This window comes from Rhinopithecus roxellana, chromosome 14, assembly GCF_007565055.1.
Source record: "Rhinopithecus roxellana isolate Shanxi Qingling chromosome 14, ASM756505v1, whole genome shotgun sequence".
Classification (NCBI taxonomy): Eukaryota; Metazoa; Chordata; class Mammalia; order Primates; family Cercopithecidae; genus Rhinopithecus; species Rhinopithecus roxellana.
In genome coordinates, this window is record NC_044562.1 from 11,725,723 (window position 1) to 12,289,396 (window position 563,674).

The window sequence follows — 563,674 nt, forward strand, 5'->3', positions numbered from 1 at the left end:
TGAACACTCAAGCCCTTTAAAACTGACTCCTTCTCAACCCCATCTTCCTCATCCCACAAGATATACAAGAACATGACCCAAAGCTGGAGCTGACCCTCTAGCACTGACTGTCATGTGGACCTGATTCTAAACCTGAACCAGGCTGTGTGTACCTATAATCCCAGCACTTTGGGAGGCTAAGGCGGGCAGATTGACTGAGCTCAGGAGTTCGAGACCAGCCTGGGCATCATGGCAAAACCCTACCTCTACTAAATATCAAAAAATTAGCCGGTGTGGTGGTGCACGCCTGTAGTCCCAGCTACTCGGGAGGCCGAGGCAGGAGAGTCACTCGAACCCGGGAGGCAGAGGTTGAAGTGAGCTGAGATCGTGTCACTGCACTCCAGCCTGGGTGACAGAGCAAGATTCTGTCTCAAAAAAGTAAAAATAAATAAAAATAAACCAAACTTTATCTCAGGGGCTAGATCTGATCCTGACCCTAACCTGGACCTAAACCCTAGCTGAGATCAGATCTGAAGTCAGACTTTAATCTTTACCCACGAGAGGGCTCCAGAAACAGTTGGATGGCAAGGAGCCAAACCGAACTCAGAAACTCTGACAGGAAGATTCTGGCAAACACAAAGCAGATTCAAAGAGCAGCTCCATTGTAGAAAACCCACCTATAACCCTGCCCAAGCCCAAGGTCCTTTGCCCAAGACTCAGTGTCCCAGAGGCATGGGCACCTTTAGTGCTTCTGGAAACAGGCTGAGGGTTCCCTAGGCCCTGAGGCCAGTAAGGGTGTCTGTGGACAGCAAAAAAGAACAACTAGACTTCTGTTCTCTGGGTGCCCCCCTTACACCTCACTGCCCAGCCTCTGCCAGTCATTGACCCTCAACCTGCCCTTGAGAGCCTTGTGCATGGGCCAGGCCCTGCACCGGGCACTCTGGCTGCAAGGAGTGCAGACAGGCACCTCCTACCCTCAAGACCCCAGCTCCAGTTGGGGAGGCAAGGCTGCTGCCTCATTCACTCAGCATTTATTGGCCCACAGGTTTGGGAACCTGATTTGGGGGACATTCCAGGCAGAACATCATTAGAAAACTAATAACCAGGTCTGGGCACAGTGGCTCATGCCTGTAATCCCAGCACTTTGGGAGGCCAAGGCAGGTAGATCAGTTGAACAGGAGTTCAAGACCAGCCTGGCCAATATGGTGAAACTTTTTAAAATACAAAAAATTAGACAGGTGTGGTGGCAGGTGCCCGTAATCCCAGCTGCTCGGGAGGCTGAGGCAGGAGAATCGCCTGAAACCGGGAGGTGGAGGTTGCAGTGAGTTGAGATTGCGCCATTGCACTCCAGCCTGGGTGACAAAAGTGAGACTCCGTCTCAAAAAATAAAATAAAATAAAATAAGAAAACTAATAACCATTTGTATAGGTTGCTTAGTGAGCATGGACATGGAGCAAAGAGAGCTGGATCTCAAAACTGCCATCCCGGTCAATAGGGGGATCGCACCTGTGAACAGAATAGCCGCTGGACTCCAGCCTGGGTGACATAGTGAGACCATCTCATTAAAAAATTTAAAATAAATAAATAAATGATAAAAAGAAGAGCTGGATAAACTGAGCCATGTTGTCAATGGGTCCAGCGTTCTGACCGTGCACCGGCTGGAAAGTCTCTCCCCATGGGCATTGCGGGCATGGGCACTGCCAGTGTCTGCCTCTGTGACCCTCCCTTTCCGAGCGGCAGCAGCAGAGACATTCCTTCATCCAATGTTGCAACAAGCAGGAAGACGTTTGGCTTCAGATACTACGACAGCCTCTTCCCTGATGCTTATTGATGCATGGCGACAAGATGGCTGCTGCCCCTCCAGGACTCACAGCCACATTCCAGGCAGGAAATAGGAGGTAAAGGGGCCAAAAAATTTCCTCTTGTCAAAACTTTGTTCTTCCCTGGGGGCTTTTGCCTAACTCCTGGTGTCCACCATTGTGTCACATGTCTACTCCTGGCCTCAAGAGAGATTGAGCAATGGAGTCATGTCGTGCTCCAGGTCTGCAGTAGAGAAAGGCAAGGAGAAGTGGCAGTGGGTGGGAGGCTGGGCAAACAACCAGCAGTGTCTGTCACAGATCAGACAAGTGATAACTTTCACCCAGCGTACAGCAAAGCCTTGCAGGGCTGGGAGCTGCTGTGTCTTCTCCAAGGGACTTTGTAGTAAGTGTTCAGAAGCTGGGCTGTTTCTGGCATTAATAAGTCTTTGTTAGGGGTTCCTCATTAGGGAACCCGGAAACTTAAGATCCCTTCTTCATGCAGGTGCCCTGCTTGGTCTGGGAGAGTGTGCTGACCACACGGCAGTCTGCCCTCCCCAAGCCAATCCCTGGGCTCTTCAAGAATGGGTGCTTCTGGTCCTAATGCCAGCGTTGGATGTCTCAGCCTGCAGTGCCCTGCTCTCCACTCTGCCTATGCATGGGCAGCCACCCTTCCCACGTCCCTAGGCCCACCTTCTCCAGGAAGCCTTCCAGGATGGCTCTACTCTCCAAAACTCCATTCTTGCAACCCCTCAAAACTCTGCCCCTCCTCAAGAGTCAGACAGCCAGAACTTTCTCTCCCCTACTCCCCTCTGCCCCAAGTCTCACCTTCACAAGCCTTCCTAAATAGAGCATGAGTTGTGAACACAATCCAAGGTCCCACAGCAGAAACTGTCACTGCCCCACATGTCACCTGCCCTGATTCGCTGGTATTTTCTTCAATGCCTACCAAGGCGCAGACTGACCTGGGCCATGGCTACCCCTGACCAGCTCCCTGTGCCTGCCCCCATGTAGCCTGTGAGGTCCAAGTCAGCCTGAATCTTTAGTGCTTTCTCTTCCCCTTCAAGTTCGGGCCAGCCATCCCTCTGGCAGGATACCCAGAACGAGTTCCTGCTGGGCAGCCCCAGCAGATCAGGAGAAAACCCTATTTACAGGCATGTTAGCCCAGAGCCCACCAGGCAGAGTGGAGAGGCATTCAGAGGGGTCAGAGGGACACTGTGAAGTCGCATGGAGGGCAGAGATCAGTGTCAGCATGGGGAGCTGGGTCTCAGGAAAGTCGGTGGGATGGGGAGCGCCCTGTGGTTAACGAGCTTTGTAAAACCTGCCGCAAGTCCCTCTCCTAATGGGTGGTCACTCTGCCCTCACACACCTGCAGAACTCCTGCTGGGCACACCCTGCACACATCGTGACATCCTTGGTCCAAGGGGCAGCCTCTCCCGCCTCCGTGCTCGATCTAATTGCTCCCCGCCTTGCCCCATCCCAAGCGAATCTCTGACACCCCTGGTTAAATGACCTCAAACTCAGATTCTCGAATTAAAGCAGCAGTTCCCAAAAATGTTTTCCCTGGCACACTGGTGTCCCTGAGTTAATGCAGGGCCAGAGGGAATACATTTGGTAACTGTTGGATAAAATAGGGCGTAACAGCCTTTTTCACTGCAGACCTTCTCAGAGCCTTCAGTGTGCTCCTGGGTGGAATGACTCTGACAGGAAACTACCATGTACAGCATTTTCCAAACTTATTTGGACACTGACTGTGAAATACAAAGAATATCCACAGAAACAGTTTGGGAAACTCTAAAACAGGTAATACACTTATACATTTATTCACGCATTCATCCAACAAATATGTGTTTGGCCCTGTCCTGGGCACTGGGGTGGGGCAGTAATCAAAGCAGATGTGATCCTGCTCTCATGAGCTTTCCTTCCAGTGGGGGAGCACGCCTAATGCCATTTTCTTTCTTTCCTTTCTTTCTTTCTTTCTTTCTTTCTTTCTTTCTTTCTTTCTTTCTTTCTTCTTCTTTTTCTCTTTTTCTCTTCTGTTCCTTCTTGCTCTTATTTCCTTCGGCGGTTTTCTTCGTTTTTTTTTTCGTCTTTCTTTCTTTCTTTCTTTTTCTTTTCTTCGTTTCTTTCTTCTTTCCCTTCTTCTTCCTTCCCTTTCTTTCTTTCCCTTCTTTCTTTCCTTTCTTCTTTTCTTTCTTCTCTCTCTCTCTCTCTCTCTCTCTCTTTCTTTCTTTCTCTTACTGCCACTTTCTTTCATTCATTTACTCACTCAATAAATATTGAGTGCTCCTAAGTTCTGGCAACCCAGTGCCAGACCCTGGAGACAGAATTGAATTGGTTGTGATTGCTGCCCTCAGGAATTTGTAATTGGCCAATCTAAGAGACTGTTTCCTTTGCAAAGGAAGCTCCCTTTGCAAACACAAGCCATCCTTCCCCTCTCGTTCCTGGGTTAGCCCCTCCCTCACACCATAAACCAGGTTGAACCTGGGGTCATGTTCAACCCTTCATGTGCTGAAGGTATTCCACTGGTCTGGGGACAGCGTGGTGGGGGTCTGGCATCCGGCCCTGGGAGCAGCCACAATAGTGAGGGAGCATTGGCCCATGTCATCCCAGGGACCTGATAGCGTCTCCTGCTGCACAGCACCCAAGCCTGGCCTGCAGGCTCTGGGAATCTCTGTAATCCCTTCCAGCAAGATTCAGATGCCTCCAAGCAAGAACCTGCTGCAGGCTGGGCTCCCTGGAAGCAGACTCTGCTTTAGATTAGCATCCAGGACTGGCATTAGGAAGCACTCTGGGACTCCATGTTGGGGTGGAGGATGAAGGTGGGATTGAGTGGAGGGAGAAGTTGGGTTGTGAAGCAGCCTCAGTGGAGGCCTCAGTTGATTCCACAGGCAGCCCTGGAGCTGGCATTGCCCTGAGTTGTCCCAGGTTGGGACAAGAGACCGAGCCTTTATATCTGTGCATGAGGCTCCTCCACACAGGCACGGGTATCCTCTGAGGAAGAAGATGGTCCTGGGCGATGAAGCTCCCCCAGCCTCCCAGTGGCCATGCACTAAGCCCCTCAGTCCTGAAGCAGGACTGGGATGGCTTGTTCCAGTGTCCCCCACAAATGCAGACAGCAAAAGGCAGTCTGACTAGGGGGAAGAGCACCCCTAAAGCTGGTTTTCTCCAGATTTAGAGCCAAGTTCCAACTCCCCTCTCCAGCTTACACCTGGGTAAGCTCACCTTACCCCAGCTCACCTCCTGGAGGAGGTGACGCCTGAGCTGAGTCATGAAGGGAAGGGAAAGGTAGGTGTTGACCTGACAAAGAGGGGAAAGGTGCCCCAGGCAGAAGAGGGCACCTGTGGGGACCAGAGGCCTGAGTAGGCTCAAGAGAAGCATCAGGAACTCAGTGTAGCTGCTGTGGAAAGGGAGGGGTGGTGAAGAGGTGAGGCAGGATGATGAGCAGGGGCAGATCACAGAGGGCTGGAGGGTCAGGAGAGGGGAGGCTGGCCTCATTCTGCCCTCAGAGGAATCTGCCTTCTATCATAGTGGCTTCTGGCTTCCATTTGTATGGCGCTCACACAAGTTAGGGATGCTCTGAGAGGCTTACTTGTATAAGCTCATTTAACCTGAACAACACTGTTAGGAGGTAAGGACTCTTATCAGTTCTATTTTACAGATGAGAACACTGAGGCACAGAGAGGCTTAGTCAGTTGTCCAAGGTCACACAGCTTGTCAGTGGAGCCCAGGCTGTCTGATGCCAGAGCACACACTCTCAACCTCTACATTGTTCATCACAGGGGCACCTCTGGGTGGCCCAGGGCTGTGTCCTCTCACCACCCTGATTCTGCTTGACCCAGCCAGGTGGAGCCCTATGGACCGGGCCCGCCAAACCAAAGCCTTCAAACTCTCCAAACCCTCAAACCCTCAAAGGCAGCTTGTCTTCCAGGGACAATGCCGCTGACGCCAAGCCCCAGGGGTTGGGCTATGGGCCAGGGACATGGTTTGGCTCCAGAACATCATAGAGCAATTTGCAACACCTTCAAAATGCAATTGGAGCAGCCAAGAGAGGCAGGTGAGGCGCAGCACTTACCTGCACCTCAGGTGGATGGCTGGGTGTCGGGTTACCCCAGGGGCAGAGGAAAAGCCTTGGCAGGAGATAAGGGATGCAGCCAGACCCCTGTCCCCTGCCCACACACCCACATTCCCTCCTGGCTTACGCATTGCCCAGGGCCCCACACCCAGTGCAGCCCAGCAGTCCTACCTACGACCTCCCGCCACCCCAGCTGCAGCTCCCGCCTCTCACCTCCTTAGCCGCAGTAATTCCATGAGCAAGGGTCTCCTCCCCGACTGGTGCATCCTCAGGAGGGGAATAGCCATCACCTGCGGCATGCTGGGCTCTGGAGCACGCTGGATGGCTTCAAGAGCTCACATAAGACTGCAATGCTTCCCAAGGCTCTGCTGCAGGCTACGTGCCGACTTTTGGGCTTATCTTCCTCACGGCCTCGGCAATCAACTGATCACACCTGCGTGCCGAGGCAATCAATTGATCACACCTGCGTGCCGAGGCAATCAACTGATCACACCTGTGTGCCGAGTCAATAACTGCTCACACCTGTGTGCCGAGGCCAATCAACTGATCGATCACACCTGTGTGCCATTGGCCTGGGCAGGAACGTTGTGGGGAGTCGGGCCCAGGCCTGCTCTCAAGGCACTCCTGGCAATTATGGGCCTCCTTGCAGCTGGGGGAAAAGGTGCCCGGGAGCCATGGGCCTTACCCACAAAGAGACTTAGGGGCCAGTGAGTGATGGAACCAGGCTGGCATTGGGCCCGCTTTGTGCAAAAGGCCTCCCATCCCACCTGGAGCTCAAGACATGAGCCCCCAGACACGGTGGCTCACGCCTGTAATCCCAGCACTTTGGGAGGCTGAGGCGGGTGAATCACTTGAGGTCAGGAGTTTCACCATGGCCAACATGGTGAAACCCCATCTCTACTAAAATTACAAAAAATCTCAGGAGGCTGCAGCAGGAGAATCGCTTGAACCCTGGAGGCGGAGGTTGTAGTGAGCTGAGATCACGCTACTGTACTCCAGCATGGGTGACAGAGTGAGATTCCATCTCAAAAAAAAAAAAAAAGACAGGAGGCTCAGAGAGGACCGCATGTTGCCTGAGCTCACAAGCCAGACACGGTTGAATTCGAACCGAGCTGTGAATAACTCCGAGTCCACGTGCCCTGGGAACACCAGGCTGAGAGGAGAACGGTGCTGGAACAAGAGACCAGCTGGGGGGTGACACGGAAGGAGCAGGCCTCAGAGAACAGTGGTGACTCACCGGGACACTTCGTGGTTACAAAACAGGCCAGGCTCCTGCCAGACACTCACACTCGATTACTTTTTTTTTTAATTCCTTTCCTGCCCTTCCACTCCCTGTTCCTTGGGCACAGTAAGTACATTCTGTTCTTTCTGAACTTCTCACTGAACAGGGCAACTCGATTCTTCTCCCAAGGATGGAGGGGCCTTGGCCAACTGGAATCACGGGTGCCAGCCCAGGGCATCAGGAAGGACGCAAGAGGGACCAGCCTGTTCTGGCCAGCCTGCCAATCTGCCGGCTCCCCAGTGCTTTGGGGTCAAGTTCAACCCTCAACTAAGTCCCAGGCATTTGAGATCAGCTTACTCTGCAATCTCGTGTCCCCTACCCCGCTCGGGTGCCAGCACGGAAGTGCCGCCTGACCCTGCATACTCACAGGCCACCCCATGCCCCCGGCCTGCCCACGCCACACCTCACCAGTGTTGACCAGAGGAGTTCCTCAAATAAAATCCAAATTAGCTAATAGTGTTGTAGCAATTTCCTAACACGAATTATGGTACTGTGGTAATGTTTTTTTTTTTTTTTTTTTTTTTGAGACGGAGTCTTGCTCTGTCGCCCGGGCTGGAGTGCAGTGGCCAGATCTCAGCTCACTGCAAGCTCCGCCTCCCGGGTTTACACCATTCTCCTGCCTCAGCCTCCCGCGTAGCTGGGACTACAGGCGCCAGCCACCTCGCCCGGCTAGCTTTTTGTATTTTTTGGTAGAGACGGGGTTTCACCGTGTTAGCCAGGATGGTCTCAAACTCCTGACCTCGTGATCCGCCCGTCTCGGCCTCCCAAAGTGCTGGGATTACAGGCTTGAGCCACCGCGCCCGGCCATGTGGTGATGTTAAAGGGTGTCCGTATTTTTAGGAAATACTGAGATATTCAGAGGTGAAAGGACTTCCTGTCTGCAACTTACTCTGAAATATTATAGAAAAAAAAATGTATTAAGAGAATGAGAGAGAGATGGGGACAAAAAGCAATTGTGGTAAAACACGAACATTTTAAGGAGTTCAGATTGTATCGGAAATTATTTGTACTATTTTGGTAACTTTTCTGTAAGTTTGAAATTATTTCTAAAACGTACAGCTGGGCGGGGTGGCTCATGTGTGCATGCCCCCGCTTTGAAAGGTGAGGAGGGAGAGATCCCTTGAGCCCAGGAGCTGGAGGTTAACAGTGACCTATGACCGCGCTCCAGCCTGCGTGACAGAGCGAGACCCGGTCTCTAAAAAATAGAAAATTAAAATCAAGTTGCAAAATCTTGGGAGGAAACTAAGTCTTAAAACCCCACTAACCTCAGGTCTCATCTCCAGGAAGCGCCCCAGACCACTGAGGCTGGGATGAGGGGTTCTATGGTGTTGTGGTAACTATCTTGGGTTTCGCCCACAGTTCCTGGCTCACCCACAGCCGTCCTTACAGGCTTGGGTGATAGTGTTGGGGGTGTAAGGCCTCAGGGGCAGGCCCTTGACCTTCTCCTGCCCTCCCTTCATGCCTGTGTTCCCTGCCTTTCTGACTGTGGGTCTTAAGACCAGAGTCTTACCCTGAGGACAGGAATGCTGGTATCATGAGGCTTCCATAAAAACCCAAGAGGACAGGGTTCAGGGAGTTTCCAGATAGTTGAATACATGGAGAAGGCTGGAGGGTGGTGCCCCAGGGCGGGCATGGAACTCCCATACCCCTCCCCCATACCCTGCCCTGTGCATCTCTTCAGCTGTATCCTTTGCAATATCCTTTATAATAAAACAGTAAATGTAAGTGTCTCCCTGAGTTCTGTGAGCCTCTCCAGCAAATTATTCAAACCCAAAGAGGGGGTCGTGGGAACCCCAACTTGAAGCCAGTAGGTCAGAAGTTCCGGACTTGTGACTAGTGGAGGTGGGGGCGGGGGCAGTCTTGGGGACTGAGCCCTCCACCTGTGGGGTCTCACTCTTATCTCCAGGTAGGGAGTCAGAATTTGAGGACACCCAGCTGGAGGCCGCTGCTTTGTGTGTGGGAAAACCGCCACACATCTGATCACGGAAGGTCTTCTGTGTTAACGATTGTTGAGGAGACTTTTCCCCACACGGTTGCCTTCCAGACACGCCCCATCCCCTTAACAAGGTGTGTGTCCCCATCACCCCTTGTCTCCATGTCCTGTTTGCCACTTTAGGAGTGAGTGCCTGGAGGATGGGACAGTGTCTCCGTCCGATCTGTGATCTGGGTGACATGACACCTCTAGGTCTGTGCTCAGCGCTCTACAGCAAGACATGGACGCAGGCAGCACTGGGTGCCAGGTGCCACTCTAGGCCTGCAGAATGCAGTGATGGAGATTCATCCAGGCCCCACCTGGTGTAGCTGACCTTCCAGGAGAACTTGGAGCTGGGGACAGGAAGAGGGTCAAAGCTGGGGCTGCGGGCCTCCTTCCCATGGTGTCTCCGACACTGCAGTCCAGCCACTTCCCACTCCCTCTGGGGCTTCCACATGGCTGACGGCTCCACTTACGGCTTGCTGTCTTGCCCCACCAGCCTCTTGCTTCACACATGCCCACCGTGACTTCATCCGACACAGAGACCCTGACTCACCTGAGCCCTGGTCTTCTCTCTCAGCATGTTTCAGCTGCCAGTGGGCCAGGCGACAGGGAAGGGATGGCCTTGAGGCCTCAAGGCTCTGGCCGGTGGGCCCTGGGGTGCGGCAGGGTGTGGCACTCCAGGGAGGCTGGCCAGAGCATTGCGGCTGTGGGCTCCTGCAGCTCCTGAGCCGCTGTGTGTTGCTGTAGAGCACTGAGCACAGAGCTAGCAGTGCCGCGGAGACCCTGCTGTGCAGGCTTACAGTTGCCCTCATTGCTCCAGCGGCTCTGTGTGCATCTCTGCTCCCTGCCTTTGAAGGACCTTGCAACTTGCCTAAGACACGGTGCACAGTGTGAAGGAACGGGGGGCCAGACTGAGTTGTCAAAGAACGCTTCAGCAGAGGGAGACTTCAGCTGAGCCTTGAAGGAAGAGGGAGAGGCAGGGAGACGGTGCACAAGAGGAGCACATTCCGGGCAGAAGACTTCCCCAATCGATGAAGGATGTCCTGGAGAAATGCTCAGCGTGCCCTGGCCACAGTGAGAAGATGACTCTGATTCGTGGGCTCCAGTAACAACAGAAGATGCTGCTTCAGACCCAAGAGGCTGAGCAGATGGCAGAATGGCAGCCTCCAGCAGGGACCAGAGCCAGGATCTATTCTCGAGTTGCTACCAGGGAGCCGGGGCTGGGGGACCCTCCCTGCTTCCTTTGAAAGACACCCACACCCCTGGTCTGGAAAGAAGTTACCTGGGCCTCTGCCCCCAGTATGATGTGGCATTCTAGCTACCCAGTGGCTATGATTAAAGGCCAAGAATGAGCTCAGCCATGGAACTCAATGGTGGCCTCTGCTACCACCTCCACCCTGCCAGGGCTGTCTTCCCCCAGTCACACATCTCACCCCCGAAACACAAGGTCTCTGGTCTTCCCTGCGGTCATAGCCAAGATCAGCTACAGGCAAGATGCTTTGCTCAGTGCACGTGGGGCCTCCCATCCTGCTGGCTGTTGGCAAAGGCACTTTCAGAGGCTCCTCATGCAAGGATTAGGAGCCAAAGTTGGGAGGAAGGTGAGTCAGACAGGCCTGTGTTCCAAGTTTGACTCTCCGTGATTTTTGACCTTGAGCGAGCCTTAGAATTCAATCACTTCCTTGGCAAAGATGGACATAGAGATATCTGCTCTGCAAAGTCATTCACGAGCATGAGTTCTAACACACCCCAGATGTTCGGCCTGGTGCCTGGCACAGGGAGCCTCCGGACAGACGGTAGCCATTTTCATTTTCAGAGGATTTGTGGCAGTGTTCCCAGGTTGGCTGTTTTCTGTCATTATCTTCACCAGCCAAGAGCCCCTTGAGCCAAGGATGGTGTCTTGCTTGTGCCTGGGCTCCAGGGCTAAGCACTGCTCCTGGTACGTGAGAAGTGCTTGGTGTCTGTGCATGAGTGTCCTTACAGGCTGGAGTGTCACCCACCTTCAGGTCTGCATTGGGGCAGTTCCTAGGGGAGCCTGACTCTGCTGGTCTCTGCCCGATCACGCCTGGGAATTGGCTGGGAAAAGTCTTGGCTTTGCCCTGCCCTGGACCCCTTGCTGGGTCCTGGATCCCTGTGGTCGACCTCTCCAGGCCTCACCGAAGGCTCCTCCTCCCATTCAGCAGGAGCTGAAAAAGAACAAAGAAAACAGTCTATGGGGGTCAGAGCCAGGGTCTCCCTACTAGATTAGCTTAACTTTGAGTCCACTTTCCCTCCAAGAGGGAAAGAATGAATGAAAAGGACAGACGAAGGAGGAAGGTGGAAGGAGGTGAAGCACAGAACTGGCCTCCCAAGTGCATCCGCAGTAGAAGGGCAGGGACAGTCAGCAGAAGGTGCAGAAGGTGCCATCTCTGGAGAAGGGGAAGCACCCCTTCCTGGGAGGTGGCCTGAGTGCTGGGGCAGAGCTGACCTGCCGGGAGGTGTGTACATGGCACCACATGGACATAGTCTCTGGACAACCTGTAGATCTGCAGCCAGTCCCAAAGCAAGGGGGCGGGGGTAGGTGTCGAGGATGGAGTGCATTCTGCAGGGAGCCCAGCAGCAGGAAGTGGGACTATGCTGGGCACACCCCCTGATAACTTACCTTCCTTCTCCTCTGCTTCCTCATCTGAAAAATGAGTGTAGTAACACCCACCTTGCAGAGCCGTCATGAGGGTTTTCTGGGAGAACGGATATAAAGCCAGGCCTGCTGGCTCATGTCTATAATCCCAGCACTTTGGGAGGCTGAGGCAGGCGGATCACCTGAGGTCAGGAGTTTGAGACCAGCCTGGCCAACCTGGTGAAACCCCGTCTCTACTAATAATACAAAAAAAAAAAAAAAATTAGCCAGGCGTGGTGGTGTACGCTTGCAGTCCCAGCTGCTGGGGAGGCTGAGGCAGCAGAATTGCTTGAATCTGGGAGGCAGAGGTTGCAGTGAGCCAAGATCGTACCACCGCACTCCAGCCTGGGCGACAAGAGTGAGACTCCGTCATAAATAAATAAATAAACAAATAAATAAATAAATAAAGCACCTAGCACAGGGCTGAGTGCATAGTAGGCCCTCAAGCAATGGCAGTTTCCCTCTTTTTCCCTGTGAAAATTTGCACCCAGATTCCCCTTCATGGATGAAGGACTTATTCCCCCAGCTGCTGGGTTCGGGGTGCTGCAGTGAGCCCTGGGCTGTCCCTACAAGGACTGCCTCGTTCAAGGTCATGCCCCTTCCCAGATGGCCCAAAGATTGACTGGCAGGGGATATAAAGGTCTAGCTACCTCACCCCATAAGGGAGCAACTCTGAAGTCTGGTTCCAGCTTGCAGGTCCCACTGAGGACCACGGAGGCCTCCAGGGAGACTGCCTCATAGCCCAACTCCTCTCTCCTCCCATCCTGCTTCCTCCCCTTCCCTGATTCCTGCGAGTGCATCTCAAAAGCACCCGCTATTAAATGTCCTGCCTTCTAATTGCCATCCCAAAGTCTGTTTCCGGAGAACCCTGGCTCTCCCAATGTCCAGAATCTGAATTTATATAGGAGGGGAAAAGTCGCTGGGCTTTGCTGCATTACACAAGAATCTTTCACTCTCGGGAAGTACTAACTCATCACAGGCTTTCTTTAGATGGCGAATCCCTTCCGTGCATTTAAACTAGTACATTCGATTTGCCCTCAGCAATATTGCTATGGTTTTAAGTGAGTTGTATCCAGATTAATCAGCAGAACCAAAGACATCCAACTGAGGGTTGGGACTGACTGCTCTGGACAGCTGGTGGCTGCCCCCAAACTGCTGGTACTTGTGGGCCTCTGGGATTTCTTGAGGACCATGGCTCACTGTCCTGTGTCCAGGCCCTGGGCAGGTGCTGGAGCACCTGGGATCCAGAGCTGAATAAGACAAGTCCCTGTGCTCCAGGCCTCCTGCCCAGAGGGAGGACAGGGGAGTGTCAAGTACCACTGCTGGGGCGAACTGGGGGCCATGAGGGCCAGAGAAGGGTTCATTATCCCACCTGGGCTCAGGGGAGGTCAGCAGGGTACCCTGAGGCAGGAGAGAGGTAACTAAAGAATGAAAGCCAGAAGGCAGCACAGTGGGTGGCATTGGATGCATCTGGGAGGGATCAAGGAGGGAAGGCAGTCCCAAGCAAGGGAGCCGTATTATCGGGCCTTCCCATGTCAGTGCAGTGCCTCGTGCTGTTCACATGTCAGTGCACTGAAACCAGGCAACCATCCTCGGGAGGCAGGATTAATTATCCTCACTCAATGGACTCACAAGTGAGGCCCAGGGAAGTGGTTGAGGGGAGATCCACTTGAGTCCATCCTTGCACCAGCTGGCTCAGGTGTGGGCTGAAATGCCTCATGGCTGGGCAGCTGAGTGCTGCGTCCTAAGGCTGGCTCGTAGGACTGGGCATCAGGTGGCAGGAGGCCAGAAAGGCAAAGGTCCACTTCTGTTCCCACCTATTGTGAGGCCTCCTCATTTTTCTGAGCTCTCAGCCAGAGTGACTTCGATGGGGAAGGACAGTGGAGAGGCCATTCCGGCCCCTGCCTGGCGTGACTGCCTGGCTCTGCAGTGGAGTCGGGCACCCGGGGGAGGACGCTGCATCACCTGCTCGTGCCGGCACTAGGAACGCGGACCCACCACTAAGCGCCACCAACATCAGTTTGTTGGTGAACCTGGAAGACAGGCCGGTGGGTAAAGAGAGAAGGCAGAAGATGGCCTGGATCCACAGGCGCTGCCCGCTCCAGCTGGTGGCACTCCAAGGGCAGGTCCTTCCTCTGCGGGGGGACGCACTTCATTTCCCGAGCGTTTCTGCCTCTTTTTTAAAGCCTGTCCTATTGTGAAATATAATACACATCTGGAAAAGAGTACAAAACAAGCACACAGCTCAATGACTTATCACAAAGCGAAGCCCCAAGAAGTCACCACCCGGCTCCAGAAATAACACATTTTGGTCGATCCAGAACCACTGCTGGCCTCAACTCCCTCCCAGGCTGGCCTTCCATCCCCCAGAGCTAACCACTCCGTTGACATTCACGCCGATTGCATGCTTGCCTTTCCATATGGCTTTACCAGCTCAGCGTCCTTAGCAGCTGCGGAGGCGGTTCCATCACACTTTGCCTTCTCTCTGGTTCGTTTCCACCGCTCTCCTGTCAGATATGCATCCACATTGCGTAGAGCTATCATGCGCTGGTTACTGGAACTTCTTCACTGATGTTTACATCCAGAGTGTTGGTGAGGCTTCTCTGGAGCCCACTGGCTGCCTCCAGTCCCAGCCCTGGCACGTCCTCACTGCAGGACACTGAGCAAGTTCCTGAACCTCCTACCCTTGATGAATGTTGGTCATCCGCTGCTGTCCAGGGTCTCCCAGTGTTTCCTGACACAGAGCTCCTAAAACCCTTGCAATTTCCTAAGCGATAGAGGAGCTAGGAGCGTCTTTTGTTCCAATCATTGGTCTCTAACTCCAGTTCCTGACACAGAGCTCCTAAAGCCCTTGGAATTTCCTGGGTGATGGGAGCATCTTTTGTTCCAACGCGGTGACTCTTGGGGGACTTCTGGACGGGGCTGGTCACCAGAAAGACCAAGCTTGGCGTTTTCAGTCCTAGCCCCATCCTCCAGGGGGGGAAGAGGACCTTGAGATTGAGTTAATAATCGACCACACCTACATAATGAAGCTTCTATAAACATCCCTGAGGGCCGGGCACGGTGGCTCACACCTGTAATCCCAGCACTTTGGGAGGCCGAAGCAGGTGCATCACCTGTGGTCAGGAGTTCAAGACCAGCCTGGCCAACATGGTGAAACTCCGTCTCTACTAAAAATATAAAAATTAGCCCAGTGTGGTGGCACATGTCTGTAATCCCAGCTACTCGGGAGGCTGAGGCAGGAGAATCGCTTGAACCTGGGAGGTGGAGGTTGCCATGAGCTGAGATCCCACCATTGCACTCCAGCCTGGTGACAGAGTGAGACTCCATCCTTGAAAAACAACAAAAAAACAAACAAGAAAACACATCCCTGAGGCACGAGGGTCAGAGTTTTTGGGCTGGTGAGCATCAACTCCAGGGGGACAGAAGATCCGGCCCTCGGGACCACTCCGGGCCTTGCTGTATGTACTTTTAAAAATCTGGCTGTGATCTGTGTCCATTATCATACCCTTTATCAGAGGATCAGCTAGTAAATCTAAGCTTCTCTGAGTTCTGTGAACCATAATAGCAAATTATTGAACTTGAGGAGGGAATGGTGGGAACCCGCATTTTATGGCCAAGTTAGACAGAACTATGGGTAAGGGCCAGACGCAGCGACTCGCACCTATAGTCCCAGCACTTTGGGAGGCTGAGGTGGGCAGATGACTTGAGTCCAGGAGTTCAAGACCAGCCTGGCAACATGGTGAAACTCCAGCTCTACAAAAATACAAAAATGTGCCAGGCATGGTGGTACAAGCCACTTGGGCAGCTGAGGCAGGAGAATCACTTGAACCCAGGAGGCAAAGGTTGCAGTGAGCCAAGTCGTGCCACGGCACTGCAGCCTGGGTGACAGAGTGAGACTCTGTCTTAAATTTTTTTTAAAAAAAAAAAAGGCTGGGCACAGTGGCTCACGCTTATAATCCCAGCACTTTGGGAGGCTGAGGTGGGCAGATCATGAGGTCAAGAGTTCGAGACCAGCCTGGCCAACATGGTGAAACCCTGTCACTACTAAAAACACAAATATTAGCTGGGCATGGTGGCGTGCGCCTGTAGTCCTGACTATTCAGGAGGCTGATGCAGGAAAATTGCTTGAACCCAGGAGGCAGAGGTTGCAGTGAGCTGAGATTGCGCCACTGCACTCCAGCCTGGGTGACAGAGTAAGACTGTCTCAAAAAAAAAAAAAAAAAAGCGAAGTAAGGTTAAGCTGGGACCCACTACTTCCAGTTGACATCTGATGGGTTCCTTCTTAGCCTGATGGGCCACCAAGTCACCGGGTCCCCTTAAGCATGTTGCTTCCTTTCTGTGGACCTCAATTTCCCCAGCAGCTGCAGCAGAAGAGGTTAGAGCAGCTCTGAGCTTTCCCACCGTGGCCCACGCAGCCCCGGGTCCTCAGCTCCGCCCATGCCAATCTGGCCCTTCAGAGCAGCTCTTGGTTCTGAATGTGCTGCTACATTCTGTTTCCTTCAAAGAGGGTTTGGCGTGGCAAGTTTGAAGACCACAGGCCTGAATTTCCAGGGTTCCTTGCAGCCTTGATTCTCTAGGCCTGCGTGACTTGGAGTCTGGCTGGAATTCAGCCAAGATGCCACAGCTATGTCACATAGGAGCCATGTCCTCCCGCCCAGTCTCCATCCACTCTGTGCCAGAGACTCAGTACTGAAACTGGAGCCTCAGCCCTGGCTGACAGTGGGCCTCTGTGTGCAGCCCAGCCCCTGGCCACCCCCAGGCCCGTGCTCTGTTTTATATACAAACACCCATGGTGGGTCATAGGAAACCTGCGGGCCAATTTTGTCTTTCCAATAACAATGCACTTTTTTTCTTAAAGGCATCAGTGCACATCCTTAGGTTTGTGAGGCAAATAGAGGCCATAAGAAGAATCTGGAGGACATGGGAGACAACAGTCACCCCCTCTTAACTCCTGGGTCACACCTGATGGCTATGCTTGGGGGAGCCAATCACCCTGTACCACCCCACACAACAGCGCCTGGCACACCACAGTGTGAGCTCAGAATGACTGTTGGCTTAAAAACAAAAGAATGAATAAGTGTGCAGGACTCCTAAAAATCAGCCCACTTTTGACTCTTTCTTTTTTCCTTCCTTCCTTCCTTCCTTCCTTCCTTCCTTCCTTCCTTCCTTCCTTCCTTCCTTCCTTCCTTTCTTCCTTCCTTTCTCCCTATCTCCCTCCCTCCCTCCTTCCTTTCCTTCCATTCCCTAAAAATCAGCCCACTTTGGACCCTTTCTCTCTTTAAACTTTCTTTCTTCCTTCTCTTTCTTTTTTTTTTTTTTTTGTTTGTTTGTTTGCTTTAAGAATTGATATGAGGTCTTGCTGTGTTGCCCAGGCTGGTCTCGAACTCCTGGCCTTCCAGCAGTCCTCTCGCCTCAGCCTCCCAAAGTGCTAGGATTACAGGCATGAGCCACAGGGCCTGGCCAGTAGACTCCTTTCTTCAGCAACTTAATGAACCTCTCCTGGTTTCAATTTCCTGCTTCTGAAAGTAGTGCTGATACTGGTGTCTAAACAGGGCTATAGTGAGGATGGGTATCTGCAGATCAAGGACAAAGTCTGGCACAGAGGGGACACCACAGGTGTCGGCAATTTCTTTTTTCACTCATTCCAGCTGGGTTTTATTTATTTATGTCTTAAATGCCATTGTGGCAGAGAAGGCTGGACCTATGGCTAGACCGCATTTCCCAACCACCCGACCAGGCTGTTGGGTGGAGACCTGTGATTGTGCTGCCCAAGGTCATCCGAGCAGAAGTGAGGGCACCATTTCCAGGCTGGTCCCCAAAACCTCTCCTCCCAGGGTTCCCCTTGTCCCTTCCTCTGGCAGAAGCAAAGGCTCTAAGGCCCTAGAAGATGGCAGAACCACTAGATGGAAGGAACCCGGGTCCCTGAATGACCATGTGGGAGGCGGCCATGGGACGCCCCATGGACCTGAGACTTGAAGGGGAAATAAAGCTTTATTATGTTAAGCCATGGACACTTGGGGTTTGTTTTTGCAGTGGCCGAGATGACTTACCTAACATGGCCAAGATGCGGGAATATTGCATTTTAATTCAATCTTCTTACGATATTTCCAACTTAATATCTGTTTCTAAAAATGCCTACCTTAGTAGTGTAATTCTATGCTCTTGGGAGTCTTCTCTTTAATGTTATCTTCTTTTGAATACTTTACAGTGTAGTTGGTCTTCAGATCCAGTTCAAACTCTTAAGTCACTAGCAACAAATAAAACAGTACCCAAAACACTACTTAGAACACATGGTCTGCCCAAGGCCCTCATGGTCCCTTCCTAAAGTCAAAGTCAGATTAATTTCAAAACAGAGACACCCCTCCCTTCCGGGGCATGCGGGAGCAGCACACTTTGAAACAGACAAGTCAGCCAGAGCTGGCGGCTCAAGAGTCAGGCTGAAGCCAAAGGGATGCTGGCAGAACTCCTCACTGCGGGGAGGACAGGGCTTGCCTCTACTCCGTCAGTTACTCCTCAGCTGGGAGCTCTTACAGCCCCAAGGAAAAAGCAGAGTTCTCCCTGAAGGTCATTTCCAGGAGTCTAGTCCTGCAGGCAGTGGCTTTCCACAGAATGACAGTAGCCATAAGGGGGACTTCCAGGTCAGAAAAGCTCCAAGCAGCCTGACCAATACACCTTCTATATCTGTTCATTTAAAATATATATATTTATTCATCTTCATTTGTCTGAAGTAGGTATGACTAGTCCCCCCTACCTTTTTTTTTTTTTTTTTGAGATGGAGTTTCAGTCTTGTTGCCCAGGCTGGAGCGCAATGGTGCGATCTTGACTCACCGCAACCTCTGCCTCCCAGGTTCAAGCGATTCTCCTGCCTCAGCCTCCCAAGTGGCTGGGATTATAGGCATGCACCACCATGCCTGGCTAATTTTGTATTTTTAGTAGAGACGGGGTTTCTCCATGTTGGTCAGGTTTGTCCTAGTCCCCATTTTTTAAAAAAAGAGACTTTAGGGACATTAAATGGCTAACAGCCAGCCAGATGAAGTGGCTCACACCTGTAATCCAGCACCTTGGGAGGCCCAGGCAAGTGGATTGCTTGAGACCAGCCTGGGCAACATGGTGAAACTCTGTCTCTACCAAAAATACAAAATAAAATAAAATAAAATAATAGTTGGGTGTGGTGGCACACACCTGTTGTTCCAGCTACTTGGGAGGCTGAGGTAGGAAGATCACCTGAGCCCAGGGAGGTTGAGGCTGCACTGAGCTGAAATCACATCACTGCACTTTAGCCTGGGTGACAGAGTGAGACGCTGTCTGAAAGAAAGAAAGAGAGAAGAAAGAAGGAAGGAAGGAAGGAAGGAAGGAAGGAAGGAAGGAAGGAAGGAAGGAAGGAAGGAAGGAAGGAAGGAGGAAGGAAGGAAGGAAGGAGAGAAGGAAGGAAGGAAGGAGAGAAGGAAGGAAGGAAGGAGAGAGAAGGAAGGAAGGAAGGAGAGAAGGAAGGAAGGAGGAAGGAAGGAAGGAAGGAAGGAAGGAAGGAGGAAGGACGAAGGAAGGAAGGAAGGAGAGAAGGACGGAAGGAAGGAAGGAAGGAGAGAAGGAAGGAAGGAAGAAGGAAGGAAGGAGAGAAGGAAGGAAAGAAGGAAGGAAGGAGAGAAGGAAGGAGAGAAGGAAGGAGGAAGAAGGAAGGAGAGAAGGAAGGAGAGAAGGAAGGAAGAAGGAAGGAAGGAGAGAGGAAGGAAGGAGAGAGGAAGGAAGGAAGGAGAGAAGAAGGAAGGAAGGAAGGAAGGAAGGAAGAAGAAGGAAGAAGGAAGGATAGGAAGAAAGGAAGGAAGAAGGAAGGAAGGACGGAAGGAAGGAAGGAAGGAAGGAAGGAAGGAAGGAGAGGAAGGAAGGAAGGACGAAAGGAAGGAAGGAAGGAGAGAAGGAAGGAAAGAGGAAGAAGGAGAGAAGGAAGGAGAGAGGAAGGAAGGAAGGAAGGAGAGAAGGAAGGAGAGAAGGAAGGAGAGAAGGAAGGAAGGAGAGAAGGAAGGAAGGAGAGAAGGAAGGAAGGAAGGAAGGAGAGAAGGAAGGAAGGAAGGAAGGAAGGAGAGAAGGAAGGAAGGAAGGAAGGAGAGAAGGAGAGAAGGAAGGAAGGAAGGAAGGAGAGAAGGAAGGAAGGAAGGAGAGAAGGAGAGAAGGAAGGAAGGAAGGAAGGAAGGAAGGACGGAAGGAAAGAAAGAAAGAAAGAAAAAGAAAGAAAGAAAGAAAAGAAACGAGAAAAAAGAAAGAAACGAAAGAAAAAGAAAAGAAAGGAAAAAAGGAAGGAAGGAAAGAAGGAAGGAAGGAAGGAAGGAAGGAAGGAAGGAAGGAAGGAAAGGAAAAAAGAAAACAGCCTATGGGGTTCAGAGCCAGGGTCTCCTAGATCAGCTGGAATCAGCTAGATCAGCTGGAACTTTGAGTCCACTTTCTCTCCAAGAGGGAAAGAATGAATGAAAGGGACAGACGAAGGAGGAAGGTAGAAGGAAGTGAAGCACAGAACTGGCCTCCCAAGTGCATCTGCAATCGAGGGGCAGGGACAGTCAGCAGAAGGTGCCACCTCTGGAGAGGGGTGAGCGCCTCACCTGAGTGCTCACCTGAGAGGAGGTGGCCTGAGTGCTGGGGCAGGACCCTGGAGCCCAGCAGCCCACAGCAGCCCAGAGGAAGAACTGCTTCTGCAGGTGCCCAGGGACAGGCTTCCTTTCCTGGGGCCCACATTCCAGAAGGCAGCAGCAGGGCCAGCAGAGGGACAGTTGCAGCTATGGGGAAGATGCCCATGCAGGGACCGTAAATGAGTCGGAGCTCAGGATCCTGTGGCTGGGGCTGGGCTGTGAGCTGAAGACTTACCAAGCCAGCCCCCTGGCCGCATATCCCACCCCTCCCTGTCCCAGGGAGGTAAGCGGGGACAGCACTGGGGAGGAGGAGGCGGTTCTAGCTCACCCCTTTCCGCAGGCCCCAAGGGCACAGCTGGGTCAGGGCTGAGGTGGAGAAGGGATAACCATGGTATGTAGCTTGTCTCAAAGGCATGCTTCCCATGGGTATGAAGAACTGCTGGGAGGGGCATCTCCCAAGCTACCTAGTCCTTCCCAGCTAGGATCAGCACCTTATCCCGATGCATTTGCTCCCCAGTATCAGCCTCCCCGCAGCCACATGGGACGGTGGCACAGTCTTTGGAGTTGACGGACCCAGGTCAGAAGCCTGGCTTTGTCCCCTGACTAGCTGTGTGTCCCTGCGGAAGCTGCTCAGATTCTCTGAGCCCCAGTCTCCTCACAGGCAAAGCAGAGACTTTAACAACTGCCTGAAAAGGTGCTGTGAGTGCAGACAAGATAATAGGGAGGAAAAACTTTTCCTTTATCCTCTTATGTTCAGTGACTAGGGGTCTGTGAATTAAACGGACAAAATATAGATTCGCTAGAGAAATAAGATGGATATTTATTCTCATACCTATGAGGGAGTTTTACAGAAAAATGTGACTCAGTTCAAGGCTGCAGTGAGCTATGATCCACCTGCACTACAGCCTGGGTGACAAAGTGAGAAACTGTCAAAAATATATATAAATAAATAAATAAAATAAAATAAAAAAAGAAGAAAAAGGAAAAAGAAAAGAGAAAAAAGGAGAAGAGGAAAAAACAAGTATAAATAAAAAGAAAAATGTGGCCAGGCACAGTGGCTCACACCTGTAATCACAGCACTTTGGGATGCCTAGGTGGACAGATAGATCACCTGAGGTCAGGCGTTTACAACCATCCTGGCCAATATGACGAAACCCCATCTCTACTAAAAATACAAAAATTAGCTGGACACAGTGGCAGGTGCCAGTAATCCCAGCTACTTGGGAGGCCGAGGCAGGAGAATTGCTTGAGACGGAGGTTGCAGTGAACCGAGATGGTGCCACTGGACTCCAGCCTGGGTGACAGTGAGACTCTGTCTCAAAAAAAAAAAAAAGAAAAGAAAGATGCGACTCAAGGAAGTGGTTATAATTTGGGACTTCTATACTATGTTAATAGGGGAAGAGGGAAGAGAAGGACCATTTTACTTTTAGGAAAGATAAATGGCCCCAAAGAGGACAGATGGCAGCTAGGACAGTTTTGCGACTATGTCTGTTCTGGTGATTTCTTGTCCTGGTGCCAGTGTTGACTTCTTGAATTCTCGTCTTTGGTGATAGGAGTCCATCTCTCTGGTTTTGAAACTTCAGGGAAAGGATTTCTGGCAGTTGAACTCTTTTGGGAGCCTCTGCTTTTAGGCAGATTAAGGGAAATTCAAAACAAACAAACAAACAGAAAACCCTCTTCAGTGTGGTACACCCTGGATCCCTTCAGACAAGGCACAGGCAGTACCTGGCTAGGTGAGCCCCTCACACCTCCTCCTGCCAGCCCACTCCTCATCCCTGTGCCCATGTTTGTCCTCTTTCCAATCCCTACTGCCCCATCTGAACTCACTGTCCTCTGTCCCCACTCTCTGTGTGCTAAGGTGACACGTCACCACACGGCAGCTTGTCCCCTGCCAGCACAGGCTCCCTTCACTGTGGCTTTCAGGTCCCACTCCCTCGCTTGCCCAGCACCTCTTGCTATCTCTTACTTATTCAACACACACTCCCAATAGGCTTCTCCCCGCCAGGCCCTGGGCTGGATTCCAGAATGGCAGCGATCAGGCAGACCAAATTCTGTCTCTAGGAGCTCCACCCAGTGGGAGAGGCAGACAGACAGACGGACAGTGACAGCCTAGGCACAGGAGCCCATGGGAGCTCAGAGGAGGAGCCCAGAGGAAGAGTAAGGTCCGGTAAGTTCTGTGACTTGTTGGTGCCAGGAAAGAGCTAGGCCTGCCCCTGATACTCAAAAAGCACATGTGAACAAAGGGAACGGAGGGAGGGAGGAGAAGGAAGGAATGACAGGAGGAAGGGAGGGAAGTTGGTCGATTTTCCTCCATCCACCTTTCTCCTCTCTGGACTAGTGTTTGGGACCAGCCCCTCCCCCACTCCACGTCAACCTCTGGGCTTATCAGATATTCCAATAGCTGCTCTGGCCTGATAAGCCCTCTCCAGATAACCCCTTTCTCTTGTAATTGAGTTTAAATATTGATCCACCCAATCAAGGCAGGTTAATATTCAACCTAACCAAGCTCTGGAAGCCTCCCGGCCACCAGATTCTTCCCTGGGCGAGGCAACGTGGGGCTGAGCAGGGCTGGAGCAAGCAGGGCGTGCAGTCTTCCCCCAAAGTGTGTTTATCAGAGGGTTTGGGAATGGGGGGCGGGAGGGGGCTGTCTAGACCTGGCTCTGCCCCTGGCGGGTCCAAGGAACACTGTCCAAGCCAAGCCTCAGGGCCTGCACTTCCTGGCTGGAGGACCGGGGGAAAGCCAGCTTTGTTCCAGTGGAGGCTCAGCTGGGAGAACCTGCCCAGACACCCTTCCCTTGAGGATTCTGCTTTGCACCTTAGAGTGTCCTCAGGCTGCCAGGATCCTCCAGACCCGTATGACTGATTTCCTCCTCTCACCCACAAGGGTGATTCCCTCAGGCTCCTCAGGGTTTGGTCCTCCTGAGTCAGCCTCCCAGAGCCTATCCTGTCTGCCACACTCCAGGTGGACTCTTCAGCCTACCCGGTAGTGTAATGCATGCACCTGCTTCCCACTGGTGACTTTCACGGGTCTTCCATGTGCACGGCCCCAGTCAGCGATGTGGGAGCCGCCGCAGACCAGGACGTCCAGAAGCAGAAACGCTGAGTGTGGCTACTCCCCTGACCCAGAGCAAAGAGTAGGGTCGAGAGCCAGCGGGATCCACACCTGTACCCAGGAGACTCCTCTGGTTCCGTGTGTGCTTGTGGGGGGGGGGGGGTTGTATGTGTGTGTGGGGGTTATGTGTTTGTGTGTGGAGGGTGTGTGTGGGGTGTGTGTGTGGGTTGTGTGTGTGTATTTGTGGGTTGTGTGTTTGGGTTGTGTGGGTTGTATGTGTGGGTGGTTGTGTGTGTGTGTGGGTTGTATGTGTGTGGGTTGTATGTGTGTGAGGGTGTGTGGGGGGTGTATGTGTGTGGGGGTTGTGTGTTTGTGTGTGGGGTGTGTGTTTGTGTGTGTGTGGGTTGTGTGTATGCGTTTGTGTGTGTGTGTCTGTTGGGGGATGGGAGGGTCATCAACAGGTTTCACTACTCAAATCATCTTCCCCTACAGGGAGGCGCAGAGGATCCCATAGCTACCAGCCAGCTGTCAGGCTCTGGGTCACCTTTGTGTCAGCGGACCCTAACATTCTCTAGGCCCCCTCTGTCCCACCCCAGCCAAGCGACTCACTTTCCCTCTTAGAGGTTTCTCCCCAGAAAGAGAAGGTGGAGCCTCCAGGTGAGCAGCAACAGCCCCCCACCCAGAAAGAGAGGGCAGCGGCCTCCAGGCCAGCAGCAAAAGCCCCCCCGGGAACCTGTTAGAAATGCACATTCTCAGACCTGCACCCCACCACTGAATGGGAGACTGCGGGCGGGGAACCCCCGCAGTGCAGTGCAGGTGGCTTTCCAGCCCTGCTGAAGATTCAGATACACTGGGACACTACCCAGCCACTCTAAGCCATGAATAAAAGCCTCCTGCCTCTCACCGCTTTACTATGTGCCGGGGTCATTCCAAGCTCTTGAAGTAAATTCAGTTTATTTATTCGAAATAACCGTCCTGTAAGGCAGGCACGAGTATTAGTCCTCGTGGACTAATTTTATGGATGAGGCAAGCAAAACAGAAAAGTTAGGCGACCTTGCTCAAGGTCACACAGCCGGAGGCCGAATGAGAAGCTAGGCAGTTCTCCACTACACCTGGGGCTCCCGAAGTGTGGTCCCTGGACAAAAGGTGTTAGCATCATCTGGGGACTTCTTAGAAATACAAATTCCCAGGCCCCCGATCAGACCTGCTGAGCCCGAAACTCTTTGCGGGGACCCAGCCATCTGCAGAACAAGCCCTCCAGTTTGAGAACCGCAGCGCTGCACCCCGCTGCCTGAAGAGACATCCCGGTAAATTGCCGGAAAGCCTCACGCTCGCATCGTGGCTGGGGTGTTTGCTGGAAATAGGCCACTTTGCAGTGTGGCTCGGCTCCTGCCCACTGGGAGGCCGAGGACCGCGACCCGAGCCGCTCACGAACTGGGGCCTGCCGAGCTCTCGTAGTCTGATGGAAAGGAAGAAGCCTTTGCTACAGGCCGCTGCTGCTCTGGGCCTCGGCTGCTGCGAGGTGCTCCCGAGTGCACACCATCCGGCTCCTGTGTCCTGGCTCACCTCTAGCTTCCCTGTTGGGGCAGAGGCTGTGCAGGCGGATGGGGCGGCCAGCAGCCATACCAGAAAGAAAGGCAGTGGGACATGGGAACTCTTGGGCTCTGAGCTTGCCAGGCTCCCTAGTTCCACTCTGAGCTCTTGAACCCAATCCCGTTGCTATTGAGTGACCGCTTGTATTCCCTCCCCAACTTCCGATGTTGAAGCCTAACCTCCAACGTGATGATACATGCAGGTGGAGCCTTTGGGAGGTATGAGGCCGTGCGGGTGAGGCCCGCATGAATGGGGTTAGTGCCCTTGTGAAAGAGGCCCCAGGGAGCTTGTTTGTCCCTTCCTAGGAGGCAGGCCCTCTCCAGCCTCTGGATCTGCCAGCGCCTTGACCTTGGACATCTCACCTTCAGAACTGAGAGACATACCTTTCTGTTGTTTTTAAGCCACCTAGTTTACTTAGGGCATTCTGTTATAGCAGCTCACATGGGCTCAGACAGCCATCACGTACCCTCTCAGCCTAAGGACCTGCCACGCTGTTTCCCACTGCACTTAGAACACAGACCAGAACCCTCCTGCCCCCACATGGTCTGCAAGGCCCTGTGTCAGGAGTGTCAAAGCATAGGGCACAGACCACCAGCGGGCCAGAAGGTCAGCTCCACAGGTCAAGATCTGCGTTCCTCAAGAAAAAATGGCATGGAATAGTCCAAGTATTGTTTTGTGAAATTCGTTAATATGCGCATGTGTACTGGGAACACTGAAAACTCTGAGGATAATTCCGTTATCTGTCCCAATCCCCTCCTCCTCTGACCTCCCCTGGCATCATCCTCCTTCAGCAACAATGCCCTTCTTTGGGATCCGGGAACACCCCAGCCGTTTCCCAGCTCAGAGGCCCTGCCAGTGCTGCTCCACATTCCCCGGGAGCCTCATTCTCTGCCCGGCCTTTGGCTCCCTGTCTCATGGTCTCATTTCAGCCCTGTAAACTGCAAGGCAGGAGGTATTCCTATTTCACAGACAAGAAGACTGAGAGTCAGGGAGGTTAAGTAGCCTGCTCAAAATCCTACGGATCCAGGATTCCAACCCAAGACCTGAAGGCCCTCCCACTGTGCATGCCCTCTGCTCCTCTCACAGGGACGTGCGGGCAACTTGAGAGGAGAGGGGGGCTTTACCCGTGCGGGGTGGGAGGAGCACCATCCTTGGGGCTTGGAAGCTTGGGGAGAACATGGGCAGCAGGCATGGAGGAGCCACAGCTCTGGGTGCCATGGGCACACACATGATTAGAATGGACGCTGGAGACAGAAGAGCTTGGGAAAGTTGTGGTGAGGGTAGGAAGGCTTCAGAGCAGGGTAGGGGCTGGGAGGGAGAGCAGGAGCTGGTAGGGAGGACTGTGGGTGGCTCATGGGCTGCTGCCCTGGTCTTGGTAAGAAATGATAAGAGACTGGGGTGGCAGCGCTGAATGCTGACCAGCATTCAGCGAGCCCACCCACTGATCAAACTTCAGACACCTGAGGCCTCCAGGTACAATGGCTATTATTAAAAAACAAAGACAAAAAAAATCCCAAGAAAGTAATAAGTGTTGGCAAGGAGTAATTGGAACCTTTGTGAACTGTTGGAGGGAATGTAAAATGGTGCAGCCCCTATGGAAAACAGGATGGTGGTTCCTCAAAAAATTAAACAAGGAATTGACCCAGCAATCTTACTTTTGGCCATTACCCAAAAGAACTGAAAGTAGGGACATGAAGAGCTGTCTGGTCACGCCCATGTGCATAGCAGCATCATTCACAATAGCTAAACATGGAAGCAACCAAAATGTCCACTGAAGGATGAGTGGATAAACCAAATGTGGGCTATCCATACAATAGAGTATTATTCAGCCTGAAAAAAGGAAGGAGAGTCTGACCTGGTGCGGTGGTTCACACCTATAATCCCAACACTTTGGGAGGCGGAGGCAGGCAGATCACCTGAGGTCAGGACTTAGAGACCAGCCTGGCCAACACGGCGAAACATCATTTCTACTAAAAATGCAAAAGTTAGCCGGGCATGGTGGCAGGCACCTGTAATCCCAGCTACTTGGCAGGCTGAGGCAGGAGAATCGTTTGAATCTGGGAGGTGGAGGTTGCAGTGAGCCGAGATCATGCCATCTCACTCCAGCCTGGGCAAGACTGTCTCAAAAAAAAAAAAAAAAAAAAAAAAAAAAAAAGGAAATTCTGACACATACTACAATATGGATGAACCTTGAGAACACCCTAGTCACAGACCAAATACTATATGATTCCATTTTTATGATGTCCCTCACAGAGTCAGAAATGAGAATGGTGGTTGCTAGGGGCTGGGACAAGGGTGATACAATTTGGATGTGTCCCTTCCAAATCTCAAGTGGAAATGTGATCTCCAACGTAGTGGCTGGGCCGTGTAGGAGGTGTTTGCGTCATGGGGGCAAATCCCTCATGAATGGCTTAGTGCTGTCCTCATAATGAGTCCTCTATGAGTTCACATGAGATCTGATTAAGAGCCTAGCGCCTTCTCCCTCTTTCTTGCTCCCTCTCTCACCCTGTGACATGCTGGCTCTTTCCTTCGCCTTCCACCATGACTGCAAGTTTCCTGAGGCCCTTACCAGAAGCAGATGCTGAGGCCATGTACAGCCTGCAGAAGCACGAGCCAATTTTCTTTATAAATTACCCAGTATCAGGTATTCCTTTTAGCAATGCAAATGGATGAACACTGGGGGATGGGAAGTTAGTGTTTAATGGGTACAAAGGTTCAGTTTTGCAAGATGAAAAGAATTCTGAGCTGGGCATGGTGGCTCACACCTGTAATCTCAGCATTTACAGGCGTCAGCTACCGTACCTGAGGCGGGCAGATTGTTTGAGGCGAAGAGTTCAATACCAGCCTAGGCAATGTGGTGAAACCCCATCCCTACAAAATACAAAAAAATTAGCTGGGCGTGGTGGCACGTGCCTGTAGTCCCAGCTACTTGGGAGGTTGAGGTAGGAGAATCAACTGAGCCTGGGGAGATTGAGGCTGCAGTGAGCAGTGATCATGCCACTGCACTCCAGCCTGGGTGACAGAGCAAGACCCTGTCTCAACAAAAAATTAAGAATTCTGGAGATGGATGGTGGTGATGGTTGCACAACAGTGTGAGTGTACTTAATACCACTGACCTGTACAATTCAAATAGCGAAGATGGTAAATTTTCTGTTTTGTATATTTTACCAGAATCTAACAAACAAAAAAGCAGAACAACTCAAGGCCTGAGCCACAGAGGTTTCTTACAAATGTGTGTTTTATTTGCATTCTAACCCAAGCACAGATCCCACATACAGACTTCTTATCTGCACAATGGTACAGTAACAAGTGCAAAATATGCTTTATTTCAGGTACAAAAACATGGCAGTAGGACAACTTCGAGCTCGACGCCCACCTCCCCAGGACCTCTCACACCCACCTGACCCATCCAAGGGCCACGCCACCCTGACAGATACTCCCACCACCTTTAGAGAAGAGTCACCCAATCTGGAGAAAGGTGCTGAGGTTACATGTTTAGAAAGAAATCACTTTAAATACACGAACATTAGAGAACACAGTAACTGTGCTTCCACCCAGCACGCGGAGGCTGCAGGGAGGCACCCCAAACAGTCCCCTTCTCTTCTGTGATTAACCAAGCAAGCCCCACAAAGCTTTCCCCAGCAGAACACACCCGGCCCGGCAATGAGGCCTCAGGGCAGAGCCAGCACTGTGACAAAAGAACTCATCCCACCTCTCTGGACAGCATGAGGTCTGCAAGTGGGATCCGGACTGGACACCAGGAAGCTCAGCCTGGCTCAGGCCATCAGTAGCTGTGGGACCCTGGCTCCCATCTAAACTCCCTGTTGACTTCCTGAAAACTCGGCTAGCGGGGGCCTCCCCATTGCTTTAGGGAGGATCAAGTGAGAAGCTGAGCAAATGCACAGAACACAAAGCCTGGCCCATTCGCCCCAGCTGCTACCACTGCTGTTACTCATGGAGAAAGGGAGTGCAGTGGCTGCTGTCTGCCCCTGGAGTGATGACACCAGCAGTGCACAGAGGCTGGACAAGCCACAGGGCGCTGGATGGCCACAGCTGGACCTCAGACCCATCCTGTGGAACTCCTTCCATTTGAGGCTGTCCATCCTCCAATGGCAGACGCAGAATTCTCAGGCCCGGGATACCCTTATGGAGGACCAGGGACTGCCCCTCCAAACCACCAAGCTGAGGCCACTGTGAGCAGTCCCCTTTGTAGCAGGAAGAGCAGCTGGACACATGGGAAGAGGTTTGTAGGCTCCAGAGAAACCAAGAGGTCCTCAATCCCCAAGGCACTAGGTGGAGGTGAGATCAGGCTGCCCCTCCCAGGACAAGAGTGTGCGCCGGCCAGGAGGCCACTGCCGCCCACCACCGCTCAAAGGCCTTCCCCACCCATCAACCCTGAGGGGCCTGGCCAGGGGATGCAGGCCAAAGGCCCGATGGGTCTCCAGGAACAGGAAGCAGGCAGCAAGAAGGAAAGCAAAGGGTTCTGCATTCCCACCACGAGGCAGGGCGGACTCTGCAGGAGCCAACTGGAGCACCAGAACCTTCCAAGGAGGGCTCGCCAGCCACACAAAACACAAGATGCGTGACAGGCAGGGTTAACGCAGACACTGCCCATCTGAGTGCTTCCCCTGCTTCCAAGCTCAAACCAAGTCGTTTTGTTCTTTTTAAAAAGCCCTTACTGTCTGAGACTTTATTTAAATCATCCAACAGGGATGGAGGTAATGGAGGTCTGGCTCAGTAGTCAGCAAACTTTTTCTGTAACGGGCTAGATAGTAAATATTTTGGGCTTTCAGATCCAAGAGGCAAAATCAATATTATGTTGGCATAAGAGCAAACACATTTCCACAAATTTTTAAGTTGATAAAATCCAAAATATAATAATTGAGTACATATTTTGGTAAATACATGTCTACTAATAAGAATTTTTTTTTCTGATGGGGGAGAAAACAATTGGGTTCAAAGATAACATTCCCTATCATAAATCGGTGGCATAAACAGGCAGTGGGCTGGGTGGGCCCATCGTGTGCTGGCTGACAAGGGCAGTCACACACCGCTAAGTGCTGACACAGGATGAGGGGTGCGGAGCTGATGATATGATATTGTTCTCTTTGATGAAGACCTGAAAACTTCCCCTGACCCTGCTGCCCACCTCAGGGCCCCTCAGGACGAAGGGCATGAGGACAGGTTCCCACTCTGGCCCTTTGCAGGGGGACATGCTTTGGTTGCCCCATCGCAGGGCTGGCCAGCTGGGGTCCAAGCAGTGACCGCCCTTCCCCAACTCATCTCATCAGCTGCCCTGCACAGAGCAGAAAACCCATGCCTCAGAGCTACTTCCTAGGGACAGTGCCTCTCAAAGGCCCTAAAATGGCAGAGCCAGGGATGGCAGGTGCAGCCCTGGCCACTAGCACAGCAGTTGCCCTCAGCTCTGTTAGCTGTGACCCATAGATTGGGGGAGGGAGGAAAGCCAGGAGGAGCTTTTGCAGAAAGGTCTGGAAGCTAAGTGGGGGTTTCAGGAGCTCTCAGGGTGCCCCTGGGCAGGTCCCAGGAAGGAGGCCTGGGGTGCCTGACCAGCACCTCACTGGCCCTCAAGCCCTGTCCTTAAGGGGCAATGGGAAGGAGGCGGCAATCAGAAGAAGGTACAAGCATTTCCTACTTGCAACGCTGGACTGGTAAGATGACACAGAGCATGTAACCCGAGGGGAAGTGCCTGTGTGAAGCCAGTCGTGTGGAAGATCCACACTAGAAGCCTTGCCCTGCTCTTGGGGGCCTCGCCCAGTGCCACTTACACTCTCTAGAAGAGCTAAGGCCGCCAGCTTCATCCACTCTCCAGGAGGTCACACAAGATCAAAAGAGAACCATCAAGCTACAGGGGGAGCCTGTTTTCCCCAAATGCCAAGGGAAGAGCAGCCATCTCCACACCTCGCCAAGCTAAGGCTGCTTCTGGCTGTGCTCATGGCAAATTTAGGAGTGAGGGAAGGGACCCAGGTACACACGTAAACATGCACATGTGCACCAATGACACAGACTGTGCCTGCACTGTGTCTGGTCCCTGGCTGGCAAGGAATATCTAGGGGCCCCTATAAGTTTGCGGAGGGAGTAGTCAGCCCAGTTAGGAGCTAGGGCTGATTCCCAAAGACAAGACGGAGACAATCTGACTCATGTCAAGAAGCAGGCCGCCTTGCACTGCAGGAGCACTGGTGGCACTGTACAATCAGGATGGGCACACATAAAGGTCTCCTGTCTGTTGTGCAATTTTCAAAGTTTTTTTTTTTTTTCCAAAAAGACAGAGATGAGTCTCACTACGTTGCCCAGGCTGGTCTTGAACTCTTGGCATCAAGCGATTCTCCCACCTTGGCCTCCCAAAATGCTAGGATTAGAGGCATGAGCCACCATGTCCAGCTTTTTGTATGATTTTGATGGGAGGGAAAAATGGGAAAGCCCTGGTGCCCCTCAGATTCATTTCATGGCAGGTTGGTGCCATCTGCAGAGATCGCCAACCCTGTATTTGTAAGAGGAGGAGATGGAGATCCAGAGAGGCAAAGAGACTCATACTGAGCGAGGGTCTGGGATCTAGGACCTTCCCTGTCCCTCCTCCTACATCCCAGGCAATGCCAACATCTAATCTCCCACCCCCACCCAATCATCCACTGTTTTCCCACCCCCTCTGAGCACCTAGGGGCTTTCTCCCTCTGCTCCACTGACAACAGCCTAACAGGCCTTTCCGTTTATTTCATCGACTTGTTAATGATTTTCAGATCTTCAGTTACTCAGGCCAGCCCCTAAAGCAATGCTGGACTTGGAAACTTGTGACCCTGGCTGGCTCGAGTCCGCTGCTGGTAAAGCCCTCTCTAAGTTAATAGCTTTGTGTAAGGAGCTCTGGGCTGCCTGCGCAAGAGGTCACTAGGGCAACACTTGACCTTTGCTTAGGACCCCAAGCCAAAGCCTCGACCTCCCCACACCATCCTGTCCTTTCCACAGGCATACCATGCCCCTCCTCCAGCAAACCTATTATTCCTCCATTCAACAGCCTCTGTCCCTTTATCAGGAAGAGACAACCTGGTAAAGAGGAAAGGGTTTATCTCAACCTTGCAAACAGATACCCCACAAAAACCATGATGACCTAAGAGTAAGGAACTCAGCTTTGGGCTTCCAGTTTGAGATGGGGGCCTGAGCACAGGTGTCTGTCTTATTTCTCTCTGGGTTCACTATAAAAAGAAGCTGCAGTTCAGAAGCCACAGGATGGTGGGAGTGCCCTGGGAAGACCTGTCCTGCTCAAAAGGTCAGGACCTCTGGACTCACAGGAAAGACCCTGGACAGCTGTGGGTAAGGGCTACGGCTTTTCCGTATGTCAATCAAATGAAAAATAAAACCTGGAGCTTTAGCTCATCTGACGCCTGTGAAAGGGATGAGCTGCTACATTAGGCAGCTGAGACACTTTGGTACCAAATTACCATGTGTGCTTTTTTGGGTATTCATTATTTTCTCTTCTTTCATAAGCTATAAGCTGTAACTATAACCACGAGAAGGTAAGAACAGCAGATGCCAGGGGCATGCCAGAAAAATGGGAGACTCTACTAATAGCACACTTCACGGACTTTTATTACATCTTCTTTTGGAACTAAGAAGTAAAATATTAGCCTCCCACACTGTTGAGAATTAAAATTGAGCCCACCATCATTTGGCCTTGGTAGTGACATCACTTGGGTACAGTGATGACAGCCTGAGGGGCTGGACCTCAGAAAACCAAAGGTCTAGTCCTGGTCCTTCCGCTGTGTGACCCTGTATGACCCTGAGCACACTATTCCACTTAGGTGATTCAGTTTCCTCATGACTCATAACAGGAAATCATTGGTCTTGACCTTCCTCTAAGGACTAGTGTGTGGAGCTAGAACATGCACCAAGAAAGACTGGGAAACATTAGAGAGAGATAGGACTCGGTACTGTTGACTCAGGTAAAGAGGGAGACAGCAAGAACAGAGTAGAAAGGCAGCGTAAAACTGGTGGAACCAAACACAGACTAAGTGAAAAAAAAAAAAAAAAAGGTAAGCTTCCCACCACCACCACCATGTCCCACAAAAGAAGATCCAGTAAGAAGCAGAAGTCTTTAGCAAGGGTGCCAAGACAATTCCGTGGAGAAAGGATATTCTTCTCAATAATCAGCAGTGGGACAAGTGGAGATCCACAAGCAAAAGAATGAAGCTGGTCCCGTACTTCACATCATATATAAAAATATACTCGAAATGGATCAAAGACCATTGTGAGAACTAGAGCTATACAAGTTCTTAGAAGAAAACACAGTCATTAATTTTTTGACCTGGGATTAGGCAATGGTTTTCTAGATATGGCACCAAAAGCACAGTGACAATAGAAAAAAAATAGGTATCTTAGAAATCATCAAAATTAAAAAGTTTTGTGCCTCAAAGGACACCATCAAGAAAGTGAAAACAATCCACTTTGTTTTCACCAAAGTGAAACGTTTTTAACAATCATATACCTGATAAAAGACCAGCGTCTAGAATATACAAATATCTCACAAAATTCAGTAATAAAAAGAAGGCCCATCCCTGGTAGTCTAGTGGTTAGGAAAATAGAAAACTTAAAAAAAAGAAAAAAAGACAACTCAATTAAAAATAGGCAAAGGATATGGATAGACCTTTCTCCAAAGAAGAAATATGCATGGCCCATAAGCACAGGAAAAGACATTCTACATCAATAGCCATCAGGGAAATGCAGATCTAAACCACAACAACATAGCACTTCATAGTCATTAGGATGCTAAAAGCAAAAAGACAGATAATAGCAAGTGTTGGTGAGGATGTAGAGAAATTGAAACCTGGATACATTGCAGGTGGGAATGCAAAATGGTACAGCTGCTGTAGAAAACAGTCTGCTAGTTTCTCAAAAAGTTAAACACGGAGTTTACTGTAAGACCTAGCAATTCCGCTCCTATGTATAAGAAATGAAAACATATGTCGACATAAAATCTTGTAGAAATATGTTCATAGTAGCATCATTCAGAGTAGCCAAAAAGTAAAAACACACAAATGTCCATCAACTGATGAATCGATAAACAAATGTGGTCTATCTATACAATGAAGTATTCCAGCAATACAAAGGAATGAAGTACTGATACATGCTCAACTTGGACGGTCCTAGAAAACATTCAGTGGAAGAAGCCAATCCCAAAAGAGATATCACATGATTCCAGATATATGAAATGTCCAGAGTAGGTCAATCTTACATAGAAAGTAGACTCATGGCTGCCTTGGACTGCAGGAGTTGGGAAAGTAGGGGAGTGACAGACAAAGGGTACGGGGTTTCTACTGGGGGTGATGAAAATGTACCAACATTGGTTGTAATTCTGTGAATTGATTGTGGTTCTGTGAATTTACTAAAAACAACAGAATTGGACACTAGCAATGGGTAAACTGTATGGTATGTGAATGATATCTCAATAAAGCTGTTAGTTAACCCACTCCCCGCTTCTCCTCTAAAGAAGGAAGAGGAATCAGGAGCCTGTCCTCACTCTATTCTGTAGGAATGCCATGGCTATTATCCAACAGAATGACTAACAGAACACCTTTTATTCTGAAATGTCCTGGTTCATATGATAAATTTATATGACTACCCTATCACTATGTGCTACCATGCAGGTGACTTTGCTCCTCTGAGCGTTGGCTTCCTCATATATAAAACAAGTTCTACCCATGGTAGACCCTGTTTTATTCTGGTAATCCTTCAGTCTAGCACTTCATTCCACAGAAGCTCCATTTAGAAGCTATGACATCCCATTCAGGTGGTCAGAAGGTTCCCATGAACCTCAATTAACAAAGAGCTGAAGCCCTGGGCCAGCAGAGACCACTGGATCCCAGGAACCAGAGGCAAGGCCAAGACAAATTTCTGAGTCTACTGCAGTTACTGACACTCAAATTTCCCCAGAGTTAGGCCATTAAGAAAGACGAACCCATTCTGACGCAGGCAAAAAGACCCTAAACATAGACCCTACAAACAAACAAAGATAAACGTTTAAGTGAGGGGCACCCAGAGAAAATACAATGTTCCTGTGGCAAGTTTAGCAGCGGTTCACCAAGGTCTTCTCTAACTTTCTATAAGTCCATCCAAGAGGGCCTGGTATTGTGGTGGTCAAGGTCATCTGATGACACGATGGGATGCTCATTCCTAATCCTCCTTATCCATGATTGCCAGGAAATAAAACAGTCTTTTTCTATTACCACCCCCCGACCGCCCCACAAAGGGCCTCAGAACTAATGTCTGTGAGAAAGGTGGTGCACACACACTGTGGCATCTACCACGCCAAGGCACCAGTGCAGAGACAGGAGCACATCTTTGGGTTCCGCAGCAGCAAATCCTTAGAAACAACGTAGAGAAGAAAGAGGTAGAAGGCACAGAATAGCCCCACTCCCATCAATTCAGCCAAGAACAGGAAAGGCGGATGTTGACCAGGGTCACGGAGAAGGGAAGCAAACCTGAAACAGGAGAATGAGGGCGAACTGCTCCCATCGAGTCAGCAGTGCTGGCCATGCAGCCAACTCCCAGAGGAGGAGGTAAAGGTACCAGCTTCCAGGGTGAAGCAGAGCTTTCTCTGGAGGCAGGAGAGTGGTCAGAAGGGACCAATACAGGTGGCACCAAGATACCCAATCAGCTTCCAACTAAGGGACGAGGGGTTTCAGAGCAGACGTCTCCACTGTTTGCCCTTTTAGAATGTCAGGGTTGGACCAACAGAAAAGAACAAGGAACCATTCAAAATCTGGAGGCCAAGAGGAAGGGAGAAAGGAGCCACTGGCTTTCTGTACACCGTACTTGGTGTCCACAGGCTTCTGCTGGTTGGTGCTCTGTAGCTTTCACAGACTGGGCAGGGTCCCTCCTGGCCTCAGCTTGCCTGGTGAGGCCACAGCTTACAGTGAGGCAGTTTCTACATCCATGGGGATCCACAGGGCTGGGAGCTGGAGGCAGGTACAAGGCCCACTGCTGCTCAGAGTCCGCATTTCAGGATGATGTGGTAGCCATCATTGCTCTCGGCTGCAAGAGAGAAACAGCGTATTTCACAGGAAGAAAGGTGCAGCGCCACAGTACTGGGGAGTCCCAAAAGGCATGCTGTTAGGGTATTAGCAAAGACCACCAAAACAGGGCTGCACACAGCAAAGCGTGCTGGCAGAAGCGGGGATCTCACAAGCCCTCCATCTGCCTCGTTTAGTGTCTTTTTGACAATAGGTCTTTCTACCATAGCCCTAGGCCCAAGGATGAAAACCTATGTTCCAAGGAGGATTTGGACAACTGTGGTTCTCAGGGATATTACGGCCCCCAGAACCCTAAAGACACTCAGTGGCTAGATCCACGGGACAAGGTGGGAAGTGGCCTCCTCATGGTCCAGGGTCTATGAGTTGGTCAGAGGGCTTTTGTTCTGACATATCCTACACCCCAGCCCTTAGGAAGGCCACAACAGATCTTTCTCTACCTTTTATGAATAAATACATGTTCCCGGCCCACAAGCTCTTTCTCGGCAGAGCACAGGCACACCGTCAGGTGGGCCCCCTCGCCCCCCCATCCCGACCCACGCTGCCTGCAGACTCAGTGGCTGTATTCTAGGCTTGATCTTCCTAGAGGACTCCAGGAAACCCACAACGCATCTTGCTTCTACTCAACACTGAGTTCACGGAGAACAAGTTGCCTGGCCCAGGATTTCCCTTTCAGAAGTGACCCTGGGGGCCAATCTCACTTGTTCTGCCATTTCTAGGGCTAGCTTTCACAGAGAGTTTGTGCTTTCTTTTTCTCAAAGGCTTTTCCCAGGTCAGCACTCTCTGGAAGGGCCCATCCTGCAGGAAGGCCCCACCCTCCACCTGCCCCGACAACTACCCCAGGGATGCAGCCCACACGCTTCAATTAAACAAGAAAGGGGGAAGAAACAGGGGGAGGGGGAGGCTTCACCTTTAATTGTGCTGAGGACAAAACAGGATTCATCTTGGAAATTCTGCACCATCTGAAAGACAAAAGAGAGAACATGTTCCTTCAACCATGAGTTCATCCTTTGGAAAGCCTCGGGGGCAGAGCCCAGCCATGCACAGCTGCAGAAACACCGCTGCCACGGTGCCTACACACGCAGGAACACGGTAAACGCCACTGCCACGGTGCCTACACACGCAGGAACGCGGTAAACGCCACTGCCACGGTGCCTACACACGCAGGAACGCGGCAAACACCCCTGCCACGGTGCCTACACACGCAGGAACGCGGCAAACACCCCTGCCACGGTGCCTACACACGCAGGAACGCGGCAAACACCCCTGCCACGGTGCCTACACACGCAGGAATGCGGTAAACACCCCTGCCACGGTGCCTACACACGCAGGAACGCGGTAAACACCACTGCCACGGTGCCTACACACGCAGGAACGCGGCAAACACCCCTGCCACGGTGCCTACACACGCAGGAACACGGTAAACGCCACTGCCACGGTGCCTACACACGCAGGAACACGGTAAACACCACTGCCACGGTGCCTACACACGCAGGAACACGGTAAACGCCACTGCCACGGTGCCTACACACGCAGGAATGCGGTAAACACCACTGCCACAGTGCCTACACACGCAGGAACACGGTAAACGCCACTGCCACGGTGACTACACACGCAGGAACGCGGCAAACACCCCTGCCACGGTGCCTATACACGCAGGAACACGGTAAACACCCCTGCCATGGTGCCTACACACGCAGGAACACGGTAAACGCCACTGCCACGGTGCCTACACACGCAGGAATGCGGTAAACACCCCTGCCACGGTGCCTACACACGCAGGAATGCGGTAAACACCACTGCCACGGTGCCTACACACGCAGGAACGCGGCAAACACCCCTGCCACGGTGCCTACACACGCAGGAACACGGTAAACGCCACTGCCACGGTGCCTACACACGCAGGAACACGGTAAACGCCACTGCCACGGTGCCTACACACGCAGGAACACAGTAAACGCCACTGCCACGGTGCCTACACACGCAGGAACGCGGTAAACACCACTGCCACGGTGCCTACACACGCAGGAACACAGTAAACACCACTGCCACGGTGCCTACACACGCAGGAACACGGTAAACGCCACTGCCACGGTGCCTACACACGCAGGAACACAGTAAACACCACTGCCACGGTGCCTACACACGCAGGAACACAGTAAACACCACTGCCACGGTGCCTACGAACACAGCAGGAACATGGTTCTGCTACAACATTCACTGAAAAATGAGGACACAGAATCAAAGTGTGACATGATTCCAATTTCAGTAACAGAAAGCTGAACATAACCCCAACCATCTAGTATGAATATGAAGGATGGAAAGAGGCCCAAACGGGAATCAGGATGTTACCATTCAATACTGGACCACTGATTTGTGTTTGTTTGCACTGTTTTTGCTTTTTCCTAGTGACTGATTCTTCCAGTCTCTGTAACGGACACTTTATAGGAATGTGTATGTGACTGACAGCAACAGATAAAAACAACTAAATAAAATGTTTTTAAAAATAGAAATCTTGGTACTTAGTAGGACCTACACATCAGCATCCTCCAAAGACAAAATATAAAGGAGGTTCCACTACCTATGTCTATAAATGTGGCAGGAAACTAACGACTCTGCTCAGGAGCCTCCTCTCGGAGTTGTAATTTTGATGAACTACCCAGTAACCTTGCACAAGCCAACCTTTTTAACTTCCTGTCTCCATGGCCCTATCTGTAAAATGGCGCTGATTTAGTGATAAAAATATAACCAGAATGCAGACTACTGATGGGGAGGTAAATCTTTCTAACACTGTTCATGGGACCTGCATTTCCAACAAGGAAGTTTCCTACATTCTCCTACAAGTCACGAGCCCTGGACAAACTCCTACATCACAAAGACAGGCACGAGGCTGGTGAGCGCAGCACCGTCTGCAGTAACACCAAACTCCTACCAGCTCCGTCAATCAACAGCAGAAGCATGAACCAGCTGTGATGAAATCATGCTCCTCGGCAGTGCTAACGAGCTCCAGCTATATACTACAACACGCGTGACCTTCCAAACAAAATGTGAAGCGAAAGAAGTCACAGAAGAATACACTATGATTTCACTCACAGACAGTTTTTAAATAGCAAAATGACACAATATATTGAGGAGGAACAAGGGAATGCTTAATAGAAAATTCATACTAGCCAGTTGGCTGTTACGAAATCAGTCCACAAAGGGACTTCTAACACAACATTCTGGTAACCTGAGTGCAGGTATATGGGTACTTCAATGGTTCTTTAACTGTACAAGTAAGTTTTATAAATTCTTTCCATATTTATACTGCATTTCACAATTTACATTTAAAGAATTTTTAAAATATATAAACAGGCCGGACGCGGTGGCTCACACCTGTAATCCCGGGACTTCGGGAGGCTGAGGTGGGTGGATCACCTGAGGTCAGGAGTTCCAGACCAACCTGGCCAACATGGTGAAACCCCATCTCTACTAAAAGTACAAAATTAGCCAGGCATGGTGGCAGGTGCCTGTAATCCCAGCTACTCTGGAGGCTAAGGCAGGAGAATCGCTTGAACGCAGGAGGCGGAGGTTGCACTGAGCTGAGATCACATCACTGCATTTCAGCCTGGGCGACAGGGCGAGACTGTCTCCAAAAAAACAAAAATAAAACATATAAACATACACACAACACACACACTAGCTAACACAATGGCAGAACCCTTTTTCAAACTGAAAAAATGCCATCCACATTTTATGGCCTGCTCTGGATTACTGCCTCAAATCTTGCAAATCCATCCACCTGTCGCCCCCTGTCCCTCCCACGGGGCCTAATGATGCGTGAAGTACATTTATTCTATTCTGCTGGCCTGCTCCATCTAGGACTCTTGGCAGCCCAGCCACTTGGGCATGCAAAGCCCTACGCAGAGCCCACATGGGCTTAATCAGTAACTCTCTTGTTTAATGAAGTGCCCTTGCACCCCAGGGGCCGGCTCCGCGGCTGGCCAGGCTGCCTCCAGCACTCTGGGCAATTAAGAACCAAAGGTTTCCAATAGATTCGGTGTTAAGAGGCAAGGAGACTTTCGGGAATGAGAATCGCCTACTTAGGTGAGGTGGCATTTCGGTTCCGCTCTCTGCTTCACTTGCTTCACTGCCTACTCTGGAGCACACAGGACAAGCGGAGGAAGGAACTGCCTTCAGGACCCGTGAAATCGCAAGCGTTCCCCACATTTTTGGCTTTTGTCTTCACAAAAGGAAATTCATTTTGAAATGCAAAGTGACAAGCCTTTGGTGACACTACAGCTGTCCACTCCTCACAGCATGTCCACCTTCCTGGCTATTCTAAAGTCAGCTCTCAGGTTAGGAACCTCAGGCTTCATTTTCCTCCTCTGTAAAATAGGAGTTAAAGAAAAAAAATAGCTAGGCCAAGCACAGTGGCTCACGCCTGTAATCCCAGCACCTTGGGAGGCCAAGGCAGGTGAATTGCTTGAGCCCAGGAGTTTAAGACCAGCCAGGGCAACATGGCGAAATGTTGTCTCTACAAAAAAAAAAAAAATTAGCCAGGCACGGTGGCACATGCCTGTGGTCCCAGCTACTCAGAAGGCTGAGGCAGGAGGATCACCTGAGCCCAGGAAGTCGAGGCTTCAATAAGTTTAGCTGTGACTGGGCCACTGCACTCCAGCCTGGGTTACAGAGTGAAACTGTGTCTCAAAAAAAAAAAAAAAAAAGCTGGATTAGATTTGAATGTAAGAATGTAATAATATACAAGTAATTCTTACCTGTTGAACTGGTGACAAAAATAGCAAGTTGCAGATAAATGTACGGCTGCATGTTTGCCTCATGTTTTAATTTATTTTTTATTTTTTTGAGATGGAGTCTTGCTCTGTTGCCCAGGCTGGAGTGCAGTGGCACAATCTCAGCTCACTGAAACCTCTGCCTCCAGGGTTCAAGTGATGATCCTGGCTCAGCCTCCCGAGTAGCTGGGATTACAGGTGCCCACCACACCCGGCTAATTTTTGTGTTTTCAGTAGAGACAGGGTTTCATCATGTTGGCCAGGTGGGTCTCGAACTCCTGACCTCAGGTGATCCGCCTGCCTCGGCCTCCCAAAGTGCTGGGATTACAGATGTGAGCCACCGTGCCCAGCCTGCATGTTTTAAAAACCCACACCTACATACACTAGGGCACACACAGAAACTAGAGCACAAAAAAATTGCCTTTCAGAATCACATCGAACCTAATGGAAACTCTTCCAGGAGAAAAGAATGGGGCAGGTAAGGGTTTTTCACATTTGCCTTCTGCTGTTCTATGTTGCTTAACTTCTTATACTAATTACAAACTACTTTTTAATGTAAAAGACAGGGAAGTCCACCTTGCTGGCCTCCAGGACTGAGAGGAAGTGCTCATGAACATTCAAGAGCTCTGGCAGTTGTAATGACAAGGGGCAAGAGGATTGTTACTAGTAATACCAATCTGTGAAATATACAAACCCTGAAAAGCCTGACATTTTTACACATCCCCAAATCTAAAAAGATCTCTCCACCACTCACTCCCCCAAATAACAAGTGCCCCGCAGAATCACGGTCAATGACACCACCCACCACTTGTTTAGTGTCTCCTGGCACTTGCCACTGTTCTCCCACCTTATCTGTACTCCAGCCTGTGTGACAGGTATATGCGTCCCTGTTTTGCAGATGTGGAAACTGTGGCACAGACAGGTTCAGTAAATTTCCCCAAAGTCATTCAGCAACTAGGAGGTAGCTTCGGGTGGGGACATCAGTCTAATTCCAAAGCCTGTATTTTCTCTACTTTTCCCAGCCACTGTTTCTATACTCAGTGTCACCAGGTCAGGAACACTCTTGGCAGCATCACCAGCAAAGGCAAGGACCAGGGATGGGAAGAAACAAATCGGAGTCTTAATCCACAAATGCTGGCCTTGTGTCACTCCTGTGCTGGTACAGGGTCAGGCGGGGCTCTATAACTCACTATACAGACGCCTTCAGAGTTCCCAGCAGTGCTCGGGGTCTGCTGGGGGCTGAACTGCGGGCATACGACCTCATCCCGCTCCCACCAGGACAGTCCTGTGTTTTTTGTTAGTTTTGTTTTGTTTTTGAGACAGAGTTTTGCTCTTGTTGCTCAGGCTGGAGTGCAATGGCGTGATCTCAGCTCACCACAACCTCCGCCTCCCAGATTCAAGCGATCTCCCGCCTCAGCCTCCCGAGTAGCTGGGATTACAGGCGTGTACCACCACGCCCAGCTAATTTTGTATTTTTAGTACAGACGGGGTTTCTCCATGTTGGTCAGGCTGGTCTCGAACTCCCGACCTCAGGTGATCCGCCCACCTCGGCCTCCCAAAGTGCTGGGATTACAGGCGTGAGCCACCGTGCCCAGCCACAGCTCTATGTTTAAAGGCTTCACTTCAGCTGGTGCGGTGGCTCACGCCTGTAATCCCAGCACTTTGGGGGGCCAAGGTGGGTGGACTACTTGAGCCCAGGAGTTTGAGACCAGTCTGGGAAACATGGCAAAACCCTGTCTCTACAAAAAATTAGGCTGGCGTGGTGGTGAGTGCCTGTAGTCCCAGCTGCTCAGGAGCCTGAGGTGGGAGGACGGCCTGAGCCTGGGGAGGTGGAGGTTGCAGTAAGCTCAGATCACATCAGCCTGAGTGACAGAGCAAGACCTTGTCTCACAACAACAACAACAACAAAAGGCTGGGCGCAGTGGCTCACACCTGTAATCTCAGCACTTTGGGAGGCTGAGGCAGGAAGATCGCTTGAGCCCAAGAGTTCAAGACCAGCCTGGGCAATGCAGCAAGACCCGTCTCAATTTTCTTTTCAGTACAATTTTTTCTTTTTTTTTTTTTGAGACAGAGTCTCACTCTGTCGCCAGGCTGGAGTGCAGTGGCGTGATCTCGGTTCACTACAAGCTCCACCTCCTGGGTTCATGCCATTCTCCTACCTCAGCCTCCCGAGTAGCTGGGACTACAGGCGCCCACCACCACACCCGGCTATTTTTTTGTGTTTTTAGTAGAGACGGGGTTTCACCGTGTTAGCCAGGATGGTCTCGATCTCCGGACCTCGTGATCCACCCGCCTCGGCCTCCCAAAGTGCTGGGATTGTATACAGGAGGGAGCCACTGCGCCCGACCCTAATACAAAAATTATAAATAAAGGTTTCATTTCAGCAGGGGCTAGGTACCTTGCAGGCTCAGAGCTTGGCCCTGCAGCTCCAGTCCCTGGGTTCCCACTATAGCTCCACCCCTTACCCACTATGCAACCTGGGGCAATTACTCAGCCTCTGTGCCTCAGTCCCCCATCTGTGAAATAGGATAATAACAGCACCCACATCATATAGAGGCAGGCAGGATTAAATGAGTCACTATGCATACACTTAAAAAACAAGTATACACTCCTGTTAGTAGGTGGAAGGGGTCCAGGATAGAACAAACTTAAAAGCCTCTGTTCTACAACATGCAAAGAATGCCTAACCCTGTCGCAAGCATATTCAACACTCCCTTCCTAGCCATGAGTGGGGTCAGATGCCTGGAGACCACAATACCTGAGCCCTCTGCCAGTAGCTGTGTGTGCTCTGCACTGCCCTGTGCCACCCGGAAAGGCTGTGGCACCTTCACCACTTGGCAGAGGCCTCTGCTCTCCTCTCCCACAAGCCACAGCCTCGCCATCACCGGCCCCTGAGTCCATGTCACCTCTCCCTGGGGCCTGTCGCCCACCCTGGGGGAACGCCCCTCTCGTGACCTCCACAGCCCTGACTATAAGCACCTTGGGCTAGAGTGGAGTCTGTCCTCCTGGCTCCCACAGGGCACCCAGCCCAGGAGGCGTAAGGAGTGCCTACTCCACATGGCAGCCATCCAGACCCAGAAGGGGCCTCCGCACTCTTCACTGCAGCCCTGGACAGCCCCAGCTGCAGGTGGCATGCAGATGAACCTGTCTGTCACTCCCAAACCCAAGTGTGTTTCCGGGGCAGGGGTTCTGACGCTCCTCCCGTGGCCCAGAGCCCGTCACTGGGGCAGGCCGGGCAGCAGCCCTCACCTCATTGCTCACCACCACATGGATGCCCGTGGGCCCCTGCCGGTAGACTCGGTGGATGTGCTGGGGGGAGATGCTGTACAGGTTGGCGATCTTCTCAATCAGCTCCAAGGTGGTCAGCTCTTCCAGGAAGATGGCGTGGTACACTGGGGAAAGGAAGAACAAGTGCTGCTTTCCAAGTGGCCATTCCGTCAGCATGAGCCTGCCTGTACCCTCCCACCTGTCCTGAGAAAGCAGTAAGTCCTTTGTCAAAATGCCATGCCCAGGGCGGCGGGGCAGGACCACACTGCCACTCTTTTTGTTTTGTTTTGCAATGGAGTCTTGCTCCATCACCCAAGCTTGAGTGCAGTGGTGTGATCTCGGCTCACTGCAACCTCCACCTCCTAGGTTCAGGTGATTCTCCTACCTCAGCCTCCCAAGTAGCTGGGATTACAGGTGCGCACCACCACACCTGGCTAATTTTTGTATTTTTAGTAGAAATGGGGTTTCACCATTTTGGCCAGGCTGGTCTCAAACTCCTGACCTCAGGTGATCCGCTCACCTCAGCCTCCCAAAGTGCTGAGATTATAGGCATGAGACACCACACCCAGTCAGGCTGCCACTTTTGATTCCTCTCGGTCTCTCTTGGGGTGCTTATGTGAAATGCAGAGATCTCTAGACCCATCCCCAGCCCAGTGACACCCAGCTGGGCTAAAGGGAGTATCAGGCAATTCTGATATCAGCCAGATGTGAACCCACATCAGAAGGAAGGAACAAATTCTGTCCTTTTCAGCTCCTTTGCTGTCTAAAGTGTTCTTGGATAGCTGGAGGGCAATGAGTGAAAGTCTTTTTCCTCCCTGCAACACAGACCATACTCAGCCTCAATACAGTAACCCTAAGGAGAGAAGGGGGCACCAGGAAGGCACCATGGTGTCAGCAAGTGGGAAGAAAACAGTGACACTGACACAGACATAGCCCACACCAACCAGGCAGGAGCAAATGTCACCAGCAACCCAAGGTGGGTTACTCAACTTCAAGGGACCTCAAGTTCCTCAAAAGCAAATGCAATTGGATTCAATTCAAGAGTCCCAAGCCTTTTCCTCACCTGAGAAACCCTTGGTTCAATAAGCCAATAATCCTCATCAGAGGCCCAATATTTTAAAAGCACACACAGGTGGGCGTGGTGGCTCATGCCTACAATCCCAGCACTCTGGGTGGCCAAGGCAGAGGGATCTCTGGAGCCCAAGAGTTCAAGACCAGCCTGGGCAACAGAATGAGACTCCATCTCTACAAAAACATATAAGAATTAGCCAGGTGTGGGGGTGTGCACTTTTCTTTTTTCTTTTTTTTTTCCTGAGACAGAGTCTCACTTTGTCACCCAGGCTGGAGTGCAGTGGCGTGATCTCAGCTCACTGCGACCTGTGCCTCCCAGGTTCAAGTGATTCTCCTGCCTCAGCTGAGATTACAGGCGCGACCATGCATGGCTAATTTTTGTATTTTTTTTTTTTTGTAGAGATGGGGTTTCACCATGTTGGCCAGGCTGGTCTCAAACTCTTGACCTCAAGTGATCCGCCCGCCTCGGTCTCCCAAAGTGCTGGGATTACAGGCATGAGCCACTGAGCCTGGCCTACTTTTTCAATACTTAGAGATCGGGTCTTGGTATGTTGCCCAGGCTGGCCTTGAACTCCTGGGCACAAGCAATCCTCCCATCTCCCCAGGTGCTGGAATTATAGGTGTGAACCACCACACCCAGCCATAATTTTGCTCCTAAAACAAACCAAGCTGCCAGCAAAAAGAAGTAGCAGGATCCCAGGCTGACGCCTTTCACCATGGCCACTGGGAGAGCTCGATGGGAGCAGAAAGGCAGACGGCCATGCCTCTGAGGTCCTGGAGACAGCCTCCTCTCATCAGGAGCTGCATGGGGAGCAGTTTGAGGAAACAAAAAGCTCCAGGGTGGGCATTCCTGGCTCCAATCCCGACTGCCACTCACTGGAAGCAAGACCTGGGACATTCCCAACACCTTCCCAAGCCTCGGGGTGTGCACTGAGGCAGCACCCACACTGCGGGGCCACCATGAGGTCAGACCACGCACCATACAAGGAGCATGCACTGGACTGCCCTTTCCATGTGTGGGCATGTGGGAGCCCAGGACTGTCCTGCATATTCACTGGAAATGAACAGAGGCCAGACTGCGGGCTTGAAAGGCAGGCTGTGGGACCCGATGCGTGGGTCCCAGCTCTGCTCCCCACAACTCACCACATAGGTTGCTGTCTCCACTGCCCTCCCGCTTCTGCTGCAGGGGCACTCGATTCTGCTCCAACTCCTGACAGACATAAATGGTCATCTTTGGCCTCACATTCCTGGCAGGAGAAGATAAAATAAATACTAGGTGTGGTGGACCAGGCGCAGTTGTTTCAGAATATTCCAGGATGGAAACAATAGTGGGCAGAACTCGGGGAGGAAGGAAGACAGCGGTGGTGACGCGGAGTGCCTGTCATGGGGTGGCGAATGACCCTCCCAGGCCCCACAGCCTGCCAAGGGGCGCTCTGCCCCAGACCACGAAGCTCAACATACAAGACGTTTTCAGGCAACAATTAGAGCAAGCGCTGTCTGTGGCTTGCTGTGCACCAGGTATTGTTCTCGGAACATGCGTAACTCATTTCATCCTCACACAACTTGCGAGGGAGCTAGGACCACGGCTGTCATTCCACAGCACCTAAGAGGCAGATCTGGGACTCAAACCCAGGCTCTCACTCTAAAACCATGCTGTCCATGTGTGGCTATTCACACTTAAATTCACTAAAGTTAAATACAAATTTTGTCCATGACATCAGCCTTGGTCCAAGTGCTCTACAGCCACACATGGCCAGCACGGCTGCAGAACGTCTCTGCCACAGCAGGAAGGTGTGCAGGATGGCGCTGCTCTGAAGTCTGCCCTGAAACGGCTGCACGATACCATCTGACTGGCCCCAGTCCACAGTTTCCCTCAGGGAGGCAGCAGCTCCGAGCCCAGGACCACACAAGTATCTGAGAACATGGGCAAGGGGCTCAGAGGCCAAGATCCAGAGGCCAAGGCTCTCGTCCAGCCAAGAAGAGGGAGGGACCTCCAGGCAGGGTCTGCGGCAGCCGGCCACATCTCCCACTGCAGTGTCTCACTCCCCTGCTGTGGCCTGTGCCCCTCTTGCCACACTTCCTCCTACACCTGACCCCACACTGCAGGAGCCCTGTCCCCCCAGGTCAGACCACCCGCCATCCAAGAGGCTGAGGTAGGAGCTTCCCACCACATGCCACAGGACATGAGCCTCTGGCTGGTTTCACAGAGAAACCAACACCTACCGGCCTTTGATGGCGTTGAAGAGCCGGATTCCATCTGCGGGACCACAGATCTGGACCAAATCATCTCGGGACATCTTCAGCAAGTCAGCACCTAAGCAGAAAAATGGCGATGCCTGTTACATGGGACACAGAGAAAGGGCTCGTTCCCCAAGCACCGGCAGACCCCATAGCATTGGGGGTAGGGGGTGGGGAAGAGCCAGATGCACCAACTCACAGAGAGAAAATGGCAAAATGCCCAACGGAATCAGAAGATCACAGCCCAGGAACTGCCAGTGCTCACAACAGTGAGTACAACAGAAGCCAAAGGGTCCCCACTGCCTGCCCCGCTTTCTTTTTTTTTTTTTTTAAAGAGACAAGGTCTCACTATATTGCCTAGCCTGGCTGGTCTTGAACTCCTGGGCTCGAGCAGTCCACCTACCTCAGCCTCTCAAAGTACTGGGATTACAGACACGAGCCACTGCATCTGGCCTCTTCTCTCTTTTTTTGACACATAGTTTGTATGCACAGATGTCACCGGCACAGGGCACTGGCCACGTGTGCATCTGTCACTATATGGAAGTAGACGGCTCGCTGGATGCTGACAATCTGAATACACCCCGGGACCCAGCACTGACCGCAAGCAGTGGAACATGACCAGCCTCCTGTAGGCCCCTTGTGCCAGCCACCACCCCTACTCCCACCCAGGGGAGCCACTATCCTGACTTGCTACAGTGCAGACACGTTGTGCGTGTTCTCGGAAGTTTCTCTACGTGGAACTGAACTGTAGACACTCCTCCCGGTCTGGCTTCCCTCTCTCCAAGTCATGTGTGGAATGCAGTCACGGACTGTTCATGCCCGTTATCATCTATTATCATTGTATGTCTGCACCACAATTCACATACCCACTTTGTGTGGATGGGCGCTGTGGGGGATTCTGGTCTGGGCTGTTATAAACAGGCTCTCTGAATGCTCTCATACATGTCTTTGTTCATTACACAGGTGCGTGTCTGCCAGGTCTAGCCCCGGAGAGGGCTGTGGGGCCGTAGGGTGTGTTTGGCTCTGGCAGATACTGCCAGCAGTTTCCCAGACTGTTACATCCATGTATGGTCCCACCAGCAGCATGTGAGGACGGGCCCACATTTAAAGGAACATAGGAAGGCGACTGTCTCATGGGGACAGAAGCGAGCACAGCGTGAGGGCTGCCTTCCCTCAAAGCCCAAGGGGGTCCCCGAGAGCCTGGTCCCACACACTCTCCAAGGTACGAGTATCTCAGCCTCAGCTGAAAGCCTGCCCAAGGCCACGATTCCCACCCCTCTCTTCCCACCACAATAAGATACAGTTTTAGGTACAATTCTATAGACACAATGGCTTCCTTTCCACTGGGAGTAAAAGCCGAAGTCCTTCCACTGTTCTTCCAGGGCCCCCACCCTGTCCATGTCCCTCGGTACCTTTCTGACCTCTCCTTCCCGGGACACTCCACTCCACCTGGGTCCCCTGCTCTGTGACCACACAAGGCAGGTGCCCACATGGTGGCTGACTGCCCTACTTAAGACCACAGCCGGCATTCCTCCCCCTCCTCCACCCAGTCCAGCTCAGGGTCCTCTCTGAACCCCCACCCCAATCACACAGGTCGAACCGCACTGAAATGAGCGGTCTATGCATCTGTACTGACTTCCAGCTACAAGCTCCCAAGGACAGGGTCACTGTGTTTCCCCGCCCAGGGACCTTCCCCCAACAGGCTCTCAGCGGTGCCGAGCTGAGGGTGCGCAGGCGCCATTTCTCTTCCACTGCCACAGATGTCTGTGGAATCCACTCCTCTAGCTGTGGCCAAGCCTTTACTCTGTCACTGTGGATGAGCTCTACTTGCTGGCAAGGCTCACTGCTCAGTTCACCTTTGCACCCCACAATACCTAGCTTGGGACTTCTGTCTGAGAGCCCATCAGGAAGGGCTCTGAAACTTTTTAAAGAAGGAAGAGCCCCCTTTCTGTCTCACCCATGGCTTTACCTTGATCTCCCAGGTCGTGGCTCTGGAGCCAGTGTGAGGAGCAGTATTTGGGTAGGAAAAGCATAAGGGGCCTTACATCACCCTGCCGGGCTAATGGGACTCTTCCTGGGCAGACCAGAGCCCACCATCCCCCGCAGGAGAGGGGATCTTGACCAAGTCACCCAGATGGTCCCCCTAAAGTCACGCTCACCTGGGACCTTCTGGGGACAGCATCTCCTACGTCTAGCACCTGGCCCGGGGCTGCAGCACGTGAGCGAGTGAACCCACACTGCCCTAGGCCTCCCGGCCGAAACGACAGCGCTGCCTGGGTCGAGAGCAAGTCCCGGAAGGTGGCCAGCCTTGCTACATGTTTCCAAGATGCTCACGGGCTTTAAACAGCATGTTTCCAAGATGCTACATGTTTCCAAGATGTTCACGGGCTTTAAACACAATTCAGAGATGCTCACCTGAGAAGCTGGCAAACAGCCGGCAGAACTGCGAGAACCTGTTGCGGTGCAGCCACTGCTGGGCATCCTGGATCGAGGCTGATGGGAGCAGGTGCTGTGGGCAGAGGGGAGAGGCTTGAGATGGCGGCTCAGGGCCCACGAGGGACCGCCAGCCAGAAAGCCCTGCTCAGACACTTACGTCACTGCCCATGGGCAGGGCCTCCACCGGGTGGGTCGGAGAGGTGTTGCTGCAAAGGAAAAGGAACCAGTGATGAGGACGAAGGGGGCTCCCAGGGCCATGGCCAACGTCCCGGCACCCAGCCTGGCACTTTTACTTGCCGTTAGGTGCAGGATTTGTTCTAAGTGGAATGAGTCCTCAAGAATTTCTTGAGTCACAGAAACACAGCAGGAGCCCATGTTCAATCCCTCAAAATCCCTAACTCAGCCTTTTTCAGTGTAGACAGGAAGTTCTGAGAGGCTACACTGCCCCAGTCAACGATACTCCCCTACCCGAGTCATCAGCAGCACATCCCAGGCCCCTGTGGGCTGACCCCTGCTGGTCTTGAACTTGGAGATTCAAGTCCCAGCCCCAGGGAAGGACAGGCTGGACAAGGGCACCCAGCGCCTCAGCACCTGGAAGGCTGCCGCCAAACCCAAGGGTCCTCCACCAAACCCTTTGCCGGGTGGTGACAGGAGAGGGCAGAGGAATCCCACGGCGAGTTATTTTGCAGTGAACAAGCACCTGCAGCTTGACATCTATCCACGAGGAAAAGCATTGTTCTGTTTTCTCCCGAGAGCGGGTGCACAGGCTTCCTCCGGGGCTAGACTGGGGAGGAGGCACAGACCTGAGCACTCTCCAGGTGGATGGCGGTGAAGGCTGCACAACAGTGTGAATGTACTTAATGCCACCAGACTGCACACTTAAAAATGGTCAATTTTGTGTTATGTATATTTCTCCATAATGGGAAACAGAGAGCCTTGCAGGGCTGATCCCCAGACCGGTCATCAGTGAAGACAGCCGCCACTTCTCACCAAGTGTCTACGGGGTGCAAGCATCGTACACTCATTCCTCCCGACCCTGTGTAGAATTCTTACCCTCCTTTTGCAGTAGAGAAACTGAGGCTCAGGGAGGTTAAGGGAGTTACCCCGCAAAAGGCAAAGATTGAAGACTAGGTCTGCCTGAATCTAAACATAACACTGTTTCTGTGTCTACCCCCACTTCCCCGAGGACTCCTTGGTAAAATCAGGTTCACAGACAATCTCGCTTTCTTATTAGAAAAGTTCTGTCTGCCAAACATGGGCTCTGATGAACCTGCAGGCAGAAAACAGGCAGCCTCCCACCCGGCACTCTCCTGCTTCCACCCCTGCTGCCAGCACAGGGCATGCAGAGCCATCACGGTGACCCATGGCCCCGTGCCGTGCAGCCCCCAACAGTTAGGAAACTGCCTGCAGCTCCAGCACTGTCCTGTCACAGCGTCCTCAGGGTCCCTGTGGCCTGTGTGTCTGCAGAGCTGTGTGGGACAGCAAAGAAGCCAGCTTCTGTGTTGTAAGGCCTGAAACCCAAGGCAGAGAGGACCCTAGCCAGACCCCCTCACCCCCACACTCAGTGACCACGCTGGACAAAGAGCCAGGAAGGGCCCCCCAGACAGCTGCTCCCTAAGGCTCCACTGTCAGGAGGGCCATTCTGCCCCAGAGGACACCAGAGGCTGTCTCGGGTGGCTGACCTCATGTACCCTCAAGCCAGTCCTGGTTTCACCAGGTTAAGTTCTGGGCCGCTGCCCCACCCGACAGCGTTTACAGGGGTGTTTCTGAGCACTAAAAGTTGTGTAAATGCTAAAGACAGTTGTGACTGCAACATGAGTTAGCTACTCTGAGACCCAAACAGAAAGGAGAGGAGACCCAGGGAAGGAAGACTAAGAGAGGAAAGCACGCCCGTCTTCATTCCAGGGAACCCAAAGAAAGAAAGGTGTGACGTACCCTTCGCCGAGGCCAAAGCTGTTTGGAGAGCCATTGTAGCTTGGGGATGGGGCGCTGTTCACCTGGTAGGCCACGTCGGGCCACGGAGAGCACTGCAGGAGAGAGCACAGGGCCGAGCTGGCATCTGGAGAGGTGCTGAGTCGTGATCCCCAGGTCCTCCCCAGCAGGCACACACTGACACCAATGCATGAGGCCCCGACCTGTCAAACTGCACTTCCCCAGTACCCACAACGAGCCACGGCCAGGCAGGTTCTGAGGGCCACAAGAAGGAAACCAGCAGAAATGTTTAGAAGTCACCCCTGGAGCAAGGGAAGCGCGCAAGGGGTCTCTCTGGGCTTCCCAGCAGTAACACCAGAGAGGAAACATCACAGTCATGGGATTTTTGAGTCGGTCCAGGAGAGAGAAAAAACAAAACCGGCCGGTTGCTCAGAAACAGCTTTTCCCGGGAGAGACAAATTCGTGTAAATGTCTGTTATAGGGAGTGCTGAGCCACAGGCAACTTCCAAACAAAAAAATAAGCAGTAAGAGTCAGTATTACAACCTGCGCTATTTGCAAAAAGAACCTGCCGACAGGGGCAAAGGTCCTTGCGCAATCACCAAAAGCAGCTCCTCTCAGTGAGATTCGACCATGCTCATTCCATTTGAGACATTCTGCTAGGGGCTACGGGAGATCCACAAACATGAAAGACGTGATCCTTGCCCTCAAAAACATTCTACTATGGAAGCCAAAAACAAATGCATGTGGAGTCTCCCAAAGGAAGCAAGGATGTACAGGTTTTGCCTGCTGGAGAAAGTCCATCCAGCAGAAAAAGTTCCTCTCTTCCCTTGCCCGCAATGATGCCTCTTCAGAGGGGGCCAATTTGAAGCATTCCTGAAGATTTACTATCACCCACCAAACTACAGTGTTGGTCAATATTTAAGTGTTGTGAGTGTGGGTTCGAATTTGTTGGTGCTAAATCCTACAGCCCAAGGAGGAAAGCTGAACAGCCGATAGAAGAGGCAGCCAGTGCCTCCCAGGGTGGCCTTTCAACTAGACTGCACTGTGGCAAGGGCTCGGACAGACCTGGCAAGCGGCTCACCAGGACCTCTCTTCCCAGGGGCAGTCAGCAGAGGAGGGGAGAGGTTGAGGCTCAGTTAGGGAGAGAATGGTTTCAGGAGGTGGGGACACTGGGCAGTGGCACCAGCACAGGCATGAACCAAGTATGGGAAGAAATTAGTCTGGCCTCTCATCCATAAATGCAGTCCTTGCATCCTGCCACTCCTTTGCGGGCTGAGGGGGAGGCAGGTGACTGACCTTCAGTCAGATAAAATGCCAGTGCACATCTGTCTGACCACAAAATTAGCTTGTACACTACCTTGTTGCAAATACCCTTCTGCATGTACACACACACACATACAGACAGCTGCTCGTCAGCCAAGACCGGGCCACCATTCTCTTAGACGCTCCAAGCCTCACCCCTAACAGCCTTAATGCTACCATGGCCAGCAGGGGCCTTACCCACGTGAAGGGCCTTCTGAGGAAGTCCAATTACTCAATGAACAAATAGCACCATCAATTAGTTAGCCTGACTGCAGAACACAGTGGGAAAGAGTCACACAAAAATTCCCAGTAAAAAAGGAGGCACTAGCTGCAACTCGGAAAGGGAAGAGGTTAGGTACAGTGGCTCACGCCTGTAATCCCAGCACTTTGGGAGGTCAAGGTGGGCACATCACTTGAGGTTAGGAGTTCAAGACCAGCCTGGCCAACATGGTGAAACCCCATCTCTAATAAAAATACAAAAAAATTAGCTGGGCGTGGTGGCGCATGCACGTAATCCCAGGTATTGGGGGAGGCTGAGGCAGGAGAATCACTTGAACCCAGGAGACCGAGGTTGCACTGAGCCGAGACTGTGCCACTGCACTCCAGCCTGGGCAACAGAGTGAGACTCTGTCTCAAAAAAAAAGAAAAAAAAAAAAAAAAGAAAAAAGGGAAGAGGAAGAACAAGCTCCTCAGGAGTTCCCATGGACATATGGAGAGTTGGAGCAGGCTGGCATTGCTGTCCGGGTTAACAGAAAATACAACCAGGCAGCAAAATAACAAGTGCCGACACCCTCCAACCCAGAGATCCCACTGAGAAAGGAAACCTGCCGACTGCTTCCCGTGTGCAGACCTTCACGTGCATATTCACTACACCACTGCCTGAAACTCCAAGAGCTCAGAAACGACCCCGCATCCACCAATAGGCCATCACACACGACGGCACGCAGCTGGGTAAGGAACTAGAAAGCTGTAGGGATCAGGCACCAAGATAAGCTAATAATGGAAAAAAGCAAGGTGTGTCTATGTACACTGTTGGTGTATAAATGCAGGCATGGGGCAAACATGTGTCTACACTGGCTTCCCCTGCAGACAAAGTTGGGCCAGATGCACAAGGTTTCTGACCTGGAGGGGAGAAACCACGAGGCAGGGATGGCACTGAGAGGGATATTTTCTGTTGTACACTCTCTCGTACCTTTGGAATTTAAAACCATGTGAATACATTACCTACTCAAAAACACAAAGGAACCTAAATTGGTAAAGCACAAATGCGTTCAAAGGGAGCAGAGCTGGAAGTTATTTCTGAAATGCCTCCCGGGCCACTGGGTCTTATCAGATGGACACGAGCTCCAGACACTGGAACCTACCACAGCGGAGTAAGCACTCTCAGAAGCAGTCAGCCAAGATGGGCCATTTTCCAAGAATCTCAGCCAGCAGCCCTGCGCCGGGTGCAAGGCCCTTGGAGGCTCTGTCGCCGCACCCCGCCGGCTCACCTCTGTGAGGATGGTGGTTTCATAGGACGGCTGGTATTTCTCCTTCTCTTGGGCAGTTCTTTTCTCCATCTTCTCCCGGTCAGTCTTCTGTTTCCGATCGGCTCCCTTTGGCTGCAAGCACAGAGTACAGAGTCCAATTAGTCCCAAACTGACAGAGGCAGCAGCCCCCAAGCCCTCTCCTGCTTCCCACCTCACCCGGGGCCCCAGGGCGCAGGAATTCAGGGGCAGGACAGCACCTATCTCCCCTCCCATTCCGCCTGTTTCCCCACCTGAGGAACTCGGAACCTGCCACGGGTCCTGCACTCTGCTGCTCAAGGGGAAAAGACTGTTTCCCATGGCCACTCGCTTATGAAAAGGAACCCTGGGGACCCACAAGGAATCCTAGTGCATTCCTCGGGTTACCCAGGGAGAGCAGTCGAAAGTGGAAGAAGTACAGGCTGCTGGTCTGGATTTAGTCTGTGCTTGCAACCTGAGAAATCCTGGCCATAAGCGGAAGGCCTCCTTACCCTCCACGCTCAGGACACCTGCTGAGCCCCAGCTTACACTCTGTCTGCAGGGGAACGTCTCCATCCAGAGAGAGAGCCTGACAATCGCGGGTGCTTTGCAAACTGTGGCAACTTTCGAAGGGTGTGTAGGCCTCACGCCTACTATTATTCCCTTCATTTACAGAGTGGGAAACTGAGGCTGAAGGGGTTCACCAGGATGGGAGAGGATCCAAGTGAGAGTGGCCAGGTGAGCTGCATCGCAGGCTGGCCCCGCAGGTACCACCATGGGGGGCCTTCTCCACCTCGCTATGTAGTCTCCTGAGCATTTGCATCTTATGAGCTCATGCCTACTTGGCGAAGTCAGATGTAAAGACTCCGAGCAGCGCTGGAACCGAGCAGTTTTACTACGCACACAGCAGGCTACGTGTGGTGGGCAGATGATGAAAACAGTAGTTCAAGCTCAATGGCACCTTGAGGGATTTTCATTCCAGGGGGCACCTTTCTCAGGCTATGGCTTTTGGCTCCCAGATTAAGGGTTTTTAGGGAGCATCTCTTAGAGCAGTGGTCCTCAACCTCCAGGCCACAGACTGGTGCCGGTCCCACGGCCTGTTGGGAACTGGGCCCCACAACAGGTGAGCAGCAGGTGAGTGAGCAAAGCTTCATCGTCATCTTACTGTGAAGTAAATACCTCACAGTACTTACAGCTGCTCCCCACTGCTCACATTACCGCCTGAGCTCTGCCTCCCGGGTCAGACCAGTGGCGGCATTAGATCCTCAGAGGAAGGCAAAACCTTTTGTGAACTGCACCTGCAAGGGATCTAGGCTGTGTGCTCCTGAGGAGAATCTAATGCCTGATGATGGGTCACTGTCTGCCCTCACTCCTATATGAGACCATCTAGTTGCAGGAAAACAAGCTCAGGGCTCCCACTGATCCTGCATTATGACGAGTTGTATCATCATTTCCTTATATATTACAATATAATCATAACAGAAATAAAGTGCACAATAAATGTAACGCACTTCAGTCATCCTGAAACCATCCCCCTCTCTTCTGTGGAAAAACAGTCTTCCACAAAACCAGTCCCGGGTGCCAAAAAGGTTGGGGCCCCGCTGCCTTGGAGTGATGCCTGCCCTGGATGAAGCAGGATGGCAGAGGTCACACAGGGATGTGAGTAACAGATCCAGCATCCTGGGAGAGAGTGGGGCGTGTGGCAGCCATACTCCCACGACTTGGCCTCCCTGCTCCACCTCCAGCTCCTGTCCCTCAGGAGACTCCTCCTCCCTGCACAGAGGGTACAGGCAAGGCGGGGTTGTAGCCAGACCATGGCAGAGCCTGCATGCGGGGCACGCATTGGGCCTTGATGAGGCCTGGAGGGAGCTGGTTGCTCAGAGAGGAGCCCTGCCTTTCCCTTCAGAGACCCTGACACCCCACACAGAGTCCCAGGGAGTGGCTTCAACAAGCCAGGCTTCCAAGTAACTGGGGTGACTGGCAGAGGGAGGGGTGACAAGCAACTTGGCTCAGCTCAGCCTGGCTTGTGCATACCAGCTGCATCTGTTATGTGAGTGGGGGCAGGCAGGTGGGAGGATACCTCAGGCATTCCTAGGGCCAGTTTTGGGCTCCTGCCTAGGGGCTCCTGCCACCCCTACTCTCTGCAGGAGATGTCAAGGCCTTCCTTGGGGCACTGAGACCAGGCAGCTTCCAGCCCGACTCCCCAAGCAATGCCTGGCATGGGTTGAGGAGCCTGGTAGACAGAGCCCCCGCTCCTAAGCTTGACCCAAGTTATAGGAGGGGTACACAGGGCACCCCATGGGGGTGGAGATGCCACTTCACTTCTCTCCTACTGCCCAGCACAGCGTCCCCTCAGGGAACACACCGTGAGAGCAGCAGAACTAACCTGACATCCCTGGTGAGGGAGTGAACCGCTACCTGACAGGGGCCAAGGCTGGCAGAGACGCGGTCTGTACATGAGGGGAAGTGGTAGTTAGAGCAACAGTGAACCGTAGGCTAGGCAAAGACCACAGCACACAGCCATGCAGGTGTCCAGGATCATCAGATCCCGGAGCAGGCAGTGATACCACAGGGCTGCCACGCCCACTGCTTGGTGGACATGGTCGGCAGAATAATGGTTCCCAAAGATGGCTGTTTGCTAATCCCCAGAACCTGTGAATATGTCACCTAACATGGCAAACGGGGAACTGAGGTTTCAGATGGAATTAAGATTGCTACGCAACTGATATAATAGGAAGACTATCCGGGATTAACCGCATGGTCCCATGTAATCACAGCATCCTTACAAAAGGAAGAGGGAGGCAGACGAGGAGGTTGGGGCTGCCATGTGAGAAGAACTCAGCCTGCTCCTGCTAGCTCTGAGGACAAAGGAAGAACCATGAACCTAGAAATGGCTTTAGAAGCTGGAAAAGGCAAGAGCCCCGCCCAGAGCATTGGGAAAGGAACACAGGCCCGCTGACACCTTTAGCCCAGTGAGGACTGTTCCAGACTTCTGACTGCCAGCACCGGAAGATAATAAATGTACACAGTTTTAAGTCAAAATTTGTGGCCATTTGTGACAGCAGCAATAGGAAACAAGCAGAGCAGAGGAGCACAGCTCCCCTTGGAGGCCACTGCTCTGCCAGGAAAGACGAACACACATCCCTCCTGCCACTTCTGCCTCCCACTTGGGGCAGACATCACTGACTAACCAAGGCGTCCCAAACCACGGAGCTGGGCCAGGGCCTCAGAACCCTGTGCCCACAACTCTCAGGCAGCCTGGCTGTGTGGTCTCCTGAGTGCAGACTCCATCAGCTCCTCCTCAGCTCCCTCTCCTGCAGCTGTGATGGTGATGGTGTCCCCAGATCACGGCCCAGTGCTCACTGTGGCCCAGGCTCTGTGAGAAATGGCACCATCCCTGTCTCCAGGGTTGCCCCCAGGTTTATGGTTCTACCCGTGGGCATTTATTCCCACTTCCATTCCAAGCATGGGTGTTCCACGAGCCCGTGCCTTCGGCCTGGGGGAAGATCAGCACACACCCAGCTTTCTAAAGGGTCCTGTCTAAAGCAACTGCCTCTTGGGTCTCCAGACCCAGAAGATGGAACTTTCTCAGCAGGCTCCAAATGCACTTGAATGTGAAACAAGAGGAAGCTGGAATAAGCATCAGGGCTGGTTACTCAAGGCAATTCCGGCCCAGGAGGTGGGTCCACTACTTCTCCGCAGACACCTGCTAGAGCGGCCCCAGCAGACAGGGCCTATAGGGGCTGGGGACTGTGGGGCTGGGGCCTGCTTGGACATGGGTTGCTCTCACGCCCCGAGAATGATGCAAGCTCATGCAACCCTCCACATCTCCCTGAGGCTACACAGGACACTGAGCTGTATCGCTGGCTACTGTCTTCAGAAAATAATCAGTCCAGATTGAAGAGATGGAAAACAGTGACAGGCGACTGTAGGGAATGAAGCAAGGAAAGAAAAGGGAGGCGGTCCCCCTGAAAATGTTTCTCTAACAGGCAGTCACTGCAAAGAGATGGCTTCAAGTCCTAAACAGGAAGATCCGAGGCCAGGCCTCCAGCAGGGAGGGACTCTTGCTTTGATTTTTAAGGAGAATCCAGACATGAGCACCTGTGGGCTACTATAATGTGCTTGGGAGAAAAAAAGCTAAAATGTACAAATCCAATCATTCTTATAGAGTAGCACCGAGGACCGACAGCCAGGACGGACATCCACGCCGATGCTTCTGCCAGAAGCTGAGTGGGTGCCACAGGTGAAAATATGCCCCCAGCAGGACAGCAGCAGCCTGTGGTGCCTGGACTTACAGCTTGTGCGCATTAGGAGTCCAGGTAGAAGCCATGTGCTCAAGGGATGCTGCGTTCCTTGCCGGGCCTCTAAGAGGAATCTCCAGGGTCTCTGCGGGTGAATGTGACCACAGGCCAGGCCAGCAGCAGGGCAGGGCAGAGCCTGCGAAGCCATCCTACCTTGAACACCTTGATCTGGCAGCTGGCTGAGTGCAGGTGCTCCGTGTACTCTCCATTCTCATTCTGCTTAAATGTGTCAATCTGGACTCGAAAGGGCACTCCCTTCTCGCCCCCGTGCTTCCTGGGGGTGAATTCTGTGCTGATGCAGTGTACCTGGGAGGAGAAATGTTGCGCAGGTGGCAAGGCAGCACCGAGCAGAGCCCTGGATCCCCCAAGCGCCCCCTCTATGTGGAGGCGTCCCTCCCTGCTTGGTCAGTGCAGGCCTGCCTCGACCTTCCTGCTCTCCCGATACTCTGTCCACTCCATCAGGCTAGTGGCCTCCCTGCTCCCCTGCCTGCAAAAGACACACATCCCCACTTTTGTCTCTTTACTGTGGAGGCCCTGCCTGACCAGTTAAGTCCCCACCACTCCCCAGGTCACTGACCCCAATTGACCTCAACCTAACTCCTCACCCAGATTCCTTTCCCTTGGCAAATCCTAGACGGAGGGCAGGGACCACAGCACAGCCCTAACCCCTCTCTAATGTCCTGGTGTCCAAGCTACTCGGGCCAGGCTGGAAGCATAACCAGAAGGCTGGAACCATTTCTGTATTTCTGGTAGGTTCCTACTACATAAATGGACTCGATATCAATGTATTGCTATAATACTGCAATAATATTATAAGAATCCAATATATAATTGTAATAATAACAATGTAATAATAATTTTTAAATATATTAAGAATATTGTAATTGTTAAAAAAAAAAAAGAGAGAGAGACAAAGAAAAGATTGCTAACTTTTACTGAGTGATTCCTAGGGACCGGGCAGTGCTAACAGCTCTATATTCATTATCTGATCTGTAAGATGGGAGGTTAGAAAACTAAGAGGCTCAGAAAGGGAGGAGACTTGCTCAAGGACACACAGCAAGCGAGAGAGCCGGGATCAAGCCAGAACTACAACCACAACAACATAGTCACATCCTTCACCACCTTGATCTCACGTGGCATGTAACAAAAGGCTGGATCCACACCAGCGCTTGATAACAAAATAATTCATTCAACGATAGAAACTATAATAGAAAACATGTTTACTTTCACATGATTTATGTTGGGAAATACTCATGTATAAAGCTTATATATTCTTCGGGCAAAACCCAGATAGAATTCGAAAACCATCCCCACTCTGTTCCCTAAATATGGACCAACCAGCTCTGTGACTCTTCGCAACACTCATTCTCTCTCTCCTGCAGTTTCCTTCTCAGTGACAGGGAGCAGAAGCTCATCCAGACCCTTCCAGATGGGTTAGTTTTGAGAAACTGCAAGCAGGCCACCCCGAAGGCTAGGTCTTCCCCTGGAGGGCAAGCTCCCTGTGGCCCACCTGGATGAATGCAGAAGCTCTCTTCGCAGGATCCCACAAAAACTCCACTGCATTCAGCTGGGTCGGGCTGGCCCTGGGGTCCAAGATACCAACAGACAGTGGAATATCTGCATACACACACACACATACAGAAAGTGCAATTGTCAGCCTCTCCCAAATACTTAGGGAAGGACCCCTGTTACAGGTCCCAATTCCTTCACCCCAACGTGAAATGCCGAAAGCTCTGAAAAAGTTTTGCGTAACTTACTGGACGGAAAGCCTGACCTGAACCACAGGCACTGTGTCGTCTTCACCCCATTATATATGAACCGTCATTTTATTTTGCTACAGAAATATGACCGTGCTTGGCTGCCTGTTGGAGATGTTCCCTAATGCTCTGGGTACACACACCGTATTGTCATTCTAGCTTCTGAATTTCAAAACCCACCTGGCCACAAGGATTATGGGCAAAGGACTGTGGGCCAGTCCCTGAGGCCCCAGAATTCCATTTCCATTGCCGATCTATCTCTGTGATGCTCACGGTTATCTTCAACACTTATCAAAATCCTTTAAGGCACCATCCTTCCGCAAAGCCTTCCCGGAACTCCCTGTAAGCAGGTCTCTCAATTCCACAGACCTTTCTTTTCCACTGAAAACGGGTACTCCTTGAGGGCAGGACCCAGTGTATGGCCAGCTCTGCAAGCTCCCGTGGGGTTTTACACAGAGCAAGTGCGAGCTAAAACGCCTTCTCGGCGTAAGTCCCAGTGGCATCCAGGAAGAACCCAACGTGGCGTGGGTGCCTCGAGCCTTGCCTGGCCTCTCCCGGCCAGGAGACTCACCGATGTCCAGGATCCGGTCTCCCGGCCGGCTCCACCGCCAGCCCTCCAGCTGCTGGTGCTCCGTGTACTGCAGCCGGCGGTCATGGAAGACCACGCGGATGATGCTCTGGGGAGGGAGGCCAGCAGGGGAACAAGTGACCGTGGGGGCCAAGAGGAACCCACCTCTTTTCCCTGAGCCACAGCAAACCCTCCCACCTTTGAGGCCCCTCCTCCTGGAGTTTCCTTTCCCAGTTCTCAAGCTTCGCCCACTATCCCCTCCTCAGATCCCAGTAACACTTAACAACAGCAACAACAGTGATGACTACAATTTGTCCCAGTATTACTAAATGCTTTGTGTTTATGTCTAATTTATTAACCCTTTTGTGCAGATGAGCAAACTGAAGCTCAGAAAAGTTAAACGCTGCCAACCCATCTAATCCCCACCTGGGCAACAGGCTCCAGAGAAGCCAAACAGGGGCTGTCTCACCATTGAGGGCTGAGCTGAACCTGGCCTCTCCCTAACCTTCCAGCTCGTGCCCAACTCCAGCAAGCCCAGGTGCCCAGACCCTAATCAGGCCTCTCTCCCCGAGGCGGTGAGAACAGCCTGTGGGGCTTACCTTGACATATTTTGTGTTCAGATCTTGAAAGTCGCCCAGCTTCCGATTCTCCAATAGTCGGATTTCGTAAGACTGACCTGGATGGGGGTTAATGGGACATTTTCCATTTCTGAGTGTTCCTAAATTTGGGGTTCATCCAGCTAGCAGCCTTCTCAATACCCTCAGTGCTCATCCAGGCCTCAAGGCCCTGGGGAGCAAAGCAGAGAAGAGAGCCCATGGCCAGCCCAGCTCACTGTCTGGACTGACATCAGTCTGTCCACCCCACCTGGTCAGGCTAGGATACCCCAGGCAATACACCGTGTGACCTACTAAAGACAGCACCGCTACAATGTTCAAAGAAACAGAATCCAGGAAAATACAGTTAGCATTACAATCTCTGAAAACTAACTCATATGTCTTTACAAATCCCCCAATATATCAGGATAGAGAACACAGCTACTGAAATTCACATTACAGGGTAAATAACCAACCACAGCCTTTCTGAGAGCAGGTTTGAAGGAACGAAGAAGCCTGTTAAACATTGTCTCTAATGGGAGAATGCAAAGTATGTTCCCCAGTTAAAAGAATTCCATGCATTTGAAAGGGTATGGAAATTATATTCAGGGACATATAACCAGCACAGGCTGGACAAAGAATATAAATGGAAAAAACATCCATCCATAATAACAGAACATTTAAAAACATCTATGAAATCTGAAGGAAACTACACACATTTTATTGAAATATAAAATATACCACGAATAAACAGGACACACTGTGCTCCCAGAAGGGAAGACTGTTATATATGTATCTCTCAAATGATGTCAATTTTCCCAAAATTAAATGTTGAACTACAATTTTACAAGACTCTAGCATATATCGCAACTTAATAAAGGGTGTTTTACAAACAATACAATAAATCATTTAATAATTGGTATTGGTATATCTAATTAGCTTTTTAATTTTTTATTTTTAATAATTACAGACTCTTAAGAAGTTATAAAAATATGGCCAGGCACGGTGGCTTACACCTGTAATCCCAGCACCCAGCTGAGGCAGGTGGGATCACTTGAGGTCGGGAAGTTCGAGACTAGCCTGACCAATATGGTGAAACCCTGTCTCTACTAAAAATATAAAAATTAGCTGTGGTGGCGTGCGATTGTAGTCCCAGCTACTCAGGAGGCTGAGACAGGAGAATCACTTGAACCCAGGAAGTGGAGGTTGCAGTGAGCCAAGATTATACTACTGCACTCCAGCCTAGGCAACAGAGCGAGACTTGGTCTTAAAAAAAAAAAAAAAAAAAAAAGGACATTAAAGTCCTGTGTACCTTGTGCCAGCATCCCCCATTGCAGCATCTGATGGAACCATGGTACATTATCAAAACTGCAGATCTCACTTCAATTTCTCTGGGTTTTGCATGTTCCCTCTCTTTTTCTGTAGGCTTATATGTGTATAGATCTATGAAATTTTATCACATGTGGAGACTAGCTGTTTCTTTCCGAGTGTAGATCCTCACAGCAAATATCAAAACAAGTTATCATTAGATGAAAAAGTCAATTTCTTGTGGAGGAATAGGGAAGATGTTCATCAAAGAATACAAATTCCCATTAGACAAGAGGAATAAGTTCAAGAGATCTATTGAACAACATGGTGACTATTGTTAATAACAATTAATTGTATTCTAGAAAATTGCTAACGGTCTATTTCAAGTGCTCCCATGACAAAAAAATAATAAATATGAGGTAATGTCTATGTCACTTAGCTAGACTCAACCAATATACAAAGGATACATAGTTCAAAACATCATGTTGCACATGATAAATAAAATTCTCATTAGTCGATGTTTTTAAGTCAATTTCTTAAGGTTTTATTCTACCGTGAATGACTATTTATCAGATACTCAATAAAGATACTCAATAAGAAAGAACTTTCTGAACCTAAAACCAATGGAAAGAAAAGGACATCTGGCTACATAAAATTTAAAATTATTTCTATATATGAATATAAAAAACTTAATGCAACTGCAGACTAGGAAGAACAAACCCAGTGACTATGGGTTTTTATTTATTTTATTTTATTTTTTGAGACAGAGTCTTGCTCTGTCACCCGGGCTAGAGTGCAGTGGTGCAATCAAGACTCACTGCAGCCTCAACCTCCCAGCTCAAGCTATCCTCCCACCTCAGCCTCCCAAGTAGCTAAGACTACAGGCAGACGCCAGCATGCCTAATTTTTTATTTTTGTAAAGACCGAGTCTCACTATGTTGCCAAGGCTGGTCTTGAACTCCTGGGCTCAAGTGATCCCCCTGTCTTGGCATCCCAAAGTGCTGAGATTATAGGCACGAGCCAACATGCCCAGAAAAGAGCCATTATATAGCTCAAAAAACAATTCATTAGTACTAAAATACCCGTGTAGTGGGTTGAATGGTGGTCCCCAAAAAGATGTCACATCCTAATTCCCAGAACCTGGAAATGTGACCTTACATTTGGAATAGTAGTCTTAGCAGACACAATTAAGATTCTGAGATGAGGAAGTCACCCTGTATTATCTGGGTAGGCCCTCAATTCAAGTGTGCTTACGAGAAACATAAGAGACAGAAAAGAGAGGAGGCACTATGTGACCACAGAGGCAGAGACTGCAGTGACAGGGCCACGGGTCAAGGAAGCCTGGGGCCACCAAAGCTCGAAGGCATGAAGTCTCCCCAAGATCCCCCAGGAGCTGAATTTCCGACTGCTTGTCTCCAGAATGGTGAGAGAATCATTTGTTGTTTTAAGTTAATGCATATGTAATTAACACATTTGTATCAACTTGTTACAACAGCCACAGAAAGCAAATACACTCCCACCCTCACCAAGGAATAATGAAATAGACAAAGAATATGAAATTAAATCATTCATTGCAAATGTTTGTTCACGCCTATCATCCCAGTGCTTTAGGAGGCTGAGGAAGGCTGGTCTCCAACTCCAACCTGGGCAACAGAGCGAGCTGCCGTCTCTATAAAAATAAAAATAAAAGGTTTGCTGAGCAATAATTTGATGCCAAATGTGAGTGGGAATCCTAGGAACAGGGAGGGCAGCAGAACCACATGGCGCATGTTCCTGGAGTTCTCACCACAGCTCCCCACTGGCCATGACACTGGCTGAGCACAGCCATGCGCACTGGGCCATACTCCATCTCAGCTATTCCGAAGGTCTCTGGTCACATGCCAGTGAACACTTCTTGACCACGCCAAACCCCAGTGCTGCTCATGGTGACGTGCTGGGCGCCTTTCCCATCAGAGGGAAGATGAGCAAACCCCAAACTCTCGTCCTGCCCACTTGCCTGTTCAGATGTGACTCCTAAAAAGGTCTTGCTGCCGTATTCAACATGGCCGACTTTCTGAAAAAGCCAGATTGCATAGATTTCCAGGCTCCTGAACCAAGAGTCCAGCACTCCCTTGATATCGACATAAAACGCTCCTCACACACCCTAACTGGTTTTTCCAGTGTCCTCTGCCTTCGCAGATAAAGAACGCAGACAGCGGCCCTAGCATGAGACCCAACGTCCAGGTGGTCATTAAGTGAGTTTACGGGTGCCACAGGGCCCAATTAGCACTGACCTCCAGGCTCTGCAGGGCAACCTCAGCTTACGCCAAACAGCAGGCGCCTCCTGTCCTGTAGAGAGCAATTTCCAGGCCTGAACATAAGGGCAGCCACTTGGAGGGTAAAGCCATTGAGGGAGGCGTTAGGCCCAGGATCACAGCTTCTCCTGGGCCAGGGATCATGGCTGCATGAGCCTTCTCCACCAGCAGCGGGGTCCTGATCCACACACTTCACCACCAAATCCTCCTTTCTAGCCATGCAGATGGACATCCAGCCACCCTCTGCATGCCTACCCCCATGCCAACACAGTGGGCCCAAGCTGACCTCCCACCTAACTCACACAGCACAACAGCACCATCCCAAAAGCCATGCAGAAGGTCACACACAGGCTGACGAGCAGGCTGAACTGACCTAGGGCACAAGGGCATTTCTCTGCCTGGCCAGCATCACTGCTGGGCGTGGGTAGGAACCAGAACAGTGGGCTATGAGAAGACACAGGTTGTGTGTCTGTTCTGCTCACCACCGCACTGTGTGCACACAGTAGGCACTCAGCAAATGCATACATGTGATTTCACCTTCTTTACAGTGCTATAGTGCTGTTCTCTGTTAGCATTACAGGGTTTGCCAAAGTTAAGACACACTGCTGCCCTCAAAGGGTCGACAATCCTCTGGAGTACATCAAACAGTCCTGGAAGAGCCGTATTATAATGCTGAAAATTCCATAAGAGATGAAGGGGGCCCAAAAGTGACCAATAGGCATCCAAGATGAGGTGGGGAGTGTGAGACAGGTTCAAACCAGGGGATGAGAAAACATGTGACACGGGCTTTGAAGAGTAGGCAGGATTTCTGTAATTCAGGGGAAGAATGATAAAGAAATCCTAAAGCCAGGCAGGCGCAGAGGCTCATGCCTATAATCCCAGCACTTTGGGAGGCCAAGGCAGATGGATCGCCTGAGGTCAGGAGTTCGAGACCAGCATGGCCAACATGGTGAAACCCCACCTCTACTAAAAACATAAAAATTAGCCGGGCGTGGTGGCGCATCTTGTAATCGCAGCTACTCTACTCAGGAGGCTGAGGCAAGAGAGTTGCTTGAATCTGTGAGGCAGAGGTTGAAGTGAGCCAAGATCGCACCACTGCGCTCCAGCCCGGGCAAGAGAGTGAGACTCTGTCTCAAAAAAAAAAAAACAAACAAACAAACAACAACAAAAAAAAAAACAAGAAGAAATCCCCCAAAGCAAAGCACAGCCAGGCAGAGGGGAGGAGTGCCTCTAGGGAACAGCGGCAAACAGCTCCATTCACAGAGTGCTTATGTGTGGCAAGGCTCACTCAGGTAGTCACTCACCTGGCTTTCCAGATGAGTGGCAGCAGCAGTTAGGATCACCCGCCCTGCTGGATGGGGAAGCAGAGGCTCAGAGAGGTTACCTGACTGGGGCAAGCTCACACAGCTTGTAAGTGGCAGAGCCCGGGGCAGAAAGCTCAGTTTCCAGAACCCTCCACACTTGCCACATCCCACCTGGTGGGTGTCACGTGCTGGGCACAGGACAGCTGTAGTTGTCCATGATTCTCTCTCAACCTCTCCTTTCTGGAAGGCATCTGCTCCCATTTTGCACACAGATTAAAGTGTGCCGAATGCCGTACAGCGTAACTTCCCAAGTTAAGGTTTTTGTTTGTTTGTTTCCTACGTTCTAAACAATGATCCAGGAGGGAAAACAGATCATTGTAGAAGGTGGTGGTAAAGCTTGTTCTAACTTAGGAATTGTAAAATGTGGGAGGGGGGAGCTGGTCTTAGAATCAAGGAAATAGGCTAAAAATAACCAAAACTGAATCATCATGTAGCTGTGTGTCAGTACACTGCGAGCCCTGTATATACATCATTTTACTTAGTCCTCTCAACAATCCTATAAGAAAAGTCTATTGTTGCCCTATGTTATAAACAAGGAAATTAAGTTCCAGAGAGCTGAAATGTCCTGTTAAAGATCAAACCTGGTCTGTCTGACGCCAAAGGTGGGACGCATGGCCACCGGGCCACCTCTTCCGTACCTGCTAGACGACTGCACACAGTGTTTCGTTACTGCAAAGGTCCCACCTGGCTCTAATATTCAAGGAGTGTATCTATTACATTTCCCCTGAACTTCTTGATATTCATTTTATTTCAGGACCTTCTTCGACACATCTAAACCCTCCCGCTTCTCCCGGGACTCAAATCCCTCCTGTCCCATGCCCTCAACTCGCTGAACCAAGATGAAGCTAGAACTCTCATGGATGTATAACCACACTGGGGCATAAAATTTAGATATTCATTTCCTTGCGATACACTAGTCCCCCTGAAACATATGTTACCATACTCTGAACATACTATAAAGTCATGGCAACTAAAGCCATGTTATTTTGGCACAGGGAGAAACAGAACAATGGGAAAGAAGGAGGAGCCCAGACGAGCCTTCCTTATTTGGAAACTTGATACATGACACTATAAATGACGATGGGTCCATCTTTCCTCAATAGTGTGGGATAACTGGTTATCCATATGGAAAAATTAATCCTGACCACATAATATATATAACAAATTCTAGGTGGCCAGGGCACAGTGCTTTGTGCCTGTAATCCCAGCACTTCGGGAGGCCAAGGTGGGAGGATCACCTGAGGTCAGGAGTTTGAGACCATCCTGGCCAACATGGTGACACCCCATCACTACTAAAAATACGAAAATTAGCTGGGCACGGTGGCGGGCGCCTGTAGTCCCAACTACTGAGGAGGCTGAGGCAGGAGAATTGCTTGAACCTGGGATGGGGAGGTTGCAGTGAGGCGAGATCATGCCATTGCACTTCAGCCTGGGTGACAAGCGCGAAACTCCATCTCAAAAACAAAAGCAAACAAAAATACAAAAATTTACCCAGGCGTGGTGGCAGACGCCTGTAATCCCAGCTACTCGGGAGGCTGAGGCAGGAGAATGGCTTGAACCCGGGAGGCGGAGCATAGGTTGTTGGAGGGTTAAAGGTGCACCCCGCAGAGACTTTGGCATACAGGAGGTCTCGCAACGGCCCCAGGAAACCTCTGGGTCCAGTAAGAGCTTCAGCAGGAGGTAGAACGATACTGGGCATGCAGTGCCTGGAAAGGTTTCAAGGCGACTCACTCCAAAGTCCTGGCCCAACCCTACACTGTCAGGCTATTAAAGGCCTTTTAAAAGCTAGCAGGGAAGGAGCCCCAGGTTACTTTGTGATGAAAACTGGCGAGCAGGTAGCTGCCAGCCCAGCCCAGCCCAGAGGAGCCAAGGTGACCTTGAGAGTGGCAGGGGCTAGGGAGGGGCAGTGACAGGCTCCACCCACCACCCACCCCCACTGCAGGCTGAGCTGAGGCCCCCTCTTGCCTGCCCTCCAGCTATAGCCTGAGGGTGTCCAGGCAGTACTATCCCTCCCAGGGGAGGGGTGGGGCTCCTCAGCTGGATTTAGGCTGCCACACCCTGCCACACCCCACCACCCTACAAGAAGGATGGCCTGGGTCCTGCCCAAGGGCTCTGAGCCACACAAATGGGTGTGGAAACTTCTCTACCCCAATCTTACAGCTGTGCTCAGACTCCGCCCCCTTGCCCCTCCTGCCCTCTACCCACCTGAAGAGCAGCAGGGGGCGGAGGGAAGGCTAGATAAAATACACAAGTACTCAGTTAACCTTTGTGCTCTCCCTCTTCTCACCTGCAACCCACAAGTCCAACACCTTCCAGCCCAAGCATCAGCAAACCTTCCCCGTGAAGGGCTGCACAGCAACCATCTTCAGCTTGGTGGGACCTAAGGCCGCCCACACTACTCAACTCTGCCGCTGCAGCCAGGAAGCGGTCACACACCACACAGGAATGAATGGGCAGGGCTGCAATCCATTCAAGCACTGTGTTTTTAGACACTAAACTTGGAATTTTCATGTAATTTTTCTTCTTCCTGTTGACTTCCTTCCTTCCTCCCAACTTCTTTTGGCACTTTGCAACTTTGCCCACCCCTCTTCCTTGAATGAGGGCTAAGTCACAGCCCCTCAATGGACAACGGAAAGCTCTGAGAACAGGCCCGCCACCGGTTCACCCGAACCAGGTCACCCCTACGCCCAGTGCCAAGGACAATACTGGTACGTGGTCAGTTTGTAATTAACAGTGGCAGAATTTGGTGCTAAATTCCTTATAGCAAATAACAGAGCTGGAACTTGTTAGGCAAACCATGAAGAACACGAAAAGATGCTCCACCTCACTCATATAAAGAAATGCCAGATGAAAACAACGCAGCCCGTGCCTGATCATCTGTCAGACGGCAAAAAACTAACAGATTGCTGGCAGGCCACAAGGACAGTGATGTGGGGAAACGGGCCCTCGCCTCACACATGCTGGAGCTGGGAGGTAACAAGCCACAGCCTACAGGGCACTTTGGCCAATACCCATCAATATTAATAAGCGCCCAGCCATCCCGTCACCAGGACTCCAGTCTACAGAACTGCCAGCTTATGTGCTAAAAAAAACCTGAACAAGGCTGGATGTTCAAAGCAGCAGTACTGCTACAGCCCCAAACTGGAAATCAACAAAATGGTCAGCAATCACGTTACTACTAAACCATGGAGCCATCACAGAGGAAGAGGCGCACAGCTTCACCCAGTGGTCTGTAGCATGTCCACCTCCTGCAAGGACCACTGAGGATGTGGCATCACCTACTTCTTGTCTCTGCCCAAAGTGCACCACCTGAATTTCATCATGAGGAAACACAAGCAAACCCAAACAGAGAGACCGCCTACAATCTCCTGGCCTGTCCCTTCAGAAGCATCAACATCATGAAAGACGAGGGGAGACTGAGGATCCGTCCCGATTCAAGCAGGGTCAGGAGTGGCACAACTAAACACAACGTCCAGTCCTGAACTGGGTCTGGATCAAGGCAAAAAGCTGCTATGGGACATCAGAACAATTGGCCCTATTTTAATAGGGATAGATGATAGGTGAGGGTATTATATTGATGTTAAATTTCCCAAATTTGATAATGTGCTTGTGGTTATATAAAAGAATATCCTTGTTCTTAGGAAATACACGCTAAAGTATGAATAAAAGATCATGTTGTCTGGTCAGGCGTGGTGGCTCACTTGAGGTCAGGAGTTCAAGACCAGCCTGACCAATATGGTGAAACCCTGTCTCCAGTAAAAATACAAAATTAGCCGGACGCGGTGGCTAATTCCAGCTATTTGGGAGGCTTGGGAGGCTGGGAGTAGGTGGGTAATCCCAGCTACTTGGGAGGCTGAGGCAGGACAATCAAGTGAATCCAGGAGGTAGAGGTTGCAGTGAGCTGAGATTGCATCACTGCACTCCAGCCTGGGCAGTAAGAGTGAAACTCTGCCTAAAAACAAACAAACAAACAAACAAACATGTTGTCTGCAACTAACTCTCAAAATATTCAGGGAGGAAAAAATATATATAATAGAGATATCTAAATCAATAGCTATCCTTATTTATACATCCTTCTATAGAGCTATAGATATATATACATCTATAGATAGATACACATAAATGCACATAGGTGCATCTATAGGGATAAAGCAAGTATGACAAAACATTAAAAACTGGTGAATCTAGTGGAGGATACACATACTCACTGTAATAACTTTTTAATTCTTCCATAGTTTGAAATTGAAAATTACTTTGAATTAGAAGTTAAAAAATAATTTTAAAATTAGGATTACAAAAAGGCTTAGGCAGTCCTAGATCTGTTATAGATGTAAAAAGTCATCCACCATACACACACGAAAAGCAAGTTGCTGAGTATGTATACAGTGTGACTGCACTTTTGTTTTGAAGTAAGTTATACTCAAACCCATATATCTGTAAGTCTAATATATACATCTAACAATGGGAAGAGAAGGACTTTTGCTTGTTAAATTAGATATATCTTCAGTATTGGCTTAAAAAAAAAAAAACAACTAGGGACATATTGCATCTGAATTTGAAAAATAGGAAACAGAAAAGAGGGGAACATACGCCACACTGTTCCAAGTACATAATGGATGTTCACAATACAGCGTTTGGTATTTATTTTCCCAGTGTCAGGTTGGTACCCAAAGGCCAATGAGACAGGTGGTATTTGGGGAAGGGAGTCCAGTTCATAGAGCACGAAACACACACAGCCCATGTAAGACAGGGGGTCCCATCAACCCAGGGTCTCATCGAGAGATCACCCTGAAGGACCCACAGCACACTATGACTGCGCCCATTTCAGAGATGAAGAAACCAAGGCCCAGAGAGGTGCTGACGTGCGCAATATCACAGTGCAAGTTAATGGCAAAGACTCAGCAGCCTACAGCCTGGCCCAGGACAAGAGGGGAAAGGGAGCTGGGGTCAGGTCAGATATACCACCTGCGTTGAGTCAGACCCTCCCATATTCCAGGACCACAGCTGAGTTCTTAAACCTCTCAGCATTTCACTCTCAACATCTGCAAAATGCTTTTTGCAGAAGTCTTGTGAGGATTAAATGAGATAATGTACTTCCCTCCCACATGTATTAATAGTAAGTACTCAGCAAAGGCCAGCCAAATAACAGGTACTGTATGCGCCCTCCTACAGAGCCCCACCCAAGCAGAGGTCACTGTACTCTGGGCTGCACACAGAAACTGTCCTCCAGCCCTCACACAGCTCCACACACCAAGTGACCTAACTGCCGAGGTCACAGAGCCAGCTGGGACACTCCCCCAGGCAGGGATAACTCCACCAGGCCATCCACCGTCTTGCAGGGTCTGCTGCTGCAACCACAGCACTGCCCAAAGCAGGCTGCCCCTCTCCCAGCGGGCCTCCCCTGGGTGGTGCCCACCAGGTGCTCCTGCAGAGCAGCATGGAAAGCTAGAGTGGCTGTGCCCCAGTGAGCAGAACCCAGCGCAGGGCCTCCTGCCTGGATCACGGTGTTCCCAAAAACAGGAGGCAATTGCCTGAGCTAGCCAAGATTTACAGGTTGTTTACTTTCCAACAGTTACTGGTTTGGGTAATTAATGCCACATAAAACATAATGGAGGCCATCATTACCACTGAGAAAGGAGGGCTGGATGCCAACAGTCCTGTAATAATGGCAGATGCAGAAAGCACAATCCCGAACTCATCATGCCCAGCACGCATGGCCTACCTTGTCACTTGCACATGTGCAATATTATGCAAGTGTCTATTGACACAGAGCGCTCACACATAAGACAGCATGCTTCAGGGAAAAGGCTTTGCCAGGAACAGACCCTAATCCTGAGCCTGATGGACTATCACCTGCACGACCTTGGGCAAGGCATTTGGCCTTCTTTTCGCAGCTGCTTATGAATGCCACAGGCTAGGCATCACGTCTGGCATAAGATGAATCCAAGTAGACACTTGCAAGATAGTTACTGAAGGCTCCTTAGAGAAAGGACTGTTTACAGAGCTGGGGCAGGCAGATTACAAGATGAGACTTAAGCATCTGTAGCGCCAAGAAGTGAGGAAATGCTCCAAGAAGAACGAAGCCATGTCAGAGCAACACAAGCACCAACCCAAAGGAGCTCTCGATGGCCACAGCTGAACAATGTAAACAGCAAATAAACAGCAAAGTGATTTCATTTTTACCCAAAGAATAAAATAACTATCCATGAGTCTATACTGATAGAGTAAGTAAATACATAAGTTAACGGTAGAGAAGGAAAAATTCTTTTATAGTAGCCTTCCAATTACAAATATAGAAAGGAGAAGAAAATCAACAGAAAATCACCATTAGGCAAACATCACAATAATAAGTGGTGTGGACACAATCCAACAGTGGATGCTAAAATAAGTGAGCAAAAGATTGAGGGAAAAAGCAAGCTGGAAAACAGCCTCCAAGTCACACCCTCCACCCCAAGATATTGATCAATTACAAAGGAGGAAAGGTAACTTTACAGTGGAGAAACCTGGCAGACTCTACCCTAACTACATCAGCAAACGAATAGCACCAGCAAAAGACACATCAGCACCACGATCCCCAGAGCCCTGCCGGGGACACGATGTCACTTCAGTAGCAGTCTTGCCAAAAATGTATAACTCCAATCTCATCATTTAAAAAACATCAGGCAGACTCAAATTGAGAAGCATGCTGCAAAATCAAGCTCCTGGCCAGGCATGGTGGCTCATGCCTATAATCCCCACACTTTGGAAGGCCAAGGCAGGAGGATTGTTTGAGCTCTGGAATTGAGAGCAGCCTGAGCAACACAGAGAGACCTCGTCTCTTATTTATTAAAGATGATAACAATAAATTAAAATAATAATAGGCCGGCCACGGTGGGTGGCTCTTGCCTGTAATCCCAGCACTTTGGGAGGCCGCGGCACGCGGATCACGAGGTCAGGAGTTTGAGACCAGCTTGGCCAACATGCTGAAAACCCCGTCTCTACTAAAAATACAAAAATGAGCCGGGCGTGGTGGCGGGCAGCTGCAATCCCAGCTACTCGGGAGGCTGAGGCAAGAGAATTGCTTGAACCCGGGCGGTGGAGGTTGCAGCGAACCGAGATTGTACCACTGCACTCCAGCCTGGGCGACAGAGTGAGACGCCGTCTCAAAAAAATACAATAAAATAAAAAAGAAAGAAAATAAAATAATAATAAAGCTCTTTAAGTCTGAGGGTCCCGGAAGACAAGGAAAGACAAAAGGACTGTCACAGATTGATGAAGAGTCAGGAGACATGACAACTCCCCTGCAGCATGGGATCCCAGAACAACAGACAGTAGTGGGAGAAATGGTAAAATGCACACACAGACTGTAGTAGACGACAGAATCATACCAGTGTCGGTTCCTGGTTTCAGTAATTGTACTATTGTTATGTAATAGGTTACATTATGGGAAGCTGAGGACAGGGTACCCAGAACTCTCACTACTATTTTTGACACCTTTACGTCTAAATGTATTTCCCCTCCACAAAATCTACTGGGTCGCTATATGAACACTGACATACTCATAAGTACTTGGACACTTAACAACCATTTTTTAAATTGTTTCATTTGCTCTCATACTGGGAATAGTGTCTCTTTTTTCTATTTTGTGTTTGTTTGTTTGTTTTAAGACAGAGTTTCGCTCTTGTCGCCCAGGCTGGAGTACAATGGCACAATCTCAGCTCACCACAACCTCCACCTTCCGGGTTCAAGCAATTTTCCTGCCTCGGCCTCCCAAGTAGCTGGGATTACAGGCGTGAGCCACCACCACGCCCAGCTAATTTTGTATTTTTAGTAGAGATGGGGTTTCTCCATGTTGGTCAGGCTGGTCTCGAACTTCCGACCTCAGGTGATCTGCCCGCCTTGGCCTCCCAAAGTGCTGGGATTACAGGCGTGAGCCACCACGCCTGGCCCTTTTCTATTTTATTTTATACTTTGTTATTGCTGGTACATAGGAATTCACCAGTTTTGCTAGTTGAATTTGTATCCATAGTAGATGAACAATAAGAAACCGTAGATAACTGACCGATTTTGATTTACAAAACGGCAAGTGCATATGGTTTAACCTAATATCATGGTTCTTGCAGACCCATAAGCAAAAAGCCAAAAGAAAAATGAGCCATGGATATCAACTGTCAGTTTTTGGCAAAAGACATACGAAGGGCATAGAAACACAGGAAGATGCTTAGTTTCACTTGCAACAGTTCCTAGAAATCAAAGGAACGCAAATCAAAATAAGATGCTGCTATGCTCCACGCGTATTAGAAAGGATTCAAAATGCTGACAATGCCAAGTGTGGAGACAGGTGTCCTCCTGTACCAGAGGTAGGGATATCAACAGGTACTGTCTCTTTGGAGGGTGACTGGACAAGGCCTACAGAAATCCTAAACACGTAGATCATTGCCCTGTGTGTGTGTGTGTGTTTAAGACAAGGCCAGATAAGCATCTTTGCTTGTTTATGCCTGAAAATATACTGGGGCCGGGGATAACATCAGCTGCCTCTGAGGAGGGGCACTGGAGGGGCAGAGATGGGAGACTTACCACAATCCCTTTTACCACTTAAATTTTGAACCAAGTAAATGCATTAACTTGCCAAAAAATAAATGTTGAAAACCCGAAGAAAAAAGAAAAAAAAACCTGCCCTGTAAGTTAGTAGGATAAAGGACAGTAAAGAGTAGAAAAACCAAATCTCTAAAGATAAGGGCAGAATCATGACTCACTCAGGCACCTCCCCTCCAAGCCCTGCCACCTACATAGGCTTGGGGCTCAGGAGGGGGGACCCATGTGCCGGGCTGAGGGTCGCCGCATGACCACATCACTTGACCCCAGGTCTCGAAGGCAGGGCCCAGCCCACCTGGCCACTCGCTTTGCACTTGTTCTTACCCAACCCCCACCACCTGCCTTCCCCAGGCAGCCCCATTTCATGTCCCAGCCTCTGGTGAGAAGGCCTTTCCGGAGCAGTCTCCTAGGGCAACAGAGCCTGCTTCTCGGGGTATCTAAGGACCCTGTCTGGAACTGCTCCTCTACTCCCAGCCTCTGGCTGCAGAGTGGAGATGGGGAAGGTGGGGACAGCCAGGGTCAGTTACGCCAGGCCCACCTCTTGGGCCACCTTGGTCTAGGTGAGCAGGTGACCAAGCCAGACCCGCAGTCCCCTCCTGGGAGTGTAGAATCAGGAGGGGAACGAGAGCACCTGTCTCTCTAGGCAGCTGAGGCCGTGTGCTCTCAGGAAGCTCTGGTGGCCTTGCTGTCTGCTGTCTGGCCAGAGGGGCAGGGATGCTGGTGGGCAGAGCTTGCAGAAGGCAGCTGCCCAGAGAGGAGCAGACCGAAGAGTCAAAGAATCCTCCCAGCATTTGAACCCCTGGTTCCCGTGTGCTACAGGGGCCCAGTTTTGGGGCACCCTGCTTTATGAGGCTGGCAGATGGCCGCCAGCCTGTTACCCATACCCTCTCCATCATGAAGACACACACTAAACAATAAACAACAACAAATAACAAGTGCCGGCTGGGGAGAAGCTGGCTCCCTCCTGTATTGCTGGTAACGATGTAAAATAGTATAGCTGCTTTGAAAAACAGTCTGGCAGTTCCAGAGTCACCATTTGACCCAGCAATTCCCCTCCTACAGATATAACCAAGAGAAGTGCAAACATAGGTCCACACAAAAATTTTTACACAAAGGCTCACAACAGCATTATTCACAATAGCCACAAAGTAGAAACGGTCCAAATGTCCATCAACTTTTAGTTTAAATAAAACGTGAGACCATCCTGGCTAACACGGTGAAACCCCATCTCTACTATAAATACAAAAAACTAGCCAGGCGCAGTGGCAGCGCCTGTAGTCCCAGCTACTCGGGAGGCTGGGGCAGGAGAATGGCGTAAACCCAGGAGGCGGAGCTTGCAGTGAGCTGAGATCCGGCCACTGCACTCCAGCTTGGGCAACAGAGCGAGACTCCATCTCAAAAAAAAAAAAAAAAAAAAAAAAGTGGTACATCCCACGGTGGAATATTATTTAGCAGTAAAAAAGGAATGAAATACTGATACGTGTTCAACATGAACACCCTTAAAAACATCATGGTGACAGAAAAATGCCAGCCACAAAAGACCATTTGTGTGATACCATTTATACGAAAAGTCTAGAATAGGCAAGTGTGTAGAGATAAAGTAGATTACTGGTTGCCTGAGGGCCAGGGAAAGGAGAATGGGGAGTAACTGCTAGGGGTGCAGGATTTCTCTAAGAAAGGATAAAAGTGTTCTAAAAGCAGCTGTGATGGCTTAGTATATTAAGTTGAATACTAAACAACACTGAATTGTATACAGTAAATGGGTGAATTGTAGGGTATGTGAATTATATCACAATGAAGAAGCTTTTTTTTTTTTTTTTGAGACAGGGTCTCACTCTGTCACCCAGGCTGGAGGGCAGTGGCATTATCATGGCTCACTGCAACCTCAACCTCCCAGGCTCAAGTGATCCTCCCACCTCAGCCTCCCAAGTAGCTGGGACTAGAGGCGCATACCACCACAACTGGCTAATTTTTGTATTTTTTGTAGACATGGGGTCTCGCTATGTTGCCCAGGCTGGTCTCGAACTACTGGACTCCAGCAATCCGCCTGCCTCAGCCTCCCAAAGTGCTGGAATTACAGGTATGAGCCACCACACCCATTTTTTAAAGAGATGCTATCTAGCTCTATTGCCCAAGCTGGGATACAGTGGGATTCATGGCTCACTGCAGCCTCAAACTCCTGGGCTCAAGTGATCCTCCTGCCTCAGCCTCCCAAGTAGCTGGGACTACAAGTAAAGCTGTTTTTAAAAAACATGGTGTCTCACACCTGTAATCCTAGCACTTTGGGAGGCTGAAGCAGGAGGATCCCTTGAGCCCAGGAGTTCAAAACCAGCCTCGGCCACATAAGGAGACCCTGTCTTTTTTTTTTTTTTTTTTTTTTTAATATATATTTCTTTTAAATAAAAATAAAAATGTTTTAAAGCAGGCACCACAGTTCTCACCTGTAATCCCAGCTGCTAGGGAAGCTGAGATAGGAGCCCAGGAATTCAAGACCAGCAGGCATAGCAAGACCCTGTCTCTACAAAAATGTCTTAAAATTAGCTGGGTATGGTGGCACGCTCCTATAGTCCCAGCTACTCAGGAAGCTAAGGCAGGAGGATCGCTTGAGCCTAGGAATTTGAGGCTACAGTGAGCCATGATTGTACCACTGTACTCCAGTCTGGGAGACAGAGCAAGACAACATCTCTTAAAAGAAAAAAAAAAAATTTTTTTTTTTAAAAAAAGAGACTGACTGAAGTACCACTCTATGTTCTTGGACAAGTCACATAGCATCTCTGAGCCTCAATTTACCCACCTATAAAATGGGAGGGTCGGGGGTAGAAAGTTTAGATCAGTGCTTCTCAAACTGTAATATGTTCATCACCGCGGGGCAACCTGCAGATTCTGATTCAGTTGTCCTGCAGCAGGCCCAGATTCTGCATTTCTAACAAACTTGCAGACGATGCTGGTCCATGAACATTGGAAGTAGGCTCCCTCCAGCCCTTATACTTCAGGAATCTACTCTCGCCCATGCTCTGAATTCCTAGAGCTTGTGTGGTTTCTCTGTACCACTCAGGACTCACAGGGTCCTCTAAGCACCCAAATGGAAGGTTCCAGGCAGAGTCACTGGCTGGAGAATGGCAGAAGAGGGTCAAGAATCTCCCAAATCCACCCAAGCACAGTGCACCTGGCTGGGCACAGGAGAGATCCCCAACCTGCAAAGCACAGAGCCAGGGCATTTTCTTTGCACGGCTGTCTTCTTTGCCCATGGAAAGAAAGAGGTGAAGAAGAGCAGCAAGTCACCTGTTATACCCTCAATGCAGTGGCTAACAACCCCTAATACACCTATTGATCACTGTGACGCTTAGTGAAAACAGACCCCTCCCCCTCCCAGTTCCACTGCAGGCTGTGTGACCCATGAACATTCCATCTTGACTGTGGGCTTCCTTCCTTCTCTTGTGAAATGATGGGGTTGGAACAATCATGGTAGTTACTTGTGTAGAGTGGCTCCTTTATTTTATTTATACATTTTTTGAGACAGGGTCTCGCTCTGTCACCCAGGCTGGAGTGCAGTGGCTCGATCTCGGCTCACCACAACCTCCACCTCCCAGGTTTGAGTGATTCTCCTGCCTCAGCTTCCCAAGTAGCTATGATTACAGGCATGAGCCACCATGCCTGGCTAAGTTTTGTATTTTTAGTAGAGTCAGGGTTTCGCCATGTTGGCCAGGCTGGTCTCCAACTCCTGACCTCAAGAGATCCGCCCACCTCGGCCTCCTGAAGTGCTAGGATTACAGGCGTGAGCCACCGTGCCTGACCAAGAGTGGTTCCTTCAAAACAAAACACAAAACATGTTCCTCATTCAGAGCAGAGACTCTACACATTCTTCCAAGCAGTAATCTCTTTTTTTTTTTTGAGACAAGGTCTCGCTCTGTGGCCCAGGTTGGAGTGCAGCAATGTAGTCTCGGCTCATTGTGGCCTTGACCTCTCGGGTTGAAGCAATTTTCCCACCTCGGTCTCCCGAGTAGCTAGGACCACAGATGCATGCCACCACACCTGGCTGATTTTTATATTTTTTGTAGAGATGGGGTCTCCTTAAGTTGCCCAGGCTGGTCTCGAACTCCTGGGATCAACTCCTGGGTCTCGAACTCCTGCCCACCTCGGCCTCTCGAAGTGGTGGAATTTAATCTTTTTTTAAATAGTTTTTTTTTTTTTTTTTCCCCCAAGTAGTAATTCTAACCACAGCGCAGTGGCCCCTGAAGGCTGACTCGGGAGCCCATTTTACTAAGAGCAAAGTGGGTCTTCCCACCCCCGATCTTCCTTCCCTCTCTCCTCCTCTAAATATCCACAGAAAATTGCCAGAGTTAGTGGCAGAAGAAAGGAACACTTACTGAGAGCCTTTGATGTACCTGGCCCATTAATGTGGGTTTTCCATAATGTGCCATGTAAATCATAACCCTATTTTTGCAGTGACCAGAGCAAGGTGAGAGTGTAAAGTTTATTAAGCCAGGGTCCTCTCCTCCAGCCCCACTGACGGTCTGTCCTGACTGGCAGGTGTCTGCCTGGTTTAGGGGCAGCCACCAGCAGGGTTCCAGGCAGGCAGTTGCAGTCACTTGGGACTAGAAAGGTTGTGATGCTTCAGTGAGTGACTGTGTGTCTGTTTTTCCAGACGGGTCATCAAGTCATGAAATGAAATTTTAGGGACTTGCTTTAATCTGTTCTCAATCGAAGTCTACCACATCCCCAGTGAAGGGGTGACCTGCCCTGGTGAACCTGTACTAACTGCTGCTGAGTGACTCGCCAGGGCCTCCAATGCTTCTGTCTGTGCTTTATGACACACTTCAACTTGGACAGAAAATGTTTTGGCTGACTCTTTTTCCTTCAAAGTATTTCCAAAATATAGATGATTTTAATATAATTCTTTTTTTTCATTTTTTTAAATTTTTTTATTTTTTTTGGAGATGGAGTCTCGCTCTGTTGCCCAAGTTGGAGTGCAGTGGCATAAGCTTGGCTTACTGCCATCTCCGCCTCCCGCGTTCAAGCGATTCTCCTGCCTCAGCCTCCCAAGTAGAGTTAGCTGGGACTACAGGTGCAGTGCCATCACGCCCAGTTAATTTTTGTATTTTTAGTAGAGATGGGGTTTCACCATGTTGGCCAGGCTGGTCTGGAACTCCTGGGATCAATCAATCCACCCGCCTCTGCCTCCCAAAGCCCTGGGATTACAGGCATGAGGCACCGCACCCGACCATATTATTTATTATTTTACAGATAGGGTCTTGCAATGTTGCCCAGGCTGCTCTTGAACTCTGGACTGAAGGGATCCTCCTATCTCAGCCTCCCAAGTAGCTAGTACTATAGGCATGAACCACCACATCCAGCAATGTGATTATTAAGAACATATTATTCTGGAATTGGACTGTCTGGAATTCAATCATGTAAGTAGGACGTTTTAATTAATTGGTCCATTACTATTTAAAACATAATTAAAGTTTGACATGACCATGTAGACACCTATGAAACATTAAAAATCTTTTTTTTCTTTTTGAGACAGACTCTCGCTCTGTCACCCAGGCTGGAGTGCAGTGGTGCCATCTCAGCTCACTGCAATCTCCGCCTCCTAGGTACAAGCGATTCTCCTGCCTCAGCCTCCCGAGTAGCTGGGACTACAGGCATGTGCCACCACATCTGGCTAATTTTTTGTATTTTTAGTAGAGATGGGGTTTCACCATGTTAGCCAGGATGGTCTCGAACTCCTGAGCTCAAGTGATGCACCTGCCTTGGCCTCCCAAAGTGCTGGGATTACAGACATGAGCCACCACGGCCGGCCCTAATGGAACAGAACAGAGTCCTCAGAAATAATACCACACATCTACAGCCATCTGATCTTTGACAAACCTGAGAGAAACAAGAAATGGGGAAAGGATTCCCTATTTAATAAATGGTGCTGGGAAAATTGGCTAGCCATAAGTAGAAAGCTGAAACTGGATCCTTTCCTTACTCCTTATTCGAAAATTAATTCAAGATGGATTAGAGACTTACATGTTAGACCCAATACCATAAAAACCCTAGAAGAAAATCTAGGTAGTACCATTCAGGACATAGGCATGGGCAAGGACTTCATGTCTAAAACACCAAAAGCAACGGCAGCAAAAGCCAAAATTGACAAATGGGATCTAATTAAACTAAAGAGCTTCTGCACAGCAAAAGAAACTACCATCAGAGTGAACAGGCAACCTACAGAATGGGAGAAAATTTTTGCAATCTACTCATCTGACAAAGGGCTAACATCCAGAATCTACAAAGAACTCAAACAAATATACAAGAAAAAAACAAACAACCCCATCAAAAAGTGGGGAAAGGATATGAACAGACATTTCTCAAAAGAAGACATTCATACAGCCAACAGACACTTGAAAAAATGCTCATCATCACTCGCCATCAGAGAAATGCAAATCAAAACCACAATGAGATACCATCTCACACCAGTTAGAATGGCAATCATTAAAAAATCAGGAAACAACAGGTGTTGGAGAGGATGTGGAGAAATAGGAACACTTTTACACTGTTGGTGGGATTGTAAACTAGTTCAACCATTATGGAAAACAGTATGGCAATTCCTCAAGGATCTAGAACTAGATGTACCATATGACCCAGCCATCCCACTACTGGGTATATACCCAAAGGATTATAAATTATTCTACTACAAAGACACATGCACACGTATGTTTATTGCGGCACTATTCACAATAGCAAAGACTTGGAATCAACCCAAATGTCCATCTGTGACAGACTGGATTAAGAAAATGTGGCACATATACACCATGGAATACTATGCAGCCATAAAAAAGGATGAGTTTGCGTCCTTTGTAGGGACATGGATGCAGCTGGAAACCATCATTCTTAGCAAACTATCACAAGAAGAGAAAACCAAACACCGCATGTTCTCACTCATAGGTGGGAACTGAACAATGAGATCACTTGGACTCGGGAAGGGGAACATCACGCACTGGGGCCTATCATGGGGAGGGGGGAGGGGGGAGGGATTGCATTGGGGAGTTATACATGATACAAATGGTGAATTGATGGGTGCTGACGAGTTGATGGGTGCAGCACACCAACATGGCACAAGTATACATATGTAACAAACCTGCACGTTATGCACATGTACCCTAGAACTTAAAGTATAATAATAATAAAAAAAAATCATGTCTATGTGCTATAAGCTGTGATAAGCAATCTATACAAGTAACCTCATAAGGATTTCAATATATTCTGATTGGTTTTTAAAACAACAAAGAATTCCAGGCATGGTGGCACACATCTGTAAACCCAGTACTGTGGAAGGCCAAAGCAGGAGTTCAAGACCAACCTGGGCAACACAGGGAGATCTTGTCTCTATAAAATATATAAGTGAGCCAGGCTAAAGATTGCTGGAGCTCAGGAGTTCAAGGCTGCACTGCACTCCAGCCTGGGTGACACAGCAAGAGCCTGTCTCTCTAAAACAAATAAACAAACAAACAAAAAAAATAACAAAGCACACCCCTGTTCATTTATTGGTCTTTTTATTAGTTTAGCCTGAGATTCACAGATTATGGAGAGACGACATTTTGGAAAGCGTTTATTCTTTGTTATTTTCTTCTTTTAAACCTTTGCATGTGGTTTACCACATTCTTTGCCAATTAAACATTTTTATATGTACTTCTATATTTTTTTTAAGTTTTGGCCTATAGTATCTTTCCCATTTATTTATTTATTTATTTAGTAACAAGGTCTCACTGTTACCCAGGCTGGAGTGCAGTGGTACGATCTCGCCTCACTACAGCCTTGACCTCCTGGGCTCAAGTGATCCTCCTGCCTCAGCCTCCAGAGTGGCTGGGACTACAGGCGTGCGCCACCAGGACCGGCTAACATTTCTAAATTTTATATGGCCAAAATAAAGTATCCTTATGTGGCAAGAAAAACAACAAAAATATTATATAATTCTCCAGGCTATACTGAGGTCAGTGTTATACCTATTTTACAGAAAACACAGTTGACAGGTTCAGCAGCTTGGGAAAGAAGAGAAGAACCAGAATTGGGAGCTGGGTACATCCAACTCCAACATTACCACTTTCAATGTGCCACTCAGTTTCTCCAAAAGGCTAATTAATAGTGTCATTCAGGCTGGCGTTTGAGGGAATGAGGGAAAGGTGTTTAATTTAATAACACATACTAGACACCTTTCACGGCCATACAAAAGGGCCTTCATTCTTGTTATGGCTGCATATTATTCCACTATATCAAGGTTCTACATTCAGTCAGTTATTGTGGGACAATGTGATGATGGCCATACGGAAAGTAACAGAGTTGGGGAGCCTTAATTTATTCCTTATGCACCATAAAAAATGTCAAAGTATCAACGATTAAGGAAAGGATTTTTTTTAATTAAAAAAAAAAGGATGGACATTATTAAAATCTTAAAGTGAAGAAGGCATACTCTAAATGGGACATGAAAACACAAAAATAAGGTGAAGTCCAATAAACCCGATAATAAAAATTTATCTTAAAAACTTTTATAGCTGGGCACGGTGGCTTACACCTGTAATCCTAGCACTTTGGGAGGCTGAGGCGGGGTGGATGGCTTGAGTCCAAGAGTTCCAGACCAGCCTGGGCAACATGGCAGAATTCTAACTCTACAAAAATACAAAAATTAGCCAGACTTGGTGGCAGCCATTTGTAGTACCAGCTACTAGGGAGGCTAAGGCGGGAGGATCACCTGAGCCCAGGAGGTTGAGGCTGCAGTGAGCTGTAATCACGCCACTGCACTCTAGCCTGGGTGACAGAGGTGAGACCCTGGCAAAACAACAACAAAAAAAGCTTTTATTATGGGCCAGGTGCAGTGGCTCGTGCCTATACTCCCAGCACTTTGGGAGGCTGGGGCAGGAAGATTGCTTGAGGCCAATAGTTGTAGACCACCCTGGCCAACAGAGAGACCCTGTCTCTATAAATTAAAAACAAACAGCAAAAATTATGTAAAAGAGGCCAGGCATAGTGGCTCATGCCTGTAATCCCAGCACTTTGGGAGGCTGCAGCCGGTCACTTGAGTTCAGGAGTTCAAGACCAGCCTGGCCAACATGGCAAAACCCTGACTCTACTAAAAATACAAAAATTAGCCGGGTGCGGTAGTAGACACCTGTAATCCCAGCTACTTGGCAGGTTGAAGCAGGAGAATCACTTGAACCTGGGAGGCAGAGGTTGCAGTGAGCAGAGATCACGCCACTGCACTCCAGCCTAGGCGACAGAGCAAGACTCCATCTCAAAAAAAAAAAAAAAAAAAAAAGGTAAAAGAAATAAACTAATTTAAAAAGGAATGAAATGAATGAAAAAGTGGGAAAATATTTCCAGTGCATATTATAATATCCCAAATATACAAGGAGGTCTTACAAATAAATAAGGATGAAAATCTCACTAGAAAAATGGGTAAATCACATGAAAGGCAAAAAGAATAATAAAACGAAAAAATATTTAATATCACTAAGGAAAGGAGAATTAAAAGAAGACGACCCTATATTCTCCCCAGCAGTTACCAGAGGGTAAACTAGTGTTGGCAAAGGCAAAGAAAAACAGACTTTCTTCAGTCATTTAAAGAAGTTGTGTATGCTAGACACTGGGCTAGGCCTCGCAGTGAACAAGATGACCAAGTTCTCTGCCCTCAAGTTTATATTTCAGGTGTGGTAGAGATTGGAAAAAGATAAGGGAGGAGAAAATAAACAAGTATTCAGATAGTTATTGTTCACAAAGTACAAACTGGCACAACTTCACTGGAAGGCAATATGGCAGTATATACCAAAACGTCGTACTGGCAATTCTATTTCTAGGTGTGTATCCTAGAGCTATTTTCACTCCTGCTGAAACACAAAGATATACATAGATGTTCATGGATTACTAGAGCACTGGGTTATAACTATGAAAACAATGGAAACAAGCCTAATGTTCCTCAACAGAACAAGCTATACAACAGACATACAATGATCGTAGTATAACCAGTAAAGATCAGATTTTGCTTATTATATTTTTTAATGTACCCACGTGGAAAGACACTGAAAATATTTTGCTTGGGGGAAAAAAAAAAGTAGCAGGAACACAGTGGCTCATACTTATAATCCCAACACTTTAGGAGGCTGAGGAGGGGGAAACTGCTTGAGCCCAAAAGCTCCAGGCTGCAGTGAGCTATGACTGTGTCACTGCACTCCAGCCTGGGCAACAGACTGAGACTCTGTCTCTAAAACACAAATTTAAAAATTTTTTTTTTTTTAAAAAAAAAGCAAGTTGAGGCTGGGCGCAGTGGCTCACTTTGGGAGACCGAGGTGGGCGGATCATGAGGTCAGGAGATCTAGACAATCCTGGCTAACAAGGTGCAAACCTGTCTCTACTAAAAACACAAAAAATAAAAATTAAAATCAACCAGGCATGGTGGCGGAAGCCTGTAGTCCCAGCTACTCAGGAGGCTGAGGCAGGAGAATGGCGTGAACCTGGGAGGCAGAGTTTGCAGTGAGCCGAGATCACACCACTGCCCTCCAGCCTGGGAGATAGAGCGAGACTCCATCTCAAAAAAAGAAAAGCAAGTTGTCAAACAGTGAATATAATATGATCCCATTTCTCTTAAAAAGCAAAAGGTACACTTGGGAACATATATAAGGTTATGTGCATGTTTGTCTATGGAAGTAGATATATATGGGTTAAGGTATGACTAAGAAAATTCTGAAAGGTAGGACTATTGCGCATTTTCTAGAGTATATATGGTTTGGCTGTTCTATTTTATAATAAGAACACTTATTTATACTCAGGAATAAATACTTATTTATACTCAGGAATAAAGAATACTACTTTATACTCAGGAAAAAATAAGGGGAAAACATTTTTTTAAGTAATGTATTTTAGAGTCATTTGGTTTATTCAGCTTATATTCCCAAACTTCAGGCTAAAATTTAATCTGGAAAGAAAACTTCAGCTATGGAGAAAAGATAACAAACAAAATAATCCTTTGCCTCATTCCTTAAATTCAAAGTCACTGATATAATTGGTAAGAAGGAAAAATATAACTGGCTACTTATTGTTTGCCAGACATTTGTTATTCATGTAACCCACAAAGTGAAACCCACAAAGTGAAACTGTCCTGGTTTCATAAATGAGGAAACTCGGGCTCCAAAGGATCAAGTGATTTCCCTGGAGCAGAAGCTGGTCAAAAAGACAGAACTGCAAATCTGTTTGGTTCTAGGAGCAGGGAAGACAGGACTTTCCCCTGGAGCTCTTATCTCCCTCCCTGGGGTTGCTGTGGGTGGAAAACAGGAGGGTTGGGGTAGGGTAGGAGCCACTGATAATGGATGTTTTTTTCCTCTCCAAGGAGGCATTTTCTCCCCACTCCATTCCTTCCCCCCACAAAGCTTCATCCACCCTCCCCCTCAGAGCTGCATCAGGAGTACCAAGTGGCAGAGTCCCTGCACCGAAGTGCCTAGCCTAGAATCCTGCCTGCAGGAACTCCAAGAAAAATCAGCCAGAAAAAACAGGTGCTTCCCCTCCCAGAGCTCCCTTTATTATTGCATCCCAGTTCAATCACTCCCCTGGCTTTCAAACTTACGTGATATAGGAGGGGAGCCTGATTTCACCTCTCAGCTGGTCATCTGTAAGATGGGAACAATGCATCTTGGGGGAATAACTCAGAAGAGAATATCAGAAAGTGCTTTCCAAATTCTCAAGTGCTAACAAAGCAGTACCACCCGAAAGCCTGAGGTTCTCACCTACCAGGTAATGCAAAGGTAATGCAAACCCTCCTTAACACGACAGCTTACGGCATTTAAGAGTTCAGTGCGTTTTTAGATCTTTTATTTCTTTCTTTTTTTTTTTTTTTTTTTTTTTGAGACGGAGTCTCGCTCTGTCGCCCAGGCTGGAGTGCTGTGGCGCAATCTCGGCTCACTGCAAGCTCTGCCTCCCGGGTTCACGCCATTCTCCTGCCTCGGCCTCCAGAGTAGCTGGGACTACAGGCGCCCGCCACCATGCCCGGCTAATTTTTTGTATTTTTTTCGTAGAGATGGGGTTTCACCGTGTTAGCCAGGATGGTCTCGATCTCCTGACCTTGTGATCCACCCGCCTCGGCCTCCCAAAGTGCTGGGATTACAGGCGTGAGCCATCGCGCCCGGCCAAGAGATCGTTATTTCTAAAATGGTATTTCAACACCTTGCACAGGAAATTCTCCTCAGGGTTATGTCCACCATGTGGCTGTACAGCGAGTGAAGAATGAATGGAAAAGTGAAGCAGGCCTTCCCAAAGCTACCGCTGTTCAACTCTAAGAGATGCAGTTCTTAGCTTTAGAGCCAACCCTGTATTAATCTTTGAATTGGGAAAAGAAGGGATAAAAATCAGCAAAAGTTATCCAAGTCCCAACTCGATGACCTTGTTAACTTCCAAAACAGGACTGGTGAGATGTCTCCTCTTTATTAATAACTGTGGGTGACATGTGAGTGCTTGCTATGTGCCCGGCATTTCAGTGTTCTAGATGCATTAGCTCATTTTACCCACATAGCAGCACCTACTTTGTAGGGAGTTTACTTCCTCCATCTTACAGGTAAGGAATTGGACGTAAAGAAAGGTTAACTGACTTGCCCAGATGGTTGCCAGATAGTTTGGCCTAAGCAAGACAGGTGGAGTTCTAGGTCAGATATCTGGTCTACCTCTCCAGCCATATCATTCCTATTTCCCCTTGTGTTTGAAACCCTCGTCATCCTCAACCACTTAGGACTCCTGGGATAGACAGTGTGTTCAACTGCACCCCCATGCTTGCCTTTGCACATGGCTTTTCTCTCTTCTCACCAAGCCACCATCCTCCTCCAACCAACAGGAAATTTTACTCCATGAATGAATGTAACTAAGCATATTATGAAAATTCATTACTATACTTAAGACTCAAGAGTTGTTTTGATGGAAAATATCAAAGCATTCCCCACCGCAAGTCATTCTTGCAAAGTTATTTCTTATCTCAAAGCCAGAAATCCCTACGCAGATTGCCTGGGGTGCTCTCTTCTCTGCTCTCCCGGACTCCTCCTCCTCCACACCCCTTCTCATCCCTCCACACCCTCATCATCCCTTCCCTCAGGCTCCAGCCTTCAGGAAGATCTGTCTACAATGACCTTTGGCCACTGACAAAGAGGAGGTTATCTGGAAGTTTGCAAACCTCTATTCAACTCTCTATCCACCCCTTGGAAGGATTTTTTCAGAGGAAGAGGACAGACTTTGTTTTTCAAATCATTTCTACCATATCTAAAACTAGCCACTGGGCTTGGCGATAGGACATCCCTATGAAACACACATGTCCAAGCCACATGTCCTCAAGGCATTGGTTTGACACTGCACTGAGAAATGGGCATCCAGTGGTTTAAGTGACTTTTTGATTTACGCCTATAGCATCTTTTCCATGTTTTCAGAGAACTTTAAACACATCATTACAAGGAAGAGGAGAGGACCTGTGATGGCTTCACAAGAATAACACAATAACTACCACAAAGCCTTATAAATATTAATAGCAGGCTTTTCTATTAACCAAAAATGTCTTGAATGATGTGTCAAAACTACTTTTTAAGAATTTTATCTTGGGAGGCCAAGGCAGGCGGATCAACTGAAGTCTGGAGCTCAAGACCAGCCTGGTCAACATGGCTAAACCCAGTCTCTATTTAAAAATACAAAAATTAGCCTGGTGTGGCAGTGGGCACCTATAATCCCAGCTACTCAAGAGGCTGAGGCAGGAGAATCGCTTGAACCCAGGAGGCAGAGGTTGCAGTGAGTCGAGATCGTGCCACTGCACTCCAGCCTGGGTAATAGAGTGAGACTTCGTCTCAAAAAAAAAAAAAAAAAAAAGAAAAAAACAGGCCAATTGCATCAATGCCTTTTGGTCATATGATGTAGAACAGGCTACTTAAATGGGGTATGCTGAAAAAGATATCTAGTGCAGCATTACTGACTGGAGGGGATAAAATCACACCTATTTTTAGATTTTCTAAATATTCACAGAGCACCTACTATACTCTCAAGGCACCCACAGCTTAATACTGAGGATACAGGTTGAGCATCCCTAATCCAAAAATCCCAAACCTGAAACTTTTTGAGTCCTGATGTGACCCCACATATTGTCCACATAGGTGGCTGGGACCATCTTTTCTGATGACTCAATGTACACAAGCTTTGTTTTATAAACAAAATTATTTAAAATATTGTATAAAATTACCTTCAATGCTATGTGCCTAAAGTATATATGAAACATAAGTGAATTTTGTGTTTAGATGTGGGTCAAAGCCTCAAAACACCTCATTACAGATATGCGAATATCTGAAAATCCAAAATCCAAAATACTTCCAATTCTAAGTATTTAGGAAAAGGACTATTCCTCAGCCCGTACTTTAAAATTTTAGGGGCCAGGCAGTGGCTTATGCCTGTAATCCCAACACTTTGGGAGGTCAAGGAGGATTGCTTGAGCTCAGAAGTTTGAGATCAGCCTGGGCAACATAGCGGGATCTTGTCTCTAAAAAAAAGTAGAAAAATTAGCTGGGCGTGGTAGCCCATGTTTGTCCCAGCTACTTGAGAGGCTGAGGCAGGAGGACTAATGGTTCCAGGAGGTGGAGGCTGCAGTGAGCCATGACTGTGCCACTGCATTCAGCCTGGGTGAAAGAGTAAGACCCTGTCTCAAAAAAAAAAAAAAAATTATTTAATCCATGGCTCAGCCCTACAGAACTTCCATTCTATTACGGGAGGCAGACACTAAAACAATTATGTTGTATATTCTTTCTAGCAGTTATGACAATATTCTGCCCTAAATAACAAAAGGAAATAGTGAAATAACATGTAGACATTTTACATGTTTAGGATACTTTTAATAATAATGGAAAACATTATTATAAGAACAATATTTAATAAAAGCAAGAAATAACTGCATAAAGCATATAATCTCATCCATTTTTTTTTTTTAAGAAAAAGTATAGAAGAAGTGGGTTTTTTTTTTTTTTTTTTTTTTTTTTTTTTTTTGAGACGGAGTCTCGCTCTATCACCCAAGCTAGAGTGCAGTGGCTCGATCTCAGCTCACTGCAACCTCTGCCCTCCGGGTTCAAGCAATCATCCTGCCTCAGCCTCCCAAGTAGCTGGGATTACAGGTGCCCACCAACATGTCCAGCTAATTTTTGTATTTTTAGTAAAGATAGGGTTTCACCACATTGGCCAGGCTGGTCTTGAACTCCTGACCTAAGATGATCCAACAGCCTCAGCCTCCCAAAGTGCTGGGATTACAGGCATGAGCCACCACACTCAGCCGAGAAGGAAGTCTTAATGGTCGTAACCCTCTGTAAGAATAAATTATTGGGAGTGGCTAAAAAGAACAATGAAAGGAACCTCTCTGACACAGAAAAACATATTTCTAAGCTAAAAAATTAGTTCAATGAGGAATTCAGCAAGAACATCAGTAGCACAGGACAAGTCTGTCTGTTGCTTGCCTTCCAATTTAGAATATATATATTTTTAATCATACTTCAGTTCTGGATTACATGTGCAGAACGTGTAGGTTTGTGACATAGGCATACATGTGCCATGGTGGTCTGCTGCACCCATGAACCCATAACCTACATTAGGTATTTCTCCTAATGCTATCCCTCCCCTTGCCCCCCACCCCCCGACAGGCCCCAGTGTGTGATTTCCCCTCCCTGCACCCGTATATTCTCATTGTTCAACTCCCACTTATGAGTGAGAGCATGTGGAGTTTCGTTTTCTGTTCCTGTGTTAGTTTGCTGAGGATGATGGGTTTTTTAATGTTTCACGAGTGTCCCAGCACTTTGAGAGGCCGAGGTGGAAAGACTGCTTGAGCCCAGGAGTTCAAGACCAGCCTGGGAAACATCATCTGGGAAACCCCATCTCTACCAAAATTACAAAAATTAGCCTGGTGTGGTGGCGCATGCCTGTAGTCCCAGCTACTCGGGAGGCTGAGGTGGGAGGATTCCTTGAGCCCGGGAGGCAGAGGCTGCAGTGAGCTGAGATGGAGCCACTGCACCCAGCCTGGGTGACAGAACCAGACCCTGTCTCAAAAAAAAAAAAAAAAAAAAGCCAACAAAAAATGTTTCAGAATTGATGTTTTTAAATTTGTGAAATAAAGGTAGGAAAAGTCGGGCAGTAACTAGAAAATAAACACTCAGATCTTCATATCACATCATAAATTCCAAATGCATTTCAGTAAGTGTTAAAATTTAGACACCTCTCAATGAAATTCAGAAAACTACTCAGCTAAGTGATTTTGGGATGAGCAGGCATTTTCTTTTAAGCATAAAAGAAAAGTTAATTTTCAAAGAATGAAATATTTGACTATAGACATTTAAAATCGATTTCTACAGAAAAAAAAAATCACAACATATACCTTACACCATAAATATAGTTATCACACAATAAAAGTTAAATGGCCTGCCACCATCAGAGAAAAATACTTGCAAAAAATGGCAGCTAAAAGGTTGGTATTCTTCATAAATAGTATGCCCTTATCCGTAAGACATAAACACCCAAATAGAGAAATGTGCAAAGGACAGGAATATAATCAACAAATTAAAAAGATCAATAAATGTATTTCAAAATATCTAACTGCATTAACAATCACAGAAATGCTAATTTAAGGCCAGGGGTGCTGGTACACACCTTTAATCCCAGCTACTCAGGAAGCTGAGGAGGGAGGATGACTTGAGCTCAGAAATTTGAGTCCAGCCTGGGAAACCAAGCCAGACCCCAGCTCAAAAAAGAAAAGAAATGCTAGTTTAGTATTAAATTCCATGTGTCACTAATCAGATGACAAAAAACAATAACCAATATTGGAAAAGAGACAATAAAATGTATACTGCTGGCTGGCACATAAATTGGTACATTCTTCTGAGAAGGCAATTTGGTGATATGCATCAAAAGCCTCAATGTTCAAACCCTTTGATCCAGAAATTCTACTTCTTAAGCATTTATTTTTAAAATACATAAATAATCAACATTTCACAGGAAGATTTATATACAAGGATGTTGTTCATCACTGCAGTATTTAATTTCTAACTAGAAACTAAGTAGCCATAAAAGGAAACAGGTTAAAGTCATAGAAATATACAATGTAATACTATGCAGTCATTACACAAATGTAAGTCCTCAAATCATTTTCAATGACATGAGAAGGCTGACAAATACAGTAAACGGAAAAAAAGGATAAATGTCTGTAGCATAATCACAGAAAGATACATACACAAACATGTAGAAATAAGGTTAGCAGTGGCTTCTGGTGAAATTGGAGGGGATTTTAATTTTGTTTTAATTTTCTTCCTTTTGCTTTTCCAAATTATTCAAACTTTCTATAAAGTAGATTATTTCAATAACCTACAAAATATAATTTTAAAAATATCTAAATATACCAAATTAACATAAGATGATGAGACCACAGGGGTAACTCCTTTTTCTCTCTTTTAACTGATCTATGAGAGGATCAACTTTTAAAACTCTTTTAAGAAAAACCTAGTAGGCCAGGCACAGTGGCTCTCACGCCTGTAATCCCAGCATTTTGGGAGGCTGAGGCGGGTGGATCACCTGAGATCAGGAGTTCGAAACCAGCCTGGCCAACATGGTGAAACCCCATCTCTACTAAAAATACAAAAATTAGCCTGGTGTGGTGGCGCATGCCTGTAATCCCAGCTACTTGGGAGGCTGAAGCAGGAGATCACTTGAACCCGGCAGGCAGAGGTTGCAGTGAGCTGAGATCGTGTCATTGTACTCCAGCCTGGGAGACAGAGCAAGACTCTGTCTCAAAAAAAAGGAGTTGGCAGGGGTGGAGGAAAGGTAAGGAACTCAGCTAATGGCCTTACCAACTGGAGCAGGGACCAGGGCATGGACAGACACACAATATCTTGGTCCAGGACCAAGACCTCAGACCTTGGACCCACTCCTCAGCACCACAGGACATAGCCAACAAGAAGAACCACATCAAAGCTCAACAAATGCTATAAACATCTCATTTTTCCCTGCTAAATTTAAGCAAAAAAAAAAAAAAACAAAAACAGAGGCTCACAGAGGAAAGAAAGTGCTCAAAGGTGCATAACCAATTGGTAGCACTTGACCCTCCATGAAAGTGAAAGGCATATAGCAGAAACCTTTCCACACAGCAGAACACGCGCACACTTGGCCACACCACCCACCAACCATGGCCACCGTCCGCTGCAGATGGTGCACAGGTCTCAGGGCCTGAGCAGGAAGCTCTAGAGCTGAGGGAGCTCAACTGAGCAAGACCAACTGAGGCCAGCAGAGCTGCCCCTGTGGATAAAGCATCACCTTCCACTGCGGCCCCTCCACAATGAGAGGGGGTTACCTCTACCCAGAGGGAGACAGACCGAGCCAGCTGCTGCTTCTGAGCTACTTTCTTGGCCCAGAAGCTGGCAAGTTCAGTAGTAAGCAGAGAGCCTGATGACCACGTTGGACTTCCACCCTGGCTGGCTCCCCAAATTGAGGAATCAAAGTTCGCAGAGAGGAAGCTGCATATGTAAGACAAACTGCTACGACACTGCAGCTCCCCCGCAATTCCCTGTGACCCCACAGAAACCAGCGTTCCTCTGCTCGTCTGCTCTGCCCATTGAAAGCAGAGGGGTATCATACCAGTCAGGGGTAGAGCAGACACACAGTCCTTTGCTCATCCTTGCTGGATGCCTGGGTGGGTGGCCAAGAACTGTTTCATGTCTGGGGCACACACACAATAAAAGATAAAGTAGAAGGTGACAAATCCACATGATGCCAGGGTGGTCATGAGATGACCCAGAAAGAAAGTGCAAAAAACGCATACTCATAATCATGATAGAATCACAAAACCACCATCCATCAGGACACTTGCCCACGTGTTCTGAAAAAGGGAACCAGCAACTGAACAACCACTATCATTCCAGGCACCTCACAGACCTTCGTTCTTCTAACTCCACAAAATTATACTTCTTGTTTTACCCATGAAAACACTGAGGCTCAGAGAAAAAGAAAAGGCATCTCCAAGTCACAGAGCTAGGAAGTGCAGAGTTGGAATTCAAACTCCAAAGCCCGTTTCTCTCAGGACATGGTGAGGGAACTTGTCTCCATCGCCACAGAGGGCTTTTGTCTAGCACAGATGGAACCCTGCTCCGGTGCTGCGTAGGACACAGGCCAGCCGTCCCACCACTGCCAGGTGCGGCTCCAGGACCTGGGATGCTGACGGTACTCAGTCTATGCCTTCAAAGGACATGATCATGGTCACAATAAATAGTCACAACGTGTCCAGGCACAGTGGCTTAGGCCTATAATCCCAGCACTTTGGGAGGTCCAGGCAGGTGTAGATCACTTGAGCCCAGGAGTTTGAGACCAGCCTGGGCAACATGGTGAGACCCCCCCCCCGCCAAGCTCTACAAAAAAATTTAAAAATTAGCTGGGCATGGTGGCCTATACCTGTGATCCCAGCTACTTGGGAGGTTGAGGTGGGAGGGTCACTTGGATTGAGGAGGTCAAGGGTGCAGTGAGCCATGATCATGCCACTTCATGCCAGCCTGGGCCACACAGCAAGACCCCGTCTCAAAAAAGGGGAGGGGAGGGGAGGGGAGGGGAGGGGCTCTAGGAGGAATGCAGAGTGCTACCCTGTTACCCACGTAAGGTATCTGATGTTTCCAGTTTTCAGATGAGGACACTGGGGCTGGAGGGGTCACGCAGCTGGGAAGTGGAATCTGAACCTGCACCTGTTCTCTTTCCCGAGCCCCACCTCACCCACCGTAACAAAGTCACAAGGCCCAAGTGGGCCTTTCACATCAGCTCCCTACTGCTTCTGGGTTCCACTTGGCCCGGGCCTCCGGCCACTACCTTGGTTGAGGTAGGTCAACGTCTCTTCATGCAGCTTCACGGCTGGGGACGTGGCAGCACACAACACGTACTGCAGGGGTGGCAGGCGGGCCTCGTTCTCAGGGGACAGCTGGGGCTCCTCCTGCTTGAAGATGGGCAGAGCGAGCACATCACTGCAACACACAGGAAGCAGAGGTCAGGAACAGAGCCCCAGGGGGCTCTTGCAGAGCCAGGGCGAAGCTGGAGAGAGGACGCAGACCACCAGGGCCCAGGATGACACAGCACGCACATCGCAGGGTGCTGGCTGCACTCCTGCAACCCTTGCACACTCCAGATACTTTAAAACAGAGGAAACCACTCCTTCATGACTCTAATTTCACTCAATGACCGCCCAAAACACTGATTCAATCAGCCCACCAAGGAGGTAAAAGGGCAAAGTTCCATTTCTTTGGTTTCTATCCACAAGTGATCACTCATAAGGTTTCACTTTTAGGCCAGGCTTGGTGGCTCAAGCCTGTAATCCCAGCACTTTGGGAGGCCCAGACGGGTGGATCATGAGGTCAGGAAATTGAGACCATCCTGGCTAACACGGTGAAACCCCGTCTCTACTAAAAAATACAAAAAACTAGCCGGGCGAGGTGGCCGGCGCCTGTAGTCCCAGCTACTCCGGAGGCTGAGGCAGGAGAATGGCGGGAACCCGGGAGGCGGAGCTTGCAGTGAGCTGAGATCCGGCCTCGGCACTCCAGCCCGGGCGACAGAGCAAGACTCCATCTCAAAAAAAAAAAAAAAAAAAAAAAAAAGATTTCACTTTTAGAATAAAAATCTAAACAAACATTTTTATTTTTTTATCAACAATTCCATTAACTGGCCACTTCTCACAGCAATACAACCCTGTCCTCCAGGTTCTGTACACTATGCAAATGAACAAACCACTTCCTTCCCTCCCTGAGTACCCAGGTTGAGACATTCCTCCATCCCTTCTAAAGAGAGGACAACTGGACACTGTTTTCAGGGTCATTCTAATCTGTCCAAAAGGCAAACAGGAAGGAAGGACCTTGGCTTCAAGTCTGTGTGTGTGTGGTTTTGTTTTGTTTTGTTTTTGGGCGGCAGGGTGGGGGGTGGTGGACGGAGTTTCACTCTTGTTGTCCAGGCTGGAGTGCAGTGGCACAATCTCGGCTCACTGCAACCTCCACCTCCCAGGTTCAAGTGATTCTCCTGCCTCAGCCTCCCGAGTAGCTGGGATTACAGGCACGAGCCACCACGTCTGGCTAATTTTTGTATTTTTAGTAGAGATGGGGTTTCACCATGTTGGTCAGGCTGGTCGCGAACTCCTGACCTCAGGTGATCCACCCACCTTGGCCTCCCAAACTACAGGGATTACAGGTGTGAGCCACCGTGCCCGGCCCAGTCCGTTTTCTTATCCAAGTGGGAAATCTTGAAATCCTTGCTGTAAGTTTCTTCTCCTCCACCTCTTAACAAAACTCCCCACATTAAAAAAAAAAAAAAATGAAGTCATCGTGCTGCCACTTACTGAGGAACTTGTTTCTGGATATATTTTTTAGGCCAGGCACAGTGGCCCATGCCTGAAATCCCAGTACTTTGCGAGGCTGAGGTGAGAAGACTGCTTGAAGCCAGGGGTTTGAGACCAGTCTGGGCAACACAGTGAGACCTCACCATCTCTAAAAAAAAAAATTAAAAAAAAAAAAAAGGAAAAAGAAACAAAAAACCTAGCATTTTAAAAATGCCCTTACAAAGGACAAAGAATTCCTTGAGAACATGAATGACCTACAGGCAGGCAAGGCTTGTTTAAGGCCTCTAAATTATAAGCAGCACAGAAACAGTTGCCAAAAAAGTACCAATGCTATTATCTTGATAACCCTCTTCCCTTCGTGGGTCCCTGACTAGGAATCCAATTAGCTGACCCAACTTGTCTGTATAAACAGAGTCACTGGTACAATCTGTTCCTCGCACATCATAAACCAGCGTCTCTACAACACAAACCCAGCACACACTCCATCAACATCTCATCAATTTTCAGAAGAAAAAGCCTGGCATTGAGCACACACCTGGAAAACCTGCCCTGTGTGGGCCTCCCCTGTCACTATCCACTACTGAAAAATAAGGGTGCAAGGCCGTCTTGGCTTCCCCCACAGGGCGTCTTCCTTTTGTCAGGGCAGGGCACACTCCCAGCCCGGGTGGTTCTCTAGGAACACCGCGGATTGCATAATTTCATGTTTGCCCAGACCATGTCAAGTTAATAATCCATGGACTGCTGCCTTTAAATTTTTTAAAAAGGGGCGGGAGGGCGGAGGAAGTTAAGAACCATCGCTCAACAGTAACTTGTTTCAAGCCTGGCATCCTTATTTGCCAAGGAATAAAAGTCACAAGAACATCAAACAGAAAAAGGGAAGGGAGTAAAGGCCTCTACCCTGGTGAGGTCAGACAGCTTGCAGAAGTTCGGCCAAGTGAGGAGATGACCAAAAATAAAATACAAAAAACGCAAGGAAGAGGACAAGACCTTCCCTCTAGAGTCAGGGGAAACCAAGGACATAAGCACAAACCCCCACCTTGGCCCTCACTGAGGGAAAAACTCCCAGCTTCCAAGAAGTGAAATAAAAAAAGAGCATGGACTTCTTTATCCACGGTCCCCCGATGACCCCAGAAGCCAATAGGGCTTTACAGCACCACCCACTCCCAGTGCTCACCCTCCTCCTTTCACCAAATCCTAAAAGGTATCTGAGCTACTCGGGACAAATTGCCATCTCGGTAGCAGATGTCAGAACTGTACCTCCCAGGCAAGGGAGAACTGTTCCCTAATGGGGTGATGACATTGTAGGTATCTAGAAGTTCTAAGTACACTCACCTTCAACTCAGGGTCACCTTCAAACTCATTGTTAAGATATGGCAACATACTTAATGGCTGCAAATTAAAATTCAGGCAAAGCTACAACTAAAACTTCAGTAAAAATGTATTCCATTGTAGCATTTCTTGTAAGTGAACGGACACTTAATCTGTGGGTGATTAACATCTCCTCCTGGGCTTCCAACAGCCCCCAGAGCAGCTTCCATCTGGTGACATCACCGTGGTCTGCCGGGTGGCAGCCAGCCTTTAAGGCTCTAGACCTTTGCCATCTCCAACTACTTTGGCCCATGAATAAAATCAGCAGATACATCCGCTAAACCCAATCATTCCCCCGCCTCCAGGAAAAGGGGATGTCTTCAGGGAGGGCAAATACCTACCAGCAGCCAGGAATTACAAATAACGTTTTAAGAACTAAGTGGGAACTTCTTGGGGCCAAAACTAGTACTAAATGTAGCTCTGGTATGGGGGCTGTCAATGCCTGTGACTCCTTCAGCCTCAGTAATTCATTTTCCCTGAGCTCATATCAAATGCCTTTTGGGTTAAATTAGGCACATTTCATAAACTGTGACTAGGATGGAAATAAGGACAGGCTAAAGCTGGTTCAGGCGAGTTCACAAAGTGAAATGACTGCCCATTAGTCCCGGCCAGCGGCAGAACAAGGAAAAACAATCCTCCGGGAGACAGAGCACACGGGGTCCTACTGCTAAGAGGGGGTTGTGGGGAACCGTGCAAAACACGCACGACTGACTTTCCCCTCTGAAGGGCACTACTCAAATCCCTGCAGAAGAAGAAAGATTTCCATCAAAGGCAATAACCACGCGGGCCTCGGGCGAACACGCGCAAGACTACCGCAGGGATGGGGGCGGCCGGCCCCTAGGAGCGCGCCGCCCCCGGCCGCCGCCAGCACCTGGTCCGACGAAGGGCACTGCAGAGGGCGCGAGGCTGGGAGAGGGGCCCCGGCGGAGACGGACAGAGAGCAGGGGACGAACTTCCCCGGGCCGGGCACCAGGCTGCTGGCAGGACGTTTCCTCTACTTCTCCGATACGCGCGGGGAGAGGAGGGCCGCGGGAGGCGGATGGGCCAGGGAAGGCGGCGGACCTGCAGGTGCGCGCCCTGCACCCTCTCTGCCGTCGGGGAGGAGCCCTCGCAGGCATAGGGCTCTGCGCGCCCGCCTCCCCGGAGGGCCCCCAACTCCGCACGTCGGGTCCCGCCGGCGTCCGTCTGTCAGTCCCTAGGCGGGACGCTGGGCGGGTCTCTCAGTCCCCAGGGGGCGGACAGCGGGGAGGCCAGGGCCCAGCAGGGGCGCCCCCTCTCCGCCCCTGGACGTCCAACGGCGCCCGGCCCGCCGGCCCGGCCCGGCCCGAGCCCCGCGGAGACGGCGTGCGGCCCTTACCGCAGGTAGCTGCCGGAGTTGTGCTGGTTGTAGTGCTCGGGCTGCGTGTGCCAGAAGAGCATGGCTGGAGCTCCCAGCGCGCCCACCTGGGCGCGGCAGCGAGCACAGACGCGGGCCGCGCGGAGGTCCCACGGGCTGCTTCACGCTCCGAACCCGTGGTGCCGGCCGGCTGGGCGCATTTATGGGCGGCCCAGGGGCGGTCCCGCCCCGGGACCCGCCCCCCAGGAACCTCGGCCGGGAGGGCGGCTCCCCGCGGCCGCCGCACCTGGCAGACCGGCGCGCGTGCCTTTCCGGCGAACGAGCGCGCCTCCGGGGCGACCTGACCACAGGGACCTACGGCCAGCTGGGCGCTCTCCCCCAACCCCCGATGTGGGGCTCAGGTGACCCTTGCCGCCCCCAACCCGCGCCACGCAGCCCCTCTGCCCTCTGCTCCCCACTCTACGCCCAAGGCCAGTCTCCAGAGCGGCTCCGAGATTTCCAGCCTAGGCTCTCTCTGTCTCCTTTCCTTGCTCACGCTCTGAAATCATGGCTTTTTTTTTTCTTTTTTTTGAGACAGGGTCTCGCTCTGCCACCCAGGCTGGAGTGCAGTGGCGCGATCTCGGGGCTCACTGCAACCTCCGCTCCCAGGTTCAAGCGATTCTCCTGCTTCAGCCTCCCGAGTAGCTGGGATTACAAGCGCCCTCCATCACGCCCGGCTAATTTTTTTATTGTTAGTAGGGACGGAGTTTCGCCATGTTGGCCAGGCTGGTCTCGAACTCCTGACCTCAGGTGGTCCGCCCACCCCGGCCTCCCAAAGTGCTGGGATTACAGGCGTGAGCTACCGAGCCAGGCCAACATTTTTTTATTTTTTATTTTTACTTGTGTACTGATTGTCTTTCCCATTAGACTGTAAGCTCCAAGAGGACAGGGCCTGGCTCTCTTAACACCCCCTTACCTGCACTGCATAGAAGGGTGCATGGGACATAGTTAAGATAAATACTTGTTGAGTAAACATGAAAATAAAAAAAAGGAATGCACCAAAAGAATAATCGGAGAAGGCTTCCTGGAGGAGGTGACATTGAGCTGAGACCTGATGGATGCAGAGGAAGTTCTCTGTGAACAACACCTAGAGAAAAATAGTTCCAAGCATAGTTCCCCACCCCCTTGGCAACAGTGACTGCCAAAGCCTTGAGGAAGACCTACTTGGCATGGCTGGTCCTGGGGAGAGCTTAGGAGGTGAGGTGAGGAGGGTGGGGAAGATCAGAGGGCCTGGCAGGCCAGGACAAGGAGCTAGGATTTTATTCTGTGTTTTAAGCAGAGGAGTCACATGTATGATTTGCCTTTTGGAAAGATCGGTCTGGCAGCAGTGTAGACAGTGGGTCAGGGGGTGGTGTGGAGGGCCATTAGGAGGGAGTGGAGTTCCATGGAGCCCTGACCCACATCCAGGTGCTGTCTGGTCCTCCAGTACATGGCACAGCACCTGGCACAGAGGAGATGGGGATTCCGTCCCTGATTATTAATGCAGTCAAATGACATCCCTTGGGGGCCTGGGTCCAGAACTCCCCGCTCCCCAAGCATGGATGTGGGTAAAACCCTCCCTCCCTCTGCTGTTCCTGCCCCCCTCCCTCCAGCCACAGGTCACAACTGGCAAACCACTTCCTCTGTGCAGCCCTCAAGGACTGCCACCTCCCCACTGCTCTGCCCTGTTAGGAGAATAGGAATAGTTCCCCGGCTACAGGTGGTGCTGTCAGCAGACAGTCCCCCAGCCGTCGGCTTCTCCAGGAACTAACTGCCCCTGCTCAGAGAGCAGCCTTACCCTCTGTCATGTCCCTCCTGGGATAGCCCACATCCCAGGGACTGTCCCAGCAGGAGTATAAAAGCCTGGCCATCTCTGCCCGATTGGGGACAGTGCTGATGGGGCATTTTAGCCCCAGGACTCCCCATGAAGACAGTCGAAGCTGTCACAAGACCTGTGTCCTGCTCAGGGTCTCCCTCCTGCTTCCTTCCAGTTCCTTGCCCAAGGGTTACTCTTATGGGAGCTTCCAAAGAAACATCCTGAACACCAACACCCACAACAAACCTCAGCCCATCAGGGTCCATGCCAAACCCGTTGTTTAAATGGGAGACACTCTGGGGTGGTCTGGAAAGAACATGTCCTTTGCTGGACTTGTCCTTGAGTTCTAACAGGAGAGGCCCATGGGTAAGCAGCAGTGACAGTACAGTGTGGTCAGGGACGTAGAGGCTGCCCTGGGAACACAGAGGACGACTCTGGAGCTCCGAAGAGGCTCCAGCGTGAAGTGATGTCTCCTGATGGATGGGTGAGTGGAAATGAAACCAATCTGTGGAGATGGAGGGAGGTCTCCCCCCCAGTAGACGCTCCTGCAAAAGCCTGGAGGAAGGGCAGTCAATATTATTAGATGGCTTAGGCCTGGGTTTACTGCTTAGCTCCATCTGAATATGTGACCTTTGGTGGAGTAAATTGACCTCATGCTGCTTCTCCCATCAAGAGGTGGTGTCTGTTTCCCTCTCCTCCCCCTTTCCGCCTGGGCTGACCCTGTGACTTACTTTAACCATAGAATGCAGAGGAAGTAATGCTGTTCCCTTCTGGGTTGGCCCCTAGGCAGCTTCTCTTTTTTTTTTTTTTTTTTTTTTTAAGATGAAGTTTCTTGTTGCCCAGGCTGGAGTGCAATGGCAAGATCTCAGCTCACTGCAAACTCTGCCTCCTGGGTTCAAGTGATATTCCTGCCTTAGCCTCCTGAGTAGCTGGGATTACAGGTGCCTGCCACCACACCCAGCTAATTTTTTGTATTTTAATTAGAGACGGGGTTTCACCATGTTGGCCAGGCTGGTCTCGTGACCTTCAGGTCATCCACCCATCTCAGCCTCCCAGAGTGCTGGGATTACAGTCATGATAGGCAGCTTCTCTTAACTCTCCCAGAGCTCTGAGCCACCAGGTAGAGTCCAAATGCACTATTGGAGAGGGAGACCTGGCCAGCCTCCAATCCCTCCAGCCACCCCGCAGAGCCCATCTAAGATGTCCCAATGGATTGCCTCCAACCACACCTCATAGAACTGAGGCAAGCCCTGCCCGCCCAAGCCCTGCCCAAAATGCAGGCTTGTGAGCAAATGGATGGCTGTGGCCTTACACCACCAAGTTGTGGGCTGGTTTGTTTCATACAAATGGAAAAATGATACACTGGGCCGTTTGGATCTGGGTTTTGCTATGGGAATAATAAGGCCTCATTCCATGGTTGTGGTCAAGCTTAGGTTCAGGTGAGTTTAGCTTCTCAGGGATCATGGCTCTCATGACCTAAGTATGACTCTGTGTATTTTGGGTCACTGCCTACCTTCTCTCTCTTTGTAGGCTTTTAGCTATGGGAGGGTAGAATTCAGCAATGCCTACGGAGAGAGCATTTGAGTCACACTGTGTGAACAAAAGTGCGTATTTCTGCCCATGACTCTTGGGTGTTACAGGGCACAATTAGGCCTAGTCTGGACCCCTGGGGCTTCCAGTCTGCTGAGGAGGAGGAGGCAGATGTGCAGGAGATGGCCTGCCAGTTCCTTTTTTATTTTATGAATGTTCACAATTCCCGTGTGGTGGGAACATTGATTTTTACTGTGCACCAGACCCGGAGCCATGCACTGTCATCTCCCGACACGGAGAAGTAGAAACATCATCTGACCTTCCAATTGAAGAAACGGGCTTGGGAGGCCAACTGCCACAGCTGGGATCTGAGGCCAGGCCTGTAAATTCAACAATCATACTCTGGCTCTCATCCATTCCTGTCTTAAGGCCCAGCATTCCTTTCTTCACCCCACACTCGGCAAAGGTGCTGAGACCAGATGTCCTCTACTCCCAGGATCACCCCAGGGTTCCTGCAGAGACAGCAGAAAGGGGCCTGCTGAGTACTCAGGAGTCACCCCCTTAGCAGCTCCACAAGGGATTCCCAGCTGCTCTCAGAAGTTGTCACGATGAAGACTAGGGGCTTCACGTCTGAGAAGATGGTTTTTTGTTGTTGTTGTTGTTTTGGAGACGGAGTTTCGCTCTTGTTGCCCGGGCTGGAGTGCAACGGTGTGATTTCGGCTCACCGCAACCTCTGCCTCCCAGGTTCAAGCGATTCTCCTACCTCAGCCTCCCTAGTAGCTGAGATTACAGGCATGTGCAACCATGCCCAGCTAATTTTGTATTTTTAGTAGAGACAAGGTTTCTCCATGTTGGTCAGGCTGGTCTTGAACTCCCAACCTCAGGTGATCCACCCGCCTCGGCCTCCCAAGTGCTGGGATTTCAGGCATGAGCCACCGCGCCAGACCGATGGTTTTGAGGCATGAATAGAAGTTGAAGGATGGCCAAGGTAGAGGGTGGGATTTAGCCAGAGGGAAAGCGAGTGCACACATGTTTATCACAGGGTTTATCACAGTTTATCTTGGGATCAGCAGCTGTGAACGAGAGAAGCAGTGAGCAGAGGACAGAGGTAAGCTGTGTGGCCCCGGTGGATCCTATGTAAGCTCCGGGGCCAGGCTGGCACTCCAGGTTGTCCAGAATTTGGTCAGGGGTTCAAGCCTTTATACATCACCTTGACCAGTCGTGGACAGATAGGGTTACCCTGGGGAAGAGATATCACTTTTGGGCAAAGCGGCTGAGTTGAGTCCTGGAGAGGGACCTATCAGGGCTACCACCTGCCAAGGCTCCCTGCAGCAGGGGCCTGAGTGCCGTGGCTGGAGAGGGACCTATCAGGGCTACCACCTGCCAAGGCTCCCTGCAGCAGGGGCCTGAGTGCCGTGGCTGGAGAGGGACCTATCAGGGCTACCACCTGCCAAGGCTCCCTGCAGCAGGGGCCTGAGTGCCGTGGCTGGAGAGGGGACAGCTTGGCTGGACATGACAGCACCTATCACGCTCTCCAAGCTCAGAATCTTTGTTTATGGAATGAAGATGATGATGCCTCCCTGATGGAGTCGTTGGGAGCACCGAGACAGTGACGGAGTGTGCAGGGCAGGCTCGTCTGGCTTCTCTAAGGCACTTTGCTTTTCAGCCCTGGATCAGCAGTCTTGCTTTAATTTCTTCTTGAGTGTCCAACAGCATGTGGCTCATCAAAAACCCTGTGTGCTGGTAAGGATTACATCCTCCGTAAGTAACAGAAACCCCAAAATGAAGTGCCTTAGAAGAGATGGAGGCTTATTTCTTCCTCAAGTACCAGAAGTCTAGAGTTCATGTCACCTGCTAGGGTACCCACTTGGCACATACGGCTTTTGAGCACTTGAGATCTGGCTGGTCTGCATCGAGATGTGCTTGAAATGTAAAACCTGTATATGAAAAAAGAGTGTAACCTAGCCCCTCAGTAATTCTTATACCGATCATATAGTAAATAACAATTTGAATATATTTGGTTAAATACAATATTATTATGAAAATTAATTTTACCTGTTTATTTTTGGTTGTTTTTGTTTTGTTTTGTTTTTGAGACAGTGTATTGCTCTGTCGCCCAGGCTGGAGTGCAATGGTGCGATCTCGGCTCTCCACAACCTCCGCCTCCTGAGTTCAAGCAATTCTCCCTGCCTTAGCCTCCCGAGTAGCTGGGATTACAGGTGCCCTGCCACCACACCCGGCTTATTTTTGTATTTTTAATAGAGACAGGGTTTCACCATGTTGGCAAGGCTGGTCCCGAACTCCTGACCTCAGGTCATCCACCCACCTCGGCCTCCCAAAGTGCTGGGATTACAGGTGTGAGCCATCGCGCCCGGCTTATTTTTACTTTTTAAACATTTACATACGTGGCTAGTATTTGTGGCTTGCATTGTATTCTTTCTTTCTTTTCTTTTCTTTTTTTTTTTTTTTTTTGAGACAGAGTTTCTCCCTTATCACCCAGGCTGGAGTACAATGGCACAATCTCGGCTCACTGCAACCCCCACCTCCTGGGTTCAAGCGATTCTCTTGCCTCAGCTTCCTGAGTAGCTAGGATTACAGGTGCCCACCACCACACCCCATTAATTTTTTTTTTTTTTTTAGTAGAGATGGGGTTTTGCCATGTTGGCCAGGCTGGTCTTGAACTCCTGACCTCAGGTGATCCGCCCGCCACAGCCTCCCAAAGTGCTGGGATTACAGGCGTGAGCCACTGTGTGCAACCACTTGCATTATATTCTTATTGGATGCAATTTGTCCCAGAGCAGCAGTTTCTCAACCAGAGGTGGTTTTGCTCCCAGAGGACAATGGCAATCTGGTGGGTGGGAGTGCTATTGGTGTATAGTGGGTGGAGGCCAGGGATGCTGCTCAACGTCCTACAATGCATAGAACAGCCCCCACAACAAAGAATTATCCAGCCCACAGTGTCAATAGGACTCAGGTTGGGAAACCCTGGTCTAAAGGTAATAGGTTTTACAATGTCAGGGAAGCCTTCTGATGCCGTGTTTGTTTGCCAGGTGAACCTTCCATTTGCCGGGTCATGGCACAGTCTAAAATGGCTGCTGGAGCTCCAGCCACTATAACAGTATTTCCGCCAGCCACAGGCTGAAGGAATGGGAGAAAAAGGCACACCTCTCTTCGAGGAAGATGGACACACCACTTCTGCTTTTTTCCTATTGACTAGAACATAGTCACCTGGCCTCTCCTTGCTATATGGGAGGCTGGGGAATGTAGTGCTTGTTGGAGTGGCATGTGCCCAGCCAAAAAGCAGACGTCCTTACTGAGGAAGATGGGAGAATGGATTTGAGGGGGAAACTAGTACCAGCCATACTCTGCCAGGGGCACCAGGCAAGGAATGTTATTCCCATTTTACAGATGAAGAAACTGAGGCACTTGGGTGAGGGGACTTGCCAAGACACAGAGTGAATGGCAGACCCAAGTAGGAACTGAGGCCTCCCCACTCCTGACTGTCTCTTCATCACACCCTGCTGTCCTGCAGACTTGGCTCCATCACGTTTGTGTCCTTTGACCCATTTGCCAACGTCCCATATTGTCATCTCAGATGTGGTTCATCTTCATGTCTGATCCTAGCTTCTCAAGAGAGGAGAATGACTTTTCCAAGATGTTTCTTCAAATTCAGATAAAGTCCGATGTGGCCTTCAGAGGACCACCCCAAGCTCAATTTCTACACTTTAGCAAATCTACATGGTCATATGAGATGTTAACAGAGGGGGAAACCTGGGGAAGGGGATATGGGAGTTCTGTTTATTATATTGTTAACTTTTCTGTAAATCTAGAGTTATGCCAAAATACAAACATTTCTTTTAAAAATCTTTCTTCAGAATTCAAATGGTCAACTTAAAATTTGGGCAAGTGTGGTTTGGTTTTCCTAAAGCAAAACTCACCTGCATCATTGACATTAGTCATTTTGTCGTGCACCAAGTAGCCTTGCTGTGGGGCTACTACTGGGTGGGGGTATATAGTCTGGGCTATTTGGTGCATGACAAAATGGGGGCAGGGTAGAGACTGGGTGGGGGCATACTATTTATATATATTTTTTGTTTTGTTTTGAGATGGAATCTCACTCTGTCACCCAGGCAGGAGTGCAGTCGTGCAATCTAGGCTCACTGCAACCACCACCGACCGCCCTCAAGCAATTCTCCTGCCTCAGCCTCCCGAGTAGCTGGAATTACAGGCACCTGTCACTGCACCTGGCTAATTTTTGTATTTTTTTTTTTTTTTTTTTTTTTTTTTTGAGACGGAGTCTCGCTCTGTCGCCCAGGCTGGAGTGCAGTGGCCGGATCTCAGCTCACTGCAAGCTCCGCCTCCCGGGTTTACGCCATTCTCCTGCCTCAGCCTCCCGAGTAGCTGGGACCACAGGCACCCGCCACCTCACCCGGCTAGTTTTTTGTATTTTTTAGTAGAGACGGGGTTTCACGGTGTTAGCCAGGATGGTCTCGATCTCCTGACCTCATGATCCGCCTGTCTCGGCCTCCCAAAGTGCTGGGATTACAGGCTTAAGCCACCGCGCCCGGCCTAATTTTTGTATTTTTAGTAGAGACGGAGTTTCACCATGTTGGCTGGCTGGTCTCGAACTCCTGACCTCAGGTGATCCACCTGCCTTGGCCTCCCAAAGTGCTAGGATTACAGGCATGAGCCACCACGCCTGTGTATACATATATACATCCCCTGCTCGGGGAGGGTATAGCAACTCCTCCCAGACTGGGTGGGAGATAGATAGATAGATAGTCCCCATCCAACCTGGGCTATTTGGTGCATGACAAAATAGAGAGAAAGAAAGAGAGAGACAGAGAGAGCGAGCGCTGGATTGTGAAGTACAGTGGTGTGAGCTTGCTCACTGCCCCCTCAAATTCCCCAGCTCAAGCAATCCCTACACCTCAGCCTCCTGAGCAGCTGAAATTACAGGTGCGTACCACCACACCTGGCTAATTTTGTTTATTTTTTACAGATGGGGTTTCACTATGTTGTCCAGGCTGGTCTCAAACTACAGGAGTCAAGTGATCCTCCTGCCTCAGCCTCCCAAAATGCTGGGATTACGGGCATGAGCCCCTACACCTGGCCATACATTTGTGTGTGTGTATATATATATATATTTTTTTTTTTTCAAAAGAGATAGGGTATATTAGTCCATTCTTGCATTGCTATAAAGAAATACCTGAGATTGGATAATTTATAAAGAAAAGAGGTTTGATCAGCTCATGGTTCTGCAGGCTGTACCTGTACAGGAAGCATAACGGCTTCTTCTTGGCTTCCACTGAGGCCTCAGGAAACTTCCAATCCTGGAAGGCAAAAGGAGAGTGAGACGTTTCACGTGGCCAGGGCAGGAGGAAGAGAAAAGAAAGGGGGGAGTTGCTACACACTTTTAAACAACCAGATCTCGTGATAACTCATTCACTCACTATCACGAGAGCAACACCAAGAGGCTGGTGCTGACCCGCTCCTGAGAACTCCACCCCCATGATCCAATCACCTCCCACCAGGCTCCACCTCCAACACTGGGGTTGGGGGAAATTACAATTTGACATGAGATTTGGTGGGCACACAGATCCAAGCCATATCGTGGGGTCTTACTGCATTGCCCAGGCTGGTCTTGACTCCTGGCCTCAAGCAATCCTTCTGCCTTGAACCCCAGTCAAGGGGTTCAAGGCAGAAGGATTGCATGAACCTCCCATGCAAAGACCCTGCTCTGCCTCTCCTCCTCCTCCCTCTCTGGCCTAGATTGCTGCCATCAGTCCTTCCAACAGAGGTTAAGTATTCTCATTCTGACAAGGGCTGCCCCGCTCCCCACTCAGTAGTCACGGCGAATTGCCCTAGGTGGAGCTGGCCACACACACTTTGGCACGGTGCCCTCCCTTTAGGGCCAAACAAGCACCCTGTTATCTGCTTCACACCTCCTTCTGCAAACCGCCCTGGTACAGGTGCCAGTCTCTGCAGGGGCCCCGGGGAGCACCTCTAACCCAGGGACTGCGGCTCCAGAGACACGGAGGAAAACAGGGAGTGAGACTACACAAAGACTCTGGCTGGGGGCACAGCTGAGGCCAAGGAAGGAGAAAACGCAAATGCTCCCCATTCATTAGCCCACTTCACTCTCAACATCCGAGGGAGGCAGATGTCGTCACACCCACTTCACTGATGAGAACACCGGGCCCCTGAGATTCGACAACTTGTGCAAACTTGCACAGCTGGAGGACGGTAGAGCCAGGACAGCTCCCAGGGTGGTCTGGCCCAGGCCTCATCTGCTGTGCCAAGCTGAAAGGACAGGTCAGACAAGAAGTTGGAAGAATTTTCTTGAAGAATTCGACACACTGGGGGCTCCCCAGTGAAAGAGCACAGCCTTTCAGTGTTGAGGGATGCTTGAGCAAGCGAGTGTGGAGTCCGGCTACTGCTCACAGCCAGGGGCACCAACTGTGGCAGGGAGGGCAGCTCTAGGCAGTGGCTCTGTGCGAGGCTGAGGGTGGACCAGACGTACAGGCCCACGCCACCACACTCGGCTGATTTTTGTATTTTTAGTAGAGACGGGGTTTCATCATGTTGGCCAGGCTGATCTGGAACTCCTGACCTCAGGTGATCCACTCGCCTTGGCCTCCCAAAGTGCTGGAATTACAGGCGTGAGCCACTGTGCCAGGCCCACTTGAGATCTTTTATTTCCTTTTTCCTTGTTAACAAAACCCTGATTTTATGGGGTGTCAGCAGTGTGTGCCCAGCTAAAAAAAAAAAAACTGTATTTCCCAGACTCCTCCATGAGAGGGCTAACCATATGACTCAATTTGGAATTCTGGTAAGGCAATAAAAATATGAAGCTTTAGGTTTCCTGCTGTTTATTGATAACCCCCACAGGAGACAGGGGGCATTCTTTCGGTTCTGTACACAGGCTTGTACATAGCGTGTTTGTACCCGATTCCCATTCAGCATGATAGGAGTCTCTAGGCAGAAATCGGCCACGTGTTTCTGTAGATAATGTTAGTGCAGGAAAGATTTGACAGGCTAGAAGCTGACTCTATTGCCTTGCCCTACCTTTTCTTTTTTTCTTTTCTTTTTTCTTTTTATTCTTTTATTTTTCGTTTTTTATTTTTTTGAGACAGAGTCTTGCTCTGTCATCTAGGCTGGAGTGCAGTGGCACGATTTTGGCACGATTTCGGCTCACTGCAACCTTCACCTGGGTTCAAGCAATTCTCCTTCCCCCGCTTCCCAAGTAGCTGGGATTACAGGCACCTACCACCAGGCCTGGCTAATTTTTGTATTTTTAGTAGAGATGGGATTTCACCATGTTGGCCAGGCTGGTTTCAAACTCCTGAACTCAAGTGATCATCCCGCCTCGGCCTCCCAAAGTGCTGGGATTACAGGCATGAGACACCACACCTGGCCTGCTTTGCCTTTTCTGAAGTAAATTTTGAATTATATGACCACTGACTTGGGTTTTATTTTGTATTTTCAATCTTTGCCATTGAATTCTTTAATGTCTGTCTTACAGAAAACCCGTATTTGTAACTCAACAAATGCTGATTTTCCTCACGTTTGTCCTGTACCCCTTTTGGTACCATCAGAAGTTGATTTTGGTTTTCATGATGGCACTGTTTCTTAGTGTTTTAAATTGGAATAGTTTTGCCTCCTGAAGCTTTAAAATATGATTATAACTTTTTTTGCAGATTAGGTGGTCCTGTGTAGCATTTGTTGCAATGTGCCACGCCTGTTTAACACTGGATACAGCACTGGCTCGTTATATTCTGTTGAACCTGGTGGTGAAATCTGGTAGCATTCTTCCCACCTAAAAGCTCCTAATAGTTTATACAAATACATGTTATAGCAAAGGAAGATGGGAGAGAGCTGAATCAGTTGACCAGCCTCCCTTTGCCCTTGCCTTTTCTGCTTCTCTCCTGCTTTGAAGGCTGATGTGAAGGCTGGAGCTCAGGCAGCCATCTTGGGAAAGCTAGATGCCTATTCTAAGGTTGAGCAGAAATACAAAAGGAGCCTGAATCCCTGGAGACATCACGAAGCCATCACTTCAGCCTTGGATTACCCATCAGATCATAGTTGATACTAATTGATCCCAATTTGGTATCTCAAAGCGGGGCTGCAAGTTATAGAATCTGCAGTTTGGGAATTGGCTGAATGGAGAGGTTTGGGTTTGGGGCTGTAAAGGTTAAGTTTTGGTGAGCTAGAAAGGAAAGGGAAGGGAAGAAGGGAAAAGAGAAGGAAGGAAAGGAAAAAGGAAAGGAGGAAGGAAGGAAAGGAGGAAGGGATGGAAGGAAGGAAGGAAGGAAGGAAGGAAGGAAGGAAGGAAGGAAGGAAGAGAGTTTTCTGCCCACCGGCAAGATCTAATTAAAGGTGTTGCCTTTCCACCTGGATTATGTTTCAAATGACCTCAAGGCATGGGCAGAGGGGCATGGGCAGAGGGGCATGGGCAGAGGGGCATGGGCAAATGGCAGAGATAATCAGTTACAGAGCCCCAAATTTTCAGACTGAAAAAAAAGATTTTGGCAGTAAGTATAATAGTGATGGGATTAGTGTCCAGAATATATTAAGACTATCCATAAATCAATGGGAATGCAATAAACCACCTAATCACATAATGGGCAACAGAATTGAAGGGACATTGCTCAGAAGAAGGAACACAAATTGCCCATAAATAGATCAGACATTGCTCAACCTCATTAGTAATCAGAAAAATGAACATTCTGGCCATTAGATAAGATTTCACAGTCAGAAGACTGGCAAAAATTTTCGGAAGATGTCAAGTATTGGCCAGGATGTGATGGTGTACACTGATGTAACACTGCGGAAAATAGTCTATTGGGAAACAGTCGAACATGTACATACTTCATGACCCAGTGATTCCACTCCTAAATATGCAGACCTTCTCTGCTAATGCTTACTGTGATTTGACATATGATTTTTCAACTTTGTGATGCTGCGAAAGTGATACAGATTCAGTAGAAACTGTGCTTCAAGAATCCATACAACCATTCTGTTTTTCATGTTCAGTAGTGTATTTAATAAGTTGCATGAAGACTGAGCATGGTGGCTGATGCCTGTAATCCCAGCACTTTGGGAGGCTGAGGCAGGTGGATCACTTGAGGTCAGGAGTTCAAAACCAGCCTGACCAACATGGTGAAACCCTGTCTCTACTAAAAATACAAAAATTAGCTGGGCGTAGTGGCACATGCCTGTAATCCCAGCTACTCGGGAGACTGTGACAGGAGAATCGCTTGAGCCTGGGAGGCAGAGGTTGCAGTGAGCCATAATCGCGCCATTGTACTCCAGCCTTGGAGACAAAGCAAGACTCCATCTAAAAAAAAAAATAGTAATAATAAGTTACATGAGCTATTTGATACTTTATAAAATAAGCTCTATGTTACATGTTTTTGTCCAACTGCAGGCTAATGTACGTGTTCTGAGCACATTTAAGTTAGGCTGAGCTATGATACTCAGTAGCTTAGGTGTATGAAATGCATTTTCAACTTACAGTATTTCCAACTAACAATGGGTTTATCAGGATGTAACCCCATTTTAAGTTGACAAACGTTTGTATTTTCTGGAAAAACACTTGAACATGTAAACAGGGATCAGTTGCAAAAAATCTTCAGAGCAGCAGTGCGTGTAAAAATAGGGGCAGTTGGCCAGGTGCGGTGGCTCACGCCTGTAATCCCAGCACTTTGGGAGGCCGAGGCGGGCAGATCACAAGGTCAGGAGATTGAGACTATCCTGGCTAACACGGTGAAACCCCATCTCTACTAAAAATACAAAAAATAAGCCAGGCATGGTGGCAGGCGCCTGTCTTCCCAGCTACTCGGGAGGCTGAGGCAGGAGAATGGCGTGAACCTGGGAGGCAAAGCCTGCAGTGAGACGAGATTGCACCACTGCACTCCAGTCTGGGTGACAGAGCGACCTTCTGTCTCAAAAAAAAAAAAAAAAAAGAAAGAAAGAAAAGAAAAGAAAAATAGGGGCAGTAAGGACCCATGCTTAACTGTAGAATGGCATAATGTTTCTCAGCGTGAAAATGGAATCAGCGTAGCCACATCCATCAACAGGGTTCAATCTGAGAAGCATAATGTTGAAAGGAAGAACTCAAGTTGTAAGATGATTTTTTTTCTATTTGTAGAAAGGGCAAAAAGGGGAAAAACTCAACAATATAATAGAAAGAAATATGTAAATATGTGGGAAAATGAAATGTAAAGGAATAGTTCATACAAAATCAGGATTTAAGTCTCCCTGGGGAGAGAGAGAGGCTGTGACTGGAGAGGGGACCCAGGCTTCTAAATTATATGTTCCGCTTCTTAACCTAAGTGTGGGGAGTGAAGGGAGAACATGGGGGTTTGTTTTCATTTGGAAATGTCCATATCTATGATATGCACTCTTTTACGTATGATGCGTTTCACAATCAAAACAAAACAATCAAAACAAAACAAAATCAGTCATGATCAAAACAAAACAAGAAACCTGGGAGAAGCAAGCTGTTGGCCTGTGGTGACTTGCACATAGATTTGGCCAGAGTAATACACCCTGCAAGCAAAGTTACTGTATTACAAAAAAATAGAAAATCAAAGTCTGGCCACAAGGCTCTGACCCTGAACTCATGCCAAGAGGAAGCCATTGCTAAAGCCCTAATTATGGTTTCTGGGAGGGGCACCTCCTCAATGCCCACACCAGCCGTGGCCCAGAGGGATAATGGGTCAGGAAGATCCCCATGGATGGCACACCCAGGAGTGCCTCATGAGCTGGCCACGGGACTCACTCCACTGCCCAGGCAGCAAGGCTTCAAGATGTGATCACATTCTGGGGTGGTGATTGTGATGTATTTCCTAGTGTCTCTTTTTTGAATGAGTTTTTGTTGTGGATACCCCATTCTTTCTCTACCACTGTATTTTAGATGTGTTTGAGACAGATGATTTCCCTTTCAGATTATGAGTTGCCGGTCCCTAACAAGATATTTCCACCCTGATGGAGAGGACGACACACCACCCAGGGACCCTGGACTTTGAGCTGGTTACAATCACCAGATGAGAGGTGGGCAGGCCACATGTGTTCTGTGGATGGGAAGAGCACGTGATGGGTGGTAGATGGAACAGGGAGAAGACAGAGCGGAGACTGCTCTTGGTCACCAGTATAAACATCCCCTTTCTTCTTTATTAATCAAACCCTGATTTTGTTGGGGGAACAATGTGCTTAGCTAAAACAAACACAAAAACTGTATTTAGCAGTCTTCCTAGCAGTTGGGCAACCATGTGACAAGGTCCTGACCCATGAAATCAGGTGAAATTTGAGTGACGCATCAGGGAAAACTTCTTAAAATATATATATATAACTCAGCTAACAAGTGCCCTTCTGCCTTTGCCTTCTTTCTGTTGTCTGGAACATGGACATGAATGTTGGAACAGCAGTAGAAATCTTGTCATCATAAGGCATTCTTTTTTTTTTTTTTTTTTGAAACGGAGTTTCACTCTTGTTGCCCAGGCTGAGTACAACGGTGCGATCTCGGCTCACTGCAACCTCCGCCTCCTGGGTTCAAGCAGTTCTCCTGCCTCAGCCTCCCAAGTAGCTGGGATTACAGGCAGGCATCACCACGCCTGGCTCATTCTGTATTTTTAGTGGAGACAGGGTTTCTCCATGTTGGTCAGTCTGGTCTCGAACTCCCAACCTTAGGTGATCTACCTGCCTCGGCCTCCCAAAGTGCTGGGATTACAGGCGTGAGCCACTGTGCCTGGCTAAGGCATTCTTAGTGATAGAAGTATGGACAGAATGTCTGTGTTCCCGCCAAATTCATATGTTGAAACCCTAAACCCCAGCGAGACTCTATTTAGAGTAGGGAAGTAATGAAGGTTGAATGAGACCATAAAGGTAGAACCTGATCTCTAGGATAGGTGACCTTAGAAGAAGAGAAACCAGAGCTCCCTTGCTTGCTCCCACTGGCTCTGTGTCCCCCGTTCCATGCTTAGAGGAAAGACTATATGAAGACAAAGTGGCTGTCTTCAAGCCAGGAAGAGGGTCCTTACCAGAAACCAAACCCTGGCCAAGAAACTTGATGTTGAACTTTCAGCCTCCAGAACTGTGAGCAAATAAATTTCTGCTGTTTAAGCCAACTAGGCTATGGTATTTTGTTATGGCAGCCCAAGCTGACTAGGACAGAAATCATGTGTTATCATTAGATGGTAGCACAGAAAGATGGAAGAATTCTGTGATGAATCAAGGAGCCAAGAAATAGATAATTCAATACTAGTCGTTGGAGACTTCAACCTCACTTTCAATACTAGATAGAACTGAGCAGAGAGAAGACTTTAACAACACTGTAAACCAACTAGTCCTAAAAAAAAACATCTACAGAACACTCCACCCAACAACAGTAGAATACACATTCTTCTCAAGCACTCGTGGAACTGTTTCCAGGATAGACCACAGGCTAGGTCATAAAATGAGCCTCAATAAATTTAAAAAGATTGAAATCATATAAAATTTGTTCTCTCACCACAATGGAATTAAATTACAAATCAGGTCAGGCGTGGTGGCTCACGCTTGTAATCCCAGGACTTTGGGAGGCCAAGGTGGGTGGATTGCTTGAGGCCAGAAGTTTCAGACCAGCCTGGGCAACATGGCAAAACTCTGCCTCTACCAAAATTACAAAAATTAGCCAGTCTCGTAACCCAGTGTCAAAATAAATAAATAAATAAAAATTAAAATAAATTACAAATCAGTAAAAAATGAAAATTTGGGAAATTCACTAATATGTGGAAATGAAGCAACATATACCTAAGCAGTCAAATGAAGAATGGGTTAAATAAATCCCAAGGAAAATTAGAAAATACTTTGAGACAAATAAAAATGAAAACATGACATATCAAAACTCATGGATGGGCTGGGCACAGTGGCTCGTGACTGTAATACCAGCACTTTGGGAGGCTGAAGTGGGAAGGTTGCTTGAGCCCAGGAGTTCAAGACCAGCCTGGGCAACATAGTGAGAGCCCATCTTTACAAAAAAATTTTAAAAAATTAGCCAGGTGTGACGGTGCACACCTGTGGTTCCAGCTACTTGGAAGGTTGAGGTGTGAGAATCCCTTGAGCCCAGGAGGTTGAGAGCAGCAGGAGGCCATGTTCATACCACTGTACTCCAACCTGGGCAACAGCGTGAGACCCCATTTCAAAAACAACAACAACAAAAAATGGATGCAGGACAGTCATCAGTAAGATGGCAGACCAGGAATATCCAGGCCATTATTCCCCATGGAAACATTAAATAAACAACTGGAGACTGGTTAAAATACCTTTATGGAAGCTCTGGAAATCAGTCAAGATTTAAAGCAAACAAGAAAATTTCATGATGGTTTTTACTTGCCTGTGCTCTATCCCCTCCCCAGATGGTACATTTTGGGAGAGGCAGTGTCCTGGTTTCCAGCTTCTTTCCACGAGTCAGAGGGAGCAGAACCAATCGAGTATACCACATTCTAGCCTCAGGGGCTACCTGAGGGATTGGTCTCTGTAATTGTCTAAGTTGGAGCTCAGACAGCCAAAAGTGACAATGCTCAGATCTCGAGCTGGAGGAACCTGTGGGACGCAATGGTCATAGCTTCTGAAAACTGACCTGCAGACCCCTGAGCTAAGAAATTACTGATTAAGAGAAATACAATAGAATACCTAAGACCTTGAGAGGAAGCAGGGGGAGAATCTAAAGGGAATTTAAGACGTTTAAAGGTAGGTGGTACATGCCTATAGTCCCAGCTACTCAGAAAGCTAAGGCAGGAGGATTGTCTGAGCCCAGGAGTTTGAGGCAGTAGTGTGCTACGATTGCACCTATGAAAAGACCTGGGAACACCTTATGCCTTCATGCCTGGCTGACTAGTGGTCTGCATGAGACCAGTCTGCAAAGACTGGGAAAGGTGGCTGTTTTGTCAAATGCCCAATTTTTAACAAAGGATCATAAAGTATACAAATAAAGAACAAAACATGGCTAATTCAAAGGACCCAAATAAATCTTCATAAACACAGACATCAGCCTTATTGTGCAAAGTCTTTAAAACAATTGCCTTGTATATATTCAAAGAACTAATGGTAAACATGGACAAAGAATTAAAAGAAGGCCGGAAAACAGTATATAAACAAAATGAGAATATCAACAAAGAGATAGAAATTATGTATACATAGAAAGAACCAAACAGAAACTCTGAAGCTGAAGAATACAATAACTGAATTGGAAATTTTGCTACCAGTATTCAACAACAGATTCAAAAAGACAGAAAAAAAATCAGAAACTTGAAGACAGGTCACTTGAAATTCTTGAGTCTGATGGGCAAGAAAGAAAAAGAGTGAAGGAAAAAGTGATCAAAGCCTGTGAGGCCTGTGGGACACCATCAGGTGGACCAATACAGTCACTATGAGAGTCCCAGAAAAAGAGAGAGAGAAAGGGTCAGAGAGAGTTTAAGAAATGATATGGCCCCAAACATCCCATATTTGAGACATGAATATAGAAATTCGAGAAGCTTAATGAACTTCAACTGGATACATCTAAAGAGACCCACACCAAGATACATGATAATCGAACTGTCAAAAAGCCAAAGACAAAGAAGGTATCTTCAGATCTGCAAGAGAAATGCAACTCATCAAGCACAAGCGGTCCTCAATATTACCAACAAATTTCTCAGCAGAAACCATGCAGGCCAGAAGGCAATGGGATAATGTGTTTAAAGTACTGGAAGAATAAAACCTGTCAGTAGAGAATTCTATGTCTGGCAAAACCATCCTTCAAAAATGAGGAAAAAATTACAACATTTTTAGATAAGCAAAAGTTGGGAGAGGTTATTATCACTAGACTTCCCTACAAAAATGGCTAAAGGGAATCCTTGAAGTTAAAATGAAAGAACACCAGATAGTGACTTAAAAGCTGTATGAAAGTATATAGTTCTCTGGTAAAGGTAAATAAATGGGCAAATGTAAAACCAGTATTACTGCAATTTTATTTTAGAACTTCACATTATATTCTTCTATGTAATTTAAGTACAAAAGCGTAACAAATAATTATAAATCTATGTTAATGGGTATACAATATATACAGATATAATCTGTGACATCAATAATGTAAAGTGGAGGGGGCATGGCTATAAAGGAAGGGTTTTTGTTTGAAATTCAAGTGAAGTTATAGCAGTTCAAAATACCTTGTTATAGCTTTGGGATTGCAATCCTCATGGTAACCACAAAGATATAAAATAGATATATAATACATACAAAGAAAATAAGAAGGAAATCAAAACATCTCACAACAAAAAATCAACTAAACACAAAGAAAGGAAGTAATGGATGAAATGATGTACAAAAATTATTCAAGACATACGGAAAATAAATAACAAAATAGCAATAGTAAATGCTTCCCTGTGGGTAATTACTTTAAAAGTGAATGAACTAAACTTCCCAATAATAAGACATAGATAGGCAGAATGGCTTTAAAAAGCAGTGTCTCTATGTTAACAGCATAAGAGACTCACTTTAAGTTGAAGGATATACATTGGTTAAATGTGAAAGGATAGAAAAAGATATTCCAAGGAAATAGTAATAAACAAAGCAGGAATGACTATGCTAATATTAGACAAAATCGATTTTAATGATAAAAGGGTCAATTCACCAGGAAGACACAACAATTATAAACATATATGCACCACACATCAGAGCTGCTAATTATATGGCATGAGTATCAACTGAATTAAAGACAGAAATAGCTCTACAATAACAGTAGAAGACTTTAAAACCCAATTTTCAATAATGGATAGAACAACCAGACAGAAGATCAATAGGAAAATAGGGGATTTGAACAATGCTTTAGACAAGTTTGACTTAAAAGATATATACAGAACATCTACCCAGCAACATCACAACACACAATTTTCTCAAGTGCACAAAGGCCAGGGAGGGTGGCTCACACCTGTAATCCCAGAACTTTGGGAGGCTGAGATGGGAGGATAACTTGAGCCCGGGAGTTCAAGGCCAGCTTGGGCAACATAGAGAGACCCCATCTCCACAAAAAGAAATGTAAAAAATTAGCCAGGTGTGGTGGTGGTAAGTGCCTGTAGTCCCAGCTACTTAGAAGGCTAAAGAGGAAGAATTACTTAACCCCAGGAGGTCAAGGTTACAGTGAGTCATGATCATGCCACTGCATTTCAGCCTGGGCAACAGAGCAAGAATCCTTTCTAAAAAAAAAAAAAAGAAACAGAAAGAGAGAGAGAAGAAGGAAAGAAGGAAAGAAAGAGGGAGGGAGTCTGGGAGAGAGGGAGGAAGGGAAGGAGGAAGGAAGGAAGGAAGGAAGAAGAAGGAGGAAGGAAGGAAGGAAGGAAGGAGAGAAGGAAGAAGAAGGAGAGGAAGAGGGAAGGAGGTGAGGGAAGAAGAGAAGAAAGGAAGAGAGAGAATAAGGAAGTGAGGAGAAGAAGAAAGGAAGGAGGCAAGGACGGAGGACAGAAAGAAAGAAAGAAAGAAGAAAGCAGAAAGAAAGAAAGAAAGAAGAAAAACGAAAGAAGAAAAGACGAAAGAAAGAAAAGAAAAGAAAAAAAGAACATTATCCAGGAGAATTGTATGTTAGGGCACAAAATAAGTTTTAATAAATTTTAAAAGATTGAAATTATGCACAGAGTCTCTTCTGATCACAATGGAATGAAACTAGAAATCAATAGCAGGAGGAAAATTTGAAAATCCACAAATATGTGGAAATTAAACAACACACTCTTAAACAACCAATCGGTCAAAGAAGAAATCACAAGGGAAAATAGAAAATATCTTCAGACAAATTAAAATGAAAACAGGTTTCTGCTGTTTTGGAGAGCAGTGATCTAATCTGCAGATACCGTATCCCCTCTTCCACTTCCTGCTGCAGCCAATAAAGGCCGTTGGCTACCATTAAAAAACCAAACCAAAACAACAACAACAGGTTTCCTCTTTCACCAAGGACCCACCAAGATGAGCCATGTTCACACCGAAGCCGTGAATAAGGTGGCCTGGGTCATCACAGAAAAGCCCTACATGAGCCTGGGCAACAACTTCCACATGAACGTGTGTGTGTGTGTGTGTGTGTGTGTGTGTGTGTATGTGTGTGTGTAGATTGCTGTTATCTCCAGTAAGAAGCCCTGCAACAAGATAGCAGGCTATGTCACACATCTGATGCAGAGGATTCAGAGGGTCCCAGTGAGAAATATCTTCATCACGTTTCAGGAGGAGGAGAGAAAAAGGAGAGACAATTCTGTTCCTGAGGTCTCAGTCCTGTATTAGGAGATCATTGAAGTAAATTCTGACACTGAGGAAATGCTAAAGCTTTTGGACATTGGCAGTCTGTCCAACCTGCAGGTCACTCAGCCTGAAGTTGGGATGAATTTTAAAATGCCACATGGAGCTGTTTGACTCTTTCTGCAATGTTATAATATTTTCAGTAAGCCTGGGACAACAGCAAAAAATAAATAAAAGCACAAAATAATACTTATGGGATGCAGTATAAATAGCACTAAGATAATTCATAGCTATAAACACTTATGTTAAAAAAGAAGAAGGATATGAAATCAACAACCTAATTTTACACCTTAAGGAGCTAGAAAAATATCCCAAACCTAGCAGAAGGATAGAAATCATAAAGATTAAAGCAGAGATAAATAAAATAGAGAATAGAAAAACAATACAGAAAATCAACAAAACCAAGAGCTGGTTCTTTGACAAGATCAACAAAATCGAAAACAAACCTTTAACTCGAAAACAAACCTTTAACTAAGTAGACTTAAGAAAAAAAGAGAAATGTAAAATAATATCAGAATGAAAGAAGGGCCATTCAACTTTACAGAAAAAAAAAGTATAAGAGAGTACTAGAGGGCTGGGCACAGTGGCTCACCCCTATAATCTCAGCACTTTGGGAAGCTGAGGCAGGTGGATCATTTGAGGTCAGGAGATCGAGACTAGCATGGCCAACATAGTGAAACCCCGTCTCTACTAAAATTACAAAAATTAGCCGGGTGTGGTAGTGTGTGCCTGTAATCCCAGCTATTCAGGAGGCTGAGGCAGGAGAATCGCTTGATCCTGGGAGGCAGAGTTGCAGTGAGCCAAGATCTCACCACTGCACTCCAGTCTGGGCAACAGAGTGAGACCCTGTCTCAAAAAAAAAAAAAAGTACTAGAATAATTGCATGCCAAAAATATTAGATAACCTCGATGAAGTGAACAGACTCATAGAAACACACAACATACCAAGACTTACTGATGAAGAAACAGAAAATCTGAAAAGACCTATCAGTAGGAAGGAGATTGGATTCAGAACCAAAAACTCCTCAACGAAGAAAAGCCTGGGACCGGATAGCTTCACTGGTGAATTCTACCAGACATTGAAAGAAGAACTAACACCACTTCTTCTCAAAGTCTTCCAAAAAATTGAAGAGAAAGGAAGATTTTCAAACTCATTCTGTAAGGCCAACATTACCATGACACAAAAGACACTACAAGAAAATAAAACCTCAGACCAATATTGCTTATCAGTATTGATCCAAAATTCCTCCACAAAATTCTAGTATACCAAATTCAACAGCATATTAAAGGGACACCATGACTAAATAGGATTTGCTTCTGGAATAAAAAACTCCAAGGATGGTTTAACATATGAAAATGGATTAATGTAATACACCATAGTAACAGAATGAAAAAAAAAACATGACCATCTCAATTGATGAAGAAAAATCACCTGACAAAATTCAATAGCCTTTCATGACAAAAACATTCAACAAACTAGAAATAGAAGAAAAGTACCTCAACATGTTAAAGGCCACATGTGAAAAATCCAAAGCTAACTTTATCCTGAATGGCAAAAGACTGAAAGCTTTTCCTCTAAGATCAGAAAGAAGACAAAGATGCCTGGTTTCACCACTTCTATTGGACATAGTACTGGAAGAGTCCTAACCAGAGAAACTGGGCAAGAAAAAGAAGTAAAAGGCATAAAAATTGGAAAGAAAGAAGGGAAATTATTTCTGTTTGCAGACAATATAATCTTACATGTAGGAAACCCTAAAGATTACACATATACACAAACTACTAAATGCATTCAACAAAGTAGCAGGATACATAATCAGTATGCAAAAATTGGTTAATTTCTATACACTAACAATGAAGAATCCAAAAATGAAATTAAGCAAACAATTCCATTTATAACAGCATCACAAAGAATAAAATCCTTAGGAATAAACTTAACCAAGGAGGCAAAAAACTTATACTGAAAACTACAAAATGTTGCTGAAGGAAATTAAAGAAGACATAAATAAGTGGAATGACATCCCATGTTCATGAATTGGAAGTCTTAATACTGTTAAGATGCCAATGTTACTTAAAAGTGATCTAGACTCAATGCAATTCACATTGAAATCCCTACATTGTGTTTGGCAGAAATAGAAAAATCCTGGGGCTGGGTGTGGTGGCTCACGCCTATAATCCCAGCACTTTGGGAAGCTAAGGCAGGCAGATCTCTTGAGGTCAGCAGTTCAAGACCAGCCTGGCTGACATGGTAAAACTCTACTAAAAATACAAAAGTTAGCCAGGTGTGGTGGTGTGCACCTGTAATCCCAGCTACCTGGGAGGCTGAGGCAGGAGAATCATTTGAACCCAGGAGATGGAGTTTGCAGTGAGCTGAGATTGTGCCATTGCACTCCAGCCTGGGTGACAGAGCAAGACTCCATCTCAAAAAAAAAAAAAAAAAAAATTCATATGTAATCTGTGAGACTCTAAGCAGTCAAAATAATCTTGAAAAAGAACAAATTTGGAGGTGTCACATTCCCTGAGTTCAAAACTTCCTACAAAGTTATAGTAATCAAAACAGCATGGTACTGATGTAAAGACATACACATAGAACAATGCAACAGAACAAAGAGCCCACAAATCTGCCCTGAATGTATGGCCAAATTATTTTAGACAAGGATGCCAAGACCAAGACTAGCCCGACCAACATGGTGAAACCCTGTCTTTACTAAAAATACAAAAAAAAAAAAAAAAAAAAAAAAAGCTGGGCATGGTGGCACATGCCTGTAATCTCAGCTACTGGGGGAGACTGAGGCAGGAGAATCACTTGAACCAGGGAGATGGAGGTTGCAGTGAGCCAAGATCACACCACTGCACTCCAGCCTGGGCAACAGTGAGACTCCGTCTCAAAAAAGAAAAAAGTATTCAGATTTGTTTTATGGCCTGGAATCTAGTTTATTTCAGTGTAAACATGTACCTTGTTTTCCACCTAATATCAAGAACATGGTAAGGATGTCTGCTTTCCCTAAACATTGTGCTAGAGGCCCTAGCCAGTGCAAGAAGGCAAGAAAAAGGGAGGGAAAAAGGCAGGCCAGGTGCAGTGGTTCACCCCTAAAATCCCACCACCTTGGGAGGGTGAGGAGGATGGATTGTTTGAGTCCAGGAGTTCAAGACCAGCCTGGGTAACATGGGGAAACCCTGTCTCTACAAAAAATGCAAAAATTAGTGGGTCCTGCTGATTGTTCGCCTGTATTCCCAGCTACTCTGGAGGCTGAGGTGAAAAGATTGCTTGAGCCTGGGAAGTCAAGGCTTCAGTGTGCCACTGCACTCCAGCCTGGGTGACAGAGCAAGACCCTGTCTCAAAAACAAACAAACAAAAAAAGGCACACAGACCAGAAGAAAGAATTAAAATTGTCTCTATTCTCGAGAACTATGCAAAATAATTACAAGAATTTAAAAGAGAATTTAGAAAGGTCACACAATACAGTTTAGTATGCAAATAATTAAAAATTTAAATTAAAATAATTTCCCTTTATACCATCAAAAAGTATGCAAGTCTTAGAGGTAATTTTTTCTTTTTTTTTTTTTTTTTAGTTGGAGTCTTGCTTTGTCACCTAAGTGTCACAATCAAGGCTCACTGCAGCCTCAAATTCCTGGGCTTAAGTGAGCCTCCCGACTCAGTCCCAAGTAGCTGGGACTACAGGCATGTGCCACCACACCTTGCTAATTTTTAAATTTTTCATAGAGATGGGGGTCTCGCTATGTTGCCTAGGCTGATCTCAAACTCCTGGGCTCAGATAATCCTTTCACCTCAGTCTCCTAAAGTGTTGGGATTACAAGCGTGAGCTACCACCCCTGATAATTTTTGACAACCAAAAATACCACACATCTCCAAGTCACCACCAATAGAGAACCACTGAGAATCTTTTATGAATTAAAACTTTGGGACTGATGTAGCCAGAACTTCGGAGCAGACTTGACTCTATAGGCCACTGAATCACAGTGTAGGTTGAACTTCCAGCCTCACTAGGTTCCTTTATTATTATTTATTTATTTATTTAATTATTTATTTATTTATTTATTTTGAGACAGAGTCTTGCTCTGTTGCCCAGGCTAGAGTGCAGTGGCACTATCTTGGCTCACTGCAAGCTCCACCTCCCGGGTTCAAGCAATTTTCCTGCCTCCGCCTCCCAAATAGCTGGGACTACAGGCGCATGCCACTACGCCCAGTTAATTTTTTAATTTTAGTAGAGACGAGGTTTCACCATATTGGTCAGGCTGGTCTTGAACTCCTAACCTCAGGTAATCTATTCGCTTCGGCCTCCCAAAGTGTTGGGATTACAGGCGTGAGCCACCGCGCCCGGCCTAGGTTCCTCTTTTAATAAGGCATGGATAGAAAAAAAGCAGGACCTCAGGTGTCGGAGGACTGCCTAGGAGGATTCAGGGACACAAAGGATCCCACAGTCTTGAGCCCTCTCCATCTCCCTGTCCTGCCAGTGGAGATACTCACTTCCCTATGGGAGGAGGCTGCTCCTGCCTTGTTTGAAGACCCTTGCACAGGTGTGACAATCCTCCTTACGCCCATCCTTACCTGACCTTTCAGTGTCCTCCAAATCCCAGCATACTTTAGGACAATACTTACAAAGAAAGCCTGGGGGGACAAGCTTACACACAGAAGTGATGGTAAGATTTTGGTACTTTATATCAGGACCAAAAAGCACTCAGGGAGTCAACGTGGGAGTGGATTCTGAGAATGAAAGATGAAGTTGGGAGGAACAAAATTTCAGGACCTGGATCTGTTTTGAAAACAGGTGTACTTCCTTCAGATCTTGGGATTCTCAAAACTCTTGACTGGACTTCCTGAATCTGCTCCCCTGACAGCCCTCCCCATCTCTGTACAGTTGCCCCTTTAGCAGTGCAGGGGTTAGGGCACTGATCCCCACCCTGCCTGAGTTGAAAATGTGCATATAACTTTTTTCTTTTTTTGAGACAGAGTCTCGCTCTGTTGCCCAGGCTAGAGTGCAATGGCACAATCTTGGCTCACGGCAACCCCCACCTCCTGGGTTCAAGTGATTCTCCTGTTGCAGCCTCCTGAGTAGCTGGGATTATAGGCGCACGCCACCACACCCAGCTAATTTTTGTGTTTTTAGTAGAGATGGGGTTTCACCACACTGGCCAGGCTGGTCTCGAACTCTTGACCTCAAGTAGTGATCCACCCACCTCCACCTCCCAAGGTGCTGGGATTACAGGCGTGAGCCACTGTGCCCGGCCTAAATAAACGTATAACTTTTGACTCCCCCAAAACATAGCTACTAATAGCCTACCATTGACTGGAAGCCTTACCAATACGATAAAGAGTTGGGTAACACATATTTTTTTGTGTATGTGTGTGTGTGTGTATATATATATATAATACTGTATTCTTAAAGTAAGCCAGAGAAAGGAAAATGTTATTAAGAAAATCACAAGAAGGAGGAAATACATTTATTATTCAGTCTGTGGAAGTAGATCATCATAAAGATTTTCATCCTTGTCATCTTCACGTTGAATAGGATCCGGAGAAGGAGGAAGAGGAGGGTTTGGCAGAGGCAGAGGAAAATCCATGTTGTTCAAGGATAAACTTGAATAAGCTCAAAACCATGTTGTTCAAGGATAAACTATAATTGCCTAATCCTGCCTTTTAAGATCTCAGGCCAAAAATGTTGGAGTCAACCTGAGCTCTTTTTTTTTCTCTCGCTCTGTATTCAATCTGCATGATCTATTTCAAAACCATATTGAGGCTGAGCATGGTGGCTCATGCCTGTAATGGCAACACTTTGGGAGGCTGAGGCAGGAGGATTGATTGAACCCAGGAGTTCGAGACCAGGCCTGGGCAACACAGTGAGACCCCATCTCTACAAGAAATAAAGTAACTAGGTGGGCGTGGTGGTGTGTGCCTGTAGTTCCAGCTACTCCGGAGTCTGAGTTGGGAGGATTCCTTGAATCTGGGAGGTTGAGGCTGCAATGAGCCATGTTTGCATCACTGCACTCCAACCTGGGTAACAGAATGAGACCCTGTCTCAAAAAAAAAAAACAAAAAGGAAAAGAAAAAAAAGTCTGTGGTGACATGGACAATGCTGCCATGAAAGGGCCCTGTGTTTGATCATGGGTGGCAGAGGCCATGTAGCAGCTCCTCCAGAGGCAAGTCCATGAGCCTTCTGGTGACGTTGTCTGAGTCCTGGGGTCTCTGGGACTGAATGAGATGTGGCAGCCCAGCTAAGCTCCTACTTGATTTATGCAACCGAGAAGCTCCAGGTGTTGAGGATGGATGTGTGACCTGAGAAGGCAGGATACAGAGTCCCTGCCCCTCACCCAATTCCCAGAGCTCCAGCCTGGGTTCCGCAGAGTGCAGGGGAGGCTGGAGGTCTCGAGAAAGAACCCCCATGCTATCATCACGAGGATGGACTCTCAGTCCTCCTCTGGGTCTTCCCTAAAGCTGCATGCGGATGTTTACCAGAGTAACTGTGCACTGGACACAACCTTTTTTTTCAATTATTTTGTTTGTTTGTTTTTGTTTTGAGACAGGGTCTTACTCTGTCACCCAGGCTGGAGGGCAGTGGTTCGATCGTGGCTCACTGCAGTCTCCGCCTCCTGGACTCAAGCAATCCTCTCACCTCAGCCTCCTGAGTAGGTGGTACAATAGGTGCACACCATCACCCCCAACTAATTGCTTATTTTTTATTTTTGTAGAGATAGGGTCTCGCTCTGTTGCCCAGGCTAGTCCCAAACTCCTGGATGCAAACCATTCTCCCACCTTGGCCTCCCAAAGTGCTAGGTGGTGTGAGCTACTGCACTTGGTCTGGACACAATCTGAGCTCATGCAAATTCTTAGGAAGAAAAAAAATTTGTTACTGCAGTCCATTGCTCAAATGGGGGTTTATGGGCATCAGGTGATAATAGGTGGATTTTGGCCCACGGGCATCTTGTGTGAGGTAGGTCTGTAAACACATCCTGTGGCTACTGTCCCTTAACAACTTTCAGAATCTTCGCTGGGGCCCTTTGACCCAGAAGTGAGCGCTGCTACTGTTGGAAGAGCCAAACAGAGACCTCTGGGTTCCTCCTGTCTATGAAAATAATTTATTAAAAGCTGCACCACGTCCCTGTTTGAACTTCAAAGATTAATACCACCATCAAAGCCTTCAAAGATGCAGAGGTCATCCATACCGTGGCCTCACAGACTTCACATATTTAGCCTGTAGACAAAACAACTGATTTTTTTTTTTTCTTAAAGTAAGCCAGAGAAAAGAAAATGTTATTAAGAAAATCACAAGAAGGAGGAAATACATTTATTTATTTATTTTTTGAGACGGGGTCTCACTCTGTCACCCAGGCTGGAGTGCAGTGGCGCAATCTCCACTCACTGCAAGCTCCACCTCCCGGGTTCACTCCATTCTCCTGCCTCAGCCTCCCGAGTAGCTGGGACTGCAGGCACCCACCACCACACCTGGCTAATTTTTTGTATTTTTAGTAGAGACGGGGTTTCACCGTGCTAGCCAGGATGGTCTCGATCTCCTGACCTTGTGATCTGCCTGTCTCGGCCTCCCAAAGTGCTGGGATGACAGGCGTGAGCCACTGCGTCTTGGGTACTGGAAAATTTAATCAGGTGGTGACTTCAAATGCAGCTCTTCCACAGACTCTCTCCTCACTGATACAAATCATCGATCCTGGTACCTGGTATTCAGCTGTTGATCTTAATAGAACAGGGAACACTAAGAATTTTATTTTTATTTTTCGAGACAGAGTCTTGCTCTGTCACCCAGATTGGAAGTGCAGTGGCACTATCACGGCTCACAGCAGCCTCTACCTCCAAGGCTCAATCAATCCTCCCATCTCAGCCTCCCAAGTAGCTGGGATACAGACATGCACCACCACACCCAGCTAATTTTCGTATTTTTTTGTAGTGATGGAGTTTCCCTATGTTGCCCAGGCTGGTCTCAAACTCCTGGACTCAAGCTATTCACCTGCTTCAGCCTCCCAAAGTGCTGGGATTACAGGTGCGAGCCTCTGCACCTGGCTAGGAGTTTTCTTTTAAATTGATACATAATTTATATACCATAGTAGTTACCCTTTTAAAGTATACAATTCAGTGATTTTTAGTACATTCTCAAAGTTGTGCCACTATCACTATGCTTACATTGGAACATTTTTATGACCCCAAAAAGATCCAGAAGTTTACTTGTACCTGACAAGGAACTAAACATTCTTTTGGCACTGTGCCTTGGAATGATGTCACCTCTCTGGTTGTGGCCCACGACATAGAGAACCGTGCCATCTCACTGTCCATCCTACAGGACACGCTTACACCTCAATGGATCCAGTGGTGCTCAACGTGTCTGTGGTGGCTTTGGAGCAAAGCCATACCTTCTTCTCCTCCTTCTCCTTCTCCTTTTTCTTCTTCTTTCTTCTTCTTCTTTTTTTTTTTTTTTTTTTTTTTTTTTTTGATATGGAGTCTCGCTTTGTTGCCTAGGCTGGAGTGCAAAGGCACGATCTTGGCTCACTGCAACCTCTGCCTCTGGGTTCAAGCGATTCTCCTGCCTCAGCCTCCCGAGTACCTGGGACTGCAGGCACCCGCCACCACACCCAGCTAATTTTTTGTATCTTTAGTAGAGACGGGGTTTCACTGTGTTAGCCAGGATGGTCTCAAACTGCTGACCTCATGATCCGCCTACGTCAGTCTCCCAAAGTGCTGGGATTACAGGCCTGAGCCACCGTGCCCGGTCAGCCATACCCTGTTCTGTGAGTAGCCAGTCTCCTGAGAAACAGCTTTCATTGTGGTTGACAGTGAATATCCATGGGATACCAGATGACTGTGACCGTGAAACTGAGCACCCCAACATGCACTGAACTGTTTTCTGATCCACCAAGCCATGGAGTCTTGTGTGCCAGCAGCACCCCACCCTCGAATGGATGGGAGCAGGCTCATGCAAGTCCTGGAGGGCACAGGCAAGTTGCATGAGCAGGTGGTCACCCACCTGTATGCCTACTCCTGTCATCTTTCCTCCCCTCAAGCACACCACAAGCAGTGGACAGGGGAGGAAAGCAATGAAGTCTGGTGTCTGATGGCTCTGAACAATATGCTGGCACCAGCAGAAGATGGATTTCTGGGCCGGGCGCAGTGGCTCACGTCTGTAATCCCAGCACTCTGGGAGGCTGAGGCAGGTGGATTCATTACATGAGTCCAGGAGTTTGAGACCAGCCTGGGCATGTCTGTACCAAAAATACAAAAAGAAATAGCTGGGCATAGTGGCACACACTCGTAATCCCAGCTACTTGGTAGGCTGAGGTGGGAGAATCACCTGAGCCCGGGAGGTCAAGGCTGCGGTGAGCCGAGATCATGCCACTGCCCTCCACACCTTGGGTAACCAGAATGTGACCCTGTCTCAAAAAAAAAAAAAAAAAAGCAAGCAAGCAAGAAAGAAAGAGCGGTGCACAGTGGCTCACGCCTGTAATCCCAGCACTTTGGGAGGCTGAGGTGGGTGCATCACCTGAGGTCAGGAGGTTGAGACCATCCTGGCCAACATGGTGAAACTCTGTCTCTACTAAAAATACAAAAATTAGCCGGATGTGGTGGCATGTGCCTGTAATCCCAGCTACTTGGGAGGTTGAGACAGGAGAGTCACTTGAACCAGGAGGCAGAGGTTGCAGTGAGCCAAGATTGCGCCACTGCACTCAAGCTCCAGCTTGAGTGACAGAGCGAGACTCTGTCTCAAAAAAAAAAGATGAACTTCCGCGGAGCTCAGCCCTACTCAGTGGGTTTCTGAGGACAGTGGAGATGGGAAATCCTCCCCAAGGCGCGGAACCTCAAGGATTACATCATGCATGATCCTCTTGTCCAGGAGAGATGATATGAGGTGTGGACCTCCCTAATTTGTGTGTGGTAGCTAACGGTTAGTGGTCAGAAAGTTGGAAAAAGCAAGATGGGGAAAGACTGGTAACGAGAAGTTTAAAGAAAGAGGTAGAATGAACCCAGAATGTGAGGATATTTGTGTCTTTTGTGAATGTTCCCCAAAGGGTGCCCATTGCAGAGGAGTTTTTAAACAATCTCTTTTCCTAACCAGTACCTACTCATCGATAGAATGGAACAGTGGCAGGGGATGGAGATTATATATTGGTTCAACAGCATGAAATTGACCATTCCAGAGCCAATTTAGCTACGGCCACTACTGAGTGCCCAAGCAGCCTACCGCCAAAATCAACCCTAAGCCTTCAAAATGGCATCATACCCTGGGGGACCAGTCTGGCTCCTGCTGGGGGTTGATTGTACTGAGTCTCCTCCGTTATTGAGGGGGCAGTGATTTTTTTCCTTATTGAAGTAGTGATTAATTTTGTAAGTGAGGCCGGACCCAGTGGCTCACACCTGTAATCCCAGCACTTTGGGAGGCCGAGGCGGGAGGATCACCTGAGGTCAGGAGTTCGAGACCAGCCTGGCCAACATGGCGAAACCCCGTCTCTACTAAAAATACAAAGATTAGCCGGGTGTGGTGGTGTGCCTCTGCAATCCCCGCTACTTAGGAGGCTGAGGCCGGAGAATCATTTGAACCCGGGAGGCGGAGTTTGCAGTGCGCCGAGATTAGTGCCACTCCACTCCAGCCTGGCCGACAAGTGTGAAATTCCATCAAAAAATAAAATAAAGTAAAATTCTGCAAGTGAGTTTTCCTTCCCTATTTGACATGTTTCTCCTGCTAGCACCACCTGTGGACTTGCTGGAGGCCTTACTCAGCATTGCTACTGATCAAGAAATGTCTTTCCCAGCGTGAAGAAAAGTAAGGCAATGGGCTAAGAATACCAATGGGATTCACAGATTCACAGGCTTAACCATGTACCTGATCCTTCTGAAGCAGCTGGTCCTGTAGAATGGTGGAATGGCCTGTTGAAGACTCAGTTGCGGCACCAGTTAGGAGATGACACCTCTCAAAATTGTGTTCTTCTTCTAGACAACATGGCATATGCCCTGAATCCCTTATTAATATCTGAATATCTGGCCCTTTTTTTTCCTCTCAGCCCGAAAGGGTCCAGGTATACCTCACTCTACAACTAATAACTGACTCACAAGACACCTGTTTTTTTTTTTTGTTTGTTTGTTTTGTTTTAATTTTACTTTAAGTTCTGGGATACACGTGCAGCACGTGCAGGTTTGTTACATAGGTATACATGTGCCTTGGTGGTTTGCTGCACCTATCAATCTGTCATCTAGGTTTAAAGCCCCGCATGCATTTGGTATTTGTCCTAATGCTCTCCCTCCTCTTGCCCCCCACGCCCCCACGACAGGCCCAGGTGTGTGATGCTCCCTTCCCTGTATCCATGTGTTCTCATTGTTCAACTCCCACTTATGAGTAAGAACATGCGGTGTTTGGTTTTCTGTTCCTGTGTTTGCTGAGAATAATGGCTTCCAGCTTCATCCATGTCCCTGCAAAGGACATGAACTCATTCTTTTTTATGGCTGCATGGTATTCCATGGTGTATATGTGCCACATTTTCTTTATCCAGTCTATCACTGATGGGCATTTGGGATGATCCAAGTCTTTGCTATTGTGAACAGTGCTGCAATAAATATACGTGTGTATGTGTCTTTATAGTAGAAAGATTTATAATTCTTTGGGTATACACCCAGTAATGGGATTGCTGGGTCAAATGGTATTTCTGGTTCTAGATCCTTGAGGAATCACCACACTGTCTTCCACTACGGTTGAACTAATTTACACTCCCACCAACAGTGTAAAAGTATTCCTATTTCTCCACAGCCTCACCAGCATCTGTTGTTTCCTGACTTTTTAATAATCACCATTCTAACTGGTGTGAGACGGTATCTCATTGTGGTTTTGATTGACACCTGTTTTACATCCCCACTATGTTGGGCTCTATTATTTAAGTGGTCTTGATAACTTAAAGGATGAATGTATCCACTAGAAGATTTAAATTAAATTAGAAATGGGGACTCTCACCTTTGGAGCTCCCCATGCCACTGGAAGGTAGTCCAGAGAAAGGAAGGCTGCCAAGAATGTGGTAGCAGAGACTCCTAATTGCCCCTAATATCTGCTCTTCCGTTCTACCATGAACCCCAACCTTTTGCCGGACACATGGGTGGATGTTCAGAAGGCAGACCCCACTTCCCTTGTGGTGAGCGAACCCATGTGACTGAGTTCTGGCCAATGGGACATGAGGGGAAGTGACCTGTCTCAGTACCGGGACATGGCCTGAAATCCAGGGGTACTCGCCGCCTGCCTTTGTGCCTTTCTTGGAGCCTGGGTGGTTGGCCAGCACTCCCTCTGGACTCTGGAGTCCAGAGTCGAGGGGTGATGCAGAAGAAGGCAGGGAGGGAAGCAGCCTTGCTTCGGATGACTGTGCCACCACCGCTCCAGCACCGAGCCCTGGGGCAGGACTTGCACAGGAGAAGACATCGGCTCTACCTTGCATAATTTGTTCCTGCCACTTCTGTCACGTGCAGCAAATACAAACGTAAACCGCTTCTGGGGCTAACACCCTTCCCAGGGTGCTCAACATTCTGTCTGCCCCTCCTGCTTCATATTGGTCTGGCTATCCATTTACCATGGATACCTTCTCAAAACGAGTTGCAGACCCTCAGGCCTGCTTGGCAGAGGCCCAGGACCCACCCCACATCTCTCCTGATCCACTGGGCACTTCCACTTCTCATCTAATCCACTGGGCACTTCCGCCTCTCCTCTGATCCACTCTGAACTTCCACCTCTCCTCTGGCCTCCTCTGTCTTCTTCATGGGCTCCACCCCAGTTTGCAACTCGTCTCCCGTTTCTCGGACTTGTGCCTGTATTTGTCTTCCTGAGCCATTGTTTCCATTTCTTTTCCCTGTGGCTTCTCTCTCTCCAGACTGCCTCATGGATCTAAACTGCCAGACACCCAGTTCCAGCACTAGTAGGACTGCTAGGGACTGGGGTGGGATTCAGATGGGGTCTTCATTGGACAATCGAGGGCCTATTGTGTCTGGAATTTATTCCTTCCGGTGGGTTCTTGCTCTCACTGACTTCAAGAATGAAGTTGCAGACCCTCGTAGTGAGTGTTACAGCTCTTAAAGATGGTGTGTCCGGAGTTTGTTCCTTCAGATGTGGCCGGAGTTTCTTCCTTCTGGTGGATTCTCCCTTGCCATAAGTGTTCCAGCTCTTAAAGGTGGTGCGGACCCAAAGAGTGAGCAGCAGTAAGATTTATTATGAAGAGTGAAAGAACAACGCTTCAACAGCATGGAAGGGGACCCGCTGGCTGGGGTGGCCAGCTTTTATTCCCTTATTTGTCCCCACCCACATCCTGCTGATTGGTCCATTTTACAGAGTGCTGATTGGTCCATTTTACAGAGTGCTGACTGGTCCATTTTACAGAGTGCTGATTGGTGTGTTTACAATCCTTTAGCTAGACACAGAGTACTGATTGGTGCATTTTTACAGAGTGCTGATTGGTGATTTTACAATCCTTTAGCTAGACACAGAGTGCTGACTGGTGCATTTACAATCCACTAGCTAGACACAGAATGCTGATTGGTGCATTTTTACAAAGTGCTGATTGGCGCATTTACAATCCTTTAGCTAGACACAGAGCGCTGATTGGTGTGTTTACAATCCTCTAGCTAGACAGAAAAATTCTCCAAGTCCCCACTCAACCCAGAAAGTCCAGCTGGCTTCACCTGTCACTATCACAAGGCCTGCTACACAGATTCTCGATCAACATGGCTGAATGAATGGACAACAGACGGTTGAATGAACCAGTAAATGATTACATAAAACACAACCGTGTGCCTACCGTGTTTAAAACCAGTACTGCACACTGGATCTCAGTAAGAAATCACAACACTGGCAGTGCCAAATATTCACATGGTTTGTGGCCTAAACATTCGTTAATGGAGTGCAAGCAACGTTATTTACCCTAGACCCAGTGGTGGAGAGGTTATCCCAGGATGTTACCCAGAGCCCATGTCATTCAGAATGTCACTGGAAAATTGGACCACAGTCATTGGTAGGATGGTGACAGCTAAAGCGCCCCTCTCTCCTCACTGTACTAAGGAGCAAGTAATGAATTTTTGAAATGACAATTTGATGAAAAATGATGTATTTATTGTAAAACATTTAGTACTGTAAGTTAATAAGTGTCAAAAGATCAAAATGCAAAATTTTAAATATAAAATAAGTTAATATAATTATTATTTTTATTTGTGAGATGGGATCTCACTGTCACCCAGGCTGGAGTGCAGTGGCATGATCTTGGCTCACTGCCACCTCTGCCTCCTAGGCTCAAGAGATCCTCCCACCTCAGCCTCCTGAATAGCTGGGATTACAGATGTCCGCCACCACACCTGTGAAATTTTTGTATTTTTGGTAGAGATGAGGTTTTGCCATGTCTCCCAGGATGTTGTCAAACTTGTAGACTCAAGTGATCCACCTGCCTTGGCCTCCCAAAGTGCTGGGATTATAGGCATAAGCCACTGTGCCTGGCCTACTATTATTTTTAAAGGTAAATATAAACTAAGTTAATATTTTATAAAATGCAACTAAGTTAAAAAAAAATGTAAAATAAGTTAATAAAGATCACCCCCTAATTCTGCTACTCAGGGTAAATAGGCAGAATTCAATGTGGGTTCCACATTTCCTGCCCCACTGGCCAGGTGGCGGTAAAATCTCCTTCCCTTGCCTGCGGGCAGGCCTGACCAGATCACCTGAGCCCTTTACCTCCAGGTCTAGAGGTCAGGGATGAAGTCAGAGAGAGATGAAGCTGCAACAGATGCTTTTCTGTTGGCCTTAAAGAGTGCTGTGGTCTGACTGTGTCTCCCAAAATTCCTGTGTTGAAATCCTTACCTGAGGTAACGGTATCCGGAGGTGGGGCTTTGTGGAGGTGATTAAGTCATGACAGTGGAGCCTTCATGAATGGGACTAGTGCCCTTAGAACAAGAAGCCCAAGAGAGAGCCATCACCCCTCCCACTAAGGAGGACAGAGTGAGAAGGCACTGTCCATAAGGAATAGGCCCTGATCAGACACTGAGTCTGCTGGTGCTGTGATCTTGTACTTCCAGGCTCCAGAACGGTGAGAAATCAATTTCTGTTGTTAACAAGCTCCCAGGTTATGGTACTCTATGATATTATGGCAGCCGGCATGGACCAAGAGGAGGAGGCAAGCCATCACGTGTGGAGAGAGTCACAGGGCAGAAGACAGTGACAGAAAAGGCAGCCCCTAGGAGGTAAGGGCATATCCTGGCTGATGGCTGGCAAGAGTCCAGGGACGTTAGTTCTACAACCACAAAGAACTGAATTCTGCTAACAACCATGTGAGCCTGCAAGAGGATCCCGAGCTCCAGAAAGGAACTCGGCTCAGCCAACATCTTTTTCTTTCTTCCTTCCTTTTTTTCTTTCTCCCTTCCTTCCTTCCTTCTTCCTTCCTTCCTTCCTTCCTTCCTTCCTTCCTTCCTTCCTTCCTTCCTTCCTTCCTTCCTTCCTTCCTTCCTTCCTTCCTTCCTTCCTTCCTTCTTTTCTTTCTCTCTCTTTCTTTCTTTTTCTTCATCTTTCCTTCTTTCTTTCTTTTTCTCTTCTCTTTCTTCTCCTCTTCTTCTTCTCTCTCTCTCTCTCTCTCTCTCTCTCTCTCTCTCTCTCTCTCTCTCTCACTCTCTCTCTCTCTCTCTTTGTTGACAGAGTTTTACCCTTTCACCCAGGCTGGAATGCAGTGGCGCAATCTCGGCTCACTGCAACCTCCGTTCCCTGGGTTCAAGCGATTCTCCTGCCTCAGCCTCCCGAGTAGCTGGGATTACAGGTGCCCACCACCACACCCAGCTAATTTTTGTATTTTTAGTAGAAACAGGGTTTCACCATGTTGGCCAGGCTGGTCTCGAACTCCTGACCTCAGGTGATCCTCACACCTCGGCCTCCCAAAGTGCTAGGATTACAGGCATGAGCCAACACGCCCAGCCAAAGTAAATATCTTGATTTCAGTCTTAGAAGACTTTGAGCAAAGGAGTCAGTTAGAGAACCCAAGGTTGGACTCCTGACTATGGAAACTATGAAATCACACATTTGTGTTTTTTGAGCTGCTAACTTTATGGTAAATTTTTATGTAGCAATAGAAATTATTACAGAATGCACAGAAACATGTTTGTATATTTTCTTTCATATAGGCACATATATAAAATAAAATTGGGGGAGCTGGGTGCAGTGGCTCACACCTGTAATCCCAGGATTTTGGGAGACTGAGGTGGGCAGATTGCTTGAGCCCAAGCAATCTGGTCTTGAGTTCAAGACCAGCCTGGGCAACATAGTGAACCCCATCTCCACTAAAAATACAAAAATTAGATGGGTATAGCGGCACATGCCTGTAGTCCCAGTTACTCAGGAGGCTGAAGTGCAAGGATTACTTGAGTCTGGGAGGTAGAGGCTGCAGTGAGCCAAGATTGCACCACTGCACTCCAGCCTGGGCAACAGAGCAAGACCCTGTGTCAAAAAAATAAAAATAAAAAATAAAATTGGGTTTATATTATATATATACTTTTGCAAATGGCTTTTGTCTCTTAACATGTCATAAGCATTGGTTACCATTTTGATAGTTTGGTTTTTAAAAATGAAACTTGTGTGTGTCTGTGTGTGCAGTGGGGCATACTTGGGCTCTACAGTGAGGTCAGACCCTTCAAAACAGGAGAGTTCTCCTTTAGGAACTGGACTTTCATTTCCTTTTGGTGGGAACACAGTAACTATTTCAGTAAATCCCATCTCTTTTCTCAATAACACTGTAAACTCTTTGAGAGCCAGATGTATGGCTTCTATTCCTGTTGATTCTTCTTGGGAATTAATTCAGTGCTGAGCTCCCTTGATAAAGCTGTGGCATGTTGATGGTGAGAAAAATGTCCTGTGGCCATTCCAGGTGCTAATCCTCTTGTTTCTGGCCCAGAATGGCCTGACCTTAAGAACCCTGTTGTATTAGTCTGTTCTCACACTGCTATAAAGACATTCCAAGGCTGGGTAATTTATAAAGGAAAGAGCTTTAATTAACTCACAGTTCCATATGGCTGGGGAGGCCTCAGGAAGCTTACATCATGGTGGAAGGTGAAGGGGAAGCAAGGACCTTCTTCATGTAGTGGCAGGAGAGGAAAGCGTAAGCAGGGGAAAATGGCAGATTCTTATAAAACCATCAGATCTTGGCTGGACGCGGTGGCTCATGCCTATAATCCCAGCACTTTGGGAGCCCAAGGTGAGTGAATCACCTGAGGTTGGGAGTTTGAGACCTGAGGTCAGGACTCCATGACCAACATGGTGAAATGCCGTCTTTACTAAAAATACAAAATTAGCCTGGTGCAGTGGCACATGCCTGTAATCCCAGCTACTCCAGAGGCTGAGACAGGAGAATCACTTGAACCCAGGAGGCAGAGGTTGTGATGAGCCAAGATTGCACCACTGCACTCCAGCCTCGGCAACAAGAATGAAACTCCATCTCGAAAAAAAACCAAAAACATAAAAACATCAGATCTCGCGAGACTCACTCACTATTATGAGGACAGCATGGGGAGAAACTGCCCCCATGATTCAATCACCTCCCTCCCTCGACACGCGGGGATTACAATTCAAGATGAAATATGGGTGGGGACACAGAGCCAAACTATATCATCTGTTGAGGTGTGTTAGTTTACTAGAGTTGCCATAACAAATGGCACAGACTGAGTGACTTAAAAAACAGAAATTTATTTTCTCACAGTTCTAGAGGCTAGAGGTTTAAGATCAAGGTGTCAGCAAGGTTGGTTTCTTCTGAGGCCTCTGTCCTAATCTTGTGGATGATTATTCTCTTCTGTGTCCTCACATGACCTTTCCTCAATGCATGTGTGTCTTCATCCATTTTATGTTACTATAACAAAATAGCACAGACTGGGCAATTTACAATAAACAGAAATTTATTTGCCAAACAGTTCTGGAGCCTGGACAGTTTAAGAGCATGGTGTCAGCATCTGGTGAGGGCTTTCATGCTGCATCATCCCATGGTCCAAGCCAGAAGGGCAAGAGCAAAAATCCACTCCTGGAGGCCTTTTTTCCACCCCCCAAGACAGGGTCTCACTTTGTCACCCAAGCTGGAGTGCAGTGGCACAATCATGTGTCACTGCAGTCTCAACCTCCTGGACTCAAGCAGTCCCCTCACCTCAGTCTCCCAAGAGTAGCTGGGATTACAGGCACATGCTAACTAAGCCCGGCTTTTATTTTTTGTAGAGATGAGGTCTCCCTATGTTGCCCAGGCTGGTCTTGTACTCCTGGACTCAAGTGATCCTCCTGCCTCCACCTTCCAAAGTGTAAGGGTTACAGGCGTGAACCACCATGCTCAGCCTTGGAAGTCATTTTTTAAAAGACATTAAGCCCACCCATGAGAGTGGAGCCTAATCACCTCTTAAAGGCCCCACCTGGCCAGCTACAGTGGGTCACACCTGTAACCCCAACACTCTGGGAGGCTGAGGTGGGCAGATTGCTTGAGGTCAGGAGTTCAAGACTGGCCTGACCAACATGGTGAAACCTCGTCTTTACTAAAAATAGAAAAAATTAGCCAGGCATGGTGGCACACGCCTATAGTCCCACCTACTTGGGAGACTGAGGTGGGAGAATCACCTGAGCCTGGGAGGTCAAGGCTGCAGTGAGCCAAGAACACGCCACTGTGCTCCAGCCTGGGTGACAGAGTGAGACTCCCTCTCAAAAATCAAACAAAAAATGCCAGGCATGGTGGCTCACGCCTGTAATCCCAGCGTTTGGGAGGCCGAGGCAGGTAGATCATGAGGTCAGGAGATAGAGACCATCCTGGTCAATGTGGTGAAACCTTGTCTCTACTAAAATACAGAAAATTAGCTGGGTGTGGTGGCATGCATCTGTAGTCCCAGCTACTCAGGAGGCTGAGGCAGGGGAATTGCTTGAACCTGGGAGGTGGAGGTTGCAGTGAGCCGAGATCATGCCACCTCACTTCAGCCTGGCGACGGAGCAAGACTCCGTCAAAAAGAAAAAACAAAAAAAACCACCTTTTAATTCGGTTATAGTGGCAATTAAATTTCAACGTGAGTTTTAGAAAGAACAAGCATTCAAACCATAGCAACATGCATCCCTGGTAACTCTTTGCGTATCCACATTTCTTTTTCTTATCAGGACACCAGTCATATTGATTAAGGCCCACCTGAAAAAAACAATTTAACTTAATTAACTTTTTGTTTGTTTGTTTTGAGATGGAGTCTTGCTCTGTTGCGCCCAGGCTGGAGTGTAGTGGTGTGATCTCAGCTCACTGTAATCTCCGCCTCCCGGGTTCAAGCGATTCTCCCACCTCAGCCTCCTGAGTAGCTAGGATTACAGGTGCACACCACCATGCCTGGCTAATTTTTCTATTTTTAGTAGAGAAAGGGTTTCACCATTTTGTCCAGGCTGGTCTCGAACTCCTGACCTCAGGTGATCCGCCTGCCTCGGCCTCCCAAAGTGCTGGGATTACAGGCGTGAGCCACCGCGCGTGGTCTAATTAACTCTTTAAGGGCCCTGTCTCCAAATAAAGTCACATTCAAGGTACTGGGGGTTAGGACTTCAACATATTAATTTGGAGGTGGACACAGTTCAGCCATAACACTAGATCAAGGTGGATTCAGGGTCTTGTCATTGACAGTGGGCAAATAATGTGGAGGTCAGTCCTGCAGTCACCTGGGAAGGGAGCGGAGCTTTGCAGGGAAATGCTGCCTTCTCTAGGAAGACTTGGGCTTCCCAAAATCTGACATGAAACTCCAAAGGAGGCCAACTGAGAACTAAATATACAAAGAAAAAGGATCTAAACCATCTGGGTTCCAAAAACAGCTTCTTGTTGGGGACCTCTAGGCCCCTTACCTTTCCCTTAGGATTTGAGGAAGACAGAAGGTCCCCTGGGGTTTTCATCCATGTGAGGGCTGATACCGCCTCCCACCCGCAGGCATCCTCCGGCACAGGCTTTTACACATCTTTTAATTTTTAACTTTTTATTAAAACAAATTTTTAATAAACAAAAAAAGTTTAAACAAAAATATAGAGTACCCTTATAGACACTTCCTAAGCGGAAATGGTTAGCAGTTTGCCATATTTGCCTTACCTACCTTTCTGTGTCACCTTTTCTTTTCTTTTTGGCTGAATCTGGGTAGCTTCTTATTAATGTTAATTTTATTTATACTTACAAATGTAATACAGGCCGGCGCGGTGCTCAAGCTCCAACTTTGGGAGCCGAACGGCTCACAAGTCAGTATCAAGACCATCCTGCAACCAGTAAACCCCGTCTTCAAAATCAAACAGCCGGCATTGTAGTCCCAGCTACTTGGAGGCTGAGCAAATGCGAACCCGGATGACTGGCAGAGCGAATCCGCACTGCACTCCAGCCTGGGCGCAGAGCAAGACTCGCAAAAAAAAAAAAAATGTCATACATACTGGCTGGCACTGGCTCATGTCTGTTATCCTAGCATTTTGGGAGGTCAAGGCGGGTGGAACACTTGAACAAGGAGTTCAAGACCAGCCTGGGCAGCACAGCAAAACCCTGTCTCCTCAAAACACACAAAACTTGCCTGGGTGTGGTGACGTGTGTCTGTTGTCCCAGCTACTCAGGAGGCTGAGGTGGGAAGACTACTTGACCCTGAGAGGTCAAAGCTGCCATGAGCCAAGATCACACCACTGCACTCCAGCCTGGGTGACAGAGGAAGACTGTTTAAAAAAAAAAAAAGAAAGGAATGTAGACTCAGTGAAGAAAACTTAGACCATACAGGCCAATATAATGAAACAGAAAAATCACCCATGTTCCCACCATCCAAAAACAACTACAAATCATCTTATGGTGCCTTTCTTCATATATTTTATAGTTGAGATTCTGTAATACACTTGGTTAATAATTTATCGTTTAAAAGTGCTGTTCATGGCTGGGCGCGGTGGCTCAAGCCTGTAATCCCAGCACTTTGGGAGGCCGAGACGGGCGGTTCACAAGGTCAGGAGATCGAGACCGTCCTGGCTAACACGGTGAAACCCCGTCTCTACTAAAAATACAAAAAACTAGCCGGGCAAGGTGGCGGCGCCTGTAGTCCCAGCTACTCGGGAGGCTGAGGCAGGAGAATGGCGTGAACCCGGGAGGTGGAGCTTGCAGTGAGCTGAGATCTGGCCACTGCACTCCAGCCTGGGTGACAGAGTTAGACTCTGTCTCAAAAAAAAAAAAAAAAAAAGTGCTGTTCAAGCAATTCTCCTGCCTCAGCCTCCTGAGTAGCTGGGACTACAGGTGTGTGCCACCAAGCCCGGCTAATTTTTTTTGTATTTCTAGTAGAAACAGGGTTTCACCATGTTGGCCAGGCTGGTCTCGAACTCCTGACCTCAGGTGATCCGCCCGTCTTGGCTTCCCAAAGTGCTGGCCTTACAGGCATGAGCCACCGTGTCCGGCGGGCACCTTTTCTTATACTCTCATTTGGATTCTAGTTTTGTGAACACCACTACTCTATAGCCCACTGTTCTAAATCATCTTTCCTTCTTATTGATTTAAAAGAGTTTTTCTTTTATATATTTTGATATTGAATGCTTTATTGGTTAAATATATTGCGAATGTATTTTTCCATTATCCAGGTTACTTTTTCTTTTTTTTGGATTTATTATACTTTATGTTCTAGGGTACATGTGCACAATGTGCAGGTTTGTAACATATGTATACATGTGCCATGTTGGTGTGCTGCACCCATTAACTCGTCATTTACATTAGGTTACTTTTTCACTCTTTTAATAACTCATTTGATGACAGGAAACTATATATTTTATGTATTTTATTTTATTTTTGAAACATGGTCTCTCTCTGTTGCCCAGGTTGGAGGGCAGTGGTGTGATCATGACTCACTACAGCGTTGGCCTCCTGGGCTCAAGCAATCCTCCAGCCTCAGCCTAGGCACATGCCACCATGCTTGGCTAATTTTAGACTTTTTCATAGAGATGAAGTTTTGCCCAGCCTGGTCTTGAACTCCCGGGTGCAAGTGATCCTCCCACCTCAACCTCCCAAAATACTGGGATTACAGATTTCAGTCACCATGCCTGGACTGAAATTATTCATTTTAATGAGTCAATGTATTGATCCCTTCCTTAATGAATATTGCTCTTTGTTTTCTATTTAATAAATCTTTTCTACCCTGGGAGCATGATGATATCTGCCTTAATTATCTTCTAAATTATTTGTTTTGTCTTTCATGTTCAGGCCTATAATCCTCCTGGAATTAATTTTGTGCATGATGTGAGGTAGGGGTCACATTTTTCTTTTCTTTTTTTTCCCATGTGTATCTAGTTGGCCCAGATTATTATTGAAAATGCTCTCCTCTTCCCACTTGTTTGCAGTGCCACGTTTGTTTTAAACCAAAGCAGGCATGGGTCTATTTTCTCTTCATCTATTTGTCTATTACTGACGCATACCACACTACCATCATTATTTTGAAGTTTGTAAAAATTATTGATTTTTGTTTGTTTGTTTTTGAGACAGTCTCACTCTATTGCCCAGGCTGGAGTGCAGTGGCACAATCTCAGCTCACTGAAACCTCCACCTCTTAGGTTCAAGGGATTCTTCTGCCTCAGCCTCCCAAGTAGCTGGGATTGCAGGCACCCGCCACCACTGCTAACCTTTGTATTTTTAGTAGAGATGAGGTTTCATCAAGTTGGACAGGCTGGTCTTGATCTCCTGGCCTCAGGTGATCTGCCCACCTTGGCCTCCAAAATTATTGATTTTGATGGAACAAATCCTCCCACCTATATTTTCCTCTTCCTTAAGGGTGTTCTGGCTATTGTTATTCCTTTGCACTTCCATACAAAGTGTAAAATCAGCTTACCAAGCTGTATAATAATTCCCATTGGGATATTTATTAGAATTGCATTAAATATACAGATCATTTGGGGAGAACTACTGACTTTACAATACTGTGTCTTCCGATCCATGAACATATCTCTCCATTTACTTAAACCTTTAATTTACTGCAAAAATTTTTCTAATAGTTTTTTTCAAAGTCTTGCCCATTTTTAAAATATTTATTTCTAGATACTCAAAATTTTTATTCTGTGTAAACATTATTTGCTTAAAAATTTCACTTTCTTCTTGTGTTTATAGAGAGTTTTAACTGAGTTTTAGTCAGCAACTTTGCTAAACTTACTATGAATTCTCAAAATTATCTTTAGATATTTTGGGGGTTCCTATTTGCATGGTCATTTCAGTCACAAATTATGACAGTTTTACTTCTTTCATTCCGATGCTTCCGCCTTTAACCTTTCTTCTGGCCCTTCACACCGCACCACAGCGTTCTGTGGAAGTGGTGATAATATGCATCCTTGCCTTGTTCAGATCTCAGAGGGAAAGTTTCAACATCTCCTCATTAAGTATGATATTTGCTCTAGGTTTTTTCATAAGTTCATTTTATCAGATTAACACAATTTTCTACTATTCTGAGTTTGCTAAAAGTATTTTTAAAAATCATAAATGGATGTTGAATTTTATAAAATGCTGTTTCTATGTGTCTGATGATTATGATTTTTCTCTTATACTCTGTTCATGTGATAAATTCCACTAACTGATTTTCTTTTCTTTTTTTTTTCTTTTTTTTTTTTGAGACGGAGTCTCACTCTGTCGCCCAGGCTGGAGTGCAGTGGCATGATTTCTGCTCACTGCAACCTCTGCCTCCCAGGTTCAAGTGATTCTCCTGCCTCAGCCTCCTGAGTAGCTGGGATTACAGGTGTATGCCACCTTGCCTGGCTAATTTTTGTACTTTTAGTAGAGACGGGGTTTCACCATGTTGGTCAGGCTGGTCTCGAACTCCTAACCTCATGATCTGCCTCAGCCTCCCAAAGTGCTGGGATTACAGGTGTGAGCCACCATGCCCAACCTTGATTTCTAATTTAAACCCACTTCAGAGTAAACACTATTTGATCATTATATGTTACAAGATTCCATTCGCTAATGTTTTGTGCAGGATTTTTGTATCTATGTTTAATGAGTAGATGGCCTGTAATTTTCCTTTCTTATAATGTCTTCATGAGGTTTGGTATCAAGGTTATGCTGACCTGATAAGGTAGTGTTTCTTCTCTTCTGTGCTCTGGAGGAGTTTGCATGGAATTGGAATTATTTTCTTCCTTGAATGTTTGGTCAATGTACAAGTGCAGGCATCTGGGTTTGGAGTTTTCTTCATGTGGAAGTTTTAAATTATCTATTAAATTCCCTTAATAGTAATAAGACTGGCCAGGCACGGTGGCTCACGCCTGTAATCTCAGCACTTTGGGAGGCTGAGGTGGGCAGATCACTTGATCTCAGGAGCTCGAGACCAGCCTGGCCAACATGGTAAAATCCCATCTCTACTAAAAATACAGAAGTTAGCCTGGTGTGGTAGTGTACACCTGTAGTCCCAGCTACTTGGGAGGCTGAGGCAGGAGAATCACTTCAACCTGGGAGGCAGAGGTTGCAGTGAGCCAAGATCGTGCCACTGCACTCCAGCCTGGGCAACAAAGTGAGACTTCATTTCAAAAAAAAAAAAATAGTAGTAAGACTATTAACAATTGCTTTTTTCTTGTATTAGTCTTGGATTCTATTTTTCTATAATTCATCCATTTCATCTACATTTTGGCATAATATTGTTATTGCTATATTGTATATACTTATCTTTCTTGTTTTGTTTGTTTGTTTTTTGAGACAGAGTCTCGCTCTGTTGCCAGGCTGGAGTGCAGTGGCGCGATCTCGGCTCACTGCAACCTCCGCCTCCCAGGTTCAAGTGATTCTCCTGCCTCAGCCTCCCAAGTAGCAGGGATTTCAGGCACACACCAGCATGCCCAGTTAATTTTTGTATTTTTAGTAGAGATGGGATTTCACCATGTTGGCCAGAATGTTCTTGATCTCTTGACCTTGTGATCTGCCCGCCTCGGCCTCCCAAAGTGCTGGGATTACAGGCGTGAGCCATTGTGCTTGGCCTTTTTTATCTTTAAGTGTACAATATAGTAGTGTTTGTTATAGCCACAGAGTCGTGAAACCATCGCCATTATTTAAATTCCAGAATATTTTAATAATTCTCCTAAGAAACTACATCCACTAGCACTTACTCACCATTCTCCCCTTCCCCCAGCTCCTGTTAACTACTAACCTATCTTATGTCTCTATACGTTTGCCTATTTTGGACATTTCATATAAGTGGGATTATATAATATATAGTCTTTAGAGATTGGCTTCTTTCACGTAGTGTAATGTTTTCATTGTTCATCCACGTTACAGTGTATATCAGTACCTCATTCCCTTTTATGGCCAAATAATATTCCATTGTATAGCTATATATTTTGTTTCTCTGTTCAGCACTTGATGAACATTTGTGTTTGCACTTTTTGACTTTTATAATGTTGCTACAAACATTCTTGCATACATTTTTGTGTAACATATATTTTAAATTATCTTAAGTAAATATCTTGGCTTGAAATTGCTGGTCATATGGAAACGCTATGTTTTACTTTTTTAGGATCTGCCAAACTCTTTTCCAAAGTAGTTGTACCATTTTACAGTCTCACCAGCAATATATGAAAGATCCAATTTCTTCACATCTTTGTCAACACTTGTTACTGTCTGTCTTTTTGATTCTAGCCATTCTAGTGGGTGCGAAGTTGTATTTCATTGTGGCTTTGATTTGCATTTCTTTAATGACTTATGATGTTGATCATTTTTCATGTGCTTGTTGGCTATTTATGTGTCTTTTGGGAGAAATGTCTATTCAGATCTTTTGCCCATTTTTAAATTGGTTCATCTTTTTATTGTTGACTTGTAAGAGTTCTTAGATATTCTGGACACAAGTCCCTTATCAGACTTGTGATTTGCAAATATTTTCTTCTATTCTGTGGGTTTTTTTCTCACTTTTTTGTTTGTTTGTTTGTTTGAGATCAAGTCTCACTCTGTCACCTAGGCTAGAGTGCAGTGGGGCGATCTCAGCTCACTACAACCTCCGTCTCCCGGGTTCAAGCAATTCTCCTGCCTCTGCTTCCTGAGTAGCTGGGATTAAAGGTGTGTACAACCACGGCTAATTTTTTTGTGTGTGTTTTTAGTAGAGACAGGGTTTCATCATGTTGACCAGGCTGATCTCGAACTCCTGACCTCAGGTGATCCTCTCGCCTTGGCCTCACAAAGTGCTGAGATTATAGGCATGAGCCACCACACCCAGCCTCACTTTTTTTTTTTGTGATGGAGTTTTACTCTGTTGCACAGGCTGGAGTGCAACCTCCACCATCTGGGCTCAATAGGTCCTCCTCCCTCAGCCTCCCCAGTAGCTGGGACTACAGGCATGTACCACCATACCTGGCTAAATTTTTTATTTTGATTTTTAATTTTTTTCAATCTATAATGTGAAGTCATATAAAGTTTTAATTTTTAGTAGAGACAGGATCTTGCCATGTTGCCCACACTGGTCTCTAACTCCTGGGCTCAAGTGATCCTCCTGCCTTGGCCTACCAAAGTGCTGGGATTAGAGGTATGAGTCACTGTGCCCAGTCTGTTTTTTGCTTTTTGAAGCAAAAAAAATTTTAATTCTGATGAAGTCTAATTTATCCATTTTTTATTTGTTTGCATGTGCTTTTGGTGTCATATTGCCTAATACAAGGTTACAGAGATTTAACATATGCTTTCTTCTAAGAGTATTATAGTTTTTGTTTATTCGTTTCTTTATTTTAGAGATGGAGGTCTCAGTATTTTGCCCAGGCTGGCCTTGAATTCCTGGGCTCAAGCTATCCTCCCTTAGCCTGGACAACATAGTGAGACCCTGTCTCTACAAAAAATAAAAAAAATTAGTAGGGCATGATGACACAAACCTGTAGTCCCAGTTACTCAGAAGGCTGAAGTGGGAGGATCACTTGAGCCCAGGAGGCCGAGGCTGCAGTGAGCTGTGTTTGCACCACTGCCCTCCAGCCTGGGTGACAGACAAAAATACTGTCAAAAAACAAAACAAAACAAAAAAAATGCTCCTTCTCTAGCTTGCTGAGTAGCTGGGACTACAGGCATGCCACCATGCCTGGCTTATAGTTTTAGTTCTCATGTTGGGGGTCTTTGGTTCATTTTGAGTTAATTTTTGTATATGGTGTGGGGTAGGGTTCCAAATGTACTCTTTTTGTATATGGTGTGGGGTAGGGTTCCAAATGTACTCTTTTTGTATATGGTGTGGGGTAGGGTTCCAAATGTACTCTTTTGCATGTGAATTCCAGTTGCTCCCAATTATGTTTTTAACATCTATAGGATGTCTGATAATGTTCCTCATTTCATTCCTGATACTGACAATTCATGCCTTTTCCTTTCTGTCTCAATTAATCTTGCCAAAAGTTTATTGATTTAAAGAAAATGTGTAGAGACAGTCTCACTAGGTTGCCCACACTGGTCTCAAACTCCTGCCTCAGCATCTGAAAATGAAAAGATTATAAACATGAGTCACCACACCTGGTCAGGTTTATTGATTTGTATTTTCGAGATGGGGGTCTCACTCTGTCACCTAGACTGGAGTGTAGTGGCATGATCTTGGCTTGCTGCAACCTCAATCTCCTGCACTCAAGTGATCCTCCCACCTCAGCCTCCCAAGTAGCTGGAACTACAGGTGTGCACCACCACACCAGGCTAATTTTTGTATTTTGGTAGAGACAGGGGTTTTGCCATGTTGCCCAGGCTGGTCTCAAACTCCTGAACTCAAGTGATCCGCCCACCTGAGCCTCCCAAAGTGATTACATGTGTGAGCCACTGCATCCAGCCATAATTTCAGTTCTTTGAAATATATTGAGACTTTTTTGCCCAGTATGTGCTTAATTTTTATAAATTGTTCCTGTGTGCATGAAAAGGATGTGGACTATACCGTTGCTGGTTGGAGTTTGATATATTTGCCATTTAGGTCAACTTTATTAATTGTATTGTTCACATTTTCTATATCCTTACTAATTTGGTAAGGGGGCCGGGCTGCTTTTGCTATTAGTATTTGAGAGAGTTATATTAAAATCTCCCACTATGATTGAGGTTTTTGTCTATTTCTCCTTTTAGTTCTGTTAGCTCTCTTCTCCATGCACTTTGAAGCTGATGTATCAGGTACATCAACTTTAGAATTGTGTTAGCTCCCTGATGAATCAAACCTTTTACCATTTTGAAATTTATCCTTTAGTTCTAATACTGCTTTTTGCTTAACTCTACTTTCCCTAATTTTATGAGTTTTCCTGCAGCTACAAAGCTTTCTTTTGGTTAGTGTTTTCATCATATATCTTTTTCCAATCTGTTTTCAGCTTACCCATATCTTTATATTTAGATGTGCCACAGAATGTAGTTGTGGTTTTTTAAAATCCAATCTAAAAATGTCGGTCATTTCACTGGTGTATTCTGTCCTTTTTTTTTTTTTTTTTTTTGAGACAGAGTCTCGCTCTGTCACCCAGGCTGGAGTGCAGTGGTGCAATCTCAGCTCACTGCAACCTCTGCCCTCCTGGGTTCAAATGATTCTCCTGCCTCAACCTCCCGAGTAGCTGAGATTACAGTCTTGCACCACCATGCCTGTCTCATTTTTTTGGTATTTTTAGTAAAGTCGGGTTTTCACCATGTTGGTCAGGCTGGTCTTGAACTCCTGACCTCAGGTGATCCACCTGCCTCTGTCTCCCAAAGTGTTGGGTTTACAGGCATGAGCCACCGTGCCCAGCTGCCATTATCTTTTAACATACTGCTTCTGCTGCACTCTGTTTCTCCCTGGCTCTGGGACTCCCATTATGTGGAGTTGAGTATACCTTTTATTGCTATGCTTCCTCCCATGGCTTCTGTATTTCCATCTTTCTGTTTTTCTGTGCTTCCCTCTTGGTATCATCTTCCAACTTGTCTTCCAGTTCATTAATCTTTTCAGCTATATCTAATCTACTGGTAAAGTTATCCTTTGAGTTCTTAATTTCAACTATTTTATTTTTCTTTTCTTTTCTTTTTTTTCGAGACGGAGTTTCTCTCTGTTGCCCAGGCTGGAGTACAGTGCTGTGATCTCGGCTCACTGCAATCTCTGCCTCCTGGGTTCACGCCATTCTCCTGCCTCAGCCTCCCAAGTAGCTGGGACTACAGGCATCCACCACCATGCCCAGCTAATTTTTTGTGTTTTTAGTAGAGACTGGGTTTCACCGTGTTAGCCAGGATGGTCTCCATCTCCTGACCTCATGATCCACCTGCTTTGGCCTCCCAAAGTGCTGGGATTACAGGCGTGAGTCACCGTGCCTGGCCTATTTTGTCTTTCAATTGTAAAAATTTTTAAATTCTGTCATATTCTTTTTTTAGTATAGTATGACAAATTTTTAAATTTCTAGTCAGTCTTCTGCAGAAACCCTCAATCTTGTCATTTATCTCTTTGAACATGTTAACGTTATTTTAAAGTCTGTTTGATAACTCAGATAGTTGGAGCCTTTTGTGGGTCTTCATCCATTGTGTGTTTTTCCGTGGGTCTTTGTGCACGCTATCTCCTCATGTGGTGGGCTAAACAGTGTACCTGAAAATCGTATAAGTATCTTGTGGCCTGAGTGATGTTATCCTCCTCCAGAGAAGCTTTAGGTTTGTTTCTGCCAGGAACTTGGGGCGTTAACAACTTGGATCCAGTTGTTTCTATTAAAGGTAATGTGGCTGTCAAAAGCCTTGCCTGACATCTCAATTGTCTCTTCTGGAGCAGTGAACACCCCTGGGACACAAGTTGTCCTAACTGCTAGGCTCATCTCTCCAGATTGTCATCCTCTCATTCTCTCCTGCAAGTTCCTGGAAATTGTTTACTACCTTGTTAACTCTCTAATACTGTCAATAAATGTACAAAATAGTACAAAATCCAGCTTTTCTAGTTACCCTCTGCAGGAGGCTTTACCCAAAATCATCTAGCATACCATTATCAGAAGAGGAAATCCTCCCTACCTTTCTACTTTCCACTTAATATTAACTGTCAGTAATCCCCATGTCTTGAATACTTTTTTGGACATACACTTTTTTTCTTCAAATTTTATTTTAAGTTCAGGGGTACCTGTCCAGGAAGTGCAGATTTGTTGCATAAGTAAACGTGTGCCGTGGTGGTTTGCTGCCCAGATCATCCCATCACCTAGGTATTAAGCCCCCTCATGCATTAGCTGTTCTTCCTGATGCTCTCCCTCCCCCCTCCCCTCTGGCAGGCCTCAGTGTGTTTTGTTCTCCTCCATATGTCCTCATAATTCAGCTCCCACTTATAAGTGAGAATATGCTGTGTTTGGTTTTCTGTTCCTGTGTTAGTTTGCTGAAGATAATGGCTTCTGGCTCCATCCATGTCCCTGAAAAGGACATGATCTTCTTCCTTTTTATGTCTCCATAGTATTCCATGGTGCATATGTACCACATTTTCTTTATCCAGTCTATCACTGATGGGCATTTAGGTTGATTCCATGTCTTTGCTATAGTGAATAGTGCTGCAATGAACATATGTGTGCATGTATCTTTATAATAGAATAATCTACCTTCCTTTGTGTATATACCCAGCAATGGGATTTCTGGGTCAAATGGTATTTCTGCCTCTACATCTTTGAGGAATTGCCACACTGTCTTTCATAATGGTTGAGCTAATTTACATTCCCACCAACAGTGTAAAAGCATTTCTTTTTCTCCACAACCTCAGCATCTGTTGGTTTTTGACTTTTTATTAATAATATTCACCATTCTGGCTTGTGTGAGATGGTATCTCATTGTGGTTTTGATCTGTATTTCTCTAATGATGAGTGATGTTGAGCTTCTTTTCATGTTTGTTGGCCACATGAATGTCTTCTTTTGAGAAGTGTCTGTTCATGTCCTTTGCCCACTTTTTAATGGGGTCTTTTTTTTTTTTCTTGTAAATTTGTTAAAGCTCCTTGTAGACTCTGGACATTAGGACTTTGTCAGATGGATACATTACAGAAATTTTCCCTAATTCTGATAGGTTGTTTGTTCACTCTGATGATAGTTTCTTACGCTGTGCAGAGGCTCCTTAATTAGATCTCATTTCTCAATGGTTGCTTTTGCTGCCATTGCTTTTGGTGTTTTCTTCATAAAATCTTTGCCTATGCCTAGGACATATACTTTTAACTGGCTGGATGGTCTTCCACCAAAAGGCTAAGCCATCATTTATTGAGATGTTTTCTCTTCGGTTGGATGCTTTAGTAGTCTTGTCTCTCCATGGCTCAGAGTTCTCTATTACAGATGATGGCGCCTCCTCCAGCTAGTTTATATGATCTCATCCTGTTACCCAGGCTGGAGTGCAGTGGTGCAACCTCAGCTCATTGCAACTTCCGCCTCTTGGGCTCAGGTGATCCTTATACCTCAGCCTCCTGGAGTATCATCTGGGACTATAGGCATACTGGCATGTGCCACCATGCCTGGTTATTATTATTATTTTTTTTTGGTAGAGATGAGGTTTCGCCATGTTGCCCAGGCTGGTCTCACACCCCTGAGCTCAAGTGATCTGCCAGCCTCTGCCTCCCAAAGTGCTGGGATTACAGGTGTAAGTCACCGTGCCCAGCCCCCCTCCAGCTAGTTTAAGCAGAATGGGACTTCTTACAGACAGTTAGGTAGTGGACATCATCATTGGGAGGGCCAGGGTGCCAGGGCTGGGTGCCACTCAACCAGGAACAACAAGAGACAGGGAAAATTTCTTTCCAAATCTTAGTGGCTGCCACTTGCAGCTTGGTAGCTTTGAGACTGAGGACAAGCTAGAACCTGCACCTGAGATGCCCCACAAAAACCAAATGTCACCACCACTGTGTCCATCCTCAACAAAAGCTGCTTCTTATCTTGTGAGGTGCAGCTATCTCCTTGGCAGAACCTGGCCATACACAAAGCCCTAGTGTTGAGGGAGAGGGAGCTGGGTCCCACCATAGAGGAAGGCATGATGGGGGGATGGCCCTGAGACTCAATCTCTCCCCGCTGCAACCTGACACTTCGAGAGTAGCCCCCACCCCACGTGCACCTGCCTCTCTGAGTGTGTCTCTCTTGGGTCCTCTTTCCTATACTTTCGGAAAATGTCTCCCAGAGAATAAGGGACCTCAGACTTGGCTGGAAAAGCAGGAGCCTGTGTGATTAGTGCTAATTTGGAAGGCATCAGGACCATTTCAAATCCCTTTGGCTTTTGTTAGGAGGCAAAACCAGGCAGAGAGGAGTCAAGGAGGAGCAGGTGGCGAAGGAGACAGAGCCCATTAATGCTCGGGCCGGAGGGGCAATGCCCAGCCCTGCCCCACTGCCATGTGCAGAAAGTGTCCCACAAAGGCTGACAATATCCTGTATGTGGATACAGGCCTGTTAGGACACTGGGCAGTCTCACGCGGGGTGGTTTTCCTTGTATGGGAGTTCCACACAGGTACTCTCAAGGCTCTGTAAATTCTCTACAGGAATTTTACATTTGGGGGTTTTCATGTCTGTGATTGTCTAAAGAATCAACAGGAGACTCACCTAAATGACCACCTTATAACTTGGGATTCTCACACAATTTTAGTCTTTAAATTATGAAACATTTGATAATGCCAAAGAAAGCATAGAGCATAAATGAGAGTTATGGGCTATATAACAATAAAACACACACCTGTGAACCCACCTCCAAATTAGGAAGCAGAACATCATCTGGTCATTGAAACTGACGACAGGCTCGCCCGATCTCAGTCCCATCTCCCCCAAACAGGCAGTTACTCTCCTGAATTTGTTTCCTAACCACTCATTTTGTAGAGTTTTACCACACACGTGTGTCTCTAAGAAAATACATGGCTTTGTTTCAGTTATTTTGACCTTAAAAAAAGGCAAGATGCAGTTGGGCGCGGTGGCTCATGCTTCTAATCCCAGCACTTTGAGAGGCCGAGGCTGGCAGATCACCTGAGCTCAGGAGTTCAAGACCAGCCTGATCAACATGGTGAAACCCTGTCTCTACCAAACACAAAAAATTAGCCGGGCGTGGTGGCGGGCGCCTGTAAGCCTAGCTGCTTGGGAGGCTGAGGCAGGAGAATTGCTTGAACCCGGGAGTCGGAGGTTGCTGTGAGTCAAAATCACGCCATTGCCCTCCAGCCTGGGCAACAAGAATGAAAACTCCGTCAAAAAAAAAAAAAAAAAAAAAAAGACAAAGAAAAAAAGGCAAGATGCTCTATGCTTTCTTCTGTGACTTTCTCTTTCCCCCCAAAATGGCGTTTTCAATTCCCCATGTGATAAACGCAGCGGCAGGTCCTTCCTTTTCCCTTCATGGTATGGCTTATGTGGGGAGTCCACAGTTTCTTGATCCCTTCTCCTCCCCAGGGGCCTTTGGGCTGTGTCTTGTTTCGCACACCCTTGCTCCAGGGTGTGTCCCAGAAGCAGAACTGCGGGTTGTAAGGTACGTACATCTTCTACTTTACAGACTGTTTTCCACACTGGTCATGCTGCTTACAACTTTAGGGCTAACAGAAGCCAAAAGACTCACTGAGTTTGCAGATAAAAATGGGGAAGCGGGGTTGGACCCCAGGCCAGCTCCACAGCCAAGCATGCGCCCCCGCTGAACTGCCTCAACTGCCCACCAGACAAAGTACAGTGGCTGCCAGGATGTGCGGGCGGTGGCCGCGTGCTCTTATATTTCATTTACTTTTGTTTTTTATTTTTTGAGGTGGGAGTCCTGCTATGTTGCCCAGGTTGCTCTCAAACTCCTGGGATCAAGTGATCCTCCCACCTCAGCCTCCCAAAGTGATAGCATTACAGGCATGAACCATTGTGCCCAGCCATATTTGCTCTTTTTTTTTTTTTTTTTTGAGATGGAATCTCACTGTCGCCCAGGCTGGAGTGCAATGGCGCAATCTCGGTTCACAGCAATCTCCACCTCTCGGGTTCCAGTGATTCTTGTGCCTCAGCCTCCTGAGTAGCTGGGATTACAGGCGTGAGCCACCATGCCTGGTTAATTTTTTGTATTTTTAGTAGAGATAGGGTTTCACCATATTGGCCAGGCTGGTCTTGAACTCCTGCCCACCTCGGCCTCCCAAAGTGCTGGGATTACAGGTGTGAGCCACCGCGCCTGGCCATGTGCTGTTATATTTCAGTGATTTACAAATATCCCATAAGGTAGATACTGCTGCCATTGGCACTTTTTCCATGCAGAGGAAGAAACTGAGGCACAAAGAGTGAAGTAACTTGCCACAGTCACACAAGAGCTAGGATTGAGCCCAGGCAGTTTAGTAGCAGCCACTGTGTTCTCAAGTACCGTGGCAGGGCTCCCAGCTAAATAGAAAACACTCTAAGCCCCAAGTCACGTCCTGAGACCACATCCTAGTTGGGGAACCATAAACCAGTCATCCATCCATCCATCTATCCATCCATCCATCCATCCCCCACCTACCATGGGCCAGGCTAAGAGTTAGGAATACAGAGGTAAAGGACGCAGGTCCAGTTCTTAGCCACAGAGATGACTAAGATGACAAATAAATGCACAAATAGATACAAAATGCGTAACAAGTGTTAGGAAGGCAAAGCAAAAGGGTCTAATTTAGAATATTTTCCAAAAAAGGAAGGGGGCTTGGCACTGAAGCTGGGACCTGAAGGATCTGTGATGTTAGCCAGAGGAGTGCTTGTGTAGGTGAGTGCATGTGTGTGTGTGTAGACAGGAGCCAGACACAGCCAACAGCAATGCAAAGGCCCCAAGGCCGGAAGGCAGTGCCTGGGGCACAGTGGCACAAGATGGGGTGGCGGAGAAGGCAGGGGCCAGGTGGCAAGCCCTGTAGGCCATGTTCAAGATTTTGGAATTTTTTTTTTTTTTTTTTTTTTTTTTTTGAGGCGTAGTCTTGCTCTGTCGCCCAGGCTGGAGTGCAGTGGCAGTGGCCGGATCTCAGCTCACTGCAAGCTCCGCCTCCCGGGTTCCCGCCATTCTCCTGCCTCAGCCTCCCAAGTAGCTGGAACCACAGGCGCCCGCCACGGCGCCTGGCTAGTTTTTTGTATTTTTAGTAGAGACGGGGTTTCACTGTGTTCGCCAGGATGGTCTCGATCTCCTGACCTTGTGATCCGCCCGTCTCGGCCTCCCAAAGTGCTGGGATTACAGGCTTGAGCCACCGCGCCCGGCCGATTTTGGAATTTTATCCCATAGAGTGTGTATGGCAGTGACGGGTAGGAGGTAGGCATTGCAAGGTTTGACATGACAGAATGATACATCAGAGGAGCATTTTTTTTTTTTTTTTGAAACAGCATGGGCCTGTAATCCCAGCACTCTGGGAGGCAGAGGCAGCAGCATCACTTGAGGCCAGGAGTTCAAGAGGCTGAGGCAGGAAGAGTGCTGCAATCCAGGAGGTTGAGGTTTCAGTGAGCTATGATGGCGCCACTGCACTCCAGCCTGGACAACAGAGTGAGACCCTGTCTCTAAAAAACAAAAAACAAAGGCTGGGCACGGTGGCTCACGCCTGTAATCCCAGCGCCTTGGGAGGCTGGGGCGGGTGGATCATGAGGTCAGGAGATCAAGAGCATCCTGGCTAATACGGTGAAACCCCGTCTCTACTAAAAATACACGCCGGACGTGGTGGCACATGCCTTTAGTCCCAGCTTACGAGGGAGGCTGAGGCAGGAGAATGGCGTGAACCCGGGAGGAGGAGGTTGCAGTGAGCTGAGATCGCGCCACTGCACTCCAGCCTGGGCGACAGAGTGAGACTTCATCTCAAAATAAATAAATAATAAATACAAAACAAAACAACAAAAAAATACAAATACAAAAGAAAAACGCAGCAGCCATGCAGCTTTGGGGAATAGGATAGAAGGGGTGGAGGATGTAGGGAATTGGGAGTGAAGGGCTGGGTAGGAGAGGGTCCCAGCAGCATCTGTTCAATGGGAGGCGGGTTGTGGGGGGCTGCGGGTGTGCTGAAGGGGGAGTGCAGGGTGGGGAGAGCCTGGCATCAGCATCCACAGACTAGAGAGCAGCAAGCAGTGGGAGACGGGCAGGGAAGCCGGGCCGGGCTGCGCTAGGTTTGAGGAGGCCAGGGACGGCGTGGAGGAGGCTCCTGGCAGGCATGGGGGTGAGGGGTGAATGGGAGGGGATGCTGGCCCCGTCCTGTCCCCAGCCCCATCACCCCCTGAGGTAGGGAAAGGCGCCTGAAAGCCCACAGTTGTCGTGTGAATCTTTCACGTGGACTCGGGGGGTGATGGGGCAGAGACTACATCGGTTGTTCATTTGTCCAGAACTTTGTGGAGCGTCATGTGTCAGAAATGGGGGCAGGGACCTCGATGATAGTAATAATACAGGAATAATGATGGCTGACATTTGCTCAGGCTTCTGGAAGGGTGTCAGGGACTTTAACACAGTGTGCTAATCCTCACACCCTCACACACACACACCCCAGCCCTACCTCCCCAATTCCCATCGCCTAGGGTTTTACAGAGGAAGAAACTGAGGTCGTCATAAGCTGGAGTCATTTGGCTAAAGTCACAGGCTTCAGAACACTCAGGATTGGATTTAAGCCCCAGATTCCAGCACCCAGGTGGGCCTTTCCCCACCCAGGCCCAGTGAGCAGTCCCCGGGCAGTGCTGTGGAGATGTTTACCATGAGCTTGGTGTCAGACCGCTGGGCGGGCCTGCCTGTCACCACAGCCCATCTGAACTTGCTAACAAGAGTCAGGTGGATGGGAATGGAACAGAGGCTCAGGGAAGGGGCAGAGTTACAAAGCAAAAGGCTCCGGTTCAGTCTAGAGCCAGACTTCCTGGGTTTGAATCCCAGTTCCCTTACGAGAGACACCTGTGACCCCAGGTGAGTTACTCAGAGTCTCTGTGCCACTGTTTCCCATGTACAAAATGCGAATTATCATAGGAACTGCCTCGTGCGGCTGTTGTGAGGATGACATCAGAAAGCTCAGCACAGCATCGGAACAGAGTTTGGTTTCTGTTTTGTCATTTTGAAACAGGGTCTCTCGCTGTCACCCAGGCTGGAGAGCAATGGTGCAGTCAAGGTTCACTGCAGCCTCGATCTCCTGGGCTCAAGCGATCCCCCCGCCTCCACCTCCTGAGTACCTGGGACTTCAGGTATTTGCCATTACACCCAGCTAATTTGTAAAACTTTTTGTAGAGACGGAGGTCTCCCTCTGTTACCCACACCGGTCTTGAATTCCTGGGTTCAATTGATCTTCCCGCCTGAACCTCCTGAAGTGCTGGGATGACAGGCATGAGCCACTGCACCCGGCCAGCTTGGCAGTAGTAAGCACTCACAGGTCCCAGCTCTTGTCCCCACTGAAGAATGAGCCAGTGTGCAGTGGGAATGGCAGGACAGCAGACAGGAAAGCAGACCAGAGGAGAGGCATGGCCTGGGTGCTGGCCCTGGACATACCTCTGGACCCTTCCAAGTCCTCACGGTGGGGGAGCAGAGGCCACGGTGGTGCAGAGCCTGAACCACCGCTGTAGGAGGCCGCACTGCCCGCCCCACCCAGACTGTTCCCTTGGCAGGGCACAGGGGGAGGCAGGGCATCCTGGAGCTGCTGGGAAGTGGCCCAGGAACAGTGTGCCTCCCGGAGCTCCAGGGCCCGGCAAGTCCACCTGGAGGCCGGGCCCCTGCAGCTGAGGAGGGCACAGCACGAAGCATTTTAATGTCTTAAATACGATAGCTGGGATGAGACACCCATTCACACGGCCTTTAGCCGTTCCTGCCTGGAGCCGCTGAAGTGAGTTAATAAATACTGGAGGAGGTGGGCTGAGCCTGCGGGGGAAGAGCTGTGCCCTGAGGAGGGAGCTCAGGCCCAGGCGGCCTAGGCCCTCATGGTCTCCTCTGCTAATGGCCTCCCATTTCACTTTCAAAAGTCCTGGTCCTCCCGCGCTGAGTTAGCTGGTCACTAGACTTACCTGTAATGACAGGGATGGCCTGACATTCCTGAGGCCATGCCTTGTTTTCAGCCACAGCCTGCAGGATCGTCCCCAACCTTGGGGTCAAACCACCTGTCACATTGTAAGCAAAATGCTCCACCGTGGTACCCCAAGTGGGGTCCCCAGCCCTGTAGGGGCGGCATTGCCTGGGCGCTCTGTGGAGATGCACGTTTTCAGGCTGCCCCAGCCCTACTGGCTCAGGGGTTCTGATGTGCACTCTGAGGAGAGTCCTGGTTACTCCAGGGGAGATGGAAGGGTGCGAGGCCTGACGAGGGCGGGGGAGCACTGCCGGACCAGAAGCAGAGCGGGGCCTGGCCCCAACTCCATCAGTCACTGTTTAGCCGGGACTCCTCCCGTGCCTGTTTCCTCATTTGGAAACGGAACACGACAGTGTGTCCTTCCATCGCATTTCAGGCTGGTGTGAAAACCAGCAAGATGCTACAGACCAGAATCTTGCAAAGTGTGAAGTTCATCAGTCAGGAATGCTAAGAGCCTCAGCACCCTCAGTACCCCACTCTTCACGGGCGGCCTGTGACCCTCTGAAAAATGCAAGGACTTCCTGGCAGCCTTTGGTAAGGCAGGGCAATGGCACCAGAGTGGGAGAACCACATATAGAAAGCTGAACAGGCTGCTGTGCCTGAACCTGGTCCCACCCCCCGGGGTGTCTCTTTCGCTAATGAATAATGGGCTCTGACTGCACACGCAGGTGTGCCTGTGGGGAGGGAAGGGGGGTGACATCACCCTCTTGTGCATTTCCGGGTCCACAGGAGGCAGGGCAGGTGACCATCGGAAGCGTTTATTTCAGACCAGCTGCTTCACTTACATCATCTCCATGAACTCTCATGGCACCTCTGCTAGGCAGTTACTTTTTATTTTTTTCTATAGTTTTGAACATAGCCAGGCAGTTCTTAACCCGATTCATAAGTGAAAAGACTGAGGCAGGAAATGACGTGCCCAAGGCGAGCAGCAGTGAAGCTGGGATTCCAATCCACGTATCTGCGATCCGGAGCACCCTGTGGCGTCTCAGGCAGGGGTGCAAGGTGGCGGGCCACAGGAGAAAGGAGCACAGAGTCCCTGGATAGTGGCACTCGGGATGTATCATGGAACACGATGGAAAACAACTTTTTAGTAAAAAGTAAAGCTTCAAAATGTGGTCTATCCATACAATAGAATATTATTCAGCCTTAGGAAGAAATTAAAAATGTGAAAAAATGCAGGTGAACATGTTTTTAAAGAAAAATTAAAAAAAATAAATTCTGATACATACAACATGGATGAACATTGACATGTTAAGCAAAATAAGCCAGTCACAGAAAGCCGAATACTGTATGATCCACTTATGTGAGGTGCCCAGAATAGTCAAATTCAGAGAGACAAAGTAGGATGCTGGTTGCCAAGGGGCTGGCGGGAGGGAGGAATGGAGAAGTTATGCTTAATGGGGACTGGGTTTAGTTTCACAAGCTGAGAGCCCTATAGAGGGATTCCAGAACACCATGATGGTGATGGTTGCACAATGACCTGAATATATTTACCACTGCTGAACAGCGCACTTGCAAATGGTTAAGATGGTAAATCTTGTGTTATGTGTATCTTGCCACAATTTTAAGAATTGAAGGGAAAAAGGGCTTCAAAGAAGTGGCTGTGGAGACCGTGATGTGCATTTGCTCCCAGAGGCTCCGCTCCTGCCCTGCCCAGCCTGCTCCAGGCCCCAGTGATGGGCAGACAAGAACTGCAGGCATGCGGGGGAGCCCGGCTGCTCTCAGTGGAGCCTGACTTGCTCTCAGCGGCTCTCTAGCTCATCTCAGGATTCGAGGCTGAGGCTTTCTCCTGCTTCCACCTTTTCCGGGAGCTACTGTTCTCACTGCTCAGTTAAGGAAATGGAGCCAATGAGGGAGGCCCCTGCTCATGTGGCCTCCAGGAGCGTGGCTGGGATTCCAGCCCATGCGTCTCATCTCCCACCTTGTCACTGCACACACGGCACAGTAACCCGCTCCCAGGCGACTCCATCAGGTGTGACATTTCCCCAGGTTGACCTTTTTAAGTAAAAAATTGTATTTATATTTTTTTCAGATGGAGTATCACTCTGTCACCCAGACTGGATTGCAGTGGCGCGATCTCGGCTTATTGTAGCCTCTGCCTCGCGGGCTCAAGTGATTCTCCCATCTCAGCCTCCTGGGTAGCTGGGATTACAGGCACACCACCACACCCGGCTAATTTTTGTATTTTTAGTAGAGACGGGGTTTTGCCATGTTGCCCAGGCTGGTCTTAAACTCCTGAGCTCAAGTGATCTGCCTGCCTCGGCCTCCCAGAATGCTGGGATTACACAGGTTGACCTCTTGATGTCACGAGGGGAAGAGCTCTCCTGATGTATGAGTCCTCCCGGGTCCTTTATTGAAATGGCTGTGTTCTGATGGCAGGGGGAGGGGATCAGCTATCTGCAGGGCATGGCGGTGATAAAGACATCATCGGCCGGGCGCGGTGGCTCAAGCCTGTAATCCCAGCACTTTGGGAGGCCGAGGCGGGCGGATCACGAGGTCAGGAGATCGAGACCATCCTGGCTAACATGGTGAAACCCCGTCTCTACTAAAAAAATACAAAAAACTAGCCGGGCGAGGTGGCGGGCGCCTGTAGTCCCAGCTACTCGGGAGGCTGAGGCAGGAGAATGGCGTGAACCCGGGAGGCGGAGCTTGCAGTGAGCTGAGATCCGGCCACTGCACTCCAGCCTGGGCGACAGAGCGAGACTCCGTCTCAAAAAAAAAAAAAAAAAAAAAAAAAGACATCATCAAGCGGAACATTGAATTAAGTCTCATTTATTCTAGGGCAAACTCAAAAGGGGTTTTTTTCTGTTTGTTTTCTTTTTTAGCAAATCCTAGCACATTATTAACAAAAAAAATCTGTACATTTGCCATGATACACTTGAAAGTGAAACAAATAAGATATAAATACAGATATGGATGTAACATGAAAAAGCCCAAAAACAAAAAAACCCAAAAAAACCAAAAAACCCACCCAACCTGGGGGTGTGGGGACCATGCGTGTGAACACAGTGCCAACAAAACTATTTTGGTGGCTGATATTTTTCAGAGCATTTCTTTATTTCCAAACATTATTGTTAGCAAAGTCCTGGTGGGATTCTACCAAGTTCTTACTTGCTGTCCTTTAAAGTGTAACATTATGCTTGATAAATAAAGGGTGGCAGGGAAAGAAAAAGGCTGATGAGACAAAGTCAGTTGCATTACCTGCACAGGGTGGTAAGCTAGTGAGGCGCGTAGAAAAGGCAGGCCCGTGGCGTCGCCGCAGGTCCGGGAAGCACACACAGTGCACTTGAAGGAAGCTGCGTGCCCCAAGGACTGGCCGCACCCTGCCCAGACCCTGGCTGCAGGGGAGGCAGCAGCTCGGAGGAAGCAGGGAGTCAGCCCTCCCGGCCCCGAAGTGGAGCAGCAGGGCTCTCCGGCCCTGGCCAGTCAGGTAGACGGGGAGGCAGAGACAGGCCTAGGTGCTCTGCTCTTTCGTGTTCTGTTTTTCACTGGAACAGGGGCCCTGCAGGGAGGCGGCGGCAAGGCAAGGCAGCTGCAGCTGTCAGGGTCTAGGGGGCGACGGTGGCCTCGGCGCCCTCCCAGTGAGGTGGTGGCGGCATGCGAGTCTCCTCGGCGCGGCGGCAGCAGTTTTCAGATTGAGGCCAAGAGACCTGTGACGTGATTGTATCTGTCAGGAGACTGAAGACTGGGCAAGTGACATTCAAGGCTAGCCCTTTGTGAGTACTATGAGGACGTCCAGCAATGTTCAAGATCCTTTCTAAGTACACCGGGGACTGGAGGACCTTCTGGGAGACAAACAGCTCAAGGAGGAAGGTCTTTCTAACTGCATTAGGCATAAAGACACTCATGGATAACCTAGCCCGACGCACATTCCTACAACAGACGGGTCAACAAAAGACTCCCTAATTCACTTGTAGAGTGTAAAAAAGAAATGCCATTAATGACATTTTAATAAACCAACAGTATTTATCAACAAAAGACCTGGTCCTGCTGTATTTTAAGCCAAAGCTAGTCAGGAATACCCAACCCCTTGAAATGCATCCCTCAAGTTCCCTAAACAGCAGCAGTGAGGTACCACACGTGTAGGGTGCATGCACAAACACACACCACACGCCACACACACAACCACACGCCACACACATACCCCACACGCCACACACACACACACACACACCCACGGTCAGCACCCTGGCTTCACTGTTCCTACGCACTATGAGGCCTTCATTTTCAGCGCTTCCAAATACATCAGTCTTTCCCAGCTTCCTACATCCAATCTGGAGGGTCAGTCAGGGCAGAGGGGTCTGTGGAAATGATGGTGAGAACCACGTGCTCTGGCACCCAGCGTCTGCTTTCAGTCCTAGCAGTTGCAGTGGGCTCTGCACTGGAATAGCAAATACATTATTAGAATTAATCTCAAAAGAAGCGTTTTCCTTATGGAAATATCAGTTCAATGTATAGGATCTAATACAACAGGAAGAGACAATAGAAGTCCTCATGATTGCATTAAGAATTTCCATTTGGCTTAAGAATTTTAGTCAAAATTTATTTAAACAGACTGCAAACCTCGAATTGCTTTTATTGGAGTAATTAGGCTCTAAAGGTGTTTCTAAGAAGGGGGTCTAGTGGTTCCTTGAGGAGGAAGAGAGACTCTAAATGTGTGTTCTTTTTGAGTGTGTTTCTAGTCCTGTTTTTCTGCAATCTGCTACACCTCATAATTACTTTTTCCTTAAACAGTGACTATTTCATCAACAGACATTCAAGGAACTACTTCAGTTTGTAACATTAAGAAAATTGTGATATCCAGTCTCTCTAGGCTTTTCTTTGCTCTTAATCCCACATTAAACGGAGAAGTCAGAACTAAGATGGTAAAGATGGCATTTACCAGATTGAGACCATGTTAGAACTGAACAGCTGCAGCAGAACTTTAGGGAGAGGAAAGAGGTTGCTGCTAAATCCGAATCACCAAGTAGCCCAGGGATGAAGGTCTTGGCAGAACCCCCACGACAACAGTGCTCCCAAGGACCTCAGCAGTAAAGATGAAAGACTTCTCTTTTATCTTCTGTGCTTCATGAACTGCCATCTCAGGCATCCCTAAATGATGCCATACATTTATCTTATTTTTGTGTCCAGATTTAAATTTGAAGAATTCCTTTGCATGGAAGCTGTGGGGTGAGGACCTTGTCTGTGGAGTTGATTAGGGAGGGCTGGAAGGAGACTGCTGGGGTGCACTCCCAATTCTATGCTGAAAGCCAGGGCAGTCGGCCTCCAGTCCGGATATGACAAGAAAAATTCCCAGCATTTGTTAAAAGGCCATCTTCAGACTGTTCTTGCCAAGACTTGATTCCCACTTTTAGTAGGTCTCAGAACACAACTTAAAGATGTGCCACCTTTCATGGTGTCAGCTGTGAAAGGCCCACACAGACCATACTCACAAGAAAACAGGCTGAGGAGGAGGAACACAAAGTAACACCCCACCCCACCCCCAAATCCGTTATTAACTGGAAAAAAAAAAAATTGCTACTTTCTACCAAGTAGTGGCTACAGCGCTCTGATTTTTAAAAACTGCACCCCACACACATGGTTTCGCCATCTCAGCAGGCTGTACAAGACATGTTTCAGTATGGCTCTTTTCTGTTCTTATTCCTTTCATTTTGTATGAAGACTGCAATACAGGCCTTGCTTCCTTTACATTCAATACCAGTAAGATTCTACAGAAAAGCTGGAAGGGACCAAAATACTGATTGTAATAAATATTTGTGGGCCTCCTTGTACTGACTGGGCAGCCGATGAAGGGGGTGGGGAGAGGTCTCTGAGAGGCACCACCGATTGCTTCTAGGTCTACACAAGAGACAGGTGCTGCCATTAGCTGTGCGTGGAGACATCGGAGGAGGAGCTGCTGTTGCTGTTGGTGGTCTGGGCCCTCTTGATATATAAGTTTAGTAGCTTCATCTGAAAAGAGAAGATGAAACTGAATTAGCAGGAAGAAAAGCAATCAGAAAGTAGAAAACAGGAAAAAGAATCCCAGGTGACAGTAAGAAAACAGCAAGTCCTTTCATTCCCTTGGTTGAGGAATTCATTATAAAAACATGTTCTGAGTGCCTGCTGCTCATCCAATGTATCTGCCAGGTGCTAGGGACACAGAGGGACACAGAGGGACACAGAGGAGGACAGGGAAAAGCAGTGAGCAATGACAAGAACACCAGGTGTCACAACGAGGTGGGCCGCAGCAGCTCATGGAGGAAGGGGTATGGGGGCAGGGCCATTCATCTCAAGGGCGACTGCAGCCCAAAGGCTCCATCAGAGCCACGGGAAAAGTAGGGTGAGAATCCCGCTCCACAGGGGTGAAGTGGCTGGGCCAAGGTCAGAGGGCAAATCCTCTAACCTTCACACCTTTAGCTTCTTGAGGAGCTGGGACTACAGGCGTGTGACACTATGCCTGGCAGTACTTTAAATGTAAATAGATTAAACTCTTCAATCAAAAGATAGTAATGGGTGGAATGGATAAACATTTGATCCAATTATATGCTGTCTATAAGAAATTCACTTTAGATCCACAGACATCAATGGATTGAAAATGAAAGGATATAAAAAGATATTCCATGAAACAATAATCAAAGAGAGCAAGGCTGGCTATACTAACATCAGACAAAACAGACTTGTCATCAAAAAAGCTTCTGGAGGTAAGACTTCGATACCCCACCCTCAATATGGATAAAAGAACCAGACAGATGATAAGCAAGCAAATAGAGGACTTAACCCTAAAGCAACTTGATCTAACAGATGTATATGTAACTCAACAACAGAACACATGTCCTTCTCAAAGGACACATTAAGTTTCAAATCTATTGAAACTTAATTTGTGATTTAACATATGGTTTATCCTATTCTCCAGGATAGACCACATGTTAAATCACAAATTAAGTTTCAACAGATTTAAAAAGATACCAAAGTATCTTCTCCAACCATAATGGGATGAAGTAAGAAATCAATAATAGGAGGAAAACTAAAACATTCATAAATTAGTAATAATTGAGTAACATATTCTTAAACAACCAATAAGTAAAGAAAAGATCATAAGGTAAACTAGAAAACATATTTAAAATAGAATTTTTTGTTGTTGTTGTTGAGACAGGGTCTCACTTGGAAGCCCCGGCTGGAGTGCAGCGGCACCACCTCAGCTTACTGCAGCCTTAATCTTCCAGGATCAGGTGATCCTCCCACCTCAGCTTCCTGACTAGCTGGGGCCACAGGTGCAAGCCACCATGCCCAGCTAATTTCTGTATTTTGTGTGATGGGGTTTTGCCATGTTGACCAGGCTGGTCTTGAACTCCTGGGCTCAAGTGATCCTCCTGCCTCGGCCTCCCAAAGTGCTGGGATTACTAGCATAAGCCACCGCACCTGGCCTTAGAAAACATCTTGAGACAAATGAAAATGAAAAGACAATTTTGGGGGATGCAGCAAAGCAGCACTGAAGAGGGAAGTTTAGAGTTATAAAGGCTTACATTAAAAAAGACAGCTCTCTAGTCAACAACCTAGACTTTACCTTAAGGAACTAGAAAAAAGAAGTAAATCTAGAGCTAGCAGGAGCAAACAATAAAGATTACAGCAGAGACAACAAAACAGAGAATAGAAAAATAGAGAAAACTGGCTGGGCACGGTCACGCCTATGATCTCAGCACTGTAGGAGGCTGAGGTGGGAGAATCGTTTGGAACCAGTTCAAGACCAGGCGGGCAACACAGCGAGACGCTATCTCTACAAAAAATTAAACAATTAGCTTGGATTATGTGTGCCTGTAGTCCCAGCTACTTGGGGAGGGGACTGAGATGGGAGGATGGCTTGAGTCCAGGAGGTCAGGGGTGCCAGTTAGTCATGATTGTGCCACTGCACTCCAGCCTGGGTGACCAAAAAAAAATATATATGTTTATTTATTTATTTATTTATTTATTTTTGCGCAGACATGGTCTTGCTGTTGCCCAGGCTGGTTTGGAGATTCTGGCCTCAAGTGACCCTGCCATGGTGCTGGAATTACAGGCGTGAGCCACCCACTCCTGGCCCAATCAAATAATTTCCAACAAACGCACCAAGACCATTCAATGGGGAGAGGATCATTTTTAACAGATGAGAAATCGCCGTCAGGTATGTCTTTTCAACAAACGAAATACCCATCCTCATCTCATAGAGGATGACTATTAGAAACAATTAGAAATAAATTAGAAAAATGAAAAATAGCCGGGCACGGTGGCTCAAGCCTGTAATCCCAGCACTTTGGGAGGCCGAGATGGGCGGATCATGAGGTCAGGAGATCGAGACCATCCTGGCTAATACGGTGAAACCCCATCTCTACTAAAAAATACAAAAAACTAGCCGGGCGACGAGGCGGGCGCCTGTAGTCCCAGCTACTCGGGAGGCTGAGCCAGGAGAATGGCGTAAACCCGGGAGGCGGAGCTTGCAGTGAGCTGAGATCCGGCCACTGCACTCCAGCCTGGGCGGCAGAGCAAGCCTCCGTCTCAAAAAAAAAAAAAAGAAAAATGAAAAATAAAAACAAAATAACGTGTGTTGGTGAGGATGTGGGGAAATTCGAACACGCGTGCACTGCTGCTCAGAATGTAAAATGGTGCAACCTCTGTGGAAAACAGCAGGGAGGTTGCTGGAAACATTAAGGACTTGAACAGATGCACCAGTGTTCACAGCAGCATTATTCACAAGAGCCAGCAAGTGGAAGCAACCCAGGGTCTATCAATAGACGAGCAGATAAACCAACCGTGCTATCTACACACAATGGACAGTCAGTCTGGAAAAGGAAGGAAATTCTGACAAATGCTGCAACATGGATAAGCCCTGAGGACATTATGCTAAGTGAAATAAGCCAGTCACAAAGGACACATATGATGTAATTCCACTTATATGAGATACCTGGGGTAGTCAAATTCATGGAGACGGAAAGTAGAATGGTGGATGCCAGGGGTTGGGAAAGAAGGAAATAGGAAATTATTGTTTAATGGGTGCAAAGGTTCAGTTTTGCAAAATGAAAAAAGTTTCGAAGATGGATGGTAGTGATAGTTATACAACAATATGAACCACACACTTAAAAATAGTTACAATGGGCTGGGTGCGGTGGCTCACACCTGTAATCCCAGCATTTTGGGAGGTGGAGGTGGGGGGGGGGGGGGTTGCTTGAGGTCAAGAGTTCGAGACCAGCCTGACCAACATGGTGAAACCTTGTCTCTAATAAAAACACAAAAATTAGCTGGGCATGGTGGCAGGTGCCTGTAATCCCAGCTACTTGGGAGGCTGAGGCAGGACAATCGTTTGAACCTGGGAAGCGGCAGTTGCAGTGCGCCGAGATCACATCACTGCACTCCAGCCTGGGTGACAGAGTGAGACTCCATCTCAAAAAAAGAAAGTTACAATGGTAAATTTTATTATACCACAATAAAAGGATTGGGGGCGGGGGGGAAGAAAAGAATGCTTATTCAAGATCATAAAACTCGTAAGTGGAGAACAGAGACCAGAAGGCAAGCTGACCCCAAAGCTAGTGCTGCTGCCCTAGCAACAAGGCACCTCTCCAAATGTACTCCACAGGTTCCTTCCCTCCATCAGACCTCTTCCTACAGACGCTGGTATCATTTATTTTTTCTTTTTCTTTGAAAAAAACATTTATTTTGAGACAGAGTTTTGCTCTGTTGCCCAGGCTGGAGTGTAGTGGTGCGTTCTCGGCTAACTGCAACCTCCACCTCCCGGGTTCAAGCAATTCTCCTGCCTCAGCCTCTTGAATAGCTGGGATTACAGGCATGCACCACCACACCCAGCTTATTTTGTATTTTTAGTAGAGATGGGGTTTCACCATGTTGGTCAGGCTGGTCTTGAACTCCTGACCTCAGATGATCCGCCTGCCTCGGCCTCCCAAAGTGCTGGGCTCACAGGCGTGAGCCGCTGCGCCCGGCCTTCATTTATTAACCTCATTTTAAGCAAAAGGAGAGGGTGTTCCCATAGGCCTGTAACACTGGAACACAAGCAGCCATGGCTTGATTCTCTTTGTTTCTAGTCAAGGAAACTGAGACAGACTTAGCACCAGGTTCTGCCAGCCACCATCTGGTTGAGGAAGGGAGGGAGTTTGTATTAGGAGATGTGTACCTGAGTCTACGAAGTTCATACGAATATACCAGAGCTATTACATTAAAAAAACATTTAGGCCAGACATGGTGGTTCACATCTGTACACTCAGCACTTTGGGAAGCCAAGGCGGGAGGATCTCCTGAGGTCAGGAGTTCGAGACCAGCCTGGTCAACCGGGCAAAACCCCACCTCAACTAAAAATACAAAAACTTAACAAGGCGTGGTGGCACATGCCTGTAATCCCAGCTACTTGGGAGGCTGAAGCAGGAGAATCGCTTGAACCTGGGAGACAGAGGTTGCAGTGAGCTGAGACTGTGCCACTGCACTCCAGCCTGGGTGACAGAACGAGGCTCCATATATAAAAAAAATAATAACAATAAAAAACTTAATGGCTGGATGAACTGGGCTACCAAAGCAGAAAGATGTGAAGGCCAGTCTCTCCAAACCTCTGAGGAACTAAGGTTGTAACTCGGGGAGGGAAGTTGCTGGCTCCTGGTCAGGAACGTGGGTTCTAGACCCAAAGCTTCACCAAGAGTGGCAGCAGTGGGTCCATTGCCAAACGGGGAGGAGAAAACACCTGGATTTTCTGTCCCTTATCCAAAGGGTCAAATGAGTTGATGGGGCAACTCTCTTACTCAGGAAAGTAAAAAGTGCCAGACAAAACCAAGGTGTGACTCATGTTATCTTTGGATGAATTTTCCATTTTCTAAATCTAATTTCCTTTGTGAACTGTACATCGAAGGTCCTCCCGGGCAGCAGGAATCACCTACAAATCCCTGATGGAGGTAGGAGAGCTGGGGGACTTTTGCTCAGGACCGTTCAGATAATCAGCAAGGGGATCTGATGAGGAGCCTGTGCAGCAGGAGGGCGAGGAGAAGGAACTGGAGAACAGAATCAGGTCACCCCCAAACCATGCACTGCACACCTGCCTCATACACCTCTTCCAGCCTATCTGCTGATTCCTGATTACAAAAAGAGGAAAGTGTCTCCTCTGGACCACCTGTTCTCAACCAGGGGTGATTCTGCCCCTCAGAGGGTATTTGGGCAGGTGTGAGACAGCAGTGATGGTTACAATGGCAGGGGGTGCTATTGGCACATGTCGGTATAGACGGTGGTGGTAGGAGATGCTGCTTAAACTTCCTACCACACACAGGACGGCCCACCTCAACAAGGTGGCCCAGAGTGTCAACAGAGCCAAGGTGGAGAAACCCTGCTCTGAACACCCCAGCCAGAGCTTCGCTGCCCCAGAACTCTGGAGAAGCAAGGCTCCAGCTGTAATGTTCACCAGCTGTATCAAAGCAACAGCTCAATCTGAAATGAAATGGGCCCCACTTGCCAATTCCTCCTCTCACAAGAGCAGGCGCTTCTGGTTTCATGCTTTCCACTGGCTTCGTTTGACAGAGTGGTTTGTATAAAAAGGTGGGGATTTTAAACTCCACAGAGATGTGCCTTCTCCACAGGCAGGTCCTGAGGCCCCAGGCACAGCTGGCCGCCTCTCCGGGAGCCAAGGCCTCACCTCTTCACCATGCCTCTCCTGCTACAGCATGAGGCCGGGTTTTTAATCTGCTCTTCCCAGCCTAGCATGTCAGATTTGAGTGATGTCGTTGTTGTTCTTTTAACTAAAACCAATAAGCAGTCTAGCCACTCTCATTTTCAGTGACATCCATTTTGGTCCATTTTCTTCCCCTAATTCCAGACACCCTTAAAGGAACATGAGAGGCAGCAGTGTGAGTAAGAAGTCTGCCTCCTGGAGTCAGGTCTGTGCCTGGCGCAGGTTAAAGGGGATGACCATGCCCACAGGGATGTTGCTGTAAACATGAGTCAATACATGCAAAGTGCGCAGGGCTGCCCCGCAGGCTCAGGGTAAGAGCCAGCTGTTGCCACGACTGATGCCCACGAGGGACTCAGCTCTGATTCAGCAACTGCTAAGCAAGCAGGTAAATTTCTTTAGTGTTTCCATGAAAAAGCGGATGGTTTCTAATTAAAGCTGTTTTTCTTTTGGAAATAAACCAGCAGCTCAAAATCAGCATTTCATAACTAGGAGTTGGGGCCGACTATGTTGTATAATGTTAGTGTTACCTTAAACTGATGCCACTGTATAGTTCATTTTTATATTGAGAAAAATGCTACTGGAGAAATAAGGCCCAGCTAAAACACAATGAACAAAACCTGTCTGGAATCCAGAGCTGCAGTCAAATGGGTTTAGGACAAGCTGGCAGAGCCCAGGTGTGCTTATCAGCCCAGGTAACACTATACATACCTTGCTCCCTGTGAGCTGTGCAAGGTGAGGTTTCAGGTCTTCTCCAATTACGGAATAAATTGCCACCAAGCAAAACACGCTGGCCTTACGCACACTACTTTCGGTGTTGTCATAACCCTAGAGAGCCAGGAGGGAACACGAAAAGGAAACCAGATCAAAGATTCAGTCCCTAGCCAACATCTCATCAACGTTTCCACAAATGCCCTCCGAGTTCAACCTTGGACTTATCAGTAACAACCAGGATAGACCTCAGCCCCACAATGGAATCCAGACAGCTTTCACCCCAAAGAGGTCACAACTTAGCATCAAGAGAAACTTGGTTTCTGGGGTGGGGAAGCAGGAGGGTGGCGAGCCCCAGACTGGTCTCTGCGTCTACACAGGCAGCACGGTGTAACAAGCTGCCACCCAAGAAACATTGCAGGGGAGAGAAAATGAGAAAAGGCAACGAAGGGGAAAGAGCACTTGCTTTGTTCCCATTTCTCCCAAAGGGCAAGCAAATCTCCCTGTGAAAACGCCTTTAAAGAAATGAGAACAACGTCACTCGTTCTTGTGAGCAGACCCTTCTGCCTCCAGTAACTGCTGGGACCGTCTGGCCCCACAGCCTGATGTCCGTGTCCCTGTGCAGCTGGGCCTCCATCTACCTGTCGGCCTCATCCTGGCCCACACCCAGCTGGGGCTACCTGCTGCTGTTCTCCAAACAGCCTGGGACTCTTCAGCCTCTGTGCCTTTCCCTTTGTTTGGCATAATCTAGTCCTCAACAGTTAAGTGTTTCATCCCCAAGCCAAGCACCCAGCAAACAGCAGCAATGATTAAAAGTGCTGCTTACTCTTCTCTACCTTTCCCCAGTGAAACTCCCTCGCCAAAGGCCAACTTGAAACCACCTCTTCTATGAACCCTCTCTCCCCCACCCCAACCCGGAACCACTTCTCTACTATCATGGAGCCCATGGTGACACCTGTCGTCGTCTGTGTGGCTGCACAGTAGGCTGAACATCTTCTGAGGCAGTCCACACAGTGGAACACAGCTGCTTTATGCCAGTCTGTCTCACTCACTGTCTCATGCTTACAAGAGTTTCAGTAAGTATTTGTGCGCTGCATGAGACCAAGGACTGTTGTTTGATTTACACTCAATGGCCCACCTCACCCAGGGCTGGGGCTACAGCAGGTGTGCAACAAGGGTTTGTTGAAGGAATGGACAAAAAAAAAAAAGATCAAAATATGTTTATAGTAAACAGAAAGTTCATTCTGTGAGCCGCCAGGAAAGTCTTCTTAGTGCATTCAGGAGAGCGGGTGAGCTGGAAGCCGACAGAGGAGGCTGTGAAGCGTCCCTGCCGCATGGCCTCACAGGTCCTGCCTGGTTGCCGGTGAAGGAGCACAAAGCGCTTAAACATTAGTTCAGTTAGGCAGCCCCACCCAGGCCGGGGGCAGCCCCACCCACACGCGGGCCCACCTGCAGCAAGCCCGGGATGATGTCCGCGAGGAGCTGCAGCAACGACTCCTTGGCGATCCTCTCGACGACTTTGGTCTGCATCTTGATGGCGGCAAGGTTGATGGGGTAGTCGGCCGTCTGGATGATGGGGCAGAGCACCTTGATGCACTGCTCCGGGTGGATGGAACTGGCCAGTGTGGACGCAGCCTCCTCAGCTGCTCTCACCACCTGAAACACCCAGTTCCCCCCAGAGTGAGCTCCACAGGCCACACGAAGCGAAAGATCAAACATTGCTTCTGATTTCAGAGGCCAAAGGACAACGACCTCACTCAATGTCAGACGACAGCCATTGCTTCGCCTGGCTCAATTGTTAAAGTAAACAGAGTGGTCTGCAGGGTGATTTTAAAGGGAAGTGTGGGCCACGGAAAGGCAGGTCTGGGGGATTCTGGCAAAAACCTTAGAAAAGTGGTAGTCCAAGTGCAGTCCCCCTCAGCGCCAGCAGCAGTGCTGGGAGCCTGTTAGAAATGCAACTTCTCAGGCCCACCCAGACCTGCTCACTCAGAGGTGGGCCCCAACTGGGGGAGGGGGTGCAGCAAGCTGTGTTGGTAAGCACCAGGTGATTTCTAGACACACTAAAACTGGAGAACCTCTGGCCTAGAAGACTAGGACCTGAATACAGAAATGCTTCCCAAAGGCTTGTGCGACACCTACAACTGGAGCATCTGGAAAGAAGCCTGGAGGAAATCAGTGACTTCAATGCTGGCACTTCCTAGAAGAGGCCCACTTGCCAGACAGTTGGGAAGGCACAGAGAGAAGCCCCTGAAAGGGTTTTCCTGAGGAATCTCTTCTGGAAAGTTGCTTTTCTAGGACTCTGTGCACGATGACCCCTTTGCCTTCCATTTTTTAGGGAGGTACGTGAAATGGCCGTCTCATGGTCAAAGGAGCAGCCTCTGACCTCTGGAGGGCCACAAGACCCTCTTGTCATAAAGATGGAAGCTAAATGCAAAACCCAGTGAGGAAGAAAGAGGACAGCAGAAGGCCTGGTGGAAAGAGCCTGGGCTTTGGGCTCAGGGAGCAAGTCCCTGTCACGCTAGTCCCAAATGCTAAAACTCCATGTCCTCATCTGTAAAACAGGGATGTCACAGAGATGAATGGTAAGCAGTACTCAAGATACAGTAGTTAGTAAAGGATGCTTCCTACTATCAACGGCACAGAGTCCACATTACATAAATGACAGATAAAGACAGGCACTAGGTTATACGCACATGCATTTTCTTACAAAGTACAACCGAACTCAAATACTTTTCACTTACTGCCAACCCTGGCCGGGCTGGTCATTCCATGCAGATTCCTCTCTGCATTATGTTCTGCTACTCAAAATAACTCAGCTCTAACTTCATACAACAAAAAGGTGAAGACTACCAGCCACAGCTTCAGTCATCCCAGCCCTTGTGACTGAAGCAAGACAGGCCCATAGAAACAGCACACGGATCACCTGGAAAGCTGCTTCTCGTTACGGGCACGAGGGGGGTGAAGACGTCTGTACAAGTCAGGGAGCGTGGCAAACGGACAGGAGGCCCACAGAGAGGCCACCTGAGCTGTGTAGCAGACAGGCCCAGGGCTGGGCTCAGAGGCCATACAAGCTGCTTTGGGTCACTTTGGGGCCCTCACTGAGGCTCTCCTGGGGCTCTGGGAAGAGACTGTGGCTCCAGAAGAGGCTCGGCTTCGCCTTCGGCCCAGGGCTACACTACCACATGAACGGGGCTCACTTCAGGGAGTGGGCGTGAGTCCATGTTGTCAGCTCTGCTCTGTGGAGTGGTAAAGGGAAATTTTTCCAACACTAGACAGCTGAGTCCATCCCATTCACAACGGACATGTTTGGGGCCGGCCGTGCTGCTGACAGTGGGTTTTTCATTATGCAGCCCCATTTGAGCTGTGGCTACTCACACCCACTACCTGACACTTATCACTACAAAACACCTGGAAGAAAGTGCACCAAAGGTTAATGCTCTTTCTCAGGGTGGTAAGATTATAGGTAACTTTGTTTTCCTCTTCATACTTTTTAGATAGAAAAATTGCAATGAACATTAGGCTGGTGCAAAATTAGTTGCGGTTTTTACCATTACAATACAACCTTGGTAGCAAGGAAAATGTATTCCAGAAAATCTACCTGAATTGTCTGAGGCCAGGGAAAGCTGGCAGCCCAGCTCTGGCTCAGGGTGGAAGGTGGCAGGGCGGTGCACTTGAGGAGCAGGCTGCACCTCATTGGATTCCTGAAGGGAACCCCACCCCGGCATACGGGAGGTGCTCCGTGGTGCAGCCAGCACCATGATCATGACTGTTCCTGCTGACCTCCCACTCTCTCCATAAAGCCCGTCCGCTGAACTACAAAACTCACTGTCCCTCAGATGTGGCTGACACACACGTCGCAGCCCCTGCCTAGGCCTATCAGACCGGTGACACTTTTCCCCCAACTTCTGTTCTTCTGTCTGTGACACTCACATGGCACCATATGTAGACGGCTTTGTATTTTTGGTGGCATTTCTGTGTGTGTTTCTTCTTACCAAACAGCTAGGAACTGAAATGTTTCTGTTGTACCTAAGTACCCACTAAACTGGGCATTTACCAGGAGTTTAGTACTTACTGAGGGACTGAGAATTCATTCTCCTGGCTGTCTGAGACTATGTCCCACTTAAAGAAGCCCTACCTCCCTCAAGTCTTTCTTGTTGGAGGCCTTTTGTACTTTTCCTGGGAGGACACGCTAACTCCTTGCAGCATGGAGGAAAGGCTAGGAGTCTCATGAAATAAGATGACCACATCCATCACCATGTAGCCGGCACCCTAGAGTGAACACACTGCAGCCACCTCTGGAGCCTACACCGGGATTATGGATGAATCCCTGATGGAGCCCCGGGTCAGCATGGCTTAAGGGTAAGTACTGCATACAGGTCAGAACACCCAAGATTCGCCTGTGCTCACTACATATGTGAAGGTCAGGCTCGAGGACAAAGCACTGTAGAGAGGCAATTTTATTTTAAAAGTCATGTCCAACTCTCAAGCACCTGATAAGATTCTTTCCTCTCATTTGTGCTCTGTGTGGACGTTTGTTCACCCAGCACTGACCAGGGGCCTCCTGTGCGTCAGAGACTGAGCTCAGAGCTCTGGCCACAGAGCTGATGACTGGGCCATGCTCTGGTGGTTCAGGGCAGAGTGAAGGTAGTCTATGCAGAGGGGCAGCACGAAGGTGCGGAGACCCAGGAAGGAACCAGATGGCGGGGACCTGCTATCTGATGCACTTCCTGTGGGTGGCCAGGATTAGACGGGAGGAGGAAGGAGAATGGATGTGTGCAGAAGGCTTCTTTGGTGTTCTGCCGGCCTTCCTCCAGCTCAAGGGCCCTCGGCCATTCACGGCCAGCCTACCTTGCCTCTGCCTCATCCAGGCACCTCAGTGAGCAGGCCTTCCCTTGCCAGCCAAAGTGTTAGACTCAACACTGATGGCATTCACTCCATGCCACAAACGTACAGGAAGGAGCCTATTTGAAGGAAGCCCATTGTGATTTCTTTTTCTTGCCAATTCAAACTCCTGCCAAAGGGAGCTTTCTCCATACAGGTCACCTGAAAGCAGAGTACTTTTTGGACCCTGGTGTGTACACATGACCTTTAACTTTTTTGCCCCGACAAGGGCAGCCTCCAGAGTTAGATGAGCACATTCTCAGCCTCTGAGAGAAGTACAGGAGACAAACCTTAGTTCAATCCTCTGGCAAAAAACCTCCCTGGTCTGAGCTTCCATTTTTTAATTAAAAACTCCTAAAATGAGGATTTTATTTTTATTTTTTTGAGACAGAGTCTCACTCTATCATTCAGGCTGCAGTGCAATGGAGTCATCTCGGCTCACCGCAACCTCTGCCTCCAGGTTCAAGCGATTCTCATGCCTCAGCCTCCCAAGTAGCTGGGATTACAGGTGCCCACCACCACACCTGGCCAGTTTTTGTACTTTTAGTAGAGATGGGGTTTCACCATGTTGATCAGGCTGGTCTCAAACTCCTGGCCTCAAGTGATCCACCCACCTCGGCCTCCCAAAGTGCTGGGATTACAGGCGTGAGCCACAGCGCCCAGACTAAAAGGAGGATTTTAAAGTATCTACTTTGACAGTTATCTGAATTAAGAGACAAGATGTGAACCAGCTTGGTATATTTCAGCTACAAAACACATGATGGCTAAGCCAGACATGGAGGCTCCCGCCAATAACCCCAGCTACTTGGAAGGCTGTGCTGGGTGGATCGCTTGGGCCCAGGAATTTGAGACTAGCCCGGGCAACATGGAGAAACCCCATCGCAAACAAAAACAAAACACAAGCTAGGTGTTGGTGGAGGAATGACACCAGAGTGGAGCTGAGCAGCAGAGGCGCCACCAGAAGGCACAGCAGCTGAGCCGGGAGCTCCCAAGTTGCTGGGGATGGGAGGTGAGGGAGGCAGAGCTCTGGGACCCCGAGATCCCACAGAGAGCCAGTCATCACACTGAATGTTCTAAGAATGGGTAACACTGGTAAGTCAGCTCCTTCCCTGGGGTCCAGTGCCAACATCATGATGGGTCTGCCCTCTCCAATGACCTCTAAGATGCCAGAGGTTCCTCAGCAAGGCTTGGCTCCTTCCTGCCTATGTGGTGCCTCCTCTCCTTGCCCACACCCTGCCCAGCCACATCTCTATGCCCCTGGCCAAGTCACCCTGAGGACTTACTGCAACACAACTCCCAGGAAGCCTCATCATGTGTACACTTTATATTATCACTGCAGGTAAATATTTTGCTGAAATTTTCCCTCCCACTAGACTAAAAGTTCCTTGAAGGCAAGATCCCATCTCAGCCATCTTTCTATCCCCATGCCTGGCACAATGTCTAGTATATACCAGGTGCTCAATAAATAGCTGTTGAACTACTTTCCCCATAGCGTGGGACAGACAGACACACACACACACACACACACACACACACACACACACACACACACGGTCTTGCTCTGTTGCCCAGGCTGGAGTGCAATAGTGTAATCATGGCTCACTGCAGCTCGATCTCCTGGGCTCAAGAGATCCTCCTACCTTAGCTTCCAAGTAGGTGGGATTACAGGCACGCATAATATTTTAAGTTTTTTGTAGGGGTCTCAGTATGTGAGATGGGGTCTCGCTATGTTACCCAAACTGGTTTCAAATGATCTGCCCACCTCAGCCTCCCAAAATGCTGGGATTACAGGCATGAGCCACTACACTCAGCCCAGCGTACATATTTTTAATGCTCATGACTCACAAAGTCACATCTGGAGCATGCCGCACTGACTTGAATTTACATTTTTCCTAAGGAGCTAGCAGAGAAAACTAGGAGCACAGCAGGTTATCTACAAATGATCGACTTGGGCTGTGGAAAAATCAACTCTACAAGGCCCAGAGAGTGCCACTCCAGGTGACACACTGGAAAAGCAACAGACTAGTTCTTTGGAAAAGAGACTTCCGCTCAGGTTTTCCAGTCACCAGTTGTCTGAGGAGGACTGGCGTGTTTCTTGGAAGAGCTCCGTCAGGTAATGGGTTACCTCAGGCAGGGTGCTCTTCCTCCTCCTCCATTTGTGCGGGTCCCGAGGGCTTCTCTGAACCTGTGTGTGTTTGGGAGAGCCAAGCACGTGGCTGTGCGCCTATGTGGCTGAGTTACACACGGCCGAGTGGATGGTGAAAGTGGAAGGAGACAGTCCCTCTTTTTTCTAATCTGGCCCAGCTATGAAACCATGCTCAGAAACTGCTGGCTTTCCACTGTAAGAAATCACTGCACAAGTATCCTAACACACGAGCCTGAAAGCTGAGGAACTTTTAGGCCTCTGTTTTTAAACCTGGAAAAAGCAATAAAAGGTCAGGCAACACTGGATGATTCTGTAGCGTATCAAAGTTAGAAAGCCCTGATGCACAGGAGTCAGTATCTGAGGTCCCCCGGGAGGTGGGAAACAGCTCAGTGGGTGGAAAGAACACGGCTCTGGAGACAGGATTGAAGAGTTGGCAGCGTTGCTTTCCAGGCTTGACAGGAGCAAGCTAAGGCCTCCTGGTGCTCTTTGGGGTTGCAACGAGGATTAGTGAGACCAGGCAATCGACTATCGGGTTCATGGTGAGAACTCGCGGTTTTCCTTCTCTCCTCCCCATCTCCCGCACTCTATTGCCATTCAGGTTAAAGTGAATTACCCTACAGGCAGCTGCTGGGAAAAAAGGCTGTTTCAGATCTGCTGTGCTGAAACCCAAACCCAAGGAGCCCTTCATCTTACAAAAATCCAGGAATTCTGGATGCGGCCTGCAGGAAGCATTTGGTGAAATTTATCTATTATTTTATTTTATTTTGAGACAGAGTCTTGCTCTGTTGCCCAGGCTGGAGTGCAGTGGTGCCATCTTGGTGGAAGCCTCCTGGTTCAAGCGATTCTCCTGCCTCAGCCTCCAAGTAGCTGGGACTACAGGTGCACACCACCATGCCTGGGTAATTTTTTTTTGTATTTTTAGTAGAGACAGGGTTTCACCATGTTGGCCAGGCTGGTCTCAAATTCCTGACCTCAAATGATCTGCCCACCTCGGCCTCCCAAAGTGCTGGGATTATAGGCGTGAGCCACCACGCCCGGATGATCAAATGTATCTAACGTGGATGAGGGCTTTGGTTCTAAAATGTCTGAAAATAAAGTCAGAAGCTGCACATTAAGATGGGTAGTTTCAGGCCCTCTTTTTCGCTGGAGTTAGAGCAAGTTTCCCAAGACAGACGCTGGTTTTGGCAAGGCAGGTAGGTGCTCTCAACTTCCCTCTATATGCCAAACCCCTGGCTTTGGCAAGCTGCCTGAATCAGGGTGAACTTTAGGTTTTGCCCCTGTGTTCTATGTAACATAAGAAGCAAAGATTATAAATGTAAGCAAACAGAGAGCAAAAGTCAACATGGGCAGCAGAAACAAAGGAAGATAATACCACTTAGTACACAAGGTGGCCAGAAGTGGCAAGGATTTAGAAAGAGGTGAGGGACTATTCAAAGAGGACAGGATCAAAAAGACTTCTGGGTTATAATCTGCCTTGAAGTCATCAAAAACTGTTCCAATTCTGCTACAGTCTCATTAGAAACACAGGACTCCTTCCCCTTTCAGAGTCAGTGAAGTAATAGTGTCTAGCTAAGAAAAGCATAATTTTCACATCTAGCTTTTTAAAAATGGGATTATTACTCAGAATACTGGTGAGTGTTTGCTGAAAGGTTTCTTTCTTTTAGCACATAAAGTTTTCAAAATTTGGACTGCATGTTTTAGGTTCACAAGGTTGTGATCTGGCTCTGTCACAGACACACCAGAATAACTGGTTGAGTCAAAAAAAAAAAAAAAAAAAAAAAAAAAAAAAAGCAAAGGTCCAGGAACAACAGTGGCTGGAATCAAAGAACTCCTCATAGTAGATGTCCTGAGCTTAGCTCCTCAATCCTGTGGAAGCTAAGGAAGAGTTTAGCGCCACCTTCTGGGAAAGGCCAGAAAGACCGTAAAAAATTGGATTGACCATGAGTTTAGGTATCCACCAGCAGACTGGGGAAAAACGACCAGTGTCCCAGACTGGCATTGACATGGTCCTGGGATTTACAACAGAGTGCCAGCATGGCCCTGAACCTGGGACGAGAGTCCTCACTTAGCTAGGCTCAGTACCAGAGGGAGGGGAAATAAAAGTTCCAGGCTATAAGTCTGGAGACCTGAGTTCTGGCTCTGGTTCTAGCATCAACTAGCCAAGTGAGCTTGGGGTAAATTTCTTCATTTTTCTATGCCTCGGTTTTCCTCATCAGTAAAATGAAAGGGAGAACCTAAATCAATTATTTTAAAGGTATTTCAGATTATAACATCTTATCAGCCAACTCTACCTGATGACTCTTTTCCCCTGAAAAATGTGCATGTGCAAAATTCCAAGGAACTGTGAAGAGCCTGAGGAGTAGTGTCTATATGAAATGACCTCTAACAAGACAGTCATCACATCCTTGCCTGGAAAAGTAGATTCAGGGCAACACAATGGATATCTTCAAATGTGGTCAGGCTCTTAGGTGGGAGATTTATTCTGTTCTACTCTAAGCGGTAGAATTAGGGTCAACGGGGCAAACGATGAGAAGAAGTGGAAAGAGCGGCTGAGAGCCCAGGAGGTGGTGTGTCCTGCTGTCCTGGAGATGCTGCAGAGGCTGCGCTGGCCTCTCAGGAGGTGCTCAGCATTAGATGGGAAGCTGGGCAGCACGTGTAAGGCTCCTCTTCAGCATTCTAATTCTGGTATCCATCTCTAAAAACCCATGGCATTTCCTAGCCTAACGCGGACAATGTACTGGCTACCCCAGCACAAATATGGACGGATTCCAAACAAAGCAGTAGCCAAAAGATACAAGTCGTATTTTTGCTGGTGTTTTAGAATTTACTCAATTGCATTTAATAGCGTCTTAGGTGTACTTAGAGAAATGCAGTTGTATCTGCTTTATGTAGAATTTTTAAAACTTGACAATTCTATTCAAAATCAGTCTACTTTCTTCAATGGAAGAGTATAAAAAGGATACTATCTTCAATTTTCAACAATGTCAACCACCTTACTTCACTTGACTTTAATGCCAGCCTCTCAGGGCAGGGTATAAAGCACCTGCCCCCCACCTCCCACCCAGCATACAAGTGCTTTAGATATCCAGAGTGTCTGTGACTTGTCCACAATCACAGCCCGAGCTAGCAAAAGCAGCCTGGGAACCCAGGCCTTCAAACCCCAAACCCAAAGGTGTTAACATTAAGCAATGGCTCTTTCTGAAGCTACAAGAGCTAAAGGGCAGGTGTCACCTCTGGCTCCTTGAGAGTCAGTTCATCCACGAGGCGGAACTACTCCCCTACCCATGAGTAACGGCAGGAGCAGCCGCCACCACAGCTGCCACTCAGAACTAGACACCGTGCCTGGCACTTCACAAGCCTGTGAGGTGGGCTATGTTTCTTCACTCGCCAGAGAGAATATGAGGGCTCACAAAATGGTAAGTCTCCTGCCGTCTTGGCTCAGCGGGGTTCAACCCAGGAGTGTCTTCCAACCCATGCCCCCTCCCTTGACCACGTGGCCTTGGCTCCTAGAGTTCTCTCCCTATCTGCTCTTTCTCAGCCCATCTCAGGTTCTAACTCCCTAAGGAACTCTTCCTTGACTATTTCGGCCCACTCCTAAACTCCTGGTGCACTTCACTTTGAAGCACACATGACTCTTTGTTTAACCCTCAACTAAACCGCAAGGCCCTTGAAGACTACAGTACACCACTGCCCATCAATTATAAAACATTTATTGGAGTTTGTGCTATTAGTGTGACTGCTGGCTCAGTAACTTGGAACCTCTCGATGAAGCTATACAGGTTTTGGGGTTTTGTCTTTCTATTAAAAAGCAAAAACCTACAAAGGAAATGGGGCTTCTGGTCACATCCCAAGGTTGGGCCCAGGGAAAACTGAAAATTAAAAATTTGAGGATTTAGGTTTGTTACTCAATAGCAACTTGTATTATCTTGAGGCTGGATGAAACACAGATAATCATCTAGTCCACTTGGTAGGATAAAAGATAAGGAAAAACCAAAGTACAGAGGGGTAAAGGCATTTCTCCAGAGTTCATAGAGTGTATTATTTCCCACTGTCCACGGATACAAAGACTGCTGCCCTGAGAGGCACCTAAGGGACATTCTTGAGTGCAGGGGATCTGGCTGAGATGAGGTCAGCTAGTGATTCGAACTGGTATTTGATCACAGACCTCTGGCACACCGGTGCCTGTCTCTGGCTACGGCGTTTGTCTAAAGGACCGCATGAGACACCATGCTGGCTGGGCGAATCAGAAACCAGACAAGTTCCCAGGAAGTCCTCTTTTCTTTTATAAATAACTTTGGTCTGATTTTGCCATTTTAATTCTTGAAAGTCATAAAATAAAAAGTTAATCAGAAATGATTTAAAAATAAAACCCCTGAAGACATAATATTGGTGGTTTTATATTTATCTAAGAATCAAACTTCCCAAAACGAGTCAAACCACTTGAAGCTGGATTCTGGTGCCTTAAACACCACGACCTTTGTGTGTGGAGCAAGAAATGTTTGGCGACCCAGCACGGTGACATGAATGATGCTAATATTTTCCTTTTAACAGACAAGTGTAACTGGATATTCACTAATGTGGCAAAGTTCAGAATAAGCTAAGTCTAGTGATCGGAAAACCTCAATTACAGAATATCTTCAAAAAACAGAGTTGGGCTTCTTTCAAGTTTAAATAAAACATTTACTGTGAACTTCAACATTATGGGTACTAGAGGCACATCACAATGACTGGCAGCAACAAATATTCTTGCATTAAATGTGCATACAATGATTTATAATTAGTATGTTTCCTCAGAAATGGGCACTTCTGAAATGAATAAGGATGTCTGAGAACAGTTTTATGTAGCAACATTTGTAGAGCATATGACAATTTTAAAAGCATATTTCTATATCATAATATCTTTCATTCTCACAACAGAACTCACAACAGAACTCAGGGTTATGCTGAGATGAAGAAACCGGGAACAGCTGGACAACAGGAGACGCGAGACTAAAAACCAGGTTTTCTGCCTCAAGATTCATATCTCACACTGACCCCAGAATCTCTTTGTAGTATCAATTCTCTTATTTAATCCTCTCTTTTTAATCACCAAAGGAGAGGTTCTGTACCAGCTCTAAGAAACAGATTACAAATTCTCACATAAGAAGAGTTCAAATAAATGGAGCTCTCTTGGAAACAGAAAACGGGTTCAAAATTTTAAAAGATCACTCTCAAGGCCTTAGCCCTTTAAGGTGTTTGCTAAGTGCCAACTCTACTGCAGACCACAGTGGCTTCATGAATGAGGCACTGAAACTCAATAGCAAAATCTGTTTACTAAAAAGATAAAAAAGAAGTTAAGAGAATGAAAGAGACTTATTCAAATAGGGACTATGAAAACATTATGTCTAAGCTCAGAAACACCAACTTTTAAAATAAACACTCTAAATTGGAGTCCAAATCCTTCATCTATCTTGCTTACTACTACAGAACATGTATGTTAGCTTTGGATGAATGGTGTCTGAGACAGATTTGGTACTTGGCACATTTTCAGTGTGTAAGAAACACATTCTGCACATATAGCTCCTTTCAAAAGAAACTGAGAAAGCAGACACTTGCTTATATGAAAAAACAAGCCATCTTATCATCAGTCCTACCTCATCCATCTTCCCAAATAGTTTTTGTGACAAATTTCAGTTTACAGAAATTGTATTTCAAGAAGCTGTCCTTCCTCACTGCAGTCACACAGTCAGAGCCGCAGTGCACGTGCTGGTGTGGTAACATCACGCTGGCAGGAGGAGGGCAGCTGGTGCCACTGTCTCTACAAGCAGCCCCATGTTAACCTGCCAAGTCTTTCTGTTCTTCATCTCCTGCTGAAGCCCAGTTTTTGTCTGGGAATATAAAACCAACTAGCTTCTTATTGAGAAGGAAGTTCCAAGAGAGCTCACTCCGGGATCAACATACTTTGGAAGTATTAGTAAGACAGGAAAATAGACTATGTCTTTGTACGACCAATAAAGTAAGTCTAGAAACATTTCAGATCCTTTTCAATAAATGTTTGGAGTCGTAAGAACTGAATACAATGATGAGAAAATGGATTAGAGAACAATTATGTGCCATATTAATACGCCAACAAGATGCCTACGACGCAAACTTTATGCGAATCTCAGCCTTCTGCCCTAAAAAAACAGCAAGAAGGAATGGAAAAAGATTGGTTAAAATAAGAGGAAGCTAAGAAGAACTTCAAGGGAAAAGAAAGAAAAGGAACGAAAAAGGAAAACCCAACCCCAAACCTAAATATACAGGTTCTTGAGTTATTATAGTGGCTCCTGGCAAAGTGACAGAGTAAAGTTTTATAAGGAAACTCCAAGGGCAGTGAGTCAAGGTGAGTCAAACTATGCAAAGCAGGAAGGCCTGCCAATGCAGGCACCGTTCCCAACACACCTCCTCCACCGGCTCTACCACAAGTCAGTAACAGCAGCACGGAGGCCCCTGAACCTGAGTGCTGCTAAGTTTATGTGAAGCAGGACATATATTCTGCTCTTTTCCCTTGGGCAATTTAAAGGGCCTTATACCTGAGAATTTTCTCTCCTAAATTTCTAATTTCGCAGAAAAAACAAAAGATCTTTCAAGAAAACAGCAAATAACAAATAAATTACTTAATGTTGTTAACTTATACTTCTTAGGACTCACTTTACATAGATATCTTCCAACTGGAGAGTCAGTAAGTACGTGCCAAGACACCATGGACGGCCTGGCGTTTCATTTAAATGCCCAAGTCTAAGTATGTACTGCCCCATGAAAGCAACTGATATCATCTCTATGTAGAAGAACATCAGGCCGGGTGTGGTAGCTCATGCCTGTAGTCTCAGCTGCTCGGGGGGCTTAGGCAGGAGGACTGCTTCAGCCTGGGAGGTGGAGGTTACAGTGAGCACAGGTTGTGCCACCGCACTCCAGCCTGGGTGACAGAGCAAGACCCTGCCTCAAAAACAAAGCAAAACAAAAAGCACATTTTAATTTCATTTTTTGATCATGTATTCTCATGAAGGAGAAGCAATTATGGTTTAAAAAAGTTAGCAAATGCCAGCTGCCCCTTAAAGGAGACACAAAACCTAGCCATATCTCAGTTCTGCCAGTAACTGCTGTGCATACAGTTCCTCTAGGACAAGTTTGTCCAACCCGTGGCCCAGGATGGCTTTGAATGCAGCCCAACACAAATTCAAAAACTTTCTTAAAACATTATGAAAATGTTTTGTGATTCTTTTTTTTAGGCTCATCGTCTATCATTAGTGCATTTTATGTGTGGCCTAAGACAATTCTTCCAATGCAACCCAGGGAAGCCAAAAGATTGGACCCCTATACTCTCTAGGACCTTCCCTCCTCACCTGGGAATCACTATATTGATCGTACCAGCTCACCTGGTCTTCACGTGTTTTAAATGAGTTATTATAAATGAAAAGTGCTTTGTTCAAATGTGAGTGATTATCGCCATCAGGCAACCAAGCCAGATTTTGGAAACCCAGTTATTAGTCTGAAAACACATCCATCCCCTGTGTACTGTGTGCTGTTTTCTAGGACTAGCAGGTGGAGAGAGGCCCAGTCTGAGGACAAGACCCTCACCCTTGCTGAGCTACAATTGTGGTGGAGATTTGAAGAGGTCACATCAGTCACTGCTCAAGCAGCCACACAAATGCCAAACAGAACTACGATCTAGGGTCTCTCTATGTAGATGGAAGAATTGTGTTAATTACAATTCCCTTAATCCATGAGCGTGCTCACATGACAGTCACACATGAGCCAAGAGATCAAACCGGGCAAGTAGTTATGTCTCACTTTGGGGTCAAACCCATTATCTGGCAGGCTGTTTTCTGAAGTTCCAATATATGGTTTTGTTTCCCACAGTTCATTTTACTGAAGGGTGTCACTGAATCATTTGTATCAGGACAGCTCCAGCCACCTCCTCATTCTCTGTAGGCTTCTAGCTACTTGAAAGCCTGGTGAGGCATAGGGGTGAGGCATGTGTGCAGGATACAGAGACATGTTGTGCCGCTCTCTACCAGGCAGCTGAGGTCCCAATGCCAGAAGCTGCAGAGATGGCTTGCTAGCATTTTAATTACTAAACAGTGAGTGGAAGAGGCACAGCGGGGCTGCCTCCACTCAGCCTCATCCTGCAGAGAGAAGCACACTGAACGGCCGGCAGGGAGGAAGGTCAGCACAGCAGCGTGCTACCCGCTGTTGGCAGGAGCTGGGCGGGAACCATCCCTGGCCATCTCATTTAATTCTCATGAAAAACTCTGTGGAAATATCCATTCCTATTTTATACACAAGGAAACGGAGGCTCAGAAGGTGAAATGACTGGTCCACATATTTGGAGCAAGGAGGCATTGGTTCTGGGACTTGCATGTCTGTGATTCCAAAGCTGGTCTCCACCTCCCACACCAGACTACTAGAGGCTAAATGCCAGAAAGCAGCAGCAGACCCTTCCCTTCCACAAAGGCAGCCGGAAGCCCAGGCATGGAACACATCTCAGGGACAGGGCAGGCCTGTTGGAAACAGCGAGGAGGAGCTGGGAACTGAACAAATGGCACTGGCCCTGGAACTGCGCCCCTGCTCAACAAGGACGACAGCAATGGGGACTCCACTCCGTATTACTACATGGCCGAGATCCAAGGAAGGGGCTCTTAAGCTGTGGGCTGATTCTGATTCCTCTATCTCCACATCCCAGCTGCTCCCCATGACCCGCCTGTTCAGCACCCCTGGCCACGTAAATGACTCACCTCCTTATGGGAGTCTTTGTGGGCTTCCAGAGTCTTCATAATCGTCAGCTCGGCGTAGTTTTTAAATCTTGCTGGTTGATTTCTCAGGATTTCCCTCAAAACTCTCAACGCCAGTGCTCGAATTGAATGCTAGAGTATAAGGGGAAAGGAAGACATCAGCAAACACCACACCGCACTTTCACACGCAGCAGTCAGCAGGTTCGGCAAGGCCAAGCACCCAGTTCTGGGTTCCCCGGAACCTTGCAGAACCCTCTGCACAGATCACATGGTTTACTTGAAATCGGCTTTACTTGACACTGGCTCTCTAGACATCAGCTCCATGAAGGCAGGCACTGTGCCTTAGGGTGACATTCCCAGGACCCAGCGCCTGACAGGCACTGAAAAAAGCTTCTCGAACAAGCCATGCACTCAAGACCAAATGAGGATGATATACCTAAGTTCATTATAAGTTTTCTGGGGATTTCCAGATTTCCTGAGGCTTCAGCCTACAAATTATGCTTCTGTAAAATGTATGAAAGAATGTGTACAAAGCACCTGGATGTTTCATCAACACAGCCTGTAAGACTGAACTCCACCTAAGGACAGTGGAAGACCTGTCATTATTCCTGACCTTCCATGTGATGAGATCACTGGGTGTGTAGAGGCCTCAAGTTGGTTAAGGCCAGAGTTATGTATCTGGAGGAAAGCCATTCCAAATAGACTCCTAATCTCAATAAAAGAGAATGGAGTTTACACCAAACAGAGCCAGAAAGTACATCCTGATTCTTTGTCACTCATCTGTACAATTCACACACTAATACACCATTTTACCTGTCTTCTACATGACATCACTTTGTCTCCCAGCACAGCCAACAAGGCATAACTGCCTTATGAGCCAATACTTTGTCTTTTTTAAAAAGTATTTTTAAAAAGTTTTCTTTTAAAAAAAAGTGAAACAGATTACTTATTACCATTCTTCTATCTTTACTTATCCCTAAACCAAACCATTAATCTGAAGCATCAGAAAGCTATCTGAGTCTCCACAGCATGGCACGCAGTAAGCCTCCCTGTCACTCGGTTGCCATGCAAGTCCCCTCTAGCTGGCCCTGGGCATGGCCTGTCACCTCCTGGCAATCCTCCCATCCCCCTCCTCCAGCCCCTCACCACAGCACTCTCTTCTCATTTCTGCTGGCCTACACAAAGCCAGTGTGGATGGAGAAAGTTTTTCTTGTAGAGATTTAATTCTGGTAATTCCCAGCATCTATTCCTGTTTCCATACAAGGGACCAGCTCCACAGGTGGGAGAAGGCAGGACTTTGACCAGATTACTCCCCCTTTTAAGAGTTCTCTATGTACGATGTGCAGATCACAGACTAGGCATGTCACAAATGCCTAGTTTGTCACATTCAAATGTCCCAGGATAATGAAGCTTTTTTATTTTAAAATTAATAATACAAAAATCAGAATCATGCTTCTGGAACCTACCACTTGACTGATTAAACTTATTGGAACTCTTAACATGTAGGGGGGAACCACGATGGAATTTCACGGAATGTAGCATTTAATTAGGTCTTTTAAAATGGACCTTTTTATTTCTCAATTACATATGAAACAAAAATGAAACTCACAAGTGAAAAAGTGCATCCTAAAAGACCACATTCCATGCTAATGAAGTTTTAAGAAATTCTGTGTTAAAGCAACTAGATGCAGGAATGAGGTTCCCTTAACTACTATAAACCCAGTTGCAGACCATGCACGTAAGCCAAGAAGCAGCTTGTTGCTGATAAAAACATGACCTTACTAAACGTGCTCAGAAAATATGTGAAAAATGAACAAATAAATGTTTTGATGTAAACAGTAAGCACAACCCAGAAAGTAAAGCTGAAGCCAAGCCCAGCAAGAAAAGGACATCGTGACCCCATTACATGGAAAGGGGCAAGGAAAGGCCAAACCAGCATCTCACGTCTTTGTCTCCGAGGGTCTCCAGCAGCAGGAGCAGAATGGTCTTGAAGTGCTCCTCCCAGACACCAAGGCTGTCTTCCCGCGTGATCTTGAGCAGCTCCAGCAGGGCTCCCTTCCGTTCCTCCACTCGCTCGTTATGGTTGGACAGCTCTTTCAGAAGGTCAGCCACCAGGTCAGAATGGTCGATGGGCACTGGTGAAACACACCACACATACATCACACCACACATACGTCACCTTGTGAGGAAATGCCCGGCACAGGGGCTTCCTCAGTGGTGCCCAGTGATCCTTCCCTTCCTGCCTCATCTCCCAGAGGCGACGCCTCCTTCATGGTTCCCTTCCCACCCTCCACTCTGCTTCACTGTCCGGCCACCAACCTTCTCACCAAGTTCACTGTGAAAGCAGAGGTGCGAGACCAGCTGTCCAGTACCAACAGTCAACGTCTTCACCCTTCCTTGCTATCTTTTCCCTTCTACTTCAGACAGAGAGGAGAAATGCCTGCATCTGCCAAAGTGCCTTTTCAACCCTCTTATTTTCCGAAACTCTCTCCCACTGCCATGGTCCTGAGTCAGCCCCACCACTGGACAGCCTTTTACCAGGGTCATATCCACTCCCATATGCACATTTTCCTCAAGGCCTCCTCACCATCACATCTGATTATCATCCATTCCCTTCTCAAATGTCTATAGCTTAGGAACCAGCATGGTGAACAAATACCAATCAAGGTGTTTGGACTACTGGTGGACTATCTATGTGGAGACTAAAAACTGGCCCAAGAGACTCAACATAGTTACCTGCAGGGCTGTGAACACGGTTTCTACGGCAGAAAGGCACATCCTTTCTCCTCCATGTTCTTTTAAGAAACCTCAACTCTGAATATTCAACTTTAAATAGAGAGGATGAAAAAACAAACAAATCAGACAAGTTATTAGGAACTACTTAAACGTGTATTTGCATACTTCTTTAGCTTCTAAGATTGGGTAGCAAACACACAAGGAAGTCTGAAATGGTAAATAACTCTGTCATTTCCTCCTGCCTTCCTACCTTTTTCTCCTTTTCTTTAAGCCAAAAAACAGCTGGTGAATAACCAACATTGTAATTTCTACCTTAATCAAGATCTATAAAGGATAAACAATTCTATAAGCAATGAAAACAAATAGTCCACTTCTCCCAGGAAGTGCCAGTCCTTACAAACACTATACCCTATTCGCTTACTGCCCAGTGAACAGATGTGTGGGCAGAGTCTGAGATGCTACCCACCAGCCTATAGGCAATTAATAGTCAAGATTCGGCTTTTCATCCCTACAGCCACTTCTGCTTTCAAACAGAGAACTTCTCTTCTATCTTAGCATTCCCCTACTATCTGATTCCTGCAAGAGGATCAGCTTTCTTTTCTTTGGGCCCCCACTGGATCTGGCATCTGCCTCCAGCACAGGCCTTCTCTGGTACTAGTGTGACCACTATCAGTCTGCTTCCCTGACAGACCGTGAGCTCTCTGAGGCCAGAGGCTGTGTCTCCTGTGTCTCGGTCCCCGGCAACCCATACATTTCATGACACACAGTAGGCCCTTAGTGAATTTTAACTATTTAGAATTCTAATGTAGGTTCTAATTACTCATTCAAGCCTGAGAAATAGGCTTCAAAACCATAATTTTTTAAAAGCACTATCAAATTGAAATAAACCAAATCACGTAACATGAGATAAGTTTCAGATAAAAATACTGTCATACAAATACATACGCATCACTCACTAGTTTATTCAATAATGGACACTGGTTTCTTAACACAGGAGCCAGAAAGAAACCAGAGTAGCTCTGCCTCTGCTCCCTACTTCCTATGTTATATGCTTACATTACATTTTGGGCAAATCTTTCTGACCCCACACTTAGCTTAGCACCACACACGGTAATGCAAGTGGTCAGTGTATGTCAAACCCCTGCCTCCCAAATGCAGCACGGAGGTCAACACAGCTCCAGGAAGACCTGGTTACAAAGCAGGTGTGAGAGGAGAGGGAAGCCTCGGAGTGGTGCTTCAGGATCTCACTCCACAGCTCAGGGAGCTGGGAAGCGCAGGTCCAAGGCCTTCACAAAGGCTGAGCCCGTGCTCGCCATCCTGTTTGGTCCTATGCCCCTAGCTTGCCTGGGCCCTGGGTTCTGCAGCAGAACCTCCCTGATGGTAGAGTTGGCCTTCCCTCACGCTCAGCTGTGGCAGTGGCTACTTCATATCATGTGTGACTGTTTATTTCCTCACTGCCCTGTCACTTGTGCTTCTGTTCACTGCCGTGTTCCCCGTGCCTAAGCACACAGTAGGGATTCAGTAAGTAGTGCCTGAACAAATGACTAAGCAGAAAGAACAGACCCAGAGTCTCCATTTACATCTGACCAGTGGGCCTGGTACTGGCCAGACAGGAGGGAGCACAAGGGAAGCACTTCTGGGTGGGGACACTTAAGCAAAGAGACACCAACCATCTCGAAGCTGCTCCATGTCGTCATCGAACACAGCCTCTTTCAGGGCAGTCTTGTCGTAGGTGTTGATGGCATCTGAGTAGGGGTATGGGTTGTAGTCTCGTGCCCGCGGTCCCGGGAAGGCGCGCGGAGGCTGGGTGTTGAGTAGCGAGGTCTTGTTATCCAGAGCTGTCCGGCCTCCTTCTACCTCGCTGGTGGCAGGGGAGGCAGCACCCCCATCACGGGACACCTGGAGCACAGCACACTGTCAGTTCCCTTCTGGGACTTGTAATGGACATATCCTTTGAATGCTCAGAAATATTAAGAGGGCCAGAGATTTTCACTTGAAATATGTATGGCCAGTGACAAAAGGACAGCTATTAGTATTGCAGTGTAAAAATACCAAATCCATAAACTACCATAAAAGGAACAACATGCCTGCATTTGCATCTAGTCTTTACACTTCAAATCTCCTTTACTTTGTAATTTGTGATTCACTTTACCAAGGCGTTTCCTGAGGGATGAAAGGCTCAGAAGCCTTTCCTTGAGAAGGAAAGGCTGTCCACTCACACCCCTGCTCTCAAGGATCAGATCAGCAATGGGGGATTCTCACTGCGGCCCTGCCCACATCCACAGAGAGAAGCTCTTCCAACCGCCATCATTAAGTCTAATGGGTGTCATCCATCCCCAAATTAATTCCTTGTACTCTATGTATTCCTGCCTAGTGCTGGGCCTCAATGCATCACAATCTCCTATGACAGAGAACTCAGCACCTCCTAGGCGTATCATCCTTCTTTTAGATATTTCTGACTCAGAGTTGTTATGCTGGGTCAAAGAACAGGTCTTTAGTATCTTCTGAATTTTGTTTTTCTTTGCTAGTACATTCTGAACGTTGTCTTCAACAAATTCAACCGCTGGCCCTGTGACTGGCCCCTTGCCATGGTATTGACAAGAGCAAATCACTTTTACTCTTAGGGTCCTCTCATATGGGGCACACCACTCGTCTAGCCACTTTGCAGGTGGCAGTGTAGCCCAGCAGGTGTGGGCTGGTGCTGGCAACGGGGCCAGACTGTTTTCCTCATCCCAGACATCTGACTATCCAACAACGGTGGAAACATTCCAGGCAGCCAGAACACGTTGGTGACACCTATGGCAAAATTTTTACTTGTGCCAGACATCTGACTACCCAACAATGGTGGAAACATTCCAGGCAGCCAGAACATGTTGGTGACACCTATGGCAAAACTTTTACTTGTGCTGATGACAGGATACATTTCTCTCAACTTGTGCTAATGCATTTACACTTTTTCCTGGTTGTGGAAAAGTAGATGTAACATATCCTTTTAATCATTCCTAAGTATATAATTCAGTGTCATTAAATACATTTATGATGTATAACCATCACCACTATGTATACCCAAAGCTTTCTCATCATCCCCAACAAAACCCTGCATCCTCATCCCTCTCCCTTCCCCTACAACCTCTGGTAACCTTTATCTTACTTTGCCTCTCGGAAGTGGCCTATGCTAGGTACCCCAGGTAAGTGGAAGTGCTGAGCACATCCCACTGTGTGTATATACCACGTTCTGTTTATCTTACTTTGCCTCTCGGAAGTTGCCTATGCTAGGTACCCCAGGTAAGTGGAACTGCTGAGCACATCCCACTGTGTGTATACACCACGTTCTGTTTATCTGCTCATCTGCTGATGGGCACTTGGGTTGCTTCCGCCTTTTGGCTCTTGTGAATAATGCCACTACGACACAATGGTGCACAAATATCTATTCAGGTCCCTGCTTTCAATTCTTTTGGACGTGAATCTAGTGGAGGTGTTTGGATGCGTTTGGTTTTTAACACCCACAAACAAAATTTTATATTAATTAAGATGTAAAAAGAATTCATAATATATGCATAGATAGAAACAAATTAAGACTAAAAAGGTATAAATCAAATCTTAACAGAGGTTTTCTCTGGGTGGAAGAAAATTCATGGATGGTTTTAATTGTTTCTTTTTGTAAGTCTTCTAAAAATACTACTATTATAATAAAAAATTATTTATCAAAGAAAAAGGTAAGTCATTGAACAGGAGGTTTAAAAAAAACAACAAAAAAAGAGAAGGGTTTTAAAAACTTCAGACATTTTAAAAATAAAGCTCAACCAATTCTAATCACTGTTAACAACAAAACCTTACTACCTCAGTGTGTGTCTCCACGCAGGCTTTGCGCAGCAGGAATCCTGTGTGCACGCTGCCTTCTGTTTTCTTTTCCTTACATGTAGTGCAAGCATTTCCCGTGTGGATGAAGTTTTTGTAACCACCATGTTTAATCACACCACTACCTCTACTTGGCTTTTAAAAAAGATTTACTCAGATGTTCCCCTTTAATATTTTTGCTACTGTAGCTAATGCTGAAATAAGCTACCTTAAGGAAATGACATATATATTTTTTCTTCTGTTGAGTTCTTTCTTTAGTGTAGACTAACTATACTGGGTAAAGAATATGCAAATCACTTTTGCTAAATGTAATTTTGCTGAGTGCCAAAACATTGTATCAATTTCCCATGGCACCAACATTACACTAGATCCTTATACTCCTTCTAGTATTAAATGTTGTAATTTCTATTAAAGCAAAGCAGAAGGGAACCTTGATATAAGTCTGCTGTATTTCTGTAATTGACCATAAGGATGGGCTTTCTCCCTATGTTGAATGTCTTCATTTTTGCTGTGTGCACCACCCTCCTACTGCATCTGACATTCATCCTATGGCTTGTCTCCCTAGATTGGGTTTCCTTGTTAGGCTTAAGAGGAGATGTACTGGCTCCGGAGTCTTTCACATTTAATACAGTTTTATATCCACGTCAATGATTGAGCTAAAAATATGGTAAGTGGTGGCTAAGTGAATTCTGAAGCTCCTTTATTCTTCGATTTTCTTTCTTTCTTTCTTTTTTTTTTTTTTTTTGAGACAGAGTTTTGCTCTTGTTGCTCAGGCTGGAGTGCAAATGGTGCAATCTTGGCTCACTGCAACCTCTGCTTTCTAGGTTCAAGCAGTGCCCTGCCTCAGCCTCCCAAGGAGCTGGGATTACAGGCATGTGCTACCACGTCTGGCTAATTTTTTGTATTTAGTAGAGATGGGGTTTCACCATGTTGGTCAGGATGGTCTTGAACTCCTGACCTCAGGTGATCCACCCGCCTCGGCCTCCCAAAGTGCTGGGATTGCAGGCGTGAGCCACCATAACTGGAAAAAGTAACCCCTCACGCATCCACCTTTTCTACTGTTCTTGGTAGGAGAGTTCTGTTTCCCTAGTCAGATTCCCCCATTCCTCACACTCCTCACAACAAGTCCCCCGCTTCAAAGCAGGCCTCCTTCCACTGCCCTGGGAAACCAGCAGTGGGAAGACGCTCTACTTCCTGCTTCAAGCCCCTAAAGCTGCCCCCCTCCCTAGCTAAGACCAGACATTCTACCTGGGCCCTAACCTCATGTCCCCACATCCCGAAGGATCCGCATCCAATCATCTGCTCCCCTCCACTGTGTAGGCAAGGTGCTTCTCTCCACTGGACCTGCTGGGAGAGATCTTTCCCATCTGAAATGCCCTTTGATCCTCATTTCTCTCCAGTTTGTTCCTCAACTTCTTCATCCACTGTGATCTGGTTTCCATTCTCAACCCTGCACTCAACTATGCTCACAAGATCCAATGTACTCCTGGAAGAAACTAAATTTGGATATTGCAGACTGTAACTACGTGTAAAGTTTATTTAAGAAGAAAAAACATGGAAGTCCAGTGAGCCCATTCTCAAAGGAAAGGTCTTAACTTTACATCAAAACATTGGCAAGTAAATGTGTATTTTATATCTTTTAGGTTAAAACAGAACATTTAACGTGGATAATAAACAAATAATCCAATGGAGCCCTTTCATTTCATATGTGACCTGTTATCTCTTTGCAGCATGGCCCCTTTGGCTAGAATGTCCTTCCTGAAATAGTCTCCCTTATCTTCTATGCCACCACCCTCTCCTGGTCTCCCTCCTGTCAGCTCTAGCTTCTGTCCTTCCCTTAGTGTTGATGCTCCTTAGGATTCTGTCCTTATCCTTTACCTGGTGATTTCACTTACTCACTTTTCTTTAGTTATCTTCAAGCAACTAATCAGTATCTCTCAAATATCGAACTTCAGCCTAAATCACTGGCTGAAACAGACTGGTATATCCAAAGTCCTGATGGATATATTTGCTTAGATATTCCACAAATCCTGCAATTTGCATGTATTCAAAAGAGCATTCATTGTATTTCAAAAAGAGCATCTCCTTCTAGAGTAATATTTCACTGAATTGCACTAGCATTTGCTCAATAGCCCCAGAAGACTTCTGATTCTTGTTTCTGCTCATGCCCTATTCAACCCCACTTCCTCCTGAATTATTCTCCATTCCAAAGTTAACAGTAGCCTGTCTAAAATGTAAGTATGACTGTGCCACTTCGCTGCTTAAAGATCCTTCAATGACTCTAGTATCACCAGGGTAAAGTCAAAGCATTGGTTGGGAATACCCCACTGAGCACATCCTTCCTGAGCTGGCCTCTGCAACTCTGCTCTGAATCTTCCCAACCACTCCTCATGCCCAGTCTTCTCCACTTCATCCACTTCAAACAGGAAATCACACCATGCCCACGGCCATGTCTTAGTCTTCAAACAGGCCCTCCTCTGACTACAACCCTCCTACTCGACCTGACAAACTCCTCTGGACCTCCAGGCTTCAGTTCAGAAGTGACATCCTCTCTTTTGCACATCTGATATAGTTTGGCTCTGTGTTCCCACACAAATCTGCTGTCAAATTGCAATTTCCAATATTTGATGAGGAACCTGGTGGGAGGTAATTGGATCATGGGGGCGGAATTCCCCCTTGCTGTTCTCATGATAGTGAGTGAATTCTCATAAGACCTCGCTGTTTAGAAGTGTGTAGCACTTCCTCCTTCGCTCTTTCTCTCCTGCCACCATGTGAAGACATACTTGCTTCCCCTTTGCCCTTCTGCGATGACTGTAAGTTTCCTGACGCCTCCCCAGCCATGCCACCAGTATAGTCTGTAGAACTGTGAGTTAATTAAACCTCTTTTCTTTATAAATTACCCAGTCTTAGGTAGTTCTTTATAGCAGTGTAAGAACTAACTAATATAGAAAATTGGTACCAGAAGTGGGGTATTACAATAAAGATGCCTGAAAATGTGGAAGCACCTTTGGAACTGGGTAATGGGTAGAGGTTGAAACAATTTGGAGGGATCAGAAGAAGAAAGGAAAATGAAAGAAAAGTTTGAAACTTCCTAGAGACTTGTTGAATGGTTGTGACCAAAATGCTAATAGTGATATGGATAGTGAAGTCCAGGCTGAGGTGGTCTCAGATGAAGATAACGAACTGGAGTAAAGGTCACTCTTGATATGCTTTAGCAAAGAGACTGGCAGCACTGTGCCCCTGCTCTAGAGATTTGTGGAACTTTGAAGTTGAGAGAGATGATTAGGGTATCTGGTGGAAGAAATTTCTAAGCAGCAAAGCGTTCAAGATGTGGCCTGGCTGCTTCTAAAAGCCTCTGCTCATTTGCACAAACAAAAAAATGACCTGAAACTAGAACCTGTATTTAAAAAGGAAGCAGAGGGTAAAAGTTTGGAAAATTTGCAGCCCAACCAGGCAGCAGAAAAGAAAAACCCATTTTTGGGAAAGAATTCAAGGCTGCAGAAATTTGCATAAGCAATTAAAAGCCAAATGTGAATAGCCAAGACAATGGAGTAAACATCTCCAGGGCATTTCAGAGACCTTCATGGCAGCCCCTCCCATCACAGACCTGGAGCCCTGAGAGGGAAAAATGGTTTTGTGGGCCAGGCCCAGGGCCCTGCTGCTTTGTGCAGCCTTGGTACATGGTGCTCTGCATCCCAGATGCTCCAGCTCCAGCTATGGCTGAAAGGGGCCAAAGTACAGGTTGGGCTGTTGTTTCAGAGGGTGTAAACCCCAAGCCTTGGTGGCTTCCATGTGGTGTTGGGCCTGTGGGTATGCAGAAGGTAAGAAATGAGGTTTGGGAGCCTCCACCTAGATTTTAGAAAATGTATGGAAATGCCTGGATGTCCAGGCAAATGTCTACTGCAGGAGCAGAACCCTCATGGAGAACCTCTACTAGGGGAGTGCAGAGGAGAAATGTGGGGTTGGAGCCCCCACAGAGAGTTCCCACTGGGACACTGCCTAGTGGAGCAGTGAGAAGAGGGCCACAGTTCTCCAGATTGCAGAATGGTAGATCCACCAACAGCTCTCAACATCAGCCCATGAAAGCAGTTGTAGGGGCTGTACCTTGCAGAGCCACAAGGGTGGAGCTGCCCAAGGCCTTAGGAGCCTACCCCTTGCATCAGTGTGACCTGGATGTGAGACATGTAGTCAAAGGAGATTATTATGGAGCTTTAAGATTTAATGACTGCCCTCCTGGGTTTCAGACTTGCATGGGGCCTGTAGTCCCTTTGTTTTGGCCAATTTCTCCCTTTTGGAATGGAAGCATTTACCTAATGCCTGTAGCTCCATTGTATCTTGGAAGTCACTAACTTGTTTTTTATTTTACAGGTTCATACTTGGAAGGCACTTGCTTTGTCTCAGATTAGACTTTGGACTTGGCCTTTTGAGTTAATGGGGGAATGAGTTAAGACTTTGGAAGACTGTTGGGAAGGCATGATTGTGTTTTGAAACGTGAGGTCATGAGATCTGGGAGGGGCCAGGGGTAGAATGATATGGTTTGGCTCTGTGTCTCCACCCATATCTCATGTCAAACAGTAATTTCCAGTGTTGGGGGAGGGACCTGGTGTGAGGTAACTGGATCATGGGGGTGGACTTCCCCCTTGCTGTTCTTATGATAGTGAGTTCTCACGAGATCGGATTGTTTAAAACAGTACAGCACTTCTCTCTTCACACTCTCTCTCCTGTCACCATGTGAAGACATGCTTGCTTCCCCTTATACCATGAGTGTAAGTTTCTGGGGGCATTCCCAGCCACAACTCCTGTATAACCTGTAGAACTGTGAGTCAATTAAACCTCTTTTCTTTATAAATTACTTAGTTTCTGGTAGTTTTCTTTTTTTTGAGATGGAGTCCACTCTGTTGCCAGGCTGGAGTGCAGTGGCGTGATCTCGGCTCACTGCAACCTCTGCCTCCCGGGTTTAAGTGATTCTCCTGCCTCAGCCTCCTGAGTAGCTGGGACTACAGGTGTGCGCCACCAAGCCCAGCTAATTTTTATATTTTTAGTAGAGACGGGGTTTCACCACGTTGGCCAGGATGGCCTCAATCTCCTGACCTTGTGATCTGCCTGCCTCAGCCTCCCAAAGTGCTGGGATTACAGGTGTGAGCCACCGCACCCGGCCTCTGGTAGTTCTTTACAGCAGTGTGAGAACTGACTAATACAACATCCTGCCTAGGTACCACAACTAGCCACGGGTCTCCTGGATGCTAAGCAGTGGCCATACTCACTGCACCAGGATCTTGTGCTTATCTGTCTGCCTCTCCCATGAGACTGGAGCTCTCAGAAAGCCATGGTGGTGTCTGGTCCAGGCTCACTATTTTTATTACATCATGAAACAAAACTATGTCCAGAATAAACAAAAGTAAACGGAGAAAAAAGGCACTAAACATTCCTTGAAAAGATAGCTGAGGGCTACTCTTTTGAAATTGAAATTTTGTAAAATTAATTACCTTGGGCCTCTTATCACTATTTTATGGTTATTATCAAAAAGACAAAAAATAACAAAGGTGAGGATGTGGAGAAAATGAAGTTCTTATATACCACTGGTGAGAATGTATATTAGTATAGCCATTATAGAAAACAGAACAGTGGTTTTTCAAAAACCGAAAAATGGAACTACCGTACAACCAACAATTCCACTACTGGGAATTTACCTGAAGAAAAGGAAATCAGTATATCAAAGAGAAGCCTACACCCTCATGTTTGTTATAGCACTATTCACAACAGCCAAGATACGGAATCAACCTAAGTGTCCCTCAACAAATGAATGCATAAAGAAAATATGACATATATACACAATGGAATACTATTCAGCCATAAAAAGAAATGAAAACCTATCATTCACAGCAACACGCATGAACTGGAGGACATTATGTTAAGTGAAAAAAGTCAGGTACATTAAGACCAAAATCATATATTCTCACTCATTTATGGGAACTAGTAAGAGTTGAGCTAATAGAAGTAGAGAGTAGAACTGTGGTTACTAGAGGCTGGGAAAGGTCGGGGTGGGGGAGGAAAAGAGGCTGGTTAATAGCTACAAAACTACAGCTAGGTAAGAGGAATAAGTTCTAATTCTCTATAGCAGCAGTCCCTAGCCCCCATGCCATAGACTGGTATTGGTCTGTGGCCTGTTAGGAACTGCGCAGCACAGCAGGTGAGCAGTGGGCAAATGAGTGACGCTTCATCTTATTTACAGCCACCCCACATCGCTCACATTACTGCCTGAGCTCTGCCTCCTGTCAGATCAGTGGCAGCATTAAATTCTCATAGGAGCGTCAACTCTATTGTGAACTGCGCATGCGAGGGATCTAGACTGCGTGCTCCTTATGAGAGTAAAATGCTTGATGATCTGTCACTGTCTCCCAACACCCCCAGATAGGGCCATCTAGTTGCAGGAAAACAAGCTCAGGGCTCCCACTGATTCTACATCACAATGAGTTGTATAATTATTTCATTATATATTATAGTAATAACAGAAATAAAGTACACAATAAATGTAATGTGCTTGAATCATCCCCAAACCATCCTCCCATCATGTGGCCCAGTCTGGAAAAATTATCTTCCACAAAACCAGTTCCTGGTGCCAAAAAGGTTGGGGACTGCTGCTGTATAGTACTGTAGGGTAAATACAGTTAACAACAGTTTATTGTGTACTTCCAAAACACTAGAAGAGAGAATTTTTCAATGTTCCCCACATAAAGAAATGATAAATGAGGTGATGGATGTACTAATTACCTTGATTATTATACATTCTACACATGTATCAAAATATCACTTTGTAGCTCATAAATGTGTACAATTATTATATGCCAACTAAAACTAAAAGGAAAACATTATTTTAACTATAGGAAAAAAATAATGATGAAGCTCAGTAATCATGAGGTTTAGTGTTCAGAAGTCTCATTACCTGTCATTGAACTGATACAGAGTTCTCTTTTAGCCTAGGGATACTTACAATATCACATTCCTTTTTGCCATCTCGTTTAATGGGCTCATTCAGATCTTCTTGGCTTCGAAAACTAAACTTTTCAATGGCTTCTGTAACTCCACGTAGAGAACTATAGATTTCTTCAGAGTTCAGGTTCTCGGTATCATAGTCCAGCATGCTGAAGATAAAAAATATTTTATTTCTTAAATTGAGGCATATACATAGAACTGAGATGTAGGCATAAGTTACTTCCCATAATTTAAAGAATAAGACATATTTATAGTTTTGTTTATCGGGTGATTTGGAATGAAAAGGAGGCATCTTTTGTTAGAGGACCACCACTGGACAATTACACATCTTCCTTGTTAAAACTGCCAAACACATTACATCAGCACTCAATAAAAACCAGTAGGAAACAACAGTAACCATGAGAATGTAGGAACTCAAAGAGTGACACTGGTGACTGAAGGCACGAGATAATGAAAGTGGAAAAATAACTTTCTTATTTTGAAGATGGAAAAAAGGAGTTTGGTTGTTACTGGTCTCAAATGTACAAACTTAAGAGGAATGGGCAGTTGGAAATAAAGCTAGTACTACAAGCAAATTTCAAAGGAGCAAAGTAAATAACCTCACAAGACAAGGTTATACTCCCAGGCATCCAATCCAGAAAACAAATAAAACCCTATTAAAAAAACAAAAACAAACAAACAAACAAAAAACAGAACAATCCTAGACTCAAAGTCAGATCCACCCTACAAACGGGCCCAGAAAGTCTAACGCACACATCATCTCACCCAGGAGCCTGACTCTTCTACATGCTTCTATTTGGAGTTTTACAATCAAAGCAGATTTTATAAAAAGTCACATTCCTGGATGGACATCTAAGAATCCTCACAAAAGCAAGAAATATTTGTTGTTCATGGAAAAGTGTTATTGACTGCTGTCTTTATAGACACTGGGCACAGCAAAACATGAAATGAAGCAAAAAAGCCAAACAATCCTTTTTGGTGCACTGTAGTTTGTCAACAAGTGCCTTGCAGATGTCTGGAAAGTGCACTGAAACAGGGAGAATCCTGAGAACAAAAACCATCCTGAGAATATAAAAGTTTTAAAAGCATGGGATGGATATATCAGCATAAAGCAAGCAAAACATGAAGCAACAGTCAATCAAGGGCAAGTTAAAAAAAAAAATCTTAGTTTAAATGTCACTTGTTTCAAGAAAAGATCAGATGAATTCATCTAATTTAATTTTTAAAATAGTCCTGAGCTATACTGAGGATTGCTAGGGACACACATGCGAAGAATTCTTGGCTGTATATAAGTAAGCATGCAACATTGTTTAAGGACTAAAGAAAAGTATATAAGTAAGCATGCAACATTGTTTAAGGACTAAAGAAAAGCAATCTTCCTGTTCCTCAAGAGAGTAGTAACTGAAGAAACTAAGTATCCTTCCTACACGACCAATCCTATACATTCCCAAAGTGAGTTTCCTGTAATGTAAAAATGATGAATATTTACTAAGTACTCTTCCTTAAATACTCTGCCTTTAAAAAAAAAAAAAAAAAAAAAGTTTGGGCAGATGAGCAAGGTAAGATTTGGAGAGCTCTCACTTGGAGTGGCCAGATCTCTAATGGCTTGATGTTGCAATGATCCAAGTGTTTTCTAGGGCTGGTGCTGGTAAGTTCTAGAGCCCAAGAGCTGACCACAATCTCAAAGATGGGAGCTATTTGTCTAGAATTGCAAATATGGCCCACATAAAACCCACTTTTCCTGATGAATGACAGAAAATACATAACCCAATTGTATTTGGAGTGTTCACAAAACAAACAAACAACAACAACAACAACAACAAAATTTCAACTCGAAGATTGACTTGAGCATCAAACAAAAAGAAATGTGAACCTTGAACAGGTATGCTGTTGAAATTCCGTGTCTCAACTGATAGGAGGTAGAATAAAAAATCTGAACAGAATTTAAGATCTCAACCTCTTCTATGTTCACAAGGCTGTCTGTCAAAGAGGCAACACTCCTTAGATGTGAGGAAGGCACGACCGAGGGGCCAGAGGCTCCCCTCCTCCTTCTGAGGACACCACAATACTAGCTCATGTACAGACAAGGCATTTATACATCTGGCCAGTACACTATTTTTTATATATAAAGACTGAGTATTATGACTCAAACAAAAAATATATATACAAGACGTAAAAAAAAAAATGCCTTAAAATACTTTTAATCACAACAACCAAAAATAACAGCATAGCCCATGCAAAAGAAAAAAATCCAAAAAACTGAAAGAACGATGGGATGGACAAGAGGAAGTCTGGCGGAACGTTCAAGTTTTTTAAGGGATGTCACAATATTATTTCCCATATGTCGCTTCAGATAATGTCAGCTTTCAGATAATTCATCTCATTATTCTTAACCTGAACTTTCCTAAAAATATTTCATTTCAGATCACATCACTTCACTATTACAATAGCCTCTTTTTAGAATAAGAAAATAAAGGATTCTGCCAGGTAATTTCCTCCTTCTCACTTTGAATTAATAAACCAACTCAAACTCCCAATTTAGGAGCACCATTTGCAGAACCAAGAACAATTGAAGGTGTCTTCTTTTAGACGCACTAGCCTGAGGTTTGAAGTATCTCCTTGGTATGAAGCTAAAACAGTGAGCTGCAGGTGAGAGGCATAACTGCTTACCTCTAGGAGGAAATGGACCATGCTACTTTCTTTGCTATTTTTATGCTTTGGCTTGATTTGTAGTTTTCCAAATCAGTATCTGTTAAGTTCTCACTTAAAGGAAAAAGGAATTTCCCATGAAAGCCATTATCAAGGAGGGTAGATATTATGTCCTCACAAGCGGTATATGAGGGAGCCGCAGTACGGCCTCAGAAGTGGACTGAGAAGAGACCTGGGGAAACCTCAGGCTGCCATCTGCCCCACAGCCTGTCTTGTTTCAGCCTGAGACAACCCCAGGACATAATCCTTGGGTTAGAGGTCAGGCCCTGATCACCTGTAAATACTCTGGTTAAACTCCAGAAGGGCTCTCTTAGGGTTTTTTAAATTAGGGAGAATTCCTTAATCAGTCAGTAGTCACTGACCTAAGGTTAGGCTTACGTCAGGCCATGCCACCCAACATGGAAGCTGAATGCGGCCCTGGGCTTGCCCGCTGAAGGATTCATGTCGTGGGGAGGGAGGAGGGCAGATCTCCAAGAGAGAGAAGTCTGCCTTCTTTGTCGTTTTGTAGGAAAAGGGTACAATGTATAGATTAAGCATAGTCATTCTTTGTTACGGAATCAATAGGATTTTGGCACAGAGCAAAGAAACAGGCATACAGATTCCCTCTTAGTTTTATGTAACTGATAGGTTTTCTAAATGTAAAAGTCTCTAGTCAACTATCCCTGCCTCCAATGGGCAAAAGAAGTTGTAAGTATTTAGTAAGCATTCTCTCTTAATGAGTTAGGTCAACATGTATTATCGTGTACATATGTGAAAGATGATCCTAGGAATGGGATGTGCTCTGGAGGGATAATCCTGATGTGTGGCTGGCAGTGAAGCTGAGTGCCCATGAGGGCATACGGGTCAACATACTGGGAGATAGTCAACAAACTGATCTTACACTTGGAGGCACAGCTAACCATAAAAAAAAGAAAAAGGAGTGACCTGCTTTGTTAACATTAAAGACAGTAGCCGTCTCCTCGTCTGCTTGCCCTAACCTTGTGTATCTAGAAACATTCATCGCAGGGTTCTCTGTATACTTTAGAAATGACTTTTAGAGGTGTAAGAGCTTCAAAAGGAAGGTGCTGTTAACATGTTTCATTTACTGTTTTTGGCTTCACTATGTGGATTATTTGTATTCCACGAAAGTCAGAATACAAATCTGTGCAAAAGCTATCTATGAAGCATTTCAAAAGTAACAGACCTTTTTTTTGTTTGTTTTTTGTTTTTTTTAACCCTTTTCCTATCACACCCTCTATCATAGAGGGTAGAAACTCATCTCACAAAGCACAATGACAGCTGGACTGCCCGGTGCTCTAACAGGTTTCTAGGGAAGAGATTCTCTGATCTTCGGACCTTATAAAAAGCATCCCCAAGAGACCCTGAAATAGACATCTGCAGTACTATGTGGACCCTCCTTTGTACCACAGATTTACCATCTGTCAGCATCTGAGGGAAGCCCACCCTGTCTTCCAGACTCATAAATAATTGTTGCATAACCAGTGTCCATGATGCTGCACTCGGCATCAACTGTGGGGGTGCAGGGGGTGACTGACAGTTCTCCTTCTTAGAGGCAGGGCATCCTTAGTGAGCTATAACAGTTATCCCGCCTCGTGGGGATTCCTTTCTGGATGTGTGTGCTCAGACTACCCTTATATGACAGTATGTTAGGAAAGAAATCAGCTATAGTCAATAGCATGGCTGAGAGTGAGAGGTGTGGTTTGGGAAAGAGTAGGTCTCCTGGCTTCTCAGGGGAATGCCTTCTGCACTTTAGACACACGCTAAGGAAACTGCTCCCACTATTGCCCACGCTGACCTCACAGCATTTCCTGAGCTCTTTCTGGGGGCTGAGCACTGCACTGTACAGAAAGGCCCACAATAGTGGGCGGTGATTAATCTCATCAGGTTATAAAGGGTCATCTGTCCCTGTGACACAGCAGGAACCATACTTGTGAGATTTGGCAAAGATCACACACCTGCTCACACTTCTCACCAAGGCTCTACTCCTGCTATGTGACACCAAGAAAGGGACCACACTGGAGGTAGCTTAGAGGCTTTCCCAAAGACCTGAGACGACCTTGGAAACGCAATAATATTGTGACACCTCAGACAAGTTTGACAGGTAGCTTGTTACCTGGGAGAGTAAGAGCGCCTGAGAGCCTTGTGGGAGGGAGCGGTGGGGATGGAGTTAGGCTGAGAAAAGGGAGGTGGGTGCTTCGCTAACCCGTCGGCACTCCAACCCCATAACCGACTGCAGTGATCAGAAGAGGAAAATCAGAGAGAAATACAAAAAGCAAAGGGGAGGGGAGGAGGAAAGCACTACACACTAAGTGTCTTAGTCTCTTCTTTCCTTGACAAAGTTCTATTAAAGTTAGTCAGAGCAAAATTAGCACTTCATCATACAGAGAAAAGAACAAATTTTGTTTTACAATTTGGTCCTTGATGAGACTGGTTTATTCTTTCCCCTCCCAACCATGGAATGTGTTTACTACTTAAAATCACATGAGATTCCAAGAGTGTCTATTGTGAGAGACTGTGTGTATGTGGGAGTATGAGGGGGTGTGTGTATCTGCATGCACTGGGAAGGACATAACACAATACACAAGAAAATATGGATGTTCACTTTCAGTTAACTCATCAGTTATTTTAGAAAGAACCAAATAAAAATCACGGGGCCTCAATTCAAATGGGACCAGAGGGACTCCAGAAGGAGGACTCAGAGACTGTGCTACTCTGACCAGAACTCCAATGTGGAGCAGTGCATTCTCTGGGGCTGTGGTCCAGTTGGATGGTGTTCAGAGACAGCACAAGCTGTTTCCTTCTGAAACAAGAGTAGCACCACTGTAAGGGCTAGTGTGTTAAGTCTCAGCTGGCCAGCTCAGAGTACCAGGTCATAAAAACCAGATCTCTCTGCTCATATCACCTAATATGAGAACTGAAATTCTTCTGGGAACACAAGTATTCATCTTCCCTTCGCAAATGTCACTGGGTGCCCGGGCTTGCAGAGGCCCTGAAGGAGAGTTCTAACAACTGCTGCAATTCAAAAGGATTGAGGGAAAGCCTGGGAAAGTGGGGAGCTGGGCTGGCTGGCGATGTGGGGGAAGGCCAGGGTGGAGTCCATGGCATCAGCGCCAGGGCACCTACGGAACAGCCCTGCCTGCCACTGGCATTCACTGGCATCATCACAGCGGGAGCCTCTGCATGCTAGTCTTTCCTGAGCACAGGTATGGCTCTGCTTTATAAGGAAAATAAGTCATTGAGATGCGAAGTCACTGCCATACAGAGGCCTAAAGACACACTGGCCTCTATGTGAGGCACACACTGGGTCAGACACACACACTGGGTTGGAGGTGAGGGCACAGGAGGGATGCAGGTGACACCTCTGGCTGGGCCTCTGCTTGGGGAAGGAGGGGCAGACACACCCACCTCCGAGTGTGGGGTGCGGTCTCCCTGTTAAGCCCACTTTGATTCTATCCATACTCTGGATCCTCTCACAAGAGGACCACTAAAAATGACTTCCTATTGCTAGGGACACATACGCTATTTACACAGAGTCATCCTGCTCTATGACATGTTTGCCAAGAACATATGGCAGACCAGAGCAACGACCACCATATACTTTTTTCTCTTAAAGGAAATGGACTTCAGATGATTTCTGAAGCCCCTTGCAACTCAGTTTTTCATTTACCATAAAATCACATTGGGTAAAATATAAATATGTACTTCACATATTTATAGCACATAGATCTCTTCTCCAAATACCAAGTAGTATTTGTGTATTAGTTGGTAATAGGTAATTTACTCTTTCACACAGAAATGATGTCTAACAGAATGTTTTACAAAAGTTTAACCTATTATCTACAGCATCTCTACTACTACTGGGTTGATAAAAAAAAAATGACTTCCTCATTGGTGAGAGATATATACATATATATTTTATATATATGTATATATATAAATAAATAAATATGACAGGGTCTCATTCTGTTGTCCAGGCTAGAGTGCAGCTCACTGAAGCCTCCATGTCCTGGGCTCAAGCAATCCTCCCACCTCAGCCTCCCAGGTGTGTGGCACCATGTCCGGCTGATTTTTTATTCTTTGTAGAGACAGGATCTCACTATGTTGCCCAGGCTAGTTTCAAACTCCTGGGCTGAAGCAATCCTCCCACACTGGCCTCCCAAAGTGCTGGGATTACAGGCATCAGTCACCATGTCCAGCCGCTAGTGATATGTTTAAACAATTATCAGACTTATCATTTTAGAATAGTTTCTTACTATCATCATGATCCAAGTATAGAAATTTTGGACTTAAAAAAAAAAAAAAAGTTCATTTTGACAGTTAAAATTAGGCTTAAAACAGGCCAGGTGTGGTGGCACATGCCTGTAATTCCAGCATGTTGGGAAGCAGAGGTGGGTGGATAACCTGGGGTCAGGAGTTCGAGACTCCGTCTCTACTAAAAATACAAAAATTAGCCTGCCGTGGTGGTGTATGCCTGTAGTCCCAGCTACTCAGGAGGCTGAGACATGAGAATCGCTTGAATCCAGAAGGCAGAGGTTGCAGTGAGCAGAGATCATGCCACTGCACTCCAGCCTGGGTGACAGAGTGAGACTCAGTCTCCGAATAAATAAATACATAAATAAATTTGACTGAAAACAAATAATTGGTAATAGCTTTTCCCCTACAGAATAAAAAGCTAACACTGTTTGGTCAAGATAACTCAAAGGAATGGCAGGTTGCAGAAAATCAACAATTTAAGAGCAATGCTCAGGTAAAAATAGCTGAGATTATATACAACATATCTGTCTACCTTTTTATAGTCTCCGTAAATGAGGTAGCCTACTCAATTCTATTTAGTGCAATAATCCATTTATTTTATCATTTTCCTTTAGAAAATATGCAGCCTATTTGAATATTTCTAGTGACATGATAACATGAGGCAGTTTTTCCCACTGCTGGACAGTTTTAGTTGCAAGAAAAATCATTTCTTCCGTGAGCTCAAGTTGGCTGAGGCCACCTGGCTGTCTATGCACTGAATGATGGCAAGTTTAAAAAAATAGATTTTTCCAAGAAAGAAACTACATAAATAACTCCCTAAAGAAGAATCTGATAACAAGAAAATATTTAGACCACACATGAACTACCGAATATTGAAAATAAATCTCCTCGTTTCTTCCACTGATCTGTAACTATAAATAAAAAATAAGATGAGGCCAATTAAGAAGGGATAATGACCTCGAAAAACAAAATTTTTAATGACTTGAGTACCCATGGAGATTGACTTAGCCAGTTTCAAGCTCTGATGAATGATACTAACAGCATTAACAAGTTTTTACTTAGATTAGTAGCACAAATAATAATAAAATGCTTAATTTGAGTTACACCTTTTGACTTACTATCTAAAGAATGTGCCACTCTAAGAATGCAATAACTAAAAGATGTATGAACTGTATGTTATGGAAGAAAAGATTTCCCAATTAATGTTGCATAACTGTCTCTTCTAGACAGAGGCAACAATTTACAGAAAATTCAAGTTTTGCATATAATTTTCTCCACTAGGAAAAATAATTTCATGATTTTACTGTCACCACTGTACCACCATATTCTTTAGATATACATGGTAGTATTAAGAAAAAAAAAAAATTGGCTGAACCTCAGTCACACCTGGGGAAAGCCAAGCATATTTTCATTAGTCTCTGGTCTCAATTGCTTAATTGTAACAGCCTGTTGAAGCCATGACAACACAGACCAAATCTGGAGACATAATGTCACATTGCCGTCTACCTAAATATAGTGCAGAGGGACATTTGGGGGAGTAAACATAAGGGCAATCTAAACAGCAAGATAAGACAGCTACAGAAAATACTTGGTTTCACCAAGAGGAAAATACACATTTCTTATGTTGCAAAGTATTTAAAGGATATGAGGAGCTGGAAACCTTCAGTGATAAGGAAGAAGTGTGGGAGATTCTTGATCATTTAAAAAACTAAATGTAAAAGCAATTATGTTTTGATATCTTCCTAGTAACAAGGTCCCATTAAAGGGAAAATAGCACACTTGTGGTATTGTCATTTCATTTTAAGATCTCGGTGTCAGCAGCCTTCAGGACAAAAGCTTACTGGTTTGTATTGTTAGTGATCCCAAAGAGTTAATCCTGTAAGACACAGCATGTGTGCCCCTTGCTGGTCCAGACACTGGCTCTTTCATCAAAATCCTGGCCTGTAGGGCAACTACTTTGAGTGGAGCCATGGGTAACTCCCAGCCCATGTGAGGGGGTCACTAAAGCCACCATGCAGACTTCTAAAGGTTCTGGTCAGATGGTGAAGTATTACTAAAGATCCCAAGACAAAGCAGGTTCTCTTTTTAAGTCACTGCCTCAGCTTCTATAGGACCAATATTTGCATGGTCCCAATAAGAGTATGAAATGTGGACCGAATTTTAGTTCTCAGATTCTAAATCACAGTCCTTCAGAGCAGCATTCTGCTTCAAACACGATAGCAACTATGTTTAGAATGACTACTTGGGTTAAAAAACTACCCCAGACTTGGTGTAACTGACTATAACAAGTTGGCTTGGATGACTAAATACCTTCAGGTTCTACCACTTGCAGAACAGGTAATGAGCTTCTACATGGATTCTATGCAAAACAGTACCAAATGCAAACTTTCAGTTGTAGGTCTATTAGGTACCGGTGAGTGTTTAGAGCTACTAGAACCAGAGAACATTCAGTACACACCACTCATCTTACCATAGAAGTTAACCCCTTTGCAGAAGATTATACAGTTACAATTTGAGTGAGGACTAGAACCCATGGTTCTTGATACTCAATATTCTTTTTGTTATTTAGCTTAGTCTAAAAATCTAGAAATAGGCTGCACAGCAATTAAGGTGCTTTAGTTTCTTTAATTCTGTGGAAAGTAAAGAAGTGACCTTACCTTGGAGACAGACCCCCATGGGAACAGTTGGTGGGTGAGGTTAGGGGGCTGGTCCTGCTGCTGGTGTGTCGGGAGGGCGTCCGGCCAATCGTATTGCTTGGAGAGCCCTGGGGTGAAGCAGAATAGGCATCATTATTCCAGTGCTGTACATAGAATATTATTCTATTCTCTCCTTAGTCTTTTAATCCACATGTAAATAAATGGGTAGAATCTGCCCAGGATGGTTCCCCCCACCCTCAGAATCATAAGGCCAATTTTAAGTGCACATAAACCAAAAATGAATAATCATCATTCAGGCACTCCTGGAGTCCAATGATTGATGTTGGGTGTGCTAGAATGACAGACAAAATTGAGCATCTACATCTTTCCAGTGTTGAAAAAAAAGACCAACTCAGTGGATGAATGACTAATTGCATAGCCTAGTGAAAATGTAGCTGACTGAATGACCTAAGAAAAAACGCCATCCTTAAATATCATATTCATTCATTCACGGGGCTCACTCAGGATGGCCCCGTCCTCAGGATGCTCGGCATTTCCTGAAAGAGGACAAGGAAACGGGGTATTCTATCAGAGTAGGTTCTAGGTAAGGGCTCCGCAGAGGTCATGGACATCACACAGGCACCAGCTGTGACCAAAGCACTCACCACACTGGTGTTACTGGAATTCTTGAGGTGGTTGTGCAGGAGTTTGGTGGCACCATCCTGGAATGTTTTTGGCAAGGCACCAAGTAACATGGTAAATTCAGGAGTATTCAATTCAAACAGAGAGATTAGCACAATTTGTGCTGCCTAGAAAAAGGAACCATGATTAATTTATGTAACGTACAATAGGTCCTTCATCAAAATGTTGATTAAAGTTGTTTTTAAAAAATATTTTATAAGTAAAATCACTAATAAGAGGGCATTCTAGGCATCAAAAACAAAGAAGCATCTGAAGAAAATAATATCAATCATTAGTCTGACTTCAATCTGGAAAATAAACTCTGGCTTCATTTTAACGTCCTGGCCTTGGAATTCCACAGCACACTAATAATAAACTCCTAGAACTTTTCTTTTGTTATCTGGTACTAGGAAGGAAGCTGGTAAATAGGTAAATGAAACAATTAAAAATTTTAAAAAGTTTAAGATTGATCCCACTTTAATAATTCATAACTGAACAGGGATCTCAGTGCACCTTGGAGAGCACATATTTTTAAACAAGCTGCATTAGGTTATCTTGAGAAGCCACACTCCTCTTGACTAAGAAACACAAGAAAACGAGTATAAATACCCCAGAAAAACTTCTACTTTTACACCTATAAACCAAGGAGAGAGACTTCTGAGAAGCAAACTGGACTTTGAAGGAGTCTACATTAAAAACATGCTCTTCTGCCTTTTGGAAAATGTTCTACTTTTGCTTATTAATTGAGTCAACACACTGCAAGCCTGCTTGTAATGACTGTGGTAGCGAGGTAGGCAAAGAAGTAAGAGTAGTCAGTGAGACTCGGGCTTCTAGTAAGTCATGTGCTTTCTATGGATTTAGTAGCAGGCAATCTGAGCTTAAAGCACAATGCCTGAGGAATTAATTATAATAGTTTTCATTTACAAAAGCCAAGCCAAAAAAAAATTTAGTAAATACTAATTGGCATTTCTCATTAATTTCTAAGAGTCAAGAGAAAGAAAAAGAAACAAAAAACTGTCTGTGATTATAATCACTTCTTTTTCGTTTTTTAATCATAAAGATTTTACAAACATAAAGTCTTTCCAAAGACTGTAAGTTTTAAGATTGCAGTAATTATTCAGAATTTTTTTCCATGACATAGAATATTACACAAAAAATGTGCTTGCAGAGAGATTCTTTTGGAAATAAAAATCACAAAATAGTTCAAGGCTTTTACAATGCTACAATTAATTATAGGTCCAGTTAGGACAAAATTACTATTTTGTGCATGGAGAAGGAAAATAAATCCAAAAACCCAAAGGTATTTAACCAAAAATAAGAATTATGAATTTAAAAATATAATCAAAAATTACTTTAACATTTTGAAATCATTCATCAAAGCACTGGGCAAAAGTACATTACTTTTTCCCCCTTTAATTTCAAATACAGTCATTAATACCTTCTCCACCCAAATTAAATCATAAGTGGCCAAAATATTCTTATGACATGGGCAAAAAACATTATTATTGATTTTACTAAAATATGCTTTTCTACATTTCATTTTGGAAACATTTTAAACAAATTATCTGAAGGAATCTACTTCACCAACAATTTAATGTACTGTTAATTTGATATGCGCATTTGTATAATAGAACAATTTCCAAAACTCATGCAAAATAACCTGTATATTTTTAAAAAACATTGTATTAGGTGTTAGAAAAAAAACAATGTATGCAGAAAAATAATGCACTACAAGGAGGAAAGCAAGGAGCAGGCTGAAATTGTAGCAGGAAAAACACATCAATGTCATCAATTTCATTAAAAAATATTGGCACTTAAATTCTGTTGATTGAAAATGGCATCTGAAGGTTATAAAACATATAATTACCTTCTTGAATAGTATGCTTTTTATGTCAAATGTGCCACTGCCTTTATTTAAGAGACAAGATTTCTTCCCAGAATGTTATCTAATGTCTCAAGCTAACTTGAGGCTTTTCATGATGCAAATTATAAACTTAGTAGCTTAAAGTATTTCCAAAGTAAAATCTTTTAAAAATAAGATCCAAGTTCTAGAAACTGGTAGAAAGTATCATTTAAATATACAGTTTTTTTCTAAGAAAAGAGGCAGGGGTCTCATTGCCCAGGCGGGAGTGCAGTGGCAATTTACAGGTCCAATCACAGTGCACTGCAGCCTCGAACTCCTGTGCCTCAAGCAGTCCTACTGCCTCAGTCTCTGGAGTAGCTGGGATTATAGGCATACATCATAGTGTCCGGCCTGAGTACCCAATTTTTAAAAGATTTTATATCAGAGTTTTGCAAGGAATTAGACTGTTAGTATTTTCAAATATTCTATCTCCGACCCTCTGAATTAGTGAGAAGTTAAAATATGGAATCCAAGCAAGGAAGAAAACTGGGTTATATTTATCATTACCATCAATATGATCTCATTAAACAAGTAATTCCAGATATGGAACTGGGCTGGAGAGATGCATTTAAAAAGCCTGGGGCATAGCTCATGTTCACTAGTGACTCAAAAAGCGGAGTACGCCACTGTTCTTGTCTGCATATCTGAACTGTTGTCTTTGAAAGAGGCAAGACCATTAGGCAGCCAGATGAAAAACTCAGAGTGCTGCTGACTTTTTCTAATGGGCAACCCTAGGGCAATTTATTTTAAGGATCACATGGCAACTTAAAATGAAATGATTCTCACGCACACCCTCATAGAGGAATTTGAGAGGTGAGGTTTGTAAAAGGTTCTTCACATCTCACTGCTACCATATGAAGAGAACTCCTAGGGACATCAACTGTCTTGAATGTTGCACACCTTATAGCAGAACGGAATTCTTCCTAGCAGATCAGATCAAAATAAAGCTTTGCCAAACACTTCAGTGTTGTTATTAATTTGGGAAAACAAAATTTGAGAGGAAAAGCAGAGTTTTCCAATTTATTAAACAACTCACTGCTCCCTTCAGACTCTCAATAAAAATTGCTTCATAAAGTCACCAAAGAGAAACTATTTCAAAACCTTCAGTCATTTCTCATTTAGTATCTCTTTTTTCTTTTTTTTCAAGAGATGGGGGTCTCACTATATTGCCCAGGCTGGAGTACAGTGACTATTCACAGGCATAATCACTGTGCACTGCAGACCCGAACTCCTGCAATCCTCCTGCCTCAGCCTCCCAAGTAGCTGGGACTACAGGCGTGTGCCACTGCTCCAGCCTACTCTCTCTCCTTTTTACTATTCTATTAAAATATGGTGGCAGTCGACACAAACATGGCTATATCACTGAGAAGGTAGTTAATCATAAAACACACCATAACACAAAGGTTGACACAGGCACACATACACATGCTCATATAGTATTATATTAATTTTAGATTTATCAAAAGCTTCCCAGTGCCTTCACAAGGGCAACTGGTATTAATAATCTAAAATGCAAACCGTGAAGTGTGCTGTTTGAAATTAGTACACAGTTTTCAATCTACCTGTTTACAATTTTCTTCCAAGTTTCCTTCTCCAGGCCCAGAGCAGGTTGAAGCTGACCTAGTGGGGAAATCCTCACCTACTCGACTACGCTGAAGCGAGGACTGGCAAACAGGAAAGGCGGGAGGATTGAATCAGAGAGAAGCAGAAAGTGCCTAAACATGGCAATCTGTTAGCTACAAAAGCATTTGGCTTCTTAGATAAAATCAGCGAGACACACATGATTGAAAGTTAGGAAGAATCAGAATAATAACAGTAGCTGCCAGTGTTAACCCTCAGTAGTATCACTAGGTCTTTTACTTAATAATCTAAAAAGTAGTATTCTTGCTTCAGGTGATGAAATGGAAGATGTTCAAATAAGACTTGAAAGAGTCCGGCATGGTGGCTCACACCTGTAATCTCAGCACTTTGGGAGGCCAAGGTGGGCAGATCAACTGAGGTCAGGAGTTTGAGACCAGTCTGGCCAACAAATGAAACTCCCGTCTCCACTAAAAATACAAAAATTAGCTGGGTGTGGTGGCACGTGCCTGTAATCCCAGCTACCCAGGAGGCTGAGGCAGGAGAATCGCTGGAACCTGGGAGGCGGAGGTTGCAGTGAGCCGAGATCGTGCCACTGCACTCTAGCCCGAGTGACAGAGCGAGACTGTCTCAACAACAACAACAACAAAGACTTGAAAGAGACTCACAGTCACAGTTAAGCTGAAATTCAGTTATTTGATAGTAAAACCCTTAGCTTTCAGACTAGAGGCATGCTGCCTTTATAATCATGTATTTTTTAAAAGTCAATTAGAAATCTCACCTTTTCAATGCAATTTATGCATTAATACTTCTCCCTGCTCTAGCCAACAGCATCTTTATACTTCTAGGTTTCTTTGCCACGCCTTCATTGCCCACACTTCTCAAAACAAGGTTTGGGGGCTAAATCTGTTGCTTCATTTGACAAAGAGACTCACATGTGATAAGCTAACATACAGGCATTCTAAATGCCAAAATGTAAACATACAATTAAAATTCTACTGCCATTACCACATTCCCTCTGATTGATCACATGGCTTCCTAAATCTTGGAAAAAATTCTGGTACTCAGTTTATTCCATAAATAACAACAGCAGCAAAACCAAAACAATCCTCAAATAATAATAGCAGAGCTGCAACTGCAAATAAAATATCTAGGTTTTAATATATTTTATGAAATTTAATCCGTTTAGTAACGCCTGAGGTAAGTGTTACTTATGTATTTCAGAGATGGGTCTCTCTCTGTGGGTGCAAGCAATCCTCCCACCTCAGCCTCCCAAGAAGCCAAAACTATAATAAGCATGCGCCACCAAGCCCAGTTTGAGGCAAGTATTATTATTCCCATTTTACAGATAATAAACAACAACTCAGGGATTAAATTACTTGTTCTGACCCCAGTGAGTGGCAGAGGCAGAAGTCAAATGGAGGTCAAACTCCAGAACCCACCTTCTTTCTATCAGTAATATATACTATTATCTTATGTCAATACAGTGCATTAAGAAAGGTCTAGTGTACGTCTGCATAGTTTCATCACACAACTAAACTAGTCAGGGCTCCCACACTGAGAAAATGGAAAAGTTTACTTTTGGAATACAGTAGGCCAGTTACAGACTGGGTTGGGCTTTTTTCATCTTGTCCAAACCAGTCTCAGTGTGGTAAGCACACCTCACTGGTGATTCGTTCGTGTTTTGATTTTAAAAACACCTTAACAATTTAAGCACCCCTCCCTCCACAATGTGAAACACCCCAATATACTGAGCTAAGAAGGAAAACAAAATATTAAAAATGCTAAAATCAATGAATCTGAGTTATACCAGGTTGTATCCATTTAAAATGTTTCAAAAGTGCTTTCATAAATACGGCTGTATGGACTTAGAGAATGAATTATGTTGTCTGAAAAGTCCCCAGGTACTCTGTTTACATAAAATATTCTCCAGAGATGAGTCTGAGAATGTATCGTATAAATTTCAGACTGAAGGGCTCTTCTGTATTTAGAACACCCACCCTAAAAAAATTAAAGCAGGACATTAACAGAAGAACTCGGTTTAAGATCACAAAATGCTTTTAAATCACCAAGATTTCCATAACCCCTAATATAACCTTTAAAAAACTCTGGAAATGAAGGATGAGGCAGAACAAAGTTTATTCATACAGACATGTATTTTACGTTTAGTGTGTTAAATGATCTAGGTAAGAATGGTACTAGTTTTATTTTTATACAGCTTTAAAATAATTTTAAATCTTATCAATTTTAGATATTAGAGCAGTGATATATGCTATATCACAATTCTAAGTATTTTAATTTATTTAGGCACTACCTTCATTTTGACAGTGCCTCAAGAACATCTCATATACCTGGGTAAGGCAGCTGCATCACTGACAAAAGCAACTATATTTATAAATGTTCAATGGATGGTACATCAAAAGAGGGAATTTAAATAAAAGTGAATCTACCTCCAAAAAGGATTAATCTGCAGCACCTTAATGTAGAGTTTGAGGACATCTATTTTAATACTGTCCTATGATACAACTATTTGAATCAAAAGTAATGCTTTACTAGTTAGTGCGGAATGTTACTGAAAGCCAAATAGTTTAGAGCCACGGATATCTTAGATGATTAAAAAAAAAAATATCTAGGTGACAGAACACAGAAACGCATCTGCTAAGTAAGTTGAACCACATCATAATTTGCACAGATAGGTAAAAAAGCTCCCTTCTAAAATAAGAGCCAAGGAATTATGGAATAACTAAGGAAGCCTTTTGCCAATCCCCTAAAAGAGACACCAAAGTCCTGGTAGTCAAGACACTAAGACGGCCCCCAAGATACCCCATAACGTATTACACCCTATATAATCCCTCCCACCCTTAGAGTGCGCGGGACTTGTGAATATAATGGATATCACTCCCATGACTGTGTTACATGGCAGAAGGGATTTTCGAAAAATGTAATTAAGGCCCTTAATTAGTTGACTTTGAGTTAATCCAAAGGGAGATTATCCTGGGTGGGCCTGACCTAATCAGGCAAGCTCTTAAAAGGCATCTGGGAGGCCGGGCACGGGTGGATTACGCCTGTAATCCCAGCACTTTGGGAGGCTGAGACAGGTGGATCACGAGGTCAGGAGATTGAGACCATCCTGGCTAACATGGTGAAACCCCGTCTATACTAAAAAAACACAAAAAAACCCAGCCAGGCAAGGTGGCGGGCGCCTGTAGTCCCAGTTACTCGGGAGGCTGAGGCAGGAGAATGGTGTAAACCCGGGAGGCAGAGGTTGGAGTGAGCTGAGATCCGGCCACTGCACTCCAGCCTGGGCGACAGAGCAAGACTCCGTCTCAAAAAAAAAAAAAAAAAAAAAAAGGCATCAGGGAGATTCAAAATGAGAGAGATTCTATGGCTGGCTTTGTTTTAATTTCTCCTTCATTTTGGAATTAGAGTTTTGCCAAACAGTGAATTCTTGGCTGACTGCTTTTTTTCTTTCAGCACCTTCAATGTCATCCATTGCCTTCTGTCCTCCGTGGTTTCTGAAGAGAAATGAGCTGTTAATCTTATTGAGGATCTTGTGCATGGGATGAGTTTCTCCCCTCTTGCTGCTTTCAGGATTCTCTCTTTAGTTTTCAGCAATTAGATGTTATGTGTCTAGGTGTGAATCCTTTTATTAAAAGATCTTGGCTGGGCGCGGTGGCTCACGCCTATAATCCCAGCACTTTGGGAGGCCAAGGCGGGCGATCATGAGGTCAGGAGTTCAAGACCAGCCTGAACAACATGGTGAAACCCCGTCTCTACTAAAAATACAAAAATTAGCTGGGTGTGGTGGTGTGCGCCTATAATCTCAGCTACTCAAGAAGCTGAGGCAGGAGAATTGCTTGAACCCGGGAGGCGGAGGTTGCAGTGAGTCAAGATTGCAACACTGCACTCCAGCCTGGGTGACAGAGCGAGACTCCGTCTCAAAACAAACAAACAAACAAAAAACCCAAATTTTTTTAGTTTGTTGGGCTACTTAGATGTATAATGTTTTTTGTCGAATTTGGGGAGTTTCTTAGATATTATTTCTTCATGTATTCTCCCGAAAGCTTTGAATAAGCAAACTTCCTGGCAGCCTCTACTATCTGAGAATGGCTCCCTGGTTGACAGTCAGCAAGAAAGCAGGCGGCTGAGTTCTACACCTGTGAGAGACTGAAATCTGCCAAGAACCAATGAGCTGGAAGAAGACCTCAGCCTCAGATGAGACTGCAGATCCAGATGACATCTTGTTTCAGCCTCTGAGACACCAACCAGAGGACCCAGAGAACACATGCCAGATACCTGATTTATTACTGTGAGATAATCTGTATTGTTTCAAGGGAAGTATGTGGTAATTTGTTATACAACAGAAAACAAATAAAGAAGTCAAAAGAAGGGAACTTTCAAAACTACAGTTTTAAAAATAGCTTCAAAATATCATTTGAAATGAAATCATTTCCATATGGGTGTTTATCATTCGTTAATTCATTCAAAATCTATTAATGCCTACTATGTTACTCCAGGTATATGCCAGGCACTGAGCATGCAGGGTGAGCAAAACAGTCTCTTTACTGCTCAACTTCCCAAACCCTCTGCTTCAGACGTATCAGTCTATTTCACTGTTCCCAGACAAATCTCATTTCTTAAACATGACTATTGTCCTTCCCCTAAACTCATCACTTATGCAAACTGCATCCATATTCCACATCTGAGGATGAATCTTATCTTCTCTAGGAAGATTTCTATGATTAATACAGAGTGCACTGAGTGGCAATATACAGAAAACCAGGCCGGTATTCCATCAGTTTGAAGGAAGTTGCCCAGGGTAACAGGGCCCTAACCACTAAAGTGGGTTTAGAGGAAGCACAAAAACTCTAGGTCCAAGGTAGGGTGGTGGGGAAGATGCCACGGAACACAGAGGCCAAGCCTAGTCCTCAAGATACTGAGGAGCAACACTGCGTAGCAAAAGAATTCGCAAGAACCACATCAAGACTATATCAGTAGTTTGTATGTCTTGAGGTTCATTCCAGGGCCATGGCCCAAAATACTAGGCTTTGCCTGTGTATTAAAAATCAGCTAAGAGTGAAAAGAACCCCCATCAAAAAAACAACAGAGTATCTAGGCTCTGCCCTATACCAATGAAATCAAATTCCTTGGGAATAGAGCTCAGAAATCTACGTTGATTTTAATTGCAGCCAGGACTGTGAACTATTAATCTGAATCTTCTCAAATTCCTCTGAAGATCAGGATTATTGTCCTAGAACCTAGGTATAAGTTAGGTGTGAAGGTGAGGATTTAAGTACACCTCACAATAGGAAAGGAGAAGTAGGGGGGCAGGCATGGAAAGTAGCACACCAGTGGAGATAAAGCTTTGCGAAGTAACACTGTATAATCCAAAATAACTGAAACAAGTGTTGAAACTCATTCAAACAGTAAATGAACGAAGTGATTTCTGGCAAGATATCTAATGTTCTATTTATATTTGGCTTGAGCTAGTATTAAAATAAGTTGAGGTTTTTGGAGCCTCCGGCTAATAATTCAAAATTATCTGTAATGTTCTGAATGGAATAGTAAGGACAGTAAGTCCTTGTTCAAATATTCTAATGTGCATGTCCACAGGGAGTGGGCATTATCATCAAAGCTCGTTTGTTCCAAACAGGCCCTAATTGAGGTAATATGCAAATCTAAAATATGTGTCAGCCCGTAGCAGGCAATACTTAAGTAACATTCCATTGCAGAAGCACATACTCACATATCACACACATACTTATGTGCTACATATTGAAAGATGTTTGCTCTTTTTTAAGAATCTATTGCATCTTATCAAACTTTTCAACCACATTTTAACGATCAGGGACCCTGTAGCCAGCCAGCCCTAGGTCTGCAATTTTGTCTTCAAAGTATGTATTACAAACTGATATAAGGAAAACAAACATCTGTGTAAAAGACACTAATTTACTAGTGATTTCATATTAGAAAATATATAAAATAGATGCCTGGGGAAACCATAAGCCCATCGTGCAAGATCTCAGATTTTCATTTTTATGTTCAAAACTGGGCAGAGCTGGAGAGAGAAAAGGGCAACAGCAGAGCCTGAGGGACAAAGGTTTGTGTGTGGACAGTGTGGTTTTCAAGTTTCTAAATACATTTCTCTAACACAAGCCCAGGAACAATCTGTAATTATACATCGGTTCTCTCGGACATACCTTTCTCACGTCTGAACTCTTTGGTTCTGTTGTCCAGGTTATGATTCTAGAAACAGCAAGCCTTGTCTCACTAGAGTTTACAAAATCTGTTGGATCCATCTGTCTGGCCAGAGACTCAATGTATTTCAGGATTGCAACTTTGACCTGAAAGAGCCAATAATTATAAACATTAAGTACACTTGATGATCTCTGAACACAATTCTTATCAAGTGGCTAGAGAAAAGTAAACCCTGTTGAGAGGGATCTCCTTCCTTTCTCCTGTATTGATAGTTTCCACATGGAGCGACATCCAACAGGTGAAAAAGCATGAAATGACTGATGATGGGTAAGTCTGGGGACAGGAAGAAGCACACGACTCAGTTTTCTCCATTTTTAGGTGCCTGTAGAGAAGCGTGCTCTCCTCCTCACCTATGCTGCAAGACACTTCCAGGGCAGGAGCCCTTGCAAGAGGCCTGTGGGATTTCCAGCTCTGCCACTGACTGCAGGGTACGTTCAGCTCTAGTCTTGTCACACATTCTAGGCCATGTTCTGTAAGGCAGCATTTTCAGTAATCAAGCTGATGCTCTGCCCTAACTTGACCATCAACTTCTCAACTAGTTTTGATTTCAGGAGAAAAAGGTAATTATTTATTAGGCTCATCCTAAAACCTCCAAAAAGTTAATGATCAAAGAACAGACGATGAACGTGACCTAATTCAAATTAACACACATCCTCCCTCAAACTTGGTCTTGTTATTATTACAGGTATGATTTTCCACAACATGTAACAATGAACTTGCATAGCTTAGAATGTTAATATTAAACATTCCAACAAGATACCTATCTCCACACATAAGAAAGTCTTAATTTTCTAGTTTAAATATTAATTGTGAAAAAGACTAGTACTGCCCAAATGTTGGTGAGGATGTAGAAAAACTAGAGCTCTCATAAACTACTGGTAGGAATACAATATGGTACAACCATTTTAGTGGTTTCTAAAAAAGCTAAACATATACCTATCCAATGAACCAGCAAATACACTACTAGGTACCAAACCAAGAGAAACAGGAACATGTCCACAAAGAATCAAGCAAGAATGCTCACAGCAGATTTATTCACAATAGCTAAACATGGGTCATGTACAAACAAAAGTAAATTTAAGCAAATTTGAGTTCCAGGGTTGAACTGTAACGACAAATAATTACTGACCTTGAGGTTTGGAGTTTGAGTTTGATCCACAATAAATCTCATCAAAATGTTAAATTGTTGATCAAATGGAAAGGAATCCCTAGGTTGGTGGGAAAAAAGTGATTTTTAAAGACATTTATTACAAAACAATATAAAACTATTTAACAAAAGCATACCATTGTAAGTTAATATATGTAAAACCCTGTTCACATTTTTAACAGTGCTTTTCGTTTTATGTAAAGTAATACATGTTATACAGAAAATATGGAAAAAGGAAAATCTTTTTGCAAGTCCCCAAACACAAACTGAACTTACTTTGAGTGGCTATTTAAAAAATTAAGACCAAGCAATAAACTAAGGAAGAAATTTCTACTCGCCTTTTTAGGGAGTTGCTCATTTTCCCTCTAGCTACCTTTCTGGATATTTCTTAAACATAAAAATCACTTCTGATACCCAAATCTCATTTTTACATCCTGACTGGGCTGCTGACAGCTGACCCTGCTTAAACTAACCGTATCATCCTCTTTGGTCCTGGTCACTGCTTAGGGTCCCTGCACACCACAAAAGTGTGTCGCCTGTGAGACGGCGACAAAACATTTCCCATCCAGCCACAAATCACACACAGAAGCCTGGGGCCCCAGGAGCCCCTTCTCTTGCTCCACTCTTGCCTGTTGCTGATCTTATTTCTCGTGGTCAGCATGCATCTCTGATCCAATCAATTAGCCCTCAGGGACTCTTGGCCAGAGAGTCAGTGCTCTTTCTGTTAAAATGCTGTAATTACTAGTATTAGTTAAAAATTGCGCAATGGGGCCCATGTGGAAAATGGTGATGTAACGTCCATATTAACAGGAAAGATAAATGCAAGGCAAATATCTACACTGCTTTCTTTGGACCCTCTTAGAGACTTTTCCCAATCTACATAAATGTAGTAAAATAAAGAAGTAGGTTTGACTCTTTAAAATGAAGCAAATAGAATTGATTTGAAAAGTAAATAAAATCATACAACAAAAATAAAAAGCACATGGCATATATTAGGTACCAGTGTTATCCTACATATAATTACTAATAAAAAGTGAACTTGATCCAATAGTACCCTTTCCTCCCACCATCTAGTTGTACCCTGGAATCTTTGAAGATCACTTCGGGAAGGAAAGTATACTTTAGTATACCTGATTTAAGTGACTATGTCAACAAACCACCCACAAAATGTCCCTCCCTTTTTCCAGCAGCATGGGGTGGATGGAGAATACATTTCAGTAATGGGTGTGTATAATCGGGAAATATTCCATTGTTAGGCACAGGCAAAGGAAAGGAAACCGAGGCAGATTAGCACTCAAGTCTATAAACTGAGAAGCAATTCTCAGCCATCACTAAAACCTCCTATTAATAGTCACTGACTATTCTAGATCAGCTTAAACAGCTGTGTATCTCAACTGCTGAGAAAAAGAAGGGAATATTAAAAATGCTTTAGGCACTCAGACCAAATCTACTGAGATAAGGACTCTTAAAGGGGCATCCAGGAAAACTAACGGGAGGTCACAATTGTATTCCTCAATCACCAAAGTTCAGGAATACAATGTTAATACTCCTACCATTCCTAAAAATATGAAATGGATCTGGTCAATGGTAAATTCACCTAAATTAAGTGACCTATAGGCCAAGTCTGGCTCACATGTGTTTTATTTGGCCTTCACAGTATCTTAAAAAAATTCTCAAATATGTTGCCCAAATCCACATTTCTGACATTTCTTGAAAAGTCTGGTACTACTGAGCCCATGTCCCAGTGTGGTCACAAATGGCGCCAGACTATCAAGAGCCCTCCTATCTACTCCACTCGATTATACCAGCTTATCAGCCTAGCCCCTCAGTCAATCTTGGCTAAACCTTTATAATTCATTGGTATAATGGTGTACTGTAATGGCCCCTAACTCCACTAAGTTTAGCCATGCAAAGGAATGACAGGGTTTGAAGGCTTTATTGCAAATGTAGTACGTTACTTTGGTTCTTATTTATTTATTTTATTATTATTTTTTAAGGCCTCACCAACAGATGCAAGTACATTACTTTGAGTTCATTAAAAACCAGAAGGGAAATCTCTCTGGATAATAGAAGTCTATAGCAATGCAATTACACAGATTGACAGGGTCAAGGGCCAAAAGAAAACAGCTGGCATCATGGTAGAGAGGAACAGATGCATACTTTGAAGTCAGAGTCATGTAACAGCTGCACGCAGAGGGAAGCTGGCAGGGCAGGATATGTTACTGTGCTAGTCAAGGGAGCCAGAGAGGGAAGAGAAGGCTCTAGTGCTATCCATACCACCCCCCTGACCCGACAGGAGGTGAGGACACACACCCACAAGACAGCCTGCAACAATAAGAACAGACAACAGAAATCCTGGATTTTCGTTCCCAAACAGCCACTAACACAAAGTCAAGGTAAAGTGTCTGTTTCTCACTGATAAAATGAACATCATCTTTAAGGTCCTTTCATCTTGAAATTCTGTGATAACTAGAATTATTCCAGGTTGTAGTAACTTATAAAAGTTATCGCCCTGATAATTTTCTGAGTCACTTGGAAGTTATTCCTTTGTTCTTTAAAAAAGTTCACCAATTTGACATTCCTCCCCAATCCATCTTCCACCAAATCACAACCAAGACATTACTGCAGAGTGTCTTCCGAGATCTTTTAATTCTCATACTTGCATACTGAGGACCCACAGCAGCTGCACAGATGATAAAGAAGCAGTTTCTGAACAGCAGCACCACGTAGTCTTTTCTAACTTTTCTGGGTTTCAGCAGTTTTTCTTTTCTCATAATAGCCAGAAGGATCACAACTACTGCAAATGTGCTGTTAATCTCTGGGCCAAGGTACTGTCAATTTAGAGAATTTTCCTGGACCAATGGCAACTCTACATCATACACTGATAGAACAATTTCTAGTATGACTTGTAAGTTGAAGTAATAAAAACACTAAGGTCTTCAGAAAAATGTAAACAAATATTCTAAATGTTTTCTCTAATGTTTTTTAATGAGAAGAGAATCAATTTCCAAAGTTTTACATTTGTTTATTATGTATGTCTTAAATACTCACAAAAGTAGTATCAACACAAGGAAGATACGCTATTTCATTTCATGGATTGGTGAGACATGTCAACAAGTATGTCGACAACAGAAAGTGAGAACTGAGTAAAAGAGATATTCAAGTGGGTGACAGAGGCCATGGGTAACGAAAGAGAATGGCAAAAAGTCACCTACAAGTATCCTGTAACATCAAAACTCTTAAACACTTACCTTGTGACATCTAGAGCCTTTTGAACTTTTGCTTGCACAGATCCAAGTAAATCTGCTCCCATTTTCTTAAGTAATTGTGTGAGAAGAACAAAAAGCCAGTCTTGTAAATCATCCTTATGAATTATTATAAAATCCACAAGAGTCTCCAAAAACATACTGAAAACCTAGACACAAATGAAAACCAAGTACTTCACATATTGAATTCACAATTTCCTCCAAAGTCTACAAAACATTAAAAATGCCCATACGTGCTTTGCCCAGACTCTTGTAACTTAGGTTAACACTGTTAACAACTGTTCCTAGTACAGAAGGAAAATGTAGTGCAGAAAACAGATAAAGGAAAAAGGAATGGAACTTACTCTCTGTTGTGAATTCCACCGCAAACGAGGCCATGCAACAAAACAAATTCCATGTTAGTTGGCAGTGAATTAATACCATTGTCATGCGTTTAAGAAAACCTGAAAAGGCTACAAACCAATGAAATAGTCTCTCCTCCCTCAATATACATCTTTAAAAAGCAGTACAGAGAAATGAACTTTTCTGAGTTTAATCATGAAGGCTTTTCTTTCTTAAACAATAACAAATCCTCGTGTCCTAATTCTATAGTATTCTTATTCACTATCTAGCAGTCAACACATACTATTATAAAATGAGCCAATAAAAACACCTACTCACTAGTGTGTAGCTATTGCTTTTCACGTCAGATATTTTGATGTACACCAATTTCAGATATCATAAAGTAATAGATGGTTACAGCTTAGAATAAAAGATATTAACATAATCCTCATGCTGTTGTGTCATGACTTTTGCTAAGGTGAAATAGAGTGCATAGTGGAATATCTCTGAACCAATTTCAGAGAGAAAAGTAGCACTGAGTATCCCTACCTTGTTAACGAAACTTGTTCTACTTGGACAGCCCATGAACCCTATCCCGCCTCATTTCTAGTAGAGCAACTATTCACCACCAGGGGTCTCCTGTGAGACAGCTCAGGAAAAAGGTCATTTAGCTGTGGGATTCCTGGCTTAGCTTACAGGCAGCTAACAAACATTAACTAAACTGAGACCTCCAAACTCACTGTACAAGAGACTTCTGATGGAAACAAATTTCCTTCTTTATCCTCACATTCTGCTTCTGAATCAGCAATCTAGGGGTGACAGGTAACAGAAATTTATCAATGTTCTAAACCATCTAATAGTGCTGATGTTATAAATCTTAAGAATCTTAATTATGCTTATGCGTTAAATCTTACTGCTTTTAACACTACCTTAGAGAAAAATCTTGATACATTTTATCTTTGGATACCTACGTGGCCTTTAAAGGCTTAAGCTCAGTCTTTCCTGAATTTTTATTGAGATAGAATCTCACTGTTGTTCAGGCTGGAGTGCAGTGGTGCGATCCCAGCTCACTGTAACCTCCGCCTCCCAGGTTCAAGTGATTGCCCCCCAAATAACTGGGATTACAGGCACATGCCACCATACCCAGCTAATTTTTATATTTTTAGTAGAGACAGGGTTTTGCCATGTTGGCCAGGCTGGTCTCGAACTCTTGACCTCAAGTGATCCACCCGCCTCGGCCTCCCAAAGTGCTGGGATTACAGGTGTAAGCCACCGGGCCCAGTGGATTTTTATTAATATTGTTAATGTTGACTTTGCTGTGAGGGTCATAGCAGAAAGTTTAAGACATGCTTCAAGAATGACACTGAGTGAGGAGAGCTGTTGTGGGGAGAGGGGAGGAGAACCCTTGCATTCACTCCCCTTTACGCTCATGAGCACCTCAAAAGGCTGGGGCCGTATCTTCTTTTCTATATCCCTGCCCCAGAGCAGTTACTCAGTAAATGTTAAATGACTGGGTGAATGAATGGGTGGATGGATGTTTGATATTTCAAGGACAATTCCTATGAGGAAGCAAGGATAGGAAAAGAAAGATGATGATGACTAACTGGCTGGGCTTTCTGGCTGTCACAGGTTTCTTTCTTCCAGGAAGACTTGGAGGAGGCCATCTTTACTGGGAAAACTAGTTGATCCTGCATGTCAGCATTAAAGATTTGCTTCTGCTCATTTAAGGTTCTATCCATTTCCACACCTTACTTTTGTCCTTTATCTACCCCTTTCCCTAAATCTTCATCCTGCCCTCTACTTTCTTCCTCTAAAAGCATTTAATAGTCTCTAAGGGCCTCCTCCTCAACAATGGTATTTAAAATCTAGACCCCAAGTAAATTTCTGTAAAGAGTTCTTCTCTCACCCCTTTTCCACCACCCCTGGAAAGTGTTCTGTCCCATACTCATGGGCGTCTCCCCCTCAGCTGGGACTCTCTCCTCAAAAAAAAGCATTCCTCAGGCTTAGTGTTCCCTACGGCCCTCAGGAGGTGTGGGCACCAGCTAAGTGATCACCAATTCAGCAAGTTCTTGGGAACAGCAAAATCCTATTTTAAGAAATAACCTGGTTTTTCAATAAATCCATTAAATACTTTCATTTTTTCTATCTTGTCCTATACAGACATGTTCTACATGGGATACAAAAATAATTATATACTTATTTTCTTCACTATATACTATAACATTAAAAAATGCATGATATTATAATACAATCTTATACCCTAGCACCTACCTCACTGTTTGGCTAACAGGAGACATACAGAAATATTTGCTGAATGTAAGAAAGACCATCTGATTCTCTCCCTGATAACTCTTACTTGAAGCACACTTATTTAACTTGAAATTTTATGCACATTTAAGTTTTCAAGAATTCTGTTTTTAAAAGATGTAACATACACTAGTGCTGAAACTGGTGTTACTCTGTAAGGTCAGAACTGCACTATTGGGAATTCTCTCTCTTTCTTGGATAGTATATCACACAGACATGCAGGGGGAAAGATAGGGCAGGCATGACTTCCAGACCTACCTTGCTATGAGGGTCAGCAAACATCCGGGTGAAGATCTCACACAACCTTTTCAGTTCAACTCGACTAGAAGAAATAAAACAGAATTCAATGAATTTACTACTTTTATTATTTTTGAGACAGGGTCTCACTCTATCACGCAGGCTGGAGTGCAGTGGTGCGATCATAGCTCACTACAGCCTTGATCTCCCATGCTCAAGCGATCCTCCCACCTCAGCCTCCCGAGTAGCTGGGAGGTGCACACTACCACACCTGGGTAATTTGTTTGATCAGTCAACTACATAAGCTTTACATAATTTATATCTACATAACAAGGTTTTTTTCACAAACTCTTATTCAATTTATAGCTAAATCAAATAGGAATACAAAACCAGAGATCGGTTCTCATTTTAAGATGAGGAAACTAAGACTGAGTGATTTACTCAAGGGGACACATCTGGAAGTGACAAAGCCATGCACCAAAATCTTTTTTATTTTGTCCCAGCTGTGTCTTCCACATGCCACGATTGAAAAGCAATGGAATAAAGTTTAAAAAGCATGTCTATCCTGCATTGTAATGAGAGGTACAAAACAAAAAAGGCAAAAAACAAAACAGCATGTGTTTCAGGGTCAGACAGACCTGGATTTTAATCTCAGTTCTGCTGTAAATAAGGTACTCTGGGCCGGGCACAGTGGCTCACACCTGTAATCCCAGCACTTTGGGAGGCCAAGGCAGGTGGATCACCTTAGGTGGAATTCAAGACTAGCCTGGCCACCATGGTGAAACCCCGTCTCTACTAAAAATACAAAAATCAGTTGGGCATGGTGGCGAGTGCCTGTAATCCCAGCTACTCAGGAGGCTGAGGCAGGAGAATCGCTTGAACCCAGGAGGCACAGATTGCAGTGAGCCAAGATCACGCCACTGCACTTCAGCCTGGGCAACAAGAGCGAAACTCAGTCTCAAAAATAAATAAATAAAATAAATAAGTACTCTGCTATCTTTAAGCCTGGTTTTTCCTTATTGGTCAAACAGGATAACGACCATGTCACGTGGCTGCTGAGAGGATGAAAAAAGATAACACATTGTAACTTCTACTGTACCTAGACAAAGCAAACATTCATTTCACACTGGTGCCCTTTGTCTTTTCTGATCCTTGACAACCACCAAGTCCCATGGTTAAAGTTTGATAGAAGGGTCCTCTCTTCCACAAATCATCCCTGATTAATGCCCTCTTATGTGGATGAGACAGTTGGTTCAAGGACCCTTCAATATTGTTAATGATGTAACCTAGATTAGACCAACGCCAATCAACAGATTCCTAGAAATTATTCAATAGGTACTTGGTGAACACTAAGAACCTACAAAGTGGGACCACCAGGATTAAACAGATTCTTGAGGAACAATCGTGACAAATCATCTTCTGTTTCTGACAGGTGACCAGAGTGTCACAGGATGCCTGTGTTTCAGAGGGCACATGACAAAACTTCCTATATCGCCTTCATGAACAGATGAATAATGGGGGGCAGGTATGAGTATAGGAGAGTGGAGTCAGACAGCCTGAAGAGCCACAGTGAGAGCTGGGCAACTTACCAGCCAGTGCTCACTTAGCATTACAGAACCCAAGAGGGATGCCCATCTATGACCATTAACTTATCTTACAAAAACTATCCAAAGGATAAAGTAGACTGCATTTCATGTATTCTAAGTTGCCCATTTCTTAGTTCCCATTCACATCTCCTTTCTCTAATTTTCACATCTCTGTAATTGAGTCACATCTTATAATCAATGACATTTTTGTGCTGTCACGGTTTAATACGCGTGACATTTATTAAAGGGCTAAAAATAAGGGTGTGTGTACAGTGTCTTAGATTTGACAAAATATGGTATAACCACATACTTTTTTGGTATGTATAATACATGCTTACTTTAGAAAATTTATAAAACAGAAACAAAGAAAAAAGTAAAAACAATCCATTTAAAAGACAATGCTGTTACTAGAGTGCTCCATTTTGTTATCTCCTCACTATGTACATTTATAAGCTACATATATGCACATGCGCATCAAAATTTTCCAGACTAAGACTGATAACATCCCATCTAGGACCCTAAAGTATAATGAACCATACTAACCTGCAGAGTTGTTTTATTTATTTATTTTAAACCTGAATTGCATACTATACACAGACATTTCTCAAATAACATCTACTGGACAAATATGAAACAGAAGGGAACCAAACATGGGGTCTTTTTTTTTTTTTTTTTTTTTTTTTGAGACAGGGTTTTGCTCTGCCACCCAGGCTGGAGCGCACTGGTGTAATCATAATGCACTGCAATCTCCAACTCTGGGCTCACGTGATCCTCCTGCCTCAGCCTCCGAAGTATCTGGGATTACAGATGCATGTCACCACATCTGGCTAACGTTTTAACTTTTTTGTAGAGATGGGGTCTCCCTTTGTTGCCCAGGCTGGTCTCAAACTCCTGGACTCAAGTGCTCCTCCTGCCCTGGCCTCTCAAAGTGCTGGGATTACAGGTATGAGCCACTGTGTCCACCCTAAATCTTTTACCAGCCTAATAAGTTATAGAATATTTGCCAGATGGGCTGGGTGTGGTGGCTCACAGCGGTATTCCCAGCACTTCGGGAGGTAAAGGCAGGCAGATTACGAGGTCAGGAGTTCGAGACCAGCCTGGCCACTATGGTGAAACCCTGTCTCTACTACAAATACAAAAATTAGCCAGGCGTGGTGGCACGGCTACTCAGAAGGCTGAGGGAGAAGAATCGCTTGAACCCGGGAGGCAGAGGTTGCAGTGAGCCAAGATCGTGCCACTGCACTCCAGTCTGGGCAAGAGAGTGAGATTCCATCTCAAAAAAAAAAAAAAAAAAGTGAAAGAAAAAAAGGGTATTTGCCAGATATTTCAAAGCCTCTGGATGGCAGGGACTGTCTCTTAGTCATCTTGGTACCTGTAGTGCCTGTTCCTGCAAGCGGACCTCTTGAAGACTCCATTAATTATAGGAAAACCCTTTAAGCCCCTGAAGAGTCCAACAGGGGATTCAAACTTGGCTCATATTCTTGCTGTGGTCCTCACCTCAGTGTTCTTTGGCTCTTCAGTAAGTTCTGCAGGCCCAGAAGCCCTTCTTTCCTTTCTGACCAGTTTGAACTAGCACAGTGGTTGAGAACTTCTGCTACATCTTCAGTCTGCCGCAGATAATGGGGAATGCCACCATTCCTGGAGCCATAGGAGCGCTCAGAGCAAACACTTGAGGCGTCACTGTTGGCATCATCGTCAGAATACATCCCATACGGCTCATATCTCCTCCTCACAGGCTTCTTCTGACAGGTCCAATGAGGGATGGGAGTGATTGAGAAAGAAATAGAAAGGTGAAATGACCGTGAGTCATACCAAACAAAATCTACAACAAAGAGTTAAGTGTAGAAAGACATATGCACACACACACTTTTCCTGTGCTTATAGATTACGGAAATACAAACAGAAAAGCAGTTTTCCATTAGGTAAAATAACTAATGAGCAAAGCACTCTGTAGTAGAGGGGAAGAGTACGGCCTCTAGTACAGTGTGTGGACTTTACAGGAAGACAGACAGATCACAATCCTGGTGCCAACACTGACTGGGCTGCGTGGCTTCTGAAAGCCTCCGAGGCCTTTTGCTTCGGTTTCCCCGTCGTGAAGACAACAATCATTATACCTATCATACAGGCTTGTTGTGAGGATTACATGAAATTATATGTTAAATATTTCAGCTGGGCACCTGGCACAATGCAAATACATGCAGCCAACAGCCCCTCTGCAGGCAAAAGCAATATATCTTGAGCACGGCCTATGGATAAACTTTTGTGAATACTTATGTTTCCTGAAAAAGTCAGAATTTGAAATGTCAGTGGCAGAAGTAGCCCACGTAAAAGGATTCCTAAGTCATCTCCCTCTGTTGCCCAGGCTGGTTTCTAACTCCTGGCCACTTTTATTAAAGACTTAGGGTTTTGAAACACCAGTAGGCTTCTCTGAAAGTAGACTATAATACCCACTTTATTCATTTCTCTGACCCTGAATACAAAACTGCTATACCCATAAATATGATATAGCAGCAACTATATAAAATTGATAGAAGCAAAACAAATAGCTATTGGCTTAAACCATACAAATACATTTCTCTAATAATATGGCAAATTATTATTAATCCAACTTGCTCAGGACTGTTCTGCCTTAAGCCTATTGTCGTAATTATGAATAGCCTCTCCCTTTTAATCTCAAAAGCATTTTTGTCTGGATAATAAATTACGTGGTCACACAAAAACCAGATTCCTAAAATAAGAAAAATGTTGATAAATCCATTCATGAAATCATGACGACGTAAGAATAGGCACAAATTGAGTTAATAAAATGAAACACTACTAGGCGAAGGAGCAGAGCTTGACATTCGAAATAAATACTAAAACAGATGTACATGAAAGGTGACTGACTCCACCACGAATAAAGACAATGATGGTGAATCACTGTTATGATTCAACAAAATCATTTTTCAGATCAGAATTTCTATACCATATTTTTTGGTTTTCACTAGCTTCTGAAAGAAATATACTTGCAACAGAAGAAATAAAGTTGTAAAACAAAAGTTAAAGCACTGGTACCTTGCTCCTGGAGTCTCCTAACAGCTGTAGGCGGGAAAATATTGAAGGATGGGGAAAAAGCATAGAGAATTATGTCAGAAGCATATGTAGGGACTGTTCTTGCAACAAAAGTGTACAGCAAAACATATCTGAGCAAACCAAAAGTACAGGTTAGCAAGCGTTTCATATCAAGCGAATAATAATAAAGAATGCTTTCAAAATGGCATTTCCTAACCCTCCTCCACGTCTCAGAAGACCTTCCGGTAACTTGCTGTAATTCTTCGCTAAAACTTTCCCCATACCAGTGAGGCAAGTCTCTAAGGTCACCATTAATTCTATCTATTCCTCTGAGACATTCTGTCTGGCACCATGGTGTCTATTCAGTGAGGCAAAGATTCTGTACCATTTCTGTGTTTTCTCTTCAGAAACAGGTCACTTGGAGAGACTAAGCAGTTTGGACAAAAAGTAACAAGGGCAGTATGAATCTAATGGGAGCTAGAGCTCAGAGAAAAGCTCAAGTCAAGTTAAGCCAAAGCTCAAACTCTCAAGTCCTATTCCGCCTCCTAGAACTTTGCACACAGTCCCTTATGCAGTTCTTTAAAGAACTAAGAAATTCCCCTGACTTAAGTGGAAGTCTCAACTAAGGGCTTCACATCCATCATTTCCCACCCCTTTGACCTCCACTTCCCAGGGTCTCTGAACGAATAAGATACAGATTCTAAATGCTGCAACTTGGAAGGAGCAACAGTTTCAGAGAATTCTGTTCCAGCTCTTGACTCTTAAAGCCATAGTTAGAGCAGTTACCCTGAACTCTAGCACCTGCCAGAAAAAAGTCTTTCTATACATAAGGTTGAGGAATACACATGGCCAGGCAGCTTGCCTACAGGAAAAGCATTATGAGAGCAGCAAACTGCTTGCTCACAGATACTTGTCAAAGAACCTGACTGAGCAGGAATAAATGAGGGCAAGACAAGAAGGAATGAAAACTGGAATCACCATAGCCATAAACTGTAAAATGTTGATCTGACAAAACATGGCTGGATTAAAAACTTAAGAATCTGAAGGCAGGATATTACATACTTTTTTCCTTTACAAGAGAATAAATCTTAAAACAGCAAGAGCAAGGCCAGTGATCAGACAGTTCTAAAGAACATCCATTTCAAATGCTGAGCACATAAACCGGAATATGCAAGAGACTGTGTGACTAGCTAAAACCCGTCTTTAAAAAGCAATTGGACCACAAGCTGATTCTACCAAGGAACTTTTTGGTATAACCAAAAAAATTAAAGGATCCATGATCATTTATGGTTTTCAGATATTACACTATAATGATGCAAAAACATACTCCACCATTGCTTCACATCCTCAAAGATTTAGGAAAAACAACATAAAATCAAATGGACAAGATAATAGAATAAATGCAAGATTTTCAAACCTCAAACTCTATTACCTATTATTATAATAAAATGTCTAGGTTATGCCATCAACGTCTGTAAAGCAATAGAAGCAACAGAATGGAAAAAAGGAAGTGCCAGTGGAAAAAAAAAAAAAAACATGGTTAAAAAGAAAAAAAGAAGCCCAGTGACATCTGAGAAGTCCAGTGTCATCAAAAGCTCCTCGATACTGAAGAGCACCAATAAGAAATACCTGACGCTAATATTTTCTGTAAAGTCCATTTTCACTTATATGTGTGCAGAGATAAAAGTTTAAGGAGCAAACAATAACAATATAAATTTACCCAACAGTTACACAATTTTAAAGAGTGTCAAAGATGATTTAATAACCTGATTTGGGGGCAATTTCCTGTTAAGACAGAGAGAAATGCAGATGAGTATTTCAAAGAGACTCTGTTTACATACATACTGTGCCTCTTACCAAAGCATCGGCAACAGCAGCTTCAAGATCTGTACTTGTGCTCAGAACTCTCATGGCATTCACAGAACCAGGTATTCTTCCTGGCTGGCCAAGCCCAAATCGATCTATTTAAAAAACAAAAGCAAAAGATGTGTCACTTTAATTGAAATTATCTCAATTCCTTGCAAGGACTACTGCCTCTTCCCACCAAGTAGACAGAAGCACTGAAAAATCTCTAGCCAATTTTAACTACACTTGACTTTACCAGTGGTAGAGGTTAAGCTGTTCACATTTAATGCTATTGTGCCACAAAGCACTGTCACTCGAAATTATTCAAACATAATATTTTATTATTGAAAAGTTTCTGAGATATGAGAGGGAAGGGGGAACTTATGGGGGCTGGGCTATGAATTGAGTCTTTTAATCTATTTAGCTTTCCCTGTAGAGGCAAGTGGCCTTGATGTTTGGTCAAACTAATTAGGAAGCTTCATGGTTTCATAAGAGTTCTAATGCAATGTGTGGTAAAAAATTAAAATTTGAAACAAATTGATTTCTGCCCAAATTTTTATTAGTGTCACTACTGTTTATTGCTAAGCTCATTTTAGATATTTGTTCGTCATGATGCCTGTGTCAACAAAAATTACTTAAAAATAAATTTATTAAAATTAATAATCACCAAAATCTTGCACTTTCACTGATGAACATTAAAAATTTAGATAATATAAGTTTTACTTGGGTTCCTCAAATAATTTAGAATGGTAATCTTTATACAGATAAACAAAATAACAGAAAGAATCCAAAGAATTTAAAACAAATTTAGTAGTTCAAACAACGATTTTAAGTTTATTTGTGATCATGGAAATGAAAACTCACTTTTTAAAGTCCCATTAAATCAGCTGACCAACCTGCCTTAGGAAGTGCTGGAGATTAAAACTATACTAGGAGAAAGGCAGTGTAAGTCGTATCTTCATTAAGTGTGTTATACATTATCTAGCAGTAAAAAATTTCTTATTTAAAAGTCTAACATATAAAAACCTTTGGAAGAAAAATGTTAAGATAAAATATTTTCTCTGTGTTAACAAATAAGACATTGTTTGGACAAGGAAAATCTCTATGTTAGCCACATTCTAGAAGCATCTAGAATAAAAGGGAAGCTAATTTTACATGAATTGATCTTTCCTATAAAACAATGTATTTAAAATTTTATATATGTAACAAGACAGTGCCTACAAAACTGGTGAACTTAAAAAGTGAATTGTTATTTAGCTTTTTAAAAATGTCAATTTCAAAACATTATACCTTCCACCACCATAGAAAGGGAGAAAAATTTAAACACTGCTAATCAATAGTTATACAGTCATGAATTTTTTTAAAAGAAACAAAAACTGTATGTTATACTATCCCCTTTTTTAATGCATTTGCTGGTCATTCCAACTGTCATCTTAGCCATTATGTTTAAAAGGTAATGCGCCATATAAACTAAAAAAGGCCATTAAAAGTTACATTTATCTATATTTATCAGTCGAAATATGAAACAAGTGTAAATGTGAGATTTACTGTGCACATATAGTTTTATAGACGATCCTTATTCAAGTTTTTTTCATTAAAAAAGGGTAGATAGTAGATTTATGAGTAACAGAATGAAAGTAATTCAATTATAAGCCATTAAAAAATTACCCAGCATAAACTTAAATAAAACGAAGTCTAACGAAATTAAAAAAAAAAAAAAATCTCATGCCAGCAATTCTTGCTTCAGGGAGAATACAGATTTTTTCAGACACAAAATTAAAACTATAAGAACAATGCAATTATTCTGTGCTTCCAAGATGCATCCAGCTTTGCCATACACAGTGACTACAGATCATTTGATATATATCATAGACAATTGGAATTTCAAATCTTAAGGAGAAATGTTTATCCAGATCTAAGCAAAACTATAAGCTTTATGTTTTCACCAGAGCAAAATCTGTTCCATATTCTCAAGGCTCTGATACTATTAAAAGTTCAATTTTTCCAAGAGATGAACACATATGACTGTGCTCTCAGTCTGGCCCCTAATCTTCAGGGAAATGTACATAATCAGAATATACCGAAGGCAGGGCATGGTGGCTTTGCCTGTTAATCCCAGCACTTTGGGAGGCCAAGGTGGGTAAATCGCTTGAGCCCAGGAGTTTTTTAGTCCAGCCTGGGCAACACGGTGAAATCCCGTCTCTACAAAAACAACAGAAACTAGCTGGGTGTTGTGGCACGCACCTGTAGTCCCAGCTACTTGGGGAGTGAAGTGGGAGGACCGCTTGGGCCCAGGTAGCAGAGGTTGCAGTGACCATGCTACTACACTCCAAGCCTGGGCAACAAGTGAGACCCTGTTTCAAAACCCAAAAAACAAAAAACAAAAACTAACAAAGTATAGGGGGCTTCATTTAGAGGAAAAAAAGAGAAAATACCGGACTCAGTGAACTGGTAACAATTGTCACCATCAATGGTCTGCAAATTCATAGATTCTACCTTACTCAATTGAGAAAACTGTAGTCATTAGGGACTGTTAGCATGAAATCTAACAAACTGATATATTACTGTATGCTTACTTTTTGCCACTGTGGCTAACCAGTGGATGTTGAGTATTGTTAAACTGAGAGAGCAGGTTTGGGGTTTGCGGGCTGCAAAGGATACCTCTGGCCTGACTTGATTACCTGAATCCTGATCTTGTTTTTCCATAAAACTTTGAGAACAATACACTTATTTTCATACATATGAAATTATGTATGCTATAATTTGCAACATTGTTAACTAAATGGTACCTTAAAAAATGTGAACGTGACATTAATAACTAGCATTAATATTTGGCAGTTTATTCGGAGTAAAGACTTTGGAAGGGAATCTGTTGGGTGATATCCATGCCCCCTTGCCCCACAGGAACCCTAAATAATACCTAATTTTGGTTATTTTCCTGGGGACAGAGTGGCAGGAAGGGAATTACTTCCCTGTTTTTTGTTTTGTTTTAACGTAAATATGAATACTGGAGAAATGATGTTGTCAAACAGGCTATAAAGCATCTACAGCCTATTAACAGAACTATAAACATTCAATAACTTAAAAAAATTAAAGCACATTGGGGAAAAAAATATGAGGTGCATACATGCCAAGTGCTAGCCGACACAGATGAAAACAAATGTTAACATGGGTGTGAAACTAGAACATATGAAGAAGCCAAGTCATGCAGTTAGCACTTGTTCACCTGACTGCCCAACAGATTCAGCAGTGGAGAGAGCACTAGTGGACCTGGAATGACGTCGAGAGGCTGCAGGTAAAAGGAATGGCAACACCCACAGGATTAACACAGAAGTACCAGAGACAGAAAACGCCACAGTCCAAAGGAAACGCAGGGACTGCTACCAACAAGGCCATGTTTTCTCATGAGAAGAAATGGTGCTGGATATGAATGGACAGCAAGTGCCAGTCCCCAAACTCCACAGTGGCCAGCTGGCTCTCGCACAGCTATTAAACACACAGGCACAACAAAGGCACTCTTAAAGGTGCTCCAAACTATGCATCAACCAACTCGGACTCCAGGGTTATATTCACGCCATGAAGCCTCTATCAGCCAGTATGGAAATATGCAACATGAAGAACAGCAGGAGTCACAGAGCACCGTCTACATCCCAGAGTGGAACGGCAGTAAGACGGATTGTTAACTCAGCTCACGAGATGTTTTATCAGTACGTGATGCATATGCAACCATGCACCAAAAACAAGCATAGAAGTTCATAATGTTACTTCAACGGAAATAAAATGAAATCACAGGAAGGGCATTCAACAGTTGGAATTCCATTTTCCCCAGTCAAAATGTTTGTTGTTCTGTTGCATGAATATCCTAATTATTATTATTACTATTATTTTCAGACAAGGTCTCACTCTGTTGCCCAGGTTGATGTGCAGTGGCGCAATCATGGCTCAGGATCAAGCAGATCCGCCTGCCTCAGCCTCCCAAGTAGCAGGGACTAGAGGGATGTGACAGCACACCCGGCTTTTTTTTTTTTTTTTTTTTTTGTAGAGACGAGGTCTCCCTATGTTGCCCAGCTGGTCTCGAACTCCTGGGCTCAAGCAATCTGCCCACCTCAGCCTTCCAAAGTGCTGGGATTACAGGCGTGAGCCACCACACCCAACCATATCCTAATTATTAGTACTTGTGTAATTGTTGGAATTTGGTTGTATTAAGTTTAATGATTTTCCCTGGAGAAGCAGTTACAGTACACCGGTCACGAGTACCAGCTCAGTAATGCAGCTGTAAACCCTGGTTGGATCACAACGAGCCATAGGACTGACCTTGGGCAAAGTACTAAATCTATCTGTGTCTCAGTATCTTATCTGTAAAATGGTGCTAATAATGGTTAATGGTACCTACCTCTTGGGAGTTACTGAGAGGATTAAAAGAAGCTATAAAGCACTTAAACAATGGTTAGTAGCATTGGTGGTGGTGGCGGTGGTGGCAGTAACAGTTAAGAGCAACCTCCAATTTACGATCTGACATTATAGTACCATTTTATTAACAAATATTCTTAATGAGCATATTACTTCATCAACCTGAGGAAATACATGCTAAATTCTGTCCTCATGTGGAGAGAAAATAACTTTTAGAAATAATTATGAAATAAAGACTTGGTTCAAAACATTAACTCATTGACTACAGTTCCATGCAACATACGGCTTTTCCTTAACCTCAGGAAAAAACAAAAGATAATATGCTTCCATTCATTACTCTGAAAAATTCACAGTGATTATACTACAGAAAATTTATAGGTTTAACAAAATAATACTGAGCAGTGCTACATTTTATCCATACTACTATTCTGTACATGTTAACGCTCTCACATTCAGTCATAAAATACCAATACCTCAAATTCTTTAATATAATTTTTAAGGTCCACGTTACTTTATAAAATGTGCTTCCCTATGGCACATGTGGTATTAAATAACAAAGATTACCTGGCAATTTTTACCAGTTTGCAAAAAAAGGAAAATATCCCTTTCTCAAGATTCACAAAAATTAAAACTAAATTGGCAAAGAATATTATAAAGTTAACACTTTCCCTAAAAAAGGAAGTTGGCAAAATATCTTGTGTTAAGACTGAAGCAAACTATACATTTTTGTACAAGCACATCACTATCTTGATAGTTCAGACTGAAATAGTTTTTAAGCAGTACCTGATATGCAGGTTCCTTACCAAGTGGTCCTTTGGTTCAGTTTCAACAGAATATTCTAAAAAAATCTGTCATGCCATGAGTCCTCTGTCACATTCACAAGTTAACACCCAACACTGGAATCCAAGGCAGACCCACTTATGTGAAAGCCTAATTTACAGCAGCCCCAGAGCCCTTATTTCCCTTAATCAAAAATTCTCACCATAACCATATACATTTGTACCATCAAAATGGTCCAAAACAATAAAAATGCAAACTTAAAAATATATATTCACTAGAATATAAGTACTTTTACTCTTTTTTCATTGTTGTTAAAGAGTTGGCTATATAAGTGGATTCAAAGAAGCACTGACACACGATCTCACTAATTTCCAAAAGGGGTGGGAAGAGATTATTAAAATTAATGAGCTAAAGAAGGAACCTTCAGAGGATGTGTAGTAAGCTCCCCTGAGGACAACAACCTTCTGGGATGTATCTTTGAGTTCCCAGGTCCTAACCCCAAGCCTGGAAATAAATGATTCAGAAACATCTTCTAATCACCCTCCCATCAAGAAGCCCCAGAACAAGCATTTAATATATTTTCAAGGAACAGATGAAAAACACTGAATTATCCAAACTACTTCCAAATGAGGCAGGCTTGAAGTCAAATCTGAATTCAAACCCTGGCTCCACCATTTAGCTGCGTGATCCTTAGAAAGTGGCTTATTCTCCCTAAGACTCTGATGATGATGATGATACCTGTCCCAGAGGATGAAAAGGGACCACACAGCATTATGCTTGCTGACTGCTCCAACTGGTGTGCGTACACATGAGCAATGCTGTTGTTCTTGCTGGACATAAGTTTTAGGGTTAGGTTTAACCTAAGGAGGGGAAAGGCATGATACAAAAATTTAGCTCGAAGAACTTAACTACTGCCCTGACCACAACAGAAGACATGTGCTGATGCTAGAGTTTGTGAGGACCCACACCTTCTGCCTTGGTAGTGGCAATTACACATTTCAACATTCTGGGTTGTCACCAAGACAGCTAAGCAGATCCACTTAATCAAACAATGCACAAAACAGACAAGATTCACTCAACCACTCAGAGTTCAATTGGGATCTCAAGAATTCAGCATACCTCGCCTGCTCCACGTGCCAGATACCAAAGGATGCTTCCACGGACAGTATCAAAAATAACAGTACATATTTGAAAGGAAAACACTGAATTGCTTCTAAGAGACAAAATAACGAATAAAGGACTGAATTGTTCACTCATAAATAGGTTGTTCAGAAGGTCAAATAGTGAGCAAGGATGCAAAGATATACAGCCTTAATTTAAAAGGAAAAACCACCAGTTCATTCAGAAAAAAAAAAAAAAAATCATCATTGCCACCTCTGATTATTGAGAATTCTGCTGTAATGCTTCAGACTGCTGTGGAACAGGTGACATGCAATAGGTAAGCTGCCCCACTCAGGGACCCATGCTAACAAGGTGGAACATCTCACAACAGGTATTGCCTCGCTAAATCACGGGGACCGTCTAGCAGGGCTTTGGCATGTGGTTACCTGTTCTTTTTCAGAATCTCATTAAGGACAATGGGTCATAAAGAAATGTTATCTAGATTTTGATTATCGATACTGATTAGGGAAAAAAGATCAGAAGAAGTGAATAACATTTTTAGAACGAGCTAGGTAGAGTAGAGGCAAATATTAAGACCTTACGCTTTTAACATCCCTCTTTTGTAGTTACATGTATAGTTTTCAAAAGACCAGTTATATAAATACATACTTAAAATTAACAGACTGCTGGAGTCCAAAGATCCATATAATTTCAGGTCTAGGTCTAATTATTACAAAATGATTTCTACGTTTATGCTTATCAAGAGGAAAATGGACATCTGTACAGCACTTAACATGGCAAGCAGCCAAAAATAATTATTGAAGAATACAAAATATTCCTTTTCACAAAAGTATGTGCTGACAGATGTCTTTTGGGGATCAACAGTTTATACTAACTAAAAAGGGTTTATTATGTGTCCATTTTAGAGAAGGCAGGACTATTAACACTAAAAAGAAAACCCATTTACTTTTCTCAACATTATTGCAATTGTACTTTTGTTCCTTCTTTGAATTAAATTACATACAGACTGATCTGTGGTAGAATTAAAGATAAATTGTAAAAAGTCAATGACTCGGAATAAACTTTGGATTAACTTTATTTTTAAGCAGCAACTAACTTCGGCTGAGTTTTGCCTTAGGTTAGAAATTACAACACAGATGGGCTTGCCTGAGAGCAAGTGGTCATCAATGATAATAGTACAGAGTGAAGTGGTGTTTTTTTCCTCTAATATATAAAAATTCGAAGTTGCCAAAATTCAAGCATGCAGAGGGGGACAACGGGGTAACTAAGGAAGAGGAAAGAAAGAAGAAAGGATCACAAGGACAGTGGAGGAGGAAAAGCAGGTCATTCCACCTAGCAGTGTCTTGGACAAGCAGGGTAAGGAACTCTTTGCTCCTCAGCCAGCGCCTACGTGTACTCACCAAGTGGAGGAAAGCCCCGAGCAGGGCTTGTATCTCGGCTGCTCTCACGGCTGGTATCGCGGCTGCACCCCTGACTCATGCTGGGTCGAGGGATACGGCTGCTCCGTGCTAGCGTGCAGCATGAAGGGTTTCAGAGAAGGTGAACAAGTTTAATGAAGACAGAAAAACTCACAAAATGTCAGTCACATTTGGTTAATGTAATTACAACATTGTTCACGCTGGGGAGTTCTGATGACTGAGCCACCTATCCATGCTGAGGTCTCACTGACTGACATGCCAACAGGGGAGGGTTTGGGTAAAATGTGATTATGCTCAATGCCTCAGAAAGCTGTGAATTTCAGTATGAAGGTGAAATTACACCTAAATGTAAGAAGTGAAAAGAAATCTTTCCGAACAACAAACTGGCATCAGAAAATACAAGATCAAAGGCCTTTTAGAAACGATCAGTTGTTATGAGTTTAGCAAACTTCTCAACAAGAGGACAAAAAACCAAAGCTGTATTCATATGCACTTGTTTCTTAGAAAGGTAATTTAATTTGGATTAACAAACAGAATAACCATGTCGGTCACTGAAGTCCATGAACTTACCTAATGAAAAGGAAGAGGGCTCACTGCTCCCAGGCTGGCCATCTTCACCAAGAGAAGCCATAAGGGTTGACATAACCAGACAGCCCACCCACTCCAAGTAAGTGTGCAGATGCTTCACACATATCCAATTCTCGAAACCAGCAGGTAGAAAAAGTGGGGACTGTTATCCTTTCCTTTACCGATCCCAACATTTTATCCTGGCTTTTTCTATGAGAATCCAAAAAGATCTGCCTGTGCTCTACCAAGCACCGCCACTGACCCAGTCTTCCACACTGCGTCTACAGCAAGCAGACCAATACTCTCAGTACTTGGGGGAAAGATCCCTCCACTGACCTGAGAACAGCAAATAACTTCCTGATTATCTACGGATACAGTGAATCATTCTCATGTTATAAAACACCGAGACTACAAGACAGAACTGCATGGATACCCCAGGGTCTCATAAAAACTGGGCTGTGACGCTCAGAAAATACCCTTGTTTCTCCATCTGAGAAAATGGAGATACATTACTGGCAAAATACTCCAAAACCACCTTAGATATTGAATACATGTACGTGGACTGCCTAATGTAATAGCTGATGGGGACAATATATGCTTCCATCTTGAGAGGATGGACTGGAAAAAATGTAAAGAGATTTTAAAAAATACTTGCATCACTGATACAAAAACAAGTATGTTTCTATACTGCAACAAACATTGTCTAATATTTAAGAGCAAAGATTTGTTATACAGCCAAAGTATAACAAGAATGTCTTATAAACCAGAATCATAACACTCCGTGATTAAAAAAAAAGAATATGAAAGGGAAAACCAAAGCCAACTTTCTATTGTGCTCAGCTGCTCAGTGCTAGAGTGGAACTAGACTCCGAAGGCATTTAAGTGAAATCCAAATGCTTAGTACTGGTCGGGGAAAAAAAAGAAGTCAAGCACAGGAACATAATCTCAACAATCTAGACATAAAGGGCTTTATTTGGGGGTTCACCAGAAATTCTTAAGCTCTCCTTAATTTTGCCAGAGTGATGTGAAAGCACTGAATTTTTACTCAAAGTAGTAGTGACTATTTAATCAGCAATTCTTGATGACATTCTAAACAGCTCCTAAATGATGACAAAAGGAGATGCCAAATTAAATGCTTAAAAAACTAGGGAGCATGTACTGGCTCTACCAATATGGAAAACTTTCCTAGAATGTACACAGCAATACCACTCATCCTTAGAAAACCAGTGCCAAATCTGAGCCAAAAAATGACCATTCCAGTTCCACGCCATCTCACTGGCCCAGCCACTTGGCCTCTTTGGGTCTCAAGCCTCCCATTAGGAAAACGAGGAAAAAGAACACGTCTCCTCATTTTAAATGAGAAGGGTACTGTGAGATAATGTGCATACATAAGTATTTCCAAGTCTCTTGCTGAAAAGCACACGTGAAAATTTTGTCGTATTCCACTGCCCACTCCAACACAAATAATAAAAAAGCTATAAAAAGTCTTGACAGTTGTTTAAGCAAGTTCGTGCTTAGTTAAGCATTTTCTTAATAGTTCTTGCCTGATTATTTCTGAATTTTTCCCAGCCCATCTCCTTCCTTAAATTCATATACATGCTAGAACAACAGGGAAAAAATGCTCTCTTTTTGGTCTGAGTCTGTTTTGTGAAGACAATAAAAAGCATCGACAGCAGTAAACAGATATGCTCTGAAATAACCATATGCATAAATTTCTTAACAAGGTTTACCCCCTACCCCCCGTATTTCACCCAGAGACAGTTCATTCACCCATTTGAGCTGATTTTCTCCTTTAACATATGGGTAGTAGCAATATAAAGAAAAATAACTCTGTCTGTTTATGATTTTGTGAAAATATGGCCATAGTTACCCTAAACTTCAAGAGCTCTGGCATCATTTACTCTTCAAAGTAAATCTAGTGGTGACATCAATGGTTCAAATGTTAAATAATTTAAAACACAAGAGAAATACAAACTCACTTATACTACTACTTTGAAAGACTAAAATAAAAGAAGGATTTAAAATAAGTATATTTATTTATTTCATTTCTTTCTTTCTTTTTTTGAGATAGAGTCTCACTCTGCCACCTGAGCTAGACTGCAATGGCATGATCTTGACTCACTGCAACCTCCGCCCCCGGGTTCAAGTGGTTCTCTTGTCTCAGCCTACCGAGTAGCTGAGATTACAGGTGCACGCCACCACGCCCAGCTAATTTTTTGTAGTTTAGTAGAGACGGGGTTTCACCATGTTGCCCAGGCTGGTCTCAAACTCCTGAACTCAGGCAATCCACCCGCCTCAGTCTCCCAAAGTGTTAGGATTACAGGCGTGAGACACTGCGCCCTGCCTATTTTTTATTTTTGAGCCTGGCCTATATTTTATTTTTGAGACAGTCTCCTTCTGTTGACCAGGCTGGAATTTGGTGGCACAATCTTGGCTCACTGCAATCTCCGCCATCCAGGTTTAAGTGATTCTCCTGTCTCAGCTTCCTAAGTAGCTGGGATTACAGGCACGTACCACCACACCCAGCTAATTTTTCTATTTTTAGTAGAGATGGGGTTTTGCCATGGTGGTCAGATTGGTCTCAACTCCTGACCTCAAGGGATTCACCCATCTCAGCCTCCCAAAGTGCTGGAATTACAGGCGTGAGTCACTGCACTTGGCCTAAAATATGTATATAAATGATTTTTTACAAACGAATTAATTAGGTGATCAAAACTAAAAGAAAAAAAAACCACCAAAATAATTTGTCTCTTTAAGTGCCAAACTAAATGGTCTATGTGAAAATATGTTACAGAGGAGAAGGCATAAGAGGGAGAGACAAGGAAAACATACCTGCACTGTGAACTTCCTAAAAAAGCAATATTCCTAGGTACTTCTGGGGTCTTCTGCTTACACGAAATGCTGGGAAGCCGTAAGATCCATAAGATACCCATTTGATTGGTTTACATTTCTTGATAGACACTCTACCCTACTTCAGTGTTTTAATGGTAATGTTGACTTTTACATCTTAAGGAAGGGTCCAACCAGGACTCATGAAAGCAGAATACCAGAGAATTAATAAAAACCACCAGAAGTTAAAGACATGAAATGTCTCTCTGCTCTAGACATTTTCATGTCTTGGTCTTAGACAGTAGTCTCATTTCACAGTTGAAATGAACTATTATTAATGTTTAATTATTTCAAAGTATTTTAACCAGAAAACTTTAAGAACATTTTAAATACACATCCACAGAATGAGAGCTGCAAAAATATCAAATGTGTTTTCATAGCCTTTCCATAGATGAGTGGGAGAAGAGAACAAGGGCAAACTTCCAAAATATAATCACTATAGATACTGGTGATTTATGTGACTTTATTGTATCTATAAAGTATTATCTTTAGGACATACAGAAATAAAACAACTTAAAAATATATTTTCCTACTCGGACAGCTTATGAGGGAACAAATCACTAAGAAAAAAGAGTAGCAGGGATATATTTTGCTTCTTGAATATTCAACAGGAATTACAGGCTGTTTTGCTTAAGAAAATTTAAATGCCAAAGAAGATCCTTGGCATTAGTTTTAAAACAAATGAAAAAAGAAAATTTTGTTAAGAAGTATCATTTCAAAAAAAAAGAGGCATAGTTGAACCATACACAATTTGTAGATAACTACAATTAATTCTCAGTGCAAATTCCAAACCTAGTTTAGCTATCATTAAAACTGTTGAATTTGTTGGTTTGGGAATTATAGAAAATATTCCTAAAAGATGTTCCTCCTCTTTTTTTCAACAATTATATTGAAAATTGCTATACAATGAGTCAAACGTTAAGAAACATAGGCACATATCCAGTATATACTAAATGATAATAGTAATATATAATCTATTACTGAATAATGCTATTATGTCTGCCACCCTATTAAATGGAATTTCTAAGCAATACCACAGGAAAAAAATGAAAATACATTTTATTCATATATATTTCTTTATATGCATATATTCTCACAATGTGTGGAAATTTAAAGAAAATATCTTCCTTAATATAAACTGTATGGATGACCTCAAAGCTCCACACATAACTGATCCCTATAATTAGCATCAAGGAAGTAACTTTCTTCAAATAAAGTTTCAAATAACTCTTTGGAAGGGAACAGGCTTCTCTTAAGTTCCTACTGATGCTCCATAATACCTGTTTTAAAAACGTATAAAATACTGTCTTTTCAACTACACACAACTCAAACGTCTTAGTTAAAACCATGGAACACATTAGAATTATGTTAGATAAATGAAGTTGGGTTATTTCCCAGTTTTCAGAAGAAGATTAAATTGGCATCTTCAATAATATAAAAAGAAAAAAAAATCTCAAAACAGAAAAGAATCTTTAAATGTATAAAACTAACATGGGTTGCAGACAGACATCCTATAAACTTAAACAATTAACTATGGAAAAAGACAGCTAAAACGTAACACCTAGATTTAAAATTTTCCAAACACAAATATGTTACAGCATCAGACATAAAATTCAGATATTCCAGCTGTGCCCTTTTCTACTGTTGTATCCACATCGACACCCAAATAACTTGTCAGCTAAGAGACCACACTACGCAATGCCAGTAAAAAGCTGGCATCAGAGAATTACTAAAACCATGAAATACTTTCTACTTGCTTTGGAAATAGGATTTCAAATCACACCTTATCCATTCTTAAATATCTTCTCCTGCCTTCTCGTAGCTAAGGTGGCCTTCAAAGACTTCTATGAGCTGGACTCTACCAGTCTCTGTCCCCAACTCCCACCCACTCTGACTTCAGGTACAGTAGCCGAATGAATGACATATGGCTGCCTCTTGCCTGACTGCTTCTGCAGATGCTTCTCTCTCCTCTGGAAACCTTTTCCTCATCTCCTCACCTGGGCCAATCCCATCTTGTACTTCATAGAAACGGAACCTACATTGGGCAGCCACCCCTAGCAGGAAATCTGGGTTGGCCAAGGGTCTAAGACACTCCTTTTTTAGGTCATAGTTTTGATTATGGGGAGCACCCCGTCATAGTATTTGTCTTATTGTCTTACATTTCCACCTCTCCCCAACAGATATCAAGCTTTTTGAAGTCAGAATCTAAATCTATGTCATGTATCTTCTAATTCTCAGGTCTAACAAAGTGCGTGGTACATCACAGTAAACACTGTTGATGAGATAAATGAATAAACGAGAAAGATAAGCCAACACAATGTAAGAATACAGTAGTCTGACTTCATATTAATACATTTTACCCTTAGGAAGTAAAGAAGTCATAGAGTATTAATTTAGATTTTTTGTATTATATCACCAAGACTTCTAAATTTTATATTAAAAAAGGTAGTGTATGAATTAGATTTTAATGGAGTAAAAGGTATTTAAGCTACTGAGAGTAATTTACATGATTCTACACACTATTACAAAGAAGCTAAGTAACACAAAAATAAATATTATATATTGGTTTTAATCAATTCCTAGCTTTCATGCTTAAACAAATCTGTGTCAAAAGTAACTACACATATTTTCTAACCATAAATTTCACCAATTAGATTAGAGAAGATCAGAATTAAAATAAATGTGGACCCTAAATGTTGTTTTTGAAAAATTCATATAGGTTAATGTCTACTTAGTACTAATCAGTAAAAGGAAAATGAAAAGCAACACTGCTTCTAGTTGTGGGGGAAACACCTTATTTCCCCAATTCCAATGCTTTGTACAATGACTGCAAAATACAAAAGCCTATAATGACATAATTCCTTCCCATCAATTTGAATGGTTAAGTCCCACATATTTCTCTAACTGAAACCTCAATATGCCAAAATCTGTATAAAGCACACCCAGGCAAAGTGACATCCTCAGTTCAAAAAACAGATCTATATTTCCTACATTGGACATAGTCATTAGCTTATAATCAAAACTATGACCAAGCTGGGAATGGTATTCCAAGATCTTTGAGAATCCTTACCTAATCCTATTCGGTTTGGACTTGTTTCCCGGCTACATCCCTGGCTCCTGGGAATCTTGCTTCGCTTTTCTGAGGATGGTGTCACAGGTGGGCCTCGTGAGGAGCCCCCAGCAAGTCCACCATAACCACTTCCCAACAATTTTCCTGGGGAACTTGACCGGCTGCCAGCTAAAAGTGAAGCAAAATGACAGTAAATAATACATGTAAATGTAGGAATGAACTATAATACTTTCAAAAGCCAAGTTTTACACATTAATTTGGCTAAAATACAGAATTTTATATAAAAATAAATTTTTATTTGGTGGTAATTTTTTAAAATGTAGGAACATAAAAGACAACTGAATATCATAAAAGAATATACTTAGAAGAATTACTGGTAGAATAGCCTCCTTATTCCACAGTAAATATCTACAAATACCACAAAGGTGTTTATTCTTGTTCTGGTTTTTTTATTCTGTAAGAGCTGATTATGTTAAAAATCTTAGGTGTCACTGCTAGAAGAGCAGAAGTAGAACTATAACAATTTTCTTAAGCATTAGCTACAGAAAATAGATCCAAGAAAATTCTATTAATCTGACAAATGATATAAAAGAGAGTAGGGGGATAAAATAACCAGAAACCTGGTAAATAAAAATCACAAAATAAGACAGAAGTTCAAACATACTAGTTAATCATAACAAATGTGGCAGGACTAATTCATCTATTTAAAAGAGATTAAAACAAGCCTGGGCTGGTGGCTCATGTCTGTAGTCCCAGCACTTTGGGAGGCCAAGGTAGGAGGATCACTTGAGCCCAGGAGTTTGAGACCAGTGTGGGCAACAATAGGGAGACCCCATTTTGGCAACAATTTTTAAAAATTTGCCAGGCATGGTGGCACATGCCTCTAGTCCCAGCTACTCAGGAGACTGAAGTGGGAGGATCACTTGAGCCCAGGAGGTCAAGGCTGAAGTGAGCCATGAGCACACCACTGCACTTCAGACCAGGCAACAGAGCAAGACCCTATCTCTTTTAAAGAAAAAAAGAAAAAGAAAAGAAAACGCAAAGTAAAATAAAATGAAATTTGGCTGTCTGGTATTTTTAAGAGTCAATACACCACAAACAAAAACAAATAGAATAAAACACTGCATTTAAAAAAGACAAAGAAGGATATTTAATATTTATGAAAGAATAATTGTCCATGAAGATACAATAATCACGAACCTTTATGCTGCAAACAACACAGCTTTGAAATATAAAACTAAAAAATGATAAAAGTACAGGGAGAAATGGAAAAAGCCACACTTACCGAAAGACCTCATGGAAAGACTAATACTACTGAAAAACTATATACCTCACAGAAATTGACAGAGCAGTCAAAATTGTGTGTGTGCGTACATGTATGTATAAAAACACACACTTCCCACATGCACATATATATCCCAACAAATAGAACACACATTCTTTTTACCTTTCCACACATGAATATTAAAAACAAAAATCGTGTATTAAGCCTCAAAGTAAATCTTAAAAAAAAAGTCTACAAAAGTAGAAATAATATGGACCACAATCTCTGAGAAGTATGCAATAAAACTGGAAATTGAAAACAAATAATATGGCTGATAATTTTTATTAATAGATAAGTAGCTAGATACATATATTACTATTTCTTGTGGGACATAATTCTCTCTCAGAAAAAACAACAAAATTTTACGCATCACACCAATACACTCAAATGGCAATCATCTGCATTGATAGATGACCTCCCTAAGTAGAGAAGGCAATACAATTCTAAAATATAAAGGATACATTTATTATGTACTAGAATAGAATGACCCAGAGGAAGAAAGCATTTGAAGCAACACTTACCTGTAAATTTATATGTGTTTATTTTAAATATGTATTATTTAAAAATAAGTATTATATAAATCGAAACCACCACTCAAATGAAACACTTAGGTGAATACTCACAAAAATTAATAGTTTATAATGATTTAACTACAAATTGAAGTGAAAACTCATTATAAAAACCAATGAAGAATTTGTCTCAGGACCTATTAATTTTACCCATAAAATTTGAGCATACTAATAAACTACTAAACTATGTATAAAGGGGAAAGAAATCCATTTCAAACTCTAGAATTTGAACACAAAGAAAAATGCAGAGAGATTAACTAAGCTTACAATAAAGAGAGAAATTAATATTGTGCAAGGAACATGGGGTCGGGGAGAATACCAACAATAACAAAAGAAAGGCAAGAAGAGAAATGGCTTACCGCCAGCAGGGTTAGCAGATCTGGATCCTTGATTGTGAGAGCAGACCAAGGACAGGCAAAAAGGGGATTAAAAGACAGTAACACAATACAGAAAGTCAGCATGCAACACAACACAAAGGTCTTTGTTCACAAATACCTTAGCAAAACAGCTATATTTCCTAGGATTTGTTCCTCCTATTTTTGTACTTATGCTTATCTTTGTCATTCTACATTAGCATTTATTTCAGATCTGTTCATAAAACACTTTTAAACCTACAATGTGCGAGGCTCATATCTGCTTTCTAGCTTTAAGCAACCTGAGGGAAGTGATTGTAACATACTCATCTGTGTATCACTACCACCTTCAAAAGTGCTTACCACATAGTAAGTGCTCAATAAACATCAACTAACTGAAACTGCTGTTAACTAGTTTCACCTATCCTGACTTCCCCTAAACCTCAAATATTTAAAATATGCCAATTATTAAGGGCTCTAAATCTAATATTAATGAAGCCTACTTAGTATTAAATCAGGACTATGAATACTAGTATATCTACATTTGTGATATATATGCTTATATTTACCACTTATTAAAATAATTGTTTAAACTTTTAATTTACATGCATAAGCTGAAGTATAGGCTTGATCACTGGCTAGTGTGGTCACTCTTCCTGAGTATAATTTGGTGAGTGAAGTAAAACTAAGGAGTTTTAAAAGGGGAGCCCCAAGGCTAGGTACAGTATTTTTATAAGACTGAAAAATTAAAGCTGTATTATCACCCTAACCACTATTAGAAAAGGAAGTGTAATCTTCACCACCTGCCAAGGTAACCTACACATTCCTAAAACCTACAATATAAGAGAGAAAACTACAGCACTGACCTAGCTGGGGCAGGGAACCCCAAAGACCCCAATGCTGATAAACAGCATTAGAATGGAACATGTAAAATACTGTTCAACCCTCAGCCTCCACAGAGGGAAGTAACACTGCATAGTTACACGCATAGACATTTTTTATTTGGCTTAATTTCATTATATCGACCTAGATTCTGAGATTTGAACACTTTTTGTCAACAATTCCTTTGCAGTAAAATTTGACCCATATGTATGAATCAGATAACCTTTTGTGTCTCCAGGCATCACTAGGGTTCAACAGAATAACCAGAGCCAAGAAGTTGTTCCCAAGATAGACACTTCTGGACTACACTTGCACCCTGGATCTGAATGAAAACCCAGTTTAAGTTCTACAGTAAGGAGAGCATTCTTGGTCTTAATGGATTCAAGCTATCTTCAACTGCATCCCTCATCATGTAAATCCATTCCTAGCCTTATTTCCTAAACCTGCTGAAGTAGACAGGGATCAAGGATGCTCAACTTCAGCTAGGATGGGAGTCTGCTGATCTGAAGCGATTATGACTATAAAGCTTGTGTCCATTTACTGTCTATCACATGCTAAGCTTCTAATGCTCATTAAATCCTCATGAAAACCCCATGAGGGTGGGAATTGTTATCACTCAATTTACAGACAATGAAACAATGGCTCACAAAGGTTAAAAGACTCACCCAACATCACACTGGAACCAGGATGCAAACCCAGTTTTGTCTGACACTGAAGCCCATGCTTGTAGTGTATCACACTACACAACATAACCTAGGCCAGAGGAAGGTTCTGTAGCCTCACCAAAGGCAGCACTATAAGTGATCTTCTGCTTTCTTTGCAGAAATTATATAACGTGAGGACTGCAGTTATCAAAGGGAAAGAATTTAAATTCAGAAGGTGTTAAGCAAGGCCATTCTCTATACTAAGAGAGCTCTTAAAGTTTGGTGCAGACTGAGCACTCTCTACAACAGACAGACAGTTCCTTGGGTCACAAAGGAGGCAGACAAATGTCAGCTAGTGAGGGCTATGCTGTGGGACCATATGCAGCTCCTGGGGACAGGAAGACTTCCTTCCCACGCTCACCTTGCCCAGGAGCACTCTGCTACCCAGCTCTACTCGAAATGCACAGAGGGGAAGCGGACCCCTTAAAGTTTATGTGTGGCTGGAAAGTGAGACATCAAGGCAGGATCTGAAGAGTGGCCAGAATAAATTCATTCCAGCTGTGGCTGCTTTCATGGCTAAGGCTAACAAAGCAACTGACTGCACATATACAGAGACGCAATCATGGAAGCAGCTAGGCAAAGCAAGAGCCCACATGGCAGGAAGAGAGGTGTGGACTGCAAATGTTAGAGCACAGAATTAAAGGGGGAGAGCTTTTAATGGATTTACTTATTTACCACTGGAAAGAACACAGCATTAATAGTTTTCTGCCCAGGTACTGTTCTAAAATTACATCAGAAGGATTCCTTATCGATGCAAAAATGAGTCACAGAACAGGTTAAGTTACAATTTGACAGGCTTCAAAGGAGGGAGAAAAACTACATTTTAATGTTTAATGCTTAACAATACAAAAATGTAAATCACCTGGACAGGAGACAAATGTATGCCTGGAATGTTTCATTTTTTAAGCTTACCCAACAAACAGTAAGAATACTCACAGTATCTTAGAGCCGCAAAAAATGTGTTTTTCCCTCTGAAGTCAATATAAAGATTGTAAAATGTTCAACCGCAGAATGAGCTGTTGAATAAAACTGAGGTAAGCAAGAGCAGAAAATATGTTTCTTACGCTGGGACTGTGAAACCACTTTAGCGCGACTGCGGCCCCGGTTATCAGGTGTAGAGGCGACGTTGGTGGCACTCCCAGAGCTTTGCCGTCTTGTGCGGATCCGACCTGGAGGACATAGCAAAAAGAGTGTTTCACAACATTTCCAGTAAGTGCCACCTACTCAAGGAAAGAACCCACACCCCAGAAGAGAGGCACTGACCAGCCAACTACAGGGGAGCAACAGCGTGTGTGAGCAGATCCTCCACACGAGGTCTGCCACGTCCCCCCGGGTGAGAATGCGCACACACGTGCATGTGATCCACGCATAACTGTTCTATGGACACAGGAGGAACTCCTGAGATGGAGCCATGGACCTGCAGTTGTTTAGGTTCCAACTATTTTAGTATGTTATCTCTTCAGACAAGGAAGTGATATCCATTTAAAGACATTTCCCATAATTTTTTCCAGATTAAATTTTCTTTTCTATGGTCTACGAATCTGGCAAATTTCCAAAAACGGAAAATATTAGCTGTCACTGTAAAAAAAAAAAAACAAAAAACAAAAACAAAAAACAAAAAACTATAGAAAATAAGAGTAATGCAAAACAAAAACAAAAACCAAAACCCAAAAAAACCCAAAACAAAAAAGTCTACCTTCTTAACTCAGCCATCATAGAAGCGATAGCTCCCCAGTGAATAAACGTGTTTTTGATATGTAGCATTAAACTTCTAATTTTAAAGCATGTATGTCAGTAAGTTTCTAAGATAAAGAAAAGATAAAGCTAAAAAGAGAGATACAGCTAAAAAGAATCAGTGTTAGGAGTACTAAGAGAAATGATGGCCCAAAGATAATTCAATGCTGTAGGCAGTTATGAAAAAATTACAGCAATTATTGAACCATGAAGACATAAAACTAAAAATGAATTCAGAAACACAAAATCATTAGTGATCAGACTAGCATGATTAGCGATTAAACTTTAAAAAAAAAAAAAAAAATGGGCCTTTTTGGTTTCCAGAGAGCGCAAAATGCCTCTCCAGTCATAATTCAATGGGAAAACCACAACCAACTTGAACTCCCACTGGCTTTTTATGTTGTTCAAAATCAATTCCACCCCCGCAAGCAAAAAAGCTTACAGAGAAGTAACGCAGAAAGCAAATCCTAAAGTTTTTTGAAAGAGGTTCAAGAAAGAAAGGCAAAGAGCAATGAAAGAAAGCTGGCATTAAAAAAACAGTAAAAGTAGTTAAGAACCAATGACTTTTAATAACAGTTTAAGGAAAAACTTATACACAAACTCTAGAATCTATGCAGAAGTGAAAAGCTATACCATTTACTAATAACTCTATATGAGTCAATTCAGAATCCTCACAGCACATAAAGTAATTACTCCCATTTTACAGATGAGAAAACCGAGAAACAGGGAAATAAATCAATTTGTCCAATGTGACACTACTGGTCTAGACACCTGTGCCTGCCTGGCTGGCTGGCAAGGCTGAGTGACGACCTTTGACTTTCCTAAGGAAGTCACTGAGCTAAATCAAGGCAGTCACAAAGGCAAAGTGAACATGAAAAACCAACTGAATTTAAATTCTTAAACTCATTATAAAATATTTAGGTCACAAAGATTTTTTAAATGAACACGTATACTTATTTAGCTTAAAAAATAAAAACTCTCTTTGCTAACCCTCTTGTATTCTACTTTCCCCCAGCATTTGGTAACATGATCCTAAACGCAGTGTTCAGCATTCCCTTGTTTTTTTTTTTTTTTTGTAAATACATGTTTTCACAACCAATAACTATGTGGTTTTGTTTTACATATTTAGAAAGTTTTAAAATTATAACACAAGGTCTATATTTTTCTAAAGCATACTATTTTGCTAATATTTTACTGGAAAAGTCACTTATGTATGTATGGATAAGAGCGGATATACTTTACTTTTTCCATATAACTAATGTTGAAATAAATTTACTTAACAGCTTTCTTACTGATTAAAATGCCACCTTCACTGTTTATCAAACAGCACTTACGCGTGTCTGGGTTTCTCAGCCTTCTAGTCAATGTGTTCATACCTACACAACATCACAATACTGTGACAAGGTTTTTATTAACTAATTAATTAATATATGAGGCAAAGTCTCTTTCTGTTGCCCATGCTGGAGTGCAGTGGTGTGTGATCTTGGCTTACTGCAACCTCTGCCTCCTGGGATCAAGCAATTCTCCTGCCTTAGCCTCCCACAGGCACACACCACCACACCTGGCTAATTTTTGTATTTTTAGTAGAGACAGGATCTGACCATGTTGGCTAGGCTGGTCTCCAATTCCTGACCTCAAGTGATCCACTCGCCCTGGCCTCCTAAACTTCTGGGATTATGGGCGGAAGCCACTGCACCTGGACTGTGATGAGCTTTTTTTAAAGGACATCCTGCTAATTGGCAGGACAAGTAAATTCACCTTTTCCTAAGCCCTTTGCTCTCTTCCATATGTTCGTGCAGACACAATAATAACACCTGTTGAAATGCTGACTGGCATTATGTGAAAGTCTGGGTTAAGGGGAAAAGCTTTATAACATTGGTCTTCTCATTCATTATATCTTCTATGTTTAACTTTTTCAATGTCTTTTGGTAAAGTTTGATCATTTTTTCAAAGTTCTTACTCAATTTTTATAGACTTATTTAAAGTTGCTTTATTTTTATACTTTATTAAATTATATTTTCTGTTCTTGGCAGGTAAGAAAGGAATCGTTATATTTTGATCTTAACACACTAGGATTCTGCTAAACTTTTATTAATTCTACTAATTTGTATACAGATTTGGGGTTATCTAAATGGAATAATACCCACAAATAACTCATCAGCTTATTCCCCTCAAATAATTCACTTTTACTTCTTTGCCTTTATTGTGATGTCTTGGTCATGTAATACAATGCAAAATAGAAGCGGTGAGGGTAAGCATTGTTGACTCAAACAAGATTTTTTAAAAGAATTTCTGGCCGGGCGCGGTGGCTCAAGCCTGTAATCCCAGCACTTTGGGAGGCCGAGACGGGCGGATCACGAGGTCAGGAGATCGAGACCATCCTGGCTAATATGGTGAAACCCCGTCTCTACTAAAAAATACAAAAAAAAACTAGCCGGGCGACGAGGCGGGCGCCTGTAGTCCCAGCTACTCGGGAGGCTGAGACAGGAGAATGGCTTGAACCCGAGAGGCGGAGCTTGCAGTGAGCTGAGAGACGGCCACTGCACTCCAGCCTGGGCGGCAGAGCAAGACTCCGTCTCAAAAAAAAAAAAAAAAAAAAAAAAAAAAAAAAGAATTTCTGAAATTTCACAGAAAGTATATCTGTCAACAGGTTAAGAAAATTTGGCCACGCGCGGTGGTTCACGCCTGTAATCCCAGCACTTTGGGAGGCTGAGGTGACTGGATCACCTGAGGTCAGGAGTGCGAGACCTGCCTGGCCAATGTGGAGAAACCCCATTTCTACTAAAAATGCAAAAATTAGCCAGGTGTAGTAGCACACGCCTGTAATTCCAGCTACTCTGAAGGCTGAGGCAGGAGAATCTCTTGAACCCGGGGCGGAGGTTGCAGTCAGCTGAGATTGTGCCACTGTACTCCAGCCTGGGCAAAAGAGCAAAAAACTGCCTGAAAAAGAAAAGGAAAAAAAAAGAAAATTCATTTCTGTGTCTAGTTGCCAAGAATTTTTATCACAAACATTTGAATTTTTTGATGTTTTGATCTTTTGAGATAAGAGGGTTTTTCTCCTGAATTTGAACTACATTAATAAATTTTAAAGTATTAGGCCAGGCGCAGCGGCTCACGCCTATAATCCCAGCACTTCGGGAGGCTGAGGTGGGCAGATCCCTTGAGGACAAGAGTTTGAGACCAGCCTGGCCAACATGGCGAAACCCCATCTATACTAAAAATACAAAAAATTAGTCGGGCATGGTGGTGCAGGCCTCTAATGCCAGCTACTTTGAAGACTGAGGCACGAGAATTGCTTGAACCTGGGAGGCAAAGGTTGCAGTGAGCCAAAATCGTGCCACTGCACTCTAGCCTAGGCAACAAAATGAGACTCTGTCTCAAAAAGAAAAGAAGAAAAATTAAACCTGGGCTGAACCTACATGGTCATGACATATACACTCATATACACAATGTTTGCATGTACTCTGGTCATACTAGCTGCATAAAACCAGTGAGGGAAGTATTCCCTCTTTTCCTTTTCTCTGAGTTTACGTAAGCTTGGAATTACCTGTTTTTATTATGGTTTTTTTGCATCTCCACTGATAAACTGACAATGCAATTATCCAATGTTTGATACTTACGTGTGGAACCATCTGAGCATGGCAGGAATTTAGAGTATCTTTTCCATTTTTATTAAGTTTATTTTGGCACGGCAGGAATAGGGCAACGAATTTAACTACTGATTCAAATTGTTTAATGAGCAGTCTTAAAACCACTCACATGACTCATTTCTTTGAAGAAACAGTTTTGGGTTTTCTTGAAATCTGTGCAATTTGTTTTTGAATTGTTAACAAAGCTGTCATAAATTTATCTTATTACCTTAATTTTTAAAAATTATTATTATTTTTTCTTTGAGACAGAGTCTAGCTCTGCTGCCTAGGCTGGTCATCACAACTCACTGATGCCTCACTTCCCAGGTTCAAGCTGTCTTCCCACCTTAGCCTTCTAGTAGCTGGGAGCAGCTGGGACTACAGGTGCATGTCACCACGACAAACTAATTTATACATTTTCTGTAGAGACGGGGGGTCTCACTATGTTGCCCAGGCTGGTCTCAAACTGGCCTCAAGCAATCCTCTCACCTTGGCTTCCCGAAGTGCTGGGATTATAGGCGTGAGCCATTATACCTGGCTTCCTATTATCTTTACAACTCTACTGATCCACACTTATGCCTAATTTATTATTCTTAACAGTTAATTTGTACCTTTTCTGTATTTCCTCATTTTTCAAAAGTTTGCCTACTTTATTCGTATTTTCAAAAACTGAAATTTTGCTGGTTGCAGTGGCTCACACCTGTAAGCCCAGCACTTTGGGAGGCTGAGGCAGGTGGATTACTTGAGGCCAGGAGTTCAAGACCAGCCTGGGCAACATGGAGAGCCCTACCTCAGCCTCCCAAAGTGCTGGGATTACAGGCGTGAGCCACTGTGCCTGGCTTTAGTGTGTTTCACCAACTATGAAAAATTCCCAACCATCATCTCTTCAAATATTGTCTCTGCCCCATTCTCCCTCTTCTTCTTAAACTCCCATTAGACATGTTAAATTTCTTTACTATCTTGCACGTAACTTAACAACTTTGTCATATTTTCTAACTCTGTACTATAGTCTGGATAATTTCTTCCTAGCTTTCTTAATTCATGAGTTCTCTCTTCAGTTACACTGATTCTACTGCTCAACTTACCCATGCAGTTTTTTATTTTTATTTTTTTCAGACAGAGTCTTGCTCTGTTGCCCTGACTGTAGTACAGCGGTTATGATCACGGCTCACTGTAGCCTCAACCTTCTGTGCTCAAGGGATCCCCCCGCCCCAGCCTCAAAAGTATCTGGGGCTACAGGTGTGCACCACCGTGCCTGGTTAACTGTAAAAAAAATTTTTTTGGTAGAGATGGGGTCTCACTATATTGCCCAGGCTCAAGCGATCCTCCTGCCTTGACCTCCAAAATTCTTAAGATTACAGGTGTGAGTCACTGTGCCCAACCAGTTTTTGATTTTAATAATTTATTATATTTTCATTTCTAGAAGTTCCATTTGTTCTTTTTCAAAATCTGCTTGGTCCTTCTTGACAGCCTCTTACTCCCTTTCTAAAATTTCACTTTATTTCTTTAACTGTTAAGACAATGAAATGATTACTCTTCTTGGAAATTTATGGGAATTCTTTAAGATCTAGATTAAAGCTGAATTACTCCAAAGAAGATCTCTGATTTTATTTGTGTCCTGTGGACAGAAGTAATCTACAGTCAACTTAAAATGATTTATCTATTTGGGTTTTTCAGACTACAAAGGTAATGTAAATTCTGACCAGAATCCTGCATCAAGATTTTGGTTGTGCATTCTCGAGGGAGATTACTTTCCCCCTTCTAAGCAGTACCAGAGTTAAGATGGGCAAATTTCTCCGTTGCTCTTTTCAGTTTAGTAAAGTTAACTTTTTGTTCACCAATGATGATGCAGGTCTTAAGTGGGCTTGGGCTTTCTGTCCTTTCTGTCCTGCACAATCATCACATCAAATGCCCAAGGACCCCAGGGTTTAGGGTGACGGCCAGCATTAGCCCTGACATACCAAGGCTCCTGCCATGCTTAGGTTTGAAGCTGTGTGGATTCACCGCTTTTACTCTAGAACAGTAATATATTCTCAATTGGGAGGATTATTCTGGCTACTAAGTTGTATATATCCTTAAAAAATACAAGTTTCTTATTTCTTTTAAACACTTATTTTACATTTTGTAACAGATCCTTAATCTGTTTTTATTCTTTTTCTCTGCTGCCTCTTACTCATAATGGATATAACTCAGCATATGAACTCTTATTTCGCTGATTTCCATCTGCAGGAAACCCAAGGAATTAGATTTGACAGCAGCTTCCTCTACAGAAGTTTAATGTTTGTTCCTGGCAGGCACCCTTGGGGGCTACAAACACAAACTACTTTAATTCATTAGCTTAGACTCTTCCAAACACCACAGTTGAAGTAAATTTAAAACCACAACTTGTGTGAGTAGAGAGCTCAGTTACAAATTATGAGAAAAGATTAGGGTTTTTTTTCCCCCCTCTGTCTAAGGCAAAGTCAAGACAGACATCATATCAATTTGAAGATAAAGAGGATTTTTTGTGTTGTTTTGTTTTTCTCACTTGTCCACCTTGTCATGGATATATAGCCCCTTGTCAATGCTGGCTTAATGCCAACTCTCAATCTTCACCTTGGGTCAGCTCAAGGTCGTGTGATCTGTGTGTCTAGCTATTCACATCAATAACTGAGCCCTCGGGGACAGCCTTAAAAATCAGTTCAAGCTTGTCACTCCAGTCTGTGATCCTCTCGGTTTTGAACATTTCCTTACTTTTTTGGAAACACTGCTATGCAGCTTAAAGGGCCTCTGTTGTATAAAACTCAGATATATATTTATTTTATAGGAAGAGGTGTCTTTTGTTTCATTTTGTTTTGTTTTCAGTCTATTAATTTAGTAATATTACTATGAGTACCTGTGTATGTTTTTAAAAGATGATATAAAATGCTCTGTGGTAATTAGGGGAAAAAAGTTTCAATAAATGAAACAAGCAGGCTGGGCGCAGTGGCTCACGCCTGCAATTCCAGCACTTTGGGAGGCCAAGGCCGGAGGGTCACTTGATTCCAGGAGTTCGAGACCAGCCTGGGCAACATGGCGAAATCCTATCTCTACAAAAAAACACAAAAAATTAGCAGGGCATGGTGTTGCACACTTGTAGTCCCAGCAACTTGGAAGGCTGAGGTGGGAGGATCACTTGAGCCTGGGAAGTCGAGGCTGCAGTGAGCCATGATCATGCCATTGTACTCTAGCTTAGGTGACAGAGTGAGACCCTATCTCAAAATACAGATAAACAAATAAAAATAAAGCAACAAACAGTAAAAATATACTTCAGTTCTGTATTATGATCTATTAAGTAACAGAGACAAGTAGATAGATGTGAAGGAAGGAAAAAAGTCAGCATAAGTAACAGAAAAAAAAAAGAGGTAAAGAACTGTACGGCCAAAAGAATTTTGGAGATACACACCAACAAACAAACCTAACCAGAGCAAAGCCAGACTCAGAGGAAAACAAAGACTTGTAAGAGGAGCGCAAAGCCTTCGACTTTCTTTTTCTTTTTCTTTTTTTTTTGTAATCAGTGTTGACCAGGTTGGCCTCGAACGTGTAGCCTCACCTCCTCGAGCGCCAGGGCAACCCGCCTGAGCCACAGCGGCTCCCAAAGCCTTCAACTTTCATGGAATAAAGAAAGATCATTCATCTCATACTTTTAAATACTGCTCCTAAGGATTCTTTTTCACTCACATTGCCATTCCTTCTAGAAAAGACTCCAAACCGGGAGAAATTCAGCCTGTGTACCAAGTGTAGTTTGTGGGCCTAGTTTCCCTATTTCCTTGTTAGGCAAATGAAAAACCACTAAATAGCTTCATGTCACTAGGGTTTTTCTGTTCTCTACATGTTTCAAATTTTTCAGCAAATTCCCAGATTACAGATTATAAAATTAAAAGGTCTTCAAAGTAAGTCTCCATTCTCATCACACTGGGACGTGTTGGCATACCCATCTGTTGTACACTTCACTGTTTGGGGGCATAATTAAACCAGCCTTTACTCATACACTGACATCTTTCATAGAACCAAAACCGAGGAACTCGATCATTTCTAAATTTCGCTACCTATGACTATTCTCCCCAAAAGAATAATTTCCTGCCAGGCATGGTGGCTTGCACCTGTAATCCCAGCACTTTGGGAGGTTGAGGCAGGAGGATGACTTGAGTCCAGGAGTTTAAGACCAGACTAGGCAACATAGGGAGACCCCATCTGTACAAAAGAATTAAAACATTAGCCAGGCAGGTGTGGTGGTGCACGCCTGTAGTCCCAGCTCCCCACCACTGACGGGCAGGGTAGGGAGCTGAGGCAGGAGCATCACTTGAGCCTGGCAGGTCAAGGGTGCAGCGAACTGTGATAGCACCACTGCACTCCAGAGCCTGGGTGACAGATGAGACCCTGCCTTAAAAAAAAAAAATCCTTCATATTTTAAAAATTTAAAAGAGGCTTAACACCCTTTTACTTCAATATTTCCCAGTAAAATTGTACTAAAATCTAAGTTCTTTTTCCTGAAGACAAGGCTATATGGTTTTTATTGTGTAATCTTAATTAAAATCACCGAAAGTTAAGTTGATATGGCTTTTGACAACATTTTAATAAACATGATTATTCCCCAAAACAATGGTTGTCAGTCCCACAGGCCATTCCAAGCACTGTAACTTTTCATTTAAAGTTACTTATTTGGGGAAAAATATGAAGGCTTTTCCTAAGCGTAATAGGTTTTTTAAAAAGTATGAGAATGCATTCATTTACCATATGACAATCTAATCATAAACTTCCTCATGTGCAACATAAAAGACATTATGTTTCCCTCATCAAAATCTCCAAAATTACTGAACATAATATACTGAAGACAATAACCTAGAAATAAACTTTCATCCAAAAGTTGAGTTTTTTGTTCTTTACAAAAAGTATTTTTCTAATTAGCCATAAGTGTTAGGACTCCTTGATGTGGACAATGAATAGCTCCTAAGGCATATATATTTTTCTCAATTACTATAGCAATAAAATTGCCAATAAACTCAAATGTACTGCCTAAATTTCTTTCTTGTTTTTTGAGACGCAGTCTTGCTCCGTTGCCCAGGCTGGAGTGCGGTGGCATGATCTCCACTCACTGCAACCTCCGCCTCCTGGGTTCAAGCAATTCTCCTGTTTCAGCCTTTTGATCTGTTTTGTTTTGAGACAGAGTCTGGCTCTGTCCCCCAGGCTGGAGGGCAGTGGCATAATCCAGTCTCACTGCAAGCTCCGCCTCCGGGGTTCACGTCATGCTCCTGCCTCAGCCTCCCTAGTAGCTGGGACTACAGGTGCCCGCCACCATGCCTGGCTTATTTTTTGTATTTTTAGTAGAGACAGGGTTTCACCGTGTTAGTCAGGATGGTCTCGATCTCCTGACCTTCTGATCCACCCGCCTCGGCCTCCCAAAGTCCTGGGATTACAGGCATGAGCCACTGTGCCTGGCCTGTTTCAGCCTTTTGAGTAGCTGGGACTAGAGGCTCATGCCACCACATCTGGCTAATTTTTGTATTCTTAGTAGAGACCGGGTTTCACCATGTTGGTCAAGCTGGTCTCGAACTCCTGATCTCAGGTGATCCACCTGCTTGACCTCCCAAACTGCTGGGATTACAGGGGTGAGCCACTGCACCCACCCTGTAAATTTTTAATTTAGAGCATACAACTGTTTTAAAATCATCTTGTCTCATAAGCTAGATTATAAAATATTTAAGAGACTTATTAATAAATTTTTAAAAGGCCCATAATGGTTCCAAAAATGCAGGTGGAAAACTCATATTGAAAAGGCACCAAGTGACATTTCCTGCAGACTTTACCTAAAAAACCACTGTGGCTTTTCTAAACAGAACAGGCTCTCTCAGTCTCACTGCTGAAACCAACAGAACAATGACAACCTAGAAGTGTTCAAACTCAGAGGTCTTTCCAGGCTTTGACTAGCCAGGTGTTGCCACAGCCTGTGCAGCCCCTGTACACAAATACTGACACTCCCTGTGCTTCTTCAGCAAGGGTCTCTATTGTCGGAGTCTGAGCTCTCTATAAAAGCAATTTCTCCCAGCAGAAGGAAAACCAGAGAGTTAGTCTCCTGTACAATAATTGAGAGGGCAATTCCGACCTTACTCAGGACTGTGGAACTGATGGGAAAAAAAAAAAAAAAAAAAAAAAAAGGTTAAAAATCCTAGGGGTGGGTGGAACAACAGGCTGATTTCAATTCTGTTACATAGGCATAGAAATCAGGACATTCTGGAAAAACATATAATTTCCCACGTAATGTCTTTGCTTTCCATTTCATCTACATTATTCTCTTCCACTCTCCTTCTCCCCTCCCAGCAAGGCTGAGAAAACACTCAGGATTGTTTCTTTGGGGAGGAGAAACATAAAATTATCCATATCAGCTTAAGAAACAAAGAAAATTATCAACCAGCTTTTCAATCACACCAGCCTCTGCCTTCTGCTGTCAGACATGACGTGCTCATCAGGACAGAGGTTTCTTGTCTTTATTTTAATTCTGGAAATTTTTTGTTTTACAAACTTGTCCAACCCTAAGAACCACCAATGAGGCTGAGTAGAAATTCAGATTCTCTGGTTCCTTCCAAACTTAATCAGCATCTTCAGGGGGAAGGAGCTAAGAGTATATTTTTAGTAAGTATCCAAGTAATTCTCACGATGTGATAAATTTAAGAAAGACTGATCTTGGGACCATGTTCACCTTTAAAAAGAAAAAAAATCCATTCCTATCTTTCCTTTATGAGTCCCTTAGAAAGTAACACATGGATTACAGGAACTGAGCTGCACACAGCAAGCTAAACCCAGCCAACTTTGCATGCTAGCCCTTTAGGGCGACTAAATAATATACGAAAATGAACTAGCTCTTCCTAATTGTTAAGTAATTATCCTGAAGGTTGGTGGGTCTAAGCCTCTATTTAGGCAGAGACTCTTCCTCTAAATTTCAATTACTTCAAGTATTATCATGCGTTCCATCTAGCAAAGGAATAATATTGTCTTATATGCACTTATCAAAAACCTGCAGAGACTAAAACAACTATGTCTAAAATTCTAAAGGTAATACAAAAATAGGAAGAGCTTTCTTGAGAATGGCATAAAAAAGAAAATAAAGTGGATTTGGATATGCCTGTTTCTTTCAGCATTGTTATATCCTCGGTGTGTAGTACAGAACATGGCACATGGAAGGCATTTAATACATGGTTGATGAGGGGATGAATGAGAGTAAATAAATGAATGGGGTGTGTGTCCGTAAGACAAATAAAAAATAGCATCATGTAAGTCAGTAGTACCTTTAGAGGAGAGAAAAAAAAATTTTTTTTTAATTTCTTTAAATTACCTGTTAGAAAACGTTTACCAGCCTTTAGTCTGAATAATTGACATTGAAATTTACTTTCAAAACAGGAAAGGCAAATCCTGAGAGGCCCACAAAAGCACAAAAGGAAAGAAAAGGAAACAAAAGCTAAGGTAGTGCTTCAGGAGTAATAAAACCCAAGACAGGCAGTCCATGAGGACAGCAGCACACAGTGTGACATCGATGCTCCTCCCCAGAGTGTGGACTCAGCAGGAAAAACCACGCACAGCATACTTTAGTGCTAAAATTCACAAGAACAAAGACTGAACAAGAAAGGGAAGGAGAACTCAGGTAGAGGTAGGGCAAAAACCCAATGGAGACAGAATGAAAAGAGAGGAGGAGGAAGAGCGTGCAACATCTCATGCAGGGACCTTGGTGAGGACAAGTGGGTACTGGGCAACACTCGGTGAGAACAGAGGACCAGAGAAAGTGAGACACACCTCAATCACAGAAACAAACCGCTTACCCTCCGCTTTAGTGGTAGTACCATCTTTAAGCAAATTAAAAACAAGGGAAGGGATAACAGGGAACAGTTAGTAACATTCAAAAAATTAAAAAGCCAAATGTTATTAGCTACTAAAAAAGCAAAAGTACAATTTAAAACAAAATTAAAAGGGAAACAAGTTCAACAGCAAAGCAGAGTCTGAAGCAAGTAAGTGTGCCTTGTATTGAAATTAGCTTGACATAGCATAACGGTTTTTTTGCCTTTGGAAAATAAAACACAGAAGGGCAGCCCAGGGTAGTGCCACAGTTGAAAGAAAGATTGGTTTTTGTTTTAGCCAACTCTAATCCTCTTAAGAGTTCCTTTTTCTTGGAAGAAAGTACCAGCAGAACAGGGCAGAGAGGAGGAACTAGAAGATAAAATACTAAAGAGTTACCCAAAGGGCAGAGCCAAGTAAGAAGCTCAGAGAAGCTTGCTCTAGCAATGCCTATCCCAACTACACGTCCAGCAGCGAAAGCTGTCGAGCATGGTACCTGAGTCCAGGCCTATGTACTCCATGTCTTCCCTCATGTGTCTGGACTCTAGAAGTTTGGAAAAGGATCATCAGCTTTAATGCTACACTTTTGCAAAGATGTCATGTGTCAACCTAAGTAGCAACTGTAACAAATTCTCACTAGGATTGTGTTATATTTTGTGCCAACCTAAGTAGCAACTGTAACAAATTCTCACTAGGATTGTGTTATATTTCAATTTTTTGGTGTTTTTGTTTGGGGACAAAATAAGGGAAATTGAGGTAGAATTCTCAGGAAACAGAGAATTTGAATACTCCAGTCTCGTTCTTTGAAGAGGTTAATACTTGACTGAAAACTTACCATCAGTGCTTCTGAAGGGTCAGTTCCATATTCTCATACCAAAAGATGTGAGGGCTTTTACTAGCACTGGGGGAAGTCTATACCAGTCATATTCAAACACTCCAAATACAGACAGAAAAACAAAAATACTGAGTACTCTAATGGCTGATTTTTACTCACTTTTTCCAGCAATGAAACAAACACTAATTACAAATACTAAAGGTGGATCTAATATACTAAAGCATAGGTAAGTACTGAAAAACTAAACTAAAATTAACAGAACTAATTCAGTGTAGGAGGGAAGAGTTGTTACTTCTCCTTTTCTCAGTGGTTACATATGGACAACACTCCTACATAATGTTGGAATAGTTAAAGCGATTTAAAAAAGAGAGTTCTTAATGACATTGTTTCTTCTCAATTGTCATGTGTGTATGAGGTATTTCCATAAAAACAAGACTGACTGAGTAGATGTTCCAGAACACGTGTCTTTCAAATTAATAATGTTCCTATCACAATCACACTTTCTTCCACCTTACAGGGCAATAGTTTAAAAAGAACCTTTATATAATTTTGTTTTGCCTCATATAGGTGGCTATTATTACAAGTAATCTGCAGGTATGGAAAACAGACTTACAGATTCCATGGCCTGCCCCAGGTCACAGAGCTAATAAATGGCAGACCCTAAAGTCTTCTCTGAATGCTATTTGTTCACTGTGCTTCCGATGTTGAAAACATTTTCCGAACATTAGTTTTAGAACTGACTCTGGAATGTGTTTGAAAGCTACATGAGTAACTCCACCTCAATATTTCAGGAAGTTTAAATTTTGTTCATTTCCATAAAATCTAAACTAGAACCAATCCAGCTAAGTCCTCAGATTTTGGCTTTGAATGAATTAGCTCTTACAAAAACAAAACGAAACAAACAATTAGCCTGACACTTAGTACGTGTTAAGCATTTGCTGAAAAATATAAGTAGCTGATTTGTCACTATGTGAGACAGTAAAAATTTTGAAAGGAATTTTTTAAAAACTTTTTTGGGCAATCCTCAGAAGGCATGCTCCTCCCAAGGTGACACATGGAAGGACAACACTCATTTGCACAGACATGATTATGCTGATTCATGAGCTCATCACATTCCTTCAGATTCCTCCTGCCACTCCCCACGACCCAATCCGATGATCCCTGCCAGCTCTGGTTATATTCTCAAATTGTGAAATACCTAACTACACTACCTTTGGTGAATCCCTCACTGAACCTGCTGGCTCTGCTTCCCACCAGTGTCAGAAGGGGAAAAAACTTAGCTTTGACAATATGGGAGGTGGCTGGGCTTGCCATGGAGGAGGAGGAAGAGTTGAGGAAAGGATGTGCTCAGTGCCACCCACCCTCCGAGCACGCATGTACTGTGTACTTACTCATCACTAAAACAGATGATGCACCAAAGAAAGGGACACTCAACAAGGGTAACTGGCTGATCAGCAGCAAGTGCACAAAGCTACTTAGATTTAAACAGTAGCCCTGCCACAGTGAGACTTGCCTCAATCATGGGTTTTTGCATTTTGCTAAGAGGTAAGAGTCATCTCTTGCAGAGCAGTGCAGGAGGGAAAGGGTGACAGTGGTGTGGTTACCTAAGGATGCGTATGACCCTGGAGGCAAAGCCGCTGCAGAGCTGAAAGGCGTCGTGCCCGCAGATGAGACTTTGGATTTGGCACTGGCTGCTGCGTTCACATCAATATCACTTCGAGATCGCTGGAGGGACCCAGTCGTTGACACAGATTTGGTACTAACTGTAGAAGCTTTAGTGATAAAGGAGGAAATATGAATAAGGACTACATAGAATTTTGAAAATACACTGCTAAAATTTGATGTTGTTTTGCTTTCCTGAAAACAAATACCATGTTTTAACAAATGTTGGAGCATAAAAAACTGACCAACAGTTTTTCCTGGTCCCAGAAGAGAGTTCAATGCTGAAGGAAACTAAAAGTGACCTCAACTGTAATGTATTAATTACATTTGTTTTCTTGTAATTGAAGACTATAAACCCCAAAGAAATGGACCATGTTTCTGCTTGCTATGAAGAAGTGAGATACGGAAAAAATGCTCACGTCTATGGAGTCTCCTCATGAAATGACATAACTGTGCCACGCCCTCTTTCCTAGACACCCTCCTCTTTCTGGAACATGCCACTCTCCCACCACTAACCACCACCACACTGCTGCTGCTGCTCAAAATGCCACCAAGATGTCTTCACTGTCTCATCAAAGGATCAGAGACAGGAGGTGCAGTTTGTGGCAGTGTCAACATGCAGGGGAGGTGGGGAGAAAAGGTCACAGAGCTCCATTCCTAAGTCACCCCGTCAATGTTGTCCTCAGCAGCGAGTGGCCCTGACAACGCGGAGCTCTGCTGGAGAGTCAGAGCAGGGCAGAGCAGGCTACATTCAAGCCTATGAAGGAACTGAGAGCAGGCTGCCGGCCTCCCGTGCCTGGGCAGCCTCTCACAGCTGCAAGTACAGACCACCAGAGCCGAGAACAGGCCTTCTCCGCGGCTGTCAGTCTCACCTCTAGATGTGGTACTTCCAGTAGGACTTCTTTTGGCAGACAGCGGACGACTAAAAGTAAAAATGTATACTATTTATTACATGTACTTTATCCGAATTAATACAAATACAAACTACAACAGGAAATTATTACAATGAAGAATTATTTCAAACACAGAGAGTGAAACAGTCACTACAGACAGAAATTAGAAACACAGAACACAGAGCAGAGCTGACAATATATTAAGTCGCAGAGTTTGACTGCCCTCCATTTCCAAACTTGTCTCCAGGTTCACACTTGCATCCCCTGAGAAGACTCACTCTGAAGCACTGGTGTGTACAGTTCACACTACTCCACAATTCATTTATGTTATTCTAAACTGTATTCTAGGACTGCCATATAAATTTAACTGAAAAACAGTATGGTAGAGACCAAAGCAACCTATTTCTTACCACTCCGTGGTGGTATCTTACTTTGCACCAGGATCTACCTGAAGTAAGGGGGTGTTGTAACAAGCACACATGTAAAAACATAGCTAGAATTTGTGTTTTCATGCGACAAACTTTTAAACACAAATTCTCAGATGAATGATAAGCAAAGATGAATCCCTTACTTTAGACTCTCTTGAGAGCTGGAAGACGAGCGGTCTGACTGAGGCAGAGACACTATGCTGTCTGAGTTCTTCAGGTGGGACTGCAGGGCTTTCTGGTAGGAGGACTCCAAGGTGTGGTATAAGTGCTCTGCTTCTCTGCTGAAGTGACTGTGGAAACCCCAGTAACATCTGGAGGAAACACACAAAATCCTGGTCTAATCCAAGGATCCAAACAGGTCTTTCGCTGAACTCTGGAGTACGCCACAGAGGATTTTCAAGGACTGGAAGCCTCAGTTTAGCTGCTAATAGTAGCAGGAGAGGGTGAACAAAGGAGACCTGGTACGAATCCCGGCCTCACAATTTTACTGTCTTTTAGACAATGGGCAAGTCACTTACCCTCTCTCAACGTCAGCCTCATTTATAACATGGGAATTAAAGAGTCTAACTTGCAAAACTGGGGAATCTTAGGGAAGGTGCAGCTAAACATCTAGGACTATACCTAGAACACAGGACAGGCTCATTAAAATGGCAGCTATTATAAATTCAATTACACATCTCTTGATATAAAGTATTTAAAACTGCCTTAGGTGACATGTGCAAAAGAAAAATTTTAAAATATTCAGAGCCACTTGAAATCGGTATCACATTATGACTAAAGACCAAGAAAAAATGGGCTGGGGATGGGAAGGGTCCAATACAAGGATAAAAACAGCATAAACAGATCATTAACAAATCCATTCCTAATAGTTTTCAGCAACGACTAATTATGTCACTTATTTTGGTAGAAACCAGCCAAGAAAAAATTGGCATGAACACTGCATAGTTATAATAAGCTCAGAAACAAGTGAAATATAATTTAACTGTGAAGGCAGTCAAAGAGCAACAAGTACTAGATCAGGATGTATCAATGCAGCTAAGTAAAACCATAATGTTGCAGATTAGATTTTAGCATGTATCAATTAGGAGAGTTGGTCAACTATGAGAGTAAATTCAAAAAAAATCACAGATGCAACATTGGCAGCAGTTATCAATGCACTGCCCAGGAGAGAATGTCTTAATATCAAACTTCTGGTATTTACAGTCACAGTAGCAGAAATTATTTCCAAGGCCGGACGCAGAGGCTCACACCTGTAATCCCAGCACTTTGGGAGGCCAAGGTGGGCAGATCATGAGATCAGGAGATTGAGACCATCCTGGCTAACATGGTGAAACCATGACTCTACTAAAAATACAAAAACTTGGCCAGGCGTGGTGGCGGGCACCTGTAGTCCCAGCTACTCGGGAGGCTAAGGTAGGAGAATGGCGAGAACCCAGGAGGCAGAGCTTGTAGTGAGCCGAGATTGTGTCACTGCACTCCAGCCTGGCTGACAAAGTGAGACTCCATCTCAAAAAAAAAAAAAAATTTCCAAGGAGGTAACAAATACAGAGGCCATGCCCACATGATTGGAGGAAACAGTCCTAATGGCAAAAGTACCTCATTTGTGAGACAGAAATAGCAAGTTATCACTGTGATAATCCCAGGCATTAGGTCAATTCAAATCCCCTTAATATGATTCACACCAAGGAATCACAGATGCTTGCAAAGAAGTGACTGCAGGGAGAGAATTTCCTGTGGCCATGATTTTTCATGGTAAATCATTAAAGCAGCTTTGGATTATAATATGGCTTAATGAATAAATGAATACATTGAGTATGTATACAAGTGCCTTCCAGAGCTATGTGATAATTTGTGATGAATGTAAAAATGAGCATTCTCTTGTCTCCCTCAGTCCTGTTTATTCACAAGGTTGAGTGACGTTATAAAAAAAGACAGAAATATTCCAGAATGGCCTATTGGGGGTCATGTTTAAAATTCATGGTTAACAAATATGTTCAAGTAACTTAACAAGTTTTTAATAAGGCAATCCATATAATTCATGTGAAATACAGAAATAGTTAATAGTTAATTTAAAATAGTTAATTTAAAAGTGGTGTACAGTAAAAACTTACTTTCTGGCTTCTATTCTTGCTTCGGAATCAGCATCATGTATTCCCTTCTTTATTGTTTCAGCTAATACTGATATGTGTCTAGATATTTAGAAAAGAAAGCAGTAACAATCATAAATGTATGGTTTAATGCAGATGAAACCAGGTGGGAGAAATAACTTCCAAATGGCAACATGGAGCTGGGAGTCTCTGTGCCAAGGCTGGTCAATTCCCAGGTGGCTAGGCAAAGCAGAGCACTCCTACAGTCCGACACCCAAGCTCCACTCCAACCCACCCATACCTAAAGACTTTCATAACTCTGTTCTCTTGTGGGATGTTTTTTAAAAAACAAAAGCTGATTTTTTTTAAATTTGCACTTACAGCTCAATCTTTTATGAACCCCAAAAACAAAATCTTGTGTTTTTCATATCAGAACTAGTTTCTATGGAAATTGTGAGATAATGACCTTAATATTTAATAGGCTGTCTACACCAAATACAGAGGGAGAAAAAGAAAACTTTCAAATGAGTGAAATTCCCTGAAGGACCTAACAGCTACAACTTGTCTACTAACAGCAACTTTAAACAGTCACCTCATGGGAACTGAAAGGGATGTCAAGCAGCAGGGCCAGAGTCAGTCAGAGTTTATACTGGCTCTGCAGCTGTCAGAATGCACATGGACATAGTATTTCAACCAGTGAAATTCACTAAAAGTGTCTGCGAATATTATGTGACCAACATCAGTAAAACAACAGACGTAGTCATGAAAACAAACGCATCTATTCCTCCATTCTTACAGAAAGCCAGCTGGACCACTCACCAAAGCATTCACTCTCAAGATTCAAATCAGAGGGAAAAATGGTTTCAAATCAGATGCTCACCGTTCTAGTGAATGTGTCTGCCATTCTTGTAAAAGCAAATCTAAAAATTCAAAACAGCGCCTAAAAAGTATTAAGAAATACACAACTTAATATATATTTTACTGAAAATGAAACAGCATTTTTCTTAAGTGACCCAATACTGCTTTTTATAATTAGCAAATTTCTTCTGATTTTTATGATTAGAAAAACGGAACATAAAGAATGAATCAGAACTGACTAAAAACCAAAGCAAATGAAAGTAATGAAGCACCTACTGGTACCACAGGGATACAGGGACAGGATCCAAGTGTTTCTGTCCAATCAGAAGCTTGCACTTTATGGCAACATCACTAAAAGGACTTACCACTGTCATTTGTTTTTATACTATCCTAAGTAATATGTTAATAGAAAATGTACACATGCACAGAAGATCAACAAACACGACAGAATCAGGTCTTTGCATTAATTTCAGAAAATGCTTTGCACAAAAAAAGTTAAAAGTACCTTGAGAAACTAAGTGCTCTCTATATTTTCACGCTAAGAAGGCCCTAAGTAGTGCTTACAATGAATTTTCTCCAACTACTGTGCTTTCCTCTGACCAACCTTTCAGCATTCTTCTGTAAGCCTTTTCACTTTTATGATTTTTCTTGGTCTGATTTGTGCACAAAAACAATTTAGATTACATCACCACTTCAGGTTCTACCTCTACAAAATTTTCTTTTTCTGGCTGGGCACAGAGGCTCATGCCTGTAATTCCAGCACTTGGGGAGGCCAAGGTGGGCGGATCACTTGAGGTCAGGAGTTCAAGACCAGCCTGGCCAACATGGTGAAACCCCGTCTCTACTAAAAATACAAAAATTAGCCCGGCATGGTGGCGGGCACCTGTAATCCCAGCTACTTGGGAGGCTGAGACAGGAGAATCACTTGAACCCGGGAGGTAGAGGTTGCAGTGAGCCGAGATCGTGTCACTGCACTCCAGCCTGGGCAACAGAGCAAAACTCTGTCAAATAAACAAACAAACAAACAAATAAAATTTTCTTTTTCCTAAGTCTAGCATTTCTATTTTTGTATGAATAAATCCTAATAGTCCTAGGAACCCATTCAAGAACACACAATCAGAAGTAAAATCTTTCTCTAAAGAAATGACCAGTCTTTCTTTCCTACAATCTTCCCAATTCACAACTTATAATCCATACACAATCATTCTATACATCAAGGCTGGGAGCAGCAGCTCATGTCTGTAATCCCAGCACTTTGGGAGGGCAAGACAGGAGGATCACTTGAAGCCAGGCGTTTGAGACCAGCCTAGGCAATAAAGCGAGACAAAAATTTTTTTTTTTTAATTAGTTGGGCCAGGTGCGGTGGTTCATGCCTGTAATCCAAGCGCTTTGGGAGGCTGAGGTGGGCAGATCATGAGGTCAGGAGATCAAGACCATCCTGGCTGACACAGTGAAACCCCATCTCTACTAAAAATACAAAAAATTAGCCGGGTGTGGTGGCGGGCGCCTATAGTCCCAGCTACTCAGGAGGCTGAGGCAGGCGAGTGGCGTGAACCCAGGAGGCAGAGCTTGCAGTGAGCCGAGATTGCACCACTGCACTCCAGCCTGGGTGACAGAGCGAGACTCTGTCTCAAAAAAAAAAAAAAAAAATTAGTTGGGCATGGTGGCATGCACTAATAAAGTCCTAGCTATTTAGGAAGCTGAGGTGGGTGGGTTGCTTGGGCCCAGAAGTTTGAGACTGCAGTGAACTATGATTGCACCACTGCATTCCAGTTTAGGCAACCAAGTCAGACCCTGTTTCAAAAATAAATAAATAAAAATAATTATTTACTAACCCTTTACTGTATGTCAGATGCTGGAGATCCAATGATAACCAAGACACAGCCCACAGAACAAAAGAGACAGTCACATTGCTAGAATGCAAGGGGCTCCAGCAGCTCACAGGAGAGCCATGCAGCTTGGTCCTAGGGCTGGCAGTGGTGGGGCCAGAGGGGTAGAGCAAGTCTTTTCGAAGGATAAGACACCAACTACACAGCCCCACTCCTCACCATCACCTTCCCTATTCCTGCCCCATCTAGACCACGTTTATTCTACTTTCACCTCTTTGCCTGTGGCATTTCCCAGTCTGGGTTTTCTTGGCTCTTTACTGCACTTATTCCTACTCATCTTTCAAAATGTGGCTCATTTTTAACCCATCTATGAAGCTTCTTGGGAAAACATCAGCAAGCTTTAATCACTGCTGTATCTGAACTCCTAATTCCACAATATATATGATAATGTCAGAGTGTGTGTAATCCATTTGTTACCAATGCTACAAAGCCAAGCTGAGTGCAGGCTGTATATGTAACAGAAGGTGCACTGCTTTGCTTACACCGCACTCTTGAGCTCCCTCTCCCTTTCTGAGGGCAGAGGGCAGAGGGACTGGGCAAGACGGTCCCTATTACTTCTCTCAGCATTAAGACATACAGTTCTGACTGACACCCACTGGCTAAATACAGAAACAACAATCTGAGTGTGTGGTTCAGAAACTGGTGAGGGTGGCGGCATTTCTATTGTCACAATGACTGTGGGGTGCTACTCATATTTAGTGTCAAAGGCCAGAAATGCTAAATGTTATGAAGTGAATTTTATCTCCCTGCCCCACCAAATTAATATGTTGAAGTCCTTACTCTCAATGTGATGGTTATTTGGAGATGGGACCTTTGGGAAGTGATGAGGTTTAGACGAGGCATGATAATGGGGCCCTCATTATGAGATTAGTGTCCTTATAGGAAGGGATAACAGGTAGCTTGCTCTCTCCTCCCTCCCACCCTGCTCTGCCTCTCTGCCATGTGAGGACACAGGAGAACACTGGTCTACAGGCCAGGATGAGAGTCCTCACCAGAATCTGACCTTGCTGGCGTGCTGATTTTGAACTTCCAGCCTCTAGGCCAAGGGTGTCCAATCTTTTGGCTCCTCTGGGCCACCGTGAAAGAAGAATAATTGTCTTGGGCCACAAATAAAATACACTAACACTAATGATAGCAGATGAGCTTTAAAAAAATCTCATAATGTTTTAAGAAAGTCTACGAATTTGTGTTGGGCATTCAAAGTTGTCCTGGGCTGCACGGTTGGATAAGCTTGCTCTAGACTGTGAGAAATAAATCTGCTGTTCAAGCCATCCAGTCTGTAGTATTTTGTAATGGCAGCCCAAGATGATGAATCCCCTAAACATCCTGCAATGTTCCACAACAAAGATCTGTGTCATCCTATTAGAGAAATTTTGCCTTATGCAAGGAAAAACACATTCTGAATTTCTCTTGGAAACCTAACAATAGCGAAATGTAAACAACAGCAAGATGAAAATAACAACAGCCACAGCTGCAACAAATTAAGCTTTCACTAAATGTTTTACCTAATGACTGAATCCTCCAAACCTTATAGAGGGGTACCCTTATACCTAATGAGTCAGACGAGTAAGTGGGAGAGGAATGTTTCAACTGATGCTGGTCAGGTTCTGAAGTTCACAATCATCTCTCTGGTGTGCTGACTTTACATTCTCATCTCTAGGGGGAGCTGAAGCTGCTCCATGCTAACCCCAGGAGAAGCTGAACCCTAGGTCAAGGGTAGACTGCATTCCCCGGGGGTACACACTTGAGTCACACAGTATGGAGTTACATTTTTTCCAGTGGAAGGTATAAATTTCTTTTTTCATGATTTTAGATAGCTGGATTATTCCTCTTTTCTCTTTTTGTCTTTCATGTAGCTATTAATGAGATGGATCTAAAACCAACTACTAGGTATATATCCCAAAAAAATGCGGTCAGTATGAAGAGATACCTGAACTCTCATGATTATTGCAAGACTATTCACAACAGCCAAGATAGGGAATCAACCTAAGTATCCATCAACAGATGAAGAGATAAAGATGGTGCAGCATACACACACAACAGCATCTACTCAACAGATGAGGAGATAAAGATGGCGCAGCATACACACACAACAGAATCTACTCAACAGATGAGGAGATAAAGATGGCGCAGCATACACACACAACAGCATCTACTCAACAGATGAGGAGATAAAGATGGCACAGCATACACACACACAACAGCATCTACTCAACAGATGAGGAGATAAAGATGGCGCAGCATACACACACAACAGAATCTACTCAACAGATGAGATGAAGATGGCGCAGCATACACACACAACAGCATCTACTCAACAGATGAGGAGATGAAGATGGCGCAGCATACACACACAACAGCATCTACTCAACAGATGAGGAGATGAAGATGGCGCAGCATACACACACAACAGCATCTACTCAACAGATGAGGAGATGAAGATGGCGCAGCATACACACACAACAGCATCTACTCAACAGATGAGGAGATGAAGATGGCGCAGCATACACACACAACAGCATCTACTCAACAGATGAGGAGATGAAGATGGCGCAGCATACACACACAACAGCATCTACTCAACAGATGAGGAGATGAAGATGGCGCAGCATACACACACAACAGCATCTACTCAACAGATGAGGAGATGAAGATGGCTCAGCATACACACACAACAGCATCTACTCAACAGATGAGGAGATGAAGATGGCGCAGCATACACACACAACAGCATCTACTCAACAGATGAGGAGATGAAGATGGCGCAGCATACACACACAACAGAATCTACTCAACAGATGAGGAGATGAAGATGGCGCAGCATACACACACAACAGAATCTACTCAACAGATGAGGAGATGAAGATGACGCAGCATACACACACAACAGCATCTACTCAACAGATGAGATAAAGATGGCGCAGCATACACACACAACAGCATCTACTCGTCTTAACAACAACAGCAACATAAAGCTTGTCATTTAAGACAACACAGATAAACCTGGAAAATATTACCTTAAAAGAAATAGCCAGGCATACAAAGACAAGTACTGCATGACCTCACTTATGTGTGGAGGAATCCAAAAAGGTCGACTCAGGCTTGGTGCAATGGCTCACACCTGCAATCCCAGCACTTTGGAGGTTGAGACCAGCCTGGGCAACATGGTGATACCTTATCTCTATAAAAAATTTAAAAATTAGCTGGGGGTGTGGTGGCACACACCTATGGTCTCAGCTACTTGGGAGACGGAGGCGGGAGGATCATTTGAGCCCAGAAATAGAGATTGCAGTGAGCCATGAGTGTGCCACCGCACTCTAGCCTGGGTGATAGAGTGAAGCACCACCTCTAAAGCAAATAAAGTTGGACTTATAGAAGCAGAAAGAAGAATGGTGGTTCCCAGAGGCTGGGGGTTGGGACACCGGGGAGATGTAAGTATGCAAAATGTCAGGTAGATATGAGTAAGTTCAAGAGATCGATTGTACTTCATAGTGATGGTGACTATAGTTAGTAACAACATATTATATACTTTCAAATTGCTGAGAGATTTCAAGTGTTCTCACCACAAAAAAGTAAGTATGTGAGGTGATACACGTTAAAGAGCTTGATTTAACCATTCCAAAATGTATACATATTATCAACACAGCATGTTGTACACTGTAAGTCTTCACAATTTTTACTTGCCAATTAAAAAAATGAAGGTTGGGCATGGTGGCTCACATCTATAATCCCAGCACTTTGGGAGATCAAGGTGGGAAGACTGCTTGAGCCCAGGAGTTTGAGATCATCCTTGGGCAACAGAATGAGACCCTCATCTCTAAAAACAGTAAAAAAGAAAAAAAAAAAAAAAAAAAAAAGATTAGTGGGCCATGGTGGTGTGTGCCTGTAGTCCCAGCTACTTGGAAGCCCGGGAGCTTGAGGTTACAGTGTGCTGCACTCCAGCCCAGGTGAAAGAAAGAAAAGAAAGGAAAGCAACAAAGGAAGAAAGGCAAGAAAAAGGAAGGAAGGAAAGGAAAAAGGAAAGAAAAGGAAAAGAAGGGAAAGAAAAAGAAAAGGGGAAGGGAACAAAAGGGAAAGGAATAAAAGAAAAGGAAAAAAATTTTTAAAACGGCAGTCTGTGGCCAATTTGTTAAAAATAATAAAATAAATTTTAAAACGACAAATACAGATACAGAGCTGCTGCATGCTTAAGAGGGTCCTGTACCCATAGAAACCCAGCAGGATCAACATGACACCCCAGGGAAAAAGGCAAACAGCTGGCAAAGGTCATCTGGGCTCTAAATCTTAGAGTGAAGGATTCTTTCACAGGGCCAGAATCAAGACACACAGCTATGGGAATGGGGCCAAGAGGTTGCCCAAGCCTGCCAGCAATTATCCTATAAGACTCCCAATACCGTCTACTGGAAAAGCTTTAGCGGTATTCATGAATTCCCTGAAAACCTACACAAAACTATTCTGTACATTTACTACTTGCTGGAAAGAGGGTCCATAGATTTTAATAGACTCTTAAAACACTCAAGAATCACAGGTCTGAGCTAAAATAACACAGTCTTTACTCCTCACACGTAGTTTAGGGCAGCTCACCAGGACACATAAGACAGGGACTTGGGAACAAACCCCTAGCTAGTTACCCAGGTTGTATCTGCCTGTGTCTTCTGGATATATCTCCCACAACTGCACAGAACTAAGTAACGGTGAAGATTCAGAATCCCAGAAATCGCTAAACAGAAGATGCAAACAACACATACCTTTCAAATATGAAACTACTGCCATTGATGTTTATGGTATTTTTTTCTTGCATGCAGTTACTGCCTTTACTCAGGGAATAGGGCAGACCAATGACAAAGGTAGGAGGATTATCACAGGAAAAAAATGTACAGGGGGTCCTCTCCCCTTCTCCTTCTGCCACTAGCCCCCAAACTCACTCTCTCTCACACAGACACATACACACACACACACATAGAAACATAATAGAGGTTGTCCACATTCATTTCCCAAAATATTTACATCTTGATTCTTCAACTCAAAGTCATTTATTGCAGTGATTTTAAGTAATACTAAGCATTTTAAACATGAAATTTTATCCATGGAAGGAAATTTGGAATTTGTTTTGGTTTTTAAACAATTTAAAAACAATGAGAAAACCCTTTAAAATTTACCTTCTAACAGCGACAGACTTAGAGGTACAGTTGCTTGTTATGACAGGTATTAACCTAGGGATGTGTGTGTGCTGTGAAGAACAACAAAAAACAGAGGTGAACACTTGCAAATACAGAAGTAAAACAAAATTAAAAGAATCACTTCCTCACTAATCTACTTATATAGCACGTATACATTCAGATTAGAATGTCAGTGAGTTTTAAAAGAAAGAAAGAATTCACAGGATATTGTCAAAAGCCATTAGAAAATGTAGAGTTAAGAACAGGCAACATGATGACATGAAGGTAAGCCTAAAACAATCATTAGTATGAGGTCTTAATTAGCTCAGCTGCAGAGATCTGAGTGGGTTTGAAAGGAGTCATCAGACCAATATATTTTGATACTGTTTCAACGGAAATATCCAATAATGACCTTGGGTTTAACAGTTAAAGTAGGCAGTGCAAGTAAGAACAGTAAGAACTAATAATACAAAGTAAATAACCAAAATAATCAAGAATATTCTGGATAGACTTTAGACAACATCATCAAGCCTCAAAGCTTCAGGAGCTGCTTCTGGGCAAAAACGACTTGAAAGTGGAAGGGAGGTAATGTGGAAAACCGTTTTAAACCTTTGTGAACTATTAGATTTTGTTAAAGACTTGTGTATAAATTACTTGGATAATTATTTAAATTTGAACAAGTAAGTGCCTAGAAAATCTAACCAAAGAGAATATTTTGTTTCTGTGCTTATGTGCAATTAATTAAACTTTTGGGTGAACAGCAAAACCACAAGTACCAATACCTAAAATGGAAGGACTGGGATTAAGGAGGTTAAGACTAAGAGTAATATCTAAGTAACAAGAATACAATATAATCTCAGGCCGGGCGCGGTGGCTCAAGCCTGTAATCCCAGCACTTTGGGAGGCCGAGACGGGCGGATCACGAGGTCAGGAGATCGAGACCATCCTGGCTAACACGGTGAAACCCCGCCTCTACTAAAAAAAATACAAAAAACTAGCGGGGCGTGCTGGCGGGCGCCTGTAGTCCCAGCTACTCGGGAGGCTAAGGCGGGAGAATGGCGTGAACCCGGGAGGCGGAGCTTGCAGTGAGCTGAGATCCAGCCACTGCACTCCAGTCTGGGCGACAGAGCGAGACTCTGTCTCCAAAAAAAAAAAAAAAGAAAAAAAAAAGAATACAATATAGTCTCAGAAGCAGACACCGGATGTTCAAAGATTTTAAACCAATAGTGAGCTAACAATCAATACCTCATTAACTTTATAACACATCCATAATTCACATTATGGATTATAAAAAGCTCATATGCCACAATTAAGTAGGGGGAAAAGATATATATATATATATAAAATTCCAATATAATTATGCTAATAAATTTACTCAATATAATTATGTTAACAAAAATGCCTCTAATATTTATCAACCATTGGTATTTACCACTTGCTTATTTCATGTGTGGCCTATAACATACTTACCCGAATAATTAACCTAACAGCTACAACACCAGACGTGGCCATAATTTTGGCACTGTTTGGAATTAAATTAAAGATAGTTGGCATAATGGCTTCAGCTCCATGGTCAAACTTATTCCCCAGAACTGATGACAGATGCCTAAAACAAGAAATGGATACTGGACTGTAGTTATTTTTCTTAGAAACAGTGAAGCACATAAACCATTTAACATCTAGAGCCTTCATTTAAAGTTATCTAGAAAGGACAAGGGTCTAAGATCTCTGATGTGCATGTTGAGAACTTGGCAAATAGTTCTTAGACCAAAAGTGATTTTTTTTTTTGTTTGTTTGTTTTGTTTTTGTTTTTGTTTTTTATTTCCAACTAGTCTTTGTGGAGCTTTTTGTTTGTTTTCTAGAGGCAGGATCTCACTATGTTGCCCACGTTGAACTTGAACTCCTGGGCTGGCTCATGCAATCCTCCCACTTTGGCTTTCCAAGTAGAAGGGACTCCAGGCACATACCCGCCCACCTGCCCCAACTAGTCTGAGAATAGGAAACAAACTGATGGTGTATTAATAAAACACAAATGTGAAAAAGCGCCCTCGGCTCCTTTTGCGTATTTTTTCTTTTATCTTAACATAAAATATTCAGGCTTCAAAATCTGACTGCAACCAAAACTTTAAACAGCTGCAATGGCCTCCTCTTGCTGCTGCTGCTTTGATATTCTGATATACATTCTAACACAAAGTTTTATTAGCTTTGATCACTAGTACACATATAGCTAGAATAAAATTTGACTGCAGTAAATGCCTTTAACTTTACAACTACAGTACTCTTCTAGGAACAAACATTCTGATAACCACACTATTGCCTGCCAGCAAAAATCAATGAAAAATCAGAGAAACAGGATTTTATAGAGTTTCATCTTTCCATATTAAACACTGCTTCAAAGTTTGAAATAAAGGCTTCAGAGCTATATCACTGAATAAAATAAAATTTAAAATCTGTCACACTTCACATAATTGAGCAAAAAGTATTGTAAAACCACTGACAGAAGTGTTAACTGGAATGGGTCTTGGAGACTAGTCAGAAGTTACATTAAAGAGACCCAGCTCACATGCTCAAGGAGACATCTCTGAAGCTCTGTGGTGACACTATTTTATGGTGAGAATATGGAGCATCGCAGTCCTTACCCCAACGTGATACAAGCCTCCCGCACTACCTGAGACCGCAGATCCTTAGCAGAGAGTTTAAAGGCTCCATCCAAAAGACGCAAATGTTGAAAGAAGTTATCATACTCAGCGGCACCAGCCAAAAGTAAAGATCTAATCTTTTTTAGCTAATGGAATAGAGAAAATTCAGAAAAACAGAAAACAATTCTAACACAGAATATACAAAACAGAAACCATCAAATACAAAAGAGATAATTGTTAAAGTTCAACTGATTAGAAAGCTTTCCCAAGAGAATTCAGCCAGTTAAATATTAGCTAATACAATAAACAAATCTACGTATCACAAATAAGACTAAATAATTTTTAACTGGAGTATTTGTGACACATATATTGTAATTTCTGCAAAAAAAGTTTTACATTTGAAATATCTTAAAGTATTTATAGATCCTACAACACTAATGATAAATAATTAAAAACTTTTGGCTTGTGAAAAGCCCCTCCTAAGCTTACCTCCCCCCATACCCCACTTCAACTGCCATTTATTTAATGAACCAAAGGAAGAAGCATTCCTACCTGAACCATTATCCTCCACTAAACCATTAACTGGCTGGTCTGAATTTAAAATACAATATAATGGCAATGGTACCACCTCCCTTCTTGCCAGCCAACCAGTAGAAAATAGCCTTCTCAGATCAGACACACCCTCGCTCTAACGCCCAGCCCACTTTCCATTAATCCACTTTTAAAAATAAAGGAGACACAACTTTCTAGCAAGCGATACGAAGAAAGAAAAGAATATTGGGGGACATACACTAAAACTACCACAAAAAAGCCACTTTAAAGGCAAACAATCACAGAATGTAATTTCTGCTAAGGTGACAGTGGAGGCTGTCACCCTACACTCCACAGTTAGGTCTTTGTTAAAAGACTCGATGATTCATAAAGGTTTAAGTTGGTGTGTTTCCAAAATAAAAATAAAAGGAGATACTCTACGAAAAGGGTGAAGTGTAAATACGATAATTTGCATTTAAAATATATACTATTTAAAATTCATTAGAGTTGTGCCCTGATTTCATAATAAAGTATGAGATATTTAAATACATCTTATGAAAATGTAATCCCATGAAGTCAACAGCTTACAGCATTTACTCTCTGCTCCCAATCATGCTTGTCATCAGATAGTATTTCCCTAATTTTGTTTATGGATTCCTCAAGGTCTCGGCTGGAATAAATCTGTAAGCAAAATTAATTTACAATCAATATAAAAACATGCAGAATAAACAGATTACTTCTTAATTACACGAAGTCAAGACCATTTAGTAAAATATATTATTTAATTTTTAAGAAACACCTATGAGAAAATATCTGCAGAGTTTTGTCTATAATGAGGATCTTTCTCACTATAAATGTGTACCCACAAGATTTGCTGTCATACGTGAATAACCCTGCCTCAAACGTAGCTTTACTATAAACTTAACAGATGATTTCATGTACAAAGAGAAACAAGCCTAACGGGAAACAGTCAGGGATGCCTAAGTCATTTCTTACTCTTAGTGTTATTTATAACATGACACTATACCTATAATTTTAAAGACTTTCAAATCTACTTTCTCATTTATCTCCACATCTTACTTAGAAAACAGGTAGGGTATAGGTTATAATCAATCTTGATGTATGCTGGGAAGGTCAGGTCAAGTACTTAAGGATGAACCTGAACCCGAGATTGTTTTTTTGTTTTGTTTTTTTTAAGAGACTGGGTCTCACTCTGTCGCCCAGGATGGAGTGCATTGGCTCAATCTCAGCTCACGACAAACTCCACCTCCCGGGTTCAAGGGAGCCTCCCAGCTCACTCTCCTGAGCAGCTAGAACTACAGGCATATGCCACCACAGATGATTTTTGTATCTTTTGTACAGATGAGGTTTCATCATATTGCCCAGGCCACCGAGATTCTTGTTACCTGCTTTACACACATACGGCAACCAAGGTGGCAAAGAGAGTTGTACATAACAGACTAGTAAGTGCCACAGGAATCCAGAGCACAGACAGCCAGTGTAGGCTGAGGAAAAGTATTAGTCTCAACCAGCAATAGACGATACTAAGGCACAAAGCAGTCAAAAACTTGTGGCTGTATCCCAATTTTTATAAACAATCTTTGTTTCATCTGTCAGGTATTTAAAGTGAAGCATCAAAGAAGGTATAAACTCAGCTCTTATTAAATCATTCTCTGTAACTTTTCAGACACCAAAATCCTTCAAATTTATGAATTTTTCTAAAAAAAATCCCTAAATAAATATGCCTTTTTTATTTTCTAATTGAGTATCACCTATTTCTTTCTCTTTTATGTGACCTGATCCATAAACTTAATAATAGAGCAACCAATGTCTTTCCTGATCTTACTGAAAGATCATCTTGGGCCTTGACTTTTGCTCCAACATTTTCTAGTCTGCACCTCAGATCTCCTGTAGTGTTGATAGTTAAAATTACCTGTAAAGAACATTACACAGGCATACTTGAAAAATAAAATGTGAAGAAAAAGTCTACCCTTGTTTGTAATCATACTCAAATATCCTCACTGACCTGTACTACAGGTACATCATCAAATGCTTTAATAAAATCCTCTTCATCCACAGCACCAGCTCCTTCTTTTGCAGCTGTAAAAAAGAATTTCAAGAAATATGAAACAATGTATATAACACATACACTGAAGAAGTCTAAACGTACACAATCAAAATTCTGTTTTGGAAGATTCAGAACTATTTTTTAGAAAGGCTTCATATAACTTTGGAGTGTCATGAAATTGACAAACATTACTGACTTCATATCAAGATGAAATATAGTAATTCTACAATGCTATATACATTAGCTTAAGGTCACTTAGACTACCTGTTTAAGCAGGGAGGGTATGGTTTTAAAGGGTTTAGATATTGTATTAATATACAAGTGTTTTGAAAGATTCCTAATAAATGGATCAAGCAGAAAATTTAATTCTTCAGGGAATAACTTAAACTGTAATTACTAGGAATTCAGCATTACAAATTTGTGACTATTCAAACCAGTCCTAAATAATTTCAGTTTTATTTAACTTTATATTAGTTTGAAAACATTTCTATTTCCTTGAACTCATGGTTAACTGTCATTTTTTTCATTTAAGAATCAGTTACAAGTTTCTCCTACAAAGTTATCCTAAGATGCTCTGTATACTTAAAAGTATTTGAAGAAAGTATTTCTTTTCGCTAATCTGAGCTCCCTTTTATGCATGAAAATCAAGTGATGCTTTATCAGATTTTTTCACATTTTAAAAACTGGTGTCTATAGTCATCTTCATAACCCCCATTAATGATTTACATGGATTAGTCTGATTGCTTTTCTAAGACTTTCTTACTACACATGTATCTGGTGTTTGGGGTCCTGATAACTATCCAGACAGAAAGGAGCTTTAAAGACAATCCCAGGTAGCAGTAAATGTGTGTCATCACTCTTGCTGAAGATCACTCACACCGTGGAAAAGCTAACTACTATAAAGGACAATAGTCACTCACTGTGATGTGGTGCTCTGTGTCTGTTTTAGCATAAAAACTGGATCCCATTGAGCAGATAGGCCCTGAATGCCTCCTTTGCATAAGGCCCTACACCATGTACCCACACGTACCAAAGAGGACTCAGAGGCCAACAACGGTCCCTGAGCCTAAGGTATCTCATGAGGAGGAGCTAACCAGGAAATTCATGACTATGGTTTTAAACAACATGGAAAAAAGGGTAAGTGCAGGGCTGAAGGGGAAAACCGAGCTGATATGTGCATGATTTACACAGCAGGGACTTCTGGAAAGGGTATGGATGCGGGATGGGAAGGAAAGCACCAGTCTAGTAATTTTCTAAGCCTTGTTTGTGCAACGGATAATTACCCAAGAATAGATCAAGAAAAAAGATTAGAAAGATTGTTCAGGCATTAAAAGGAACAAAGTATTGATATACGCTACAAGGTAGATGAAACACTGAAAACATTCCCTTTAAAATGGCTAATTTTATGTCACGTGAATTGAAACTCAATAACAAAAAGTAAAATGTTTTTAAATATACCCAAAAAATGATTAGAAAGAACTGGAAATAAGTACAATTAACATTCCTATAGCTCCTCTATCACAGATGCTGGGGTCAGGAGGCAGAGTGGTCCCAGGCTGGTCTGGTCAAGATACCAATATTCTAGGGCCAGTTCAGAATTCAGGAGAGGCCATCAGGAGACAGCATTTTAATGCTAATTATGAGTATAGCTTTTATTTGGTCCTTTCGGCTTCATCTTTTTTGGCTCATGGGATTCCCCATCCACCACTATCCCCACCACCACCAACAGCTCAAAAGCTACAGCCATCAGTGAAAATGGTTCTAAGAGCAGCAGCTACACAATTGTTCTGAGGTACATTTCAGAAGGAATTTGCATGTAAATGTAAAACTTCAGAGAAAATGAGAGTTGTATATAACAACTAAACTGTCTACATTAGGAGTGAAAGGAAGAATTTATGAGAGAAATCTCCTACAATTTATTTAATGCAACATCCTTACTGGTCTCACAAGGAACCATGTTACTTGTAAGAACAAAATGTATTTTATCTTATTTATTTTTATTCCCAACTTTTAAGTTCAGAGGTACATGTCTAGGATGTGCAGGTTTGTTACATAGGTAAACGTGTGCCATGGTGGTCTGCTGCACAGATCACCCCATCACCTAGGTATTAAGACCAGCACATAGCTATTCTTCCTGAAGTTCTCCCTCCTCCCACCCCAAACCCTGCAACAGGTCCCAGTGTGTGTTTTCCCCACCCATGTGTCCATGTGTTCTCATCATTCAGCTCCCACTTATAAGTGACAACATGCAGTATTTGGTTTTCTGTTCCTGCGTTAAACTGCTGAGGATAACAGCTTCCACCTCCATCCATGTCCCTGCAAAGGACATGATCTTGTTCCTTTTTATGAATGCATAGTATTCCATGGCATACATGTACAACATTTTCTTTACCCAGTCTTGATGAGCATTTAGGTTGACTCCATGTCTTTGCTATTGTGAATAGTGCTGGGATGAACATATGCACACCTGTATCTTTATAACAGAATGATTTGGGTATATACCCAGTAATGGGACTGCTGGGTCAAATGGTATTTCTGCCTCTAGGTCTTTGAGGAACTGACACAGTCTCTTCCACAGTGGTTGAACTAATTCACACTCCCACCAACAGGGTAAAAGCACTCCTTTTTCTCCACAACCTCGCCAGCATCTACTGTTTTTCTGACTTTTTAATAATAGCCATTCTGACTGGTGTGAGATGGTATCTCATTGTGATTTGCATTTCTCTAATCATCAGTGATGTTGAGCTTTTTTTCATATGTTTGTGGGCCGCATGTTCGGCTTCTTTTCTTAAGTGTCTGATCATTTTCTTTGCCCACTTTTTAATGGGGTTGTTTTTTCTGGTAAATTTAAGTTCCTTGTAGATTCTGGATGTTAGGCCTTTGTCAGATGGATAGATTGCAAAAATTTTCTCCCATTCTGTAGGTTGTGTGTTCGCTCTGATGATAGTTTATTTTGCTGTGCAGAAGCTCTTTAGTTTAATTAGGTCCATTTGTCAATTTTTGCTTTTGTTGCAATTGCTTTTGGCGTCTCTGTCATGAAATCTTTGCCCATGACTACGTCCTAAATGGTATTGCCTAGATTTTCTTCTAGGGTGTTACAGTTTGAGTTAAATTTTAAGTCTTTCATCCATCTTGAGTTGATTTTTGTACAGTGTGTAAGGAGGAGGTTCAGTTTCAATTTTCTGCATATGGCTACCCAGTTCTCCCAGCACCATTTATTAAACAGGAAATTCTTTCCCCATTGTTTGTTTTTATCAGGTTTGTCGAAGATCAGATGGTTGTAGTCGTGGGGGCTTTATTTCTGGGTTCCCTATTCTATTCCATTGGTCTGTGTGTCTGTTCTTGTACCAGTACCACACTGTTTTGGTTAGGGGTAGCCTTATAGTATAAAGTTGGATAGCGTGATGCCTCCAGCTTTGTTCTTTTTGCCTAGGATTGTCTTGGCTATATGAGCTCTTATTTGGTTCCATATGGATTTTAAGATAGTTTCTTCTAATTCTGTGAAGAATGTCAATGTTAGTTTAATGGGAATAGCTTGAATCTATAAATTGCTTTGGGCAGCATGGCCATTTTCATACTATTAATTCTTCCTATCCATGAGCACGGACTGTTTTTCCATTTGTTTGTATCATCTCTGATTTCTTTGAGCAGTGTTTTGTAGTGTTCCTTGAGGAAGTCCTTCACTTCCCTTGTTAGCTGTATTCCTAGGTATTTTATTCTTTTTGGGGCAATTGTGAATGGGAATTCATTCACGATTTGCCTCTCTGCTTGCCTGGTATTGATGTATAGGAATGCTAGCGATATTTGCACATTGATTTTGTATCCTGAGACTTTGCTGAAGTTGCTTATCAGCTTAAGAAGATTTGGGCTGAGACAATGGGGTTTTCTAGATATAGGATCGTGTTATCTGCAAATAAAGATAGTTTGACTTCCTCTCTTCCTATGTGAATACGCTAACCCTAACCCCAACCCCATGCTCCTTTAGCTCAGTGAAGTTCATTATTATCCACATTCTGAGGCCTACTTCTGTCATTTCAGCCATCTCAGTCTCAGCCTAGTTCTGAGTCCTTGCTAGAGAGGGGTTGCGGTCATCTGAAGGAAAAGATGTTTCAGCGCTTTTGTGCTGATTCTTTCTCATCTTTGTAGGCTTATCTACCTTTGATCTTTGAGGTTGTGGTCCTTTGGATGGGGTTTTTTGTGGTTGCTGTTTTCTGTTTGTTTTTCTTTTAACAGTCTGGTCACTCTTCTGTGGAGCTGCTGCTACCCAGCCTTCTACAGATTGTCTTTGAGGTCTTGAGCTCTGCCCTCCCTGCATGAAGAGCCTGCAGTCCAGGTAGAGAAACACAGGCCTTCCACTCCCACAGAGCTACCTCCCGCTGGCCCAGCTCCACTTCATGCTACCATCCAACAGACACACCAACAGCTGCCACCTCACCATGGCTCACCCGGAACTGGAGCAGAGGTGGCTGGTCTCCACCACCCACAGCCCGACCCTGCATGCAGAGCATGCAGACATGCCCCAATACCTAGGGGCCAGTCCACAAGATGTATTTTAAAGCCAGGAGTTACGGTGTGACTTCTGGATTATTCTCAGTCTTGTTAAACAGAAATTGTCTAAAACACCCCTAGTGGTTTCAGGCATTGCTGGCTCCAGATAACTAAACAATGCAATGAGGGTGCGCTCTTGCTCTTATCTCGGAGCTACACTTTCCGCTGCGCTGGCTTCCTTCTTCTACAGGCTCCGCCTTAGCAGAATGTGGCAAAAGTCAACATAGTAGCTCAAATTTACAACTTACCAGCTAATCAGCATCAGTACTGCAATGCTAATTCAATTAAATAATAGCAGGCAGAAACCTGCTGCATACGGGGACTGTATCACTTTTGAGGGCCACCATAGGCAAGTACTTGCACCTCTGGTTTGAAAAGCTGGCATAGCTGACACCAGAACGCCACACAGGGCTTAGACTAACCTGAAGACTTGGATCCCAGGGTGGATGAACCAAGCCGGCGGGTGGTTCCCATTCCAACGTTTCTCCGAGAACTTGGTGGAGCCTTGGATGACGTAGAACTAGCAGAGGAAGGTCTGTTACCATCCACAGAATCTTCATCATCGAAATTTTTATCTGAACAGTAAGCACAGAAACCAATGTTTTTTAAAAAAACAAAAACTATATACACACACACACACACACACACACACACACACACACACACACACATACACACACTTTTTCATACTCTTTTGGAGTCTGAGGTGCCCCTCTAGGATCTGGAAAGCCTTAGGTTAAGCCCAGAATGAAGCTACAAAGATCATACTTGCTTTCACATACCCAGAATACTTTTGCACTCAAATTTTGAAAAATAGAACAAATATAAAGAAGAAAACAATCTCTCATAAAACCACCACCTAAAAATAGTTATTTTCACATTCTGGAACATTTCTGACCATCCATGCTTTTTTTTTTTTTTTTAAGATAGAGTCTCACTGTCACTCAATCCTCCTACCTTGGCTTCTCAAAGTGTCGGGATTACAGGCATAAGCCACTGTACTTGGTCACTTGGGTATTTTAAAGTAACAGCTGAGGTGAGAGTATGTATCATATTGGAATACTGCTTACTTCAAATATGTAAATTTTTCCTCTGTGATGAAATATTTTTCATAACCACCATTTTAATAATTATATGGTACTTTGTAATTGGAAAACAGCACAAGTGAAACACTCTTATGGTTAGACATTTAGGGTGTTTCTAATTCCTCACCATTAGAAATGCAATATTGCATGCAAATGCCTTCCTACATTTTTTTTTTGTTTGAATTTCCAATCGTTTTAGGAATGAAAACCCTAGAAGCAACAACAGTGGGTCAAAGAGTGTAAAAGTTCTTGATGTATAGTGCCAAAATTATCAGAGAGGTCATATAAATGTACATTTCTCGAAGTTCAAAGAAGTACTCATCCTTCCATACCATTGCCAACATTTAGTATTACCATTTTTAAACTTTAATCAATCTGACAGGTGGAAAAAAGACTTCATCTTCTATGTTGCGTTTCTTTTTTAGTGAAGATTAACATTTTTTTCATAAGCTCATTAACTTTTAAATTTTTTAAACAGCAGTGGATTCAATCAATACTCCTCAAGTTGCATTTAAAATCAAAAAAACAAAAAAACAAACAAAAACAAAAACAAAAAAAAAACACAGCTATAGTCCTACCACTTTGGGAGGCCAAAATGGGAGAACTGCTTGAGGCCAGGAGTTCAAGACCAGCCTGGGCAACATAGCAAGGTCCTGTACCTTAAAAATAAAAAAAATTGTCAGATATGGTGGCATGTGCCTGTAGTCCCAGATACTCAGAAGGCTGAGGCAGGAGCATCACTTGAGCCCAGGAGCTTGAAGCTGCAGTGAGCCAGGGTCACCCCACTACATTCCAGCCTGAGTGACAGAGCAAGACCCTGTTTCAAGAAAAAAGAAACATCTTTGGATTCTTAAAAATCAACAAATTTATAACAACACTTCAATGATGCAAAATTAAAGTTTATGCATCAAGTATAAGAGTGAGTCATTTAGGAGGCTAAACAAAGAACTTAAGATTAATTTAAATAAAACAAAAATCAACATCTGTAGCCGGCAATATTCATGATTTCTGAAAGGGGCACTAGTTCTTTACCAATAAGTTTGAAATAAATCATTGCTATCCAAAAAATACACAGAATTCCTGTTTTCCTTGATCTAGTCGCTTCTTAAGCTAAATTATCGGCCGGGCGCGGTGGCTCATGCCTGTAATCCCAGCACTTTGGGAGGCCAAGACGGGCGGATCACGTCAGGAGATCGAGACCATCCTGGCTAACATGGTGAAACCCCGTCTCTACTAAAAAATACAAAAAGCTAGCCGGGCGAGGTGGCGGGCGCCTGTAGTCCCAGCTACTCGGGAGGCTGAGGCAGGAGAATGGCGTAAACCTGGGAGGCGGAGCTTGCAGTGAGCTGAGATCCGGCCACTGCACTCCAGCCTGGGCGGCAGAGCGAGACTCCGTTTCAAAAAAAAAAAAAAAAAAGCTAAATTATCAACAGCGAGGTCTTGTGTCTACTCAAGACCCCAATACTCCCTGAAACTCAACAATGCACTCCAAATGACATGGCTCAGTTTATTCAACACAGGGTAGGGGGAGGAGGAGAGAAAGACATCCTCACAAATCCATGTCCTTATGCAAATTAGCTCCTTTCGCTGTGCCTTTATATCCCTCAGATTGTCTTGTTATGCCATGCTGTTTCAAGATGGTTCTTTCAATCCATATATCCATTTTTTATTGATTCACATGCACAGTGCTATTAGCATAGACTTCCCGTGGATTCAGAAAGTGGTTCATAATGGCCTTCCCAAAATGAAAATTTAAGTCTAATGTAAAGAATAAGTACAACCCAAAGGAGTAGTCACCCACTGAGTACTGTCAGCATTAGCAGTGACAAGGACAGATCTCACTCAGCCTATCTGTCCTCTGGGGAGCTCTAAGAACATCTGAACAGATGTCATTATTCTACTACCTTAAACCATAATCATTCTGCTGAGTAGGAACAGTTCTCGTCTGTGGGACAGGTAAAAAATAAATGGGAGACATGAGGACACTATCATGCTTCACTCACAAATTCATGTAAATTATGTTTAATTCAGTCTTCCAACATATGCAGGCATGTCATTTAGAACAGTACTCAGTTGCCAAGAATTATTTTCAATGGACCAATTTCAATGGAATTCCTGAAATTTTTTGCTTGCATCAGTGATAGGCTAGGTGTGGACCAGACTTAACCTCCTGCAATAAATAGCTAGAAAACCTGACAGTATATCTGAAAGAACTACGTGCAGGCACTGGATAATAGGCAGTGCAGAACTTGGCTGTTCAGCTAATTTGCATAAAGATATGGATTTATTTGTTTCTCCCTGCAAGAAAAGAAACAAACAAGGTAAGCCATACAATCATCCCAACTTTCTGCCTGGAGTTGTTAATAATTTCCAGGTCACCAAGTACAGGGAAAGGGACCTCCAATTAAACTTAGTAGCCCTGCAGATTAGATACTACAGACAATAAAGAACAGAGTTCAGAGAGGTTGAGGGTGCTAGAAATTACAGGAAGCTACACAGAAAGAGGGCTACAGAAATGTGCTAAGTTCTAGGCCTCACGTGTGTGAGTGAACTTCCATGAAGCAAGGGAGAAAATGACCAAGAAGGTGTGAAATGAACAATTCTTAGAGTTTACACAAGTAGGGAAGCTCCAACCAGCCAAAGTGGAATGTTCTTGGTGACCCACCCAAGGGATTCAATGGAGACCCCCAGAGAGGTCAGGTCTTAGTGAGATTGAAGTATGTCTGGAGTGAAAGTTAAACGAAATCTGCCCTATCAGAGCTTAAAAGCAGGCCTACAGGGCATTAGAAAGACCTGCAAGTAACTTATCTGCTTTGCCAAAACAAAGCGTGATATTCCTAAAAGAAATAAAACAAGACACAGACACTCAACAAGGTAACATTCACAATACACAACATCTAATAAAAAATTCCTTCACTATGTACTGAGAAGCCTTTAAAAAAAGAATTTCCTAAACATGACAAGAGTTAGGAAAATGTGGCCCATAATCAGGAGGGGCAAAAAAAATCAGAAAATAGTAAACTTCTGAGAAATGATAAGACATTAAACTTCTATTATAACTATGTTCAATATTAAAAGAATACATAGATATTCACAAGAAAAAAGGAAGTTTTTTTAAGAATCCAGCGGAACTTACAGATTTTAAGAAAACATAATTATCTGAAATGAAAATTTCACTGATTGAGATTAAGTGCGGGCCAGACACTGCAGAAGTAAAGAAAAAAAAATCAGGGAACTTAAACATATAGCAATAGAATTTATCCAAAATAAGCACAGAAGCACAGAAACAAAATAGGCTGAAAAAATAAATAAAAGGAATAGAGTCTCAGAGACCTGAAGGATAACATCCAGCAGTCTAACACACACCACACTGCAGGCCCGAAGGACAAGGTGAAGAAGAGAAGGACAGAAAAAGATTAAGATGTGATGGCCAAAACATTTCCAAATTTGATAGAAACTATAAACCTACAGATCCAAGAAGCTGCACGCCCCAAGCAAGACATACAGACAGAAGAGCATACTGAGGCACACCATAATCAAACTGTTAGGCCCAGACAAGAGCAGCCAGGGGAAGAGACACAGCACACAGAAGAACAAACATAAAAGCAGCAGCAGACTTCATAGGAAACCCTGCCAGCCAGAACACAATGGAAATGACAGCTTGAAAATGGTATTCACCTAGAAGTAACCTAGAATTCTACATCCAGTGAAAACATCTGTTAAAAATAAAGGCAAAATAAAAACTCAAACAGAAATTGTCATCAGCAGACCTGCATTTCAAGAAATGTAACAGGAAGATCTTCAGGCAAAAGGAAAAATGATACCAGTCGGAAACTTGGATTTACATAAAGAAAGAGCAGTAGATATGGTAAATATGTGAATATAAGACTTTCTTCTCATATTTTATTATTTATTCTCCTGTTTTAATTCTTTCACATTACCATTTCTATAAAAGACGACTGACTGTTTAAAGCAAAAATATTTAGCTTTCATTCTTTTTATATTCTCATGTAATAGGCCAATAACCTGGGGGCCAGAGGAACCATAATTAGGATATATGTTGCTGTACTAGATGACACACACAAAACAATACGGGAAATGAGGCACAGGGAAGGCATGAAGAAAATGGAAGCAATTCTGTTTCCGTCCTCAAAGAGCATATATTTTTCAAAGTTGATTATAACTTGTCTAAACTGCCTGAAGATGTCACACAACAGTGTATCACAAACCTTACCGAGAAGGCACGCCCTTCATCACCAACACCTGTATGAAATGTCTCCCAAAGAAGGGAAGGATGAGGCCGGGCGCGGTGGCTCACGCCTGTAATCCCAGCACTTTGGGAGGCTGAGGCGGGCAGATCACGAGGTCAGGAGATCGAGACCATCCTGGCTAACATGGTGAAACCCCATCTCTACTAAAAATACAAAAAATTAGCCAGGCGTGGTGGCGGGCGCCTGTAGTCCCAGCTACTCGGGAAGCTGAGGGAGGAGAATGGCGTGAACCCGGGAGGCAGAGGTTGCAGTGAGTCAAGATAGCACCACTGCACTCCAGCCTGGGTGACAGAGCAAGACTCTGTCTCAAAAAAAAATAAAAAATAAAAAATAAGAAGGGAAGGAGGGGCCGGGCGCAGTGGCTCAAGCCTGTAATCCCAGCACTTTGGGAGGCCGAGACGGGCGGATCACGAGGTCAGGAGATCGAGACCATCCTGGCTAACACGGTGAAACCCCGTCTCTACTAAAAATACAAAAAATTAGCTGGGCGAGGTGGCGGGCGTCCATGGTCCCAGCTACTCGGGAGGCTGAGACAGGAGAATGGCGTGAACCTGGGAGGCGGAGGTTGCGGTGAGCTGAGATCCGGCCACTGCACTCCAGCCTGGGCAACAGAGCAAGACTCCGTCTCGGGAAAAAAAAAAGAAGGGAAGGAGGAAAGGGCATACCGAGCAGCCAATGTAGGGCTTTTTAAACTGAACTTTAGGAGTGCTACCTGTCTTTTTACTTACCCTTTGGAAACAAATTTAACAAGCTTACAGAGCTGATTCCCTAAGCAGATTAGAAGCAACTAACTACAGGGATAGTGAGAAGGAGGACGTGCAAAGTAATGTTAGTAAGTCAACTGAAGGCCTAATAGTCTAATAGAAACTACGAAAAGCAAACACATGCACATAAAAACCCCTAAACCCAAAATGCTTAGAATACGGTTGACAGTACAGGGGTCAAATCATATCTGTACAATAACAGCACAATGACCCCGCACAACAACTTAAGATTCAATTTTTCAATGATCTGTGCGCTAGTGAAGACAGTAATTCACATTTCCCATCTCGATTGGAAATTCGGGAAAACATAGGACAAAAGTATATTTATTTTCTAGATTAAGAGCTGGACACAATGCCTTGAACTGAAATACCTGCAAAGGCTTTTGGAGGATAAAAACCAACTGAGCCAATTACTTGAAAACTTAACCAACACACTGTTTAAAAATAAGTTTAGCCTATGTTTCCTAGCGTTTTGGACACCAGAAATTAAGATTAAATTTAAAAGGAGGCTGGATCATCAGAAAGGTACCCAGTTTCAGTTAACTAGGAAATTCTACTATGTAGAATGAGCCATTCTTCAACTGGACAAATAAGCTGTATCTGCAACTAGACCATGGTTACAGCAGAAGATGAAGAGTCTCCCATCCGGGTTCTAACGTTCAGTATTTCTCGGCTAGATTAACCCATACTGAACTCTACTAGCCATTTGGATTCCCATTTTCTTTAGGCTTTTCTGCTAAGCAGACATCTGGTAGTATCTAACCTCTTTTTCTAGAGCTTTAACTAAGGCAGAAACGTGTGAAAATGAGTATTTTTAACTGCAGGCTTGTGCCATTACATCAATTTTAACATTTTCACATAATATAAGAGCATATGTTACACATAAAATCATCTTAAGGGGAAGTTCTCTTTAAGCCTGAAGAAATAATTAATTGTATCTTCAGCCACCACTGCAAAGATGGCCATGGGAGGGCCACTTCTTTCATCTGATAGTCTCAGGTAGAAATCTGAAATAAGCAGATGGGAACCTACAGTTCCCAGCAAGCATCACCTCCTTTGATTCTTTAAAAATCACCTGAGCTCCATTCCACCTTTTATAGCATCAGGATAAACCACTTAAAAATGACTCATGAAATTTCTACAGAGTGATATTATAATTTTCACCCAACCCTGAATCACCCCAGGGTGCTATCAGTCTAAAGACAAACATGAGTTCAAGTCTGAGGTCTGGAACTTGGAATTAGAAGCTTTGGGCCATACTGTTCGCTTGGAAAATTTAAACACTCATCTATGAGGACCAACAAAACGTCACAGAAACTAAGAAACATCTGCTCATTGCCTATCTGCCAGGAAAGCCAGAACCTAACTACAAAGCTTTTCCTTCTCTTCTCCTAAGGCAGGCTTTGACGGACAGAAGCCCAACGGGGAGAAAACGCCTCATTTTCTAAAGAAAAGACAACTATCTCTCTGCTTCACTGCAGCAGGGTCACTTTGAAGAAGCTGCTATCCTGACAGGCTTTCAGATTCACCCACTCCCTGCTAATTGAGATTCTTCTCCAAGGGAGTAAGAAATGTGGCAGCCTACTAACTAGACTATAATTAGCTCCCTCAAGAGGAAGCTGCACAGAGACAGGATAATGAGCCCAAAGGCTGGCTGCTTTCCATAAATATCCCAAAATTTCTTTCTTCTTGAATTTGCAGAGCTCCAAGCCTTTTGCAAAGGCTGTTCCTACTATCTGCAATTCTTGTCCTGTCTGCCAGACACACCCCTATGCATTCTTGAAAACACAAGTCTACTGCTAGCCTGAGATCCTGCCCGGCTCTGACCATGCGTGTACCATTTACTCCATGGCCCCCTGAAATCAGCTGGCTGCAGATCTGTTTGGTTTCTCTGTCCCTGGGGTAGGGACCACTTTGTATTCTTCTTGGTATTTACAACATCTAGAACAGAGTCTGGGCCAACAACCAGTAGACAGTCAAAAAAATTTAATTCTGGTAGTCCACATGAAGAAAGGCAAAATTTGTGAATGGATGAAAATCTTCTCTCATATATCCTTTTTAGAAGCTTTTATTACTTTTTTTTAACATGCATATGGCTTAATTAGATAATAAATTCAAACAAGGTTATGAAAATAACTGAGGACAAATCAACAAACACAATTAAAACCTCAAATACTTTTTAAGCTTCCAAATTTTCCTGCTAGAAAGAAATGTATATCCTTCTTTCCCGATAAAACATACACCTATTTTTAAATTAAGTCACAGTTCCACTATAAGCAATCATAAGCTCCCCAAATTAAACTAACAATTTGATATATATGCATTTCTAGACGAATGCATTCATAAACATGAATTCTATACACATGTATAAAAACTGCTTTTTTGCACACCACCAATATTTTTCTAGATCAGTATTAATCTAGTCAATTTTAAAGACTTCTTACTGTGACACTGTGTGCATTTACTATATTTAATCAATCATCTGTTTATCGATAGTTGAATTGTTTTCAATTTTTCACCCTCATAAAACCACTGCAGTCAGTATGTTTAAAAGTAACAAGAAAAGTAACAACTAATAGAATCACAGCACTTAACTGTGTACCGGGTCCTAGGTTTGGTTGTGCATAGTCACATTCAATCCTCCTGATAACCCTGAGAGGACTATTGTCACTTGGGTCTTAAAAATTAAAAAACTTAAGGCATCCAGACACGATATGCCCAAAGCTACACAGCTAACAAGGAGGTGGAGGAAGCCAGGATTCAAACCCAGGCCTGTTCAACTCAACATCCTTTGCTCTGAGTCATGACATTAAACGACCATCTGCCAAAAAAAAGCAATTCCCATAAGCTGATGCTTAGTAGGTGCTGGGCACTGTGCTAAGTGTGTTCCGCACATTGTGCTGTTTAATTCCTACTGCAGATGTTTGCTTGCTTAAAATTATTTGTTTAAGATAATTTCTCAAGTACAGTATCTTCAGTATCTCTTATGAATGTATGTAAACATCTAAAATCCTCAAAAAAAAAATACTAGCAAACCAAATTCAGCAACATATCAAAAGAATTAACATTATGGCCAAGTGCGACTTACCCCAGGAATGTAATGTTTGTTCAATATATATCATAGTTGTTATATTAATATAATAAAAGGCAAAAAACAACATATTCTCTAAACACAGTAAAATGCTTTCATGCTAAAAACACTACAAGCAGGGATTAGAGGAGAACTCCCTCACCTGATAAAGACTACCTCCAGGCCGGGTGCGGTGGCTCACACCTGTAATCTCAGCACTTTGGGAGGACGAGGCAGGCGGATTGCCTGAGGTCAGGAGTTCCAGACCAGCCTGACCAACATGGTGAAACCCCATCTCTACTAAAAATACAAAAATTAGCCCAGCGTGGCAGTGCACTCCTGCAATCCCAGCTACGAGGGAGTCTGAGGCAGGACGATCGCTTGAACCCGGGAGGTGGAAGTTGCAGTGAGCTGAGATTGCGCTACTGCACTCTAGCCTGGGCAATGGAGCCAGACTCCATCTCAAAAAAGAAAGAAACAAACAAACACACACACACACACCATCAACAACATGGTCAAAGACCAGATGCTTTCCCCTAAGATCAAGAACGAGAGAAGATGTTTACTCTCACTACTTCCATTCAACATTGTGGTAGATGTTCTAGCCAGGGAAATCCAACCAGAAAAAGAAAAGAAAAGAAAAAAAAAAAGCATGCAGACTGAATTGGAAGAACTAACACTATCTCCATTTACAAATGACTTGATTTGGTATGTAGAAAACACTAAAGAATGCACGCAAAAAATCAGAACCAATAAACAAGTTCACTGAGGTTGTAGGATACAAAACCAGTATTAAAAAATCCATTGTATATTCTATACATCAAATTAAGAAAACAATTAACAATAGCGTCAATAAAAACACCTAACAACTTTAACAAAAGGGAACTACAAAACACTGTTAAGATCAACTAAAGACAAACCAATAAATAGAAAGATATTCCATGTTCATATATTGGAGGAATTTTTGCTCATTATCCAAACTATATTCCTTGCCTGTCTGTTCCCTCTTAATTTTAACCAAAGTTGGATAAATAGAAAAGTATAAAAGTGCAAAACACACTGTATGAATTGAATGGCTGGATAAAGACTTTTTCTTCCAAGTTTCTACTTCCCTTCCTCCATCAAAGTATGGGAAGTGGGGTACACGTATCACCCCCAATCCAGTCAACATGGACCAGCGTTAAACAGGGCCGGTTCTACCACTCTGTGCAAAAAAATCCTTCAATATCCACATTCTGAAACAAAAATTCCTCTCCCTGTTTACAAAATTAAAGAAGGCTTTTGTCAGAACACAGGGAATATAAAAATTTCCAACTTGGCTGGAAATGTTGGCATTTTTGACAACACAAAAGTGGAAATGGCACACTAGAAGCTCTGAGGGTGCTAGCAGAGTGCTACTTCTGCCCTTTGGCACCAGTAATCCATCCTCTACCACAGAAGTGAGCCTGGAATGCAATCAAGCTGCCAGTTAGGGATCACGTTTCATTCCTTCCACCCAAAAGCTTGCTGCCAAAAAGCTGGGCTGGCATTTTAAGACGATCTCAACAATGACACCACTGATACAGATAACGTGAGAAGAGAGAACTGGAGCACAGACAGGTGGCAACTAAAAAATTCATTTCAGCTTTACTAGTCCTTCACAAAGGGAGGCAAAAAGGGACAAAACCTTCTGCTGGGAAAGACAGACAAGAAAAACACCAACAGAAACCGGAGAGGGAAATGAACTGTGAGGAGGGCAGAAAGCAAACTTCCATAGATACCTGCTCCTTAAGGCACTATAGGAGCTCAAAGTTCACACTGGGTAAGAGCTGCTGAGTGCCTCCTGCAGGTGCAGATCAAGGCACAATTCCTCTTTGGGTCTTGGGGAAAATGCTCTGGCTGCTGCTATATAACTTATAACCAGGTTCCAGAGAGATGCAGGCATACTCACAACAGAGGGGCCCAGGGCTGATTCTGTGCAGGGAGAAATCCACAGCTTGCACTGGGCAGTAAGCCTGTCCTGGGGCAGAGCTGTAATGTCACAGGCCTGCACTTTCAGCAAGACCAACCTCATGTGAGGTAGAAAAAGAAAATGAAAAGAGATAGGCTTCTGTTTCCCTGTCTGAAAAAAGGATGATCCTGTCTACCTATGAAATGCGCTGCCCACCCAGTATCAACCCCTTTCTTCTACTGACAGCCCAGGGCAGTTCTTGGGTAACCACCTCCCCCACTCTCAAAGTGACAACACCTTTGTTTGCCTCAGTGGATCCTGGCCACAGCATCAGGGCTCTCCCAACCCATCACAGTAATTAATTCTAGAACCTCCCTTCTTGTGGACTTAGAGCTATGCAGGTACAAGCCTAGAGCTGTTGGAGCCAACTAATGGCAGTGCCTGCTTAAGAGACAGGCAAAACAAAAGAAAGTAGAGTGAGAGGCAGTGAGAGCCAAGGTCTAATGCCTGGCATGTGTCCAAAGGAGGGCAGCAAGACCCAAACACCCAGACTTAGTTCCACGAACCAAGTCACTCCCCTTCTCCCTTATACCACTTGGAATGAGGCCTGTATTGCTGGCAACCCAAAGCATCTCTGTACTGTATCAAAGGGAGATCATGCAGATTAGACAAAATGCATTAAAGACAGGAAAACCATAAGTACTGGACAAATGGCAGCTATTTTACACCCTCACTATTTGTGCTATGCAAAAAAATCAGCTCTTCAAAAATATTTCAACAGAAGTGAGGAATTAGGAACAGAATTTTCTTTAAAAATGTGCTTAAAAGGCCATACAACTAATTCAAGTTAGGCAGCCGAAAGAAATGTATGGACATTATAGAGAAATGGAGGAAGGCATGGTTAAAACCACCTTCTCTAGAACTGATTTCAAAGGGAAAGCACCCATTTCCCCCTTGTCAAGTGTCCTTAAGAGGTCTCAATGACAATTTTCTTAGGGTCAAAAGAAAGAAATTTGTCATTTGTAAGCAAAAGAAAAAAGCTCAATTAGGAATATGCTTCCATCAAGTGGCATCAATGTTTTAAACTCTCTCCAAACCTTCCATGTCCTGGAACTTGAAAGTTCGAGTCCAGAGCACAGGGTCACCTTACAGGTGATTTCGTCTCAAAGTAATCATTTTGTTACTTCTGCAATAAAACTGGACTCCCAGAGCACCCTAGCCTCTACTACTGGGAGGCTACTGGAGAGGATACCACCTCTGAATACCAATGGGTAACCATGTGCTTGTTCCTTTATCTCTCTAGCATTTCTCTAGTAAGCACACTTGTGTCCCCAGTACTTTTTTGGGAGCTGGGATGTAGAAAGGGAAGTCACGGTTCTCACTCTGGAGTGCACAGTCCAACGTGGGAACACATACAATCAACAGCACGTAGGATTCAGTGTGAGGTTTTCTTAACAGCACACACACAATATGACACACGAATCCAAAGTAGGGCCAGACAAATTTAGAAAGGATCCACTGTGCCTTCCAACCAACCCTTGGATGTGATCCGTACTACTTTGGTCCACTTAACATTGACTAAGAGTGTGACAGGCTTTAAATGTGCGCACATCTTCTTAACTGAGGAACACCCTGGGCTACCAAGCTCAGTGAATATAGAGCGAAAGAGAACAAATTCCAAAGACTCTTGCTGAACAGATGTAGCAGAGGCAAGGAATTCCTGACAGGGGATAATGAAAAAATGAGCCAGCTTCCCTCTGCACCTGGACAGGCCCAGGTGCCCCCACTACTCTGTGTGCCCATCCTGGACACTACGGAACAGAGAATTAAAGGCAAAGTTCCCAAGTCATGTCCAGGAGTTAGGGTTCCTGAAGTTAGAATCTCTTGGCCAAACTGGAGGCCCAGTTTAAGTTAACCCTGTTAATATTAAGCCTTCCTCAGAGAAAACAACTTACAGCAACACGCCAAGAGTGATGTATTTAAGATCAGTCTTAAAGAAGAGTATCTCCAAACATATGTCAGAAAGACTATAAACTTACCCTTAGAGACAAAAAGCAAAGGAAGGGAGCACAAAGAGACTGGTACTTTAATATCCAGAGTACCAAAGAGCTCCCTGGGGGTGAATTAGGGAAGATGGGAATAAACTGTCCTTCCTGCTGGAATAGCTAGTCCCCGACACAAAACTCTCTGAGCACCTGAGCTGAGCCCACAGTATCATTTCCTGGAATGACACTCACACTGAAACATCCACAGGAACTCAACTCTCCATAGAAATACCCACCATTTCTCAACATCCACAAGAGCTCTTAGACCAGGCCCTGTGCGGGGTGGGGAGGAGGAAGAGGGGCAGCTAAAGCAGGATGCCCAGATGGAGGAGGTCAGTTCTTCTACCAAAGCCCAGGAGAGCTACACACACACACACACACACACACACACATATACATACATATATATATACACACACATACACACATATTCATTCATTCTCTCTCTCTGTCTCTCTCAGATAAATGCTAGGAGAAACCTTCAGATTCCTAAAGTAAGAACTAATTTTTTCCTTCACTACAATGGCTAATTCTTTTCATGCTATCCTGAGCTTTACTGAGCGATTGTAGATGTTTATAGTCATCATGTTTCCACAGAGACAAGCTTGAAAGCAGCTAGAAATTCATGACCAGAGAGTACAAAAGTCATTAGTGAGGTGATTCACAAACTAACTTTTTACTAGGCCCTGTGTGGGGCGGGAGGGGGAAGAGGGGCAGCTAAAGCAGGATGCCCAGATGGATGAAGTCAGTTCTTCTGCCCAGAAGAGCGTTGGTATCTAAAAGAGGAAGATTCCTATTGATGACTACTTATTTCAGTCCCTCTCTCCTCCCTCTCTTGCTGGATGACTCTGAGTTAGGTGACTGATGGAGGGTACTAGAGGACAGTCCCAGCTCTGCGAACCTGGCAAGTGGGAGAAGCAGAAGCAGCTCTCTTGGGGAAGGCTCTGTCTGTTTTCGTCTTCCCCTGGGTCTGTCCAGTCCCGGGCAGAGTTTGAGGCACTAATACACTTATGTCTGGGAACGATGGTCCTTCACGACACATGAAGCCAGGCTTTCAGTCTAAGAGCTCTTGCGGACGTTGAGGAATGGTGGGTATTTCTATGGAGAGTTGAGTTCCTGTGGATGTTTCAGTGTGAGTGTCATTCCAGGAAATGATACTGTGGGCTCAGCTCAGGTGCTCAGAGAGTTTTGTGTCGGGGACTAGCTATTCCAGCAGGAAGGACAGTTTATTCCCATCTTCCCTAATTCATCCCCAGGGAGCTCTTTGGTACTCTGGATATTAAAGTACCAGTCTCTTTGTGCTCCCTTCCTTTGCTTTTTGTCTCTAAGGGTATACATATATACACATACATACAAGAACTTGGGTTTATTTTGTCCAATCAATATTAATATGTCTGTTTTTTTGGTGCAATGTTCATTCAAATCTGAATAATTCCAGTCCTACAATTTGAAAAGTTAAAGTCATATTTTAGTTGATGATTTTCAATGCTTTTAATAAGACCTTTGGATAACTATAGCATACATACACTTAAAACAACAGCTATCTAGAGTTCTCATTGCTGTATTTACATAATTATAAAGAGTTAACATAAACCAAAAATAACTTGTCTCAAAATTTCAAAGTAGTTAGCTTTCTAAAATTCTTTTAATTACATTTGGATATTATTACAAACCTAAATGTAAATGGCACTCAGCATCCCTGCTATCATTTGTCTAGAGAATTGTCCAGATATTCTGATGCATGGCCGGGTATACAGGCCACACAACTGCAGGCTAAAAACAGGAAGAAAGCAAAGCTTAGGAGGAATCAACATCATGAGAGGTTTCAACAAGTATATTTTAGGAGGAGGAAGTGCAGATAAGTGCAATTATTCTATGTAAGGTACAGGATATCCTTAAAGAGATTTTTGTAAATTATAGCTATATTACTGAAAGTACTTATTTGATAACTGTCCCCACACTTTGATCACATGCTTATTTTCTAGCCCAAACAGGTCAAGTGAGTGTGCCACACACCACATCTCCATCATCTCGGCCCACCACTGAGGCCTGCTCACCACTACCTTCAGCTTCCATCTGTATTCCCCAGCTCCCAAGCCAACCGCCCACATAATAATCACATTGCCCAATTTATGCCAAAGACAACCACTGTGTGAGAAATTTCACACCCAATTTATAAGCACCAACATCCCATGCTCCCTTTTGTCCTGCATGCCAAAAAGTCAGCCTTGCTGAGCACAAACACCACCATGCAGGGAACTTCTGAGCACGAACAGTGCGGGGCCAGGGTCTTGGGCCCCATTACGGGCCTTCCATCCAGCTCACAAATATGCTGTGACTATGGAGGCCAGGATTCTCTTCCAGCTGACTATGGACCTCTTGATAGCAGTGGGAGGAAACAAAGGAAGGACACATGAGAACATGGTGGGGAAGAGGTGGGAGAAAAGGGGAAAAGAAAGGAACAAATGGAGAATGGAAGAGGAGAACAGATTCTCTTTCTTAAGCTCTGAGTTCATGAGTAAAGCATTAATTTACTTCAAGAAATAACAGCCAAGATAATTTATAGGAGGAGGAGCAGGTTAGTTGCCACCTGACTTGGATAACTATCTCCCTCTTTTGCTTATTCACTGAGGATGAGGATCTACTACATTTCAGGCACTTCACTAGTTCCTGGGAATATGGTATGAAAAAAAACATTCATGCTAACTGCCCAAAGGGACTTTCCACTATAAAGGGGTACAACATTTGTAAAGACAAATCTGTGATAAAGGCAAAGAAGGAAAAGAACAGTGTTCTGTAACAAAGTGAGGGGAAAGGCAGAGGGTGGTGAGAGACATTTTGGACATGGTGGTTCAGAGAAGGCCAAATCACACTATGCTGCAGGCCTTTTACCAAAGGCATAATCTCATCTACGTGGGACAGGATTACTCAGGCATCTCTGTCATGGACACGGAATTTAAGAGTAGGAGGCAGAGAAAGGCAGAAGGAAGGTTCCAATTTGCCTTGAACAATGAAGCAAAAGAATGCCTTTGACTAAGCAGCAGGGCAAGGCGCATTGTTTTGACAGGGAGAGAGGTCCTACAAAAAGTGTATTCTTTCTCTTTGGAAAGGGTTCACTTACCCTGTGGGTCTAGCCTCACAGCCACCAGCATATGCACAAAGGTTATCAGAGCCTGGCCTAACTGCAGATAACTGAATATAGTAAGCCAAGCTCAAACACCATTTTCATTTCTGTACAAAGAAATCCAAGTACACTAAAGACTCCAAAAATTGTTTTAAGATAGAAAAGGGGGCCTTCCAATTGCGTGTGTGTTTTTTTCCTTCAAATTTTGTATTTTCAAGACCCATGAGCTGGGTATGGTGGCTCACATCTGTAATCTCAGCACTTTGGGAGGTCAAGGCAGGTGGATCACCTGAGGTCAGGAGTTTGAGACCTGCCTGGCCAACATGGTAAAACCCCATCCCTGCTTAAAAAAAAATACAAAAATTAGGGCATGGTGGCGGGCACCTGTAATCCCAGCATGGGCCACCACACCCAGCTCACATACCCTTTGTGTATGCCCAGGATGTTTGTAAATGTCCACCCTGTGCCTGGCACTCGGTTGGCTGCTGGTAATTCAGAGGTGAACACAGCAGCTCCCATCTTGATTCCGCAAAGCCGGTCATAAGCCAGCATAAGAAGCCTTAGGAAAGCGAATTCCTCGATTGCCGCACAAGTCCAGGCAAGGCATTTCTGAGGAAGCCCCTGCACCAAGACCTGAAAACTAGGCAGGCGTGAGGAAAGTGAAGCGCACTCTAGGTGAAAACAATGTGTGCGAGCTTCCTGGAGCAAGAAAGGGACAAGGCAGGAATGGCAAAGGCACAAAGGCATTAATGAACGAGAATGGGTGACTATAATTACAATAATAATGACAACCACAAACTTCTTCCTGGTAATAGGTTAGAGAATAGTAGGACCATGAAATCATCATTTATCCCTCAAAAAGGAACTGAAAAGGTACAATGCAGGCCTTAAGTGGACATATTCTAACTTACATTTTTACTATTTCATGGAAAAGGGGAAAGTTTTAAGCAACACGAAGGGATGTGAATAAAGTTGGCATACTGATGACTGAAAACTGAGACTTCCAGAAGTCAACAACTACAATTTCAACACCTTAATCTCTGAGTGTCATATTATGTAAGAGTCACCATATATCCTTTCATTGATTAAATGGTCATTTCTCCTTTTGATTACAGTACTTATTTTACCTTCCAACTTGCCCTGAAAGTTATAAATGTCAGAACCCAAATCCCACAGGTATCAGATCTACACCCTGCGCTCTTTTGGAAATGTCATTTTAATTAACACTGTACCAATCCTGACCCAATTCTTTTTGACAATCACTACATAGGCACAAAAGTAAATCAGGTGGAAAAACTTAGAGCCAAATTTGGAAAAGGATTCCTACCAGAATGTTCTCTCATACTTTAAAGTAATTACACTAAGAGCTACTTGCCATTTGTGCAAATAATAATAATTCTTCAAATCACCCATCTCTGCTTTAACGATCTCATTCTCCAGAACCCTGTTTAGCTAGAGAGGCAAATACCATACTGCTACATACGAAGACAAAGATAAATAAGATGACAATTTAACATAAATATCCATGTTCCAATAATACTCACTCCTCTAATAGCAATCTCAACTCTACTCCAAGATACAAACCCATTTGAATCAAACTCACATACAAACAAAATTCTATGTCCAAGTATCCAGAACTATAATCACCTATAATCATCTTACCCTCAAAACCTGCTCTCCCTCCAGGTTCCCCACTTCAGTTGGTCCTACCATCATTTGTCCAGGCCAAAATATGGAATTGCTCTTAACTCTTCCCCTCCTATCTCCTATCAGGTCTTTCCCCACCCACTGCCCTAAATAAGCACTGGGTGTGGTCAGTGCTGCTTCGAACCACCTCTCACTTCCATTTCCTCTCCAGTCCCACTGAGGCCGACCTAATTTGGGTCTTCCTCATCCCTCAGGTAATCCGTATTACCAACTAGTATCCTTACTGGTGTCCATGTCTTTAATCTTTGTGTGTTTTGTTTTTTTAATGACATGTTTTAAAGACACAAAACAGTGAAAAAGATTTTCTTAAAGCACATAACCCAACATGCAGACCAACTGTTACCTTTAGCTGCTGTCCCTAGCGTATTCAGCATTCCTTAGTTTTTCTCTAACGTCCTTTCTCTGCTCCAGGATCCCATTCAGGACACCACATTACATTTAGTCATCCTGCCTTGCTAGGTTCCTCTAGGTTGTGACAGTTTCTCAGACTTTGTTTTCAATGACCTTGACATGGTTAGGGAGTTTATAGAATATCCTTCATTTTGGGTTGGTCTGAGGCTTCTGCCATGTTTCCACAGAGCTTATGGGGCTTTGGCAGGAAGACCACAGAGGTAAAATGACATTCTCATCACATCCTATCAAGAACACCTACCACACTGACAGACTAGCAAGTTTTGCTCCCCTCCTTTAGAGTGGGATATTTGCATAAATGATTTGGAATAATTCTGCACAAGAGGTTCGTCTCTTCATCTCCATTTACACACTTTTCAGTCATTTTATTTACATTAGTATGGATCATTAACATTTATTTTATACTTTGGGTTAAAACCCAACACTACTTTACTGTGTTGCTTCAAGTGTTCTAGCTTTGGCTACTGGAAGCACTTTCAGTTGACTCCTGTGTCTCTCAGTGATACCCATACTGTTGTTTTGTTTTGCTTTCTCTTTGATTTTTTTCAACCACTTCCCTACTTTCTGGCCCTGCGAGATACACTGGCTCACCTTGCTCCAGCCCTAAACTCAGCCATTTCCCCAAGGAGCCCTGGTGGTATTAGTGACCAAGATCTGCGTACTGAATGGCAGTTTCTTTTTACAAGATCTTAGGATACATTTGATTCTGCATCTTGTTTTCTTAGTTTTCCCTATCTACACAAAAAGATCAATTGTATTATTTTAAACCTCAGTTCAACCTTCACACCTCCTGTTAGGAGATCATCTGGAGCTGCCACAGTGGATGTGTCCCTATATCAATAGGATAAGATTGATGTGCCAGGCCCAAGGCCCCCACTGGCTCCTTAGCATAGGGACTATCATCCCCAATTTGCACATGAGAAAATAAAGGTGGACAGCCATGCTGCCAGTCCCAGGTCACATACTGCCCGTGCAGCAGTGGCACTCATACCCTGTCTGAGGGATTCCAGAGCACTTGGCCTGACAAGATGGCTTTCTGGAAGAAAGACTTAGGTCTAAGATGGCAAAAACTAGGGCTCTCCCCGGTCCTGCAACTAACCCAATTCTAGAAAACCCAAAACCTTTGGTATCTGTGTTTAAAAGCCGCCCTTCCTACTCCTCATGGGGCTGCTGTGATGTTCATAAAACACAAAATTCAGGAAAAGAGTTCTGAAAACACTAAAGTACCCTACACACCTTGGAACACCCACTGCTATTATATTTTGCAGATTTTTAATGGTCATGAATTAATATATGATTCAAATACGCCACTTCCATAAGAAACAGTATTTTAATCCTTGTTTCCTATCACGATTGCAGTTACTGAGGGTAAAAGTTACCAAAGCATCTAAGCCTGAATTCCAGGTGACAGTGACTAAGGAGGCAGGCAATTTGAAAAAATATATTAAGTGAAAGAACAGTCTTTATTTTAAACTCAGATTCAGGAGGCTATCTCCATGGATTTTAACATGAAAAAGTTGGCTCCCATATTATGTTGACCTGTTCCTAAATACAAATGAAAATATCACAACTTAAGACAAATGCCACTTATAAGTGACACACTTTCAAATCCTCAAAGGAAAGGCTCTGAGAGAGGTTACCTCAGAACATGAATTATTTAACTCTCCTGCCCAGGTATTGATTTCCTGCAGCAGTTTAACCTGAAAATAGCATACGATACTTAGGTATGAAATAAAAATATTATCACTGTATACCTTAAATCCCCAATTAAAAAATACAAATATACTTTAAATTCTCGATTTAAAAATATGAGCAGAAATGTAGCATCTTCCAGGACTTTCAGCCCAACTTAACCACATTTAAGAAAATAGCTGTAGAAACCTTTAATAATCTACTACAAAATAAACTCTGAGCAAAAGTCCTGGATGGGTGCCCAATTCCCCACAGCAGGAGACAAATAAACACTTGTTACTGTATGCAATTTTACTCTGTGCAATACCTGTTTCAGTAGAAGAGTCTGGAAATACCCTTTGGAGACAACAAATTAAGAGCCTGCCAGCAAAACCATCCCCTAGGAAAGCAAGACAGTGATACAGGTTGTTCCCATCACATCAACTGCACCCTACACCTTTGAATGCAAACCCTGTTTACACAGAATCTTTTAAAATCACTTCGATATTGGCCAAACCTGGGAAAAAGCTATGTGGAAAGACTGACAGCTAATCAATAAGATTTTTTGTGAACAACACTTCTTTTGTAGTTTTCCTGTACATTTCTGCATTTTAAAAATGCAAATCTTTTAAAGGGGAAAAAAATAAACAATGACTTCAGACAGAAGCAGCATCCTTGCACTGCTATCATTTATGCTTTTCCTCTATACGCTACTGGGAAAACTTAGACATTTCTAGCCAGTAGATTCTTTTCAAGACCGCTTAGCTTTATTAACAAATACCCTGCAACTGCAAATAGATTTATGTTCATAACCCTCATACTGTGAACAGAGGAAAGCAGAGAAAAATTAGAAGCCCATGAAATAAACAGAAGATAAAACCACAGCGAGCCTCAGCCTGCTGTGCCTGCTTCCTCTGTCCTAGCCTTCGAAGGTTAACATTGATGTTTATTTCCCTGTCGGTTTCACAATGTTTCCCTGCTTAAATACCAACAAAATTCATAACAATCTTTCCCATGTTTCATCCACGATTTTTAGTTATCAAAGGAATTATAAAAATATTCAAGCATTTCCTAGCCAAGCAGCAATCATAAACACTTTTCAGAATATATTAGAACAGCCTACCTTTACCAGTAGTCATGATTGTCAGTAATCCTGGTACCAAATAAAAACACTGCTCTGAAAGCTATACCTACTCACAGCAACTTAAGCATCAGCAAACTCTCCACCCACACTTGTTCAGTGTGATCCGGCGGCACCAATGACAACTGCCACCCTATTCCAAAATAAAAGCCTAGACTAACACTGATTTTTTAAAAAGGGTTGGGGGGTGGGGGCTGGGGGGGAGGTGTGAGCCTTCTCCATCCAACTCTACTCATGTAAGAGAGTCTTCTTTAAAAGTGGTATTAGAAATTTTTTAATCAGTTCTTCCCCCTCAAGAAACAGAAGAATATTCCTAACACAAATCTTAAATAGAAAAGTATCAGAAAGCAATCTTATTTCCACATAGAAAATAAAATACACTGTCCACTGCAGCTTATGTGACTTATGCTGGCATCAGAAGCAGTCTCTTCCAGGCTATTTTAGGTGGGCTTCTTAGCACAGCTCAACACATATGCCAGCCTTGTAACAAACACATTATCCTTGTATTCGTGACTATGGAAACACTTTCCTAAGATACTGAACCACTATCCCAAACCTTGTAATATGCATAGTCTAATAAACAAGCACGGGGAGAGAGTGTGAACCTAGTATTGGCACCTGATCCACTTATTCACAATCATTGCTTTTAAAGGATAAGCGTGGATAATAATGGCTTGGCTTCTTAATAAACAAAAGACAACTGATTTGCCTTTAAATGAATGCTTTGTCCTAGCTACACTAGGCAATAACTCTGATCTTATCTAACACAATCTGTCAATGGTCTGTTTTCAGACTTGCACAGGTATTTCTCATTTCCAACAAAGTAGAACTGATACCTGTAATATTTTTCAAGTTAGAGTTTTTTAAGTGTAAAACCATAAGGCAGAATGCATTTGGTAACAAAATGATACCCGGTACATTCACGTATAAGAGTCAACAATGTTATGATCACTTGTTACCTACTTTATAGTTTTATTAGCAAATAAATATTGGGTCTTTTACTTTAGCTACAAATTTATTATAGAATTATCATGGATTTAACCAAAATGATAGTTTGTATCTTTCCTCATAAACATGTTAGTTTTGCTCAAGAAACTCAAAAGCTTGTGTATTTTTTAACCAAATTAATGTTCATGGGCCTCGCTTCAATCAAATCCAATTAAAGATCATTAAGTGGTTGCAGATAAAGGACACTGAGTAGTCCATAATTACTGGCTCTTTCATTCTGAAAATCCAATTCTCCCATGAGCATAAGCACATCTGCATGATTTAAAAACTTACAAATAATTTGCTTTTTGAAACTCATGGAAAGAAAAACTGTAATTTTTGCTTCAAGGGGCTTGCTAATTACACAGAGATGAAAAAAAGAAGAAACATCTATATAGCAACATATTTTTAACTCTCATATTCTCAGCATTCAAAGCCGAAAGGCCTTCGGGTAACCTAGCAACAAGAAGGAATCACACAAAGATGAAGTATTCTATTACAGACAGGAAGCCCATTTCAAATTGCTACTCGGCTGCTTTTTCATTGCTGTTTTCGTCACAATTTGATTACACTTTTAAAAATTAAGTCCATGGGTTTCATATAAATATTAAGCATCAGAGAACAACATAATTTTGAACATGTCAAGATATACAAACCCTGGATAAAACCCTATTATTTCTTAGGAGTACCACCATTAAATATGGTTCTTCCAACTTAGCTAAAATCCAGAACGTTTATTTCTTACTCAAAAGGACACTGTTGTTCACAAGTAACAAAAGAAAAAAAACAAACTGGACTTCATCAAAATTTTAAAATTTCATACACCAAAAGATACTTAAAAGTGAAAAGAGGCCAGGCATGGTGGCTCACGCCTGTGATCCCAGCACTTTGGGAGGCCGAGGCAGGCGGATCACAAGGTCAGGAGATCAAGACCTCCCTGGCTAACATGGTGAAACTCCGTCTCTAAAAAATACAAAAAAAAAATTAGCTGGGCGTGGTGGCAGGCGCCTGTAGTCCCAGCTACTTGGGAGGCTGAGGCAGGAGAATGGCATAAACCCAGAAGACAGAGCTTGCAGTGAGCTGAGATGCACCACTGCACTCCAGCCTGGGCAACAGAGCAAGACTCCGTCCCAAAAAAAATCTGAAAAGATTGGCTCACACCTTTAATCCCAGCACTTTGGGAGGCCGAGGCGGGCAGATCACGAGGTCAGGAGATCAACACAATCCTGGATAATACGGTGAAACCCCGTCGCTACTAAAAATACAAAAAATTAGCCGGGCGTGGTGGCAGGCACCTGTAGTCTCAGCTACTTGGGAGGCTGAGGCAGGAGAATGGCAAGAACCTGGGAGGCAGAGCTTGCAGTGAGCCGAGATCGCACCAGTGCATTCTGGGCGACTGAGAGAGACTCCCTCTCCAAAAAAAAAAAGTGAAAAGATCAGCCACAGAATGAAAAAAAAAAAAAAATTTTTTTACAAATCGTATCTGAAAATCATATATAGTTCAACAACAAAAAGACAATTCGATTTTTAAGTGGGCAAAGGACTTGAATAGATGTTTTCCAAGGAAGATCTACAAATGGCCAGGAAGCACAGGAAATACGTTCAAATATATTAGTCATTAGGGAAATGCAAATCAAAACCACAATGAGATACCACTTCATATTTACTAGGGTGACTATAATTTAAAAAAAAAATTAAAACAACAACAACAACAAAAAAAAACAAGCATTGCCAGAAAGTGGAGAATTGGGTAATGGCTAGAGAGAATATAAAATGGTGCAGCCACTGTGGAAAACAGTTTAGTGATTCCTCAGTAAGTTAAACATAGAATGACCATATAATACAGCAATTCGACTCCTGGATATACACTCAAAAGAACTGAAAACAGGTGTTTAAAAGCTTGTATACAAATGTTCAAAGCAGCACTATTCACAATAGACAAAGCTAGAAACAATCCAAATGTCCATCAATAGATGCACAGTTGCAGCTATGTGTGAATATACTAAAAATTACTGAATCATACACTTGAAATGAATGCTGTCACGGTATGTAAATTATATTTCAACAAAGCAATTTTAAAAGAGCATTACTATCCATACTACTCAAAGCAATCTATAGATCCAACATAATCCCTATCAAATGCCAATGACATTCTTTACAGAAATAAAAAAAGGAATCCCAAATTCACATGGAACCACAAAGGACTCAGAATAGCCAAGGCCATCCTTCCTAAGCAAAAAGAACAAAACTGGAGAATCACAGTATCTGACTTCAAATTATACTCCTACCATTGCTGGTTTTGTGGCAGCGTGGTACTGGAATAAAAACAGACACACAGACCAATGGAACAGAACAGAGATCCCAGAAATAAAATCCACACATCTATAGTGAACTCATTTTTGCAACAGTGCCAAGAACATACACTGGGGAAAGGACAGTCTCTTCAATAAATGGTGCTGGAAAAACTGAATATCCATATGCAGAAGAATAAAACTAGACCCCCATTTCTCACCACAAAAATCAAATAGAAATGAATTAAAGACTTAAACCTAAGACCTCAAACTATAAAACTACTAAAAGAAAACATGGGGGAAACTCTCTAGGACATTGGTCTGCGCAAAGATTTTGTCAGTAACACCCCACAAGTATGGGCAACCAAAGCAAACAATCAACAAAGTGTAAGACAACCCACAGAATGCAAGAAAATATTCTCAAACCACCCAACTGACAAGGGATTAATAACCAGAATATATGAGGAGCTCCAACAACTCAATAGAAAAAAAACCAAATAATCCAATTTAAAAATAAGCAAAATATCTGAATAGACATTTTTCGAAAGGAGACACACAAATGGCAAACAGGCATATTAAAAAAGTGCTCAACATCACTGATCATCAGAGAAATGCAAATCAAAACTACAATGAGGTATCATCTCATCCCAGTTAAAATGGCTTTAATCCAAAGACAGGCAATAACAAATTTTGGCAAGGATGTGGAGAAAAGGGAGCTCTTGTACACTGTTGGTAGAAATGTTAAATTAGTACAGCCACTACAGAAAACAGTATAGAGGTTCCTCAAAAAACTAAAACTAAAACTACAATATGATCCAGCAATCCCACTGCTAGGTATATACCCAAAAGAAAGCAATCAGTATATTGATGAGATATCTGCACTCCCGTGTTTATTGCAGCACTGTTCACAATAGCCAAGATTTTAAAGCAACCTAAGTGTCCATCAACAGGAGAAGGAATAAAGAAAATGCGATGCCTACACACAACGCAGTACTATTCAGCCATAAAAAGAATGAGATCCTGTCATTTGCAACAACATGGATGGAATTGGAGGAAATTATGTTAAGAGAAGCTAGGCATAGAAAGACAAATTTCACATGTTCTCACTCATTTGTAGGAGCTAAACATTAACACAACTGAACTCATGGAGATAGGGAGAAGAATAACGGTTACCAGCAGAGGCTGGGAAGAATAGTGGTGGTGGGGAAGGGAGTGGGGATGGTTAAAGGGTACAAAACCATAGTTAGACAGAATAAGATCTAGTATTTGATAGCACAACAGGGTGACTACAGTCAACATTTATTGTACATTTTAAAATAACTAAAAGAGTGTAACACAAGAAATGATAATTGCTTGGGTTGATGGATACCCTACTTACCTTGATGTGACTGTTATACAAAATACTTCATGTAACCCATAAATATATACACCTGCTATATGTCCATAAGAATTTAAAATCTTGGGTCAGGCACGTTGGCTCACGCCTGTAATCCCAGCACTTTGGGAGGCCGAGGCGGGCGGATCACCTGAGGTCAGGAGATTGAGACCATCCTGGCTAACACAGTGAAACCCTGTCTCTACTAAAAATACAAAAAATTAGCCGGGCATGGTGGTGGGCGCCTGTGGTCCCAGCTACTCGGGAGGCTGAGGCAGAAGAATCCCTTGAATCTGGGAGGCAGAGGTAGCAGTGAGCCGAGACTGCACCATTGCACTCCAGCCTGGGCGACAGAGCAAGACTCCATCTCAAAAAAATAAAATAAAATAAAATAAAAAATAAAAATCTTTAAAGAGTATTGTCACTTCAAAGAATACAATGGCTGGGCGCAGTGGCTCACGCCCGTAATACCAACACTTTGGGAGGCCGAGGAGGGTGGATCACCTGAGGTCAAGATTTCAAGACCAGCTGACCAACATGGTGAAACCCTGTCTCTACTAAAAATACAAAAATACAAAAATTTGCTGGACATGGTGGTGAGTGCCTATAATCCCAGCTACTCAGGAGGCTAAGACAGGAGACACGCCTGAACCCGGGAGGCGGAGGTTGCAGTGAGCCAAGATCGCACCACTGCACTCCAGCCTGGGCAACAAGAGCAAAACTCTGTCTCAAAAAATAATAATAACAATTTTAAAAGTAAATAAATGTTAAATTTTAAACATGTACTCCAAAATAATCTGAAAGTCTACAAGTATGACAGTTATTCTCAAATATTATTTTCATTTTAAAAATGAATATACCCCTAAAATCGAGCAACTGGAGGAGAATCTATTATTCTGAGCACCAACCATGTCCCAGGCACTGTGCTAAGAATTTTACACACAATCTCACTGATTCTCCACAAAATCTCTAGAAGGTCTTCACTCCATTTTACAGATGAGCAAATGTACTTCACAAGAGTTAAGTTACTTGCCCAAAGTCCCACAGCTAAAGCGTTGCAGAGCAGGGCACAGATGCCTTTCCTAAGGAGGAAGGATAGTCACACATTTCCAAAGCAATCCCCTTTGGCTTGCTCCCTGACACTGTCTACACTTCTCCACACGGAGGCATGGGGGCACCCACACTCGAAAATTAACAACTAAAACTACTGTTTGGCATACACAGTCACCATTTATTAAACAGATACTTGTTACCAAGTCCTTATGCTGAGTATAGGCTGCTAAATTTTCACAAATGGGCATTAGAAGGACATAGATCATTTAACAGACACCCTTTTGAGTCAGCCTAGGAAGCCCCTCTGTGGACATGCAGCGCTAACCAACCAAGGCAGCTATCGAGTGATCAGAACCTCTGCCCAAGAGGTCGTTTAGGAGCCTGGAAATGAGCCCCACGTTGTCATTCATTCTCTCCTGTGTTTTGCTCGGTTCTCCCTCAGCTCCAGCTCATATGCAACACTCCAGAACCCAGTGGGTATATAAGAATCCAAGGGAAAAAGCAGAGAGAAAAAGAATCTAGTCATCTCAGATACTAAGTGTTCGTACACGCACTCAAGATTTACTAAGAGACAAAGAAGAAAAGCTGGTTCCTGTGAAACAAACCAATCGCAGAGAACACTGGGACTAAGAGGACAGCCTGCGAGGTATCCGAGTCTTAGAATGAGCAAACACAGACACACAGTCCCCTGTATGCAGAAGGGTTACAGTCCAGTGCCGAGACAGGTATTAGTCAAATAATCGCCAAATGGAAACCTGCAAAAATGATGCCTACCAAGCAGTGGGGTAGGGGGTGACTGCCCACATTTAACAGACGGATCTGACACCATTTGGGAGGACAACAGATGAATGGAATTAAGAAAAATGTGTATATATACACAATGGTATATAATTCAGCCATAAAAAGAATGAAATCCTGTTATTTGTAGCAACATGGATGGAACTAGAAGCCATTATATTACATAAAATAAGCCAAGCACAGAAAGACAAATATCACATGTTCTCACTCATATGTGGGAGCGAAAAGGGTATATCTCACGAAGGTAGAGATTAGACTGGTGGTTACCAAAGGCCAGGAAGGGGAGGGGGAAGAGTGAAGAGAAAAATATATATAAATGTCTTTATTACCACTGAACTGTACACTTAAAAATGGTAAAGATAGTTAATTATATATGTAGATTTTACTTCAATAAAAAAGCAATATTTGAGTTAAACTCCATACGAATCAGCGGTAACATTTATGAAAAGCGAGGGAGAGGGAGGTATCAAAAATGACACCCAATCTTTAACATACCAGGATGAATAATGGAGCAATCACGCTTATAAGGAGTACAGAAAACATTTAGGGTGGAGCAATATTTACTATTTTGTGTTTTGTCTTTCAGCCAGAAGTAGAATATAAATTTGGTTTTAGATATATGTTTCAAATACAAGAGGAAATGTCAGACAGGCAGCTGTTTCAGATACAGTTCCAATCCTGTACCAAGATCTGTAGAGGAGACAAACATTTATGAAAAAATGTGATATAGCTAACAAATAAAATTACAGCTATGGATATCTGTAACCAGGGAAAAAGCACTGCCTGAGAAAGGAAAAGGCCTAGAATCAAGCTTTAAGAATATAATGACTAATTAGTAGATATTAGATAAAGGAAGCCAAGAAGGTGCAGCCCAAAAAGCAGGAAGAAACCAGGAGGAGGTCAGACCCCACTTTTCTTTCTTCTTTTTTTTTAGATGGAGTCTTGCTCTGTTGCCCAGGCTGGAGTGCAGTAGCACAATCTCTGCTCACTGCCACCTCCGCCTCCCAGGTTCAAGCGATTCTCCTGCCCCAGCCTCCCGAGTAGCTGGGACTACAGGCGCCCACCACCACGCCTGGCTAATTTTTTGTATTTTTAGTAGAGACGGAGTTTTATCATGTTAGCCAGGATGGTCTCAATCTCCTGACCTCATGACCTCCCCGCCCTTGGCCTCCCAAAGTGCTGTGATTACAGGTGCACACCGCCACGCCCAGCTAATTTTTTGTATTTTAGCAGAGACGGGGTTTCACCATGTTGCCCAGGCTGGTCTGGAACTCCTGAGCTCAGGCAATCTGTCCACCTCGGACTCCCAAAGTGCTAGGATTACAGGCATGAACCACCATGCCTGGCCTCTTTTCTGTGGTACAAATAGGTAATAGTTTCTTCTTTTTTTTTTTTTTTTTTTTTCTGAGACAGTCTCGCGACCAGGCTGGAGTGCAGTGGCACGATCTCAGCTCACTGAAACCTCTGCTTCCCAAGTTCAAGCAGTCCTCCCACCTCAGGGCTGCCCCACCCCCTGCCATCCTCCCACCTCAGGGCCCCACCTGCCACCCCCATAGCTGGGACTACAGGGGTGCACCACCACACCTGGCTAATTTTTGTATTTTTGTAGAGACGGAGTTTCACCATATTAGCCAGGCTGGTCTCAAACTCCTGACCTCAGATAATCTGCCCGTCTCGGCCTCACAAAGTGCTGAGATTACAGGTGTGAGCCACCGCACCTGGCCAAAAATAGGCAATAGTTTCTTAGGTATAACAAAAGAAAAACGAAACAGATAAATTGGACTTCATCAAAATTTAACACTTTATATTTCACGTGACACTATCAAGAAAGTGCAAAGAAAACCCACAGAATGGGAAAAAATATTTGCAAATAAATCACATCTGGTAAGAGTCTGGTGTGTAGCACATCTAAAGACCTCTTAAGGCCGGGCGCGGTGGCTCAAGCCTGTAATCCCAGCACTTTAGGAGGCCGAGACAGGCGGATCACGAGGTCAGGAGATCGAGACCATCCCGGCTAACATGGTGAAACTCCGTCTCTACTAAAAAATACAAAAAAACTAGTCGGGCGAGGTGGCGGGCGCCTGTAGTCCCAGCTACTCCGGAGGCTGAGACAGGAGAATAGCGTGAACCCGGGAGGCGGAGCTTGCAGTGAGCTGAGATCCGGCCACTGCACTCCAGCCTGGGCGACAGAGCAAGACTCCGTCTCAAAAAAATAAAAAAATAAAAAAAATAAAGACCTCTTAAAACTCAACAATAAATAGGCAATTAACCCCTTTAGAAAATGGGCAAAAGATTTATTTGAATAGACATTTCTCCAACCAAGCCCTTTATAAACCATGGGCTTATAAAGGGTTAATAAGCCCATGAAAAAGATGTTCAGTACCATTACTCGTCAAGGTAAAGCAAATCAACACCACAATGAGATACCACTTTACACCCACTATGGTGACAATAATGAAAAAGACAGACAATAACAACTACTGGCGAGGACGTGGAGAAACTGGAAACTCTTACAGGTGGCTGGTAAGAACATAAAATAGTGCCGCAAAACTGGAAAACTGTGTGTTTACTGTGTGTGAGCAGTTACTCAAAAAGTTAAATGTACAATCCAGCCATTCTACTGCAAAGTATACAGCCAAAAGAAATGAAAATACATATCCACATGAAATCTTTTACATCAATGTTCAAAGAATCATTCTTCACAACAGCCAAAAAGTGGAACAACCCCAAATGTCCATCAACAGACGGATAAAGAAAATGTAATCTAATCTCACAATGGAATCTTGCTCAGCCATAAAAAGGAACGAACTTCTGATACATGCTACATTATGGATGAACTTTGAAAACATCATGCTAAGTGAAAGACACCAGACACAAAAGCCAAATATTACATGATTCCAATTATACAAAATGTCCTGAATAGGCAACATAAAGACAGAAAATAGGATGCCAGAAACTGGGGAGAGAGGGGAATAAGGAGTAAGTGCTAATGGGAATGGGATGTGAGGGTGAAGCATTTTAGATTTAAATAGTGGTAACAGTTGCACACTTTGTGAATATTCAAAAAAAAAAACAAAACAAAACACTAAAGCACACACTTTAAAAAGTGAAACACCAATAGGTAAATTATATATAATCTCAATTTTTAATTTTTAAATGAACGGCAACTAGAAGGAGAAAGTATCTCAATTTTTAAAATATACTGATAACTTCACAAAAAACCTAACACCTATTTCTGACAAAAACTCAGATAACGGCATTTAACTTTCTTTCTTTAACTTTCATGTGCCCACCTGGGTCTCTCCCAAGCACACCTTCCTTTCTTTCCTGTTCTGAGCCTTTTTAAATAAACTTCTATTCCTGCTCTGGAAAAAAAAAAAAAAGATAAACAGAAGTAAATAGAAAACTACCTCATTTTGATAAAGAACATCTACAAAAATCCTACAGCTAATACCAGACTTAGCACCTAAGATAGGAACCAGACAAGGATGTCCCCTCTCACCACTCTTATTTTATATAGTACTGGAAGTTCTAGCCAGTGCAATAAGGCAAGAAAAAGAAATTAAAAGCATACATATCTGAAAGAGATAAAACTGTTGCTATTTGCAGATCACAAGACTGTATATGTAGAAAACTCCACAGAGGCTACAAAAACTCCTACAACTAATAAGTTCAAAAAGGTTGTAATATAAGCTATATAAGGTAAGAAATGGAGAAAGCAGAGGATGGATGGATCTAGAGAAAGCTGAACAGTCAAAGGTTTGAGGTTCAAAAGAGATCAAAGAATTACACTGGGAGTTGTGTTTAAAAAAAAAACATGAAGGAGGAGGAGGTGGGGGGGAGAGAGAGAGAGAGAGGAAGAGGGAGACAGAAAGAGAAAAAGAGAAAGAGAGAGAGAGAGAGAAAGAAAAGAGAAGAAAAGAGGAAAAAGGAAAGGAGGGAGGGAAGGAAGGGAAAAGAAAAGAGAAAAAGAAGGAGGAGGAGAAAAGGAGGGAGAGAGAGAGAGAGAGAGAATTAGATAAAAGAGGGAGACAGGTTTTATTCCATCACTACTGCAGTTTCTCTACGCCACCTAAATGTGCAATGAAGGAAATCAGGTGGTTTGTTTTTTGACAGCTACTGAACATTTTACTGGTCTCTCAAAGTTACTGTAAAGAGATGAAAATCATTTAGGTTAGAAATTCTAAAATTTTACACATATGGCTATATATTAGTTTCCTTAAACATTTTGGCTCTAACAATTAAAACAGTAATACTACATATATAAAGCAAAAAGCTGAAATTATCGACCTCCAAGAAATGTTGTTAAGGCTTCCTTACCATTTGCTATTTTTAACATAGATGTTTAAAAGAACTGTTTCCATTCTCAACCCTACACCTATGTGTGTGCACGTGCACACACACACACACACACACACACACACACACACAAAGGGAATTTGGGGGCAATATTTATACCTAACCACATAGAAAATGCTGCTTGTGATACATCCAATGCCACACAGTTTTGGCATTCCTGAGGGTGAAATCATATTTGTCACATCACTGGATCCCATGGAGTGTATGTACACTCTTTTAGGCAAGATCCCCAATGTGGATGCAGTCTTTCTCCCCAATGCCAGCACTATAATGAGATTCTGTTTCACAGCCGTAATACTGGCTTATGAAGCACAAACTCACTTTTCTGCCATTGCTTTTCCTTACTTGCCCAGTATGTTCTGTCCCAGTGCCAACGATTTTTAAACTGAGAAACCACACAAATACATCCACACAAAAGTAAAAGCATGTGTCCATCAACTAACAGCCTGTGAAGACCTGCCTGTGGACACCAAGCAACTCCACTCATCACGAGTGCACCACTCAGATGCCATTGGCTCTACCAATGATATGTTTTTTAAAGTACATATCAAAGTATGTACACTAAAGTACAAGGTAGAGAAAATTACACCATAGTTATATACAAATTATACAGTTATAGTCTGCCCTTATGTACCAACTTACTTTGAGGAAAAGCACTCAGACTTTTCTTTACAATCTCAAGATATTCAAAATGTGAAGGCTTGTACTAGGAAGACAGGAGCAGTGACGAGGAGAATTACTGGGATTCAGGGTGCAGTTTTAAAAGTAAATCCAACATGATTAATGAATTCGGTATTGGTTGTAATCTAATATACCTAAAAATTCTAAAATAGCCTAGCTATGATACAATGAGGTATCCAGAGTTAGAAAAGTTTTTCTCAGCAATTAACTTTTTGATATTTTTTCCTTCATACAGGACTAATTCATTCCTGTCTTTTCCTCTCCTTCTGGACTCACAAGAATTACCCACTAGTTCTCAAATATCATCACAAAGTATAGGGAAAGGAATACAGGAACTGGAAACAACAGGTTACGATTCACATCAAAATCATTACTTTATTTATTCAGCAATACTTACTGCACACCTATCACAAGCCAGGGACTCTTCAAGGCATTGAACTTACGCTCATTGAGAAAAAAATAAAGAACAATAAAGGGAATAAAGTAAAGGTCCTGCTCTCATGAGTAAACACATACTTTTCTAGTGATACACGCTAAGAAGAACACTCCAACAGGGTGAGGGCACAGAGCGTGGTATTCCGGTGGCCTTCAGTAATGCAGTGATACTGTATGAAGTGAGATCTTCATGGCATGAGGGAGGAGGGAGGAGGCCACAATGATACCCACAGGGCAAATACTTCAGGCAGAAAGAATTATAAGCACAGAGGTCCTGAAGCAGGAGATGCTCAAAATGTTCAAAATTAGCAAGGAGGTCAACGTGGCTAGAGCAAAGAGAACTTTCACAAAGAACAATTCAAATGACATCAGAATGGTGATGGGTGCCAGATCACTCGAGGCCCAGTGAGCCATGGTGAGTTGCTGAATTGCAGCCTGGGTGTGATGGGAAGCCTTTGGAGGATTAGGAAGAGGATTCACATCACCTGACTTGTATTCTGAAAGGATTACTCTGGTTGCTATATGAAAAACAGACTTTAGGCATGGGGAAACAGTAGAAGAAAAGATACTGTTTAGGAGGGAAACACAAGAGCCCAGGTAAAATACCATGACAGCTTGCGCTGGGAAGACAGTAGCAGTGATGATGAGAGTTCCTGGGATTCAGGATGCAATTTTAAAAGTAAAGCCAACAGGATTAGTTAAATTCAGTACAGGTTATGAAAGTCAGTGATGATTCACTCCACTGTTTCTGGCCTGGAAAACTGGGTGAATGGAGGTTAAGTTTTAAGAGTTAGAAACTCTTACTAAATTACCTAATTCAGCTGTTCACATATAACATAAATGATACGAATGTAAAACTGAAAAAGCAAAAGCAGAGAATGCTTTTTCAACTCACCATTTGCAGATTGTATCATGTTTCCAGATTTCTGGACTTCATCAAATTTTGTAAAAATTACATTCAACCTGTATGAAAGCAAAAATGTAAACAAACTATTAACCATCACTGCTCATAGCCAATTACATTAAAATGCTAATGTGAAGTTGATACCCACCGCCCCCCAAAAATCAATGATACAGACCCACCTAATAACGAAACACAGTGACTAAATCAATAACATTAACAATAGCCAACAATAACTGAGCACTTACTATGGGTAAAGAATGGGCCTAGAAGTCTATCTGAAAGAGCTCATTTAATCTCCTTAAGGTGACATACGTGTGGGGTGGAGATTCTAGCCCTGAGAGTAGTCATCCAGAGCCCCTGCTCTCAGACATTACTGACGACACAAAATGTATATATTATGAGAAGTGTGTGTTTCTCCTATTTCTCTCTTAGCGCAAACTATCAATTACTTAGCATGGAGCTTTTCAAAATGCACTAATAGTACATTACAAAGGCTTGTGCTTCCTGCTGTGATTCATGCTTAATCCAAAAATGCTATAAATAATTTCTCTAGAAACAAATGCTGTGACTGGATAATCTTCAGCTTAAAAAAATCTGTATTATACTTATTTTCTATTAATGGATCATTTCACCTTGGCATTTAAATTAAAGCAAAATTCCTTAACCAGTCTAAATACTCCATCCTAGTGACACCAAAAATGAAAGAAAAAGGTGGGAGAATGCAATCATACTTAGTAGAAAAAGTTAAGAAAAAAGAGGCTTTCTTGAGCCCGGCATGGTGGCTCATGCCTGTAATCCCAGCACTTTGGGAGGTTGAAGCAGGTGGATTGCCTGAGGTCAGGAGTTCGAGACCAGCCTGGCCAACATAGTAAAACCCCATCTCTACTAAAAATACAAAAAATCAGCTACATGTGGTGGTGGGCGCCTGTAATCCCAGCTACTAGGGAGGCTGAGGCAGGAGAATCGCTTGAACCCAGGAGGAGGAGCTTGCAGTGAGCCGAGACTGCGCCACTGCACTCCAGCCTGGGCAACAAGAGCGAAACTCTGTCTCAAAAAAAAGAAAGAAAGAAAAAGAAAAAAGAGGTTTTCTCAAGCAAAGCACAGGTATATTGGAGTAGGGGTTGAGATTCCAAAGTAATGTACCTATGCCTTCAATTCTAGGGACATTTTAGTGCTTTTTAACACACCATCCTAAACTGCCAGCTCTCATCATTTCAAATATGTTCGTCTTTTCTTCTCAAGCGAATGGAAGCTCCTCAGGGGTAGAGACGTGAGCTATGCTCTCTTGGTATTTGTACCAAGCACTACGTATGCCATGCAGATGCTCGCTCAGGAGTTACATCACTATGTTAGACAGCTGAAACCTAACTCCTCACTCTGGAAAACTGTGGGTATTCACACAAGCTCTGGTGTTAGTTCATTCACTCAAAACTAGAGTGCCCATTATGAGCCCAACACCGAGCTAGTGAGTTCTTACCCTCTGGAGCTTCTGCTCTAAGTAAGAGAGAGGCCAAAATTACACATCAGCAAATGAAGGGGATAAACCAGCCTGATGTACTGCCTCTCCCCATTCCATAGGTGACACCAACAATCTCTTCAAGCCATCTTTCCACCAAGCCCAGATGTTCTCTCAGAATCCGTCTCAAAACTATTCCAGGCAGACACTACCCATTAGTTAAAACTGGCACTGAATAAAACTCCAATTGCCATCTCAGCACCAGAAATGAGTAAAACTATAACTCACTTTCAAAGCCAGCAGTTACTAAAGAACTGGAAAGATGCCTTACGTGAATGTGTTTCTTATGATGTTTCCATTATCGTTCCTTTTTAAAAGTAACAAAGATCTTCAATGGCTTGACAAACTCATAAATAATATCATGACACAGGTTGCCAGGGCATGCCCTCACTAAGGCACTACTTGATTGTGTCACAACCACACCCTCTGATGTGAGCATCCCTGCAAGTTCGTAAGTTGGAGCCAAGGTATACCTCTAGTCTGGTTGTTCCTGAAATTACTGGAAGAGGGCAAGTATTTCTTCCATTCCTGGGAGAGTATTCACCATTCTAAATGGTAATTGTGTCCAGAGTCTGTGGATTCTTTCTCAGTGGTAAGGCATTCTCACTGTGGTCACATTACCCACGACCTGGCAGGCCTGAACAACTAGGTATGAGAACACTATAAACATAACTATTATTGGTATGTGCACCTTAATTCAGAATTCCCTCTGCTTTCACACTCCTGTCTCACTAGCTCCCTCATTCTCTGCTCATTAATGCTGCTACAACAGCTCCTATCAAGGTTACCACCTAAAGAGACAGTCTAACACCAACAAAGCATTCCGTAGGAATGAAAGGACTGGTTTTGTTTGCTAGCTCTGAGCACAAAAATATAAAATGTCTCTCTTGGGAACTACTGATTCACATAAATCTAAAAGGATGAGTTTCATATATTCAAAGACATTGAATACATAACTAATGATTACCCTCTGAAGCCACCAAATTGTTTTATTTTAAATCTCTGGATTTCCATTTAAAATAAATTTCTTTACTGGTTTGACAAATAACTACCATCTTCCCCTACTTTTTCTGAATTTAAATTTCCATATTAAACTCTTCAATCCAATTGGAATTTATTTTACTATAAGATTTAGTTCAAATTAGTTCCTTTCTAGAAAATTTTATATATAGATTTTAAATAATTTCCTGGAAGCAAATACTTAAACACAGCAATCTCAGTCAATAAGCTGCATCCATATACTTAGAGCTTCTAGCATGAACAAGAGAAATCGACATAAACACATACTTAGAAATCCAAACTTGGAGGACAGAAGAGATTTTGAAGAGAAAGAAAAAGTTTTTTTAAAAATGTCATTAGTGCTTCCAAAGAGATAAGAGAAAATATTGTGATCATAAAACAGGAGAGGAACCCTTTAAAATGGCAGCGTATGGACCCTCAAAAATCTGCTTCAAAGAAGTAAAGAAAACATTGGCAAAAACTGTCCAAATCAACTTACCATCATGGTAAGAGTGAAAACAAGCAGCCTGGCAGCCACTAGAAAGAGCTGAAGCTCCCAAGTCTGGAGCTCCCTAAAAGTCCCCATTCCCAAAGAACTATCATTCCACCTACCTGGCACATCCCTGCAAGCCCAATTGTAGGGCTTGTCTTTATCTGACCTGACTTAGAGCTTGTTCAATGTTAGAGGCCTTTTCCCTGAGGCGATGATCAAAACTAACCAGTGACAACTGTTCAATATGGTGGATACCCGAGATAGAAATAACAACTGGAGCAAAGAAACTGACCAAAAATGGCAGGGGGGGGGGGGGCAGGGAAAAGGAGGGCAGGGGCTAGAAATTGAGATATCCACAGCAAACTCTGAATATACTGACATACTCCTGGGAATCTGGGAGGTATATGTGCAAGGCTATGCAAATGCACAGGCCCAGGAAAGACCCCTGAAGGTTCTAATGTCCCCCACTGGCTGACTTTGACACTCTGAACAAGCAGGAAGTAAAAAGGAAGACAGAGGTGTAAAACACCTTTCACAGCACTGAAAGCATGCCCCCAAAACACACAGCCAGTCACAGAGTCTGAGAGAATTACTGGTTCAACACGCTAAAGGAAATCTCTGTGCAATCATTAGCTAATCGCTAAGCTAACCAACCAGAGAATTCAGTGGCCACATAAAATAAAGAACAAAGACTTAAGGAATTCATTTAGGAAAGTCACTAGACCAAAATAAGCAACAAAAACAATAAACAGTAACAACAAAAATTCTGGGGAGGGGAAAGAATATGATTTCCTGAGTTGCCACAATATATTATTTAAAGTGTCCAGAGTCAACAAGAAATTGTGAGACAAAGAAACAAGAAAATATGGCCCATACAAAGGAAATAAAATTCAGTCAACAAAAACTATTTGTAAGGAAACCTATACATTGGCTTAACTCAATGAAGACTTCAAGTCAATTAATATAAATATGTTGAAAGATCTAAAGAAAACTATTTCTGAATAATTAAAGTGTAAGAACAATGTCTCACCAAATAGAGAATAACAGAGAAAGAATATATTTAAAAGAACCATATAGAAATTCTGGAGACGAAATGTACAATAAATTGAAATTAAAAATTCACTAGGAGGAGTTCAACAACAGATCTGAGCTGGGACAAGAAGTAATCAACAAATTTGAAGATGAGTCAACCGTTATTATATCCTATCTAAGTAACAGAAACAAACAAAAAAATGAACAGAGCCCAAGAGATCATCTTACAAAACCAATGTACCAACACAGTCACATAATAGAGGTCCCAGGAAAAGAGAAAAAAGACAAGGACATATGGTACTTTCCAAAGACTTTTTGGGTCCAATTCTTTGCCCTAGTTGTTATTGTTGCCTCAGGCATCTACCACGTTGAAAAATTATCAAAAAAGATATGAAGAAAAATGGCTAAAAACTTCACAAATTTGATATAAAACAATCTATGTATTTAACAAGCAACTCCAAACAGGATAAACTTAAAGAGATCCAAATCTAGACACAATAACCAAACTGTCACAAGAGAAGACAAAGAGAAAATCTTTAAAGCAACAACGGAGAACCCACTCATTGTGCACAAGGGATCCTCAAAAAGGTCAATACCTGATTTCTCATGAGAAACCATGAAAGCCAGAGTGGAGCAGCGTGAGAATAGATAACATATTCAAAGTTCTGAAATTAAAAAGACAATCAACCAATAATTCTATATGTAACAAAACTATCCACCAAAAACAAAGGAGAACTGAAGATATTACCAGATAAACAAAAAGCAACAGTCCTTCGGGTTGAAATGGAAGGACACCACTGTACAACAGCTCAAACCACATGAAGAAATGAAGAAAATAAGTAAAACACAGTTATACCTGTGTAGTCATAGGTAAATACAAAATACAGTATAAAGGTACTTTTTGTTCTTAACTCTTTTCTTGTTCTACGTAACTTAAAAAGAAACTGCATAAAGCAATAAGTATAGAACTATATGCATTGGTGGGCTTATAATGTATAAAGATATAATTTGCATGACAACAGCAAAAAAGAAGAAAACAGCTAAGTAGGAGTAAAGCTTTTTAATACTGAAATTCAATAGTATCAACTTTAACTAGGCTGTTTAAGATGTTAATTGTAAGCCCCAGAACAACTGCAAATAAGCCCCCTCCAAAAAAGTAAAACAAACAGTAAGAGAGTTATAGTATTACACTAGAAAATATCTATTTAACACAAAATAAGGCAGTAACGGAGGAACAAAGAAACAAATCATGACATATAGAACATAAATAGCACACCTGCAGACAAATTCTACCTTACCAGTACTACATTAAATATAAATGGATTAAACACTCCAATGAAAAGTTTTTAAAAGTCAGACTGCATAAATAAATAAGACTCGGAATAGGAACAGCTCCAGCCTCCAGCTCCCAGAGTGAGTGACACAGAAGACAGTGATTTCTGCATTTGCAACTGAGGTATGGGTTTATCTCACTAGGGTGTGTCTGACAGTCAATGCTGGTCCACCCTTCCAGCGAGAGCTGAAGCAGGGCGAGGCATCGCCTTACCTGGGAAGTGCAAGGGGGAAGGGAATTCCTTTTCCTAGCCAAGGGAAATTGAGACACACAACACCTGGAAAATCAGGTCACTCCCACCCTAATACTGCACTTTACCAAGGGTCTTAGCAAATGGCACACCAGGAGATTATATCCCACACCTGGCCCGGAGGGTCCCACGCCCACGGAGCCTCCCTCATTGCTAGCACGGCAGTCTGAGATCTAACTGCAAGGCAGCAGCCAGGCTGGGGGAGGGGTGCCCGCCATTGCTGAGACTTACATAGGTAAACAAAGCCTCCAGGAAGCTCAAACTGGGTGGAGCTCACTGCAGCTCCAGGAGGCCTGCCTGTCTCTGTAGACTCCACCTCTGGGGACAGGGCATAGCAAAAAAAAAAAAAAAAAAAAAAAAAAAATGCAGCAGAAACCTCTGCAGATGTTAATGACCCTGTCTGACAGCTTTGAAGAGAGCAGTGGATCTCCCAGCACGGAGGTTGAGATCTGAGAACGGACAGTCTGCCTGCTCAAGTGGGTCCCTGACCCCTGAGTGGCCTAACATGGCGGGGTACACCCCTGAGACGAAGCTTCCAGAGCAAGAATCAGACAGCAGCACTCGCTGTTCAGCAGTATTCTACGTTCTGCAGCCTTCGCAGCTGATACCCAGGCAAACAGGGTCTGGAGTGGACCTCAAGCAATCTCCAGCAGACCTACAGCTGAGGGTCCTGTTAGAAGGAAAACTAACAAACAGAAAGGAACCCACACCAAAACCCCATCAGTATGTCACCAGAATCAAAGACCAAAGGCAGATAAAACGACAAAGATGGGGAAAAAGCAGAGCAGAAAAGCTGGAAATTCACAAAATTCAAAAAATCAGAGCACATCTCCCCCTCCAAAGGAACACAGCTCATGGCCAGCAACGGATCAAAGCTGGACGGAGAATGACTTTGTCGAGCTGAGAGAAGACTTCAGTCGATCAAACTTCTCAGAGCTACGCACCCAGTGCAAAGAAACTAAAAATCTTGAAAAAAGAATGAAAGAATGGATAACTAGAATAATTAATGCAGAGAAGGCCATAAACGAACTGACAGAGATAAAAACCATGACACGAGAAATACGTGACAAATGCACAAGCTTCAGTAACCTACTCGATCAACTGGAAGAAAGAGTATCAATTACTGAAGATCAAATGAATGAAATGAAGTGAGAAGTCTAGAGAAAAAAAAAAGGAAAAAGAAATGAACAAAGCCTCCAAGAAATACGGGATTATGTGAAAAGACCAAATCTACATCTGATTGGTGTGCCTGAAAGTGATGGGGAGAATGGAACCAAGTTGGAAAACACTCTTCAGGATATCATCCAGGAGAACTTCCCCAACCTAGTAGGGCAGGCCAACATTCAAATTCAGGTAATACAGAGAACGCCACAAAGATACTCCTCGAGAAGAGCAACTCCAAGACACATAATTGTCAGATTCACCAAAGTTGAAATGAAGGAAAAAATGTTAAGGGCAGCCAGAGAGAAAGGTCGGGTTACCCACAAAGGGAAGCCCATCAGACTAACAACAGATCTCTCGGCAGAAACTCTACAAGCCAGAAGAGAGTGGGGGTCAATATTCAACATTCTTCAAGAAAAGAATTTTCAACCCAGAATTTCATATCCAGCCAAACTAAGTTTCATCAGTGAAGGAGAAATAAAATCCTTTACAGACAAGCAAATGCTTAGAGATTTTGTCACCACCAGGCCTGCCCTACAAGAGATCCTGAAGGAAGCACTAAACATGGAAAGGAACAACCAGTACCAGCCATTGCAAAAACATGCCAAAACATACAGACCATCGATGCTAGGAAGAAACTGCATAAACTATCGAGCAAAATAATCAGCTAATATCACAATGACAGGATCAAGTTCACACATAACAACATTAACCTTAAATGTAAATGGACTAAATGGTCCAATTAAAAGACACAGACTGGCAAACTGAATAGCGAGTCAAGACCCATCAGTTTGCTGTATTCAGGAGACGCATCTCACATGCAGACACACACATAGGCTCAAAATAAAGGGATGGAGGAAGATCTACCAAGCAAACGGAGAACAAAAAAAAGCAGGGGTTGCAATCCTAGTCTCTGATAAAACAGATTTTAAACCATCAAAGATCAAAAGAGACAAAGAAGGCCATTACATAATGGTAAAGGGATCAATTCAACAGGAAGAGCTAACTATTCTAAATATATATGTGCCCAATACAGGAGCACTCAGATTCATAAAGCAAGTCCTTAGAGACTTACAAAGAGACTTAGACTCCCATATAATAATAATACGAGACTTCAACACCCCACTGTCAACATTAGACAGATCAACGAGACAGAAAGTTAACAAGGATATCCAGGAATTGAACTCAACTCTGCACCAAGTGGACCTAATAGACATCTACAGAACTCTCTACCCCAAATCAACAGAAGATACATTCTTCTCAGCACCACATTGCACTTATTCCAAAACTGACCACATAGTTGGAAGTAAAGGACTCCTCAGCAAATGTAAAAGAACAGAAATTATAACAAACTGTCTCTCAGACCACAGTGCAATCAAACTAGAACTCAGGACTAAGAAAATCAATCAAAACTGCTCAACTACATGGAAACTGAACAACCTGCTCCTGAATGACTACTGGGTACATAACGAAATGAAGGCAGAAATAAAGATTTTCTTTGAAACCAATGAGAACAAAGATACTACATACCAGAATCTCTGGGACACATTTAAAGCAGTGTGTAGAGGGAAATTTATAGCACTAAATGCCCACTAGAGAAAGCTGGAAAGATCTAAAATTGACACCCTAACATCACAATTAAAAGAACTAGAGAAGCAAGAGCAAACACATTCAAAAGCTAGCACAAGGCAAGAAATAACTAAGATCAGAGCAGAACTGAAGGAGATAGAGACACAAAAAATCCTCCAAAACATCAATGAATCCAGGAACTGGTTTTTTGAAAAGATCAACAAAATTGATAGACCGCTAGCAAGATTAATAAAGAAGAAAAGAGAGAAGGATCAAATAGATGCAATAAAAAATGATAAAGGGGATATCACCACTGATCCCACAGAAATACAAACTACCATCAGAGAATACTGTAAACACCTCTACGCAAATCAACTAGAAAATCTAGAAGAAATGGATAATTTCCTGGACACTTACACTCTCCCAAGACTAAACCAGGAAGAAGTTGAATCCCTCAATAGACCAATAGCAGCCTCTGAAATTGAGGCAATAATAGCCTACCAACCAAAAAAAGTCCAGGACCAGACGGATTCACAGCCGAATTCTACCGGAGGTACAAGGAGGAGCTGGTACCATTCCTTCTGAAACTATTTCAATCAACAGAAACAGAGGGAATCCTCCCTAACTCATTTTATGAGGCCAACATCATCCTGATACCAAAGCCTCGCAGAGACACAACAAAAAAAGAGAATTTTAGACCAATATCCCTGATGAACATCGATGCAAAAATCCTCAATAAAATACTGGCAAACCGAATCCAGCAGCACATCAAAAAGCTTATCCACCATGATCAAGTGGGCTTCATCCCTGGGATGCAAGGCTGGTTCAACATATGCAAATCAATAAACGTAATCCAGCATATAAACAGAACCAAAGACAAAAACCACATGATTATCTCTATAGATGCAGAAAAGGCCTGTGACAAAATTCAGCAGCCCTTCATGCTAAAAACTCTCAAAAAATTCGGTATTGATGGAACGTATCTCAAAATAATAAGAGCTATTTATGACAAACCCACAGCCAATATCATACTGAATGGGCAAAAACTGGAAGCATTCCCTTTGAAAACTGGTACAAGACAGGGATGCTCTGTCTCACCACTCCTATTCAACATAGTGTTGGAAGTTCTGGCTAGGGCAATCAGGCAAGAGAAAGAAATCAAGGGTATTCAGTTAGGAAAAGAAGAAGGCAAATTGTCCCTGTTTGTAGATGACATGATTGTATATTTAGAAAACCCCATTGTCTCAGCCCAAAATCTCCTTAAGCTGATAAGAAACTTTAGCAAAGTCTCAGGATACAAAATCAATGTGCAGAAATCACAAGCATTCTTATACACTAATAACAGACAAACAGAGAGCCAAATCATGAATGAACTCCCATTCACAATAGCTTCAAAGACAATAAAATACCTACGAATCCAACTTACAAAGGATGTAAAGGACTTCTTCAAGGAAAGCTACAAACCACTGCTCAGTGAAATAAAAGAGGACACAAACAAAAGGAAGAACATACCATGCTCATGGATAGGAAGAATCAATATTGTGAAAATGGCCATACTGCCCAAGGTAATTTATAGATTCAATGCCATCCCCATTAAGCTACCAATGACTTTCTTCATAGAATTGGAAAACTGCTTTAAAGTTCATATGGAACCAAAAAAGAGCACATATTGCCAAGACAATCCTAAGCCAAAAGAACAAAGCTGGAGGCATCACGCTACCTGACTTCAAACTATACTACAAAGCTGCAGTAACCAAAACAGCATGGTACTGGTACCAAAACAGAGATATAGACCAATGGAACAGAACAGAGTCCTCAGAAATAATACCACACATCTACAGCCATCTGATCTTTGACAAACCTGACAAAAACAAGAAATGGGGAAAGGATTCCCTATTTAATAAATGGTGCTGGGAAAATTGGCTAGCCATAAGTAGAAAGCTGAAACTGGATCCTTTCCTTACTCCTTATTCGAAAATTAATTCAAGATGGATTAGAGACTTAAATGTTAGATCTAAAACCATAAAAACCCTAGAAGAAAACCTAGGTAATACCATTCAGGACACAGGCATGGGCAAGGACTTCATGTCTAAAACACCAAAAGCAACAGCAACAAAAGCCAGAATTGACAAATGGGATCTAATTAAACTAAAGAGCTTCTGTACAGCAAAAGAAACTACCATCAGAGTGAACATGCAACCTACAGAATGGGAGAAAATTTTTGCAATCTACTCATCTGACAAAGGGCTAATATCCAGAACCTACAAAGAACTCAAACAAATTTACAAGAAAAAAACAAACAACTCCATCAAAAAGTGGGCAAAGGATATGAACAGACATTTCTCAAAAGAAGACATTCATACAGCCAACAGACACATGAAAAAATGCTCATCATCACTCGCCATCACAGAAATGCAAATCAAAACCACAATGAGATACCATCTCACACCAGTTAGAATGGCAATCATTAAAAAATCAGGAAACAACAGGTGCTGGAGAGGATGTGGAGAAAAAGGAACACTTTTACACTGTTGGTGGGACTGTAAACTAGTTCAACCACTGTGGAAAAATAGTGCGGCGATTCCTCAGTGATCTAGAACTAGAAATACCATTTGACCCAGCGGTCCCATTACTGGGTATATACTCAAAGGATTATAAATCATGCTGCTATAAAGACACATGCACACTTATGTTTATTGCAGCACTATTCGCAATAGCAAAGACTTGGAATCAACCCAAATGTCCATCAGTGACACACTGGGTTAAGAAAATGTGGCACATATACACCATGGAATACTATGCAGCCATAAAAAAGAATGAGTTCATGTCCTTTGTAGGGACATGGATGCAGCTGGAAACCATCATTCTCAGCAAACTATCACAAGAACAGAAAACCAAACACCACACATTCTCACTCATAGGTGGGAATTGAACAATGAGATCACTTGGACACAAGAAGGGGAACATCACACACCGGGGCCTATTGTGGGGAGAGGGGAGGGGGGAGGGATCGCATTAGGAGATATACCTAATGTAAATAATTGTTACAACGGTAACAATTATGAACATATATGCATCTAAGAACAGAGCTCAAAATATAGGAAGCAAAAAGTGACAACTGAAGAGAGAAATAGATAATTCACCAGTATTAACTGGAAACTTCAATATGTACATTCCTTAATGGATTTTAAAAACCAGAAAGAGGATCAACAAGAAAATAAAAGACTTCAATAACACTATAATCCAACCAGAACAAACATCTATAAGATATTCAAACAAACAATATCAGAATATAGATTCTTCTTTTTTGAGACAGGGTCTCTCTCTGTCACCCAAGCTGGAGTACAATGGCACGATCTCAGCTTACTGCAACATCAACCTTCCAAGCTGGAGAGATTCTCCTGCCTCAGCGTCTCATGTAGCTAGCTAGGACCACAGGCACATGCTGCCACACCCAGCTAATTTTTTTATTTTTTTGTAGAAATGGGGTCTCACATTGCCAAGGCTGGTCTTGAACTCCTGGGCTCAAGCAATCCTGTCTCAGCCTCTCAAAGGGATGGCATCACACGCATGAGCCACTGGGCCTGGCTTACAGATTCTTTCCAAGCATACATGGAACATTATCCAGGAGTCCACATGCCAGGCCACAAAAATAAGCCTCAATAAATTTCAAGCCGGGCATGGTGGATTACACCTGTAAACCCAGTACTTGGGGAGTCTGAGGCAGGGAGATTACATGAGGGCAGAAGTTCGAGACCATCTTGGGCAATGTGGCAAAACCTCATCTCTACTAAAATTAGAAAAATTAGCTGGGTGTAGTGGTGTACATCTGTAATTCCAGCTACTTGGGAGGCTGAGGCATGAGAATCGCTTGAACCCAGGAGGCAGAGGTTGCCGTGAGCTAAGATTGTACCACTCCACTCCAGCCTGGACAAGAGAGTGAGACTCTGTCTCAAAAAAAAAATGTTTTTAATTTAAAGAAAAGAATTTCAAATGACTGAAACCACACAAATTATGTTTTCTAACTACAATAGGATAAAATCAGAAATTAACAACAAAAAGAAATGACAAATCAAAAAATGTAGAAATCAAACACTCCTAAGTAACAACACAAAAATGAAAACAAAAAGGAATTAGAAAATCTTTGAGATATATGAAAACATTAACATATCAAAACTTATGGAATACAGCTAGAGCAGTACTTAGAAATTCATAGGTGTAAATGTCTACATTAAAACAAGATCTCAAATCAATAACCATCTTAAAAAACTGGAAAAAGACAAGTACATCAAACCAATCAAAAGTAAAGATTAGAGTGAAATAAGCAAAATATATACAACAGGAAAAAGAGAAAAATCAATGAAACCAGAAGTTAGTTCTTTGAAAAGACAAAAATTGACAAACCTTAACTAGACTGACCAGAGGGGCAAAGGCTCAAATTAATCAAATAAAAACTTTGAAAGGGAAGGCATCACTGCTGAGCATGAACAAATAAAAAGGATTACAGGGGAATTCTATGATCAATTATATGCCAACAATTAAATAACCAAGATAAAGTGACTAAATTCCTATAGAGACCCAAGCTACCAAAACTGCTTCAAAAAGAAACAGAAAATCTGAATAGACCCCTAACAAGTAGAGAAATTGAAGTAGTGACCTTTAACAAGTAGAGAGATTGAATCAGTGACTCAAAAAAAAATCAGCCTGAGACCAGCCTAGGCAACATGGCAAAACCCCATCTGCACAAAAAATACAGAAATTACCCGCACATGGTGGCATGCACCTCTAGTCCCAGCTACTTGGGGGGGCAAGGTGGAACAATTATTTGAGCCCAGGAAGTTAAGGCTGCAGTAAGCAATGATCACGCCACTGCACTCCGGCCTGGGTAACAGAGTGAGGTCCCATCTCAAAAAATAATAACAAACAAAAATAATTTTTAAAATTAAATAAATGAACAAATGAATGAATGAATGAACCAAGAAAGAAAAGGCTTGGTCTCCAAGAAACAGCAGATGCACCTGCCGAGAAAGGTGAAGCAAAGACCCAGTATGACAAAGAGATGTCAGGTTAATGGGTTTCCAAGAGGCAGTGAAGGCAGCCAGTCCAGGTGGAAACAGGCTTTAGGGACTTACACAACTGGCAGAGAGGTTAGCAGGTATCCAGCATAAACCACATTGTGCTGTGCAGTTTGACACAGTGAGCCACTCTTATCCCACTTGTTGGGAATGGTGGGGGCCCTCCCCAAATCCACATTTCTAGACACCAGCCTGGGGCCAGGCCTGTAAGCAGGCCTTTCTAAGGACAGCAGTCTCAGGCCGGCTGCATTAACTCTTTCTTGTACTCTCACCTCGCTAGATCTCGGTTCTACCATGTTGTTTCTCCCTGATTTGCTAGTTTGCTGTGGTTACTTTCCAAACATACAGAGGAAGCCTCCTGTTAAGATGGAAACTGTGTAAAATGGTGGATTCACGGTCTGGGGTCACATCACGTTACACAGCATGGCGTGAGGCCAGCCCTGCAGCCTCAGCAGGGCAGGGTTTCACTCTCGAGACCTGTTTTCCGAACAACCATGGTGCCTTCGTCATTTACCAGTCCCTTCCCTTGATATCATGCCTCCCCTGATCATCTGTGCCCTCCAATTTTCCCTGAGAGATTGTTCAGTATTGCTGCTGAGTTCTTTTTCCTCCTGTGTTCTCACCGTATATTCAAAGACCAGAAGGCTAAGGTTCACAAAACAAAGGAATTTAAAAGAAAAAAAAAAAACAACTATTCTCACAGATTATCTTTCGTAAAGAACACGAAAAGTAGTTTTATTCCCATCTAATCATCCTGTGCACAGATGGTGAGAGCAGTTCCAGATCAGGCATGACTCTCAACCACAAGGAAACATAGTCCACTTGTTTGCCCGTTGAGCCGCCACTTGAGGGTCTGGGGCCCACTGCTGTCATATTTGCCTTGGAGACATCAAGACAGTTAACTCCTGTATATTTCAGTATTCCATTCCATTTCCAGATGCCCAGTACGCCATAAACGATTTTGTGAAACAGGGCAGAGAAAATTAAAAGGCAAGTCAGAAGAACAGGGTTTTGAACTTGGTTCTGACTCTTAGTAGCAGTGTAATCTCTCAAAAGTCACTTCATATCTCTAGGCCTCTGGGGTTTGCATGGACAAAATGACAGGCTCAGATAAGCTGCCCTGTGAGTCCACTCCAGTCCTGTCTGGAATTTTAACATTACTTTCCCCCTTAAAGGAATGACCCAGGGTAAAAGTTTGGAATTAATTTGGTGTTAAGTTTCTCCATCACAGTTAAAATTATACATATCTGATCATTACATTATTTTAAAAATTTGGACTATAACAAAGTCACATTTCTGGACTCCAGTTGTCTTGGGTCTGATGAGACACTGATCCCTTTGTATGGGCTTATACACACTGAGAATGACATGAAAACAGAAAGTTACATTTAAAACATGATTTCCAAAATTGTAACTTATGAATTTTTATCCAAACACATCCTGGAATGGCTTCATTCATTCAAATGTATTCTAGGCACCTACTATACTAAGTGCTGTCTGTACAGATATAGATACAGAATCTTAGATATAGAAACATAAAACTGTAAGAGTGCTGAATTTTTCAATACCAATTGCTTTTAAAATCGGTATGTGGCATGGGACCTGGCCAGTCTGGGTGAGAAAGTCTCATTTCTGAGGAAGTGGAATGGGAGGGGACCCCTGATGTATGATCTGAACAAAATCTCCAACTACCCTCTAACCGTATATTCTTTGAATAAAATAACCACAACAGAAAAAGTACTGCAAATCAAGATATTAACTGGAAAATAATGGGGGGGGGGGGGGGGTAGAGCAGAAGAAAGGAAAAAATCTGCACTCACCGGGACTGTGGCAATCCTTTTTTACTGAGATCTGCCCTCACACGTTCTCCTACATGTCTGTAAATTTCCACTAAGCTGTTTATTGCTGCATCTCGAACCTAGATATAAAAGAAGAGATCTTACAGCTGCTCTGTGTCATCCCCCAGCAAGTCCTGCTGGGATACAACAGGCCATATACCACCCCAATTATCACCATTTTACCAGTGGAACTGTGAATACAATCCTTATACACATTTGTCTAGAGAAAGCCATGTTTGACAGTTTTCACTTTGCTGATACAATGTCAAAGGGTAGTAAAACTGTGGGACCCCCATCCCTAAATACACGGTAACGTGCATATCCTTAGTTCTTTGCATTCTTTAAGATAATTTCAGAAAACTGGAATTTTCAGACCATCTTTCCAAATTAAGAAACAACACTGAAAATAAATAAATTATACTAAAAATAAAATACCATGTGAAACACTCTGGGTTTAAGTCAACTAAACAAATACTTAATGAGCAACAAAAATGGAGAGTACAGGCTATACGAAGTCCCATACTCAAGAAGCCCCTAGTCCTAAGAAGGAGATTTTTAAAAAGTCCTAAAATTCTACATTCATTACAGGGCATGATGCAATAGACATTATTCAAGAGCATGAAGAGCTTGCGGTTTAAAGAAGGGAGCAAACACATTAGGGGATGTCAAGGGATGCTGTATGAGGAAAAACCACTGCTAAGTGCTTGGAACAGCAGGATTTCACCAGGTCCAGATGGAATGAGCGGATTTGAATAAGACACAGCCTGTGCAAAGGCATGAAAGCAGACATGTACGGCACATGCTTCAGGAGGAGGAAGTACGCCAGTCTGGCCAGACCAGATACAAACTAAGAAAGCAGCATGAAATACGAAATAAGGTGTGAGAGACAGGGTAGTTTTTTTTTTAACCTGGGAAAATTTGAATACAGACTATATTACACATCACTGTATCAATGTTAAATTTCCAGGGTGAGAAAAATGACAAGTTTATATAAGAAAATATCCTTGTTATTAAATGATACACACTGATATGTGTAGGGTTAAAAATATCGTTATAGGCTGGGTGCGGTGGCTTACGCCTATAATCCCAGCACTTTGGGAGGCCGAAGCAGGCAGATCACGAGGTCAGGAGTTCGAGACCAGCCTGGCCAACGTGGTGAAACCTCATCTCTACTATCAATACAAAAAAATTAGTCGGGCATGGTGGCGCATGCACCTGTAGTCCCAGCCACTCAAGAGGCTGAGGCAGGAGAACCCAGGAGGCGGAGTTTGTTTGCAGTAAGCCAAGATCGTGCACTCCAGCCTGGGCAACAGAGCGAGACTGTCTCAGAAATAAAAAAAAAAACAATTAAAAAAAATCATTACATCTGCATGTTACTTTCAAATGGTTCAAGAAAAAAGTGTGTGTCTGTATATGTATGTATGTGTGTACACAGATACAGAATAAATGTGACAAATGTTAACTGGTAAATACACTCAATTTCTCTGTACGTTAAAAAATTTGCAAATAAAAAGGTAGGAAGAAAAACATTTTTAAAATATAAAATGGAACCAAGGCCAGGTGGTACTGGGGGAGGCTGTGCTTAATTCGGTAAGCAAAGATGGGAGTACAATATCAAGGTAGTGGTGAATGGAGAGAAAAGAAGTAGGAATACAAACAAAAATTTACAGTTTGAAATACTGAAGATAGCCCTCTGATTTAGCAGTGTTACATGACAGATAACTTTACTCATAATTTTTATCTCTTCCAGCGGAAAAAGGCAAATCTTAAGCTATATTATCTTGTCCCCCAAAACCTCATGCTATGGACTGAACTGTGTGCCCTCAAAATTCAAATGATGAAGCCCTAACTCTCCAACATATTTCAAGATAAGGTCTATAAGGATGCAATTAAGGGCCGAGCACAGTGGCTCACACATGCAATCCCAGTGCTTTGGGAGGCCAGCGCAGGAGGACAGCTTGAGCCCAGGGGCGTGTGACCAGCCTGGGCAACAAAGTGAGCGCCCATCTCTACAAAAAAATTTTTTCTTAATTAGTTGGGCCAGTTGGTACTCACCTACAGTCCCACCTACTTGGGGGGCCTGAGGTAGGAGGATCACTCAAGCTCAGGAGTTGAAGGCTGCAGTGAGCTATAATCCTACCACCACACTCTAGCCTCAGAGACAAAGCACGACTCAGGCTTTTTTTTTTCTTTTTTAGAAAAGGAAGGTAACTGGGTATGGTGGCTCGTGCCTATAATCCCAGCACTTTGGAAGGCCCAGGCAGGCGAGTTCAAGTTCAGGAGTTCGAGTTCAGGCGAGTTTGAGGTCAGGAGTTCAAGACTGGCCCGTCTACTGAAGTATACAAAAATTAGCTGGGCGTGGTGGCACACATCTGTAATCCCGGCTACTTGGGAGGCTGAGGTAGGAGGATCACTTAAACCTGGGAGGCAGAGGTTGCAATGAGCTGAGATCACGCCACTGCACTCCAGCCTGGGTGACAGAGTGAGACCTGGTCTCAAAAAACAGAAGAAAAAAAAGGAGGCAGTTAAGGTTAAATGAGGTCATGATGGCAAGACCCTAAAATTAGAGGATTAGTGTCCTCATAAGAGAAGCCAGAGAGCTGTGTACGCACATAGAAGAGGTCATATAAGCACATAGTGAGATGGCAGCCATCTACAAGCCAGGAAGAGAGCACCAACCAGAACTCAGCCTCCAAAACTGTAAGAAAACTAATTCCCGTTGTTTAACTCACTCAGTCTACAGCTTTTTGTTATGGCAGCCAGAGCTGACAAACACAGATTATCAGTTTATTTTGGGGGAAAAAAAAGTAATTTCTATTGTTAGGAAACATTTTTACATTGAAAAATGCAGTCGGGCGCAATAGCTCACGCCTGTAATCGCAGCACTTTGGTGGCCGAGGCAGGCAGATCACTTGAGGTCAGGAGTTGGAGACCAGCCTGGCCAACATGGTGAAACTCCATCTCTACTAAAAATACAAAAAGAAAAAATCAGCCAGGAGTGGTGGTGAGTGTCTGTTAGTCTCAGCTACTTGTGAGGCTGAGGCACAAGAAACGCTTGAACCCAGGAGGTGGAGATTGCAGTGAGCCAAGATCACACCACTTCACTCCAGTCTGGGTGACAGAGCAAGATGCTGTCTCAAAAAAAAAAAAAAAAAAGAAAGAAAGAAAAAGAAAAATGCACGTATTACAGAAGTAGTCAATGTGACTATAACTTGAATATTATTATTAAAGTGTATCACCACTGCTTATTTTCTAGGGATAACACATCTGCTCAGAGCAAATCTCAATGGGTGATCTCTTTAAAAAACAATCAATAGCCAGTCAGCTACTTAGAAAGTCTGGGCCATAAACGTTTAAGAGATTTACTGGAAAAATTACTAGCTTTAGAGTCAATTATTAATAAGGAGACCTAAGGACCTACTTGGCCATTTAGGGAGCTGTGTAACCTTAGACAAAACACTAGAACTCCTTTGGTCTCAGTTTCTTCCTTTGTAAATTGAGAATTGCTCTGAGGACTGGAAGAAATAAGTTTCACTCAACAAATATTTGAAGGCCTACTAGGTGAAAATGAACTGAAACGCCTACACAGGCCAGGCAGTGACATGAGGAGTGAATGACTGCAGCAGGCTGAGTGCAGGGTGACAAATGGCACTGGCAGGAAACCCTGGAGGCAGGGACAGAAGAGGGATAAGGTGCAGAGGTTCAGGCAGACGGGCCAGTACCACCCAGCCACAGAGGAATGGAAGCACAGCTGTAGCAGACCTTCTATTCTTTCAAGACAAGTTAAAAATATGAATCTCCCAAATATAAAATCATTTGAACTCAAAATATAAAATTAAAACACTCTGCAGGCACAAGCATACACACACCCACAAATCTACAGGCTGAAACCAGCTTTACGCCAGCAGTCTGTGGCCTATAGTTCGTACCTATAAAGCAATCAACACAATGGCTAGTGTTATCAATATCTTTTAAACCAACATCTTTATCCTTTAAAATAACCGTTCCTTAGACCTAGAAAGTTACAGGGTCAGATAGTATTTAGGGGTCTAAACTATTCTTTACTGAAGAACCGCAGATGAACAGATATTCTTCGGTACTGCAAAGTAGGACACTCTAATAGAGAAGAGGTTTAAATAAAAGCCATTCAGCCGAGACTGAAGGACAATGCAGCTATTCGCTTCTACACAGGCTCTCACTGGTCTCGCGCTGCCTCTCCCTGCTGAGCCCTCAGGCTCACCCCAGAAAGGCACCGCAACGTGTCAGGCCATGAAGACCGCAAAAAGACAAGAGCCCCATACAGGCAGCATGCTCTGCCAGGTCTCATACGCGTGCTTTACAGAATCTAAGGTCTCCAACGTCTGACCACATTGTTCCTTCCTTCCTCGTAGTCACTGCACAGAGGAAGGTGTAGAGGCTGGCAAGGTTAGTCACCTGCCCAAGGCCCACAGATCAGGAATGGCAGGCTGGGATCCAAAATACTACCTCTCTGGAGCAAGCCAACATTCTTACCAGCACACTGCACCTTAATGCAGATGCCAAAATAAGGGCTTCCCGCAAAGGAAAAAACTCAAAGGAAGGCTTCCGCCCTAGCGTGCGGGACAGGGAAGCAGTCTATAAACTGATGAGACCCTAAACCCACCCTGTCCTCCTAGAACCCAGCACAGCCCCACAGCCAGTGCCTTGGAGCATGGGTACCCCAGCACCCCACACAGCTGGGCCCAAGAGCTCACCCCGGCCCAAGAGCTCACCCCTGGCTCCCAGGCTACAACTGTGGCGGGCCACATGGGAGCTCTGGCAAGCCGGCAGCAGAGGTGCTCCTCCCTCCTCCTGAGCTCTGTCTAGCTGGAGACAGCACGGAATGAGCAATGGTCATCATATGTTTCAAGATGTTTTAGGCTTTGAAAATGTGACCAAACTCAACAAAAGGGTCAGCAGTCAGCATGGGGAGGCCCACTGGATGCCACCCTCTGCCAGCCTGCCTGCAAAAAGGGAGGTGAGGTGCCGTGAAGATGAAATCAAAAGTTTTCAGGCAGAACTCAGGCTTTTCTTATCTAGTCAAGGGAATTCCTATTGTCAGGATGCCTTGGACCACCGGCTGCCTCTGTTACAGCCACTGCCCTGTTCTCATCAACAAGCACAGACTTTGTACTGAAATCCACACCTCCGGGAAGAAAAGCTTCTCTCAGCTCAGGAGGGACATCCTTAGTGTATGGCCATCACATAATTCTAATCCCTTCCCAGCAGCTGGGTCACACAGGAGCATGGAACGCAACTCTCCAACAATGAAACATGAGGGGAGTCTGTAGGAAAGCTTCTGGAAAACATTTCTCTGCTCTTGGAAAAAGACATTCCGGGAAAAGTGAACACTGGCTGGGTATCTGACAATAGGAGAGAACTGCTGATTCTTGGGGCCTAGGAGGTGACAATGTTATTTAAGGTTATGTTTTTGAAGGAAAAAAAGTCTACCTTTTAAAATATTTAAGAGTTAAATAAACGTGGTCTAAGATTTGCTTCAAAATAATCCAACTTTTGCTTCAAAATAATGGGATGCAGGAGGGAAAAAAGACAAAACTGAACCGGCCTTGTCAAATGAGCTGATGGCACATGGGGACGCTTTATGGCACTATCACTACTTATGTGTATGTTTGAACCTTTCAATATGGAAGTTGAAAACAGAAGAGGAGCTCAGGAAGCAGCAGCCTCCCCTCTGCCAGGCCAACTGTGCATGCGTACGGCAGCTGTGCCTGTGCTGTGCCTGTGCTAAGAGCTCCAGGGGGCAACACACACAGGCTGAGATGCCTGAGACTCCGGCTCCGAGCTACTGGCAGATCCCGGAAAATTCCTATGTCAGGACCCGTCATCATGCAGAATGACACATTTCCCCACTGCTCTAATGATTCAGAGTTAGGATTTCAGTTACTTGTAACAAAAGCATCCTAGCCCACACACACTGTGCACCTGTGGCCCATTCTGAAAGGCTTCCCTGCTCTGAGTCACTGCACTCAGACCACTAAGGAAACGAACACTTGCCGAGTTAATTTTAAACACCAAATCCAGTCTATGTTAGCCGCTGCCCAGTTAGAGCTGAGAGGATTCTCCGCACGCTGGCTGTATGGAAATGAAGAGCTGGAGGCTGACCACTAGATCAGGCGCCTGAGGGCAGAGACAACACTGATACAACAGTGTCCTCTCTGGTCTGAGACTTGGCAAATAAAGGAAAGTTATTCAAATAATTATGGGGCATTGGGAACTGCAAACAGGAACAAGTTATAATCCTAAATCTAGAGGATCAGAAACTAGTAGGAAAAGATTAATGAAAAAATTAAAATAAAGGCAACAGCAAAAGCACATGCAAGCTACACAAGAACCCCAGAAGCAGGAATAATTAACTTGGTTAGTATCGGGGAGGTGGATGGCAGAACTTCCTGGCAGAAGAGAGATACGGATTGAGTGTATGTCTGTGTATGTGCGTGTCTATGTGTGCAAATATATGTGCGGACAAACCATTCCTAAGGCACATGTGAATATATGGATTATTTTCAGAGTGCTCAGTTTGGAATACTCTAGCCGTAAATCCTGTCTACTACAGAATACTGAAAGCTGCCCATAGAGTACCAACCTCATTTTACGGATGAGGTGGGGGAAATGAAAAAACATAACAAATAATAAGAATTTCCTCAAAAGCAGACACACAGGCCTAGAACTCAACCCACAAAACCACTATAGGTTCCAAACTCCTCGCCAAAACCTAGGGCTTCCTGGCACAAAAAGTATAACTGCCATTAAAGACACTGGGCAAGAAGTGCTAATGTGAATTTTTGACTTAATGAAACATTTTAAACAAGTCTCACATTTTCTATCTTATTTTTAAAAACTATCTCTTTGTTTCTTCATAAATTATTTTTTAAAATTATACAATCTATTTATGATTTACACAGAAGTAAGATGTGATCCATTTAAATGTACTACTTTTGTTTTTCAGTTGTATTATTACTATTACTCACAATCAGTCAGGAGCACCTGATTTGTGGTAGTGAAACTAGTGTCCGGTATGTGGCAGTATGTGTATAAGTCTACTCCAGGGCCGCCAATGTTTGGTGTAAGTATGGCTATGTCAGTATCAAAAATACATCTCAAGACACTAAGGCTATCCTACAATTAAGGCTTTTCATATTTTTAAAGCACTATACACCTGAGTTTCTCAGAAACCCACTGGCACATGGTAGGTGCATGATTTCTGCAAATGAAAATGGCCATCTCAGATGATGAGGAGACTACTGAGTAACTTGGCCTTCTGAGAGTCTTCTACTTGGACCAACAGGTCACCCAGCACCTAAGAACTTCACTTGCAAGGACTCTCATAAGGATTGAGGGGTGGGGCACTTACCACTGCCTCCACTTTAAAGGGGAAACTGAGGCTCGAGATCCAAGTGACCCCAAGGTCAGCTATTACATACAAAGCAGGGATCTATGCCTTTAACCTAGGTGTCTTACATTGCGTCAGGTAGCTCAAGTATTAATATTTAACATACTCTGCCGTTTGGCAACTTCAGAACAGTATGTCAAACTGTTCAAGACTCAACATTATCTTAAATTCTTAAACAACTGAATCAAAGGCTGGGCGCGGTGGCTCAAGCCTGTAATCCCAGCACTTTGGGAGGCTGAGACGGGCGGATCACGAGGTCAGGAGATCAAGACCATCCTGGCTAACACAGTGAAACCCCGTCTCTACTAAAAATACAAAAACTAGCCGGGCGAGGTGGCGGGCGCCTGTAGTCCCAGCTACTCGAGAGGCTGGGGCAGGAGAATGGCGTAAACCCGGGAGGCGGAGCTTGCAGTGAGCTGAGATCCGGCCACTGCACTCCAGCCTGGGTGACAGAGCGAGACTCCGCCTCAAAGAAAAAAAAAACAAAAACAAACAAACAAAAAAAAACAACTGAATCAACATTTTGAGAATGTGGGATTGTGCTGATCGTTTGAAATTTAATCTGTGTACTTCTAAAATAAAGGAAATCTTGATAAAATCCCTAGAGAACTTACAAGTTAACTCTAGATCTGAAGGAAAAAAATAGTATCAGAGAGCAGCCCAACACAAAAGCAGACTAGGCCCTACCTGTCTCCTTTCTACCGAAGCTTTAGGGAACCTTTAAGGGAGGCCTCCTCTCGCAGAGAACTTCAGAGAAAAGGAAAACCTGGGAAGCGCAAGGCACTCTCCGAGGCCCACCTGCATAGCTTCAAGGATGAGAACGGACCCATTCAAAATATTAAATGTGCTCACAGTCCGCTCCCAGTGTCTCTCAAAATCGACACCGAATCCATGATCTTTTGGGCAGGGAAATACTGAGGTTATTCAACAGTGAAGAGCCCTAGGACAACGAGGCATTTCCTTCACTTTCCTCTAGAGGATGTGGTCCACCTCAGTCGCAGAAGCAAAATTTGAGTCTCAGAAGCAAAATCAAGCTAGTAATCTCCATCCCCTTCCCCAAAAAGCCCAAGGATCCAGACAGACAAGGCAGGCCCACAGCATGAGCTCTCGCTAAATATATGTGGAAGAAAAAGAGGAAGAAGGGGAAACAGGGGTTAGTGAGGGGACCCTGTGGGATGGCCTGCAGTGTGGTGCCCAGCCATACAGTGCTTCCCTCCCCAAACCAGATTCCAGACAACGTCCCTTGCTGTCATTCTGGATGGTGTAGGTCTGGCCTGTGTTTTTATACTGCCTCCGCCGCGGAAGTGCATTTAGAGGAGCCAGCCCCGCACCACCCACCCCAGGTTCTAAGATCTCCACAGGCAGTGTGAACATTCACATCACCTGTCTGGCCAAAGTCAGCAACTGAAAGAGGATAGAATCACCTCAGCAAGCTGGCTTTTCTGCTCTGCTAGAGCACTCCACGTGGCAGCAGCCACACCCCCAGAGTGCGGCCTCTACAAAGGATTCTTCCCACGGAAAACAAAAACAGAAACAAAACCCAAAGGGGGAAGGGTACAAAACAACAATCTATTTGGTAATTTAGAATCTTTTTAAAAAATAGTTCAATTTATTTTTAAATTAACGTTGAATATAAAGTATGATTAAGTAAATAAAAATGTCTAGCCGGGTGTGGTGGCTCACACCTGTAATCCCAGCACGTCGAGAGGCCGAGGCGGGCGGATCACGAGGTCAGGAGATCGAGACCATCCTGGCTAACACGGTGAAACCCCGTCTCTACTAAAAATACAAAAAATTAGTCAGGCGCGGTGGCAGCGCCTGTAGTCCCAGCTACTCGCGAGGCTGAGGCAGGAGAATGGCGCGAACCCGGAGGTGGAGCTTGCAGTGAGTCAAGATCACGCCACTGCACTCCAGCCTGGGTTGACAGAGCAAGACTGTCTAAGAAAAAAAAAAAAATACTAAGTATTTCCTTCCAACGCCATGTATTTTCCTTTTCTTTTTTTTTTTTTTTTAAGACAAAGTCTTGGTGGGTTGCCCAGGCTGGAATGCAGTGGCATGATCTTGGCTCACTGTAAACTCTGCCTCCCAGGTTCATGTGATTCTTGTGCCTCAGTCTCGCAAGTAGCTGGGATTACAGGTGAACGCCACCATGCCTGGTTAATTTTTGTAATTTTAGTAGAGACGGGGTTTCACCATGTTGGCCTGGCTGGTCTCAAACTCCTGGCCTCAAGTGATCCACCCACCTTGGCCTCTTAAAGTGCTGGGATTACAGGCATGAGCCACCGCATGCCCAGCCTAATGCTATATATTTTCAACAAAGGCTGAAAAAGGGCATGAGTGGAATAATAAAGCAGGGAGACAGCAGACGACAGGCAGTGAAGAGGGGAGAGGCTGGAGTGGAAGGAGCAGCATAACAGCCAAAGAGAAGGGAGAGACACCTGCTGCTGGAAGTAAGAGCAAGGTAAGGAAAGAGCCTGGAGAGCAGGAGAGCAGGGGTGCAGACTCAGGGGAGCTAGAGGCCACGGGAGGCTGGGTGGAAGGCCAGCCTGATACAGCCTCCTGGGAGGGTAACTTAGCAGTTATCAACCAAGATTTCACAGAGAGGCCACTGACCATATACATTTATCTTGTAAATTACTGTTCCATTTTCTGTCCCTTCTTCTAATGAAGTATCATTCTTACCAGTTTGTATGAGATGACATAATAAAAATGACTCTGGTTGAGAAATAGCATTGAACTGGGAGGAGAGTTCAGTGCTACTTCTCCAGCCCAGACTTGTACAACTTCTGAATCGCCTGGTAACTCACAGGTGAGACAGCCAGCTCCTCTCCTACCCTCACACTAAGGAAGTGGTACTTTTCGTTAATTTAGGTAAAATCTGCACTTCTTAAGGGTTCAGAGTTCGAGGAGTTTCCACAATGATATACACAGTGGAGCCACCCCCCCAAAGCAAAATGTAGAACATTCCCATCACCTCAGAAAAGTCCCCTCAGACCCTCTTCCAATCATTCTCTCCCACCTCAGCAGATTCTGCACCACCACCCCCGGCACCACCCCTTTTGGCTGCAGAGGTGGTGGCCAGACATCTTATCTTGGAGGCTGGTCTGGATAACATCAGCTTCTAGGCTAGTTGATTTCTCAGCCCTATGTATAGAAGAGCGCAGAGTGGCCACCACATTTACCAATTTTAAACTTAAACGCAAACTTATTTTATACATTTAAATGTATAAATATTTTATAAATGCTAATGGGTACTGGATCTCTTAAAAAATCATCATTGTTCTATCAAGATTAGGACTCCAGTCCCACCCACCTATTGGGTATACACGGAGCACCAGAATGCTTCTCAACAGTCTGCAAGCAATGACCTCCCCCGAGGGTTTTCCTTCTCACTCACCTGGCTGTTTGGATCTCCAAGTAAGTTGCATATATGTGGCACAATCTTGCTTAGTGTTAAAGTCTGCGCTCCAGAGCTGAAAACAAAAGGAGTGCTTTCTTGTTAGTGAGAACTGAAGAAAGACAGACGCCTGTCTGCCCACACCTGCTCTTCCCGTGTCTCCCCAACCCCCATCACCACCTCATACCAAGTCTCTCTCCATCCCATCCACACTGGCTCCAAAGTAAATGTGTCCGATGGCCCCTTTGCACAGAGTTCAAAACCTAGGGTGGTTTCTCCCAGATGAGTCTTCCTCCTGTCCCCCAGGGCTCTGGCCAATCCCGCCCTACCTCTTTAAGGCTGGGCCAGAGCACCCCAGGTCCCGCTTGCCTCACAGGTGCTGCCTCTACATTACTGTTCTGTCACTGTAAGCCAACTACGAGTCACTGGAGGGACCTTGTTTAACTCTCCCATGTGCTGTGGCAGAGCTCTCTGCTACAGTAGACATTCAGGCAATACCGCTGGATGAAAAGACTGCAATCAAATCAGAGCATCTACCTACTGGGGTACATCTGAGCCAAGTACTACCCTACTGGGGCACATTTGAGTTACAATTTTCACCATCACCATCCCTGCCATGACAAATGGCCTTTGTGAATAAAAATCTCTTGGTTATCTGCCTACTACCTTACCATAAATCCCTAGAACTGGAGCTACTGTGATCAAAGGCTAGAAGTTTTTTTTTTTTTAAAGCTTCAGCTACATATGGCCAAATTTAATGGCACTGAAAAAGCTAACATATTAAGATGGAAAAAATTTACAAGTAAATAAACATCACAATCTCAATTTTGTTTTTAAAAATAACATAACTTTACAGATTAGGATAAAATGTACCAAATTTAACAATGATTATCTGAAGGTAACAGAATTACAGTAATCTTTATTTTTTCCTTGTGTAAATTTTTATGATATATACAGTATTATTTTCATAATCAGAAAAAAAGTCTTGAAATTTATAATTTTAAAAAAGCCTCTCCTAAAAATAAGCACATGAAAAAAAGTTCACCATCAACAGCCATTAGATAAATACAAATTAAAACCACAATGAGGTATTACTACACACATATAAAAATGGCTAAAATAAAAAAGTGACAACATCCAATGGCTAGCAAGGGTATGAAGAAACCAGATCATTCGGACGCTGCTGGTAGGAACGTAAAACAGTGTGGACAACTCTGGGGAAAAAACTGGCAGTACCTTTTAAACTAAAAATGAACTTACCAAATGACCCAGCAAGTGTACTCTTGGGCACTGATCCAAGAGACATGGAAACTTATGTTCATGTAGAAACTTGTACATGCATGTTCACAGCAGCTTCATTTATAAAAGCCAAAAACTGGAAATCACCCAAATGTTCCTCAACAGGTGAATAGTTTAACCAACTGTGATACATCTATACCAAGGAATTCCATTTAGCAATAAAATGAACTAGCATATATGTGTAACCTCAAGGGTATCATGCTGAATGAAAAAAAGATAAAACTCAAAAGGTTACATATTGTATAATTCCATTTACATAACACTCTTGAAATGACAAAATCATAGGCAGGGAGACCAGATTCGTAAAAATTCAAACAGATTCACAGTTGCCAGGGGTGAGGATGTAGCTACACATGGCAGCATGAGGGAGCCCTGCAGTGACTGTAGAGTTGCATATACACACAAATGCACATGTGTTTACCTGAGACACTTGCACAAGTTCTAGGGATTGTATCAATCTCAACGTCCTGGGACTGATGCTGTACTATAGTTATTCAAGGTGCTAACATTGGGCAAGGGTGGGTAAAGGGGGCGTGAGACCTCACACTACACTTCTTTGCAACTTCCTGTAAATCTATAATGATTTCTAAATAAAAAGTTAAAAAAAAAGCCAGGTAAAAATGTCAGGCTCATCCCAGACTTACGCATTGAGTGTTGCTATAAGGCAGAGACAGATGCCTTCTCGAGTACGGAAATTCTTGTGTTTGAAGCCTCCAAGCATTCTGTCCCATACGTACTGTAGATGACAAAGAACAGGTGAGGAAAGGAGAAGACTGCTGCAGCTGTCACTTAGTAAGGGAGCAACAGAAGGCAAGCCTCTTACCCAGTGCCAAATTAGTCCCATCCTCTACCAGCACATTTAATCCTCTCAAGAGCATACTGGAAAATGATGACATCTATCATGTTACCAAGTATACCAAATTATAATTGTTAAAACATATTCATTTACATAATTGCATTTAATTCTCCCAAGAACCCTAAAAGGGAGGTATAACTGTCCTCATTTTGTGGGTGAGGAAAGCAAGGCCAAAAGAACCAGTGAGTTGCCAAAGATCACACACTCACACTGCCCTCTGCTTTTTCTCATCACCCCCCAATAAAGGACAGTGGAAGCTGGGAAGGCAAGGCTGTTTCGGTCCATCCCAGCAGCCCCAATTCACTAGAAGACAGGGGCCAGGGCTCCAGCCAGGCCTCCTGACTCCCAGACACCACGGCTTCCTCTTTTCAGACAACTGGAGAGTCGGTTACATAAATGAGCTGAAGGGTCTAATGGATTAAAACTATAAGTATATTAGATTCACTAATTTATTCAATACCCCCATGTTAAATCCACTATTCATCTCATACTTTTGTGACTTATTTATTTAAATATCTTGTATGGGTAAACAGATTGAATGCTGTGAAAATTTTTATCTGTAATACATCAGCTTAAGTCTATGGAGTCACACCGTTTGTGCAAGCACACACACACACCCTCGCAACTGCATGCATGCGCACTGGCCAGCTGACCTCAAAACACATCTCTTGCCCCTACCTGGGGATTAGCAGCTTGATCCATGATCTTTAGCAGCAGAGTTTGGTCCTGCTCCCTCACAGAGTCTTTAGCATCTCCTAGTCTGTCTATTAGACTTGGCAGCACTGAAAATCAAAACGGAAACTGATCAAATGAAACCCTATTTGGGGGTCTGCGGTCACCAAGTATTGCTATTTCAATTACGTGGGAAGACAAACCCCTGACCTAAATGATGTATCTCCTTCTAAAACCACTCATCTTTGCTCACAGCTCTACTCTCCTTGCTGAAATTCATGAAAGTCACCAAAAGAGTCTGCAAAATCCTTTGCATGGACAGATATACTATTTGTCTTCCTCCTTACCCCACGTTCCTCCAGCCAGTTTCAAACGTATTTGTAAGCTGATAAAAATGGAAGACCTTGACAGGAAGAGTCAATAGAAAGGAAAATTTAGGTAAAAGACAAGGAGAGGGGCTCCAGCATATGTGTTTTGAGTGTGGAAGGGGTAGGCACTTATGAATAATCTTACATTTCATCAACATTGTGTATTTTTAGTTTTACATCACACCCAAACACACATGAGACACAGCCCAGCTCTCCATCTTCCCCCACCTACCCAGTGTGGACCCTCCCACCAGTGCTCCAAGTGCACCTGTAGACCGGAGATCAGCTTATTTTAAGAGCTTGCAAACCTCTATAACAAGACCTATCCCTGAATAATTCAGCTAATTTAGGAGGAAAATGGAACCCTATTAAAATATCAAATTTCTAAAAGTAAAGGTTTTTTTAAAAAATTTGTAAAGAGTCGATGCTAAAATGGGAAAATAGCTCACGACCTTTTCAGAAGGAGCATATTGGTCAGAAACTTAACAGAAAAGAATACATGTGTACCAATGTAAAATAGAGAAATTCCATAAGGAAATGGTTGCATAGAACTGCTGAGTGTTCATACTGCCCCCATGAAACACCGGAGGTCAGGAATTCAGAGGTATTTAAATCTATGAAATCTGTGGGGTTTGTTCCATTTTGCTGACACATCGTTTTTCCTTCAGAATAAGAGTGAACATTTACCATACACTTGTAATGACATTTACAATCAAGGTGAAAATGGTAATGCCAACCATAGTCATCTGGGGAAAAATACAACTGGCTTGGTTTTACAGGATTTCTCAAAGAAAACTGCCTTTCATTAAAGGGGACCGCGGTCAGGGTCAAATATGACTTGGTTGGCACTAAAGGGTGACAGCTAATTTAGCATAAGAAATAAAAATGGCACTAATATTTCATCTTAGAACACGTATTACTAAGTTCCATATGAGAACACAGTGAAGCCAGTACAAAGGTATGGGGGAGGGTAAGGGCGCCCGCAGACCCAGAGGCCAGGAAGCCCAGCGGGAAGGGAAGGCAGCCGGGCGGCCGGCCGGAGCTGCGGGTGCTACGGGGGCTGCGGAAGAGGGCGGGGACTGACTGACTGGGAGGTGCGGAAGGGAGGCCGAAGGGGCTGGAGGGGAGGCAGGGTGGCGGCCGGGAGGGTTTGGGAGCAGCTAAGTGGAGAAGCCGGGGAGACCGAGGGAAGGCTGGGGGTCTGAAGGGGCCGGGTCCGCTCCACAAGTGCCGCAGCTCACCTGTGCCGATCTGCGCCTTGAACCGATCCTGCAGCCGGGTCACCAGGGCGGACAGGATGTCCATGCCCAGCAGAACCACCTGCAGCGGGAAACACCGGGAGCCTGTTAGCGGCCGGCCTGCGGGGCAGCGCTCCCGCCCACCCGCTCCGGGGACGCCTCGACATTTCTGGCCCAGACGCAGTCCGAGAGTCCAGAGCGCGCATGCCGACTGGAGGACCAAAGAGATTAGCACGAGGAAGGATGATCTTCCACCAGAAAAGCTGTGTACAGCTATAACGGAAAATACTCGGTGAGGAGAAACGAAATAAATGGCAATACAGCGTAGCCAAACCCAGGTTAGCCGCCCGTGGAGTTCAAGAGAGCGCCGTGGCCCCGCCCCTGCCAGCCCCGCCCAGGCGAGAAAACGTATGCAAATTTTCGAGCGGTCGAAGCGCGGTCTTCTGGGTAAAACCGAGCCGCCGCTTTTGCGACCCTTCAGGAGCCTCAGAAAACAAAGAATTGGTGGTGTCGTCGAAAGCCGTGGAGGCTTGAGGTAAGCTAGCCAAAGACCGACTAGGGCGGGACTCACAAATTAATCACCACAACCCTATCAGGTATTGGCGCTTCCTGCTTGCAGCGCACGCAACCTCTAACGCAACCATCCTTTTCTTGGGGTTGCGCTACTGTCCAATGAGCGCATAGTGAGGGCAGTACTGCTAACGCCTAAACAACACACCCGCATCAACTAGAGCTTTGCTTTACCTTGGTGCAATTTTTGGAAAAAACGAAAACCCGCTTTTCCGAGACGTGTGATTTCATAAGAATAGTAAACTACAAATAAGCGTGCGTTAAACCAGCAGATGGTGCACAATACACGTGATTCCAGTTTCTCACCAAAACTCTTCCAATTTTTGCTGTGTAAACGTGGAAAGGGAAGAGTTTTAACGTAAGTTTACCACGGTTATTCATGTAACTCCAGCTTTATGCTGAGCCAGCCTAGTAGTCTAGATCAAGTTTCAATAGGAGGCGAAGTTTCAGTAGGCCTTTGTACCTCACATAAAATGTAATCCCAGCACTTGGAGACCGAAGCGGGCGGATTACGAGGTCAGGAGATCGAGACCATCCTGGCCAACATGGTGAAACCCCTTCTCTACTAAAAATACAAAAATTAGCTGGGCCTGCTGGCGCACACCTGTAGTCCCCGCTACTCGGGAGGCTGAGGCTGGAGAATCGCTTGAAGTTGGGAGGCGAAGGTTGAAATGAGCTGGTATCCCACCACTGCACTCTAGCCTGGCTACACAGCGAGACTCCGTATCAAAAAAAAAAAAAAAAAAAGTTAAATAGTGAGCTTTCTGCGGAATGGTCCCATAGCCTCTGCAGGAAGCAGTTTTGCACTGTGAGACTTCATTAAACACGCTTCCAACACAAAGCTGAGCACTGCCCAATGTTCACACAACTACCAAACAGGACGGGGCAACAGTTAGGATTTCTTGTATACAGCCTCTGCCTGCGTCTGGCGGCTGATAAAAGCAAAAACTGCAGACTTTTCTATTCAGCTTTGAAATCCACTGCTTCAAAACTGAAGGAATCCAAACTGGCCCAATAATCCCCACAATATATAAAATGTTCTTGAAACTGGCTACTTGACAATATTGAAGAAAATAATTTTTAAAACTTTTATAGAGAAAACAATTTGTAAACAGATTTTTCTTTTAATAATATAATAATGGTATAAACACTTTAAAATAATGACTCTACTTTCGAGCTAAAAAGGATTAGGTTTCACACTATGACTTTCTTCCAAAGAGTACAGTATGAAGTGGAGTAACTATCCAGCGGAGAAAACTGACAGACGCAACCTCAGCCAGGCAGTGGAGGTCCACATCAAGTACACTTGGTATGATGTCATGAAAATGGCATTTTGCCTTTGTGATAGTCCTTCCCAAAACCCTTAAACCCAGTCTAAGCATGAGGAAAACAGAGAAATTCCGATAGAGGGGCATCCTACAAAACACCTGACCAGTACCCCTCAAAACAGTCAAGATCATCAAAAACAAGAATTCTGAGAAACTGTCAGCAACAGGAGCCAAGGGAAACATAACAACTAAATGTAACGAGGTATCCTGGAAGAGAGTCTGAAACAGAAAGATGACACTTTTCCTTAGGTAGAAACTAAGAAAATATGAATAAAGCATGAAATCTAGTTAATAATAATACATCAATACTGGTTCATTGATTGTAATAAACCACACTAATGTTAGATATTATAATGAGACGATATTACCTTTGCAATTTTTCTGTTAAAAAATAGTTTGTTTTTTTTAAAAGAACAGCCCATCACGGAAGTGAGTTATTTAGCTTTTGTCTGGTGAAATCTTAAGCTTATCTGCACAGTTGCATTACTGGTTGCAAGTAGGGGTATTATTCATGACAGAAACATCCCTTCATACATCGCTCAAGGCTAAGGTAAAGAGGACTGTTGTTTATTTGGGGGAAAGCTGACGCGGCAGTTTACTTGGTAGGTCTGAGCAGAGAAGGCCTCGCTAAGCCCCGGACAGTCAAGTTTCAATGCCTTGCCTAGATGAAGTGGGGAGCGTGGAAACTCCCAAAGAAGACTGAGTGAGTAGATGCACCTGAGTCCCCACAGAAACAGAACAGGAGAGGTCCAGGGTGCCAGCCAGGAGGACAGAAGGCAGTTCCAGGCACTTTCACAGCCCTTCTCCTGGGCTTCCATTTCCCTACTGAAGAAAGGGATACATGAAAAAGTCCTTGCCCAGAAGACCACTCTGATAATTAACTGTAAAAACCTTTTTGTGCCTAAACCTCCTCATCTGTAAAACAGAGACAATAATAACAGCTACCTCGTGGGTTGTTGTGAGGATTAAATATGGTGTGTATGTAAACTGTGCCTGGCACGTGGTAAGGGTACTTTCTTTTTTTTCCTGTTTCTGCTTTCTTCAGCCCTTAGGTCTATAAAACCAAATTCTTCTCCATGGCTCAATGGAATACACAATTCTCTTTCATGGAATGAGGTGTTACCTGATTCTAAAATCACAAATAAAAGCCATTCAAAATCTTTAAATTTTTTGTAACTTTTTTCTTCCAACACCATTAGCTCTGCGTGACCCTTGAGCACTGCCTCTGACATTTTACTTAATTATCTACGTTTGTGCTTGTTTCCCCAGCTACACTCCTTGAATGTAAGAACACTACCATCTTCCATTTCCTCAGAATTCCCATAATAAATAGCACAACGCTGGGTACGAGGTAGGTGATTGATAAACCCTACTTTATTGATGTGAATGAGACTGGAATAGATGAGCTCTCAAGGTCCAACATCTTCTTTATCCTAAAATCTTTTAAAAGACCCTTTTGTAAAAGAGAGAAGAGGGCTGACCAGGTCACTGGGACCAATACTCCTGCCGAGCACAACTAAGAATGCTGGATATAAAAGAACATCTGCAGCATCAGAGAGCTAAGAAGGCACAGAAGAACTTCCAGGTCAAGAAACACAGACAACTAAACTCCACAGACATGAGCCTGCAACAGCTGGTTCTCTGCCCTGGGGCCATGTATACACTGGGAAAGGGCGCAGAGAATCACTTTAATAACCTCGTGGGTCATCTAGGAGGGCAAAGGTTACATTCCAAAGCCCTCCAAAGTTGGTGGCCTAGTTAACCCCCACCACGTGTGCTGGAAACCCAAATGGCTAGACTTTAGGAGGAAAGTGAGTTGGAAATAAAACAGTCTTCACAGGGACTGCAGCCCAGTTTCCAAGCATCTGGGTGGCCCGGAAAAAATTCTAATCACTGACATCAGATTAAAGTGAGTTTAGACTGTTTGTGTCCAAAAGCCCTTAGCAGATAAAAATACATGTCATTTCTGGATAAAGAAAACATCATCCTAATAATCTAGTCCTTGGTTTATTCCTGTAACAATTTTTCTTTTGTTGCTGTTGTTGTTTGTTTTTTTGAGACAGAGTCTCGCTGTGTCGCCCAGGCTGGAGTGCAATGGTGTGATCTCTGCTCACTGCAACCTCTGCCTCCTGGGTTCAAGAGATTCTCGTGCTTCAGCCTCCCAAGTAGCTGGGATGTGTTATCAACCCGGCTAATTTCTGTATTTTTAGTAGAGATGGGGTTTTATCACATTGGCCAGACTGGTCTCGAACTCCTGACCTCAAGCGATCTGCCTGCCTCGGCTCCCAAAGTGCTGGGATTACTGCGTGAGCCGCTGCGCCTGGCCTATTCCTGTAACAATTTTTCAAAGAGAACATGTAAAACACAACCAAAGATAACCAGGCACACAGGACAAAATAAATTAAAACTAGCAGAAACAAAGACCAACCTGAACTCTGGATCCCTGGATAGGAGAATAATTACAAACAGACTTTAAAATAACAAGTCAGGCCGGGTGTGGTGTCTCACACCTGTAATCCCAGAACTTTGGGAGGCCGAGGCAGGCGGATTGCCTGAGCTCAGGAGCTGGAGACTAGCCTGGGCAACATGGCGAAATGCCCTCTCTACGAAAAAATACAAAAATTAGCTGGGCATGGTGGCGGGCACCTGTGGTCCCAGCCGCTCTGCTTGGGAGGCTGAGGTGGGAGGATCACTTGAGCCTGGGAGGCGGAAGTTGCAGCAAGTGGAGATCGTACCACTGCACTCCAGCCTGGGCAACAGAGACACCTCATCTCGATAAATAAATTAATTAAATTAAATAACAAGCCTTATTATGTCTAAGACACATGATTCAAGTTTTGGGTAGAGAAATGACAACTTTTATTTATTTATTTTTTTGAAACGGAGTCTTGCTCTGTCTCCCAGGCTGGAGTGCAGTGGCCGGATCTCAGCTCACTGCAAGCTCCGCCTCCCGGGTTTAAGCCATTCTCCTGCCTCAGCCTCCCAGGTAGCTGGGACTACAGGCGCCCGCCACCTCGCCCGGCTAATTTTTTGTATTTTTAGTAGAGACGGGTTTTCACCGTGTTAGCCAGGATGGTCTCGATCTCCTGACCTCGTGATCCGCCCGTCTCGGCCTCCCAAAGTGCTGGGATTACAGGCTTGAGCCACCGCGCCCGGCCGACAACTTTTAAAGTTACACAGATTAAACAAATAATACAAGAGAAAATTAAATACTCAACGAATGGGCTCTTTTTCCTAAGTGCACTGTAAATACATGAAGAGAACTAAACAGGAAACTAAGTCTGCAGAAAAAATCCAGAATAAAGTAAAGAGAGGCAAAAAGACAGAAAATTCCAAAGAACAGGCAAGAGAGAATAGAGAGAAAATGTTAAGTTTACATGGAATTCAAAAAAAGAAATAAGAGACAATAGGTATAAAGCAATGGCTGACATTCATTAGAATTTTATTTTTATTTGTTTATTTATTTATTTTTGAGACAGGATCATACTCTGTCACCAGGACTGGAGTACAGTTGCGTGATTTTGGCTCACTACAACCTCCACCTCCCAGCTTCAAGGGATCCTCCCGCCTCAGCACCCCGCCCCCTCCCCAGTAGCTGGGACTACAGGCGCATGCCACCACACCCAGCTAATTTTTTGTATTTTTGTAGAGGAGGGGTTTTGCCATGTTGCCCAGGCTGGTCTTGAACTTCTGGACTCAAGCAATCTGCCTGTGTTGGCGTCCAGAGTGCTGGGACTACAGGCATGAGCCACTGCACCCAGCCCAGAATGGTATTTAAAAAAATAATAAATAAATAGTGTTGGTGAAGATGTAGAGAAACTGAAACTCTTGTACACTGCTGGTGAAGTGTAAAATGGTAGAGCTGTTGTGGAAAATGGTTACAGCAGTTCCTCAAAAAAGATTAATCATAGTATTACCATATGATTCCAGCAATTCTACTTCTGGGCCTATACCCAAAAGAAGTAAAAGCAGAGTTTCCAAAGACAGTTGTAAACCCAGGTTCACAGCATCATTACCTACAACAGTAAAAAGGTGGAAACGACTCAAGTGTTGACTGACAGATGAATGGACATGCAAAATGGAGTCTACCAGTCTGCCATACAATGGAACTTTAGGCCTTTTCTGAAACACTACAACATGGATGAACCTTGAAGGCATTACGTGGAGTCAGGTAAGCCAGTCACAAAGACAAATGTTGTCTGGTTCCACTTACATGAAGCACCTAGTCAAAGTCACTGATTCAGAAAGTGGACTGGTAGCTGCCAGGGGTTGTGGAAGGGAGAAACGGGAGTTATTATTTAATGGCTTCAGGGTTTCAGTTTTACAAGAGAAAAACATTGTGGAGATAGATGTTGGTGATGGTTGCACAATTCAAATGCACTTAATGCCGCTGAATTGTACACAAAACTAGTTGCATGGTGAATTTTATGTTCTGTATATCTTACTACAATTAGAAATAACTTTTAAACAATAGCTGATGGTTATGAAGCTTGTGTTATGGGGCAATAAAAATGCTCTAAAATTAGTGGTGATGGGTTGTACAACTCTGTGAATGTACTATCGACCACTGAATTTTACACCTTCAAAAAGAGTAAAAGGCCGGGCTGGTGGCTCACACCTGTAATCCCAGCACTTTGAGAGGTCAAGGCGAGCAGATCACTTGAGCCCAGGAGTTTGAGACCAGCCTGGGCAACATGGCAAAACCCTGTCTCTACAAAAAAATACAAAAATTAGCCAGGCCTGGTGGCACAAGCCTGTAGTCCCAGCTACTCGGAACACTGAGGTGAGAGGATCGCTTGAGCCCAGGAGGTTGAGGCTGCAGTAAGCCCTGATCTTGTCACTGCACTCCAGCCTGGGTGACAGAGCAAGATCCTGTGTCCAAGAAAAAAAAAAGAGAAAGATAGAGAGAAGGAAAAAAGAAGGAAAGAAAGAAAAAGAAAGAGTATAGCAATACCTGAAGAGATAATGGCTGAAAATGTTCCAAAAACTGAAGAAAAACATCAAGCCACATATGCAAGAAGCCCAGTGTATCACAGTACACTAAGGAAAAAGAAATCCATACCTAGATACATTAGCTACATTGTTTAAAAGATAAAGACCAATACTGCCAACAATAAAGAAATGCATCAGCAACGTGAAGAGACAATTACTAATCACCAACCTATAATTCTATGATCTGTAAAATACACCTTTCTAGAAAGTGAAACAATTCTCATACAAAAATTAAAAGAACTTTTCAATACTTATCTTAGAAGCTATCCATTCTTTTAAATTCAATTTTAGTGACTGTCCTGGTGCTACTGGCTTAACAATAAATCATTCCATATAACTATTAATAGCATGATTTCCCCCTTTATTATGTTGATCACCTCAAAAGATGCAAAGCATCTGAGAAATTTAACATCCACTGCATTCATGATTAAAAATTCTTAGCAGATTAGGAAGAGAAAGATTCTTCCTTAACTTCACAAAAGGATATATTTTTTCAAACCTACAAAAAGCATCACACTTAATGATGAAATGCTGAAAGCTTTCTCTCTGAGAGTGGAACACGATAAACATATCCACTCTACAATTTCTCTTCAACATTGATTGTGTCTGCAGTCCTAGCAAACTAATTTTGGCAAGAAAAAAATAAAAGTATGAAAATTAGCAAAAAAAGAAAAAATTATCATTCTAAATGGAAAATATAACTGCGTAAAACAAAATCTAGAAGGGGCCGGGCACGGTAGCTCATGCCTATAATCCCAGCACTTTGGGAGGCCATGGAGGGCAGATCACGAGGTCAAGAGATTAAGACTATCCTGGCCAAGATGGCGAAGGCCCATCTCTATTAAAAATACAAAAATTACCTGGGAATGGCGGCGGGCGCCTGTAATCCTAGCTACTCAGGAGGCTGAGGCAGAGAACTGCTTGAACCCAGGAGGCGGAGTTTGCAGTGAGCCAAGATCGTGCCACTGCACTCCAGCCTGGGGCAACAGAGGGAGACTCAGTCTCAGAAAAAAAAAAAAAAAAAAAATGAAAGATCTAAAGATGCATTATAAAATTAATAAGCTTTGTAAGACAATACAAAGCCAATATATATGAAAAAAATTACATTTCTATTCTCACAAGCCAAAAAGTTCCTATTTTTAATTGCATAAAAATAAACACCTACGAATAAATCTAGCCAAAAATAAATATCTGCCCAAAAAGTTATATAACAATTCAAAAATTGTTTAAGATAGCTAAAATAAATACAAAGATAAAACTATAGGTTGGAATACTCAGTACTGTGAAATTTTCAGTTCTCCCAAATTGATCTAAACATTCAATAAAATTCCACTCAAAACCCCAATAAACACAAACATGTATTTTTTTTTTAAGAACTAAACAAGTTGATTTCAAAATACATGTGATAATATGAATGGCAAGGCACTCTTTTGGTAAAACAAGGTGATAAAACTTGCTCCCCATGGATATCAAGATTTATTACAATATTATAGGAATTAAGACAATGTGCTATCAGTTGATGGACAGACACATACACCAACAGAGAGGACAAAGAAACAGACTCGAGCCTATGGGGTATTTTACGACAAAGTAGGCACTACAGAGCAGTGACAAGAGGGCTACTTTTTACGTCGATGCCCTGGGTCAACTGAGTATCTACCTGGATTTAAAAAGGGGCTGACTCCTATCTCACACCCTGCACAAAAGTGAATTCCTGACAGTAGATAAATGTGCAGAAAGCAAAGCAATACACCTTTTAGAAAATAACATAATAGTTTCATGATCCCAGGACAGAGGAATATACCAAGACACAATAAACACAAACCGTAAAGGGCAAGATTGATGAACTGGACCAAATCAGAATTAAGAACTTTGGCATATCAAAACCACTGAAGAAAGTGAAAGTCAAGTCACGCCACAAGAAGATACTACAAACAAATCAGCAACAACAGGCTTGTTTCTAGAATATATAAAGGTGCTCTGCAAAGCAAATGGTAAGCAAGCCAGTAGAAAAACAGGCAAAATATGTGAAGAGGCACTTCACAAAAGATACCAACGGTCATCATTCTAAGAAAAGCTGTTCAATTTCCATTAGTCATCAAGGAAATGCAAATTAAATGAGACACTACTGCACACTCACAATGGCTAAAATGAAAAAGACCCACAAGACTGAGTGTTAACAAGGATGTGGGACCACAGACACTCTCCTACATGCTAGCGGGAATGTAAATTGGCATAATCAACACTGAAGAAAACATCTTGGCATTAGCTAACAAATTTGAAGATCTGCAGCAATACCGCTGCTAGGAATATGCCCAACAGAAACACAGGTACACATATAACAGGTGAAATGCACGAGAATGCTCAGAGCAGTACTACTACAGTAGCCAAAAACTAGAAATTCATAAGTCCATCCACTGTGGAATGTTGAAGCTGTGGGTTTCATACTAAGAGATGCAACAAACATTGAAAATAAATGAATCACAGCTACACTCAGCAATACAAAATCTTGTAAGAATGAATCAAAAGGCCAGAAACAAACAACCCACATTTGTATGAAGTTCAAAAACAAGCAAATAAAGCGGACACGGTGGTGTCTAGAGTCCCAGCTACTTGGGACGCTGAGGCTGGATGATCGCTTGAGCCCAGGAGTTCAAGTCCAGCATGGGCAAGATAGTGAGACCCCATTTCTAAAATAATTAATTTTTAAAAAACAAGTATACATAGCCAGGCGCGGTGGCTCACACCTGTAATCCCAGCACTTTGGAAAGCTGAGGTGGGTGAATCAAGAGGTCAGGAGTACGAGACCAGCCTGACCAACATGGTGAAACCCCGTTTCTACTAAAAATACAAAAAATTAGCTGGGCATAGTGGCAGGCGCCTGTAATCCCAGCTACTTGGGAGGCTGAGGCAGGAGAATCGCTTGAATCCGGAAGGCAGAGATTGCAGTAAGCCAAGATCGCACCACTCCACTCTAGCCTGTGCAACAGAGTGAGACTCCATTAAAAAAAAAAAAAAAAAAAAAAAAAAAAACCCATAAACTGTAATCTTAAGGTGCATATTTAGATAATAAAACTAAAAAGAAAAGCCAGAAAGCAGTTACCATAAAAGTCAGAAGAGTGGTTACTTAGGAGAGTTCTGGTGGCGATGTCTAAGCAATGTTCTATTTTTTGTCCTGAAGATCAATTAAACAGCTATTAGCTTTAAAATACATTATTAAACTGTGTCTTTGTGTTTTGTGCACATTCTATACACACTTCAGTTTAAGTTTTAAAAATCAGAGCAGTGGGAGTGATGCTGAGCACCAGACGTGTAAGTTTGTAACAAGTGGCTTAGACCTTGTCTCTGCCTTTCCAAAACACTTGTAAAGGCCCCAAAATGGAACAGTTCTCTTTCCAGATACATAAGGTCTGCTCATTGGCAAAGAAAGGAATATTCAATCCTTTTCTCCAAAAAACATCCATAAGGGACAAAGCAGGTGGTAAAAACAGGGCATTTCTTAAGCTTCAGAAGACTGGATTGTCTAAGGTAAAAACAGTGCTGCACACTCACATCGTATTTTATTGTTTTAAGGTATTTTTGCATGAATCTGAGTAATCTCACAATAATCCTGAGATGTAGAATATATTATCCTTATTTGGAAATAAGGAAAATAAAGACCAAAAGACTTAGCCAGGGTTGTAAAGTTTGGTTAATGACCAAACTGCAAACAAGCCTGAGCCTCCTGAGTACACCAAAGCCATTTTCACTATAACATAATAATGATATACACAAAACCCCACATTTTTAGGGTTTTTCATCTCTCTTTCTCTCTCTCTAGCTAGCTTAAGACCTTCTCTGCCAATAATATCAGATAACCTCAAACGTCAGCCTCGGCGCTACACCCATCTGAGACTCTGGGAATGCCTCAGCTAGGAAAAAACACACTGGCTTTGCACGCACGGCTTTGGGGCTGACATCCAGCTCTCCCCCCAGTGGCAGCTGCTCCATCTCCGAGCTTCAAATGCTCATCAGTAACACCAGAATAATAATACATTTACCTTAAAGAGTACACATGAGGCTAACAAAGTTTTAACAAAATGCTCAGAATATCACAGGCACCCAGTAAGTACTATTTCCCTTCTTTATGAGAGCAGCACGTTTAAAAATAATAAAAAAGCATGGCTTACTGAGGTAAGGGGCAAACAAAGTTAAGTACAAAATCTAGAAAAGAAAATAAGGTTGCCTAAAATTCCATCACAACAATACCCCTGTTACTATTTTGGTGACATCTAGGCACACTCACATGCACATTTTTCCATTCAATGTGCAACAGACATCTTCCCAAGTCAATAAATACAGATCTACACCCCTATTTTCAGTGGCTTTATAATATTGTACCTAGATATCATCATTACTCACCCAGTTCTACTAACATGCAGGGTTTTCATTATTTTACACAATACGATGATGGACACACACTTCCACACATGTGCTATCATCCCCTTAGTACAAATGCTGAAAACATTTGCTGGGTCAAAAAGAAAACACACTGTATACTACACTGTTAGCTCTGTTTTTAAAGTAATGCACTAGGTGCTGCTTTAAAAACAGGACTATGCCCTGCTGATTTCTACACATTTTTTAGTTATTTTAAAAGACTCTAGATTGCAACCTCACTAAGTAAGGAGAAATTAGCACTCTACACTGTACTTACTTTCACATTCAAGAATAAAAGCACAACACAAATACCCCCTCAAGAAAAGTGTGATAGTCAGTGACTTTGCATATACACGCGTAGATGGGAGAAGTAGTTACCGTTACCTAAACTTGTCATCCTTCAAAGCAGTCACCTAGGAAATGCCTGGGTGCTCAACCCAACAACATTGCCACTGGACAGTCTATTTTTAAAATTCCTCTTCTGGAATGCCCTCCAGAGATAGTTTATGAACAATAAAAGTAAATATCTGTTAAAATACGTAATTAATATTAGATTAATGGGACTTGCAAAGTTATGGGCTATTACCAGTAATCGTCCATATAAAGGATTTTACCCTTCAAAAGGTATTTAGGATCATCACACCATCAAACCACTTTTTTTTTATTACATGAGGCAGCAATATGCCAAGTCGTGCTAGGAGACAAGGTTTCAAATACAATGAGAGGCAGAGTTAGTAACCTTTGTTTGAAGAGCTAGACCAATCCAATACAACTTTCAGCAATGATAGAAATGTTCTACATCAGTGATGTCCAGTATAGTAGCCACTAGCCACATATGGTTACTAAGCAAACGAAATGTAGCTAGTGCAAATGTGAGACAGGACTTTTCATTTAACTTCACTTAATCTAACTTTAAACCACCACAGGAGGCTCCTGGCTACTGTGTTGGACAGTGCTGCTCTACACCACTGGCTGCAAATTCGGACACACAGGTAGAAATATGGCGGGGTAAAGGGACCATGGAAACTGGGGGCACCTCTTAAAGCTCCAGTCACTTGATAACATGTGGGACTGAAGAACAGTAAGGCCCCATCTCCAGATTTTAAACCCTGGCAACTTATCCAAAGAATTCTAAAGCACTGAGGAGGCCAAACAAAACATATCTGTGGGTCATATCCAGCCACAGACCTCTAAATTTGCAGTCTCTCTCATCCAGATACATCCCATAAACATGAGATCAGGCACCAAGACATTCATGATGGTTTAAGGAAATACACAAAGATCCAAGTTTCCCATATGGACTTTCAAAATTTTCTCTAATATGCTTCCAAGCTGATCTACCTGTTTCTCTCTCCCAGCAGCCCCCAGCCCGCCAGCAGAACTCACAGCTCTTCCTCCCGCCCAGGATTCCTGGAGTCTCCCTAGACTCCTCCAAAGCCCAGGTCCCAATCCTTCTAAGAGATAGTTGCAGCTAGCCCCCTCCACAAGGTCTCCAGCCTCCTAATTTCTCTAAACCCCAATCTGAATAGCACTTTTTTCTATCTCCTTAATACGTATACTAAGCAACTCTCCAAAAAGACCACAAACTACTCAAAGCAGAGCAAATTCTTACACAACCTTTTTCACCCACTCACTTGCCCAGAGACAGTAAAAAAAAAAAAAGGTGGGGGCGGACAGGAAATCATGGGGCAGTGAACATCTATCTTGCAGAGATTCTCTATTTAATCCTCACAACAACATTTTGAGGCAAATATCATACCTATAAATATGCCTACTTTGCAGATAAGGAAACTAAGCCCCAAAAAGATGAACAAATAATGAGGCAAGGTCACTCCATGGTTATGTGGTTTAATAACACTAATCCATTAGTCTTACAAAAGGGCAAACCAAGAACACTACGCTTGTAATGACACCCAAGTAAATCACTCTTCTGTGTCTACTTTTTCCAGAGAACCATCTGCCCACTGGTTGTGCTTCTGACAAAAAGTGTGTAACAGAAGCTGTTCCAAGAGTGTACTGGAACTGATTTTAGAGACCAAAATATCTGTGAATGGGCTAGTTATAGCTCCCAGCATTCCAGTCTCCACAGAGGCACTGTGGGAAACGAGTCCACTCCTTCCTAAAGTAAGGAGCAATCTCCTTCTACTGATTTTTCTCAGAGTTCATGCCGGGGTGAAATCCTGACAAAAATCTTAGCTCCAGGATGACATTTTATTACTTCAAAAAAAATTAAAAAAAAATGTATAATATTACTACCCTTTCTTGAAATACTGAAATCTGGAAAAATACAACAATAGTCTGTGCTTAACATACTCTCTAACTCACACAATGCATGTTTTTTTTTAAAGGGGGAAGGTGCATTCATTTATTTACTTAAAATTTACTGATCACTTATTAGAATTCTATATACTTGATCAAATACCAATCAAGTATAAGGGTAAGATGAACAAGCTGTTAGACATATAAGGAGTTACTAAACACACACGTACCACATGACTGCAATTCCATTCCATACATAAAGATCTGGGTCAGTAAACAAGAAAATAAACAAAAAAAAAAAAAACAGAAAAACATGGGATCCTAGAAACAGAGGGGCCTACTCAAAAGAGAGGTGAAGGCAATTACCAAGATGACAGCAAAAGGGATTCTCAGAATGATGGCAGGACACCTAATTTTTTCTTTCTTTCTTTTTTTTTGAGACAGAGCCTTGCTCTGTCGCCCAGGCTGGAGTGTAGTGATGGGATCTTGACTCACTGCAACCTCCACCTCCCAGGCTCAAGCAATTCTCCTGCCTCAGCCTCCCGAGTAGCTGGGATTACAGGCATGTGCCACCACACCCAGCTAATTTTTGTATTTTTAGTAGAGACAGGGTTTCACTATGTTGGCCAGGCTGGTCTTGAACTCCTGACCTCAAGTGATCCACCCGTCTTGGCCTCCCAAAGTGTTGAGATTACAGGTGTGAGCCACTGCACCCGGCCTGGGCACCTAATTAAAATCAGCACAGCGAGGGGAAAGAATGAGAGCAAGTCAGAAATCAACAGGGGAATACGAAGCTGATGCTCCAAAATCAAATCCCCAAGTTTGTCTCCAAAAAATGTTTGTTTTTCTTTTATTTGTTTGGTTTTTTTTACTGCGGGGTTGGGGTGGGTATGGAGCAGACATTTGCTTGAATTATGATCCAAAAAAATCCATACATGACATTTAGCAGGTATGGCACATGGCAACTCAAGGTTATTCTAAAGGCTCTCTGACTCTAGAGTTGGCCCCCTCCTACCCCATTTCTTTTCGTGTCATTTTCATGCTGCAGAAATCTGGTCAGTTCTGTTACGAAGAGAGTCACAGTCAGCTTTGTCTGTTTCCTCGGGCATCACGGAACTTGACCCTCTATCTCTGCATTTCCTGCAGACGGAAGTCAGCTCCAGAGATCTGACTAGATTCAGATTCAACATTTCTGGCCAGAATATTTTATAGGTGGTACTATAATCTTTATTCCAATAATATCTCCCACATTTCATCAAATCTAAGACACCACCAACTTTGTGAACACCAAAGAAATAACTAGTGACCCAATTGATCAAAAGACTCATCTTGATATCAGAGATGGTAAAACTGTAGAGGTAAAAAAAAAAAAAAAAAAAAAAAGTGTCTCAGAATTGAAATTCTATTACAGTTTGCTCATTACTTACAAAAATAAACAACTTTAATTGGATTTATAGTTCTATAGAATGACAGCTTCAAAAACACCTTTTAAAACCGAAAGCTTCTTAGAAGTATGGCATGCTTTATATGCAATGCCTCTTGGAAACAGAAATGATCTTTCAAGGGACTCTCCAATGATGGATTTCCCTTTCACATCCCACCCCACCACATTTCCTGTGATTTATCACATCTCTATACTTTAGCCATGAGACTACCTTTCAGGGGATACCCAGACAAAGTAAAAACAAGGAACAGCTAAAAAATTCAGTTATGTTGGAAATAACTCGGCAATTTCTTTAAAAACTAAACACGTACCATATGACTGCAATTCCATCCCTAGGTATCTACCTAGAAATGAAACACAGAAATGAAAGTGTAGGGGGGTGGCCAAGATAGCTGACCAGAAGCAGCTAGTGTGCGCGGCTCTCACGGAGGGGAACGAAGGGGCGAGTAAATACAGCACCTCCAATTAAACATCCAGGTACACGCATTGGGACCAATCAAGGAAACAATTCCACCCATGGAAAAAGGAGAAAAGCAAGACAGGACAACGGTCCACTCGGGAGTGAAATGGAGCCAGGGGAACTTCCCCCATCCAGGGAAGCAGTGAGAGAATATGGGACCCCAGGAACCCACGCTTCTTCCATAGATCTCTTTGCAACCTTCGGGTCAGGAGACCGCCTCACGAACCCACTCCACCAGGGTCTTCAGTCTAACACAGAACTACGTGGAATCTTGGCAGCTTAGCTGCTCAGGTGTGAACAAAGACCCAAGAGCCGTAGCCACCTGGGCTTTCTGGGCTTCAGAGCAAAAGGAGCTGCAATTCCATCTTTGGGTTTGAAGCGACCGAGGCAACTGGGGGCTGAAGCAGACCCTGAGCATAGCACGGCTGCTCTATGAAAAAGAGGTGAGACTGCTTTTTTAAGCAGGTCCCCGATCCCATTCCTCTTCAGTGGGTGGGCCCTCTGAAGGGCAACCCTTGGTTGCAAGGTCTCCAACCGCCACCTACAGGTGCCTTTGGGCCGACAACAGATCTGTACCTTCCTGGGACAGAGCTCCCAGAGGGAGGGGCAGGCCACTGTCTTTGCTGTTTTGTAGCCTTCACTGTTGATACCTCCAGTACTGGAAAAACCAAGGCAACTGGGGACTGGAGTGGACCCCCAACATATTGCAGCAGCCCTACAGAAAAGTGGCCAGACCATCATGTGGGCACCCATTCCCATATCTCCTCATCGGCAGGTCCTCCAGGCCTGGGCCGCCAGTCACCCCCTCAGCAGAGCTATCCTGCCAGTAGCAACTCAGCAACTCCCTGGACAGAGACCATATGGCAGCTGAAAGCCTCTCTGCCACTGCCTCTGCGGTGGAACTGTCCTTGTTACCCCCGGACTAACGAGCAAAGACCCTAAGTGCCTTATCCACACCTCCAACAAGGAGGGGAAGCTGGTCCGTCTCCCAAGGGCCCCACCCACCCCCCTACTCTTCACCAGTCAGGGAACCCCCAGCTTGGGCTCACAGCACAGACCCGCCATCCTAGGCTGATTACACTGAGTGACTGCTGACCTGCATCTCTCTGGGGTGGAGCCCACAGAAGACAATCAAATGACCCTTGGCTACAACCACGACTAAGGTCCCTTCCTCTGCTGCCTCCAAACTAGAAAAAAAACATAAACACCGAAATTGTCCCAGAGCTGCAGTGGGCAGCTCAGGAGTGCCAAGCTGCGATCAAGGTGAAGAGAAACCCACGCTTTTTGAGAATTGAGAGGGAACACGGCTGCAACTGTGAGGAAATACAGGGGAGCCACACAACCAAGCAAGAGTCTACCATGACTCAGTATGCCTATGTGCCATGTACTGGATCATAACCCAAAGCTTCAACACCAAAAATACCTCACTAACATACCACCCTCCGAAACCAAAGTTAAGAAGTCAGCTTCAAAGACCCTACACAAAGCCTCAGCCCTGTGAAAACATCCAGCAAAGAAGTCACTTGACTGTACTCAATCTACACTGCAGTTAAAGGAACACCCAGACTTAGAGATAAGCAAAAAAAACCAATGCAAGAACTCCAGTAACTCAAATGGCCAGAGTGTCATATGTCCTCCAACAACCACACCAGTTCTCCAACAAGAGTTCTTAACCAGGCTGAGTTGGCTGAATGGCCAAAATAGAATTCAGAATATGGATAGGAACCAAGATCATTGAGATTCAGGAGAACAGCAAAACCCAATCCAAGGAAACTAAGAACCAAAATAAAATGATACAGGAGCTGAAGGACAAAATAGCCAGTATAAAAAAGAACCTAAAGAATCTGACGGAGCTGAATAACACAATACAAGAATTTCACAATGCAATCACAAGTATTAACAGCAAAATAAACCAAGCTGAAGAATGAATCTTGGAACTTGAAGACTGGCTCTCCAAAATAAGATAGACAAAACTAGAGAAAAAAGAATAAGGAATGAATAAAACCTCAAGAAGTATGGGATTATATAAAGAAGCCAAATCTATGAAAAATTGGCATTCCTGAAAGGGAGGAAAAGAAAGCAAACAACTTAACAAAATATATTTCAGGGTATCATCCATGAAAACTTCCCCAATCCTGCTAGAGAAGCCAAAAGTCAAATTCAGGAGATACAGAGAACTCCTGCAAGATGCTGCACATGAAGATCATCCCCAAGACACATAATCATCAGATTTTCCAAGGTTGAAATGTGAGAAAGGATGTTAAAGGCAGCTAGACTGAAAGGGCAGGTCATCTACAAAAGGAACCCTATCAGGCTAACAATGGACTTCTCAGCTGAAACCCTGTAAGTCAGAAGAGATTGGGGGCCTATATTCAACATTCTTTAATAAAAAAAAAAAAATCTTCAACTAAGAATTTCATATCCAGCCAAACTAATAAGCTCTTTAAGCAAAGGAGAAATAGGAACCTTTTACAGATAAGCAAATGTTGAAGGAGTTCGTTACAACCAGACCTGCCTTACAAGAAATATTGATAAGAGCACTAAATGTATTGATATAATAGCAGGGAAAGATCACTACCAACAAATGTAAAAACACAGACCAGTGTTAAATATACAGACTAGTGATACTATAAAGCAGTCACACAAACAAGCCAGCATAATAGCCAGTTAAGAACACAATGACAGGATCAAATGCACATATATAAAACTGACCTTGAATGTAAATGGGCTAAATGCCGCACATAAAAGGCACAGAGTGGCAAGTTGGATAAAAAAGCAAGACCCAATGTTATGCTGTCTTCAAGAAACCCAGCACACATGTAATGACACCCATAGGCTCAAACTAAAGGGATGGAGGAAAATGTACCAAGCAAATGGAAAACAGAAAAAAGCCAGAGTTGCAATCCTAATTTCAGACAAAGAGACTTTAAACCAGCAAAGATAAAAAAAAAACCAAAGATGGGCATTACATAATGGTGAAGGGTTCAATTCAACAAGAAGACCTAACTATCCTAAATATATATATGCACCCAATACAGAAGCACCCAGATTCATAAAGAAAGTTCTTAGAGACCTTCAAAGAGATTTACACTCCCACAAAATAATACTGGGAGATGTCAACACTCTACTGACAATATTAGATCATCAAGGCAGAAAATTTATAAAGATATTCAAGACCGGAACTCAACACTGGACCAATGGATCTGATAGACCTCTACAGAACTCTCCACCCAAAAATAATAGAATATATAAGCTTCACATCATCACATGGCACATACTCTAAAATCAACCACATAATTGAACACAAAACAATCCTCTGCAAATGCAAATGCAAAAAAAAAAAAAAAAAAAAAAAACAGAACAAAACCTGAAATCATACCAAACATACTCTTAGACTACAGCACATTAAAAACAGAAGTCAATCTAAGAAAATCGCTCAAAATCATACAATTACATGTAAATTAAACAACATGCTCTTTAGGGTAAATAAAGAAATTAAGGCAGAAATCAAGAATTCTTCGAAACTAATGAGAACAAAGATACAACATACCAGAATCTCTGGGACACAGCTAAGGCAGTGTTCCAAGACGGTAATTCATAGTACTAAATGCCAACATAAAAAGAAAGATCTCGGCCGGGCGCGGTGGCTCAAGCCTGTAATCCCAGCACTTTGGGAGGCTGAGGCGGGCGGATCACGAGGTCAGGAGATCGAGACTATCCTGGCTAACACGGTGAAACCCCGTCTCTACTAAAAAAATACAAAAAACTAGCCGGGCGAGGTGGCGGGCGCCTGTAGTCCCAGCTACTCGGGAGGCTGAGGCAGGAGAATGGCGTAAACCGGGAGGCGGAGTTTGCAGTGAGCTGAGATCTGGCCACTGCACTCCAGCCTGGGTGACAGAGTGAGACTCCTTCTCAAAAAAAAAAAAAAAAAAAAAAAAAAAAAACAAAAAAAAAAGAAAGATCTCAAATTCACAACCTAACATTACAACAGAAAGAATTAGAGAAGCAAGGACACATCAACCCAAAAGCTAGCAGAAGACAAGAAATAACCAAAATCAGAGCTGAAATGAAGGAAATCGAGACATGAAAAACAATTCAAAAAAAATCAACAGATCCAGGAGTTAAAAAAAAAAAATTAATAAGATAAATAGGCTGGTAGCTAGACTAACAAAGAAGAAAAGAGGGAAGATCCGAATAAACACAATTAGAAATGATGAAGAAAATGTTACTACCGACCCCACAAAAATAAAAACCATCAGAAACTACTATGAACACCTCTATGCACACAAACTAGAAAGCCTGGAAGAGATTAATTATTTCCTGGACACATACAATCTCCTAAGATGGAACCAGGAAGAAACTGATTTGATTCCCTGAGCAGACAAATAATGAGCTCCAAAACTGAATTCGTAATAAAAAGCCTACCAACCAAATTCACAGCCAATTCTACCAGATGTACAAAGAACAGCTGACATCATTCCTACTGAAACTATTCCAAACACCTGCGGAGGAGGGACTCCTACCCAACTCATTCTACTAAGCCAGCACCATCCTAATACCAAAACGTGGAAGAGACACAACAACAAAAGAAATCTCAAGCCAATATCCTTGATGAACATCAATACAAAAATCTTCAACAAAATACTTGCAAATCGAATCCAGGAGCACATCAAAAAGCTAACTCACTATGATCAAATAAGCTTCATCCCTGGGATGCAAGATTGGTTCAACATAACGCAAATCAATAAATTGATTCATCACATAAACAGAACTGAAGACAAAACCACATTATTATCTTAACAGATGCAGAAAGGGCTTTCAATAAAATCAAACACCCCTTCATGTTATTAGGTATTGAAGGAACATACTTCAAAGTAACAGCCTCTATGACAAACCCATAGCCAACACCATACTGAACGGGGAAAAGCTAGAAGCATTCCCCTTGAAAACCAGCACAAGACAAGGATGCTCACTCTCACCACTCCTATTCAACATAGTATTGGAAGGTCTAGCTAGAGCAATCAGGCAAGGGAAAGAAATAAAGGGCATCCAAATAAGAACAGAGGAGGTCAAACTATCCCTATTTATAGACAATATGATTCTATAGCTAGAAAACGCCACAGTCTCGGCCCAAACGCTCATTCAGCGATAAACAACTTCAGCAAAGTTTCTGGATATCAAATCAATATACAAAAATCACTAGCATTCCTATACACCAACAACGGGCAAGCAGAGAGTCAAGTCATGAATGAACTCCCATTCACAACTGCCACAAAAAGAATAAAACACCTAGGAATATAGCGAACCGGGGAGATAAAAGATCTCTACAGTGAGAATTACAAAACGCTGCTCAGAGAAATCAGAGAAGACACAAACAAATGGGAAAATATCCCAGGCCCATGGAGAGGAAGAATCGATATCATCAAACGGCCATCCTACCCAAAGCAATTTACAGATTCAGTGCTAGTCCTATCAAAAGTACCAATGACATTCTTCAAAGAACTAAAAGAAAATATTTTAAAATTCATATGGAACCAAAAAAAATGCCCAAATAGCCAAGGCAATCATATGCAAAAAGAACAAGGCTGAAGGCATCACATTACCTCACTTCAAACTATACTACAGTAACCAAAACAGCATGCTACTCCTACAAAAACAGGCACATAGACCAATGGGACAGAATAGAAAGCCCAGAAATAGGCTGCACACCTATGATCATCTGATCTTCAACAAACTGACAGAAACAAGCAATGGGAAAAAAACTTCCTATTCAATAAATGGTGCTGAGATAACCAGCTAGCCATCTGCAGAAGATGGATAACCAGCTAGCCATCTGCAGAAGATGAAAGCTGAAGCCCTGCCTTACAACATACATAAAAATCAAGTCATGATGGATTCAAGACTTAAATGTCAAACCCAAAACTATGAAAAACCTGGAAGACAACCTAGGCAATACCATTCTGGACACAGGAACGGGCAAAGTTTTCATGACAAAGACACCAAAAGCAATTGCAACAAAAGCAAAAATTTACAAATGGGATCTAATTAAACTTAAGAGCTCTGCACAGCAAAAGAAATTATCAACAGAGTAAATAGACAGCCTACAGAATGGGAGAAAATGTTTGCAAACCACGCATCTGACAAAGGTCTAATATCCAGAATCTATAAGAAACTTAAATTTACAAGAGAAAAAACAACCCCATTAAAACATAGGCAAAGGACAGGAACACTTTTCAAAAGACATACATGCAGTCAACATGCAGGCATATGAAAAAAAGCTCAACATCACTGATCATCAGAGAAACACAAATCCAAACCACAATGAGATACCATCTCACACAGTCAGAATGGCTATTATTAAAAAGTCGAAAAGTAACAGATGCTGGTGAGGTTGCAGAGAAAAGGGAACACTTACACACTATTGGTGGGAGTGTAAATGAGTTAAACCACTGTGGAGAGCAGTCTGGCGATTCCTCAAAGAACTAGAAGCAGAACTACCATTCGACCTAGCAATCCCATTACTGGGTATATACCCAAAGGAATATAAATCATTCTACCATAAAGACACATGCATGTATATGTTCACTGCAGCACTATTCACAATAGCAAATACATGGAATCAACCTACATGCCCATCAATGACAGACTGGATAAAGAAAATGTGGTACATACACACCATGGAATACTATGCAGCCATAAAAATGAATGAGATCACATCTTTTGTGGGAACAGGGATGGAGCTGGAGGCTATTATCCTTAGCAAACTAATGCAGAAACAGAAAACCAAATATTGCATGTTCTCACTTATAAGTGGGAGCTAAATGATGAGAACACATGAACACAAAGAAGGGAATAACAGACACTGAGGCTTACTTGAGGGTGGAGGGTGGGAGGAGGGAGAGGACCAGAAAAGGTAACTTTTGGGTACTGGGCTTAATACCTGGGTGATGAAATAATCTGTACAACAAACCCCTGTGACATGAGTTCACCTCTGTAACAAACCTTCACATGTACCCCGCAACCTAAAATAAAACTTTAAAAGTAAATAAATAAAATTTTTAAAAAATAAAATAGCAAGGTATTGCATTTTTTAAGAAGAAAAATGGGCCAGGCATGGTGGCACATGCCTGTAATCCCACCACTTTGGGAGGCTGAGGTGGGCAGAGTACGAGGTCAGGAGATAGAGACAATCCTGGCCAACATGGTGAACCCCTGTCTTTACTAACACACAAAAAATTAGCTGGGTGTGGGGGCATGTGCCTGTAGTCCCAGCTACTAGGGAGGCTGAGGCAGGGGAATTGCTTGAACCTGGGAGGCAGAGGCTGCAGTGAGCTGAGATTGTGTCACTGCACTCCAGCCTGGTGACAGAGCAAGCCTCTGTCTCAAAAAAAAAAAAAGTAAAAAATAAAAATGTGTGGTCACATAAAGATTTGTATCTTTAATTATTCAGCATTAATTAATGCATAATTATGAAATACTGTCATAATTCATATAGCAGTATTATTCATAATAGCAAAAAGCAGAAATAAGCCAAATGTCCATCAAATTATGAATGGATAAACAAAATGTGGTAGATCTATATAGTAAAATAACACTCAACAGGCTACAGACAGTGACTCACACCTGCAATTTCAGAACTTTAGGAGGCCAAGATGGGAGAACTAATTAAGCCCAGCAGTTCAAGATTAGCCTGGGCAACATGGTGAGATGCCATCTCTTTAAAAAAAAAAAATAGATGTGTGTGGTGGCATGTGCCTGCAGTCCCAGCTATACTGGAGGCTGAGGTGGGAGGACCAGTTGAGTCTGGGAGGTCGAGGCTGCAGTGAGCCATGATCACCCACTGCACTCTGGCCTGGGTGACAAAGCAAGATCCTGTCTCAAAAAATAAATTAAAAATAAACAACACAACAGTAAAGAGTAACAAACTACGGGCACATGCTATGACATAGATGAAGCATGAAAACATGAGGTAAAGTATAATAAATCAGATAGGCTGGCTGCAGTGGCTCACACCTGTAATCCCAACACGTTGGAAGGCCAAGGCAGGAGAATCACTTGAGCCCAGGAGTTTGAGACCAGCCTGGGCAACATAGAAGACCCCGCCTCTACAAAAAGTATTAAAAAAAAAAAAAAAAAAAGCCAGGAGGGGTGGCACTTGCCTGTGGTCCCAGCTACTCAGGAGGCTGAGCTGGGAGGACGGCGTGGGCCCAGGAGTTCATGGCTGCAGTGAGCTGAGATGGCACCACTACATACCTGCTTGACCTTGTCTTAAAAAAAAAGAATTAGACTAAAAGACTACATATTGTATGTTCTCATTTATAAGAAACGCCAGAAAGGACCAATCAGTAGAAACAGAAAACAGATATATCATTGCCTAGAGCTGGGGGTAGAAGTGAGGGCTGACTGCAAATGGCATGAGGGATCTTTTTGAGCTGATAGAGAAACGTGAAGATGGTTGCACAACTCTGTAATTTTACTAAAAATAATTAAACTGTACATTTAACAGATAAATTTTATGCTATATAAATTATACCTCAATAAAGTCACTTTTAAAAAAAGCAAAATCTGTTACTAGGCTTAAAACAATTCTCCTATGATGTCTCTAGTGACTGAATTATGCACAGAACTTATTACACCTGCCCAAAACAAGTATTTCTTATTTCTCTATCCAGAAATATTAGCTGTTGTGGAAGAAAGCAAGGCCCTGGGTCAGGAGCTGAGAGTCGTGGGTGGAAAGCAGCATGGTCTGTGCAGACCCAGAGTCCTAATGGAGTCGAGAACACCCTGGAGAGCTCACGCTGCCCACAAACCTCAGCAGGTCTCTCTGTGGCCCACAAATCCCCTGCAGCTGTCCTGGATGTGCTGTGCTCTCGCATGCTCCCGTTTGCAGTACTGTGCGTTCTCTCTGCTGTCTGCTCCTGTGCCTCTTTCAGGACTCGCTTCAAGCCTCATCAACTCCAGTGGCCTCCCACCAATATCCGCTAGTCTGAGATAGAAGCTGTTTCCAGCCACCTATTATACTGTTCTTCTAGCAGTCAGACTCATTTGTGACCTCTGATTTTAGAACCATCTATTTCTTTAATGCCAAGAGTCCAGACTGCAACCTTCCAGAAGACAGGTTTTTATTCTTCTATCATCAGCATCAACTACAATGATAGCAAATTTTGAGGAGGAGGATGGAAGGAAGCTGCATAAGACAAACAGAAAAGCATGTAAATATCATGAACTATGCATTCCAATTAACAAACCCAAATACAATGACTGCCATCAAGACGTTATCACTCTGTCCTACTTGTATCCTTGCTTTCAATCCCAGCCTGCTCAAGGTCTATTCTCAACAGACAAGCAAAATGTCCTTTTTTTTTTTTAAGACAGAGTCTCGCTCTGTCACACAGACTGGAGTACAGTGGTGTGATCTTGGCTCAGTGCAACCTCCAATTCCTGGGTTCAAGCGATTATCCTGTCTCAGTCTCCTGAGTAGCTGGGATTACAGGCACGCACCACCACGCCCAGCTAATTTTTTTGTGTTTTTAGTAGAGATGGGATTGCACCATGTTGGTCAGGCTGGTCTCAAACTCCTGACCTCATGATCCACCCACCTCGGCCGCCCAAAGTGCTGAAATTACAGGCATGAGCCACCGCACCTGCCCCCTACCCACCGCATTTTTTTTTTTTTTTTTTTTTTTTGAAGACAGGCTGGAGTGCAGTGGCACGATCTCAGCTCACTGCCACCTCTGCCGCCCAGGTTCAAGCAAATTCTCGGCCTCAAGCTTCTGAGTAGCTGGGATAGCTGGGATTACAGGCACACGCCACCAAGCCTGGCTTATTTCTGTATTTTTTGTATAAAGATAGGGTTTTGTCATGTTGGCCAGGCTGGTCTCATACTCCTAGCCTCAAGAAATCCACCCGCCTTAGCCTCCCAAAGTGCTGGGATTACAGGTGTGAGCCACCGCACCCAGCCACTGAATGTCCTTTTGAAAGGCAAGTCATATCGTTTCACTCCTCTCTTCAACACCATCCAATGGCTCCCCAGCTTGGGTAAGAGCCAGTCTTACTATGGCCTACAAGCCCTCATGATCTGACCTCTCATTACCTCTCTGAGCTTATCTAGTGGCCCTGCCCGCGCCCTTCACTGGCCTCCTGGCTGTTCATCAGATGTGCCAGACCCCTTCCGCTCTCTGCACCGGGTGCTCTGTATGCCTGGAATGCCCTTCTCCAACCTACCTACCTAGCTTGTTCCAGCATCGCCTTCAAGTCTTTGTTCAAATGTCATAAAATTCACGGTTAACATGCTTATTGGCTCCTTCCCCCAAGTAAAACATAAGCTCCTTGAAGACAGAAATATTCACCTGATTATCATTGCTATTGTCTAGAATCATATTTGTTGAATAAATGAACGAATCCCACTGACATGCCTCAATGCTCACCTGGGAAAATGTCTTTCTGTTGGGTTCTAAATTAAGTTGACCACGAATGAAAACTTCTGATGTGCAACTCCCCTCCCATACTTCTTGCTGCTAAAAAGTGATACCAAAATACAAACAAAGAGAAACTAATACAACTAAAGCACCATGAAAACAGTGGTACCATGTAAGTTGTCCTGTACTGGGTCACAAGACCTGCATCTTAGTTCTGCTACCAAATGACTCCAGGTGTGTTACTAATACTTGCATCATTGGAGGCAACTGTCTACAAAACTAAAACTAGTGGTCTCTGAGACTCTGCAAGCTCTGTGGTTTGAATTCTGTTCTTCATTCTCCCCATTTTGCAGTTCTACTCACTGTGAATGTTGCCAATTCCTGTTGCTGGGCCCTACCCTAGGTTTCTACCGCTGCCTTTCTCAAGAGCACGTGACAGAACTTAACTCTCACCTGGTTATCAGTTCAGATGATAAGTTTTGTTTGTGCCTTTCTTCACTCAGTAGATAGCTTAAAGCAGTGGCCTCTAAACTTTTTGATTACATAGAATATCTATTATGTGGCCAGGCTCAGTGGCTCACACCTGTAATCACAGCACTTTGGGAGGCTGAAGCAGATGGATCACTAGGTCAGGAGTTCGAGACCAGCCTGGCTAACATGGTGAAACCCTATCTCTACTGAAAAAACAAAAATTAGCTGGGCGTGGTGGCAGGTGCCTATAATCCCAGCTACCCAGGAGGCCAAAGCAGGAGAATCGCTTGAACCTGGGAGGCAGAGGTTGCAGTGAGCCAAGATCGCGCCACTGCACTCCAGCCTAGGCGACAGAGTGAGATCTGTCTCTAAATAAATAAATAAATAAATAAAAGAACTATTAACAATGGAGGGCGGAAAGAAGAACAGAATCAACCATAAGTTCTGCTAACTTTTTAGTCTATTGTAGAACCCTAGAGACGGAGGTTACAATGAGCTGAGATCGCGCCACTGCACTCCAGCCTGGGCAATGGAGCAGTACTTCATCTTGGAAAAAAAGAATACCTATTATGTGTAGGCCGGGAGCAGTGGTTCATGCCTGTAATCTCAGCATTTGGGAGGCAGAGAGAGTGGGGTGGATCACAAGGTCAGGAGCTCAAGACCAGCCTGGACAAGATGGTAAAATTCCATCTCTACTAAAAATACTAAAATTAGCCGGGCATTGTGGTGGGCACCTGTAATCCCAGCTACTTGGGAGGCTGAGGCAGAGAACTGCTTGAACCTGGGAGGTGGAGTTTGCAGTGAGCCAAGATCACGCCACTGCACTCCAGCCTGGGTGACAGAGTGAGACTCCATCTCAAAAAGGAAAAAAAAAAGAATACCTATTATGTGTATTTACTTATAAATCATACAATCTATTGTTATGTAAATTTAGTTATAAAGCATATGCAAAACAGAATAACTTCAAAGAATAAGGTGAAAAATAAACAGTAACAAGGAGTTGTAATGTTCTTCCTACAGCCCAATCACTGGCCTGTCCCTCACAGAACCCACTAATCTAAAATGAAAGCAGCATCACGCAGATTGAGAATGGGAAAGCAGGCCGGGCGCGGTGGCTCAAGCCTGTAATCCCAGCACTTTGGGAGGCCGAGACGGGCGGATCACGAGGTCAGGAGATCGAGACCATCCTGGCTAACACGGTGAAACCCCCGTCTCTACTAAAAAAAAAAAATACAAAAAACTAGCCGGGCGACGTGGCGCCAAAAACTAGCCGGGCGACGTGGCGGGCGCCTGTAGTCCCAGCTACTCGGGAGGCTGAGGCAGGAGAATGGCATAAACCCAGGAGGCGGAGCTTGCACTGAGCTGAGATCCGGCCACTGCACTCCAGCCTGGGCGGCAGAGCGAGGCTCCGTCTCAAAAAAAAAAAAAAAAAAAAAAAAGAGAGAGAGAGAGAGAATGGGAAAGCAACAGAAAAAAAGAAATCCTCCAGGCATCCTAGGAAGCATCTCTGCTGTGGTTTGAACGTGCCTCCCAAATTTCACACGTTATCAATTTAATCTACAATGCTACAATATTGAAAGGCGAGGCTTTTAAAGAAGTGACTGCATCATGAGGGCTCTGTCTTCACAAATGGATGAATGGATTAATGAGTTATCATGGGAGTGGAACTAATGGCTTTATAAGAAGAGGAAGAGAAACCTGAGCTAAAGCACTCACAGCCCCCATACCATGTGATACCCTGCACCACCTCAGGACTCTGCAGAGAATGCCCACCAGCTAGAAGGCTCTCACCAGAGGTGGCCCTTTGACTCTGGACTTCTTGCCCCTCACGACTGTAAGAAAAAACATTTCTTTTTAAAATAACTTATCCAGTTTCAGGTATTCTGTTACAAACAAAAGAAAATGGACTAATACACTCTTGCTGCCAACTGGGGGAAAGTGACAGTTAAGGTGATATATTCCCAAGTGCCTCAGACTCCAAATCACGAAGAATTTCAGAGCTAGCCAGATTCTCTCATGGTTCTGCTCAGAACGTTTCATAAGAATGACCTTGCAAACTGAAGCTTTCAAACTGGTCTGGGTACCTTAAGAATATTTTATGAACAATCAATCCACCGAACTGTACTCATCAGCAGACCCCGGTCAACTGCACAGAGTACCTGAAAGCCATCCCTTGTCTGAATTCACACAGAAAGGTTTTAGAGCCATGGCACTGTGATGGAAGGAAAGAAGGTGTGGACCACACCTCATGAGATGTGCAAACAACATGGCTCACGACAAACCCAGCAGAATGCTCAATCTTTAGAAACCCAACATGGCTACAGCAATACAGACCATAACAACTTTTGGCAAGGACATGGAGAAACTGAAACCCTCATATATTATTGGTGGGATTATAAAATAATGTAGCCACTCTGGAAAACAATCTAGCAGTTCCCCAAAATGTTTAACATAAAATTACCACATGTCTCATACATTCTGCTCCTAGGTATATAGCCAAGAGACTTAAAAATCTACATCCACACAAAAACATGAATGTTCAAAGCAGCATTATTCATAATAGTCAAAAAGTGAAAACATAATATCCAACAATGGATGAATAGGTAAACAAAATGTGATATACCTACATAATGGAATATTATTTGGCAATAAAAAGAAATTAAGTACTGAATTCATGCTACAACATGGGTAAAGCTTGAAAACATTATGATATAAATGGAAGAAGTCAGATACAAAAGACCACATATTGCACGATTCTAGTTTATGAAATATCTGGAATAGAGATAGAAAAACAAATCCAAAGACAGAAAGTTGATTAGTCGTTTGCCAGAAGCTTTGGACAGAGAGGATGTGGAGTGACTGCTGACGGGTACAGAGTTCCTTTTCAATACAATGAAAATCTTCAAAAATCAGACAGTGGTGATGAGTACACAACTCGGAAAATACAAAAAAACCCACTTAATTGTATACTATAAAATGGAGAATTTTATAATTCATGATATATAAATTATATTTTAGTACATTAATAACTATCATCATCATCAATGTCATCATCATAATGGCTAATGAAATATGGTATCCTGGATTGGAACCAAGAAAAGAAAAAGGACATTAGTGGAAACACTGATGAAATCGAAATAAAACCTGTAGTTTGATTAATAGTGTTGTACCAAGTCCCTTGTATTTCTTAGTTTTGATAAATGTACCATGGCACTGTAAGAAGCTCACACTAAGGGAAGCTGGGTGAAATGTACATGGGAACTCTTAAATCACTTCAAAGTAAAAAAAAAAAAAATTTAATGATAATGAAAAAACTTAAAGTACTATACTTCAATACTACAGAATACAGTGCAGCTACAGGAAAGAATAATTTATATCTACATGTATTTAACATGGAAAGATGTCCGTGTTACGAAGTTTTTAAAAACAGCAAGCTGCCGGGCGCGGTGGCTCAAGCCTGTAATCCTAGCACTTTGGGAGGCCGAGACGGGCGGATCACGAGGTCAGGAGATCGAGACCATCCTGGCTAACACGGTGAAACCCCGTCTCTACTAAAAAATACAAAAAGCTAGCCGGGCGAGGTGGCAGGCGCCTGTAGTCCCAGCTACTCGGAGGCTGAGGCAGGAGAATGGCGTAAACCCGGGAGGCGGAGCTTGCAGTGAGCTGAGATCCGGCCACTGCACTCCAGCCCGGGCGACAGAGCGAGACTCCGTCTCAAAAAAAAAAAAAAAAAAACAGCAAGCTGCAGAACAGTGTGCAGAATAGTATCACTACATTTCCTTAAAAACTTCCATGCCGTGTTTGTGAGCAATGCGTTCGTATGCCGGGGAACAGGATTTTCACATTGTGCTTCACACATGTGTGTATTATGCAATTCTCACAGCAGATACACATAAATTTGAAATTTAAGAAAGCCACAATAAAAACAATTTTTAACATTTTAAGTTTTAAACACACACATTTAAATCCCCTCAGAAGCTGCCTGCCAGGAAGGAATGGAAGATGGTCTTCTGTCTAGGTTTTCTCTGCAAAGTGGAGAAGGAATCCACACCCAAGAACAACCCTCCGCTCCACAGTTATTTCCACCTCGGGGAATAAGGGGTATCACATCAGTACCAGGCATTCTAAGAACAGCAAGTTACTGAGAATCCTTGAAGTTAAATGCTGGGTACATGGATTCCTTATAACATTCTCTCTACTTCTGTGTATGTTTCACAATTTTCTTTTTGTTTTCGCCCAAGCTGGAGTGCAGTGGTGCTATCTCAGCTCACCACAACCTCTGCCTCCTGGGTTCAAGCAATTCTCCTGCATCAGCCTCCCAAGGAACCAGGATTACAGGCGCCCTCCACCACTTGGCTAATTTTTGGTTTTTATGGTTTTTGTTTTTAGAGACAGAGTCTCACTCTGTAGCCCAGGCTGGAGTGCAATGACACGATCTTGGCTCACTGCAACCTCTGCCTCCTGGGTTCAAGTGATTTTCCTGTCTCAGCCTCCCAAAGTAGCTGGGATTACAAGTGCCTGCCACCACGCCCAGCTAATTTTTGTATTTTTAGCAGAGACAGGGTTTCACCATGTTGGCCAGGCTGGTCTCGAACTCCCGGCCTCAGGTGATCCGCCTGCCTCGGTCTCCCAAAGTGCTAGGATTACAGGCATGAGCCATCGCACCCAGCCCAATGTTTCACAATTTTCATAATACAAAGTTAAAAAAGTAATAATAAAGGTGTCCTATAGGTTTGATCTTTAGGAATTATCTCTCTGTAATTACCTGGGAACCAGGATTAAGGCTCGTGACTATTATTCTAGGCAAAGAATCACTACTGTACAATCTATCCTAAAGCCTTCTTTTCTCTTACCTAAATACTGCAGTGATTAAAGAGAGTAGCTTGCAGTGCACTGATCTCATACAATCACTATCAGAAAAACTAGAGACAAAATGAAACAAAAAGACAAATATTTAGATCAAGTGTCCAATCTTTTGGTTTCCCTGGGCTACACCAGAAGAAGAAAGCTTGATTTAGATGGAGATAAGGGCAAGTGAATCAGGCCTTCTAAAACACTGCACTCCCTAAATAAAGGATGGTGCGGGTATTTAAAGGGGAAAAAAATGTCAAAGTTAGAGTTGATACACTCACTATTCTCCCTTGAAGAAAATCATCAGTTTCCTACCTCTGAGTGGCTTATCTACAGGGCTGTTACGTGTCTGCAGACATCAGGATTGCAAAAATCAGAGATAAAGTTGTTTTCATTAGGGAATCTGGCAACTTACAAGAAAGGGCTCAAAGCTACATTATGTTAAGGCTTAATGTTAGACAAGTATTCTCTGTCTTCTGTGGTTTTTCTTGAGATGAAACATTTTACTTCTGACTGTGGGACTAATGTGTTCCTACAGGTTGCAACATAAAATGGATTTCTCCCTATGAACCTTAGAGAAAGAGCTTGACAACCTTTGTCCTGGACAGCAAGCCTTCTGAGAACGGGGGCCAAGTGACTTCTCTTTGTCTCCTCTGAGCAAAGCCCAGGGCTGGCCACAGCATAGGAACCTGGACAGGCAGTCCACTCTCAGGGAGCCTGCCTGTGACCCCTGCTAACCTATGCAGAACAAAGATGTGCTGAAGGATATGAGTTCTTCAGAGGACTGGGGGAACTGACTTATAGAAAATGCTCAGCACGTGGCCTAGCATGAGGCATTCTTTAAATCTGAGTCTCCTCCCCATTCCAACTCTCATCCCCTTTCCTGAATTCTGTCTTCACTGATTTATCTAGTCACCTAGCAAAGAACAAATCACTCCGAAGCCATGGCAGGCTAGAACACAACTAGTTACTGCAACACTGATGGAGTCCTATGACTCCCTCCATAAAATCAACTGAGTAGAATACTGAACAGCTCTTCTGAACATTTTCAGACAAATCTAATCTAGAAACCTTTCCACTTGGGAGCTATTTCATCAAACTCTTCAATTATGTACTAGGGGATCAAACACAAGCACAGAAACACAACAGGCAAATTTCACTTAAGCTTGGCTTTTGCCCTCTGGTGTTTTATTATTGCTCAGGTTTTGTTTTTAAGTTTTGTCTTTCAGTGATGTGGCTTAGTACAGAGAACTTTCTCCTGCTTTTGATTTTATTCTTTCAGAATCTGAAAAGGAGGTCAGCCGTCCTTTCTAGGCTTCAGTTCCTTCATCTGTAAAATGAAGTTGTTCTAAATTATTTTTCACATCTCTTCTAAATTTAAAATGTTATATGCACACACATTTGTGAGTCCTGATGACGGTCCCAACACAGGCCAAGCTAATCGTGTGACCGACACTTCCCCAGAGGCACTTGGCTGAGGCTCTTGGGGTCTGGGGTGGGCAGTGTACCTGCCCCATCTGGCATCACACTCCTAAGGTGTGCCCTCCCTCCCAACTGACCCCTTTCAAATCAAGTACAAGGCATCTCTTCTCAACTGAAGGCTTCCTCCAACGCCAAGCAGCCTTCACTTCCCTCTCCCTTCTCTGACCTCTAACCACAATGCTCGAGGACAACATAAGTGGGCACTTGATTTTTCTCCACTTTTTTCATAGGGTAGTTTATATCATGCTCAACAGGCTGTCAAGAAACCACTGCCTGATGATTTGTTGACAGAGTCTGCATCACACTGGAAAAAGGACATGGGTAAAGAAAGGAACAAGACTTTGTCACAGGCCAGTAGCAGTTTTAAAGAGGAGGCAGCAAGAATCAGCAGAAACCTCACGTCTGGACTGAGTGTCACCTCTTCCATTTCAGGATTTCATTCATGCTTTCAAACATACCATGCTTTTAGCCAAAAAATAAAAAATTAACATGCTGACACACTTAATGAATTCTCTCATTAAAAAAATATGCTAACTTGTTCTAGCACAGAAAGCTTAGAGGTAGGATATGGAAATCAAAAATAAATTTGCTGCTCTAATTTCTTCTAACTTCCAAGTTTTTGTAAAACAAAAAGGCCCTGAGAACTTGGAACAAATTCTCAGCTCTGGGGAAATTAGCTTCTTTTGTATTACCTCCCACTCTTATCTAATCCTGATTTCAAATTTCAAAAGTAAGAAAGACCAAATTTGGGAGAAACAAACAAAACAGAATGAGCAAGGGGTGAGAATGAAAGTTCATTGTATTCGCTTGTTTTCCTGCTGCTGAGGAAGACATACCCAAGACTGGGCAATTTACAAAAGAAAAGAGGTTGATTGGACTTACAGTTCGAGGCCTCACAATCACGGAGGAAGGCAAGGAGGAGCAAGTCACATCTTACGTGGATGGCAGCAGGCAAAGAGAGAGCTTGTCAAGAGAAGCTCCCATTTTCAGAACCATCAGATCTCGTGAGACCCATTCACTACCACAAGAACAGCATGGGAAAGACCTGTCCCCATGAGTCAGTCACCTCCCACTAGGCCCTACCCACAGCCTGGGGGAATGATGGGAGCTACAAGACGAGACTTGGGTGGGAATACAAAGCCAAACCATATCGTTCATGATGGAATTATTCCAAGTGAGGAATTCACTGCTTAGCTAAAGGCAATGATGAAAAACAAAAAAAGCTGGGGGGTGGGGAGCTAACATTTATCCATTCTTCTATAAATGGTCCATTGTATGAACCATGTTTTAGGAATCTATTCTTTCTGAGACCCTGTCACTTAACCTCTCTGGCCCAGCACTGGACAATCTCATATCATGACTAAAATGGTTTGATTTCTATAATTAAGGACTTCACCCTAACTTAGAACCACTGAAGAAGAATTATCAAAGATTTTAGTCAGAAAGGGCCTGGGTCATCACCCTGTATTTTATTTACCCTGTTTTAGTGACAGATTTATCAGCTGTACTCACATCCAAGTCCAAGGGGCTCCAAAGCCCGGCTCTTTCTATGGTACGATATATTATTCCCAGGGGTGGAGAGAATTAGGAATCCAAGTCCAAAGCTATGCCAGTTAAACATGCGAAGCCAAGGACACAGTTTCATCAACTTTTACTCTTGACAGCCCATCAGAATGACAGAAGTACAGATTATCGCCAAAACAACCTAAAGAATTGGGGCATTGGTAGAATACAAGCAGCCATCAGCAAATAATTTTTTTCCCCAAACACAATTTGAGAAGAAAACAAGAGAGGGAAAGCCGCAACTCAGAATATGCTCCAAAGGGGCTGCAGTTGACATGAAAGCTTATCCTCCTGGTCCCTAAATAAGTTCAGGGTTCCTGTGGCAGCTATGGGGCAAGAAGGACTGGGACACTGGGATAAGCAGGAGAATGCAGGGGGACAAGGGGACTGCCACTGCCAGAGAAAATAAGTTGTATACACTGGTGGGGAAAGACGAGAAGGAGGCCTATCAACAGGCCAGGCTGGGCCCCCTGCACAGAGGCTCGATTCTGTGATGAGATGAGAGTTCACATAATTGCCTCCCACCACTAGACTATGAATAAGGTAACCACATAATTTGTCATCTGAAGTGGGGAACTTTGAGATTCAAAGGACGTACTCTTACACCAGGACAAGAGGCATAAATAGGGAATGTCCAGGCCATGTGGACATAGGGTCTCCCTAGGCATGAGTTCCTCAGGGCAGGAACCATGTCTCATTCTGCTCTGTATTCTCAAGACCAAGGAGGCTCTCAGTAAACATGCAGAATAACTGATGTGACTACTTTCTCCAGTAAATCAAATTTGCCAAAAGCAATCTGTATAGTATTTCTACCAGGGCTGCCTTGTTGCACAAGTCCAGGAGGCACTGTCACAGCCCCATGCAGCAGCTGTGTTCACATAAGAGATGCACTTTTTTAAAGAAATTTGTTTTTAAACCCTCTCTAAATGAGCTTTGAAATGAACTTCCTCCATATCCACAGGCAACCAAACCTCTGCCCTGAAGCCACTTTCCCACTGAACTTGCTGTGACCTTCCAGGTTCATCCCTCCCTTGGCAGGGACAGGCTGTCACAGCCCTGAGAGCTGCAGAGACAGCTGATGCCCCATACTGTGAGCCCAGAACCTTTTTTCACTTGGCTGCTCCAATTCTGGCATTATCTGGCTTAGCAACTCAAATCAAAGATCATCAGGCATGACCAGCAGATCTGCATGCTCATGTCTAGACGCTGACAGCAATACTGAGAGTCAGAACACACATTAAGAGCAGAACAATCCTAAAGCTTGTTCTAAGTCCTTTCCCTGTTTAGATCAGTTTGCTACAGTTATCCACAGGTAAGGTACTAAAACAAGGGCCCTGGGATTTATCTCTTTTCCGAGGAGATAACACCCAAAAAGCACAAGTGAACTTTCTTGCAGGAGTGTTTCAGGGAAGGCCAGAAACAAGCACACAGCAGGAGCTAGCACTGGGCTCTGAGACTGACAGCTGTGAGTCCTATTAATGGACCTCCAGCACCCTTCTTACATTTCACTGCTTTAATCCAAGCTACCAAACAATTCTAATGAGACCAGCCCATAAACTATTCAGGTGCCTCTGAAGCAATCATCTCAAAGTCCTCCCACAAGAGGGGGTAGATGTGTGGGTGCAAAAAGAGAAATGGGGAGGAAAGCAGTGGGACCACAGGCCAGACTTCAAGGTGCCTTGCACTTCTTAGACCCCATTATCAGATCACATGCTAGGTGTGTAATGTGAATTCCCATGTTTATAAATCCTGTAATTACTTTGCAAACTATATTGCTCTGTAATGTGTTCTGTGTTGCACCATACTTTGTGTTAAAAGTAATAGTTGGTAAAATGTAAGCAGTTAGTGGAAACAACCTGGTCCTCTCTGTTTTTCCTGAAAGGCTGGGTTTTCAAGTAGAACTATGGCAGAGAACTAAAGAAATATTGTTTATAAGCATAATGACCAAGATGTCTGCAAACAGGACTTCCTTAGGTGAGGGGATTCAAAGTTCCAAAACAGTAAGCACTGTAGACAAATTACAATCATTTTATTGAGGATTTACTGTGTGCAAAGCATAAGCTCATGTCTTAAATTACTTTCAGATGCCACTAGTAATTTTGATAATAAGTACCTACCAATGCCAAATGCTCAAACTAGTACCCAACTAGTTCCCCTAACATTCCAGTAATGCACCCTCAATCTCATTACCTCTTACCCACTGAACTATTTTCTAGGAACCTCTTATTCATCCTCAAATTGGCTGACACCCCACCATAATTTTTTTTACTTTCCAAGATGCAACTTGGAACACCCTAGGAGCCTGCTCAAAAACCTTCAATGAACCCTCAGAGCCTGCTTAAAAACCAGCTTAACAGCCCTGGTGTGGCCTTCATGCCCTCTGAGGCTGGACACCAATCTCTCTCTAGGAAGCACAGTTCGGGTAAGGGTTTGGGTTCTGAACCCACAGCCCCATTTCAGATGCCAGCTCTACCACTTATCTTCACCTATTAAAGGGGAATTACAACAGCAACTAACAAGATGGTTGTGAGGATGAAGGAAAATAATTTGCCCAAAAGAGCTCAGCACAGGCCTGGTATGCAGAACTGTTTCATAAACATTAGCTATTTTCATTATCCTAGGCTTTTTCCACTCACTGAACAAACAGTCGAGCACCGCTGTGGGCCAGGCACTGTCCTGCCCGGATGCTCAGCTTACAGACTGAACAAAACAAAGCCCTTGCCCTCCCTCCAGGAGCTACCCAAAAATAGGGGGAGGGAGAGTACCCCAGAGTTTCACTACACATGATCCATGGGCCAAAGTGGAATTTCCCCAGCCTGCTCCAGCATTGCTCAGCACTATTTCCACCTGGAATGTTTACTTCTACATGCGCAAATCCTGCCTATCTTATAAGATACAGCTCCAGGGCCACTTTTCCAGAAGCCTTTGCTAGTTACTTCCCACAGAAGGGCAGCCTGGACTTAGCACTCTGCATCTCTTGTAACTGGTTGGCTGTAACGTACGACACGAGGTCCTCCCGTGCAAATGTCTCCTCTGCTATAATCACTAGTTTTAAGGCAGTGAATAGAATTTTTCTCCCTTTAACTCCCTGGCACATCTTATCCTCACACACACACAAACACAAAATGTGTGAAACAGGCAAATAAATCTCTAACCTAATTATCCTCTCATCATGCTATGATTAAGCCATGAAACCTAAAGAGAAATCTGGACTACAAAGAGGTGTTAGGAAAGAAAAGAAATACCTTTGGAGCGCCACATAATACAAATACACAACATCAGAGTTTAGTGATTTATCTTGGCTAAGAAGTTATAAAGTCTCTTTCTTTATGTGACTACTTCTGTCTTCCTAGATGGGATTGGGAAGCTGGTAAAGTTTTGGTGGACTGGTGAACTTCTAAGATTTTCATGCTTTTACACCCATGAATCAAAAACAGACAAAGATCAAGGCTTTATAGACTTTCAGGATGTCATCAGAGTATCCAGTTTCCAACATGCATTGAACAGCGCCAGTACAGAACAGAGGGAGGATTCATCCACTTGTCTAGAGGGCTTCAGACAGATGTGTACTGTGCTCTCAGACTCAGGGCTGAATCAGTAATGGACGGGTGGCTAATGATGTCCAGCCAGAATTGGTTCAGTATGATTCAGAGTTCAGAGATAGTAGATTACTGCTAAGCAGGGCCAAAGAGACCTAGCTTCCATTCCTCCTGGAACCCTGCGGGCACCTGTAACAATGGACCAGAGAGGGGTGGTCAGCGGCCTTCAGAGCCCCCTGGTCCTCACATTGGGGCAGTCCAATCAGACAACAAATGACCCTCAGAAAACTCAGCCTTTGATTTCAAATAAGAAACGTGTTGTATTCTAGATAAGCAAAAGAACAAATGGAACCATAACCCAACTTTAGTGAAGACTGCCCAGCACTAAGCAAGTAACAGGCTCACAACTGAAAGAACGGATGAGTCTATCTGGAGAAAGGATTTTTCCACGTAACTGAGGACCGATTCTAAATGTCTTAAGTTTCCATTTAGTTAATAGAAATCTCCTAAAATGTACAAGACATATCTATTACAGAGAATATTCTAGATTTGGCTTTTCTTGAAGTCACCATTACAAATAGAGCCACTGTGCAGAGCTCAAGTCCAAGAGTTGCTTTCCAGGGTCCTATAAAATAGAGCAAATCAGAGAAGACCTCTGTCATATCCAGGTCCTTGGTCTTCCCTACCTTCACATGCTGCGGAGACACTGCAGGAAACAGACTTGCACACAAGTTTTAGTTAGGGAGGTGGCAGGAAGAGTGTGGAGGAATAGAATTGGTAGGGTAGCCTCTGGCTGTCCTGAGCTGGTGTGATATATCCTTGAAGCCAGAGGGATCTAAAAGGTTGCTCTCAGGAAAGCCATGTGCCTTCTGGAGATATAAATGTTCAATCCCTCATTATGTTAATTTACCCAATAAATATTTATTGAGTGGCCACCATGTCCCAAGCACTGTTTTAGGCAATAGAGACGCTAATGACTTTGCCTGTCTTGCTTAACTGCCATCAGAGGTCTCTGCCTCAAGAATCTTACATTCAAGTAGAAAGAATTTCAAATAGTGGCAAAGTAATTGGCTGAGGGTAGAGACTATTTTAGCTAGGGACGTCACAGAAGGTTTCTAAATAGTGAATTGAAACTGAGACCCAAATGACAAGATATAGCTCATAACACAGAGATCGAGGGAAAGCCAACTAGCCATTAGAAAGCCCTCTAAAGCACAGTCTAGAGACAGAGGCCAAGGTGGCTGGAGTACAGTAAAAGACAGCAGGAACGAGAACAAGGCCAAGAGACAGCTGGGCTAGGCCTTGGGCACAAGGTCATTTACCCTTGTAAAGTAAATATTTTAATTTTATTTTAAGTATAATGGAAAGACACTGGAGAAGGTTAGGCTAACAAGTGATAGAACCCAATTTATGATGTTAAACGATTTCTTGGGGCCAGACGTGGTGGCTTACACCTGTAATCCCAGCACTTTGGGAGGCCGAGGAGGGCAAACCAACTGAGATCAGGAGTTTGAGACCAGCCTGACCAACATGATGAAACCTCATCTCTACTAAAAATACAAAAAGTTAGCAGGGCGTGATGGTGCGTGCCTGTAGTCCCAGCTACTCGGGAGGTTGAGGCAGGAGAATCTCCTGAACCCAGGAGGCAGAGGTTGCAGTGAGCCAAGATCGCAGCACTACACTCCAGCCTGGGTGACAGAGTGAGACTCTGTCTCAAAAAAAAAAAGATTACTTGGAATGCTGTGTGCACTGGAGGTTCACCGTGGCCAACCTTGTTTGTAAACTGTGCTGATGTGACAGTAACACATGGTGGTTAAGAGTGCAGACTCTGGACCTAGATTCTGCCACTTACTAACTGTGTAACTTTGAGCAAATTAATTCCTCTATGCCTCAGTTTCTGCATCTGTCAAAGGAAGATATCTGCTGTTTTAGTTTCCGTGTTAAGGAAAACAGTTAAAAAGGGGGGGCATCCAAGTGTCTAAATGTACTAATATGCACACACGTCTTTCCAAGAGGCCTCTAGCATATCAGTCTGTTCTCTCTTTCCCTCCTTTCCCTCCCCACCCAATCCCCAAAGGAAAGAGACAGGCGGCACAATCTTGTTAACAAAGTAAAAAGTGCCTCTCCTTTTTATTGCTGGAGACTATCACTAGGGTAGGAGGAAGAAGTATGCCCAAAATGTGACCCAGAATTTAGTGCAGCACTCAGTAGAACACTGTTTCTTAAAGATAAAGCCTATCTTGCGTAAAAAGATTTTCCTTCTCGAAGTGAAAAATATCTCTGTGGCTAAAGTCATTCATGCTGAGCATTTGAGCAACATGGTAGACTCCCACACGCCTGATTGATCATTTTCTAACAGCTGCAGGCAGAATCTAGTGAACTCTTCATGATCCACGGGGCTTTCAGCCTGCCATGCATCCTCTATCACAGCAAGCATGCGGTTTTCAGTATCAGGGAGCCCAGCTTCTCCCTTCAAAAGGCAAGAGGGGTGAGTGTATCAATATTCCTTCTACAATGTGAAAACTAGAATTTCTATGTCTAGATTTCCTTCACTAGGACCCTGTATGACATAATACCATGATTTTTCTATTTGGAATTTTCTGAGAACAAATCACAATTTAAATTCAAGTTCTTCAATTAGTAACAAAGGTTAGGATGGATGCCAAGGCTTTCATCCAACTAAAACTCATTTTCTGGATTTATTGGATAGGAAGGAAACAAGGAATATTCCTGGCTGATTCCCAGGTGTCCCCTCCCACTCACTCACCCCTCCCCACTTCACTCTCAGGAGAAATGAAAGTCACCCATGGGATCTGGATGCCCATTAGAATCTTTCTGCCTTACAGAAACCACGGCTACAAATTCATCCCCCTCATAAAGCTACACTGAAGTAGCATACAACTATGAGAAAGGAAATTGTCACAGGGATTTCTATTTTTTTAATAACACGGTACATTAAGCAAAAACACAAATAAAAGGCCACCTCAAATACAAGCAAGCAGGAGACACTTATTATGCAGCTTACTATAATTAAATGTATTTATTTAGTTTTTGTTTTTCGTTTTTCTTTTGGGATGGGGTTTGTCACTCAGTATGGAGTACAGTAGTGTGATCTTGGCTCAACACAATCTCTGCCTCCCAGGCTCGAGCAATTCTCCCACCTCGGCCTCCCAAGTAGCTGGGATTATAGGTGTGCGCCACCATGTCCGGCTAGTTTTTTCATTTGTTTTGTTTTGTTTTGGTAGAGATGGGCTTTCACCATGTTGTCCAAGCTAATATAATTAAATGTAATAAGCAGTTACTATATGCTAGGTACCGCTGTGCAAGCAATGGGTTCAGACACACAAAGAAAAGTCAAACTATGGCCCTCTTCTGCAAAAATATCAACATTATAGCTGAAACAAGTATGCAAATGGCAACAACATAAAGAAAAACATGGTCTGGCAAAGTGTGGTGTGGGCTCAGTGGTATGGGAGCAAGTCATTTCAACTGGGAAAAATTAGCACAGGTTTCACAGGAGCCATACCATATAAGCTGAGTCTTCAAACACGAAAAAAAGAGTGACAACGCCAACAAGAGGCAATCCATACAGAGGAAAGAGAATGGGGTGGCGGGAGGATGCACCAAATCAGTGTGGCTACAATATGGAGGGAACGTGGTGGAAGAAAAGCAAAGAATGGCATGTTTAGGACAAAAATATTAGAAGGTGTTGAGTATCATGCTTACGTGCTTGGGCTTTCTTCTTTAGGCAGCAGAGAACTCAAGGCTTTGGAGCAGGGATGGACAAACAAATCTGTGTTTTAGAAAGCTCACCTGTAAAAGATGTAGTTCTGAATACCAAAAAAAAAAAAAAGAAAGAAAGAAAGAAAGAAAACCACTTGGCCTAGGGAGGGAAACTAGTTGGAAAGCAGCTTCAAAAGTGTAGGGAAGAGAAAAATGGCATCTGATTCCTATAGTAGAGGCAGACTTAGAAGAAAAAAAGACAGAAGTCTGACAGGTAGATACTTCAGATAAAATAGTAGGGCCAGGCACGGTGGCTCTGGCCTGTAATTCAAGCACTTTGGGAGGCCGAGGCGGGCGGATCACAAGGTCAGAATATTGAGACCATCCTGGCTAACATGGTGAAACCCCATCTCTACTAAAAATACAAAAAAATTAGCTGGGCATGGTGGCAGGCGCCTGTAGTCCCAGCTACTCGGGAGGCTGAGGCAGGAGAATGGCATGAACCAGGGAGGCGGAGTTTGCAGTGAACCAAGGTTGCGCCACTGCACTCCAGCGTGGGCGACAGAGTGAGACTCCATCTCAAAAAATAAAAAATTTTAAAACAAAGATGACATTTTCTTCATGCTTTTCTGCCATTTTCAAATAGGCACACATTCTTAAGGCGGGGGTCGGGGGGGAACAAAAAATAATTATTTCAGAGAAAACAAAAGTACTAAAATTTATTGACAATTGGATTGCGTGTGCTGGGAGAGGGGAACATTTGAGACATAAAAGAGTTAAAAGTTAGGGCCGGGAGCAGTGACTCACACCTCTAATCCCAGAACTTTGGGAGGCTGAGGAGGGTAGATCACTTGAGCTCAGAAGTTCGAGACCAGGCTGGGCAACATGGTGAAAACACGTTTCTATCAAAAAAATATATATGCTAAATTTTCTTTTTTAAGTTAAAAGACTTCCATTGATGTTGACCGGTCATGCCTCAAACCTAAACAAGAACAAAGGAGGAAAGGATGCATAGTTCATCCACCATCTTTTTCTGACCAATGAGAAAAGGGAAAGGGTATTAAACCCAGCTCAGGTCCCACTAACCCAGAGACGAATTAAAATTACTCTGCAATGCTCATGAAAACACAGTTTTGTTTTGTTTTGTTTTTGAGATGGAGTCTCACCCTGTCGCCCAGGCTAGAGTGCAGTGGTGCGATCTCAGCTCACTGCAACCTCCACCTCCCAGGTTCAAGCAATTCTCCTGCTTTGGCCTGTCTAGTAGCTGGGATTACAGGCGTCCACCACCATGCCCAGCTAATTTTTGTATTTTTAGTAGAGATGGGGTTTTGCCACGTTGCCTAGGCTGGTCTTGGACTCCTGACCTCAGGTGATTCGCCCACCTTGACCTCCCAAAGGGCTGGGATTACAGGTGCAAGCCACTGCACCCAGCTGAAAACAGTTTTCTAAGCAAAATAAATATAAACAAAGGAACGTGTAAACAATGTGACAGCAGGATATGGTTAAGAAACAGTTTTCAAGTTTAAAGTCCTTTTTTAAGCGTCGTCAGCATGCCAAGAATGTATATGCTAATAAATTAGTTCTCTAATTTTTAAGACACCTGTTAAATAACATTATTGCACTATTTGGCCCAAAAGTATCATGGTCTGGATTACCACATTCACTAGTTAGATCATATTTCTTCAAAGTCTAAGTTAACTCTCTCATATTAATTGATATTTCTTCCTATTATCCTGTCACTTTAAATCTGAAATGCTGAATTAGAAGACTTTTCGGTTCAAAAGCCAACAGATACACAATTTAAGTACAAATAAAACTGAATACATGTGAGTAAAATTATTGGTTTGTATAAGTATCAATATCCTGGTTGTGATTTGATATTACCGTAGTTTGGCCAAATGTTACCATTTTGGGAAACTGGGCATTTATAAAAAGGATCTCTCTATATTTCCTTATAACTGCATGTGAATCTATATACCTCAATTTTAAAAGGGAGAAGGTAGCCTTAAAAACAAACAAACAAACAAACAAAAAAAAACGCTAATGGGCAACTCTGTCCTGTGAAACCCTATTTGCTCTCACCACACAGAGACCAGCAACAAAAAAGGAAGCTTTGCAGAGAATAGAGTGGCGGTTACCAGGGTGTCTGGGGGATTCTGCTGAGGAGATACAAAATTTCAGTTAGACAAGAGGAATAAGTTTAAGGGATCTATTGTACAATATAGTAACTACAGCTATTAATAATGTACTGTATTCTTAAAAATCACAGATGGCTGGGCGCCCTGGCTCACACCTGTAATCCTAGCACTTTGGGAGGCCGAGATGGGTGGATCGCCTGAGGTCAGGTGTTCCAGACCAGCCTGGCCAACATGATGAAACTCTGTCTCCACTAAAAATATAAAAATTAGCCAGGTGTGGTGGCACATGCCTGTAATCCCAGCTACTTGGGAGGCTGAGGCAGGAGAATCACTTGAACCAGGGAAGTGGAGGTTGCAGTGAGCCGAGATTGTGCCACTGAACTTCAGCCTGGGTGACAGAGCAAGACTCCATCTCAAAAAAAAAAAAAAAAAAAAAAAAAAAAACACACACAAAAGCCAGGCGCAGTGGCTCACAGCTGTAATCCCAGCACTTTGGGAGGCCGAGGCAGGCGGATCACGAGGTCAGGAGTTCAAGACCAGCCTGGCCAACATGATGAAACCCCATCTCTACTAGAAATACAAAAACTAGCTGGGCATGGTGGTGCATGCCTATAATCCAAGCTACTCAGGAAGGCTGAGGCAGGAGAATTGTCTGAACCAGGACCTGGGATGTGGAGGTTGCAGTGAGCTGAGATCGTGCTACTGCACTCCAGCTTAGGCTACAGACGGAGATTCCGTCTCAAAAACAAAAATCACTGCGAGATTTTAAGTGTTCTCACCACAAAAAGATAACTATGTGAGGTAATGCATATACTAATTAGCTCGATTTAGCCATTCCAAAATATATACATATTTCAAAGCATCATGTTGTACACAATATATACAATTTTTGTCAATTAAAAATACATTTTTTTTTCTTTTGAGACAAGTCTCCCTCTGTCGCCCAAGGCTGGAGTGCAGTGGCACAATTTTGGCTCACTGCAACCTCCACCTCCCAGGTTCAAGCAATTCTCCTGCCTCAGCCTCCTGAGTAGCTAGGATTAGACGTGCACCACCATGCCTGGCTAACTTTTTTTTTAGTAGTAGAGACAGGGTTTCACTGTGTTGGCCAGGCTGGTCTTAAACTTCCGACCTCAGGTGATCCGCCCGCCTTGGCCTCCCAAAGTGCTGGGATTACAGGGGTGAGCCACCATACCCAGCTACATTAATTTTTTAATAAACCACTTTTTTCAAACAAGGGAGGCTTTAGAGCTAATTGCTTATACGTAAAAGCATAACAATGTATCATATTTTGAAGCTCACAGACCACAAAGTAAAAGGGAGAAAGGAAGAGAAGATTCGTGAATAATAAGCTTTACACAGTCCCGTAAAGAGGTAGGGCACGTAGTATTATTGCTCTCCATCGCACAAACCAGGAAGCAAAGACTCAGTGACATAAAGTGGTCTGCCCAAGTCTACACACCACAGTAAAGCAAGTGTTCACAACTCAATATAAAAATACGAAAAGGAAAAGTAATTTCCTACTAGGAGAAGAGTGGGTGAGGAGAGGCAGAAAGGAGGAGGACGGATAAATACACCTAAGCTAACATTACTTAAGTGGCATAATCTCCAAAGCATCGGTGTAAATATCCAGGCTCATGACCTGCTACAGGGCTTCATATTATGAGCTATACAGAAGGCTATACAGAAGGAGACGCAGTTAAATGTGTCCCTACCCAACGCCAGAGGGTGCAGATTCTCACCCCCAACTAAAAAATGACTGATGTTGCTAAGACCCAGGCCAAAGCTAACCTTTGAATCCCTGATGGATAGGCCTCTATAATGGCAAGGTATTACACAACCTGGCCTGCAATTATTATTCGTATTTGACCACCAAAAAATCTTGTGGAATACCATGAACAGGAGGGGTTAGGGGTCTTTTCATTTATTAGACAGATTTTACTGAGTAACAACTATGTGCCCAGGCACTAAGCAAGATGTTACACGTAAAATTACTTTTTTTAAGGGCGAGGTGGTGGGCGCCTGTCGTCCCAGCTACTCGGGAGGCTGAGGCAGGAGAATGGTGTGAACCCGGGAGGAGGAGCTTGCAGTGAGCTGAGATCCGGCCACTGCACTCCAGCCCGGGTGACAGAGCGAGACTCCGTCTCGGGAAAAAAAAAAAAAAATTACTTTTTTTAAAAAAGGGAGTAGATATGGGATGAGAGCTACAGACATTAATCAAATTATCACAACATAAATTAAGCCATGGTAAATGGCTTTGAAAAGCCATTGGTAAATGGCTTTGAAAACATAAATTAAGCCATGGTAAAAAGCTTTGAAGGCATACAAAAGGAATGCAGGAATGACCAGCAGGAGCAGATCTAGGTTATGGGACTTCAAAAACAAAACACAGTCCCTGCCCTCTGGAAGCTCATAATCTAGTGAGGAAGACTTGTACAAAGAGGTAGCTTCAATATAGCGCAACACCAGGTAAAAGTGCTTCCTTGTGTTCAAGTCTGACAAGATGTTCTAGGCTTATCTATCTCGGACACTTCCTGCTTAGATGTGAAACCAGCCATTTCTCCAAGGAGCCTCAATGCCTTTCACTAGGAATTGGCCCTTTCAGATTAGCTCTGTGCCCTCTGACATGGCTTGAAAGGGCTCCTACTGGCTAATACGAGACCTCAAGAAGATGCTCAAATGGAATGGAACACCAAGTATGTTTAAATTCATGAGTTATATTAATACTGAAAAGATCCTCTTACTTTTGGAGACTGGTAGACACTAACTCATGTTCTGAAAATCGAAGGAAACGCTAAAACAGTCAAACTACCTTTCCTATACAGAATGCATTTCAGAACAATCAACTAGCTGAAGAGGCAAAATTCTTTATAGAGGAATCACAGCTATCAAATAATAGAACTAAAGGAAATGACAGAATTAGAAAATGTCCTATTTTTGTGATAACTGAGGATAACCAAACACAAACTAATTCGTAGGTGACATGAAGGGACTGGCAGTAATTTTGTTAGGCGTGATAATGGTACCATGGTTATTTTGTAAGACCTTATTACAGATACATATTAAAATATTTATAGGTAAAATGATAGGACACGTGGAATGTGCTTTAAAATTCTCCAGGGGACTCGGGGGCAGCGGAGGGAAGACAGATGAAACAAAAGCAGCAGAACACTGACAGTTGTTGAAGCTGGATGATGAGTATGGAGGTTCATTCTTTCATTTTCTTTACTCCTATGTATTTTTGAAAAAAAATCCATGACAAAAGGTTGAGTAAAAAGATCCACCTTTATGCATGGGATAATCATCACAATGCATACTTCAAATGGCAAAAATGTGCAAATGACCTAATCTCTATCAATAGGAGACAAATTAAGTAGATCGTAACACATAAAAAGGAATCCTATGAGGCTATAAATATGACCATATTTCAACAAGAAAACATATCTGGCTAACTTTTTACAGGGAGTAAAACAAAACAAACAAACAGGCTATAGAATAGCATATATGGTGAAATTCTAATGTGATATATGCAGAAAGAAATGCCACAACGCTGTTCCCCATGCTGTGGGCATCTCTGGGAGGTAATGTATTAGGCAAGTTATTTTCCTCGCTGTTCTGTGGGAACTTCTCATAAAGACACTGACCCACATAATTCTTTGGGAGGCAAGAGGGTTCAAGTTTATCTGCAGTTTCCTCAAATTTAAAATGAGGTTGAAAATATGGTTCTTGTGGTGATTTAATGAATAAAATATTGAAAGCAATTATCACAAGATCTGGCATATAACTAGATATTCAAAACATGTTAGAGGCCAAGTGCAGTAGTGCATGCCTGTGATCCCAGCACTTTGGGAGGTCAAGACGGGATAAGTGTTTGAGTCCAGGAGTTCAAGAGTAGCCTAGGCAACACAGATGACCTCATCTCTACAAAAATTTTGATTGATTGATTGATTGATTGAGACAGGGTCTCACTCTGTCACTCCAGCTAGAGGGCACTGGTATGATCTCTGCTCACTGCAACCTCTGCCTTCTGGGTTCAAGTGATCCTCCCACCCCAGCCTCCTGAGTAGCTGGGGTTACAGGCACCTGCTATCACGTCCAGCTAATTTTTTAATTTTTTATAGAGATGCGGTTTCACCATGTTGCCTAGGCTGGTCTCAAACTCATTGGCTCATGCAATCCGCCCACCTCGGCCTCCCAAAGTGCTAGGATTACACAGGCATGAGCCACCACACCCTGCCGCTACAGAAGATGAAAAACAAACAAAACACCTCGGCGTGGGCAGTGGTGGCGCCTGCAGTCCCAGCTACTCAGGAAGCTGAGGTGGGAGGATCACTTAAGGCCAGGAGTTCGAGGTATGATTACACCACGGCACTCCAGCCTGGACAACACAGTGAGAGGCTATCTAAAAAAAAAAAAAAAAAAAAAGTCACGCCAGGCACGGTGGCTCATGCCTGTAATCCCAACACTTTGGGAGGCCGAGGCAGGCGTATCACGAGGTCAGGAGATCAAGACCATCCTGGCCAACATGGTGAAACCCTGTGTCTACTAAAAACACAAAAATTAGCTGAGTGTGGTGGCGCATGCCTGCAGTCCCAGCTACTTGGGAGGCCAAGGCAGGAGAATCACTTGAACCAGGGATGTAGAGGTTGCAGTGAGCCAAGATTGCGCCACTGTATTCCAGCCTGGTGACAGAGCAAGACTCCGTCTCAAAAAAAAACAAAAAAACAGCAAAAAAAGCTAGACCTCTTCTTTTTGCTTTTTTACATTCCAAAACCAAAATAAAGCAATCGTTTCTTAGAAACACAAACATTTAGAAGTGACAGTAAGAGGAATTAAAAAAATACATATACACAAACAAAAAAACTTCACTCTGTAAGTCTAAAACTCATACACTTATACACTTCCCCTCTCTTCCTCCATAAATACCATAAAATTCATCCTGTTAAAGTGTACAGTTCAGTAACTTAATTATCTGTTGACACCTAATATACATTTGTTTCATTTTAAAGATAGAATTCAGTCTTCCTTAATACAGCTCCATAAGGTATCTTCTGAAACAAATCTTTGAAAATACAGTATTATCCATGTCCTTAGACCGTCACTTCACAACATTTTAGAGGTGAGCCTAGTCATTTAATCAAGTGGTTTTTTACTCTCACATCAAATACCTGTGAAAATGCAGCATTCTCTCAGAACCAGGCTTCTCCGTAATTTACTATGAAGAAGACAGAGGGGCTGGGGGGATATGAAGGAGCTTTCTCACATGTATGGGATTCCTTCACATATGGAATCCCTTCCCCTCTTCTAGCTCACTTGTTAAAAATTGGTGTTTCATGTGCATACCATAAAATTCATCCTTTTAAAGTGTACAACTCTGTAATTTATAGTACACGCATAGGTTGTGCAGCCATCACCACTATCTAATTCTAAAATATCTTCGTCACCTCAAAAATAACTGTTATCCATTAGCAGCTGCTCCCGATTCCTCCTCCCCTCAGTCCCTGGCAACCACTAATGCAATCTCATTCTCACTAAGGCTATTTTGTTGGTGAAGGGGAGAGGAAGATGCAAGACATTCATTCTTGAGTCAAAGGATCTCTATTCTATGAGGTTTGTAATATACAAAGAACATGCTTTAATTCCCCATGTACCATTATGCATTGAGGAAGATAAATAAGCATCTTCCTCTTGAATTAATCCTTCTACTATAAAGCAGAAATCAAACCAAACTGCCAGATTTGGCTTACTCTGACTGCATTGCTAATAAACTCTGAACATTTGGCATGGCATATTTCATAATCTTCTATCTCAAAAGTCTGAGGCAAAAATAACAAAAAAAGAAAATCTGCAGCAATTACCATGAAAAAATAAACTAAATGTAAAAAGTAGTAAATGAAGTCATTAAAACAAGCTAAATTCATACCAGTGTTTGCTCATTTCACTGGCAAAACTCATCAAAACAGTTCAAGTATTAAATGTAGTGTGTAAGAGATTTTCTACAGATTTTTATTTCTGTCTTTTTAGAGCAACCAGATTAAAATTTAAGGGAAAAAGTGGGCCTGATGCAGTGGAATATGCTTTAGTGGATCCCTGATCCTAACTGTAACATTGCTTGGGTATTGTCCATATGTTAAAGATGCAAAGTTACTTTATTATGAGCAGAATTCCAAGAGAAAAAATTAAGAAATCACTGTGAGGTAGCAGTGATCTTCCTTAATTTAGAACTGCAACTGTATACCTAACAAGGGCATTACTTTTTGCAACAAATCTTTTATTTCTTCATGTAGCAGACAACATAAATAATGTATCATCCTGACAAATACCTTCTCAAAAGCACTTGTAGAAGAAAATTTTTTAATTTCTCTTTATAAAATAATATATGCCTATTGCAAGGTATTTTAAACATGCAAGACAGAAATATAACCTATCTATAATTTCATCAATTAGATTAACACCATTAACATTTTCATTTCTTTCTAGATCATTTTTCTACACATTTGTACAAAGTTGAGACTTTGCTGTATTTAAATTTTGCACTTGCCTTTTTCATTTTACATTATTCCATTAGCATGTCCCCCACATCACTGAAAACTCTTTATAAACTATACTTGCTGCAGAGTGCACCATCACCTGGATCACCTGGATAAACATGTAAACACTTGTACACATTTATCTTATATTCTCCTAGTGCTGGGTAGTTAAGATTTCCCGATTTGAAAGCCATTACTTCTTATTTCAAGTGATTTTTTTAAATCATCATGCACATATTTTTTTTTCTTGGACACACAACTCATGCACAAAGGCCGTATAATTTGGTTCCAAAGGACTTGGATATTTTCAAGCCATTGTGATGCAGAGTAACTGCCAAAAACTACATTCCCATCTGAGAAAAAATATCATCCATATCATTAGGACTTTGGAATGAACAAACAATGACCCATACATTTTTTAAACCACTTAGAAATTAAAGGCCATGCCCTCAATCAGTCGAAAAGCATTCTCTCCTATCTTCAACGTGCAATCAGACGCCTCTCCTGACCTTTAATACCAAAAACGTGAGGAAGGAAGATTCATTTTGTTTACCTGTGTGTCATTTTGGTAATGGCTATCGTATATAGCTGACCTTGAATTTCTAATTTAGACTCTATTCACAGGCAGACCAGCATTCCACAAAGGTCACTCTGCAGAGCAAAGGATCTCAGGAACTATTATACAGTACCCTAGAATAATTTATCTGCCTACCAAAGGCCTTCTGTTCTTAAGTAAGAAACAAGGCCAGGAAGGGTGGCTCAAGCCTATAATCCCAACACTTTGGAAGGTCAAGACAGGAGGATTGCTTGAGCCCAGGAGTTTGAGACCAGCCTGGGAAACATGGTGAGACCCCATCTCTACAAACAATTTAAAAACTAGGTGATCAGGGTGGCACATGTCTATAGTCCCAGCTACTTGGAAGGCTGAGTTAGGAAGATTGCTTGAGCCTATGAGACAGAGGTTGCAGTGAGCCAAGATCATGCCACTGCACACCAGCCTGGATGACAAAGTGAGATACTGTCTCAAAAAGAAAAGGCCAGGCACAGTGGCTCACAACTATAATCCCAGCACTCTGGGAGGCCCAGGCACGCAGATCACTTGAGGCCAAGAGTTCGAGACCAGGCTGTCCCAACTGAAAATACAAAAATTAGCCAGGCATGGTGGCAGGTGTCTGTAATCCCAGTTACTTGGGAGGCTGAGGCAGGAAAATCATTTGAACCCAGGAGATGGAGGTGGCAGTGAGCCACGATCATGCCACTGCACTCCAGCCTGGGCGACAGAGTGAGAATCTATAGAAAGGAAAAAAAGAAAAGAAAGAAAGAAAGAAGGGAAGTGAGGGAACAGAAGGAGGGAGAGAGGACAGGACAGAACAGGGCAGGGCAGGAAAGGGAAAGAAAGAAAGAGAGAAGGAGAGACAGACAGAGAAAGAAAGACAAAAAAGAAAAGAAAAGAGAAGAGAGAAAGAAAGAAGAGGGAGGGAAGGAGAGAGGGAGAAAAAGAGAGAAATAAAGATCCATGTTTTTGGAAGGAAGGAAAGAAGTTGGGGAGGGAAGGGAGGGAGGGAAGGAGGGAGAGAGAAAGAGAGAAGGAAAGAGAAAGAGAAAGGCAGAAAGAGAGAAAGGAATAAAGACAGGCAGACAGAGAGAATGCAGGGAGGAAGGGAGGGAGGGAGGGAGGAAAGAAAGAAAGACAGAAAGGAAGGGAGGGGAGGGGAAGGGGTTAGTTTTCTTCCTAAACTTGGTTCTAAGGTAGTCAAAATTACTCTTCTGGCTGTTAAAGTGCTAGTCCACTTAAAATCTTTATACCTTCAAAAAATGTTTTCTTTCTTTTCTTTTTTCTAATTGAGACAGAATCTCGCTCTGTCACCCAGGCTGGAGGGCAGTGGCATGATCTCGGCTCACTGCAACCTCTGCCTCCCAGGTTCAAGCAATGCTCTTGTCTCAGGTTCCTAACTAGCTGGGACTACAGGTACCTGCCACCATGCCCAGTCAATTATGGTATTTTTAGTAGACACGGGATTTCACCATGTTCGCAAGGCTGGTCTCAAACTCCTGACCTCAAGTGATCCGTCCACCTCAGCCTCCCAAAGTGCTGGGATTACAGGTGTGAGCCACGCACCGGCCAAAGGTGTTTTTCTTTTTCTTTTTTGTTTTTTTTTTGAGACGGAGTCTCACTCTATCGCCCAGGCTGGAGTGCAGTGGCATGATCTCGGCTCACTGTAAGTTCCGTCTCCCGGGTTCACGCCATTCTCCTACCTCAGCCTCCCGAGCAGCTGAGACTACAGGCGCCCACCACCACGCCCAGCAAATTTTTTTTATTTTTAGTAGAGACGGGGTTTCACCATGTTAGCCAGCATGGTCTCGATCTCCTGACCTCGTGATCCACCCGCCTCAGCCTCCCAAAGTGCTGGGATTACAGGAGTGAGCCACCGCGCCCTGCCTGTGTTTTTCTTATTCATCTGCGCATGCCAAGCCAGAACCTAGTCACTGTGATAAGGGACTGTTGTTGCTCTTCTGAGCATCTGCTGAAACTTTTTATTCCCTCCACTGAAAATTTAAATGTACTACGCACTACTATTAGCCCTGTGGGAAATTCAAGACTTGTTTTATTTTTCTTATACTCCCTAAACAACGTGATTACAAAGCAAAGTTATACCTATTAGTCAGAGGCTGCATGAAGGACCATTCAAATTCTAGTTAAATGCTGACTGTGTGGTTTAGAGACTATCACTTAACCCGGAGGAGTCCCAGAGCTAACCAAGCTCTGGGAATTGTGCTAAGATTGAAGAATAATGCATATATATATATATATAAACCTGACACATAGCAGGAGGTCAAATACATGGTGATTATCTTCATGATGTTCGGACCATTTCTTTTCTACAATCCCCACCACCATTTATTCATTTTGGCAAAATACACAAAGCAAACATTTCTAATTCACTCTTGACTTCACTCAAGCAGAATCACCTCCCTTTTTTCACAGCATGCCCATCAAGTACCCACAGAGTGCTTATCAAAGCTAGTATCTCCCCTCTCAAGTCCATCCCTGTTCTTGCTCATCTGTATTCTCTTCAGTTCTTCACTGCCATGATGTGAATGTTTGTGTCCCCTCCAAAATTTATGTTGAAACTGAAACTCAATGTGATAGCATCAAGAGTTGAGGCTTTGGGGAGGTGATTAAGTCATGAGGGCAGAGCTCTCATGAATGAGACTAATACTTCATAAAAATGTTAGGATCTTTTCTGAAATATCTTTATGTAAAAAATGGGGGGGAGGGCAGGTGGAGGAACTAGCTAGACCCCTTTTTTCCCTTCCACTCTTCTGCCATGTGAGGACACAGCGTTTGTCCCCTCCAGAGGATGCAGCAACAAGGTATCATCCTGGAAGCCAAGGCCAGGTCCTCACCACTCAACCTACCAGCACCTTGACCTTAGACTTCCAGCCTCCAGAACTGTGAGAAATACATTTATTTTTTATTTTTGTGGAGATGGGCATCTCACTTTGTTTGTTGCCCAGACTGGTCTCAAACTCCTGGGCTCAACTGATCTTCCCGCCTCAGCCTCCCAAAGTGCTGGGATTACAGGCATGAGCCACTGCACCTGGCCAAACTTTTATTATTTATAAATCACCCAGTTTGTGGTTCTTTGGTTACTGCAGCAGAAACAGACTAAGACAGTCTCTATGATCAGTTTTATGCTCATTTGGATGCAATTTCTTCCAACACTGAAAAACTTGAAGGGCACTCCATTACTTAAATAGTCAAATTACTGCTGACATGGTGACTTAAGAGTCTCCCCCTTACTCCAGCCTGGTTGAGAATCAACTACCTGAAGCTTAGACATGATCTAAGCCTGGTTTTTAAGGAAAGGTGGAAAGGGAGGCTAAATGCCCCCCCAGGTGATTCTGATATGCCTCACAAAGAGATGATTGCTTATTTCCAGAAGAAATTTAAAAAAATAAAAAGGGGGGTATGTACCCTACAATCTTTTTTTTTTTTTTTTTCTGGAGACAGGGTATCACTCTGTCATCCAGGTGGGAGTCCCCAATCCACTTTAGTACACATTTTGACGCACTGAGAAACCTGGCCCAGTAGCCTTCACCCACTGCACTGCAAAGACACTCAGCCATGCACCCTCAACTACTGTCTCTTAAAATGAGACTGCTCTGCAAACAAACTGTTTATCCATCTGTGGCCTCTCTACCACTGTTTGGCTGTTTGGGCACAATTTAAATCCGTAACATCAAATCTGGTCATCAAAGGCCAGCAGTGATAGTGCTGGAATGCTGGATCAACCACAAAGAAATGAAAGAAGGCTATCACACTGGATGCTATAACATGATCATAAAGCTAACAAGTACTTACTACATGTCAGCACTTACGATACGTCAACCACTTTCTACACATGAACTCTTCTACGCTCACAACAACCATATGGATCAACACTGTCCCCATTTTGCAGATGAAAAACTACGGAAAGGTTAAGAAACTTATCCAGTACCACACAGCTAGTGAGGGAAGGTCTAAAGGGGGAGTGTGAATTCTAACCCAAACAGTCTGGCCCCAGGTTAACTTTTCAATTATAAATTGCCTATTTTACATAGCTGGAGTCACCTTCAAAGAAAAGAAGACCGGGCACGGTGGCTCATGTCTGTAATCCCAGCACTTTGGGAGGCCGAGGCGGGTGGATCACGAGGTCAGGAGATCAAGACCATCCTGGCTAACACGGTGAAACCCCATCCCAACTAAAAATAAAAAAAATTAGCGGCCGGGCGCAGTGGCTCAAGCCTGTAATCCCAGCACTTTGGGAGGCCGAGACGGGCGGATCACAAGGTCAGGAGATCGAGACCATCCTGGCTAACACGGTGAAACCCTGTCTCTACTAAAAAATACAAAAAACTAGCCGGGCGAGGTGGCGGGCGCCTGTAGTCCCAGCCACTCGGGAGGCTGAGGCAGGAGAATAGCGTGAACCCGGGAGGCGGAGCTTGCAGTGAGCTGAGATCCGGCCACTTCACTCCAGCTTGGGCGACAGAGCGAGACTCCGTCTCAAAAAAAAAAAAAAAAAAAAAATTAGCTGGGCGTGGTGGCGGGTGCCTGTAGTCCCAGCTACTCAGGAGGCTGAGGCAGCAGAATGGCGTGAACCTGGGAGGTGGGGCTTGCGGTAAGTCGAGGCTGCCCCACTGCACTCCAGCCTGGGCGAGAGAGCGAGACTCCATCTCAAAAAAAAAAAGAGAGAAGAGAAAGAAGAACATCAACACCACTAGGAACTGATGAGTGGAAGCCCCAACATTACAAAATGTTTTTAAGACATCTCTGTAGCTTGAGAGCTTTTGTCAGCAGGTTACAAAAAACAACAGATGGGATAGCCAGAGGTAGGTCATGATTTCAAAGGATATGCAGGTATAGAAAGCAACTGCGAAGTGAGATTAGAACACAGCTCCACATAAATTAAGTACATCTGCTCTCCTTTGCCTGTGTTCCCATTTCTAGGACTGCATCTCCTGCCCTAAACAGGGTGTATCTAGTTTTGGAGATGGGAAAAAAAACAAAAAAGAGATCAATTTTCCTTATAGAGAAAGCAATCAAGATCTCAGTCTACAAAAATAAGTCTTTCGGCCCCGCGCAGTGGCTCCCGCCTATAATCCCAGCACTTTGGGAGGCCGAAGCAGGCAGATCACGAGATCAAGAGATCAAGACCATCCTGGCCAACATGGTGAAACCCCATCTCTACTAAAAATACAAAAATTAGTTGAGCATGGTGGTGTACACCTGTAGTCCCAGCTGCTCTGGAGGTTGAGCCAGGAGAATCACTTGAACCCAGGAGGTGGAGGTGGTTGCAGTGAGCCGAGATCACACCACTGCACTCCAGCCTGGGCGACAGAGCAAGACTCCATCTCAAAAAAAAAAAAAATGTCTTTCTACCAAGATACTTAAGGTTTCTTAAGAGCATAGCTACTTGGGGGGAAAAAACAGACTTCTGGATGGCTTCCCATTCTGCCACATTCAACCTGACCACTCTACTTGCTCCTTTAGTTAAGATAACAGACATACGCAGAAAGAAACAAACACGTACCTAATACAAATATGGCTGACATGGACTTTGACATTTTTGAGGACCTTATTCTTTTTTTTTTTTGAGACAGAGTCTTGCTGTGTCATCCAGGCTGGAATGCAGTGGCATGATTTCGGCTCACTGTCACCTCAGCCTCCCGGGTTCAAGCAATTCTCCTGCCTCAGCCACCCAAGTAGCTGGGATTACAGGCACACGCCACCACGCCCGGCTAACTTTTACATTTTTAATAGAGATGGGGTTTTACCATGTTGGCCAGGCTGGTCTCAGACACCTGACCTCAAGTGATTCACCTGCCTCAGCCTCCCAAAGTGCTGGGATTACAGGAGTGAGACACTGCACCCGGCCCCTATTCTTCAAAAAGAAAGAAAAATTTTAAATCATAGTTGTATTAAAAATTTTCCAGGGCCGGGCGCGGTGGCTCAAGCCTGTAATCCCAGCACTTTGGGAGGCCGAGACGGGTGGATTGCGAGGTCAGGAGATCGAGACCAACCTAGCTAACACGGCGAAACCCCGTCTCTACTAAAAATACAAAAAACTAGCCGGGCGAGTTGGCGGGCGCCTGTAGTCCCAGCTACTTGGGAGGCTGAGGCAGGAGAATGGCGTAAAAACCCGGGAGGCAGAGCTTGCAGTGAGCTGAGATCCGGCCACTGCATTCCAGCCTGGGTGACAGAGCGAGACTCCGTCTCAAAAAAAAAAAAAAATTTCCAACAACAAAATGTTATAAAGTAGTAATCCCTATAATTCTCTCTACCCCCCTTAAAAATACGCTATTAATAGTTTGGCATATGCCATACCAGATTTTTCTGTATGCATAGGCATAAGGTTTTCTTAAACTAAACTATGCTCAATATGAACTTTAAAAAAAAAAGGCAGCTGTCCTTAGTGTGCATGAATATGTTTCCATTGTGCCCACATCCACCTGTGCTTTGAGGCCCTGTGAGCATAAATCCTTCTCCTTCACTGTATATGAAGAGGTGCACGTTGAAGCCCCTGAGGCCCAGGTTGGTAGCATACACTCAGCCCCCACGCAGTATGTACTGTGAAGCACACAGCTTTCTCCCAGCTGCTCTGAACATACTTTTCTCAAAGTAGCATGACCAAGCAAGTTAGCTGACCCTGGCTAAAATAAAGTATCCCAGGGAAGAAAGATCTGGCCTTAAGAGACTAGATCGGGGCCGGGGACAGTGGCTCAAGCCTGTAATCCCAGCACTTTGAGAGGCCAAGGCTTGCAGATCACAAGGTCAGGAGATCGAGACCAGCCTATCCAACGTGGTGAAAACTTGTCTCAACTAAAAATACAAAAATTAGCCGGGCACGGTGGTGTGAGCCTGTAGTCCCAGCTACTTGGGAGGCTGAGGCAGGAGAATTGCCTGAACCCTGGAGGCAGAGGCTGCAGTGAGCTGAGATCGCGCCACTGCACTCCAGCCTGGGCAACAGGGTGAGACTATTTCAAAAAAGAGAGAGAGAGAGAAAGTGCAGGGAATCCCGCCCTCCCCCCATCCTTAGAACATGCCCCGCCTGGATCCAGGGCAGGGCTGGAAATGGGTCCTGAAGCATCCCTTTCCTAACCCCCACTACCACATCCTCCTCTTAATTTCCTTCACATCTCCCCTTCCCTTCTCATTTAAAACCCCTCCATTTGGGACCTCTAAAAGAAGAGCGCAAACTGGCTCTTAGAAAAATATGTGATGAATAAATATAAGAAGCTCAATGTTGGCCGGGCGAGGTGGCTCATGCCTGTAATCCCAACACTTTGGAAGGCTAAGGCGGGCGAATCACCTGAGGTCAGGAGGTTCGAGACTAGGCTGGCTAACATAGTGAAACCCCGTCTCTACTAAAAATACAAAAATTAGCCAGGTGTACTGGCACACGCCTGTAGCCCCAGCTACTCAGGAGGCTGAGGCAGGAGAATCACTTGAACCCGGGAGGCGGAGATTGCAGCGAACTGAGATCGCACCACTGTACTCCAGCCTGGACAACGGAGCGAGACTCAGTCTCAAAAAATTAAAAAAAAAAAAGAAGCTGAACTTCACTAGTTTAACTCCCATTCCCTACAACACAATACCTGTGATGGTTTTAAACAAGTTTAAAACAACAACATGGCATCCTGACTACCAAGGTGAAACCCCGTCTCGACTAAAAAAATTACAAAAAACTAGCCAGGCGAGGTGGCGGGCGCCTGTAGTTCCAGCTACTCGGGAGGCTGAGGCAGGAGAATGCCGTAAACCCGGGAGGCGGAGCTTGCAGTGAGCTGAGATCCGGCCACTGCACTCCAGCCTGGGCGACAGAGCGAGATTCCGTCTCAATAAATAAATAAATAAATAAATAAATAAATAAATAAATAAATAAAACATGGTTTTAAACTTATGTGGTAAGTGTTATGTATGATGTCTTAAAGCAGAATATAATCCCTTATACATATCAATACCTAAAGAATTCAAACTTCACATTTATATAGAAAAAATGGCATCATGCCCATAAAAATACTAGTATTTTGCAAGTAGAATTACAAAATTTAGTATAATCACTAAGGATAAATCTTCAGTTTAAACAGGTTGGAAAGTTGGAAAAGTTCTTGCCTGATAACACAGCTGAAAGCCCAAATAATGAAGGATCATCAGAAGAGAAAATAAACGAAATAAAGTACAAACACAGAGACGTATTATGCCAAGCACCGTGCAGTGCCTGGGCATGCCTCAGGTCTCCACGAAGTATGCAGTAGTCTCCTCTTACAGACAATAAATGAAGGCTCAATGGCATGTCTAAATCCACACAAATAGTAAGTAGAGAGCTGTGATTCAAACCCTGACCTCTAATCCCAATGCCTGAGGCTTCCACTAGACCCGAGGCCTCCCCCAAGCAATCTAAAGTATGAAGTTCATGATTCCCCCGGGGGTTGCACATGGGCCATTTGCCCCTAGCCGAGCCCTGCTTCTTTTAGGAGACCTGGTACTCCTTGCCCTGTCCCTTTACATGAGTGGGAGTGACCACTTTCGTGCACAGCCATGTCTCCCTGGCTACAATGTATGGGCTGAGGGTTTACAGGGATTGTTTGGGGATTTGTGGTGGTATCACTCCAAGTTGGGAAAAGAGAAACTCAGTCTTCTGATAGTGGAGCTGCAAGATGTGAGCTGGAGTCATAAACAGCATGAACACAACACTGAAGAGAGGCCTACATCCAAGAATGCAGCCACGGGGCAGACAGAAACATGGTTCTCGCCACCAGGTCCCCAGTGCTGTCTTCAGAGCGATCTCAACCACCACGCTGGCCAGTGACATGCCCATCCATCTGACTTGCCTCCTATGATCAGAAAGATTACTGACCATCATTTTCTCTACAAAAGTGTTTTTTGAAAAACATTCTTTAGTTAGGCTAGAATCATACGGAGAATCAAATAAAATCACATACTTACCCCTCACTACCCAACAAAAACATATCACTATGGGCCGAGTGTGGTGGCTCACACCTATTATCCCAGCACTTTGGGAGGCCAAGGCGGGCGGATCACCTAAGGTCAAGAGTTTGAGACAAGCCTAGACAACATGGTAAAACCCTGTCTCTACTAAAAATACAAAAATTAGCTGGGTGTGGTGGTGCACGCCTGTAGTCCCAGCTACTCAGGAGGCTGAGGCAGGAGAATCGCTTGAACCTAGGAGGTGGAGGTTGCAGTGAGCCGAGGTCACGCCATTGCACTCCAGCCTGGATGACAAGAGTGAAACTCTGTCTCAACAACAACAACAAAAAATACCACTATGTATTTGACAGCATTATTTACCATCTTCCAATTTAGCCCAGTTAAGATGAGCTCATATTTATTAGGTTATAGTAGATGTGAAAGCACTTGGAAAAAAGAGTGGAATATTCCAAAGAAATGGATTTTGATGTTTTTTTCTCACAACTCTATTGGGAGATAAATCAATACTATCCTCATTTTGTGGAGAAAAAAAAAAGATAACTCGATTAAATAACAACAAATAGACCCAAATAGATCCATTTCAATGTGCACATCGTTGAGGTATCAGGTCTTCCTCCTCTGCATATGGGCATCTCCTGCTCTGCAAATGTATAATACACCTCAGACGGACAATTTTCATCAATCAGTTAAGGGGGAAATGAGATCAACAAAAATAAAACTATTTTATTTACCTTATTTCCTCTTAAAATGTGCTCTTATCTGAAAGATCACAAGCAGAAGAAATAGTCTCCATTGCTGCACCTAGCAACAAACAGATATCTTTGGCCCATTCCAAAGGAAAAATATCAAGAGAAATGGTAACACCCAGGATTAATATGGAGGCACTCCTGCAACACTGACGGGCGGGCAATCTGCCAAACTCTGAACCAGCAGTTCAGCTTTTCAGAACTTCCAGCACAGAGGTACACAAGAGGGGAGAAACACGTATGTACAGGGATGTTCAGTGCAGTGATGCTATGGCCAAAAGATGAGAAACCACTTGGATGATAGCAACCATGTACAGAAAAGGAAATGAAAGCTACACATGTATAGAAGAGAGTATTACATTAAAAATATTTTAAATCATCTTATAAGTTATATAACTTACTTATTGCTAAGATAATCATGACACATGTTTAACTCAAACAGCTGACAAAATAGCATGATCGGTCTTATATAAATATTCTTTCCATCTTTTTTCTACGGATATAAACAATAAGATAATTATCTCAGGGCAAAAGACTGAGTGATTTTAATTTTTTCATTACAACTTTTAAAAAATACGTTCCTGTTTATACAATAAGTACATATTACTTTTACTATAATAAAAACAAAAAAAAAATTTATTATCATTTGCAAAAATCCTCTAAGCAGCCTCCAGAAATGTGTTTGAAAAAGGTTGTTCCCAAGATATATGTATAAATCACAAAGAACATAAGCTTAGGATTCTCAGCCAAAGAAAGAAGTCAAAGACAAAAATATCTCCATGGCTATTTTTCTAAATGTTCTTCAAAAATTATTTGATATTTAAAAATTACTTCTCTAAATCAAAAAGAAATCAGATGTGCCATGCAGAAAAAGAACTTGGACATCTTTTTTTACAAGGCTATCCACAGCCAATAAATTGTATCATGAAGCCTGAAATCTCAAACAATTATCAAATTCATCCCAGTCCTTCATATATGCACACTAATACCAAAAACCACTAGGTCGTCCTCCTCCCTAATGCCATTACTCAAATTAGCCTCTCCTTTACTTCCTCTTAGTCCTAGTCCACAAAGCCTTCATCAGACAATCTTCAGCACCCGCTGCTGCGGTGTCTGGGTGAGACCCAGACACTTCTCCCTGAGGTCTTTCAATGGCTTCCACTGCCCTGCAAATCAGTACTAAGGTCCTACACTGCAGTGCTGCAGGGAAGTCCATCTCGATTGCCCTTAGGGCTCCTCCACCTAGGAAATGTGCTCAACCTCACTGGTGCACAGCCAGGCCACTTGTATCTCAGAATATTATCTCTGTTAAGGACACTGAACACCTTCCTTCATGGAGCCGGTTGAACCATCTCTTGTCCCTCATCCAAAAGAATCCTAAAGGCCATCTCATCCACAAAGCTTTTAAGGATGGTTAAACACCGAGAGATTCCTACCAATCATCAAAGAACGTCCTCCCCATGTATAACCATATCTATTTGTTCCACAATGGACAGCTACCTTTTAACAGCTCCCTCTTTGCTCCTTCCCAAAATCCCATGTAAAATGCAGCTGTAGCTGAAATAATTCTTCCAGGTTGACCTCCCATTCTCTACTTGGAGCCATTTTCACCTGATTTTTTTGGATTTCTTACCACGATCCTTGTCATAGACTCTCCCTCGGCCTAACCCGTTAAACAGATAACTTGGTAGGGCCTGCCAGCTTGGTTTTCTTTTTTACTGCAATGCTGTCTGACAATTCCCCCTTAGCCCACAGTTCAAGCTGGTGAGCTCTGTCTATAGCTGAATAACCTGGATCTCACTTACACTCAGACCGTGTCATCCATTTGCATGTTTTGCTATTCTTCCCCTCTTACAAAGCGTCCTTTAATATCCTGCTAACTCCAGGAAGATATTTTGCTATTACTTGTCTTTTTATATTCCCTTAATAATATTTATGAAAACTTTTAGCTAGCCATCGCTCCATTTGAACTTCAGGCTCAAACCAAACTTCATCGCATTATTACATGTTCACTAAATTATTAGGTTGCCTTAAATAATTCATGAATATAAATTACCTAACATTAATTTTAAACACTTTTTTCTCCTTCACAGTAGTTCCTTTTTGTGATAACTATCAAAAAATATACACTTCACTCATTCTATACATTTCCAAAATATATGAAGCCAACATAGGATATGCATTTCAAAAACATATGAATCCAACTAATAAATGAAGAAGGAATGCTGAACTACAAAATCACCATTTGGCAACCAGCATAGTAATTAATAACTGTTTTAGGTAAAAATCATCAACGGATCCTGAAGCTAAAAGGTGAAAGTTTGATGAGTAATAGGATATTTATACAGTCTTGAAGTATCTCCCCACAAGATATCTATTAATTAGAAAGATGGGGAAAAAGTAACTTTTTGAAACCTGGCAAACGCCTCTTTAACCACGTAGGAGGAAGAGATATTGTGTTCCTCCTGATGTGAAGCACTGAGGAGGATATGTCATATCTACAGAATTCCTGCCAAAACTGTATAAACTTCATCTAACCAGGAAGAAGCATCAAACAACACCAAATTGAAGAACTACACACAGTCAGGTGACCTAATTCTTCAAAATTATTAAGTCAATAAAAATAAGGAAAGACTGACAATGAACTGTTTCAGTGTAAAGGAAACTATGGCCGGGCGCAGTGGCTCATGCCTGTAATCCCAGCACTTAGGGAGGCCGAGGCGGGTGGATCACCTGAGGTCAGGAGTTCAAGACCAGCCTGACCAACATGGTAAAACTCTGCCTCTACTAAAATTCAAAATTAGCTGGGCAAGGTGGTGCATACCTATAATACCAGCTACTTGGGAGGCTGAGGCAGGAGAATCACTTGATCCAGGGAGAGGGAGGTTGCAGGGAGCCGAGATCGCACCATTGCGCTCCAGGACTAGATCATGAAACAGGATTAAAAAATTTTTTTCTTGTTGCTATAAAGGACATTAGCATGACAACAGGTGAAATGTGAGTATGTCTCATCAAAGGTATTAGTAGTCAATCAATCTTAATCCTGATTTACATAGCTGTACTAACATTATATAAATGAATGACCTCATTTCTAAGAACCACTGTTCTTAGAACGGAGCATGTGTGTATTGCAATGGAGCACTGTGTCTACTACACTCAAACAATCACAATACGCATAATAATAAAGAAAATAAGACAAATGTGAGAAAGAGTGAACACTGGGGTCCAGGTGAAACATCCATGAAAATTCTTTTCACTGTTTTCTGATGTTTTCCCACATGTCTGAATATTTTCTGCAATAAAAAGTTTAAGAAGTATGTATGGTCATGATTCTAACAGGACCAAAGAACTATTTTAAATATATTCATCTTAAATATTTTCTATTAAAGTCAAAAATAAGTTGCTTCTCTCTCATTCAAAACTCACTCCCTTTAAGAAATGACCTATGGGGTGCATCCACACCCTTTTCTATTATGCTCCAATAAATGCTACTATTATCTCTGCTACAAAATTATAAAGAAAATACTGCATACTGCTTCAGTGGTGGGTTCTGAAATCAGACCATTCAGACTAAAATCCTGCCTCTGACACTTTCTAGTCATGTAACCTTGGGCAAGTTTCTTCAGTGTCCCCAGTTAAAGAATGGGAATAATCACAGGGCTTATCATACAGCATCTATGTCATAATTACAAGGCAATGCATGCAAACCGCTTAACAGTGTCCAGCACATAATGGCGCTTAATAAGTGTTAGCTACTAGTAAACATTAGCTGTTAATCATTAGCCTCATTGCTGACTTCATGTTCTCACTCCAGCTGTTTTTCTTTCTGTCTTGACATTCAATTTTTATTACTTCTTCTGTTGCATGTATCCTTATTTAAATTTTTAGGTTTCTGAAACAAGGGAAAGTGTAAGTGTTAAAAATTTTACAAACAAGTGAAATCTTCCTAAAACAGGGGGCCTCAGTCAATGGGTTGGTTTACACCAGTCGGTTTTTAACTCACCCTTCACAGACTTCCCAGCCAGCTGCTGCTCTACTCAGGGATTTTATTATTAACACTGCACAACTGATGGATTCGTATCTTATTACAAGAGACCCAAGGCCTCTGTTCCAGGGCAAAGGCTAACTGACAAGGCCACAAGAAAACATGTAACCTCAGTCCCACATAAAAGTTAACTTTCCTCAGATTTTATCATTATTTGGCCCAATACTATACATTTTCGTCAACTTCCTTTTACTGACCATGTGCCACATATTAAAAGACTGCACTGGCACTTCATATACATGGGCTTACTGAATCCTCTATGTAGTAAATATCATCAGACCCATTTTACAGGTGAGGAAATACCTTCTAGAGAGAAAGCTACCTGCTCAAAGATACGAATGGCAGAGCCAGAACAGGAATCCAGACAATTCACACTCAAATCTAAAATATTTCCAGTACACTTTGTTGCCCTTGCATATAGGTAAACACATTTAGGAAGAAATGCCACTAATTACATACATCAAGGACACCATTTTTACCAACAATCCACATAAGTTTTCTTGAAATAACCTTTCCTAAGGGTTTTTGCTTTTGCTTAGTGCTGCTAACTGTAGCTTTTCTACTCATGACAGAGGCACCTGTCTTTTTAGATTACACCATGGAAATTCACCTGCTACAGCCAACAGGACAAACACTGCAGGAAAACCTGGAAAGAATGGGCAGTCTCTGAAAGGATGTGTCACTTGGTGGCAGCAGCGAGGCGACTGCCAGAAAAGGAAACAGAAGTCACTTAATATGAATCCAATAATCTTTTCTGGCTCTCCTCTCAAGGACACAAGGGGGAAAATAAAACCCTCAATGAAAGCCAAGGTTTTGGAGATAGGCAAAGGAAATGAGAGGAACCTCCCTTATCTGTCAACACAGTGTCCTCCTGCCCATAAACACACTTGATCCAGGGGTATCATGTGCTCTGTAAAGCAGCTTAGGAGAGACTAAATCTACTACAGTCTACCAAGAAAATGCTACCCAGAAAGGGAAAAACAGGAAAGGAAGAGAGACTTTTTCAGAACCCTCTGTAGCTTACACCTTTTGGTTCTTCATAACCCCATTTAATCCCACTTCTCTGTCAAGGCCTCTCCAACTAAGCATACCCTAACATTTTTTCTTTCTCCACATGACAGAATTTATACAAATTCCTATGATGCAATTTAGCACTGAATTATTTCCTATCGTACACTGTGCACTGTCCTCTCATATGCCCTACCTGTCCCTCCAATCAGACCACAGGGCAGAGACAAAGGAAACTCTGGGTTAAGAGGGAATCCACAAATTTCAAATATAAGGCAGCACAGAATGGCCTTGAGACAAATGTGCATGGAGATGAAGCCCACACAGATTGGACAGACCTAGACAGCCTAGGCACTAGGCCGGGACCGTACCCAGTTTTTCCCTACTGCATAAGTATAGCAACTGGCACATCATACGTGTTTAATTATGCAGCAACTCTGGTTGCTGCATAAGGACTTGAGTTCAAGTCTCAGAAATCTTAATTACTAGCTTTATCACCTGGAACAAGTTAGCTAACTTTTTCAGCATCAGTCTTCTCATTTGTAAAATGGGAAAACCAGTGTCTGTCTCATATGGTAATTATAATTTAAAAAATGAACACATATTTAGCACAATTTCCGGCTCACAGTAAATGCACCACAGTCATAGACTATCATTATTATTCTACAGTATTAAATACAGGTCCACAATTGCTTATCCAAAACTCTAGAGGCCAGATACATTCTGGAACACAGAATTTTTCAAATTTTTAGGAAGGTAAAATAGTGCACAGAGAGAGAGATAGTGTGTGTGTGTGTGTGTGTGTGTGTGTGTGTTGGGGGGGAGGGGGGTGTAATATAGCCCCTTGAACAGAATCCAGGGCAGCAGCCCACAATCAAGCACATTAATATTTTGTAGTGAAACACAGCCTAGCCAGGTAAATACAGACTATAAATAGTCTCAGGTCAGTTCACTTCAGGTCAAATGGCAAATTAGTAATGAAAAACACCAGGCTTTCAGAGTGTTTTGAATTTTGAAAATGCGGAGAAAGGCCTGTGGGACTATATTCACAAAAAGCACCAAGCCCCTGCTAAGAAGCGTTGTTTCCAATGAGCCCAGTAAAGGTGCAGGTACTTGCACTGGTGTGGTGTGGTGTGGATGTGAGGCTGCATGTTACTGCACTGCTGGGCAGAATCAAAGCTGTCAAGATGACCTGAGAAAGCTGCGTAGCATAAGTCCCCCCCAATTCCCTCCAGTTGTATAGCCCAGGCAGTCTCTCCAGGACAGGTCATTCTTAACATTTCATCTCTTCTCACCTGAAGAGGGAAGAAGGAAGAACAGAAGCAGCTGGAAATGAGTGCAAGAACCTATCCCCACCATTTTTCCCTTTCAGAAAGTTTTAATCAAGGCAGACAGGAAGAGGAGAACAGATCAATGAGGACAGCCATATTCCAATTTGGGGGTTATTTTTATTATTTAATGTCTCCTGCCAGGATTCCCATGGTCACTATGACAACATGGAACCTTCACAAATTCTTCCGTGTTGAACAGCACCCCCATGGTGTAGCATACTGCTGTTCTGAATGTATGCTTATTTAAATAACCAATTACTCAACCCACAGGTGGCTTCTACCACAGAAGAAAGTCCAAGGCCAGCTCACTGTAGATGATTAGCAGTAAGCTAACAGAATTCAAACTGATCCTAGTATGAGTCTGAGTGACAGAGGCAAGTTTTTCTGAAATATCACATAAGGTAGTCTAAAAACAAATGTGATCTATTTAACCTAAACTAATGCTCTCCCCCATTCCCAAATTATATGCAAATGATAAATCTTCCTACCCATCTCCCAGATGAATCACTAATGGTTCTCACCACTGAAGGAACAAGTGTTTACCTAAGTGGCACACAGTTGGTACTCAATGTTCTAGTGAAGGGACAGGCAAACCATGATCCAAGGGCCAAAGTGGCCCTCAGCCTGTTTCTGCAGATCAAGTTTTACTGGACACAGCCAAGCCCGTTCATTTACCTATTACCTGTCACTGCTTTTGCAATACAGTGACTCATATTAGTTGAATATTTCAAAGAGCATATAGTCTCACAAAGCCTATAATATGTACTATCTGGGTTTTAAGGAAAAGTTCACTAAACCCTGTTCTTATGAAAGCAGCACTAGCCAGAAAATCAGAGACCTATATTTAAATCTAGTTCCATAATCACTAGTTAAAATTGCCTCATTATTTCTGAGCCTCAGTTACTTCCTGTATAAAATTAGGATACCACTATCTATTTACCCTACAGGGTTGTTATAAAGACTACATGAGATAAGACAGATTAACATACCTGAAACTAAGTAAGGAATAAATGGTAGCCATTAAATTGCCATTAATACCACATACACATTTATCTGTTAAGAAACACTTAAATGCAAAGATACTGAAGCTTCAGCCACTTTTTTTTTTTTTTTTTTTGAGATGGAGTCTCGTTCTGTTGCTCAGGCTAGAGTGCAGTGGCGCGACCTCAGCTCACTGCAAACTCTGCCTCCCAGGTTCAAGCAATTCTCCTGCCTCAGCCTCTGAGTAGCTGGGACTACAGGCGTGCATCACCACGCCCGGCTAATTTTTGTATTTTTAGTAGATACGGGGTTTCACCATGTCGGCAAGGCTGGTCTTGAACTCCTGACCTTGTGATCCGCCCATCTTGGCCTCCCAAAATGCTGGGATTACAGGTGTGATTCACTACGCCTGGCCGTATTTTTTTTAAAGAGCAATTGAGCTGACATTCATCTACCTTCCCTGTTAAGAAAAGGAGTAACAACACACAAGTACTATTGTTTGGGCAAGCCAAAATTACTTCTCCATTCTCTTTTCAGCCCTTAATTTAAAAATAAATAAATAAATAAAAGGCCGGGCATGGTGGTTCACACCTGTAATCCCAGCACTTTGGGAGGCCGAGGCAGGTGGATCACGCAGTCAGGAGTTCAAGACCAGCCTGGCCCATATGGTGAAACCCTGTCTCTACTAAAAATACAAAAATTAGCCTGGTGTGGTGGCGCACACCTGTACCCCAGCTACTTGGGAGGCTGAGGCAGAAGAATCACTTGAACTCAAGAGGCGGAGGTTGCAGTGAGCCTAGATTGCAACACTGCACTCCAGCCTGGGCGACAGAGCAAGACTCCGTCTGAAAAAAAAAAAAAAAATTCAAGAAGCCAAGGTCACAAGGTCAGGTGTGGTGGCTCATGCCTGTAATCCCAGCACTTTGAGAGGCCGAGGCAGCCAAATCAATGGAGGTCAGGAGTTCAAGACCAGCCTGGCCAACATGGTGAAGCCCTGTCTCTACTAAAAATACAGAAAAAAATTAGCCAGGCATGGTGGCACGTGCCTGTAATCCCAGCTACTCAGGAGGCTGAGGCACAAGAATCATTTGAACCAGGAAGCAAGGGTTACACTGAGCCAAGATCATGCCACTACACTCCAGCCTGGGTGGCAGAGTGAGACTCTGTCAAAAAAAAAAAAAAAATTCAAGAAGCCAAGCTTCAAAGTTTTGTTAAATATAAAGCTAATCCTTTTAATCTAAAATATTAAAGGAATTATCTATTAAAGAAATGACAAATAAAGCCGAAACTGTACCTCAGGAATTCAATTTTTTAAATCTTGATTTATAATTAAGAAAAAAAGGGAAGTAGGACCTAAAAGGTAGTTTCCAGGTTTCGGTAAAGCAACCAGCAACACCTGGCTGAGGGGTCTATGTTCCTGAGATCACTCATGGAACCAGTACTTGTTGAGCACCCACAATGTTCCACACTCTGGGCTCCAGATGTGAACATGCAGGTGCTGCCACTACACTTAGAGAACTTACAAACCATAAGACATGGCCCTTGAGTGCAAAGACCACCTCTATTAAGTCATATAAAATATTAGAGCTTGCTGGCTCCCAAGAGATTATCTAGTCTAACATCTGCATCGTACAAACAGGTTAACTGAGTTGTCCATGGTTACAAGCAAGTTAGTGGTAAACTCCAACTTCCTGACTTTCCTTCACACTAATCTGTCTTTGCTTAGGAATTGCTTCACCAAGAGTCAAGTCTGAATCTTTCACTTCTCTGTAACCCTGCAAATGTCATTCTGGAAAAACTAACCAATCTTCAAACTTCTCATTTCCTGTAGACAGTGTTACTACTTTCTTCTTCTGTCTTCCCACAGAACTCTGTATATTTGTGTTACTGCACACATTGCACTGTTCTGTAACTTGTTTATTTATCAGGTTCCTCTCCATAGACTACGAGCTCCTTGAAGACAATTACTTTCGCACCAACCTAATAATTTAACATCCATGCTAACCCAGTTCCATCCCAAATCTCCTTTTCCTATTAGGAGCCTGATACTATTCAAGCATCCGCCCTCTTTCATATGGTCACATGCTTCACTCAAGGGAGGCCCCCACTTAAGACCAGTAGGTTAAGCATGACATTCAAAGGAAATCACGGACACTCGTTTTCCAGTGGTGCTGAGGTGGGCACGCAAAGCCACTCTGGCAAATGTGATGAAAGAAAAGTCTGCTGGGGAGCTTCTGAGAAAGGTTTCCTTCCCCAAGTGAAAGGCACAAGAAGATATTCTCCTTCCCTGGACATTGCCTTAACTACTACTGGATTTATTTGAGACAGTAGATTTCCTTGGAGAACTTTAGGTCATTTGAGTCAGTTTCCAATTACTCTTAGAAGCATCCTAATATGCACATAGAAAAAGTGATGGAGTTGTGACTCAAAAACACAGACAAGGTGATTTCACAGACCTTAAAAATGTAACAACCATAGATAACATCTGACTGAATGAGGAAAAGCTTTCAGCTTTTTTTTTTTTTTTTTTTTGAGATGGAGTCTTGCTCTGTCACCCAGGCTGGAGTGCAGTGGCATGATCTTGGCTCACTGCAACTTCTGCCTCCCGGGTTTAAGCAATTCTCCTGCCTCAGCCTCCCGAGAAGCTGGGATTACAGGTGTGTGCCACCATGCCCGGCTAATTTTTGTATTTTTAGTAGAGATGGGGTTTCACCGTGTTGGCCAGGCTAGTCTCGAACTCCTGACCTCGTGATCTGCCTGCCTCGGCCACCCAAAGTGCTGGGATTACAGGCATGAGCCATCGCACCCAGTCCGCTTTTGGCTTTTTTTTTTTTTTTTTTTTGAGACGGAGTCTTGCTCTGCCGCCCAGGCTGGAGTGCAGTGGCCGGATCTCAGCTCACTGCAAGCTCCGCCTCCTGGGTTTACGCCATTCTCCTGCCTCAGCCTCCCGAGTAGCTGGGACTACAGGCGCCCGCCACCTCGCCCGGCTAGTTTTTTTTTTTTGTATTTTTTAGTAGAGACGGGGTTTCACCGTGTTAGCCAGGATGGTCTCGATCTCCTGACCTCGTGATCTGCCCGTCTCGCCCTCCCAAAGTGCTGGGATTACAGGCTTGAGCCACTGCGCCCGGCCGCTTTTGGCTTTTAAGAACTAGAATAGTACAAATATGCCCACTCTCACCCTCTTATTCAACATAGTACTGGAAGTCCTTCCCAGAGCAATTAGGCAAGAGAAGAAATAAAAGGCATCCAAATTGGAAAGAGTAGGTAAAATTGTCCCTATTTGCAGATGACATGATCTCATATACAGAAAAACCTAAAGATTCTACCAAAAAACTCTTACCACTGATGACCGAAATCAGTACAGTTACAGGATACAAAATATACAAAAATGAGCAGCATTTCTATACACCAAACAACAAACTAGCAAAAAAAGAAATCAAGAAGGCAATTCCGGCAGGGCACAGTGGCTCACGCCTGTAATCCCAGCACTTCGGGAGGCCAAGGCGAGTGGATCACCAGAGGTCACGAGTTCGAAACCAGCCTGGCCAATGCGGTGAAACCCCGTCTCCACTAAAAATACAAAAATTAGCCGGGAATGGTGGTGCACGCCTGCAGTCCCAGATACTCGGGAGGCCGAGGCAGGAGAATCGCTTGAACCCAGGAGGCGGAGGTTGCAGTGAGCTGAGATTATGCCACTGCACTCCAGCCTGGGCAAAAGAGCAAGACTCCGTCTCCAAAAAACAAAAGAAGAAGAGGAAGGTAACTCCATTTATGATAGCTATCAAAAATAAAATACCTAGGAATAAATTTAACCAAGGAGATGAAAGACCTGTACAAGGAAAACTACAAAACACTGATAAAAGAAACTGAAGAGGATACAAACAAATAGAAAGACATCACATGCTCATGGACTGGAGGAATTAATATAGTGAAAATGACAATAGCAATCTACAGATTGAATGCCATTCTACCAAAATATCAATGACATTCTTCACAGAAATAGAAAAAAAAGTCCTAAAATTTGTATAGAACCACAAAAGACCCTGAATAGCCAAAGCAACCCTGAGCAAAAAGAAAAAAGCTAGAGGCATCACACTAACAGACCTCAAAGTAAACTACAAAGCTGTAATAACCAAAACAACCCGGTACTGTCATAAAAACAGACACATAGGCCAATGGAACAAAACAGGGAACACAGAAATTAATCCACATATCTACGGCCAACTGACTTTTGACAAAGGTACCAAGAACACTCACTGGGGAAAGGCCAGTCTCTTCAATAAATGATACTGGGAAAACTCGATATCCAGACGCAGAAGAATAAACTAGATCCCCATCTCTCACCCTATACAAAATCAAGTGTAAATGGATCAAAGACCTAAATGTAAGACTCAAAACAATAAAACTACTAGATGAAAACATTTAAGAAATGTTTCAGGACATTAGTCTGGGAAAATACTTTATAAATAAGACCTCAAAAGCACAAGAAACAAAACCAAAAATGAACAAATGGGATTATATTAAACTAAAAAGCTTCAGGGCAACCAAGAAACAACAAGGTAAAAAGACAAGCTACAGAATGGGAGAAGACATTTGCAAATTACTCCTCTGACAGGAGATTTTTTTTTTTTTTTTTTTTTTTGAGACAGAGTCTCGCTCTGTCGCCGGGGCTGGAGTGCAGTGGCCGGATCTCAGCTCACTACAAGCTCCGCCTCCCGGGTTCACGCCATTCTCCTGCCTCAGCCTCCCGAGTAGCTGGGACTGCAGGCGCCCGCCACCTCACCCGGCTAGTTTTTTGTATTTTTTAGTAGAGACGGGGTTTCACCTTGTTAGCCAGGATGGTCTTGATCTCCTGACCTCGTGATCCGCCCGTCTCGGCCTCCCAAAGTGCTGGGATTACAGGCTTAAGCCACCGCGCCCGGCCAAGATTTTTTTTTTTTGAAGCCAGTCAAATTTAGCAGTGAGGAGTCATACACCAACTTTAGTGACACTATGTTAAATTCTGATAACTCATTACCATTGGACCAGCCAGACAGGGGGTTAATATCCAGAATAAACAAGGAACTCAAATATCTCAACAGAAAAAAATACATATATCCAATTTTAAAAATCGACAAATAATCTGAACAGACATTTCTCAAAGAAAGACATACCAATGACCAACAAATATATAAAAAAATGTTCGACATCACTAATCATGAGGGAAACGCAAATCAAAACCACACTGAGGTATCATCTCACCCCTGTTAGGTTGGCTATTATCAAAAAGACAAAAAATAATAAATGCTGATGAGGATGCAGCAGAGAAAAGGGAACTCTTATACACTGTTGGTGGGAATGTAAACTAGAACAGCCACTATGGAAAACAGTATGGAAGTTCCTTAAAAAACTATAAACAGAACTACCATAGGATCCAGCAATCCCACTAGTGGGAATTTATCCAAATGAAAAGAAATCAGAATATGGAAGAGATATCTGCTCCCCCATGTTCACTGCAGCACTATTCACAACAGCAAAGAATGAACCTACATGTCCAACAACAGAGAATGGATAAAGAAAATAGGGTATATATATTCAATGGAGTATTATTCAGCCATGAAAAAGAATAAAATCCTGTCCTTCACAGCCAACATAGATGGAACTAGAGGGCATTATGTTAAGTGAAATAAGCTAGGAACAGAAAGTTAAACGCCACATGTTCTCACTCATACGTGAAGCTAAATAAAAGTTGATCGCATAAGTTAAAAGCAGAAGAGAGGATAGCAGAGGCTGGGAAGGATAGGAGGAAGAGAGGAGTAGGAAGAGATTTGTTAAAGAATACAAAATTACAGCTAGATAGGAGGAATAACTTCTGGTGTTATATACCACTGTAGGATGACTAGAGTTAACAGTAATATAGTTTCAATTAGCTAGAAGGAGGATATTAAATTTCCCAACACCAAGAAATGATAAATGTTTGAGATGATGGATATACTAATTACCCTGACCTGATCACTACAAATTATCTTCATCAAAACATCATTAGGTATCCCACAAGTATGTAATATTATTTGTCAATTTTTACAAATAACTTTTAAGAAAGAACAAAATTGTAGTGACTAGACTCTATCACCTCTCATCTCTTTTAACACTCCCACCATCCAGCACCTATGCGAAACACGTAAGAAGCAACTGATAATTTCAGCTAAGTGAATAAACAGATGAATGAAATAGAATTTTAGCCAGAGTTTTAAGACAGGTAGGATAGGCTGGGCGCGGTGGCACAGGCCTGTAATCCCAGCACTTTGGGACGAGGAGGCGGGTGGCTTGCTCGAGCCCAGGAGTTCAAGATCAGCCTGGGTAACATGGCAAAATCTTGTCTGTACAAAAATACAAAAATTAGCTGGGCATGGGGGCGCACGTCTACTTGAGAGGCTGAGGTGGGAGGACTGCTTGAGCCCAGGAGGTGGAGGTTGCAGTCAGCTGAGATAGAGCCACTGAACTCCAGCCTGGGTGACAGAGCAAGACTCAGTCTCGAAAATAAATATATGAAGACAGGTAGGATAAATTTTATATCCAAGTATTAGGGCCATAGGTAAGGTATTTAGAAAACAGAGTACATACCAGAGCAAAGGAGTCCTGTGACTTTTTAAGTCCAAACCAATCTCAAAAGATTGAGTCAATGAAAACAGCACAATATATTCTATTTCTGTAAGCCCCTTCTACAATGTCTATAGCACCTATTAGCAGTCATGCAAGCTTTCCACTCTTCCTTCCATCTCAACCTTGACCCAAAGGGGCCACCCTCTAGGGAAATGAAAAGAGAGAGTAAGGGGATGGGGATAGGGGAGGAAGCAGAGAGAGGAACACCACCTCTTCAGCACTTCAAGTTCAATCTAGTGTTCATTCACAAAAACTGTCTTTGAAAGGTAAAATGGTCAACCTTCACAACTCATTTGACCCATGGGACCTGGCCCCCACCCCCAGCCCCTGCCAAGGTCACATGAACAGCCTTGACCTTTATATCCTGAAGGATATCCTCTAGGCCATTACACACAGGTCACAGAAAAGTCCTTGACAACCTATTTCTGTCCAGGTACCTGGGCCAGCTTCACAACAGTGACCTGAAGGTAAAATGCTCCATACCCTATTACCAATTCAATCCCCCAGAGAAAAGCAGTGAAGACATTTGTTATTTATAAAGGGTAACTCACCAAGGTCTCAGGACCCATTTGCTGCAAAACACAATATACACATTAACTTCAAGGCTACAAATGCTTGCCAACTTTCCAACAAAAAAAGCCTCCCCTTATCTGTTCATTTGACCTTCTGTCAAAGTGCTAAAGGATAAGAATTTTTTGATCTTCAATAAGTATCAAAGAAAACTCTACTTTCTCCAGAATGAAATAACCGAAGGCCACAATCTGATTGAGTATCTTACTGGAAACCAAGGAAGCATGCTGACTGCTCACAAGGCATTTTTATAAGGGTCAATTTTGATCTACCAACGCAGCCCAGCCACCTCCAAAAGTGCCTTCTAAAGCACAGCTTACCTTGTAATTGCTAGAGTTCACCCAAGAGGTAGCAAGTCCATCCACAAGTTTATCTAACATGGTCTGGTCATGCTCAAGGTCAGCAGACTTCTGTTTGTCTGAGAAATAGTCTATCAGTTCTTGGCCAACCTGCAATCGTTTCCCCACATCCTTCTGCAACACCTGCGCCAGGCAGGACTCCATGCGAGGCTCCATAGTGGAATTCAAATCCAGATCCAGCAAAAGCTAGAGGGCAGTCAGGATGACTCCCTCCCAGCAGACGTATCTGGGAGGTTGCCTCTTTGTTCGCTGAAGGTTACTAAGAGCCTGTGTTTCAAAGATGCAATCTGGGGAATGGCAACAATGCACCATGTGTGTCTGAAGAGCAGCTGGTAGGATATTAAAAGTCCAATTTAAATAACTAGTAGGAGATAAAGGAGTGAGTGGCAGAGTGGTGTTCTACTATTGGGTCTGAAATACTTCATAATTCAGCAGTCCATTCTGAAAAGTAAGAGAAGAGAACAACAAATTAGCACAGATAATACAACACTCAAATGTTATGAAACATTAAATCAAAGACAAAGCAATTCATGCTGCAGAATCATTTATAATCACAAGCAGAGTGAGAAGCATGAACGGCTTGGCAACCATATCGGAATAACATAATTATTATTTTTATCAGGAAGAACATCGAAGCCCAAAGAAGAGCCAATGAGCCACACAGTTGGCAGGTTGATGTTTTCCACAATTTCCCAGCTTGTAAATGCACCAGTCAGGAAAGCAATCTTCTGCTTTAGCTAGAGTATTTATTTGTAACTTCAATTCTACTTCCCACCAGAAATCTAACACCACTCTGTGTCTGAATCACTGTAGGTACTGCAGCTTATTGCCTTACTCTCAGTCTTCTAAAAACAAAAAAAAACCAAGTATGGGAAATGAGGTAAGGCTCCACAGAAAACACTGTTGACCAAAGTGGCTGGCTTGGTCACATTAAACAAAGTCAAGGGCAGCACCTACATCACACTACTTTACAATGGAGTAAGTGGCAGCCTCCACCTCCTCCTCCCTACAACAAAGAAAAGAAAGACACAAAAAGAGAAAGGAGGTGGGCGCAGTGGCTCACGCCTGTAATCCCAACACTTTGGAAGGCCAGGGCAGGCAGATCATTTGAGGTCAGGAGTTCAAGACCAGCCTGACCAACATGGTGAAATCCCGTCTCTACTAAAAATACAAAAATCAGCTGGGCATGGTGGCAGTGCCTGTAGTCCCAGCTACTCAGGAGGCTGAGGCAGGAGAATCGCTTGAACCCAGGAGGTGGAGCTTGCAGTAAGCCAAGATCGCGCCATTATATTCCAGCCTGGGTGACAGAGCACAACTCCGTCTCAAAAAAAAAAAAAAAAGGGCCGGGCACGGTGGCTCACGCCTGTAATCCCAGCACTTTGGGAGGCCGAGGTAGGTCAGGAGTTCAAAACCAGCCTGGTCAACATGGTGAAATCCCATCTCTACTAAAAATATAAAAACTAGCCAGGCGTGGTGGTAGACACCTGTAATCCCAGCTACTCGGGAGGCTGAGGCAGGAGTATTGCTTGAACCCAGGAGACGGAGGTTGCAGTAAGCCAACACAGTGAAACTGCTCTCCAGCCTGGGTGACACAGCAAGACTCTGTCTCAGTAAAAAAAGAGAAAGGCAACAGGCTCATATTCTGATCAGTTATTGACACAGTATTCTCAGCTAACAATAGCACCATTTGGGCCTAGTGTTTTGATATTAAAATTAGGAGATTGCAAAATCATGTTTGAGTAGGGCAAAATACATGATATGGGAAAAGTACCCAAAACTGTTTTAACTACACAAATTGCATAAGCTATCTCATTAACCTATAGCTGCTGGAGCATTGTACACATTTATTTCTTACTTATCCTAAAACCATTACTTAATTCCTTTCATTTTAAACCAAGAAGACCCATAGGAAACCTATCCTCAAGATTTAGTACCTCCCTGATACTGTGCCAAATTGAAGTTTTTTTCACACCAATAGTAAGTCCCGACTTTCAAAGTTTTCAGAAAATATATCTTTCTTTTCTAAATAAAGTAAAATTAAAATTCTCAGTAGAGTAACTCACAGTCTGAACACAGCAATTCTCTTCCTTTCTAATACCATCCCATCCCCACCCCTCATCTCAACATAAAAACCATTGAGATTCTTTCTGAGGTATGGAATCACATACATCAAGTCACTCAGTGAGGAAAACCCTCCTTCAAAGCCCCAGCACATAACTACCCATCTTCTACTTTACTACTTCCAACAACACAGAAGAGTGAAGGAGGGATAGCATTCAACAGGACTTAGTATCTCACAGAGCAATCCTTCCTTATAGTGAGGAGAGATCTGCTTTCCTGTCACTTCCAAATGCTGGAACTAGTCCCTCCTTCACAGGAAAGAGCTTCAAAAGCAGCTATTATCCTTCATTCCAATTTTTAGTACAAATATAATACTTCCAGTTCCTTTATCATCTCTTATGTTGGACTAAAGAAGGTATCAACGACACGGGAAAACTTAAGAAAGCAAAAGGATTTCTTCCAGACCTAATATTAGTCCAAGAAGCAGACCAAGTAAGCACCAGGCTGATGGTATATTAAAAATGGCCACAAATTCTTTGATACTCCTCCCTCACCAAGGTGGAGTCCAAGTCCCCTCCTGCAGTGACTCTGGGCTTAACCCTATGAAATCAGCAACTACAAAAGCAAGCAGAGACTTGCTATGCAAGCAATGGAACTTGCCCTCTTAGAATGCTGCTCTGGGATGGCCATGCTGTAAGGAAGCTAGTCTAGCCTATTGGACATAAGAGGCCACGTGGAGAACCAACATGCTCTGACCAACAGCCAGCAGCAACTGCCAGACATGTGAGTGAGACCATCTGGGACCATCTACCCATTCCAGTCGTCACCCGACTGCAGTGATGCCAGTACGTGTAACGAAATAAGCAGAAAAGCCACCAAGCCAAACCACAGAATTATGAGAAATAACACTTCGTTGTTGTTTTATTTAAGCCACTATATTCATAGCAGTTGGTTACACAGTAACAGATAACTGATATACTCCTTCTTCCCCTAAACAACTATCATTCATTTTCATTCATTCTCAATGAAAAACAATTTCATAGTGTTTACTCCTTCAAGGGGCCTAAAATGAACAGATACTAACCAATAATAATAATAATAATAATAATAAAATTTAAGGAGCTACATGAGGTGTCAGGTTCTATGCTTATGTAATACTGATTTATATAATACTACCTCTAATTCTTCAATTTTATAAAGTAGGTGTTAACATCCTTATTTATAGATTAAGAAATTGAGGTAAAGTAAAGGTAAGCAATTTTCCAAGGTTGCATGGACAATGAGCTTCCTTTCCCCACCTTGAAAACATTATTAGAAGTCTCAGCCTAATTCTGTTTTGACTCAAGAGGAGGTCAGATTTCCTGTTTAGCTAGGAAGCAACAGGCAAGAGAGCAAGGTCTCCATTCCTTATGTAAACACTAGGAAAGATCCCATTTGTTCAGGTCTCCCTACCATAATTTATAAATATATATCATATGAAAACCTCCTCTTCAACTAGAATTGAATAAGATTTCTAACAAATAAGCTTATGCTTCTTGAATGTAATTATGCAACAAAGGCTTAGTACACTCAGAAATAGTTCACAAATTCCTATGAACGAAATGCAAACAATGAAAGAGACTGGAAGCCCCTAGGCTTTAAGCAGATTGAATTCTCTCTTCTTTTTCTTCCTAATTTAAAACAAGGTAACTATTATCTCTTACACTTATTCTTACTAAACTGATGTTTTTGGACTTTTTTTATGCTTTTATGTGTTTTCTACATCTCTATTTTCAGGGAATATTAATCACATAGTTCCAAATTCACACCTGACCTTCCACCCCTGACCCTCCCAGCCACCCAGTGTCTGTCCTTAAAAGCAAGTAATGGTCGGGCGCAGTGGCTCACGCCTGTAATCTTAGCACTTTGGGAGGTCGAGGCGGGTGGATCACGAGATCAGGAGATGGATCAACACGGTGAAACCCCGTCTCTACTAAAAATACAAAAATTAGCTGGGCATGGTGGCACGTGCCTGTAATCCCAGCTACTCGGGAGGCTGAGGCAGGAGAATCGCTTGAAGCAGGGAGTCAGAGGTTGCAGTGAGCCGAGATCAGGCCACTGCACTCCAGCCTGGCAACAGAGAGAGACTGCATCTCAAAAAACAAATAAATAAGGCCGGGTGCGGTGGCTCACCCCCGTAATCCCAGCACTTTAGGAGGCCGAGGTGGGCAGATTACGAGGTCAAGAGATTGAGACCATCCTGGCTAACATGGTGAAACCCCGTCTCTACTAAAGAACACAAAAAATTAGCCGGGCGTAGTGGCGAGCACCTATAGTCCCAGCTACTTGGGAGGCTGAGGCAGAGGAATGGCGTGAACCCGGGAGGCGGAGGTTGCAGTGAGCCAAGATTGCATGACTGCACTCCAGCCTGGGGGACAGAGCAAGACTCCGTCTCAAAAATCAAATAAAATAAGATAAATAAATAAATAAATAATAAGCAAGTAATGTCACCAGTTTCCCATGTATCCTTTCAGAAATATTTTTAGCTATCAAAACAAATAAATATATGTGTTCTCCTCCTTGTAACCTCTAGGAAGAGTTTTCTAAACATTTACAATTAAATCATAAAAAGAGAAATAAAAAAATAATTGTATTTTAAAATGCAGAAAACTTAGAAAATAAGAGGAAAAAAGAATGACTTGGAGGAGTAAGAGAAGGAGGAGGAGTTACAGAAGGAAGAGGAGCTGGAGGAGGAGGAGAAGTTACAGGAGGAAGAGGAGCCGGAGGAGGAGTTGTTACAGGAGGAAGAGGAGCAGGAGGAGGAATTAGGAGAGGAAGAAGAACTGGAGGAGGAAGAGGAGTTATAGGAGGAAAAGGAAATGGAGGATGAGGAGTTGGAGTAGTTACAGGAGGAAGAGGATAAGGAGGAGGAGGAAGAGTTAGTTACAGGAGGAGGAGGAGAAGTTACAGGAGGAAGGGGAGCTGGAAGAGGAGGAGGAGTTACAGGAGGAAGGGGAGCTGGAGAAGGAGAAGGAGCTGGAGGAGTTACAGGAGGAAGAGGATAAGGAGGAGGAGGAAGAGTTACAGGAGGAAGAGGAACTGGAAGAGGTGGAGAAGTTACAGGAGGAAGGGGAACTGGAGAAGGAGGAAGGGGAACTGGAGAAGGAGGAGGAGGAGTTGGAGGAGTTACAGGAGAAAGAGGAACATGAGAGGAAGGAGCAGTTATAGGAGGAAGAGGAACTGGAGGAGAAGGAGGAGTTACAAGAGAAAGTGGAGCATGAGGAGGAGGAGTTACAGGAGGAAGAGTAACTGGAGAAGAAGAAATTGGAGGAGTTGGAGGAGGAGGATTTGGAAGAATTGAAAGAGGAGGAGAAGGACCTGGAGGAGGAGGAAAAGTGGAAGGAAGAGGAAGAGGAGGAATTAGAGAAGTTGGAGAGGGAAAAGAAGAGGAGGAGTTGAGGGAGTTGGAGAAGAAGGAGAAAAAGGAGGAGAAAGAGGTGAAGTTAGAGAAGTTGGAGGAGGAGGAGGAGGAAGAGGAGCTGACAGGGCTGGAGGAGGAAGTAAAACTCTCTTCCATCCACCCATATCCTGCCCAGGCTCTCCATGAGGGAAAAGTAGAATAAGGAAACCTAGGTCTCAAGTTAACCATAACCAGTGGTCACTTATGGCTGAGCTAAGTAAAAATCAGGTCTATTATATTTAAGACATAATGGGAGGCACTAGGATACAAAAAAAAAACAGGACTCAGCCCTTGCCTGCCCTTACTGAGATCATGAACTACTGTTTACAATCCCTGAAGTCGGTTCTATAATCAATGTTCAAAAGAGTAGTGTTACAGAGAATTATCTTACAGCAGTGTTGACATCAGAGATTATTCAGAAGGTAACACTATCTCTGAGTCCAAAAAAAAGTTCAACTTTCATACATTTTCCTAAAGAACATGAGAGACATTAAAATGATACAGAAGAAACAGTAGAGGAGGTGACAACAGCAAAACATCTTTATTCTTCATCAGGAAAAGTTTTCTCCTTTAGCAAGATCTACTATGAAGGCTACTGAACACATTAAATGTCACTGTATCAGTCACCTGAGAAAAGGGACACATTTCGGATATTTCTAAAAAAATGGTCCAACTCTTCCCAAACCCAAACCCCTTTCATTCCTCAACACCAACATTCTATGCCCCCACTACAGTAGTTTGGTTCCAAGCATCTCAACCTTTTCCTGTCACATCATCTTGGTCCACAGGGACAAAACAATAAAAGGTCAAGACAATTGTCCTAGTCATGCTCCTTTATAGTACTCTGGAAAGTAGAAATTATCGGAGGAACCAGAACAATAGGCCAACTTTGCTGCAGGCCAACAGGAAAAAGTTTAAAAATACCAACTTCAACAAAAAGGAAGGAACACACAATAAAAAAAGACATCTTGATGTAATGAAAAGAGGCCTCACGTTGGGAATTTTGGCCTCTGGTCTTGACTCCTGAGTGGCACTGTGGAGAATACCAGCTCTAGAATGCATCCAATAAAATTAGGAATGGAAAAGGACAAGCACAGAGCCTTTAAAAAAAAAAAAATAGCACCTATCTCCAGCCCCTTAATTACCATATCTACCTGTGGCACTTACACACACTATCAGTAAAGAACTATTAACAATGGGGGATGGAAAGAAGAACAGAATCAACCATAAGCTCTGACAACTTTTTTAGTCTACTGTAGACTTCTTTGTAAGAAATTAAAAGTAGGACCATTTATACTTAGTAGCTTAAAACAATCATGAATTAATATTTCTCATAAGTCTACGAGGTGGCTGGGCTCAGCTGGGAAGATCCTGTGCTAGTCTTTCCTGGGATTATTCATGCAGCTGAGTCATTTGGCATTTTTACTGCAGCTGAAGGCTCTACAGTGGTGTCACTCACATGTCTGGGACTCTGGTGCTGGCTTCTGGCTGGGCCTCTCTCCACACATGATCTGTAACCATTCAGTGGCATAGCCTAGAGTTCATCATGCAGTGGCTGGAGCACTCCAAGATGGCAAAGGGGGAGGCTACCAGGCCTCCTGAGGCCTGAGATCCACAACTTGCATGTTACTTCTGCCACAATCTATTGGTAAAAGCAAGTCACAAGGCCAGTCCACACTGAAAGTGTGAGGAAGCCGGGGGCGGTGGCTCACGCCTGTAATCCCAGCATTTTGGGAGGCCAAGGCAGGTGGATCACCTGAGGTCAGGAGTTCGAGACCAGCCTGGTCCACATGGTGAAACTCCATCTCCACTAAAAACTAGCCAGGTGTGGTGGTGCACGCCTGTAATCCCAGCTACTCGAGAGGCTGAGGCAGGAGAATCACTTGAGCCTGGGAGGCAGAGGTTGTGGTGAGCTGAGATCACACCACTACACTCCAGTCTGGGCGACAGAGTGAGACTCTTGTCTCAAAAACAAAACAAAACAAAAACAAACAAAAACAAAAGTGTGAGGAAATGGATTCTACCAATCAATAGGAGGAGCTACAAAATACTGTGACATGTTTTTCAGTCTAACACACATGTACGCAATGGATATTTGTAGAATGAATAAATGGAAGGAGTGAATATATTCACAAACCCTGTTTATTCATTACCAGTCTATCTCAATCACTTTTATTTACTCATCAACTTATCAAATATAAAATCTCACTATAGAATATACTAAAGAAATAAGTCTATGACTTCACTTGAAAGAGCTTCCAACATACTTGGAGAGAACAAGACATACATACACAGAAAAGGCTTGTCAATGTTGGAGGTCAACACAAACACAAGATGGATAATTGGTAGATTTAACGAGTAAAATACTGCACCTGCCAAATAAGGAATATGAATAAGTACTATGAAAAGTCAGAGGAAGGAATGGATTAAGAAGGCTTAGAATGACCAAGTCAAAACTATATAAACAAGATTCAGCTTAAGCCTCGTGTTAAAATGTGGCTAGGATGTGCATTCAATAGTTACGGTGGCCAGGCCCAGTGGCTCACACCTGGAATCCCAGCACTTTGGGAGGCCAAAGCAGGCAAATTACCTGAGGTCAGGAGTTCAAGACCAGCCTGGCCAACATGGCGAAACCCCATCTCTACTAAAAATACAAAAATTAGCCGGGCATAGTGGTGCACGCCTATAATCCCAGCTACTTGGGAGGCTGAGGAAGGAGAATCGCTTGAACCCGGGAGGTGGATCACGAAACTGCACTCCAGCTAGTGTGATGGGAATGAGACTCCATCTCAAAAAAACAAAAACAAACAAACAAAAAAAAAAATACTTATGGCACTTAAGGAAAAACAGCATAAGCAAAATGAGGGAGGTGAAGTGTGGTAAGGCAGACACAGTGAGATACCTGTGAGATAAGTAAGCATTATTATTCTCATTTTGAAGATACAGAACTGCAACTCAGAAAGATTAAAAAAACAAAAACAGGCCAGGCGTGGTGGCTCACACCTGTAATCTGAGCACTTTGAGAGGCCGAGGGGGGCAGAAGTTTGAGACCAGCCTGGCCAGCATGGTGAAATCTTGTCTCCACTAAAAATACAGAAATTAGCAGGGTGTAGTGGCACATGCCTGTAATCCCAGCTACTCAAGCGGCTGAGGCAGGAGAATCGCTTGAACCCAGGAGGCGGAAGTTGCGGTGAGCCAAGGTGGTGCCACTGCACTCCAGCCTGGGTGACAAAGCAAGACTCTGTCTCAGAAAATAAGAATAAAATAAATAAATAAATAAATAAATAACAAAAACCAAAAAACCTGCCTAAGGTTTTAAAATAACTGTCAAGCAATAATTCAAAACCAGATCTGCCTGGCCCCAAAGTTTGTGTTCTTTTCACTATACTACAAACTCCATTGAAAGTTCAAATCATGGGCATTTACTAACTGAAACATGAAAATGTCTCAGCTACAGCATGTGGGGCCTAAGACGGAGAAAATTAAGAAACATGAAGTCAAATCATAAATAAGGAGTTCAAGAAGCCTTAATAAAATAATATTCGATATGAAAGTATCAAGAAGGGCCGGACGCGGTGGCTCAAGCCTGTAATCCCAGCACTTTGGGAGGCCGAGATGGGCGGATCACGAGGTCAGGAGATCGAGACCATCCTGGCTAACACGGTGAAACCCCGTCTCTACTAAAAAATACAAAAAACAAAACTAGCCGGGCGAGGTGGCGGGCGCCTGTAGTCCCAGCTACTCCGGAGGCTGAGGCGGGAGAATGGCGTAAACCCGGGAGGCAGAGCTTGCAGTGAGCTGAGATCCGGCCACTGCACTCCAGCCCAGGCGAGAGCAAGACTCCGTCTCAAAAAAAAAAAAAAAAGAAAGTATCAAGAAGGAATTAAATTACCAGCACCAATAAATCAATAACCACATTAAAAAATCTCCCTGGGGTCAGTTGCGGTGGCTCACGCCTGTAATCTCAACACTTTGGGTGGCCGGAGCAGGTCTCCTGAGGTCAGGAGTTCGAGATCAGCCTGGCCAACACGGTGAAACCCCGTCTCTACTAAAAACACAAAAATTAGCATGGTGGCAGGCACCTGTAATCCCAGCTACTCAGGAGTCTTGAGACAAGAGAATCGCTTGAACCTAGGAGGCGGAGGTTGCAGTGAGCGGAGATTGCACCACTGCACTCCAGCCTGGGCAACAAAGAGCAAAACTCTGTCTCAAAAAAATTAAAAAAAAAAAAAAAAAAACTCCCTGGAAAATGGGATTGAAAGAGGGTATGATAATTTAAAGCCAGTTCTGGAAGAAGGTATGATAGTTTCATGCCAGAAAGAAGGTATGATAGTTTAAAGCCAGAAATTAGCAGGATTTACTCACACTAAGTCAGCACATTTCTATCAATAAGACAAACTTTTTTGCATTAGGATGATTTCTGCAACAATTACAATATGATCGAAAACGAAGACAGACGCGCTGCCATGCCCTGCCAGCAGGAAGTCTGTTCTTAGTCTACCTGTTCCTTCTGTCCTTTCCTTCTCTTTTTTCTCCCTCCCACTGTCCCACTCATTTTGAGGCCCACACATTCACTCAGAGAGCAAGCATTTACTCTGACAGGTATTGAACTATGCTAACTACTAAAAATCACAGAAAGTAACGACTTCATCAAGGCCTTCAAGAAGGTCACTGCCTGAAAGAAGAAAGAGACAAACACAAACAGTCCAAATAGTATGTGGACAAGTCTTAAACCAGAAGTTGGCAGAAGGTGGTGTAGGCAGAAGAGAAAGGAAGATAAAACTGCCTGAGGGAACTCAGTAATGCTTCAACCAGGAATTGCAAGCATGGGGCACTGCACCTATCAACTAAGCACCACGCAGCTCAGCACAGGGGCAGCCCCGGCTCTCATCTGTCCGTCACAGGTCCTTCCCTGTCTTCCACTGCAGACTCACACTCCAGCCTCCCTGACTCCCTCCCTATCTCCTCGCAGCTTCCTTAATGGTTTCAGCACCCACACAGATGACAACTCCTCCTTTCTGCCTCCTCAGACCTTTAACCTTCCAGTTGTCTGCTCCCAGGAATCAGCAATCTCTCCTCTGCTAGCTCATTCCCAGCAGCTTGTAAATGTCCTCTAAATCACTCATCTTACAGAGGCCCTCTCTTGAGCTCACATGCCTTTCATCAATGACACCATCAACAGTGAAGCTTCTTTAAGCCGTTGTCTACACCAGCCAGCTCCACTGATGCACTTCCTGTCCCCTCCATAGACCCTCTAATCTGGCTCCACTCGCTCACTCCACAAGAGCAGCTCTTGTCAGGATCACCAATGACAGCCATGTTGGCAAATCCAAGGAAGACTTTTCTGTACTTAACAAATTGCACCCCTCAGCAGCAATCCAAAGTTGACCGCCCTTCCTTCTTGAAAAGTTCCCTGCTTGTGTGAAAACAAATGCTTATGTCTTCTTGCTACTTCTCTGGCTGCATCTACTAAACCATCTCTCATCTCTACCCACCTTCCAGATCTCTATTGGTGGGCTCAGCCCAGTGCCTCTTGTCCCCTCATGCTGCTCACTCCAAAATAACCAGCATCCATTCCCATGCCGATGAACTGGTGTCTTCCAAATGTGTATCTCCAAGCCAAACACCTCTGGGCTCTAGTCATATACACTGGCCTCCTTTTGGTTCCAAAAGCTTTACTACTTCAGAGGGCAATTGCTTATGCTGTTCCTTCTGCCAAAAACTCTCCTTACACCTATATTGGCTCAGCTACCTCTTTTTCATCTTTCAGACTTCAGCTTAAATGCTGTCTCCTCAGAGACCCACTGGAAGGCCATTCTAGGGGTACTCCCTTGTCACTGCATGCTGTTCTCTACTTTCAAGCACTTAAGGTGCAATTCTATCACGTATTTTCTGTCTCATTTCCCAACAGGACTGTCAGCCTCAAGAAGGTAGGGACTTAATTTATCTTGTTCACCTAATGCCTATAACGCCTGTTGCAAACAAGGTACTCCAGAAATACTTGTCCGAAGAATAAAGTTTGCTCGGGCTGAAAATCAAAGGACAAACAGTCACTGGCAGTCATAAGTTGAGTTCCATTCTTTCTTAGAAGTAGAGGTAAGGGAGAAGGCAGAAAACATTACAGGTAAAAGGAACGTGCAAATACGTATGGACAAAGCACAGACGCAAGAGTGTGTGGCCTGTTCAGAGGAAACAAGCAATCTAGAAAGATCACAGAACTGGTTCCCAACCTGTAAACATTACTGATCCCCACTCCTGGGGTGAAAGGGAAAAGTTATTAAAAGGATGTCTGATAATTATTCCACACATACACCAAGAATTACCTATACAGACAAAATATTCATATTCATGTTTCAATACTGAGAAAGTATTCATATTTTCAAGCTTACCTTTATGCATTATGAATGTATTATGAATTTTTAACACGAAAATAATATAAAAAGTGCTTCGAAATTCTTAGTTTGATGTTTTTATTTCAATTAACAAATACTAGAAATTGTACTAGAGTTCTTTAGAGCTCTGTAATTCTAGATACTAAGAAGATGAAATGATTATCAAAAAGCCTGTAAAATACCAGTCAGGCATACAACAGGAAGACTGGACAGAGATAAGACCCAACAGCCAATTTCTAGCACCAAAAGTCAACAGTGCTTTGGTCTTGCAGGGAAGTCTATACAAGTCATCTCTGAATTGGAGAATCTAGAAACTGGATGAATATATAACTGTGTAACTTGGAAAGAACATTAAAGGCTGGAATTACTCAAGTATATTCAAGAATATTCTGCAGTAGGAAAAAAATCAGAGTTAAACTAATTTTCTCTCATTCTGTATCCCTCACTCCAGTGTGCACAATGATTAACTACAATGTAATTATGACAAAACCCAACCACAAAAGCACCAAAATGAATAAAAGGTTCAGGCTCACCACATTACGTTAAAAAGGCAGGTCACGTGAACAACAAAATAAAATCATTAACACTGGTTAATTTTCAGCTGATAAAATCACAGGTTCCCTAATCTTATCTTTGTCCTTTCCTGTGTTTTCCAAATTTTTTCTATGATGAATACATATTACTTTTATAATTACAACTAGAAAAATGGTATTCAAAACTCAGGCACTACCATTTCATAGGGGAGGGAAACCTCCTTTCAATACTACGGAACATAGTGAGGTAAACAGCAAGAAAAAAATTCCTAAGAAAATGGAGCTAGCAGATCAGTTATTTCCATAAAAACATGTTGTGAAATACTACAGGCTGGTCAACACAAATGACTGCAAAAACAAACAACAACAAAAATGGCCACTGCATTACAGTACACTTGTCATCAGAAAATAACAGAAAAAAATACTACACAGGTGTCAGATAAGGTACTTGTGATTAGAATTTACCTTCACTAGTATTTTAATAAAGTAAATTTTTAAAATCCTCTCAGATATTTTAAATATATTTTTTCCCTAAATGTGACATGTAAAAGTAGAACACAGTTTTCATTCTATTTTTTCTCCTCCTGTGGCAGGTTTAGGCTATTGGATTAAAATTGCTTCTATTTTTTTCTACTCCTTGAAACTCCCTCAAAGATGAAACAAGATGGACATCCACTGAGAACCGCTGAAGCTTGGTGATGTGTATTCCAGGGTTTGTCAAAATCTCTTTACTTTCATATCTGTTAGAAATTATGCAGGGCCGGGCTCGGTGATTACGTCTGTAATCCCAGCACTTTGGGAGGCCCAGGTGGGTGGGTCACCTGAGGTCAGGAGTTCAAGACCAGTCTGGCCAACAGAGCGAAACCCTGTCTCTACTAAAAATATGAAAAGCAGCCGGTAGTGGTGGCGCATGCCTGTAATCCCAGCTACTCAGGAGGCTGAGGCGGGAGAACTGCTTGAACCCAGAGGTGGAGGTCACAGTGAACCAAAATCACACCACTACACTCCAGCCTGGGCAACAGAGCAAGACTCCGTCTCAAAAAAGAAAGAAAGAAAGAAATCATCCAGAATTAGCAGGACCAGTGGCACATGCCTGATTAGGGATCAGAAATTACCTATAATCAAAGCAGCATCTAATTGTGCTTTTGATTTTCATCTAAGGACTAAGGATACTGAGCTTCCTTTTTTTTTTTTTTTTTTTTTTTTTTTTTGAGATGAAGTCTCGCTCTGTCGCAAGGCTGGAGTGCAGGGGCGCGATCTCAGCTCACTGCAACCTCTGCCTCCCGGGTTCAAGCAATTCTCCCACCTCAGCATTCCGAGTAGTTGGGACCACAGGTACGTGCCACCACACCCAACTAAATTTTGTATTTTTAGTAGAGAAGGGGTTACACCATATTGGCCAGGATGGTCTCCATCTATTGACCTAGTAATCCACCCACCGTGGCCTCCCAAAGTGCTGGGATTACAGGTGTAATCAGCCTGGCCTTGAGCTTCTTTTCATGATGTATTAGCCATTTGGATACCTTCTTTGGAGAAATATCTGATCAAATCCTCTGCTCATTTGTTAACTGGGTTATGTGTCTTTTTACTGTTGATTTTAAGAATTTCTAAAATATATTTTGGATAAAAGTCCTTTATCAGATATATGACAAGCAAATACTTTTTCTCATTCTGGGATGTCTTCATTTTCTTGATGGTGCCATTTGAAAAAAAAAAGTTTTCCATTTTAATGAAGATCAATTTATCCATTTTTCTTTTAGTGCCTATGTTTTAGCTGTCATACTGAAGAAGCCAGGCATGGTGGCTCACACCTGTAATCCCAGCAGGTTTGGGAGGCCGAGACAGGAAGATTGCTTGACTCACGAGTTTGAGACCAGCCTGGGCAATGTGGCAAACCCTATCTCTATCAAAAATTCAACAATTAGCTGGTACATGCTTGTAGTCCCAGCCACTCGGGAGGCTAAAGTAGGAGGATCGTTGAGCCCAGCAGGAAGTCAAGGCTGCAGTGAGCTGCGATCCCCCTACTGTACCCTAGCCTCGGCGACAAGAGTGAGACCCTGTATCAAAAAAAGAAGAAAAAAGAAACCATTGTCTAATACAAGGGCATGAAGATTTACAACCATGTTTTCTTCTAAGAGTTGTTTTTTCTTTTTTAATAGAGATGGCATCTCACTATGTTGCCCAGGCTGGTCTTGAATTCCTGGGCTCAAGGGATCCTCCCACCTTGGCCTCAAAAGTGCTGGGATTACAGGTGTGACCCACTAGGCTTAGCCTGAGTTTTATTGTTTCAGATATGACATTTAGGTCTATGATGAATTCTGAATTTATATATATAAGTGAGGTAAGGGTCCAAATTCCTTTTTTTGTTATGTGGATATCCACCTGTACCACCATCATTTGTTGAAAAAGACATTCTTTCTCCACTTAATTGTCCTTGCACTTTGTGGAAAATCAGTTGACCATAAATGGAAGGGTTTAGTTCTGGATTGTCATTCCATTCCATTGATCTATATGTCTATCTTTAAGCCAGTATCAGAATGTCTCAATTATTGTAATTTTGTAGTAAGTTATGAAAGTCCTCCAACTTTTTTTTCAAGACTGTTTTGGCAATTCTGGGTCCCTTGCATTTCTACATGAGTTTTAAGATCGGCGTGTCAATTTCTGCAAAGTAGACAACTGGGTTTGTTTGTTTGTTTGTTTGTTTGTTTGTTTGTTTGCTTTTTATGAGACGGAGTCTCACTCTGTCACCCAGACTGGAGTGCAGTGGCACAATCTCGGTTCACTGCAAACTTTGCCTCCCAGGTTCAAACAATTCTTCTGCCTCAGCCTCCCAAGTAGCTGGGATTACAGGCGTGCACCACCACGCTTGGTTAATTTTTGTATTTTTAGTAGAGATGGGGTTTCACCATGCTGGTCAGGCTGGTCTCGAACTCTTGACCTCACACCCGCCTCGGCCGCCCAAAGCACTGGGATTATAGGCATGAGCCACCACACCTGGCCTGGAATTTTAATAGGGATTGTGCTAAATGTATATGGGGAGTATTACCATCATAACAATATTAAGTCTTCCAATCCCTGAACATACAGTATCTTTCCATTTATTTAGATCTTTCAATGATATTTTACAGTTCAGAATGTAAGTTCTGGCCAGGCACAGTGGCTTACGCCTGTAATTCCAGCACTTTGGGAGGTCGAGGCAGGTGGATCGCTTGAATTCAGGAGTTTGAGACCAACCTGGGCAACATGGAGAAACCTAGTCTCTAAAAAAAACAAAAATTAGCCAGGCGTGATGGTATATGCCTTTGGTACCAACTACTCAGGAGGCTGAGGTGGGAGGATCACTTGAGCCCAGGAGGCAGAGGTTGCAGTGAGTTGATATTGTGCCACTGCACTTCAGCATGGGCAACACGCTGTCTCAAAAAAAAAGGAATGTAAGTTCTGCACTTCTTTTGTTAACTTTATTCCCAAATGTTTTATTCTTTTTGATGCTATTGTGAATGGAATTGTTTCCTTGGTTTCATTTTTGAATTATTCATTGTAAATGTATAACAATAAAATTACTTTCTGTATATTGATCCTGTATTCTGAAACTTTGAGGAGCTCATAACAATTTTATAGTGCATTCCTTAAGATGTTTTATATACAAGATCATGCCATCTGCAAATAGAGATTATTTTACTTCCTTTCCAATATGAATGCCTTTTCTTTCTTTTTCTTCCCTAATTGTCTTGGCTAGAACCTCCAATACAATGTTAAAGCTAAGTGTCAAAGAGACTATACCTGTCTTGGTCAGGCGCAGTGGCTCACAGCTATAATCCCAGCAGTTTGGGAGGCCGAGGTGGGTGGATCACTTAAGTTCAGGAGTTCAAGACCAGCCTGGGCAACATAGTAAAACCCCGTCTACATAAAAAATATCTCTCTATATATAAATTTTTAAAAATTATAATGACTATATGTCTTGTTCCTAATCTTAGGACAGCATTCTGTCTTATCATTAAGTATGATACTAGCTGTAGGTTTTCACAGACGGTTTATCACACTGAGGAAGTTCCCTTTCATTTCTAATTTGTTGAATGTTTTTTATCATGAAACAATGTTGGATTTAATCAAATGTTTTTCCTGCCGCTATTGAGATGTTCATATTGGTCTTGCCCTTTATTCTATTACACGGCATGTTACATTACTTTACAGATATTAAGCCAACTTTGCATTCCTGGGATAATTCCCACTCGGTCACAGTATAGAATTCTTCTGATATGTTGCTATATTCAGTTTGCAAGCATTTTGTTGAGGTATTTTACACCTACATCCATAAAGAACACTGTTCTGTAGTTTCCTTGTCTTCTGATGTCTTTGCCTGGTTTTAGTATCAGCCTAATAATGTCCACACAGGATAAACCGGAAAGTAACACCTCTTCTTTATCTTGAAAGAGTGTGTGAAGAATTTGTATTGATTCTTCTTTAAATATTTGGTGGAATCACAAAATGCAAAGTTATCTGGACCTGAACTTTTTGGGGAGGGGCTTTTTTATTGTTAATTCAATCTATTTACTTTATTGGTCTATTCAGATTTTCTATTTTTTGGGAGGTTGAGGCAGGAGAATTGCTTGAACCCAGGAGGCAAACGCTGCAGTGAGCCACCATCGTACCACTGCACTCCACCCTGAGTGACAGAGCAAGACTCCATCTCAAACAAACAAAAAAGACTTTCTATTTCTTTTCGAGTCAATTTCAGTAGTGTCTTTCAAAGACTGCATACATCTCATATGTGTTATCTAACTTGTTGGCATAAAATGGTTCCTAATATTTCCTTATAATGCTTTTTAATTTCCATGTAAGGTCAGCAGTGATGTCCTTTCTTCCATTCCTCATTTTATTAATTTATTAATCTAGCTCAAGGTTTGTCCATTTTGTTGATCTTTGCGCAGAACCTATTTCTGGTTTGATTTTCCCTACTTTTTTTCCCTCTATTTCATTTATTTCCATTCCAGTTTTTATTATTATATTCCTTCTGCTCACTTTGGATTTAGTGTGTTCTTCTTTTATTAGTTTCTTAAGGTGGAAGATTTGACATCTTTCTTCTTTTTTTAATACAAGCGTTTATAGCTATAAATTTCCCTCTGGGAACTGCTTTTCCTGTATCCCCTAGCTTATGATACATTGCTTTGTTTTTTGCATGAAGCATAGTAGGCCCTCAATAAACATTCACTGTTGAAAAACGAGTGGCAGGGTTTTTTTTCTTCCTGTTCTTGTTTTTTGCGATGGAGTCTCACTCTGCCACCCAGGCTGGAATGCAGTGGGCAGTCATGTGATCTGGGCTCACTGCAACCTCCACCTCCTGGGTCCAAGCTATTCTCCTGCCTCAGCCTCCCAAGTAGCTGGGATTACAGGCACCCACCACCACACCCAGCCCAGCTAATTTTTTGTATTTTTAGTAGAATGGGGTTTCGCCATGTTGGCCAGGCTGGTCTTGAACTCCTGACCTCAGGTGATCCACCTGCCTTGGCCTCCCAAAGTGCTGGGATTACAGGTATGAGCCACTGCGCCCAGCCCAGGGTTTTTTATTTGTTTTTGTTTTTTCAATTGTGGCAAAACATACATAAGATTTGCCATTTTAACTATTTTTAAACATACAATTAATTCGGTGGTATAAAGTACATTCACATTGTTTGCAACCATCATCATCATGATATGATATATTTTGTCTTCATCTCAGAGTATTTTCCAATTTTCCTGTGGCTTTTTCTTTGAATCATTGGTGATTTCAGTCTGTGTAGTTTAACTTTCACATACTCTGAATTTCCCAAATTTCCTTCTGTTATTGATATCTAATTTCATTTCATTATGGTCAGAGAACATAGTATGATTTCCATCCTTTAAATTAATTGAGGCTTGTTTTATGGCATAACATATGGTCTATCCTGAAATGTTCCATATGTACTTCAGAACAATGTGTATCCTATTATTATTGGAAGGGGTGTTCTATAAATGTCTGTACCTTAATGATTTAAAAGTTTGCCTGTATCTAGATCAGGTTTACAAAAAAAAAAAAAAACTGTCAATTATTTCAATTTTAAAATTTTCATTTTATGACTTTCTATACTAAGTATTCCATGTGCATAACACAAATAAAAAGAAAGTCTCCCTTCAAAAATAAAAATGTTTCTGGTAACACATGAATAGTTGGTTTCTAACAGTGAAATCCACTAAAAAGCTAAGCACAAAGGAGCATATATGCTGGCTTGAGAGATTTTCTTTCTTTCTTTCTTTTTTTTTTGAGAGGGAGTCTCGCCCTGTCATCCAGGCTGGAGTGCAGTGGCACAATCTCGGCTCACCGCAACCCCCGCCTCCCAGGTTCAAGTGATTCTCCTAGACCTCAGCCTCCCAAGTAGCTAGGATTATAGACACCCGCCACCAGGTCTGGATAATTTTTGTATTTTCAGTTTCACCATGTTGGCCAGGCTGGTCTTGAACTGCTGACCTCAGGTGATCCTCCCGCCTCAGCCTCCCAAAGTGCTAGCATTACAGGCGTGGGCCACCGCGCCCAGCCTGCTTGAGAGATTTTCTAAGAGGTTCCCGAAACAGAAAAATCCCCAGACTCAGGTAAATAAGAAAATAAGAGAACAGGCCAGGCCCGGTGGCTCACAACTGTAATCCTAGCACTTTGGGAGGCCGAGGCAGGAAGATCATCCTGGCCAACATGGTGAAACCTCGTCTCTACTAAAAATACAAAAATTAGCTGGGCATGGTGGCAGTGCCTATAGTCCCAGCTACTCAGGAGGCTGTGGCAAGAGAATCGCTTGAACCCGGGAGGCGGAGGCTGCAGTGAGCTGAGATGGCACCACTGCATTCCAGCCTGGTGACAGAGCGAGACTCTATCTCAAAAAAAAAAAAAAAAAAGAGAGAGAGAGAGAAGAGAAATCTGATATGTCATTTGACACAGTATGACAGCTGACACGGCCATCCCAAATTTCCCAAGGGAGCTAGGTTATACCCAGTTGGAAAAAAAGAAAACTCTATTAAGTCCTGGGTATTTAATATGAAGACAGAAGGTATAAGAAGGATGAGGATTTAAAAAAACAAGAGAAGTCTTTCTGTGTTACTGAATAAAGAAGTCAAGCTATAAATAATTAATACACCAATAGTTTAAAACTTGTCTTTCATTTCATCAATGAAATAAGCATAGCGACTTCATATTTGAAGCAGTACCTTCCAATGGGTTAAGTGATCATACAAATGCTACTTTCTCTATCCCCTACAAAATCTGTCAGATTATCATTATAATGCCTATTTTACAGAGAAGAAAAAATTCAGAAGCAAAGTGACTTCTGGGGTCACACAGCAAGTATGAAACAGAACCAGGATTTTGATTCCTTTTTTGTTTTTTTTGTTTTGTTTTGTTTTAGAGAGATGTGGTCTTCCTATGTTGCCTATGCTGGTCTCGAACTCCTGGCCTCAAGTGATTCTCCCACTCTGGCCTCCCAAAACACTGGGATTACAGATGTGAGCCACCGCGCCTGGCCAGAATCAAGATTTGAACTTTGCTTTCTAACTCAAAATCCAGGGCTATTTTCACCAAAATGCAGCTCCTTCTTCTCACCAAAAACAGACACACATCTCTGAGTACTTTAGACATACATATCATTTAGAAAAAAGACCTACAAAACAAAGATATATGCACCATATTTAATGTTCTCAAAATAAGAGCTGAAAAGCTTGAATATAGAGTACCTGGCCCAGCACCACATACACATACTGAGCAAGTGATCCACAAAGAATAAATGAAGAGAAAGAACCATCACATGCATTCCCATAAGTAGTGTAGGACAGTAATCGGCAACATTTAGTTCAGAGAGTTCAGGACATCCCACAGATGCCAATGGCGAGCCAAAAGCATGATCAAAAATAGGAAAAAGAGAGGAAAACTAGGAAAATGCAGGGAAAGAAGACACAGTACAGCAGGAAAAGAGGAGAAACAACAAAACATGCATAACCATTGGGGGAAACTGGGTGAAGGGTAAACATGAACTCCCGTACATTTTTTGCAATTGCTTGTGAATCTATAATTAATTCAAAATAAGAAGTTAAAGAAAACAAAAGAAGAAAAAAGTGGAAAGACAGACATGAAATGAAAAGGCTCTTGGTCCCGGTTTCCTAAGTTCATGGAGTACCTAATGTACCAGGCAATCTGCCAGGCACTGCCCTCGACAAGCTCCATGTTCACTGCAGAGAGAGAGACAAGTAAATAATCTATTCCGCCACAGTACATCAAGATGCTTTCCTGCAAGGCTCTACTTTTCTAATTCCTCAGCAAACATGGATAAAAGAAAGGCTACAACAGTGAAACAAATATAAGAGCACCACTAGATAAAGCTACATCTTCGGTGTACCTGAGCATGAGAATGCAGGCCTTGCTTATTGTCCCTCACCATCCAAGCATTATTTACCTTGTTTAGGCAAGATTCATACTCCTCAGTACGAATCTGATGGACAAGGAAAATGTGCAGAGTCATAGACAGCCTTCAAAGATAAGGAACCCTGTGTCTGCTAAAGAAAGAGAACTTCATTTTGGGCTTTACAGATTTATTTATTCATTGACAATTTAGACATTATTATGTTACTTCAAACTCTTTCAATGCAATTTAAGTGACCTGTCAGGGAAAAATAATGTGGAAAGTCACCTGAGCAATGACAAAGGCTACTGAAAAGATAATTTCATATACTATAAAATAAGCAATTTTATACACTGTACACAATTTCCTATACTATGAAATACTGTGAAATTTCATACCCTGTCTACCACTATTCAATCATATTTCAAGCTCATACACTTTTAAGTCTGTACTTTACTAAGCTTATACCTAAAAAAAATTTGTTATATTTCTCAGAGAAGCTATAGAAGGACACTGCTTTTACTAAAATGAAATTTTTATAGTTATGTTTTATGGACTTACAAAAAATAAATTCCAAAAGAAAAGCGCAAAAAGAGAGCTGTGCCTTAACAATGTTAGCATAAACTGGGTTGTACTACATACGGCAGCTCGGTTTCCAAAATGAATTGTGATTGCCTCAATATTTTTCCAACATAAACTTATTCCTATTCAACAGTAACATGGTTTTCCTTAAAATATCAAAAGACCTAACCATCACTCTAGTCCTACATTTTCAAAAACGGTCACTTAAGAATGTAATTGAGGCCAGGCACGATGGCTTACACCTGTAATCCCAGCACTTTGGGAGCCTGAGGCGCGTGGATCACTTGAGGTGAGGAATTCGAGACCAGCCTTGCCAACGTGGTAAAACCCCGTCTCTACTAAAAACACAAAAAAATTAGCCAGGTGTGGTGGCGCATGCCTGTCATCCCAGCTACTCCCGATGCTGTGGCACGAGAATCACTTGATCTAGGGAGGCAGAGGTTGCAGAGTCAAGATCACACCACTGCACTCCAGCCTGGGTGACAGAACAAAACTCCTGTCTCAAAAAAAAAGGAATGTAATTGAATATAATCAACTGAACAATGTAATGGACTGCTGACGAAAATAAAAAGTAATAATATATAGTACAATTTGGCAACGTCTCTTGATCCAACCAGCCCAAATCTAAGAATGCATCTAAAGAAATAATTTATCGGCCGGGCGCGGTGGCTCAAGCCTGTAATCCCAGCACTTTGGGAGGCGAGATGGGCGGATCACGAGGTCAGGAGATCGAGACCATCCTGAAACCCCGTCTCTACTAAAAAAAAAATACAAAAAACTAGCCGGGCGAGGTGGCGGGCGCCTGTAGTCCCAGCTACTCCGGAGGCTGAGGCAGGAGAATGGCGTAAACCCAGGAGGCAGAGCTTGCAGTGAGCTGAGATCCGGCCACTGCACTCCAGCCCAGGCGAGAGCGAGACTCCGTCTCAAAAAAAAAAAAAAAAAAGAAATAATTTATCTGGCTCAAGCCTGTAATCCCAGCACTTTGGGAGGCCGAGATGGGTGGATCACGAGGTCAGGAGATCGAGACCATCCTGGCTAACACGGTGAAACCCCGTCTCTACTAAAAATACAAACAATTAGCCGGGCGAGGTGGCGGCGCCTGTAGTCCCAGCTACTCGGGAGGCTGAGGCAGGAGAATGGTGTGAACCCGGAAGGCGGAGCTTGCAGTGAGCTGAGATCCGGCCACCGCACTCCAGCCTGGGCGACAGAGCAAGACTCCGTCTCAAAAAAAAAAAAAAAAAAGAAATAATTTATCAAGTATGCTAAAATGGGCTGGGTGCCATGGCTCCTGACAGAGCGAAACTCCATCTCAAAAAAAAACAAAACGGTATACTAAACTGAACATATCAAGTTGTTCATTGTAGCTGGTCATCCTTTCTTTTAACTCTTTTTTTTTCTTTCTTTATTTTGGTCATCCTTTTTAAATGAAATAATCCTAAACGTTAATGAACAGGGAATTGGGAAATAAATTACAGGACATCCAAACAACAGCAAACCATGCAGTTACCAAGAATGATAATAAAAAATCTGTTCTCGTCGGGCGCAGTGGCTCAGCCTGTAATCCCAGCACTTTGGGAGGCCAAGGCGGGCGGATCATGAGATCAGGAGATTGAGACCATCCTGGCTAACACGGTGAAACCCCATCTCTACTAAAAATACAAAAATTAGCCGGGCATGGTGGTGGGCACCTGTATTCCCAGCTACTCAGGAGGTTGACGCAGGAGAATGGCGTAAACCCAAGAGGCGGAGCTTCAAGTGAGCCGAGATCGCGCCACTGCACTCCAGCCCGGGTGAAAGAGTGAGACTCTGTCTCAAAAAACAAATAAATAAATAAATAATAAAAATAAATTTTAAAAATCTGCTCTTATTGGTCTGTAAAGATATCTGCAATCATTTTAGTGAAAAAAGCAATCCAGAAAACAACAGAAAAGCAAACTAGGCCAGGAGCAGTGGCTCACGCCAGTAATCCCAGCACTTTGGGTGGCCGAGGCCGGAGGATCACCTGAGGTCAGGAAATTGAGACCAGCCTGGCCAAAATAGTGAAACCCCGTCTCCACTAAAAATACAAAAACTAGCTGGGCATGGTGGCGGGCACCTGTAATCTCAGGTACTTGAGAGACTGAGGCAGGAGAATCACTTGAACCCGGCAGGCAGAGGTTGCAGTGAGCCAAGATTGCAGCACTGCACTCTAGCCTGAGCGACAAGAGCGAAACTCCATCTCAAAAAAAAAAAATTAAAAAGTATTTATTTATATGCATCATGCATAGAAAATGTATGGAAGGGAACACACCAAAATGTTAATACTGTGTTTTCCCCCTTCTTATTGAGATGGAGTCTTGCTCTGTCACCCAGGCTGGACTGCAGTGACACGATCTCGGCTCACCGCAACCTTCGCCTCCCAGGTTCAAGCTATTCTCCTGCCTCAGCCTCCTGAGTAGCTGGGATTACAGGTGCACACTACCATGCCCAGCTAACTTTACATTTTTAGTAGAGACAGGGTTTCACCATGTTCGCCAGGCTGGTCTCGAACTCCTGACCTCAAGTGATCCATCCGCCTCCAACTCCCAAAGTGCTGGGATTACAGGCATGAGCCACCAGGCCCAGCCTCTATTCCTATTCTTTTTAGTTAAATCATAATCTCGGCCGGGCGCGGTGGCTCAAGCCTGTAATCCCAGCACTTTGGGAGGCCGAGACGGGCGGATCACGAGGTCAGGAGATCGAGACCATCCTGGCTAACATGGTGAAACCCCCATCTCTACTAAAAAATAGAAAAAACTAGCCGGGCGAGGTGGCGGGCACCTGTAGTCCCAGCTACTCGGGAGGCTGAGGCAGGAGAATGGCATAAACCCGGGAGGCGGAGCTTGCAGTGAGCTGAGATCCGGCCACTGCACTCCAGCCTGGGCGACAGAGCAAAACTCCATCTCAAAAAAAAAAAAAAAAAAAAAAATCATAATCTATCCAATAAATACCAGAAAGTTGTTTTTAAAGTTAAATCAAATTGTAATCCTGATATCAAAGTGCTGGGATTACAGGCATGAGTCACCGCGCCAGGCCTGAAATTACATTTTTAAACGTATTTTTAAAATACATATCGCAGGCTGGGCACAGTGGCTCATGCCTATAATCCCAGCACTTTGGGAGGCCAAGGTGGGAGGATCACTTGAGCTGATGAGTTTGAGAATAGCCTGGGCTACATACTGAGACCCCAGCTCTACAAAAAATACAAAAATCAGGCCGGGCGCAGTGGCTCACACCTGTAATCTCAGCACTTTGGGAGGCCGAGGCTGGTGGATCACCTGAGGTCAACAGTTACAGACCAGGTTGGTCAACATGGTGAAACCTTGTCTCTAGTAAAAATGCAAAAATTAGCCAGGTGTGGTGGTGTGCCCATGTAATCCCAGCTACTCGGGAGGCTGAGGTGGGAGAACTGTTTGAACCTTGGAGGCAAAGGCTGCAGTGAGCCGAGATCACGCCACTGCACTCCAGCCCAGGCAACAGAGGAAGATCCCATCTCAAAACGAATAAAATAAAATAAAATAAATAAAAACAAACAATATTAAAATCAGCCAGGCATGGTAGTATGCACCTGTAGTCCCACCCACCTGGGAGGCTGAGATGGGGGGATGGTTTGAGCTCAGGAAGCAGAGGTTACAGTGAGCCAAGATGGTGCCACTGTACTGTAGCCTGGGCGATAGAGCTTTGTCTAAAAACACAAACAAACAAACAAAAACGTATCTAGTGTTGCACATTGGATTTCATTAAAACTTCCAAGGTGAATAATCTGGGAATATCTATTTATATCAATGTTAAGGCACATAACTTTTAACCCAAAATGTCGAACTTCTGGGAATTTATTCCTATATGTGCAAAAATAATATAGAATTATTCTTTGCAGCATTGTTTATAAAAGCAAAAGATTAGATAAAACTAAATGTTCATCAACAGAGGACTCAGGAAATCATGATATGCCATGCAACAGCATACTATTCAGTCATACTATTCATTAAAAAAAAAAAAGGAGGAAGTCTTTAATGTACTGACATAGAATGATTTCCAAGATATACTAAGTTTCAAAATAGCAAAATGCAGCCGGGCGTGGTGGTTAATGCCTGTAAACGCAACACTTTGGGAGGCCAAGGTGGGCGGATCACCTGAGGTCAGGAGTTCAAGACCAGCCTGACCAACATGGAGAAACCCCATCTCTACTAAAAATACAAAATTAGCCAGGCATGGTGGCGCATGCCTGTAATCCTAGCTACTTGGGAGGCTGAGGCAGAAGAATCACTTGAACCTGGGAGATGGAGGTTGCAGTGAGCCGAGATCACACCACATTGCACTCCAGCCTGGGCAACAAGAGTGACACTCCGTCCCAAAAAAAGAAAAAAAAAAAGCAAAATGCAAAAGTAGTCTATAATCAGTCACAATCTGTACAAAAACGGAGAGAGGTATGTGTGCATATATGTATATATGTACGTGTGTGTATATATATGGGCTTTTTTTCCATGAATATAATTAATAACATTGGTTGGCCGGGCATGGTGCCCACGCCTGTAATCCCAGCACTTTGGGAGGCCAAGACGGGCGGATCACGAGGTCAGGAGATCGAGACCATCCTGGCTAACATGGTGAAACCCTGTCTCTACTAAAAATACAAAAAAATTAGCCAGGCGTGGTGGCAGGCACCTGCAGTCCCAGCTACTGCGGAGGCTGAGGCAGGAGAATGGCGTGAACCCGGGAGGCAGACCTTGCAGTTAGCTGAGATGGCACCACTACACTCCAGCCTGGGCTACAGATATAATATTAAAATGTCATGCATTTAACTAATAGTCCTATTTCTCACTTCTGGATAATTTAAGCAAGATGAAGCGAATTCTCATATAACTATAATACATTTACATTCACTTATAATAAAAAGAGAAACAAATATATCCCTTAGATACCTTCTTAAAACTTCTATGTTCAATAATGCACATAATAAACTTGTAACTACAATTCAAAATAATAATGCCATCACTATTAAGAAGCAAATGCAACAGCAACAAGTTTCCTAAAAGAACAATGTCTAACCTGCAAATTCCAAAACTGAATCACTGACCAGTTTATAATTCAAGTAAGGATCTGAAAATACAAGAGTCCTGATTTCATCAACATCTAGGACTCTCCACAACACGTTAGTTTCAAACAGCCTTCTTCTCTCAGCAAGAGTGCTTTCTTGTGTCTTATCTGCGGCCACTTCTCAAAATGAGACCATGACATTACTATAGCCAAAAGTCAATCTCCTTGTCTTACGGTGACAAGCTAGGTCCCCAGCCAACACTGCTCTCTCAAAAATGGAAGACAATAAAACAGACCCCAGAGTACCCCACCAGGAGAGTGTGCACCTGGTTCACGGCCTCACATCCTTCAGGCTAAAATAGGAAGGGGCCACATCTCTTCCCCTAGCCCCAGATTAGGATCCCATCCCTCTTCAGTTTTCCCACAGTAGCACGCTTAATACACAGAATAATAACCATTACTCGTCCACCTTCCCTCTAAGGCATGGAGCTCCTTGGAAACAAGGCTTAACAGCCTTTCTCTCTGCCCTTAAGCATAACAGCAAAGTTTGTTGAATGAAGATTTTGATCAAGTTATACAGTTTGTTCAATCTCTAGTAATTACCTAGGATATACCCTAGAATAATGCTCTTATTTTAATGTCAGCAGTTTCATTAACGACTGTCTGTTTTTAGGTCCATTTCTCATTAATGCCTTGTGTACACCCTTTTTGCATCACCTCCAGTCTCCCTACCCCACCCCAAAAGGTCTAGTAACCAGATGATTACAATGAGACGTTTCTAATCTCCCAGTGCTTAGTCATTCTTTCATGACTCCTTAAAATCAGTAACTCTACAATTAAACTAAATACTGTCCCCCTGTCCAAACAAATTCTCTTTTGGCCACTTCAGAAATCTACTGCATGTTCTGAAAAGAAAGACAGAATGGCAAGCTTTCTCCACTATATTTACTTTAGAAACACAGTCACAGATGACAAGAAATCTGCCTGGCACACCAATCACTGACAACAGGTACGCTGAATCAGCAGTAAGTCCAGACAGCTCACATTGAGAGCATTTTTTAGAGGGCTACCTTCCTCAGAATAGGATCCCATGTCTGGAGGGTAATTTATTAAATAAAAAGAATGCCTCTTCTGTCAAACTTTTTAGACAAAATATATGCACAAAAGTATAGCAATAGCTATAGATTCAGATACATACCAGTCCAACTTCTCCATAAAGAAGGATGGAGGTAGTAAAAAACAGTTTGCATCCCTCCTTCCTACTCTCCCTGGCAAAAATCATGCTTCCTACTAAGTGGGTTTAAACTCTTGTTAAATCACTCTCTTAGAGAGCTAGGCACTGTGGCTCACTCCTATAATCCAATCTCAGCACTTCAGGAGGCCGAGGAGAGAGGATAACTTGGAGCCAGGAGTTCCAGGCGGCAGTGAGCTATGATCACACCACTCTGCACTCCAACATGGGCAACAAAGTGAGATTGCATCTGAGAAGGAAAGGAAAGAAAAGGAAAGGAAAAGGAAAAGGGAAAGGGAAAGGAAAGGGGAAAGGGGAAAGGAGAAAGGAGAGGAAAGGAAAGGAAAGGAAAAGAAGAAAGGAAAAGGAAAAGGAAAAGGAAAAGGAAAAGGAAAGGAAAGGAAAGGAAAGGAAAGGAAAGGAAAGGAAAGGAAGAAATCCCTCTGTTGATTGACAATCATCTGGAAAGTATATGAAATACTGTATTTGCTCTGGCCTCTCTGATGTTGTTATGTTGCTTGGAATTAAAGAGAATACAATAATTCCTTCCTTTGTTTCCACTGTTAATAATAAATAGCTTCTAAAAAAGACAACAGATGAATAACCAACATCTCAGGTAATAAAAATGTTTACGTAACAAGATAATAAGAAATACCTACTTAAGAGACAAAATTTACTGGAAAAGAAAAAGCAAAGGCCAACCTTCAAGCTGAATCTTTCCCTTCATTGACATCTGGACTGTAGATTACAAAATGGACTCCCCAGGGAGGTCTGATCTCTTAGGGCAAGTAACATTAGCCACTACCAAACACTAAAGAGAGTGATGGAGGGAACTATGATAACACAGATTCGGAGAGAAAGATCAGAGACTTCACTAGTTAACTTTTGGAATTTCTAGACAAGAATTTTCTAACGCTGTTTATTTTAATTTTTTGTTAGAAAAGTAATACATACTCATTGTTCAAACTCAAAATAATTTTTGAAACTAAGAGCATTTGTCAAAAATGAAAAGGCAAGATCTAGACATACAAAATAACCTCTAAAATGAGTATATTCTCAATTCAAAATTCAGTTACCAGAATCTTAAATAAATAGTTAACAAATTTTCAGGCTAGGCGCAGTGGCTCACGCCTGTAATCCCAACCCCTTGGGAGGCACAGGCGGGCAGACTGCTTGAGTCCAGGAGTTTGAGATCAGCCTGAGCAATATAATGAGAACTTGTCTCTAAAATATAATAAATTTTCGAGGCCAGGCGCGATGGCTCATGCCTGTAATCCCAGCACTTTGGGAGGCTAAGGCAGGTGGATCACAAGGTCAGGAGTTCAAGACTAGCCTGGTCAAGATGGCAAAACCCTGTCTCTACCAAAAATACAAAAATTAGTCAGGCACACCACAGGCACCTGTAATCCCAGCTACTCAGGAGGCTGAGGAAGAACAATCGCTTGAACCCGGGGGGTGGAGATTACAGTGGGCCAAGATTGCGCCACTGCACTCCAACCTGGGTGACAGAGTGAGACTCCATTTCAAATAATAGTAATAATAATAAATTTTAGGGTGGGCACGGTGGCTCACGCCTGTAATCTCAACACTTTGGGAGGCCGAGGCAGGTGGATCACCTGAGGTCAGGAGTTCAAGACCAGCCTGACCAACATGGTGAAACCCCATCTCTACTAAAAAAATACAAAATTAGCAGGATGAGGTGGCTCACGTCTGTAATCCCAGCTACTCAGGAGGCTGAGGCATGAGAATCGCTTGAACCCAGGAGCCGGAGGTTGCAGTGAGCCAAGATCACGCCATTGCACTCCAGCCTGGGCAACAAGAGCAAAACTCCATCTCAAAAAAAAAACAATAATAATAAATTTTTAAAAAAATTTCAGACATCCATAAAATTAGCCCCATATTGTACTACCTAACTAGAGTTTACCTAAATACCATGTGTCACACACACAAAAAAGTCCTAAGGCATTTGAAAGACCCAGATACTATTGTCAATCCCTACATTTGGGAAAATGACTTAAAAGGACCTGAGTAAAAAACTTTGAAGATCTTTTTAATACACTGACCAGTAATTTTTTAAGAATGATTTTCTGCAACTACCCCAAATGTATTCACATAGATCTATGTTCAGCTTCACAATTCAGTCAATATAAGTTAAGCATACCACCTGTATGGTACTAGACTAGACACCAGAGTGATGTCCTCTTCTCAAGAGAAGAGGAAATTGAGAAAGAAAGAAATAGAACATATACGCTCCTACTCCAAAGGTCCTTACAATCGGTTTTTGGGACACAAACTATTTAAAAGTTAACTACACAAAGTTACAAGAAAGGAGAGAAATTCTTATTTATTAAGTGCCTCATATATCAAGCAGCAAAACAATAACACACACAAAACATTTTGTGTTTTGAGGGAAGAAAATAAGGAAGGAGGAGGAGGTTGAGAGGATAGGAAATGAAGTCAAAATCCCAAAGCAAACTATAAATGCCACTCAGTGATACAGAAAATAAGTAATTAAAACGTTTATATTGGTCTTCAACAAATGGTGCTAGTACAACAGGTTATCTACCTGAAAAAAAAGAAGTCAGACCCCTACCTCACACCATGTACAAAAATTAACTCAAAATGGATCAAGGACCTCAAAGTGAGAGCTAAAATTATAAAATCTTAGAGGAAAACATATGGATAAATTTTCACTACTTTGAATTTGGCAATAAATTCTTAGATATGCTAACATAAACAAAAAGCTTAAAAAAAAAAATAGGTTGGCGTGGTGGCTCATGCCTATAATCCCAGCACTTTGGGAAGCCGAGGCAGGTGGATCACCTGAGGTCAGGAGTTTGAGACCAGCCTGGCCAACATGGTGAAACTCCGTCTCTATGAAAAATACAAAAATTAGCCAGGAATGGTGGTTCATGCCTGTAATCTCAGCTACTCAGGAGGTTGAGGCAGGAAAATGGCTTGAACTCAGGATGTGGAGGTTGCAGTGAGCTGAGATTGTGCCACTGCACTCCAGCCTGGGCAACAGAGTGACATTCCATCTCAAAAAAAATGTTTTTTTTAAATTAAAAAAAAAAAAAAATCCTTTCCATAAAATATAACTTTAAAAAGAATAAAAAACAAAAAAGGAGATAACACAAGCAACAAAAGAGGACAATATAAAGAAAGTGATAAGACAACCTACCCAGTGTGAGAAAATATTTGCAAATCATATATCTGACAAAGGACTTGTAACCAGAAGATAAATCAATCGTAAAACTCAAAAACAAAAAGGCAAACAATTCAATTTAAAAATAAGAAACAGACTTGAACAGACATTTCTCCAAATAAGATATACAAATGACCAATAAACACATGAAAAGATGCCTAACATCTTAGTCATTAGGAAAATGAAAATCAAAACCAAAATAAGATACTACATATATTACAGAATGGCTATAATAAAAATTAAAATTAAAAAAAAACACACAGAAAATCACATGTTGGTGAGAATGTGGAGAAATTGGAACCCTTGTACATAGCTAGTCATAATGTAAAATGGTACAGCCACTGTGAAAAAACAGTTCAGCAATTGCTCCAAAAAGTTACAACACAGAATCACCCAAATGACCCAACAATTCCACTCCAAGGTATATACCCAAAAGAAGTGAAAACAGAGATTCAAACAGATATTGTACAACAGTGTTCACTGCACCATTATTCACAATAGCCAAAGAGCAGAAACAAGCCAACGTCCACCAACAAATTAATGGACAAACAAAATGTGGTATATCCATACAATAGAACATTACTCAGCAATAAAAAAAAAAAAGAATGGTGTTCTTTTTTCTTTTTTGAGACAGAGTTTTGCTCTTTTTGCCCAGGCTGGAGTGCAGTGGCACGATCTCGGCTCACTGCAACCTCAGCCTCCCAGGCTCAATCGATTGTCCTGCCTCAGCCTCCCAAGCAGCTGGGATTACAGGCACGCACCACTACACCCAGCTAACTTTTTGTATTTTTAGTAGAGACAGGGTTTCACCATGTTGGTGAGGCTGGTCTTGAACTCCTGACCTCAGGTGATCCACCCACCTTGGCCTCCCCAAATGCTGGGATTACAGGTATGAGCCACCATGCCCAGCCAAGAATGGAGTTCTGATACATGCTATGACACAGATAAACCTTGAAAACATTGCACAAACGGGGACAGGTGCAGTGGCTCACGACTGTGATCCCAACACTTTGGGAGGCTGAGCCGGGTGGATCACGAGGTCAGGAGATCGAGACCATCCTGGCTAACACAGTGAAACCTCATCTCTACTAAAAATACAAAAAATTAGCTGGGCGTGGTGGCGGGCGCCTGTAGTCCCAGCTACTCGGGAGGCTGAAGCAGGAGAATGGAGTCAACCCGGGAGGCGGAGCTTGCAGTGAGCCGAGATTGTGCCACTGCACTCCAGCCTGGGCGACAGTGCGAGACTCTGTCTCAGAAAAAACAAAACAAAACAAAACAAAAAAAACACTGTGCTAATGAAACAAGCCAGTCACAAAAGGAAAATATGGTATGATTCCATTTATATGAAATATCCAGAATAGGCAAATCCATTGAGTCAGAAAGTAGACTACAGGTTACCAGGTGCTAGGAGACAGAGGAATGGGCAGTTATTTCCTGATGGCTACAGAGTTTCTATTTGGGATGATGGAAAAGATTTAGAAACAGATTATAGCAATGGTGACACAACAGCATAAATGAATTAATGCTACTTAATAATGGTCTAGGCCAGGTGCAGTGGCTCACACCTGTAATGCCAACACTTTGGGAGGGGAATAAGGCAGGCAGATCACCTGAGGTCAGGAGTTCAAGACCAGCCTGGCCAACATGGAGAAACCCCATCTCTACTAAAAAATACAAAATTAGCCAGGCGTGGTGGCACATGCCTATAATCTCAGCAACTTGGGAGGCTGAGGCAGCAGAATCACTTGAACGCAGGAGGCGGAGGTTGTGGTGAGCCAAGATTGCGCCATGGCACTCTAGCCTAGCAACAAGAGGAAAACTCCATTCTCAAAAAAAAAAAAAAAAGGATTATAAATCATGCTACTATAAAGACACATGCACACATATGTTTACTGCGGCACTATTCACAACAGCAAACACTTGGAACCAACCCAAATGTCCATCAATGATAGACTGGATTAAGAAAATGTGGCACATATACACTTTGGAATACTACGCAGCCATAAAAAAGGATGAGTTCAAGTCCTTTGCAGGGACATGGATGAAGCTGGAAACCATCACTCTGAGCAAACCATCACAAGGACAAAAAACCAAACACCGCATGTCCTCATTCATAGGTGGGAACTGAACAATGAGAACACTAGGACACAGGGTGGGGAACATCACACACTGGGGCCTGTCATGGGGTGGGGGGCGGGGAGAAGGATAGCACTGGGAGAAATACCTAATATAAATGACAGGTTGATGGGTGCAGCGGGCCAGCATAGCACATGTATAACTATGTAATGAGCCTGCACATTGTGCACATGTACCCTAGAACTTAAAGTATAATACAAAAAAATGGTTTAAATGGACAATTTTATGTTATGTATATTTTATTACAATAAAACACTTAAAAGGAAAAAAAACTTTATCAGGTCTCCAGTCATCTGGATTGTCTAAGGTTAGATTTCATATCAGGAACTCAAATCTAAAAAGAACTGTACAGTCACTGATCTAATCCTCGTGGAAACCCTAGTCAGAAGTCTGCATCTCTACATCCCTCCTGACTAGTGAGTGGTTTCCAGATGCTGCCAGATAGTGGGAGCAGATCTTTCCCCAAGGCAGCCCACTGACCTTCATGAAGGAAGAACAACCTGAGCTGGAAAAAAAAAAAAAAAAAATGGGATAAATGAAGAGCATACTGAAGATTTTGAAAGCCAAATTCTGCTATTCTGCAGGTGTGTGACAATGAACAAATTATTCAACTTCTCCAAGTCTCTGCTTTCTCTCATCATAAAATGACAATAGCACCTGCCTTTAAATGTTACTGTAAGAACTGGCAGAAGTATACCTCTAGCACCCATCCAACTGCCTGGCAAATGGTGAGTGTTCTATCCCATGGTAATTGCTCATGTGACAATAGGTCTGTGTGCCACCTTTCGGCCAACCAAAGGCTGAGCAGGATATGGCTTGCGTTGGGAGAACACTATGACTTATCAGAACTTAAATAAAACAGCCACCAGCACCACAGAGAAACATCAGAGAAGGAGCTGCTTTTACGCAGTTCCACTCTCTTAGGAAAGACTGGTTTATTGTTCCAAGAACGAACCCAGCTACTCTTCATTTAGGAAGGCACTGCTACACAATTCATTCTCTCTACAACAGGCCTCTGTTGGCATGTCTGGGCTACTGTTCGTAAGAGTCTGCCTCTACCCACAAGAAAGACACAGTCTGTGAAGAAAATTAGCTAAAACGTACTCCCCAGAGAATGCTCTCAAACTTGTGTAGCCCCAGAAGCACTTGGGGAACCTGTTAAAAAAAAAAAAAAGGCTGGGCACGGTGGCTCAAGCCCGTAATCCCAGCACTTTGGGAGGCCGAGACGGGCGGATCACAAGGTCAGGAGATCGAGACCATCCTGGCTAACACGGTGAAACCCCGTCTCTACTAAAAAATACAAAAAACTAGCCAGGTGAGGTGGCGGGCGCCTGCAGTCCCAGCTACTCGGGAGGCTGAGGCAGGAGAATGGCGTAAACCCGGGAGGCAGAGCTCGCAGTGAGCTGAGATCCGGCCACTGCACTCCAGCCTGGGCGACAGAGCGAGACCCCGTCTCAAAAAAAAAAAAAAAAAAAAAAAAACAGGTATTGCCCACATCCACAGATATTCTGATTACTAAATATTTTACACAGGAGCCTAGCACACAACTGTTTAAAGAAACACTAGAAGGTAGGCCACAAAAATGTAATAAGATCACATTCTGATGTGGACAACTCCAACAATCTGTCCCACAAAGCAAAGGCTGCATTCGCCTCTATGCCCATCAAGAAATGCAATAATTTTGGTCATGCCAGACAGGATTGGACACCAAGGAAGTAACAGAGACCACCTGCATGTAATACCCAATGTGAGTTTCATACAGTTTCTTCATACTGAAAGCCCTCATGATTGCTTATTCTTTTTAAAAATAGATACAAAACGTAATGAAAAATAAAAATAATGTACCAGCTACACCTCATATAATAGCAAAAATATACTTAAATTATATTCACCAGAAGTTGGTAACATTTTTGTGAAACTAACACATCCTTAGATTGCTGGGAAAATTACTAAATGGTACAAATTTTTGGTAAGCCAGTGGCAATAAGTATTAAGTCATAAATATGAGGTTGGATGTGCTGGTGTATACCTACAGTCCCAGCTACTCAGGAAGCTGAGGCGGGAGGATAACTGAGCCCAGGAGTTCGAGTAGAATAGGCAACACAGCAAGACTCTGCTTCTTTAAAAAAAAAAAAAAAAAGGTCATAAATACCCTTCAATTCAATAATCCCCCTTCTTTGAATTTATCCTAAGGGAATAACACAGGAGAAACTATACAAAAATGACAGTCACTATTGGATTACATATAATAAAAAAATAAATAAATAAATAACTACTCAGACACAGTGGCTCATGCCTATAATCCCAGCACTTTGGGACAGTGAGGCAGGAGGATTGCTTGAGATCAGGAGTTTGAGACCAGCCTGGGCAATATAGTGGGACCCTGTCTCTACAAAAAATACAAAAATTGGCAAGGGTGGTGGCATACACCTTGCTAATCCCAGCCCATCAGGAGGCTGAGGTGGAAGGTCAAGGCTGCAGTAAGCCATGACCATACTACCACACTCCACTCTGGGCGACAGAGCAAGTATCTTTTCGCTTAAAAAAAAAAAAAAAAAGAAAGAAAGAAAATCTTCATGTCAAAACTCTCAGGCCAGGCGCAGTGGTTCACACCTGTAATCCCAGCATTTGGGAGGCTGAGGCAGGTGGATCACTTGAGGTCAGGAGTTCGAGACCAGCGTGGCCAACATGGTGAAACCCGGTATCTACTAAAAATATGAGCCGGGCATGGTGGCACACACCTGTAATCTCAGCAACTTGGGAGGCTGAGGCAAGAGAATTGCTTTAATCTGGGAGGCAGAGGTTGCAGTAAGCCGAGATCGTGCCACTGCACTCCAGCCTGGGCGTCAGAGTGAGACCCTGTCTCAAAAAAAATCTCAAACAGTTTACCAACATTTGCCATATTAACTCAAAATGACAAAGCTATTAAAACTTAAAATTACGTATACTATGTAATTATAAGAAAACCATTCATAAAACATAGAAGACCTAAAATTACTTACAAAAAGAATGGACACATGGACAGTCTCAAAGAGTGATACACTGGGAAGTAACAGCTCGTGTTGAAATGGTTTGATGTGGTTTTCCTCCACTGGTCTCTCAACTTTCCATATTATTGCTACATTATTGGAGTAAGACTAAATAAATTTAACTGATTCTGCCTGGAGAGTTAATTGGACAGCAGTGAGGAAAAGTCCTACACTGACCTCAGCTATCCTAAATGAAGACAGGCTTACCTAAATGCACCATGCTATCAGATGGCCACAAGGCCAGTTCTAGATTTCTGTCCCCAAAAGATCAATCTTAACAGATACACAAAAATATAAAACCTTGAATTTACTTTTTTTCCTTTGTTTTCTTTTCTTTACTCTAAAAGTAGTATTTTTCTAAAAGCAAGTATATACGCACTAAGGGAAAGGAGGAAATCTGATTTGACAGCTATTGGCATGGCAAAAAGACTAGAAGACTTCATGAGCCACAACTTCAATAAAAGCCGAGATGATGCAGCTAGGAAACAGTGCGGTTCACGTGAAAAGGACATTAAGCTGGGAGACAGAAGGCCCAGTTCTCATTCTAGATCAATCAGGGCGAATTTCACTTGCAGACCTTGATTTCTCATCTGCAAATTGATAGGATTGTGATGCTATTTCCCCTACCCATCTCATAGGACTTGGAGGGGAACCAAGATTATGACTGCAAAAGTGCATTAAAAATCATTTTTATCTTTTAAATCTGGCCATTATTATTATGAAGACAGTTATTTATAAATTTACCAAAAAAAGGGTAACAATGTGTAGAAGGATACATTCCAAACTGGTTAAGTGAGTGTTTTTCCAGGACTCTGAAATTGGGAGCCATGCCTTTACCTGTATCTGCATTGTTTGAATCTTTCAGGAAGATCTATTCATCTATTACTTGGGAAATTTTAAAATTTTAATTTGTAAAAGCTAATGATATCAAGCATGTAAAGTGCAGAGTTCTCTACCTCTGGGTCATCTAAGAATCATCTGGGGACTGTTAAAACTGTGGTCACCCAGGTACCATACAAATTCTCTAGGTAGAAGATAATAAAATGAGGCCAGGCTGCTTGTATTTTAACAAGGTCCCAAAGAGATTCCAGTGACTTGATTACTGCAACTATTACTACATGGTTATTAACTCCTACCACGTATTACCCACTTAACACATACCCGTCACTGCCCTCAACACTTTACATGTATTATCTCATTTAATCCTGACAACAACCTATAGGTAGGTGCTACAACTAACACTGCCCTCTCCTCACCCTCGGTTTAAAGATGAAGACACTAAAATTATTGAGATTATTTAGCTGGCCTAAAATCATAGCACTTGTAAGTGGCAGAGCCAGAATGCACAAGGAAATTCGAAAATCATTGATTCAGTTTCCTAACCTAAGAAAACAGCTGTATATTCTGCTCAGGTCGTATCTTCTGTTTTGTTTCAGACACTGCATTTAAAGGACATTAAAACAACAATAACAACTGCCAGGGGCGGTGGGTCACGCCTGTAATCCCAGCACTTTGGGAGGCTGAGGCGGGCAGAGATCGCCTGAGGCCAGGAGTTTGAGATCAGCCTGGCTCAACATGGTAAAACCCCATCTCTACTAGAAACACAACAAAAATTAGCCAGGCATGGTGGCACACGCCTGTAGTCCCAAGCTACTCAGGAGGCTGAGGCAGAACTGCTTGAACCTGGGAGATGGAGGCTGCAGTGAGCCGAGATCGCGCCACAGCACCCCAGCCTGGGCGACAGAGCAAGACTCCATCTCAGGGGAAAAAAAAAAACAGTTGGGCCGGGCTTCCTAGCACTTTGGTAGGCCAAGGCAGGAGGATGACTTGAGCCCAGGAGTTGGAGACCAGCATGGGCAACACGGTGAGACCGTATCTCTACAAAACATTTCTAAAACAAAATTTAGAAAATTAGCCAGGTGTGGTGGCGCATGCCTGTAGTCCCAGCTACTCAAGAGGCTGAAGCAGGCAGACTGATTAAGTCCAGAAAGTCAAGGCTGCAGTGAGCCGTGACCATGCCACTGCACTCCAGCTCGAGCAACAGAGCAAAACCGTCTCAAACAAAACAAAACAAAACAAAAAACAGAGTTCCCTAAAGAAAGCATGGTGAGCCATAACAAACCAGGAAAGAACTAACGATTTAGGGCTGTTTGCATACTTGCATTATAACCAGCCATCGATTCATGTTATAGTTGTCTCCGTAACTAGACTGCAAGCCCCTGAAGTGCAGGGGCCATGGATGTCTCTTCAACTGGACCCTCTTGGTACCTGGTGCTCAATTCAAGAGAGAGTTTAATAAACAATCAGTAAGTCCAGAAGTGTGATATCTGTCATGGGAAATATGAAGGGCTATTATGTGAAGAAGAAACAGACTTAATTCAGGTTGCTTCAGGAAGTATAAGTAAGGTCAATAGGTGAAACGGAGGGAGCAGACTGGAGTAGTCTAAAAACATTTCTGGTGCCGGGCGCGGTGGCTCAAGCCTGTAATCCCAGCACTTTGGGAGGCCGAGACGGGCGGATCACGAGGTCAGGAGATCGAGACCATCCTGGCTAACACGGTGAAACCCCGTCTCTACTAAAAATACAAAAAACTAGCCGGGCGAGGTGGCTGGCGCCTGTAGTCCCAGCTACTCGGGAGGCTGAGGCAGGAGAATGGCGTGAACCCGGGAGGCGGAGCTTGCAGTGAGCTGAGATCCGGCCACCGCACTCCAGCCTGGGTGACAGAGCGAGACTCCGTCTCAAAAAAAAAAAAAAAAAAAAAACATTTCTGGCAACCAAGACCTGTCCAGGGACAGATGCCTGCAGTTTGACACCAATGATCAGAATGTAGCAGACAAAAGGAAGGATGTTGGACTACCGGGCCTCTAACAACTCCTCCAAAGCTCACATTTTATTAGTCTATGTTAGGATACATTTGTTTATTCTTTCATACATTCTACAGTTTCCATTAGTTATACAAGTCACTTAGTCACTTAGTAAGCAACAGAGGACACCAATTGTGTTCTACAAACTCCCTGTGCCCTCAAAGATCTAGAGAAGAGTAAATGCACCAGAGTGAATCTAAGCAAGCAGGAAGGTGATATATACAACAGGAAGCAGCAAGGAGTGAGGAAACTTCCAGGCAGGAAACAAGAGAGAAGTTAACAAAGGTATTATGGAAGAAATGTCACCATTTGAGCACACCTGAGCTAGATCTTTAGGATCCATGAGGGGAGGTGGGAGGAGGGCTGTCATAAGAATGTGGGGAGGAAAATCACTGTGTGGCAGTAATGGTCTGGGCATAAAAGGGGCAGAAAAGCCCTGGGGAGGTGAAGAACAAGCGAGAAACAAGCAGTAAATGCTGGCATTTTAGAGGTCATTTAGTCAAACACATATACCCATACTTTGTCGATGATGCCCCGCTGGCAATGGCTAAAACGGTTAGTTCATTTTTTAAAATTACATCTTACAAACCAAAAACTATATCATCAATGATTTCTACTTCGCTTAGTTTTTGTTTTTAAGACTAACAGATCCTTCCCTTGTTTTGTTTTTGTTTTTAGACAGGGTCTCACTCTGTCATCCAGGTTATAGTGCAGTGGCATGATTTCGGCTCACTGTAGCCTCAGCCTCCCAGACTCAGGCGATCCTCCCACCTCATTTCCCCCTCCTCCGAATAGCTGGGACTACAGGTGCACACCACCATCCCCAGCTAATTTTTGTATTTTTTGTAGACAGACAGGGTTTCACCATGTTGCCCAGGTTGGTCTCAAACTCCATGCAACCCACCTGCCTTGGCCTCCCAAAATGCTAGCATTACAGATGTAAGCCACTGCACCCAGCCTCTTTTCTTGTATTCTAGGAAATCTTTTAAATGTTCTGGTTTTAAACATTTAAGTTTTACTTGTGTCTACTGTTTCCACTATTTGACAACTCGATGTAGTAACCAAAACTGACAGTTTCAGTAACTCAGTTGAACCCAATATTTGTAATCACTTAAATGTTTCTATTACCAATAGTACTACAAAATAAAAATATATATAATCTAAAAATTATTAAGAAGAAGATTGTTAAGAATAGACGGGTCTCAAACAGTAAATTTAAGTCTCAGGCCCAAGAAGCCATCTCACTCAACTTATAAATCATGACACTAAGCTACTTAAGAAAATAAACAAGACTGAAGCAAAAAATCTCAATCTAAAACCAGAACACGGGCCCAGCATGATGGCTCACGCCTGGAATCCCAGCACTTTGGGAGGCCAAGGCAGGCAGATCACCGGAGGTCAGGAGTTCAAGACCAGCCTGGACAACATGGTGAAACCTGTCTCTACTAAAAACACAAAAATTAGCTGGGCATGGTTGTGGGAGCCTGTAATCCCAGCTACTCAGGAGGCTGAGGAAGGAGAATCGCTTGAACCCGGGAGGTGGAGGTTGCAGTGAGCTGAGATTGCACCATTGCACTTCAGCCTGGGCGACAAGAGCGAAACTCTGTTTCAAAAATAAAAATAAATAATAAATAAAACCAGTAAACAAAATATAACACACTTAAATGACAAACTTAATGTTCTTCTGGCCAATCATTTCTCAACATCCCTGTCAAACTATTTTAAGCATCTGAAATCTTGCTCTATAAAAAGCAAGTTCCCATCATCTGAACTACACTTAAAGAGATCTATCCCACTAGTTACTGAAGCATAATACACCAGGCTTGAGAGTTTCACTTGCTATCAATTAAAAAAAAAAAAATGCTTACCTTTTTTACATAAATAAAGTTTAATCTGTAGGTTAATTCAAAAGCCTGACATCCTAGGAGATCTGGGTTTTCCGTTCTAACACAACTTTATGGTGAAAACTTAGCAAAAGCCTTTTCTGTATTTGCCAATTCAGTTATAACACAGAGGTACAATATTTGATACCTCCACCACCAACAAAGTCTTTTCTAAGGAGTTCTGACTTTGGTTAACCTTACTTGGGAGAATTAAAAGCTATGGCTGAAAACTCCTTCATAAAAACTAAAGCTTCAGAAGTCTAAAATGGTGTTACAATCTAACCCATAATAAACAATGAATTATAGAAACTGAGATTTGAGTAACAACTGCTAAAAAGGTGTATTACACAATTTAACAAGATAACCAAATCATCAAAATTTAAATCTTTCTTAACAAAGGTAAAAAATAAATAATATTCAGTACTCTGAGGCACTGTGCCACTTTTTATCTATACGGTCTCTACATCAATGTTGCTATTCTCCCACTCCCTTGATGAGCAAACAGAGGCAATGTCCGGGACCCCTCATATCGAAAGATCAGTTAACGTCGTAAATGATCACAGCAATAAAAACAATTTCTAATGCCAGAATTGAAAACAGACTGTGGCACCCAAATAGGGTCCAAGGTACATGGCGGCATGAAACTATTTCTCGCTTCTGACTCTTCTGCATCACTGTCTCCCAAAGGACTAGAGAATCTGAAGCTCTCATTGCCACATCTACAAATTAAAGTATCATGTTTAAAGAGCTCACAGTTTCTACGAATGGTCAGTATTTAATGAAAGCACCCCACTACACAGAAACTCACTCACCCAGCTGCAAACTCAGCTGCAAACTCACCACAGCGTGCCTTCAGACTCCACATTAATTTTTTTTTAATTTTAGAAACAACTATTTTAAAAAATATTATGTAATAATTTAAACTCTGGAAAGCCCCACACTCATCCCAGCAGCTCGTAAAATGGAAAGCAAAATTCGATTAGCTCCATTGTATCCAGCCAGGCTAACGTGCAAGATCACACACTCATCTTCGTCAGAGCGTCTCTGCCAATACCAAAGAACAACAAAGGCAAGTTGAGAAGTCTGCACAGGCTTAACTCAGCACTTGTTCGCTTTCCCAGCTTCAGAAAGAAGCTCTTCGAAGGCCCCGGGGACCAAGGGGACCTTGTGCATCCCATCAAGCCGGCCGCTCTGCTCAGCGCCGCTCGCGCAGCTTTTGTCTGGCCCGGTTGGGAGCCCGGGCCGCCCGCCTCCCGGCACCCCTTCTCTCTGGATCTTTCTCCACACCCATCACTCGCCGATGACTAGTTGTTGTGGGTTTCTCTCCCTCGCCCCCTCCCTCCCTTTCAAACGCGCCCCGGGCTCGCTGGCTTCTCCCACCAGGCCGGGGAGACTCGGGTTAGGAAGGGGGCCCGGGTGGGGTCTGGAAAAGGGAAACACAGAGGGGCACACAAAGCCGACTGACCCCACGGCCGATCCCCTCCCTCTGCAAAGCAGCCTGGGTTCAGCGACCTACTGGTTGGATAAACAACCCTCGCATCCCGCTCCTCGCCAGGCTCCCACCTCAGAGCCGCCCCATCCCCCCAAAGTGCACCCAAGAGCCGATGACAGCGCTGGACATCGCCCCCACCCAGACCCGGCGCCCGCCACTGCGCGGGAGGGGCCAGGGCCGCGGGAGGGCTCGGGTCTGACCCTCCACCCCCTGACCAGGTACTTACAGCCCTGTTTTTCGTTACTGTTGCCGCTGCGGACCAGAGAGCCGCCGCCTTCTCCTCCACCCCAATGAGGTTAAGCGCTTGGTGCGGGGATTAAAAAAAAAAAAAAAGGAAAAAAAAAAAAAAAAGACCGAGAGCGAGAGAGACGCCGAGGGCGCCTGCGCAGTGCGGTCCCCCTTTTTCTTCTTACCGCCACCGACCCAGCTGCACCATAGAGAGCGTAAACCGATACCAGAGAGGCGGTTGCCTCTCTATGGTAACGACCTGCGCACGCGCGGGCCTGGCCGTGTTAGGCTTCGCGGGCGTAAAGTCCCCGGGAGCTTTGCCCCTCACGGAGAACGTTGGTTGACCCTGATGGGTACCCGTAGGGTAAAGGTTTTGGGTTTTTTGTTTGTTTGTTTTAGGAAAGGGTGGCCCGAGTGTAGTTAAGCCCCTTGGAAAGTTGCGACAAAACTCGAGTTACACAAGGAAGGTCGGAACTAAGTGGCCACAGCAACAATGCACCAGCAATCAGGGAGCGTGATAGGAAGAGCTAAAGAGGAGTCGGGAAACCCTAGGTAAAAGTTGTCCAAGTGGAACTTCCTTTGGTCGGGGGTCTGATACTCGAAGGAAACGGTCTTTCACTTCTGGGTTGGGACGTCCGCCTACAAGGCGACTGCAATGAAGGAAATTGTGCCCTGCGACTTCCCGTAACAGAGCTGTACGTCCACTCTCCCTTTTCCGAGCAGGCGCGGACGCTTGTGCCGGAAGTAAACTTTTTTAACGGTTCTTTACCTTTTGGGGAGGGGAGACAGCCCGGAGAAGGCTTCGGAGAGCCTGGAGTCGGCTTGCGAGCAGGGTTTCTTACTTGAGCCCCTCCACAAATAAACGCTCCTTCGCTCCTCCGTCGCGTGCGTTTCCCTGGGAAAATAAGTAGGAAAGTGGTGGCTTTTATTTTTTTAAGACAGGATCTCACCGCCGTCGCCCAGGCTGGATGGAGTGCAGTGGGCGCGATCACGGCTCACTGCAGCCTCGACCTCCCAGGCTCACGTGATCCTCCTGCCTTAGCCTCCCGAGTAGCTGGAATTACAGGCGCGCACCACTACTCCCAAGTACTTTTTGTGTATTTTTGTAGAGATGGGTTTCACCATGTTTCCCAGCCTTGTCTCAAACTCCTGACCTCAAGTGACCTGTCTGTTTGGGTCTTCGAAAGTGCTGGGACTGCAGGAGTGGGTCACCACATCCGGCCCGGGAAGTGTTTTGGAGGGTAGAAAACTGCAAATTTTAGTGCTGCTTTCAAGGATTCCGAAGGACGCACAGTTTTGCCGCATCAGGCTCCTATGAGCGCCGGTAATTTGATGTGTTGGGATGCACTGCCTAGTGCGTCGTTTTTACTGGAGGAGCTTGTGTGCGGAGCTCCTTGCTAGTATCATGTGTATGTGTTGGGATGGGAGAGAAGTGCAGGAGAACTGTGAGATGACGCCCCCTGATCCTCAGGGTCTTAAGAGGTATGGTCGGAGAGGCTAAGCTAAAGCATGAAAGCCATGTGTAGGCCCTTCTGTGTAGTGTAGAAAAGGGAGAGAGGTCTGTGGTTTCAAAGAATAGGGATGACATGGAGGATGCGACTCCTGGTTGGATCTGTAAAGTAATGTCTTTGGGACGAAAGCACGTGCAACCTTTTGAAAATGGATGGGTGATAATGGAAGACCATTCCAGAGAAGAAACACCGTGGTGCAAAGGCTCAAGAGGCATACTGAAAGTACAATGAAGAGATCAGTCTAACTGAAATGGGAAAAATAGAAACGAGAAAAAAAGTAAGATTTCATGAGAAAGATGAAATAGATTTTTAAATTTTTTTTATCGACACAACAAAATTTATCCTCTTAGCCATTTTTGAGTGAATAATTCGTTAGTATTAAGTACATTTACCTTGTGCAGCCAGTCCCCAGAATTATTTTCATCTTGCAAAACAAAGCCCGCACCCATTAAACAATTTCTCATTCCTCATTTTCCGGCCAGCCTTGGTAACCACTATTCTAGTTCTGTCTGTATGAGTTTGACTACTTTAGGTATCTCATGTAAGTGGTATCATACAGGCCGGGCGCGGTGGCTCAAGCCTGTAATCCCAGCACTTTGGGAGGCGGAGACTGGCGGATCACAAGATCAGGAGATCAGACCATCCTGGCTAACACGATGAAACCCCGTCTCTACTAAAAGATACAAAAAACTAGCCGGGCAAGGTAGCGGGCGCCTGTAGTCCCAGCTACTCGGGAGGTTGAGGCAGGAGAATGGCGTGAACCCGGGAGACGGAGCTTGCAGTGAGCTGAGATCCGGCCACTGCTCTCCAGCCTGGGCGACACAGCGAGACTCCGTGTCAAAAAAAAAAAAAAAGTGGTATCATACAGTATTAGTCTTTGTGATTGGCATATTTCACATAGCATAATCTCCTTGTGGTTTATCCATGTTGTAGCATGTGTCAGAATTTCCTTCCCTTTTAAGACTAAATAATATTTCATTGTATGTATATACCATCTGTGTTATTTCCACCTTTTGGCTATTGTGAATAATACTGCTTTGAACATGAATGTACAAATATCTCTTCAAGATCCTTTTAGGCTGATACAGAGATAGTAAGTTATCGTGATTGTTCACTGTCAGTTACAGACCAAACTCCTTATTCAACTTGTGCTCCACTTCCCACCACTGCACTTGACTACTCTTAAACAAAAAGAAAAGCCCTGATTTTAATAGATTGTGGGGCCAGACACTGTGGCTCATGCCTATAATCCCAACACTTTGGGAGGCCGAGGTGGGTGGATCACTTGAGGTCATGAGTTTGAGACCAGCCTGGCCAACATGGTAAAACCCCGTCTCTACTAAAAATATAAAAATTAGCTGGGTGTGGTGACACACACCTGTAAACCCAGCTACTCAGGAGGCTAAGGCAGGAGAATTGCTTGAACTCAGGAGGTGGACATTGCAGCCGACCAAAATCTTGCCACTGCACTTCAACCTGGGCGACAGCGAGACTCTGTCTCAAAAATTAATAATATTAATAGAACGTGGGAGATTTGAAACCAAGTGTAGAAATTCATACTTGACATTGTTTGAGGTCCTTGACTAGGCATAGTAACATGGTAAACTGTTTTGGGTTTGTTTGTTTGGTTTTTTCCGAGACTTAGTCTCCGTCTGTTGCCCAGGCTGGAGTGCAGTGGTGTGATCTCAGCTCACTGCAACCTCCGCGTCCTGGGTTCAAGCAATTTTCTTGCCTCAGTCTCCTGAGTAGCTGGGACTACAGGCACATGCCACCAGGTCCAGCTAATTGTTGTATTTTTAGTAGAGACAGGGTTTCACCATGTTGGCCAGGCTGATCTCAAACTCCTGACCTCAAGTAATCCACCCACCTCGGCCTCCCAAAGTGTTGGGGTTTCACCATATTGGCCAGGATGGTCTCGATTTCTTGACCTCGTGATCTAGCCTCCCAAAGTGCTGGGATTACAGGCATGAGCCACCACGCCCGGCTAGAAAGATCTGTTTTAGCAAGCAACTCTGGCAGTGGAAGCTGAACCCATACTCCATTTCTATAAAGCATTTATGGAGGCCTCTAGATGTGCCAGGCATTGTACTACTGCTTTATTTAAATTATTGATGGGTCCATGAATCCATTAAAATAAGTGCGAGCCAGTTGTTATGCACCCCAATTTACAGACAAGAAAATCAAGGTTCTGTGTTACAGATGGGCTGAGAAAAGGCTCACCAACCACATGTACACACAAGAGAATAGGAAAGAAAACTGCCATTGGAGCCAGGCCCCAGTAGGCACTGACTCTTCATTGGTTTGGATGAGGCTACTGAAAGAAAAAAAATGACATGTAAGAGTGACTTTTCTCAGGAGAAAGAGTAGGCTGACATCAGAATCTTTGCTGTCACATTAGTGGTAAGTATAAGGGCACAGCACAACAGAAGTACATTTTGCAAGATTCCTAAAAGAACCCTGGGGTTTACTTTTAGGTTTGTTTATTACCTTTAACAAATATAAAATGCCAGATAAGTATATCTTTGTATGTAGTAGAGAAATTAATAAGACATACCCTTCCCTACTCAACATTTCATCTTTCATTTTATATTCTCAAAAATACTGTGAGGTCTTTTAAGGAAATGATCTCCTTTTGGCGGATGAGGAAATTAAGGGCTAGAGAGGAAAAATTATCTTCTCAATGTCACATGCCTAAGTGGTCTCAAAGCTTTGACTGGAACCTGAGCCTCCAGGATTGCTGCTATGCTTTCGTCTCCCTTAGAGAGATAGATAACGGTAGTCAGAGTGAGTGGGCAATTTTTCTATTTAGTCAGTCTGATCTTCCTCAGGGATGCATATCCAGACTCCCATGGAGCTAGTGATAGTTAAACAAAGAAGCAGAGAATATAGTGCATTATAAATAGCATTCATACACTCAAAAATATTGTGTGCCAACTCTGTGCCAAACACTTAGCAAAACAGGGAAAAATCCTGTCCTCATAGCAGAGACTAAAAATATTAAGTAAAATATATACTAAGACAGAATAAGTGTTGGCAGGAAAGAGTGAAGCAGTGAGAGGGGAATAGGGTGAGCCGAGAGTAGGGAGAGAGGTTTTTGTTTATACCAGAGGCAGAGGAGCCCCACTGAGAAGGCAAACTGTACAAAGATCTAAAGGAGGCAAAGGAACAAGAAATGTACCTTGGGTGGACAGGGAACATTCCGGGTAGAATAACAAGTGTGGAAATCATTGAGGCAGAAAGATGCCTACTACATTCTAAGAACAGAAAGCAGTCCGACTACAGGAGGGTAAAAGTAGGAAATGAAGTCAGAGAGGTAAGAGGAATTCAAAATGGGTATGCACTTACAGGCCATTTTAAGGACTTCTTTGGCTTTTTCTGAGGGAGATGGGAAGCCATCGTTAGTAGAAAAGTAATGAAATTCTACTTACATATTTAAAGAATCGTATTGACTTCTATTTTGACACTAGATTATTGAGGAGCAAGGGGGACCACTTAGGAAGCTATTGTAATACTCTAGGTGAGAGATAAGTGGCACAGAAAAGGTGCAAGCAGTGGAGGGATGAGGTATCTGGGTATATTCAGGGTGGCACACAGAACTTGATGACAATTTATATAGGATGTGGAAAATGAAGGGAGTCCAAGGTGACTACGATTTTTGGCCTGAGCATTTTGAAGAATGGAGTTGCCATTAAATGAAATGGGAAAGATGGAGGAGCAAGTTGGGGATGAGAAGAGATAAATTCCATTTTGGGCCAGGCACGGTGGCTCACACCTGTAATCCCAGCACATTGGGAGGCCAAGGCAGGCAGATCGCTTGAGCTCAGGAGTTCAAAACCAGCCTGGGTAACATGGTAAAACCCCATCTCTACAAAAATTAGCCAGGCTTGGTGGCAGATGCCCATAGTCTCAGCTGCTTGGGAGGATCACTTGAGCCGTGGAGGTGGAGGTTGCAGTGAGCCAAAACAGCACCACTGCACTCCAGCCTGGGTGACACAATGAGACACCGTCTCAAAAAGACAAAAATGCTGTTTTGGAACTTAAATTTGAGATGCCTATTAGAATACCACATGAAAATATCGAGAAGAGAGTTAGATATGTAGGAGTCTGGAATTTAGAAAGGTCCAGACTGGAGATGTAAATTTGGGAGACAGCATGTAGAGAGTATTGGAAGCCATGAAATAATCTATGTATAAAGTGTAGACAGAAGTTTGAGAAAGGTATCTTAGGCACTGAAATCAGAGGAAACCAGGAAAAGAATCCCAGTTGAACTGGGTAGGGAGAATGGCTCAAGGAAGAACAACCATGTCAATTGCTGGGCTCTAACTGGCCACTGCTTATGATAGTAGAGTAGTCAGGATAAAAGCCTGATTGGAATGGCTTTAGAATAGAATGGTGGGAACGGAATTGGAGAAAGGGAGAATAGATAATTTGGGGACGGAGTTGGGTGTAAGGATAGGGGGCAGAAAAGTGATAACTGCAAGGGGTCAAGACAGTGGTTTTAAAATTACTTCACAAATTTTTTAGTATTTCTAAAAGAATTCTTTTTTTTAATAAATAAAACTTCAGACCACTATCATTCCTTTATATCAACTACCGTGTTGTTCTTCAAATTAACCCAACTGTCTCATAAAATTTTTTGCTACCAGCTTATTGAGATATAATTCATATATACTATGCACTCATTTAAGGTATACAATTCAACAACTTTAGTACATTCAAAGAATTGTGCAGGCTGGGCGCGGGAGGACATGCCTGTAATTCCAGCACACTGGGAAGCCAAGACGAGGATCATTTGAGCCAAGGAGTTCGAGATCAGCCTAGGCAACATGCAAAACCACTTCTCTACAAAAATTAGCTAGGCGTGGTGTCATGCACCTGTAGTCCCAGCTACTTGGGAGTTCTGAGGTGGGAGGATTACTAGAGCCCAGGAGGAAGAGATTGCAGTGAGTGCCACTGCATTCCAGCCTGGGCAGTGAAGTGAGACCCTGTCTCAAAAACTAAAAAAAAAAAGTTGTGCAACCACAACCACAGTTTGTTTTAGAACATTTTCATCACCCCAAAAAGAAACATTACTATGGACTTCGGGTGACAATGTTGTGTCAGTGTGGGTTCTTTAATTGTAACTGCTCTGGTGAGGGATGTTGATAATAGAGTGAGTATGCATGTGTGGAAACAGCAGGGTATATGAGAAATCTCTGCATCTTCTGCTCAGTTTTGCTGTAAAACCAAAACTGCTCTAAAATATAAAGTTTTTTTTTTTCTTTGAAGAATGGTACTAAAAGAAATGAAAAAAAAAGTCCTAAAGTCTTAAAATTAAATAAAGAAAAACTCTACTGTTGTGAGTGGGCACTCTCCATTTCCCCCTAACCCACCCGTCCTAGGCAACTGCTAATCTACTTTTTTGTCTCTATAAATTTGCCTGTTCTGGATATTTCATATAAATGGAATCATACATTTTCACTGGCTTTTTTCACTTAGCATTTTTTTCAAGGTTCATCCATGTTATACTTTATTCCTTTCTATTGTGAAATAAAATTCCATTCTAAGTATATATACCACATTTTGTTTGTCCACTTATTAGTTGGCAGACATTGAATTGTTTCCATTTTTGGACTATTTTGAATGATATTATCAGCGTTCTATTGTAAGATTTTGTGTGGACATGTGTTTCCAGTTTTCTTGGACATAAATGTAGAAGTAGAATTGCTGGATCACGTGGTAATCATGTATTTAACATTTTGAGAAATGGCCAGACTGTTTTCCAAAGTGAAGCCTCCATTTTACATTCCCATCAGCAGTGTATGAGGGTTTCAGTTTCTCCACATCCTCATCCTCACCAACACTTGTTATTATCTGTCTTTTTTTATTATACCTGTCTTACTGAGTGTGAAGTGGTGTTTGTGATTTTGATTTGCTTTGTGTGTATGTGAGAGACAGGGTCTCACTTTGTCACCCAGTAGCATGTCGGCATGCAGTAGCACAATTACAGCTCACCACAGCTTCAACCCCCCCGTCGCAGCCTCCTCAGTAGCTGAGACAACAAACGCGCACCACCACACCTGGGTAATTTTTGTATTTTCTGTAGAGACAGGATTTCACCATGTTGCCCAGACTTGTCTTGAAATCAGCTCAAGCGAACCCCTGCCTTGGCCTCCCAAAGTGCTGAGATTACAGGCCTGAGCCACCATGCCTGGACAATTTGCATTTCTTTCTTTTTTTTTTTTCTGAGACAGGTCTCGCTCTGTTGCCAAGGCTGGTGTGTGCGCAGGCTGGCACATATTGGCTCACCACAGCCTCCGCCTCCCGGGCTCAAGCGATCCTCCCACCTCAGCCTTCCGAGTAGCTAGGACTGCAGACATGTGCCACCATGCCTAGCTAATTTTTTTTTAATTTTTTTGTAGAGACGGGATTTAGCCATGTCAGTCAGGCTGATCTCAAACTTCTGGGCTCAAGTGATCCTCTCACCTTGGCCTCCCAAAGAGTTGGGACTGCAGGTGTGAACCACTGCACCCAGTACATCATGTGTTTTTTATTCTGTATTAATATGGGACATTATGTTGCTTGTATGAATTCCCAGAGCAAATCTCACTTGGTTATAATGTATAATCCTTTTTATATGTCACTGAAATTGATTTGCTAGTATTCCGTTGAAGATTTTTGCATCTTTGTTAATAAGAGCTATTGAGGCAGGGCATGGTGATGAACGCCTGTAATCCCAGCACTTTGGGAGGCCAAGGCGGGAGGATTGCTTGAGCTCAGGAATTGGAGACAAGCCCAGGCAACACGTTGAAACCCTGTCTCTACAAAAAATACAAACGTTAGCTGGGCATGATGATGTGTGCCTGTAGTTCCAGCTACTTGGGAGGCTGAGGTGGAAGGGTCACTTGAGCCCTGGAGGTCAAGGCTGCAGTGTGCCAAAACTGCACCACTGCATTCCAGCCTGGGCAGCAGAGTGAGACCCTGTCTCAGAAAATAAATAAGTAAATAACCGATATTTGTCTCTAATTTTCTTGTGATGTCTGATTTTGGTATCAAAATAATACTGGCCACATAAAATGAGTTGGGAAGTGCTCCCTCCTCATCTACTTTTTGAAGAATTTGTGAAGTTTTCCTTTCATTATTATTACTTTTCTTTTTTGAGACAGAGTCTCACTCTGTCACCCAGGCTAGAGTGCAGTGGCACCATCTCGGCTCACTGCAACCACCTCCTGAGTTCAAGCGATTCTCGTGCCTCAGCCTGCCAAGTAGCTGGGACTATAGGTGTGTGCCGTGACACTCAGCTAATTTTTGTATTTTATTTATTTATTTATTTTTTGAGATGGAGTCTCACTCTATCGCTCAGGCTCCCAGGCTGGAGTGCAATGGTGCGATCTTGGCTCACTGCAACCTTCACCTCCCAGGTTCGAGCAATTCTCCTGCCTCAGCCTCCTGAGTAGCTGGGACTACAAGCGTGTGTCACCACACCCGACTAATTTTGGTATTTTTAGTACAGATGGGGTTTCACCATATTGGGCAGGCTGGTCTCGAACTCCTGACCTCGTGATCCACCCACCTTGGCCTCCCAAAGTGCTGGGATTACAGATGTGAGCTACTGTGCCTAGCTACTTTTTTTTATCTTAAGTGGAGACAGCGTTTCATTATGTTTGCCAGACTAGTCTCGAACTCCTGGCCTCGAGTGATTCACCCGCTCGGCCTCCCAAAGTGCTGAGATTACAGGTGTGAGCCACCATGCGCAGCCTGCATTCTGTGTTTTTTTGTTTGTTTGTTTGTTTGTTTGTTTTTGAGACAGACTCTTGCTCTGTCACCCAGGCTGGAGTGCAGTGTTGCGATCATGGCTCACTGCAGCCTCTGCCTCCTGGGTTCAAGTGATTCCCCTGCCTCAGCCTCCTGAGTAGCTGGGATTACAGGCACCCGCAAGCAAGCCCAGCTAATTTTTGTTTTTTTGTATTTTTAGTAGAGACAGGGTTTCACCATGTTGGGCAGGGGCTGGTCTTGAACTCCTGACCTCATGATCCGCCAGCCTCAGCCTCCCAAAGTGCTGGGATTATAGGCATGAGCCACCACGCCCAGACATCACTGATTATTTTTTAAATGTTTGGTAGAATTTACCAGTGAAGCCATTTGGGCCTGGGCTTTTTGTTGTGGGTAATTTTTCTTTCTTAATAATTCAATCTCTTTATTATAAGTCTATTCAGACTTTCTATTTCTTCTCAAGTCCGTTTCAGTAGTTTATGTTATTCTAGGAACTTGTCCATTTCATGTAAGTTATCTATTTTGTTGGCATTTAGCTATTCATAGTATTCTTTTTTGATTCTCCTTATTTCTGTAAGGTCAGTATTAATATAACTGTCTCATAATACTCTTTTTTTCAGTTCAAATCAGGACAAATAATTCTGATACATGACAATCGATTTATTTGTCTCTGAGGTCTCTTGTAATATATAGATTTCCTTCAATCTCATTTTTTCTTGGTATATATTTGTTGAAGAAATGAAATTACTTGTATATTTCCCACATTCTGTATTTTTCTGATTGTATTCTTGGAAGTCATTAACATGTTCTTCTATTCCCTAGCTAGTAGATAGGTAGTTCTTTATTGTGATTTAGGTTTGATTTTTTTTTTTTTTTTTTTTTTTTTTTGAGACTGCGTCTCGCTCTGTTGCCCAGGCTGGAGTGCAGTGGCCGGATCTCAGCTCACTGCAAGCTCCGCCTCCCGGGTTTACGCCATTCTCCTGCCTCAGCCTCCCAAGTAGCTGGGACCACAGGCGCCCGCCACCTCGCCCGGCTAGTTTTTTGTATTTATTAGTAGAGACGGGGTTTCACCGTGTTAGCCAGGATGGTCTCAATCTCCTGACCTCGTGATCCGCCCGTCTCGGCCTCCCAAAGTGCTGGGATTACAGGCTTGAGCCACCGCGCCCGGCTAGGTTTGATTTTTTTGTGGCAAAACTATTTCTTTTTTTTCCACCAGTTGTCAAATGATCTTTTATTGAAATATTTTCCTTTGTGCTTCTTAACTAGCTGGGCATTCCACAGCACCACTGTTGATGTCGTCTATGATTTCATGAGGGTGGTGGCCATCAACATTATAGCCCAAAGACTGGGCAGTCCCCAGGAGCTCTTTAATGGTTCCAGAGAGTTCTCTGTCTAAAGATCGGTGCCACATCTGTTGAGCAATGTTGACGATCTCATCAAAAGTGATATTCCCACTGTGTTTAATGTTTTTCTGTTTCTTTCTGTCTCTTGCTGGTTCCTTGAGGGCTTTGATGATCAGGGCAGAGGCAGAAGGCACCACCTCAATCTGGGCCTGTCTGTTCTGAATGGTCAGTTTCACTGTAATTCTCAGGCCCTTCTAGTCACCTGTTGCCTTGGCAATGTCATCACCACCCCTTTTTGGAGACAGACCCAGGGGGCCGATCTTGGGGGCCAGTGCAGACGTGGCACCGACTTCACCCCCGGTGCACCTCAGGTAGCAACTCTGATCTCCCTGGGGCCGAACTTCGGCAGCATAGTGGAGGCGGCTGGTGTCGGATGAACCCGGGTTCAGGATAGCCGAAGAAAGTTGCACCTTGGCCTCCTCTGAGCTGAGAACTGAAAGCAGCAAAACTATGTATACATCGATTATCAGGCACATAATTTCCAATTGTACCTCTTTTCGTGAAGTTGGCAGTCATTGATGACCACTGCCTGGATTCATTATTACAATTGAAATAGTTCAATAGAAGGCAGAGTAAGTGGGCATCAATCAGTCCTGACTGTAAGATCTTTTGGGAGGTGTCTTTTGATGATTATGAGTACTACATTCTATACGATTCTTAGAACCTTGGAATCAGGACTGAGCATGGTGGCTCAAGCCTACGTGTAATCCCAGCACTTTGGGAGGCTGAGGCAGGTGGATCACCTGAGGTCAGGAGTTTGAAACCAGCGTTACCAATATGGTGAAACACTGTCTCTATTAAAAATACAAAAATAAACCAGGCATGGTGGCTTGTGCCTGTAGTCCCAGCTACTCAGGAGGCTGAGAGGAGAATTGCGTGGACCCGGGAGGTGGAGGTATCGCGCCACTGCATTCCAGCCTGGGCAACAGAGGGAGACTCCGTCTCAAACATAAATAAATAAATAAGTAAATAACCCTGGAGTCAGGAGATGGGATCTACTCCCAACTAGCTGAGCATCCTCTTTGACACCTGTTTTCTCATCTGTAGAATGGGGGAATAAACTAATACGATGTCTAGGACTTTTGGCTATTCTAACATTCTCTTACTAAACAAGTAGAGGACTTAATCTTTACCAAAGATGATTTGGGTGAGTTAAAAAGGAACTGCTGACCTTGTGTTGTTGTTCCCATTTCATACCAAAAATGTTTATTTCAAAGCCAACCTTTGTCAGTCATGAAATCCAGTAAAGTATATAACAGAGTCCATTAAAAGTATTATGAGGCCGGGTGTGGTGCCTCACGTCTGTAACCCCAGCACTTTGGGAGGCCGAGGCAGGCAGACTGATTGAGTCCAGGAGTTCAGGACCAGCCTGACCCATATGGCAAGACCCCATCTCTGCAAAAAATACGAAAATTCGTCGGGCACAATGGTGCATGCCTGTAGTCCCAGCTATTTGGTGGAGCTGAGCTGGGAGGATCACTTGAGCCCAGGAGGTCAAGGCTGCAGTGAGCCATGAGCATGCCATTCCACTCTAGCCTGGATGACAGAGTGAGACCCTGTCTCAACAAAATAAAAAATAGGTGAAAAGTATCATGAGAGCAGGAAGCCAAGGCCAAAAGCCTTGTTTTCTGGATTCTAGTTCTGGCTCTGCCTACTTTTTCAACTAATCAACATGCCCTGTCAGGGTCCTATCCATAGAGTAAAAGATTGCGTGAGTAGCTCTAAAGGCCTATAAGCTTTATGAGTTTATGCCTATTCTTGATTTTTCCCACAGTTTTGAGGATGCTATTTTTGTTAATATCTTTAGCCCTACTGGTTTTTGTCTGCATTGTGATTATGTCTTACTCAGCAACTAACTGGCAGAGGCCTGCCCCAGGTGTCAGTTCATATAGCAAATTCAGCTTGGGCATAAAAAACTTTCTGGAAGCAGATACACCAAAATATTAGCACTTTATTATTTCTAGGTGGGAAGATTATTGGTCATTTTAAAACTTACAGTTGTATTCTTTATTTTATTCTGCAAACATATATTTTTTGGCCAGGCACGGTGGCTCACACCTGTAATCCCAGCACTTTGGGAGACCAAGGCAGGTGGATTAGCCAGGCGTGGTGATGGGTACCTGTAATCCCAGCTACTCGGGAGGCTGAGGCAGGAGAATCACTTGAACCCAGGAGGCAGAGGTTGCAGTGAGCCGAGATTGCACCACTGCACTCCCACCTACAGAGTGAGACCCTTGGTCTCACACACACACACACACACACACACACACACACGTATGTATATTTAAAAAATTTTTTTTTTCTCTTTTTAGTAGAGACAAGGTCTTGCTATGTTGCCCAGGCTGGTCTTGAACTCCTGGGATCAAGGGATCCTCTAACCTCAGCCTCCCAGAGTGCTGAGATTACAGACGTGAGACACTATGGCTGGCACTTTTTTTTTTTTGAGACGGAGTCTCACTCTTGTCACCCAGGTTGGAGTGCAATGGCGTGATCTTGGCTCACTGCAACCCCCACCTCTCAGGTTCAAGCATTTCTCCTGTCTCAGCCTCCCAAGTAGCTGGGGTTCCAGGCTTGCACTACCATGCCCAACTAAGGCATATTTTTATATTTTGAAAGTTATTCTTAAAGGATTTGACAGCATATTTTTGATCGCATGCCCCAGCAAAGAGGAATCACTAAACTTTAGTTAGGTAGATTTCTTTCTCTTCCTATAATTCAGTTTGGCAGCATCTTCCATGCTTGGTTAACCTAAATACTTTAGTAATAAAGACTTACATATAACTAATTAGATAGTCAGCTTTACTTAATCTTCTTACTCATCTAGATTAGATGTTAAGTGAAAAAATATTCTATGCCTACAGAAATTAAGATTCAGGAAGGACAGTAGCACATACATGCTATCAACATCTGTGTCATAACTCATGGAATCTGGATTTGCACTACTTGGGGAACAGGTAGTGTCTGCTAGAGAAGTGGTGTGACAGAAACATGGGCAAAAGCAGGGTGTGTCTTTTGTAAATGATGAAAGCAGAAGATTAAAAACTAGTTTGCTAAATCATGTTCATAACCACTCCCTGGAGAGCAATTACTCTGATTACTTGACTTACCTGGTAAGTACCGCCCACTGTAGGAGAAAATACAGGTGTTTGGTTCACTCTTATGGGTTTCCCCATGTGCAAAGGTGTTATGCTGCTGTATGCCCCTCTTTAAACACTGTAGTAGCAGTTCCTGGAGAATGGTAGAGTAAAGGGTGCCCTCACAGCTATCAACTCACTGTGTGATCCAGACGAGTAATGTAGCCTGGTCACAAGCTCCAAGGTTACTTATTTTTAATGGAGGAGATAGTTCTAGTTTCCAGTGTTAGCATGACTAGTAAAATTGATATTAGAAAACCCACTTCTCAGTAAGGAAGGCAGTTTGAAAGGGTTCTTGTGAGAAGCGTGACAAATACAGGCAGTTCTATGGACAGTGTTTATGTAAAACAAATGATTGAATAGCCATTTGAACATTAACTGTTGCCCAGTGTGTTATAATCTGCACCTGCTCAGGCATTTTGAAGACTCTTCTTACACCTAGTAAGGACCAAGGGCAAATAGCAAAAAGTAAGTAACCTGACATAGAGTTTGGAGATTTCCTTTTGAATTGCCCTCATTGAGATTTCTCAAGCAACACTGGTCCATGCCAGTTTGCAAATGGGCTCTTGTGCCAGTGGCTCAATCAACCCATCCAAATGCAGAGAACCATTTGGAGGCATTCAAAACCAAATGAGGGGCAATTTTCTTTCATTTGTATGCTGTCTGTTAGCCTCTCTTTCACCAAAAATTAACCTGATAATGGGTATGCATACCTGAAAAAACACAATTTTTACACTCAAGGAAATTTCATAGGAAAAAATAAACTATTACTAAACTTTACAGTTACTACAGTGATGGAGATGTGTGCAGGGTGCTATAGGAACATAAAAGGGAGCACCTAACAGGTGTGGGTGAGTCAAAGAGAGCTGGGGAGGAATGAAGGCAACATTCTTGAGCTAAACCAAATAAACAAAACATTGCAACTCACAATTATGACCTATTTCAAACTCTTAGAACTACAACAATGATTTAGACTAGTTCTCATTTGGACAGGGTTTGTTTACTCTTATAGTTTTGAGCACCCCTTCCGCTTTCCACTTTAACAAGGGCATACGGAGCTTCACAGATAATATCTCCAAAAATGGGCATATTTTGACTTGTGGACCATCACATATACACACACTTCAAGGTCACTTTCATACAGCAAAATGAGGAAACAGTTTATTAGCTAGATCAGAACGTGCAAATGAGGCTGAGTGTGGTGGCTCATGCCTGTAATCCCAGCCCTTTGGGAGGCCAAGGTGGGCAGATCTCCTGCAGTCAGGAGTTTGAGACCAGCCGGACCAACATGGTGAAACCCTGCCTCTACTAAAAATACAAAAATTAGCTGGTGTGGTGGCGGTCGCCTGTAGTCCCAGCTACTCAGGAGGCTGAGGCAGGACAATCCTCAGGACAACAGATCCTGGTCAGGATTTGTTCACTTATATTAGGCATAAGATAATTCCAGCTATTTGTTACAGATGTTGGCATACTGCCTGATTGTCGTGCATAGGAATCTTGGACTGCAACTACAGCAATTTCATGACTGTGTTTCTTCTATTTTTGTTTTTGCCACGTTAGTTATATCATGCAGTACTTGAAACGAAGGTGGAGTCTGTGACTCTGTCAGCCTGCAGTTTAAAAAGTTAGATGATGCATTAACAAATCAACAAATTTTGCCAGGAAGGTGGTGTGTGCCTGTAGTCCTAACTACTTGGAAGACTGAGTTAGGAGGATTGCTTGAGCCTAGCAGTTTGAATCCAGTCTGGGCAACATAGTGAAACCCTTTGTCTTAAAAACAACAACAACAACACATTTTAAAATTATTTCAAGATTTGTATTTGCCATATTTCCTAGCTAGTATTATTTATTTAGAGTTTCCTATTGTGGGTGAAATTCTCTTGTCTTCTGCTGTTTGCGGTAACTTGAGTCTTTTTTCATCTCTTCAGATAATCTACTTATATTCATGCCAGGTTTTCTAGTTTTCCTATTGCTTCCTCTAATTTTTAAATATAGTGTATACAACATTGAGCATAGTTTCTCATTAGTCTGCTCACAGTCACTAATCCTCAAATGTATTTGATTCTATCACTTTCCAAAATTTGCCTTTGCTGGTTCATAATATAGCTACATAACTTCCCCAGCTCTGTCCTCACTCATGGACTGTATTTCTCTACATTATGACCACACTGCATTGGCATTCTGAGTCATCTGGGACTGGGTATCCTTCCTGCTATTAACTGTGTAATATTGAAACTTCCCCGCTTGCCCATCTCCTTTATTTTGTATTCAAACACCGCATGAATTAAACTAACGTAGGTTGCTTTTAACCTGTAATTCCTGACTGCAACAGGTAGTTAGTTGCCACCTCTTGAAATGGACAGATTTGACTAGAAGCTGACACTTCTTACTCCCACTGAACTTAGTATTTTACATTTATGTAAATTCAAAAAGCAAAATCATACCTTTCCATACCTTTCTTACCAATGGGCCCTCTTTGTCCATTGATAACATAATATTGCAATATAAACAAAAAGTACTTGTACCATACCTCAGAAAACAAATTAGATTACTATTAATGCAAAATAGGGGAAAAGTAGAAAAATGTTATTGTAAAGAGACTATCAACCACTTCAAGGGATTTATTGGGTAACCACCTGTGTAAGTTACAAAGACAATGCTAACCTATAACTAGTGTATACCTAGATGAGCCACCAGGACCTTGCCTAATGGCAGATGGGGTAATTGGACTCCACACCTTCAACTTAGGCACATGGAAAACAGCCTCCCTAAAAGTTGCCTGGGGATGTCCAGTGTTGAACCAACCAGCTTAGTGGAACTGTTACGAGAGAGAAACTTCAGACCCAAGGAATTTCTTGGCAGAGCCTCAAATTCTGCCTTAGAATCATGAAAAGTTAGATCTAGAAGGTAACTTAGAGATCATTTAATCCACTGCCCTTATTTTATGGTGAAAAACTGAAGACCAGATCTGTTAAGGTCTCACACTCGTAGTTAGTGACAGATCCAGAGCTAGAGCTAGATCATACTGACTGCATTTCAGTAGTCTTAGAGCTGGCTGACAAATTTGACAACTCACATTGATCCCATGTTCCAAAAGGTATCATATCGAGCTTATGAACACCCCTTTTAAATTTATTTTATTTATTTATTTATTTATTTATTATATTTTAAGTTCTGGGATACATGTGCAGAACGTGCAGGTTTGTTACATAGGTACACATGTGCCGTGGTGGCTTGGTGCACCCATCAACCTGCCATCCTAGGTTTTAAGCCCCGCATTCATTAGGTATTTGTCCTAATGCTCTCCCTCCCATTGCCCCCCATCCCTTGACAGGCCACCATGTGTGACGTTCGCCTCACTGTGTCCATGTGTTCTCATTGTTCAACTCCCACTTTTGAGTGAGAACATGCGGTGTTTGGTTTTCTGTATGAACACCCCTTTCACAGCAAACAGGTTAGAATATTTGGAATAGAAAACCTTTATTATAAAGTCACAAGAAATAGCTGTGTAGACTTGCTGACTGGAAGTATTTGGCTTCCCTAAGACAAAGAAGAGTCCTAGTCATCTGGTTAAAGTTAAAAACGATTGTGTCACCAGGCTGAAAGCAGACATTCTGTGGAAGCAGTAGGCTGAAATTAGAACTGAATACAAGAGTTTAGAGAAAATTGAATTTGGAGCTATCTCATAACACTGGGAGTTAATCTGTTTTTGTTTGCCTTTAATATTTCAGGCACACAAAAAAGAATAGTGACTACAATGAACTCCTTGTGTAGCCCCACCAGACCCCATTTTCTTCCCTCCCCACTGAATTTGGTGCTTATATTTCCATGCCTGTTCATGTGGTTTTCCTATATGTAAGTGTATCCCTAAGTGATGTTTAGCATTATTTTCATATTTTAGGCTACATAGATGCTATCATATTGTATATATCTTTCTACAACTTGCGTGTGTTTTTTTTTTGTTTTGTTTTGTTTGTTTGTTTTTTGCTTAATACTAAGTTTTTGAGATTTATCCTATTGATGAATAGGATTGCTGTAACTAATTTATTTTATTTTTTGGAGATGAGGTCCCACTATGTTGCCCAGGCTGGAATGCAGTGGCAGTTCACAGGCACAATCATAGCACACTGTGGCCTTAAACTCCCAAACACAAGTGACCTCTTGCCTCAGGCTCCCGAGTAGCTGGGGACTACAGGCCCGAGCTGCTGTACCAGGCCAGCTAATTCATTTTAACTGCTTTATGGTGTTCCATTGTATGAATGTTTCAACATTTAGCTAATCTCCTATTGACTGACATCTAGTGAGTTTCTGGGTTTTTTTATTTGCTTTGTTTCATTTGCTGTTTTATTTTAAAGTTGCTACTATAAACATTTTTATAAAACTGGTGCATGTGTGAAAGAGTTTGTCTAGTGACATTTACAAGGTCTCAGTGTGTGTGTGCAAATCTTGAATTTAGCAAAAACGTCTCAAAATAGCAGGTTATGAGACTAACACGAGGACTGTGTATTTTTAGAGTTTTAATTTTTTGTGAATCTGAAGAGTGTGAAATACTATTTCCTTCTAATTTTAATTTCTCTGATTCCTTGTGGGGCTGAGTACCTTTCCATGTGTTCATAGACAATTTCGATCTCCTCTTCTGCCTAGGTCACTTTTCAGATAAGCTGCTGAAATTTTTTTTTTTTTTTTTTTTGAGACAGAGTCTGGCTCTGTCGGCCAGGCTGGAGTGCAGTGGGGAGATCTCGGCTCACTGCAAGCTCGGCCTCCCAGGTTCACGCTATTCTCCGGTCTCCTGTTCACGCTATTCAGCCTCCGAAGTAGCTGGGACTACAGGCACTCGCCACCACGCCAGGCTAATTTTTTGTGTTTTTAGTAGAGATGGGGTTTCGCCATGTTAGCCAGGATGTTCTGGATCTCCTGACCTCATGATCCACCCGCCTCAGCCTCCCAAAGTGCTGGGATTACAGGCATGAGCCACCACGCCCGGCGAGCTGCTGAACATTTTGTTGTTCATTCTGAAAAATGTTCTGTAGTCATTATGTAAATCCTTATTGTATGCATTGCCAATATCTTCTCCTAATCTGGAGCTTGACTTTTCACTTTTATAATGATATATTTTCATGAACATACTTATGAATCTTTTATTTTTTATTTATGCTTATTATTTCTGTAAAACATCATTTTTCACTCTAAGGTCATAAGATATTCTCCAATATTTTTATTTAGTTTTTTTAAGTTTTATTTTTTACACCTTTAAGTCTTTTATATGCCTGGAATTAACTTGTGTGTGGTGTGAGGTCAAGAGCTAGTTTTATTTTTTTCTGCATCAACAAGCAATTGTTTAGAAACCATTAATTGAATATTACATTTCTTCCCCACGGGTGGGTAATGGCACTTTAATCATATATCCTGGACTCTCTGTCAGGTTATTATTCCTGTGCCTTATTATGCCGTATTAATTACTATATCTTTATGGTAAGTCTCAATATGTGGAAAGCCCCTGTTTATCAAGTGGATACAATGGGAGCTAGATGGATTTGCCCTATCCTTCTTGAATACCACCCAAGAGGTATGAATACTGTGGGGAAGGAAACCCAGAAGGATGTTATCTTAGCCCTTTTGTGTTGCTATAAAGGAATACTTGAGGCTGGGTAATTTATAAAGAAAAGAGGATTATTTGTCTCACAGTTCTGCAGGCTGTATAAGAAGCATGATCCAGCCTGACCAACATGGTGAAACCCTGTCTCTACTAAAAATACAAAAATTAGCCGGGCATGGTGGCGCACCTATAATCCCAGCTACTCAGGAGGCTGAGGCAAGAGAACTGCTTGAACCTGGGAGGTGGAAGTTGCTGAGCTGAGATCATGCCACTGCACTCCAGCCTGGGCAACAGAATCTCAGGAAGGAAAAAAAAAAAAAGCATGATGCTAGCATCTGCTTCTGGCAAGGGCTTCTGGCTGTTTCCACCAGTGACAGAAGGGTAAGGGGAGTTGGCAGATTCAGAGATCACATGGTTAGGGGAGGCAAGAAGTGGGAGGAGGTGCTAGGCTGTTTTTAGTGACCAGCTTTCCTGGGAACTAATAGAGTGAGACTCAGTACCACAAGGAGAGCACCAAGCCATTCATGAGGCATCTGCCCCATGACTGAGCAAAACACCTTGCATTAGGCCCCACCTCTAACATGGAGGACTAGATTTTAACATGAGGTTTAGGGGGACATGAAAACTATATTGGAAACTATGGGATCAGCCATTGTTGCAGTAGCTGAGTGGGGAAGTGGGAATCCTGGAACTGGAGATCAGTGTCCCACACCAAGGAACTGTGCTCTGTGGAGACCTGTGGGGCCCTCTAAGAACTCACATGTGTGTCTCATGAGAGACATCCAGGCCTTGGATACCTGCCCACAAAGGGCCTCTCTGGTCCTTCAGTATTATTAAGTAGAACAACAGCAACCAGCAGAGGACTCCAGTTGCATCCAATGAAGTAAAAAGACACTTTCTCTGAAAGTGGAGTTAAGAACACAATTCTACTTACAATGGCTGGGCGTGCTGGCTCATGCTTGTAATCCTAGCACTTCCTGGGAAACTGAGATGGGCAGATAACTTGAGGCCAGGAGTTGGAGACCAGCCTGGCCAACATGGTGAAACCTCATCTCTACTAAAATACAAAAATTAGCAGGGTGTGGTGGCACATGCCTGTAGTCCCAGCTACTTGGGAGACTGAGGCATGAGAATCCCTTGAACCCGGGAGGTGGAGGTTGCAGTGAGCTGAGATCATGCCACACACTTCGGCCTGGGCAACAGAGCGAGACTCCATCTCAACAAAAGAAAGAAAGAAAGAGAGAGAGAGAAAGAAAGGAAAGAAAATTCTACTTACAATAACAGCAAAAAGAATAAAACACTTAGGAATAGATTTAGCAAAAGATGGACAAGACTTGTACACTGAAAATTGTTGAAATAAATTAAAGAAGACCAAACAAAATCCCAGCCAGCTTCTTTGTACAAATTGACAAACTAATCATACAATTAATATGGAAATGCAAGAGACCAAGAAAAGCCAAACTATTTTGGAAAACAATAACAACGTTCCTGGAGGACTCACACTTTCTAATTTCAAAGCTACAATAATCAAAACTTACTACAAAACCAAAATAATCAAAATGGTATGGTGTTGGCCTACATATAGACATATTAAAAAATGGAATAGAATTAAGAGTTTATAAATAAACTCGTACATCTGTGTTGAATTGATTTTCAACCAGGGTGCCAATTCGGTGAGAAACAAACATCCTTTCAACAAATGGTTCTAGGACAACTGGATAGCTACATGCAAAAGAATGAAGTTAGACCCCTTGCCTCACACCATATGTAAAAATCTACATGAAACTAAAACTGCTTTAAAAAATAGTCTATTTATTTAGAAACAGGGTCTTGCTCTGTCACCCAGGCTGGAGTACTCTGACACAACAATAGCTCACTGCAGCTTCAAACTCCTGGGCTCAAGTGATGCTCCAGCCTCAGCCTCCTGATAGCTAGGATTACAGACATATGCCACCATGCCCAGCTATTACTTAATTTTTTGTACAGACCAAGACTGGGTCTTGCTATGTTGCCCAGGCTGGTCTCAAATTCCTGGGCTGAAGCGATCCTCCCACCTCGGCCTCACAGCACACTGCTGCAAATTCCATATGGGTGAAAAACTATGAGTTCCCAACATGTGAGAAGGGGGAAACCTGCCTCTGAACACACATATCCACTGGGGAACCTCAAAACCCAGATTATGGAAGAAGGATTTAACCGTGCCTAGAGCTGAAATGGATTTAGTGTAAAATATAAAAGTAGAAAAAAACAGTAGCAGGAAGAGCCTTGTAGGTGCTCCCATTCTCCAGCTTGGGCCAGGGAAGCCATCTCTAACTGTATCTCATAGAGGCCATTGAGGAAGACAGTTGGCAGAATTTGGGCAGGGTCACAGGGTGAAATAAGCTTCAACTCAACTTTGTAATAATTTTGACTGGGTGCAAACTCTGTCGAGCAGATATCAGGGGTAAAAGTGAACTGCTGCAGAAAGGAGCATAGGAGCCACAGCTGACAGTGTGGACAGACAGGGAGGGGTGAGGCCTGAAAGCCATGCTTGCTTTCTCGGTGGGGAAACTTATACCCTGGTACTAGGTCTGAGTCCTGCACACCAGCTGCCTGGAGATAAACTGCGCTGTTAGCGGGGCACAGTGGGAGTGAAACTGGCCTTGCCAACTGTGTGGGAGCTGGGTGAGCCCTGTGGCTACTTACTTTCCCTCACTTCCCTGGTGACAGAGGCAGCCATAATCCACACTGGAACATAACCCCATTTGTCTGAGAATCAGCCCCCTACAGTGGCTGTGGCAAAAGAGTCTGAGCTCAGACATGCCTTATCCTGCCCCAACCTGATGGTATTTCCCTACCCACCCCAGTGCCCAATCACAAAAGACAAACTCTTGGGAAATTTATGGCCCTACTCATCACCTGAGAAACCTGAACACTTATGCTGACCAACTTAGGGCAAGCTTATATCCCCCTTCTACTATCACAGCTGGTGCTCTCCTGAAAGTACCACCTCCTGGCTGGAGGCCACCAACTCACGGTATGGCAGCAACTCATGACAAAATAACCCTGCTCCAAGGAAGGAAAAAATAGCTAATTCCACTATCTGCAACATCCTGGCTAAACAGAGGTCCTGTCCATGTGGCAACATCACTGCTATCATAACCAGCATTTGAGAAAGCAAGCACACTAAACATCTACAACCAAGGCTTCTCATAGAGTCTGTGTCACTCCCCTGCCATCTCCCCCAGAGGAGGTGCTGGGATCCATAGCTGGGAGACCTGAATATGGATCACATCACAAGACGCTTTGCAGACCCCAGCACGATCCTGGAGCTTGGAAGCCCCACTGGATGCCTAGACGCAGAAGAGCAATAACAATCACCACAGTCCAGCTCTCAGAAAGTCTCATGCCTAAGGAAAGGTGGAGTACACCACATCAATGGATCACCCTGTAGGACAAAAGAATCTGAACAGCAGCCCTTGCGTTCCAGATTTTTCCACTAAAATAGTCTTCCCAATGAGAAGAAATCAAAAACATAATTCACGTAATATGACAAAACAAGCTTCTATAACACCCACAAAAGACCACACTAGCTTCCTAGCAATGGATCCAAACCCAGAAGAAGTCTCTGAATTGCCAAATAAAGAATTCAGAAGGTTGATTATTAAGCCACTCAAGGAGATACTAGAAAAATGTAAAAACCAACTTAAAGAAATGTAAAAATCAGGCCAGGTATAGTGGCTCACACTTGTAATCCCAGCACTTTGGGAAGCCAAGGAAGGTCACTTGAGGCCAGGAGTTTGAGACCAGCCGGGCCAAAATGGCAAAACTCTGTCTCTACTGAAAAAAAAAAAAAAAAAAAAAGCCTGCCTTGATGGTACATCCCTGTAGCCCCAGCTACTCAGGATGCTGAGGTGGAAGGATCACTTGAACTTAGGAGGTAGAGGTTGCAGTGAGCCAAGATCATGCAACTGCACCCAGGCTGGGTGACAAGTGAGACCCTGTCTCAAAAAAAAAAAATTGAAAAACAATACAGGACATGGATGAAAAATTCTTTAGAGATATAGATATCATAAAGAAAAAACAACTGAGCCAAGCATGGTGACTCACGCTTGTAACCCCAGCATTTGGGAGTTTGGGAGGCCAAGGCGGGCTGATCACCTGAGACTGGGAGTTCGCGACCAGCCTGACCAAAATGGAGAAACCTCATCTCTACTAAAAATATAAAATTAGCTGGGCATGGTGGTGCATGCCCGTAATCCCAGCTACTTGGGAGGCTGAGGCAGGAGAATTGCTTGAACCCAGGAGGTGGAGGTTGTGGTGAGTCAAGATCATGCCATTGCACTCCAGCCTGGGCAACAAAAGCAAAACTCTTGTCTCAAAAAAAATAGAAAAGAAAAAACAATCACAACCTCTGGAAATGAAAGACACACTTAGAGAAATACAAAATGCACTGGAAAGTGTCAACAATAGACTAGAACAACTAGAAGAAAAAACTTCAGAGCTTGACAAGGCTTTTGAATTAACCCAATCAGACAAAGACAAAGAAAAAGGAATTTTACAAAATGAAGAAAGCCACCAAGAAATTGGGGATTATGTTAAATGGACAAAACTAAGAATAATTGGGATCCCTAAGGAAGAAGAGAAATCTAAAAGTTTGGAAAACTTATTTGAGGGAATAATCAAGGAAAACTTCTCTGGCCTGGCTACAGATCTAAACATCCAAATAGAAGAAGCTCAAAGAACACCAGGGAAAATCATTGCAAAAAGATCACCTACGCACATAGTCATCAGGTTATCTAAAGCCAAAATGAGGGAAAGAATCTTGAGAGCTGTGAGGCAGAAGGCTCAGACAACTTACAAAGAAAAGCCTATCAGATTAACAGCAGATTTCTCAGCAGAAACTCTACAAGCCAGAAGTGATTGAGGTCCTATCTTTAGCATCCTCAGACAAAATAATTGCCAGCCAAGAATTCTGTATCCAGCAAAAATAACCTTCATATATGAAAAAGGGAGAATTATTTTTCAGACAAATGCTGAGAGAATTTGTCACTACTAAGCCAGCACTACAAGAAATGGTAAAAAGAGTTCTAAATCTTGAAACAAAACTTCAAAATATGCCAAAATAGAACCTCCTTAAAGCATAAATTTCACAGGGCCTATGAAAAAGTAAAATAGTGAAAAACAAACAAGGTATTCAGGCAACAACTAGCACAAATAATAAAATAGTACCTCACATCTCAATACTAAAGATGAATGTAAATGGCCTAAATGCTCCTCTTAAAAGATGCAGAATGGGCCGGGTGCGGTGGCTCATGCCTGTAATCCCAGTGCTTTGGGAGGCCAAGGCGGGCGGATCACAAGGTCAGGAGATCTAGACCATCCTGGCTAACACGGTGAAACCCCATCTCTACTAAAAATACAAAAACATAGGCTGGGCGTGGCAGCGGGTGCCTGTAGTCCCAACTACTCAGGAGGCTGAGGCAGGAGAATGGTGTGAACCCGGGAGGCGGAGCTTGCAGTGAGCTGAGATCATGCCTCTGCACTCCAGCCTGGGTGACAGAGTGAGACTCTGTCTCAAAAAAAAAAAAAAAAAAAAAAAAAGATACAGAATGGCAGAATGGATAAAAATCTACCAACCACATATCTTCTGTCTTCAAGAGACTGGCATAATGCATAAGGATTCACATAAACTTAATGTAAAGGAGTGGAAAAGATATTCCTTGCAAATGGAAACCTAAAGGGAGCAAGAGTAGCTATTCTTACATCAGACAAAACAGACTTTAAAGCAACAAGTTAAAAAAGACAAAGAAGGGTTGGGCACGGTGGCTCAAGCCTGTAATCCCAGCACTTTGGGAGGCCGAGACGGGCGGATCACGAGGTCAGGAGATCGAGACCCTCCTGGCTAACACGGTGAAACCTCGTCTCTACTAAAAAATTCAAAAAACTAGCCGGGCGAGGTGGCAGGTGCCTGTAGCCCCAGCTACTCGGGAGGCTGAGGCAGGAGAATGGCTTAAACCCGGGAGGCGGAGCTTGCAGTGAGCTGAGATCCGGCCACTGCACTCCAGCCTGGGCGACAGAGCGAGACTCTGTCTCAAAAAAAAAAAAAAAAAAAAAAGACAAAGAGGAACATTATATAATGATGAAAGGATCATTTCAACAAGAAAATATCACAGTCCTAAATATATATGCACCTAACACTGGAGGTCCCAAAGTTATAAAGCAATTATTACTAGACCTAAGAAACGTGATAGATGGCAACACAATAATAGTAGAGGATAGCCAGGTGAGATGGCTCACACCTGTAATCCCAGCACTTTGAGAGGCCAAAGCAGGTGGATCACCTGAGGTCAGGAGTTTGAGACCAGCCTGGCCAACATGGCAAAGCGTTTCCCTGCTAAAAATACAAAAAGTAGCTTGGTGTGGTAGCACACACCTGTAATCCCAGCTACTCTGGAGGCTGAGGTAGAAGAATCGCTTGAACTCAGGAGGCAGAGGTTGCAGTGAGCTGAGATTGTGCCACTGCACTGCAGTGTGGGAGACAGAGTGAGACTCCATTTCAAAAAAAAAAAAATAGTAGTTGGGAACTTCAGTACTCCAGTGACAGCACTAGACAAGTCATCAAGACAAAAAGTAAACAAAGAAACAATGGCGCTGGACATGGTGGCTCACACCTGTAATCTCAGCACTTTGGGAAGCCAAAGCGGGCAGATGACCTGAGGTCAGGAGTTCGAGACCAGCCTTGCCAACATGGTGAAACCCCGTCTCTACTAAAAATACAAAAATTTGCTGGGTGTGGTGGCAAATACCTGCAATCCCAGCTACTCGGGAGGCTGAGGCAGGAGAATTGCTTGGACCCCAGAGATGGAGATTGCAGTGAGCCGAGATCATGCCATTGTACTCCAGCCTGGATGACAGGGTGAGACTCTGTCTCAAAAACAAAAAAAAGAAAGAAACAAAGAAACAAACAAACAAAGGATTTAAATTATACCATGGAACAAATGGTCTTAACAGATATTTACAGAACATTCTACCTAACAACTGCAGAGTATACATTCTTTTCAGCAGCACATGGAACATTCTCCAAGATAAAACATATGATGGGCCACAAAACATGTCTTAATAAATTTAAGAAAATTGAAATTATATCAAGTACTCTTTCAGACCATAGTGGAAAAAAACTGGAAATTAACTCCAAAAAATGCTCAAAACTATACAAATACAGGGAAGCTTAATAATCTGCTCATGAATGATCTTTGGATCAGCAATGAAGTCAAGATGGAAATTAAAGAATTCCTTGAACTGAATGATAATAGTGACAGAACTTATCAAAACATCTGGCATAGAGCAAAAGTGGTTCTAAGAGGAAAGCTCATAGCATTAAATGCCTATATCTGAAAAAGCACAAATAGTCAATCTAAGGTCGCACCTCAAGTAACTAGAGAAACAAAAGCAAACCAAACCCAAATCCAGCAGAGGAAAAAAACTACAAGGATCACAGCAGAACTAAATGAAATTGAAATAAAAAATATATAAAATATAAATGAAACAAAAAACTAGTTCTTTCAAAAAAAAATGATAGACCATTAATGAGATAAACCAAAAAAAGAAGGGAGAAGATCCAAATAAGTTCAATTAGAAATGAAATGGGAGATATTACTACTGATACCACAGAAATAAAAAACGATTCAAGACTACTATGAACACCTTTACACACACAAACTAGAAAACCTAGAGGAGATGGATACATTTCTGGAAATATACAAGCCTCCTAGATTAAATCAGGAAGAAATAGAAATTCTGAACAGACCAATAACAAGTAGTGAGATTGAAACAATAATGAAAAAAAAAATGCCAACAGCAAAAAAAAAGTCCAGGTCTAGATGGATTCACAGATGAATTCTATCAGACATTTGAAGAAGAATTGGTACTGATCATACTGAAATTATTCTAAAAGACAGAGAAAGTGGAAATCCTCCCTAAATCTATGAAGGCCGGGTACAGTGGCTCATGCCTGTAATCCCAGCACTTTGGGAGGCCAAGGCAGGCAGATCACTTGAGGTCGGAGTTCAAGACCAGCCTGGCCAACATGGTGAAACCCCGTCTCTACCAAAAATACAAAAATTAGCTGGGTGTAGTGGCAGGCACCTGTAATCCCAGCTACTCATGAGGCTGAGGCAGGAGAATTGCTTGAACCTGGGAGGCAGAGATTGCAGTGAGCCAAGATTGCACCACTGCACTCCAGCTTGGGCAACAAGAGTAAAACTTTGTCCAAAAAAAAAAAAAAAAAACTCTATGAAGCCAGTATCACTCTAATACCCAAACCAGGAAAAGACATAACAACGACAACAAAAATGCAGACCAATATCCCTGATGAACATAGATGCAAAAATCCCCAACAAAATACTGGCTAAGCAAAACCAACAGCATATCGAAAAGATAACACATCATGATAAAGTGGGTTTTATTCTAGGGATGCAGGGATGGTTTAACATATGCAAGTCAATAAATGTGATACATCACATAAACAGAATTAAAAACAAAAATCATATGATCATCTCAATAGATGCTGAAAAAGCATTTGACAAAATCCCTTTGACAGCATCCCTTTATGATTAAAACCCTAAGCAAAATCGGCATAGAAGGGACTTTCCTCAAGGTAATAACCATCTATGACAAACCCTCAGTCAACATTATACTGAACATGGAAAGGTTGAGAGCATTCCCCCTGAGAACTGGAACAAGACAAGGATACCCACTTTTATCACTGCTATTCAATATAGTACTGGAAATCCTAGCCAGAATAATCAGAGAAGAGAAAGAAATAAAGGGCATTCAAATTGGTAAAGAGGAAGTCAAACTGTTGCCGTTTGCCAATGATATGATTGTATATCTAGAAAACCCTGGCCGGGCGCGGTGGCTCACGCCTGTAATCCCAGCACTTTGGGAGGCTGAGATGGGCGGATCACGAGGTCAGGAGATCGAGACCATCCTAACACGGTGAAACCCTGTCTCTACTAAAAATACAAAAATTAGCCGGGCGTGGTGGCGGGTGCCTGTAGTCCCAGCTACACGGGAGCCTGAGGCAGGAGAATGGCGTGAACCCGGGAGGCGGAGGTTGCAGTGAGTGGAGATTGTGCCACCGAACTCCAGCCTGGGTGACAGAGCGAGACTCCGTCTCAAAAAAAAAAAAAAAAAAACCCTAAAGATTCATCCAAAAATCTCCTAACCTGATAAATGAATTCAGTAAAGTTTCAGGATATAAAATCAATGTACACAAATAAGTAGCATGGCTATAGATCAGCAGTGACCAACCTGAGAATCAAATCAAGAACTCAACCCTTTTAACAACAGCTGTAAAAACATAAAAGACTTAGAAATATACCTAAGCAAGCATGTGAAAGATCTCTACAAGAAAAACTACAAAGTATTGCTGAAATAAATCATAGATGACACAAACAAATGGGAACACATCTCATGCTCATGGATGGGTAGAATCAATATTGTGAAAATGACCAGTCAAAAGCAATCTACAAATTCAGTGCAATTCCTGTCAAAATACTATCATTATTTTTCACAGAACTATAAAAATAAAATCGTAAAATTCATATGGAACCAAAAAAGAGCCCACATAGCCAAAGTAAGACTAAGTAAGAAGAACCAATCTGGAGGCATCACATTACCTGAATTCAAACGATACTACAAGGCTATAGTTACCAAAACAGCATGGTGCTGGTATAAAAATAGGCATGTACATCAATGCAACAGAATAGAGTACCCAGAAATAAAGCCAAATATTTAAAGCCAACTGATCTATGACAAAGCAAACAAAAACATAAAGTGGAGAAGGACACCATATTCAATAAATGGTGCACCCTAAACAAATGGTGCTGGGATTGTTGGCAAGTCACATGCAGAAGAATGAAACTTAATCCTCATGTCTCACTGTATACAAAAATCAACTCAAAATGGATCAAAGACTTGAATCTAATACCTGAAACCATAAAAATTCTAGAATATAACACTGGAAAAACTCTTCTAGACATTGACTAAGGTAAAGAGTTAATGACTAAGAACCCAAAAGCAAATGCAACAAAAACAAAAATAAATAGATGAGACTTAATTAAACTAAAAAGCTTCAGCAGGGGAAAAAAAATCAGCAGACTTGACTGGGTGCAGTGGCTCACGCCTGTAATCCCAGCACTTTGGGAGGCCAAGGCAGGTGGTCACCTGAGGTCAGGAGTTCAAACCAGCCTGGCCAACATGCTGAAACCCTATCTCTACTAAAAATACAAAAATTATCTGAGCGTGGTGGTGCATGCCTGTAATCCCAGCAACTCGGGAGGCTGAGGCGGGAGAATTGCTTGAACCTGAGAGACAGAGGTTGCAGTGAGCCGAGATCGCACCACTGCACTCCAGCCTGGGTGACAGAGCGAGACCCTGTCTCAAAAATAAAATAAAATTAAATTAAATTAAAATAAAATAAAATAAAATAAAATAAATCAGCAGAGTAAACAGAGAACCCCCAGAGTGGGAGAAAATTTTCACAGACTATTCATCCAACAAAGGACTAATATCCAGAATCTACCAGGAACTCAAACAAATCAGAAAAAAAAAAAAAAAAAAAAAATCCCATTGAAAAGTGGGCTAAGGGCATGAATAGACAATTATCAAAAGAAGACATACAAATGGCCAACACACATGAAAAAAATGCTCAACATCACTAATTATCAGGGAAACGCAAATCAAAACCTCAGTGCTAAATTCCACCTTACTCTTGCAAGAATGGCCATAACTTAAATATCAAAAAATAATAGATGTTGAAGTGGATGTGGTGAAAAGGGAACATTTTTACACTGCTGCTGGGAATGTAAAGTAGTACAACCACTATGGAAAACAGTATGGAGAATCCTTTAAGAACTAAAAGTAGAATTACCATTTGATACAGCAATCCCACTAATGGGTATCTACCCAAAGGGAAAGAAGTCATTATATGAAACAGACTTACACATGCATGTGCATAGCAACACAATTTGCAATTGCAAAAATATGGAACCAGCCTAACCCTGATTTCCACTGGAAATCCTAGGAAGTTATGTTAGTTGTGGGCTTGTAAAAGAAAAACAACAGCAAACAAACAAAAAAAGAAAGAAAGAAAAACCTCGGAAGCAAGTAATTTGAGATGGTTTATATGAGATTTTGTGAAAAAAACTATTTTCTAATGTTTAGAAAGATGTTTCCACAATTTTTTGTTGCTTAGCAGAACTAAATATTTAGCTTTTCTGTATCATATAGATGACTCTGACCTTTTGTGATTAGCTGTTACCCAAGTTAACATAACATGACTTTAAGTTATTGAAAAAGATTTTTTAAACAATGTAAAGCTCATTTATAAACTTTTATTTACTCTCTTTTGCAAGTAAACCTTATGGCAAATAATAAAAAACATAAATAAAAAAGTAAATAAAGTTTTATTTATTCTTAAGAATTATGCTTGAGTAGCTCATTAAATAAAGTTAGCTACTGAAACTGCCTTTGCAGGGCCGAGCAGTGGCTCATGCCTGTAATCCCAGCACTTTAGGAGGCCCAGGCAAGTGTATTATCTGAGGTCAGGAGTTAGAGACCAGCCTGACCAACATGCTGAAACTCTTTCTCTACTAAAAATAGAAAAAATTAGCCAGGTGTGATGGTGGGTGCCTGTAATCCCAGCTACTCGGGAGGCTGAGACAGGAGAATCACTTGAACCCAGGAGATGGAGGTTGTAGTGAGCTGAGATCGTGTCGTTGCACTCCAGCCTGGGCAACAAGAGCAAGACTCGGTCTCAAAAAAAAAAAAGAAAAAAGAAAAAGAAAATAAAAAAAGAAACTGCCTTTGCAAAATTATGACTGAGGTAGTGAAAGAGATCTAACTTAACTGACCATCTTGCTTCTAGCCTACAAGCTGTCTTTGTTCAGTCCATCTTGCCTGGGGACTAGATTGTCTTCATAGGACTAACATTCGCCACAAGATTAGAAATTATGATTTAGGAGTCATGCAGCTGGAGGCTAAAAGATTATGACCCTCCCTAAATTTCTCCTAAGATCAGTGCTTGAGATATTTTGCAGACCCTGCACTAGATGGATCAGCTGGCTCCACCCAGATTGATAAACTGGCTTATCTGATATTGTGGCCCCTACCCATGAACTGACTGAGTGCAAGAAGACAGCTTCAACTCTGGGTTCTCCCCACCCACCAAGTTGTCCTTAAAATTTCTGCTCCCAAATTGCTTGGGGAGACTGATTTGAGTAATAAAACTCTGGTCTCTGCACGGCTGGCTCTGTGTGAATTACTCCTGCTCTATTGCAATTCCCCTGTCTTGAGAAATCGGCTGTGTCTAGGCAGTGGGCAAGGTGAACCCATTGGGTGCTTATATGATCATCTTCAGTTTTTTCTTTGTAATCATGTTTACAGCCCACAAATGTTAGGAACTGAGCACTTTAGGCAGAACTCTAAAGTTAAATACACAGATATTTTGTTAATCAGAGGACACAGTTGTTTTCATTAAATCAACAGTATTAAACTAGTCTTAGTTACCAACAATTTACACAAATCATTTGAACTAAAAGGCATTTGAGTTAGTTTATATTTTTCTCATAAAATATATAATGTAAATGTTTACTTTTTCTTTAACCCAATTAATTAGAGTTTTCATGTATTTTGGTAATGAAATATCACATCCACATGACATACATAAACATATATACATACAGACACACAAACAAAGGCAGAGTCTGTAGCTTGATAAACTTCATTTGCCAGGGGTTTTTTTGTTTTGTTTTTTGTTTTTCTTGTATTTTTCTTTTTTCTTTTTTTGAGACAGAGTCTTGCTCTGTTGCCCAGGCTAGAGTGCAGTTACGTGATCTCAGTTCACTGCAACCTCAACCTCCCAAGTAGCTGGGATTACAGGCACCCGCCACCACGCCCGGCTAATTTTGTTTTTGTATTATTAGTGGAGACGGGGTTTCACCGTGTTAGCCAGGATGGTGTTGTGATCCGCCCACCTTGGCCTCCCAAAGTGCTGGGATTACAAGCATGAGCCACCACGCCTGGCCTGTTTTTTTAGACAAGGTGTCATTCTGTTACCTGGGCTGGGGTGCAATGGTGCAATTTTGGCTTGCGGCAGTCTCCACTTTCCTAAGGCCACAAGATTCAAAGTTAGGATAATACATGTTACACTGTTAACTTTTAGCAAACTTTGTTGAAAACCTTGTAAGTTTGGGATTTTAATTATCCTTTGCTATTACTAAGACCTCTTTAGTCCAAATTAACTTAGAATTAGTATAGATGGTTCCTGGTTCTGTAAGTATTTTAAGGCTTGGCTTAGTACAAACAGCTCCCACATTTTAGCAGACCAATTATTAGGCAATTTTCCTATTTCTACAAGAGTTTCCCTATCAATTACTGAATACCCATTGTGTCTTTTTCCCTCAATCACCCGGGAGGAACCATCTGTCATCCTGTCCTGAAGGGAGTTCCTCCTAGGTCTGGTTGGACCTTTGTATGGTGGTTAATTAAGATTTAGATCCCCTGTTAGGAAACCCACAGGGTTAAGGGAATTACCAGTGGTTAATGTTAAATCATATTTTTCTAACAGAATAGCCTCATACTTTAAGATTCTTGAGTAAGTAAGCTGCCTTTTTGCTTTTTTGACTTAGGATAGTTCTGGCCTGGTGAGGTGTGCTCAAATGAGGTTTCCTCTTAAAGTTATTTTTGTGCTTTCTTCAGTTAGCAGAGCAGTTGCCGCTATAGACTGAATGCATTTGGGCCATCTGCGGGTTACTGGGTTAAGGATTTTTGATAGGAAAGCTACGGGTTGTTTACACTGACAACAAGATGGAATAGCTACTTAAGTGGGGGTAAAGCTAGGACAGGGGCAGTTACTAATGGATGTTTTAACCTTTCTACCTGTTGGATTTCTGGTAATTGCCAAATGAGGAGGGGGTTTTGCCCAGCTTGTGTGAGTTTTTTGTATAAGGGTTTTGTTTTGTACGGCATAAGAGTCTATCCATAGATGACAGTATCTGACTTATCTTAAAAATGTCTAAGTTCTTGTTTAGTCTCCGGCAGAGGCAAGGATATGATGCCTTCAATCCATTCAAGCTCAATTTGCCATTTACCTTTGCTAATTAAATGACTTGTTCTAATATTTAACTAAATAAATTTGAAGACTTCGTAAACCCTTGAGGTAAGACTGTCTATCGGTATTGCTATTTTCAATCAGCGTGAGGGTCTTCTCACTCAAAGGCAAATAGGTCCCGGCTGTCTTCTGTGAACGGACAAGCCCAGAAGGCATCTTTTAAATCTATTACCGTAACAACAGGGTGGGTAGTTTGGACTTGATTAATAGCTCTAAGGTCTTGCACTAACTGGTGTGACCCGTCTGGCTTCTTTACAGGCAGTATTGGAGTGTTATAGGGTCATGGAGAAGACCTTCAATTTTCAATTACAGGTTTTACATTTACCCAGGCTTTTAAAGGAATAGGGTACATTGCTTTCTCTTTACTACTTCTATCTCTCTCTCTCTCTCTTTGACTCTGTCTCTTTCTCTCTCTCTCTCTGACTCTCTGTCTCTCTAAGTTTTTTTTTTTATTCTGCTAATATTTTAACATTAGTCCTCGGGGATTATTAGGGGGAATATTATTGTTGCTTTATTTCTTTTATCCTTTACCTTACTTGGGGTATTTCTCATTTTGGGAGTGAGGCTTAATTTCCCTTACCAGAAATGTCTCACCTTTTGGGGTGAGGCTCAATTTTCCTCACTGGAAATGTCTTGCCTTTTGGGGTGAGGCTCAATTTCCCTTACTGGAAATGTCTCACCTTTTGGGATGAGGCTCAATTTTCGTCACTGGAAATGTCTTGCCTTTTGGGGTGAGGCTCAATTTCCCTCACTGGAAATGTCTCACCTTTTGGGGCGAGGCTTAATTTCCCTTACTGGAAATGTCTTGCCTCTTTTTAACTCCCAAGATACCCTGACCAAGGAATACTTCACTGCCTCCTGTGGCTTTTCTTTCCTTAGTCCTGGCTAAGGAATCCCTTACCACCCCTAGGGCTTCTCTTTCCTTGGTATGTCCCAACCAAGGAATATTTCACTGCCCCTGCGGTTTTTCTTTCCTTAGTCCTGACTACCAAAGAAATACTTTACCAACTCCTCCAGCATTTCCTTCCTTGGCTTGTGCATGAGGTTGTCTGGTCCATGTGGTATGTGAGGATCCTTTACCCCAGGTCACTGGCCAGTTTCTTTCTACGTTGCTGAGAGTCTGGGTTTATTCATCACACCAGGTAAGTCTCGGTTCCTCACCCCTGAGGCTCCCAAAACAAGGTGGCGAGGCACCTCCTCACGAGAGAGGACCGGAGACTGCCCAGAGGAGAGTGAGTCCCTGTACAGGCCACCATATTGTTAGAAATGCAAAATGCTTGTTCCCTGGTGCCTCAAAGAAATAGCACTCAAACATTAATTTTCTCAGCAAGGCAATTTTTACTTTCTGCAGAAAGGGTGCTCCTTGCAGATGGAACAATGGTGAGAGCACACCTGGACAGGGGAGGGGCAGGAGTTCTTATTCCTGATGCAAGTATCCCTACTGCTGTGTCATTCCTCTAATGGCTAGGGTTGGACCTCACAGTCTAAGCTAATTCTGATTGGCTATGTTAAAAAGAGCAGGAGTGTGAGCTGGAGTGGTGGGATGAGTAGTTTGGCAGGAAGGATGGTTAGGAACAGGTAACTAAAGGTGACTTAGGTCAGAGCAGGTGACTGGCGGGAATGGGAAAGTTGTTTACTGAAACTAGAGGCAAGGAGGCGAAGAGAACCAGAAAGTTGAACTTTAAAATGGAGAATCAAAGAATAAGAAAGCTGAACATACTGATATACTGATTCTTTGAAGAGAAACTTGGGATTCACTATATTTAGCAGGAAGCCGAGACAGGAGGATTGCATGAGCCCAGGAGTTGGAGAGCAGCCTGGGAAAAATAGTAAGACCCTATCTTATAAAAAAAAAAATTTTTTTTTGAAATGGGGTCTCTCTCTGTTGCCTGAGCTGGAGTACAGTGGTGCTATCTCCACTCACTGCAACCTCTCAGCCAATCCTCCCACCTCAGCCTCCTGAGTAGCTGGGGCTACAGGCATGCACCACCCTGCCCAGCTAATTTTGGTATTTTTTTGTAGAGACAGGTTTTCATCATGTTTCCCAGCCTAGTCTCGAACTCCTGAGCTCAGGCATTCCTCTCACCTCGGCCTCCCAAAGTGCTGGGATTACAGGCATGAGCCACCACACCTGGCCTTAAATTTTTTTTTTTTTTTTAATATGTGGAAAGCAGACACAAGTAGAAGCCAGCACAGCTAGCTAACTTCCACTAGTGATAGAGGCAGGAGACAGCCAAGTGCCATCCATGTCATTATATACAGGGAGATTGCCTAAACATGCCCATGGTGAAAAATTCCATCCCCTAACACACGCACAGTAAGGGAAATAAATCAATGCAGAGTGACTCAGACTAAGGGCCCGCATGCACACTGGAAGAATGGGGTGGAGTCACCAGGAATTCATGCCTTATGCTGAGGAGAAGCTGGGCCTCTTCAACTTGGGCGTGGTAGCCTTCTATTCAATTTGTCAGGTGGATACCTGCATACAGGACCCTCCTTTTGCTTAATAAATTCCGCCCTCCTCACCTTTCTGTTTTTTTTTTTTTTTTTTTTGAGACTGAGTCCTGCTCTGTCGTCCAGGCTGGAGTGCAGTAGCATGCTCTTGGCTCACTGCAACCTCCGCCTCCGAGGTGCAAGTGATTCTCCTGCCTCAACCTCCTGAGTAGCTGGGACTACAGGCACGTACCACCACACCTGGCTAATTTTTTGTATTTTTAGTAGAAATGGGGTTTCACTAATTTGGCCAGGCTGGTCTTAAACTCCTGATCTCAAGTGTCTGCCCACCTCAGCCTCCCAAAATGCTGAGATTACAGGCGTGAGCCACTGCACCTGGCCCCATCCTCACCTTTCAATGTTTCTGCATGCCTAATTTATCTGGATTTAGCTGAACCAAGGAACAAAAAATTCTGCATCACTAGTTGTGCTGGCTTCCACTTGTGCCTGCCAGTATTCCACATTTACATTTAATCTTGGGTTCCCAAAGACAGGAACACCATGAGACCAGGCCACACAGTGCTTCCACAGCGCACCTTGCTATAAAGACATTCCCCTGAGGCTACTGGGCAACCCAACGCAAATCAGCCCGTCTTCCATCAGAGCCTTATCCATTGGTAGTGAATGTTCCCACAACGTCCAGGTGTTCAAACCTGCCTTTTAATCTAAGTGCATAAAGAACAAATGGCCTCTTGCAATAACAACCATTCACTACAATCCTGTCAGTCACTTTCCAGGTTTTGCCAGTGACTTGTCAGCCACTGCACACACAAAAGTCAAGTTCTCTCTCACAGTAAAAAGTAATTCCTGATACCCCAAAAGCCAAAGATCAGGTACTACTTTTAACAGCTCTTAGCCTGGCACAGTGGCTAATGCCTGTAATCCCAGCACATTGAGAGGACGAGGTGGGCAGATCACCTAAGGTCAGGAGTTCAAGACCAGCCTGGCCAACATGATGAAACCCTGTCTCTACAAAAATACAAAAATTAGCCAGGCATAATGATGGGTGCCTATAATCCCAGCTACTTGGCTGAGACAGGAGAATTGTTTGAACCCAGGAGGTGGAGGTTGCAGTGAGCCGAGATCCCGACACTGCACTCCAGACTGGGTGATTGAGACTCCACCTCAAAAAAAAAAAAAAAAAAAAAACAGCTCTTATAATTCTTCATTAGTAACAATTTTGTTTCCTCCATGGCAATATGAATTGCAGTTTGTGAATTAAAAGCATTAGAATTTGAAAAAATTTTGACTGGACGTGGTAGCTTATGCCCGTAATCCCCAGCACTTTGGGAGGCTAAGCGAGGCAGGCAGATCACCTGAGGTCTGGAGTTCAAGACCAGCCTGACAAACATGGTGAAATCCCTTCTCTACTAAAAAAATACAAAAATTAGCCTGGTGTGGTGGCACGTGCCTATAGTCCCAGCTACTTGGGAGGCTGAGGCAGGAGAATCGCTTGAACCCAGGAGGCAGAGGTTGCAGTGAGCTGAAATCGCACCATGGCACTCCAGCCTGGGCGACAGAGTGAGACTCCATCTCAAAAAAAAAAAAATACAGTAATCTTGTGAGGGCAGGATTTTGTTGCTATGTTCACCACCGACTCCAAAATGGCACATAGCAGGCTCTCAATAGATATCTATTGAACAAATGGAAGCATAAATAAACAAGCAATGCTACACTTGCTTTCTCCAGCACCATGGGAGCAGATCCAGGGAGCAAACAGGGAAAGAAGGCTACAGCCCCTGCCCCCTGGTGGAGCTGGAAGAATCAATAATTTTCACTTATTTATTCATCTAATGTGCTTTGCACACTCGCTATCTGCCAGGATCAGCTTGTTGCCAGGGATGCTGGGTAAACAATCGCACAAGGTTCCTGTGGTCTGGAGGAAGAAACAGACGTTAATGCGCAATAGAGAGATGATTACTTAATTATAGTGGTGAACTATCAATGGAGGAAAAGCAAAGAAAAAAAAAAGCCTAACCTGATACACGGGTCAGGGAAGACTTCCCCAAGGAAGGGACGTGGAGTTGAGGCCTGAGGCTGAGCATGAATTAACTGGAGACAGAGCTATGTGGATGGAGATGTCATTCCAAGCAGGAAACCCAGTGAATGCAGGTACGCTGATGGAAGGAAGGCCAGGGTGAGGAAAAAGACCCGGTTACAGGCAGTTACTAGAAACCTTGTGGCCTGACTTGTCACTGAGGAGGAAGCAATAGCCAGCTCAGAGGGCCTTGTAGTTCAGGTGATGCCCCGTTTCTGTGTTAGTCTATTTTTGCATTGCTATAAAGAAATACCTGAGGCTGGGTAATTTATAAATAAAAGAAGTTTAATTTGGCGCACAGTTTAGTAGGCGCCAGGAAGCATGGCGCTGGCATCTGCTCCTGGTGAAGCCTCAGGGAGCTTTCAATCATGGCAGAAGGTGAAGGAGGAGCAGGTGTGTCACCTGGTGAGAGTGGGACAGAGAGACAGAGAGAGGGAGAGAGAGAGCGCAAGAGAGAGCAAAAGAGGGAAGAGGAGCCAGGCTTCTTTAAACAGCCAGCTCTCATGTGAACTAATGCAGCAAGAACTCACTCATCACCATGGCGAGGACACCAAGCCATTCATGAGGGATCCGCCCCCAAGATCCAGACACCTCCCACCAGGCCCCACCTCCAACACTGGGAATCGCATTTCTTTTTCTTTGTTTTTTAATTTTATTTTAAGTTCTGGGATACATGTGCAGAACGTGCAGGTTACATAGGTATGCATGTGCCATGGTGGTTTGCTGCACCTATCAACCCGTCATCTCGGTTTTAAGCCCCACATGCATTAGGTATTTGTCCTAATGCTCTTCCTCCCCTTACCCCTCCCCGCATAGGCCCTGGTGTGTGATGTTCCCATCCTTGTGTCTATGTGTTCTCATTGTTCAGCTCCCACTTATGAGAACATGTGGTGTTTGGTTTTCTGTTCCTGTGTTAGTTTGCTGAGGATAATGGCTTCCAGCTTCATCCATGTCCCTGCAAAGGACATGAACTCATTCTTTTTTTTGGCTGCATAGTATTCCATGTTGTATATTTGCCACTTCTTAATTCAGTCTATCATTGACGAGCATTTGCGTTGGTTCCAAGTCTTTGCTATCGTAAATAGTACTGCAAGAAACATACGTGTACATGTGGTTTTTTATTTATTTATTTATTTTTGAGACAGAGTCTTGCTCTGTTGCCCAGGCTGGAGTGCAGTGGCAAGATCTCAGCTCACTGCAACCTCCGCCTCCCGGGTTCAAGCAATTCTCCTGCCTCAGCCTCCCAAGTAGGTGGGATTACAAGTGCACGCCACCATACTAGGCTAATTTTTTGTATTTTTAGTAGAGAAGGGATTTTGCCACGTTGGTCAGGCTGACCTCAAACTCCTGACCTCATGATCTGCCTGCCTTGGCCTCTCAAAGTGCTGGGATTACAGGCGTGAGCCACATAAGCCACAATGCCTGGCCATGTGTCTTTATAGTAGAATGATTTATATTCCTTCGAGTATATGCCCAATGGGAGGGAATCGCATTTCAACGTGAGATTTGGAGGGGATACACATCTGAACCATATCATGCAGCATATTCCCAACTCCAGCTCCCTCCTCTCCGCAAGACTGTAGAACACCCGTGACCCCCAGGATCAGCTACCTTGAGCCCAATCCTCTGTAACTCACTGAGATGCTATGAAGGGCCTGGTAGGTGCCACACTGTGCCACAGTCATGCTCCAAGACAGTGTGGAGCAAGCGCCAGAGGGCCAGGAGGCAGGACTGATTTGGAGACATTGCCTTTCTTCAGACCTCAGTTTTCTCATAAATCAAATAAATGGTTGCAGAAGATAAGCTCATATTAATTCCATTTCTAGAAAAAAATCTGTGATCCAAACAGTAGCATTGACTAATGGAAAGTACAACTGGCTGTTTCCCTTGAACAGTGGGTTTACTGTTGTTTTTCCAATTATAAAGTACAATGTAGCCAGCTTTGGTTCTGTGCCAGGATTAGGCCTACAATATTTCAGAATTCGTATACAAACCCCAATAAAGTGTTGAAGGAGATGACTGCCCTATAACCTGTTTTGCTGAATGTTTACTATGACTTTTTCTACTATCCTCATGAGTGAAACTCTCCAGGAAATTCCTCTGCTTAAAATTAAAATCAAGTGTATCTCAAGACACTCTACTGTCCCATCTGAAATGCTTCTGTTGCGTGTTGTCTGCAAAGCTGGAGTCTCCCTGTTTTGTTCAGGCTGGTCTCGAACTTCTGGGTTCAAGAAAATCTCCCTCCTCAGCCTCCTGTGTAGCGGGGACTACAGGAACCTGGCTGTGGTGGATACTATTATGCCAAATTCCAGTCAGCATCCTCTTTTAAATGAAGTTGAAAGAAGAGATGATAAAACTGGCAGTGTTACTGAATGGGAAATAAAGGTGAGAATACACATTGTGAATGAAGACATGGAAGTAACTTCTGCAACACAATTCTGTAAGAGTCTTAATGCTACACTCCTTTGTTTATCAAATGATGTACCTTTATTGTGAGGGAAGAAACTAGGCTGTTTCCTCTGGTATTGAGAGGCAATTTGGACTCTCTGCCATTTCTTAGGACTGAGTATTTAATGTACTATTTTGTGGATATCTTACAGGCAGAAATGGGATTTAATGATCTCAACTGTCATCCATCTAAAAAAGCTAATTAGCAATTTTAAATAAAATGGCATGTTGCCTTCTACTACTCTCTTTTTGTTTTTTAAGACAGAGTTTTGCTCTGTCACCCAGGCTGGAGTGCAGTGGCATGATCTTGGCTCACTGCAACCACTGCCTCCTGGGTTCAAGCGAATCTCCTGCCTCAACCTCCCAGGTAGGTGAGATTACAGGCACACGCCACCACTCTAGGCTAATTTTTTTTATTTTTTGAGATGGAGTCTCACTGTGTTGTCCAGGCTGGAGTGCAGTGGTGCAATCTAGGCTCACTGCACCCTCTGCCTCCCGGGTTTAAGCGATTCCCCTGTCTCAGCATCCTGAGTAGCTGGGATTACAGGTGTGCACCACCACGCCCAGATAATTTTTGTATTTTTAGTAGAGACAGGGTTTCACCGTGTTGGCCAGGCTGGTCTCAAACTCCTGACCTCAGGTGATCTGCCTGCCTCAGTCTCCCATGGAGTCTCGTTCTGTCACCCAGGCTGGAGTGTAGTGGCGCAATCTTGGCTCACTGCAACCTTTGCCTCCTGGGTTCAAGCAATTCTCCTGCCTCAGCCTCCCGTGTAGCTGGGACTAAAGGCACCCGCCACCACGACTGGTGAATTTTTGTATTTTTAGTAGAAATGGGATTTTACCATGCTGGTCAGGCTGGTCCACTATGTTGGCCAGGCTGGTTTCAAACTTCTGACCTCAGGTGATCCGCCTGCCTCGGCCTCCCAAAGTGCTGGGATTACAGACGTGAGCCACTGTGCCCAAAGTCTTATTTATGAACAAAGTTTGTGCTATTAAAAAGAAATTAGTCAGGTACGGTGGCTCACGCCTGTAATCCCAGCACTTTGCGGGGCTGAGGTGGGTGGATTGCCTGAGGTCAGGAGTTTGAGACCAGCCTGGCCAACATAGTGAAACCCTGTCTCTACTAAAAATACAAAAATTAGCTGGGTGTGATGGCGGGCACCTGCAATACCAGCTACTAGGGAGGCTGAGGCAGGAGAATTGCTTGAACCTGGGAGGTAGAGGTTGTGGTAAACCAAGATCGCACCATTGCACTCCAGCCTGGGCAACAAGAGTGAAACTCCGTCTCAAGCAAACAAACAAAGTAGAAAAAAATAAAATTTTATCTGTCTCATTATCCAAAGATACCTAGTATTAAAATGTCTCACTGCATACATTACTTCTGTTTTTTTTTTTTTTTTGAGATGGAGCTTCACTCTTGTTGCCCAGGCTGCAGTGCAATGGCACGATCTCAGCTCATCGCAACCTCCACTTCCCAGGTTCAATTGATTCTCCTGCCTCAGCCTCCCAAGTAGCTGGGATTACAGGTATGCGCCACCATGCCTGGCTAATTTTTTGTATTTTTAATAGAGACAGGCTTTCTCCATGTTGGTCAGGCTGGTCTTGAACTTCCGACCTCAGGTGATCCGCCCACCTCAGCCTCCCAAAGTGCTGGGATTACATTCATGAGCCACCGCGCCCAGCCATACATTACTTTTGTTTTAACACAGCCATCATCGAACTCTATATTAAATACTGAGTTTAGTTGTTTTAATTTATTTCAACAATAATCATTTGGCTTTATTATAATGAGTTTTTCATGCTTACAATTCACAGTACTATTCTCCTATAGTTAAGTGTTTTAGTATCTTTTTTTACATTATTAATAATGTTGCAATTGGTATTTTGGTACAGAAAGCTTTTATTGTATTTAGAATTATTTCCTTAGGCTAGAGTCCCAGAACAAAGATCAAAAAGTACAAACATTTTTAAGGTTCTTGACACTTTAAAAATGACTTTCCAGCAGGGCACGGTGACTCATGACTATAATCCCAGCACTTTGGGAGTCCAGCAGTTTGAGACCTGCCTGGGCAGCATAGCAAGAACCTGCCTCTATTATTTAGAATAAAAGGTAAAAAGATTTAAAAAATTAAAAAATTACTTCCCAAAAGCATTTGCTAGTATTACTTCCCACCAGCAATATAAGTCTCTGTCTCTCATAATTATTTTTTGAAAAGATCTGCAATTTATTGGGGTGGAAGATTTTTTGGTGTCATATTTTGGGATGGTGTGTCCTGAGCCCCAACGGAACATATTCTGAATCCAAAACCTCAAAACTGGCTAAGACCCAAAATGTTGGTCATTTGCATTTGGCGGATTGAATGAAACAAATCACCTTTCCCCCAACTGACAGTTCCCCATCAGGGATCACCAAAGGCCAGAAAAAGGTCAGGGACTCTGGTAGAAGTCTGAGTACAGTGAGGTCATCGCAAATGGCTTTTTTCCGGGCTCTGTCACAACCTGGGAGAATATTCCTAGGGATGACAGAGTTGGGGAAGGCACATCCAGATTCTGTTTCTTACCCTCCTTCAGACACTGCAGGTAAGAACTGTGGTTTTGATCGGTAAATGACTTGATGATGAACATCTCCAGTGGAAGTGGGCAGTCTAGGCCGAGGCTCACTAGAGGAGAGAGGCAGGCCTGAGGGAAGGTGAGAGGCACGAATGTCAGCATGATAAGGGATACTCCTGTGTCGTAGCAAGGCTTGCAAGTGCCTCCCACAGCAAAAGCCTTCTACAAAGCTGGCAGCATCCAAATGTCAGCATCAAACTTAAACAAACAGAAAGAGTTATTTAATTCCCTTTAACTAATGTGTATCTACATATGTATATATATAAAAATGTTAAGGGGGTTACTTCTGAATTTCTGAGATGACAAGTCATCTTTATATTCTTCTTTACACTTGTATATTATTTGTAAATTTCTAAAATAAACAACTGCCATTTTCAATTGAAAACATCCAGACTTCATAAATCATTGTAAAAATACTTTAAGTGAAAACTCAGTTCGAAGGAAATTCTAGTCAAATATGGCAGATGGAATATCAGAATTTATTTCTTCTTCCTACTTGAAACATCACTAAAGTTAACAAAAGTATTAAAGCAGGCATAAATCCAAAAGATAAAGAAATAGGAGAAAGAAGATGACAATAGCTTGGAGATGTCCACAAAGTAGAGGAAGCCAAAAAGTAAGGGACAGAGAACTAGCACTACACAGAGAAAGCTGCCGCTGGCCAGGCGTGGTGGCTCACGTCTGTAATCCCAGCATTTTGGGAGGCCAAGGCAGATGGATCACAAGGTCAGGAGTTCGAGACCAGCCTAGCCAACATGGTGAAACCCCATCTCTACTAAAAATACAAAAATTAGGTGGGTGTTGTGGCGTGCACCTGTAATCCCAGCTACTTGGGAGGCTGAGGCAGGAGAATTGCTTGAAGCCAGGAGGTGGAGATTGTAGTGAGCCGAGATCGTGCCACTGCACTCCAGCCTGGGCAATAGAGCAAGACTCTGTCTGTGGCAGGGAGTGGCGGGGAAGAGAAAGCTGTTCCTTACAGCTGCTACAGGGCCTGGAGGTCAAGGAGTCCAATGGGAAGGAACAGGCACAGGATGGGGCAGGATGGGGCTCACAGCAGGACTACTTGTTAGTCTGTTTAGAAGCAGGCTGTGCCCCATAGAACAGTGCCTAACCCATCAAGATGCTTAATAAACATTTGTTAATGAATGGGTGAAAGGGTAAAGGAATGGCCTTCCAGTTGGAACTGAGCCCTCTCTGGTTGCCCTATTAAGAGGGCACATCAGAAGAACCTTTCCACGTTGAGACATTGAATCTGTGCCTCCAGGGCCGAGGCCACATTATGGCACTGGCACTCAAGGGTTAAATGCACATGCATCCATGCTCAGTGCCAGACCTCCCTTGGTGTGTCTGCTGCTGGCTGCCTCCTGCCCTCAGCCCAGAGGAAGAGCCCAAGGAAATGGCTGGGACAGAGGGAAGAGGAACAGCTGGGGCTGGGAAGCAAGGATGAAGCTTGGCTGGCTGCACCTTCAGTGCAGACCTCTGCATGTGACCCTGTTCCTAAGCCCAATTGCACAGGGGCCTTGAGCATCTGTGGACGGGACACCATGGCAGCACCCACACCCATCTCCTTCCCTGATGGAGGATGGACCTTCCTCTCCCAAGCCAGGCTTCTCTGCCTTCAATGATTCTGGACCAGCACTGCACCAGCCACTTGCCCTGGAGAGGGGATTGTTTCACAGACCCTTGACACCTAACAGCCAGTCCTGCTCCCACCTAGGGGGACCCACATTTATCAAATACTGTCTTTAATTTACACTGGTTGCATTCTCTCTGCCAGCCTGTAAGGAAAAACCATTTTCCCAGTCTGAGGAAATGGAGGCTCTGATAAGCTAAATAACCCCCAGACCAGTCTCTGCACCTGGGCCTGGCAAGGATTCCTCCGAGAGCTTTCCAGATTCCACACTTGCTGACTGTGGCTTCCTCTATGCAGGGCACTGGCTAGCCCTGGGGACACTCAAAGGTAAATGGGCCTTGTTTTTTCCTTCCAGGAGTTTGCTTATCTTAGAAGAGATTGGAAAGTAGCCAAGTGGCTACAGAGCACGAGTCAGAATAGGGTCACTGTTGTAGGAGCACAAAGGAGAGAGAGAAATTCAGGTAGGGCTGGCAGGAAGAGTTCAGGGCCCTTTCTAAGGAAGGAGGACTTGTGCTGACTCTTGGGAGAAAGAAGGGCTCTCCAAGCAGTTTGGAAAGGAAGTCCATCCGGTGCGGGGGGACACACATCAGTCGTGGTCAGCTGGGACAAGCTGGAGGGCAGCCTCAGAGGCCGAGGGCCGGTAGGGCAGGGGCTGAACCTTAGGCAGCTTCCCTGGCAGCACTTGTAGGGCAGCTTCTAGGAGGCAGAGTCTGGGTGGGAACGCCTGGGGATGGGAAGGTATTGGAGCAGAAACCAGAGCTGGGCAGTGAGAACAGAGAGGAAGACCAACAGGAAGGACACTGCTGAGGGAAAGACAGAGGACTGTGGACAGGGAGAGGGCAGGGGAAGGAGGCCCAAAGGAGGCCCTGCCCTCGGACCACCAGGAGACAAGAGGCACCCTATCCTCTTCTGTAGTGGGTGGGTTTTAAAGCTCTCTGTGTTAATTTCCTATCCAAAAGTCCTTTTAAAAACTAGATTATAATCCCAGCACTTTGGGAGGCCGACGTGGGTGCATCACCTGAGGTCGGGAATTCGAGACCAGACTGACCAACATGGAGAAACCCTGTCTCTACAAAAAATACAAAATTAGCCAGGCGTGGTGGCACATGCCTGTACTTCAGCTACTCAGGAGGCTGAGGCAGGAGAATTGCTTGAACCTGGCAGGCAGAGGTTGCAGTGAGCCGAGATTGTGCCATTGCACTCCAGCCTGGGCAACAAGAGCAAAACTCTGTTTCAAAAAAAATAAAAAAAATAGGCCGGGCGCGGTGGCTCAAGCCTGTAATCCCAGCACTTTGGGAGGCTGAGACGGGCGGATCACGAGGTCAGGAGATCGAGACCATCCTGGCTAACACGGTGAAACCCCGTCTCTAGTAAAAATACAAAAAATTAGCCGGGCGAGGTGGCGGGCGCCTGTGGTCCCAGCTACTCGGGAGGCTGAGGCAGGAGAATGGCGTAAACCCGGGAGGCGGAGCTTGCAGTAAGCTGAGATCCGGCCACTGCACTCCAGCCTGGGCGACAGAGCAAGACTCCGTCTCAAAAAAAAAAAAAACAAAACAAACAAACAAAAAAAAATTGTTAAAAAATAAAAATAAAAATAAAAATAAAAAAAATAGACCAATGAGGCTGGGCACATTGGCTCATGCCTGTAATCCCAGCACTTTGGGAGGCCGAGGTGGATGGATCACCTAAGATCAGGAGTTCAAGACTACCCTGGTCAACATGGACAAAACCCATCTCTACTAAAAATACAAAAATCAGCCAAGCATGGTGGCATGTGCCTGTGGTCCCAGCTACTTGGGAGGCTGAGGCAGGAGAATCACTTGAACCTGGGAGATGGAGGTTACGGTGAGCCAAGATTGTGCCACTGCACTCCAGCCTGGACAACACAGAGCGAGACTCAGTCTTAGAAAAGAGAAGAGAAGAAAAGAAAACAGCAAAAGAAAGCACTCTCACTGCAGAAAGGAAAATGGGTTGAAAGGGACCAAAGGCCAGTTAAGCGTCTTTTACAGTAATTTAGGTGGGAGGCTTTGAGAGGGAGTTAGAAAACCTCTGGTCAACATTTATATCAGTAGACAAAGGGGCTGCTGGAAGAGGGATAGGAAAGAAGAATTTACCTTTGCATGTGCTGAGTGTACAGAGGAACTGTGAACTTGACCAGGGCTGGGCTGTGAGTCACAGAGCCTAGCAAACCCTGCTCCTGACTGTGCTTGGGGACCGGGGATCCCACCAATGGGAACAGGTGGGAACAAAGACAAGAGTCCGTTCTGTAACCACCCAAAAGGTTCACCTTGCCCGCTGCCTAGACAGAGCTGATTCATCAAGACAGGGGAATTGCAATAGAGAAAGAGTAATTTACCCAGAGCTGGCTGTGCGGGAGACTGGAGCTTTATTATTACTCAAATCAGTCTCTCCAAGCATTCGGGGAGCAGAGCTTTTAAAGATAATTTGGTGGGTGAGGGGAAGCCAGTGAGCCAAGAGTGCTGATTGGTCAGGTCAGAGATGAAATCATAGGGAGTCGAAGCTGTCTTCTTGCGCTGAGTCAGTTCATGGGTGGGGGCCACCAGATCAGATGAGCCAGTTTATTGATCTGGGTGGAGCCAGCTGATCCATCAAGTGCAGGGTCTGGAGAATATCTCAGGCACTGATCTTAGGAGCAGTGTAGGGAGGGTCAGAATCTTGTACCCTCCAGCTGCATGACTCCTAAACCATAATTTCTAATCTTGTAGCTAGTGTTAGTACTACAAAGGCAATCTAGTCCTCAGGCAAGGAGGTCTGCTTGGGAAAGAGTTGTTACTATCTTTGTTTAAACTATAAACTAAGTTTCTCCCAAAGTTAGTTTAGCCTATGTCCAGGAAAGAATAAGGACAGCTTAGAGGTTAGAAGCAAGATGGAGTGAGTGAGTTAAGTTAGGTCTCTTTCATTGTCTCAGTCATAATTTTGCAAAGGCGGTTTCAGTTCTTATCTCCTTGGCTGAGACCAGGAAGTCAATTATCACAGGAATGGAGTTGTAAGCAGTGGCTGGTTGTCTTTTGAAATAATCATGTCACAACAGCATTCAACTATTATTAATTTACAGAGCAATTAATCTTGATGGGCACTGTCAGATATGGGTATGGGTGTGGGTGAGACATTTACCCTTCCTTCCAGTTGCTCATAGTTTAGTAAGAGACAGAGTCTTGCTCTTGTCTCTTGTTGCCCAGGCTGGAGTGCAATGGCACGATCTTGGCTCTCTGCAAACTCTGCCTCCCAGGTTCAAGTGATTCTCCTGCCTCAGCCTCCCGAGTAGCTGGGATTACAGGTGCCCACCACCACGCCCGGCTAATTTTTGTATTTTTTTTAGTAGAGACGGGGTTTCATCATATTGGCCAGTCTAGTCTCGAACTCCTGACTTCATGATCTGCCTGCCTTGGTCCCCCAAAGTGCTGGGATTACAGGCATGAGCCACCGCGCCCAGCCCTGACTGTGGTTTCTAACACTGTCTCTACAGGAAGCTGTCTCTCTAACAGTCTCGCAGATCTTTTTGTTTGTTTGTTTGTTTGTTTGTTTTGAGACGGAGTCTCTCTCTGTCGCCCAGGCTGGAGTGCAGTGGCCGGATCTCAGCTCACTGCAAGCTCCGCCTCCCAGGTTTATGCCATCCTCCTGCCTCAGCCTCCCGAGTAGCTGGGACTACAGGTGCCCGCCACCTCGCCCGGCTAGTTTTTTGCATTTTTTTTTTTTTTAGTAGAGACGGGGTTTCACCGTGTTAGCCAGGATGGTCTCGATCTCCTGACCTCATGATCCGCCCATCTCGGCCTCCCAAAGTGCTGGGATTACAGGCTTGAGCCACTGCGCCCGGCCGTCTCTCAGATCTTAACCTATTTATTTGTATCCTTTTACTAGTGGGCCCAGTACCTGCGAAAGGGCAGCTGTGTAACAGCATTACCATAACTCCATTGTGCAAGTTGAAGTTCATTGCACTAACTTTGCAAGGATTAATTAATATAGTGTCTCTCTTCCAGGATTCCTATAGGACATGCTGCTAAGGGCTCAGGCCAGGAGTGGGCTCCATCCTCAGCTGTTTTCCAGAAGCCACAGAAGCAACTGTTTTCACCCCCATACTCAGAGCGAATGAAATGGGGGTTGCCGGAAGAAAGCACTTCATGACGACAGAGTGGTTATCAAAATATGCCAATCAGCCACACAGCTCCCAGCTCACCAGATTTGTCAAAGGGCCAATCAACTGGAAGTGTTCCTGTGGAGAAAAATGCTCATTTATTGGGAGACAGAAAGGAGAGGTTTGGCTGAAATCACTTTGCCTTCACCAGCAACTTTTTAATCCCTTTGTCTGGTGCATGAAATCAGTTCCCGGAACACAGAGGTTATTAATAACTGTGGGACCTTTTCCCAGTCTCCAGATCAATTGGCACAAGCCTCTGGTTATTTCCTTCTGGATGCTTCTATTATTTGGAGCTGGGAAGTTACCTCCTCCTCAAAACCCGTACAGATTTTCACCCAGCTTGGGAATTAACAGTCACCCACCAGCCCCCAGCCTTGCCTCCTCTTCACCCTTCCCTGGCTGGGCTGGCTCTGTGCAAGGCTGGTGTCTTTGCTTGCGCTGAGAGACTACGTGCTGTCCGGTGGAGTCCAGCAAGTACCTCTCCTCCCACTGGTTCCTCACTGCCAGGTGTGGTCCAGGGCGTTGATCTGGATCCATGGAGCCAGCCTGATTTAGAATGAGTCACTTTGAGCTGGCTCCTCTCCTCATGCTTGGCAAAGGCCCCAGCATCAGCTGCCAGGCAGGTGCCGAGCAAGGCCGAGGTCTTCACTCGGGAACACTGGGGTAGACACTTCTCCAGGAGGAGCTGCTGTGATCGGCAGGACTCAGTAGAGAGAGTGTCTTCCATGTAGGGCTTTCCCCGTCTCTTCCTCTTTCTTCCCGCCTGCGGGGACCAAGCCGTGTGCCTGTGGCTTTACCAGGATCTCAGTGCAGGAAACGTTGCAGGTCCTCTGACTCTCATCTACTCTCTCAGCTGCAGGTCGCCCCTTGCCTGCTGGCTGCATCACAAGGGATGGCACTCAGCACCCAAACCCAGACAGGCACAGTGGGCTGGACAAATTTGAGTCATACTGGCTAAACACCATTAGCTCACCTGTGAAATGAAAGCAAGAGCCTTCGCCTTGCGAGGCCGAGGGAGGTGGGGGCAAAGCACCTCCCATGCGGGCACAGCGGGCCTCTACTGAGGGCTTGATCATTAGGAGCATGGTCACCTCCAAGAGCTGACCTCATGTCTCCCCACAAACCTGCTCACCCGGTCTGCTTCCTGTCTGGGTGGGTGGCATCATCACTCTTAGTCACTCAGACTGAACAAAGCAGCTCTCTTCTGGCTCATCTTGCACTGGCCTATTTGTGTGTGTGTGTGTGTGTGTGTGTGCGTGCGTGTGTGGTAAATATGCCTAAAATATATCTTTTTTTGAGACAGGGTCTCACTCTGTCGCCAACGCTGGACTACAGTGGAACCATCTCGGCTCACTGCAGCCTCCACCTCCCGGACTCAAACCATTCTCCCACTTCAGCCTCTGAAGTAGCTGGGACTACAGGTGCATGCCAGCATGCCCAGCTAATTTTTGTATTTTTTTGTAGAGACAGGGTTTCACCGTGTCACCCAAGCTGGTGGTGGTTGTAGAGACAGGGTTTCACCGTGTCACCCAAGCTGGTGGTGGTTGTAGAGACAGGGTTTCACCGTGTCACCCAAGCTGGTGGTGGTGGTTGTTGTTGTGGTTGTTGTTGTTGTTCGGAGACGGAGTTTTGCTTTTTCGCCCAGGCTAGAGTGAAATGGCGCGATCTTGCCTCACTGCAACCTCTGCCTCCTGGGTTCAAGTGATTCTCCTGCCTCAGCTTCCTGAGTAGTTGGAATTACACAGGTGCCCACCACCACCTCCGGCTAATTTTGTATTTTTAGTAGAGTTGGGATTTCACCATGTTGGCCAGGGAGGTGAACCTCAGGTGATCCACCTGCCTCAGCCTCCCAAAGTGCTGGGATGACAGGCATGAGCCACTGTGCCTGGCCCCAGGCTGATTTTGAACTCCCAAGCTCAAGCTACCCGCCTGCCTCAGCCTCCCAACATGCAGGGATTACAGGCGTGAGCCACTGCATCTGGCCTGACAGTGCTTTTATTCAAACACAATTGGGTTTTAATTCAGCCTCCTAAATAGGTAGGGCTATGGGCACATGCTAACAGGCCTGGCTTCTGGCAGATTATTATAAACATACCAGCCGGGCACGGTGGCTCACGCCTATAATCCCAGCACTTTGGGAGGCCAAGGCAGGAGGATCACCTGAGTTCGGGAGTTCGAGACCAGCCTGACCAACATGGAGAAACCCCGTCTCTACTAAAAATACAAAATTAATCGGGCGTGGTGGCACATGCCTGTAATCCCAGCTACTCGGGAGACTGAGGCAGGAGAATCGCTTGAACCCAGGAGGCGGAGGCTACGGTGAGCCGAGATGGCACCACTGCACTCCAGCCTGGGCAACAAGAGCGAAATTCCATCTTAAAAAAAAAAAAAAGTAAACATACCTATGACCCAGCATTTCACTCCTGAGTATCTACTCACAGAAATGGAAACATTCACAAAAATGCTTGTACTTGTTTTTCACAAAAGTGTTATCTATAATAGCCAACCACTGGGAAACACTCCAAATGCCCATCAATTGGTGAACAAATTGTAGTAATCGATACAGTGGAACACTGCTTAGAAATGTTAAAAAACGAATTACTGATACACATGACACAGATGAATCTCTAAAGCATTATGCTAAATGACAGAAACTAGACACAGAACACCACAGACTGTATTTACAAGAAAGAACAGAAAGGCAGAACCATTGTTTCAGGAAGCCGATCAGTGGCTACCTGTAGCTGGGAATGGGGGAAGGGGCTTGACTGCAAAGGGGGAAGAGTGATGGTTGGAGTAATGGTGGTTTTACAACTGTATGGGTTTGTTGAAACCCACTGAATATTTTATTTAAAATTGGTAAACTTCACTGTTGGTAAATTATACTTAAATAAAGTTGATTTAAAAAATAAATAGGCTGGGTGTAGTGGCTCACTCCTGTAATCCCAGCACTTTGGGAGGCCAAGGCGGGCACTTGAGGTCAGGAGTTCGAGACCAGCCTGGCCAACATGGCAAAACCCCATCTCTACTAAAAGTACAAAAATTAGCCAGGCATGGTGGCAGGTGCCTATAATCCCAGCTATTCGGGAAGCTGCGGCTGGAATTGCTTGAACCCGGGAGGCGGAGGTTGCAGTGAGCAGAGATCACGCCATTGCACTCCAGCCTGGGCCACAGAGCAAGACTCCATCTCAAAAAAAAAAAAAAAAAAAAGTAAATAAAGCCATATAATAGTGAAAAAATCCCCACCGGCTGGAAAAAGATTAAAGAAATTATAGAGAACTGCACAGTGTGGAGGCTTAAGACAGGGCGCTCTGGAGGAATCAGCTTCCATCCAACCAGGGGCTGTGTTTGGTGCAGGAGAGGTACCCTGGCGGATTGTTCTTAGGCTGAGGTTCTCAAACTTTGGTTGCCACCAGGACAGCTTGGGAACTTGGGAACAAACAAAGGCCCTATCCTGCTGCCATGAGCCTGGGCCTCTGTGTTCTTGTCAGGCTCTCTGAAAACTCAAAAGATCTAAACTAAGTTTTGAAACAAATCCACAAGTGGGTTTCTCCTCCACAGGGTAAGATTGCCTCCACATGTTTTGACTTGGGTGCATGGGCGTTGCCTCCCCTGCCTGTGGCCTTCAAAAGACTATGGGTGCGAAGTCCAAGCTCTGACTCTTCTGCCTGTGATTCTCTGTCAAATGAGGGGCCAAAATTAAAACTATAATGAGGTATCACTAAACACCCACTAGAGTGGCTAAAATTTAAAATTCTGACTGTACAAAATATTGGCAAGGATGTAGAGCAACTGGGACTCCCATACATTGCTGTTGGAAATAGTTTGGCAGGTTCCTATAAAGTTAGAATAAATTTATCATATAACCCAGCTTGTACATATTTATCCAAGAGAAATAAAAACATATGTTCATTCAAAGCCTTGTATATGAATATTTATGTGCTTTATTAATGATAGCATAAAACTGGAAGCAATTAAAATGTTTATCAGCTGATGAATGGACCAACAAACTGTGCTTCATTCACCCAGCAATAAAAAGAACTACTGATACGTGGATGATGGTCTGTGAAACAGAGAAGAATGAGTCCATGCTGTATGATTCCATTCATATGAAATTACAGAAAAGTTCAGCCAGGTGTGGTGGCAGGTGCCTGTAGTCCCAGCTCCTTGGGAGGCTGAGGCAGGAGAATCATTTGAACCCAGGAGGTTGCAGTGAGCTGATATCATGCCACTGCACTCCAGCCTGGGTGGCAGAGTGAGACTCCGTCTCAAAAAAAAAAAAAAAAAGAAAAAAGAAAAAAAAAGAAAGAAAAAGAAATGATAGAAAAGACAAACTATAGTGTCAGAAATGAGATCAGTGGTAGCTTGGAACCAGGGGTTGTGGGAGGAGATTGACGGCAAAGGAGCATGAGGGAACTTTGGGGTGATGGAAATATTCTGCATTTTGATTGTGGGGCTAGTTGCACAAATGTATGTATTTGTCAAAACTCATTCAACAGCTGGTCATGGTGGGCTCACACCTGTAATCCCAGTGCTTTGAGAGGCTGAGGTGCAATAAACTGACATTAAAGTGTGTTTTGGACCAGGCGCCATGGCTCACGCCTATAATCCAAGCACTTTGGGAGGCCAAGGTGGGCAGATCACCTAGGTCAGGAATTCGAGACCAGCCTGGCCAACGTGGTGAAACCCCGTCTCTACTAAAAGTACAAAAGTTAGCCGGGCATGGTGGCATGCGCCTGTAGTCCCAGCTACTTGGGAGGCTGAGGGAGAATTGCTTGAATCGGAGAGGCAGAGGTTGCAGTGAGCTGAGATCACACCATTGCACTCCAGCCTGGCAACAGAGCAAGACTTCGTCTCAAAAAAAAAAAAAAAAAAAAAGTTTGTTTTGTTTTTAAGGCCTACTTCAATGCAAGCAGAACAAATTTTTAATCTCTGAAAACATGGCTTTTGAAAGGAAAAAATATAGAAAAACTCTGCCACTGGGCTTGTGTTACCTGCTTAAAGGATCTGGTGGCTGAATGAAGGTCATTGTATCATCAGAGAAAGCCCTCACTTCCTGACACATGTAGCATCTGTGAGGAACAATTAATTGCAACCCTACACCCCCCACACGAGGGATTTTTATGGTCTCCCAACCCCAGGTTGTTAAAATGAAGGGTCAGCATCCCTGCTGGTTAGTGGGAAAGTCTTCACTGACACATGCCTGCCTGGTGATTTGTTGGTCATTTTTCCGTTTAGCAGGCAGCTGTGGGTAACGTTTAACCAGGAAAAGAGAGGCTAAATTATGCAAGACATTTACAACGTAAAGAGGGGAGAAACTTCCCTCTGGTCACACTGGGGGTGGCAAGAGTATGTATGAACTTCTTTCCATTTTACCAGCAAAACAGGTGCCAAACATCCCCCCATGGACTTCTGAGAGCCTCTGCTCTCAGCTTGCTGAGACTTTTGGAAACTGTTTGAAGGCTTCCAAACACCTGCTAACAGGAAGACAAAAGAGTGAGGTTTCTATTTTCTGACTTCATCAGGATGATAGGAATGTTCTTGAGTCCACTGCAGCCCCTCGCTGTGAGCACATCAGCAGGGCGGGAGCAGGGATGGCGCTGGCAGCGGGCCTCTTCCCACCACTGCTCTTGAGCCCATCTCATTCCCAGCTATTTGTTGTAAGTCTTTCCTCTTAAACCTACAATTGTTTCAAATCTGCCAGTTTATCTTTTTTTTTCTGTTTTCTTTTTCTTTTTTTTTTTTTTTTTTTTTTTTTTTTGAGACGGAGTCTCGCTCTGTCACCCAGGCTGGAGTGCAGTGGCCGGATCTCAGCTCACGGCAAGCTCCGCCTCCCGGGTTTACGCCATTCTCCTGCCTCAGCCTCCCGAGTAGCTGGGACTACAGGCGCCCGCCACCTCGCCCGGCTAGCTTTTTTTGTATTTTTTAGTAGAGACGGGGTTTCACCGTGTTAGCCAGGATGGTCTCGAACTCCTGACCTCGTGATCCGCCCGTCTCGGCCTCCCAAAGTGCTGGGATTACAGGCTTAAGCCACCGCGCCCGGCCCAATGCGCTTTTTTCTGTACTTGCTTCCATTTTTGCTTTAATGTCTTCTACAGAACTAGGTCCTTTTGGCGTTTTATGAGTTTTTTCCCGTTTTTTTTTTTTGAAGGATTCTTGTCCTTTTGATCTCGGTGGTTTTGAGTCCTTTCCATGTCTTGCATTTTGACTTGTTTGATGCATTTTTGAGCTGGAGTATCTCATATAGATTCTTCACTGTGCGCTTTTTCTTCAGCTTCCTTATCATCAAAATCATCATCATCATCATCATCATCTTCATCAGCAGCAAGTTTTACTTTTTTCTGTGGAACCTCCAGGGGCAGACCACTCTCCAGTTACTCTCCAGATAGTGGGAGGCAGTGGAAGAGTTTCACAGCCTCCTCTGGTCGTCTCATTTCTGATTCTGCATCTTCCTCCACAGCTTACTAAGAATGCGTAACCACAAAGCACTGCCCTGGAGCCACGCCCCCGTTTATTTCATTAGCACCTCACAGTTGAAACTGCACTGGGGGCTTGGGTGGTGTTATTCAAGCCCCAGGGGAACTGATGGCTGTACAGACATTTTTTTAAAGTTGCCCCGTGTCTACTTTAATTGGACTGCCTTCGTAATTCATTGCCTCTGCTTCAACAATGGGCAATTCATCCTTTGCACCAGCCCCTAAACTGATGGTTCTTAAAGATAACTGGTGCTCACTGTCATCATTATCCACCTTAAAGTGATCATCTTTGTCGGCCTTTAGTTCACAACCGAAAAGACAGTTCTGGGGCCTCAGGGGGCTCATGTCTATGTCCATCGAATCTTCCATCGGGTGGCGGCGCGCACTTAGCGGGAGAGAAGGCGGACAGAGATAAACGACCACTGCTTGAGAGAACAGCCAGGCAGGATGAAATCACACCCGGGCTTTTTTTTTTTTTTTTGAGATAGTGTTTTGCTCTCGTTGCCCCAGCTGGAGTGCAATGGCATGATTTCGGCTCACTGCAACCTCCACCTCCCGGATTCAAACAATTCTCCTGCCTCAGCCTCCTGAATAGCTGGGATTACAGGTTTATGCCACCACACCCAGCTAATTTTGTATTTTTAGTAGAGACAGGGTTTCGCCATGTTGGTCAGGCTGGTCTTGAACTCCCGACCTAGGTCATCCACTGCTTCAGCCTCCCAAAGTGCTGGGATTACAGGAGTGAGCCACAGCGCCCAGCCTCCTTTCTTTTCTTTCTTTTTTTTAAATTTTATTTATTTATTTTGTAAACAGTCTCGCTATATTGCGCAGACTGGTCTCAGACTCCTGGACTCAAGCAATACTCCCACATCCCAAATAGTTGGGACTACAGGTGTGTGCCACTATGCCCAGCAAATCAGCCAATTAATAATAATTTTAAAAATCTGTTGCCTGTATTAGGATGTTTTTGTTTGCCTGTGACAGAAATCTAACTCAAACTGGTTTTGGGGTGTAAAAGAAAATTATTAGCACACCTTACTAAAAAGTCTAGGGGATGTCATGCATGGCTGGATTGAGGGACTCAGACAAGGGCATTAGGAAACCATCTCCTTCTATCTCTTGATTTGGCTTTCTCTGGGGCTGGCTTTATTCTTGGGCTAGAGCTCCCTGTGGTGATAAAAGGGCCACCAGCTGCTCCTCCAGTTTAGAGACACTGTGGGAAGTGTGCCTATCCCAACAGTTCTAGCAAGAGTCCTAGGGAGGACTCTCATTTGCTCAAACTTTATGACATGTCTGTCCCTGTGGCCTGGGCCTTGTTGCCACTGGCAGGACCTCTTGCTGGAGTCACTCACATGGGTTGATTTGAAAGGGAGACTCGCATGGGTTGACTAGAGTGGGGAGAGGTGGTGAATTCAAAGAAAATTGGGAGGCGAACGCGCAAGGCCAATGAGGCTGGGAACCAGAAACAGCAGATGTCTGCCACAGTCCTCCTGTGTTTCTGAGGCGTTTCCTAGCATGGTATGCCGAATCTTCGGTCTTCCCTATCCCCCACAGTGGCATCAGATAATTTCCTCCTTTCCAATGAATGAACTCATTGGGCACTTCTCTTACATATGCCCACATCTGAACTATTCACTCCCTTGGCACTTCCTGGGTACCTGTTCTGTGCAGTTCTGTGTAGAATTGCCAAGTATGGGGGAGTAGGTGGGGGTGGGCACAAGGTTGAACGGGACACAGTCTGAGGGAGACAGACGGGTAAACAATTACAGTGGGGTCTGTCCCTCTGACTCTTCAAGTTTGTGCCCACCTTCCTGTGTTCCTAGTATTTGTACCTCAGAAATGCTCTCTGATGTTAGACACTGATCTGTGACAGGTAGGACAGATCAGTCAAGGTGGTGGAGGAGCGTGGTTGTGGGAGGTGCATTGCCTGTGGCTATTTACTCTGCCAGAGAGGAGGCACTGATTGCTGTGGTCAGCACAGTCTTGGAGCTGTCCCTCACCAGGGCAGGCTGGGGGTCGCATCAGAACTTCTTTTCCAGTGAGGATTTGTGGGGCTCAAATGAACTCTAGAAGTTAGGGCAAAGGACCTTGACTGGCAAATTCAGTGCCTTCTCTCCCTGATACAAGTGCCTAGGCTCAGAGGGGGAAGGGGGCTACACCATGGCACCCCAGCAGGGCCGGAAGACAATCTCCATCCCTGACTTCTGCCTTGTGTCTCCTGCCTTCCCCACTACTGCGGCCGGGGCTTTATGGAATGTAGTTAATTTCATTTCCTGGGAGGCAAAAAAATTAATCCAGTAAGAGAAGAAATAAAAGGCAATGCCTCTGATTTCCAGAGTGCCATTTCCAAAAGAGGAAAATGAGTTCTGGAGAAAGATTTTCATTGAATGAATGGGGGAAGTACGAAAATAAGTAGCTAATACTGATAGAAAAACATGACGTACTGGGGACTAAAAGAGATACAGGTGAGCATAGCAACCGTGGGGCACCTACAGCAGCATAGATAGGGCCATGGACAGCTTGCATGTGGCCTGCATCATAATTCATCAAATCCAAGATGCTTGTGGATGTAAGACACTCCACAATTTATGTACCATTAAGAAAGAAAGAAAACACTGCCAATTATACTCTGATATGCCACAGGTGAATTTCTGTGGTCAAATCTATGGCCTGTAGAGGTAGATGTAAAATCTGTACCCCGGCCGGGTGCAGTGGCTCACGCCTGTAATCCCAGCACTTTGGGAGGCCGAGACAGGTGGATCACCTGAGGTCGGGAGTTCGAGACTAGCCTGGCCAACATGGTGAAACCCCATCTCTACTAAAATACAAAAATTAGGTGGCCGGTGGCACACGCCTGTAATCTCATCTACTCAGGAGGCTGAGGCAGGAGAATCACTTGAACCCGGGAGGCAGAAGTTCCAGTGAGCCAAGATCATGCCACTGCACTCCAGCCTGGGCAACAGAGTGAAACAAAAAAAAGAAAAAATCTACATTCCTTGCTCCCAGTCCCACTAAGTGTGAGTAAAAAGGATAAGAACCACGGACAGGACTGATCTGGGATGCACGATTAAGCACAGGACAAGGACTCAACTAGGAGGAATCATTTACCTTACACCAGTTTGGATGCTAAGCATCAAAGGAGATGTTTGAGGCAAGCTCCCTGACAAAAGCATGACCTTCTAGGACCTGGGGTCTTTAGTGCCTTGTTCCTTCCAAAGGGATCCTCTCATTCTTAACCTATCCATGAATGTCTCAGATATGTAATTATTGATTAGAAGAGTATTTTTCAGACCAATAAGCAGCACAAAAAATGTTTGGAAAAAGAAAACTACCCTACAGTACAATTTCATATTTTTCTTTCTTTTCCTTCCTTCCTTCCTTCCTTCCTTCCTTCCTTTCCTTCCTTCCTTCCTTCCTTCCTTCCTTCCTTCCTCCCTCCCTCCCTCCCTCCCTCCCTCCCTTCCCTCCCTCCCTCCCTCTCTCTCTCTTTCTTTTGAGACAGAGTCTCACTCTGTCACCCAGGCTGGAGTGCAGTGGCGCAATCTTGGCTCACTGCAACCTCAGCCTCCCAGGTTCAAGCGATTCTCCTACCTCAGCCTCCCGAGTAGCTGGGACTACAGGTACCCGCCACCACGCCCGGCTAATCTTTTTTGTATTTTTAGTAGACATGGGGTTTCACCGTGTTAGCCAGGATGGTCTCCATCTCCTGACCTCTTGATCCGCCTGCCTTGGCCTCCCAAAGTGCTGGGACTACAGGCATGAGCCACCGCACCCGGCCATTCAGTTTCACATTTTTCTAAAGCAGAGCAAAAGATGAAGAAAATGGATTTGTAACTTCCAGAAGCTGGTGAAAACATTTTGCTCTGAAAAGAAATAAAAATGCATAAGGAGAAAGGGACACAGCCCTTGGAAGCAGGCTGACTTGGGTTTCAATTTTGACTCCAATCAAGAGGCCTCAGGTAGAAGTAATGTCCCAGAAATGATGAGGGCAGTCATAGTTTCAGGAACAGCTGGGGGGCTCCATGCTTCCTACCCTTGCTCTTCCATGTGGGAGGTGCCATGTTACCTCTGATGAGGGGACTGCTTTAGCGTTATTTGACTCTTCCTTCATTGTTTAATTTGAAATATAATAGCTTATATAAACTGAGAGGATAGGCCAGGCTCCATGGCTCATGCCTGTAATCCCAGCACTCTGGGAGGCTGAGGTGGGCGGACTGAGGTCAGGAGTTCGAGACCAGCCTGCTCAACATGGTGAAATCCCCATCTCTACTAAAAATACAAAAATTAGCTGGGCATCGTGAGTGCCTGTAATCCCAGCTACTCAGGAGGCTGAGGCATGAGAATTGGTTGAACCCAAGAGACGGAGGTTGCAGCGAGTCACTCCAGCCTGGGCAATGGAGCAAGACTCAGCCTCAAAAAAGAAAAAGAAAAAGAAAACCCAAAAAAACTAAAAGGATTATACAATTTCAAGGCTGGAAACTTGCTTAGCTCTCCTATTGCAAGGTCATTGCCAGATTGCTCAATCCAATTGTCCATTTTCAGACTGCATCTTAACATGTCTAGCAACATGGGGGCCCAGCTGATCACTTTCTCCCCCTGGGTGACACCCTCTTCACTTGACTTCCGGGACACAGTGCACTGGCGTTTTCCTCACCTCGCTATTTCTGCTTTTCGGTGTCGCCTGCTGGTTCCTGCCCATTGTCCTGGCCTCTGGACATGAGAGGGCTTCAGGGCCCTGGCTCCTTTACGATCTCATCGGGTCACATGGCTGTCTCCTGAACGGATGTCTCCAGCTCAGAACTCTCCTGTGAACCACAGGCTTCTCTTCAGCTGCACACTCTGTCTTACCCCATAACTATCAGGAGCATCAAACTTACCATCTTTAAAGTGTAACTTCTGATCTCTACTCTTCCTTCAAACATCTTCCCACAGCCTTCCTCATCTCAGCCAAGGCAGCTCCCTTCTTCCAGTTGCTCAGGTCAAAGTCCTCGGTGTCAAACTTGACTCTTCTTTTTCCCTCTCACATTCATATCAAAATCATCAGCTACACCTGTCAGCCACTTTTGTTGTTGTTGTTGTTGAGTCAGAGGAGTCTCTCTCTGTCACCCAGGCTCGAGCGCAGTGGTGTGATCTCAGCTCACTGCAGCTTCGACCTCCCAGGCTCAAGTTATCCTTCGGCCTTACCCTCCCAAGTATCTGGGACTACAGGCATGTGCCACCATGCCCAGCTAATTTTTTGTTTTTTGTAAAGATGGGGTCCTCTATGTTGCCCAGGCTGGTCTCAAACTCCTGGGCACAAGAGATCCATCCACCTCCACCTCCCAAAGTGCTGGGATTACAGGGGTGAGCTACCACGCCTGGCCTACTTTCAACATTTATCCAGAATGTAAACACTTTTCACTTTCCTTGATATCACCAGGTCCAACCTGCCACGGATGCCCATCTGGATTCCTGCAAGAGCATCAACTTCCTGTGTGTCCTTACAGTCTATTCTCAGTGCTGCAGTATTGAGCATTGATCCCTTAAACCATAAACCCACTGATGCTCCTGACTCACTCAGAGCCAAAGCCAATGGTTTACAGTGACCTCCATGGTCCTGACGCACCTGTCTACTTTCCTTCTCTACTTCCCCCTTGGCAACTCTGTTCCAGCTACACTGGTGCCCTTGCTCTTTCTAAAATAACCATGCCTGTAGTCTGAGCTACTCAAGAGGCCGAGGCGGGAGGAATGCCTGAGCCCCGGAATTCGAGGCTGTGGTGAGCTACAATCATGCCACTACACTCCCACCTGGATGACAGAGCGAGCCCCAACTCTAAAAAAGTAAAAATAATAAAATAACCCAGCTTGGTTGGCCTCTGGGCCTTTGCACTTGCTGTTCCCTCTGCCTTAAAAGCTTTTCCCCCAAGATCTCTGCATGGCTCCCTCACTTCCTCAAGGGGGTCTCCACTCAAATGTCATGTTCAGTATGAGGACTTTCAGTGATCTCCCACTGAAAATGGCAGTCCCACTTCCACCTCTAGAAGTCCCTAAGCCCATTTCTTTTTTATTTTTCTCCACAGTACTTACCATTTGTGTCACATAATGTATTTCTTTACTTTATCTTTTTCTTTTTTTTTTTTTTTGAGATGGAGTCTCCCTCTGTCATTCACGCTGGAGTGCAATGGCATGATCTCTACTGACTACAACCTCTGCCTCCTGGGTTCAAGCAATTCTCCTGCCTCAGCCTCCCAAGTAGCTGGGATTACAGGTTCCCAACCACCATGCCTGGCTAATTTTTTTTTGTATTTTTAGTAGAGACGGGGTTTCACCATGTTGGCCAGGCTGATCTCGAACTCCCAACCTCAGGTGATCTGCCCACCTCAGCCTCCCAAAATGCTGGGATTATAAGTGTGAGCCACTGCACCCGACCTTCTTTACTTCTTTATCTGGTAATTGTTTGTCTCGCAATGCCGAATATAAGCCTCATGGGGTCAGGAATTTTTGTTTTGTTCACTGCTGAGCCCCAGTGCCTGACACATGGTGGGCACTCACGAATGTTTTGAATGTGTTCATTCATTAAACGAATGTGATGTGCCAGCCCTGTCCCCATCGCTGGGGATACCACCTGGGAAGCTGGGGAGGATGGTGGCATGTCCACTTGAATAGCAAGCCGGTCAGGGGACTGGGGCGGAGGAGCAATGCCTGGGACAGAGACACCTTTTCAAGCCATGTGAATTTTTATATCATTTGCATGTATTAGCTATTCAGATAATAAATTAAATGAAAAAAAAAAGTCACCAGAAAATAAGGAGCCTACTGAATAACATGCCTTTTTATGGCTGGTTCTACATTAACATCAAATCAGATAGCTGGCTAAGCACACATTTGCAAGGTAGGGAAGTTATACAGTTTGCATTTACTAAACTACTGGGTGCAGTGTTTAAAATTACACCAGGCATGCCTTGGCAGTGGTTTTTGTTTTTTATAAAGTTGATTAGAAGGCCGGGTGTGGTGGCTCATGCCTGTAATCCCAGCACTTTGGGAGGCTGAGGTGGTCAAATCACCTGAGGTTGGGAGTTCGAGACCAGTGTGAACAACATGAAGAAACCCCGTCTCTACTAAAAATACAAAATTAACTGCGTGTGGTGGCGCATGCCTGTAATCCCAGCTACTCGGGAGGCTGAGGCAGGAGAATTGCTTGAACCCAGGAGGCAGAAGTTGCAGTGAGCCGAGATCACGCCATTGCACTCCAGACCAGGCGACAGGAGCGAAACTTGGTCTCAAAAATAATAATAATAATAAAATAAATAAATAAAGTTAATTAGAGAAAAGCCACAATATTGATCATCTAGCCAAGTGTTAAAGGAGAAATAGAAGAAAAATTAACACAGTATAAAAAACTGCCAATGAGTATCCTGCATCACTGCCAAAAACATCTCAACAGTTTATCTTTGGGGACAGATAATTAAGATATTTCCCCTGGTTCTTCTTACAAAAATCCTACTTTCCCCCAAACCAGCAAACTCCTCTTTTGAATAACCAGATCACAGAACCTGTGAATGAAGCTACAGAGAGCAACAGCGTTACTCATGGCACATTTGCTGCGGAAACTATGTTTGGCAAGTATCAAATGTCTGAATTTCTTTTCCTGGACTTTGTAGGGTTGACAGCATTTATTTATAACAGGGGAGATTCCAAAATTGGCCCCTATCAGTAGAGAAAAGTAATGTCTGCGATACTGCTACAAGTTCATTTTCTTTTTGTTAATACAAATGGAAGCAGAGCAGGCCACGGCAATAATTGGTAAGCTACTTAATCATAAAACAGATTAGTTACCGGGACAGGATGGATTTGTAGATAGGTATGGGAAACATTCCCTAATTGGATCGATGGGATGGGACATTAACTCCTGACCTCAGGTAAACCCTAGCTAGCCAAATCGTTTTATTATTTTGTTTTTATTTGTTTTGGAGAGAAAAAAGGACAGAAATAGATCACCTACATATAACTTGAAAAATATTTCCAAAATGTGGAGGTTTACTAGCTGAAGTAGAAAAATGCTCCAAATTCTAAGTCCAGTGTTTACTTCATGTTGATACTTCAGGCCTCATGAATAAGAAATAAAACCAAAATAGCCCAGTGACTGGAAAACAGGAAATATACTCTGAACACCGTGGGCTACAGATTGTGTTTACAGTGATTGTGGTACTAAAGCAACCTTCTCTTGTGTAAAATTATTTATTTATTTATTTATTTATTTATTTATTTATTTATTTTTTATTTATTTATGAGACGGAGTCTCACTCTGTCGCCAGGTTGGAGTGCAATGGTGCAATCTCAGCTCACCGCAATCTCCAACTCCCAGGTTCAAGTGATTCTCCTGCCTCAGTCTCCCGGCTGGGATTACAGGCATCTGCCACCACATCCAGCTAATTTTTGTATTTTTAGTAGAGACGGGGTTTTACCACATTGGCCAGGATGGTCTTGAACTCCTGACCTTAAGTGATCCACCTGCCTCGGCCTCCCAAAGTGTTGGGATTACAGGCGTGAGCCACTGCACCCAGCCGAAATTTTCTTTTTAAATAGAGCCATCATTTTAATATGTACCTAAGAACATTATATATACTGTATATTACTATATACAATTATTTGCTGGCCATGGGCAGTGGCTCACGCCTCTAATCCTAGCGATCTGGGACACGGAGGCAGGAGGATCACCTGAGGCTAGGAATGCCAGACCAGCCTGGGCAACATACTGAGGACCCATTTCTAAAACTAAAACAAAAAAACAAAAAACAAACAGCTGGGCTCGGTGGCTTATGCCTATAATCCCAGTACTTTGGGAGGCGGGCAGATCACTTGAGGTCAGGAGTTCGAGACCAGCCTGGTCAACATGGTGAAACCCCGTTTCTACTAAAAATACAAACAGCCGGGCGTGGTGGCACATGTCTGTAATCCCATCTACTTGGGGAGGCTGAGGCACTAGAATCACTTGAACCTGGGAAGCGGAGGTTGCAGTGAGCCGAGACCATGCCATTGTACTCCACCCTGGGTGACAAGAGCAAAACTCTGTCTTAAGAAAAAAAAATATTAGTCGGGCCTCATGCAAGTTCCTGTAGTTTCACCTACTAAGGAGGCCAAGGTGGAAGGATCACCTTAGGCCAGGAATTCGAGGCTACAGTGAGCTATGATCATGCTACTGTGCTCTAGCCTGGGCGACACAGTGAGATCTTGTCTCTAAAAACCAATACAAACCAAACCAAAACTGCTTTGGCCATGCAAAGTGGCTCACTCCTACAATCCCAGCATTTTGGGAGGTCAAGGTGGGAGCACTGCTTGAGGCCAGAAGTTGGGAGACCAGCTTGGGCAATATAGTAAGACTCCATCTCTATTTAAAAAAAAATAAATAAATAATTTGCCCATAAATATTGTAAAATTAATCAAAGTGATATTTTTTCATCTTTATACACAAATTCATAAGGTAAATATTTTCATGCTTCATGTCATCGGAATGTTGTATTGCTGGTGATCCACACCCATTTGGCAAATATATTTTCACCAATTGTCAATTATTGGAAAGACTGTTTCCTAAGCACCAGATTGCTTAAGAGGCATTTGACAGTGGTAGTTTCTCTCCTGTTGTAGTGTAGAAGTTGGTGTGCTGAGGCCGGGCACAGTGCTCACGCCTATAATCCCAGAACTCTGGGAGGCCGAGGCGGGTGGATCATCTTAGGTCAGGAGTTCAAGACCAGCCTGGCCAACACAATGAAACCCTGTCTCTACTAAAAATACAAAAATTAGCTGGGTGTCGTGGCGGGTGCCTGTAGTCCCAGCTACTCAGGAGGCTGAGGCAGCAGAATTGCTTGAACCTGGGAGGCGGAAACACAGTGAACTGAGATTGCGCTAGTGCACTCCAGCCTGGGTAAAAGAGTGAGACTCCAGTTGGGCACGGTGGCTCACGCCTGTAATCCCAGTACTTTGGGAGGCCGAGGCGGGTGGATCACTGAGGTCAGGAGTTCAAGACCAGCCTGGCCAATGTGGTGAAGCCCTGTCTCTACTAAAAATGCAGAAATTAGCTGGGTGTGGTGGCAGGCACCTGTAATCCCAGCTACTCGGGAGGCTGAGGTAGGAGAACTGCTTGAGCCCAGGAGACAGAGGTTGTAGTGAGCGGAGATTGTGCCACTGCACTCCAGCCTGGGCAACAGAGTGAGACTCTATCTCAAAAAAAAAAAAAAAAAAAGTTAACACTAGGGTCTAAACCCCTTTAATAATTTTGGATTTTTGCCAATCTCTTTAAGTGCAATGAGTTAACTCTAGATTTTCTCTGCCTGCTTCAGCTTTTTTTTTTTTTTTTTTTTTTTTGAGATGGAGTCTCGCTCTGTCGCCCAGGCTGGAGTGCTGTGGCCAGATCTCAGCTCACTGCAAGCTCCGCCTCCCGGGTTCACGCCATTCTCCTGCCTCAGCCTCCCGGGTAGCTGGGACTACAGGCGCCCGCCACCTCCCCCGGCTAGTTTTTTTTTTTTGTAGTTTTTAGTAGAGACGGGGTTTCACCGTGTTAGCCAGGATGGTCTCGATCTCCTGACCTCGTAATCCGCCCGTCTCGGCCTCCCAAAGTGCTGGGATTACAGGCTTGAGCCACCGCGCCCAGCCTGCTTCAGCCTTCTTAGAAGCTGGGACTTTAGGCTCATGCCACCCTGCCAGGCTGACTGTAAATTTCAAGTGCCTGGGATCTATTGCCACCTAGCGTTATATTGCTCTCAGTTATTTCAAGGCTGAGCATTTAAGAATAGAATTCTTGTTGGCCTTCTTCCTTCCATGTGTGCCCCAGTGCCCCATTTCTGCCCCCAATTCATAAAGTCACTAGGTCCCTCTACCAATAACTTGAAGAAGAAAAACAGCAAAAAAGGAAAGTCGGCCAGGCACGGTGGTTCATGCCTGTAATCCCAGCACTTTGGGAGGCTGAGATGGGTGGATCACTTGAGGTCAGGAGTTCGAAATCAGCCTGGCCAATATGGTGAAACCCCATCTCTACTAAAAATACAAAAGTTAGCCAAGTGTGGGGGCGGGTGCCTGTAATCCCAGCTACTCGGGAGGCTGAGGCAGGAGAATCGCTTGAACCCGGGAGGTGGGGGTTGCAGTAAGCTGAGATCGCACTATTGCACTCCAGCCTGGACATCGCAGCGAGACTCTGTCTCAAAATAAACCCCCCCCCCCAAAACAACAACAACAACAACAACAAAGGAAAGTCACTAGGTCTTGTCAATGCAAGCTTTTTACATCTCCCTGTTTGTTTTTAGAGAGGGGGTCTTGCTTTCTTATCCAGACTGGAGTGCAGTGGGGCCCTCCAGTGCTCACTGGTGTCTTAAAATCCTGGGCTCACTCAATCCTTCCATCTCATCTCAGCCTCCCAAACTGCTGGGATTACAGGCATGAGCCACTGCACCCTGGGTGACACTATGCCCTTTTCCTTTTTATGGCCACGAATAATCTAGCATTTATGCTAATCCCACTGAAAGTAAACTTTAAGGGCTTGAGTCAGTTCAGCTGGGTCACCATATACGCTCTGTGGGCAAGCTACTTAAGCTCCCTGGGCTTCAGTTTACTCATCTTTTAGATGGGAATAGTAAATATCGATTACGTAGAGTTGTTCTCAGGAAATGTGTTAACATATTTTAAATGTTTACAATAGTACTTTACATATGCAAACATGTAATAAACGTTAATTATTATTGCATACTTCATGTTATGCCTGAGTCCTTTATTTTTAGAGATGGAGTCTCACCCTGTCACCCAGGCTGGAGTGCAATGGTGTGATCTTGGCTCACCACAACCTCCACCTCCCGGGTTCAAGGGATTCTCCTGCCTCAGCCTCCCAAGTAGCTGGGATTACAGGCGCGTGCCACCATGCCCGGCTAATTTTTTGTATTTTTAGTAGGAATGGGGTTTCACCATGCTGGCCAGGCTGGTCTCAAACTCCTGACCTCGTGATCCACCTGCCTCAGCCCCCCAAAGTGCTGGGATTACAGGGTTGAGCCCCCATGCCCTGCCGCCTGAGTCCTTAAATGGAGTACAAGTGTAGAAAAATCATTATTACTTCCTATTTTATGGTCAAAAAGCAGAAATTAGGTTCCCTATGACAATTCAGGCTGATTTATCTTTTTGTGTGTGTGTGTAGGGGGTGGCCAGCGTCTTGCTCTGTTGCCTAGGCTGGAGTACACTGGCATGATCTGGGCTTACTGCAACCTTGGCCTCCCAGGTTCAAGTGATTTTCCTGCCTCAGCCTTCTGAGTAGCTGGGATTACAGGCACGTGCCACCACGCCTGGCTTTTTTTTTTTTGAGACAGAGTTTTGCTCTTGTTGTCCAGGCTGGAGTGCAATGGCGCAATCTCAGCTCACTGCAACCTCTGCCTCCCAGGTTCAAGCCATTCTCCTGCCTCAGTCTCCTGAGTAGCTGGAATTACAGGCATGTGCCCCCATGCCCGGCTAATTTTTGTATTTTTAGTAGAGACGGGGTTTCTCCATGCTGGTCAGGCTGGTCTTGAACTCCCGACCTCAGGTGATCCACCTGCCTCGACCTCCCAAAGTGCTGGGATTACGGGTGTGAGCCACTGTGCTCAGCCGAGAGGTCTATTTTGGATAAAAAGTATTTTGCACATATTTTCACGGAGTCTGGTTTGTGTTTTCATTCTCTTAACAGTCTTTCACCAAGCATTTTTTTTCCCCCAGAGACAGAGTCTTGCTTTGTTGCCCAGGCTGAAGTGCGGTGGCGAGATCTCAGCTCACTGCAACCTCTGCCTCCCTGGTTCAAGCAATTCTCCTGCCTCAGCCTCCCGAGTAGCTGGGATTACAGGTGCGGACCACCACATCTGGCTAATTTTTGTATTTTTAGTAGAGGTGGGGTTTCATCATATTGGCCAGGCTGGTCTCGAACTCCTGACCTCAGGTGATCCGCCTGCCTAGGCCTCCCAAAGTGCTGGGATTATGGGCGTGAGCCATTGTGCCCGGCCGCATTTTTTTTTTTTTTAATTGGGCAGCTCTGAACCAGAACAGGTTCAGAAAGACTCCTCACCAAGTGAGTTTTAAATTTTGATTAAGTCCAATTTATCAACTTTTCCTTTTTATAGATCATGCTTTTGGTTTCACGTCTAACTCTTTGCCTAAACACAGGTCATGAAGATTTTTCTATGTTTTCTTCTAAAAGTTTTTTAGTTTTATGTTTACATGTAGGTCTGTGACACCTTTTGAGTTCATTTCTGTAGAAGGTGTGAAGCTAGTGTTTCCTATCAACATTGCTTGCAGATGTTCACATGTTGATGTTGATCTGCAATAAGATTTTACATATATATTTTTTGGAGATGGAGTCTCGTTCTATCACCCAGGCTAGAATGCAATGGCTCGATCTCGGCTCACTGCAACTTCCACCTCACAGGTTCAAGTGATTCTCCTGCCTCAGCCTCCCTAGTAGTTGGGATTACAGGCACCTGCCACCACGCCCAGCTGATTTTTGTTTTTAGTAGAGACTGGGTTCGCCATGTTGGCCAGGCTGGTCTCGAACTCCTGACCTCGGGTATTTGGGACCCTCACCCTCCTGAAGTGCTGGGATTACAGGCGTGAGCCACCACCCCTGGCCACATATGATTTCAATTGAGTATATTCCTCAATTGAAAATCATCTGTAGCATTCTATTACCTTTCTGTTGTGGTATGTGCCAGCATGTTATTACACTGCAGTTAGTCATCTTCTGTTGAAAGATAGGTGGAAGCTTTGTAGTCACTCAGTTACATACATTTTGAAACATGGAAATTTCCTTTGCACTTTTACTGAGGTCTGAAAACACTGTTAGAACCACAGTTTGAGGTTGGAAAGTATATCTGCTGTAAATACACGTGTAGGAATGCAGATCTCACGGCTTTTAACTCTCCACAGCACAGGAAGTACATAAAGTAGCTTGATATTACTCGTGATTCAAACGTCATCCAAATGACTTTTCAGCCTTGTAAGTTTTGAATGTAAGTGGCTTTGGCTTTTAATTCTAAATTGAATTCATTGACTTAAATTCATGCAGAAACAGCAAGTTTGCAGCAAAATTTACTTTCTGCACCTGTTCAGTATTTGATGTTAATAGTTGAATGTTCTCACTCAGAAATTTTAAATCTTGGCCCTGAACTCAGAAGGTCTAGGTAAATCTTTATCTCTGCTAAGCCATCAAACTGCTGTGTGGTGGGTAGGATGAGTCAGGATATTCTATTTCTGTCAAAAATCCATGGAACTGCTGATGATGATCAAGTCCATGGGAACAAATGAAGTGCACTGGTGACTACTGCTTCAATGACACCATAGGTTTATGTATTTTCTGAAAAGCATCTGCTGGTAATTCAAACAATGACTAGCCTTCAAATGCCCTCTGTTTTCACAAGTGGGAAATTTGTTCGACTAAGCCCTTTTCTACTACATACATATTTTTATTGCTATCAGTTGTGTCCCAACGTGGCAAATCCTGCCTCAGGTTGTAACAAATTTCTCAACTTTGAAAATATTTTTGCTTACGGTTGCTCCACAGACTATTCAGAGGCTGATTGTTCAGTCACTTTCAGGGTGACTTCTGAGGTCCAATGTTCCAGGGTCTGAGGAGGTTCCCAGAATGTGGGACTTCCGGTGTTTAAGCCAGAAAGATTCTGGGCAAACTGAAACAAACTGATCGCCCCAACACTTTCAACTCGGCAATGACTTTGAATGATCAACTGAGCAGTATTCGTAACACCTGTTAGCCCCTCAGGAGCCAAGGAAAACGTTCAAAATCATTTGTCTTGTTTTTAAACTACTGATGTTGCTTCCTCAAGCGACTGTTTTCACTGAAAGGCCAACCGTTCTAAGCATATTTTGGTGGCTCACGCCTGTAATCCCAACACTTTGGGGTGAGGAGGGAAGACGGCTTAAGACCAGGAGTTCGAGATCAGCCCACGTAACAAAGTGAGACGTCTCTACCAAAAATAGTTAACCGGGCATGATGGTGTGTGCCTGTGGTCCCAGCTACTTGGGAAACTGAGCAGGGAGGTTCACTTGAGCCTGGCAGGCAGAGGCTATAGCGAGTCATGATCATGCCACTGCACTCCATCCTGGGCCACAGTGAGATCCTGTCTCAACAACAACAAGAAGTTTATTTTCTCTGGCCACATTTCTTCTGCTGTTGGAATCAAACACAATTATCTCATCATTGCTAAATGGCTTTCCTTGCTCAGCTAACAAATAAGCCACTTGGAAACTTACTTTAGTTACAGCCTCATTTTCCTGTCAAGAAATTGGGTGCTGATACTCCATTTTATTTTATTTTTATTTTTTTGAGACAGAGTTTCGCTCTTGTTGCCCAGGCTAGAGTGCAATGGCATGGTCTCAGCTCACTGCAATCTCTGCCTCCAGGTTCACGTGATTCTCCTGCCTCAGCCTCCCGAGTAGCTGGGATTACAGGCGCCCGCGACCACACCTGGATAATTTTTGTTTGTTTTCTGTTGTTTTGAGATGTAGTTTGTTTTTGTTGCCCAGGCTGCAGTGCAGTGGTGATCTCGGCTCACTGCAACCTCCATCTCTCAGGTTCAAGCAATTCTCCTGCCTCAGCCTCCTGAGTAGTAGCTGCAATTACAGGTGCTGGCAACCATGCCTGGCTAATTTTTTGTATTTTTAGTAGAGATGGGGTTTCACCATGTTGGACATGCTGGTCTCAAACTCCTGACCTCAGGTGATCCACCTGCCTCAGTCTCCCAAAGTGCTGGGATTACAGGCGTGAGCCACTGTGCCTGGCCAATTTTTTCTATTTTTTTTTCTTTTTTCTTTTTCTTTTTTCTTTTGAGACGGAGTCTCACTCTGTCGCCCAGGCTTCAGTGCAGTGGCATGATCTTGGATCGCTGCAACGTCCGCCTCTCTGGTTCAAGCAATTCTCCTGCCTCAGCCTCCTGAGTAGCTGGGATTACAGGCGCCGCCACCTCGCCCGGTTAATTTTTTGTATTTTTAGTAGAGATGGGTGTTTCACCGTGTTAGCCAGGATGGTCTCATCTCTTGACCTTGTGATCTACCTGCCTCAGCCTCCCAAAGTGCTGGGATTACAGGCGTGAGCCACTCTGCCCAGTCCAGTTTTTTGTATTTTTAGTAGAGATGTGGTTTCATCATGTTGGCTACGCTGGTCTTGAACTCCTGACCTCAGGTGATATGCCTGCCTTGGCCTCCCAAAGTACTGGTTAACAGGCATGAGCCACTGCACCCAGCCGATACTCCATTTTAAACATTTAACTCTTCTGATGCTTTCCTATGAGTTGGGACTACTCCAATGATGAAATGCACAATCTGTAGTGCATCCAGCAGCAGTGCTAAGCAGAGGACCACATATGGTCTGTTACAACTGAGTTCCCATAGCAGAAAAGTAGCCACAGACAACATATACACGTAAGTGTGGCTGCATTCCAATAAGTCTTTACTTACATACACTGAAATGTGAATTCTCTATCATTTTCATGTGCTGTACTTTCCCCCCAACCACTTCAAGAAATAGCCTTTGATGCATTAAAGTGAGATTTTAGAATTCATATTAGCAGTCTCATACCACAATCAGCCAGGGCTACAATTTCCAGTCACAGTGACCAGTTGTCTTGGCTTTGGCCACGCTGTATTCCCAACAATAGTAATGGAAAACCCCATTCTGAACTTGTGTCAACTTCATTCATTTGCCATTCAAAGGCCATTTCTGTGGCTTCTCTTCACTCAACACTCCATCTTATGGCCAATACACAGCTTGCGAAATGTCGGGCTCCAAATTTTTTCCTGTATAGCTTTTTGTTTGATTATATATAATAGCAAAACAAACCTCATTAATTTTTAAAAATTAAGAAAGGGAAAAATGGCTGGCCTGGTGGCTCATGCTAGGAAACCCAGCACTTTAGTAGGCTGAGGCAAGAGGATCGTTTGACCCCCAGAATTCAAGAACACTGTGAGCAATATAGTGAGACCTGTTTCAACTAAAAAAACAAAAAAGAAACTGGGAAAAACCTAATTAGTTTGATAACTGAATTAATTTTGATATACACTTTTCCATTAAAAAAAAAAGTTTTTTTTTTTTTTTTTTTTACAAGAAATGTCTATAGCTGGCCAGGCGTGGTGGCTCATGCCTGTAATCCCAGCATTTTGGGAGGCCGAGGCGGGTGGATCACTTGAGGTCAGGAGTTCAAGACCAGCCTGGCCAACATGGTGAAATCCTGTCTCTGATAATACAAAAATCAGCTGGGCATGGTGGCGCATGCCTGTAATCCCAGGTACTTGGGAGACTGAGGCAGAAGAATCATTTGAACCAGGGAGGTGGAGGTTGTAGTGAGCAGACTGTGCTACTGCAGTCTAGCCTGGGTACCACTGAGTGAGACTCCATCTCTAAACAAATAAATAAGGGGGGTGGCAGGTGGTTGTTCAGGGAAAAATACTCAGTTCATCTTGCCATGTACATGTACGTGTTTGAATGCACATGCCCCTTAAGATCAAACACAACAGACTTATGTCTTCACATGGAGAACTTTATGTGATGCTTTCCCAGGGGAAACCAGATGGATGTCCAGATCCAAAGTTCGAGAGATGGTTCAAATAGGGCATTATTGAACAAATACATACTAAATCTTCTATGCACCATGAACAATTCTAGAGATCTAATCTGCTCTTTACATGTACTTAAAACCAACTCTATTTTGCATCAGAATACCTAGCCCAATATCATATTAAAGACTTAAAAAATTATAGATGAAAGAATGCTTAGTGGCAATGAATTAAAAAAAATTTTTTTTTGAGTGACAATTTTATTCAAGTTCTATGGTACATGTGCACAACGTGCAGGTTACATACGTATGCATGTGCCATGTTGCTGTGCTGCACCCATTAACTCATCATTTACATTAGGTGCATCTCCTAATGCTATCCCTGTGTTCCCTCCACCTCACAACAGGCCCCGGTGTGTGATGTTCCCCATCCTATGTCCATGTGTTCTCATTGTTCAATTCCCACCTATGAGTGAGAACATGTGGTGTTTGGTTTTCTGTCCTTGTGATAGTTTGCTCAGAATGATGGTTTCCAGCTTCATCCATGTCCCTACAAAGGACATGAACTCATCCTTTTTTATGGCTGCATAGTATTCTATGGTGTGTATGTGCCACATTTTTTTTTTTTTTTGAGATGAAGTTTCACCCTTGTTGCCCAGGCTGGAGTGCAATGGCGGGATCTCGGCTCACCGCAACCTCCGCCTCCTGGGTTCAAGTGATTCTCCTGCCTCAGCCTCCTGAGTAGCTGGGATTACAGACATGCACCACCACCCCGGCTAATTTTGTATTTTTAGTAGAGACAGGGTTTCTCCATGTTGGTCAGGCTGGTCTTGAACTCACGACCTCAGGTAATCCACCTGCCTCGGCCTCCCAAAGTGCTGGGATTACAGGTGTGAGCCACAGTGCCCGGCAGGTGCCACATTGTCTTAATCCAGTCTGTCACTGATGGATATTTGGGTTGGTCCCAAGTCTTTGCTATTGTGAATAGTCCCGCACTAAACATACATGTGCGTGTGTCTTTATAGCAGCATGATTTATAATCCTTTGGGTACATACCCAGTAATGGGATGGCTGGGTCAAAGGGTATTTCTAGTTCTAGATCCTTGAGGAATAACCACACTGTCTTCCACAATGGTTGAACTAGTTTACAGACCCACCAACAGTGTAAAAGTGTTCCTGTTTCTCCACATCCTCTCTAGCACCTGTTTCCTGACTTTTTAATGATTGCCATTCTAACTGGTGTCTGTTTTTTGAGATGGAGTTTCACTCTTGTGGCCCCGCCTGTAGTGCAATGGCGCGATCTTGACTCGCTGTAACTTCCGACTCTTGGGTTCAAGCAATTCTCCTGCCTCAGCCTCCCGAGTAGCTGGGATTATAGGCATCCGCCACCATGGCTGGCTAATTTTATATTTTTAGAAGAGATGGGGTTTCTCCATGTTGGTGAGGCTGGTCTTGAACTCCTGACCTCAGCTGATCTGCCCACCTCAGCCCCCCAAAGTGCTGGGATTACAGGTGTGCGCCACTGTGCCCAGCTTTTTTTTTTTTTTTTTTTTCAAGAGACAGGGTCTTGCTCTGTCACTCTGGCTGGAGTGCAATGGTGCAACCACAGGTCATTGTAGCCTCAAACTCCTGGGCTCAGTGATCCTTCCACCTCAGTCTCCTAAATAGGTGGGACTACAGGAATGCGTTGCCATGCCCAGCTCATTTTTTTTTTTTTTTTTTTTTTTTTTTGAGACAGAGTCTTGCTCTGTCACCAGGCTGGAGTGCAGTGACGCGATCTTGGCCCACTGCAACCTCCACCTCCTGGGTTCAAGTGATTCTCCTGCCTCAGCCTCCCAGGTAGCTGGGACTACAGGTATGCGCCACCACGCCCACCTAATTTTTGTGTTTTTAGTAGAGACGGGGTTTCACCATGCTGGCCAGGATGCTCTTAATCTCTTGACCTTATCATCCACCTGCCTCGGCCTCCCAAAGTACTGGGATTACAGGTGTGAGTCACCATGCCCAGCCTCATTTTAAAAATTTTTTGTAGAGAGGGGCTCTCATCATGTTGCCCAGGCTGATCTCCAACTCCTGGCCTTAAATGATTCTCCTGCCTCAGCCTCCCAAAGAGATGGGATAACAGGCATGAGCTACGACATCTGAAAGCAATGTTTTTAATTAATCTGAATTTGCTAATGAAGGGGAAAATTTACTATTTTTTTCCCCAATGACTCCCAAGTCCTACTCGCAAACAAATCGTAGAAAAAAAGTTTAATTGCTGGTTATTGTTTGAATCTTGAAATACAATTCCTCACTGATGATACTGGTATAAAATGGTGGCTATTAATGCTAGCACAACCAAAACTAACATAACATTATTGGTAAACATGAGTCATTTTTGAATCTCGATTAAAATCTGAACACATAAAACAAACCTGTGCTAACACTGGAACTGCCTTCTCACTCTACATATAAACTTCCAGCTTTAACCATTTCATGTTGAAATCTAAAGCATCCCCATGAGTTAAATGTCCCTGACAAACCAGGTAGGTAGACAAACAAGATTGGTGGTCTTTAACTGCTGGTGACAGAAAACGCTGCAGTTTAGAACTTAAACCTGCAGTTAGTGGTCAACTTTCTAGCCAGGCAGAGTAAACTAAGGATAGCTATGAAACATCAAAAGAAAACTAGAGGCCAGGACAAAGAGGCAGTGTCAGCCAACCCAGCGCAAGCTGGTATGCACCCCTGTATATCAGCCAAGGGCAGGCAATCCAAAATTACAGACTGCTTTTCTTAACTTGACCAAACAGTGTATTTTTCCTCTGAAAATCTTGTCAAAGGTTGCATTTCATTGCACCTAGTAAAATACAAAGTCCACTCTCATAAAAATATTCTATTTTTCAGAAGAAATATAATACACTGAAAATCACTGATTGCTTTTTCTTCGTCTTTTTTTCCGTGAATGTGTAGGTGTTTGAGTCTCTTGTATTTCTTCTTTTACACAGGATATGGGCTGTTTGAAAACTATTTCATTATCTTTATCATCATCATTCAGTTCAGCCACTTCAGATTTTCTCCTCTCCAAAAATGTTGGTGTACAAACTGGTGTGGGGCCCTGGATTCAACAAGTAAAGATTATAATACAGAAATGTAGACCAAGATTATCACTTAACCCAAAAATATCACCTCTCCTCTATTTTTACAAGTTGTGCGCCCCATTATTTTAGGTCTGTTTCCATCTTTTGGTGATACCATTGTAAAGAATAAAGAACTCAGATGCTTATCAAACTTAGTACAGAAATTCACAATTAACAAATATAGCATGTTCCATTACAAGGTTTTAGGCAGAAAACTGCTAAATCAACAATAAAGATCTACCAAATGTCACAATATTTAATTTGAAATCTTAAAATGAGAGTAGCAGAAACTACTTTTCCTTCTTCAAATTATTTCTATAATATCTGGTACCCAGAATATTGAAAACCATTTTACCTGGCTATCCACAGTCTTCTCAAGAGTCTCAGGAGTACCTAAAACTTTTTTCTTCTTCTTACGTAAAACCTTAAAATGAATTTTAAAAGATATCAATTTGAATACTGATCAGCTATGGTAGTCTTGAATGTTTTCCTATTTATCCTTCTCTAATATCTTACATGTAAAATGATAAAAAAAACATTTTACCTGGCCTTTTGTAGACGTCTGACGATTAGTTTTTGAAATACTTTCCGTTTTCTGTAAAATCTTTAATAAAGAAGTTATAAATTGACAATCTCATATCTTTTCTTTCTCAACTTAGCATTAAATCCTTATATATATTATTAATAAATCCTCCCTAAATGACAGAGTATTTCAGTTTAAAAATCAAAACTCATAAATATAGTGAATTATCTCAAGTAAAGGGCAAAACTAGGAAAAACCCAGCAGAGGAACTGACAGAGCTGCAGAGGTTGAAGGGAAGGCCAAAACCTGGAGCTCATTGATTCACAGAATCCTGAATTCAGGAGGGTGGAAGCAAGAAGAATGGGCAAAGGCAGGCCACCCCATCTCCACTCAGTCACAAACAGGGCACAGGAAAAGCAGTGCTGGCATGCCTCTTACCAAATTTCACTGTCTCAGTTCCCAAATGGTTCACAAGAGCACCAGGGCCTAAGGCCGTGGTGAAATGTTCTAATACTATTAAAGAAAGACAACATTTGGAATTTGGGCAAAAAGTTAACCACCGAGAATTGAGCCAAAGGAGAATAACAGTCATCTAGTTTCTGGATAAGGTTAAAAACCTAGTAAATTGGCTGGCCCAGTGGCTCACACCTATAATCGCAGCACTTTGGGAGGCCAAGGTGGGTGGATCATGAGGTCAGGAGTTCGAGACCAGGGTGGCTAACATGGTGAAACTCCGTTGCTACTAAAAAAATACAAAAAATGAGCTGGGTGTGGTGGTGTGCACCTGTAGTCCCAGCTACTCAGGGGGCTGAGGCAGGAGAATCGCTTGAACCCGGGAGGCGGAGGTTGCAGTGAGCCAAGATAGCGCCACTGCACTGCAGCCTGGGCAACAGAGGGAGACTGTCTCAAAAAAAAAAAGAAAAGAATAAGACCCTTACCTATACTAGCCATACCATAATGAGCTTCATTCTTGATCTATAATAAAAGACACAGCTCTCCTTATTGTGACAGATGGACGAAAGGTTCAGTGTTTTGGTATTTACTTATAGCATACAGTAAACCAAAGACTTCATTCTGGCAGTGTCACCTCTGAATGACAATCTTTTTCTTTTTTTAGATATGGTCTTGCTCTATTGCTGAGGCTGGAGTGCAATGGTACAATCACAGCTCACTGCAAACTTTAAATCCTAGGCTCAGGAGATCCTCTTGCCTCAGCCTCCTGAGTAGCAAGGACTACAGGCACACATTACCTCAGTTAGCTAATAAATGGCAATCTAAGAGTATTATAGTTTTCAGTTAAATAGTGGGTTTACTTCAGTAACTTAAAAAACAGATTATGTAAGTTAAACAAATCAGATTATCTCCTTAAAAGAAGTTTCCTCTTCTAGCCGGACATGGTGGCTCACTCCTGTAATCCTAGTCCTTTAGGAGGCCAAGGCGGGTGGATCACCCGAGGTCGGGAGTTCGAGACCAGCCTGGCCAACATGGTGAAATCCTGTCTCTACTAAAAATGCAAAAAGTAGCTGCGTGTGGAGGTGGGCACCTGTAATTCCAGCCACTTGGGAGGCTGAGACAGGCGAATCACTTGAACCTGGGAGGAGTTTGCAGTGAGCCAAGATTGTGCCACTGCGCTCCAGCCTGGGCAACAGAGACTCTGTCTCAAACAACAACAACAAAAAACAACTTTCCTCTTCTGTATAATGGAAATAACAGAATCTGGTCTCATGTTTTAGGAAGAACCTACAATGGAATGTTTCAAAAGTTTAGTCAGGCCAGGCATGGTGGCTCACACCTGTAATCTCAGCACTTTTGGAGGCGAGGTGGACGGATCACCTGAGGTCAAGAGTTTGAGACCTGACTGATCAACATGGTGAAATCCCATTTCTACTAAAAATACAAAAAATTAGCCAGGTGTGGTGGCACGCACCTATAATCTCAGCTACTTGTGAGGGTTAGGCAGGAGAATCGATTGAACCTGGGAGGTGGAGGTTGCAGTGAGCTGAGATTGTGCCACTGCACTCCAGCCTGGGCAATAGAGCAAGACTCTGTCTTAAAAAAAACAAAAAAAAGTTTAGTCAAAAAACTGGCTGGCCACAGTGGCTCACGCCTATAATCCCAACCCTTTGGGAGGCTGAGGTGGGTGGATCACCTGAGGTCAGGAGTTCGAGACCAGCCTGGCCAACATGGAGAAACCCTGTCTCTACTCAAAATGTAAAAATTAGCCAGGCATGGTGGTGTGCACCTGTAATCCCAGCTACTTGGGAGGCTACAGGCAGGAGAATCGCTTGAACCCAGGATGTGGAGGTTACAGTGAGCCAAGATTGTGATAAGCACTACGCTAGGTCCTTTACAAGGTACAAAGTCGCCCCCTCCCCTCCCCACAACAAACCACAAAAAAGATGTCATGAATATTTACCAAGGAAGGAAAATCATAATCAATTCCTTTTTTAGCTAATTTCTTCCTGAGTAATCTTTCTTTCTTTTTAAATCGCTCCTCCATCCGTAGCTTTTGTGTTAGCGTCCGATTCCGATTATACCGTTTCACTGATGGATGTGATGGCTGCTTAAATGGAATATTCCAGTCTTTAAAGAGTTCTTTATGTACTTTTTCAGGTGGCATAAAATGACCTATTTTTAAAAAGAAAAAAACATAAAAAGTTTCAACCAAATGGTAGGAAAGAGATTTTAATGTTAACTTTAGAATCTCCCCAGTGCCATTCCTCACATAACAAAATGATGTGGCTGGGTACAGTGGCTTACACCTGTAATCCCAGCTTCTCTCACAGCAACGGGAAGTGAATAGCGAGACACTACCTGGTCAGCCTCATCAGCTGTGAACTTAGGTACCTAAGACGACCACATGCTACCATGGGCACAGGGAAGCCAGAAACTTCGCTTTGGCTCCCAAGGGCAGCAGGATCTGGACAGGGATTCTCTCTGTACCCTATGGACTGCAAGGTAGGGGCTGCGCTGGCTCCTTTCTGCAGGGTAGGGACTGTGCTAGCTCCTTTCTGTAGGACGAACCTGCACTGGCTGCTTCCTGCAAGACGAACTACTCATCTGGTGCTATCGCTCCTCCGCTCCCTCTGGCTTCTCTCATGTGGAAGAGCTGCAGCCACTGCCATTTAGACAGATTTTGCAATGCGATTCCTGACCTTTGATGCTGTCCCCACTGCCCTCATGATAAATTCTGAACTGGCTGACTTAGAAGGCCCTCAGTAACCTGACCTGAAGCCTCTTCGTGCTCCTTCATCTCTTGCTACTTTTCCTCACATTCTCTCACAGCCGAATGGTTAGGCACCTTTGGTTTGGCATTCACTGTCCCTCAGCCAGGAATAGTCTGTCTTCACTCCTGTCCCCTTCACCTGGCTGGTTCCTGTTTAGTCTTCAGGTTTCAATGTCAATGCTACTTCCTCAGAGAAGCCTTTCACAGCCCATAAGGATGGGTCAGCTGCTCCTCCCGTGTGTCCCCAAGGTAACTTGTCCAGTTCCATTGAGGGTAAAAACAGCTCTCAGGCTGGGAGAGTTTAAAATTCCAATTAGAATCTGCCTGCAACATACACTGAAGTCCTTGCACCATTCTGTAAGAGTCATCCCAGAGATGAAGTGGCATGTCCAGGCAGCTGGGCAAGCCGCCCTTCCCACCACAGTCACCCACCAGGACCAGGCACCCAGGCAACCCTGCAGTAAGACAGGAGCACTTACACTCCAGGAGCCTTTCACCAAACAGGTAGTTGTTCATTGTTTCAGCAACTATCTTGGCAACATCCTCAGACTCAAACTCCACAAATGCATAGCCTTTGCTATTTCCAGTCTGCAACAGAGAATTCGCCACAAAAAGTAGAATAATCAAATTTGAATGCATCATCAAATTCCTAAAATGCCATTATTTTAAATAATGTATATTAGCCCCTTATCAAATATTACCACACGCTTAATTCTAACTTCAATTCACATATTCTGGGGACTGTTATGGGAAAAAGAAAAGATGCAAGAATCTGGACGCACAGCTGATTTTGTGGTATTCTTGGGATTTTGGTTACATGTGATAAATACACAGTTCCTATGGCTGGAATTTATTCAGTAACAACACCCCATGGTATAAAAAAAGTCTTCAACTTAAAAGCCACATGGCTTAACAGTGGGAATCAGGAGGCTCATTTCTAGCACCAGTTGTGTCAGTAACAAGCAACTTGGACACTTCCACAACTGAGTCTCAGCTTAATTATCTTCAACAGGTGGATTCCTGGAAAAATTTAAATCCCTCAAAATCCATTTATAATCTCAACACTCAAAAGGGAGGGGAAGGCCAGGCGTAGTGACTCACGCCTGTAATCCTAGCACTTTGGGAGGCTGAGGAGGGTGGATCACCTGAGGTCAGCAGTTCAAGACCAGCCTGGTCAACATGGTGAAACCCCATCTCTACTAAAAATACAAAAAATTCACTTTGGGAGGCCGAGGCGGTCTGGGGTTCGAGATCAGCCTGGCCAACACAGTGAAACACCGTCTCTACTAAAGATACAAAAAATTAGCTGGGCATGGTGACATGCACCTGTAATCCCAGCTACTCAGGAGGCGTAGCTGGGAGAATCGCTTGAACCCGAGAGGCGGAGGTTGTAGTGAGCTGAGATCGTGCTACTGCACTCCAGCCTGGGCGACAGAGCAAGACTCCATCTCAAAAAAGAAAAACTAGGCCAAGCTAGGTGGTTCATGCCTATAATCCCAGCACTTTGGGAGGCCGAGGTGGGTGGATCACCTGAGGTCAGGAGTTCGAGACCAGCCTGGCCAAAATGGTGAAACCCTGTCTCTACTAAAAATACAAAAATTAGGCCAGGTACAGTGGCTCACAACTGTAATCCCTGCACTTTGGGAGGCTGAGGCGGGAGGATCACCTGAGGTCAGGAATTCAAAACCATCCTGACCAATATGGTGAAACCCCATGTCTACTAAATATACAAAAATTAGCTGGGGGTGGTGGCGTGCGCCTATAATCCCAGCTATTCAGGAGACTGAGGCAGGAGAATCGCTTGAACCCAAGAGGCTGAGGGCACAGTGAGCCAAGATTGTGCCACTGCACTCCAGCCTGGGCAACAGAGTGAGACTCCGTTTTGGGGAAAAAAAAAAAAGGCCAGCACGGTGGCTCACGCTTGTAACTCCAGCACTTTGGGAGGCCAAGGCGAGCGGATCATGAGGTCAGGAAATCGAGACCATCCTGGCTCACACAGTGACACCCCCTTTCTACTAAAAAAATACAAATTAGCCGGGTGTGGTGGCGGGCGCCTGTGGTCCCAGCTACTTGGGAGGCTGAGGCAGGAGAATGGCATGAACCCGGGAGGCAGAGCTTGCAGTGAGCCAAGATCACGCCACTGCACTCCAGCCTGGGTGATGGAGCAAGACTCTGTCTCAAAAAAAAAAAAAGAAAAAGTTAGCCAGGCATAGTGGCGGGCACCTATAATCCCAGCTAGTCTGGAGACTGGAGCAGGAGAATCGCTTGAACCTGGGAGGCACAGGTCACAGTCAGCTGAGGAACTGCGCCACTGCACTCCAGCCCAGGCGACAGAGCGAGACTCCATCTCAAACAAAACAAAACAACAACCAAAAAACCCCTGAATAGAATGAAATAGAAAATCAGCAAATCACACAAAACAAGTTTAAATATTGTCTCATTTGGCTTTTATTTCAGTTATGCTTACATGCATGTTTATGTGTGCTGGTTTGTGCTATAAAACTTTTGAAAACCCTCATCTTCTCTGTGATGGTAAAAACTTACTTCTTATTGTGAGCCAGTCTGCAAAATGCTCTTCTAGAAAAATCTGCTTATACCTGCACAAAGATTGTTCCTAGCAGCTTCATGTAAAGTTAAAAATAGTAAAAAACATAATGTTCAGGCTAGGCACAGTGGCTCACACTTGTAATTTCAGCACCTTGGGAGGCCGAGGTGGGCGGATCACCTGAGGTCAGGAGTTTGAGACCAGCCTGGCCAAAACATGGTGAAACACTGTTTCTACTGAAAATATAAAAATTAGCCAGGTGCAGTGGCCAGTACCTGTAATCTCAGCCACTTAGGAGGATGAGGCAGGAGAACCACTTGAATCTGGGAGGCGGAGGTTGCAGTGAGCCGAGATCGTCCCACTGCACTACAGCTGCCTGGTGACAAGAGTGAGATTGTCTCAAGAAAAAAAAAAACTCAAAACAAAACCTAACGTTCAATAGGAGCGTGGATAAACCTTAGTTACCTAAGTAACGAGCAATGATAACAAAGGCACTAGAGTTACATGGATAAAGCTCAGATTATTGAGTAAAAAAATTCAGCTGAAGAATGATACAAATAATATAATTTTAAAATAATACTATATGTACATTTATATATGTACACATATGTATTGTAGCACATATATATAGATATAGTAAAAACTTATAAACATATATAGCAATGAAAACTGAATTTGTGGCCAGGAGCGATGGCTCACGCCTGTAATCCCAACACTCTGGGTGGCTGAGGTGGGAGGATCACAAGGTCAGGAGTTCGAGAACAGCCTGGCCAACTAATGAAACCCGTCTCTACTAAAAACACACACAAAAAAGTAGCCAGGTGTGGTGGCAGGTGCCTGTAATCCCAGCTACTTGGGAGGGTGAAGCAAGGAGAATCTCTTGAACCTGGGAGGCGGAGGTTGCAGTGAGCTGAGATCGCACCACTGCACTCCAGCCCGGGTGACAGTGCAAGCCTCTGTCTCAAAAAAAAGAAAACAGAATTTGTGAATTTAATTCCCTAAAGGAGAAGGTGAAGAGCACTGGGAAGGGTACAAAAGGGACCTCAATTCTACCTATAATCTGTATCTTTAGGACAACTAACAGATGATGGATGCACACCATATCCCCTAGATGCTAAATCAAATACGTGCCTATGGCTACAACCAAAGTTTATGTGCGGGGAAAGAAAATAAAGCAGGTCACTCTTGTACTGAAACAAGCTACGTACAGCTTTTTCTCATCAGAAGGCATGACACTACAGTAATTATACTTGGTGTTTATTGTGTGCCAAGGACTTTATATTCAATATTTCATTTAACCTTTGACTAAATACTCCCAGGAAGTTTTACTCATATTTAACAGATCACAAAACTGAAGCATGGTAAGGTCATATCACTCTAGTAAAGCGTACAGCCTGGCCCTAAACCTCGGCAGTCCAACTCCAGAGTCTTCATCTCTAACTATCCACTATATAAACCTTTGCTACTTTAAGGATGCTTGTACCGGAGACTAATACAAAAAGATGTATAAACCTGGGCCTCATACTGAAGTTCATTTACCAGGACTGTTAATTTAATGTAAGGATTTGGAGAAATGTAAAAAACAAACTTTTACAATAATATTGATTTTGCTCCAGTGGCTCTTTCAGATTCTAAACCTCCACTCTCCTTTTTGGATTGAAATCTGATAAGCAATAACGTGTATGTGAACGTGCTCTTTAATGTCAAGAATCATACACATTTGAAAAACAAAACATCAAATCCAACTTTAAAAATCTTACCCTTTTACTTCTGGACAGTCTGAACCGTGTCACAGTGCCAAACTGGGAGAAATATGAAAAGATCTGGGTTTCGTTAAGTAGGTTAGGTAGGTGGCGCACATAGACTACTCCAGGAGTAAGTTGTTCTTGTTTTTTTCGCTGAAGACATAAAGACCAGGTAAATTAAATATTTTTTAAAATAAGAAAATCACATTGTAACAAAACTTACAAAACCCCTAGCCCTAGGCCCAAGAACCTACTCTGCATTTCCACTTACCACAGTAGTAATTAAAGAAGTGGCTGTTTAGTGTCTCTCTCCCCACAAAGGCCATGGTCAAGCAGTAATTAACTATCCTTCCAGCCTGGCATCCCAGCACCCAGTATAATATTAGTGCTCAATAACTATGTCAATCAACGGATAAGCAAAGACATCTTTGAACAAGCCATTTTAGATCTTCTGCCCAGAGAACTCTACATAAATATAGCCTTCAATTTTGTATGCATACTACTGTTTACTCGCACTTCATCGGAAAATTTTCGAGACGCTTGTTAACTCTCACAATACAGATTAGCCTTTCAGCGTCTCAACCATCATACTCTTACCTCTGCAACAAGAACTTCTAAGTTTTCCTGTGTATTTTATGCTAAAAACCACAGAAAGTATAAGCGATGTCAGGGTCTCTAGTCAGCAAGCGGAACCTGGCAACTACTCTATTTTAGTAACTCCCAGATCACAACCCGGCATACCAACCTCCCGAATGTGTTAAGTCTGGGACCCCCACTTTCGGGGGGAAACGCGGCAGCGTGACAGGTCTAACCCGGAGATAACCTGTGGTATGGGAACCTATTCCCTACAGCTGGTTCCCTCCACTGCTTCCCTCACCCCAATACTTCCCCCTTACCCTCCACATGAAGGCTCCAAGGCCTCAGCGGCCAAACCTCTCCATCATTTACCGACCAGCGTAAACCCTTTAGTCTCAGAAACCGTGGCCTGCATGCTTAAGAGGTGGGTCCCTGATTCGGTCAAATCCGCTAGGGATACTCTGGAGGTAATGAAGGCGTGCGCGAAGGCAAGGGGAGTTCGGGCGGGGAACCGCGCAACCCCAGATACCCCCTAGACCCTGTTCATCGCCCCCGCTCGCAGCCTGGACCAGGGTGCCTGCTCACCTGGGTTATGCGCTTGCGAACCTGCGCCACCTCCTTTTGAAACTCGGCATCTTCCTGCGGGTTAAGCGACAGCATCGGCCCAGCTGGGCCAGAAAGACCCGCCATGCCAAAAGCGACCAACACTAACTCCACGCGGCGCTCCCGGAAACGACTGGCTCCCAGCTCCCCTGAGGCGGAAGTAGAGGCAGGACAAGGGCGTGGCGAGGCGCGGAGGCGAGGCGTGGCGAGGGGTGGGGAGGGCCATGAGTCGCTCGCGGGGTTGGAGCAGGAGTTGTACGGAGAAGCGGGGGTGGGGCACGGGGCGCGGGACCTGGGACTGGGCATAAATTGTGCCGCGGTGCGAGGGCGGGGCACGAGGCCTGGCGAGGGGTGGGGAGAGGCATGAGTCGCGCGGAGGCGCGGCACCAGGCGTGAGTTGCGCCCAGGAGCGGGTGGGGAACTGGGCGGGGCGGGGCCGGGGGGGGGGGGGGGGGAGAGGTAACGGGGCGGGGGGGGGAGCGGGAACGGGCGGGGCGGGGAGAGGGAAGGGGAGGGGGCGAGAGGGAAACGGGGCGGGGGGGGGGGGAGGAACGGGGCGGGAGGGGGGGGGGAACGGGGCCGGAGGGGGGAGAGGGAAAGGGGCGGGGAGGGGAGAGGGAAGGGGCGGCGGGGGAGGGAACCGGGGCGGGGGCGGGGGAGGGAACGGGGCGGGGCGGGTGGAGGGAACGGGGCGGGCGGGGGGTAGGGGGCGGGGGGAGGGGGCGGGGGGAGGGGGCGGAGCGGGGGGAGGGGGAACGGGCGGGGCGGGGGGAGGGGGCGGGGCGGGGGGAGGGAACGGGGCGGGGGGGAAGGAAACGGGGCGGGGGGGAACGGGGCGGGGGGGAACGGGGCGGGGGGGGGGGAAGGGGGGGGGAACGAGGCTGGACTGGGGGTGGGGTGGGGGCGGGACGGGGGGTGGACGGAGCGGTGGAGGGGGCGGCAGTGGGATCTGCGGCTGGGGGAGCTTCCGCGCCCTCTGCTGTAGAGGCGCCGATTGGCTTGGTTTGGCTTAAGAGTGCCTGAAACAATTACCTTCACGCCTACTTTGAAAGGCGGTCTAAAATTACAAAACAGTACCTGTGCCCTTGAGATGCTGCTCACATTCCTCAATTTGCTTATTATTATTTTCGAGACAGAGTTTCGCTCTGGTTGCCCCAGCTGCAGTGAAATGGCACAATCTGAGGTCACTGCAACTTCTGCCTTCAGAGTTCACGTGATTCTCCTGCCTCCGCCTCCGGAGTAGCTGGGATTACTGGCGCCCGCACCACGCCCGACTGGCTTATTTTTAGTAGAAATGGGTTTTCACCATATTGGTCAGGCTGGTCTCGAAGTACTGACCTCAGGCGATCTAGCGCCTCAACCTCCCAAGGTGCTGGGATAACAGGCGTGAGCCACCATGCCCAGCCCTAATTTGGTTATTCTTTCACTCACTAGTGTGTGAGCCCCTCCTGTGTGGCGACCCTTAGAGAACTTACAGCCTAGGGCAGCATGGCTGCTTTGAGAGAGAGAAGAGCCTCGTGGGGGAGAGGCACACTGGGTGACGCAGTAGAGTCCGTCCCCCTTAGGAGGTGGCGTTGGCAGCGAAGCCTGAAGGCTAAGGAGCAGGGTCTGGAGAACTGAGGCCCTGCCATCTACTGGATCAGACAGGCCTACACATGTGTTCCTAGGTATAGAAAGGAGGACCCCACAGTGGGATTGGAGCCCAACATAGGAGGGAAGAGCTGCGAGGGGGCAGGCTGGAGTCCCATGGTTCTGTGTGGTGTCAAAGTATGAAACTGGGGTTTTGTTGTAAATGCGAGGGGGTGGTTGGGTTTTAAGCGAGGCTGTGGCTCTTTACACCTTTTGTGTCCAGAGCTGGTGGATTCTTGGTCTCCCTGACTTTAAGAATGAAGCCACAGACCCTCGTGGTGTTACAGTTCTTAAAGATGGTGTGTCCAGAGTTTGTTCCTTCTGATGTTCGAACATGTTCAGAGTTTCTTCCTTCTGGTGGGTTTGTGGTCTCGCTGGCTTCAGGAGTGAAGCTGCAGACCTTTGCGGTGTTACAGCTCTTAAAGGCGGCACGTCTGGAGTTGTTCATGCCTCCTGGTGGCTTCCTGGTCTTGCTGGTTTCCGGAGTGAAGCTGTAAACCTTTGTGGTGAGTGTTACAGCTCATAAAGGCGGTGCACACCCAAAGAGTGAGCAGCAGCAACATTCATTGCAACAGCAAAAGAACAAAACTTCCACAGCATACAAAGGAACCTGAGCAAGTTGCTGCTGCTGCTGGCTGGGGCAGCCTTCTTTTATTCACTTATCTGACCCCACCCACATCCTGCTGATTGGTCCATTTTACAGAGAGCTAATTGGTCTGTTTTAACAGAGTGCTGATTGGTGTGTTTACAAACCTTGAGCTAGACACAGAGTGCTGATTGGTGTATTTACAATCTGTAGCTAGATTGTAAAAGTTCTCCAAGTCCCCACCAGACTCAGGAGCCCAGCTGGCTTCCCCTAGTGGATCCAGCACAGGGGGCACAGGCAGAGCTGCTCGGCAGTCCCGCGCGGTGTGCCTGCACTCCTCAGCCCTTGGGCGACGGATGGGAAGGGGCACCACCCAGCAGGGGGCTGCACCCACTGGGGAGGCTTGGGCTGCACAGGAGCCCACAGCGGGGCCTGGCGGGCTGCAGGTCCCTAGCACTGCCCTGGGGGAGGCAGCTGAGGCCTGGCAAGAATTCGAGCACAGCGTGGGTGGGCTGGCACTGATGGGGAACCTGGCACACCCTCTGCAGCTGCTAGCCTGGGTGCTAAGCCCCTCACTGCCGCTCCAGTGCAGGGCTGGCCGAGCCTGCGCCCACCCAGAACTGGCGCTGGCCCGCCAGCTCCGCAGGCAGCCCCGGTTCCTGCCTTCGCCTCTCCCTCCATACCTCCCCTCAAGCAGAGGGAGCCTGCTGGGACAGCGCAAAGAGGGGCTCCCACAGTGCAGCCACAGGGCTGAAGGGCTCCTCCAGCGCGGCCAGAGCGGAGGCCGAGATTGAGCGAGGGCTGCTAGCACGCTGTCACCTCTCACTGTCTTGTCTTTTTTTTTTTTTTTTTTTTTTGAGACGGAGTCTTGTGTGGCCCAGGCTGGAGTGTAATGGCGCGATGTCGGCTCACTCACTGCAACCTCTGACTCCTGGGTTCAAGCGATTCTTCTACCTCAGCCTCCCGACTAGCTACAGCTACAGGTGCGCACCACTACTCTTGGCTAATTTTTGTATTTTTAGTAGAAATGAGGTTTTGCCATTTTGGCCAGGCTGGTCACGAACCCCAGACCTTAAGTGATCTACCCGCCTCGGTCTCCCGAAGTGCTGGGATTACAGGTGTGAGCCACCGCACCCGACCTGTTTGTACCTTTCAAATACTATTACACTAGTGAGTAACTGAGTGGAGAGGAAGAGTGGGGAGTGGATTGTCAAGGAAGCAGGGAGGTGAGGCGAGAGTGACAGATCAAGCACAGCTGGTGTCCGGGGACAGCACCCCCCTCTGGAAGCCCTGAGGGCATCCCAGGGTGTGTGTGCCCGAAGAGTGGCCTGTGGGCCTGAGGTGGAGGCCCTGGGAGGGAGTGCCAAGCGAGGCCAGCCCACTTCGTCTGACAGACACTTGCCTCCCTCACTCACAGCCTTCGCCTCCTTCACCCCGGCACCCTTGGTTCAGCTCCACTGTCACCCCCAAGGGGGCATCCCTGAGGCTCTTCCAGTTAAGCGCCCTCTTCCCATTGTGTGTTTTTTTTGAGACGGAGTCTCGCTCTGTCCCCCAGGCTGGGGTGCAGTAGCCAGATCTCAGCTCACTGCAAGCTCCGCCTCCCGGGCTTACGCCATTCTCCTGCCTCAGCCTCCCGAGTAGCTGGGACTACAGGCGCCCGCCACCTCGCCCGGCTAGTTTTTTGTATTTTGTAGTAGAGACGGGGTTTCCCCGTGTTAGCCAGGATGGTCTCGATCTCCTGACCTCGTGATCCGCCCGTCTTGGCCTCCCAAAGTGCTGGGATTACAGGCTTGAGCCACCGCGCCCGGCCTACCCCATTGTGTTTTCATGGCTAAGCTGGATTTTTGGGAGTGAGCGAGCAAGTGCAATTTGATTCTTTTTCAGGGGTGCCCATTTCCATGGGCTTGTTCTTGCTCCCGCCAGGATGAAATCTTGGGGAGAGCTCCGCACTTGTGATGGCTCCTCAGATATCAGTTAACAGAAGCATGTTCCACACGTTCAAAATCTAATATCAAATGTCTCCTCTCCCTGGCTCAGTGTCTCAGAGAGAGAAATCCCCAAAAGGGAGCACAGTCCACATCATCTTTGTTCTTGGCTCCACCTTCTCTCTACACCCCAGTTTCTTTTTTTGGCCTTTTCTAATGCCGGAAAGGCCAAAAAAAAAAAAAAAAAAAAAAAAAAAAGGAGAAAGCAGAAAGGGGCTTCTTGCTGGCGGGTGCCACGTGGCCAGGGAGCTTCAGAGGCGGCAAATGCCAGGGTGCTGGCACCTTCTCTCCCAGCACACTTTTGAGATGTCCCTTAGCCGGCCGCTCATGACTCTGTCTGCCTGCTAGAGCTTCTGCTTGCCGGCCAAGGTCAGCTCTGCGTCCAGAGGCTCCTCCTGGAAGGGCCTTTCCAACTGGACTTTATCATCCTGATCCTTTAAGAAGGGCCACGTCAGCTGGGCGCGGTGGCTCAAGCCTGTAATCTCAGCACTTTGGGAGGCCGAGACGGGTGGATCACGAGGTCAGGAGATCGAGACCATCCTGGCTAACATGGTGAAACCCCGTCTCTACTAAAAAATACAAAAAACTAGCCAGGCGAGGTGGCGGGCGCCTGTAGTCCCAGCTACTCGGGAGGCTGAGGCAGGAGAATGGCGTAAACCCGGGAGGCAGAGCTTGCAGTGAGCTGAGATCCGGCCACTGCACTCCTGCCTGGGGGACAGAGCGAGACTCCGTCTCAAAAAAAAAAAAAAAAAAAAAAGAAGGGCCACGTCTTTTGTCTGTCACTGCCATGGGATTGCACTCTGCGTTGCTGCCAGGCAGGCCTGGCTGGCCTCATAGATGTTGGTGTATAAACCAGGTACAAGTCCCTGTATCCCCCAAATTCCAGAGGACGTAGACCAAATTCACTGGTTCCCTGAAGGTGCCATCTGTGTCCTCGTGTGTGTGTGTCTGTGTTTGTGTGAACACTGTCCTCCTTCCTGAAGGTGACATCTTGACATGTCTCATAGCTACTAAGGGGGGAGGAGGATACGGGAAGGAATGACAGCAAACAAATCTCTAGAGAAATCCTTTCTCAGGTTTTCCCAGCCAACTCCACCTCTATGAGTTCCTGGCCTTGCCTTACATCCCCCCAGGTGGGTAGTGACCCAAGGCTTCTCAAACTTGAATAAGCATGTGGATTGCCTGGGGCCCTTGGGACCAAGCAGGTGCTGATTCAGTAGGTCTGAGGTGGCCCAGGTTCTGTGTTCCTATCAAGCTTCCAGAAGAGGCCAGTACTCCATAGACCACACTTAGAAACAGGAATAGAGATTTGTGGCATTGATTACTGAGTCAGAATTCTGGGACAGAATGTATTCTGTCACCCTCCAAAAGATTTGTTCAAGTCCTAATTGCTGGTACATGGGTGTGAATGGACTGTACTTGGAGAGTCTTTGAGGATGGAATCACATTAAGATGTGGTCATGGCTGGGCACGGTGGCTCACGCCTGTAATCCCAGCACTTCAGGAGGCTGAGGCAGGCAGATCACTCGAGGTCAGGAGTTCGAGACCAGTCTGGCCAACATGGTGAAACCCTGTCTCTACTCAAAATACAAAAATTAGCCAAGTGTGGTGGCACGAGCCTGTAATCCCAGCTACTCGGGAGGCTGCGGTGGGAGAATCGCTTGAACCCTGGAGGTGGAGGTTGCAGTGAGTCGAGATCATGTCATTGCACTCCAGCCTGGTGACAAAGCAAGACTCTGTCTCAAAACAAAACGAAACAAAGATGAGGTCCTGTTGGGTTTGGGTTAGCCGTAAACTGTGACTAGTGTCCTACGAGAAGAGAGCATTTTGGGCGTACACATATGCAGAATGCCGTGTGATGACCAAAGCAGAAATTGGATTGATGCTGCCACCAGCTAAGGCAGGCCAAGGATTCCCGGCAACCACCAGCAACTAGGAAGAGTGAGGAGGATTCGTCCCTAGAGCCTTCTGAGAAAATGGCTCTGCCAACACCTTGAATTAGGATTTCTAGTCTCCACAATTGTGAGAGAATATGTTTCTGTTGTTTTAAGCCTTTCTGTTTGTGTTAAGTTATCCTGGCAGCCACAGGGAAAAATACAGTTGCTGCACAGCCTGCGTGGTCTGAGGACAGCGCCGGTCCTGGGCCTGGCTTGGTATGTCGGATGCTTGTTGTCTGTTAGGGCAGGTCCTGGAGGAGCTCCGGGATGCTTACAGACTGATGCCAGCCCCCCCTCCTCCTTCCCTCCCTTTCTTCCTTCCTTCCTCCTTCCCTTTCTTCCTTTTGATGTTTTTTTTTTTAATTCTTTCTTCTGATTTTGCATGTAGATGGGGGGCTACTGACACCTTGGATGGGACAGTTCTTCACTGAGCTGGATCATCCTGTGCACACTACTTTTGTATCCTCATTCCCTACTCATTGTAACAATTAAAATGCCTCTGGGTATTTCCATACAGCCCCGAGCGGACTATTGAGTCCTCAGTGTGTGTCACCTGCTTCTCTTCCTGCAAGAATCACCTAGGCCTCCTCCACCCCCCATGCCACCCCGCCCTTATCACCTGTGGCCTGGAGCACCTATTGGGGGCCAAGCACGGAAGCTGAGGAGGGCTGGTGGCAGGGCTGGGCAGGCAGCAGGGTGAGACAGGGCACATGAGTGACCAGGAGAGAGGGGGCTCTCTGGGATGGGGCTAAGCTTCCCCCAACTGCTCAGCCCTGCCTCCCTTCCCCCTCCTGTGTTCCTCTCCCTCCCCACCACTCTGCCTGGTCCCTGTGCGGTTACCTGATCAGCCACTCCGATTTCCGGCCCAGCTGTCCCTTTCTTGGTCACAGGATTTCTTAGTATATTAGGGTTGCTATAACAAAAATATAGACCAGGTGGCTTATAAACAACAGACATTTACTTCTCACAGTTCTGGAGGCTGGAAGTCCATGATCAGGGTGTTGGGAGGTTGGTGTCTGTTGAGGACCCACTTCCTGGTTTGTACAAAGTGTCTTCAGTTGTGTCCTCACATGGCCAAGAGAGAAACAAGCTCCCTGGGGTCTCTTCTTATAAGGTCCCTAATCCCATCATGGTGCTCCACCTCATGACCTCATCACCTCCCACAGGCCCATCTCTTCCCACCATCAGAATGGGGATCAGGGATTCAACATAGGAATTTTGGGGGGACACATTCAGTCCAGCAAAGGGATTCTAGGGATGGGCCTGAAAGGGGCAGCTCTGTAGGAAGAAGTGGGGAGAAACCCTTGTCTGTGTCACCTCAACAGTGTGACCTCCATAAATGCCAGTCTGCAGAGAATTCAGGGCCATGTGATCTGAAGCGGTGAGGGAAATTTCCTTCCTCTTTTGCTGGGATTGACCATCATTTCTGCCATGCTCTGC

The 563,674-nt window shown here is 44.1% G+C and overlaps 3 protein-coding genes, 1 long non-coding RNA gene, 1 other non-coding gene and 1 pseudogene across 19 annotated transcripts; 2 read left to right on the forward strand and 4 right to left on the reverse strand.

Annotated features, from left to right (window-relative positions):
• Positions 1 to 28,246: 28,246 nt before the first annotated feature.
• TFCP2L1 (transcription factor CP2 like 1) lies at positions 28,247 to 99,579 on the reverse strand. The gene is made up of 15 exons (XM_010376431.2): positions 99,420 to 99,579; positions 95,185 to 95,336; positions 61,791 to 61,867; positions 61,195 to 61,300; positions 60,377 to 60,483; positions 59,020 to 59,172; positions 54,572 to 54,682; positions 51,782 to 51,873; positions 50,004 to 50,052; positions 49,826 to 49,919; positions 47,396 to 47,486; positions 46,316 to 46,419; positions 44,084 to 44,226; positions 36,973 to 37,024; positions 28,247 to 36,066 (listed from the first exon to the last, which is right to left on the reverse strand). The coding sequence occupies exons 1-15, from the start codon at positions 99,479 to 99,481 to the stop codon at positions 36,020 to 36,022; spliced, it is 1,440 nt and encodes a 479-aa protein (XP_010374733.1). The 5' UTR covers positions 99,482 to 99,579; the 3' UTR covers positions 28,247 to 36,019.
• Positions 99,580 to 160,650: 61,071 nt separating this feature from the next.
• On the reverse strand, positions 160,651 to 471,027 carry CLASP1 (cytoplasmic linker associated protein 1). 15 transcript variants are annotated; one of them, XM_030916254.1, is made up of 41 exons: positions 470,811 to 471,027; positions 428,251 to 428,730; positions 352,934 to 353,012; positions 351,331 to 351,434; positions 350,441 to 350,532; positions 348,498 to 348,573; positions 337,654 to 337,751; positions 322,397 to 322,464; positions 288,726 to 288,878; positions 283,714 to 283,787; positions 282,276 to 282,368; positions 281,157 to 281,302; positions 279,988 to 280,123; positions 278,518 to 278,588; positions 271,492 to 271,551; positions 270,636 to 270,713; positions 268,668 to 268,835; positions 268,076 to 268,125; positions 267,146 to 267,313; positions 265,203 to 265,250; positions 252,566 to 252,670; positions 247,670 to 247,837; positions 233,426 to 233,529; positions 231,572 to 231,595; positions 230,015 to 230,259; positions 226,953 to 227,016; positions 225,128 to 225,196; positions 224,411 to 224,413; positions 224,052 to 224,215; positions 220,783 to 220,861; positions 219,596 to 219,739; positions 209,899 to 210,042; positions 209,255 to 209,361; positions 199,633 to 199,783; positions 190,454 to 190,682; positions 188,784 to 188,873; positions 187,992 to 188,182; positions 186,051 to 186,179; positions 171,720 to 171,926; positions 170,271 to 170,387; positions 160,651 to 163,843 (listed from the first exon to the last, which is right to left on the reverse strand). In XM_030916254.1, the coding sequence occupies exons 2-41, from the start codon at positions 428,443 to 428,445 to the stop codon at positions 163,757 to 163,759; spliced, it is 4,578 nt and encodes a 1,525-aa protein (XP_030772114.1). In that variant the 5' UTR covers positions 428,446 to 428,730; positions 470,811 to 471,027; the 3' UTR covers positions 160,651 to 163,756. The 15 variants fall into 15 exon arrangements, with proteins under 15 accessions (XP_030772114.1, XP_030772116.1, XP_030772115.1 ...); XM_030916256.1 differs by lacking the exon at positions 265,203 to 265,250; XM_030916255.1 differs by lacking the exon at positions 231,572 to 231,595.
• On the forward strand, positions 353,570 to 353,695 carry LOC115893381. The gene has a single exon (XR_004053393.1). It is a non-coding gene; the product is annotated as a U4atac minor spliceosomal RNA (small nuclear RNA).
• Positions 471,028 to 471,566: 539 nt separating the features above from the next.
• Positions 471,567 to 472,622, forward strand: LOC104665607. Its single transcript, XR_004053219.1, has 2 exons — positions 471,567 to 471,836; positions 471,922 to 472,622. It is a non-coding gene; the product is annotated as an uncharacterized LOC104665607 (long non-coding RNA).
• An 8,711-nt stretch (positions 472,623 to 481,333) lies between these two features.
• Positions 481,334 to 481,845, reverse strand: LOC104665608 (annotated as a pseudogene).
• A 64,090-nt stretch (positions 481,846 to 545,935) lies between these two features.
• Positions 545,936 to 556,363, reverse strand: NIFK (nucleolar protein interacting with the FHA domain of MKI67). Its single transcript, XM_010367501.2, has 7 exons — positions 556,080 to 556,363; positions 554,934 to 555,071; positions 551,108 to 551,216; positions 549,819 to 550,030; positions 547,424 to 547,483; positions 547,235 to 547,303; positions 545,936 to 546,857 (listed from the first exon to the last, which is right to left on the reverse strand). The coding sequence occupies exons 1-7, from the start codon at positions 556,182 to 556,184 to the stop codon at positions 546,669 to 546,671; spliced, it is 882 nt and encodes a 293-aa protein (XP_010365803.1). The 5' UTR covers positions 556,185 to 556,363; the 3' UTR covers positions 545,936 to 546,668.
• Positions 556,364 to 563,674: the final 7,311 nt, after the last annotated feature.

Bases quoted from the DNA above. Each gene is read 5' to 3' on its own strand.
- NIFK (XM_010367501.2), bottom strand. From the start codon at position 556,184: ATGGCGGGTCTTTCTGGCCCAGCTGGGCCGATGCTGTCGCTTAACCCG. The intron at 551,217-554,933 runs GTAAGATTTTTA...TCTCTGTTGCAG, and splicing joins GACTGTCCAGAAGTAAAAGG to ACTGGAAATAGCAAAGGCTA. The intron at 547,304-547,423 runs GTAAAATGTTTT...ATTCATTTTAAG, and splicing joins AGACGTCTACAAAAGGCCAG to GTTTTACGTAAGAAGAAGAA.
- CLASP1 (XM_030916254.1), bottom strand. From the start codon at position 428,445: ATGGAGCCTCGCATGGAGTCCTGCCTGGCGCAGGTGTTGCAGAAGGAT. The intron at 351,435-352,933 runs GTGAGCTGCGGC...TTTGATTTTCAG, and splicing joins CAAGGCGCAGATCGGCACAG to TGCTGCCAAGTCTAATAGAC. The intron at 230,260-231,571 runs GTACCAGTGCTT...TGGACCTGTCAG, and splicing joins TAGGAGACTCCAGGAGCAAG to AAGAAGCCTGTGAGGAGGAG.
- TFCP2L1 (XM_010376431.2), bottom strand. From the start codon at position 99,481: ATGCTCTTCTGGCACACGCAGCCCGAGCACTACAACCAGCACAACTCC. The intron at 95,337-99,419 runs GTAAGGGCCGCA...TGTGTGTTGCAG, and splicing joins AACTCCGGCAGCTACCTGCG to TGATGTGCTCGCTCTGCCCA. The intron at 46,420-47,395 runs GTAGGTGTTGGT...TTCTCCTGCCAG, and splicing joins TTCAACGCCATCAAAGGCCG to GAATGTGAGGCCAAAGATGA.